We start from the raw sequence: 502,500 nt of genomic DNA, 5'->3' as shown, positions 1-502,500 counted from the left end.
CCCTCCGTGAGCTCACGCCATGGTGCCAGGCGGGGCACACATCTACATGGCTGCGGGCACTCACCGTCATCCAGGTACAACTGGTCCAACTCTTCAGGCTCTCGCTTGACTGTTACAGGAATAGGGGCCAAATTAGGACTACCGTCCTCATGCACCTCTGGCAGCAGCCGTGGCCCGGCAGTCGGAGACTCGTCCCTGCGGACCGTGGACGGCGGGTGCTGCGGGCGGCCCGTGGCGGGCGGGCACGCTGGGCTGCAGGGCTGCAGGCAGGTCGGCTCTTGGGTGGCAGGCGGGAGTGGAGGAGAGGGGCTGCTGGGGCACAGCGAGTGTTCGAGACCAGGGGGGCAGCTACTGCTTGGAGGCGCACTCACCTGCTGTGGCAGCAGGGCCGGGGGTGGCTGCCCGGGCGAGCCGGGGTGCGTGGCCACTGGCCTGGGCACGTCCTGGACGGCAGGGGCCTCTCCGGCCGGCTGCGGGAGTCCGAGGTGACAGTGGCCCGGGCTGGCAACGCCCTTGGTGTAGGCAGCGGGAGAAAGGTCGTGGAGCTTGGGGCTCATGCCGGGGGCCGCTGGCATCAGGGTGCTTCTCTGCGGACAGGGCGGGAAGCCGGCCACGAGGCAGGAGCTGGGGTCGGGTGGCATTGCGAGCTGCTGGCTGTAGTATGGTCTTGGGAGAGGACTTAACCCCTGGCTCACCAGTCCACAGGTTGGAGCAGGCTCATAATCATCAGTGGGTTCTGTTTTTATAATTGGAACTGTGAGAAGGAAAAAAAAATTAAATAAACACAAGTTGCGGATGAGTGTGATCAGACAGGCTTGTGGCTGGGGCACCCTCCACAAAACCAACAGGGCCCTGACTGGGTCCCTCTGTCTCCTGCCTGGTTCTCCCACCCCATTAAAAAAAAAGGCGTGAGTCATCGGCCGAGAGAGTCGCAGCTGGTTCTAATACTGGCGAGGACTGTTTTCCTTGGAACCTCCTGCAGCACTAACGTGCTATAAAAGTCCACTTGCAAACTGCAGTGGGAGTCCTGGACCCAGGGGCCTGTGGGTTTGCAGGAATCAAAGCGAAAGTTTCAACGTGGATGCACGACTGCATTTCTGCTCCCGACACTCGGTTTGATAAATGTCTGCACATTTGGTAAACTCGAACACAGAACAAGACGGCTTTCAGGAGTCAGTAAAAATCCAACTGCAAAGGTGAACGACTGCTCCAGGAGAGAAGCCGTCCGTCACTGCGAAAGAAAAACACTGTCGTGGAGGCTGGACTGCCTCCACGGTGCTCCTGAGTCCCCTTCTAAAGGGACGGGCTGTGTGGAGGCTGTGACCGGGCAGCCTTGGATGGAACAGGGGGCTCCCGAGTTTCTAGAGCTTTCTCCCACCCAGCCCTCCCTAAAAGTCCGGGGCTTTGGGGAAGAGCCCACAGGGCGGGTGCTGGGTCCCCAAGGCTGCTCTGCCAGGCCCGGGCCAGAGTGGACACCGGCTCCCAGCCCGCGCCCACCCCAGCCTTTGTGCCCGCTTCTGTGGGGGTGTTGGGAAGCAAACAGGCAGGGTGTGCAGTCAGCAGGAGCGGCGAGGCGGATCCCAGCCGGCATTCCTGCGGTTGCTGTTTTCCTGTTGGTCTCAGGCCTCTCGTGCTACTTAGAGGAGACATCAGACGGCTCAGTGGCTCTAAAGCTCTCACAATGGCGCACGTACATTCCTAACAGACGTGTGGTGCCACTCTGAGCGAATGCTACGCAGACGGCAAGCTGTGAGTGAGTCTCCTCAGCCTGTTTCCTCCTCCCCGTGGGCTGCACACTGGTGGGTTTTTGGCAGCAGGGTCGGCCACAGGGAGGGAAACTCCCCTCCTGTCACCACCTGGGGGCCTATGCGTGGCCCCCAAAGCCAGTACACAGGCTCCCGGTGCAAACACTCGCCACCACAGAGAGCCTGGCAGCCTCCTGCAGTAAACAAAAGCATTTCCACAATTCGAGAGAAAATATTTAGCCCCGGGCTTGAGCCCGTGAGTCCATGCAGCCGTTCCCCGCCACCGCTGGGTGCCGAAGAGTCCACCAGCAGCCGCGAATGATGGAGACGGCGTTTTCCTGCAGCCCGAGACGCCGGAGCACCTGTGCCACGTGCGGCCTCCCCTGCAGCCGCCCTCTTCCCCCCCGCACAGGTCCCGGCGGTCGTGAGGGCAGGCGCAAGTCATCCGTGGTGGCCAAGCCACCTTCCCGCCACACTGGAGGCATCACAGGGACTGACCCATATGGGCCGTTCCCAGCTGTAGGATCTCACCAGCCTGAGTTTGCAGGACGTCAACCAGAGCTTTCCACCCAGGGATTCCCAGTGGAGTTGCTGCATTTTGTTGCTTTTGTGCTGACTTTTCAAGTCTCTACTTTCATTCACTCATTCAAATCTTTCTATCATCCACCCTCTGAGTAGAAAGATCGAGGTTTAAAGCGTCCGCCCTGTACACTGAGTAGAAACATCGAGGTTTAAAGCATCTGCCCTACACAGAGTAGGGAGACTGAGGTTTAAAGCGTCCACCCTGCACACTGAGTAGGGAGGCTAAGGTTTTAGAGGGGGTGGGTGACCAGGAGGTGGGGACGTCCAGGAGGCAGGAAGAAAATCACGGGGCCATCATGATTCCAAGGCCTTCCCAGGACGCAGCCTGCAGCTCACTGACCAGGGCCCATAAAGCCACACTCTGCTGAGGGTCGTGCCAGGCCTTCCTGGGGCTCTGCAGCCCAGGCATTCCCAGCCTTTGGCCTGGGGCAAGTCCAGCCACAGTGAACTGGGGGAGTGCAGCCCAAGCTGTGAAGCTTGGAGGATGAAGCCAGGGGCTGCCTCTGCAGTGGTGCCCAGGGCAGGGGAGGGAGAACGGGTGTGCTCCCCCCGCCTCGTCAGCCACCCCACCCTGCAAGCGCCGCCGAGGTCACGCTGGAATGACACCCCAGGACCAGGTCACGCTGGAATTACACCCCAGGAACCAGGTCACGCTGGAGTGACACCCCAGGAACGAGGTCACGCTGGTGTGACACCCCAGGACCAGGTCACGCTGGAGTGACACCCCAGGAACCAGGTCACGCTGGAGTGATACCCCAGGACCACGTCACGCTGGAATGACACCCCAGGACCAGGTCACGCTGGGGTGACACGCCAGGAACGAGGTCACACTGGAGTGACACCCCAGGAACGAGGTCACACTGGAGTGACACCCCAGGACCAGGTCATGCTGGAATTACACCCCAGGAACAAGGTCACGCTGGAGTGACACCCCAGGACCAGGTCACGCTGGAGTGACACCCCAGGACCAGGTCACGCTGGAATTACACCCCAGGACCAGGCCACGCTAGAGTGACACCCCAGGACCAGGTCACACTGGAGTGACACCCCAGGAACGAGGTCACGCTGGAGTGACACCCCAGGACCAGGTCACGCTGGAGTGACACCCCAGGAACCAGGTCACGCTGGAGTGACACCCCAGGACCAGGTCACGCTGGAGTGACACCCCAGGAACCAGGTCACGCTGGAATTACACCCCAGGAACCAGGTCACGCTGGAATTACACCCCAGGAACCAGGTCACGCCGGAGTGACACCCCAGGACCAGGTCACGCCGGAGTGACACCCCAGGACCCGGTCACGCCGGAATTATACCCCAGGACCAGGTCACGCTGGAATTATACCCCAGGACCAGGTCACGCTGGAATTATACCCCAGGACCAGGTCACACTGGAGTGACACCCCAGGACCAGGTCACCCTGGAATTACACCCCAGGAACCAGGTCACGCTGGAATTACACCCCAGGACCAGGTCACGCTGGAATTACACCCCAGGAACCAGGTCACGCTGGAATTACACCCCAGGACCAGGTCACGCTGGAATTATACCCCAGGACCAGGTCACGCTGGAATGACACCCCAGGAACCAGGTCACGCTGGAATGACACCCCAGGACCAGGTCACGCTGGAGTGACACCCCAGGAAAGAGGTCACGCTGGAGTGACACCCCAGGACCAGGTTATGCTGGAATTACACCCCAGGAACGAGGTCATGCTGGAGTGACACCCCAGGACCAGGTCACGCTGGAATGACACCCCAGGACCAGGTCATGCTGGAATTATACCCCAGGAACAAGGTCACGCTGGAGTGACACCCCAGGACTAGGTCACGCTGGAGTGATGCCCCAGGACCAGGTCACGCTGGAATTACACCCCAGGAACCAGGTCACGCTGGAATTACACCCCAGGACCAGGTCATGCTGGAATTACACCCCAGGAACGAGGTCACGCTGGAGTGACACCCCAGGACCAGGTCACGCTGGAGTGACACCCCAGGAACCAGGTCACGCTGGAGTGATACCCCAGGACCACGTCACGCTGGAATGACACCCCAGGACCAGGTCACGCTGGAGTGACACCCCAGGACCAGGTCACGCTGGAATTACAACCCAGGAACCAGGTCACACTAGAGTGACACCCCAGGACCAGGTCACGCTAGAATTACACCCCAGGAACCAGGTCATGCTGGAATTACACCCCAGGAACCAGGTCACGCTGGAGTGACACCCCAGGACCAGGTCACGCTGGAATGAGACCCCAGGAACCAGGTCACGCTGGAATTATGCCCCAGGACCAGGTCACACTGGAATTACGCCCCCGGACCAGGTCACACTGGAATTACACCCCTGGACCAGGTCACGCTGGAATTACACCCCTGGACCAGGTCACGCTGGAATTACACCCCAGGACCCGGTCACGCTGGAATTACACCCCAGGAACGAGGTCACGCTGGAGTGACACCCCAGGAACCAGGTCACGCTGGAGTGACACCCCAGGACCAGGTCACGCTGGAATTACAACCCAGGACCAGGTCACGCTGGAGTGACACCCCAGGGACCAGGTCACACTGGAATTACACCCCAGGAACCAGGTCATGCTGGAATTACACCCCAGGAACCAGGTCACGCTGGAATTACACCCCAGGACCAGGTCACGCTGGAATTACAACCCAGGACCAGGTCACGCTGGAGTGACACCCCAGGACCAGGTCACGCTGGAATTACACCTCAGGAACCAGGTCATGCTGGAGTGACACCCCAGGACCAGGTCACGCTGGAATTACACCCCAGGACCAGGTCACGCTGGAATTACACCCCAGGACCAGGTCACGCTGGAGTGACACCCCAGGACCAGGTCACGCTGGAATTACACCCCAGGAACCAGGTCACGCTGGAATTACACCCCAGGAACCAGGTCACGCTGGAATTATACCCCAGGACCAGGTCACGCTGGAATTACAACCCAGGAACCAGGTCACACTGGAGTGACACCCCAGGACCAGGTCACGCTAGAATTATACCCCAGGAACCAGGTCACGCTGGAATTACAACCCAGGAACCAGGTCACGCTGGAGTGACACCCCAGGAACGAGATCACGCTGGAGTGACACCCCAGGACCAGGTCACGCTGGAATGAGACCCCAGGAACCAGGTCACGCTGGAATTACACCCCAGGACCAGGTCACGCTGGAATTACACCCCCGGACCAGGTCACGCTGGAATTACACCCCAGGAACGAGGTCACGCTGGAGTGACACCTCAGGAGCAGGTCACGCTGGAATTACACCCCAGGAACCAGGTCACGCTGGAATTACACCCCAGGACCAGGTCACGCTGGAATTACACCCCAGGAACGAGGTCATGCTGGAGTGACACCCCAGGACCAGGTCACGCTGGAATTACACCTCAGGAACCAGGTCATGCTGGAGTGACACCCCAGGACCAGGTCACGCTGGAATGACACCCCAGGAAACAGCTCACGCTGGAATGACACCCCAGGAACCAGGTCATGCTGGAATGACACCCCAGGACCAGGTCACGCTGGAATGACACCCCAGGAACCAGTTCATGCTGGAGTGACACCCCAGGACCACGTCACACTGGAATGACACCCCAGGACCAGGTCACGCTGGAATGACACCCCAGGACCAGGTCATGCTGGAATTATACCCCAGGAACAAGGTCACGCTGGAGTGACACCCCAGGACTAGGTCACGCTGGAGTGATGCCCCAGGACCAGGTCACGCTGGAATTACACCCCAGGAACCAGGTCACGCTGGAATTACACCCCAGGACCAGGTCATGCTGGAATTACACCCCAGGAACGAGGTCACGCTGGAGTGACACCCCAGGACCAGGTCACGCTGGAGTGACACCCCAGGAACCAGGTCACGCTGGAGTGATACCCCAGGACCACGTCACGCTGGAATGACACCCCAGGACCAGGTCACGCTGGAGTGACACCCCAGGACCAGGTCACGCTGGAATTACAACCCAGGAACCAGGTCACACTAGAGTGACACCCCAGGACCAGGTCACGCTAGAATTACACCCCAGGAACCAGGTCATGCTGGAATTACACCCCAGGAACCAGGTCACGCTGGAGTGACACCCCAGGACCAGGTCACGCTGGAATGAGACCCCAGGAACCAGGTCACACTGGAATTATGCCCCAGGACCAGGTCACACTGGAATTACACCCCCGGACCAGGTCACACTGGAATTACACCCCCGGACCAGGTCACACTGGAATTACACCCCTGGACCAGGTCACGCTGGAATTACACCCCTGGACCAGGTCACGCTGGAATTACACCCCAGGACCCGGTCACGCTGGAATTACACCCCAGGAACGAGGTCACGCTGGAGTGACACCCCAGGAACCAGGTCACGCTGGAGTGACACCCCAGGACCAGGTCACGCTGGAATTACAACCCAGGACCAGGTCACGCTGGAGTGACACCCCAGGGACCAGGTCACACTGGAATTACACCCCAGGAACCAGGTCACGCTGGAATTACACCCCAGGAACCAGGTCACGCTGGAATTACACCCCAGGACCAGGTCACGCTGGAATTACAACCCAGGACCAGGTCACGCTGGAGTGACACCCCAGGACCAGGTCACGCTGGAATTACACCCCAGGAACCAGGTCACGCTGGAGTGACACCCCAGGACCAGGTCACGCTGGAATTACACCCCAGGACCAGGTCACGCTGGAATTACACCCCAGGACCAGGTCACGCTGGAGTGACACCCCAGGACCAGGTCACGCTGGAATTACACCCCAGGAACCAGGTCACGCTGGAATTACACCCCAGGAACCAGGTCACGCTGGAATTATACCCCAGGACCAGGTCATGCTGGAATTACAACCCAGGAACCAGGTCACACTGGAGTGACACCCCAGGACCAGGTCACGCTAGAATTATACCCCAGGAACCAGGTCATGCTGGAATTACAACCCAGGAACCAGGTCACACTGGAGTGACACCCCAGGAACGAGATCACGCTGGAGTGACACCCCAGGACCAGGTCACGCTGGAAAGAGACCCCAGGAACCAGGTCACGCTGGAATTACACCCCAGGACCAGGTCACGCTGGAATTACACCCCCGGACCAGGTCACGCTGGAATTACACCCCAGGAACGAGGTCACGCTGGAGTGACACCTCAGGAGCAGGTCACGCTGGAATTACACCCCAGGAACCAGGTCACGCTGGAATTACACCCCAGGACCAGGTCACGCTGGAATTACACCCCAGGAACGAGGTCATGCTGGAGTGACACCCCAGGACCAGGTCACGCTGGAATTACACCTCAGGAACCAGGTCATGCTGGAGTGACACCCCAGGACCAGGTCACGCTGGAATGACACCCCAGGAAACAGCTCACGCTGGAATGACACCCCAGGAACCAGGTCATGCTGGAATGACACCCCAGGACCAGGTCACGCTGGAATGACACCCCAGGAACCAGTTCATGCTGGAGTGACACCCCAGGACCACGTCACACTGGAATGACACCCCAGGACCAGGTCACGCTGGAATGACACCCCAGGAACAAGGTCGTGCTGGAATTATACCCCAGGACCAGGTCACGCTGGAATTATACCTCAGGAACCAGGTCACGCTGGAGTGACACCCCAGGACCAGGTCACGCTGGAATTACACCCCAGACGTCACATTCAGTCGTCACAACAGTGAGGCCCACTGGGCCCCATCTGAAGACAACGCTCACGCCTGGCTCACGAGGGTCTATGGCTCTCAGCCCCGCACATTCTCCTTAGTTCGGGCTGAAGAAGGTGCACGGGCCTTGGCAGCGCCGGGGCGGTTCCTGCGAGGAGGACTCTGCCTTCAGCCACCTGAATGTGGCTGCCTCTGGGGCTGCCCTCTTCAGCTGAGGGTTCGCAGATGGGGCAGAGCCCCAGGACTGCCTGTGCAAGTCAGGGGGCTGCGGAGGACACGGCGCCCTCATGTTGATTGGGAAACCCTACCCGCCTCGTTTTACTTAGAAAATCGAATATCTGGGCCCTGGGCTGCAACACTTTTTTGAAGGGGCGGCAGGAGGCGGTGCCTGTGGACGGTGGGGCTCTAACTGCTGTCTGGAGACCACAGAGCTGGAGTCATTTTCATCCAGGGCACGCGTCTTGGCTTAGGCCATGGCGCCCCCAGCTCTGCGGACGCAGCTGGGCCTCAGGAACTGCCCCTTCCTGCTGTTCCAGCTTCAAGCATGTGGTAAATCCAGAAATGATGAGTCCACGACAAAGCCAGACGATGGGGAGCCCCAGAGGCAGGGCTTGGCCAAGGGCTCTCTGTGAACTCAGGCCTGCGCCTTTGAGAGGTGCAGGGGTCACTGGAAACAGGCCCAGATGTGGGAGTGAGACGCCGGTGGGCACCCACATCTCTCCTGCTCAGAAGATGCAGGTGTCCCGAATGGCCAAGCCTCCATTCTAAATTAGGCTGGTAATTTTCAGAGTTTAGATCTTAAGCAAAAGCACATGGCTGGAAGGTTAAATTAATACCCTGTTGGGATCCTCTCTCCGCTGCACGGGATTTTCAGCCAGGGCCCAGAAACATGGCCAGGCATGGGGGCCAGTGCGCCTCTTCTGTGAAGTGTCCCGAGCGCTTTAAAAACTCTCACCCACCAGCTCTGGCGGACACTAGAGGCCCCGTGCACAGCTGTCCTGTAAATCAGCCGCCCCACGGGCCAAGGCCGGCTATGCCAGAGAGCCGCTGGGGCTGGGGCAACCGGGTGGCGTCTGCTGCTGCTGGCTGGAGAACGTCAAGAACACGGCTCAGACACGGCCCGTCTAAAACCGCGGTGGTGCCGGCATTAACCCCCGCATCTCTCCAGCCACTTGGATTCTTCCTGGGGAAGTCCTGACCTAGGATGGTGGTGGCGAGGGGCACAGGGCTCTGGGACACGCGACCCACCTCCCCAGGATGCTGGCGGCCGGCAGTGGCATCGGGACGCACGGGCTGCTTGCCCTGCGGGTTTGGAGCAGGCCCAGCACTGATGCATCCACCACCCCCAGGGGCAAGCAGAAGGCCCAGTGGACGCTTCGCTGGGACCCCACCAGGTTGGCAGCTCCTGTCCCCCCACCCACAGGCAGGCGCTCCCTCTCTTTCTGAAGCCCGGGGCTCCAGTCCACAGAGGCTGTGGCAACACGCTCCTCTCAGGAATAAACTCGTGTGCCTACCTACTGCTCCTCTTCCGCCCAGAGCTATTTGCAGGGAGCTGGGGGCAGCTACTTGAAACCTGGGATCACCGCACGTGCCCCGCCCACGACGGCATCTTGTGAGTCTGGAGAGCCAGTCCAGGTCCCTTGGCCCGGAGCTGGCAGCATGAGCTGCGGACGTGGTCACCGTGCTTGGAAGGTGGCCCAGGCTGACCCTGCAGGTGCGGGCCTGTTCCTGCCGCAGTGCCCCTCCCTGGGCTGGGGTCTCCACGCGGCTTCTCCCAGCCTTGCCCATGAGGTCTGGCTCAAGTCTGGGGTTGGCCGGATGGTTTCTCAGCCCTGGCAGCGGCGTCTTGTGCCATCCCAGCTGCTCTGAGGCTGCCTCCCACCGGGACCGGGCCTTCCCCAGGCGACTGCCCCATCTCCCTGTCCTTGCCCCAAGGGGCACTGCCGTGAAGCACAGCCAGGGACAAAGGGCCGTGGACGGCAGGGATGCGCGAGGCACCCGGCACCCACAGGGGACGTTTCAGGATGGCCCCGCCTGACCCGCTGGCCTATGAGGATGCAGTGGGATGTTGTCTGCTAAGTCACGTCCTGGAGAGCTGCAGCCTTCCCAATACAGAGAGAAGCTGGAAAGTGCAAACTCACCTTCACAAGCAAAGGAAAGCCACACGGCTGCTTCCACACCCCAGCATCTAAGAAGCTTAAACACACGAACATACTGCACCTGGGCTTGGCCTAAACTGTGCTTTTTGTGTGGGTTTCAGAGAAGATGGATGCCTGCTCTGTAAATCAGAGCCTCGTAAGACGCATCCTATCAGTGAGGAAGTGAGCGAGCGTCTGCACGAGCGCCTGGGAGTCTCGCCCGTGGAGGGGGGCCGCACAGGCCCAGTTCACGCTGTCGCCCGTGGAGGGGGCCGCACAGGCCCAGTTCACGCTGTCGCCCGTGGAGGGGGCCGCACAGGCCCAGTTCACGCTGTCGCCCGTGGAGGGGGCCGCACAGGCCCAGTTCACGCTGTCGCCCGTGGAGGGGGCCGCACAGGCCCAGTTCACGCTGTCGCCCGTGGAGGGGGCCGCACAGGCCCAGTTCACGCTGTCGCCCATGTTCCGGACTCACCCTGCACCAGGCGGCCTCTGGCTACCTCCTGATGATATCAGCCATGAGGGGCTGGGATAGAGGTGGCGAAAGGATGGGCTCAGAAAAAGGGCAGCTCATTTTCAGGCTAAGCAACGGTGCAACAGAAACACCAATCACCTGAGGGTGAGTTTATGAAACTCGTTACAAAGAGCAGAGTGTGGAAGGCGAGTGCTGGCCTCAGGGCCGGCTGGCTTTACAAAGCATATTCCCGCAGAGCAGGCTGGCTGCCCCATCGTCCACGGCAGCCCCAGCGTCCACGGGGACTGTCTGTGGAGGCGGCGCGCAGTGGTCAGCGGCGTGCAGAGCTGACAGGTAAACCATCCCCGCAGACCCAGGCCTCACGCTTGCATCCTCCGTGGAAGGCACGGAGGGCCCGTCCCATGCCTGGTGCTGTTCTGGGGCCCAGCTTCTCTCTGATGCCGCTGCAGAGTCTCTGCCTCGGTAGCAGTGACGTTGGGAGCTGAGTCCTGGAGGGGGGCTTCCGCCCCAGGTGAGCACGACGTTTCCAGGCCCCATGCAGGTGCCAATTCTGGCCACAGACGCAGGCAGTGAGCTGGGCAAGCCTCTCCTCCAGGACCTCCCCTCCCAAAGCCCCCGCCACGGCCATCGTCAGCCAAAGAGCATTCGGCACAATCCTGGCTTCTCTTAAAGAACCCCCAAGCCTGGAAAATGGGCTGCCATCCCTACCTGGTAACAGGAGCCAGGACATGAGTGGGCTTCACCCGCCGCAGCCCCTCGAACGGTTCCTGTTCTAAAGCCCCAGCCGGGTCCATGCAGCCCCAGGGCAGGCAGAGCCCCTCACCCAGGGCAGACCTGGGGGCTCCTCACAGCCTTGGTGTGGCCTGGCTCCCGGGGGACAGCTGGGGTCTTCACGGCTCCCAGATCAGGGCCCCCTTCTGCTATAAGACAGAGGTGACAAGATCTGAGAATGAAAATCGGCATGAGCGACACGGCGGCAGGCATGAGCCTGCCCCACCTGTTGGCTTCCTGTGTGGTTGGTGCCCGGCAGCTCCTGGCTCCTCGGGGGCTCTGTCTGCAGCACAGGGAGCACCTGGGGGTGGGCGGGGGGGGGGGCCTGGGGGCAAGAACGGGGGCCTGGGGATGGGCAGGCAGGGGGGCAGGGGGCAGGCTCAGCCCTGTGGCTTTAGACAAGTGGGGTCACTGCTATGGATGGACTCGTGTCCCCTCAACCTCATGTTGAAGCCCTAACCCCCGTCCGCGTGACTCTACTTGAGAATGGTGTTTGCAGGAGGTAACTGGGGGTTAAACAATATCAGGGTGGGGCCCTGATCCAACGGGACTGCCGTCCCACAGGGAGGGAGAGACAAATCGCCTGTCCTGCCATGTGAGGATATGGCAGGATTTTGGCTGTCTGCAACTTGGAACGGTCCTCACCAGAACCCGACCGTACCAGTCCCAACCTCGGACTTCCAGCCCCCAGAGCTGTGAGAAATCAATGTCTGTTGTTTACAAGGTGCCCAGCCGGGGGTGCTCCACTATGGAAGCCCCGAAGACTGAGACAGTGCCCTGGACCCCCTTCTTCCGCCAACAGTAACATCTGGTCCCCAGGTGGCATTGGGGGTGGGGAGATCTAACGCTGAGCTGCCTGCAGGCTGCAGCTGCTGTGCACAGCAAAGAATGATCCCAAGACAGTTCCCTGCTCCCCCATGCCCACATTTTTATGCAACCTTGTGTTCAGCTTGAATTACTCTACCAGGGATGCACTTCAGTACTGGACAAAAGAGGTTTTGTTCAAAGTCTAAACCCCTGGAAAACAAAGATCAGATTGTCTTCTGTTTGCTGTATGACAAGAAAGTCCAAGTTTTGCCATCAACATAAACAACCAGGAATGACACCTCCGGGGCATGACTTTTCTCAAACAATGAAAGAAAACAGCGGATGAAGCTGCCTTCTCACCCATCCCTCGAGGCTGAGAGGCATCATTTCTCCTTGTTCAGAGCCAAGATCAGTTTCCAGAACAGGTGAGGGATCCACAGCCCACCATGGGGTAAATCTGCACCAACCAGGCACCGCCTGATGTGGGAGACAGAGAAGGGTCCTTCCGAACTCCATCCGCCTTTGGGAATTCGTGCTCTCTCCCCGACTCTTCACTGGAGTTTCTATTGAAGCGCGTTCCAAGGTTTCCAGGAAGGCACGATCTTCTGGAGTCACAACCACATGAGTCTGGTGAGTATTCCAACCATGCACGCCACAGACCTCCAGGCTGAAACTGCAGCTCCGTGGCAGCTGACAACCGTGGCTAACCCTGGCCATGTGTCCAGGACGGGCCCAGGTGCTTTTGTTCATGATCTCACTTTGCCCCCACACCCATCCTGTGTGTCGGTCGGGGTGAGAGAATTCCCTTTCCCTCAGGTTTATCACGTCGACCCCGAGCAACATCGGTGGGAGGCTTCCTACACATACAGAAGCGTGAAAACAGGCGCAGAGCTCAGGTACTTGATGGGGGTCTCGGGTGGCAGCGACGGGGCCAGGACAGCACGGCAGCGAGGGGAAGCGTGAGGGGGGCCTCAGGCTGTGTGGTGGCCCCGTGCTGCTCCAGGGCACAGTGAGGTGGGATCTGTTGCCCAATTAGGCTGATGACAGAGGACGCTCCCACAGACCACACAAGCCAAAACACATCGGTCGGCTTTCGCCAATCCTCGCCCGGGCTGCCCGCCGTGTTCTGTGGGGCGCGTGACTCACGCTCCCAGGCAGCTGTGGAGCCAGGCTTTGCCATTCCGGCTGGAGCCACGGAGCCACGGTGGGGCAGCAGCATGGCTGACGCCGCCCGGAGGCGGCTGCACGTGGACAGGCGGATCCCTCCCAGGCGCGTGGCTGGCGTCGCCAAGCTCAGGGCGCCCCTCTTGCCCCACGCATGTCCCAGAGCGCAGGCTTCCTGGCACCCAGCATCCCCACTGACTCACACCTCCTGGTTTCTTTTTGGTGGCCTGTGGCCCTTAGATTTCTCAACAAGCCCCTTCCTGCCCTCTCATCCCATCTCAGGCTCCCGGCCCCACCCCCCTTCTGGAGCCGGACTCGCCCAGCCCCAGGTGCGCCCGTCGGATGCTGAGCCCCGTGGCTCTTTCACAGAAGTCTGGATCCTGACGCTGGTTCCCTAATTTACTCCCCTCATCTCTGATTTCTGCAGGAGCAATCTTCCACCCCAAATCCCTCCTGCTTTAAAACAGGCTCTGAGGACACGCACGGCCTGAGCGTCGGGTGGCTAGGATGCCTGGCGTCTTGCTGGGGGTGGTTTTGGCCAGCACATCTCGGACCTCCCTTTCAGTTGGAGCCCTTCTTCTGACGTTTGGGGAGGTCTCCTGGGAGGCCTGGTGGGGCCAGCACCCCACAGCATGTGAGAGAGAATTCCTTTCCCTCAGGTTTACAACGTTGACAGTGAGCGTGAGAACACGCTTCCCTTGCAACGTCGACAGTGAGCGTGAGAACACACTTCACTCAGGTTTACAGCGTCGACGGTGAGCGTGAGAACACGCTTCCCTCAGGTTTACAACGTCGACAGTGAGCGTGAGAACACGCTTCCCTCAGGTTTACGTCGACGGTGAGCGTGAGAACACGCTTCCCTCAGGTTTACAATGTCGATGGTGAGTGTGAGAACACACTTCCCTCAGGTTTACAATGTCGACAGTGAGCGTGAGAACACGCTTCCCTTGCAACGTCGACAGTGAGTGTGAGAACACGCTTCCCTCAGGTTTACAACGTCGACAGTGAGTGCGAGAACACGCTTCCCTCAGGTTTACAACGTCGACAGTGAGTGCGAGAACACGCTTCCCTCAGGTTTACAACGTCGACAGTGGGCGCGAGAACACGCTTCCCTCAGGTTTACAACGTCGACAGTGAGTGCGAGAACACGCTTCCCTCAGGTTTACAACGTCGACAGTGGGCGCGAGAACACGCTTCCCTCAGGTTTACAACGTCGACAGTGAGCGCGAGAACACGCTTCCCTCACAACGTTGACAGTGAGCATGAGAACACACTTCCCTCAGGTTTACAACGTCGATAGTGAGCGCGAGAACACGCTTCCCTTGCAACATCGACAGTGAGCGCGAGAACACGCTTCCCTCACGTCGACAGTGAGCGCGAGAACACGCTTCCCTCAGGTTTACAACGTCGACAGTGAGTGCAAGAACACGCTTCCCTCGCAACATTGACAGTGAGCGTGAGAACACGCTTCCCTCACAACATCGACAGTGAGCGCAAGAACACGCTTCCCTCAGGTTTACAACGTCAACAGTGAGCGCAAGAACACGCTTCCCTCAGGTTTACGTCGACAATGAGCTGAGAACACGCTTCCCTCAGGTTTACGTCGACAGTGAGCGGGAGAACACGCTTCCCTCGCAACATCGACAGTGAGCATGAGAACACGCTTCCCTCAGGTTTACAACGTCAATAGTGAGCGCGAGAACACGCTTCCCTCAGGTTTACATCGACAATGAGCTGAGAACACGCTTCCCTCAGGTTTACGTCGACAATGAGCTGAGAACACGCTTCCCTCAGGTTTACGTCGACAGTGAGTGCGAGAACACGCTTCCCTCACGTCGACAGTGAGCATGAGAACATGCTTCCCTCAGGTTTACAACGTCGACAGTGAGCGTGAGAACACGCTTCCCTCAGGTTTACAATGTCGACAGCGTGAGAACACGCTTCCCTCAGGTTTACGTTGACGGTGAGCGTGAGAACACGCTTCCCTCAGGTTTACGTCGACAGTGAGCGTGAGAACACGCTTCCCTCACAACGTCGACAGCGTGAGAACACGCTTCCCTCAGGTTTACAACGTCGACAGTGAGCGTGAGAACACGCTTCCCTCGCAACATCGACAGTGAGCGTGAGAACACGCTTCCCTCAGGTTTACAACGTCGACAGTGAGCATGAGAACACGCTTCCCTCAGGTTTACAACGTCGACAGTGAGCGTGAGAACACGCTTCCCTCGCAACATCGACAGTGAGCGTGAGAACACGCTTCCCTCACGTCGACAGTGAGCGTGAGAACACGCTTCCCTCAGGTTTACAACGTCGACAGTGAGCATGAGAACACGCTTCCCTCAGGTTTACAACGTCGACAGTGAGTGTGAGAACACGCTTCCCTCGCAACATCGACAGTGAGCGTGAGAACACGCTTCCCTCACAACGTCGACAGTGAGCGAGAACACGCTTCCCTCAGGTTTACAATGTCAACAGTGAGTGTGAGAACACACTTCCCTCGCAACATCGACAGTGAGCGTGAGAACACGCTTCCCTCACAACGTCGACAGTGAGCGTGAGAACATGCTTCCCTCAGGTTTATAATGTCGACAGTGAGTGTGAGAACACGCTTCCTTCAGGTTTACGTCGACAGTGAGCGTGAGAACACGCTTCCTTCAGGTTTACAACGTCGACAGCGTGAGAACACGCTTCCCTCAGGTTTACGTCGACAGTGAGCGGGAGAACACGCTTCCCTCGCAACATCGACAGTGAGCATGAGAACACGCTTCCCTCAGGTTTACAACGTCAATAGTGAGCGCGAGAACACGCTTCCCTCAGGTTTACATCGACAATGAGCTGAGAACACGCTTCCCTCAGGTTTACGTCGACAATGAGCTGAGAACACGCTTCCCTCAGGTTTACGTCGACAGTGAGTGCGAGAACACGCTTCCCTCACGTCGACAGTGAGCATGAGAACATGCTTCCCTCAGGTTTACAACGTCGACAGTGAGCGTGAGAACACGCTTCCCTCAGGTTTACAATGTCGACAGCGTGAGAACACGCTTCCCTCAGGTTTACGTTGACGGTGAGCGTGAGAACACGCTTCCCTCAGGTTTACGTCGACAGTGAGCGTGAGAACACGCTTCCCTCACAACGTCGACAGCGTGAGAACACGCTTCCCTCAGGTTTACAACGTCGACAGTGAGCGTGAGAACACGCTTCCCTCGCAACATCGACAGTGAGCGTGAGAACACGCTTCCCTCAGGTTTACAACGTCGACAGTGAGCATGAGAACACGCTTCCCTCAGGTTTACAACGTCGACAGTGAGCGTGAGAACACGCTTCCCTCGCAACATCGACAGTGAGCGTGAGAACACGCTTCCCTCACGTCGACAGTGAGCGTGAGAACACGCTTCCCTCAGGTTTACAACGTCGACAGTGAGCATGAGAACACGCTTCCCTCAGGTTTACAACGTCGACAGTGAGTGTGAGAACACGCTTCCCTCGCAACATCGACAGTGAGCGTGAGAACACGCTTCCCTCACAACGTCGACAGTGAGCGAGAACACGCTTCCCTCAGGTTTACAATGTCAACAGTGAGTGTGAGAACACACTTCCCTCGCAACATCGACAGTGAGCGTGAGAACACGCTTCCCTCACAACGTCGACAGTGAGCGTGAGAACATGCTTCCCTCAGGTTTATAATGTCGACAGTGAGTGTGAGAACACGCTTCCTTCAGGTTTACGTCGACAGTGAGCGTGAGAACACGCTTCCTTCAGGTTTACAACGTCGACAGCGTGAGAACACGCTTCCCTCAGGTTTACAACGTTGACAGTGAGCATGAGAACACGCTTCCCTCGCAACGTTGACAGTGAGCGTGAGAACACGCTTCTCTCACTTGCTGTCTGAAGAGCGAGGCAACCGACAAAAACTGAAATTTAATAAAAGCTGTCTCCCTCGGGTGGTTGTGGGGCCTTCAGTAGAACAGGGATGAGGGGCCCACAGGCCGCTGTTCACAGGTGGGGCCAGCTCAGCTCCAACCCCAGAAGCACTCGGCAGCTGGGCTCCCAGAATTCTCGCCCCTGTGGCGACCTGGAGTGTGGCGCAGGCCACGCTGTGGGCTGGAAATGTCAGCATCATCTGCTCTGTCTGAAATCAGGTAGGACTTCTAAGCTGGGGCAGAGCTGGGCTGAAACATCAGTGTAGGGGTCCCGGCTTGACCCCCACAAGCTGCAGAAAGGGGAGGCCGCCCTGGTTCCTGTGCAGGACACGGCATGGAGTGTGGGTCGTCTGCGTTTTAGGCCCTTGGAGGGCGCACGAGGGGTGCCAGGAGAATCTCTGCTTTGAGAACCTGTGACCAGGCCCTGGTGCGTCAAGGCGCCCACAGCCGACACATGGAAAGTCTCTTAAGGCTGAAACCCAGAGCGCCGCGAGGCCAGGGCTGACCTGACGTTGTCAGGAGCTTGGAGGCAGCTGCCACGGTGGCAGGATCAGATGAGGGAAGGCGGGAGCCATGCCTGGGTGTCTGAGGTGGGCAGGTTCACTCTGCAGTGAAAGCCGAGCTCAGGCCCAGCCCCAGGGTGCCTCCAAGTGTGTGGGGTGAGGGGAGGGGAGGGGAAGAGGCCACAGGTGTTCAGGCCCACCCAGGCTGTGCTTTTGGCCAATGGCAGCGAAAGGGTGATTTGGGGCCGCTGAGCATCTGCAGAGACCTCACGAACTTCACTGTTTCAGGATCAAGCTTTACATGCAGTGGACTTGGACAAAGTGAGTTGGAAAGTCCAGGGAAAAGGCAGAATGGGAAACCCCTGGGAAGGAGAGGCTGCCGGGCTGAGCAGAAGGGCATGGAGGTCGGGCGGTGGCCCAGAACTGCTTGTCTGCAATCAGGCGGATCCCTTGCGGGGTGCTCTGAGCCCCTCAGCTCACACAGCCCCAGCTGAGCTTACTGAGGGCCTGGGCCACGCCACCTGGAGGGGGCTTCCTAGAGGGGCCGGTTCTGCTGCCTGGGAAGTGCCAGCGGAGAAAGCCCCCAGCTGTCGACCCTGGGCGGTGGGATCTGTGCACGGGGACCTCAGTTTCACAGCCGCCCCCCCCCAACGGCTCACACCCTAAGCAGCTCTCTCCCGTGATGATCGCTGGGGTGGACCCAAGGCCACAGGACCCCGGCTCCCTCTGTACCAACACCTCTCCGATGCCACGGTTATTGCTGGATTTAATAATCCATTGCAAACAGGGAAGTAATGGAATCTATTCCCCTTTCTACCCCTTGAGGCAGAAACAGATTCTCAAGCCTAGGTCATCGTTGCAGGGCCAGCAGAAGGGCTGGTTAGTACCGGGGGAGGGAAGCGCGTCTTCCCTTCTTCGTGACGTTTGAGTCTCCAGCTGGCTCCTGTCTGGGCTCGGGGCCCACGCCCACCCCCGGTGAGGGACCCCCAGATCCCGAGGCAGATCTGTTCCGACGCCTTCACACCCTGGATGTCACGTTCTGTGGTCAAAGCTGTTTCTGTGCCTGGGTCATCACAGCAGCCACTCCCTGTCACGGGATGACCCTCAGCTGGACCGCGTGTCCCCTGAGGAAGGGGGCTCTGACCACGAAAGGGACCCCCACAGAGGCAGGGCTGGCTGTGTGTTCCCACAGGGACCTAGGGCCGGGAGCAGCTTCTCCTGGGCACCGATGGGGGAAGAGCTCCGTGTCCCCAGCTCAGGGGCCCTGGGAGCGTTTCCAGGTAACCGACTAAAACGACTTCAGACAAAAAGACCTGGCATTTGTCATGTTTTATTTTCTCGTTTAAAAAAATACTGACTTTGGTAGGTAATTTTGAGTTTGTAACTTGGTTTTCTTTCTCCAAAGTGCCCGCAGCCCCCCACGAGACAGATTCCCGGCCCTGCCTGCTTGTATCTGGGGGCACAAGTGCACCCCTCACGCAAGCCCCAGGCCACGCGGAGGCCGCCTTTCTAACCAGACCTGGGCAGGGTTCCCACGTTCCAGGTTCGCCTCTCTCCTCTAATGCTGACGTGCTGGAATAACCTCTCGGAACTGCCAAACTTCCTGGCACCAGATCATCCCTCAGCCCTCCTAACGCGCCTTCCGGGAGATTAAATTCAGGCGCAGTTACACAAAAACAGTGACAGACAAGCCGCTCAGGAAGCCTCTCTGTGGGCACGTGTGTTCCAGCCTCTAACTGCAGACGACATTTTCACTTTCCTCACCGGGCAGCACCCCGGGATGTCAGGAGGGGCGGCCGGCAGGACTCCCCAAGGGCTATGCCCACTCCGTTCATGGGGCTCATACATTCTGCTGGGAACTTCTCCCCATTTAACGCCTGCCCCCCTCCAGGGAGGGTGAAGGGAACTCTCCCTCTGGGCCCCATCACAGACCATCAGCCAGAGGTGTCAGCCCCACCTGAGCCCGGGGGCCCCCTGCACTCAGATGCCTGATTCCCGGAGGCCGACCACTGCGACCTTCTGACTCAAAAGGAGAGACGCGAGGCCCCCTGAAGACGGGAGGCGGGGCCGGGACGGGGGCTGCGGACTGAGCTCATCTTCGGCCAAGTCATCGGAGGATGCCTTCGGCGCTGAGACGAGGAGTGCGGGCGGCTGGTGGCCAAGGCGTGTCCCCAGCCCGCCCCCCACAAGCACCGGACACCTCGGGCACCTGGATTCCAAATGCTTGGAGCTCTCGGAGGGGCCTCCCTGTGCTGCCTGTGGGGACGGCAATTTTGAAGGAAAACCTACAATGAGACTTGACTTTACAAACATGTACGTGAAATGAATTCCACAGCTGGAGTGTAAGTGGGTTCACTGTTGTCACCTTGTGCATTTCAACAGCACATTTCACGACCCTAGGAGTCCGCCCCTCACTGCCGTGACCCCTGGGCATGCAGACCCGAAGCTCATTGGCACAGCGGAAACCTAGACTGCTAACGACCCCATGATGACGGTGTAGAAAAGGGAAAAAGCCAAGAGCAGCTTTGAGTCAGGGCGGTGCTTGCTAACCAGCTGTCTTCCACCCACACCCACCCGTCCTGCCTCCACCTCCAGGGTCTGCAGAAGCAGAGCTGGCAACTATCTCTCGGACCACATGGCAGAAGCCATCTGAGCTGGACCCCAAGACACAGATGCACAGCACGGAGGACGCAGGTCCTGGAGTGGCCTCGGCGTCCTCAGACCCAGCCGGGGTTGCAGAGGCAGGAAGTGCAGCGGGCACGCGGGACGGAACACGGATACCTGGGTGCTGGTTTCTATTCATTCATTTATTTATTTAACAACCACACTGACAGTGGCCTCGAGGTAGGCCCAGCGTCAACACTGGGGATCTCGCCCTGCGGCAGCCTGGGGGCTCTGCCTGAGGGGCTCACAGTCTGGTGCAGGTTGTGGTCGCAGCCCCCAGGACCAGGTGGGGTGACAGGGAGCCGGGGAGCCCCTGGGGGCTGGTGGGGCTTGTCAGTGTGCTTGTGGGGACCTGGGATGGTCACCCAGGGACTATGGTGCTTCGTCCAGGAGAGAAGAGACGACGGAGGCAAAGAGAAGGAGAACGGGCGAAGGCTGGTGCCCAGGGCGAGCCTGGGGAACCTGGCCTGCGTTGAGCCATGCTGGAGCAGATGGGGGATGGAGGGTGCAGCCGAGACACTGGGCAGGGGGTCCAGGAGAGATGTCCACGCTGGGCACAATGCTGAGAGGGGAGCCGGGGCCAATCGAGGCAGGAGTGTGGCTGGTAGGACAGGACGGCCGGCTGCCAGGTGGGGTGTGGACTGGAGGGAGCAGGAGCAGCTCAGCCCCACCGGCTTCATGCTGTGGCCACGGTCCTGGGGGCCTCCACCTCCCACCTGTGAAGGGCAGGCACGCTCCCCGCACGCCCCTTCTGCCTCTGAGATACGTGATCTGTGCTAAAGTCAGTGCTGCTCAAACCCACGGTGGGGACTGCCACATGCTGAGCAAATAAGAAAAAAATTAATGCACTGCTCTGGAAAGCAATCCTTCTCTATAAAGCCTAGGTTTTCTTTAAAACATTCAATTTCTGGTCAACCATGCTTAACGTTTAATTAGGACACAATCATTATATTTTCGGAAAAAGATAAAATATTTTCTTCTGTAAGATATATTGTACTTTGTTCCAAGAATGGGTTGGACTCACTAAGTGTGGGCGGCACAGACCACGTAAACCCCAGCGGGGTCCAGAGCGTGAGGCCCTTCCCCACAATCCCGGGGGTCCCAGAGCGTGAGGCCCTTCCCCACAATCCCGGGGGTCCCAGAGCGTGAGGCTCTTCCCCACAATCCCGGGGGTCCCAGAGCGTGAGGCCCTCCCCACAATCCTGGGGGTCACAGAGCGTGAGGCTCTTCCCCACGAGGGCTGGGCTAGGGGCTGCACGTCACCCCTGCAGCTCTGTCTCACAGACACTCTTAGGGTACAGCGACTTTACAGCAAAACCCCATTTTCCACATCTTGAGAGGCATTTCCAGAGCTTGCCTGATAAAACAGGGAGTCCCAACAGTTTGGTGTGAACATGGGGATTCAAGGGCTTCCTTAGGATCTGGTCTATTACAAACGCTGTTTACATTCAGAGAAAATGGAAACCTTCAAAAACACCCTGATTTTACTAAGAGAACGCAGCTGCTTTTGCAATTAGCTCCCAGTGTGTAATTTCCCTCTCAGATGATAGGAATCTCTGCAGTTTTTAGAAAAAAAAGCAATATAAAAAGATTGTTGATATTAGCTAAGCTTACCCAAAATACAGTAAAATTCAGGATGACAGCTAACTCTGTCCCCTCCGAGCTGTGGGGAGTGGCCTGTACCCACAAAATACAGTAAAATTCAGGATGACCGCTAATTCTGTCCTCTCCGAGCTGGGGGGAGTGGCCTGTACCCACAAAAGAAGCCGGGGATGGCGTGGGGGACGCCTTTCTCTTCTACTGGTTCAGGGACTGAAAAAACAAACTGGATGCTATTTTCTTTAAGAAAACACCCTAAAGGTTAAAAAGGTTAAGATGATTTTTTTTTTTTTTTTTTTGTATGAGTGAAAAGGAGCCATTCCCACGGCGGGTGAGGGGCAGGCAGGTTGAGGAGAAGGTGCCCCAGCCTGGATGCCCGTGGTCCCAGGAGATGAAGTTACCCCTGGAGAAGTGTCTTGGGGACGTCCGCCCAGCACAAAGCTCATTCACCATCCTTAAAGACCACATCAGGACTACAGGCTTAAAAGCAAAGTTTATTCCTAAAGGTGCCTGCAAAATAGCTATACCTATTTGCCTTTTCACCTTAAGCAGCTTTAGGGTGCAAATGCACACCAGGACCCCCTCAGTTTTTTGGAGCAGAAGAGCCATGTTTTCCCCTTGGCTGTTATACATTCGCAAGAAGCAAAATAACCGTGACTATCTGAGTATGCAACCCCCGCCCCCCACCCCCAACAGGGATCAAGGAAAATGCATCCGAAGCTTCCCTTTTCCTTTCCTTTTCAGGGCATCGATGGCTCGGTCTCACTAACGGGACATCACACAGTTAAATGTGCAACACGCCACGCTGCTTTACGGCGACGTCGTTTCTGCGTCTTTAGAAAAAGCACCCCACGCGCTCATGTTCACGGCTTACGGTTAGAAAGATGGCGTTACCGTTGGCGGGAAGGTAGGTGAAACGCTGGTACTGGCTTCGCTTTCTCTTCCCGTTGCAGACGTAGAAACTGACGTGAACGGGGCTGGTTATCCTCTGATTCCGAAACGGCGGGATCTCAACCACCAGAGAATTCTACAGGAGAAGGGCACACAGGAGGCACAATCAGCACCGGGCAGGCGATGGCTGCCGCGCCACAGCAGCCACACGGCAACCCCGCGTTTCCACGGCGGCCACACGGCAACCCCGCGTTTCCACGGCGGCCACACGGCAACCCCGCGTTTCCACGGCGGCCACACGGCAACCCCGCGTTTCCACGGCGGCCACACGGCAACCCCGCGTTTCCACGGCGGCACAGGGCTGCCGTGACGGTAAACTCCCAACCGGCCACCTGGGCGGTCCAGAAGCAGCTGATGACAGCCCTGGACGCTCTCTGCCACCTGCACACGCGTGTGGACACGCACGCTCACAGGGAAGGGGCTGCCCTTGGCTTCTTGCACACCCAGGAGCCGAGAGGCTTCCTCAGAGCAGCAGAGCAGACAAGACCAACCTAAGACTGAAATCTTGTCAACATGGGGAAAGAAGCCAGGAAAAGAGAAGCTGTAAACAGAACTGGGACCGGGTGCCTGAGGGTGGAGGTTGCCCGGTGCCACCTGGGCAAGGGGCCTGGCGGGGATGCAAAAGGCTTTGCCTGCTCCGATGCCAAAGGGTTGGTGACCTTCAGAAAACGACCCAAGGCTCCGCCGCCAGCCACTGTGTGATGGAAGTGCTCGGTGGCCCAGCACCTGCTCAGGTGACTGCAGCGAAACCCGGAGGAGCAGGTGCTTCCTGGAGACGCGGTCTCTGGGGAGGGCCTGTGTTTGTCACATTTGACGATGGCCGAGGCCCTCAGTCAGACCCCAAATTCACTCCAACTGAGGAAGAGGAGGCAGGCCCTGACCCCCGCAGACCCCGGGGTGGGAACAGCCAAGGGCACGGAGGCACAGACAGCAGAGGGCGGCGTGTGGAGGCTGCCGTTACCTTCTCATGTTTTTAATGTAACAGCCAGCAGCATGTTTACGAAACTCATGCTCTTTCAAGTATACACATGAAACACAAGCCATGGGACGTGTGGCGCTGTTCGCAGAGGTCGGGGCTGGGTGGGGGGCTGGGACACGGAGACCCCGACCGCGTGCTCAGGCCCTAGCGTTACTCGGGCCCCTAATGACCCTAAATGACTGGGGTGATGCAGGCATCCCTGCCGAGGGCGGCACTTGGTATCTGGGGAGAGGGCTGGCGGGAGTCGCATCTATAAAGTTTCATTTTTATAATCGTATGACTTAGTTTAACAAGCAGGAGAAAAATCCATTGTATTACTTCTTTTGTTAAAATAATTAATTATAGCTCAGCACCTAACTTAGCCAAATTGATTGAATCACATTAACAACGAAATCTTAAGAGTGTTAAAGACAGAAAACTGAAGACAACTTGAGGTCCAGGCTCTTTCATTTACAAATAATGAAACAGCTGAGGCCCAGACACCCATGCAGAGGAGCCATGCCCTCCCCGCACCCCCGCTCCCCACCCCACCGGGCCCTGTGCCCGGGAGCCACACTTTCTCCTGGCAGCAGGTCTGTGTTGTTTAATTAACTGCAGTTCATTGGGAAGAAGCAGAAGCCATGGCACATGGGCATCTTCCTGCCTTTGCCCCGCATCAGAGCTGCCCCAGGGGAGCTGAAGCTGCCGCCGGAGGGGCCATGAGTGCTGTCAGTGGGCGGGGCCTGGGCTGCCCCCAGAGCACTGTGGGTCTGGGCCATCTCCTGGGCTGACCCGGGAAGCTCTGGCCACCCGGAGCCTGTCTCGGCATTTGTACGGGGGATAAAGAGACGCTTCCTCCAAGGCTGTTTTCTGAATTCAGCAGTGCTCAGGGCAACTGCGATGGAGTCAGCAGCTACACCAGGTGGGTCTTTAGAGCAGAAGCAGCTGAGGGAAGAGACAAGAAGGAAACGTCTCATGGAAGCCGAGACTGAAATAGTAACGGGCCGGGAGGCACTCACAGGCAGCAGCGAGGAGTGGGGAGGCGGGGACCCCACGGGACAGGCTGGGGTGGAGGCGGGGACCCTGTGGGACAGGCTGGATGGGTGGAGGCGGGGACCACATGGGCCAGGCTGGCTGGGCAGAGGCGGAGACCCCGTGGGCCAGGCTGGCTGGGCGGAGGCGGGACCTTGTGGGCCAGACTGGGTGGAGGCGGGGACCCCGTGAGGCAGGCTGGATGGGTGGAGGCGGGACCCTGTGAGGCAGGCTGGATGGGCGGAGGTGGGACCCTGTGGGGCATGCTGGCCGGTGCATGCCAGTTTTCCTAAGTCCTACCTGACTGGAAGGGCCTATGTTGATGTGGGCACAGGCCAACCCACTTCAACTCTCTAAATAGACAAATTATATGACAAAAATACTATCTCCGTGGGAGCACTGCCACTTAAATACACAGAGAAGGAAGCGATAAAGAAGAAACACGGAAGAACAGGAAGGGAGAGGGAAACTCGTCCGTACCGGAAAAAATACGGGTTCCAAATGGCACCAGCACCTACGCAACCTGCTTTAAACTCCACTGTTGAGATGAAGCTCATACACTTACTTATAGAAAGTACAAAAACCGTAGACACAGCACATCCCATTTTGTTCACAAAATATGCACAGGCGGGCACGGTGGCTCACACCTGTCATCCCAGCACTTTGGGAGGCCCAGGTGGGAGGACTGTTTGAGCCCAGGAGTTCAGGACCAGCCTGGGCAACATCGCGAGGCCCCATCTCTACAAAAATTTAAAAATTAGCTGGGCAGAATAGGGCACACTTGTGTCCCCAGCTACTGGCGAGGCTGAGGCATGAGAATTGCTTCAGCCTGGGAGGTCAAGGCTGCAGTGAGCCATGATCAAGCCACTGGACTCCAGCCTGGATGACACAGCAAGACCCTGTCTCAAAAAAAAAAAAAAAAATATATATATATATATATATATATACACACACACACACATACACACACAGAGAAACACATATATCCACAATATAATGTACTCTGTGTGTGTGTGTGTGTGTGTGTCTGCGTGAACATCCACACACAGCAGCAAATGGAGCAGGACGCATGCCCAATGCCAGCAGTGGTTATGTCTCAGTTGGTGAGACTACACTAGGTTTTATTTCCTTTTTTATATTGTCCAAATGTCCACGATGAGTATGAAGTTCCTTTATGATGAGAAAATATATATATTAAAGCAAACTCCATTTAAGAGATTAAAAATGAAACAGCAGGCCGGGCGCGGTGGCTCACGCCTGTAATCCCAGCACTTTGGGAGGCCGAGGTGGGCGGATCACCTGAGGTCAGGAGTTCAAGACCAGCCTGGACAACATGGTGAAATCCCGTCTCTACTAAAAAAAATACAAAAACATTAGCCAGGCATAGTGGCCGGCGCCTGTAGTCCTAGATACTCGGGAGACTGAGGCATGAGAATCACTTGAACCTGGGAGGCGAAGGCTGCAATGAGCTGAGATCGAGCCACTGCACTCCAATCTGGGTGACAGAGCGAGACTGTCTCAAAAAAACAAAAAACAAACAAAAAACAACCAGTAAACTTGAAGTACACAATTTTTCACATGTGCTCTTAAGTTTCTTTTAAAACATACAGCTGTTAAGCTTCCCTCGAAATATGCTAGTGTCAAAAGTAAAACAGAAAATCACAGAGAATGTGGATGTCAGCTTGGCTGGGATTGTTTTCAATGCGGAAAGGCTCACGGCTCCTCCTGGCTGCTCTCCCTGCCTAGGGGGACAGGGCAGGCCAGCGGCTGGGCAGCCCAGCTCCGGCATCGTGCATCCACATCCTGCGTCCGACATCCTGCATCCCGCATCCCGCGTGCATGTGCGGGGCTGGCGAAGCCTGTGGAGACCCCGACGGAGCCAGGGCTAGGGAGGGTAGGCAGCACGAGGCCAGGCACCAGGGTACACTGCCTGCAGGCAGAGGGACGGAGAGCCAGATGTCAGTGTACCCAGCACAGACGCACAGCAGAGCAAGGGCAGTCCAGTGGGGAGGAACGAATCAGACACCCAGTAGGTGGGGAGGCCTGGAAATGACCCCATGGACGAAGGCTGCCAGCCCCCTGGGCAGTTGCAAACGCCCGGCCAGCGGGGAGCCACAGACCTTATGGGCACAGGAAATGGCCGTGGGGAAGAGAGGCCGGTATGGACACGGGAACGGGCTGCGGGGAGGAGAGGCCGGTGTGGACACGGGAACGGGCTGCGGGGAGGAGAGGCCGGTGTGCACACGGGAACGGGCTGCGGGGAGGAGAGGCTGGTGTGGACACGGGAACGGGCTGCGGGGAGGAGAGGCCGGTGTGGACACGGGAACGGGCTGCGGGGAGGAGAGGCCGGTGTGGACACGGGAACGGGCTGCGGGGAGGAGAGGCCGGTGTGGACACGGAAACGGGCTGTGGGGAGGAGAGGCCGGTGTGGACACGGGAACGGGCTGTGGGGAGGAGAGGGCGGTATGGACACAGGAATGGGAACGGGCTGCGGGGAGGAGAGGCCGGTATGGACACAAGAATGGGAACGGGCTGTGGGGAGGAGAGGCCGGTATGGACACGGGAATGGGCTGTGGGGAGGAGAGGCCGGTATGGACACGGGAACAGGCTGCGGGGAGGAGAGGCCGGTACAGCAGCTCCAGCTGCCTTTGCCTGTGGCTGGCCGTTCCCAGGACCCTTCTGAGCACCCTGACTCACTGGCTCTGCGGACAACGGGCCGTGTAGGCCGGGACTCCTTCCTCTGAACGCTGGCCTGCCCTGGGGCCTCCAGCTTTCCTCGAGGGGCTTCTCAGGTGAAGGCAAGAAAAGCGACAGCATTGAACTGGAAGCCTGTGAGTGCCAGGAGCTTCAGGGGAGGCCTGAGCACCACTGAAGGTGCAGGTGAGCTCACTTCACCCAGGGCCAGGGAGGAACCTTTTCCATCTGATAACCACTTGGAAAAGGTTCTGGGAAGGGGATGGGCCCTTGGGGGAAGGGCGCTGAAGTCGCAGGGTAGAAGACGCTGCTTTCTGACAGAGCCACCTCTCGGGACAGGGAGTGAAGGTGCCAGCACCGCTCTCCATGGAGGCCACCGATCGTCCCACCAACAGGAGACGACCTCAAGACTCCTCCCCGGTGTCCTGTCCACCTGCCTCCAGCCGCCCGAGATGGGCTCTTCCCTGAGGTTTCTGAAGGGACCAGCTTCCACCTGCACACACTGAGTGGGTGCACAAGACTCCCCCGACCCGCAGGGACACACACTGAGTGGGTGCACAAGACTTCCCTGACCCGCAGGGACACACACTGCTGAGCTCAGAAGCACGTTCATGTCTTCAAAACTCCCTTGTGAGCCATGTGGCATCTTATGTTGGCCTAGAGATTTCTACTGCTTTTATAGGACTAAACAGAACACTCAAAAAATCCAACGTAGGGATCAATCCAACTGTATCAATAATAAGTGAACATCAGGCCGGGCACGGTGGCTCATGCCTGTAATCCCAGCACTTTGGGAGGCCGAGGCGGGAGGATCACCTGAGGTTGGGAGTTCCAGACCTGCTTGGCCAACATGGCAAAACCCCATCTCTACTAAAATTACAAAATTAGCCGGGCGTGGTGGTGCATGCCTGTAATCCCAGCTACTCAGGAGGTGGAGGTTGCAGTGAGCCGAGATCACGCCACTGCACTCCAGCCTGGGCAACAAGAGCGAAAATCTGTTTCAAAAAAACAAAAACAAACAAAACTGAAGACCTAAACATCAATGGTCTCCATGTGCCAATTACAAGACAGCATCAGAGAGGATCCAAGACACCACCCAAGGAGACGTTGCCTCCAAGAAACCACTTTAAACATGAGCACATGGATCACAAGCGCAGGGATGGGAGAGACGCACGCAGCAACCGGTGCCATGCAGGAGATGTGGGAGCAGCTACAGCCATCCAGACAAAAGGTCATCTCCAATCCGAGGACGGTCATTATCCTCAGGCACTGGCTGCATGCACGCGGTGCCAGGGAAGCTGTGGCAGGTGACTGGGGCAGTTGGAAACGGCCCGGTGACAGCAGAACTGTGACCCAGCCACGCGTCTGCCACGACCCCGCACACGTGCACCGCCCGCTAACAGGCTGTGGCCAATCGCGAGTCCAGGAGCCACGCCCAGGCTCTTGTGCTTGGGACACCATCACAGGGGAGGTCGGCGCAATCAGTGGCCTCGGAGGACGGGGTGAGGAGTCCCCACTGGGGATGCCGCAGAGCCCTGCCCTCGGTGCTGCGAGCGGGTCTGGGCAGGTGCTGACCACCCCCCGGGAACTCAGCACAGCACTGACTCCCAGGAGCCTGCTCTGTGCCAGGTGATGGTGACAGCAAGGGGACAGCAAAGGGCGGGAGGGTCCATGTGAGACGACCTTCCCTGGGCTGTCTCAGCACCAGGGTGTGTGAGGTGGCCCTCAGCCTGTCCAGCACCGTCCCCGGCCACCAGGGCTCTGATATGACCTGACACGTTGGGTGACAGCACACGGTGCTTTGGCGAGTACTTGGCGATCCTGTTTGTTACTGGTTCTGTTACTCTATGCACTATTTTTATTTGTTTCATTCTAACAAACAGGAACCCCAGCCTCCCAGGCCCTGGGGACCCGCAGTGGCTCCAGCAGACCTCACCCTCCCAGGCTCTGGGGACCCGCAGTGGCTCCAGCTGCGCCAAAGGCACTCACCGGCTTGCACAGGTCCCGGTCAGTTTTCGCTTCCATCTCCCAGACGTGGTGGCCATCTGGAAGAAAGGAGCAGGAAACGTCTGTGACTTTGTGTGGTGGGGGAGCCCCCTCCCCAGACACCCCCACGTGATCCAGACCCTGGGCCCTGAGCCAGGAGGGCGCCTTGTCCCAGGAGACCCATGTAGGCCCACCCCAGGGCTTTGTCGAGGGCAGCACCTCAGGAGCTACGTGCCCTGGCAGGGCCCCGAGCTCGACACCAAAGTTGCCCTGGGAGCCTGGAGAAGCTGAGGACACGCGGCTCAGGGCTTGTTCTGACCCCAGCCCGGCGTGGGAGGGACTACAGGGCAGGGACATCCTCAGGAATCCGTCCTGGCCCTGCATCTGCTGGCCTCTCACAGCCTCAGGACAGGTCACGGGAGGGTCTCTATGCCCTCGTCCTCTCCAGGGAGAGCAGGTGTGAGGGGGAGCAGGTACCCCATCAGCAGAGCGTGTGCAGGGCGTCTGTGCGTGGACCTGGGACCCGGCTCTGCAGTTCCCAGCCCAGCCTCCCAGGGATGCAGGAGGTGTGAGAGTGGTGACGGGGGGCCGGGGGCTCCACGCCAGGGTGCGACGCCTGCTCGTGCTGGGGTCTACTCTGGTGGATGAGGGCCTGGCCGCTGGCCCTGCCTGTGTGCAAAGGAACCACTGGGTAAATGAGAAGAGCCTTCCTCTGACAACTTCTTGCCCATCAGGAGACAGAAATGCAAAACACGAGGTATTTTTGGCATTTCCCCAGTGGCCATTTGCATGTTTTTAAAAAATAAAAAGGCTCCCAGAGGTGTAGTGAAAGGACGCGTTGTGCTCTCTGCTCCAGGCCTGGCAGAGTGGGGGCTCCAGGCGCACACGGACAAGGCGGCCCCACCACAGCCTGGGTGTGTGCACGGCCTGGCCCCTCAGATGGGCTGAGTTTGGGGCAATTATCTCAAATTAACAGATGTCAATCTCCTACAGAGTCTCTTCCTGCCTTTTATCTTCTCCAAAATAAAGTCTGTTCCCAAAATGAACAGTTACAGGTATACACACTTAAATTTATCCTTATGCTCTGTCTCCAAAGAAGAAAATGTGTGTCTGTTACAAACCCTCAATTACTGATAAATCACACAAAATCTCCTTTTTCTCTGTTACAGTGCCGGGCTGCTGCCTGGGTGGAGGGTGGAGAGGAAATGTGAGTCACACAGGACCCCAGAGCCGCCCAGCCAAGCCCTGGCCACGCCAGCCCGGGAGGCCCGAGGTCCCCACGCAAATTACCCACCAGATGAACCCACTCGATAGAGCCTGGCATCCCTCTCTCCTCTAGGAAAAAAATTACAGGAAACTAAAAAGTACACTCAGTTGCGCTTGAAGCCATCTGAGTTTCATGAAGCAGCAAGTCCTCCAGGCCCTGGAAAGCTCAGGAGCTGGGAAGAAAGAGGTGTTTTCACTCCAGCACAGGTGCTGATGCCACGGGATTCCCAGAAGCCCCCAGCCCAGATGCACCACTCAGAAGCCCCTCCACCCCCACTTCATAAAAATCCAAATCACTCTGTGTGTAACTAAGTCTTCTGGTTGTTTGGCACCTTTTGAAAATGACTTTTGAACTTTTCTTATGACAAAGTCCATCTTTGGGGTGAGGCCCCGTCCACACCCCACAAAAGGCTGTGGTCCTCTGAAGCTCCCGGGTGCAACAGGCTATAGTTTGCTCTCCGCCCAGCCCGGGAAGCTCAGAGTCACAACTTCAGCTTCCCTAGGAACTTCCCTGATGCTGTGGAGGCCTTTGGCACTGGCAAGGGGAGGGAGATTCAGTGACTGTGCTGAGCAGGAGGGACACTGAGGCGCACACGGGGCCAGGATGTCGCGTTTAATGACACCCCGAGGGGACGCCATTTTTGCAGCCGAGGCCAACACAGCCTGCTCCTCTCTTTATGTCCCAAGAAGCGAGAGGGACTCCAGCCGTCTCCCCCGCGGCCTCCTCCAGGTGGCTGCCCCGCAGCGGTGAGTCCATGAAAAGCAAATGGAACGACGGCATGGAGGCGTCTTTTCCCACCCGTGCCTCGTGAGCCTGTGGGGAACCATCCTTGCCGGAGCGGCCCCAAGGGGAGCCACGTCTGCGTGGCCAGCCAGGCCCAGCTCAGCAGCTGCCATGGAGCAGCCTCCACCGCACACCTGGGAGCACCCGCACCCTGCAATTCCTGCGCAGGTGGGAGCAGATACGCTTAGACTTCCCCTAAAAGTGCGGGGAACCGACAAACATCCCTGCCTTCCTCAAAGACCCCGGCTGAGCCAGCGCCTGTGGCCTTCCCTCTTGGAGGTGGGGCCTCTCCCCGTGGTCTCCGACGTCTGTGGCCGTTTCAGGTCGACCAGGGTGAGGGTGAGGGCAGGCTTTCTGTTTCTGCTTAAGGATCATAAAGTAATTGTCTTTCAAAGGCAATAGTATTCACGGCCAGAAATGTCTATCTAGCAATTGCTTCCAGAACAAGACAAAGCGCCGAGGCTGTTGAAAGATGGAAATAACCTCGCATCTCAGTAAAGGAGACGCAGGGCCGTGTCCCGCCGGCAAGAGCATCGCCATGGCGGCTCCCAGCTCCGTGGAGGCCCAGGCGGGCAGGGCCGGCCCCCGTGCTGTTCAAAACTCAGCCCCTGGCAGGAAGGAAAGCAGCCGGTCCTGAAAGGGCCTTTGTGTTCAGCCTTATCAGAGCTCCGAGTCCTTAGTAGGAAACTGCCCGAGTGCAAGAGTAAAAATATTCCAGATCATTAGGGAATTCCCTGCAGTCTGAGTCATCGGGAGGCTTCCCTGCCACACCCGCGAGGTTTCCACACAGGCAGGCCTGCGGGCCCAGGAGCCTCCCAGACTGGCCAGGACCCGCCGCCCGGAGCCGGGCCACCCCCACGCCGGCGCTGATGCTGAGCCACTGTTTCCACAAAGAAAGCCACGAGGGCCGCTGGTGGAAGCAGCAGCGTCCCTGGGTCCCACGGTGCCCTCGAGCCCTGCTCCCCACGGCGTCTCCTGCCCTGCTCCCCACAGCATCCTCGTGCCGTGCACCCCACAGAATCCTCATGCCCAGAAGCGAGCATCCCTGGGGCGTCCGTCATCCATCCCCGGCTCTCCCCCAGGAGTCTGTCCCAGCCTGGCTCCCAGAGGAGATTCTGGAGGGGAAACAGCCACCCAGCCGCGCTGCACATCTGCCTGCAGGGCCTCACACGGAGCCACCCTGTGACCCACAGCCCTTTCACACCGAGGCATGCGCTCAGGAGACAGGCAGGCGTCCACACAGGACTCACGCACTGAGGTTCATGGCGGCTTTTCCACGATCATCTCCACGGGGTGGACGTGGCCCAGTGCCATCGACAGACAAGTGTGGGCAGCCACACGGTGGGCTTCCCTCAGCCACAGAAAGACCCCACGTCCCGACCTGTGCCAAGGAGGGGACCTGAGGACCCTACGCCCTGACCCACACCAACGAGGGAACATGGAGGATGCCACGCTCCACAGAAGCTGCCAGGCACCGCAGCCGGCAGGATGGGGTTCCCCAGCAGGCCAGCAGGGAGCAGCCAGACCAGGCGAGGCCACGGCGAGGGGGCATCGGGGTTGTCGGAGCCGGGGTGGGGGAAGGGAGAGCAGGGGTGGCTGCTCATGGGCAAGGGTTTCTTTCTGGGGACAAGAAAATGTTCTGAAATTGGTGGTGGCCGCATAATTCTGTGAAGCCACCAAAACCCACCGAATTATACACTTTGAGTGAATTAAATGGTGTATAGATCATATCTCGATAAAGCTGATATAAAAAAGAAACTAGCCAACATGACCATGGGTGACTTTGTCGTGTGTGATCCCAAAAGGCCTGAGGAGAGGAGGGAGGGGAGCCAGAAGCCCAGCCCCTCCTCCTGCAGTGGGGCCTGACGTGACGTGTGGCCTCCCCACACCAGCGGGGCCCAGTCAGGGGGAGTCTGAGAGTCCCCCCTAGCACTATCCAGAATGCGGCTTGATGAGAACTGTGGGGTCATCACGCAATTCTAGGGGTCCTGGACCATCTGGGCCACTGAGCCATCCTCAGGGCATGAGGAAGACACGGGCAGGTGTCTCTTCCCCGGGCGCTGCCCTCCTTGCCTTCCCTGTGTGGTCTCTGGGAGCAAATAGAGAAGCCTGGGGGTTCAGCCCAGCCACCTGTCCTGCTCCCAAAGACGCCATGTGGTGACAAAGCAGCCCCAACTCTCCTCTCTCGGAGCACACGGCGACAGTGATGTCTGTCCACACTCACAGGCGCCCAGCAATGTCACCTCCTCCCTGAAAACACAAATCTGAAAGATCTGCATTTGGCCTTTAAACTGTTGGGACGGACACCTCTGAAGGTGTTGTCATTGCGATGCTGCCTTCGGGGCCAGCATCCAACATCTTCAGGAGGTGACAGCTGAGCTGCTCCACACAGGGAGGCTGCCCGTGCCGCGGACGCTGGAGCTGGGAATTCCCAGCTGTGTCCTCCTTGCTCACCCAGCCCCGTCAGAGGGCACACCACGGAGATGCCACAGAGGCAGCCATCCCCCGGGTCCATCTCCCTCGGCCTACATCCCACACGACTAAAACAGAACACAGACCCCACCACTCACCTGGACTCCACCTTCCTCCTCGGCCCGCTCCTCTGCCCCAGGCCGAGACCTTCCACAAGGGACAGAGAAGGGACAGCAAGGGCCGAAAGGGGCAGTGCCACTAGGTCTGCCTTACAGGGGAGCTGACCCTCACCTCCTCCCCGCCCACGAGAAAGAACCAGACCCTAGGAAAACAAGGAGCAGGGGCAGCTGGAGGAGGAGAGGGGCAGGGTGGCCAGCGGGCACTGATGCCTCTCTGGGGAAATCGGGGCCTGCAGGGGCCTCGGGGCTTCCGCGACACCCTGGGGTGGGTGAACCTCCCCCTGGCCTTGAAGGAACCTGAAGGTGAGCCCAGAGGGAGTGGCTTCAGGCCTGGGGACTCCTCTGACCCGGCTCTCTGGGCGGACAGGAGGGTCCTTGCCTGGCGCTTCCTGCACCTGGATGACATGGCCTCTGCCTGGGGACATGCACCCCGCACTCGCCGCGGTGAATGTGTGTGTCCTGGCGTAGGACCAGCAGCTGCCAAGGCCACGGTGGTTCCGTGACAGCCCAAAGCCACAGTGGTTCCGTGGCAGTTCCGTGTCCTTGCAAGTGTCCTGCCAGCTGCCAGCTAAGCTCTGTGGCTGCTGGGTGGAGCCTCCCAAAACAACGGCCAGGTGCCTGTCAGAGCTTGTGGAAGTCCCGGGAACCACACCGGTCACGGTCCCATGGCAGGGCAGCCTTGGAAAGGCCCGGGCCTTTGGTCCCTTTATTTGAAAAATAACAACATACATTTGGCCCAGATTTGGAGTCCTGGCCCTCCCAGTGAGGTGGGAGGCAGGCCCTCCGCCTGCTGCTGTGTGGAGAAATCTGGAAACCTAGCCTGCGTCTCCTGCAGTGTGGCTAGTGCCTGCCCACAGGCCTGTCTTCTCCACGTGGTAACATCCAGGGCCAGAGGATGGGGCGGCCGTGAGATGGGGGGCGAGCTGGGGTCCCACCATGTTGGGTTTGGGGCGAACCTGGCTGTCTGGGGTTTCTCAGGGGAGGGCTCTGGATGTGCTGGGCTGGGGGCCTCCGGGAGGGGCTCTGTCTACTCGCTCCCACCGCGCAGGCCCCCCGGCCTCCCACATTTCTGTGTGTCTCCCTGTGAACCAGGGCAGGGCCCCTGGGGTGGTGGCTGGCACGGCACTGGGTCCAGGCCTGGGCCTAGGAGCCCTGGCACAGCCCATCTCTGCTTCCCGGGAGCCCCGGCCGCCTGTGAGATGCCAGGCTGCCTCCCCAGAGGGGCCCCGGGAGGCCACGCAGAGGGGCCCTGATTACCTGGAGAAGGAGACGCCGGCCGTCCAGGCCCCAGCTGGCCTGCCAGTCACGGCGGCCACAGAAACGACCACTGACGAGACCCGCGCAGCCCCACCCACTGAGCCCTGCCCGCTGCGCGATCACTGGCAAATGGAGTGGGAGTCTTCACCCCCGGCGTCATAGTGTGGCTTCCGCGCGGCGACGACACCAAAACAGGCTTCACTGATGTTTTTAAAAAAACGGCACCAGAACAGACGCGTGACTTAAGAAAAGGAGGTTGTTCAGCTCCAGCATTGAGAACTGGCTCATGTTTGATGCATCCACATCTCAGAACCTTGCGCCTTCTGTCCCATCTCAGCCAGGCTCTAGACACAGCCCGAGCTCACGTTTCACGCGGGCATTCTTTGGGCATTTCGTTTATGTTGAACGTTAGTGTGTCCCTCAGCAGCTTCAACGTTCACGCGTGTACAGAGAGGTGCCTCACATCGGAAGACAGGCACAGTGATCTTTAACAGGCGGGAGGGGTGCAGGTGTGAAGGTGGGGAGGGGTGTGGGTGGGAGAGGGGTGTGGTTCCCATTTCCTGCAGCTGAACCCCTGCAGCCTTGGAAACTGGGGGTTCTTGTGATGCTACCAGGGGCTTCTAAACCGACACCTGGCCCTCGGCTCCCCACAGCCAACCTGCCTCCTGGAAGAACATTCCTCACAGATTTTCATCATCGGAAAATGTCGTTTTCCGAGGAAGCTGTAAACTAAGTCCTCAGAGAAAGGCTGACTCTGCTCCCGGCCTTTTGCGCCGCCCTGAGAGACCTGGGAGGAAGCTCCGTGGAGCGCAGGCTGAGACTCAAACACCCACCCTCCTCCTGCCCTGCTGGAGCATCCCAGAGGGACCCGGCACCCAGGCTACGGCGAGCCATGCCCTTGCCCGGCCGGCTCCCCGCGGTGCAGCCCTGCTGCGGGGACTCCCTTCCTCGTGAGGCCAACACCAGCTTCTCCCAGCCTTCCAGGGCAGCGGAGCCGCTCCATCCAAAACTTCCCAAAGCTCAGAGATGCTGTGAACCCATAGCAGCTGAAGGTGGCCTGGCTGATACGCAGAGGCTGAGCTGGCCTGGACAATGAGCTTCCTACGTACTCCAGAGAAGGACAGGGTGGAGCTGACCCTGGCCTGTGTCCAGAGCCAACATTCCCAACAGCTACAACCATCTGCACCCTCGGAATGAGCAGGACAGTTGAGAGACGCAGGGGCCCTTCCTGGAGAAGCCACTTCAACTGCCCTACTGACGGATTTCCTCAGCAGGAATCTCCCCTCCTGAGCTCACACCCGGCCTTGGTTCCATCTGCAAGAGCAGTCTAAAACAGAACTTTAAACAGACCAGACGAGCCCATCAGAAAACGAGAGGGCAACTGTGTTTTTAATTTAAATTCAGTTTAGTGGTTTCTCTCGTTGCCAGGATGAGGATGTGGGGCTTTCTGCTGCACCAACCTGTCACTGCACATCAGCACGTGTTGTAAGCGACGGCTCCCGCCTGAGAAGCCGGAAGTGGAGGAAGAAAATTATGTGGACATTTGTTCTCCACTTTTGAAAACATGGAATGTGCTTGTCTGTGTATGAATATGCAAATTATCTTATTCAACTATAAAGAATAAAATTATCAACGTGGTCTGGCTTCATCCCTGCAGTATTCACAGCTTCACGTGCTCTCGAGCACAGCACCTATTCATTTATGGCTCACCTGCTGTATACCAGACGCCGGCTGGTGCTGGCAGAGGGTCAGAGACCCACCCTGACCTCATGGGACAAGAGGAGGACATGGGCAGACAAACTGGCATTGCCCAGAAGTGTGGCTGTGGCAGCCGAGCTTGAGGGCAGAACAGGTACCCCTCCGGCCTGCTGACCCCACAGCTCACAGTGATGATGAAGGCAGGAGGGGCTGCCTGTGGGGGCGGCCGCATGAGGCCAGGGCTGGTCCTGCATCCCCTTGGCTCCTGGCTCTCACAGGCTGGTGGCTGCCCTTACCCATGGCGCCGTGGCACCAACTCAGCACAGTAACTCGGCTAGGGCAGGAGCTGGGGCACCTCTGCGGACTGCATTCGGGGGGGGGGGCTCTGCCAAGGTGCCCAGGCCTCTCTGGGCAGAAGAAAAAGCAAGGAGGCTGCTCAGGTCTGGGCTTTGAAAAGCAGAAGCTGGGAGCCACGGTTCTGGCCAGTCTTGGCCCAAGCGAGGCCCTACACTGTGGGCGGAGTGTTTCTCCGCCAACGCGTGGACACACACTGAAAGCGCTGAAGGGAAAATTATTTCAAAATTAGCCTCCTCCCGAGAAGGCACGGGCAATGCAAATGCCTTCTTGGTCACTGCCCTTAGTTGGTTTTCTCTGTAATTTAAAACATGTTTTTCAATTAAGCCCTGATTCTATAGGAAGCCAAGTTAGAGTCAAAGACCTCTAAAGCTGATTTTGATTGAAGCACTTAAGTTTCCGGCAAACTGTACAAATCAAGACCCCATTATCAAGGCTGAATGCCTCCGCGGTTTCCAGGGATTGGAGTAAGTGCAAAAGAATTCCAATTGGTAAGTGTACAAAAGGAAAAAAATATCACAAAACAGACCTTGTGGGGGCGTGCCCCTCGCCTGGCCCACCCTGGGCAGAGGCCCAGCAAGGCACCAGGAACCCCCAAAACCAGAGAGCTCACGGCAGGCTTTGCGGAGAGCCAGGCCCACTCTGCCTGAACCCCCTTCAGGGCTGGGCTAGGGTCCCTGTGCCCAGCTACACTGGTGCCCACTCTCCCTGCAATGCCAGTTTCTCATCAGTGCAGCCCACTGTCTTCAGACACTCTGCTCGGAGCCGGCGAGGCCACCCCTCTGGGATGAGAGCGCTGGGGCCCGGCGTCTGCATGGAACTGACCTGGGCTGGGAGCCACTCTGTGAGCCCAATCCCCGCAGGACAGTCTCCCGTGGGCAGCACAGAACCACAGGCGTGACGGCCCCAGGAGGAACATCACTCCGAGGATGCCCCTGCTGCCCTTCCGAGTTCAGCCCCGGAGGCTCCAGGCTGGGCCAGTGCAACACCTGGAGGCAGGGGTGACCTGGGCCCTTGGGGCACAAGGGCCTCACACACACCATGGCTGTGGCATTAAAGACCACCCCAGCTCCCGCCATCTGCGGCACCCACCCCATCCCTGCCTCCGACCCCAGGAATGCTGGCGGGAGGGGTAGGCCCCGGAGGGGAGCTCCCTCCTGCCCTGCTGCTAACTGACCCCCGAAGCGTCCACTCTCTGCAGATGGAGGACCCCAGCAAAGCCAGCAAATGCGTCTTGCCCTCCTCTGTGTCCCCAGCCCGTGGGCTCCCTGAATATCAGCAACGATGTGAATGCAGTGGCCCCGGCAGCCCCAGAAATAAACATCCACCTCTTTCCTTCAGCAGCACAGCTGTCAGCTCACACAAAAACCCACAGCCGAATGCAGACACGGGCCATGCAGAGCCTCTGCTCCGTGCCACACCCCATAAGCCCCGTCCCGGTGACCGTGCACAGGTGGGTCCTGCTCCACCGACAGGGAACCGGTTCCCACCAGCGCCGAAGCCCAGGCCGCAGATGGCCCCTGGTGAAGAGCATACCTGGGGCTTTCTCCACGAAAATGACCTTGGAGTCCTGCAGGAAGTTGTGGCCGGACAGGACCATCTTCTTCCCGCCCACGACCGGATAGCTGTCCGTGCTCTGCTTCTCCACCAGAGGCAGCTCCTGAGCTGAGCGCTGGGCTGCATCAGAAGGAGAGGGGCAGTGAGGGCCTGTCCTGAGTGGGCGGCCTGGGGCACACGTGTGGCACCCAGCAGGTCACGCGTGAGCCGACCCACCCAGAGCAAGCACCGCCACGGCCTGCGGGCCGACCCCTGCGGATGCCGCTACTTCTAGGGGAGAAGCCGTGCACACTTCATCCTGATGGTCTCCACCTCGTTCTGAAGAAGTCATCAAAATATCTTCCTAAGACTCAGCCAATTTCACTCAAATCACAGTCATCGCACAAATACGCAAAGGTCAGCGCAGCGTGGGGGGAAGCCCCGGCCCACACCGCTTTCCCTGGCCACGCTCAGCCATCAGAGGAGCCAGCGCCAGGGGCCCCCGGGAGGCCACAGGCAATAACTCAGCCATGATCAACTCAGACCCCTCGTGGCCACACACTGTGGTGGGTTTGGTGGGAACCGTTCAGTCCCAAGTCTACACGAACAAAAAGCTGAGAGAGGGTGAGACAGTGAAGCGCGTGTGACGGGACGGTTTCCTCCCCTGTGGGCGCGCGGACATCCACTTACAGCATTCGATGGGGTTGGAGGCCACCTGCAGGGACAGCGTGCGGCCGCTGGGCTGCGGGACGTGAACGCGGAACACCAGCCGTACCCGTGTGTTCTTCCTCCCGATGTCCGTCTCTCCTTTCCGAAGTTCAATGTCGGAGTTTCTGAGTTTCAGGATTCCGGCACAGTCAATGCTGCCCAAAACAAAAGCCCACAGCTTTTCTTTCAATGGCTGACGCGGGAGCATAAAGGCCTGGCCCCCCAGACCCTCTGGCCCTCATCCCAGCCCCACGAGCTCGTGCCAGGCAGCTGGCCACTCTCCCCTTCCCCAAGGAAAACAAGACCTTGAAGCCAGCGACGTGAGGCCCTTGCCTAGTGCAGGAGAGAATCTGACATCGGCGCAGGCGAGGGGGCAAGCAGAGGCAGCCCCGAGAAAAGCCACTTCCACCCTCCCCTTCCCACCTTCCTCCAGCCTCCAGCCTCCACCCTCCACCCCTGACCAAGCGGGTCCAGTCGGAGCTGTCCCAAGTCCTGGCTGCCTCCAGGGCCCACGCTGGCCACGTACACGGGGATGTCACCAGAGCGGCAGAGAGCGGCCCAGGGGAGGGGCCAGAGGCACCTGCTGTTCTCACTTATCTTGAAGTAGTTCCCAAAAAGCTCAATTTATTATTATCATTTACAATAATTATATATTATATATTATTAGGTTAAATATTATATATTTATAATTATATAAAATATATAATAAATCATAATTAGAATAAATTATTCTATTATTTCCACTATATTTAAAAGCCCTCAGTTTTTGTGTGTAAAACCCATTTTTTCTATGGTTTCATATAACCTCTTAACAATTTCATTCAAAACTAGACTCCAGTAAAACATTCCATGTATACATTCTCAATGCACTAAAAAGCAGTATTTTTCAGTAAGTTAAGAGAATGAGAATAAACACAGACTCCCCGACCACCCACGAGTCGGCAGCCAGCACAGGGCTGGAGCTTGGTCCTGGCTGTGGGCGTCTCCCGGCCATCCTTTCTGCCCCACATCATGGTGGGGTGAACACAGCCGCCAGCGAAGCCAGGACGTTTACTACGGCTGTGGAACGCACCTGACTGTGCCCTGTCTGCGGGAAACTTGGATTACAGCTCTCGAGGCAAACCCAGGGATTCGGAATGAATTCCCAGGTGCGTACACTCCCCCCAATGCTTGAAAAGTCAACGTGGAGAGAAAGCTTTCCCTTTTTGACTTACAGGCTTTGAATCACTTATTAAAATCCCCAACGTGGCCCCCCGCCGCCATCTCCTACACGCTCTCCCTCACCGTGCGGGACTCCTCCCCACTCCTGCAGCCCTAGGACCTCTGCACCCACCCCCGGGGCTCCACCTGGATGGGGCACCCCACACACAGCTTCCCCATCACACGGGCTCCCAGCCTGCGGGTCACCCTCGCAGGACGCCGTCCCTGCCCTCCGGCCTGGCTCCATCCTGCTGGTCTGCACGTTCCAGCCATCCCAGCTCGACCTGCACTCATTCACCCACAGATGTGTCTGTTTTCGGTTCCCCCCACAGTACCACATGAATCTCTCGGGAACCAGCAGTCCTCCTCCTCGGCTGCCTTCACAGGTTAGGGCCAGCGTGCCCAGCACAAGCTAGGATTGAGTGAGTAAGGCCTTATTTGGAAGCTACATGTTTCGTACTCACCTTACTAAAAAATTCACTTTTAAACAAATTACAGTGTCAAATTAGACTCAGAACATCAGCACAGGCCTATCCGTGTTGTCGGAACCTCCTAAAGTTCAACGTGATCCAGATGTGCTGACTGCTTTAATTTTTGGATGCTCACGTTTTAACCATCCTCTCATTACACTGCTGTATTCAGAAAGAAATAGGGGTCCTGTTTAGAAGCTAAATGCAGAGGGAGGTATTTATAGCTGCATATCTGACATTTTAAGTGGCAATATACACAGGGCTGAAACCCTAGAGAGAAGCAAATCCGTTGTCAAAAGCAAGAGTGAAGTTTACTTATTGGCTGTTAAACCAAAAGTGTCCTGGCCACGCAGCCTGGAAGTGCGGGGGGCCGGCCAGACCCCCCAGGACTGGGAGGAAGGCACGCCCCCTCCTACCGCCCCCCGCCAGAGGCCGGAGGTCCCCCGCGGCTTACACGGCTCGCATGCTGTTCTCCGGCAGGAGTGGGATCTCCAGGACTTTGGTGTTGGAGAGGATGGCCTCGTGGCTGGTGGTGGACACGGTCTTCCCTGTGATGCGGTGCACCTGGTAGAAGGCGTGCGGGCGCAGCAGGCGGTCGTCCGCCGTCCCAATGAAAAGCTGCAACATCAGCGGCTCATTCTCCAAGTAGCCGTGCAGCTGGCGAGAGAACAGAAAACACCTGCTCAGCACCCAGAGCACAGACCGCCGGGAGTCACCGGAACGCAGAGAAAACCTGCGGCGGGTTCGAGGCCTGTGTCCCCCTGCCCTGCCCCCTTTTTATTTCTCTGCCATGTCATACTGGTGTCTTTGTAAATCAGATTAGAAAATGCCTTGTTATCCCAATGGACCTGGGCACTGAGTTTTAGGCTTTGAAACGGGCCTTGCACGTATGCATCCACACTTGCTGTGTGTGCCCATGCTGAGGCCACGGTGAAGCTGGCAGGGGGCGTGTGCAGGAAAGCGGAGCCCTCGCCGAGCCATGTGCAAGGCTCGCTTCACCAATAAATCCAGATGAGGCCCCGCAGGACATGACCCACCTTCCTGCGTTCCATTAACCTGGAACCGGGCAGCGCGCAGCTCCCACTCCTGATCAGGGGACGCCACATTGAGTTTGCACACACACAGCACGACGGGCCCCGGGCCCCAGCACCCTTCCTGATGGCTCCCTGCCCCTCTCCTCCTGCAGAGGCAGGGGAGCGCTCAACGCCGTCCTGGTGGCTGAGCAGCTGGTGTCCAGAGGCAGACGCTGGCGGCAGACACTGCCTAGGGCAACCATGCATGGAGGTGTCTATAGTCCGCACCACCCTGCAGAGCCGCTCATGGCTTCTCGGCCGGCGCCGTGTGGGTGAGACTCAAAACCCACACCACTGGGATAGGACTCCAGACAAACGGAGCAGCCCTGGTGCTTCCGCCAGGACACTAGTGGCCGGGCCCCACTCACGCCTCTGGGAAGGTGTGCGCCTCACGGCAGGGCACACACATGTTCAGGACCAGCTGTTCTGTGGGATGAGTTGCTCATCAGCGTCTTGAGAGGTAAACACAGAGTGTGGTGCCGTTCCCTCTCACCCTCCTTCTCTGCACCATGCGTGGTTCTGCCTTCGGCAGTGAGTCATTTTTAGAACTGTTTGTTTTTATCTTTAACGCTACCATTTACAATCACTATAGTCTGATTCTATATGCAAGAGGCAAGTTTGGTTTGGAACAGGAACGTTTGATTCTCAAAGCAAGCACAAAGGCCTCGAGGGAGGCCGCAGGAGTCAAACCCTTTGCGCAGTGAGGCCTCCCACAAGGCCCCTCGTTCAGAGCGCCTTCCCTTCTGCATCCCCCAAGTGGGGCCCGATGAGCGCCAGCCTCAGAGCCCTGAGATTAATCAGCAAAATCCATGCAAGGCCCGTGGCAACGCCCAGCCCCGGGAACTACTCATCCTGGGACGCGTCGACCCCTCTGATCACGTTTGGAGTCGATTTTCTCACTAAACTAACTTTAAAATCTTTGACCACAGACGGCAACTGCAGCACGATGACCATGTGCAGAGTCCAGGCCTGGGCTCCTGCAGGCACGTTCCAGCCACAGGAAAATGCGACGCCTGCCCCTGACCACACAGATGCCTGCTGCCCACTCAGGGCCAGCGAGGCGAGGGAGAAGGCGGGGGAGCCCGGGCCAGGGGCTGCCCCTCAGACTGCACGGGACGGCGGATTCTCAGATGTCAGTGGGCAGAGGGAAGATGGGCCTAGAGGGGCCCAGGCAGGCGAAGAGGCGGCCCTTGCTCCGTGGCTCCAGCTTAGCCTCAGCCGCCGTGTGGTCACCACAGTAAAGAACAAACCAATCTCACCGGTGGCTGAACTCAGAGCCCCACCAGGGAGGAGGCCACAGTGAAGCGATGGCTGAACTCAGAGCCCTCCAGGGACGAGGCCACAGTGAAGCAATGGCTGCTGTCACTGAGGGCCTGACCGTGAGGCTCAGACTGATGGGCAGGGCCTGGGACGCCACGTGAGGCTGAGCTGGTATCCAGGTCCCAGCTGAGACATCGAAGGGGCGTTTGGGGTCTGAAACACAAAGCCAGAGGCTGAACGAAGGCATCACGTGGGAACACGGTGGGGAAGCCACAGACAGGGATGAGGACACAGCCCCCATGTGCGCAGATGCCCACAGGAGTCTCTGCACCCAAGGCCACCAGCACCCCACTCCAAAGTGATTACTGCTAAGACCACATAACTCTGCAGAACAAAAAGCCCTTCCCTTTCCAATAGAGTCCCCCTTCCCATATGAATACATAAGTGTCTCCACACAAACAGTCAGGACGGGGGACGCTGGGACCTGCCTGTCCAGCCCTCTGCTCCTCGGAAGAGAGACTCCAGCCGTTTGCCAAGTTAATGAACTTCCTGAGATACCTTAACTCTCTGTGGGACTCAAACATCTTTATGATGGGAAATGTAAAAAGAAAAGCAGAGATTAAGAGGCCGATTCTGCCACGCAGTATTCCATTTTCCGAGATTTAATACCTAAAAATTTAATTTACATAGAAAAAAATGTAAATGAGTCGCTAACCAAAACCACCTCTGGGGGTGGGGGAGGGGCACCGGGGCAGCTCCAGGGTCACGTGGTCTTAAAACTACAATTTAAAATTCCCCCAGGATCCCTGTGGCAGTTCTCTGATGGTGTGTGGAATGCTGTGAATTTGGGGTATGACTGTATCCTTTAAAAAACATGCCATTTCAGTGAAAATGGGAATATTTAAGGTCTCACCTGGGAGGTAAACATCTATTATTTAAAACATGAAGTTCATTTTAAGAAAAGTCATTTAAATACGTCACGGGCCCCACTGCATGGGCTTTCTGCCTCTGGCACAGTACAGAACCTGTCAGAATCCTATTTATAAAATTCCCTGTCACAACAATGACCTCCCTCTGCCTCAACCTTAACTAAACAAAATGTATTATTCTTATTCTGCTGCCGAGGTATAAGAGCTACTGAGTCTCCTACACGTTACAGTGTTTGTTTTTAGCTCCTGTGCTGACCTCAGCACTTACACGGTGACATGGTGGGTAGTGGATGATTGAGGCCAAATTTATTCAACGTGGAACTCAGCTGCGTGCACCCAGGGGAGGGAGGTGTGGGGTGGACAGAGGCAGCTCACGGGTGGGAATGTCTCACCCTCCACCCCATAGTCTGAGCTGCTGCACAGAAACGGAGCCAAGGCGACCTGGAGTCAGGCTCCTCTCCAGGCAGGGCACAGGAGCAGCCATCAGCCTAAAGGGAAATTATCCATTTAGGGCCTACGAGTAAAATCTGCATTTTTCAAATTGCCCCAAGGAAGTACACAGGGACAGAAAGGCCGGCTCACAAACCGGTTTCAACCCCAATTCCCCCCATGCTGGATTAATTTAAGAGATTGCCATGCTGTGTGAACAGCGTCTAGGGTCCTGTTTTCAGCCCTGGAATCCTCATCACCCACAACAGCAGCCGGACGTGACACTTCCAGGTGAAGGCCATGGTGCGTCTTGCAGGGCTGGGCCCGGGGCCAGGGAACCAGGCAGGAGAGTGCATCTGTCATGGGAGGACGTCCAGCCACATTCTCCACCAAAGCACGAGAAGGAAGGCATCAGAGACCCCGTGGCTCCACCCTCGGTACAGGGGCCTGGCCAGGATGATACGGCAGCCACTGCTGCAGAGCCAGGTGTTCCTGCAGGAACGAGGCCCACCTTACCCACAGCCCAGGCCCACGTGACCCACAGCACAGGCCCACATGACCCACGGCACACCAAAGCAGATGAATCAACAGCACAGGGTACTTGTAAAAAAAATCCAATTTGATGCTCCAGGGAGACTTTACTCAAGATACCAGGAAAAATCGAAACAGAAAGTAAAAGACATCAAAAATGGAGCCAGTAGTCGAAGGGAGCACCCCAAACCCGAGATGGGTGGAGGACCAGGACGCACCCCCGCATCCTCCCTCTCCTTCCCCCTTTTCTCAGCCAGGCCTCACCTGCCCGAAGTGGGACAGGCTGCCGGTGTGATTTCTGTGCTTGCCGGGGCTTCGGACTCTGGGGTCCACGGTGACATTCCAGGTGAAGCCACCAAGAGACAGCCAAGCAGCGTCCACTTCCTCACCTGCTGGCTGTGTGGTGTGCAGAAGCCTCCGTGAGTGTGAGTGTGTGCACCAGAAGTGTGCGTGTGCAGGCATGTGCGTGGCCATGGGGGTGCCTGTGTGTGCAGCGCCGGTGTGGTCTGTGGGGTTGGGCACGTGTGTGCCCATGGGGGTGCCTGTGTGTGCAGCGCCGGTGTGGTCTGTGGGGTCGGGCACGTGTGTGCCCACGGGGGTGCCTGTGTGTGCAGTGCCGGTGTGGTCTGCGGGGTCGGGCACGTGGGTGCCCACAGGGGTGCCTGTGTGTGCGGCGCTGATGTGGTCTGCCAGGTTGTACGTGAGCAGTGCTTCCCTGTAAACCGGCTCAGACCTGGCTTTAAGGGGCAGCTTCATCTGCCGGACGCCCTGCCCTGGCCCCTTCAGATGCGGGAAAGGGCCTGAGGGGCCTGGGGTCTCCCTCCAGAGCAGCGTGGGCTCGGGGTGGGCGGGGGAAGCTGGGGTCTCCCTCCAGAGCAGCGTGGGCTCGGGGTGGGCGGGGGAAGCTGGGGTCTCCCTCCAGAGCAGCGAGGGCTCGGGGTGGGCGGGGGAAGCTGGGGTCTCCCTCCAGAGCAGCGAGGGCTCGGGGTGGGCGGGGGAAGCTGGGGTCTCCCTCCAGAGCAGCGAGGGCTCGGGGTGGGCGGGGGAAGCTGGGGTCTCCCTCCAGAGCAGCGAGGGCTCGGGGTGGGCGGGGGAAGCTGGGGTCTCCCTCCAGAGCAGCGAGGGCTCGGGGTGGGCGGGGGAAGCTGGGGTCTCCCTCCAGAGCAGCGTGGGCTCGGGGTGGGTCGGGGAAGCTGGGGTCTCCCTCCAGAGCAGCGAGGGCTCGGGGTGGGTGGGGGAAGCTGGGGTCTCCCTCCAGAGCAGCGAGGGCTCGGGGTGGGTGGGGGAAGCTGGGGTCTCCCTCCAGAGCAGCGTGGGCTCGGGGTGGGTGGGGGAAGGACACAGCCCGACGCCGCACGCCTCTTGTCCTGGTTCCCAGTGTGCAGTGCAGAGAAGGAACAGGGGAGGAACGGGGACGCCACGGCTGGAGACTCAGGCCTGAGCCAGGAGTCGGGGCAAAGCCTGGTGTTCTGTGAACACACGTGTGCACACACACACGCACAGCCACACTGGGAAATGTGCACACACCCCCAGAGCGTGCACACACACGCGCACACACACACACCACATGTGACAAGCCTCTGACCCACTGGCACCAGCTCACTGCTCTCTGGGAAGTTCTAGAAAAAAGTTTTTTTCTCATTTCAGGTTTTATTTCTACCTGTTTGGCCACAGTTGCCAGCCTCCTGACAGACCCAGAGTGCATGAGAGAGGCCTCCAGGAACCCTACAGCCAACACTCCCTCAACCCTCCGGGGAACGGATCTCGGCCTTGCAGGAGCAGGGCCAGGCCCTCCTGACCCCCAAATCCCACAAACCTGGCACCGTTGGCATCAAGAGCCCTGGCAGGCAGGGACACCAGGTACCAGGACCCACAGCAGCTTTCGCCATGTGGCACAGCCCTTCCCAGAGAGGGTGGGCGGACCAGCACCTCGGGGCTGGGGTCTCTGGGCAGCCTGGGGAAGGGGCCTTGTGCCTGGAGGTGCTGGGACACCCGCCCAGGGCTGGGGGGACAGGACCAGGATCGATCGTACCTGCCCTCCCACAGATGCCGTCGGCAGAAGGATTCAAGGGAAGCGTCCATGTGCCCGGCAGGAACCGAGGCAGAGGCTGGGCAGACGTGACCCCACGGGCTTGCTGCACGCTGAGGCCTGAACGGCGGAGGCTACATAGCAAGCCTGCTGAGTGGATTCTCAGACCGGTGAATGCACGGGCGCCGACTGGGAAACTAGCTCCTCCCCACCCCCTGAGGGACGGCTCCAGGCCCCTTCCCATGACAGGAACAGGACGACGTGTCCATGCAGTTTCCTGCACGAGAGGCCCTGGGTGAGTAGTGGGTGCTGCCCTCACTACCATGCCTGGTGAAGGAAGCTGTCTGCAGAATCCGTGTGACTGACCGATTCGTCTTCCTAGCTCTCAGGGCGGTGTGTGTGGGGGCCCAAAGCAAGTGTGTGTGACCGTGCGTGCAGGTGTGTGTCCATACGCGCGGGTGCACAAGCTGACAATACTGAGTTCACACCACGGAGTGTCAGCTCAATTCTGAGAATCCTTCCCGTGAACACAGTTGCTTTCCTAGTGATTTATAGATCGTGTTCAGATCCATAGATAAAACTGAATTTGTGGCTGTAAAGCAAATCTAGAGGGACTCGCGGCCCCGCACAGGGACCTTCCAGCCGCGACTGAAAAACTGCACTCAGCCACAGGCTCAGTCCTGACCGGGAAGGGCTGTTTCAACATAAGTCTCTTGGGATTTTTGGTTTTCAAAAGGGGGCAGGCGGAGCTGCAGGACTGCCAGGCTCCAGCTGAGCGCGCCTCACTTGCTACAAGGGAAGCTCTGGTGTGTCCCCTTCCAAACACAGCTGCCGCTGTCCGGGTGGGAGTGGGGAGCTGTCCGGGTGGGAGTGGGGAGCTGTCTGGGTGGGAGTGGGGAGAAACTCGGGTTTCTTGATGCTCAGAGCTGAGCTCCGGGCTGGGGCCCCAGACTTCCCCCAGACACCGACCAGAGGACCTGCAGGCTACAGCAAGGCGTGGCCCGCCGGAGCAGAAGCTCCCCAGGAGGGGCCCAGCGTGAGCACGTGGCGCCAACAACCGCACACTGCTGCCACCACCCGCCGCCGCCACCGCACGTCTGTGAACCAACATTGTATCCCCACTCCAGAGAAGCAGCGCTGAGCTGCCAGGGCCTGTCTCCCGGACCCCGGCTCCAAGGTGTCTGGGCTTTCTTCCCAGGTCCCTACTTTTCTAGCCCCTTCTGCCGACTTTGGAGAAAGATCATTCAAACCGGAAGCCCAGAGAAGGTGCTGGAAGGATGTTGAGTGGCAACCCCAGAACAGGCACGCGGCAGGAGCCCCTCTTCTTGGAGACGTGGCGCCCGTGAATAGCACGTGCGCTGTCACCTGCACAAAGGCAGCAGAGGCTGCTCAGCAGGACCGACGCCGCGGCGAGGGTGGACAGAGGTGGGGAGGAGAAAGGCCGCCCGGCCACACCTGTGGGCCCCTCACACGTGCCAGTATCCACACGTGCACGCGGGTCTCCACGTCTCTCCGGAAGAGCGGCCCCAGAGGCCGTGCTTGCTGTGGAGAGCTGGTGCCCTCCCCCACCACCTCGGCCCGCTGCCCTCCCGGCTGCTCTCCCAACCTGTGCCATGCAGGGACCACCTTGCCCCACCAGCGCGCTTCCCACCTCGACCTGGAGGCAATGGCGCTCGGCACGAACCCCAGACTCACCAGAGCACTGACAGGGCCACGGAGCCAGGGCACTGACGTGGAGGGTGCAGGGGCCCCAACGCACCTGGAAGCGCCCAGAGAAGAGATGGCCACGCTCACTTTGGCTGAAGAAGATTCTGCCCGGAAACACCACGTTTAGATTTAATTAAATCTAATCAATTAATCCACGCTGAGAAACCTCGACCTTCTATGGAGGGAGAATCATCTAGAATGCAACTCCTGAAACAGGCAAGTGGGAAACGCCGCAACCCCGTGACCCCAGGGCCAGAAGCACACAGAATCCACAGCCCACGGCCACGCAGGGAGAAATGGCAACCTTCTAGAGACATCCGTGCCACTGAGAGTCGCGTCGCCTGACACCAAGCGGCAGGAGCGCTTGTCATTTGTCAGAAGTGAGGTGGTTTCCGCTCAGCACTTCTCCCGAGTCTACCCCGGCAGGGCCTGATGGGCTCAGGGCACAGCCCACCCACAGCCGGGATGCCCTGGCTGATCTCAGGGAGACACATCAAGGAGCTGGCAGGGTGGCCTGAGGACCGGCAAGCAGCCCCTGTTCATCCTGCCTCCCCCACAAGCCCTCCCAGCTCCAGAATGGCCCCTAAGCCTGCTGGTCAGTGGCTCAAACACATCAAAACCGAAATCACGGGGGAGAGAGGCCCAGGAGCGCTGCCCGCCCAGCAGCCATGTGCACCTCCAGAGCCCGACGGCTACAGCGATACCCAGTCCAGACACACAGGGGTGAAGGGCCCGAGGAATCCTGGGGTGGAAGAGCCACCATCCAGCAGCACCCCTGCCCCTCCTTCAGGGCCCGCACCCTGCAGCGCCACAGCCCTGCACTCCCCAATCTCCGGGTGAAACCTTCTATTTCCCTAGGACATGGCCTCAGGGAGCCTCGCAGGATGAGACCTGGTCAATCTATGTGCTCCAAGTGTGTATGATGGTGCGTCTCGGCTCCGCAGGGCCCAGGGGCCATCTGTGCTGTTCCCAGCAAAGCGCCTCTGTCCACAGACAAGGCCCGGTGTCCTGCCTGGAGGAGGGAGGTGTGGCTTGAGGCAGGTCCACGGACACGAGCCCGGCCCAGACGGGCACACGCCCATGGGTGCTCCCAGCCGCCACTCCCACATCTGGCCTGGGCAGGGCCTGGGCAAGGAACAGCCACCAACGTCACAGACAAAGAAAGCAAGCAGCCATCCCGCCCAGCAGCTCCTCAGAGAAGAGGAGTGTCTCTGAAACCACGTCTCGTTCCTCTTAGAACCGGCACTGACACAGAGACCCTGCACTCCAGAGGTGGTCAGACACAGCAGGACACAAACCTGGGAGGCTTCAGAAATGGCTGCCACCCTCAGCACTGGACAGTGCAGCCAGTGGCCGCTCCTTCCCGGGAGAACCCAGCTGGGTCACAGCCCCAGGTCCTCGGAGAAATGGGCAGGGACCTGCCATGGCCAACACCACCCGCGGTCACTGGACACCTGCTGGGTGTGGCCCAGGGGCACCACGGTATCTGCGGGGAAGCAGGGCCCATTTGTCAGGCAGCGAGGAAGGACCAGGCCCCACATGAGAGCTGCCAGGGCGCCGCCTCCCCACGGGGTGATTGCTGCTGCAGGTGGCTGCTTCTCACGTGGTCTCCAGGTGACGTGTCCACTCCTCCTGTCCCACCTGCACCAAATGTGGGTTTTCTGAGGCTGGGATACAGTGTGTTCCAGTGGGCGTGCAGACCCCTCTCTACCTAGGAAAGCCTCCTGGGAGGCCCTTCTGCGCTATTAGGAGAGGTCACTAGCAACGGCCGTGCCAGAGCCCACGTGTCATCTTAAATTTTCCCAAAGCACCAAGAAGCCAAAGCTCTGAAATTACTAATAGAAGATTTTGGAGGCTGAGGATCTGGGCTTGGGGACACTCACGCGCCTCGTATTTCCTGTCTCAGCTGCACACCCCCTACTCCAGCGGCCAGGCCTGTCAGGAGATGGAGGCTGAGGATCTGGGCTTGGGGACACTCACGCGCCTCGTATTTCCTGTCTCAGCTGCACACCCCCACTCCAATGGCCAGGCCTGTCAGGAGACCCAGGCCACATTTTTGCCAGTTTTTCCAGGCAGTGGAGCTGTGGAACGGGTAGTTAGAAATCAGTGTCGCAGACCTGCCAGAGGCCACACGCCTTCCCCGTGCCAGTAAATCTCCACAAAATTCCACCCATTTTCTCAAATATTGTCATTACTGTTTTAAGCAGTGACTGGCTGGGCCGACCTCATTCCACGTTGGTCTCCTGACACAGCGAATCTGCCCCGTGAACACCTTCCCAGCAGCACCGAGCATCTGTCCCCATCGCTCAAAACAGAGCCCATGGGCTTTGCTTTAGGGGAGAAATAAATGGTGAATCCTCGTTCATCATAAAAGCTGACACGGGGAAGGCTCGGGCTTCAACACTGCGCTTCTGAGAGTTCTTGCTCCTGGGAAAACAGACACAGCCCGATGGCAACCATGTGTGCTCTCCCAGCTGCGTGGGCTGCGGGAACAACGGCATATGTGGAACTAGGAAATTCCCTGTGCGTTTATGCGCTTAGCAGTCCAGGGAAGTGACGGTCATTCGCCCTGAAATTGTGCTGAAAGAGGAGAGGGCTGTTGTCTAGGTTCCAAGGCAGACTCATAAAAAATTAATCTGTGCCTCCTGCAGGCCTCCGGCGTTTGGCAGCAGCGGTGCCGTGGCGTGTGGTTTTGTGGTCAGACCTGCACTTTAGTTTCCACCCCATGGCGTCCTCCCCGTGCGTGGGCCTCTGCGTGGCTCCTGGGGCGGGGCCGGAGCGGCTGCTGTTTGAGGTTCTGCAATAGCACAGCTCCTGGTGGGGCCTTGGAGCTCTGATCAGATAACAATGTGTCCCAGCGACGTCCCTCCCCGGCTTTCCAGTTTAACAGCCCTGCCTGGCAGGGGACATGGAGAACCAGGAGCTCCTGTGTGTGGCAAACCACTTAAGAAAGCGTGGATGAGGCCCTGCGTGGAACAGTGCGTGCTGTGGTAATCTGTCCACGGTATTCACAGGCTCTCAGGAACCTGCTCCTCACGGTACTGAACACTCCCCGAGGCCCTGCGTGGAACAGTGCGTGCTGTGGTAATCTGTCCACGGTATTCACAGGCTCTCAGGAACCTGCTCCTCACGGTACTGAACACTCCCCGAGCCCCTGCTTGGAACAGTGCGTGCTGTGGTAATCTGTCCACGGTATTCACAGGCTCTCAGGAACCTGCTCCTCACGGTACTGAACACTCCCCGAGCCCCTGCTTGGAACAGTGCGTGCTGTGGTAATCTGTCCACGGTATTCACAGGCTCTCAGGAACCTGCTCCTCACGGTACTGAACACTCCCCGAGGCCCTGCGTGGAACAGTGCGTGCTGTGGTAATCTGTCCACGGTATTCACAGGCTCTCAGGAACCTGCTCCTCACGGTACTGAACACTCCCCGAGCCCCTGCTTGGAACAGTGCGTGCTGTGGTAATCTGTCCACGGTATTCACAGGCTCTCAGGAACCTGCTCCTCACGGTACTGAACACTCCCCGAGCCCCTGCTTGGAACAGTGCGTGCTGTGGTAATCTGTCCACGGTATTCACAGGCTCTCAGGAACCTGCTCCTCACGGTACTGAACACTCCCCGAGGCCCTGCTTGGAACAGTGCGTGCTGTGGTAATCCGTCCACGGTATTCACAGGCTCTCAGGAACCTGCTCCACACGGTACTGAACACTCCCCGAGGCCCTGCCAGCTGAAGGTACCACACAAAGTGAGAATTAGTCAGAACCACTGGCCCGACGCGCATTTTAACAACCGGAAAAGAAGAGCTGCCTCACGGGAGGCTCCACTCCTTGGTCTTCAGCTGTCAAGTTTCTTACATGACAGAAAAAACGTCTGTTACGGATCTGTGGAGGCAAAGTTGACCTACAAGCTGGGCGATGGAAGGAGAGGCCCCCCAAGGCCACTGTGGGCACCAGCGGGCCCGCCCCACCCTGCGTCCTGAGCTTGGGGTATGGCCAGGAGCCCTCCCTGGGGCCAGTCTGGCCTCCCGACTCTGGGTCTTCGCCTGACCCGCCCGCCCCTCTCACCCGCGCGGCTGAGGCAGGATCCCAGACCACCCGCCCTCACCTCTTTGCGGACTCAGTTGGCCCCTCTCCTAACTGACAATATTATAAGCTGCAAACCTAAAATGCTGTTTCAGAACGGGCCGAGGCTTCTCGTTTCACATTCCAGTGACCTATTAATTATTCACACGAGCCCGGCCTCCCGTGTGATGGGTGAGATGCTATCGGGCAGGTTATTTTGGTGACTTGGTAAACAGACCTGAGTTATTTGACCCCTGGGTCAGAGGTCAGGCTATATCCCACAGAGGTCCACGTGCCCCCGTGGGATGGTGCGTGCCATGGAGGTGGAGGCCAAGGGCCGGGGACGTGCTGCAAAGACATCTTCTCAAGGCCCTGGGCCTTTCCCGGCCACCTCCGGGAGAGTGTAGCTGCCACGAGCAGTGGAGGACGCAGGCCAAGGATGGGGTGACTCATGTGAGGAACACATCTGGCGAGGGGGCTGCAGTCCACGGCAAAGAGGGCAGGAGGGAAGGAAGGAGGCACAACCAGAAACAGAGAGGAGGAAAGCAAGGCAGAGTGACCAGGGCGGGCACTGCTCACGCCGCTCAGCTCCTCCTCGGACGGAGCGGGGAGCCTGACTCCAGGTCTCCTCCGGGACCACAGTCCTCCCGATGGAGAACACGCAGGTGGAGGACCAGCCTCCACCTTCACGCCCAGAAAGGCGATGAGTTGCACGAAAACGCCTCAATGGCTGTGCCCGGGTGCTTCTCCGCCCTCCCTGGCCAGAGAAGGGGAAGAACACTGCCTGTCTCACCCCAGACCATCCTGATGCCAGCTGCCTACATACTGAGGTGAGCAGTGCTGAGGGCAGAGGCTGTGTGCGGATGAGGAGGTGAGAAAAGGAGAAAAGCCAGCAGCCACCCAGAGTACTCGCGAACTCCCGGTTCCAGCTTCGTTGAGAGCAGAACAGGCCCTCCAGGGTGAGGAGACTGTGTGTACAGAGAGACCCTCACCCTCAGGCAGAGCCTGCCGTCAGGGCAGAGGGTGGAGGGCAGAAGGTGGCGGCTGCCCGAGGTGCCACCATCAGGACACTCAGTGTGAGCTGGGATTTGGGGGAAAGCTGAGGCCAGAGGGAAACATCCGCCGCGCATCACTTTCATGCCTCGCTGGAAATGCTGGTGAGAAGCAGACAGCAGGCGGACGCCCCCTCAGCCTCCCCTGCAACCAGCGGCCTGGCGAGGTCCCAGCATCGGCAGATCCAGACCGGCCCACCGAGAACTGGTGGCCAAGGTGCTGGAGCAGGGGCAGGAGGGGCCGGTGACAAGGGGGCTGTGTGGGCAGGAGCTGAGGCTGGCTGGGCTGCTGGTCACTCCCTGCCTGGCCAGAAGCCTCTGGGAGGCTCTGTCTGAGTCACTTGTTCTACCAGGGCAAGGTGAGTCCTAAGCAGGCGTCTTCATCTTTGGTTTCCCAGGAGCAGTGAGGCCCACGCCAGACCCCTCTCTCCACTATCCCCCTCACACGCACAGGGGGCGGGACTGTCCTTACCCGCAGGCCCCACCCTGCAGAGGGGGTGCACCCATCACCATGGCCGAGATCCCACCAGACCCCACAGGGACCACGTCCACCAGGGGCTGCCGGCCATCCTGAACCACCCAGACCCCCTCGCGGACGGCTCCAGGGCCCCGCTCTTCCAGGCTAAACCACGGCCCTGTTGCTTTGATGCTGGTGTTTTTAGCGCCATGGCAGCCGTAATGGGGGTGGCCTCAGGGTGCGGACAGTGTGATCATGGCAATGTGGCCAGAAGAATAGGGGCTGGCCTGGGGTGGTCTCTCCCCGGCGTGGGAACAATGACATCCCCACAGAGACGGCAGGGGGCACGCTCAGTGCTCACTGGAGGGAGCTGGCCTCCTTCCCTCTGAAGGAAAGGCCCTAAATGGGAGGAGCCCCGGATGCCGGCCGCCCCTCACCCGCCCACAGGTACCCGGATGCCGGCCACCCCTCACGCCCCTCAGTGCCCACAGGTACCCGGATGCCGGGGTCCTTCACGCCCCTCAGCACCCACAGGTACCTGGATGCCGGACCCCCTCACGCCCCTCAGCACCCACAAGTAAGCGTGAGCACCTATCCAGAGGAGCAAACACCCTTTCCTAACCCAGAGTCCACGCTCCGCATGCTTCCTGGAGAGAAGGTGCTGTGTTCTGCTCACGTGCTTCACTTCCCAACTGCGAAACACATGGGGATGGGGAGGACGGAGACAGACAGCGGGCGCGGGAGGACGCGGACGCCGGGTGTGGGAGGACGGGGATACCGGGCGCGGGGGCACAGTGTGCCCCTGACCGCGAGAGCTGACACCCACATCCCCCGGCCCCCCGGCACCGTCCAGGGCTCAGCTGCACTGCAGGAGACAGCGGGCTTTAATTTTATGGACAAGCTTTTTGAGATGCAGCGGACAGACGATTCACAACGAAGAGAACAGCATTTCTCAAATGCAGGAAACTCCCGCGCCAGTTGTTCCCAGCGGCTCCCAGTGGCTCTGACCAGCCGCCCGCAGCGCCCACTACCCACGGCCTCGTCCTCGCGCCCCCAGGCCAGTGCGATGAGCCTCGTTTCTGAAAAGCGGGAAAGGGGCTGCGTCAAAGGATGTACTAAAATAACCCAACGGCACCGAGGGCACGTCTGCGGTTACGAGGAGCTTCCACGGCAACTGAGAGCTTTCTATTCTCGTTTGTTTTTTAATTATGCACAAATTCTATTTTTATCCAATTTGTGGTCCACCAACTGAAAGAGAAAACTAACCCCCAAAACCCCCTCTTTTTAGCTGCTTTTACCTCACACTTGCAGAGACAGAAATCCACTCTGCCACAGATACATCAGAAAACTCTTTAAATTACTAATTTCTACAAATGAGATATGCTGACAGCTCCTGACGTTTTCCGTGCAGGGGACCGTTTTCTCCCGCGTTTCAATGGAAAGGGCTCCTTCTGTGGAAACACAGAGCCAGCCTCTCCCGTGTCGCTGCTGCGCACACACGGGCCACTTGATTTGGAATAATTGTTGAGGGTACATTTTAAAGATATTTTTAACTACTGTTTCAAGTTTCCTGAGTCCTCCAGAACACCTGGATCCTCTCAGTGGCATCTGTATTGATAGATTTCTGCACCCTCAGCCCAAGACACCCAGACGGCAGAACCAGAGACGGGATTCCAGAAGATTCCAGAAGACGCAGGGAGAGTACCCAAGCACTGAGCCGTGTCCGCAGAGACGGGCGGCACCAGGCACCGGCGCTACTCACAGGCGGGTGAAAATACATCCATTAAAACCCAGGGCTGCCTGTAGTCCCAGCTACTCGGGAGGCTGAGGCAGGAGAATCACTTGAACCCAGGAGACAGAGGTTGCAGTGAGCTGAGATCACACCACTGCACTCCAGCCCGGGTGAGAGTGAGACTCCGTCTCAAAAAAAAAACCAACCAACCAAAAACCAAAAAACAAAACAAACAGAAACCTCAGAGCTCTCTCCACACTCATGGTCCTGCTTTACCCTCCAAATAACAGCCTCGATTCCTACACCCGCCCCTCATCCGGATACAGTGAAAAGGGCGACGTCAGTGCCCCTCACCGACATAATTTACAGCAAATAGGGTGGACTGGGCCATTATTTCTCTATTGCTTTATTTCCACTCCTCCTTTCACAGCCTCGTTTCTTGTCCTATCTAATATCCTTCCCACTGAGTAATAACAAGCTTTCGGTCAGTAAAAACCGAGGCAGGAATGGGGAGGTGCAGGCCTGCAGTGACGGAGCGTGGCGCAGCGCTGTCTGACCTTTCCCACCTGGGAGGGTGGAGACTTTAAATGTCAAACGGGCCACTGTGCGCTCAGGTGTCTCCCGCATTTCCTTGCTTCAAGCACCGACGAGGTAGGTACTAATTGGCATCAAGCACACAGGCCACAAACATCACGTTAACATCATCTGCAAGTGCTGGCGAAAACGCCTCAGCCCAGCGCCCTGTCCGCTAATTCCCTGCTGCCGGCTGCTGCGTTGGCAAACAGCCATTTGTCCCTGCGGCTACCTTCTCTCCACTATTTATCTAAATGGAAGAAAATAAAAATACGAGGCACTCTGCTGAACACCCCTTCCGGCTTGCATCATTCCCTAAATAACGGGGCTGGGGCACCCGGTTTTTTGCTGTTGGGGTGTGCTCGGAAAACATCCTCTGTGCTGCCGCGTAGCCTGGAGCCCTGGGGCTGGACACACTTGCTGCTCTGTGGCTGCCAAAGCAGCAGATCTAGGGCCTGGGGCCTATAGCTGACGAGGTAACAGGTGGAACGAAGAAAATGCCAACACCCACGGCCACCCGGGATCCACATCAACACGTGGGGTGCAGAGGGAGCATGGCTCTGTGCAGACGCTGCCCGTCCTTGGCGCGGTCATTACACCCCTCCCTCGACAGCCTGACTCCACGTGGCTTTCCCGCAAGGTGTGAGGAAGGTGAGGAAGCCACACCACAGCCCGGGGGAGTCAGGCCCACCCCAGCAGGGACGTGGCTGCAGGGTTGCCAGGCCCAGGCCTACCCTGGCAGGGATGTGGCTGCCAGCCCAGGCCCACTCTGGAAGCCACTCCTCCTCTCCTCGGGGAGCACCTTGAGCCCTGGTGCCCCCCAGCACCCAAGCCCAGAGTATGGGATCCTGCAAGCCTGGGTGGGCCACAGAACCTGCATTTCTGAGGGCCCCCCACCAGGCGAGGCTGGTGCTGCTGGTGAGAACTCCTGCCTCCAAGTTCAGAGGCTTTAGAGAGGGGAGAATCAACCCCCAAAACATCCACACCACAGGCAGCATCCACGGACACGAGAGCTGCTTCGGGCAAATCTGAAAACAACGAGAGAGGGCCTGCACGTGTGGAAGCAGGAGGAGCTGTGGCATGCTCCCATTCCAGCTCAGAGGCCGTGAGCAGCCGCCCGGGACTAACCACGACAGAGCATTCAGCTGGCCTGGCTGGGAGAGTCTAAGCACAGTTAGCTGTGGCTCCAAAGTTACTTTTTGACCAAAAAAGCACCAAGTGACGTGCGAGTCTGGCCGCAGTGCCTACCTGCACGATGGGGTGTCCTCCGGCCGACGCCTTCACGGCCCCCCGGCTGCCCTCCGTCTCGTAGTGGGCTCGGTGGTGGGACTTGGGCTGCACCTCAATCCGAAGCTCATACGGGCCTGAGTGGGACGGCAGCTGCCAGTCCAGGGCGGGCAGGGTCGGGCTGGAAGGGAACAGAGCAGAGGAGGCGTTCAGCACCACACAGACCTCGCCCGGGCCACACGTGCCCGTGCTCACCCGTCGCCATCTTGGGTGGACACTTCATCGGCGAGTGCACGTCCTGACATGGAGATGGAGAAGCCTGTGTCAACGCAATGCTTACTCATCGTGACCTGTGGCCACGGCCCGGCCAGTTCTCTAAGATGAAAACATTTTCCAAGCACAACCTTAACACGCTTCTCTTCCTTCATGACAGGCTTCTATCAGTTACTTAACCCTCCAGTAACACAGGTTTTAGAACTCATTGAAAATCTGTTTTAAAATCTAAGAGGTACGAGCTGTGGCCTAAGAACGAGGAAGCTCAAACCTCTCCTCGCTATGAACCAGCTGTGTGGATGCCATGAGACAGGTGACTGACTGGGCCCTTTATAAAATAGTGGGTTTGGAAGTTGTGGTGTGCGCAGCGCCGCCAGCCCCCAAATTCCATGATTGCTGCAAGACAAACAGAAGGCCCTGACTGAGGGCCAGGAGGAGGGACACGGCGTCCATGGAGGGCGGTGGGAGCAAACGCAGCAGGGCGGGGTACGACATTGAGGGCTTTGGGAGGCTGTTCGGTTACTTTGCACAGAGGGACACGAGCTGCATGGCCTGGCGGGTGACAGGTGCTGGGGCTGTCCTCAGAGCCTACAGCCCAGCTGGGGGCCCCACGGCCCCTGTCTTTTCAGGAGATGAATGTTTGGTGTGAAAGGCTAAGGTGAGGTCCTGCCCGTGCCCTCAGCGTGAGTGTCTTCCCAACTGTGTTCTGCAGGAGGCCCAGGCAGACTGTCTCAACACTCCTGGGGGCCACACGGTGCACCCAAGGGGTTCTCGCATCTAGGGGGTGGCCTGCCCCGGTGCACCACCATCCACGCAGGCACCACCTTCCACCCTGTGCAAGAGGCCGGCGCCTCTGCCCTCTGAGTCCGTTTCTGGGAGGGCCAAGGCTCTGTGGCCGCTGCAGCCCCGGCCCAGCCTCCTCCCCCGCTCAGTCTGTCTCCCCAGTACTGCCTACTGCAGGGGCCAAGGCAGGCGGAGGATGCGGTGGGACCCTCCCTGGACCAGCACTGCTCATCAGATCAGGTGCAAGATCCTGCGTGGGCAGAGGCAGTCCAGGGCCCAACGGCTGTCCTCACCGCTATGTGGGCAGAGACCCAGGGCCCGCCGACCGTCCTCACCTCCGTGTGGGCAGAGACCCAGGGCCTGCCAACCGTCCTCACCACCATGTGGGCAGAGACCCAGGGCCCGCCGACCATCCTCACCGCTATGTGGGCAGAGACCCAGGGCCCACCGACCGTCCTCACCTCCGTGTGGGCAGAGACCCAGGGCCCGCTGACTGTCCTCACCACACAGGCTCACCCCGAGCACCGTGGGCCGGGGCTCCTGAGGTCACCCTCCACACAGGGCCTGTGACTCCCCCATCTTCAGAACCAGCCCCTCTGGCCAGGACTCAATTATTGCCTAGAGCTGCTGACCATCATTCTACGTCATTTTTAAGTACAAGCCCCAGAGACATGGGTCATGCGGGGCAGCGTCTCGAGAAGGGCAGGTTCCGTGCGACGCAGTCGCAGAGCAGGGGCATCTGCAAGTTAAAGGAAACTGCCTCCCGAGCCCCCCGAAGGCCCCCACACCTCAGGACACACTGTGAACCCAATGTGACTTAAAAACAAAACAAGGGCCAGGCATGGTGGCTCACGCCTGTAACCCCAGCACTCGGGGAGGCCGAGGCGGGTGGATCACAAGGTCAGGAGATTGAGACCATCCTGGCCAACATGGTGAAACCCTGTCTCTACTAAAAATACAAAAATTAGCCGGGCGTGGTGGCGGGGGCCTGTAGTCCCAGCTACTCGAGAGGCTGAGGGAGGAGAATTGCTTATACCGAAGAGGAGGAGGTTGCAGTGAGCCGAGATCGCGCCACTGCACTCCAGCCTTGGCAACAGAGCGAGACTCCATCTAAAAAAAACAACAAACAACAACAACAACAACAAAAACAAGGCCAGTCGCAGTGGCTCATGCCTGTAATCCCAAAACTTTGGGAGGCCAAGGGGAACAGATCACTTGAGCTCAGGAGTTCGAGACCAGCCTGGGCAACATGGAGAGACCCCATCTCTACAAAACAAAAAATAAAAACATGAGCAGGACGTGGTGGTGCACATCTGTGATCCCAGCCACACAGGAGGCTGAGTGGGGAGGATCCCAGCCACACAGGAGGCTGAGCGGGGAGGATCGCCTGAGCCGGGGGAGGTTGAGATGGCAGTGAGCCAAGATCGCATGTGCTTCAGCCTGGGCGACAGGGCAAGACTCTGTCTCAAAACAAACAAACTAAAAACAATGGGTAGAATAAAAGACTCGTTTAAAGAGGAAAAAGCCCAGGAGGCAGCTTGAATGGAATCAACTACGTAATTTTTAAAAATACAAACACCTAAAATGTTCCTTAACAAGAACAAGACTACATATTTTGTGACATTGGAAGCTTAGTAATTTGAAAACTCAGAAATGGATTTATCCAAAGATGCACCTGGCAGGCTCACCATCCACCTCCGCTCTGTGGGGTTTTGGGCCCTGCGGGTGCCCACTGGACCCCAACTCAGCCACGACAGCTTCCCTGACAGAGGAATCTCCAAGACGCAGCTTCATGGGCTGTACTGTCAGAGCTGTTTCCCACGTGAGGTGATCAGCATGGACACCCAGTATCAGCTAACGCTGCCAGGCAGAAGGAAAGGCGGCTGGACCCAGGCCTCCACACAGGAAGGACAAGAGCCTCCAGAGAAAGACTTCTCTGCACAGAGCTCGGGGCCAGCTGTGAGTTTCTGGGGAAGGGAGAGGGGGCAGCTGCAGGGCTGGGCAATGAAGGGCCCCTCTGCAGTGGCCACACCTGCTCCTGGACAGGCAGGCACCAAACAAAGTCGCAGATGATGCGAGGCGGTGCCCGTCTCAGGCACCCTGCACCTATCTTTTGCTATGAATTGAAAAAGAAATAAATGAAAAACAAAATTCACGGCCGGGCATGGTGGCTCATGCCTGTAATCCCAGCACTTTGGGAGGCCGAGGCAGACAGATCACCTGAGGTCAGGAGATCAAGACCATCCTGGCCAACATGGTGAAACCCCGTCTCCACTAAAAATACAAAAATTAGCTGGGCATGGTGGCGAGTGCCTGTAATCCTAGCCACTTGGGAGGGTGAAGCAGGAGAATTGCTTGAACCTGGGAGGCGGAGGCTGCAGTGAGCCGAAATTGCACCACTGCAATCCAGCCTGGGCAACAGAGTGAGACTCCATCTCAAAACAAACAAACCAAAAACAAAATTCACAGTGAAAAAACTGGGCTCACTGGATTCCCAGGAAAGTTAAGAGACAGAGAAGAGACAGCGAGAGAGAGGAGAGAGGAGGAAAGAAGAAAAGAAAAGCCGCCTCCCCCCACCGCTGGTCTGGTTAAAGGCAGACACATTTCCTAAAGATAAGGCAGTCTAAACCACTCTGCAGCTGACTATACATAAGAATAAGTTTGTGTAAACGCAGCCACGTGTCACTTTATGACGGGGACACATTCTGAAAAACGCGTCCTTAGGCCATTTTGTCGTCGTGGGAACTCGTGTGAACCGACTTGGTGTGTCCAGTGCACACCCTAGCCACATGGCGTGGCCCACGGCTCCCCAGTACACGTCTGCACGGCATGTGGCTGCACTGAACACCGTGGGTGACTGCCCCACAGCGGTCACGGTTTGTGAATCTAAACACATTTAAACATGGAAAAGATGCAGTAAAACTATGCTCTCACGATCTCACGAGAACCCTCATAGGTGAAGTCCGCCGTTGACCCGACGCCGCGGTGCAGGACTGCATTTGGCTCTGGAATCATTTGCAGATTTAGTGACACAGTGTGTGCATGGCTTACAGCAAGAATGGTTTACAAAATAAATATCATAATCCAGACAATTAAGATGATTGGTTTTGGTTAGAAATTTTCAGCATGAATTTGGCAGCTCTACAAATCTGTGTCTCTGGTTCAGACAAAAGAGCCCAAATGAGCGGGAAAGGAGCCTGCACTGCTGCGGAGACGGGACCGCTGCTGCCTGCTCTCCACCCCACTCCACTCCGCGTGCTTCCTTCTGGGGGACGACGCCTGGGGCAGCCTCGGGCAGGCGTGCTTCAGTCGGGGGTCTCTGACCAGCCCATCCCCCGGAACGGCAACCCGCTTGCTGAAGCCCTAAGCTCAGGACTGAGAATAATTCCAACAATTCAAACTCATCTTCAACATAAGTCAATTTTTTAAAAAAGTGACACTCAACACAACCGAAAAAATAAAAAAAAAAGCTCGGGTGAAATTTGCATCCAACATCCACCTGGTCTGGATGGTGACCGACGAACATCCACCCGGTCTGGACGGTGACCGACGCCCACAGAGCCAAAGGGTGTTTTTCTCTGTTTCTCTCTCTCTCCTTTTTTTTTTTTTTTTTGAGACGGAGTCCCGCTCTGTGGCCCAGGCTGGAGTGCAGTGGAGCCATCTCGGCTCACTGCAGCCTCCGCCTCCCAGGTTCAAGCAATGCTCCTGCCTCAGCCTCCAGAGTAGCTGGGAGTACAGGTGCCCACCACCACACCGGCTAATTTTTTGTATTTTTAGTAGAGACACAGTTTCACCATGTTGGCCAGGCTGGTCTCGAACTCCTGACCTCAGGTGATCCGCCCGCTTCAGCCTCCCAAAGTGCTGGGATTACAGGCCTGAGCCACTGTGCCCAGCCCACTGGGTGTATTTCTGTAAACATTTTTACAAAATGATACATCTTAAGAAAATGAGATACATAATTTGGTACTTTGTCTTTTCTTTTTCTCTTTTTATTTCTTAGAACAAGGTCTCGCTCTGCTGCCTAGGCTAGAGGGTGTGATAACAGCTCACTGCATTCTCCAACTCCTGGGCTCAACGGATCCTCCCACCTCAGCCTCCCAAAGTGCTGGGGTTACAGGCACGTATCACCATACCTGGCCTTTTTATAAAAGAAAGATCACATTTTGAGCATTTTAGCTTATTCAGAAACAATCTAATCACAGCATCCCATTTATCACAAGGACCATCCTCACTATACTGCTGGGCTGTGGGCTATTCCCCTCTGTTGTTGTAAACGCTGGCAACGCAAACATCCACACAACCAACTCCCAGACCACATCTCCGGTCATGCCCTGAGCGCAGAACCACGGGTCAGAGGCGTGAGCATCGTGAGGCTCCCTGGAGGCACCACAAAGGCCGCTGCCAATGGGTCCGGCTCACCCACTAGGGTCCGGCTCACCCACTAGGGTCCGGGGTGCGCTTGGTCTTTGCCAATGTGATATATCAAGGCAGTTTTCTGGCCTGCTGTTTGCATCTTTACACGATAGTTAAAAACACCAGTGCAAGACTGAAAACAACACATTATATACAAATAATAAAAACAAACACTTCTAAACCAGCAGCGGTAAAACTTCTACAACATCCCCTTGATTTATTTCCTGTTTCTCACTAAAGACACCACAGGGCCTGGCTGACCTTCCAGCCTGCCCACCGGCCCGAGGCCAGCCCCCGCACCGCACAGAAGCCAGCTGTCCAGGCCCCCTGAACCCACCGCACAGAGGCCAGCTGTCCAGGCCCCCCGACCCACTGCACAGAGGCCAGTCATCCAGCGCCCGCCCCCACTGCACAGAGGCCAGTCATCCAGCCTCCCCCACTACATAGAGGCCAGCCGTCCAGCACCCCCCCCCGCCACCCACTGCACAGAGGCCAGCTGTCCAGCCCTGCCACCACACAGAGGCCAGCTGTCTAGCCGCCCCCCTCCCCGACTCACTGCACAGAGGCCAGCCATCTAGCTTCCCCCACCCCACAGAGGCCAGCCGTCCAGCTCCCCCTACACCCACCCCACAGAGGCCAGCCATCCAGCTCCCCCCGACCCCTGCACAGAGGGCAGCTGTCCAGCCCCCTCACTGCACAAAGACCAGCCGTCCAGCACCCCCCCCACCCACTGCACAGAGGCCAGTCGTCCAGCACCCCCCCAACCCCACCCCCTGCACAGAGGCCAGCCATCCAGCCCCCACACCACACAGGCCAGCCGTCCAGCCTCCACCGCACAGAGGCCAGCTGTCCAGCTCTCCCCTACCCGCTGCACAGAGGCCAGCCATCCAGCTCCCCCCGACCCACCGCACAGAGGCCAGCGGTACAGCCCCCACCCACCGCACAGAGGCCAGCCGTCCAGCTCCCCCCGACCCACTGCACAGAGGCCAGCCGTACAGCACCCACTGCCACACAGAGGCCAGCCGTCCAGCCCCAACCCTACCCGCCACACCAAGGCCAGCTGTCCAGGGAGGTTCACTGTTGCACATGCTGGCAAATTGGGCATATACTGGTCCCCCTTCCCTGGGTCTATTCCACACAGTCCACAAAGTAAAACCTTGTGATTTCACAGACAATGGGACGTGGGTCTTGAAAACTTTACGTGAAGGACAACGTCACGGCATGGCACAGAGACACCGGACACGTGGGTACACGAAGGGCTGCAGCCCCGGGCCCCCCTGCCAAGACGCATTTAACCTAACAACCCGGGACATGCTCCCTCCTCAATGGCCACAGCCGCACCCAGAGCCCAGCTCATGTGCCCACAGCTTCTGCCGTGGCTGCTGCAGACATGGAGCCCCCACCATTCCCAACCCATGCCGGCAGGCTTCAAGCCGAGGACCTGTTTATCCTGAGCTCCTGCAGAGCTTCCCTGATGAGTCTGGAGAGTTAAGAAGGTCCTAGGCAAAATGCAAGGCGCTCCCGGCAGGATCCTCCTCCTGGGGCCTGGGGCCAGGGCATGGTGGCTGCTATGGGGCAGCCCTGGGGGCCGGGTGGGGCATTGCCTCCCCCCAGCTTCCCACGAGTCTGCAATGGCTGCAGAATCAAGTTTAAAAATGCTTCTCACTGAGCCAGATGCAACCTCCACACCCGCAGCAACACCCAGAGAGGCTGCAGCTGAGTCACAGGGGGGTCCGGGCTTCCCGCCCCGGCAACACTCCCCAGGACTCCTGTGTTTGCCGCCCCTCTGGGGGTCCGGGGACGGTGCTCCCATGGAGGGTTCAGGTGGACACCAGGGGGCCCAGAACTGCCGAGTGTGAGCCCACAGGTCAAATGGAAACACCTGCCAGGCCCTGCGAGTCCCGACACGGGTCCCACCGCAGTATGGCTCGTGGCTCAGGTCCTGCTGTCCTCACGCTGCGGTGGAAGCGGCATGGGACGTGGCATGGAGGACAGTGGCCCCCGTGGCCTGGGGAGCCGGCCACACAGTCCTTTCCACGGGAGGAGCCGTTCATGCCCCTGAACCTGTGTCTCCCTCGCCTGGGAAGGGTGTGAGGGATTTTTTTCAGCCGAAAGCTCGCAACAGAGATGCCGTCTGCGCTGGGACAGAGGGGGAGGAAAAAAAAAAAAAGATATATCCTGAAATGATCACTGTCTGATTCTAAATCGCAGGATTAGCGAATTCTTTTTTCTGAGACAGGGTCTCGCTCTGTCGCCCAGGCTAGAGTGCAGTGGCCTCACGGGATCCTCCCACCTCAGCCTCCCGAGCAGCTGGGACCACAGGCGCACCACCACACCTGGCTAATTTTTATATTTTGTGTAGAGATGGGGTCTCTCCATGTTGCCCAGGGCGGTCTCAAACTCCTGGGCTCCAGCGATCCTGGCGCCTCGGCCTCCCAAAGCGCTGGGATTCCAGGCGTGAGCTGCCACGCTGGCGCAGGACTCATTTATCGTGGTTTATCTGTGTTTAAAAGTCTTCTACAGTGAACGGTGTTTGTTATTTGTACAACCAAAAAAATGAGAAACTTTGCTCTGCTCTCAGGTCTTGTGTCTCAGCCTCTGCCCAGCTCCTCCCCCGCCCACCTGGTGAATGGGCTTCAGTTTCCAAAGAGCTGAGCCTGAGGCCCTGCCATGTCCCTCTCCCTTAGAAAGGCCATGTCCCCAGCATCTGAAAACACTCTCCTCATGAGTCGCCCCGACTCCGCCGGTGAACGATGAGAATCCCAGAATCGCGCCCTCGGCAGCAGAAGCCCAGAGCAGAGGCAGTTCCTTTGTTTAAGTGGTTTGGGTAAAATCCTTTAATTCTGATTTTCCGAGGGTTAAAGCCTGTACGTGCTCATTGCTTAGGTGAAAACCGTGAAGGCTGCTCATGACTCCTGCAGTTTCAAGACAGACGAAGCGACAGACTCTGAACTCGGCAGGGCCACACCCGCCCACAGGAGTCCACAGGAGCAGCTTAAGGAGGGCGAGGGTTTCAGGGTCCTCTCCCAGCCTCTCCTCAGCCGGCAGCCACGGGCCTCATAGCCATTTGGTTGTGTGACGGTTTTTCCCTTAATTAAAAGAGAAAGAGAGTGAGAAAGAAAGACAGACAGAGAGAGAGACAGAGACAGGGAGAGAAACAGAGAGACAGAGACAGACACAGAGACAGACAGACAGAGACGGAGAGACAGAGATGGAGAGACAGAGACGGAGAGAGACACAGAGAGGCAGAGACAGAGCAACAGAGAGAGATGGAGAGACAGAGAGACAAACAGAGACAGAGAGAGAGATGGAGAGAGATGGAGACAGAGAGAGAGACAGACACAGAGACAGACACAGAGAGACAGAGACAGAGAGACAGAGACAGAGAGACAGACACAGAGAGGCAGAGACAGAGAGAGACAGAGAGAGACAGAGCGACAGAGAAATGGAGAAACAGAGATGGAGAAAGAGACAGAGATGGAGAGACAGAGAGAGACAGAGAAACAGAGACAGACAGAGATGGAGAGAGACAGAGAGACAGAGACAGACAGACACAGAGTCAGAGACGGAGAGACAGAGAGATAGAGAAACAGAGACAGAGACAGACACAGACAGAGACGGAGAGAGACAGAGACAGACACAGAGACAGACACAGAGAAACACAGACAGAGAGACAGAGACAGACAGGGACAGAGACAGAGATGGAGAGACAGAGACGGAGAGAGAGACAGAGAGACAGACGGAGAGACAGAGAGACAGATGGAGAGACAGAGAGAGACAGACAGAGAGAGAAAGAGATGGACAGACAGAGACGGAGAGAGAGAGAGACAGGGAGACAGAGACAGAGAGAGAGACGGAGAGAGACAGAGATGGAGAGACAAAGAGAGAGAGAGAGAGACGATCAGCGCATTTCTCCGACGTGAGGCAGCCTCTGGGTCTTCTGGGCTTGTGTGTCTGGAGCTGCCCCAAGACCACACAGTGGCCAGCGGTCAGAGGCCCCTCGGAGGCCAGCTTTGCCCCCTGACCTGTGCCGGCAGAACTCGGCCCTAAGAAAGTTTTGCCCGCCCAGGAGAGGTCGGCCTTCCTGGAGGGCAGCCCAGAGCCTGGCCTAAAGAGGCCAGGTGGGCCCGCACACGCCGCGTTTCTCGGTGATAGTGCGGCGGCATCTGTGCATCACCCCCGACATGATTCCCGACCTCTGGCTGGGCCTGGCCGCTGGACGCAGCCTTCACCCTCCCACAGCCTGCCCCAGGGATGACCCCACAGACCACGTGGTTTTCTTCCACAACCCAAGACAAGGCCTTTCACAAAATCCTGCCCAGCAGGCCGGGGAGTGGAGGGAGGGCTCGGTGGCCCGGGCAACCTTAGGATTTCAGGAGTCGGAGGGGGGCCTGGGACCACTGCTGTCCCACCCTGGAGGGTCACCCAGAGGCCCCGGGCTCCTGTCCAATGGGCTGGCTCCCGTGCACCCCTCCCTGAAGCCAAGGCCGCCTGACTCTGAGGCTGCGGGCAGAGCCTCCTCTCCACGTGGGACCCAAGCTCTGTGCCCATGGGAGGGAAGGCGGCCCAGAGGAGGGCATGGGCCTCACAAGCCGGCAGGAAAGATGGAATCGGTGGATGAGAAGCAGGTGACTGGGGCCAGGGTGGGACCAGAAAGATGAGGACACCCAGCCCGGCCCTCCTGCCCGCCAGGTGAGGCTCAGGATGCAGGGGCAGCCCCTGCAGCCATCTGTGCCTTGGCCTCTTGTCCCAGGTAGTCCCAGGTCCAGCCCCTTCCACCAGGACAGCGGTGCAGGCACCAGCGGCCCATGGCCTACCCACAGTTCCCAGGACCGACGTGGCCACGGGCAATGACCCTGGGGCAGGATCTGCTGTCCCCATCTGTCCTCCCCAAGGCTGGGCAAGTGGATCCCGGGTCCGCATGGGAGGGAGCCCAGGACGCCGCCTTTGGGAAGAAGGTGGACAGCCGGGTGCATGGGCAGCCTCCGTCCCCAGACAGGGAGTGCCACGGCTGCGGCCCTGCCAGCCAGGTAAGCCCAGCCCAGGAACTCAAACCAAAGTCAAAGCCACAGACCGGGAGCGCACGGGATCTGGGCTGTGAGGCCGGAGTGCAAAGGTTTTGTTTTAAAGGACACATTTGGGGATTTCATAAAAACTGATGGCGTCCCGCGGCTCCACCACACGGGATTGGAGTACGACCAGGACACAGACCCTTCCCTGTTCTTTGGAAAAATCGAAGTCATCCCCTCTGTACGCGCCCCAACCCTCCCAGGTCCACCCCTGTATCTCGTGAGCCTCACAACAGCTTTGGACACAGGCCCTGCCATCCCAGGCCCAGCAGCCCCCAACACTGTCCCCACCCCTCTATCTGCCCTGCCCTGCCCCGGATGGGTGAGAAGCTGAGCTCAAGACCCTGAACCCCCGCCCCCGAGGCAGCCCCCAGCCCTCGCCCAGAGCCGACAGCTCCCTGTGGGCCTCCTCCCAAATGTTAACGTGTGGGCCAGAGCACGCTTTCTACAAAGCCCCTGATGTCAGCCTTTCTCCCTCCCAGAAAAACTACACAGATGGGAGAAAGCACCTTCCATGGCTCTGAAACATTCCTTGCAGCTCAAGGGTGGGAGAAGGTGCTTGGGAAGCAAAAGGAGCCCGTTGGGAACCCAAGCTCAGTGGGAACCGGGCCTCCCTGTGGGATCTCAGCGCCCCTGGGCAGTGGGAACAGGGCCTCGCTGTGGGATCCCAGCGCCCCAGGCAGCAGGCCCCATGCCGTACACCCTCCCTCTCCCTCACTCCCCTGCCCTCCGGGACAGTAGCTGCTGGAGCCGGGGGCCGCTGCATCTTCTCGTGGCTGGAGAGCAACAGTGTGGTCCGGAGGGCAGGGAAGTGCCCCAGGGCCCCGCCACCCCCGTCACCCACTCATCCCCAAGTTCACACCAGGGACAGGTTCCAGTCACTGCACACGCGGACTCTTCTCGGATCCCAAACACCTCAGACGTCTCCAGGGTCAGGGCCCATCTGTCATTATTACTCAGAGGAAGTTTTGGCAGTGGGAGGCCTCAGACTGCACTTGCCATGGATGGCTTATAAAACAAAAACCAAAACCAGAAATGTCATATTGCACAAGTTAATGTGGGGTGGGGCACAGATCAGTCATGGAACTGATTCCGTTTCTAGTGGTGCCAAGATGGCCCGGCTCAGCTCTCAGAGTTCACTCAATCTTCTCAGCTTGGACCTACGGGAAACATGGGGGTTTCACAAGAACTGACGGCATTCTGGATGTTCACTGAAGAGCAGCCTAGGTGATTCACGGGTAATACTTGGAGCTACAACAAGTACAGCGGTTTCTCAAATCACCTAAAGGGATCTTTCAAAATAAGGATGTGTTACTCTCCAAAGACTCCTGTCCTGGATGTTGCCAAAACAAAGGATGCTCAGACTCTGACGCCTGGAGCTACAGAGCACCCTTGGCCCTCGGGGTCGGAGGAGACCCAGCACCAAGGCGTGCCCAAGCTTCCAGCTTCGCGCTCAGCTGTGATGTCACCACGGGGACAGGACACAGCCCGTGGTGGCGGCACTGCCAAGAGCTGCTGCTTCAGCCCAGTAAACACAGAGTCGCTTCACAGCCCTCTCCTGGTCTCTGTGCCTGCAACGCAGCTTGTGGACAGGGACTCCGCCTCGCAGCTGACTCCTGGAGGCCGCTGGGCCACGTGGACCTCAGAGCCCAAAGTGCTCCAATACCTGCCCCGCACCTGTCCAGAACCAAAACCTGGAGGCTTGACAGCTTCTTACCAGAAGTTTCCACGTGTCTCCATTTCCTCATCCACAAAAAGAGGCTGATCCCTGCTCTCCACCTCCACAGGCCTGACACTGCGCTCCCAGACCCCTGGGGTGGCCCTTGCCCGGCACCGCCCCTCGCCGCCAGGGCTCCAGGCGAAAGCAGACGTCATCCAGGCGCTACTGCCCCACGGACGGCCCGGTCTCTGGAAACACACTCGACCTGTCTGCCCGTGGGAGGAGGACGGGCATTTCCTCGCGATTCCGTCTGTGCCACATGTCATCTTGGTGTCAGGGAACCCTCGAGTTCTGGGAACAGCGGCCTGTGCAGAGGGAGAGGAGCTGGGGTGCCCCACAAGCCTCAGAACTGCCGTGATGGGGGTCAGAGGGGACAAAGGCACAATACTGATTTTGCACACCAACATCAGAACACGTTCCTGACACACATCACGGCTTCCATCGTAGAAGTGTGTGTGGGCTCCATGTTTCCAGTGAGAAAACACTCCTCACATAAACTAGAACCTCTGGCCCTGAGGAGCAGAATCAAGCTGCAGGTGGGTTCGGGGGTTCCTGGTATATGACTCCACGCGGGGCAAAGCAAACGTCTAGGTGGCCCTGCTGGAGGGGCCTCCCTCTTCCCCTCTTCAGCGACGTCTCCTGGAAATGCGTCTCACCCTCTTCCTCTCTGCAGCAACGTCGCCTGGAAAAGCGTCTTCCTCTTCCTCTCTGCAGCAATGTCACCTGGAAACGCATCCGCCTCTTCCCCTCTGCAGCGACGTCACCTGGAAACGCGTTCCCCTCTTGCCCTCTGCAACGACATCGCCTGGAAACGCGTCCTCCTCTTCCTCTCTGCAGCAACGTCGCCTGGAAACACGTCCTCCTCTTCCTCTCTGCAGCCATGCTGCCTGGAAATGCGACCCCCTCTTCCTCTCTGCAGCGACCTTCCCTGGAAACGCATCCACCTCTTCCCCTCTGCAGCGACGTCTCCCGGAAATGCATCCCCCTCTTCCTGTCTGTAGCGATGTCACCTGGAAACGCATCCCCCTCTTCCTCTTTGCAGTGACCTCGCCTGGAAATGCGTCTGCCTCTTCCCCTCAGCAGCCACGTCACCTGGAAATGCGTCCCCCTCTTCCTCTCTGCAGCGAAGTCACCTGGAAAGGCGTCCCCCTCTTCCCTCTGCAGTGACCTTGCCTGGAAATGCGTCTGCCTCTTCCCCTCTGCAGCCACGTCACCTGGAAATGCGTCCCCCTCTTCCTCTCTGCAGCGAAGTCACCTGGAAAGGCGTCCCCCTCTTCCCTTCTGCAGTGACCTCGCCTGGAAACGCGTCCCCCTCTTCCTCTCTGCAGCGACGTCGCCTGGAAACGTGTCCCCCTCTTCCTCTCTGCAGCGACGTCGCCTGGAAACACGTCCCCCTCTTCCCCTCTGCAGCAACCTCGCCTGGAAACACATCTGTCGCACAGCCCAGTGCTGATGGAACGCAGCATGCAGGCCACATGGTCTCACATGGGAAACCTTGGGAGGTGCACATGGCGTCCGGTGTGGCCTTTACAACTACTGTCTCTCCCAAAAGCCGACTAAGTCCTGTGCGTCTAACCCAGCTTCCAGAGATGTTCTAGAAGCACTTATAAAAAAGAAAATCCTATCATAATGTAGAAAACATTTTGCTCAAGAATCCAAAAAACATTAATTTGCACTTAAGATCTGGTTTCGAATGTGAATAACTGTTGTCCTCCAACTCCCGACTCAGGTTTAATCCCGAGGCAGGAAGTCCCTGCGGCTGCCCGGCTGCCGAAGCACCCACCACCAGGCCCACCTATCCTGCTGCTCAAAAGCCAACGTTGGCGCAGGAGCAAATCCTGTTTTGTCTGTGGTCACCGACGCACATCAGGACCAGACCCTTCCTCCCAGCTGGACCACAGGCAGCTTAGGAAATCTCAAAATTGGGAACCTGGGAAGGTTTCCAGCTCCCTGCCGCCCCCACGCTGTCTCCACGGGGGCATCTGAGCTAACCAGGCAGGTTCTGACCCTCCTACGGTGGCTCCCGGGCAGGCAGGTGCCGGCCCTCCTAGGGGGGCTCCCGGGCAGGCAGGTTCTGACCCTCCTAGGGGGGCTCCCGGGCACTCGGTCTTCGGTGAGATGGGGCAACATTTCAGATCTCCATGATCTGACTGTAAAACTCTGGCTCACACCTGCAATGCCAGCACTTTGAGAGGACGGGTCGGGAGGATTGCTTCAGGCCAGGAGTTCCAGACCAGCCCTGGACAACACGGCAAGACTCTGTCTCCACAAAACTTAAACAATTAGCCAGGTGTGGTGCCGCACGTCTGTGGTCCCAGCTACTCGGCAGGCTGAGGTGGGAGGGTCACCTGAGCCCAGGAGGTCGAGGCTGCAGTGAGCTGTGATGACACCCTGCACTCCAGCCTGGACAACAGAGCAAGACCCTGGCTCAAAAAAAAAAAATCTGAGCAAAAAGCCACGTTGTTTTCTCCTTTCCAGGAACAGAGCGCCTTCTCCTCCTCATGGCTAACAACAGACATGGACAGAGTAACACTGAGAAGGACCAGGGAGAAGATGCCCCAGCCCTTCCACACACGCCTGGAGAACGCACAGGCCCTCGGCCTCCGCAGCCTCCTCGCACCCTCACACCAGTCCTTCCCATCAGAAACTGGTGTTGCAAACCCCGCCCTCCAAGTGTCAGCTGTGAACTCCATAACAGCAGAAACAAACTAAACAACGCAGGCAGAAAACCGTGGGCTGCCAAATGCTACCGAAGCAGCTCAAGAAGGAGCAAATGAGCCAAGAGCAGGGTGCTCGTGCCGTCAGGAGGCATGATCTTCTCAACTCTGAGCCCCTCACCAGCGGAGGCTGGCAGACGCAGTGCCTTCTCCAGGGAGCTGTGGCTCCAAGGACACCACAGGCTGCGTAAAGCCCCTCGACTGGGCTCTGACCCCAGAAGGCTCCACATCTTGGTGACGAGAGCAGAAGGCCAGTCCGGGCCGAGGGTCCCCGTGACACCTGCCCCCACCCCGTACAGGCCTCGTGACAAGAGGGCTGAGCTCGCCAGGTCTCCTGGGAGTCGGGGTCCCAGCACGGGTGGAGTCTGGAGTGTAGGTTGTGGGGTCTGCTCATCATGGCAGAGTCCAGTTCTGTTGGTTGTGACTGGGTCTCCCTGGGCAAGTGGCCTCAGCCGCGTCCACAGTCAGGTGGCCGTTAAGCGCCTGACTGTGACCCGACAGCTCCCCACCACAGAGCGTCGCAAGGCATGGTGGGGCAGCACGCGGATTCTTCCCGCCATCACACAACGAAACTGCTGGCTCCCCCGACCCCCACAGTCTCCATCAACACCCCGAGCCCTGCAGACCCACAGGAAGGGGAGGAAGAAGGCAGGGTGCCAGGGGCTCCACCCACCCCATGGTGGCAGGGACCAAGGACAGATTCCAACATCGCAATGAAACTGGGTAGGCAGCTCCTGAATAGGACGCATCCACAGCACCACAGAGGACAGGCCCAGCCACAGCCCATCTCCCGCCACAGCCCATCTCCCATCTCCCACCACAGCCCATCTCCCGCCACAGCCCATCTCCCATCTCCCGCCACAGCCCATCTCCCATCTCCCACCACAGCTGAGGGCTTCCTGGGGACCGTCTGGCTTGCGCGAGTCACCTGCTGGCCTGCTCAGCCAAACGCAAGCTCCAGAGCCACCACCGCGAATGCCAGGGAGGCACACGGCCACGTTCTTCAAGACCCTTCAGAGCCAGCCCAGCCCAGTACCCACAGGAGGGACTGGAGACTCCCCAGGGCCTGACACGCATGCCGGGAGCCAGGAGGCCAGCTGAGGCTTGTCTAGCTCCAGAAACAGCAGGAAACAGCAGGACAGGTTGTGGGGGGGATTCCCCAGCAAGGGTTAGCGGGAACCAGAGCCAGGGCGACGTGGCTTCGAGGCTGGCTGTGGGCTGTGGGCTGTGGGGGGCTTCCCTCCCCAGAAAGGGAGGGGCTTACAGGGAGACGCACTGGCAGTCAGTCCTGAGCCGTTCCAGCCCATGCCAGTGTTTTACAAACCATGGGGCAACTCGACACCCTCGGCTTCTTTGCTATCTGTCTTCCCAGGAGGTGATGGCAGCGGAAAGCTCGGGGAAGACCCCACGGCTACCACCTTACACGTCCTGCTATGCTGGGGTTCGGTACAACGCCTTAGAGACTATGTTCACCATCACCACAAAGGGCCCACCAGTGCCCGCGGACACGGAGGTCTGGACAGTCTGGCTCCAGAGCCCAGAGATGGCCCCACTACAGGACCTGGGAGCCCTCAAAAGCCTGCACTGTTCCCCCAACACTGCCAGGGCCCGAACCCCTCCAGTACCAGAGCCACAAGAGCAAAGGGCATTCATTCAAACGCAGGAGGAATCGCTACTGAGCCTGGCAGAGGACTCGTGTCTGCGAAAGAGAAGAGAGTCCACCTGTTACTGTGCTGGGGGTTAGCTGATCTTATTCCAAATTGTGATAAACTGTGAAACTTTCAGATAACTTATGAAACACAAGAGAGTGAACGTTTTCTCAGACCTTTCGAAACTAATACTATGCATAGCAGAAAAGTGACCGATATGCTAAAATCTTCAATATTGCAGCCCAAAACTTAATGTCTGAAATAAACAGGGTTTTTTTTGTTTGGAGACAGAGTCTCGCTCCTCTCGCCCAGGCTGGAGTGCAGTGGCACGACCTCAGCTCACTGCAACCTCCACCTCCTGGGTTCAAATGATTCGCCTGCCTCAGCCTTCTGAGTAGCTGGGATTACAGGCGCCCACCACCACGCCCAGCTAATTTGTGTACTTTTAGTAGAGATGGGGTTTCGCCAATTGGGCCAGGCTGGTCTTGAACTCCTGACCTCAGTTGATCCACCTGCCCCGGCCTCCCAAAGTGCTGGGATTACAGGCGTGAGCCACTGCGCCTGGCCAAGAGATTTGAATATACGTTATTGCACCAACCTAGCAGCTATTTCTGAACATTGAAACCAAGCAGACTCTAAGTAAACATTGTTCATTAGCCTATCTCGCCCCTTAGAAATTCTTTTTCTTTACCTCACTCCTTAGAAATTCTTTTTAAACATTCAGTTCTAAGAGGCAATGTTTCATGTGTAGAAATTGAATTCAAGGGCTGGGCGCGGTGGCTCATGCCTGTAATCCCAGCACTTTGGGAGGCCGAGGCGGGTGGATTACGAGGTCAGGAGATCGAGACCATCCTGGCTAACAAGGTGAAACCCCATCTCTACTAAAAATACAAAAAAATAGCCAGGCGCGGTGGTGGGTGCCTATAGGCCCAGCTACTCGGGAGGCTGAGTCAGGAGAATGGCGTGAACCCAGGAGGCAAAGCTTGCAGTGAGCCGAGATTGTGCCACTGCACTCCAGTCTGGGTGACAGAGCGAGACTCCATCTCAAAAAAAAAAAAAAAAAATAAAAAGAAATTGAATTCAAGAATTGTGCTGTTAAAGTTACCAATAAATTCAGTCAAAATACCTCTGCCTTTCCAATTCCCCTACAACCTTGCCTCTACAAAGGCAACTCCAGAGACTGTCTGGGTGCGGAGAGTGAGACACGTGGAGATGCTGACAGGGACACTTTCCAGAGGCTGATGCCCGAAGAGCAGATGTCGGCACAGACAGACCTGGACATGGATGCACATGGCCTGTGGCAGGTGCCCAGGTGGAGGAGGCCGAATGATGAAGGAATGAGGAAGCAATCACGGAGACTTTAGTTCCTGTCGGTCAATATGAAATCTTTAAAAGCTACCATTTGAGAACCACTATTTATAAATAACCCGCACAGCCTTCAACGTGCACTCTCGCCCTGGCCTCCTCCAGACGCAGCCCGGCAACGCCTCCTGTTGCACCCTCAACAGCACACGGAAAGGTGCCCTGGGAGGCCACTTGCTATGATCACCGTCATTACCCCTGGAAAGAAGCAAGGCGGGAAGAAAACCACTCCTTTCTGATGCCAGAATTCACAGCTTAAGATTCTAATTTTTAGGGGGTATGGCAGGTGGCCTGTGATTCCTGTGCCAGTCTCCCCAAGCTTTGACAATAGACACATCATTCCGCTGAGCTCTAAAATGGCTCCAAACTCTAAAACTACCAAGGTTCTACCACCTACTCTTACTAACTTCACAAACATTATCATGGCTTCAATTGCAGCAAGAATTCAGTACCATTCTTTGGCCATTGTGAGCCTCTCAGAGGCTCTGCATAGCACTGGGGGCCACAGGTGCTGAACAAGCAACAAAAGGCCTCAAAGGACAACAATCCTAGACGGCCCCTGGGAAGGATGCACACAGCACACTTTCCACCAGAAAGCTCCTTCTGGCATAAGGACAGGATTAACGGAGCAGCAGTTCTGTACCACGGTGGGGAGAAGATGGGCATGTCGTGCATTCTCCATCCCAAACTTTGGAGATCATTAAAAATACAGCTTTCTAGTTGTGCAGCCTGAGATCCTGGTGACATTTTCCACGCCTGCCGGAGCTGCTGCATGTGACCGACGGAGAGGCATTCCTGGGGAAGGAAGTCTGGCCTCTCCACCTCGCTGGTAAAAAACTAACATTTCATCTCTGCCGTGGCTTCCAGCTGCCCCAGGGCACCCGCTGACGAGGTCACTTGGAAACAGGGCACAAGGAACCAGGAAACATATTTTGATGTGGAACCAGAACAGTGGGAAAAGGTTAACTGCAAACCCCAGGAGCGAGTTTGGGACATATTTACCGAGCTTTGTTTGTGTGAACACTCAGAAATGTTACGGGCATCACACCTAACTGGGCGCTCTGCAGCCAGGAGATAAAGCTAACAGGGTCACGTGGGCACGGAATTCTTGCTGAAACTCCCAAGCAGAGGAAAAAAAAAAACAGCCACCCATGCTTTCCAACCTCCACACCAAACACAGGTCCAAGGTGGACAGGAGGGGCCGTGCCCGCCAGAACACGACATCCCTGCGGACACCTCGCCGCCCAGGAGACGAAGAAGGAACCAGGACGAGCTTGCGCTTTCAAAGGCTGCCTGCCATTTTTACTGCGACAGTAAGAGCGGGGCTGAGGCGGCCGAACGGTGCTCCCCGCAAACTCACATAATGGAGTCCTACCCAGCGTGGGACTGTGTCTGGAGAGAGGGTCTTTACAGAGCAATCAAGTTCAAATGAGGCCACCAGGGTGGCCCCAACCCAGCAGGACCAGTGTCCTCACGAAAGGGGACATCTGGACACAGACATGCACGGTGGACGGAGAGATGAGGAGTCATGGGGAGAAGATGGCGCCTCCAAGCCAGGGAGACAGGCCGGGCAGATGCTCCCTCACAGCCTCCAAAAGAACAGCCCCTGATCTCGGCTTCCAGTCTCAGGACCCCGCGAGAAAACCTTCCTGCTATGAAGGCCACCCGTCTGCGGGACCTTGTCAGGGCAGCCCCAGGAAACAAATACGTGGGGTTCACCCAAAGGTTCGCAACTGCATTATGACACTCCTCATGCCAAGTCCCAGTCTTGGGACCTTGATGACATCACTCTTCCCTTATCTCGCCAGTTCAGTGAAGTTCCGCGGTGATGGACGACTTTGTCACAGTCTGTAAGCCTGGAGACCATGAAGCGCGTTGTACATGACTGTGGGCTGGAGAGTCAGTGCCACTACGCTTGTACTTTTACTTAAACAATAACAGTGATAGTACAGCAAGCAAAAACAGTTCTTAAATTTTCCCAATGCCTCCAACTGAATGGGATTTTTATTGTAAATACAATCTGGGTCCTGACACAGGCTCGTTGTGATCACCTAGAATACGCCAGCCTTTTAAACCTTAATGTATTAAAAACAGAAGTTGGGATAGAAAGGTAAATGCGCCCACTGCAAGTCAAGAAAAATCAGGGGTAATCCTTGCTTTCTCTCGAAACCTCAGCTGACGACGATTCTAAGTATCACGCCAGTAGAAAGGCAGAATCAGCCATGGGGCTGCTCAAAGAACTGTCAGCTCTAACACTGTTTCTTTGCCACAAGCCTTCAGAGAGGTTTGGGTGGGTTCGTTCCCAGCCTGGAGGCTTGTTACTGCTTGTAGCTCTAATTCTGTCCATGCATGCTCCAGCCACGGCTGAAGCAGGGCCTGAGGCTGCAGGGCCTGAGGCTGCACAGCAGAGACGGGTCCTCCCAGAGCACCCTCACTGCCTGCCTTCCTCACCCTGCAGGCATGGGGGCTGCACCTGCCCTCCGCTCTGCCCTCTGCCGGGTCTCGCCCCGAGTGCTCGCTAATAAAAAAGGAGTGGGGGGTGGGGAGGGACGAAAAAAAAAAAAAAACAAAAAAACAAAAACAGGAAAACACCCAGCCTGGAATACCCCGGGCTGCGCGTGGCAAACGCCTCTTCCTGAGGACACAGCGGCAGCCCTGACGTCACGGGCCATGGGGCACTGCCCTCGACCTCCTGCACGGACGTTTTCATGCCTCAGATAAAAATCCCAGAGCAGAAAGCACTCTCAGGGGCCACTCGCAGCCCACCTGCTGGGAAAGCTGTTTCGTTAGAGATAAAAACACCAGGCTGGTTAAGTGGACCCAGCGGAATTCCAGCAGCCCCTCACACGGTTAAAAAGAAAAACCAACAACCTGGGACCCAAAGAAGGAAGGCGCGTGAGCTCCCCCAGCCTGATGCCACAGCCGGCGTCTCCGGGGAGCAGGAGGCCGTGCTGTTCCAAAGCGTGGCGGACTGGGTGCTCTGGGGCACTGTTGAGCTGCGGTCCCATCTGCACCCGAGGCAGGGAAGGCAATTACTGCAGGGGAGGAAGCGGGAGCAGCAGGCAACCACCGCGGGGGGCCAGGCACGTGCAATTCCCCGAGGAAGAAACTGCGCGTGTGTGAGCCCTCCTTGGGGGCGGATGGCGTCTCCCGGAATTCCCACGTGGAAGCCCTGACCGCCAGCAGGGCCACCCTCTTTGAAATGGGTGTTTGCAGAGACTGAGCGAACACGAGGCCATCAGCAGGCCCCGAGAGGATCTGGAGACTTCAGATGGGAAACGCGCAGACGGAGGCAGAGGCGAGGCGCACAAGGAAAAGTCTGCATGAGGAGGCAGACATGGGGACAGACTCTGCCTCCCAGCTCCACGAGGAGCCCACCTGCCCACCCAGGTCCTGACTCTCGTCCCCAGACACGGCCGCCCCGCGCCGCCCCCCGTCCCGCTCCCCGCGTTCCGCCCCGCCCCGCGCCTCCCCGTCCCCCCTCGCCTCCCCGTCCCGCCCCGCGAGGCCGGCTCACCTCATGTAGGACGTAGGGGACAGGGGCTTGGGCTTCGCCCACTGGTAGGGGTGCTGCGGCACCGCCAGGTACTGGTCGCAGAAGCCGCCCTTCCTGATGTGCTGGAAAGAGGAGAAGTCTTCGGGCGCGAAGTCGGCCGGGGGCGGGGGGCTGCCCAGGTCCTCCCCGACGGGCTCCACCTTGAGCGCCACTGAGGGCGGCTGCTCCAGGGTGGTCTTGCGGGACTTGACAGGGACGCCATCGCCCAGGTCCAGGCTGCTGTCAGTGGTCAGCGCGTTGATGGCGGCCACGATGGCCGAGCTGGTGTACTGGGTGGTGTTGCCCAACCACGAGTCGTCGGTCACGCTGACCCGCGGGGAGCCGTGCGGGGACGGCGTGGGCGAGTGGTGGGGTGAGTAGGGCGGCTGCCGGCCGTTGAGGCTGTACTTCCTCTTGTTGCACGGGGACGCGGGCCTGGAGGAGCGGGCACCCAGCCAGCTCTCCTCAGTGACGCTGGCGCGGGGCGAGGTGGAGGGGGAGTGCCGCGGGGAACCCAGCAGTGTGCAGGCCCCCAGCCCGCGGGGAAAGCCCTCCTCGGGGTCCGTGGTCTTGGGAGACACGCAGGGAGACTGCCATGGCGACGTCTGGGGGGACGCGTACGGGTACGAGTAGTTGGACTCGTAGGAGGAGGCCTCCGAGTTGCAGCTGCGGGAGGACAGGCTGCTGGCCGGGCTCAGGCACGAGGGGTCTCTGTAGGCCTCCAGGCTGGGCAGACTCAGCGTGGCCGTGGAGGGGGACCGTTTGGAGCTAGGGAGGACATCTTCCACCTCCACATCGTGGAAAAACTGGTTATTGTTGTGGTACAGGCCCAAGCACGAGGTTATCTCGATGCGAGGACTCTCCAGGGCAGGGGCCCCATCAGGCCTGGTGTGGCCGGAGGAGAGGAAGTAGCCCGCGGGCCCACCGTCCAAAGCTGCTCCGTACCCCGAGGGGTGATCCGCCGGCGGGATGATGCCCGGTGTGGAGGTCTGAAGGTTGTGGCACGGGGCCGGCAGGGTGGAGTGCGCTGTGGGGAGTGGCAGGGCGGGGCTGACGTTGGAGGATGCATAGCCATAGTGTTCTAGAGAGAAAAAGAAGCAGATGGGGGCATGAGGGGCTGGGCATCACAAAGCAGAAACCCATGAACTCAGGGCCGGCCAGCAACCCCCGGCCTCGACCAACGGACCCCAAGGAGCGGGCCTCAGCAAACATCCCTGAGACCACGCTGCCGGACAGCTCCGGGCGACTTGGAGTGACAGCCCCAGTCCCACCTGGCCAACAAGGCTCCCGTGAGCCCCTCACTGCCCACCTCCCCTCCTCCCCCAACAGCAGCACAAGCCCCCGAACGTCCTTCCCAGGGAGAGGTGGCCGGGTCCTCACGGGTTCCGCTCGTCATTCAAAAACCACCTTCCCCAACCACCCCATCTTCATCCGAACGTCCTTCCCAGAGATAGGCGGCGGGGTCCTCACGGGTTCCGCTCGTCATTCAAAAACCACCTTCCCCAACCACCCCATCTTCATCCAAACATCCTTCCCAGAGAGAGGCGGCTGGGTCCTCACGGGTTCCGCTCTTCATTCAAAAACCACCTTCCCCAACCACCCCATCTTCATTTAAACCCCAAACTCAACACGTGGGCCATCCTTCTCTAGTTTATTTTTTCTCCTAAATATGTATCACAATCTAACAGCCTGTTTTTACTCATTCATCCCACACTGTCATCTCTTTGACAAACAGAAACCTAAGTTCCATGAAGACAGAACATCTGGACGCCTTAGTCTATTCTGCTCACCGCTGTTTTCAGAGCCAAAGACTGCCTGGCACATAAAATGTGTTCAATTTGTTTAATGGATGGATGGTTGGTGGGTGGGTGGACAATGGATGATGGATAGACAGGTAAAGAAACTGATGGATGGATCATGATGGACGGGGGTGAAGGGATGATGGGTAGATGGAGGGTAGGTAGATGGATGGTGATGGACAAACAAGGGAGGAATGAGGGATAAAGAGATGGATTATGGGTGGGTGGATGAATGCATGGATGATGGATGGATGGACAGCTAAACGGATGGATGGATGAATGATGGATTGGGGACGGAGGCATGATAGGTAAGTGGTGGATGAATGGATGGATAGATAAATGGATGGTGATGGATGGATGGATGGACGAGGAATGGAGGAATAATGGATGGATGATGGATGGATGGATGAATGATGATGGATGGATGGATGAATGATGATGGATGGATGGATGAATGAATGGATAGGGAATGGAGGAATAATGGATGGATGATGGATAGATAATGATGGATGGATGATGGATGGATAGGGAATGGAGGAATAATGGATGGATGATGGATGAATGGATGGATAGGGAATGGAGGAACAATGGTTCGATGATGGATGGATGATGATGGATAGATGGATGACGGATGGATAGGGAATGGAGGAATAATGGTTTGATGGATGGATGGATGATGATGGATGGATGGATAATGAATGAATGGATAGGGAATGCAGGAATAATGGATGGATGATGATGGATGGATGATGGATGGATGGATAGGGAATGGAGGAATAATGGTTTGATGATGGATGGATGATGGATGGATGGATGATGGATGGATGGATAGGGAATGGAGGAATAATGGACAGATGATGATGGATGGATGATGGATGGATGGATAGGGAATGGAGGAATAATGGACGGATGATGATGGATGGATGCATAGGGAATGGAGGAATAATGGTTTGATGATGGATGGATGATGGATGGATGGATGATGAATGGATAGGGAATGGAGGAATAATGGACGGATGATGATGGATGGATGCATAGGGAATGGAGGAACAATGGTTTGATGATGGATGGATGATGATGGATGGTGGATGTGTTTTAGATCTAAGGACCTACATATGTAAACAGATTTTAACAGGCTTATCACTGTCAAGGTGCCCTAATCACCAGCTACAAAGAAAACTCCTCAAGGACTGGATGAAAACACAGACTCTGAAATCCCCCTCATGGAGATTATGATACTGGCTCATATCCTACGAATCCATCTTTTAGAACAAAACAGAAGATTCTGGTACACAGCTAGTCCTAAGAATCATTATGTGTTAATTACACTCAATAAAATATTTTTTAAAATCATTATTAGGGAAATCAGTAATTTTAACAGGAAAGACGTGCCTCTGGATTTCTGATTTGAAAAGACTTTTTATGACATCTTGGAACCTCATGATTACATGCCTAGAGGTGGGTATTCCCAGGCCTCTAAATAATACAAACAAGCACATGGAAATTCTATATTCCTCTCCTGGTGCAACTGCACTGGCTGGAAGATACTTTATTCAAGGACAGTGCTGTCTTTCCACTAAGTCGTGGTTCAGAAACCAACACGGATAAATGCCAAGAAAATCTAGGGTCTCAAAATACCAATACAAACCCACTGTATTTACTAACAGAAATGGCTCTAGCACCCCAGGTAGGTGGGAAACACGGCACGGCAGCCTGGTAAGAGGACACACCGTGGCCTCAATCCCAGGAGTCACAGCTGCTTTCTGGAAATTCCAGACACTCGGGGGGCAGAGCCATAACAAAGAGAAAGAAACAGAGCTGCGATGGAGCCACACCTCACAGGTGCGACCAGAAGCTCTCAGGGGTGGGAGGTGAGACCTGCTCAGGATGTCTTCGTATGGGAAGGGCCCCTTCGCTGAGGCTGAGCGCCTTGGGGATGGTGCTAGCCAGGCCCCAGTCCCGCCTTCCCCATCGTAAAGAAATGCCCTCAAGAGGACGGGAGCCACGCAGTCTCCTGCACCGGAGAGAGAACAGGAATGTCAATAAATCAAGGAGGTGGCCAGGCGCGGTGGCTCACGCCTATAATCCCAGCACTTTGGGAGGCCGAGGTGGGCGGATCATCTGAGGTCAGAAGTTCAAGACCAATCTGGGCAACATGATGAAACCCTATCTCTACAAAAAATACAAGTAGCCAGGCATGGTGGCGCACGCCTGTAGTCCCAGCTACTTGGGAGGCTGAGGCAGCAGGATTGCTGGAGCCCAGGAGGCAGAGGTTGCAGTGAGCTGAGATCACTCCAGCCTGCACTCCAGCCTGGGCGACACAGCAAGACCCTGTCAAATCAATAAATCAATAAATCAATAAGGAGGTCTTTCTTTCCCCAGAGCCACAGGCAGGGACTGGGGTGGAGCTGGAGCTGGGCATCCTGATGCCAATTCCAGCCTCCAGCCTGGCCTCTGGTCAGGACACACACACCATCCCCAGGATCTGCCCCAGCTGCAAGACGCCAGCTCTGGGACTGACCACCCATGTTCACTGGCATCCACTGTGCCCCCCGCCCCCAGGCTCCATGCTCACTGGACGCTTCAGGCAAACACCAGGCCCCAACGCTAAAACTTCTGTGACCAACTTTCTAAAAATGAGCCTGGAAAGCAGCTTCCTGGAGAAGGTGAGGTTTCCGAGGAGAATCTGAAGTCCTCGGATCTGCTGGTGATACCTGGGGGGCTCTGGGCCAGGCAAGCTGTAGCCCTCTGAGAGCTCCGCCTGGGCGTCACGGTGGCCCCTCCGTGGCCCGTGCAAAGCCCCTGAGCCGGCTGCATCAGACCCGCTGGACAACAGGCCACACAGGCAGGTCGCCCTGTGCCCCACGCCCCACACGCCTGGGTGACCGTGCCAGGCCAGCCCTGACGTCTGCCCCGCGTGGAGCGCTGCGGAAGACCCGCGGAGCCGTGGCTGGCTCTGCGGCTGGGGGTCTCGGGGGAAGCACAGGGACACAGTCCAACGGTGGACAGAAGGAAGGCGCGGTGGGGGACCCATGAGGGGGTTTTGCCGAGCGCAGGCCTGCGGCTCCTGGGGGGTTCCCGTTGAGGTGCCACGCCGAGCCACCTGTTCACTACTCTGCATTCTCACCAAAAGTTGTCCGAAAGATATTCCTTAGCCAAAAACGCCACATTACATACACCGGCCCAGGAACTCACACCCACACTTACTGCTGGGCCCGCTTATTTGTCTAGAAGCCCTCTCGCCTGTTGGAGCAGAAACAACATTATGTTAGGAACCAGCTTCCATCTCACACCAGTCATCAACTCCAGGAGACCCGAAAGCACAGGAGCGGAACTGAGGGAACACGACGGCGGCGTGGATCCGATCACGGGGGCCCAGCCTCCCTCCCACACCCCGACTTCCTCTCGGAGGCATCCGTGGCCTTCAACCGGCTCTTCAGGCCCCACCTGCTCCACACACTTCCCCTCACTGTCCAGACCTCAAAGGGGGCTTAACTGCAATTGATTCATGTACAGATTCCTACACTTCCTGTTTCCCAATCAAAAGAGTATTTATTTCCAAGACAGCTGATCCCACAGTTGAACTACCATTTGCTGGTAGAAAGGTAATTCTGAAGAATTTTTTAAAACCCTAGCAATTAACAGAGCAAGTCTTGGGGCCTCCCCACCATCCTCCCACAGGACTCAGCCCTGAACTGGCTGCTCAGCCAGTGACGGAGCCCAGAGCTGGGCCACACGGGGTACTAGAGCCAGATCACCAGAAGGTTCTAGATGAAACGGGGCAGGAAAGGGGAGGCGGACCTCACAGGTCTCTGTGTGCAAGTCCTCTAGGGCCGTAGCCCTTGACGTTTCTGTGACGGGGGCCCAGGCGTGAGGGGAAGTGAGGAAGAGGAGGAGACTCCGCCCACAGCGAGAGCAGGAAGTGCATGCAGAGGCCCACGGACGCCTGGGGCACCCGAGGGCCTTTATTTAAACTGAAGTATTGCAATAAAACCTGATTCGATGAGGCAAAGAAACACCATAAAGCTTTTATTAAAAAACAAAAAGGGCTCACCTAAGCATGCGTTTTCCCTGATCAAACAAATGACAAAACGAAAGCTCAAATGCTTGAATTTCATTAGGATCCCTCGCCCAGGTCCTTGGAGGGCGGGTAGTGGATAAAGTTCCCTTGTTCCTCCTAGAAGAAGAGCAAGGTGTGGGGTCAAGCTGCCCCCAGAGGCCAAGCCCCACACGCCGGGGGCCACTGTCCTGGCTGTGAGCCCCTCCCTCCCAGCTCCCAATGAATTTGGTTTCATGACCCACCTAAACCGTATTCAAATCTGAGTTATTTAACTATTCAAAGGGATCATATTTACATGAAGGGAAAATATTCCCAGTAACTTTCTTGACGATTCTGAGGTGCTTGGGCTGATTCATGTCACGTCAGACACCACCACAGAGCTCGGTGACCCCACTCCCTGGCTGCTGTGTCGGAGGGCCTGGCTCTTTGCCAAGGAGGATTCACTAAATGACAGTGCAGGTGAGCAGGGAGACAGCTGGATTCTAAGCAATGATCGCGGAGAGCACATTCAAAATCCCTTAACGGAAGGTCATGGCACGGCCCCTCTGCTGAAAGCGCCACCTCCTCACTTTTGAGTCCCCTGATCCTCACCGGCTCGCTCAGCCATCAGGTGCCCCACGACACACAGGTGGTTTGGGGGTGCTAGGACAGACGGCCACGCGGGGAGCACCCGGCTCTCAGGCCAGCCCAGTCCCACTGGCCTCAGCAAGTTCCACATGTCAGAGCTGTTAAAAGCGATCTCTCTCACTCTGAGAAATAATTCACTTCAGAACCACACACCTTTCTCGTTTCTGAACAACCACAAAAAACTGTATCAGTGCCTGACATTAAATTAATACATGAAATACTTCTGGTCAGGGTTCCCTACAGGTGGGCAGCATTCTAACCTTGCAGACCCCGCCCTGCTGAGCCCCAGGGCACCTGCCCCTCACGACACGCAGTTCCCAGACAGCCACTCCCTCACTCGCTGTGCGCAGGGCAGGACAGCCACGCCTTTGCCTTGCGCATCAGGCCAGCACTGCTGACAAGAATCACCAACTCCAGCCACAGCCAGATCTCTCATCTTCCACAAACTCTGAGAGGCGGCCGTCACAGACGACATTATTTTTCATTTTAAGGAACATTCCCTTCAGCACTTGCTGGGGCTGAACCGCAGGTCGACCCCCAGGCACTGCTGTCACCTCTCCAGACAGCCACGGAGTCTGCTGTGGGTGAGGCCAGATGACAACTGTGAATGTATTGGAAATAAAACAAAACGAAGCAGGGCGATCCACGCCAAGACCTTGCTGTTGGAAGCAACGTGCTTAGCAGGCCTGGGAAACGCTGCCTCACAGTGGCACCGGGACGCAGTCAGGCCCGCGGCATGACAGACAGCAACAGCTTCCCAGACGCCGTTCCCCCAACAATCTGCCAGCGAGAAAGATTTACAAAGGCAAATAGGATGGCCTCGTCACAGCGCAAACAAACGGTATTTAATGTTCCATAAATAAGCACGCCAACGCCTTAATAAGGGTCCTTCGTCCAGCCCGGGGCCCAACCTGGGACATCGTTCCTCAGAGGTACTGGAATATTCCCCCTGGTCCGACGCACACATCATTTTAAAGCATCCTTTTTGAATTCTGTTTTCAAGGAATTAAAAAGTATCCAAGTTGTTCATGGCTAGCTGAGATCTTCCTTTGAAAAACAGACACAGAACTGAAATATTCCAATCTGCCAGGTAACTCCACCCTCCACGGAAACACCTCTAGAACCTCAGGGGATGAGCTGTGCATGGTAATAGCAGGCACACTTTCCTAAAACACTGAACTTGAACAACAGAGCATTCCTAATTCAGCTCTCCCCTGGGACCTCTCTGCTCACCAGGCGTCTCTGCCACGGGTTTCCTGCTGCAGCCCCTGACCAGCCACGGGCACCCCGGGCCCTCTTGGGGAAGAGAAATCCATTTTTGGTGAAAATGGACTTGAGAATAAACGTCTTCCAAAGCTTCAATTCTGCATAAGATGTTGCTTTTCCACAAGTGAACCATTAAATGCCCCAGCAGTGGGCACAGGCCAGCGGCAGACCCAGGCACACAGAGGTTCGGAGGGTGGCCCCGACTGCCAGAGAGGCTCCAGCCCAAACACAGAGGCCTTGGCCAATTTCCTCTGAGTTGCCACGGCGACAGTGCTGGCAGCAGCCAAGCTGGCCAAAATAACTTAGAAAACAGGAGCCCTGGGGCGGGAAGCAGGGCACGCCCGCCTCCCAGCTGACAGCGGGACCCCCTCTCTGCAGAGGGAAGCCCGGGGCCTGCTCCTGGGTGGACACAGCCAGAAGCCAGACCCTGGAAGCCCAAACGCCACTCCCATCCCGCCTGGGAAATTATTTACAATATTCTCTTTTCATTGTCCCAACAAATGGTTACTGAATATCTATTCTTTGCACCTGCTGAGCACTTTCGAAATAAAGAACAAGACACAGCCCCTCCCTCAAAGCACCCCGTGAAGACGCGGGACCTGTGCCCGCAGCCTGGACCTAAGTCCAGCGAGATGGAAGGGGTGGGGGCCACAGCGGCGTGGGCCAGGCTCCCGGCCACACACAGCCACCCTGCGGCTGCAGCCCCCAACCCCGATACACTGACCTCAGCTCTGCCAGGACGTACAGCCCCTTCTCAGGGGATCCGGCTGACAGACTGCCTCCTGGGCTCAGGGCTGACCACGTCCTTTACAACAAAGCTTGACTTTGTGTGCTTAGTCTAATCTATAAAACCCAGTTTGCCTTGCTTTGCAATTGATCTCAGACTTATTCATTTATTCATTTATATCCAGGTTCATCCCAGAAACAACGTGAAGTAGTTTCTATCACCCCTCAAAAGCTGGAGAGTCAATGTAATCATTTAACAATGTGATATAAATAATTAACACCATTGAATCATCATCAAAATGCAGTAATAATGGTAATAAAAAGAAAGGAGAAAACAGCACGGTGTCTCATGGGAAAACACAATATGGACACGTAACGTATGAGATACATAAAGAACCCTTCCTAGCAACTTCTTGACACCGTAAAAGCAGGAAGGGGCTCTTCTCAGCTCTCGCCTCTCCTGCTCGGAGCCCCAACTCCTAAAGCCCAAAACCACGGTGGCCTCTGGAGGGGCAAGGACACAGCAGAGAGGTTTCACAAGCAGCCTGGAGAGCCAGCAGCCCAGTTCTGCGGGGCTCCCAGGGAAGGGCGCAGCTCCGGAGGGCCCAGGGTGCCTGCGAGGGTGAGGTTCACGGCTTCACTCATTCTGCTCAAGGAGTGTTTTGGGGGAATGAGCCCGGTGGGTGCCGGGGAGGACTGTGTCCTGAACCCACCTGGAAGGCGGCCACCTGCTTCTGGGTCAGGAGAGACCCCATGTTCACCAGGGTCCCCATATCCGATGCCAGCAGGAAGCCCGCCCACCTCAAAATGGTGTATAAACTGTGGCGTCCTTGTGAGACTAGGCTTCGAGGGGCAGAGACTGGCCTCCTGTGCGTCTTCCCGGATAAGCCTGGAGCTACCTGTGCAGTCACAGGAGGATGCCGCCGCCGGCGGTGTCCTTCCCCTGAGGCTGCTGTCGCGCACAGTCACGTGTGCACGGAGGTACGGAAGTGGCCCTTGTCACTGGGGGTGCGCTGAGCACCTGCCAAGCCAGACACAGTGCCCAGTGTGGCACAGCCCACCCTGGAGGCCTGGGAGGCCGGGCAGACCCAGCTCCATGGGGATAACTACCCCCTGTGCTTCTTCAAGGAGGCAAAGCAGTGAAATCTTCAGCCAGGGCCGAGGGCCCAGGGCCGCACACTGTCCTGCAGGCCCCCTGGGCCTCTGACTGGGGTGTAGGGCCTGGGTTCTGGCGGCACTGGGCCCGTCGCAGGCCCACAGTCAGTGATTCACGCTGTGAACGACCGGGGGTGTACTGGGAGGTCCCACCCGGCCCCCGATGACTGCACGGGTGTGGGAGCCTCCACCCCAACAGATCCCAGAGGGGCCACCCTGGTGGCCACACTCTCGTGGGACCCCATAAAGAGAGGTCGGGAGTGGGGCGACACTCTCGCATGGCACAACCAGGTAGAAAACTCTTCTGCTGAAATGCCCTGGCTCAAGCCGGGGAGGACTGGAACCAGCTCTGGAAGGCGGCGCCAGGGCCACAGGCAGCCCGGGTGGGAAGGGCCTCCGGCATGTCTCTCTCCCACCCTCATCTGCCTTGGCTCCCACTGACCCCAAAGACCTAGAACCCAGGCCCAGGCAGGGAAGACATTTGGGGAGTGGTGAGTCGAGAACCGCAGGCAGCACGGGTTTGGTTGGAGCGCTTATTTTCAAAAAATGATCAAGACGTTGGAGTTTTTAAAAGAGAGTAGTGAATGATACGGAAAATATGACCCTCATTACAGACTCGGCGGAGGTCCCTGCTTGCCAAGCTCCTCCGGCTTCACCTCCGCGCGGGGCGGGCAGACACGAGGCCTTGAGAATGGGCACAGACAGGGGCGGACGGTGACCAGCCTGGGGTGACCTGTACAGAAGAGATCCCGGGCAGCGGGAGAGGGGCCCAGGCCCAGGGGTGCCCACCCCACTCACTCGCTGCTCTTCGGGAGTGGGGAGTTATTTGTGGTTTGTTTACCTGAAACCCTTATTTCTGACACAGAGAAGAGAAAATGAAAGAAAAGGCTGGGGTCATGGTAGCTCCGGGTAAACTTGAAAGCTGGAGGCTTGGGGGGGTCTGCGGGGCGTGGGGAGACGGCGGGGGGGGGGAAGGGAGGGTGACTGTGGGGAGGAAGGGCCAGAAGGCGGCAGGGGCGGGGAGGTCAGGGGGAGGGTGGCTGGGGGGAGGGAGGAGGATGGCTGAGGTGGAGGTCGGGAGTCGGGTGGGGGGGGCCAGGGGAAGGGGGGCGGGGAGAGGTCGGGGGCGGGGTGTAGGTCGGGGGAAGGGATGGGGAGGAGTTCGGGGGGGCAGGTCAGGGGGAGGGGGGAGGTCGGGGGCGGGGTGTAGGTCGGGGGGGGAAGGGGGAGGTCGGGGGGGAGGGAACGGGGAGGAGGTCGGGGGGCGGGGGGTAGGTCGGGGGAGGGGTCGGGGAGGTCGGGGGGGCGGGACGCGGGGCGGGGAGAGGGTGTCTGGGGGAGCTGGGGGGCTTCTCCGCCTCTGGCAGCGCCACCAGCCCTCTGTCCGGGACCACTTCGTCCACGCCCGTGTCCGGGCTGCGCTCTCCCCCAGGACCCCGCCGCGAGCGCTCGGAGGAACCGCATCCGAGCCCAGGACGCCCCGCACTGCAGCGTCCCCCGCCGTAGGCCCCTCTGTCCCGGGCGCGCCGGGGACTCCTGGGGTCCCCGGGGAGCGACGAGGACGCGGAGGGGGCCTGGGCGCCCCCAAACCCCGACCCGGCCCCGCGCCCCCCGCGCCCTCCGGGACTGACCCACCTGGGGCGGCCGCGGCGGCGCCCTCGTCGCGCTGATTAAACTCGAAGAGGAACTCGAAGTCGAACTCCTGGTCCTCCAGCCCCGTCATGGCGGGTCGGGCCGGGGCCGGGGCCGGAGCCGGGGTCGCGGCCGCCAGGGGTTCGGTTCTCCCGGCGCTGCCCGCGCGTCCTCCGCGTAACGTGACCCCCGCCCCTCCCCCCGTCCCCGCCCCCCGGGGCGTTTCCGGGTTTACATAAACAACCGGCTCGCGGCCGCCGGCTTCCGAGTTTTAAATAAACTCCCCGGGCCGAGCGCCGGCCGAGGGCTCGTGTCCCCCCGGCCCCCGCCCCCTCGCGCGCGCGCGACCGCAGGGGTCCCCCGGCCTCTTGTGCCCTGGGGGTCCCGGCCCGGCGCAGGCTCCTCCGGACCCGGGGGTAGGGGCGTCGGGACCCCACGAGCGGCACCAGGTACCTAAGGCTGCGCCCAGGGCGACGGAATTTTTTTTTTTAAGTTTTTTTTAAAGAAGTTTTCAATCCGGGCCTCCTCGGGAAAGCGGCTGCAACGGTGACCCCCGAGCGCCACGTACGCGCCCTGCGGAGCCCCGGGAGTGGGGAGGTCCCAGCCCGAGGCCGCCAACGCTAGGAACCCCGATTTCAGCCCGACGGTGCCGGGAAGCGCAGGGATTCCCGCTGGGTTCGTGGCGCGCCCCTCGGCCTGCAACCCCCTGCGGGGGGCCCGGCACCCACCGGCCTCTCCTGCGAGTCCCCAGCCTCCAAACACCCGCCCTGCGCGCCCCCGCCCCGCGGGAAACCCGCCGGTCCTTCTAGGGGCACCTCCAAAGATGACCTCCTTGAGCGGGGCGGGAAGGCGGGTTCGGGTCCCACCCTAGGCGGCCCGAAGCCTGTGCGCGGCGGGGATCCGGAAAGCCGGGCTGCTTAGCTGAGGCCGCCCTGGGCCTGCCTCTCCCGCCGCGTGTTCTAACTTCCCCCGGGGTCTCCGCACCATATACACCCGACATGTGGAATAGTAGGAGGATGGTGGGAGTCTGAGGGCGGAGGGGAGTCGGCCCGGGCGGAGGGGTGCGCGTGTCAAGGCTGGCAACCCCAAAGCTCCTCGGAGCGCTCCCTCTGGCCTGCCCCGCAGGCACTGCCTTTTCCAGAGGCGAGAAACCCTCCAGTCCCAGGGTCGTCCCCGGGCTTCTCCCGCGACCCTTTCACTGGCTGGTTTTCTCCAGTGATAAGCCATCGTTCCGTGTGGCCTGATTTAGTTTCTAATAATACTTCTGACTTTGGGATGGATGTTGGAGCGTTGTTTTGTTTTAGTTTTGCTGCTTTTGCCGACCTTGGGCAAGTGGAAGTTATGTTTTCTGTTGAGAAGCCACAACGTTTCATTCTCTTTTCATTGTACAGGTTTTTGTTTGTTTGAGACGGAGTCTCGCTCTGTCACCCAGGCTGGAGTGCAGTGGTGCAATCTCTGCTCACTGCAACCTCCGCCTTCCGAGTTCAAGCGATTCTCCTGCCTCAGCCTCCAGAGTAGCTGGGACTACAGGCACCCGCCACCACTCTCAGCTTAATTTTTGTAGTTTTAGTAGAGACGGGGTTTCACCATGTTGACCAGGATGGTCTCGATCTCTTGACCTCATGATCCGCTTGCCTCGGCCTCCCAAAGTGCTGGGATTAGAGGCGTGAGCCGCGGCGCCCGGCCTGTACATTGTTTTTAAAACTCCAGCCACCTTTTTACCCCCACCATAAAATTATACACAAATGACAGCCCTTATCATCTGTTTAGACTAAAACTTTTTGCTAAACTGTCCCGCCTGCTGGTGGCCCCAGGCCGCGGGCCCTGCAGGGATGGAGGCTCACTGCTGCTGTCCTAGGACTGCACTGGTCTCCATCCCAGAGAAGGGGTCGGTGGGGCGGCTCCCCTGCTGCTCCTAGGAGCCCCCCCTTCCCCCGCCCCAGTGCTGGGCTTCCTTCCTGCAAATGGTTCAGAGCTATTGGTCCAGATTCAAAGCTGCCCGTTCCACAGACACTGGGTGTCTCCATGGAAGTGTTTAGCTTGGACGCATCCTCCCAGAGGCTGGGGATGTCTGCGGAGACAGAAGCCCCGCTGGGTGTGATGAAGCGGGGTGCCAGCGCCCTGCCATTTTCTAATCTGAGCTGGGAAACAACGCTGTGAAGTTAAGTGGCAGAGAACAGGGTGAGCTTTGTTTGGCCCCAGCCCGTGGGGCATTGTGTCTGGAGCGACTTCTGACTGGGTGGCTACCTACAGGCCTGTACTTCTCTGCGTTCTCCATGAGGAAGCAAGCCCGGGGCCTTCAGGAACCACGACGCCTAATGAGCTTCCACCCAGATGGTCCCGAAACCCGAGGGACGCAGGGGAGGCGCCCAGGTCCTCAGATGGGCCAGGAATGGCCTCGTGGGGCCTACTCAGAAGGACTCAGAGTTTTTCCCGGTGGTCTCAGCGATGGCCGGTGTGGAAACCACGCGTGTCCCCATGCTGCCGGCCTGTGTGTATCAAGGACTAGATTACACTTTCCGGCTGGCCCAGTTCTGCAGCCCTCATAAAATACACCCATGTCGGCCGGGCGTCGCTGCCCGGCGCACTGCCTCGCAGCAGGGACCTTTTCGAGCTTATTTTCTTCAGTAGGAAACACGAAAACTAGCCACTGCCCCGTCGTGTTTTTTCCTGGCGTAAAAGAAAGGGGCTCCTTACTACAGGTCGGCCACCGGCTCTTCAGGTACAGAGATCTGAACTTGGAAAGACCTGCCTTTCTAAAGGGAGTGATAATGAACACTGCGGCGTAAGTGTCGCAGGATTTAAAACTGAAACTCCAACAAAAAAATTTTTTTTAAAACTCTGCTACTAGCAAGAGCACATTGTGTAAAACACTGACACGGGACATGGTTTAAACATGTCAACATTTTCTAACATTGGGATGAAGTGGTGTCTACCTCCCGTCCCGTGAAGCGTCAGGGCACCGACCACACGGACCCCCCTCCGTGGAGCTCACGGCCCTGTGCTCAGCTCTGCTAAGACCAGCGAGTTCTCCAGAGCTGGGGGAGCCCGGTTCTCAAGCAAGCCCCGCAGTTATCAGGGTCGCGCAGGAAGCGGCAGCGCTCGGAAGGACGTCTGCCCTTATGAAGTACATATGTTGGCAGGTGTGCTGGCGCTCTTTAAATAAATTATATAAAGTATTTCAGAGCTGGTAAGGAATTTGGAAAAGCGTCTTCCAATTTCCATTAGCATTTGCAACCCCTAATCCCTAAGTCGTATGCTCACACCTCTCCAAGGGTATTTTCAAAGCCACTTGCAGGAGCCCACCCGGCATCGCCAGGGGTGTGTGCCGGGGACGGGCTAAGGTGGGGGGCTGGAATGTGAGATGCGCCGCAGGGGGGTCTCAGCGCCCCCCACACCGGGTTTCAGGGACCCACACTGTGCCATCTTTTTTTCACTATAAAGAAGCAGCTCGAAACTTGGCGGTTCCTTTTCAAACTTGCCTGAAACATCTTCTCTGGCTGGAACTCCTGCCTATAGGATTTCAAAATGGCTTAAATTCGGGGCTGTGCTGCGGCCGCGCTTTGGATCTTTTGGTCCTGCAGGTCCAGGAGCCGGCGTGACGGGCTCGGCCCTGGGGAATTCAGGGGCGCGGCGCGAGGGAGACGCCGCCACGAGCTCGGGGTGGGGGTGGGGGGCGCAGAACCCCCAAACCGCGCTCTTGGCGCCAGAGGGTGGCTCTGCCTCGCTCAGGAAGACACGGGGCATCCTTCACTCCCAAAGAAGCCTCCCTTCCTCCCTCCCACGTGCCCTCTGCGGTCCTGACGGCCCAGCCTCGCCCGTCCCCAAATCGCCGGCCTGCGAGCCGCTTCCTCGGCGGGACCCGCGGCGGCCTCGCCTCGCGCCCTCAGCGCTGGGGCAGAGGAGACACCTATTGGCAGAAGGCGCGCTCGGAACCGGGCTGCCGGGAGCTGGGGGACGCCGTTCCCGGTCCGCGCCGCGCCCCTCCCTGGGCGCACAGACCCGGCCGACCTCGTCCTCTGGCCGGGACCCCTCCGTGCGGGCGACGGGGGCGGGGTCGGGGGGCGCGGCCCGGGCCGTGGGGGGCGCAGGGGTCCGGGGGCGGAGGCCGCGCGGGGCTTACCTTCCTCCGCTGACTTCATGGTGCCGCCGGCGCGCGGCGCGGGCCCCAAAGTTTCTCCTCTCCCGAAGACCGCAGCCGCAGGGCCAAGTGGAAACTTGGAAGGGACTGGAAAGCTGGTGCTTGGCATCCGCGCGGCGGCGGCGGCGGGGAGTGGAGCGGCGGGCGGAGGCACAGGAGAAGCGGGCGCCCCGCGCTGCCGGGGTCGGGTCTCCGGGAAGACAGCCCTCGCCCCGGGCTCAGCGCCGCGCGCCCCGGAGGAAAGTCATCGAGGGGCGTGTGCGCGCGTGGCGGGGCCCGGCCGCGGCCCTAGGACCTGCGCGGTGGCTCCGAGCCCTGCCCGCGCCCCGGTGCCCGCGCCCTGCTGCTGGGATCTGGCGCGGCGACTCCGCCGGCGAGTTCGGAGCCTCTGAGTCTCGCTCTGACGCAGGGCCGCGCTCTGCCTCCTGCCTTTTTAAAGCTGGAAAACACCTCCCCCGCCTCCCCGCCGGCCCGTCGGCTCCCGCGCCCCCTCCCTGCCGTGACATCACGCCCCTGCTGCCCGGGCCCGCGCGGGGCCCCGGGGACGAGTCGCCGAGCGCCCGCCCCTCCCCGCGCCGCGGCAGCCGCTCGCCTGGGGGCAGGGGCGCAAGAGGCGGGGCGCGCACGGGGAGGGGGGGCGCACGGGGAGGGGGGGCGCACGGAGAGGGGGGCGCACGGGGAAGGGGGCGCACAGGGAGGGGCGCACGGGGAGGCGCACACAGGGAAGGGGGCACACGGCAGGGGGGCGCACGGGGAGGGGATGGGGGCGTAGGGGCGGGAACGGGGAATCCGGGGGCCGGGCAGGGGGGCGCTGGGGCTGGCGGGGGAAACGGGGGCGAACGGGCCAGACGGGACGCCTGAGTCCACGCGGGTGTCCGGAGGGAGCCCGGCCCTGCTGGAAAAGGGGCGGGGGGCGGGGGCCGGGGGCCGGGGAGGGGTGTCGAGAAAGCCCGGCATGCTGAAGTCATTATGTAAAATCGCAGGCTTCCCCCGCTGTGGAAATTTGGAAAAGCGCTTCACTGGCAGGCCCTAGAAAGGAAATTCCCATCCCGCTAAATTACTAACAGATTGCGTGGCCGTCCCGGGACGTCGAGTTACTGTCATTTTTATTCTGTAAATATCTGCTCGACCTAGACGGCCTGTGGCAGGGGCCGGCGTGGGGAGGCCCGGGGACGCGCTCACCTGCCCTAGCCGCCCGGAGGGGGGCGTTTTATGGGCGCGACTGCGCGACTTCTGACGGGGGGAGGGCCCCCCGGCCACTCACACTTTCCTCTCTCACGTCTCCCTGCGTCTCTTCGGGCGCAGCTCAGCTGCCAACACGGCACCGCATTTTCTTGTTGGCTTTGGATGGAGGGGGTTGGAGGTTAAAGTGTCTGGTGTGTAGAAATCATAAATCGATTGCAGGACACCCTTATGTGATTTAAACTAAACCCAAAGGCTAAACTCGTGTCTGCTGCGGGGCCCAGGAGGTCCGCAGACCCCCAGGGATCACTGTGCCCCGTGGGTGCCCCCCACAAGCGCCTCCTCCCTGCCGGGGGAGGCGGTCGGGCGCTGCAGAACCCGCGAAGGTGCGCGGCCAAAGCCCGTCCATCCCGCGTCCCGAGGCCTGGCTCCATTCGGCCGCCCCGACTCAGCACAAATGGAACCCCGGCTTTTCCACCGTAGGCCTCGGCCTGGAGAGACGTGCCCGGATTAGCGGGGTGGTGGCCGCCTCGCTCCTGCGACGTCGAGGCCATTTCCAGGGGTCTCTACCTGCGGGGGCCCCTACGGCGCCGAGCCAGGCGTGGCACGCGCCCCAGAGCACCCGGCGCCGGGAGGGGAGGAGGGGGCCGCGGGAGGACGCCCAGGCCGGTGGGCGGGGGTCGGGGGGTCAGGGGGACTCCAGCGAGGCCGCGCCCCCACGCCCCTCCCTCTCCTCTCCCCTCCCCTCCAAATCTTCCCGCCGCGAGTGTCCCCAGGCCTGGGGCCAGAATTTGGCGGGGAGAGTTTCCGTCCCCCCCTCCCCGCCCTTCTCCCCACCTCCAGGACGGGGCGGGCGGAGACTCGCCGGGAGGAGGGAATCCCGAGGCCGGGTCTGGCGGGGCGCGCCCAGCCGGTCACGTGGGAGACTGAGCCCCTCGACCCCAGCCGCGGTCCTCGAACCCGGGACCGACCTGGCGAGGCTGCCCTTGGCTCCTGAGGAGCCGGGGCCGGGGCGGGGGCGGCCGGCTCTTCCTCCTCCTCCCGCCCCTCCCCTTCCTCCGCTGCCTCCTCCTCCTTCTTCAATAAGTAATTTTTTCACCCCATGCAGAAAAGCTCCCTTTTCCTGTCTGCTCTCAAAGCCCTCCTTATCCCCCCGCCCGGGTGACGGAATCCCGGGTCTGTTTCCCTCTGTTTAATGCCGTTGCCGGGCCCACGGTGGCCGCGCGCCAGGCGCAGGGAGTTCCGGAGGCGGCGGCCCAGAGCGCGGCCAGCTCGCCCGGCCTCTGCGCCCCGGCCCGGCCTCTGCGGCCACCGCGGGCCCCCGGCTCTGCTCCCCGAGCGCCCTGCGCCCCTTTCCTCTTCCTCCTGCCTCCTCGTAGGTTTGTTTATAGCCGCTACTAGGGGAGACGTTACACGGGTTTTATTTTAGGATTGGTGATGACTAACAAAGTTAAAAGGAGCTTAGGACAGAAAACAAGACTATTTTTAGATGACTGTTGTTTCTATGGATTATTGGGGGCAAATACACCCCTAGAAGCTTACCGTTTTAAAAGCCCCTTGGGGTGCCAAATCCCTTCTCCTAGAGCGCACTTGGGTGTTCATCCACCCCGTCCAATATTTTCTAGAGCCTGGGCGGTCACTGTTGCTGGGGCTTCCTGGCGTCATGTGTGAGCACCAGGGCTATGGAGACGCCATCCTGGCAGATGCGGGCGTCTCCAGCGCGGGCCGGGCCGGAGCTGCCCCGAAGCTCAACGCTCCATCCCGTCCCGTCTTCGGAGGGTGGGTGCCACCTGCCCCGCGTGGGGCTTTCCATCCTCAGGGGCGCTCGGCACACGCGGTGCCGCGTGGGGCTCCCTGGCAGGTGCGCCAGCCAGGGGCAGGTGCGCCCACCCTTTCCTCCCCCTACTGAACCGCAGGCCAGATGCCACTTCCTGCTCGGGAAAATCACTTAATACAACTGTGTTCTGTTCCTGCGAATGTTCTGTTCCTGCAGTTTTGCATTCTGGCCCACAGCGGTGGTCACTTGAGAGCTTTTCCCATCAGGGGTCTTTGAGGTTTTGACTCAACTCAGAATCCACCCCCTTCTTCCTGAGGCACCTTCCAACCAACAGGGAAGGGCCCCCACGATGTCCAGAGACTCTTGAGACCATCTGGAGAAATGGGCATTTCTTTAGCCAGGGTCTGGAGACTAGGATTAAATTAGCAAACCAGAATTATAGAAAAAGCTATTTACTTTTAAGTAAACTGAGATTTTTTTTTTAAAGTCAGTGGGAATGAACCTCACAGCCATGGTTGGAGCTGAGAAAGAAGGATTTCCCTTTAGTTATACACCCGTGTCAGCACCTTCTGACTTTCCTTCTAAAGTCTGGGGTGTTCCTGAGGACCCATACATTTGGGGTTCAGAGTTTCTATACCATGCTGTTACTTATGAAACATCTCTTTAACCACGCCCCTTCCCTGGAGCGTTGCTAAGGGCTTCATAGGTTTCCCTGTCTAAACTCTTAGCATGAACACCCACCTCATGGACTACCACCATGTCTAAAAACTCAGATCACCAATGGATCAGTCAACTTTCCTACCCTAGACGTGTGTTCAGGGCATTAGGATCAAGGCCAAACTGCTCAGCACGGCACCTGATACCCTTCAGCCCCACGTCCCCTCCCGGAGTGGCCAGGCAGGAACCTCCCCACCTAAAAGCCACTCGCAGTCATTCTCACCCACTCCAGGACTTTGGAGTCATCTCTCCCCAAGGCCATTCAGTCAATCCCCAAGTGCTTGCTGGACCCCGGTCCCCTCTCCTCCCTCTGCCCAGGATCCTGATTCTTTTTTTCTGCTCTGTCTTGCAGGCTGGAGTGCAGCGGCATGAACAGGGCTCCCTGCAGCCCCAACTTCCTGGGCCCAAGTGATCCTCATGCCTCAGCCTTCTGAGTAGCTGGGACTACAGGCACATGTCACCACACCTGGCTAATTTATTTCTAATTTTTGTTGTTGTTGAGATGAGGCCTTGCTATGTTGCTCAGGCTGGTCTTAAACTCCTGGGCAACTCTGGGACATGGTTAAAGAGATGTTTCACAAGTAACAGCATGCTGTAGAAACCCTGAACCCCAAACTTACGGATCCTCAGGAACACCCCAGACTTTAGAAGGAAAGTCAGAAGGTGCTGACACAGGTGCATAACTAAAGGGAAATCCTTCTTTCTCAGCTCCAACCATGGCTGTGAGCTTCGTTCACACTGACTTAAAAAAAAAACCCAGCTGTTTACTTAAAAGTAAATAGCTTTTTCTATAATTCTGGTTTGCTAATTTAATTCTAATCTCCAGACTCTGGCAAAATACATGCTCACTTTTTTTTTCTTTTTCTTTCTTTTCTTTCTTTTTTTTTTTTGAGACGGAGTCTCGCTCTGTTGCCCAGGCTGGGGTGCAATGGTGTGATCTCCACTCACTGCAACCTCCACCTCCCGGGTTCAAGTGATTCTCCTGCCTCAGCCTCCCAAGTAGCTGGGATTACAGGTGTGCGCCACCACACCTGGCTAATTTTTGTACTTTTAGTAGAGACGGGGTTTCACCATGTTGGTCAGGCTGGTCTTGAGCTTCTGACCTCTTGATCCGCCCACCTAAGCCTCCCAAAGTGCTGGGATTACTGGCGTGAGCCACCGCGCCCAGCGGATAAGTGCTCATTTCTTGAACTCCTGAGCTCAAAAGATCCTTGTGCCTCAGCCTTCTAAAGTGCTGGGATTACAGTCATGAGCCACTGCACCCAGTCCTGAGGGCCTCTTTGACAACTCTCTGCTTGCCTCCTCCGAAGGCCCTAGTGTGGTGGTTAAAAGAGAGGCCTCTGGCCTCAAACCGCCTGAGTTTGTTTGATGGCCTAGAACATGGCCCATCCTGGAGGACATTACTTGTGCGCTTGAGAAGAACGTGTATTCTGCTGTCGTTGGGTGGAGTGTGCCAGCTGTAGATATCTGGTAGGTCTAATTGGTTTATACTGTTGTTCAGGCCTTCTGTTGCCTTGTTATCTGCCTGGTTGTTGTATCCATTATTGAAAGTGGAGTATCGAAGTCCCCATTCTCTGTTGTAGAACTGCTTCTCCCCTCATTCTGCGAGTTTTTGCTTCATAGATTTTGGAGCTCTCTTATTAGCTGCACATATGTTTATCATTGTTGTATCTTTCTCACAGATTAGTGCTTTTATCATTACGAAACATTCCTCTTTAATAAAACCTTTTTTAAAAAGCCTATTTTGTCTAACATTAGCAGCCACTCCAGCTTTCCTGAAGTCGCTGTTGGTGTGTCGTCTTTTCCCATCGTTGTAGTCTATGTGTGTGGCTTTGAGTAGAAAGCATGTCTCCTCTAGACGGCATAAAGTTGGGTCATGTTTTCTTAATTCAGTCTGACAGCCTTTGCTTTCTGATTGGTTGTTAAATCCACTCACATTTAATGTTATTATTGAACTTTACTTTTCATTTCTATTCCACTTTACTTTTCATTTTCTATTTTTCTTATGTCTTCCCCTCATTTATTTCTTTATTGACTTCTTTGCATTAAGTGAATTATTTTCTACTGTAGCTTTTAAACTTTTTTTGTTACTGTTTTAGTGATTGCTCTAGTATGTACCATATACATTTCGACTCCAGTGACACACAAAAACACTATCCCTATGTAGCTAGCTCCATTCCCTTCCCGCTTTTATACATTCTACATTGTAAACAGTAATGTTACAAACCTAAGAATACGTTGTGATAACCATTATTTTACCATCTGTAGTTACTTCTTTAGTCCAACGTAGCTTTGTTCTCATTCACTTTGTATTGTTATTAGCAATACACTACACATATATTACATTTCTATAAGTTATAGGCCCAACATTATGTTTTATATACATTATTTTATACAATCACTTTTCACACCAGTTATAAAAAGAGAAAAATATGTATTCGTACTGTCTTATGAAATTACATAATTACCTTAAGAGGCACTCTGTTTTTTTCATGTGATTTCAAATTACTGTCTAAAGTTTCTTGCTCACTGCCTGAAGAACTTCCTTTAGTATTTTTTGTAAGGTGGGTCAGCTGGCAACAAACTCTCAGTTTGTCGGAAAAAGTCTTTATTTCACCTTCATTCTTGAAAGAAAGCTCTGCTGAGCATAGGATTTGGGATTGACGGGTTTCCTTCCTCCCTCCCTGCCTCCCTCTGCCTGCCCCTCCTTTCCCCTCCCCTCTCCTCCTCTCTCCTTTCCTTTGGCTGTTATCCCACTGCCTCAGGCTCACATCGTTGCTGCTTAGAAGTCACTTGTTAGCCTTATTGGGGTTCCCTTGTAAGTGATACATTATTTTATTATTTTGGCTTTTGAGATTTTCTCCTTATTATTGACTTTCAGCATTTTTACTCATAATGTGTTGGTCTGTGGGCCTCTCTAGGCTTGCCCCAGTTGGAGTTCATTGAGATTCCTGGTTTTGTAGGTTATTTTTTTAAACTAATCTGCGATATTTTCAACCATTATTTCTTTTAATATTTTTTTCATCCCTTTTTTCCTCTTTCCTTTCCTTCTAGTGAACCCCTTGTGTGGGCTGGTGCCCTGGAGGGCGTCCCTGGTGCCCCTCAGCTCTCCGAGGCTCCCCTTGGTCTCCTTCATTCTATCTGCTCTCTGTTCGGGGCTTGCATACTCTCTACTGATGTATCTTCAAGTTCACTTTCTTTCTTCTGCCAGTTCAAATCGATTGTTGAGCCCCAATAGTGAATGGTTCACTTCAGTGACTGCGCCTTCCAACTCCTGAATTTCCACTGGTTATTTTTTATACATTCTATCAACAGCCTCTACGTGATGTGACATTGTCGTCCTGCTTTCTTTAATCAAGATTTACTTTAGTTCTCTGAGCATATAAGGGATATTTTGGCCTTTTCCCATTAAATCCAATATCTGGTCATTCCCCAGGCAGTTTCTGTTGTCTGCTTTTTAAAAAATTTAAATGTGGGGGTCATAGTCTTGTGTTTCTTTGCATGCCTCCTATTTTGTTGGAAACTGGGCATTTTAGACAATGTATTATAGCAGCTCTGGATACTGGTCCCCCTGTGTGGGGCTTGTTATTTGCTTATTTACTTGTCTAGTGACTTCTGAGATGACTGCAGTGAAGCTATTCCACACACTGCCCCCTCCGCCAGCAGAGTTATGCCTCTGGCTTGCTCCTTAGGGAGAGGAGTCTTACCTGTGCCCAGAGTCACCCTGGAATGCAGGATTTTGAGAGATAGAGATCTCTTCCTCTCTTTCCCTGACCATACCCAGCTGTTAAATTCCACGGCTGCCATTGGATTGCTCTATTGTTTTTAACAATATCTGGGGGCATAAATTACTCTACAAACTACTCCAATTAAATAGTGCCTTCTTTGAAGCAAGAGTTTCTGATGTCCATGTGTGATATTTGTTTTGACCCCTGGAGGCCCCTCACAGCTATCACATTCCTAAATCTAGGCTAAATCTTCATTAAATCCATGAATGTCCCAAATGCCATTGATGACAACCTCCATGTTCTCGAGGGGACCCTAAGCTTTCACCTTCTCCCATGTTCTGCTGAAAATGAAGTCGGTTCTTTTGGGAGGAGATTAGAAGCTATCTCTTTTACTTACTGCTTCTCACTCCAGGCAAAATCTCTGAGCCAATGCTTTGGAGCTGGGGATGGGGACAGTGCCGAGCCTCAGTGTGAGTGACGCCTCCACCTCCAGGAGTTGAGTGCCGACAGGGGCAGCATCCTGAGACCCCACTGGCCTCCCCTGGCCTGGAATCACTGCCCTGTCAGCGGGGGCAAGGGTAGTCGCACCCTATCTTCTCAGTGAGCCACACCCAAGGCCCAGCCTCCCACCCATGAGTGTGGGGACCGGGAAGAAGGGAGCCCCCACCCCTCCACCAGACTCCCCAGGACCTAGCAGCCCCAGCAACAGGCAGATGGGGCAGGATGAGAAACACCGACATCCTGCCCTCCCAGAGTCACTCTCCCCCACCCACCTGTGTCCTCAGCTGCAGCAGACCTGCTGCTGGAGTGGCAGGGGGAGGGGAGGAGGGGGTGGCTTTGGTTCAAATACCAAATACATTCACCTTTCCTAGTAAAGATGGTTTTTTAAAAAATCAGGTCTTTTTCAATAGATGTGTCTTCACTTGCTGCGTGTCCTTAGGACCATTTCCAGAGACTGTCAATGGCTGGGGGTTTTTAACTTGACCAGTTTCCCGGGGACGGGTTCACAGAGCACGTCAGCTCTCGTGTGAGAAGGCGCTTGCCCACAGCCCAAGTTTGGATTCCAGTCCCCGGTACACCTACGGGAACCAATAGTAACGGCCTTCACCTCTCAGGGTAGATCAATGAGAGGCACCTGCTAATGGCTCAAGATAGCTTAATAATTATTTCAGAACAATGCTGTTGTGAATTGAACTGCGTCCTCCAAAACGATTCATTGAAGTCCCCTGGTCTCTGGGAATGAGACCTAATTTGGTAAGTGACATCTCTACAGTTGTATCTAGTTAAGATGGTGTCAATTAAGGGGACCCCAATGATGACTGGTGCCCTCACAGGAGGAGAAGACAGACAAAGGGAATGTGGTGAGCCGACAGAGGCAGAGACTGGAATGATGGCCCACGAGCCAAGGAGCACCTGGGGCTACCACGAGCTGGAAGAGGAAGGGAAGGGACCTCCGTGGCCGGTTCCAGAGGGCACTTGGCCATGCTGACCCTCAACTGTGCCTTCTGGCCTCCAGAACTGAGGACATGTTTCTGCCATTCAAGCCACCCACTTTGTGGTCATTTGTGATGGCAGCCCCAGGAAACCAACCCAAAGGGCAGTGGTTTTCTTTTTTCTTTTCTTTTTTTTTTTTTTGAGACGGAGTCTCGCTCTGTTGCCCAGGTTGGAGTGCAATGGCACAGTCTCGGCTACTGCAACCTCTGTCTCCCTGGTTCAAGCAGTTCTCCTGCCTTAGCCTCCTGAGTAGCTGAGATTACAGGTGCCCACCATCGCACCTGGCTAATTGTTGTATTTTCAGTAGAGACGGGGTTTCACCATGTTGGTCAGACTGGTCTCGATCTCCTGACCTCGTGATCCACCTGCCTCGGCCTCCCAAAGTGCTGGGATTACAGGCATGAGCCACCGCGCCTGGACGCGCAGTGTTTTTCATTCCTTCCAGGATACCACACCTGTCACAGTGCGCTGTGGCCTTTCCTACAATGCATGTCCCCTCTCAGGTGGCCTGGCAGCACCCACAGCCTCCACTAAGACGCTCCCTTCCAGGCCAGTGCCCTGACATGGCCCCATGCTCCTACTGGACAGAGCACTCCCTGTGGGGTGACCTTTGCTCGAGGACCTCCACTGCCTGAACTCCAGGGGGGTCACGGGAGTGTCCCCACTCCCACCATAGCCCACGCAGGGGCAGAGCCCACCCGAGGCCAGGGAGGTGCGCCTGCTGCTGCCCCACAGCCGCAGGGAATGGCGTTCTCTTCCTCTGAAGCCGGGGCCTGAAGAGCGCCCTCCTGGGGAAGATGTGGACCCCGGGGCTGCCATGGAGACAGGGACTCCAGAGGCCGATTCCATGCCCTGCTTTTGAGCCCCTGAGTCTAGTGGGACCTGAGAGCCTCCCCTGGGGTCTTCACCTTGGTGACGAAGCAACTTCCCTTTTCTGCTCAATCGAGTTTAATGTGGATTCTGTCACTTGCACCTGAAGGAGGCCTAGTTCACAGGAAGGCCACGGCTGAACAGGGTCCTCGCTTCCTCCACGGGGGTGGGGCCGCAGGGACACAGGCAGATGAAACAGCAACTCTAGCCAGAGGGAAGCTCCCGGTGAGGAGGCCGGGCAAGCCCGGCACAGCTGCTGCAGCCATCTGGGCCTCACACACCACACTAGGCAAAAAAAATGTCCCCTTTAAACCTCGATTTCTCTTAGAAAGCACAAACAGGGCTGAGCTGACACTCCACTGGTGTGCACGGGGGCGGGGAAAGGATGCCACATGTGTGTCTCAGGGAGACATGACCCCTTCCCTGGCCCTCGAGTGCCAGGGGCCCGGGTCAGCCTGAGGCCAATAAGGACAGCTTCACGGAGATGCAATGGTCCTGCACAGCTGCATCTTAAGAAGTCAGGAATGTGTGCAAAGCCCAGGGCAGAGGTGCTCTGTGCTTCGGAGCCTCTTCTCTGTTCTGCACTTCGCAGGACAAGCACACCAACCCCGGGTGTGTGCCCCTCTCACAGTGCCGGAGGGCTGAGGCAGGAGGGCCCAGAGCCGCGTCCTGATCCCACACGCCTGCTCTTTTTGCTAACGCTGGTCGAGAGGTAAATAAATCACATTTTTAGTTTCCGGCAAGAGTTTGGGTTTGTCCCTGTGAACTCACAATTGTTTTCCTCTTGCAAAATAATAATAGTTTTCAAATGGCAATATTCCAACATTTTTCTTTAAACTACTTGGTTTACCCAAATCTGTTTACCCAAATCTGTTTAATTAGGCAGTAACACAAGGCAAGTCATCTCTGCCCCGGCCTTGGGCAGTGAGGCTGTGCTTTCTATTTTCCTTTGTGATGCTCAGCGACTCTCCTTCTGATGCGTGTGCAGAGCATTCCTGACTGTGCGGCGATGAGGCAGGCCCTGGCGGTGCGGCCGGGCCCCGGCGGTGTGGCCGGTCCTGGCAGTGTGGCTGGTCCTGGCAGTGTGGCCTCAGGCTCCAGTCCGGGATTCCCATCACCTGCTTGAGGGAACGGAACCTGCCCTAGACAAAGCGTGGGGCTGGGCCACGGCCTGGGCGAAGCGTGGGGCTGGGCCACAGCCTGGGTTCACTGAGCTTCCCAAACTGTTTTTAAAGTGTTTTGGTTCAATAAAGCTCTAAACAAGTTTTGCCAGGCATTTTTTCCATTAAGTTTTGAACCGGAGTGAGTTTCAAGTGAAGCTTAATCCTGCAATTCTGGCTCATTACACTTCACTCATCGAGATGCCGGGCTGGGGCCCTCTGGTGCCGGAGAAGATGGGCGCTCTTTATAAACCGGCCGGGGCCTTGCTTTTTCTGCGAGACAGGAAGTGGCATCTGCCAAAGTGCGAGGGCACATGAACCCTCAACACCGAGGTGGCCACTGCAGGCCGGGAGCAAGGGTGGGGGTGGGGCCGCGGGTCAATGCCCGGCAGAGCTGCCCAGCACCTGCACCTGAGGCTCGGCTGGCTCTGTCCCGCTCGGACAGTCCCTTTGGGGTTTAATTGTGGTAAAATAGCCATAACATAAAATTTACCATCTTAGCCATTTTGTAAAGTGCATTCACGTTGTGCAAACATCTCCACCATCCATCTCCAGAGCTTTCTCATCTTCCCAAACTGAAGCTCTGCCCGTGAAACACGGACTTTCCTCCCTCCCAGCCCTGGCTGCCACCTGCTGTCTGTCTCCACGGATCTGACAACTCTGGGGCCCCCAGTGAGTGGACTGGCATGGGGCTTGTCCTCCTGCGCCTGCTGTCTTCAGCTCGGCATGACATCCTCCAGGTACATCTGCAGTGTGGCCCGTGTCTGAATTCCTTCCTTGTTAAGGCTGAGTCACATCCCTGTGGATGGGTTGGGCCCCACTGTGGGTCCCTCCTCTGTCCACGGATACTCGAGTGGTCTTCCCCTTTGGCTGCTGTGAGCACCGGTGGTGGGCAGGCAGCTCTTCCAGCTCTCTGCTTTCTGTTCTCTCCAATGGCATGGTGACTGTGTGTGTAGCTTCCTGGGGGCTGTGGTCTTTCTGGTGCTCTCCCACACGCCCCTTCTTGGTGGATGGAGCCTGGGGTCCCTGCAGGTGGCCCCGCTGGGTCCCCAGGGTGCCTCAGGGACAAGGAGTATGTCTCTCCCTCTCTCCCCCTCTCCCTCCTCCTCTCTCCTTGTGTCTCTCCTGTCTCTCTCTCTCTCTCCTCATCTCTCTCCTGTCTCTGTCCCTCTCTCTCTCCCCCCAGCAGGTGTGGTGTCTGGTCACCGCTGAGGGACCTCCCTCACCACTCCTGTGTTCTCAGGTTTTCAGTCCTCATAGGAGGCTGGGGCAGAGGGGAGCAGGGTGCCCCCATCTTTGCCATGGGTCTGGCCTAGGCCTGGAGAGTGGGCCTGCCAGGGGGCTGCAGGTCAGGGTGTTCCCTCCTAGGCGGTGTGACTGTCACAGGGCTGCAGAGGTGTGCAGCTGAGTGACCAGCCAGCCTGGACACCTGGGAGCAACACACCTGCAGGTCCCCCGGTGCATGATCTGGGTGGCCGTGAGCTCTGGGCAACCTGCAGTGGGGCGGGCACCTCCTTGTCACTGCTGCCACGCAGTGCTCCTGAGAACTTGTGTGGGGCTGGAGCTGCAGGCTCTGGGAAGGGCTGCAGGGGATGGCCTGTCTTCGTGAGTCCACACTGAGGGGCGCGTTTCAGAACCCACGGGTGGCCTGTGGACTGGGGCAGGGTCCGGGGAGGGCCTGGAAGAGCCAAGGCAACCGAGCCGGGCCCCAGAGGAGAGGCTGCAGCCCCACGGGTGCAGGTGGGCATGACCCAGGATCAGGATGCCCAGACCAGCCCAGGATGGGCTTTTCCAACACGGACCGTGCTTAGGGTTCCGCATTTCAGGTTCCCTGTGCCCCAGCCCTGCAAGGTCTCCCAGCCCGCACAGCCAGGGAGGCTGGCTTTGGTCCCCAGGCCCCACAGCTCACCTGCTGCCGGCACCTCCCTGCTCAACTGGCCCCATGAGTCAGTGTCAGGGCTGCTGCGGTTCCCTAAGTGCACAACCCCACGGTTCTTAGCCAGGCTGTACTGTTAGCCACGTCTCTGCTGGTTCCCTGGCATAGTTGCCCCCTGCACACCCCCTGCCCTGGCTGGGCCCCCTGCACAGTCCCCACAATGGGTCTAGGCTCCCGGTCCTCAGGTCACTGAGAGCTGAGAGCCGAGCGATGACGGCGCAGCCCAGGGCCTGATTCTCTCCCGGCCCACACCGCTCTCCTCTTACTGCAAGAATTTTCGCAGGGGCCGTGGCTGGCATCAGTCCACGTGGTTCCTAGAAACAGGCAGAGCCAGAGACAGCCAGTGCCCCTGGTGAGGGGACCGTAGCTGTGACGTCCCCGTACTGGCACCCTGCTCCTGTCCTATGGACCCAGTTCTCTCTCGTTCTCTCGTCATAGACAGTCACTCCCACCTGGATGGCCCCAGCTGCAAAAGCCGAGGCTCAGGTCAAGAGGACACAGGGCAGTGGGACAGGAGAAGGGTGGACAGGAGCAGGGTGGGGTGGCCGGGGAGCCTGGTGCATCCTGGCGGGTCAGCAGGAGAGGAGCAGGGTGAGGTGGCCCGGAAGCCTGGCGCATCCTGGACTGGGCACTCACGGCCCCTGACCACCGGCCCTGCAGGGTCCGCACGAGCATCTGTGCCTGGGAGTCAGCATCAACATGTGGCCCAGGACCCTGGTTAACACACACTGTCTGCATGGGGCTCCCCATTGCCTATGGAAGTGAAGGGGGCAGTCCCAGAGCCCAGAGGTTGTGCATGGACGCCCGAGCTATTTTGGGGAGAACTTGGGAGCTCTCGTAGACTCTCCTCCTCTGGCGGAGTGCTTCCTGTGATCGTGCTGGACGCACAGTGTGGGCACGGGAACAAACCTTCATTTAGAATGGGCAGCATTTTCTCCCCAGCACCTACAGACAGTGAATTTTAGGTTTACAACTTCTGAGGGACCACAACTGGACCCATTACAGACAAACCGAAATGCAGACAATTAAAAGTGTCCCTGAGGGCAGAGGGCGCCTGCAATGGAAGCTGGTGGTGCAGCTCCTTCTCCTCGCCCGAGCTCTCCTGCACAGCCTGGCCCGGGTCAGCTGCAGGTGGGACAGGAGGGGCACACTCGGGACTGCCCTCGTTTTGCTCGTCTCTTCCTGGGCCCATGGGTGAGGTCAGGAGTCATCCTGCCAGGCCTCACTGCAGCAGGATGCCCCAAGGAAGGAACAGGGTCTACAGGGCCGCGGGTTGCTCTGCACGGGGCTGGCAATGCAGCCTCTGAGGAAAGGTCTCCTCAAGGAAATCAGTGAGAATCATGACATCCCATTACTCCAGGGCAAGAGCCCTGCTGGCTTCCCGCCTTCAAACACAGCCGTGTTTGATCCCAGGGAGAAACTGAGGCAAGCTGTGAGAGGGCCTCTCAGGACAGGAAGAAGGTCTGAGGCTGACTGCTGCTGGGCTTTGCGGTGACGGGGGAACTGGCCACGGCAGACGGTGCCCCTCAGCTGTCCCACACAGTATCCCAGGCAACCCAATGACACCAACAAGTGCTGGGAGCCCAATTTTAAAACGGAGACTTCACCTAAGAATCCAGATTTCTGACTTGCAGCGACGCCTGATCTCAGGGCCTCCCTCTCTTCCTTAACGAGGGGCGAATATTCCAAAGGCCACGTTGTGTCTTTTCCAGGACATGGTCTGTTAGAATCCAAACGATGTCTGTGCTAACCCATCTTTCTAGATCCGGACCCCAACACTTCTGTTCGCATCTTGGGTCACAGCCAGGGCGACGTCCACCCCCAGCGCCGACGAGCTCAGCGCCTGGAGACTTCTGGTCCCAGAACTCTCAGGACCCAGGTGGAGGTGGGGCTGGAGGATTTTTGGATTCCCTTCTAGGCCCACAGGTGCAGGACAATCCATTTTGGAAAATCCTGTCATTAGCAGTAAGCATTTAGGACTCGGCAGAACTGGCAGGAGGACCCCCTTCCTCCTGGGCTTCTGCTTGGCCGTGGTCCCAAGGCCCACCATAGGGGCCTACTGGCACCTGGGACGGGCGCTGGGAGTTCTGGCTGCCCTGCAGCCCTCCGCGGGGGACACAATTCCCATCCAGACACAAGTAATGCCTCCTCTGTACAAGTGCCCGTGGGACGGTTGGAAACTCTTCAGCTAGAGCAAACTGGCCTTCCTGGGGACACCGTTTCAGGGATTGCTTGTTGGCGCTCAACAGGACACCATATTCAGAGGAATCCCCAAGCCATCCGCTTCTCTAACCCCCAAAATCCGAGCCAGAGCTGGGATGTCCGCCCTGGTGGCCTCGCAGGTGCCATTTCGTGGCTTCTGGCTCCCCCTTCCGGAACCGCCTGAAATGACACCCATCTGCAGTGGCAGGACCTGCAGCCCAGCAAGGCGGGCCTGGCGTCCCCTCTATGGCCCAGGACATATGTGCTGGGGAAGCGGGGTGGGTGGGGGACAGTTTGCTGTGCGAGCTCCGTGGTTTCTGCATGATTTCTGCAACTAACCTGGAAGTCTCCAGGATAAGGCATCTTTGTAAAGAGACACACAGGCCTGAGGGTGGTGCCCACAGGCCGAGTCTGGCCCTGTGCAGTGGACTGGGGGGCTGGGGGTGCTGCTGCTGAGTGGGACCAAGGGGTTTGCTCAGCTGTGCCGGGGGGGCCCTTGGAGGTGCTGACCCCAGCGGAGTCCCCGACCCTAGGGAGGGTGCATCTGGGCCTGCCCACGACCATCACAGAAGGGAGGTAAGGCCAGCTTGTTTGGTCCACTGTCGGGGTCTTGCTACCAGTTTGTCTGCTGGGCCCTCACAGGAGAAGAAGGCACTGGTGGTGGCCATCGGGGGTACAGACTTATGGGCTCCAGGAACGCAGTGCGGCCCTCAAGGCCTGGCCATCACTGAACTGGAATCGGATGAGACTATGGAAAGCAGTAGCGAATCCTCGCCTGCCTGCCGCCCCTGCTGAGCGGCTGGCACTCTGATCTCATCACCCCAGAGCACCAGGCCCCAGTCTCGGGTCTGAGCACGAGCTGCTCTGATGACAGGCTTTGCTTGTATCTTCCCGGTCTCGGCTTCAACCTCCCCTTTCCAAGGAGTCTCCCGAGGCTGCGGGCCCTGCTGGTTCTTCCGCAGCACGCACCTTCCTGTGACCAGCTATTCCGGGCCGCGGACAGGACCGTGAGGGTCACGCCTCTACATGTAAACCTAGAAACACGGGGCCAGCGCGGCACTGGACGCTGCCCATGACACGCAGAAGCGAGGAATGGGCTCCTGCTCATGCAGCACCGCCGACTCCACACATGCAGAATGCTCTCCCCAGGCTGGGCGCCCTCCTGAAGGCCTCTGGGGCTGTACGGCCGGCTCAGAATTTCTAGGGCTGACACAGGTCCAGAACCTAAAAAGCGATGAGGTTACGCCGCAAGCAGGTGGAAACACAGCCTCTCCACTCCTCGCCTGACCTGAGCTGGCTCCTGAACTAGAGTTGGAACTAGATCTAATGCCGATCTAATGACCCTTTAGTGGGCTATTATTTTCCTTAGCAGAAAATCCGTGTCACAGACCCCGTTCTGATTGCCTTGCTGCATGCCCGTCGTCTGCTGGCAACGCCCTGTGCATCTCATTTAACCCTCACAGCAGCAGCCCCCGCAGGGGGTGATTTTCGTTTACGGAGGAAAAGACCCCTTCCTCCTCCAGTCTCTACCTGCCCTTAATACATCTCGATTTCTTGAGACAAATCTTCAACTGTCTCCCAATCAGGATCCAACTGATCGAAAGCTGGTCGTTTCTGTATCTGAAAGCTGTACTGCAGTGTTATTCCCAAAGGCTCAGGGGTTCAGCTTTTCTGAGGTTATCTACAATGTTATTATTCTATTAATCAGTTTCACAGGTGGGTGGTTTACTTTTAAAGGTGCACGGGGCAGCAGCCTCTGATTTGCCCTTGGCCTCCACCCCCGAGGCCTGAGTGTGTGACCCCATCTCCTGAGCTGCTGGCTGTGGACTTAAGATACCGTCCCAATGCCCCTAACGCAAACTGCTGCGGCAGAAGCGATAAAGACAGGTGAAATCCAAGTCAGCCCCAGCCAGGACGTGACTTCCAGGCGACACCAACTCGGTGCACAGAAGGGAAACTCCCAGGCAGCCTCCGGCAGCGACCAGACGCGACCAGATCACCGAGCGGACGCCAGCGACACCTTGTGGGAACGCAGGAAATCGCGCCCTCGCAGGGCCGGGCCCGTCTGGAAAGTCAGGATGCTCCAGCGCCGACAGATGACAGCCGAGGAATTCCATTCAAAAGGCGCTGATGCGGTATCGGGAAGAAAGGCAGCTTTATTGCTCTCTGTGCCTATTTTCTCCTCTGAAAAGCTGCGGGGGACGGCGGGGGGGTGCTGGGCAGTCCCTCCGCTGGTTGGTGAAACGCCTTTGGAACCCCACGCACACAGCTCGGCCAGCATTTCAGGTGACGGGGCCCACCTTGTTGGGAAACGACGCGGAAGAAAATGAACAGGTGAAACTCCTGGCGGAGGCTGCCGCCTGCGTGGAAAATACGGAGAAACTCTCCTTTGAGACAAGAGGCCTGGCGTTTGACCAACTTCTGCTAAGGCCTCCAAGAACAGGCATGGCTGCAGACGACGGCACAACACACCGGTTTCGAGGAACACCCCAGGCACAGGACACAACTGAGAAAACCAACTCCTGGCCCCAAAGACCTTCCCAGCTTCCCAGAAGCGAGGGGTCTGGTTGGGCGACACCATGAATGCAGCGGGGCAGCCGCACAGGCTTTCATCCACCTCAATCGGTGCGTGTTTCCAGCCAAATAAAATAGGAAACCCATGACCAGGCAAGTGGGCCATCTTAGGGGATGTGAGTTTTACAGGACAGCTGATCTCTCTATATAGAAATGGTGTTCGAGTGTGATTTTGCAAATAGAAAAAGGATGGGAAGGACACGCGTGCTAGCAGCAAAGTCTCTGGGCAATGATTTACATTGGTGGCCGCGATGGAATTGCGTTCGGAAACGCCAATGTTTACGCAACTTGCCTTTAGAGTGTGTGAGAAGAGCTCTTTATGTGAGAACTCAGTAACTTGACTGTTTTTACTGAAAAGCGAAATGCAAGTATAAAGCGAGGGTGTCTTCAGCAAAGGGCAGGCTGTGGGGCAGGCCGTCTGTCTGAGCGGGAGCTGCAGCTGATGTGGACACGGGCCTCCGTGGAGCCTCAATTTTATTACATTTGAGTAGGAATGACTTTGTGTTATAACATCAAAGAAAGAATTTGAATGTTAGGGAACTGCAGAAATTAAACTTTCAGTCTAATTCTCAGAATGCCAGAGTAAGATGAACCCTTTACAGTAATAGTGAAATAATTCGGGCTCATTTCCAGTAGAAACTCAAGCTGCTTCAATATGGAAATACAATTTTGACAATACAAAAAAAGAAAGAAAAGCAGGGGTGAGGCCCCACACTTAAGAGGAAGAGGCTGTCGCAGCATCTGTGCCCTGGGCTTGCCTAGCAGGGGTGACATCCCTGCACTGAGAGGGAGAGGCCGTCCCAGCATCTGTGCCCCGGGCTTGCCTGGCAGGGGTGACGTTCCCGCACTGAGAGGGAGGGGCCATCCCGGCATCTGTGCCCTGGGCTTGCCTAGCATGGGTGAAGCCTCACACTGAGAGGGAGAGGCCGTCCCGGCATCTGTGCCCTGGGCTTGCCTGGCAGGGGTGACGTCCCTGCACTGAGAGGGAGAGGCTGTCTCAGCATCTGTGCCCTGGGCTTGCTTGGCAGGGGTGAAGCCTCGCACTGAGAGGGAGAAGCCATCCTGGCATCTGTGCCCTGGGCTTGTCTGGCAGGGGTGACGTCCCTGCACTGAGAGGGAGAGGCTGTCTCAGCATCTGTGCCCTGGGCTCGCCTGGCGTACCCTCCCTTTCTCGTGGTGCTTGCTTGGTAGCAATGGCAAACCCTGCGTTCACTGGCAAGGGCACAAGGTACTGGGAAGGGCAGAAGGTGCTGGGGCCAGCCCGCTGGGGGTGCACAGCCCCTTAGGAGGCCAGCTTGCAGTAGCTGGGAGGAGAGAGCTTGCGCCTCAGGTACTTGAGGACATACAGCGGGAGGCAGCTGACCACGGTGATCGCCGACACTTTCCACAGGAAGGTCACGGTGGTGATAAAGGCAACATCTGTTGGCAGGAAACAGAGAAAAAGGTAAGAGCTGACCAAGAAGCCCTGGGCCCTCATGGCCACAGCCACAGACCTGGCCAGGCCACCAGACGGTCTAAGCTTGCCACGGAAACATCACTGTGCATTTACAGGGGCCCAGCTCCAAATCTCAGGTTTTCTTTTTTTTTTTTTTTTGAGACGGAGTCTCGCTTTGTCACCCAGGCTGGAGTGCAGTGGCTCGACCTCAGCTCACTGCAAGCTCCGCCTCCCGGGTTCATGCCATTCTCCTGCCTCAGCCTCTCCGAGTAGCTGGGACTACAGGCGCCCGCCACCACGCCCGGCTAATTTTTTGTATTTTTTAGTAGAGACGGGGTTTCACCGTGGTGTCGAACTCCTGACCTCGTGATCCGCCCGCCTCGGCCTCCCAAAGTGCTGGGATTACAAGCGTGAGCCACCGCGCCCGGCCTCAGGTTTTCTTGACTGCAGAATTGTTTGACCTGCATACCGGGCATAATTCATTCTTCTTTTAATGGAAAAAACAAAACCAAAGCATTATAGATTGCAGGCCGGGCGCAGTGGCTCATGCCTATAATCCCCGCACTTTTGGGAGGCCAAGGCAGACGGATCACTTGAAGTCAGGAGTTCGAGACCATCCTGGCCAACATAGGAAAACCTCACATCTACAAAAAAGACAACAAAACATTAGCCGGGCGTGGTGGTGGACACCTGTAATCCCAGCTACCGGGGAGGTGGAGACAGGAGAATTGCTTGAACCCGGGAGGTGGAGGGTGCAGTGAGCTCAGATCATGCCACTGCACTCCAGCCTGGGGACAGAGTGAGACTCCATCTCAAAAAAAAAAAAAAAAAAAGGTAGGCCTGCCATGGTGGCTCACGCCTGTAATCCCAGCACTTTGCGAGGCTGAGGTGGGTGGATCACCTGAGGTCAGGAGTTTGAGACCAGCCTGGCCAACATGGGGAAAGCTTGTCTCTACTAAAAATACAAAAATTATCCTGGTGTGGTGGCAGGCACCTGTAATCCCAGATACTCAGGAGGCTGAGGCAGGAGAATCACTTGAACTCAGGAGGCAGAGGTTGCAGTGAGCCAAGATTGTGCCACTGCACTTCAGCCTGGGTAACAAGAGTGAGACTTCGTCTCAAAAAAAAAAAAAAAAAAAAATGGTTGCAGATGACTAATGTCACCAAACACCACTGAATGGGTGGACAACGCTCTGTGGCAGAATTTGTGAAGGCACTGAAGTACTAGTTGTGGTGCTTAGGGAAGAAACACCAGCTCACCTAACCTGTGGGATGTGTTTGGACGATCTAGGCTAGCCATTTTTTTGTTTTGTTTTGTGTGTGTGTGTGTGTGTGTGTGTGTGTTTCTAAGGTAGAGCTGACTTTATGAGGGGCTGGGGGCAACAGAGGGCAGCTGGCAGTTCCATCTGCAACACAAATACTCAGACCGGTCTGCTCTTAGACGCTCTGAGCCCGGCCCACCCAGAGAATGTTCTCGCCTGTCACCCTCCCAGCATCTCCACAGAAGAACCATCTACTCACCAGGACCAAGCTGTACTGCTAATGACTAGCTACTTGAATTCTGCATGAAAAGAGGCAGATGAGAAACTGGAGATTTACATACTTCGAATCTACATATAGTGGAAATCCCTTTAGACTGTTGCCGGATGGGATAAAAAGATCTATGGAGCAGAGTTAGAGGCCTTTGTAAAATAAATGACACAGGGAAGCGCTGGATCTCTGTATGAAGGGGAATTCCTAAGTTTGTGTGTACTCATTTTCTGAAGACCCTGGAAGTGTTTTCCAGCAGCTCAGCCCCTACAACTGAAAAGGCAAATATGTTTTAGGGGCTCATGCAATCCTCAGCAGATGGCAGGATGCCCGGCCCCTTCCCCTCATTCAGGGCCACCAAGCCCCTGAACAGGCAAGCCAACAGCACTCAGCCCACGACTAGCCGAGCAAGCACATGGCCACCAGTTTACGTGACATCAGAGAGTTCGTGAGGAACACTGAATTAGAGGAAGGTTTGTTTTTCTTATTAGTTAAGTATCTTTATCAATATTGTTTGGCTAAATTTCTACACTTTTGAAAGAAATGATAACTTTACCTACCTAAGAAAGCTCCAAAAGACACTCTGCCTATACCTGTTCCAAAACAGTAATAAAGAAAATAAAGGACAGATTAAAGGAGATACCAGGATATTTCAAGGGGTTAGCAAAAGAATAAGAAATACATTAAAAAGCAATAAAATGGCAGTGCAAGCTGCGTTTTCAATGTGGTTTTAACATCTCATTTCCCTGCCTGATACCATACAACTGTTTAAACATCACTGAAACCCAATAGCTAAGGGCTCCTGTGTCTGAGAAGCACACACCTTGGCATTCCCCTAGGAGACAGAGACCTATCCAGGTCTGAGAGGAGCTCACCACAGAAGGCGCACACGCTGGAGGGCTGGCCATGTTCTGCAGGTGTGAAAGGAGCTCTGCACATTCATTCACATGTATGTAAGCGTGTTACTACTGATCTTCAGACCCGCCCCTAATGGGAAGTGATACCGTCTCCAGTTTGCAGACGCAAAAGCTGAGGCTCAAAGTCGTGGTGAGTCCTGCCCACGCCCGCGATGCATGTCTTTGTCATTTTGTGAGCTCACTGTGGCACTGAGTGTGTTCACGTGTCCTTGAGTGTGTTAATTCATGATCTTACAGGAAAATATTCTAAGAGCCAATTTTCAAAAGAAAAATAACTAGCACATTATAACTTGAAAATAACCATTTCTTATGAGCCACGGGTATTTTCTGAGAGTTCTTTTATGTAAGAACAGGAACATTTCACATTTTCCTACGTACAGCTTCACCACTGCATGGACACTCAGGCACTGAGACAAGGACAAGTGCACACGCGGCTGTGTTCACCTCCCGCAGGTCTGAGTCCCAACTGCTCCCGAGTGGCTGTGCTGCTCATGTCAGGGGACCAGCCAGCCAGTGACCGACGGGGCTCAGCCCCTCCTGTCAGGGGACCGGCCAGCCAGTGACCGACGGGGCTCAGCGCCTCCTGTCAGGGGACCGGCCAGCCAGTGACCGACGGGGCTCAGCGCCTCCTGTCAGGGGACCGGCCAGCCAGTGACCGACGGGGCTCAGTGCCTCCTGTCAGGGGACCGGCCAGCCAGTGACCGACGGGGCTCAGCGCCTCCTGTCAGGGGACCGGCCAGCCAGTGACCGACGGGGCTTAGCGCCTTCATCCATGGTGCAGGGACAGTAAGAGCAGGCACTTTCTGATATGGGTTTTACCATGATCCACAACTTAACACAACGTATTCAGAAGCAACAATAAGAAAATACTTCAAAATCATGAATAGAGAACGATTCAAAAAACAATTCCAAGGCAACTTACCAAAATATTCATTGAGAAAAGCGAGTGAGGACACGTAGCAGCCTAAGCTGAGGAACTCGGCCACCACCATCAGCCAGTGCCACGTGCGGACGGTCAGCGCCACCATCAGCAGCTCGGTCAGGATCAGTGCGGTGAAGGAGATGGCCACCACGTGGACGAACTCAGACTCGAAGAGCACCAGGGCCCCATACATGAGGATGCCGCCTGAAAAACAGCAGGAGCTTTTTCCATGCACACGAGCAGGGTGTAAGCCAGCTAGAGGAAACAGCCTTGAACCAGCAACGTCACTCAAGACCCTTAAAAATAGGGGATAGGCCAGGCGCAGCAGCTCATGTCTGTCTTCCCAGCACTTTGGGAGGCTGAGGCGGGTGGATCACCAGGTCGGGAGATCCAGACCAGCCTGGCCAACATGCTGAAACCCCATCTCTACTAAAGATACAAAAAATTAGCCAGGCGTGGTGGCGCGCGCCTGTAATCCCAGCAACTCAGGAGGCTGAGGCAGAAGAATCATTTGAACCCAGGAGACGGAGGTTGCAGTGAACTGAGACCACACCACTGCACTCCAGCCTGGGTGACAGAGCGAGACTCCGTCTAAAAAAAAAGGCGGATAATGGCCATGCCCATGCTTCATGCTGATGAACAAGTCACTTAAGCTCTGGATTATGGACAAAGTAAGATGGGATCCTAGCTAGATCAGTTAGAAATGGCAAATCGAGGCAGACAAACTTTTTAATCTCTGGATGCGAAGCCACACCTCTACTTCAATTAGTGTAAATAATTATGTGTTGCATGTAATTAATATATCTGATCTGTTAGTTATACTTGCAACAATCTCCCATTTATCTGAACACTAAACAAAGGGCAGCTAATGGCTTCTCCTTACATAACTCAGATTTCTCAAAGTCTTTTTATCACTCTATGAAAGAAAGCCATTGTGCAGGGTATACAATGTGGTAAGTGCTTGTTAAAATCTTTCTGGATTAACATTTAATTAAAAACTAAGTCAGTTTTTAGGTGGCATGCATCAGTTAAAAAAAAAAAAGGAGCCATGTTGCTGGAATATTGATTTACAAGATAAACAGAAGGGAGTATTTAACTGCTGATGTCATTTTAAGCTGTTGGAATTTAATCTGCAAGTAAAAACAATATTGCTAACAAAAAGACCAAAATAAAAAAATCTTTAGTCCAGTAAACTAAGGATCTCGTCTTACCTTGGTAAATACTGATTAAAACCCAGATGAGGAAGGTTTTGAAGGACAAGGATCTTCCCTAGGGAAACAGTGGAAGAGCGTCGTTAGTGCGCAGAACCACCTGCTTGACTCACGCCTTCCAGGAGTGAGCTACGGGTCACTTCTGAAAGACCCAGGTCCACAAGCCCCATCCATGCCACCCCAGCCACCTGGTCTACCAGCATTTCGGGCGCCTTTTCCTGACACCCGAATCCTGAAGAAGCTGCCTGGGTCCCACACGTGTCCACTGGTGCCTGAGGTTAGACGTTCATGTTGTCTTCTGTTTGACCTGCCGTCTTGTTGGCTCTAGTAAGCCAGGAGTGATGTATACAAGCAAACATTTCAGTGAACCAGGGGGAAAGGCTCTTGGCAATAAAAACATTTTCCCTTATTTCTTGTCAACAAATACTTCTATATTTACTGTTTGGTTTTTTCAGATCAAAAGATACAGAACGTAACAGTTCTTCAGTAAGGATGGCACATCTCAACTGAAGTAAAAAGTTATCCCTTAAACCCTCGCTGGAGAACATGTCACATACATAACCCCATGGAATGGGTCCTTGCGCCAGGCTCTTCACTCTGCGAAGTTGAAGGCAGGTGACGAGGTGGCAGGAGGCAGGTGACGAGGGGGCAGGAGGCAGGGGACGAGGGGGCAGGAGGCAGGGGAGCTCTGGCCCACGGGGTTACTTGTCCCACCGCATCCCTGAAGATTAATTTAGAGTCCAAGAAGAGAGGCTGAGTCATTAACAATCGCCCTGACTTGGTGCTAAAGAGCTGTCGAAAGTGACGCGTGTTGAGAGGCCCTGTCTTTATGTGAGGCCTTCGTTTGACACCTTCGCATCTATTTTCTCAGTTACACAGAGCAGACGTCGTTTCCATTTACAGACGAGGAAACTCGAGAAGTTCCGTGATTTCCTCAGGTTCTTGCTGGAGGCTGGTGGCGCTAAGAAGTGTAGTCTGCTGATCAGAGCCCAAAGTCCTGCCCTGATTTAGGGCTTCCCCACCCACGGGGGAGATTCTCCTAAGGACAGGAAGTGGTTTAAAGAGCCACAGAGGAAAGACAAACCCTCACGGAAGCTCAGGGGACACAGAAGACAGCAGGGAAGATGGAGGATGGTGACAGGCTGTGCTCAGGGCCTGTCTGAACCTGCACCTGCCTGAGTCTGCTGAAGACCTTTAGACACAGGCATGAGCCATCACAGAACAGAGGCGCGGATGCTGGAAATGCGGCTATATTCCTGCAGGAGGCCACCAGTGGCAGATTTATGAATTATAATTCTAGTTGTAGTTTAATTATAAAAGACAAGTGTGGTGACATATGTTAAGTGTTTTCCTAGGTTGCAAGAGTCAGTGTGTGAAGATGCTGACGGAGCTTGAGCCCTCACACGTGAATATGAAAAGGAAGATTCAAATTCACTGTGACGAAGAAGCACTACTGTTTTTTTTTTTTTTTTTTTAAGACGGAGTCTTGCTCTTTCGCCAGGCTGGAGTGCAATGGCGCGATCTTGGCTCACTGCAACTTCTGCCTCCCAGGTTCAAGCAATTCTCCTGCCTCAGCCTCCCAAGTAGCTGGGACTATAGGCGCCTGCCACCATGCCCAGATAATTTTTGCATTTTTAGTAGAGAGGGGGTTTCACCATGTTGGCCAGGATGGTCTTGATCTCTTGACCTCATGATCCGCCCACCTCGGCCTCCCAAAGTGCTGGGATTACAGGCCTGAGCCACCGCACCCAGCCAAGCACCACTGATTTTTAAAAAGCAGAAAACTTTGAAGTTAAACCATTTATATACTCCAAATAAGTTCTCTTGGTACGTATTTCCCGAGGACATTTCTCTCCCTGGATAATGGTAGGTGTTTGGTCTTTGGTCATGAAATTCATCTGTAATTAAGTATGTGGCTCATTTTATTCAAAAACTGTAAAAGGAAATTTAATTATTTTGACATAAGAAAGAAAAGGCTTATTCTGTGGCCTGATTTGCTGAAATGTATTCAGTTTTATTCATGTGGGTCAATGATTGGTGTCTATGTGGAAGACGAAGTGGTGTCTGTGCTGCCTCTTTTTAGGAGCTGCCAACAGGGAGCACCTCAGACCTGCACCTGTGGGGTGTTCCATATCGAAGCAGATGATATTATAGATTAATAAAAGCAAACACAACAGAATGGGTACAAAAAACATCAACAAAATAGATAATTTGAGAAAAATATCCGTACACCTCCTATTAATGGCTCCCAGACTGTAGCTCTGAGAACAAAATCCTGTTATATTTGATGGTACAGACACGTTACTCATAGAAGCAATTCATTCACTATGGGTTTCATGTTATGGAAGAAGCCACTCTTCTGGGCCAGGTACCTCTTCATTTGGTTTAGGAAGAGATGAAGATGTCTGTCACTCTGACTGATGTCCCCGTATGTGTGGAATGCCTGGAGTGGAGTCCTGCCTAGCACACACCTTTCTTCTGCGTTCTTGGGCTCAGGACTTAATCTCTGTGCCTCAGTTCCCTCCTCTGTGAAATAGAAGTAATAGTGGCATGTGGCTCACGTGCATGAAATAAAATGAGCCATGAAATAAAATATGCACAATGCCAGCAGCATAGTAAATATTCACTGAATGCTACTATTATATTTACCATTAAATATTACGGATTCAGAAAGTATATTTCTATCATACCAAAAATTGTAAAAAATAAAATCAAGCAAATTTTTAAAATTTATTTTCATTTTTTTGAGATGGAGTCTTGCTCTGTTGCCCAGGCTGGAGTGCAGTGGCACGATCTCAGCTCACTGCAACCTCCGCCTCCCAGGTTCAAGCGATTCTCCTGCCTCAGCCTCCCGAGTAGCTGGGATTACAGGTGTGCACCACCATACCCGGCTAATTTTTGTACTTTTAGTAGAGACGGGCTTTTGCCATGTTGGCCAGGATGGTCTCGAACTCCTGACCTCAGGTGATCTGTCTGCCTCGGCCTCCCAAAGTGCTGGGATTACAAGCGTGAGCCACTGCGCCCGGCCAAATCAAGCAAATTTTAAGGAAAGATTAACCAACCTCAAAGTCATATGCGTACAGTTATTCGTACGGAAGCACTCAGTGCTGTGGGGCACAGAGCACGCTGATGCGCGTGTGGCGTGAAAGTTGCTCCCTCTGCAAGGATCGGCACCGTGGCATGGGACCAGCCACTCCAAAATGCCAGGACTCCTGTCCTGAGTCTGTAACCACTTTTATCTCTATTATAATTTATTCTCCCAGCCTACCTCCTCAGTATACTTTCTCTGATTTTTTTTTTTTTTTTTTTTTTTTTGAGACGGAGTCTTGCTCTGTCGCCCAGGCTGGAGTGCAGTGGTGCTACCTTGGCTCACTGCAGGCTCCGCCTCCCGGGTTCACGCCATTCTCCTGCCTCAGCCTCCCGAGTAGCTGGGACTACAGGCGCCCGCCACCACACCCGGCTAATTTTTTTGTATTTTAGTAGAGACGGGGTTTCACCGTGTGAGCCAGGCTGGTCTCGATCTCCTGACTCGTGACCCGCCCGCCTCGGCCTCCCAAAGTGCTGGGATTACAGGCGTGAGCCACCACACCCGGCTCATTTTTTTTGTATTTTTAGTAGAGACGGGGTTTTACCGTGTTGGCCAGGATGGTCTCGATCTCCTGACCTCGTGACCCGCCCGCCTCGGCCTCCCAATCTGATTCTTACTAGAACAACAACAACAACAACAAATTTCGCCTGTTCCCATAATTGTAATTCTTTGAGAGAAGTTTGGGAGTGTGGAGTAGAAAGATCCTATAGGCAGATGCAAGAGGAGAAAAAGTGCAGTCAAAGCATATCAAGAACAAACCCTCCAAACAGAGAGGGAAGGACGGTGCTCACGGTGGCGCCGGGGAGAGAAGCCCCAATTAACTGGGGCTCTGCACGCGTCTCTGGCCTTGGCAGGAAGGGAAGCTGGGGAGGAAGTGCGGGCTTCCTGCCATTCAGTGCCTGGCCTGCTCTGCTGAGGGTAGAGACGTGCCAACGACGAGGGTGCCAACGACAGAGTATGCTGGTGGTGGGGTCCTACAGCAAAGGGGTGGGCAGGTGACGTTCCCGACAGCTCTTCTGCTTGCCACACTCACTCCACTGTCACTTTTATTTCTTCTATTAATGGTCTGAAATTATGGTGACTGATTTCTTCAGGGTCTCATTCCTTCATTCTTACATGGATAAGCTCAATTTCATTAAATACATCTCTTAGAATATAAAATGAACTTCAAATATTACTGGACAGAAAGTTCAAATATTACTGGACAGGTTAAATGAGAGCCACCAAGCAGAGAGTGTGCACCTAAAGGTGGGCTTGCTGCCACAGAGTGCTCGCAACTGGGCCAGGGCCAGGTGCAGACATGGGCTGGTTTTGAACTCCACACTTTGAAGGATAAGACTGCAGCTTTGCAAACAGAATCCTGTTTTTGTAGAGACAGGGTCCTGATCTGTTGCCGAGGGATGGGGTGCAGTGGTGCGATCACAGCTCACCGCAGCCTTGACCTTCCAGGCTCAAGTGATTCTTCAGCCCGGGCAGCTGGGACCACAGGCACCTGGCGCCATGCCCAATTCTGTTCATCTATCCTAGGAAAATTGAAGACTTTCTTGGCTCTGACTCCGTTTTCTCATCATTTTGCCTTGAAATCACTTTAGACTTGCAGGGAAGCTGCAGAAGCAGCGCAGACAGCCCCACGGCGCCGTCCAGCTTACCCGGGGCCACGGCGCCGTCCAGCTCTCCCGGGGCCACGGCGCCGTCCAGCTCACCCGGGGCCACGGCGCCCTCCAGCTCACCCGGGGCCATGGTGCCGTCCAGCTCACCCGGGGCCACGGCGCCGTCCAGCTCACCCAGGGCGACACTCCATGGAGACACAGACACGCACCGTGGCAGAGAAATGGTGTGGAGGTCCTGGTTTTTCTCAAATGTGCTTTTCCTGCCCAGGGCCCCACACAGGACCCCACACTGCTCTGGCCGTGATGTCTCCTGGGCTCTGTGATCTGGCCAGCGCCTCTGTCTCCCCGTCCTTAATGACCTGGCTGCTCCTCAAAGCTCCGGACATGTCTTTTTGGAATGCCCTTGATTTCGAATTGTCTGATGTCTTCTACTGATGACACTACTGGGGAGGATTTGTTGAGGAGACACGTGTCCCCTGCAGGGCTCGACAGCAGGAGGTGTGGTGGCCTCTCTCATCCCTGGTGACAGGAACTGTGACCCTGGAGTTCCACTTCCCTTGGAAGACCTCGTGACAGTGGCTGCTGCCTTGGTGCCCCAGCGGGGCCTCCAACTGCCCTGGTTCCTTCACCATTTATAACTGGAATCCTCTGGTTGAGGAGGCGCTTTCTCTGCATACACACAGTGCAGGTGAAGATATGTGTGCTCTCTGGTTGAGGAGGCGCTTTCTCTGCGTACACATGGTGGAGGTGAAGGTATCTGTGTGCTCTCTGGTTGAGGAGGCACTTTCTCTGCATACACACAGTGCAGGTGAAGATATGTGTGCTCTCTGGTTGAGGAGGCGCTTTCTCTGCGTACACATGGTGGAGGTGAAGGTATCTGTGTGCTCTCTGGTTGAGGAGGCACTTTCTCTGCGTACACACAGTGCAGGTGAAGATATGTGTGCTCTCTGGTTGAGGAGGCACTTTCTCTGCGTACACACGGTGGAGGTGAAGATATCTGTGTGCTCTCTGGTTGAGGAGGCACTTTCTCTGCGTACACACAGTGCAGGTGAAGATATGTGTGCTCTCTGGTTGAGGAGGCGCTTTCTCTGCGTACACACAGTGCAGGTGAAGATATCTGTGTGCTCTCTGGTTGAGGAGGCGCTTTCTCTGCATACACACAGTGCAGGTGAAGATATGTGTGCTCTCTGGTTGAGGAGGCACTTTCTCTGCGTACACACGGTGGAGGTGAAGATATGTGTGCTCTCTGGTTGAGGAGGTACTTTCTCTGCATACACACGGTGGAGGTGAAGGTATCTGTGTGCTCTCTGGTTGAGGAGGCGCTTTCTCTGCGTACACACAGTGCAGGTGAAGATATCTGTGTGCTCTCTGGTTGAGGAGGCACTTTCTCTGCGTACACACAGTGCAGGTGAAGATATGTGTGCTCTCTGGTTGAGGAGGCACTTTCTCTGCGTACACACGGTGGAGGTGAAGATATCTGTGTGCTCTCTGGTTGAGGAGGCGCTTTCTCTGCGTACACACGGTGCAGGTGAAGATATGTGTGCTCTCTGGTTGAGGAGGCGCTTTCTCTGCATACACACGGTGCAGGTGAAGATATGTGTGCTCTCTGGTTGAGGAGGCACTTTCTCTGCATACACACGGTGGAGGTGAAGATATGTGTGCTCTCTGGTTGAGGAGGCACTTTCTCTGCGTACACACAGTGCAGGTGAAGATATGTGTGCTCTCTGGTTGAGGAGGCGCTTTCTCTGCGTACACACAGTGCAGGTGAAGATATGTGTGCTCTCTGGTTGAGGAGGCACTTTGTCTGCATACACACAGTGCAGGTGAAGATATGTGTGCTCTCTGGTTGAGGAGGCACTTTCTCTGCGTACACACAGTGCAGGTGAAGATATCTGTGTGCTCTCTGGTTGAGGAGGCGCTTTCTCTGCGTACACACAGTGCAGGTGAAGATATGTGTGCTCTCTGGTTGAGGAGGCGCTTTCTCTGCATACACACAGTGCAGGTGAAGATATGTGTGCTCTCTGGTTGAGGAGGCACTTTCTCTGCATACACACAGTGCAGGTGAAGATATCTGTGTGCTCTCTGGTTGAGGAGGCACTTTCTCTGCGTACACACGGTGGAGGTGAAGGTATCTGTGTGCTCTCTGGTTGAGGAGGCACTTTCTCTGCGTACACACGGTGGAGGTGAAGGTATCTGTGTGCTCTCTGGTTGAGGAGGCACTTTCTCTGCATACACACGGTGGAGGTGAAGGTATCTGTGTGCTCTCTGGTTGAGGAGGCACTTTCTCTGCGTACACACAGTGCAGGTGAAGATATGTGTGCTCTCTGGTTGAGGAGGCACTTTGTCTGCATACACACAGTGCAGGTGAAGGTATCTGTGTGCTCTCTGGTTGAGGAGGCACTTTCTCTGCGTACACATGGTGGAGGTGAAGGTATCTGTGTGCTCTCTGGTTGAGGAGGCACTTTCTCTGCGTACACACAGTGGAGGTGAAGATATCTGTGTGCTCTCTGGTTGAGGAGGCACTTTCTCTGCGTACACACGGTGGAGGTGAAGATATCTGTGTGCTCTCTGGTTGAGGAGGCGCTTTCTCTGCGTACACATGGTGGAGGTGAAGATATCTGTGTGCTCTCTGGTTGAGGAGGCACTTTCTCTGCATACACACAGTGCAGGTGAAGATATGTGTGCTCTCTGGTTGAGGAGGCGCTTTCTCTGCATACACACGGTGGAGGTGAAGGTATCTGTGTGCTCTCTGGTTATCATCTAGTCATGCTGCTGTCTAGGTTGCTGTGCAGGGTGTTCAGTGCTAGCCCGTGGGAGGCTCAGCCTCTGACGCCGTCAGACCTGCCTCCCGCACCAGCCTCACTGATTCTTGTTCAGCAGTTCCTTACTTTTTTGCTCCACAAGAAGTTTCAGGCTCATCTTGTATTTCCCTTGCCTCAGCCCTGGAATTAACCCCTTCTCTAGGGCTCTGCGTGGTGGGGGACGGCACAGGGTCTCGTCCGCATAATCTGCAACACTGAGCATGCTCACTACCGCCTGGTTCCTGATTCTAGCCACTTGGTGTATGGCCTAGGACTGTGTGTGTTTACTAAGTCATGCTCACACATGTCCGCGTTTATTTCTTCATCTATTTATTTATCTCACAGAAACCACAAGCCCAAACTGATCTGGGCTTCAATCCAGCCCTTCATTTCTAACTTCGTCGCTAACAGGGAGAAATCTGCTTCTCATTAGCTACCATGCATGGGCTTATTGATTCCTGTAAGAAGCAAATGCCAAACGCAGCCCACGGTTTGCAGTTCTTTTTGTCTTCAGCCTTACAGTGAACCACAGTCAAACGCCTTTCCCAAGGCCACTGAAAAGAGCTCCTTTCTTCCCATCCCACAGTGTGGTTCTGCGGTTCATGGGCCGCTGTCTGCACTCCTCCTCCCTTCGCTCCATGCTGGTGCCGTCCAGTGGGCTCTGAGAGAGGCACGGTCAGGTGTCCGCCACCACCGCGCCAGACAGAGCAGCTTCCACACCCACACCCCCTCGGGATGCCTCTCCGGTCACCCTCTACACTCAAACCTTTAGCGACCACTGACGGGTCTCTTCCCTACAGTTCTGCACCTCCCAGGTGTCCGGTAAAAAGAATCAATACCAGCTTTCAAGTCTGGCTTCTGCTGCACAGCAAAATGCACAATGTATGATCCATCATGTCATGTGAGTCAGCAGTAACCCCTCATTGCTAAGCACAATCCCACTGCCCGGTGGCATGACACACAGGCTGGCCGTGTCCACTAGGATGTCCTTCATCACACACAGGCTGTCCCCGTCCACGGAGATGTCCTTCCATCACACACGGGCTGTCCCCGTCCACGGAGATGTCCTTCCATCCACGCATGGGCTGTCCCCGTCCACGGAGATGTCCTTCCATCACACACAGGCTGTCCCCGTCCACGGAGATGTCCTTCCATCCACGCACGGGCTGTCCCCGTCCACGGAGATGTCCTTCCATCACACACAGGCTGTCCCCGTCCACGGAGATGTCCTTCCATCCACGCACAGGCTGTCCCCGTCCACGGAGATGTCCTTCCATCCACGCACGGGCTGTCCCCGTCCACGGAGATGTCCTTCCATCACGCACAGGCTGTCCCCGTCCACGGAGATGTCCTTCCATCACGCACAGGCTGTCCCCGTCCACGGAGATGTCCTTCCATCACACACAGGCTGTCCCCGTCCACGGAGATGTCCTTCCATCATGTGTGAGCTGTCCCCGTCCACGGAGATGTCCTTCCATCACACACGGGCTGTCCCCGTCCACGGAGTTGTCCTCCATCCACGCACAGGCTGTCCCCGTCCACGGAGATGTCCTTCCATCACACACGGGCTGTCCCCGTCCACGGAGATGTCCTTCCATCCACGCACAGGCTGTCCCCGTCCACGGAGATGTCCTTCCATCCACGCATGGGCTGTCCCCGTCCACGGAGATGTCCTTCCATCACGCACGGGCTGTCCCCGTCCACGGAGATGTCCTTCCATCACGCACAGGCTGTCCCCGTCCACGGAGATGTCCTTCCATCACGCACAGGCTGTCCCCGTCCACGGAGATGTCCTTCCATCATGTGTGAGCTGTCCCCGTCCACGGAGATGTCCTTCCATCACACACGGGCTGTCCCCGTCCACGGAGTTGTCCTCCATCCACGCACGGGCTGTCCCCGTCCACGGAGATGTCCTTCCATCATGCGTGAGCTGTCCCCGTCCACAGAGATGTCCTTCCATCCACGCACGGGCTGTCCCCGTCCACGGAGATGTCCTTCCATCACACACAGGCTGTCCCCGTCCACGGAGATGTCCTTCCATCACACACAGGCTGTCCCCGTCCACGGAGATGTCCTTCCATCCACGCACAGGCTGTCCCCGTCCACGGAGATGTCCTTCCATCACACACAGGCTGTCCCCGTCCACGGAGATGTCCTTCCATCCACGCACGGGCTGTCCCCGTCCACGGAGATGTCCTTCCATCCACGCATGGGCTGTCCCCGTCCACGGAGATGTCCTTCCATCCACGCACGGGCTGTCCCCGTCCACGGAGATGTCCTTCCATCACGCACGGGCTGTCCCCGTCCACGGAGATGTCCTTCCATCACACACGGGCTGTCCCCGTCCACGGAGATGTCCTTCCATCACACACAGGCTGTCCCCGTCCACGGAGATGTCCTTCCATCATGTGTGAGCTGTCCCCGTCCACGGAGATGTCCTTCCATCACACACGGGCTGTCCCCGTCCACGGAGTTGTCCTCCATCCACGCACGGGCTGTCCCCGTCCACGGAGATGTCCTTCCATCATGCGTGAGCTGTCCCCGTCCACAGAGATGTCCTTCCATCCACGCACGGGCTGTCCCCGTCCACGGAGATGTCCTTCCATCACACACAGGCTGTCCCCGTCCACGGAGATGTCCTTCCATCCACGCACGGGCTGTCCCCGTCCACAGAGATGTCCTTCCATCCACGCACGGGCTGTCCCCGTCCACGGAGATGTCCTTCCATCACACACGGGCTGTCCCCGTCCACGGAGATGTCCTTCCATCACACACGGGCTGTCCCCGTCCACGGAGATGTCCTTCCATCACACACGGGCTGTCCCCGTCCACGGAGATGTCCTTCCATCACACACGGGCTGTCCCCGTCCACGGAGATGTCCTTCCATCCACGCATGGGCTGTCCCCGTCCACGGAGATGTCCTTCCATCCACGCATGGGCTGTCCCCGTCCACGGAGATGTCCTTCCATCCACGCATGGGCTGTCCCCGTCCACGGAGATGTCCTTCCATCCACGCATGGGCTGTCCCCGTCCACGGAGATGTCCTTCCATCCACGCGTGGGCTGTCCCCGTCCACGGAGATGTCCTTCCATCCACGCGTGGGCTGTCCCCGTCCACGGAGATGTCCTTCCATCCACGCACGGGCTGTCCCCGTCCACGGAGATGTCCTTCCATCCACGCACGGGCTGTCCCCGTCCACGGAGATGTCCTTCCATCCACGCACGGGCTGTCCCCGTCCACGGAGATGTCCTTCCATCACGCACGGGCTGTCCCCGTCCACGGAGATGTCCTTCCATCACGCACGGGCTGTCCCCGTCCACGGAGATGTCCTTCCATCACGCACAGGCTGTCCCCGTCCACGGAGATGTCCTTCCATCATGTGTGAGCTGTCCCCGTCCACGGAGATGTCCTTCCATCACACACGGGCTGTCCCCGTCCACGGAGTTGTCCTCCATCCACGCACGGGCTGTCCCCGTCCACGGAGATGTCCTTCCATCATGCGTGAGCTGTCCCCGTCCACGGAGATGTCCTTCCATCCACGCACGGGCTGTCCCCGTCCACGGAGATGTCCTTCCATCACACACAGGCTGTCCCCGTCCACGGAGATGTCCTTCCATCCACGCACGGGCTGTCCCCGTCCACAGAGATGTCCTTCCATCCACGCACGGGCTGTCCCCGTCCACGGAGATGTCCTTCCATCACACACGGGCTGTCCCCGTCCACGGAGATGTCCTTCCATCACACACGGGCTGTCCCCGTCCACGGAGATGTCCTTCCATCACACACGGGCTGTCCCCGTCCACGGAGATGTCCTTCCATCCACGCATGGGCTGTCCCCGTCCACGGAGATGTCCTTCCATCCACGCATGGGCTGTCCCCGTCCACGGAGATGTCCTTCCATCCACGTATGGGCTGTCCCCGTCCACGGAGATGTCCTTCCATCCACGCATGGGCTGTCCCCGTCCACGGAGATGTCCTTCCATCCACGCATGGGCTGTCCCCGTCCACGGAGATGTCCTTCCATCCATGCATGGGCTGTCCCCGTCCACGGAGATGTCCTTCCATCCATGCGTGGGCTGTCCCCGTCCACGGAGATGTCCTTCCATCCATGCGTGGGCTGTCCCCGTCCACGGAGATGTCCTTCCATCACGCACGGGCTGTCCCCGTCCACGGAGATGTCCTTCCATCACGCATGGGCTGTCCCTGTCCACGGAGTTGTCCTCCATCCACGCATGGACTGTCCCTGTCCACGGAGATGTCCCTCCATCCACGCATGGACTGTCCCTGTCCACGGAGATGTCCTTCCATCACGCATGGGCTGTCCCCGTCCACAGAGATGTCCTTCCATCACGCGGGAGCTGTCCCTGTCCACGGAGATGTCCTTCCATCCACGCATGGGCTGTCCCTGTCCACGGAGACATCCTTCTGCCCACTGGCTGAAGGGCACAAGGTTGTTTCCAGCTTCTGGCAGTTATGACAGTGCTGCTGTGAACATTCATATATAGGATTTAGTATGAATCTAAGTTTTCATTTCTCTTGGAGAAATACCTAGGAACAGGACTACTGGGTAAATATATGTTTACCTTTGTAAGAAATGCCCAAACTGTCTTCCGAAGAGGCTGTATCATTCTCCCTTCACCCTAGCAGTGAAGGGGAGTCTCTGCTGCTCTGGACCCTCCCCAGCCTTTCACATTGCTGGTATTTCGGCTGTTCTAGCACGGGTGGGTACACGGCATCTCACGGTGGCTTCAACTTGCAGTTCCCTGATGAAAATGGCACTGAGCATCTTCACAGGCTTCCTTGCCATCTGTGGATTATCTCTGGGGTGGTGTCCGTTAATATCTTCTGTCTACTTTAAAAACTGGGTTGTTCTCTTGTTGAATTTTGGGGGTTTCTTATATACTATAGAAACAACTCCTTTATCAAAAGTGTGACATGCAAATATTTCCTTCTAGGCTGTGGCTTGTTTTTTCATTAACAGTGTCATTCACAGAGAAAAACTTTTTTTTTTTTTTTTTTTTTGGAGACAAGGTCTCGCTCTGTCACCCAGGCTGGAGTGCAGTGGCTCAATCACAGCTCACTGCAGCCTCCAACTCCTCAGCTCAAGCAATCCTTCCACCTTAGCCCTCTGAGCAGCTGGGACTATAGGCACACAGCAACCACCATGCTCAGCTCATTTTTTTCTATTTTTTGTAGAGACACGGTCTCACTATATTGCCCAGACTGGTATTGAACTTCTGGGCTCAAGTTATCCTCCTGCTTCAGCCTCCCAAAGTGATGGTATTACAGGCATGATAAGCCACTGCACCTGGCCAAAACTTTTAAATTATGGTAAAGTCTAATTTATTATTTTTTTCCTTTAAGGATCATGATTTTTATCTCATGATTAAAAACTCTTTGCTTAACCCAAGGTCATGCATATTTTGTGTGTATTTTCTTCTGAAAGGTTTATAGCTTTACATATAGGTCAAGGGTCCACTTTGGGTGGATTTTCACATGAAGTGTGAGGTGGAGGTTGTGGGTCTGTTGCTCATGGGCGGCGAATTGTCCCAACAGCTGCAGACACAACTCTTCTCCTTCTGATTTCCTCTCATGTTTGCCAAAGATCATCTGACAGATGTGATGTATTTCTGGGCTCTCTTTTCTGTTCCACTGATCTTTTTGTCTATCCTTTTGACAATAATACATTGTCTAACTGATTACTATTTTACAGTAAGTCTTGGAATCAGGTAGTGTGTTTTCCAACTCTGTTCTTTTTCTAAATTATTTTGGCAATTCGAGTTCCCTTGCCTTTCCATATAAATTCTAGAGTGAGCTTGTCAATGTGAAGCAACACTGAGGCTCTCAATCCATGAACATCTAATTGAGGCTCAATCCAGGAACATCTGTTTACGCCTCCCAACCCAGGAACATCTGTTTACGCCTCTCATTCCAGGATCATCTGTTTACGCCTCCCAATCCAGGAACATCTGTTTACGTCTCTCAAACCATGAACATCTGTTTACACCTCTCAATCCAGGAATATGGGTTTACGCCTCTCAATCCATGAACATCAGTTTATGCCTCCGAATCCAGGAACATCTGTTTATGTCTCTCAATCCAGGAACATCTGTTTACGTCTCTCAAACCATGAACATCTGTTTACACCTCTCAATCCATGAACATCTGTTTATGCCTCCGAATCCAGGAACATCTGTTTATGTCTCTCAATCCAGGAACATCTGTTTACGTCTCTCAATCCATGAACATGTTTACGTCTCTCAATCCATGAACATCTGTTTATGCCTCCGAATCCAGGAACATCTGTTTATGTCTCTCAATCCAGGAACATCGGTTTACGCCTCTCAATCCATGAACATCTGTTTACGTCTCTCAATCCATGAACATCTGTTTATGCCTCCGAATCCAGGAACATCTGTTTATGTCTCTCAATCCAGGAACATCTGTTTACGTCTCTCAATCCAGGAACATCTGTTTACGTCTCTCAATCCAGGAACATCGGTTTACGCCTCTCAATCCATGAACATCTGTTTACGTCTCTCAATCCATGAACATCTGTTTACGTCTCTCAATCCATGAACATCTGTTTATGCCTCCGAATCCAGGAACATCTGTTTACGCCTCTCAATCCATGAACATCTGTTTACGTCTCTCAATCCATGAACATCTGTTTATGCCTCCGAATCCAGGAACATCTGTTTACGTCTCTCAATCCAGGAACATCGGTTTACGCCTCTCAATCCATGAACATCTGTTTATGTCTCTCAATCCATGAACATCTGTTTACGTCTCTCAATCCATGAACATCTGTTTATGCCTCCGAATCCAGGAACATCTGTTTATGTCTCTCAATCCAGGAACATCTGTTTATGCCTCTCAATCCAGGAACATCTGTTTACGTCTCTCAATCCATGAACATCTGTTTATGCCTCCGAATCCAGGAACATCTATTTACGTCTCTCAATCCAGGAACATCGGTTTACGCCTCTCAATCCATGAACATCTGTTTACGTCTCTCAATCCATGAACATCTGTTTACGTCTCTCAATCCATGAACATCTGTTTACGTCTCTCAATCCATGAACATCTGTTTACGTCTCTCAATCCATGAACATCTGTTTATGCCTCCGAATCCAGGAACATCTGTTTATGTCTCTCAATCCAGGAACATCGGTTTACGCCTCTCAATCCATGAACATCTGTTTACGTCTCTCAATCCATGAACATCTGTTTACGTCTCTCAATCCATAAACATCTGTTTATGCCTCCGAATCCAGGAACATCTGTTTATGTCTCTCAATCCAGGAACATCTGTTTATGCCTCTCAATCCAGGAACATCTGTTTACGTCTCTCAATCCAGGAACATCTGTTTACGTCTCTCAATCCATGAACATCTGTTTATGCCTCCGAATCCAGGAACATCTGTTTACGCCTCTCAATCCATGAACATCTGTTTACGTCTCTCAATCCATGAACATCTGTTTATGCCTCCGAATCCAGGAACATCTATTTACGTCTCTCAATCCAGGAACATCGGTTTACGCCTCTCAATCCATGAACATCTGTTTACGTCTCTCAATCCATGAACATCTGTTTACGTCTCTCAATCCATGAACATCTGTTTATGCCTCCGAATCCAGGAACATCTGTTTATGTCTCTCAATCCAGGAACATCGGTTTACGCCTCTCAATCCATGAACATCTGTTTACGCCTCTCAATCCATGAACATCTGTTTACGTCTCTCAATCCATGAACATCTGTTTATGCCTCCGAATGCAGGAACATCTATTTACGTCTCTCAATCCAGGAACATCGGTTTACGCCTCTCAATCCATGAACATCTGTTTACGTCTCTCAATCCATGAACATCTGTTTACGTCTCTGAATCCATGAACATCTGTTTACGTCTCTCAATCCATGAACATCTGTTTATGCCTCCGAATCCAGGAACATCTGTTTATGCCTCTCTATCCAGGAACATATGTTTACGCCTCTCGATACAGGAACATCTGTTTACGCCTCCCATTCCAGGAACATCTGTTTACGCCTCCCATTCCAGGAACATCTGTTTACGCCTCCCATTCCATGAACATCTGTTTACGTCTCTCAATCCAGGAACATCTGTTTATGCCTCTCAATCCATGAACATCTGTTTACGCCTCCCAATCCAGGAATATGGGTTTACGCCTCTCAATCCAGGAACATCTGTTTACGCCTCTCAAACCATAAACATCTGCTTACGCCTCTCAATCCAGGAATATGGGTTTACGCCTCTCAATCCATGAACATCTGTTTATGCCTCCGAATCCAGGAATATCTGTTTATGTCTCTCAATCCAGGAACATCTATTTACGCCTCTCTACACTTGATCTTAGCCAAAAGGCCGAGAAGCGATGTATTTACATCTCTCAATCCAGGAACATCTGTTTACGCCTCTCAATCCATGAACATCTGTTTATGCCTCCCATTCCAGGAACATCTGTTTACGTCTCTCAATCCAGGAACATCTGTTTACGCCTTTTACAGTTTCTTTCCTCAGTGTTGTTGGTTTCCAGCACACAGATCTTGCGTGTATTTTGTTAGAGGTACACTTCATGTCTCACTTTCTTGTATTATTATAAATGCTTAAATGTATTATTATAAATGTTTACAAATTTTTTCAAACCCCAATTATTCATTGCTAGTGTACAGAATCAAAATGATTTTGAAAAATTATTCCTTGTATCCTGAAACTTTATGAAGTTTACAAGTATAGGAGGTTGTATGTGTGTGGATTCCTTGGAATTTTCTACATAGAAAATTATAGCATCCACAAACAGAGATATTTTTATTTCCTCCTTCCTAATCTCAATGTTTTAAATTTCCTTTTATTGTCTTATTCACTATTATTTTGAAAAGAATATAAGTATACAAATATACATTTCAAAAGATAAAACCATTTGAGAGTATTCTACAGAAAATAAAAAATAGTGAAGGGGTCCGAATGGTTCAATACCTAATGGCACCAAAGATTTCATGAAGAACTGTATATTACCTACTTGATATCTTTACAATTAGCACAACTACAAATCAAATGTCTCTGGAGTTAGCTGGTAATGTAAGATTATGAATTGGTAACAAAATTCACAGCCACAGTCTGAGATATTTTGGGACCACGTGAGCTGGCTCAGTTAACCAGGGTCACCTTACTAGTCCTGATGCCTGGATCTTGGAGTAACTAGCTTCTCTAAGCGGTTACACACCATTCAGAATGAATGAAGACATGTGCAGAGTTAGGAGAGAGATGAGTAGGTCAGTTTCCCGTCTTACTGGCATCCAGAAAATTAAGTGCCTGAACTCATCGTGAGTAAAGTTTAATAATTCAAAGCAGAATTTGAGCTTCAAAAGAACAACAAAATAGTGTTGCAAATATACCATTTTCTGTAAAGAATAAAAGCTACATAGTTTTAGGAAAGCGAAGGAAATCCTGACTCTTGGTTTAACTGATTCATTCACTGCCTCATTTGTTTATCAAATACTTACTTAACAGATACTGTGTCGACGCGTGGCTCAGGCCATCGAGACACAGCAGGGGACAAATGTTTATACTTGAGGTTGGCTAACTCATTAGGACAATAAGTGAGATTTATAATGCGTGCCTTATTTGTACTTTTAGATTATAAAGACTGGTTATCAAATACACATAAAAAAGAGATTTTCTTTCCAATTGAGTCTTCTCCTGTGTGCAGGGAATGCATGCCTTGCCTCCCTGGCTCGCCTCTGAAGGTATTTTATAAATTTACGGTGACCTGAGATATGTGACTCAGAACTGACTGGACCGGCACTCACCAGTCAGCCACTCACATTTCAGTCCGCGGCCCTTTATGCTGTTGTTACTCACACTGCAGGCTGTGGCCCTTTATGCTGTTGTTACTCACACTGCAGGCCGCGGCCCTTTATGCTGTTGCTCTATGCCACTGATTCACTGCTTTCTCATCCTGACTAGAATACAGACTTGTTGAGAGCAGGGCTATGTTGTCCTACATCGCAGGAGCTTGAGCCGACGGACTGGGGACTTGGTGTCCACTGACACTGACCGGTGTGGATAAACTGCGTTGGCACATCCAGTCTCCAGCTGCCCCGATCATCAGACAACAACGCAGAGTGCTGCAGTCTGCGCTACCTTGGCGAACTGTTCAGAAGGAACAGAAAGCTTCAAAATAGTTCTTTAGCTTCAATAAGAAAAAATAACTAAATTAACTTTAGTGGCTCAGTACTTTAGTGCTATTTTCTTTTCAAAGAATTTGAAGTGTAGTAGATTTTTAAAAAAGTTACAATGCAGATAAGATGTTGAAGAAAAGAAGCTTAGAGAAAATGAGTGACTGCATTCTTGACCAAAAAAAAAAAAAAAAAAATGTAGGGATGGTGACCTGACTTTAGGATACTAAAACATTCTAAATTGTTGCTCACCTTAACAAAAACGGAAATTTAATACCCTTAATGAGATCCAACACAATCAGAAGTGAACAGGGTTCAACGGCACCAGTAACACAGAACTTACGGATTCCATGGCCACAGTTACGGATAATTAGCTGCTCCGTCAGACACCTGTGGCCCTATGAACCTCTTGTTACTAGAGCCATCTAGATATCCACAAAGAAAGAGACTGGTGGGTACAATCTAAATCCTTGAAAACAGTAAAAACGTGTTACTGCCCCACTCCAATAGCCGGTCAAGATGGCTGTGGCATGACAGTCCTATGACAAGTTTCTCCCAGCACAGTGATCCGGGAGCACCGGCTGGGGCTACAAGACCCCTGGTGACCTCTGCCCTGCTTGCGTGCCGGTTTCCTAGGGTTGAGGGTAGCGCATCGAGGTTTACGTTCGTACATGAAAAGCTTGTTCCCGTATGTTTGTAAGGCAGCATTTAGGTAAACATTTTTAGAGTCTCTGGGAATGAGGAAATGCATATGCTACTAAAATGATCATTATTCACACTAGCTTCCCGAAGTTTTTGGATCTTTGCTCCTTACTCTGCTGTACTTTATCACAATGGTTTCATCAGTTTAAGATACTTAAGCGGTCTTGCTTCTAGTTATAGTAGGTGTGACCTGGGACGATGTTTCCCAGTAGTCACGATGATGCCACCATGATAATAATGCTTGGTATTTATATTTCATGTGATACTGGTGAACTAGCTTTATTTGTCTTGATTATAACAGTAATGAGAATTCTTTATTTTTTTCAAGAAACTTTAAAGTCTTTATTTCATTAGACCATTTCAATAACATCAAGAAATCAAAAAGTTAACATGACTTACCCAGCACCTCTCTGGCTAATGAGTGGTTATAGCTGGACTAGAGTCTAGTTTGTCAGTGGTTAGCTGGATAAGAGTCTAGCTTGTTAGTGGTTAGCTGTATTAGACAGAGTATCGTTTGTTAGTTACTAGTTAGACAGGAGTCTAGTTTCTCAGTTTGTGGTTAGCTAGGTAAGAATCTAGTTGGTTAATTAGTGGTTAGCTGGACTAGAATCTGTTTGCTAGGTAGTCATTAGCTTTCTTTTTTAATGCCTAATCTAATTCTTTCTTTACCATACAGCTACTGCTTTAAAAATCTGAGTTGATAATTTCAGACACCTGTCATTTATCGATTGTAAATCTAAATTTAATTGCGGTTAGTGGATTTTGTTTTCAACGTTGGTTCAAAACAGCTAGCTTTGTGGAAAATACCAGAGTTACCATGATTTGTGTCTGCAGAGCTGAGCCTCTCTTCTACCCCGTATCCTTACATGTTCTATGCTATAAAATATGCTGTCGTAAAGAATATGATAAATTCAAAGCCTCCTTTAATCCTAACAGAGCACCGTTTTAAGCCAAATAAATCCATCTTTCTCAGAGTTTCAGGTGACTGAAGTTTTCTGGGGTGGATTTTTTTCTTGGTGACATCACTGCAAAAATAGTCTATGGACCCTAGGGACAGACACATGTTATCACTTTTCAGGGATAATTCTGAAATCCACAACTACTGACAAACTTGGAAATACACAGGAAACATGCAGCCCATGGGTTCCCCAGCTTTGGAATGCTATTTCTGCAGCAGGTGCAGTGACGCTGTCCGGGGGAGCCTTTCTACAGAAATTACACAGTGAGATCTTCTCTGACATTTGGTGAGCTCACTTCACAAAAGTTCCACAAATGGTTAGAACATCTTTTACAATTCTAATTGTATGTATGATATTAGAGCTTTATTGCAAACATTTGAGAAATTTTTTTCCCTGAGATATTTTTCCCCTTTTGAAGTTTAACTCAAAGAGAAAATGCCAACAACAATTAGGAGACATAAAAAACATCTTCAAGGACAGAGAATCGTTTTTCACAAAATGCCTGGAAATGCCTCCTGACTGGCCTGTTTCTCACTCGTGTAAAATGCTAGATGTGGGTGCTAGTCGTGAGGCAGACAGCCTGCCTGAGGCCCGTACCTTGGTGAGGTCCTTGTACAGCTCCGGGTAGAGCATCGCCATCTCTGGCTTCACGTCCTGGTCCAGCACTAAGGAGAACACTGGGAACATGGTGTATATGGTGGCATACCTGCAAGACCAAGAACGGAGTGTAATGGGCCTGAGAAACTTCTACCACACAGCTAGAAACAGACCTCTGGATTAGAGGTCACAGCTTCAAACACACCAAAAAATACTCCACAAAAACCAACAAAGTAAGTTGGCAACCAAGTAAGATGATTGCGGAGACTGAGTATTTATCTCAGAGCACAGTAGCATGTTCTATAAGTCACAAATGCTTATGGGTAGAAGAATGATTTTTAAAAATGTTTACCTTTCTATGTTGAGATCATTGTAGACTCACATGCAGTTGTCAGGAATAGCACCGAGATCTTATGTGATCTTTACCCAGTTCTCCCAATGGTAACATCTTAGATAACTGTAGTGTGAACCTCACCACCAGGATCCACACGGACACCTCCAGACCCAGAGCACCCCTCACACAGGGTCCCTCACACAGACACCTCCAGACCCAGGGCACCCCTCACACAGACACCTCCAGACCCAGAGCACCCCTCACACAGGGTCCCTCACACGGACACCTCCAGACCCAGGGCACCCCTCACACAGACACCTCCAGACCCAGAGCACCCCTCACACAGGGTCCCTCACACGGACACCTCCAGACCCAGGGCACCCCTCACACAGACACCTCCAGACCCACAGCACCCCTCACACAGGGTCCCTCACACGGACACCTCCAGACCCAGGGCACCCCTCATACAGGCTCCCTCACACAGACACCTCCAGACCCAGGGCACCCCTCACACAGACACCTCCAGACCCAGAGCATCCCTCACACAGGGTCCCTCCTGCGGCTGCTCTGTAGCTGCAACCACTTCCCTCTGCTGCCTCTTCCCTAATCCCTGGCCACCATGAATCCGTTCCCCATCTCTAATCTGGTCATTTCAAGAATGCTATGCAAATGGAATGCTATGCAAATGGAACTGTACAGCAGGTTAACTTCGGGGACTGGCGTCTTTTACACAGCGCAGTTCTCTGGAGATTCATCTAGGTTGCTGCTGTGTCAGTAGCTTATTTCTTTCTATTGCTGACTACTATTTTGTGGCAGGCAAATGAACCACAGTGTGCTTAACCACTAAGTTACATCTGGGTTAGTCCTAGTTTTTGATCACAAATAAAACTGCTGTAAATATTCACTGCACAGGTTTTTTGGTGAAGTTTCCATTTATTTTGGACAGGAGTGCCGAGTGAGATGGTATAAACGCCCAGGAGCGTGAGTGCTAGGACATCTTCCAGATGGTAGGATTTACACTCCTACAGCAATGTAAGAGCTATCCAGTTTCTGTGACTCTTCCTCACAATTCTGGCAGGCGTGAGACGGAGCATCCTGTGGTCTAACCTGGTCTCTGTGGCTGACGATGCGCGCATCATTTCACCGGCTTGCTTGTGGTCTGTGCGTCCCCTCACACACAGGGTGGCCGTCTCTGCGCCTTCTGTCCTTTTCCTAACTGGACTGCTCCTTCATGGCTGAGCTTGGAGAATCTTTAAGCACTGCTGGACACGAGTCTTGCCAACACCCCCTTTCCTTTCCGGAAGCGGCCGTCACTGGCTGCAGCGTGCCGTGCCCATGAGGCCTTTCTCCGGCACTTGAGTCCCTCTGCCTGCAGGGTTTCCAGTCATCCCCAACGGACCCCGTCTCCTCACTGGCTGCTTTCAATGGGTTTGTCTCTGGTTTTCATCAGTTTGATTATGATTATCTTGGTGTGAATTTGACTGTCCTGTTCAGGGTTTGCTTACCTTCTTGAATCTATACATTTATGTCTTTTGCCAAATCTGGGAGGTTTTCACCTTTATTCCTTCAAGTAAGTTCCTAGCCCTGCCCTGTCTCTTCTCCCCTGGAGCTCCCACGGCACAAACGGTAGAATTACCATCTTGCTGTCCCTGAGGCTCGGATCCATTGTTTCCAGTCAGTTTTCTCTCTTGTTCAGATTGAGGACTTTCTGTTTTTCTGTCTTCCAGTTCACTGCATCCTCCCTCTGTCCCTTCTATTTTGCTGCTGAGCCCAGTCACGGCATTTTTTTTTGTCTGGATTATTTCTCATCTCTAAGATTTTCATTTGGTTCTGCTCTGTATCTTGTCTGCTGGGCTGTTCTATTTTGCCATTTGCTCCCAGTATGTTGGTAATGACTGTTTCCCAGTCTTTGTCAGAGAATTCTAGCATCTCTGCCATCTCAGGGCTGGCTTCTATTGACTGTCTTTTTTCCATTCACCTTGAAATCTTCCTGGTTCTTGGTATGGCAAGGGACTCTGATGGAAACCCCTGACATTCCGGGTAAAGACTGAATTTTCTGAAGGGTGCTGACCCTGCTCTGGTGGGGAGAGGAGGGCGCTGTTTTTGCTGCTGTGCAGGGACAGGGGTTAAGGCTCCCCATGCGGCCTCCGCCGACACTGAGGGGCTCATTACCCCTTCACTGGGGATGCAGTCCTGCCTCCTCCCATTCCATCACCCTGTAGATGCCGGGTGCATCGCTGCATCTCATGAAGTGGCACTTTCAGCTCTCCACTTGCCTTTTTGGGGAGGGGGAGGTGGGCACAGCCCTTCCCTGGTGTCTGGCTGGAGTAGAGTGACGATCATCTGAAAGCCATCTGTCTTCCTGGTGCCCCTTTCGTGGACCCACGGTTGGAGAGGCTGGGACCTCGCTGGGACTTTCAAATTTTAAATTTCTGCACCCATGGGCGTTTCCAGGCTGCCGGCTCCTTCAGCTCCAGCTGCTGGAAAACCCGGGGAGCTCCTGCCGCCTCGCCCCTTGCCCCCTCTGTTCACCTCGCTCTCCACTCAGAGCCTTCTGTTTCCAGCTGAACTTAGCAGAAGGAGCAGGGAGGAACCCATCTACCTCACCTCCCACCGTCCTGGAAGTGGAGCTGGGCCGGAAGTGGGGCTGGGTTTTTTTTTTTTTTTTTTTTTTGAGACACGGTCTCACTCTGTGGCCCAGGCTGGAGTACAATGGTGCAATCATGACTCACTGCAGCCTTGACCTCCTGGGCTCAGCTGATCCTCTCACCTCAGCCTCCTGAGTAGCTAGGACCACGGGTGTGTACCACCATGCCCGGCTAATGTTCTCCTGTAGAGACAGGGTCTCACCATGTTTCCCAGGCTGGTCTCACACTCCTAGTCTCAAGAAATCTTCCCAACTCGGCCTCCCAAAGTGCTGGGATTACAGGCATGAGCCACTGCACTTGGCTGGGGTTTTTTTTGTTGTTGTTAAATGACATTGTCACCTATGAGAACGCATTCTCATAGTTATCTCAAGTTGGGAAAGTTACCCCGTGGCAGAGAACCAGAAACACCCATGACACCACGTTATATTTTAGCCTTGAAACATGCGGATACCTAAAGGCTATATTCTGTTTTAATATGACTGAGATTCCACGGTCACTAAATGCAGACCGTTCTATTTTTAGAACTATTGTAGGTTCTATATGAAACATTTTCTTCTAAGGTACTTTTAGTCTATTTCACATCATTCTGTTTTCTTGATGAGTTACTGCTGGGCACTAAATATCTACATGCTTAGAGAACTCTATCCAGAAATTCAATCTTTCTTTATTACGTTAAACTTGTACAACACTGTTGTACTTCCCTCGAAATCTTTAATTACTTTTGTTAACTTTCTTTGAACAACCCCTCCCTATCTCTTCAACCTTTAACAACAAAAACCCCATTGCTGCCTCCTTTTCATAAACCTACTTTCTTGAGGTATAACTTTCAGCATGTGATGAATTTTGACAAGTGTCATGGAACCGCCGTGTGACCATGACACGGAGCATCTCCGTCACCCCCAAGGAGGAGGCCTGTGATGCGCCAGGTGGGAGACCCCTGCCTCCCTCGCTGCTGTTGAGTCTCACATAAATGGCTGCTCCCCGCAGGCTAACACCTGGCTATTCTCTCTGGGTGCTCTCCGCTCTCTGCGAGTGGGTCTCTCCGGGCCAGCGGTGTCAGGGCTCGCCCACCTTGCCGAGCGTGTCCTCTGCTTTCTCTGTGCTGCAGGCCAGCGTCTCACACTATGGACACAGTGCAGCTCTTCCACCCCCTGGTGGATGGCCGTTGGTGTTTTCCCAATCTGTGGTGATCACAGCTGAAGCGGTGAGAGTCCTGCTGCTGGTCTGCGTGGAAGCTCCCAGTCTGTGGAGATCACAGCTGAAGCGGCGAGAGTCCTGCTGCTGGTCTGCGTGGAAGCTCCCAGTCTGTGGAGATCACAGCTGAAGCGGTGAGAGTCCCTGTGTCGGTTTGCGTGGAAGCTCCCAGTCTGTGGAGATCACAGCTGAAGCGGTGAGAGTCCCTGTGTCGGTTTGCGTGGAAGCTCCCAGTCTGTGGAGATCACAGCTGAAGCGGTGAGAGTCCCTGTGTCGGTTTGCGTGGAAGCTCCCAGTCTGTGGAGATCACAGCTGAAGCGGTGAGAGTCCCTGTGTCGGTTTGCGTGGAAGCTCCCAGTCTGTGGAGATCACAGCTGAAGCGGTGAGAGTCCCTGTGTCGGTTTGCGTGGAAGCTCCCAGTCTGTGGAGATCACAGCTGAAGCGGTGAGAGTCCCTGTGTCGGTTTGCGTGGAAGCTCCCAGTCTGTGGAGATCACAGCTGAAGCGGTGAGAGTCCCTGTGTCGGTTTGCGTGGAAGCTCCCAGTCTGTGGAGATCACAGCTGAAGCGGTGAGAGTCCCTGTGTCGGTTTGCATGGAAGCATGAGTGTTTTCCTTTTTCCTGGGTGAACACTGAGGAGGGAGGTTGCTGGGGCATGGGGCAGCAAATTTTTAATTTCATAAAAACTGCCAGCCTGCTTTCTGGAGTGGCTGGACCAACTGCACTCTCGCCAGCAGTGCCACCCTGCTGCCCGCCTGCCAAAACGCCACTCGGCCTTTCGGCCTGGCCTCCGTGGTAGCAGAGCCTTAACTCTCTCTGTGGCTTAAATTTATCTTTCCTGGTAACTAATGATGTTAAATACATTTTCTTGTGCTTACTGACCATTCTTATGTCTTCTTTTGTGATGAATGTTCAAATCTTTCATCTTAAAAACAAAACTGAGTTGTTTGTCTGATCGTTGAGTTGAAGATATGTACTGAAAGTATTTTATTCTTGTCTGCCTTTTTACTTGATTAGTACTATGTTTAGAAGAGCAAAAACTTAATTTTTATGAAGTCCATCATGTCAGTTTATTCTCCATGCATCACGATGTTCATGCTTAGGAAGTCTGTGCCAATCTGGGCACAGGTTGGGGGGCCCTAGAACCCACCAGAGCCTGGCCCTCCTCTGAGATTTGCACACACTGAAGTTTACTCTGACAAACTTCACAGCAGGTACAAGGACTCTTGAAACACAGAGGTTTCGAGGCCCTCTGGCTGTTGAAACACAGAGGTTTCGAGGCCATCTGGCTGTTGAAACAGAGGTTTTGAGGCCGTCTGGCTGTTCGTTCTAGACGTGGGAGAGTTGTTTCTCTTCTCTGAGGCATCCCTGTCCCCAGCTTCTTATCCAATGTCTGAAAACATTTGTTTCATGTGTTTTCTTGTGTTTTGCATTTGATTAGGCTTGGAAGATAAATCTGTTTATCACGGCTGGAAGCAGAAGTTCTCAAGACCCTCTCTGATAAACCCACAGAGCCTCCCGTTCCTGCAGGTCTGGACACGGCTCCCCAATGGACCTGCCTGTGCTCCTTCTGCCCAGAGCTCTCTCTCGGAATGTCATGCACCTTCCTGGTGCTCAATTAAGGTTCAATCTGACTTTAACGAGAGCACTCACAGGCTATCCATCTGAGTCACTAGCAAGGGTAAAAGAAGACCCACACCCAGGAATGGCTGCTATGACGTGGCGCTGTGTGTGAGGTCCTCACCGGCAGCTGCCAGAATCTCTGGGGAGACAGACACCTCTGGCCAGTTCAGACTAGCTTTTCCCAAAGCATTTTCGTGGAACATGAGTTGTGGGCTCATGAGATCAGAAGTCTCTCTCAGAGCCTCCAACTTGCCAAAGTGCACAATGCTGCACCCTACAGAGGTTCCCCATGAGGACTTGGCCTAGGAGCTCTCTTTCTGGGGGAGGGCATGGCATTCCCCAGGCCTGCTTGGGGGGCAAGGGCAGGGTAGGCTTGGGGGTCACAGGAGCCTCCCCAGGCTGTCCTGTCTCTTCCAGCCCCTCCTGCTGCCCCATCCCCCATCCCCCTAGGCTTCCCCATCACCACCTTTGCGGCCCCCATGGTCCCTGGTCCCTCCCTGGGTTTCCCTGCTGTGCAGTGAGTATGCCTAGTCCTTCCTGCTCCTGGGGCCTCTTGCTTCAGGAAAGTCACCTGGGCCAACAGTTCCCTCCAGAGCTGATGAAATGAATGCAGATGAAAACCATATTTGTGGAATTAAATTCTATCAACTGTCCTCTAGGTTCTAGAGCCAGTTTATCATAGACATGATTTTGTCCTAGTTAGATGTTATTTTGTAAAAACATCATGTTGGTTTTTGTTCAATTCTTGGTATTTATTTCCTAGGTGAAGGCAAACTCATTATTTATTTTCAAAGAAGCTTAACTAAAGGCATCGCCCCTCCAAAGCTCCCACCTAACCCAATTCAGAGTATGAGTGCTTAAGAAAGTCACAGATGTTTCTTTTGTGACGGACACTCAGAGTTACTTTACATGAAGCCCATTATAAAGAAGAGCTGTAGGAAGAGGAGCTGGGGACGCTGCAGAGCACTCGGGCTGTGAGGCAGGCACAGGCCTCACTAACCCAAGCAGTAGTTCTTTAAAGAATAATCTCCATGGTCCCCCACATTTTCCTTTTCATGTTTCAAATCCATGATTTTTAAAATATGAAAGAAGGTGAGAAGGGTTATGCTTTTCTATGACTTCCAAGGAAGAAACACACTGTTCAAACTCAAGATGCAATCAGTATTACTGTGCCAATTCTGTACTATTTAAAAGTAACTAGGCTGGACGAAGGGGCTCATGCCTGTAATCCCAACACTTTGGGAGGCTGAGGCAGGTGGATCATTTGAGGTCAGGAGTTCGAGACCACCCTGGTCAACATGGCAAAACCCCGTCTCTACTAAAAATATACAAAAATTAGCTGGGCGTGGTAGCACATGCCTGCAATCCCAGCTACTTGGGAGGCTGAGGGAGGAGAATCACTTGAACCCAGGAGGCAGAGGTTGCAGCGAGCTGAGATGACACCACTGCACTCCAGCCTGGGTGACACAGCAAGACTCTGTCTCAAAAAAAAAAAAAAAAAAGCAACTAATGTAATAATTACTGTAAATATGTAGGCAATGGGAAAACTTTTTTAAAAAGAGTTAGCACTTATTGTACCTTTAGGATTTTTCACCTTTGTTTGAAGTACTATAGGAAACAGTACTGGAATTCACGGAAAGCTGAGAATATTAGCACAAATCCTACCACCATTTCCATCAACTGTATGGGCTATGATGGTTGGTAGGTTGCTGGGACATTCTTTGGTCATGTAGAGACATGAAATAAGGTTCAAGTTGACACCATGGACGCACAGTGCTGTCCTGTGCTACCTCATACTGGGGCTGAGGGAGCCTCAGTGGCCAGGAGAGCCCAGGGCCGATGACGGCGCTTTCCTTGTGGGCCACAAAAAGAGAGTCTGCAATGCTTACGATCATGGGGGTTATTCCCTGAGTGATTATGGCAGGCAGGGGCCTAAAACAGAGGCACTTGTGCCAAGATGAAGGGCTAGGGGTGAGAGAAGCCTGAAGACACCTGCGAAGGTTTCCCTAGGCTCTTACCTACTTTATTCAAAGTGATTTTTAAGACCACAGGACAGGCTGCTGCTATCTTGGGAGGAACAGTGCTAACATGTGCAGGCGAAGGACGTGGAGTCCGAGGCAGGTGCCCCAGGAGTCTTGGTAGCTGTGAGCCCCACAGCTCAGCTGTCCTGAGGCTTGGGGTGGGGGGCCTAGAATCCGCCAGAGTCTGGCCCTCCTCTGAAATTCGCATGCACTGAAGTTCACGCTGACAAACTCACGGCAGGTACGAGGACCCGATATACCTTGTGCCTCGTCCTTGTAGAGCACGCAGGAGAATAGGACGCTAACTGGTAATACAACTGCGCAGCCTGGGGGTGTGAAGGTGCATGGTGGCGGGGGGGGTGCGGGGCCTCCCAGGGAAGCAAGGACAATGGGGACATCTGGCAGTGGTCTAGACCAAGGGGACATCATGTGTGGAGGCCAGAGGACAGAGAGGACCTGAAGACTGGAGACGGAGGGAAGGCAGAGACCCAAGTGCCGCTCTGTGCATGCTCCTTGGACGGCTCAGGATGACGGGGGCGCCTCTCAGTGATTCTAACTCAGGAAAAAGGTGACTTAAGAGGACCTCACATGTTTAACAAAAACCTAACACACGCACAGACTGATATTTCCCTGTATTTTGCTAAAATTGTGAGGAACTCCTGGGATTCAGGGAGCTGTCGAGTGAAACGGTGTTTAGACTGCGGACTAGAAACAGCTATGCAGGGAGAAAGGACTCTGTTTCTCTGTGGACCTGGGGTAAGCTCAGTGGCTGCGTGACGGTGAGGAGCAGCACCCGGCGCCAGCCCCTGACAACTCAGGTCTGAGCTGGGCCTCCCACGGGTGAGTTCCTGAGCTCTCTGGGTCTCTCACTTTTCTCACACATGAAGTGGGGACAAGGTGAGGATGAAAGCACGTTCAACGCCGAGAGCATCGAGGCCAGTGGCTGTTACTATTCAAGTATTTTCTGAGACTCTTTGTGGAGTGGAACCTGGTTAAGGTGGGCATGAGCTTTGCAGAGGTCAGGGAGGTCAGCAGCAGATGAGAGGCTGCTTTTAGTTTGCTGCCAACACCAACAGTCACACTGATTTCATTTCTAGTCATAACCACAGAGGAGGAGGAAAAGAGAAATTCCCACCTATTCCCTCTTCACAGGAAGCTCCTGTTTTGCAGATACAGCAGCAAAATCAGCTCAGCTTTCAATGCACGTCGCACGCCTGCTGCGCTTTTGGTGTCCTTTTCTAAGACACTGCTGCTGTTATCTTTGTTTTTTGAGATGGACTCTGACTTTGTTGCCCAAGCTGGAGTGCAATGGCACGATCTTAGCTCACTGAAACCTCCCCGTCCCGGGTTCAAGTGATTCTCGTGCCTCAGTCTCCTGAGTAGCTGGGATTACAGGCACACACCACCACGCCTGGCTAATTTTTTTGTATTTTTAGTAGAGACAGGGTTTCACCATGTTAGCCAGGCTGGTCTTGAACTCCTGACCTCAGGTGATCCACCCACGCCCACTTCAGCCTCCCAAAGTGCTGGGATTACAGGCGTGAGCCACCGCACCCAGCCCTGGTGCTGCTATCTTTGAAAATGAGATTCCATTCCTGCCCGGGAGAGACCAACAGTGTTTGCTTCGAAGCATGCCACACCATGTCCCTGCACTTCCTGTTCTCTCTTTGCTGCTGGCCACGCCGCACAGCAGGATGAAGCCCCAGCCAGGGGAGGGCAGCCTGCAGAGAGCCGGGAGGGCCTGTCAGTGGCCACTCTGCCCCTCCGCCTTCTGCCACAGGACCCTTTAAAAATCTCAGATCCAACACAGTTCCTGACACAAAGTATGGCTTCCACTTGAAAACAAAATCTAATAAGAAAATCCCAGGAGGAACAAGTGTGCAGGCGCTGTCTTGAAGTTCACCCAAGTAAAATGTCGTTTTTACATCAGTATTATTCATTCTAAATGATGACTGTATCAAGAATCTTCTATATACGTTTTTTGTTTTTTTTTTTCCAAAATAGAAGTCCTCCCCTGGATGAGCTGGCAGGTTCTGAGTGTAACTTACCCCACCATGAGGAAGCCCTGATACAAAGGGACGGATGCGAAGTAGAAGACTGAGGAAAACACAGCCTGGAGAGAGAGCCCACAGACGAAGACAACTGTCAGTTCCACGAGCACCTGTGGCCCCAAGCCTCTCAGGGGCCTCGCTAACTCCTAAGCACAGCCCAGGTACTTCCGGCAGCACTCAGCACCCCCACTCCCGGACCCTGCCCTTCCCGGACCCTGCCCTTCCCGGACCCTGCCCTTCCTGGACCCTGCCCTCCATGGGTGCCAGCACAGAAGGCTTAGTACCTGCATGGTGGAGATGATAAGGCCCCTGTGCATGACAAACTGGCCGAGTGCCGCCGACCTCTTGTAGCTGTTCCGCCCGTGCACCATGAGCAGCCTGCCTATGTGCCGGAACTGCGTGATGGAGAAGTCGGCCGCCAGCGAGGCCTGTTTACCCTCCTGAAAGAAAAGCACATGGGGCCTTTTCGAACACGGCGGACGCTGGAAATCAGACTCCAAAAGTGAGTTTTAGAACTCAGCCTAAATGTTACAAAGACCGAAATTCTTTCTGCAGAACTTGTAAAGCTTCAGCTCCGTCGATGGGGACAGGTCCTATGGTCTCAGGCACGGGGGCAGGAAGAGCCCCCAGCACCAGCCCAGGCTCTCACAAGTGCTTCAGGAGAGCTCGGCTCCGACAGACCATAGGTGTCACAGGAGTCAGCAGAGCTGCAGAGTCCGGGCCAGCCCTGTTGAAGGACTCCCTTGTGATCTAAGTGTGGGCCCGCCCTGTCGGAAGACACCCCTATGATCTGACATGGGCCAGCCCTGTGGGAGGACACCCCTATAATCTTGGGCTGCTTCAAGACAATTCTCTGTTTTTTCATATTTGAAGAAACAATCTATCCCCTCTTTCACAACGCTGTTGTAAGGCATTACAAAATGAAGTAGCCAAGGAAAAAGCCACGCTTGCTTGAGCTAGGTGAATTTTCCAGGTCTTTCTGGGTGTGTCTGTATTAATATTTAAGTGACTGTGGAGAAGGAGAGAGTAACACAGATAAAGCTGGCACGGAAGATGAACCTCAAACCACAGCTCAGTCAGCCAGGAGACACAGGCAACCACACAGAGAATGGTGCGTGGAAAACAGGAGGGAGGCCACGGAAAGGCTCGCCGAGGGATCTGCTAACATCTGAGCTGAGCCCTAGGGCAGGTGACTAAGAGTGACACCTCCCTGTACGCCACTCCGCCAACAGCAAGTCGCCGAGGGCTGGGCTGTAATGCACGTGGCAGGATTGACATTATGAAATGTGAGGTCAAAGCGGGGGACTCCGACCAATTCCTCCTTTATTCAAATGTACAGTTCAGTGCCCGGGACACACCAGGCTCTTCAGGCTGTGCTGACTGTGTGCTGACCACACGTGTTGACCAAGTGCGCATTCACCAAGCATGTGCTGACTGTGCCGACCAAGCATGCCGTGAGTATGTGCTGAGTGTAAAATGACCAGGCATGCACTGAGCACGTGCTGACGTGCGCTGACCGAGTGTGTGCCGAGTGTGTGCTGACTGTGCACTGAACACATGCTGAGGTGCACTGACCGAGTGTGTGCCGAGTGTGTGCTGACTGTGCACTGAGCACGTGCTGAGGTGCGCTGACCGAGTGTGGCCGAGTGTGTGCTGACTGTGCACTGAACACGTGCTGAGGTGCGCTGACCGAGCGTGTGCCGAGTGTGTGCTGACTGTGCACCGAGCACGTGCTGACGTGCGCTGACCGAGTGTGTGCCGAGTGTGTGCTGACTGTGCACCGAACACGTGCTGAGGTGCACTGACCGAGTGTGTGCCGAGTGTGTGCTGACTGTGCACTGAACACGTGCTGAGGTGCACTGACCGAGTGTGTGCCGAGTGTGTGCTGACTGTGCACTGAACACGTGCTGAGGTGCACTGACCGAGTGTGTGCCGAGTGTGTGCTGACTGTGCACTGAGCACGTGCTGACGTGCGTTGACCGAGTGTGTGCCGAGTGTGTGCTGACTGTGCACTGAACACGTGCTGAGGTGCACTGACCGAGTGTGTGCCGAGTGTGTGCTGACTGTGCACTGAGCACGTGCTGACGTGCGTTGACCGAGTGTGTGCCGAGTGTGTGCTGACTGTGCACTGAACACGTGCTGAGGTGCGCTGACCGAGTGTGTGCCGAGTGTGTGCTGACTGTGCACTGAACACATGGTGAGGTGCACTGACCGAGTGTGTGCCAAGCATGTAGTGTGCTAAATGTGTGCCGAGTGTGTGCTGACTGTGAACTGAACACATGCTGACGTGCGCTGACCGAGTGTGTGCCAAGCATGTAGTGTGCTAAATGTGTGCCGAATGTGTGCTGACTGTGCACTGAACACATGCTGACGTGCGCTGACCAAGTGTGTGCCGAGTGTGTGCTGACTGTGCACTGAACACATGCTGAGGTGCACTGACCGAGTGTGTGCCGAGTGTGTGCTGACTGTGCACTGAACACATGCTGAGGTGCACTGACCGAGTGTGTGCCAAGCATGTAGTGTGCTAAATGTGTGCCGAATGTGTGCTGACTGTGAACTGAACACATGCTGACGTGCGCTGACCGAGTGTGTGCCAAGCATGTAGTGTGCTAAATGTGTGCCGAATGTGTGCTGACTGTGCACTGAACACATGCTGACGTGCGCTGACCAAGTGTGTGCCGAGTGTGTGCTGACTGTGCACTGAACACATGCTGAGGTGCACTGACCGAGTGTGTGCCGAGTGTGTGCTGACTGTGCACTGAACACATGCTGAGGTGCACTGACCGAGTGTGTGCCAAGCATGTAGTGTGCTAAATGTGTGCCGAATGTGTGCTGACTGTGCGCTGAGCACGTGCTGACGTGCGCTGACCGAGTGTGTGCCGAGTGTGTGCTGACTGTGCACTGAGCACGTGCTGACGTGCGCTGACCAAGTGTGTGCTGAGTGTGTGCTGACTGTGCACTGAACACATGCTGAGGTGCGCTGACCGAGTGTGTGCCAAGCATGTAGTGTGCTAAATGTGTGCCGAATGTATGCTGACTGTGCGCTGAGCACGTGCTGACGTGCGCTGACCAAGTGTGTGCCAAGCATAGTAGTGCTAAACAAGTGTACCAAGTGTGCTGAGCATGTGCTGACGTGCGCTGACCGAGTGTGTGCTGAGCATGTGTAGTGTGCTAAACGAGTGTGCCAAGTGTGTGCTGACCACGTGCTGATGTGCACTGAGCAAGTATGTGCCGTGTGTGCTGACTGTGCACTGAACACATGCTGAGGTGCGCTGACCGAGTGTGTGCCAAGCATAGTAGTGCTAAACAAGTGTACCAAGTGTGCTGAGCATGTGCTGACGTGCGCTGACCGAGTGTGTGCCGAGTGTGTGCTGACTGTGCACTGAACACATGCTGAGGTGCGCTGACCGAGTGTGTGCCAAGCATAGTAGTGCTAAACAAGTGTACCAAGTGTGCTGAGCATGTGCTGACGTGCGCTGACCGAGTGTGTGCCGAGTGTGTGCTGACTGTGCACTGAACACATGCTGAGGTGCGCTGACTGTGTGCCAAGCATGTAGTGTGCTAAATGTGTGCTGACTGTGCGCTGTGCGCTGAGCATGTGCTGATGTGCGCTGACCAAGTGTGTGCCAAGCATAGTAGTGCTAAACAAGTGTACCAAGTGTGCTGAGCATGTGCTGACGTGCGCTGACCGAGTGTGTGCTGAGCATGTGTAGTGTGCTAAACGAGTGTGCCAAGTGTGTGCTGAGCACGTGCTGATGTGCACTGAGCAAGTATGTGCCGAGTGTGTGCTGACTGTGCGCTAAGCACATGCTGACGTGCGCTGACCGAGTGTGTGCTGTGTGCTTACCGTGCGCTGAGCACGTGCTGATGTGCACTGACCGTGTGCTGAGTGTGTGCTGACTGTGCGCTGGGCACAAGCTGACGTGTGATGACCGTGTGCCGAGTGTGTGCTGTGCGCTGAGCATGTGCTGACGTGCGCCAACTGAGCGTGTACCAAGTGTGTGCTGACTGCACTGAGCACGTGCTGACGTGCGCTGACTGTGTGCTGACTGTGCGCTAGGCACAAGCTGACGTGTGATGACCGTGTGCCGGGTGTGTGCTGTGCGCTGAGCATGTGCTGACGTGCGCCGACCGAGCGTGTACCGAGTGTGTGCTGACTGTGCGCTGAGCACGTGCTGATGTGTGTTGACCAAGCATGTGCTGAGTGTTTGCTGACCGAGCGTACGCTAAGCACATGCTGACGTGCACTGACCAAGTAGGTGCTGAGTGTACAATGGCCCAGCATGTGCTGAGTCGTGTTGATGTGTGCTGACTGTGTGCTAATGTGTTGATAAAAGGGCGAACCTACCTTTCCCTCAATCCCAATCCCACAGTCTGCTGCCTGAATCATGCTGACATCATTTCCTCCATCACCTGCGAAGCAAGAAAAGTGAGATGAAATAAAACCTTATCCATCATCACGTTTTTCATTTTTACCATCAGAAGCTATTCCAGAAACTTCCATGAATGGAGATGAAATCAATCTAGTTTTAGAGATGGAACAAACTTTGCCCATCAATGTCAGCCTACGGGTTTCTCTGGAGACCTCCCTGTGAGCAGGGTGGGCGGCTCTCACCGATGGCGCAGGTGCGTCTCCCTGTGTGCTGCTGCAGCAGTGTCACAATGCGGGCCTTCTGGGTGGGCGAGCAGCGGCAGCAAACCACGGCAGGGCACTGGCAGGCCAGCTCCACAAATTCATGCTCGTAGTACTTTAGACAAACCTGGAAAACAAAGCCTGTGTTATTTTGCCTTATGGTCGACAACAGTGTCCCAGATTTGTGTAATGTAGAAAGTGCAAAACCATGGGAGCAAAGCCAACAGATGCCACAGTTCTCAATCTTTTCAGTATTCTGTGAATCATTTCACAGGACTCACGGACAGGGGAAAATAAAAAATCATGGGAAGAAATTCTATGTAACATGGAACCATCCTTCTCCTGCCTAGGGAAGTTCTTCCACTTGAAGTACCAGAGAGAAACCTCCATGATTTGAGCTACGACATGACCTTCTGGTCTGATCCCCCTCCCCTGGAATCCAGGCTGCCTTAGTGACTTTCTTGAAAAACATCATGTGACCCGGTGACGTTCTGGGGCAGCTTCTGCCAGATTTCTTGGAGTGCTTGCTCTGGGGACACTAGCAACAACAGAGGTCCAGGACGATTAAGCCCAGGAGCCTGTGCAAAAGCTGTGCAGGGGGAGGCTCCCACCAGCCCCGGTGCCACAGTTCCCTCAGCCGGGGGCCACCGTGCGAAGAAAACGAGGCATGAAGCTACTTTGGACATTCCTGCTCCAGCGGATGCAACATGGAGAGGACAGACAGCCAGAACCAAGGCGCTGGACAGGCTCTTGTCGCTCCTCCTCCAGGTCTCCTGCAGCACTTGCAGGCTCTCATTGTCTAACAGAGGAGTAACAATCACCGCGACCCAGCCCAGCTTTCAGGCTCTCAATGTGTCAAGGAGTAACAATCGCTGTGATCCAGCTCTGACATCTCCTCAGGCTGGGGCTGCTTTCCAGAGCGGCAGATACCGCTGCTACGAAATGGAAAACTGCCTAAAAACAGCATGAATGGGCAAAAGCACTTGACTCAAGAAGCCCTTGATGCACTGGAATGGACAGACAGACACACACTGGGCCAGGGTCCAGCCTTGCCTCAGAGACACAGACAGACAGACAGACAGACAGACATGTACTCACTCAGGGTCCAGCCTTGCCTGAGAGACAAACAGACACTCAGCCAGGGACCAGCCTTGCCTCAGAGACACAGACAGATAGACAGACAGACATGTACTCACTCAGGGTCCAGCCTTACCTCCAGAGAGTCCCCAGATATGACTAGTGCACAATCATGCTTCCTTCGAAATGCATTCAGCTCCAAATGTGCCTCTCCCCGACTGGTTACCTCCATTAAGGGAGAAAAAGAATCCCAAATTAAAATTTTGTCTAAGTTAGAGGCACAGAGAAACAGGGCATTATTTGCAGAGTCACAGTGGAATGTTCTGGGGTTATTATCTAAAACCAAAGGAGCTTTAGTATTTGGACCCGGAAGAAGGTCCTTTCCAATTCCTCCGGCAGTGCTGGGTGTGTCTATCCACTCAGTTAACGCAAATCATTTTCAAATTTGTGGCAAATGCAAGCAGGAAACGTATAGTGAGGAATGCAGTGGAATCACCACTCTGATGAAATTTGTGTAAAGGGTGCCTATGAGTTAATAATTACCTTCTGGATAGTTTGGGAGGGTAATTGCCTTTTATACATACACTCCCTTAACATACAACGATAATGATTAAGAATTTTCTTGTAATTTCCACGAGGTGATTATTTAACAGAGCAACAGGCCAGGGTAGGCTGGTGTGGGGAGCAGCGCTGCTGAGAGTCACTGACTCGCAGCGTTACGGACACGGCTCTGCAGAACGAGGCTTGCACCCAACAGAGCACCAGAGCCCAGGGAGGCCGGGCTCTTCATCGCCACACATCATCGCCACACATCATCGCCACACATCATCGCCACACATCAGGTAAGAGACAGGACGCTCTCAAATCAAGGTGTTATGTAAATACATCTCTTCATAATAGGTCAAATAATGCAAAATACTTAATTGCTTGTGTTGTCTCTGCCATGGGTTTCAACTTACTCCATTAGTTTAGTTTTTACCCAGTGTCTGAGGGATTTTTAAAAAAACCTAAAAGAGTAAAAGTAAGTCATAATCTTGAAATATCATTTGTTTTAGAACAAAAATATTTCAGAAACCAATGTAAGTGGTTTTTCATATTCCTTCTGTGGAGGTTTTATGGAGCATAAAAGAAATGATATATTAATAGTCCTATTAATAGGACTGAAATAAATTAAAAGCTTCATGTGGTTCAAATTAACAATCTCAGACTCATCTTTAAATAGGTAGGTTTTATTGTGAAAAATTTAATTTGTGGTGCTATAACACTGAAAAGTCAACAAAAATTGATCTGAAGTTTTATCAGAAGCATTAATAATTTAATTGCAAATAGTAGTCTTCAGGGCCTAATTTGTGATTCTGATGCTTCAAAACAAACTACATTTACATATAAATTATATTCAAATAACTCCTTCTGTAGGTGCAAGCGATTCATTTAGAACAGACGCAGACACAGAATGTCTGTTCACTCACCATAAATCAAGACCAAGAAATTCTTATTTTTTGTTTGAATTAAATTTAGTCATAACTAATACATACAGTAAACACATAAACTTAGATCATTTTTATTAATTTTCTTTGAACTAGTTAAGGCAGCACTTGCTCTGAAAATGGCAGTGATTAAAAACACATTCCTATTTTGTATTTATAGCTTGTTTCACAACAGCAGCTTCTGGACAACATGTAACACGTATAACTTGTAGAAAAATGTAATTTTTAAAATCAATATATATTTTTACAAATTGAAAATAATTGCAGTATGCCTCTTTTAAAATAGCAAATAATACTAATAGTATAAGCAAAAAATACTTCTGAACTTAGAGCTTGTTCATTCCGTCAAAAAGCAGCTTTGATCATGATTAATGTATGTGGCTAAAAATATCTATTTTAGCATGCTTTTTATTTATTTATTTATTTATTTTTTATTATTATACTTGAAGTTTTAGGGTACATGTGCACAATGTGCAGGTTAGTTACATACGTATACATGTGCCATGCTGGTGTGCTGTTATAAATTTAAAAAATTACAGTAGTTCTTTTTAAAAAGATATTTAGTGATTAATAAATATATATTCTGACAAAAACAATAGGCTTCGTTTGTGTGAGACAAATGTTTAAAAATTCAAAGTGATTAAGATACATACTTACCTGTCTGAAAATATGAATATCTTGTGTTCTAGACACCAGATGTGAACTTTTGGCAATGCAGGTAGCTGTCTCGAGTTTATCGCCTGTTAGCATCCATATCTAGGGAACAATTTAAACTGGTGAATTTCAACAAGACAAGGACACGTTCATCTCTGATGTCTCACATAATTCACAACAGCCAAAAGGTGGAAGCAACCCAGGTGCCCGTCAATAGATAAATGAATGAGCAAAATGTGTTCCATACATACAATGGAGTATTATTCAGCCTTAAAAAGGATGGAAATTCTGATACAGGCTGCATTGTGGTTCAACCTTGAGGACATTACGCTGAGTGAAAGAAGCCAGTCACAAAAGGACAAATACTGTATGATCCCATTTCCATGAGGTCCCTAGAGCCATCCAATCCACAGAGAAAGAACTAGATGGTGGGTGCCAGGGTTTAGGGGAAGGGGAATGGGGAGATGGACAGTTTCCGTTTAGGAAGATGGAACAGTTCTGGAGGGGGTGGTGGTGATGGCTGCACAAGAATCGGCAACGCAAACTTCAACAAGGTCACGCTACACACATCCAACCACAACTAAATGGTGTGTCGGCAACGCAGGCTTCAACAGGTCACGCTACACACATCCAACCACAACTAAATGGTGTGTCGGCAACGCAGGCTTCAACAGGTCACGCTACACACATCCAACCACAACTAAATGGTGTGTCGGCAACACAGGCTTCAACGAGGTCACGCTACACACATCCAACCACAACTAAATGGTGTGTCGACAACACAGACTTCGATGAGGTCACGCTACACACATCCAACCACAACTAAATGGTGTGTTGGCAACGCAGGCTTCGACGAGGTCAGGCTACACACATCCAACCACAACTAAATGGTGTGTCGGCAACACAGACTTCGACGAGGTCACGCTACACACATCCAACCACAACTAAATGGTGTGTCGGCAACACAGACTTCGACGAGGTCACGCTACACACATCCAACCACAACTAAATGGTGTGTCGGCAACGCAGACTTCAACGAGGTCACGCTACACACATCCAACCACAATTAAATGGTGTGTCGGCAACACAGACTTCAACGAGGTCACGCTACACACATCCAACCACAATTAAACAGTATGTGAACTTGCTAAGGTGGAACAAGCGAGAGCACAGTGATGTGTAGATACAGCAGCTGAGATATGGAGGCACGTAACACCTGGGCCCGGCACTCAGAGGCTAAGTCTAATAAGGATAGCTGTGAGTGTCAAAGGTGCCTACCACAAAGGATTCCACACAAAGCAAGCACACAGGACTGCCAAGGCGGCACACAGTCAGGGTTTGCCAGGCTGGGAGGCTCATGAAGACCTTCACTGCGGTTTGCTAGTTTTTTAGTTGGAAACGGAGGTTCAATGGGTAAATGGCCCATAGTCAAACCAAAAGTTGTTTATGTCAAATAAAACATGTCAAATAGTAGCACTTTTACATTTAAAAATTGCATACCCGTGCACATCTTATGTGTATATATATTCCTAGACGATAGAGTAAAATATCAGGATATTTAATACATAACAGGATATTTGATATATATAACAGCAAAGAACTTCCAGTAATATTCTCATTAGCTGAATTTCTCAGATTTCTTATGTATCATATTGAAATATGCATTTTTGGAAACAGGAAGCAGAAAAAAAACTTCTACAGTGTACTGATTATCTGCTTAAGCACGCTCCGCCTGTGGCTCTTCTCAGTGTCTAAGATTTGTGCTTTTTATTTATTTTACAGACTTATATTCATTTACGGGACCTAAGAGTATGACACATCATCATGACAAAGTTGAAGAAGAACTAGCACTGCGGCAACCGGAGTGGGATTCAGGAAACGCAGTGAGGTCCCGCTGAAAATCACCTTCGAGTTTCAGAGGAACATCTGAAGTCAGACTTTACATAATGTAAAGAATAAAGAGCAAAACTCGAGAAAGTCATATAACTTAGCAAATAATTGATGTAAAGATCCAAATTTTAATGCAAGGGATATTCACTACTTTAATATACTAATAATCTAGCACATATAAAGTAGGAAGTAGACTGAGGTGAAGTTCACTAAAAAGTTACAGTGAAATGCAGGGGTCATATGCTCGCTCACTCATGTGTCGATTTACAGACGGGTCTTGCCATGAACTCTGGGGCTCGATTGAGCCTCCCGCCTCAGCCTCCTGAGTAGCTGGGATCCCAGGCACAAAGCACCACACCCAGCTCATCTGCTTCTCATTAATCACACTTCTTTATTCAACTTTTTGGCTGTACAATACAATTAAGTTTAGTAATCTAAACTTTCTGAGTCAGAATTGTTCTCTTGTAATTTTGAATTTCTACATGAACAATTACTCTGAAACCAGATACAGCCTCACGACGCACTTCCTACTGCGATCATGACATACTTTCTACTGCAATCATGCACACTTCCTACTGCGATCTCAGATGGATATGATACAGCCTCATGACACACTTCCTACTGCGATCATGACACACTTCCTACTGCAATCATGATACACTTCCTACTGCGATCATGATACACTTCCTACTGCGATCATGACACACTTCCTACTGCGATCATGACACACTTCCTACTGCGATCTCAGATGGATATGATACAGCCTCCTGACACACTTCCTACTACGATCATGACACTTCCTACTGCGATCATGACACACTTCCTACTGCAATCATGATACACTTCCTACTGCGATCATGACACACTTCCTACTGCGATCATGACACACTTCCTACTGCGATCTCAGTCAGATATGATACAGCCTCCTGACACACTTCCTACTGCGATCATGACACACCTCCTACTGCAATCATGATATACTTCCTACTGCGATCATGACACTTCCTACTGCGATCTCAGATATGATACAGCCTCCTGACACACTTCCTACTACGATCATGACACTTCCTACTGTGATCATGACACACTTCCTACTGTGATCATGACATACTTCCTACTGCAATGACATACTTCCTACTGCAATCATGCACACTTCCTACTGCGATCTCAGACGGATATGATAGTCTCATGACACACTTCCTACTGCGATCATGACACACTTCCCACTGTGATCATGACATACTTCCTACTACAATCATGACACACTTCCTACTGTGATCATGACACACTTCCTACTGCAATCATGATATACTTCCTACTGCAATCATGATATACTTCCTACTGCAATCATGATATACTTCCTACTGCGATCATGACACACTTCCTACTGCGATCTCAGATGGATATGATACAGCCTCATGACACACTTCCTACTGTGATCATGACACACTTCCTACTGCAATCATGATACACTTCCTACTGCGATCATGACACACTTCCTACTGCGATCTCAGTCAGATATGATACAGCCTCCTGACACACTTCCTACTGCGATCATGACACACCTCCTACTGCAATCATGATATACTTCCTACTGCGATCATGACACACTTCCTACTGTGATCATGACACACCTCCTACTGCAATCATGATATACTTCCTACTGCGATCATGACACACTTCCTACTGCGATCATGACACTTCCTACTGCGATCATGATACACTTCCTACTGCAATCTCAGTCAGATATGATACAGCCTCCTGACACACTTCCTACTGTGATCATGACACACTTCCTACTGCAATCATGATACACTTCCTACTGCGATCATGACACACTTCCTACTGCGATCTCAGTCAGATATGATACAGCCTCCTGACACACTTCCTACTGCGATCATGACACACCTCCTACTGCAATCATGATATACTTCCTACTGCGATCATGACACACTTCCTACTGTGATCATGACACACCTCCTACTGCAATCATGATATACTTCCTACTGCGATCATGACACACTTCCTACTGCGATCATGACACTTCCTACTGCGATCATGATACATTTCCTACTGCAATCTCAGTCAGATATGATACAGCCTCCTGACACACTTCCTACTGCGATCATGACACACTTCCTACTGCGATCTCAGATATGATACAGCCTCCTGACACACTTCCTACTACGATCATGACACTTCCTACTGTGATCATGACACACTTCCTACTGTGATCATGACATACTTCCTACTGCGATGACACACTTCCTACTGCAATCATGCACACTTCCTACTGCGATCTCAGACGGATACGATAGTCTCATGACACACTTCCTACTGCGATCATGACACACTTCCTACTGTGATCATGACACACTTCCTACTGTGATCATGACATACTTCCTACTATGATCATGACACACTTCCTACTGTGACCATGACACACTTCCTACTATGATCATGACACACTTCCTACTGTGATCTCAGACGGATATGATACAGCCTCATGACATATTTCCTACTGTGACCATGACACACTTCCTACTATGATCATGACACACTTCCTACTGTGATCTCAGACGGATATGATACAGCCTCATGACATATTTCCTACTGCGACCATGACACACTTCCTACTTCAATCATGACACATTTCCTAATTCAATCATGGCACACTTCCTACTGCGATCATGACACACTTCCTACTGCGAACATGACATACTTCCTACTGCGATCTCAGAAGGACATTAAATCTTACAAGTCTCTTCACCATGCAGACCTCTAGACAGCAAGGAAAACAGATGCCTATTTTCTGTCCATGGCACAGCATCTTCATCAAGGCTTGTGGGATGTATTTTTTAACTGAAGTTGGCACAGCTTTGACTTCTGACACTGTCCTTCAGTTATGTCCCTCTAGTCTAGCTATGCAGCTTTTCTCTGAAAACCAAGTTACACTTTTTCCCATTCTGAGTCCCAGGTCCTTGAGGTAGTGCTAAAATAAATTATCTTAACCAATTTGCAGTTGACCTTTCGGCTTCAATGAGAACATGTGAGGAAAGCTCCTGAAAAATAAAACTTACACCACAAGTGCTAATTTCCCCTGTGCAGGAAGAGGACACATCAGTAAGTGAAAAAGCCAGAGAGCAGGTCGGCGGGCAGGGAGCGTGTGCCCCGCCACACAGCATCTGGGGGAAGCCACCAAGAAGGATGGTCAGGATGCCTAACCTCTCCCATCCAAGATAAACACTCAAATTTCGCAGACACCATATTTAAACTGCCAAGGACCACACAGCTGGATGAGACGGGGCACTGCCTTGGGGAGTACAGGGAAGGTGGGCACTGCCTGCTGGGAGATGGGACACTGTTGCTGGGAGCACGGTGGGGATGGGGGCATAAGCCACACAGCCAAGGTAGAGGGGGTGTCCTCCAGCTATGGAGAAGGTGCTGGGAGAGAACAAAGAGCCAGAGGGAGGACAAGCAGCTTTGCACCTGCCCTGTACGTCCAGGCGTCTCTGGGGCAGGCTCTTGCTGCTGAGCCCAGGGGCCGGGCACAAGTGAGAAGCAGCTTCCACTGGGGGTCCTTTTGTGCTGAGTTTGTGACAATGTGGATGCATTATTTCTTCAAAAACATCAATAAAATGAACAGATGTAGTGCACGTCTGAGTATTCTATATTCTCAACTCTAATATGCCCTGAAGCACGAGATGATTCCAAATGTGGCACAATTTAACCGAGAATGAAGCCGAAGCCCACGAGGTCTGGGTTCTCATGCACTCCCGTCCTCACGGAACACGTGCCGTCACAATGGACGTACCCGGAGCTGTGAGTGCTCACAGGGGAGGCACACAGACCCCTGCAGGAGGAGGCCAGGTTACAGAGAGAACACAGTGGCCCAGCCTTGCCAGGTGCAGGGTTGTGACAGGCTGGGGGCAAGGGCACGAGTGCCGGCCAACCCAGGAATGGCTGCAGACATCTGGCCGGCGGTGGCCAGGGTGACGGGCACTGGCTCCATGCGTCCTGTGGGGGGTGCATAACCATCCCTGGGAAATGGCATGTGGCAGTTTGACATCGCCAGGGCTGGGACCAGGGCTCCTCTTTAGAAAGGCTGGGGTATCCAGAGAGGGAAGAGGTGTAGAGAGGAGGGTCTGGAGTAGGGGTGGCGTGGGGATTTGTGTGCGCACCAGCTGCAGATGTCCCTAAGGAAGGAGGGGAGCTGGTGGGCAGCTCTGCTTACAGAGCTCTCTCACATCCATGACCCCACAGGAGTTTCACAAATCACCATGCCCAAGGAAAAGCACTGTTTGCTTCGGCAAAAGCAGCGCGCGCCAGCAGAGGTGAGCCTGCAGTACCTTGATCCCGGCGTTGCGCAGCATCTCCAGCGTGGGCCGCACGTCTGCCTGCAGCTGGTCCTCCACGCCGGTGAGGCACAGCAGTTCCATCTCCCTCTCCAGGCTCTCGACTACCGCGGCCACCTTGAGGGACCTGTCGTGCATGCTCAGCTTGGCTTGAGTGTATCGGCTCTGGGGACAGAGGGGGAGGCGCCTGTGTGCACACGTGTACGTGCTGTGTGTGTACTCTACAGAGCTGGACTGCATGGGCTGTGGGGACAGAGAGGGAGGCGTCTATGTGCACACATGTACGTGCTGTGTGTGTACTCCACAGAGCTGGACTGCATGGGCTGTGGGGACAGAGTGGGAGGCGCCTGTGTGCACACATGTACGTGCTCCGTGTGTGTACTCCACAGAGCTGGACAGCATGGGCTCTGGGGACAGAGGGGGAGGCGCCTGTGTGCACATACTCTATGTGTACTCAGCTCGGTTGGACTGTGATCATTGAGGAGTTATCAAGCACAATTCTAAGGAAACTGGCACTTCTTTGCTTCTGTGACCCTCCTTCCCCAGCAAGCTAGAGAAATGGTGGAAACAGAAATGCAGACAGGATCACCCCATGCTCCTGCTGAGCGAAGCTGCCTTCACTCCTAGACTATAGCGATCCCAGCTCTAATTTCATACAAAGACAGGAAGAACTAATTTCAGGAAGGAAACGTCGTAGGAGGATGGGATGGCTGGGAGTCGGCTCACCTCAAAGTCCTGGTACTGCTCCTCTGTCAACGCCTTCTTTGCAACCACGAGGGTCCGCAGTCCTTCGCGAGCCATGTTTCCGCACTGGAAAAGGAGAGGCCGAGTCACAGGTGGGCCCTGCAGAGCCCCTGTGGCCGTGTGTGGGGCCAGGGCAGTGCCACACTCTGATTGCTGGTGCCCTGCCCTCATGTCCTGCGCCCACCTTCATCACCAAGGCCAGAGAACTCAGCAGAGGGACACCTTTATATACAATGCATCCTTTTAACCTCCCGACCTGTCTGGTATCTCAAATCCTACTGACCCCTTCATTCAAGAGGCAAAGACACTGGATGGAGTTGGGGCACACTCCGCCTGGACTCTCCTGGTGCCTAGCAGAGCTTCTTTTTACCACAGCATGGGCTTTTCAAAAAATCATACCCTGAATCCTTAAACACCACCACTCCAGAGTGTGGACAGCAGCCTGCATGTAGCAAGAACACACGGAGGGTGCACATGGCGGTGCTGGGGATGGGCGAGGGGAGCGCCTGGTGCCAGGGAGGGCACGGAGGGTGCACACGGCGGTGCTGGGGACGGGCGAGGGGAGCGCCTGGCGCCAGGGAGGGCTCCTGGTGTGCACTGGGGATAGGGGGACCCCCCTGGCGTGTTGTAATACCATGGATTTAGAAACAGGTGGCTGGGCCGGAAACCTGTTTCTGCCACAGACTGTGTTTTTGGGCAAACGACCTCATTTTTCTGTGCTTGTTTCCTCCTTTATAGAAATGGGCTCATAAGAGTGTTGCTCTGGGACTAACTCCGTGAATCTGTGTAAGTTCTTGTTGCTCTATTTTTAATGTGCATGTAACTGGCCTTGCAGGGCAGCCGATCATGAGCAGTAAGCACAGTTAGTGATGGAGGGGAGGGCAGGAGTGCAGGGCCGCGGTGAGAGCTGGGGTTGGTGGGGACACGGCCAGATCCCAAAGCTCACGAGCCTCACCCTGCATTCGCCTTCCAGAGTTGGGGGAGCCCTGCAGGAGTCACGGGGCCTGATGTGCGTGTTAAAGCAAGACATGGAAATGCCTGCAATGAGCTCATGAAACGGTGCTAACCGTGTTCAGTCAGGGAAGGCGTCAAAATAAAAAACACTACTTTCCTATTAGAGGTAAAAGTGCAACAGTTTTAGCTGGTGATGGGGTGAAGAAACAGGCTCTCTGGGACAAGGCTGAGGGGTGGTGCAGGAGCAAACCTGTGTGGAGGTAACACTCTCAAAGTTAAACTGCTCATACCAGTGACACACATCCCAGTCCTGGAAGTTCCAACTGCACTTACAAAAGTAGACCCTGATGTCCACACGAGGTTGACGCTGCCATATTGCTTACATGAACGAGGGTCAGGTTTTAAAAGGCTTGAACGAGCCTGCTCATAGTTAATAGCTACATCCTGCACTTCCACATAGCCAGCGGAGAGAATGTGGCAGAGCGGCAGCCGCCACTTCTGGAACTCTGCGCTTTCTGTGCCATTTCCTTGTGTGCAAAGGGAAAACAGTTCCTCCCTCACGTGGTTGTGGTGACGTGAAGGACACCCAGAGGGACAGGCCTCATGCGGCCACAGGAACAGACGCGTGAGGGCACGTGTTCCTGCAAGGCAGGTGAAGAAACAAACCCACCCCGCTCTCCTACCCGGAACAAGGCAGTGTGGGCGACTGGGCAGATGTGGGAGGGAGGGCACCGGTGGGTCTCCTACCTGGAACAAGGCGGTGTGGGCAACTGGGCAGATGTGGGAGGGAGGGCGCCGGTGGGTCTCCTGGGGGCCAGGCGTGTGTACGACTTAGCTGTGAGCACACACGGTCCTGCCCAAGGGGCCAACGTCTGGGGGATGCAGACAAGAGGCAGGGGTGGAGGGTGCCGGGCTCCCGGACAGCCCAGGGGGTGTCGGGGCTGTCAGGAGACAACCCCACCCCCCTCTGCTGTGTGGACCAGGACGGGGCTCAGGACAGCCGGGCTCTCTTCCAGGGATACACAGAGGCCCTACAATTGATTACTAAGTGCTGGGTGAGGTGTGCCTAAGCTTTAAAGCTGTGGTGTGTTCTATAAAAAGTACATTAAAAAAACCAAAGTAATGAACACTAAGCTGTATAACTGTCCAAACTATCAATTTTTGAATCTAGCAGTTTCTACTTTTTTTTTTTTTTTGAGACGGAGTCTTGCTCTGTCACCCAGGCTGGAGTGCAGTGGCACGATCTCGGCTCACTGCAAGCTCTGCCTCCCGGGTTCATGCCATTCTCCTGCCTCAGCCTCCCCAGCAGCTAGGACTACAGGCGCCTGCCACCACCCTATCTATTTTTTTTGTATTTTTAGTAGAGATGGGGTTTCACCATGTTGGCCAGGATGGTCTTGTTCTCCTGACCTCATCATCTGCCCACCTCAGCCTCTCAAAGTGCTGGGATTACAGGCGTGAGCCACCGCGCCCAGCCTAGCAGTTTCAACTTATTAGGGCTAACATACTTTAAGATGCTTTAACAGTGACCCTCCCTGTAGAGAGGGCTTCTCTGTGCTCTGGAAGGTCCTGAAAGATTCGCTGCTTAAGACTCTCCATCCAGATGTTGGTGACTCCCTCTCAAATGTCAAATTTGAGCAACTCTTTCAAATTTTAACCATGTTTATAAAGCTCCTGTCTCTGACACTGGGGTTGACAATACAGAGAAATCAGTGGTAATCACATCTTCCTGAAGCCCCAGGAACTTTCTGTAGCTCAGGTGGACACTCCCAACTTAGCTACGGCCACAATGAGCCTGCAGAGGTGGTGCAGCTGCAAACCTGCCCTGCCACCATGACACACGGCGAGAGGAGAGGTCTTTTAGAGGCTATTTTGGTAACCTCCAAGGAGAATAAAGCTCTACGTTACAGCTAGAGAACAACTAATCAAAAACATTATTTTCAATGTATATTTAAAACTTTAAAAATGTGAACATTGATAATGCAGACACTTAAGCAAGGATATCCTAAACAAGTTAATTAGCTACACTTGTTTACGGAAAAGAAGATCAAATACTAGTAAACCTGGTTTGTGCAATGTTGTGCTGAACACTGAGAGTCCGCATGGCAGGGAGAAGAACATGACAGTGTCCCTAAGGAAGGCTCCGCCAGCCCTTGGGGTGGACATGCAGTGGAGAGGCCAGCTCCTCAGACAGCAACAGAAAGCCAGAGATGGCAGTTGCAGCCCAGAGAGCTGGGACTTTGGGCATCTGACCTTTCTCAGCACTGCCCAGGAAAAGTGCTGAGAAACCACCCGGGCACAGCCGCACGTTTGGAAACACATCACGGTGCACGCATGCACATCATGGCCCCCCAGGCACGCGCAGAGACCCTGTCACCACCCATCACCTCTCCTGGGCATCAGGCAGCCCTCCACGTGGGAGGCCCCACTCTAATGAAGCCAGTGTACTGTATCTGCTGATCAAGGTTGATCTGTAGGCAAATAAACATTATTGAACTCTTCATATTTTTTGCAATTTCTTTTTAATTCATCCAGTTGATTGTATTTGACGTTGGATTGGAGGCTGCAGGGATGGCAGGAAGGGCTGGAGGAGAAGCGTGGGTCTAGCACCCCTCTTTATGCATCCAACAGCTGTGTCTCTTCCCGTCTCCTGTTTAGGAATTGGAATAGTGACCTCTATAGGGTCATGTGTTACAGGAGACAAAAGAAGTGACAATTACTGTGAATTACAAAGGCAAGGCTGTCATTCATTATACCTCCTGTCGTTCCCAATTTTAACTACAGATGGCCCTTAAACAACATGGGTTTGAACAGCGTGGGTCCACTTTTACATAGATTATTTTCAGTAAAGTTTATGCGGAGTGAGCCTGCCCCTCCTGCCTCCGCTTCCACCTCCTCCACCTGTTCTGCCTCTGCCCTCCTGAGAGAGCAAGACCAACCCCTCCTCCTCCTCAGCCTCCTCAACATGAAGACCATGAGGAAGAAAGTCAGAAGGTCTTCACGATGGCCCACTCCCACTTACTGACGAGTAGATAACATTTTCTCTTCCTTATAATTTTTTTATTTTTATTTTTTGAGACGGAGTCTCGCTCTGTCGCCCAGGCTGGAGTGCAGTGTCGCGATCTCGGCTCACTGCAAGCTCCGCCTCCCGGGTTCACGCCATTCTCCTGCCTCAGCCTCCCAAGTAGCTGGGACTACAGGCACCCGCCACCACACCCGGCTAATTTTTTGTATTTTTAGTAGAGATGGGGTTTCACCGTGTTAGCCAGGAGGGTCTCGATCTCCTGACCTCGTGATCCGCCCGCCTTGGCCTCCCAAAGTGCTGGCATTACAGGCGTAAGCCACCGTACCCAGCCCATGATTTTCTTAATAACACTTTCTTTGCTCTAAGTTACTTTCTTGTAACAATGCAGAATATAATTCACGTAACATACACAATGTGTTAATCGATCTATCCGTGTTATTGGTATGGCTTCGTTCAACAGGAGGCTATCAGCAGTTACGTGTTGGGGAGTCAGAAGTGACAGGCTGATTTTCAACTGTGCGGGGTTTGGAGCCCCTGGCCCTCGTGTTGTTCAAGGGTCACCTGTACTTGTTTCCTTTACAATACAATGTCCAGGGCCTAACTCAGGTTTGTGTTTAGAGGGAAGGAAGCCAATCACCTCAACACCTCCAGCTATCCGGAACATCACTATTTTAAGTCTGTTCACAGACTTACATATTCTTACATCTCAGGTTTGCACAAACTGGTTCTTTCTGTTATGTGATCATTGAAAAGTTTTTTTTTTAAAAACATTTGACAAGCCAAGAATTCAGTTCTGGAGGAGCCGGATGGAAGCAGAATAATACACTTTTAACTCCAGCTCGAAGAATCTGCTGCCTCATTTCGTTTTTAATAAAATGAAAGGCTTTCATAATATAGTAGTACCACAACAAAGACATTGGTGAAGGGACAACAATTTATCCAAGGAAAGAAAATATAATGTTGAGAAAATAAATGTACATAGAATTTTTAATAAAGTTATCTTTGTGAAAAACATTCTGACATTATCTGTCTGTTGCAAGACATTTATTGATTTGGCCTCATAAAGCTAAATAAATTAAAGAAGTATTTTACAATTAATTGCACATCATTATGACCAAAAGTAATTTTTATGGCATTTTACTAGGTCTTCAGGGAGTTTAATTTATTCATGTCCCTGATTAAATCAAACCACCCTGAAGGAGATATTGATTCATATCGCCACTACCGTTGCGAACACTGGGGTGTGGAGGCTGCACGGACAGACCATCTCTGAGGTCCCAGGGTGGGAGGAGAGACTCTGAATTCCAACAGCAACACGCACACAGGAAAAAGGGCCATGTTTACTATAATTACAACAGTCTCCATTTTACTTGGAAATCCAACTACTGATTTATACATAAGCTTAACGATAAAATCATCTCATGAGGCTACCTACAAATCCTATTTACTTCAGGAGAATTTAATGAAATATGGGATTGCTTATTATTTGTATCTTATGTTCTAATTTTAGGTGAACCTTATGCACAAATTAGCATTAGGTTAAAATTCTAAAGAAAATCTTGCAAATATTTATGTTACAAAAGAGATACATTAAAATATAACTATGATTACATATAAAGTATTATTTCAGAATAGTGAATGATTGATAATGCCTTCTATTTCTATTATAAACAAAATATTCTTTGTAAGGACCTACTTGTATAGATTGACATGCACTCACACACAAAACAAAAATGATTGTTATTTACACAGAAAGTAAATTATTGGCTGGGCATGGTGGCTCATGCATGTAACGCCAGCACTTTGGGAGGCCGACGCGGGCGGATCACGAGGTCAGGAGATAGAGACCATCCTGGCTAACATGGTGAAACCCTGTCTCTACTAAAAATACAAAAAAAATTAGTCAGGCATGGTGGCGGGTGCCTGTAGTCCCAGCTACTTGGGAGGCTGAGGCAGGAGAATCGCTTGAACCTGGGAGGTGCAGGTTGCAGAGAGCCAAGATTGCACCACTGCACTCCAGCCTGGGTGACAGTGTGTCTGTCTCAAAAAAAAAAAAAAAAAAGGGGTAAACTATTTATAAATAGATAGGACTCCTACCCTTTCTCCTTTATGAAATTGAGAACTGCAAGCACTTAAAATAATTTAGTATAAAATGATACTGTGTTTGACAACCTATGTGGTTCCCATCAGCGTCTGGTTTGACATTTTGACAGCTTAATTCATCCAATGATACCAGTGTCTGCAAGCTGGGGAAAGGATATCCTTTTCCTGTCATCTATCAATAAAGTTCATAGAAACACTGTGACCCAGGCTGAGAGTCACTCACATACCTCCTCTTCCATAGAAACACTGTGAACCACGCTAGAGTCACTCACATACCTCCTCTTCCAGCCAGTCATTATACTGCACGATAGGAGACATGGCCACGTCAGCGCCCTTCATGTAGAATGTGATTTCTGCCGTGGATTCATCCTATCAAAGAACAAAAATAAACAGAGGCACATTTAGGCTGCATTGCTCGGGGCAAATAACTGCTAGTCTAATAAAACACACAATGGAAAAAGCAATTCCTATGAATGTGTTCCTGTGTGTTAAGCTCCTCACACGTGTTTCTACACGGAGGGCTAGGCCCACTCTTCAGCAATAGTGCAATCAGGACTGAGAACATAATTGTGCATCCTGAGATGCTAGGCTGAAGGTCTGAGTGTGTTAATGAATATGATTTGAGTTGCATTCATTCTCTTAAACTTTTACAGTTGGATTTAATGCTTCATTGTTTAGTCAACTTCCAAGATATGATTTTGGTGTCTGCTAAAAAAATTAAGGTACGTTTTGGCAACTTTATGGTCATAAATCAATGTACAAAAGTCAAACTCTTTGGCATGTTATTTTTGTTGAAATCAAAACAGCTTTAGTTGTTGATTTCAAAAATTAATAAATCCCACATTATTGATTCTGGCTAGGTTGACTTAGGAGAATTATTTTATCTCACTAGAGACACAGTAGGTTCCCAGATATAGACTGTTAGCTTAGATTTCATTAAAACAAACAAACAAAACTGTAACAGCATAAAGCACCTGAGTAAATGTTTAACTTTCTTTTGAGAAAATCTGTGTTTAAAAGGTGTGAAAACAAAATGTCTGAAGCCATCGCGTGGCACCCTCCCCGCAGCCTCACCCTGACGATGACGCCCATCCGCTTGCTCTCGGAGGTGAAGGGAAACAGCTGCAGAATGCAGAAGCTGAGGACCTGGCCACTGGGGGTCTTCAGCTGCATGGAGGTGAGGTCCCTGCTGACCAGCGTGAGGCCCACACTCTCTGTCCACTGCACCAGAGCGACCTACGGGAGACCAGCAACAACTGAGGCCACCGCTGCCTCAGGAAAGCCACATGCAGGCGAGCCAGCACGGCAGTGCTCAGAAAGTTTGCCAACATGAGACAGCTGCAGAAAAACTTAGGTGTTCAGAACTTTTTGTTTTCACGGCTAAGTATATACGTTTGAATAACATTGTTCTGGAGGAATCCTAAGCAATATCACAAAACTCACTTGGTATTATTCTTTAAAATAAAGACCATTATGGATCATAAAGACTTTCTTTACAATTTGTGTTAATTGCTCCCTAGAGCCAGATGGTTTTAAAATTGAGAACGCAGCTCACTCCATCAGTCTGGGGACAGGGAGCAAGTTATACGACTTTTCAAGGTTTCTCCCTCCCCAGTTCCATGGACACCATGAAAGGGGAAATAGTTTGAATCTCATGTTTATGGTAATTATTTTTCTAAAATAAGAGACAAATTGGTGACTAATTAACTCTATTAATGTGTCTACATGTAATATTTGCAAACTTAAAGGAGACAAGATAGACAAGGAGAAAGCAGGCCTGGGTTCTAAGCCCAAGTGTGAAAGTCAGAACTCCTGTGGCCAGGTCTTCACTCTGCTGGGGCCACGCTCCTCTTCTGTCACGTGGAAAAATGGCCTTCCAAATTGCTTTGAGGCCAAAATAACATGAGTGATTCTCTGGCATATGGCAGGTACTCAGAAATAGAATGTATTCTTATTGATAATTATTTATTGACTTATTAAAATTTAACAATCACAAGTGGAAGAGCAATTTTTACAGTTAATAATTTGTGAATAGTATTTTATGACAAAAAGTATTTTTTCTGAGAAAAGTCTGTCTTTAAAAGCAACCTCCCTACCAGACATTAATCAGATAAATAGGGTATTGCCAATCCTATTATGCAGCTAAAGGCACACTAACCATGGGGAACATGCTAACCACGGAGAACACACTAACCACAGAGAGCATGCTAACCACGGAGAGCATGCTAACCACAGAGAGCACGCTAACCACGGACAGCACGCTAACCACGGAGAAAACGCTAACCACGGAGAGCACGCTAACCAGGGAGAGCACGCTAACCATGGAGAGAGCACACTAACCACGGAGAGCACGCTAACCACGGAGAACACACTAACCATGGAGAGCACGCTAACCATGGAGAGAGCACACTAACCACGGAGAGCATGCTAACCACGGAGAGCACACTAACCATGGAGAGCACACTAACCATGGAGAGAGCACACTAACCACGGAGAGCACGCTAACCACGGAGAACACACTAACCATGGAGAGCACACTAACCATGGAGAGAGCACACTAACCACGGAGAGCACGCTAACCACGGAGAGCACACTAACCATGGAGAGCACGCTAACCATGGAGAGAGCACACTAACCACGGAGAGCACGCTAACCACGGAGAGCACACTAACCATGGAGAGCACACTAACCATGGAGAGAGCACACTAACCACGGAGAGCACGCTAACCACGGAGAGCACACTAACCATGGAGAACACGCTAACCATGGAGAGCACACTAACCATGGAGAGCACGCTCTCTGCAACGTCCCACACCACTGCAGCACAGCCCAGTAACACACCTGCTTCCCTCAGGGTCTCCTCTCTGTTCTGCAGGCCTGCCGCCACCCACAGTGCTGAAGCCCCTCACAGCCTGGGCAAGTCCTCTTCTTAAACCACAACCTCATTCTCACCCCCCTCTTCCGATGAGCACGTCCTTGCCTTCAGTTTTAACCTCCACCTCACTCTCAGCCAAACAGTTTTAAAATCTTAGGTTCTAAGAACTCAAGTCACTTCAGGAACATTTTAAATTTTGTCTAGTGCACAGGATATTAAATCAATCTTAGGGCCTTCTGAACATTCCTGTGAGGATGAGTTCACACTCTTAGAGAGATTGTAGCAAAGTTCTCAAGAGCTCTGGCTCTGTGGCCAGCTGCTCAGGTTAGGACCGAACCCTGGGCAAATGGCTGCACCTCTGCAACCCCAGGGTCCTTGTCTACAGAATGGCCGTGCCGAGGCACCGCTCAGAGCTGCAGCAAGGATTCGAGAAATGAGGTGTGAGGGCACACAGTGGACAGTCAGCACAGGGAGGCCACCAGGAGGATGCCAGGGCTCCACCCTCAGCTTTCTCACAGGAGCCCTCCAGACATGCACTCGTGGGCAGACCAGGAACTACCTTTAAAATCAGATTTTCTAAGCAATTCCCCACACGTCTGACCACAGAATACCTCTAGCATGATTTTCCAGTGTCTGGGTGTGAAGAGCTGCTTCCTTTCTTTTTCATGCTTTGAACTTGACACAGCAGGGCACTGTGTGGGGACGGAGTGTGCAGAGATGAAACCGAACACCATGTGAGCTCAGGGAGGGAGGGTACAGAGATGACACCCTAACAACATGTGAGGGGAGGGAGTGTGCAGAGATGACACCCTAACACCATGTGAGGGGAGGGAGTGTACAGAGATGACACCCTAACACCATGTGAGGGGAGGGAGGGTACAGAGATGACACCCTAACACCATGTAAGGGGAGGGAGGGTACAGAGATGACACCCTAACACCATGTGAGGGGAGGGAGGGTACAGAGATGACACCCTAACACCATGTGAGGGGAGGGAGGGTACAGAGATGGCACCCTAACACCATGTGAGGGGAGGGAGGGTACAGAGATGGCACCCTAACACCATGTGAGGGGAGGGAGTGTGCAGAGATGACACCCTAACACCATGTGAGGGGAGGGAGGGTACAGAGATGACACCCTAACACCATGTGAGGGGAGGGAGGGTACAGAGATGACACCCTAACACCATGTGAGGGGAGGGAGGGTACAGAGATGACACCCTAACACCATGTGAGGGGAGGGAGGGTACAGAGATGACACCCTAACACCATGTGAGGGGAGGGAGGGTACAGAGATGACACCCTAACACCATGTGAGGGGAGGGAGTGTGCAGAGATGACACCCTAACACCATGTGAGGGGAGGGAGGGTACAGAGATGACACCCTAACACCATGTGAGGGGAGGGAGGGTACAGAGATGACACCCTAACACCATGTGAGGGGAGGGAGGGTACAGAGATGACACCCTAACACCATGTGAGGGGAGGGAGGGTACAGAGATGACACCCTAACACCATGTGAGGGGAGGGAGGGTACAGAGATGACACCCTAACACCATGTGAGGGGAGGGAGGGTACAGACATGACACCCTAACACCATGTGAGGGGAGGGAGTGTGCAGAGATGACACCCTAACACCATGTGAGGGGAGGGAGGGTATAGAGATGACACCCTAACACCATGTGAGGGGAGGGAGGGTACAGAGATGACACCCTAACACCATGTGAGGGGAGGGAGGGTACAGAGATGACACCCTAACACCATGTGAGGGAATGGAGTGTGCAGAGATAACGGAAAACAGCCTAACGCCATGTCTCTTCTGGCTCTGGAGATGCTGCGTGCAAGTGGGGAGTGCCGGGAGCAAAGCCAGGGATCGCGATGGTGTCACCGGTGCTGCGTGGAGGTGACAGGCACCTGTCCCTCCTTTTCAGGGCTGCCCAGGTGCCACTGCCACTGACCCCGCCCCACAGGCATGCTTTTGAGAGGCCTGCAGTGCAAAAGCCCCCGCTCCTTCCCTGTCATGTGACCTCAGGTGACTTCCCAAACATTTTTTAGGCTCTAGTTAAGGAATTAAATAGACAAACAGGCCAACTGTTTTAGGATAATAAACACACACACATATTTATACAGTTTCAAATGGTGCGTACTCAATCTATCAGCATTTACCTTTTACAAATTTCTCATATTTTAAGAAGTTTACAAAGTAAAGTGAGCTTATGATATATGGAATAGAATGATTCTGGAAAAGCAGTATTGAGAGAGAAACTGTAACTACTATCCTATATTTGCAGTCATTTCAGTTACAAAATCCGACGTGCACTTCTACAGAAAAGGCATAAGAGATGGGAGAGTCAGACACCTTTTCTCAACTCAAGTTCTTCATCTGCATCCCAGAGGGCAGAAGTGATCTGAGGCGCCATTTTCTATTTCCAGGGAGAGTACCAGCTAGTCCTGCTCTAGACTGGGGAGGAAAGAATGCGTCACACAAACGACCTGTGTCCTCCGGCATCTGGGGTCCCTCCTCCCCGGAACCTGGGAGAGGGGCTCAGGGGTTGTGGGCTCCCTTTTCCAGCAGGGACCGGGTCTGTCTTCGGCCACGGCCTTCATCTTCCCCACATGGCTCTCCAGCCCCACTGGTTTCCTCCACAGCCCCAGCTGCTGAACACACTTCAAAACCTGCTTTCTGAAGGAGGAATGACTATGTACAGTGTTGGAATTTCTCCTCAGCCCAAATTTATCATCTAGAAATACAAATTTCATTTACACAAATAAGACCATATAGTTAACTATTTATAAATGCAGGGACAGCAAAATGTTATATATTAGACCAGCAATTAAGAAGACTTAATGGTATAGAATTACTATTTTTCTATAAGCAACATTCTAAAGTGAGACAACTCGTTTCCATATTTAAGGGAAAAGGAGCCTTCACTCTTATTAATCAACCCTGCATGTAAGGGCCAGTGCAATTTGTTGGGTACCTGGTCAGCACCTGCTGGTCCTCCAGGTAGTGGGATGTGGGGCAGGGTCTGGTCTCAGCCCCCAGCGCTGGCTGAAAAACTACACCCCAAGAGTGAGTCAGACCTCAACCCTTTTCTGCTTGACATCTGTATCTGTGGGTGGACTGAAAAATTAAAAGACGCCCTTATATGGGTAATATCTGCTTGGTATCTAAAACCACTAATCAAATTTGAAAATGTGCCTAATAGGCTGGCACACTCCAGGGCACTTTGGTCTGGGCAAAGACTTCTTGAATAAGACCTCAAAAGCACAGGCAACCAAAGCAAAAATGGACAAACAGGATCACATTGGGCTAAAAAGCCACTGCACAGCAAAGAAAACAATCAACAAAGTGAAGAGACAACCCACAGAATGAGAGAAAATATTTGCAAACTACCCACTGAGAAGAAATTAATAAGCAGAATCTACAAGATCATTGCATATTCTCAAACGACTTAATCGGAAAAAAATGAGTAATTCGATTAAAATATGGGCAAAAGATCTGAACAGACATTTCTCAAAAGAAGACACACAAACGGCCAACAGGTATAGGAAAGCATGCTCAATATCCTTTAATCATCAGACATGCAAATAAAAATTACAATGAGGTATCACCTCACCCCAGTTAAAACGGCTTCTATCCAAAAGACAGCAATTCAAATGCTGGCGAGGGAGGAGGTGGGAGAAGGGAGCACTGTTGTCGGGAATGTAAATTCGTGCAGCCCTCTGGAGAGCAGCATGGAGGTTACCCCCAATCTAAACACAGAGCCACCATATAATCCACAATCCCACGCCTGGGAATATCCCCCAAAGAAAGGAAATCAGTACACTGAAGAGATCTCGGCACCCCTACGTGTACTGCGGCACCGTTCACAGTGGCCACGTTATGGAATCAGCCTCAGTGTCCCCACTGGATGCACGGATGAAGAAAACGTGGTGTACACACAATGGAGTATTATTCAGCCATCACTAAAGAATGAGACCCTTTCATCTACAACAATGTGAATGGAACAGGGGCACATTATGCTAAGTGAAATCAGCCGGGCACAGAAAGACAAACACTGGGTCTTCTCATTCTTATGTGGGAGCTAAGAAAAAAAGGTTGAACTCCTGGAGACAGAGAGTAGAATGATGGTTACCAGAGTCCGGGAAGGATATCAGGGACATTGGGGATATTGGGGATAGGGGTGATAAAGGGGGCTGATGAATGGGTACAAAAATACAGTCGGATAGAAGGAATAAGATCCAGCGCTCAGTAGCATGATAGGGTGACCTTCATTGACAATAATTTATGTATATTTTACAATAACTAAGAATGGAACTGCAATATTACTAACGCGAAGCAACGATAAACGGAGTATTACTAACGCGAAGCAAGGATAAATGCTTGAGGTGACGGGTATCCCAATTACCGATTTGATCACTGCATATTGTATGCTTGTATCAAATATCACATGTACCCCATAAGTATGTACTATTACCTACCCAGAATAATTTAAAATTTAAAAACTTAAAAAAGACATAAAACATAAAGCAAGACTAAATCAAAGGCCCCAAGTCTCTATCATATTTCAGGACGGTCTGACTCTGTCTGAAGTACCATATTTAACTTTGCTGCATGTTGAGAACATTCTGCTCTGGGAGGCACCTAGAATTTGACCTTTATAAACCTGAAGCTTCCCACTCTCAAACATGATTGATGTGTCTTCCTTTTGCTGAAAATAAATGAAATTAGCAAATTTTGACTTTGGTCTGTTTTGCTTAAGAATCTTAGTAAGAACATAAATTACACAAATAGGAGCAAATCCAATGCTTAATGTGTGCCAAATACTGTGAGAAACTGCTGTCTGGAAATTCTTTGCTTGTAATTTTCATGCTTTGTTAGAAATCAGTAAAGGACATACTCACTGAGGAAGTGCTGATGTGGCCAGGGCTGAAGCCACTTGGCCCCACTGCCCCTGCCTGGGGTGGAATCCGGGTCAGAACCCTCTCCTACTGATGGAAGCTGCCTGACCGTGCCCCGAGGGTGCGGCCAGGAGAATGTCGGAATGGTTCTGTGCCCCACATTTGGGATGGTGTGCCGTGCAGCAATGGTGGCAGATGTCAACACTCGCTGTCTCAATTCTGACGTTGGGTTAGAGGTTGGACGGCACTGCAGTTCTATGGACGCTACAACTCTGGAATTCCATGCCTGTGTTAAACGTTCAGTAGGGTGTCACCCACGGGGCTTGAATTAGAACTCTCCCTCTCCGACTTTCCTGCATGTTACTAAGTACACCGAGAGTCTAAAATTGTGCTAGGGATGACGCAGTCCTGTAATTCAGGGCATCAGCGATACACTCCACATTACCAAAAAAGGCACGCGGGGGTCAGCCAGGACTACCACCCATCGAAGGGGAGGGAGGTGGCACCTGTGCATCACCATCTCCAGTGGGAAGTGAGGGTGTAGCTCTACCATTGCTTCCTCCAATAAAACTTCTTCTCCACAAGCTGTAAATGATGCCAACGCTCCCGAGGCTAATTTCCAATTTACACAGTGAAAGGTTACGATTACATTTTGACCTGTAAATTGCATCTTTCCGTGAACACCCTGTCATCTCACTGGTGCCCCACTGCAGTCAGGACGGAGCTTTCTACATTTGGTGACTCACATCTGTTTATTATTTAGTTTATGCTTGGTTTCACAATCCATTTGAGCAAAGAGCAGCTTATAACAAAAATCAGTTTAGCTTCTTATACCTAGCCCAGCATTCCATCCAATTGTTTTTAATTTGTAATCATCTTGAGGATTAACTCTATATAATGCCAACCAGAAAAAAAGAATATCCAAATTTTTCATGATAGATGCTTTAATTACTGTTCTCATGTAACTTGCCTATTGTTGGACAGAATTTTGATAATATAAAATTAAACATAGCCAGGAGTGGTGGGCACATGCCTGTAATCCCAGCTATTTGGGGGGCTGAGGCAGGAGAATCGCTTGAACCCGGGAGGCAGAGGTTGCAGTGAGCTGAGATCGTGCCACCACACTCCAGCCTGGGCAATAGAGCGAGACTCTGCCTCAAAAAAAAAAAAAAAAAAATTGCTGGATGAAATAACTACAAGAAAAATAATTTCAGTGAGGACATGCAGTACTTTTAGCATCTTTGCTCCTGAATTCATACCTAAGTACTCAGTACTTCACGCAGACCTGGTCCTCCTTATTGAAGATACATCAAAGGAACGGCTGTTTCCCACGGACACGGCAGATTCTCCGGTTTTGGTTTTGAGCTTTCATATCTTAATTCATGCTCTGCAGCTCTGCAGCACGTAAGTGTGGGGATTTGACTAGGTGAAAGCAGCCTAGTGAATTCTCTTGGTATATCTGAAATATAGTCATGGTGTTCTTTTTAGAAGGCTCTTAGAAATAACTTACATCTAGGGACAGTAGATGTAGAAATTAAAAGAAAATCGTAAAGGATTGATAAGTTTGAGTCTATTATCTTCCTAAAGATGTTTGAGAGATTAAAATATACACACTTTCCTAAAGTATGTAAGCTCCCTCCCCACATAAAACCCACAGCATCCCAAGGTTTCCTAGTGTGTAAGCTCCCTCCCAGTATAAAACCCACAGCATCCCAAGGTTTCCTAGTATGTAAGCTCCCTCCCAACGTAAAACCCACAGCATCCCGGAGTTTCCTAGTATGTAAGCTCCCTCCCAGTGTAAAACCCACAGCATCCCGAGGAAGTGGGATAGGGTTCTACAAGCAATGAGGGCTGGAGGGGGGTGGGAGTTCTGCATGGCCAGCCAACCAGATGGTCCATATGCAGATCCAGTAAAGACAACCTGTCATTACAACTCCCAACTTCAGAATCAAGCTGTCCAAGCAAGACTGGGGTTTATCTTCCAACAACAGACACAGTTATGAGACTGACAGCAGCTAGCTCAGTGACAAATACATTTGTTAGAGACCCATTCTCTGACTGTCCCCCTGGCCTGGCCCTGGGGCTCTCATGCCTCTGGTGTGTGTGGAGTGCCGGCCGCGCGGCCAGGCCCTCCCCATCACTCTCCACCAGGCAGTCTTACTTTCGGCTCAACCCCAGGTCTCCAGAAGGCCCCGCTGACCACCTGATCAGAGTGCTGTGTGCCCCTCCCCTTCTCCTGGCAGAGGACCTACTCGCACTGCGCCTCCGCTGCGTTCTAGGGACCAACACTCCCAGGTCCGGGCTCCTTCCCTCCCAGAACCTCAGTTCCCCACACAGGTCCAGGTGCACTGTGCTCACCGATGTAGACTCAGGAACAAGCACAACGACTTATTTCTTGAATAAATGAAAGCTAAAAGATCTCCTATTTAAAATGATTTAAAAGTGGAAAGCTGAGTGGAATTCTGAAGACACGGGCAAAACCATAAATAGGCACGTTCTCGGCACTCCGTGTCAGGACTCTCCAGGGCCTGGACAGCCTGATGAGCACAGGGCTGCTGCAGAGCAATCTGGGCTCTGAGTTTAAAGAGAGTCGCTCTCTCCCTGAAGTTACTAGTGTGCCTCTCAACCATTTATTTGCGTATAAAATGCAAATCACCTGAAAGAAGTAAATAGGTTAATAATAAATTAATTAAATCAAAGAGTACTCCTGTGAGCCAAGCTCTGTGGATGCAGAAGTCATGGCAATATTTGCTTCAGGACTTTATTTTAGATTTATTTACATGGAGAATCACATACATGCATCACCTCTACAATCAGTTTAATCCCGAGGAACTAGAAACTAAATTCTGGCAATAAATGAAATGGAAATACGGTACAGATATTCTTTAGGCCGGTTTCCTTAAATCTTTTTGTGCTATCAACGTGGGAGAGACACTGAGGACAGTGATTCCAGCCACAGGACTTGTCATGTTAAGTGGAGACGTAGGGAAGGAAACAATGAGGAGGACAGCGCAAGCCAGAGAAGCAGGGACCCCTACGGAAGGAACTGTTCAGTGTTCCCTCCCTATTCACTCACGTTAGCCAGGAGAGGCGGGGGCCCCTATGGAAGTGTTCAGTGTTCCCTCTATTCACTCACGTTAGCCAGGAGAGGCGGGGGCCCCTATGGAAGTGTTCAGTGTTCCCTCCCTATTCACTCATGTTAGCCAGGAGAGGCGGGGGCCCCTATGGAAGTGTTCAGTGTTCCCTCTATTCACTCACGTTAGCCAGGAGAGGCGGGGGCCCCTATGGAAGTGTTCAGTGTTCCCTCTATTCACTCACGTTAGCCAGGAGAGGCGGGGGACCCTATGGAAGTGTTCAGTGTTCCCTCCCTATTCACTCACGTTAGCCAGGAGAGGCGGGGGCCCCTATGGAAGTGTTCAGTGTTCTCTCCCTATTCACTCACGTTAGCCAGGAGAGGCGGGGGCCCCTATGGAAGTGTTCAGTGTTCCCTCCCTATTCACTCACGTTAGCCAGGAGAGGCGGGGGCCCCTATGGAAGTGTTCAGTGTTCCCTCTATTCACTCACGTTAGCCAGGAGAGGCGGGGGCCCCTATGGAAGTGTTCAGTGTTCCCTCCCTATTCACTCACGTTAGCCAGGAGAGGCGGGGGCCCCTATGGAAGTGTTCAGTGTTCCCTCTATTCACTCACGTTAGCCAGGAGAGGCGGGGGCCCCTATGGAAGTGTTCAGTGTTCCCTCCCTATTCACTCACGTTAGCCAGGAGAGGCGGGGGCCCCTATGGAAGTGTTCAGTGTTCCCTCTATTCACTCACGTTAGCCAGGAGAGGCGGGGGCCCCTATGGAAGTGTTCAGTGTTCCCTCCCTATTCACTCATGTTAGCCAGGAGAGGCGGGGGCCCCTATGGAAGTGTTCAGTGTTCCCTCTATTCACTCACGTTAGCCAGGAGAGGCGGGGGCCCCTATGGAAGTGTTCAGTGTTCCCTCCCTATTCACTCATGTTAGCCAGGAGAGGCGGGGGCCCCTATGGAAGTGTTCACTGTTCCCTCCCTATTCACTCACGTTAGCCAGGAGAGGCGGGGGCCCCTATGGAAGTGTTCAGTGTTCCCTCCCTATTCACTCACGTTAGCCAGGAGAGGCGGGGGCCCCTATGGAAGTGTTCAGTGTTCCCTCCCTATTCACTCACGTTAGCCAGGAGAGGCGGGGGCCCCTATGGAAGTGTTCAGTGTTCCCTCCCTATTCACTCACGTTAGCCAGGAGAGGCGGGGGCCCCTATGGAAGTGTTCAGTGTTCCCTCCCTATTCACTCACGTTAGCCAGGAGAGGCGGGGGCCCCTATGGAAGTGTTCAGTGTTCCCTCCCTATTCACTCACGTTAGCCAGGAGAGGCAGGGGCCCCTCCTCTATTCACTCACATTAGCCAGGAGAGGCAGGGACCCCTAGGGAACTGTTAACTGTTCCCTCTCTATTCACTCACATTTCAAACACTCTACATATACAAGGGCATTTTATTTTCTTATTGAAGCACTTCTGGAAGGCAGCTTACGTGTCTTTAACAAGAGACAATATTTAACAGTGCTAAAATGTTTGTTCCTCAACTTTTACTTTTAGTGTCTGACATGGGTCTCCAACTTGCCTGAAAGTGAAGCCGAGAAGCCCTTCCTTGCTTCCTTCCACTGCAGGTCCCAGAACATCCAAGACCCTCCAGTGAAGGCACAACCCGGTGTGAGTGAAATGGGTGGCCGAGATGCCGGCACTCACCAGAATACCACACAGCTGGTCAGGATGACCCTGTGCCCAGAAACACACTTTTCTTCCCTAACATTTTTAACATTTTTCCAGTTTCACAAGGACACGAGTTAAAGGAAGACCACACCACCCGGAGTGGTCACCTCGTTCTGCAGAGGAAATATTACTGGGTGATCTACAGTGGGATCTGAAGTCGTGCTATCCTGCAGTGACCCTGTGTCTTCCACACAATTACAAGATAAATACTAAAGGCCACATACCACAAAGAAACTGGCTAAACCACTGTTGTAAAATAACCACAAAAAAAGACAAAGCACTTAAAACATATCTGAACTTTTATTTGGTAATTTTCTGAAAGGTGCATATACACAGTGTTTCTTCAAGTTGTCAATAAAATCTGAGCAAGCAGCAGGTTCCATTTTTAAAAGCTTAAATCCATACTTGATTCAGACGTCCTTCATTCCTACCTCAAGTCCTTGTCTTGTCCCAGGTCCAATCCGGGATGTCACATTTAGTTTTCATGTCTTCTCTTGGCTGCTACAGTTTCTTGGACCTGCCTAGTTTTTGATGACCTCCACAGTTTTGAGAAGTACTGGTCGGGTATTTTGTACGTATCGCTCAGTTTTATTTGTCTGATGATTTTCTCACGAGTAGACTGGGGCTGTGGGGCTGGGGAGGAAGACCATGAAGGTGAGGTGCTGTTGACCACATCCTGTGGGGGCTGCATCTAGCAACGCGGCTTTTCACTGCTCATGCTGACCCTACTCACCTGACTGAGGTCGTCAAAAGCTACTCTTCCTTTCCCCTTTTCACACCATGCTCTTTGGGAGGAAGTCATCGTGTGTAGCCCACACCTAAAGGAGGAGGAATTATGCTCCCCAACCTGTGGGTTCAGTAGCTACATACATGATCCTTTTGCACAGGAATTCTTCTGCATGGGCGATCTGTCTTTCTCTCCCATTCATTTATTTATTCATATCAGTTTGGACTCATGCATTATTTGTTTCATACTATGGGCTATAATCCAGTACAACTGACTTTGCTGCTCATGCTGTTCCAGCATTCACCACAGGGAGCTTTTCCAGTTGGCTTCTGTGTCCCTCTGACACATCCCCTGCCATGCAGGCAGCTTTTTCTGTTTGTTTGCTGGCTTTGAGCAATTCCTTACTTTCTGGCAGTACCAGATGCTCCAGGCTCAGTCTGGGTATTTCCTGCCTTGGTTCTAGAATCAGCCATTTCTGCAAGGAGCCCTGTGTGCATTCTACCACGCAATGGCCACGTTTCCACCACCCTGGAGAGGTACATGCTCTTTTACTGCTCTTTGGCAGTCATCCCACTGTTGCCAGCATAATCCTGGACTTATCAAAGTCTAAGTAAATCAGCATCTTTACCTGTACTCTAAGGACCTTAGAGTAATTTACTCCCATTGACATCAATCGCCTCTTGACTTTTGGCTATTATCATCATGTATCTTAATATTTTTTCTATATTAGACCCCACAAATCACTACTTCTATGGTATTTTACAGTCAATATTCATATCTCTTTTGGTGATGTAGCTGTTCAAATCTTTTGCCAATGTTTAAATTCAGGTGATGTTTTCTCATTACTGAGTTTTGAGAATTCTTTATATATTCAGCATACTAGTCACTTATCAGGTAAGTATTCTGCAAACATTTCCTACAAGTCTGTGGCTTATCTTTATTTTCTTTTTTCAAATTCATGTTGAAATCCTAATTTGTCTTTATTTTCTTAATAAATGTCTTTTGAAAAAATTAAGTTTTACTCTGATATTCAATTTATCATTTTTTTCAGAACTTCTGCTTTTTTTGTGTCCGTAGACATCATTGCCAAACTTTTTCTTGCTCAAGAAAAGTTCTTACAGTATATGATTTATTTGTGCCTCAAAACAACTGACCTATAAAACTGGTCAAAAGCCATTTTGGGTGATTTTTCTAAATTTATTTTCTCGTCTACTCAGATTTATACGGAGTCAATTTTGAAATTTATATTTCTCCAGAAAACAGTTATTTTACTGTCTTTGAAAACATAAGCATTTGAGCTGTGTTTCATATTCTCTTATAAACATTTAAGCCTACTTGTTTATTATACACTCTTACATATGGGTAGTTTCATATGTGTGAACTTAGTTTACATTCGCTGTTTTGTATTTACTATGTTTTGCCAATAATCTTCCGATTTCATTTAACCTTTCAAAGAATCAGCTTTTGAATTACTGCTTACTCAATCATTACTTGTATGTTTTCCTTTACTTTTTCTTCCTCCCACTTTCCTTTGGTTTTGTTCTTCTTCTTATTGAGTTTTTAGTTTGATGCCAAGTTAACATATGTTCATTTCTTTCTCTTGATGCACGTGGCATCTGGTGAGGGTACCAGGTGCTCTCTGACATGTTGGCTGTGCTGCAGTGGGGCTGCTGTCCTGAGGTCACTGCTACTGCTGACCACATTTGGGAGGTGGATCCCTGCAAAAGCTACTTTCCCACAGAGACCACTTTGATCTCTGCCCTCTTTGGCACAGCTTCTTTGAGGTTATTATTTGTAGTCTTTGGTTGGACTGTATACTAAATGTGTTAGCTGCCAACAGGACAGACATGGGAAGAAGGCTGCTGAGGGGTGGATGGAAATTCTCAGGTGTGCGGCTCAGAATCTGTCTCCACAGCAGCAGGTGACACGTGGCTGCAGCCCTCACATTCAGGCGGCGGGTGGAAGGTGGCAGTGGACATTTTTCCCTGTTTTCTCTGGATGCTATCAGGGATGGTGCAGGCAACCACAGAACGCAATCTCCACCTGCACGACTGGCCATTCGTCATTTAGATTTTTCTTTACTCAGTCAGGAGCTCTCTAATAATCATGTTTCTGATGTCATCACTTGATTTTCTCTTTCAAAGTGATTGTGTCCGTATTCAATAAAAAACTGGCAGGGTAGTTTATCAAGTACCCCTCGTGTACTTCTATATTAATATGGAATTAACTGCTGCCTGGCATTATGATAGGAAGTAATCCCTAAGATATTTTTCTCTGAAATGCAGAAACACCAGAATTTAAAGGCTTAGTACATTTCAAATGACTAGTTCTCTGATACTGAGCTGTCAGAAATCTCTAATAATGTGATTCTTGACAATTCAAAGGCAAAAAATAACTAAGATGTGAATGCAAAAAAATATATGTAAGTGGGAATCTGAGCTGAATCTCATGCACAGGCTGCTTAGCAACACAGTTAAGTAATCTCTGCCACAGGCGATTTGTTTACACACTGGCACTTCTCCATGCTAAATAACCACTCTGAGAAACAGACCCAAAGTAGCACAGCCAGAAGTAATATCATATGAGAGAATACAAAATATGGGGCAATTCTTACCATTAATAATTCTCTATAATTCCATTATTCAGAAATTTCTGTGCTACTGTTCTTAAAAGCTAGGAAGAAATTTCCTTTATCATATTAGCAATTCACACAGGCAGCTACCCGCTACACTGTAAATATACATTTTCTTACCATGCACTTTATACATCATAATTTAATCACTGAGATTTCATCATTTTTGATTGTGGTTATTATAATCATCTTTATACTTTAATGGAATTATTAACATAAGATGCAATTTGATCATCTGAAAAAGCTGCTAATCAATATTCACAGATAGGCTACGTAGTATTTATTCTCTATTGGTCCTGAAGGTCACAGAGTGAAGGCTTTATGTCACTGACAATGATTTGCTCCTCACAAATATATTTGACAAAACCCCACAATTAGTCTTGCTTCAATAGGCACACACGATAAAATGAATTAAAAAATACAGCACGCCTCATGCATTAGTGCCTACTTCTGTAAACCCAAAAGCAATACTATTAATAACCCACTTGTGCTCTGTCATTAATTCTAGCTGATTCTTGCAAATAAATACTGGAGTCAGGCGATGACAGCTACGTTCTGAAATACTATTTAAATACGGAACTTACCAACATGAGAAAACGCAGCCACAGAGGGAAAAGAATGAGACTACTAAACAGCTAGTCTAGAGGAATAAGCAGTCATTAAGAATCACAGTCACTCTTTCTGGACCAAAAGAAGCCGGCGGTCTTCAAAGTTCCTTCCACCCCATGCCTTCAGCGCTTGAGCTGACACCCTCTGCACTCAGAGGCTCTGCCCACCGAGCTTCTGTCCTTCTCCGAGGGCTCATGCCACTAGTTTGGTGCTGGTGTCCTGCGACTGCACTGGACATATGCCCTAACAGTTAAACAGGGCTGAATTTTAATTCTGTGAGGGAACTTCCAGAGAGCATTTAACGTTTGCTCAGCTAGAGCCTGCTATGCTGAGCCTGCGGAGAGCAAGTGATAGGCAAGCAGAACTTTCTACTCTCTTAGAGAAAATGAAATATTGATCACTCATCATAAGAAACAATGACCGGGGCATAAGTAGGTTCCACATTGTGAATACAAAATCAGTTATTTACACTTTGACAATCGCCATCACATCTACCTTCAAGTATCGTATCACCAAACATACCACACAAGACACATCACACTTCAAGTGTTTAATTGCTTATGCCTCACAGGACCTTTAAGGATTTAAAATTAATTCCTCAGAATTCAATTATTTGTATAATACAGATTCATCTATGCACATGAGTAGGTAAGGAGAAAGATTGTTTCTCCTTCAGGAAAAATGAAAATCAAAGACTGCTTATTTCCTGAAGAACAGCAACTGTGTATCAGCGACTAAAACTAGGGCACTCTACTTACTAAACTGCATCCTTCCTAAAGACCGAGATGACACAGCGCCACAAACAGGGTTTTAAGAGGATGGTGTGGGTGCACAGTGGACGAAACTAGTTAAGTCTCTCAAATGATAATGTTGCTTATTAACCATAGATGTTGTGATAGGTCAGAGCTGAGGTTAAATAGAAAACATCAATTGAACCATTTCCCTAAATAAAGCTCCAGGGTGCAATATTCTAAGCACTTTATTCGATAAAAAATGCTTTTAAAACGGTACTTTGGTGATCGGGAAACACTGCTATCATCCGTCAACCTAACTGCAGCAAAGTTCAATAAGCTAAATAATGAACCATTTAGATGATTTTCCTGAGGCTTTAGGGACTTGCAAACATTGCATCAATAGAGCTCTTTAAAAATTATGATGAAGTCTATTGTTTTCATTTTCAGATTTAAAATACGTTTTAGGGATTTTTAAAAGGTTATTTAATGTTCTGCTATTTTTTATCATTGTCCAATTTCCCAAGTAGAAAGACATTTTAGACAAGTAAAAAAATTTAACTGTAAGGTTAGCAATGTCTATAGTTTCTCTAAATTTTTAATAATCTTGGAGTCAATGAAATCTCTATTGTGAATTCCCAATTTAAGATTCAAAAAGTGTTATGACTTATATTAAAACTTAAAAATAAAAAATCCCAGATACTTTGAATAAAAAATGTGGAATAAGGTAATATGGTAAATATGTAATACAGTATTTTTAAAACTTCAAATACAGTTTTCTTTGGGAAAAATCTCTAGTCTAGGTTTCTCATACTTATGGCAGGAAAATCCTTCTTTTTCAATACATAATCACATGACATTTTTGAGAATTTCCAGAATGCCATAACAGAAAAAACAATGTGTTCGACCCCTTCTTGATAGGAATATGGGGGCTTGCTTCCTCTTACAGAGCGGTTGCCCATGACCTGTGTTTGTCTCACAGCCCACACTAGAATGCTAAGAAGACAGCAACTGATAAATCTTACAAGTCTCAACTCATCGTCTTGTCAGTCTAAATGCCCATATTTGCTTATGATTGTGGAACTACGCCTCTTCGCTCAGATTCTCTTTTACTAAATAAATAGATCTGAGACACATACACACACCCCAATTCCAAACGTGGTTCTGAGTTTAGCTACAGAGATTTTTACGTATCTATCAGTCAACACAATCTATGAACTATAACAGGGCTGATGACTAAAGGAAGCTTAACAATCGTGCCCACTGACAGAAAGGTGTAGGCAACAGCGCGCTGACAGGGAATGGGAAGAGTGGAGCTTGGGTTTCCACATTTCCTCAAAGTTGAAAAACTCTATACGATGATGACATTGTATTCTGGAGCTTTTCTGAAATCTAATACTTCAACTGACCCCAATTTTCACAGACTTTGCCAATTACTTTCTGAAAAGAGGGAAGTGACAATGTGATTCACAAGAAGGAACTTAAGCTCTTTATCGTAATTTTACATTGTACCAAAAAGGCAAATACCATCTAAACTTTGGGACATGGCCTTGCTAAACTATAGGAAACTAGCTCCTACTTAAACTTCCACTAATATAGTTTTAAGGACCAATATTCCTACAGATGTGTTTTACTCCCCTCCTCCCACTTGACCAGTAGCTCCCCGCACCATCTTCCCACACAGCCAAGGTTCGCTCAGCAGGCGACGCTCGTGAGCCCCTGAAAAGAAGGCAGATGTGGCGTAAGGAAGATAAAGCCTGCTACTCAGAACCTGCGATAACACGGAGAGGGATGCCCACCCAGAAGACACGTGGGAGTCCCGCGAGCCAATGGGCAGCTGGGGACCCCTGGCCTGGGGTGAGGGCAGCCAAGGGATGTCAGGCTAGGGAAGAGCACAGAAGGAGCAAACGAGCGAGTGCCAGGATGCAGCTCCATACAAGCTTGGCGCAGCCTTGCTGAACAAAATGCTCTGAATAACTATAAAAGTAACGGAGTGACTACAGAAATTTCACAGAGTAATATAACTGCATTTAGGAAAAAGTAAATGATCCCTTTATGCCAGTCCATAGAAGGCACCACCCAATCCACATGTACCCACCATCATGAATTACTGATGTGGCCGGAAGAGCATTTGGATGGGGCACTGGTCGAACCCAAGCAGGGAAGCCAAGACCAGCACCTCCGCGAAGGCACCTCTGTGAAGGCACCTCCGCGAAGGCGCGTGAGCAGACCGGTCTCAACGCTGTGCATGGGAATGACTGGAGGGAAGGCGGCAGGCACACGGAGTTACTCAGAGAGGTCTCGGGAACAGAAGGCATTACGGGTTTGACAGCAAAAGCCTGCCACGAGGCAAGGCTGCATGGCTGCGTGCTAGTGCGCCCGGCCACACCAGGGACAGAGATTCTCACGAAAGGCTCAATGAAACACAGAAGCTCCGGTGATGGTGACAGAGAGGAACGTGTACTGGCTGCGATGCAGGGCTGTGCCATCACGGTGGCATCACTGATACTTATCTGGAGATAGGAAGGCGACGGACTGTAGAGAAAGACGGAAAGCCAACCTGTGATCCGCAGAGTCTGAGGGGAGATGAGTGATCCATGTTCTCAACTTCCCATGTTTAAAAAAACCACTTTCATCGTTTTGGCTACTTTTTCACCATCCTTTAGGTTCTTACATGGCTAATGACGTGTCATAATTGCTAAATTAGTATATTTTGGTTAGAGTAAGTTAGTATCTTGACTAAACAACAAAAAGAAAAATGCCTATGTAACTAAAGTTTTAAATAAGCAAGCTTGTTTTCCTTGAAGTCTAGCCGTGGCTTATACTTTGTCAAATACCATAAATCTGCTGGCGCATTTAGGCTTTCTTCTTCCTGAGGTCACTGTATCAGGGGATGTTTATATCTGTCCCCTGGACAACCTCAGCTGAGCCCACTGAGAGTCACCACCACGAAAAGTGTACAGAAAACTTAAAATATTGGTGGAGGAGGGCCTCACATCCTCACATTCACCCGTTTATCAAACTTCAGCATTCGCCTCAAGTCCTAAAAGTCAGTCAAAAGGAAAGATATATAAAATGCAGTGGTTCTCAATTGTGGGGTGTAACCTTTTAGATTTGCAAAATGGAGAAATGTCCAGCCCCAGCCCAGCATTTCTTTTCTTTTTTTTGAGACTGAGTCCTGCTCTGTCGCCCAGGCTGGAGTGCAGTGGCGTGATCCTGGCTCACTGCAACCTCCGCCTCCTGGGTTCAAGCAATTCTCCTGTCTCAGTCTTCCAAGTAGCTGGGATTACAGAAGCCTGCCACCACACCTGGCTAATTTTTTATATTTTTGGTAGAGACGGGGTTTCGCCATGTTGGCCAGGCTGGCCTCAAACTCCTGACCTCAGGTGATCCGCTCAGCTTAGCCTCCCAAAGTGCTGGGATGACAGGCATGACCCACCACGCCTGGCCCCAGCCCAGCATTTCTGTAATGGGGGTGCTAGCGTGCATATATAAAAAGATAAGTATTTTTAAAAAGGAAACAAAAAAAACCCTGGAAGTCTGCCTGATGTACAGACAAGTTTAAAAACCACTTGCTTCTGTGTATATCTTTCCTTCCCCAGGAAAGTGGTTCCCACATCTGCACACAGACATGAGAAGTGCCTTCAGGACACGAGACCTAGTCCCATGATCCTGGAAGTTTGTGCCTTGTCAGGACACGGTCACAGCCAACCCTCAAGGAAAAAAAGATGAATGACATTACTGGTTGTTCCTGAGCCATAAAGTGGTAGAATTCTTCTGCTTCTAGAAGCCTAGACAAGAGACTCCTGCTTTCAGGCAATTTTAAAGTAAAACTTGCTTGCCACCCTTGGTCAGCTCTGCAGCCAGCACAGCTCCTCCTCAATTATCAACACACATTTATTTATTCTGTTCTGTCTTCTTTGGGCTACAAATCTGTTCTAGTTATTACTCATAAGGCAATTTTCCAAACATTCTGAATGCATAGTTGTATATTCTGACTTCTTAATTTTAATCAGCAAGACGGTGATGCCCTTCCCAGTGCCGCAAGCCCCGTACTGTGCACGATGAGGCGCACACACGCCAGCTCCGCCTCCTCATGGCGGCTACGGTCTGTCCCTATTCCCACCCTTCCACAGCAAGGACTTGAGTCTCTGCTGCAAGATGTATTATCACCAGGGAAAGAGGCTCTCTCACGCCTCTCCACCCTTCTTCCTGCCTCTTCTCCACATGCCTCCCTGTCTGTCTGGCCCACATGCTGATCAGCAACAGTGGGGTTTTAGGCTCATATTTCCACTGTCTGTGGAATTAGAATTGAGCAGCTTTCATACCCATACTTTCAGAAATTGAATCAGTATTCCTAACACTTTCTAAGATTTTAGTTTTTTAACCTATGAATTTGCTTTGTCTTTGTGAAGAATCTTAATTTTCTACTCATTCAATAGTCATGGAACCTACACTCACTTTGCATCTTCTTTTGTTTAAATAGCTTTATGGAGACACTATTCACCCATTTACAATGTACAATTGAATTGATTTCAGCATATTCACAGACTTGCGTAACCAACACGATAATCTATTTCAAAACATTTTCATCCCCTAAGAGAAACCTTCTACCTGCTGGAGATCACTCCTCTGCCCCTGACCTTCTACCTGCTGGGGATCACTCCACCACCCCTGACCTTCTACCTGCTGGGGATCACTCTTCAGCCCCTGACCTTCTACCTGCTGGGGATCAGTCCTCAGCCCCTGACCTTCTACCTGCTGGGGATCAGTCCTCAGCCCCTGACCTTCTACCTGCTGGGGATCAGTCCTCAGCCCCTGACCTTCTACCTGCTGGGGATCAGTCCTCAGCCCCTGACCTTCTACCTGCTGGGGATCAGTCCTCAGCCCCTGACCTTCTACCTGCTGGGGATCAGTCCTCAGCCCCTGACCTTCTACCTGCTGGGGATCAGTCCTCAGCCCCTGACCTTCTACCTGCTGGGGATCACTCCTCAGCCCCTGACCTTCTACCTGCTGGGGACCACTCCTCCGCCCCGACCTTCTACCTGCTGGGGATCACTCCTCAGCCCCTGACCTTCTACCTGCTGGGGATCACTCCTCCGCCCCTGACCTTCTACCTGCTGGGGATCACTCCTCCGCCCCTGACCTTCTACCTGCTGGGGATCACTCCTCCGCCCCTGACCTTCTACCTGCTGGGGATCACTCCTCAGCCCCTGACCTTCTACCTGCTGGGGATCACTCCTCAGCCCCTGACCTTCTACCTGCTGGGGATCACTCCTCCGCCCCTGACCTTCTACCTGCTGGGGATCACTCCTCCGCCCCTGACCTTCTACCTGCTGGGGATCACTCCTCCGCCCCTGACCTTCTACCTGCTGGGGATCACTCCTCCGCCCCGACCTTCTACCTGCTGGGGATCACTCCTCCGCCCCTGACCTTCTACCTGCTGGGGATCACTCCTCCGCCCCTGACCTTCTACCTGCTGGGGATCACTCCTCCGCCCCTGACCTTCTACCTGCTGGGGATCACTCCTCCGCCCCTGACCTTCTACCTGCTGGGGATCACTCCTCCGCCCCTGACCTTCTACCTGCTGGGGATCACTCCTCCGCCCCTGACCTTCTACCTGCTGGGGATCACTCCTCCGCCCCTGACCTTCTACCTGCTGGGGATCACTCCTCCGCCCCTGACCTTCTACCTGCTGGGGATCACTCCTCCGCCCCTGACCTTCTACCTGCTGGGGATCACTCCTCAGCCCCTGACCTTCTACCTGCTGGGGATCACTCCTCAGCCCCTGACCTTCTACCTGCTGGGGATCACTCCTCAGCCCCTGACCTTCTACCTGCTGGGGATCACTCCTCAGCCCCTGACCTTCTACCTGCTGGGGATCACTCCTCAGCCCCTGACCTTCTACCTGCTGGGGATCACTCCTCAGCCCCTGACCTTCTACCTGCTGGGGATCATTCCTCAGCCCCTGACCTTCTACCTGCTGGGGATCACTCCTCAGCCCCTGACCTTCTAGCTGCTGGGGATCACTCCACCACCCCTGACCTTCTACCTCCTGGGGATCACTCCTCAGACCCTGGTACCTGCTGCTCTGCTCTCTGTCTCCATGGGTCTGTCTGCTCTGGAAATGTCATGGCAATGGAATCACACAGGCATGCAGGTTGCCTTCTGCACCTGCCTTCTTTCACTGAGCAAAAGGTTTCAAAGGTGCCTCGATGCCATCATAGACGTGGCTCCTTCCTGCCATTTGTGACTGTATGATGCTCCATGTGTGCGAACAGACTACATTTTATTTCTTGTTTGATAGCTGATAGACATTTGGGCTGCCTCCACTTCCCGGCTCTAACACTGCTGTGAACATTAACATACGGGTCTTTGTTCTCATGTCTCTCGGGCGGGGCATATGGTAATTCCATGTTCAATTTTTTCAGGAACGCTTAGACTGTTCTCTAGAGTGGCTGCACCCTGTTCCAATCCCACCCACAGTGCACGCAGGTTCCAGTTCCTCTGCAACCTCTCAGTCCTTGCTATGGTCTGTCTTTTTGATTCCTGTTATCCTGGTGGGTGTGAAGTTGCGTCTTGTCTCTTGGCTGAGATTCTACTCCATTATGGAGGGGGATGATGGCGCTCTTTTGTAATAAACTCGTCAACCAGAACCACCAGACTCCTCTCTTTAAAACATTAGATCTGATTTTTTTCCTTTTATTTTGACTGAAGGTACGCCCTGCCCCCACCAATTATTTATGTATATGACACAGTTTTACAAAGTATCGGAAGACACTAGTTGGTTTATAGTGCTTCTGTGGTTGGCTTGATTACTTTACAGAACTACCTCAAGGACCTTGAAGGGACAAAGTGTACATAAAACTGTATATAAAATATACTAAGACATTAATTAAACAAATTTAATAATGAATTTTCCTGATCTAAAAATCAAAGAGTGATGTAAAGTCAGAAATAACTAATTTACCATGTTTAAGATCTTACCATTTCTGTAGGTTTTGGAAATTATTTACATTCCGATTTTCTTTTGAAATAAATGCCCTGTATTGAAAATCTGGCAAAACATGTGGAAATTTAATATGGAAACCTGATGATTCAATTTGGACATGGAATCCGTAGCCATAAGAACAGTCCCAAACTTCAACAGTTTTATAAAATGCAGCTTTGACACAAATTACTTTACGGAATCAGTAAACCTCGCTGGTATTTCTCATGCTGTTCCCTGTGACCAGCCCTGGGTGTTCTGGGATGTGCCGAGATGTGGCGGCCACACATTTGCATGTGCAAGGCCCAGGCTACATGAGAGGCTACATGCTGGAATAGGTTGGGCAGTTTTCCACATACAGCTAAAACATACATTAAAGCTACGGTAAACTGCTCCTCTATTCCCCATCCCAGAAAGAATGAATCCTCATGACTCTGGAGTCCAAATGGAACGGACAAGCTCCCACGGTTTTGTGCTTTGACTGACCTCATCCGGGCTGGAAGCCTGGTAGGTGCGATTCTCATCACTGAAGTCTTGATCAGCCTCTGCAAACTCAGTCTCCTCAGTAACGCCGGCCCGAGACTCATACACGGGGGTCACGTTGTGACACAGCACGATGGCTTTCACGGCTTCATGGATTCGACTACTGACACTTTTCCTAACTTTGGGAGCTGAAGATTGGGCTTTTCTTAGTGGAGTTGAACCAGTATTGTTTCCACCAGCTTGAGACTGCATCTTTAGAATATGAAACGTCACATAATTAAAGATAGAGCAAAGAGAACTATCTAGTTAACATGGAATCATTAACATACATGATTTTTACAAGCAAAGTAGCTAGAAATAAGTAGCCTGATTTGATTCTGATTATCTCCCATAAAGCACTGATTAATGAGTTATTTTTTTAAGCCTAGTACTATGAAGCACTTCGATATATCCAGGTTGTCAAATACACAAAAATATTCACTATACTACTTAAAAATCTGACAATTTATTTTTACTGTATTCACTTCAACAATGGCACTAATTTGCTATGTCCTTAACTCCTATTTATTCATGACTTCTAAAAGCAGAGTCAATTAAAGAACAAAATGAAATGGTATACTCACAACTGCTTTCAGCTTTCTTTAAATAATGTTGTACAAAGCTAAAAGCAGGACAAAATCTTTAAGAATCTTCCCTCAATACCATAAATTAATCCTGCTGTCAGTAGTCTCTGAGTTTAGACAGTCTAGTTTTGTGGATAATAACAACCAAATACAATCCTAAGTTGCATTCAGAGGAAAAATGGCCCCGTGTCATATCTCAGAATCCTGCTCTCTTAAAGCAAGTCCCCATTTAGGGCTTATGTGTGTGCCTGGCTCTCCTCGGGCTCAGCCGTGTTTAAGAGATTTCATCGGCACCACCGAAGCAATAACTTTTTATTATTCACCTCCTACGTGGCGGAGGGTGTCAGAGGACACTCCCCCCGACCCCAACAGGACGTCAAACGTTTCTTCTGTTAACTTCGGAGTAACTCATGACAATCCTCCTTAGAAACCAAGGCTCTCACGCTTGGACTGGGTGAACAGATCCAATGAACTGTGAATCTCCTGCCCATCAAATTACAGTGCTGTCTAATGAAGGGTTTAACTTTCTGCTCAGCTGGTGCTGCCTTTCAGTGAGGACCCAGCCCATCTGCGCCTGCTCACGCTGCTGCGAGACAGCAAACTCAGCTGGCTCCCTCCTTCCAAACTACGTGATGTTTATTGATGCTTATACAATTTAATTTCACACAAATTCCATGAAAGATTATGCCCTCTATCACCAAATGCCTCCAGTGAGGAAATATAATCAGGTTATAAAAGATCTGTGTTGCACGGCAGTGGACCTACTAGACTCCTGTCATCTTAGTAATAAAACAGAATACCGATAGAGAATCAGATCAATTTCACATAAGAAGTACTGTCTGTTCAACTAACAGAAGCTTTCAGCAAAAATGATTTTAAAAGTCCTCTTAGGTGGAAGCACAATAAACATTTACTGTGTTTATATAATGATGCTTCATCTTTTCTGCTTTTAATTTTTTCCTAATAACTTATTTGAAGCTATTAAAATTACATTCATAGATAATTTTTTTTTTTTAAAAAGCAGAGCTCATCTGGTACTATTTCAACGCAGAAATAGATTCCTGGGAGAAACTGTATTCCTTCTCCTTTTAAGATTTTTCTTCTATTAATAAATATCCTAGGTTACAAATATTCCGTATCTAAATGAATTACATCCAAAATAATAAAGTGTTTGGCTGTCTACGTATGTTTGTTTGCTTATGTGTGTGGATAAACATTCCATATGCTAAATATATACACATATGAGACTTCTTCCATTTGACAGCATGCCGACAGTAAAGCTTATGCCAGACTGGTAGCAAGTATACAAGAAAGAGAAGGTTTTCAAAAAACTGAATACAATGCTGACCACTGAATGCTACTCTGGAGTTGTCAAGAGTAGAAACGCAGCAATGGGAAAGTGTCATTTAGTCTAGTCGCTGTGAAAATCAAGTTTGAAACAAATTACTGTAAATACAAAAAGTCTCCTAGACTCCACAGCTGACGTCGCCAGGTGGCCTCTGCAAGTCTGGGCAGCAGTGCCATGCAGCGCTGGGAACTGTCACCCCCCAGGGTGGGCTGTGTACACTTTTGAAGGGTGGCCTCTGCAAGTCCGGGGAGCAGTGCCGTGCAGCGCTGGGAACTGTCAACCCCCAGGGTGGGCTGTGTATACTTTTGAAGGTGGCCTCTGCAAGTTCGGGGAGCAGTGCCGTGCAGCGCTGGGAACTGTCACCCCCCCAGGGTGAGCTATGTACAATTTTGAACCTGATAGGCCTTAGCTCTTTATTATGTGGATCACTATATTCAGAATAAATCAACAAACAGGCAGAAAAAGGGCCTCAGAAGGTGTAAATTTGTGACGCACACTGCAGCCTTGTCTGCTAGTCTCTTAAATTGATTCTCTCAGATCTCCAGGTTTGATCAAACTGAATCAATGACTTCAAATTATGACAGGCACAAAAAAATGCAAATGAATGACAAGGAAACACTCCTCAGGGCCAGGGCTGTGCTCAGTGTGGTGGCTCTGGGTGCCTACAGCAGGAATGAGGCTGTTAGGATGACTTGGGTCCATGGACAGACTCTATACACAACCCACTGCCTGCAAAATCTCTGGCAAGTGGTACAGCCTCTAGGCTAAATCCTGTTTTAAAAGCAAATACAGGTTGAGTATCCCTGATCCAAAAATCTAAAATTGGAAATGTTCTAAAACTCGAAGCTTTTTGAACGCCATTGATGCTCAAAGGGATGTTCAGATAAGGGATTAGAGGTGTTCAACCAGTAAGGATAATGCAAATATTCCAAATCTAAAAAAATCCAGAATCCAACATATTTCTGGTCCTAAGCATTTTGAATAAGGGATACTCAACCTCTAATTCCTGTTCTCAGAACTTTAGGGAGCTTTGGCCCCAACGAAAGGCAGAGTCCTTATCAATTAGGGGCACATAATACATATTTACAGATGAAAGAATGTGATATTTGAGCTTCATGTCATAATGTAATAATAATGAACACCTACAGATGAAACATCACCACCTGGGCACTGATGACAGGTAGGTGAATGACAGATACGAGACTCCCAACACTATGGTGTCTACTTTTATCTACTGAAAAGGCAAAAAAAGAATTTACCTTTAAAAATATGAGAACATTTTATTATAGAGAAAAACAGAACTGTTAGAAAACATATTGATGTACTATCCTACTGAACATTCTTCAACTACAATGTTTACTGAATAATTTTTTACAAATAACTCACTAGTAAAATGTGATATGAATAAATGACTTCAGCACACTATGCCTTCTACGATTTCACTCATGTACAAATGCTCATCAAAGACGATTTCCTGATTCGTATATTCGAACAGACGACTGAAGTAGCAGGATGTTAAGACCACCAAGAAGCGTGCTAATTTACAGATGGGAACACACGAGGCTCGGCTGGACTCATGGCGCGGGATGTGTGTGGAAGCAGACCCCGTGCAGGAGGAACCCACTTACCTGTGAGTAGGAGTCCCTGACATGGCTCTGGATCTCATCCATCGTGTCGGCGCCATAGGACACGGTGCCCAGGTGCAGCCGCTTAAATATCATTTCATTCTGGGTGAGGGTTCCTAGGATAAAGGGGACAACAGCAAACACATTAATGCAGGAGACCTGCGGGAACGCCCAGCTTTCCTACCATGCAGGCACGCTGCACATCCATGGGCTGAAGCAGCTGGGATGCCCAACTGTATAATACAAAGTAGCGTTAAGATTGTTACTTGCTACTATTTTCATTTTAATAGGAAGAACAAGATATTTTCTCCCTAGCATGTCAAGGTACCTTTATAACATTTTTGTGTGTTTTTTTTTGGAGACTGGGTCTCACTCTGTTGCCCAGGCTGGAATGCAGTGGCATTATCACAGCTCACTGCAGCCTCCACCTCCTGGGCTCAAGTGATCCACCTGCCTCAGCTTCCCGAATAGCTGGGACTACAGGTGCACGACAACACACCCAGCTAATTTTTTTGTTTTTTGTAGAGGCAGTGACTCCCTACATTGCCCAGCCTGGTCTCAAGCGATCCTTCTGTCTTGGCCTCCTAAAGTGTTGTGATTATAGACGTGAGCCACTGCACACGCAGCCTCTAACAACGTTTAATAATGAGAAGGGCTCTAGTTATATGAAGAAAGTCCGTCATTGCCTTTCAGCTCAGATCTGTTATTTGGAACGAATGCAACTTTTGCCTGCTCTGAAAGAGGCGGACATAAAACTAGAAAACTGAGTCACCACCTTTATAATTACAATATAGAACACTGCCTGAGAAAGACATCAACGAGCCCCAAATTAGAGTGTCCATTAATTTTTTAAAAAAACCTATTTCAAAAAATTAAGTCTTTTTAGCTGAACAGAAATGGATATTCCAGATGTGTTTAATCCTTAGCATGTATGTGTGTCCCTTGGAATGACAGACAGGAGGTCTGTGAAAGATAGGATGGCTTTTCTTTAGTGTTTTCCAAATACTGGGCTATCTGAATGTGCTTCCCTAATGCCTGCTCAAGTACCACAGTCCTCATTTAGGAGGACTGCCAGAAAAGTTGGGCCATGTATTAGGTGACAAAGAGATCTCACTTAACCTAAAAATACACATATTACATGTGCATATGTTTTATTTATTTGGCTTTATAGAAGCAAAGTAGCACAGGGAAGCTCAAATACCCTCTGGATATGTATGTAGCGTGCTGTGATGTGTGGTGCTTTCACCTTGTCCCCGGGGGTGTGTGCACTTATTTCACAACGTGCTGCCACGCGTGGTGCTCTCACCTTGTCCCCGGGGGTGTGTGCACTTATTTCACAACGTGCTGCCACGCGTGGTGCTCTCACCTTGTCCCCGGGGGTGTGTGCACTTATTTCACAACGTGCTGCCATGCGTGGTGCTCTCACCTTGTCCCCGGGGGTGTGTGCACTTATTTCACAACGTGCTGCCACGCGTGGTGCTTTCACCTTGTCCCCGGGGGGTGTGTGCACTTATTTCACAACGTGGTGCCATGCATGGTGCTCTCACCTTGTCCCCGGGGGTGTGTGCACTGATTTCACAACATGCTGCCACGCGTGGTGCTTTCACCTTGTACCCGGGGGGTGTGTGCACTTATTTCACAACGTGGTGCCATGCGTGGTGCTCTCACCTTGTCCCCGGGGGTGTGTGCACTTATTTGACAATGTGGTGCCACGCGTGGTGCTTTCACCTTGTACCCGGGGGGGTGTGTGCACTTATTTCACAACGTGGTGCCATGCGTGGTGCTCTCACCTTGTCTCCGGGGGTGTGTGCACTTATTTCACAATGTGCTGCCAGGCGTGGTGCTTTCACCTTGTCCCCGGGGGTGTGTGCACTTATTTCACAACGTGCTGCCACGCGTGGTGCTCTCACCTTGTCCCCGGGGGTGTGTGCACTTATTTCACAACGTGCTGCCACGCGTGGTGCTCTCACCTTGTCCCCGGGGGTGTGTGCACTTATTTCACAACGTGCTGCCACGCGTGGTGCTCTCACCTTGTCCCTGGGGGTGTGTGCACTTATTTCACAATGTGCTGCCACGCGTGGTGCTCTCACCTTGTCCCCGGGGGTGTGTGCACTTATTTCACAACATGCTGCCACGCGTGGTGCTTTCACCTTGTCCCCGGGGGTGTGTGCACTTATTTGACAATGTGGTGCCACGCGTGGTGCTCTCACCTTGTCTCCGGGGGTGTGTGCACTTATTTCACAATGTGCTGCCACGCGTGGTGCTTTCACCTTGTCCCCGGGGGGTGTGTGCACTTATTTCACAACGTGCTGCCACGCGTGGTGCTTTCACCTTGTCCCTGGGGGTGTGTGCACTTATTTCACAACGTGCTGCTTTCACCTTGTCCCCAGGGAGGGTGGGGGTGGGGAGGTTTCTGCACTTATTTCACAGCACATCCAAGAAGGGTTATCCACGGATACTGCTGATGTTATAAATCTGAGTATGAACAATGACACAGCCATTCATTGCACAAAATTGCAATTGACTGCAATAAAACCATAAAACCCAATTTTATGGTTGCAAAATATCCATAAAAATATTCACTCATTTTTATGTTCTTTGGCACACATGGTACTGGAATATAACCCAAACTGGAATATAACCCAAACTATTTTCATGTCTATGGTACCCTCTAAGTGCGTGAGGATTAGAGCACAAAATGAATCAGTTAGGATCAGAACTCGAGAGGTCAGCTGGCTCAGAGCCTTCCATCAGGACACAGTGCTTACTTTCAAAGACAAGGAAAATAGAGCTTACAATTACTATTTTAGAGATTGTTTTGATAAATGCTCTTAGAAGAGTGAATATAATAAAGTTTTAAAAATTTCAAACAGCAGCTAACTATCTACCTGAGACGCTTCTCAGTTCTATAGATTTTGGCTTCCACAAAGTTTTATGACGCACCTTTAAACTGGCTGTGCTCTGTATACCTTGAAAAGATGTCTCCAAGTTTCATAAATCTAAGTGGAAACAAAATCATCAAAATTACATGAGAGGCAGTTTAAACCTTTTTGTTTTGTCATACTACCCTTGTTAAATAAGTAGAATTAACATAAAACACTAGGCTATATTAAATAATGCAGTTAGCAACAATTCAGTCTCCGACTACCATCATGAAGTTCTACAAGTGCTTTATACATTTGTGCTTCATACATTTGTTTGTTTGTTTTTTGAGACAGAGTCGTGCAGTGGCACTATCTTGGCTCACTGCAACCTCTGCCTCCTGGGTTCAAGCAATTCTCCTGCCTCAGCCACCCCAGTAGCTGGGATTACAGATGTGCGCCACCACACCCAACTAATTTTTGTATTTTTAGTAGAGCCAGGGTTTCACCATGTTGGCCAGGCTGGTCTGGAACTCCTGACCTCAGGTGATCTGCCCGCCCTGGCCTCCCAAAGTGCTGGGATAACAGGTGTGAGCCACCACACCTGGCCTATGAGTGCTTTAAATAGCAAAAATGTGAGATGAAAAATGGTAGTTCTATCACTGCCAACAGTTAAAAGATAATGAAACCTTACATTAATTCATATTAGGGTAAGTACCAAGTTTGCCTCTATTATGTGTGCCCAAGTAAGCAGCTCTCTGAAAAATTATTTAACAAATGTGCTAAGTTAAAAACATTCTACTTAGCAGATTGAGATAACAAAGTATTTCCTTTAGACTTTTCTCTTAGTGTGAAGCATGATGATTTAGGGTGGGGAATCGTAATGAGGCATAAATCCTATGCAGTTTGTAAACAGGACTATGATTAATGCCACTTTTTTAACCCAACTTTTTTATTACGAACAATTTCATATGTAAAGTTAAAAGAATATTATAATGAACACCTGTACAGCTCCTACCAAGAGTGAACAATTACTTCTTTAGGATTTTAAATGACTGTGCAAGTATGCAAAGAACCCTAAAGAAAGAAATAGCATCTCATTTTCCATCCAGTCCTTGCTCAGTATGTTTGTTGGGCGGCTGTGACAGGCCCTGGGTGTGGAGTCAGCTGCAAGTGCAGAGCTCCCACTGGGATGTGAGGTGCTGTTGTCCACGGCCCCGCAGCCCCGGGCCCAAGTCTCAGTGTCCTCACAAAGGGGTTTGTGTCCTCACCGCAACCCACATGCGACCCACAGCCCAGCCTCGCCTCTCCCTCAACAGCCTGCACCTCCCTGTCCCTCAGCACCTGCTGAGACATCCGCAAGGGGCCTGTCTGGCCCCGCTGGCCTCTCCCTATGGGTACCTTAACCGAGAAGGGAAAGACCTCCCACTCAGCCTCCTCACTTTGCAAGCACTGCAGGGTGGTCCAAGGATGACACGAGGGCACCCAGGTGACATGCCTGACCCAGTCAGTCCTAAATAAACGAGAGCTACTCTTCCACAGCCATCATCACCACCACCAACCTTTCCTCACTTTCTGGATTCAACTACCTCCCAAACGCTCTCAAACCTCTCAACCCCACTTCAGACATAGAGTGCGCCCCTCCTGAAGCTCCTTCGCTCTGCCCTCTTACCACGCGTCCTGACTGCAGCCTCTTCCGTGGCTTCCTGAGCTCAGCTCCAACATTCTTTAACCTACCTTCCCCAGCAGTGCTATTTCCGAAGACAAACACCTCCTCATTCTAGTACGTTGTTTTTAGTGACCATCCGTGCCTCGCCACTGCTTACCAATCAAAGCATCCACTCCTTAGATGGAGACAAGGCTCTGCACAGCCCGGCCTACGGCTGCTCCTCGTGGCACAGCACAGGGCTCCGGAGAGCTGCCCATCTGCAGCAGGAGCTACAGTTCTCTAAACAGACAGTGACTCCCACATTCCCATGAGTATCAAGTTAACTGAGAATTTGTGTATTCATTTGGCAAAAACTCATGAAAATGCATCACTACTCATTGAGCTTGGGAGTCCAAATCCTGCTGTAACCTGCAGGCTGCAAAACTTCATAGAGTGGATTTAAGCTCTCCAAGCCTCAGTTTATTCACCTGTAAAATACGGAATACATCTCATATGTTGCATGGATAAAAATGAATAAGACAATGCACAAAGTACCCCAAACACAAGGAGGGTGAGGACTCCTTTCCTAAAGAACCCCACAGCATAACAGGGAGAGAGGCTGCAAGAGATCATGCTACTGAGAGGCACTAATGCAGGGTCCACGTGGTGCAGTCACAGGAGACTGCAGAGAGGGGGCAGGGACTGCTCCCAGGAGTGGTGGCATCTGACCTGTGACTTGAAGAATATGAATTTACTAGTGGTTTCCACAAGAGAAGCGCTCCAGGAAGAGGGAACTGTTTGTGGCTCGCACATGGGTCTGGGAGCAAAGACAAATGCCTGTGAATGGAAGAGACACACACAAGAGAAGGGCTGGAGAGGGAGGAGGGGGTGAGGAGCTCTCTAGGTCCCATCAAGAGAGCACAGTGAAGCAGAGAGCCTCCTGTCCACCAAGAGGGCATGCAGAGCCAGGCTCAGGAGTCCCGGCTTCACTCTGGATGGGCCCTGTCCAGGTAACAGAGTTAACTGAGGCATTATTCTAAGGACGGAGTGGTGGGGGTCAAATGTGGGGGAAAGAACTGGGATCGAGGTCTAGGTGAAGGACGATGTGGCAGCAGAGGCATCAAGACAGAAAGGAAGAGGCAAATGCATGAAATCTTCAGAAGTCTAGAAAAGAGCATCAACTGGACTTGGGAACTGAATGTGGAGGCTCCGGATCCAAGACCTCGAAGAGCAGCTCAGGCTGACTGCCTTGCTCAGGGAGGCTGGCCCTCAACAAGAAACAGGAATTAAGAAAGTAGACAGCTTTGGGAGAAGGGGAGAACACACAGATGGTGAGTCTGAAGTGGCTACGGGACAGCCACTCTGCCTCCTGAGAAGGAGGAACATCTTTCCTCATACTGATGTTCTGTTCCCATATCCTCTCTGGTGCAAGGCCAACTTCTAGGTTCTGTATCCATTGAAAAATCCCCCAATACCACACAGTCTTGATGACTGCAGCTTATTTAAGTCTTGAAATCTGGTAGTGAGTCCTTCAACTTTCTTCTTTGTCAAAATCACTTCAGCTATCCTGCTCCTTTGCCTTAAAAATAAATTTAGAAATAATCTTACCTACAAAACAAATCTTGACAGAAACTGAATTAAACTGAATATCGAAAAGAGAAGTGACATTTTTAGTGTGTGGAGACTTGAGGTCCATGAGCAAAATCACTGTGTTTATTTCGGTCTATTTTGGTTTCTTTCATGAGTGTTACGTAGTTTGCAGCCCACAAGGCCCACACATTTTATATTAGATTCACGGCTAAGTACCGCGCTTTTTTCAAGGAATTATAAACCGCACCGTACTTTTCATCTCAGCTGGCACATATTCACTGCAAGTGTAGATACACCATTGGTTTCTGCATGTGGACAGTCTACCCTGTGACCCTGCTGAACTCACTGGCTCACAGAATTTTTTGTACATTCCTTGGATTTTCTAGGTAGATAATTATGCCATCTGCAGAGAGGGACAATTTTCTTTCTTTAATTTTAACTCGATTTCTTCCTTTCTGATATCCATACCTTGCATTCCCCTTTCTTACCGTACTGCACTGTCTGGAGTGCTAGCACTGTTGGACAAGCACCCTTGCTTCCTTCCTGACCTAGGGAAAGCGTGCATCTCCATCACACAGAGTGAGGCCTCAGCCTCAGCTCTTTAAGATTCTCTTCAGCAACCTGAGGATGTTCCCCTCTAATCCTTGTTTTCCGAGTTTTCTTCTTAAAGCATGAATGAGGGCTACATTTGTCATATGCTTTTCTGCATCCCTTCCTGCTCTTTATATCCAGGGCTGTTCTGTTAAGGTCATTGCAGTGTTTCCTTCCTAATTACAGATCAGGCCAGCATTAGATACAATTATTACATGACAGTGTAGAGTCTTATCAAGGTGAAACATGAAATCCTAAGTCCCTGAGTAGCTGTTTTATCTCCTTAAACTAAACATAATATAATGTATTTGAAAGTGCAACAAACTTCTCTATTAAGAAGAGAATTTTTGATCTGTAAAGTACAAACCCCTACATCTAAATATAGTAAAATTAAGCTACAGGACAAGCTACAGTCCTAATGGACACCCACATAGACAGTCATGGAATTCCACATCCCATTTGTCTCACTAAAAAGTAGATATATTACCAAAAATACCCACAATATATAAAATGTGTATTTAATATTTACTGAGTGCCTCATAACGCGATGAGAACGGCGGGCCGCGTCTTGCTAGCCCCTGTGGTGTCTGGGTCGTCTGTGTCTCCTCTCTGGGTCGTCCCTCTGTCTTCTCTCTGGGTCGTCTGTGTCTCCTCTCTGGCTGGGTCATCTCTGTCTCCTCTCTGGGTCATCTCTCTTTCTCCTCTCTGGGTCGTCTGTGTGTCCTCTCTGGGTCATCTCTCTTTCTCCTCTCTGGGTCGTCTGTCTTCTCTCTGGGTCGTCTGTCTCCTCTCTGGGTCGTCTGTGTCTTCTCTCTGGGTCATCTCTCTGTCTCCTCTCTGGGTCATCTCTCTTTCTCCTCTCTGGGTCATCTCTGTCTTCTCCGTGGGTCATCCCTGTCTTCTCTCTGGGTCTTTAGCTGCTGAGCGTGCATCTCCTCTACTGCAGTGGAATCTCCAGGAAGGCAGTGTCTGTATTATCCCAACTCTAACCCCAGAACCTGACTCCTAAATAGCAGCCAAAAAAGTTGCTGATTTAAATTTTTAAAAAAGAATAATGATAACGAGCCTAATTTATGAAACAAGGGTGGTGGAAGGTATATAGAAGACTGCTGTAAACAGAAATCGAACACTTGCACTACTGTTTCTGCCCTGGATGAAAATATTTTCTGTGTGGAATCCAAAGTTGGAAATACTATATAAAAATCCGGAAGATACCTTCTGTATCTAGTTCTTTCCTGTCCTTAAAAATAATTGAGATGTATTTGAAAAATCTGTTTTTTACCTTGTTATTGACGTTGCAAAGTGCAGCTAGTGTAGGATTCTCACCACAGGTTTGGCAACATGCAGATAAATTTAAAGCCAACAAGATCTTTAGGAAAAAACCACACAATTTACAGTAATTGATTTTTGAAACTATGTGTTATTAAGTTATTAATTCCTGTCTCACTCCTTCTGGGCTGCTATAACATGGTGGCTCACACCTGTCATTCTAGCACTTTGGAAGACCAAGATAGGAAGATGGCTTGGGCCTAGGAGTTCAAGACCAGCCTGAGCAACACAGTGAGACTCGATCTCTATCACAAATACAAAAATTAGCTGGGCTTGGCAGCACACACCTGTAGTCCCAGCTACTAGGGAGGCTGAGGCAGGAAGATGGACTGCGCTCAGGAGTTTGAGGCTGCACTGAGCTGTGATCACGACACTGCACTCCAGCCTGAGTCACAGAGCAAGACCTTGTCTCAAACCAGCCCAGGTGACAGAGCAAGACCCTGTCTCAAAAAATAAAAATACAAATTAAAAAATACCATAAACCAAGTGGTTTATAAACAACAAACATTTACTTATCATAGCTCTGGCGGCTGGGAAATGCAAGATGAGGCACCAGGAGATTTGGTGTCTGATGAGGGCCCTCATCATAGTGGAGCCTTCTCGCAGTGTCCTCAGGGCTGGGAGAGGGAATCTGCCTCCCTAGGACCTTGCTTTTAAGGGAACCAATCCCATTCATGGGGGCTCTGCCCCATGACCCAGTCACCTCTCCTAATTAGTACTATGCCATCGTCTGGGACTCAGTTTCAACACAGGGATTTTAGAGAGAGATGAACATTCAGGCCACATGATACCTGAGTGTAACGTATCTGCTGTCAGAAACAACAGGGAATATCACTGCATTGTGAATAAAGCTATTCTAATGACACATATAAAAATTTAAAAAGAAAATGGGAGGAGAGGCTTGGCAAACGTGGAATTTGCCATGTGCGAAAATTATTCTTTAAACACCATGTACATTCTGCCCTCAGACATGACATAATACCCCCTTTCACTTATACAGTTGGCCAAAAAGCAATGAGAAAAATTGTAGACAGTAAAAGATTCAAGTTTGCTCGATATGAAACTTTATAATAGGTTTTAAATAACACAGTTTTCTTAGAGGAAATCAATGAGTAAGATGGTTATAAACATAATTATGTGCCAATTTCACTTTGCTAGACCAATGTATTTCTGATGCTTTAGTAGGGCAGTTGATTTCAACAGTGAAATGTTGATTTTGGGTGTCTAATGGTCAAAATTTCCACTTTCCTGGTAATAATACCATTTCAACATGTGGAATACACACTAGAAATCCCTCATGGTATATGGGGCATCAACCTTGCTGTGTGTGTGTGTCTGTGTCTGTGTATGTGTGTGCTTGCACGCATGGACGCACGCACACGTGCCTATAGCTGGAATAAAACCAAAACACACAGAAAATGTCATTTTTGTATGTAAATTTGAAAGATATTAAATGCAAGGAACTGAAATCCAGGAACGTATGTTCTTTTCACCCCTTCTACATTTTTAAAAGGAAATGTTAAATTACCTCAAGAAGACAGATAGTCTCCTGAAAGCCCTGTGGCCATCGCTCCTTTTTGGCAACATGGACCTAGGGCAGCTCTTTCATCTGAGCCCCGACTTCACTCCTCTTGGTGCTGCTGAAACTAATCTGAGCCATATCATTTCAACCATGGGCACGTCAGTATCATTTGTGAAAGAAAGACACTTTAAACAGAACCGAAATATTAGCACACCAGAAAGCCACAATAACTCCTCCATGTTAAACAGAAGTCAGGGTTCTAATTTCCAGGTGTCTCGTGTGTCATAGTTTTTTACACTGCTTGTCTGAAGTATGGATCCAGGAAAGGTCTCTTGAGCCTCTTTTACTCTACAGCTTTCTCCTCCATCTCTTTCTTCCCTGAAATTGATTTGTGAAAGAACCTGGACTGACGGTTTCAGTTCCCACAATCTGCACTTGGCCACTGGCCGTTTCTCCTGTGCCTGTGGGCCCTGTGTTTCCTGTGAGCCACGGCTGGGCAAGGCTGGCGAGGCGAGGTTCCGTGGAGACTGCTGCAGCGCAGGGAGCGTCCTTCCATCAGGAAGCAGGGTGTCTGGCCGCCTCCTCTGATGTAAACAGCCACCCACAATCGATTCCTAGGCCCACGAATTCATCATGGGTTGAAAGTGGCATATAGTTGAGGTACTTATCATTGACTTTGGGACATCTTTTTCTGGAGAAGAGAACTCTGGCATTTCTAAATGCAAAAAATCCACATGGACAACAGATGTTTTCCAAAAACAAAGTTACATCATTTATAATCACTCCATTCACAGACTCTTTCTAGACAGTAAATCAGGGATTTTAAAGCACTATTTTAATCCAGTGCTTTAGTTAGATGTCCTTTCTCAGCTTGGTGGTAGTATTTCAAGTTCTGAGATTCCCAACTTCAGCTATGCTATTATACTTTGCTTCTTACTGCTGCTTGGAGAAAACTGAGAGGAATTCTACATGTACACAAAGACCCCTTGAAAATACTGGAGACCAGATAGCTGTCACAGAAACATGCAAGGCGATGCTAAAATACTGAATATAATATCTGCGCATTTATGCATTTAGTTGAAAATAATTTAAAAGATAACTGAAACTTAGGTTTGAACTATTTTTCCTTTTGAGTTATGTTTATAAAGCTTTATATCTCAGTAGATACCAAAAGTCTTATTCAGTTACTTAATTGGAGCCAGGCATAATGAAATGGAGAACTGTCTTAGTCCATCTTCTGTTGCTATAACCAAACACCTGAGACTGGGTAATTAATTTTAAAAAGGAATTTATTTCTTACAGTTCTGGAGGCTGGAAAGTCCGAGGCTGAGGTGCTGCATCTGGTCAGGGCCTTTCTGCTGGTGGGGACTCTCTGCAGAGTCCTGAGGCACTGCAGGCCGCCCCATGATGGGAGGAGGCTCAAGAGGGCCAAAGTGGCTTTTCTAACAGACCCACTCTTGTGACAACTAACACTCCATGAAAACCCACTGATCCATTCACCCATTAATCCATGAGTAGATTCATTCATTCATGAGAGCAGATCCCTCATGACCCACTTGCCTCTTAAAGGCCCCACCTCTTAATAGTGTCACACTGGGGATGACATTTCAATAAGAGTTTTGGAGGGGGCAAACATTCAAACTGTACAACAAATTTAGAATACTTTCTCAAAGCTGAGTAATTTAAAAATACTATAATTTTAGTGTTTGTATTTAGGTCTATGATCCATTTTGAGTTAGCTTTTAGGTACAAGTGGGATAAGTATCCAACTTCATTTTTTGCATGGGATATCTAGTTGCCCAGCACCATTTGTTGAAAACACTGTTCTTTCTCCATAGCGTTATCTTGGCATCCTTGTTGAAAACCCAATGACCATAAGTGTTTGGATTTATTTATGGCCTCTCACTTCTAGTCCATCAATCTATGTGTCTGTCCTTATGCCCGCACCACATACCACATTGTCTTGATTACTGTAGCTTTGTATTAGGTTTTGAAACCAGGAGCTGCTGCCACGTGTAATAGCTCATGCCTGTAATCCCGGCATTTTGGGTGCTGAGGCACGAGAATCACTTAAGCCTAGGAGATCAAGGTTTCAGTGACCCACAATTGTGCCACTGCACTCCAGCCTGGGTGACAGAGCAAGACCCTGTTTCAAAAACAAAACAAAACAAAACAAAACAAACCCCTAATCTCACATCTTTCACCCACCCCCCACTCTGCAGCCCACATTCCTCGGATGCATGTCTTTTTTTTTTTTTAAAGAAGAAATCACGAGTTGCAAGTTCTCTAACTTTGTTTGTTTTTCAAGATTGTTGTAGCCATGCTGAATCCCTAGTATCTCCATGTGAATTTCAGAATCAGCTTGCCAATTTATGCAAAGGTAGCTGGGATTTTAGTAGGTATTACACAGAACCTGTAGATCAAAGAAGCTAGAATTGTTGCCATCTTAACACAATGAAATATTTTTTGATGCACTGTAAATACAATTGTTTTCTTAATTCTATCTCTGGATGGTCCGTTGTTAGCATACAGAAATACAATTTCATTCTTGTGTGTTGATCTTGCGTCCTACAATCTTACCAAACCCCTTTAATTAATAGAGGGCTGGGTGACTCCTGAGGATTTCCTATGGACATGACCATGTCACACATACAGAGAGAGTTTTGCTCTCCTTTACAATGTGGATGCCACCTTCTTGCTCTTGCCTAACTGCTTTTGCTAGAACCCTGAATGCTCACAGCAGCATTAGTTGTAGTAGGCAAAAAGTAGAAACAACCCATGTCTATCACCTTATGAATGGATAAATAAAGTGTGGTGTATCCACACGATGGAATATTATTTGGCAATAAACAGAAATGAGGTACTGATATACGCTACAATACGAATGAACCAGTAAAAGAGTATATGCCGGTGAAGGAGGCCAGCAGGGACTGCATAGGTCTGACTCATTTACGTGGAACGCCCAGGACAGGCAAGTCCTCAGAGACAGAAAGTAACCAGGGGCTGCCTGGGGCACGGGTGATGGAAGGGGAGGATGGGGAGTGCCAAGGTTGCTTTTTAGGGTGATGAGAATGTTTTAAAGTTAGATTGTGGTGAGAGTGGAATAAGAGAGCGATGTATCCTGACAGTTGACCACTTGAATTAAACAAATGCGTGGTATCTTCTAAAATGTTTCCGTTGCTAATCAATCATGTTATCAGTAGCTTAAAACTGACATATTCAAATAAATGACTAACACTTCTCATCAATGAACGATAAAGTTTTTGGGTTTGTTATTCTGTCCATGTGAATAAATGCAATCACACCTTGTTGGGTTAAAGAAACTGCAATACTTATGCAGACATTCCTTCAGGGGAGTGGCACACGTACTTTCTTCACATATGAAGATGAAGCCCAAAAATATTTTTTCAATCTCGATGATTTTTTAATTTCATAACTTGCTAATTTCAGACTTTCCTTCACCTCTTATGCAGTAGTAGATAACGTAGAGTCTGTAATACAAAATTATTTTTCAAATCTTACCTCGAATGCTCTCCATGATTTCAAACACTGATGATTTCTACAATTTTTGTCATTTTAATACAACAGAAATTAATATGCCTCCAAATTGGAAGCTTTGAAAAAGGGAGGAATGAATGCAGCCAGAGAGTAAGAGTGCCGTCACGTCAAAGAGATTCACAGCAGACTCGGCTATGGTATGTAGCTATATAGACAGAAAATGTCTTTTGACAAAAGGTTTCTGATTTCTTAAAAAAAAAAAAAAAAGCTGCAGCTCTTTAATGAAAAAGAGTTTTTTGGGACTATAATGAACAAAGCAGGCAAAGAGGAAATTAATTTCTAGGGAAAAAGTCCTGCAGGCATCATTCTCAGAGTGGCAACAGATGTGATCCATGACTGAGCCGAGGAGACAGTTTCTGAGACACAGCTGCAGAGGTTTCGGACCACATATTCCTGAATTGTGAATTGGCCTCACCCCTAAACTCTACCACACCATCATACAAAAGGGAGCCAGTGATTTTAATATATAAACAAAGGTAACACTGAGATATGCCACGCACCTAGAGCAATAAACTTTCTTGTGAAGATTCTAGTTAAACAAAGTAAGACACATACATAACCAATGGATGTATCAAAACACAAACTTACTTAGACCTTACAAGAAATGGAAGGGGGGCAGCCAAGACAGCCGAATAGGAACAGCTCCAGCGTGAGCAATGCAGAAGATGGGTGATTTCTGCATTTCCATCTGAGTTACTGGGTTCATCTCACTAGGGAGTGCCAGACAGTGGGCCCAGGACAGTGGGTGCAGCGCACCTTGCGCGAGCCGAAGCAGGGCGAGGCATTGCCTCACTCGGGAAGCGCAAGGGGTCAGGGAGTTCCCTTTCCTAGTCAAAGAAAAGGGTGACAGACAGCACCTGGAAAATCGGGTCACTCCCACCCGAATACTGCGCTTTTCTGATGGGCTTAAAAAACGGCGCACCAGGAGATTATATCCCGCACATGGCTTGGAGGGTCCTACGCCCACAGAGTCTCGCTGATTGCTAGCACAGCAGTCTGAGATCAAACTGCAAGGCGGCAGCAAGGCTGGGGGAGGGGCGCCCACCATTGCCCAGGCTTGCTTAGGTAAACAAAGCAACCGGGAAGCTCATACTGGGTGGAGCCCACCACAGCTCAAGGAGGCCTGCCTGCCTCTGTAGGCTCCACCTCTGGGGGCAGGACACAGACAAACGAAAAGACAGCAGTAACCTCTGCAGACTTAAATGTCCCTGTCTGACAGCTTTGAAGAGAGCAGTGGTTCTCCCAGCACACAGCTGGAGATCTGAAAATGGGCAGACTGCCTTCTCAAGTGGGTCCCTGACCCCTGACCCCCCAGCAGCCTAACTGGGAGGCACCCCCCAAGCAGGGGCAGACTGACACCTCACACAGCCGGGTACTCCTCTGAGACAAAACTTCCAGAAGAACGATCAGACAGCAGCATTCGCGATTCACGAAAATCCGCTGTTCTGCACCCACTGCTGCTAATACCCAGACAAACAGGGTCTGGAGTGGACTTCCAGCAAACTCCAACAGACCTGCAGCTGAGGGTCCTGTCTGTTAGAAGGAAAACTAACAAACAGAAAGGACATCCACACCCAAAACCAATCTGTATATCACCATCATCAAAGACCAAAAGTAGATAAAACCACAAAGATGGGGAAAAAACAGAGCAGAAAAACTGCAAACTCTGAAAAGCAGAGTGCCTCTCCTCCTCCAACGGAACACAGTTCCGCACCAGCAACAGAACAAAGTTGGACGGAGAATGACTTTGACAAGTTGAGAGAAGGCTTCAGACGATCGAACTACTCCGAGCTACAGGAGGAAATTCAAACCAAAGGCAAAGAAGTTAAAAATTTTGAAAAAGATTTAGACGAATGTATAACTAGAATAACCAATACAGAGAAGTGCTTAAAGGAGCTGATGGAGCTGAAAGCCAAGGCTCGACAACTACGTGAAGAATGCAGAAGCTTCAGGAGCCGGTGTGATCAACTGGAAGAAAGGGTATCAGTGATGGAAGATGAAATGAATGAAATGAAGTGAGAAGGGAAGTTTAGAGAAAAAGAATAAAAAGAAATGAACAAAGCCTCCAAGAAATATGAGACTATGTGAAAAGACCAAATCTACGTCTGATTGGTGTACCTGAAAGTGACGGGGAGAATGGAACCAAGTTGGAAAACACTCTGCAGGATATTATCCAGGAGAACTTCCCCAATCTAGCAAGGCAGGCCAACATTCAGATTCAGGAAATACAGAGAATGCCACAAAGATACTCCTCGAGAAGAGCAACTCCAAGACACATAATTGTCAGATTCACCAAAATTGAAATGAAGGAAAAAATGTTAAGGGCAGCTAGAGAGAAAGGTCGGGTTACCCACAAAGGGAAGCCCATCAGACTAACAGCGGATCTCTCGGCAGAAACTCTACAAGCCAGAAGAGAGTAGGGGCCAATATTCGACATTAAAGAAAAGAATTTTCAACCGAGAATTTCATATCCAGCCAAACTAAGCTTCATAAGTGAAGGAGAAATAAAATACTTTACAGACAAGCAAATGCTGAGAGATTTTGTCACCACCAGGCCTGCCCTAAAAGAGCTCCTGAAGGAAGCACTAAACATGGAAAGGAACAACTGGTACCAGCCGCTGCAAAATCATGCCAAATTGTAAAGACCATCGAGGCTACGAAGAAACTGCATCAACTAACGAGCAAAATAACCAGCTAACATCATAATAACAGGATCAAATTCACACATAACAATACTAACTTTAAATGTAAATGGACTAAATGCTCCAATTAAAAGACACAGACTGGCAAGTTGGATAAAGAAGTCAAGACCCATCAGTGTGCTGTATTCAGGAAACCCATCTCACGTGCAGAGACACACACAGGCTCAAAATAAAAGGATGGAGGAAGATCTACCAAGCAAATGGAAAACAAAAAAAGGCAGGGGTTGCAATCCCAGTCTCTGATAAAACAGACTTTAAACCAACGAAGATCACAAGAGACAAGGCCATTACATAATGGTAAAGGGATCAAATCAACAAGAAGAGCTAACTATCCTAAATATATATGCGCCCAATACAAGAGCACCCAGATTCATAAAGCAAGTCCTGAGTGACCTACAAAGAGACTTAGACTCCCACACAATAATAATGGGAGACTTTAACACCCCGCTGTCAACATTAGACAGATCAACGAGACAGAAAGTTAACAAGGATACCCAGGAATTGAACTCAGCTCTGCACCAAGCAGACCTAATAGACATCTACAGACCTCTCCACCCCAAATCAACAGAATATACATATTTTTCAGCACCACACCACACCTATTCCAAAATTGACCACATAGTTGGAAGTAAAGCTCTCTTCAGCAAATGTAAAAGAACAGAAATTATAACAAGCTGTCTCTCAGACCACAGTGCAATCAAACTAGAACTCAGGATTAAGAAACTCACTCAAAACCGCTCAACTACATGGAAACTGAACAACCTGCTCCTGAATGACTACTGGGTACATAACGAAATGAAGGCAGAAATAAAGATGTTCTTTGAAACCAACGAGAACAAAGACACAACATACCAGAATCTCTGGGACACATTCAAAGCAGTGTGTAGAGGGAAATTTATAGCACTAAATGCCCACAAGAGAAAGCAGGAAAGATCCAAAAGTGACACCCTAACATCACAATTAAAAGAACTAGAGAAGCAAGAGCAAACACATTCAAAAGCTAGCAGAAGGCAAGAAATAACTAAAATCAGAGCAGAACTGAAGGAAATAGAGACACAAAAAACCCTTCAAAAAATTAATGAATCCAGGAGCTGGTTTTTTGAAAGGATCAACAAAATTGATAGACCGCTAGCAAGACTAATAAAGAAGAAAAGAGAGAAGAATCAAATAGACACAATAAAAAATGATAGAGGATATCACCACCGATCTCACAGAAATACAAACTACCATCAGAGAATACTACAAACACCTCTACGCAAATAAACTAGAAAATCTAGAAGAAATTGATAAATTCCTCGACACATACACCCTCCTAAGAGTAAACCAGGAAGAAGTTGAATCTCTGAATAGACCAATAACAGGCTCTGAAATTGTGGCAATAATCAATAGCTTACCAACCAAAAAGAGTCCAAGACCAGATGGATTCACAGCCGAATTCTACCGGAGGTACAAGGAAGAACTGGTACCATTCCTTCTGAAACTATTCCAATCAATAGAAAATGAGGGAATCCTCCCTAACTCATTTTATCAGGCCAGCATCATCCTGATACCAAAGCTGGGCAGAGATAGAACCAAAAAAGAGAATTTTAGACCAATATCCTTGATGAACACTGATGCAAACATCCTCAATAAAATACTGGCAAACCGAATCCAGCAGCACATCAAAAAGCTTATCCACCATGATCAAGTGGGCTTTACCCCTGGGATGCAAGGCTGGTTCAATATACGCAAATCAATAAATGTAATCCAGCATATAAACAGAACCAAAGACAAAAACCACATGATTATCTCAATAGATGCAGAAATGAATTTGATAAAATTCAACAACCCTTCATGCTAAAAACTCTCAATAAATTAGGTATTGATGGGACGTATCTCAAAATAATAAGAGCTATCTATGACAAACCCACAGCCAATATCATACTGAATGGGCAAAAACTGGAAGCATTCCCTTTGAAAACTGGCACAAGACAGGGATGCCCTCTCTTACAACTCCTATTCAACATAGTGTTGGAAGTTCTGGCCAGGGCAATTAGGCAGGAGAAGGAAATAAAGGGTATTCAATTAGGAAAAGAGGAAGTCAAATTGTCCCTGTTTGCAGATGACATGATTGTATATCTAGAAAATCCCATTGTCTCAGCCCAAAATCTCCTTAAGCTGATAAGCAACTTCAGCAAAGTCTCAGGATACAAAATCAATGTACAAAAATCACAAGCATTCTTATACACCAATAACAGACAAACACAGAGCCAAATCATGAGTGAACTCCCATTCACAATTGCTTCAAAGAGAATAAAATACCTAGGAATCCAACTTACAAGGGACGTGAAGGACTTCTTCAAGGAGAACTACAAACCACTGCTCAATGAAATAAAAGAGGATACAAACAAATGGAAGAACATTCCATACTCATGGGTAGGAAGAATCAATATCATGAAAATGGCCATACTGCCCAAGGTAATTTATAGATTCAATGCCATCCCCGTCAAGCTACCAATGACTTTCTTCACAGAATTGGAAAAAACTACTTTAAAGTTCATATGGAATCAAAAAAGAGCCCGCATCGCCAAGTCAATCCTAAGCCAAAAGAACAAAGCTGGAGGCATCACGCTACCTGACTTCAAACTACACTACAAGGCTACAGTAACCAAAACAGCATGGTACTGGTACCAAAACAGAGATATAGATCAATGGAACAGAACATAGCCCTCAGAAATAATGCCGCATATCTACAACTATCTGATCTTTGACAAACCTGAGAAAAACAAGCAATGGGGAAACGATTCCCTATTTAATAAATGGTGCTGGGAAAACTGGCTAGCCACATGTAGAAAGCTGAAACTGGATCCCTTTCTTACACCTTATACAAAAATTAATTCAAGATGGATTAAAGACTTAAACGTTAGACCTAAAACCATAAAAACTCTAGAAGAGAACCTAGGCATTACCATTCGGGACATAGGCGTGGGCAAGGACTTCATGTCTAAAACACCAAAAGCAACGGCAACAAAAGCCAGAATTGACAAATGGGATCTAATTAAACTAAAGAGCTTCTGCACAGCAAAAGAAACTACCATCAGAGTGAACAGGCAACCTACAAAATGGGAGAAAATTTTCGCAACCTACTCATCTGACAAAGGGCTAATATCCAGAATCTACAATGAACTCAAACAAATTTACAAGAAAAAAACAACCCCATCAACAAGTGGGTGAAGGACATGAACAGGCACTTCTCAAAAGAAGACATTTATGCAGCCAACAGACACATAAAAAAATGCTCATCATCATTGGTCATCAGAGAAATGCAAATCAAAACCACAATGAGATACCATCTCACACCAGTTAGAATGGCAATCATTAGAAAGTCAGGAAACAACAGGTGCTGGAGAGGATGTGGAGAAATAGGAACACTTTTACACTGTTGGTGGGACTGTAAACTAGTTCAACCATTGTGGAAGTCAGTGTGGTGATTCCTCAGGGATCTAGAACTAGAAATACCATTTGACCCAGCCATCCCATTACTGGGTATATACCCAAAGGACTATAAATCATGCTGCTATAAAGACACATGCACACATATGTTTATTGCGGCACTATTCACAATAGCAAAGACTTGGAACCAACCCAAATGTCCAACAATGATAGACTGGATTAAGAAAATGTGGCACATATACAGCATGGAATACTATGCAGCCAGAAAAAATGATGAGTTCATGTCCTTTGTAGGGACATGGATGAAATTGGAAATCATCATTCTCAGTAAACTATCGCAAGAACAAAAAACCAAACACTGCATATTCTCACTCATAGGTGGGAACTGAACAATGAGAACACATGGACACGGGAAGGGGAACATCACACTCTGGGGACTGTTGTGGGTGGGGTGGGGGGGAGGGATAGCATTAGGAGATATACCTAATGTAAATGACGAGTTAATGGGTGCAGCACACCAGCATGGCACATGTATACATATGTAACTAACCTGCACATTGTGCACATGTACCCTAGAACTTAAAGTATAATAATAATAATTTAAAAAAAATGAAATGGAAACAAAACTTAAGTGATAAGACTAATTTGCCAATCTTTAAAGTATGCTTTGAATTTTGAAAATATTTGACACTTTTTAAAAGTGAAGCCAAATATATTAAAAGTCAATGACACTGTTTAAAGTGAAGTCAAATATTATATTCAAAGTTAAATACAGTCTCTGCAAATCAGGCTTTCTCTAAACTACGATTCTCAGGACGGTATGCATCAGTTAAGTATCTGCATGTGTTAATATCTCAACTGGCCCAAACACCCCCAAAATGTTAATTACAGCACTCATATCCAAGGACACACATCAGTAAAAACAGTACCAGTGAGGCTACTCATATTTGCTGTAACTGAATACCTGGTTATTAGCATCATGCATAAGAGACTTGGTTTAAAAAACATTTCCAAGTCTTACCTGTGAGATTTGCTTGCCTCGTATGCACTCACTAGCACACACGTCATGCTTGCCTGCCCTTACAAACTGGGAAAACAGCTTTCCCCTTCATGATGATGCCATCTTGTGAAACTTATATGTGATTCAATTCTGAACAACATGGCATTTTGGGTAATGGATGCTATAATTAAAATGTGAGTCCTAAAAAACCTGTTGTTTTAGTGGGTGTTTTTAGTAACGGCTTTGTTCTACATGAAGATAAAACCTCCCTAACAAAGGAATTAATGTATTGCTTTAATAGGCTGCACCCTGAGTTAAGTTTTAAAATTTATGAGTTCTCTGCAGCATTGTTCTTTAAACAATGGCACTGTCAAATGCAACCAGTGAGAAGATTAAAGTTCTCCCAGCAGATTAAGTACAAATTGTCTGTCCTCCTGTTTCAGCATCATTTGTTCATTTATCAGCCGGCATCGAGTATTTCTGGTCAGTGTCAATATGCTCTGCATCCTTGCAGTTCACAGATGTCTACGCTTGTCGAATGAATTGCTTTATGTTTCATGCACTGGTGGCCGCAGATGTGTCACTATAGCAACATCATTAATTTCAGATCTTACCGGAAATGTGCACTCCAATCAAACCTAATTATACCACATTGCTTTCTTGTCCACAAGAAGGAAACTATAATGCAATTATTGGGATACTTCATTTTCTATTCTGCCGTGGCAAATGAGAGAACCACTGTGATGGACACTTCTTATCCAAAAGCTTACTGATGAAGCACAGACCCCATTTACACTCATGCGAAGGACCACCTTCCAATTATGTTAGTAACATTAAGGCTCCTGAGACAGCAGTTCACTCTCCATCACTTCAGCTGAAACTCAAGGCACTTGGAAGATATCTGCAAACTGCCTTATGCCTCAACATGCCTCCTCTGATACTGAGAACCAGGACGCTTTATAATAAACAACCATCCACAGTTACAGAACCTCTGCTGTGACTGAGGCCCCCAAGGTGACTGCAAAAGCCTGTCTGACTTCTGATTTACACACTGAAGGGCAGAGCAAAAGAGCAGAATTATTTATATGACTAAAATATGGAATACAAAATAGAAAGATCTTAATTATTTAAGTTCCTGGAATAAAACAACCGATTAGCAGTAAATACATGCACTGGTTTCACCAGGGTACTAGAGGCCTCACAAAGGCAAGGGGGCAAAACCAGCTGCTTTCAGAGTTGAGAGTGATTTGTATTTCTCTGTTGGCCTGGGTGCCCCTGTTATCTAGAGCTGTGTAACAAACTATCACAACATTTTAGTGACTGACAACACATTTCTTTTGCTCAGAAGGGTTAAAGGATTTGCCTAACATCACACATAGTTGGGGGGCACCAAGACTCAATCCCAGATTTGATTCCAAAGCCCTTTCCAATTGAGGATATGAAGTACATAGGAAACTAGATAGGAAACTACAGGCACAACTCAGAGACAGGGGAAGCGCTTGGTTCCAGACCTGGGCAATAAAGTGACTATCACAACAAAGTGAGCCACATGACTTTTTGCATTTCCCAGTTCATAGAAAAGTGATGTTTACACTATAGTAAGTCTATTACATGTGCAATTAGTAATATGTCTAAAAAACAATATACCTACCATAATTTAAAAATATTTTTGAAACGTGCTAACAATCATCTGAGCCTTCAGCAACTTTTCATCTTTTTGCTGGTAGAGGGTCTTGTCTTAATGTTGACGGCTGCTGACTGATCAGGGTGGTGGTTGCTGAAGTTTGGACTGGCTGTGGCAATTCCTTAAATAAGACAACAATGAAGTCTGCCACATGAACTGACTCTTCCTTTCACAAAAGATTTCTCCGTAGCATGCCATGTTGTTGGACAGCATTTTACTCACAGAACTTCATTTGAAACTGAAGTCGATGCTCTCAGACCCTGCTTTATCAACTTAGCTTATGGAATCTTCTAAATCCTTGGTTGTCACTTTAACAACGTTCACAGCGTCTTCTCCAGGAGCGGATTCCATTTCAAGAAACTACTTTCTTTGCTCATCCGTAAGAAGCAACTCCTCATCTGTTTGAGTTTCATCCTGAGGTTGCCACAATTCAGTCATCTTCAGGCACCACTCCTAATTCTCTCACTATTTTCACCACACCTGCAGCTCTTCCCTCCGCTGAGGTCTTGAAACCTTCAAACAGTCATCCCTGAGGGTCGGAATCAACTTCTTCCAAACCTGTATGAATGCTGACCTCCTCCCAGGTACCACGTATGTTCTTAATGGCAACTGGAATCGTGAATCCTTTCCAGAAGGTGTTCAATTTGATTTGGCCAGATCTATCAGTAGATCCATTAGTAGAGACAGGGTTTCACCATGTTGGTCAGGCTGGTCTTGAACTCCCGACCTCTGGTGATCCGCCTGCCTTGGCCTCCCAAAGTGCTGGGATTACTGGCATGAGCCACTGCACCTGGCCCCAGAAGATTTTTTTAAAAACTACTCTAATGGTTTTAGGATTGCTAAAACTGTTTCTTCTGAGTCATTTTTAACAGCTTACACTTTTTTTCTGAGAATTTTTCTATTACTCAGCTTTTTAGATTTACTGGTTATAAAACATTGTCATTCTCTTAAAATTTCTTTTAAGTATCAGATACATCTGTATCTATGTTTCTCTTCTCTTTTGTAGTATGTGTTCATGCTTTGTCTTACTTTTTTTTTTTGAAATGGAGTTTTACTCCTGTTGCCCAGGCTGGCATGCAATGGCGTGATCTCGCCTCACCAGGATCTCCGCCTCCTAGGTTCAAGTGATTCTCCTGCCTCAGCCTCCGGAGTAGCTAAGACTACAGGCATGCACCACCATGCCCGGCTAATTTTTGTATTTTTAGTAGAGACAGAGATTTCTCCATGTTGGTCAGGCTGGTCTCGAACTCCTGACCTCAGGTGATCCACCCACCTCAGCCTCCCAAAGTGCTGGGATTACGGGTGTGAGTCACTGCACCTGGCCCACCTTTTCTTACTTTTTAAAGATCAGAATTCTGAAAGTGTGTTTATTTTGTTGTCTTTTTCAAAAGTCTGACAGGACGTATTAATCATTGATGGTTTTATCAAGTCACTGCTTTCTGTTGGTATCTTCTTTCCTTGTATTTTCCTTGAATTTATTTTACTATTCTTAAGTTGGCCATTTAGATAATTTTTAGGCTTTCTTGTTTTTCTATTTAAAAAAATGAAGGAAAGTTCCTATAAAACCTTGATTTTGTACATTCATGGGCTTTGATATAAAGTGATTATATTATTATTTAGTTCTAGGCATTTTTAATCTGTATTATTTTTGGATGTATGCTATTTAAAAGTATATACTTCAATTTCTAAAAATGCAGAGATTTAAGAACTTATTTCTTTGTTATTAACTTCTAACTCATCTCTTTTTTATTGTGATCAGAAATATCCACTCTTTAAAATTTATTGAAATTTGACTCACGGCCTAGTATGTATCAAATTTGTGTAACTTTCTCATACATGTCCGATAAGCACATGTGTTTCTAGTTGTTAGATAAGTAACTCTATATATGTCCATAAGATCTAAACTGACAATTATGCTATTCAAATCTTCTGAACTGCCTGCTTGGCTAATCAATAAACAAAAGAGATCTAAACATTTCTTCCTGTGGTTGACAGCAAATAATCACTATCTCCCTGTATCAATTCTTGCTTTATGTATTGAAACTATTTTATTAAGTACACATTTTGAATTGAACCTTTTATGTAGTGACCCTCTTTCTTAAATAACTTTTTTCATTTTAAGGTTTATTTTGCTTAATATTAATCAAGGTAGATATACCAGTTTCCTTCTGATTCATATTGGTCTACATGCTTTTTTTAATGTTTCTTTTATTTACAGCTTGATCCTTTATTTTCCTCTAAATATTCAATGGTTTAATCTTTTATGGCTTTTATCTTTATATAAATAAACCTTATTAAATTTTTTATGTTCCTCTTAGTTCTTGAACATTCTATTTTGAAATCCATCCATGTTTCTGTCAATATCCGTACTCCATCGTCACTGCTATTTAGTATTCAACTGTAAGAACATTCCACAATTTCTTGGTCCATTCTATTTTTGATAAACTTTTTTATGTTACATCTAGACAGCTGCTTGCTTTTGTTAACCATTAGAATGCTGTGAATACTCTTATGCATGTCTTCTGGTGTAGATGTGCAAACATTTCTGTAGGGAACAGAAGCAGGAGCAAAACGGCTGGAGAGTAGAACACATGCATATTCAACTTGACTGATGATGCCAAAATGTGTTTTACCAAGTGATGCGCTAACGCTAACTTAAGTTCCCACCAAGAGTGAACAGGAGTTTCTGATTCCTCCTAGGCTTGCAAACACATCAGATCTTTCAATGTGAGAAGAAATGATATCTTTATTATGCTAAGATATTCTGTTCATGAAGACAGTACGCCTATGTATTTCGGTCTTAAGGGCTTTCAAATTTTAAAAACTTACATCCATTTAGGTCTTACGTATTTTTGTTTACATTTATTTTTAATGATTTTATACTTTTTGTTGTTACTCTAACTGGTGTTTTGGTATTAAATGTCCTAATGGTTGCTGGTGTACAGAATTGCCACTGAATTTAGATACTAAACTCATACATATGAATAAATTCTCTTAAAATTCTGAACATTTTCCTGAAGTTTCTTTTGCTTTTTCTATGAATTTGTTTTCTTTGGGAACAGCACGGTTGTTCATATTTTGCTACTTTGATTTCATGCTGGTGATTCTTCATTTCTGATTATATTTATCAATGAAGACTAAGTTGTTTGTAAAGTAAGCTGGGGTGGGTTTCTTCTGAAGTTCCATAAACCTGTTCCTCCAAAGGGCTGGTTTCCAAATCAAGGGGCTGTCTGTGAACTCTGCGTAAGGGGCAGGGCACATGAACCAGTGAGTGCTTCTCCCCAAAAGCCTCTCCACGTTGGGAAAGCAGCCCTCACAGGGGGCGCATGAGTGCTTCTCCCCAAAAGCCTCTCACGTTGGGAAAGCAGCCCTTACAGGGGGCGCATGAGTGCTTCTCCCCAAAAGCCTCTCCATGTTGGGAAAGCAGCCCTCACAGGGGGCGCAAGAGTGCTTCTCCCCAAAAGCCTCTCACGTTGGGAAAGCAGCCCTCGCAGGGGGCACATGAGCAAATCCTGGTGGTCACCTGCTCTCACAGGCGCCGCTCACGGTGGCCTGATGGCTTCCCGTGCCGCCCCACACACCTGTCGGCTCCAGGTCTGGGGCTCGTCCACCCCTAGGTTCTGCAGGACGTTTCTCCCACCCATGTGGGGTCTCCTCAGCAGCCACTGGCAACTTCGGTCTGCTTTGCTCTGCTCTCACCTGCAAACTGATTCCAACTGTTTTCCAGAAATAACTCAATTTCTGGATCCTCTAATATTTTTACTCCTGCTTGTTTTCTGTGTATTACCATGGATTTATTTATTCTTTAAACATTTCTCTGTAGGCTTCATGAGGTTGGGAAGGGAAAATCCTAACACTCTTTCTCAGTCTACCTTTTTGAACCAGAAGCCCCTCAAATTGCTCTCTGAGTCACTGGGATTCATAAACATTGCTCTCTTGGCGAAGTTCCTCAACCTCTCACAAGACAAAGTCTAATGGAAATCAAACACAAATCCAACAACTGAACTTTCAATTACACTAAAGTTACAAATTCATCATGAGAGATGACACAAAGAATACTGAATTTCTACTTTTGAGATAATAGTATGACTTCCAAAACAGAGACTCCTCAACTTATGATGGGGTTGTGTCCCAAGAGACCCACCCTCAGTAGAAAATGCATTTAATGCATCTCACCTTCCGAATACCATGGCCTAGCCCTGTCTACCTTAACTGTGTCAGAACCCTTACGTTACCTGACAGTTGGGCAAAATCAGCTAACACAAAGAATATCCCATGTGATTTCCTGAACACCATATTGAAAGTGAAAGAAAGAACTGCTGCACGGATAGTGGAAGTACAGTCCCGAGTGAAGCTACTGCACCACCATCGAGTTCAAGTGAAGCTACCGCACCACTCGATCAAAGTCGCATCAAGTCGAGCGACTATGAAGCTGGGGACCGTCTGTGTGCCCTTTCCATTCATTCCTCAGGTTCCTGCCTCTGTGTCTTCTATGCACGCAGCCGCTGTGAATGGAGCTTTACTCTTCGGTCTGTTCTCCACTATGTATTAGAGACCTGTTTTGTTATTTTAATCCGTAATCTGCCACTTTTGCTATACCTGCAAATATTTGTTTCTTCCTTTAGTCTTATATCTTATTTCTATTTGTCTTGCTACGATGGCTAGAGCTTCCATTATGAATTTTAAATAACAGTCTTGTTTGCAGATTTCTCTGTCCTCTTGCTGACTATAGTGAGGATTTTTCTACTATTTAATAGTTCAAAACTATGTTGAATTTTGTTTGCAACATATTTTGTTTATCACGCTATATAAGTATTCTTTTATTTTTAGTTCACTAAGAATTACTTGCAATTTAAATTATAAATCAATAAATCAAGGAGGAATTTTAGCCCTCAGATGTGGCTTTCCTTATAGTACCAGATTCCAATTGTTTGTCTTTAATCTGTTACGGATTGGTAAGGTTCTTTGATGAAAAAAAGAGGAAAACTAAATAAGGACAAACAGAATTTTGGTCCTAGAGCTTTAGAGTGGGATAAATAGTCTGTAGTAAAGCTTTTTAGGAGAATTTGAGTATTAAATACCAAATTAACATATCTGTTATTTTCTTCTAATAGCTCACAAGTATCATTCTATAATAAACAAACATGGAATTCTTGCTCTTAATAAGCCACTAGGGAGGTGTTACAAAGGTAGTTTAAAAAAAAAAACTGTAAGACTGTAGAAAATTAAAAACACAGAAATATGTTACTTAAAGCTCTAAGAACTTAACATTTTGATAATTCTTATGATACTGTGTATACTAGAAGATGATTAAGCTGTGTGACAGTTTCAAGAGTAGAGGCTGAAAAATTCTAAATATGGACTCAATGATCTGTTCCAATACATACACATATATACATACACATAAACATATATCTATACGCTATGCTATTTTTTATTAAATGTCATTTTGTCCATTCAAAGGTGAACACAGACCACGAACAGTACCTGTTTTGTCTGTCAATAAATACACCAGGCGCCCAAGTTCTTCTGGGATAGTGCTGGTCCGAACGACCGTGCCAGGGATGTTCTCATCTTTCATCATCATCCATCCATACACCGCTTTGCCCATGTCCAAGTTCACACGCAAACTGCCAAATAAAACCCATTGCAGTGGTTAGTGTGATCCAGAGCCATGTCCAAGTTCACACCCAAACTGCCAGATAAAACCCACTGCAGTGGTTAATGTGATCCAGACCCAGGCCACACATTCAGGCTCATGGTTCCATATACACGTATTTTTTAATATGCATTATCTTTCATTTTATATGGAAATACATAATATTGGATTTTAGACTTTAAAATAAATGTATTTACTGACATTTAAGTCAACAAACATGTTTATACCCAAGATAATATTTATAGGTGACAGAAAAATAGGTAACTCCTATTCTGTCCTTCAAGACAGTCTGTAACACCAGATGGGACAGAAAAACAGACTGTTGTGAGTGTGCCCGCATATGCCCGCAAGGGACAACTACCAAAGGCTTACAGGACAGGGCACATACATGGAGCAGGCGGGGTCCTCCTGCAAATCAACATGGGAAATGGGCCTCAAGGTTTATCCACTTGTTTTACCATGACCAATGGGATATTTCCCGTGTTTCAGGAGCTAAACTGGAAAACAGAACAAATGGGATATGATATGACAAATAAAATGGTATCTGCTAACTATGCCCTGGACTTTTTAGTTATTTTTAAAATTTCATAATTTAAGTCCATGTAGTAAGACTGCAATTAAAGCACATATGATGAGTCATCTGATTGGGGACAATTCTGCAGAACCTTGCCTGGAGGCAGTGGAGTGGAGCAGAAGGCTGGAACCCTGTAGGCCTGGAAACCTACAGAGCGGCCATGTCAGAACATGAGCTCACATCACATCACTTTAGGAGGCAGGCTCTGCTCATGCGGCTGCTGGCAGCGCAGTTCTTCCTATACAGCAACTCAAAAATGTTCACATGTGTCTAATTTAATCCTGTCAAGAAAGCAGACAGGATGTACTTATACCACAGAGTGAAACTGCTGATATTCAAACATTTTTGACCCAGCAAAATGGAAATTCACATAGCTCAACTATTAATAAGTACACACTCGAAAAATAGTCTTTAGGAATCACAGTCAATGAAGGAAGTCTGTATGTAAGTTAAAGAACATTAAATAATCATACTTTGACTTATCTGTCCATAGAGTTCATATCTTAAAAATTCTAGGTACTAGTTAGAAAGTAAGCCTTTGACAATTACACAGCTTTTAAAACCAGCACCTCACCATCTTTCGCTATTTAAAATACAAACTAATCAAAGACACAAGCACTAAGCGAAGATGACTCAAAGCTCCCCTGCAAGATGACACTCAAGGCCGGACACAGCAGCCACTTGGCCTCTTGGTGCAGGACGGCTGCAGCTCCCTGGCGAGGAGTGCTGGCTGGCCATGCTGACGCCTACAAGTTACCCACCTGTATGCCTCCAGTGCCTCCTAACAAATGGGCTAGAAACGAAACCTTTATCAGCTGTGCTGAAGACTATGTGAACTGCTGCCTGCCAAATGTTCAGAGGAGTGTTTGACAGGCAGGAAAGGCTCAGGAAAAGCTAAGGACATTCCCGCAAATGGTTACTAAATAGCAGGGCTGTTCCACATGAGTTTAGGGTGAGTGGGAGGTTTGAAGAAGGAAAAGAAAACACATTTACATTAACTCTTCTTTGATTTGGGCTTTGGACAAAGATTCTCTGTGAATCAGAAAGAGAAAGTGGAAGTCATGGGCCACTTAGCTAAAATGTTAGCAATACTCAAGAAAGAAGGAGGCAGGCAAGGGGCAAGGTGGCCAAGAAATGACTGCCTTCCTGTACAGAAGAGGGGAAAAGGGCTTGAAAGGGGGATTTGACTTCCTATTACGCTATTCATGGCTCTGATTCTTTGGCTCGGATATCTGCACTTTGGAAAACATGGCTTTCTATCTATGTGCTTTCTTTCAGATTTGTGTCACACTGTTTTGAAGAGTGTCAGCCTGCCTCAGCTACTATAATGCAAATGGGTTTCTGCTGTTAGCTGGGAATTTCTGAAGAGCTTGCAGTTGGCCACTGGGCTCAGGGTGGTGGAAGCCAAAGGACCAGGACGGCTCTTCTGGGCGCTGCTCCTCAATCACGAGGGGCCTATGGCTCATGAAACCATTTCCGTGGTTAGACTTACGCGGAGCTGTTGTATCATGGAATATTAAGTTATTTCATGGAATATAATAATTACCACTGAAATATGGTAAGTTGAATACAAGTGCTCTCGGAAGATGGTATAAAGCAGTAGCTACTCATGAAAAGGTGAGAGATCATCTTCAGGATGAAAAAAATAATACCACATAGGGAGTATGTAATACTACATAGGATGCATATACTACCACATAGGGCACATATACTACCACATGGGGTATTTAATACCACATAAGGAGTATATAACAACACATCGGGAGCATTTAATACTACATACAGAGTAGACAGCTTATATGCATGTGATTCACATGTACTTTGATTGTTAATACAGCAATTTCCTCTTTAACGTTAAAAATCTCCATGATGCTCAGATTTCAAACACTAAGTTGGCAGAGTATAGCTATCACTGCTGCATTATGTGTAATTTTTAGTAATGTTCTAATTTTATAGAATTTTAAAACCTGGATCTCTACTCAGCTGTAAAGTACTATACTGTAACATAATATGTCACCCCCCTCAATATATATTAAACCTAGTATTTTGAGAATTATAGAAATAGATTATAAAGTAATCAATACCAGCCATATTTTAAGCTCATTTTATTGCTAATTTAGCAACTGTGAAATTGTTACCAAGAGACCTGTTCCAGATAAGTGGAAAAAGGTACCTGTCATTTCAGACAGTTACCTGAAACAAAAGGCAGTCATGACTTTTATGCAATATGAAAAATGAAATAAATTATCTTAAACAAATACTGTGTTCAGCAATGTTAGGAGTAGGACGATACATGAACCTGTTTTATGCTACAGGAAGAAAGCATTCGTAAATCTCGGAATGTCAGATCTCTTAATTATACCTCCCTATTGTCCAAATAGTTCCTTCTGCTCCACAGCTACAAAAGTGTCTGAGGAGGTAACTTGGACTCTGAACAAATTTGAAGTGCGTTTTCCTAAAATATACCATGCAATCTTATTTAGGCACCACGATGCTTGCTACATTTAAGCTCTAATTTGTTATAATTAAACCTGCAGCATTTATCACTACCAGGTGAACCCAGTCCCACAACTTGTCTGAGAATCGCGCGAGATTCTCCTCAGGGAATGAAACTACCTGAAATAATTCACATGCGTTCCTCTGTCAGACTTATTTTTTGGATTCTAATCTGAGCAAAATGAAACAGAAGTCATTTAATCAGAAGTTTTATTGAAGAAATTAACATCTTTTCCTACAGATCGTAAAGCTGAAAGGACACAGAGGCCATGTGATCTGAATTTTTCCCAGCATTTGTCACTCTGTGAAATCTTTCCATTTTTCATGGGATATCAGGGAGGCAGGGCCGGCGCCCAAACACTCTCCCTGGGTGAGTCCCACCAGTGTGATCCACGGTGGAGACAAGACTCAAAATGTCTAGGCCTAGTATAGACCTCTCTCTGGGCTTCAGATGCACACGTGTTCTATTTCCTATGAGATATCTTAGATTCATCACAAACACCCTGAAATGAACAGACACACAATGGGTGTTAACATTCCTACTTCCTCTCCTTATGGGCCAAACAAAATAAAACACGCACATGTACTCTTCCTCAGCGTGGAAAGTTTCTTCATCGTAACGACTGGCACGGCCACCTGCCACTGCAGCCAGACACCAAGAGTAATCCATTTCCCTTTTCCTTCCAGTGCCTGCATCCAGATAATCAAGAACTCCTGCCAGTTCAACCTCCTAAGTTCCACAGCCACTGGCCTTCCATGCTTCGTAGGGAGGAGGCATAGGTAACTGTGTTTTACCTGTATTGATTCCTAATTTTCAAACCTTCTTAGACCAATGACAGACTTGATCTTTCTGAGCCTCAGGAACAGCATCTGTAGAGTGCCATGGTCATTGTGTGGATTAGGAATGATGCATAACAGAAGGTGACTGAGAGTTACAGTGGAGCAAGTAATCAATGACAGGAAATGATCACTGATCTGAAGAGTTAGAGGGTTTATGGCAAATGAAGAGCCTGAGCTATAGTGGAGAGGGCTCAGGGAGAGGAGCGTATCCGTGCAGGATTCAGTGGAGAGAGCTCAGGGAGAGGAGCGTATCCGTGAAGGATTCAGTGGAGAGAGCCCAGGGAGAGGAGCGTATCCGTGCAGGATTCAGTGGAGAGAGCTCAGGGAGAGGAGCGTATCCGTGAAGGATTCAGTGGAGAGAGCTCAGGGAGAGGAGCGTATCCGTGAAGGATTCAGTGGAGAGAGCCCAGGGAGAGGAGCGTATCCGTGCAGGATTCAGTGGAGAGAGAGCTCAGGGACAGGAGCGTATCCATGCAGGATTCAGGGAAGGCTCCGGAGTGCAGATGTGCACCAGGCACATCATACATACAACGCATACGGTGCATCAGGCATGCACAGACACACAGCTTACACATGCTGTGCCGCTGGAACAAAGGCAGAGATACACCCTAAACATGGAAGCATGCTATTTGATCTGCATCCATTGCATAAGATGTAAGGACAAACAAATGTAGTCTTGGGTCCTAAGACACAGAAAATACAGCAGAGTGAACAGGAAACCTACAGAATGGGAGAACATTTTTGCAATCTACTCATCTGACAAAGGGCTAACATCCAGAATCTACAATGAACTCAAACAAACTTACAATAAAAAAACAACCCCATCAACAAGTGGGTGAAGGATATGAACAAGCACTTCTCAAAAGAAGACATTTATGCAGCCAAAAGACACATGAAAAAATGCTCATCATCACTGGTCATCAGAGAAATGCAAATCAAAACCACAATGAGATACCATCTCTCACCAGTTAGAATGGCAATCATTAGAGAGTCAGGAAACAACAGGTGCTGGAGAGGATGTGGAGAAATAGGAACACTTTTACACTGTTGGTGGGACTGTAAACTAGTTCAACCATTGTGGAAGTCAGTGTGGCGATTCCTCAGGGATCTAGAACTAGAAATACCATTTGACCCAGCCATCCCATTACTGGGTATATACCCAAAGGATTATAAATCATGCTGGTATAAAGACACATGCACACGTATGTTTATTGCGGCACTATTCACAATAGCAAAGACTTGGAACCAACCCAAATGTCCATCAGTGATAGACTGGATTAAGAAAATGTGGCACATATACACCATGGAATACTATGCAGCCATAAAAAATGATGAGTTCATGTCCTTTGTAGGGACATGGATGAAGCTGGAAACCATCATTCTCAGCAAACTATCACAAGGACAAAAAACCAAACACCGCATGTTCTCACTCATAGGTGGGAATTGAACAATGAGAACACATGGACACAGGAAGGGGAACATCACACACTGGGGCCTGTTGTGGGGTGGGGGGCTGGGGGAGGGATAGCATTAGGAGATATACCTAATGTAAATGACGAGTTAATGGGTGCAGCACACCAACATGACACATGTATACATATGTAACAAACCTGCACGTTGTGCACATGTATCCTAAAACTTAAAGTATAATAATAATAATAAAGAAAATACAGCAAAGTATTACAGAAAGTCATTTAAACTGGTGTAAGCAAAATTCTAAATCCCATTATAATGTTTCTGAGTGGGTGTGGGATGATTGGAGATTTGCAATAAAGTGGTGTTTTCGGAAGAGTAAGCTGAGTACCAGCTTTGAAGATGAGCTGAATCAAGGAAAGACCACAGGCAAGTGGCAAGCAAAAGACATTCCCTGCTGCACATGTAGCTCACAGGGGCTGGTCTTCAGTGCAGCCAACTCCCGGCCTTCTGTTTAGACTGACAGTGGCCCCCAGGACCAGGTGCTGTGGCAACTGGGAAACAGAGTGCTTCAGGGCTTCCCTCACACTCAGGACTCTTCCGACTTTCATGTGGGAAGTCACTGTGAAATACACAGAGGGGCCTGTGCCTGAACTCTGGGGACAAATGGGGCTTCATTCCCCAAGCAAGCTCAAGAACACTGTTTGAAAAGTACTCTGGTTGGTTGAGAATGAATCAAAATTGGAAACTCAGAAATGGGGAAAGGTGAGCACCGAGATTAATGACTCCATGTTGTTAAGCAAACATGGGCGCCAACCTCAAAGGAGAGCCATCATTGCTGGTTGAAAGTTAAGATTTCCATATTAAAAGGAAATAACTATAAAATTAGGGTTTGCAGATACAGATTAAATGATCAAATACTAGGAAGTACAAAGGAGAAAAAAAGAATAAATGAAGATTAAAATCCTCATTATATTTAAGAGGAGTCACACGTTATTGTTTGGTTCTTGACTTTGATATTTGAAAGCAAGGTTTAAATATGTATTGGATAAAGTCAAGCAGTGGCAAATTTTAAGAGAGTTTTGCAATTTTCAAATAATTTAAAAATTTTAAAGTAAAATACATTCTGTATAGCAGTACAAATATATACACAGTGTACACACACACACAGACACACACACACAGCTGCCACATAGAATAGATGAATGTGTGCATATAAATATAAATGAACGCGCAAGAATGCAGGAGCAAGGCTGAACACCTACGCCAGGATTGTGAAAGGAAGAAACATTCCTATTGAAGGCTAGCACTTTGAGTTTAAAAATAAATAAATACTGATTTATGCAATTTAAGAGCTACACCTTAAAACAAAATGTCTCCAAAAGGCTAAGAATAAAGGAATGGCAAAGATAAACGGCAAATCCCCCAAAACCAAGCAGGCTGTGATTGTGTTAAGTACTAATAACAAAGCTAACCCGGCAAAAGGGAGCCGGTTAAAGGCCGCAAGGAGGATAAGCAGGAGCTTTTCAAGGTTAGAAAAGCTTAGTTTTCTAACCAACGGTAACACTAACCTCAGTAAAACTATGGAGGCAAGGATGCGCCTCAGGGAAGGCAGGGCCAGCAGGCGCAGGCCAGTGAGCCTGCTTGTGGAGCTGAAGTCAGGTTCACGTTTCCTGAACACATTTCCAGTGACTTGGAATCTTGAATGAAGATGCTCCAAGACAGAGGGTATCTCCAAGTACACAGCAGAAGCAAGTGTGTATGTCTTAGGAAATGAACCTCCATCTTTGTTCCCAAATGATTCCTATAATTAGTTTTTCAAATACAATTACCAAAAACACCGTAACAACAAACACTACCACATAACACAGAGCAAAACAAGACACCAGAAGCAAGAGCCAGAAGACCAAAATACAACATAAAAAGATTGACAAAGGTATCTGATATTGATACAGATTATAAAACAAATGGATACATAAAAAAATTTTTTTAAATGTTTGTGTGGAATAGGCAACTTTAAAAATGAAATAATCAATGTGATAAAGAAACCAACCAGAATTTTTAGAACTAAGAAATATCAATAATTAAAATTAAGAAATTCCTTAGTTTAACAGCTGATTACACACAGTCAAAGAATGAGTACTTGTTGGACAGGTCAGTGAGGATGATACAAAATGAAGCATGCAAGCAAAAAAAGCAGAAAGTGCAGCAGCGAGAGCAGCGGAAACAAAGGTGTGGCGAGGACAGCGACCAAGCCCTGACCTCATGTCCCGCGTGGGGACACAGTGAGGACATCGACCAAGCCCTGACCCCATGTCCCACAGCAGGACGCGACAGGTGGGGACGGGGCAGCATCTGAAGAGATGATGGCGGACTTTCTAGAATGAATAAAAGAATCTAGAGTCAAGAAGCCCAACAAATCCTAAGTACTGTTTAAAAAGAAACATCGTACCTCAACACATTATGTAGGGTAGAGCGTACAATGCCACCAATGAGGAGAGGATAGAAAAGCGGCTGGAAGAGATGGAAGGACCCAAAGAAGTGAAGTCTTAAAAGCAGTAACAGAAGACAAAAAAGAAAGGTGACAGCCTAGAATTCTATACCCAATGAAACTATTTTCCAAGAAGGATGGCCAAGCAAGAATTGAGAGTTCAGAACAGACCAGCACCAAAAGCACAAAAAGCGAACACATTTCTAACAGAAGGCAAATTATTCTACCCTAAGATGCAAGAAGACATTACGAACCGAAACGTGGATAAACCAAAATGATGGAGAATGTATAAACAAAATCAGTGATATTGTTAGGTTTAAGAATAACCAGAGTTTTCTTTGGGGTTTAAGAACAACTAGAATTAAAATAAATGACAAAAATGGTGTAAGTCCAGAAGGGAGCAAATTAAGTTAAATGCTTAAGGGAACTGACTTTTAACTCTGATAAGTTAAGAAGGTTTTTAACTTCTAGGGTAACTACTAAAAGAACAGAAACCACTTACATAACTTCTAAACTGCTGGAGAAAAAAGTTGCATTACAAAAAAATAATAAAATGGCAAGAAAGGAGAAAAATATTGAACAGGTAAGTCATATTAAAAGCACAAAATAAAACAGCAGATTTAAACTAAAAATATAAACAGTATTATAATAATTGAATATGCAATACTCTAGTCAAAAATTATCAAATTTAGATAAAAATTAAACCAATTACAAGATGGCATGCTAATACAAGATGTACGCTAATTACAAGAGACACATAAAAATAAATATACAGAGAACTTGGAAGTAAAAAGATGGAAAAAGATATGCCAAAGAAATTAAAGACAGCTGGCATTGCTACATTAACACAAAACAAAGTAGAATTTAATGCAAAAAGCTTTAGTAGAGATAAAGAAAGTCACTTTATAATGAGAAACTGCTTAATCCAGTAGGAATATAGACAACAATTTAAATTTGTATGCATCCAATATCAAAGCCACAAAACATAAAATACTAAAAATAAACAGAATTCCAAGGAAAAATAGACAAAGTCACAATAATGATGAGAGATTTTGACAAATTTCAGCAACTTTTATGAAAGAGAAAAACCCTTGTGGTAGACAGAAACTGAAAAACAAGATTAAGAATCTAGATCTGATCACACAGATGAGATCCTATGACCAACAATTGGGAATGCAAGTTGTTTTGAAGCACACACAGAATGTTTATAAAAATGGACTAAATATTGGACCCTAGAACAAGTCTCAACACATTTCATAGATCTGAAGTTAAAAAGGTATGTTCTCTGAGAAAAATACAATCAAACTAAAAATGAACAAAGATGTATTAGAAATTTCTCAACTATGCTTATAAATTAAGATAAGAAATAAGTTTGTAATAAGCATGGGTCAAAGATGAAATCACGTCGAAATTAAAATATTCTGTACTTAACAATAACAAAAATACTACATATGAAAACTTTTGAAATGCAACCAAAGTAGTACTTATAGAAAAATTTATAGCCTCCAATACATATATTCACAAAGGGGGCAGAAGGTGAAAACTAATCAAGGAGGAAATAGATAAGTAAGAAAACATTAATGAAACAGGAGAATAATACACAGCTCAAAGAATACATAAAGACAAGAGTAGGTATTTCCATAAGAAATGAAAGCTGGCAAACCTATTGGAAGAGTGGTCAGGAAAAAAAAAGAAAGCAGAAAGGGCAGAAATAACAAGTATGAAGAATTAAAAAGGTTCATATCACAGATCCTATGTATGTCAGGGATAACAGGAAAATATGAACAAACTGTTGTAAATAAAACTGAAAATTTAAATAACTTGATTACGAGTTGAAAACTATAACTTTGCAAAACTGACTCAAGAAATTAAAAACTTGAATAGTCCCATAACTAAATCAAATGTGTCAAAAACGTTCCACAGTAAAAAGCTGAGGCTCACATGGCCTTCTTCTTATGTAAATGTTCAGGAAATAAACAATTCCAATTTTAGATAAATTATTTTAGAGAAAGAAAATGAGAAAAAAAAATATTTTTATGAGACTAGCATAATCCAGATACCAAACTCCACAAAAATGGTATGAAAATTAAAAATTACATGTCAATTTCACTCCTGTAAATCAATGTAAAAATCTCACAGAAAATACAAGTAAATGGAATCTAATAATAAACAAAATACTAACATACCATCATTATGTTGGGGTTTTGCCCCCAGAAATACAAGGTTGGTATGACACTAGAAAGTCAATATCATTTACCGTGTTAATACATTAAAGAAGAAAAATTTAAAGATGAAAAATCCTCAATAGATTTAGAAAAATATTTCCTAAAATACATTCATGATTTAAAACAACTTTTAGCAAAATAGGAACAGAAAAATGTCCTTAAGGCATTAAAAGGCTTCTATAAACAAACTTATAGCATACTTAAATGACAAAGTGTTGAAAGTTTTGCCTTTGAGGATGGGAACAAAAGAAGAATGTTTATTATAATCACTTTTCTTTAACAACATACTGAAGATCTTTGCTGCAGAAACAAGGAAAAGAAATAAATGGTGCAAAGAACTGAACAAAAAAAGCTGTTATTATTTACTGATGATATGATTATATATAGAAAAAATTTAATACACCTAGATTAATAAATAAAATCAATAGGATTTTTACCAAGATTGATAGTCAATAATTTTATAAAAATTAATTTTATTTCTTTACATCAGCAAAAAGAGAGGAAATGGTTCCTTTAAGAACGATATTTACGACATCATTTTAAAAATCCCAAGTATCTAAGAACTGCTCTAACAAAATTTGAGAAGACTTATTTTAGAGAAGACCTAAATAAAATTGAGAGATACACCATATTCATGGCCAAGAAGAGCTAAAACACTCTTTAAAGAACCCAAGGATGAATGAAACAGAATAGAGAACCCAGAACTAAGACTGCACACTTACAACCATCTGATCTTCCACAAACCTGACAAAAACAAGCAATGAGAAAAGGACTCCCTGTTCAATAAATGGTGCTGAGATAACTGGCTGGCCATTTGCAGAAGAGAGAAATCAGACCCCTTCTTTACACCATATACAAATACAAACTCAAGATGAATTAAAGACTTAAATGCAAAAACTCAAACTATAAAAATCCTGGAAGACAACCTAGGCAATGACATTAAGCACACAGGCATGGGTGAAGATTTTATGATGGAGACATCAAGAACACAGGCATGGGTGAAGATTTTATGATGAAGATACCAAAAGCAACTGCAACAAAAGCAAAAATTGACAAATGAGATCTCAATAAACTGAAGAATCTCTGCACATCAAAAAAAAACTTAACAGCAGAGTGAACAGACAACCTACAGAGTGGGAGAAAATTTTTTTGCAAACTACAGATCTGACAAAGGTTTAATATCCAGCACCTAAACGGGACTTAAACAAATTTACAAGAAAAAAACTAACAACCCCACTAAAAAGTAGGCAAAGGACAAAAAGACACTTTTCAAAAGAAGACAAACATGCAGCCAACAATCATATGAAAAAAAGCTCAACATCGGGCCAGGCGTGGTGGCTCACGCTTGTAATCCCAGAACTTTGGGAGGCCGAGGCGGGCAGATCAGGAGGTCAGGAGTTTGAGACCAGCCCAACCAACATGGAATAAACCTAAATGCCCATCAATGACAGACTGGATAAAGAAAATGTGGTACATCTACATCATGGAATACTATATAGCCATAAAAAAGAATGAGATCATGTCCTTCGCAGGAACATGGATGGAACTGGAGGCCATTATCCTTAGCAAATTATCGCAGAAACAGAAAACCAAATACCACATGTCCTCACTTAAAACTGGGAGCTAAATGGTGAGAACACACTAAATGTGAGAACACACAGAAGAGAACAACGCACACTGGGGCCTGTCGGAGGCTGGAGGGTGGGAGGAGGGAGAGTATCAGCAAAAATAATTAATGAGTACTAGGCTTAATACCTGGGTGATGAAATAATCTGTACAACAAACCCCCATGACACAAGTCTGCCTATATCACAAACCTGCACATGAGGATAGACTTGTTCTATCAAACATCGAACTATTATAAAAGTCTGTTAACAAACACAGCTTGTTATTTGGCGAGAATACAAAAACAGTCCAAGGGAACAGAACAGGTAACCAAAACAGGCCCATGTGTATACAAATGCTTGGTACATGGCAGACGGGGCACTAGATCACTGGGAAAAGTCTTTTCTATAACTGGTGCTGAGACAATTGGTTTGCAGAAATATAGTATTTAAAAACTGTACTTCACACCATATATTAAAAAAACACACTTATAGTGGTCAAAGGAAAAACAGTTAAGCTTCTAGAAGATAACGTAAGAGGAGAGTTTCATCTCCTTGGAGTAGGGAAGGATTTTTTAAACAACATAAAAAGTGATAACCAACAACAAAAAAAAACTCATGTATTTGGCGTGTAAAATCAATAACTGTTTTTTCATAATTTCACCAATGGGTGAGTAAAAAGTCAAACTACAGATTGAGAAAGATATCAGCAAAACATAAGCCGAGAAAGCCTTGGCATCTAAAATATATAAATAACTGCAAGCTGCTCAGAACACCAGACAAAAGACTTAGAAAGTTCACAAAAGAGAAAATCTAAATAGCTAATATATATGTGCATAATTGTTTAGTCTCACTATCAATCTGGAAAATGATCATTAAAACTGCAATGAGAAGCCCACTTATATTAAGTGTTGCTGAGGATGTGAACTATTCTCCACACTGATGTTGGAATGGTAAATTGGTACAACCACGTTGAAAAACAGTTAAACATTATCTGGTAAATTTGGCAAATAACACAGCCAAGTAGTGCTGCTCTTAGATATGTTTTTTTTTCCTTTTCTTTTTTTTGAGACAGAGTCTTACACTGTCGCCTGGGCTGGAGTGCAGTGGTGCGATCTCGGCTCACTGCAACCTCCGCCTTCCGGGTTGACGCCATTCTCCTGCCTCAGCCTCCCGAGCAGCTGGGACTACAGGCGCCCGCTACCACACCCGGCTAATTTTCTGTATTTTTTAGTAGAGACGGGGTTTCACCGTGTTAGCCAGGATGGTCCCGATCTCCTGACCTCGTGATCCACCCGCCTCGGCCTCCCAAAGTGCTGGGATTACAGGCATGAGCCAACGCGCCCGGCCTGCTCTTAGATATCTTATACCAGGGTGCTAACGTGTGGAGTACACATCATGAAATGTTAATAGCAGCACTGCTGCTCACTGTAAAAAAACTGGAAGCAACCCAAACCCCAAAACAGCAGAAAGGATCACTGAATACACTGGAGTGTGCTCATGCAAGACAATGACAAGCTGCAAGAAACGAGAAGAAGACAACACAACGTCCTGTACACAGCCATGTAAAACAAAAGGAATAAGACAAAAAGAAAACATCCAGTATGATTTCAATTATAGAAACTAGCAAAACAGGAAAAACTAATTCACAGCTGACCCTCAAACAACACAGGTTTGAACTGTGCAAGTCCTCTCAGATATGGACTCTTTTTAGTAAGTCAAGTCAACCCTCCGTATCTGAGGGCTCTGCACCTGCAACCAAACATGCATCAAAACACAGTATTCCTGGGAGGCGAACCCCGCAGACATGGAGGGTCCACTTGTCCCACGGGTAGGTTTTGTAGGGCCCACTGTGGGACTTGGGTACGCATGCGTTCCGGTATCCATGGAGGGTGCTGGAACCAATCCCCCATGGGAACCAAGAGATGACTGCATATATTTATATATGCAATTTTTAGGTGGCAAACCTTTAGGAAAAGCAAGAAGTTAACCATAAAAGCAGCATTCCATAATGTATACATATACCAAAACATTACATTGTATCTCATAAATATATGTCTATTAAAAATGAAATAAAAATTGTAAAGCCCACACATTACAAAATAAAACAATGCTCAAAGGCTGCTGAAGTAGCTTGTGCAACAAGAAGTAATAACTTTTTTGATAGATTAAAATAAATTTGTTAACTATAATTTTTTTAAAGCCAAGACAGTGATTATTTCAAAAGAAATGAAATGCATTGTGCAAAAATATATTTTCTAAGCCAATATAAAAACTGGCACATAATTCATGCTATAACTAATAAGAGATTTATACAGAAAAAGTATAAAAGGAAACATCTTAAGCGTGTATGGCACCTTAACTCTGAAACTGGGTGAAGATACGGGTGCTAAGTGCTAGATGGTTTTTGCAGCCACGCTGGACCCTCAGGGTTCATGTATAGAATCCCTGGCATATGTACCACGTAAAGGGGATGGACTGTGGTATTACAAAAGCAGTATTAACCAGGTTTCCTGTCACAGCATCTCCACTGACCTTAAAATCTGGAAAACATGCTTCATCATAGAAATGTTTCAAATTGTTTCCCCAAATTCAGAACCCTGAATTTTCTGAGTTCAAATAAGTGAACCAGAAAAAGGGGTTCTTTAGCCAAAATTACTTCTAAACTATGGCCTTTTTCTATCAAATGACTTCTCTGTTCCCCAGCACTATTTCCACAATTAGAGGCAATAAGGTTTGTATATATAAAATAAAACTTTGTTTTATTTCAACTTTATATAAAACTTTATATAAACTTTAGATAAAACTAGTGATGAGAGTTCATGAATTAGCCATGCTCAGTAACTAAAAACTTAACATAAATTATAGAAAAGTATTTTTTTTCTAAAGAAAAATATATTTTAAAAAATTCTAAACAAACTTGAATGTTTAGGGAATGGTTTTTGGCTTTTGTTGAGGGCTAGGTTGTGGGGAGAGGAGGAGGAATTAAAGTTTCAGATAATTTTTACTTCTATGGAGAGAAAAAGCAAGGAAAGGGGAGGGAGGGAGGGAGGGGAGCAGGGTGTCCAGATGAAGACGCTGAGGACTGAGCTGCAGGGCCCAGAGGGTGCACGCCATTCATCCCTGCACCCTCACACACAGCAGCATGGGGCGTGTACTGAGCTGAATGGCCCATCACAACACCTCCCAAAAGCACATACTCGGATGGTGAGTAAATGAAGAACTGTTACACATTCCACCAAGTGTTCAGCTGGCAGAAGGCTGAGCTGCCTATTACAAAGTGGGAGCTTAGCAGGACAAGGAGACATCCTCCCACAACACTCGAGCAACAACAGGCAGAGAGGAAGCACTCCTGAGTATCGGGAAACTGAACTGTTTCTTACAAGCAAAACAGTAGCCATGGAGCACTGCAGCATCTCACCCTTCCTGACGCTACCTTGCCAAGAGCAGGGGATGATGCATTTTGTAAAAAATGACTCTATGTGGTGTACTGGTTTCTTAAAGATGCCATCACTAGATGTCTTAAAGCAACAGAATTTTATTTTCTCACCATCTGGAAGGTGCGGGCAGAGCTGTTTCCTCCTGGACTGGTCGGGAGTGGTGGGGTGGGGAGGGTGGAGGTGGGCTGCTCCGCCTGTCTCCAGCTCTGGGTCTGCTCACAGTCCTTGGCGTGCCCTGGCTCGTAGAGGAATCATTCCAGTTTCTGCCACTGTCTTCACCTCACCTTCTCCCTGGCGTATTCCCACTCCTTTGATTACAAGGACATTCACTGCAATGAGGGCCTACTCTAATTCACGATGGTCTCGTTTAGAGATCATTATCTTAATTATAACTGCAAAGACTCTTTTCTCAAGCAAGGTCCCACTCACAGATTTCATATGGGCACATGTTCTGGGGGCCATCACTGCATGCATGGGAGTCCACCCTCTAGCACTCGCAAATTTACATCGGTCCCAAATGCAGAATACATTTACCCCATCCCAATATCCCTAATGTCTCAGCCTATTATAGCATCAACATTAAGTCCAAAATTTCATCCAAACAGCATCTGCTCAAAGGCCCCAGATCTCATCATCTAAACCATCTAAATTTGGCATGGGTGAGACACTGGCCATGGTCCATGCTGGGACCTAAGTTCCTCTCCACCTGTGGACCTGTGAAACTAGAAAAGAAGCTATCTGCTCCCAAAATACAGTGGTGGGACAAGGATAAATAGGTATTTCCATTCCAAATGGGAGAAACTGGAAGGAATACAAGATCGCTGATCCCAAGCAAGTTTGAAATTCAGCAAGGCAAACTGTTAAGTTTCGAGAGCTGAGAATAATAGAAGAACTGTGTCTCAGTGCTCTGCCCTTAGGCCGGCAGCTCCATGGCCTCTGCACTGCTCATGCCAATTTTGACCTTGGGGTCATTCTTCCTCTTTCTGAAAGGGAGCACATGCTTGCAGCCAGTAGCTCTATCAAGCTGTTTCCTGCCTGTAAGATTCTGGGAGTCCAACATGCTTCTCTCATCTCATCCTGTCTCTGTTCCTTTAGGTCAAGCTGGTAGTTTCTGCTGATAAAACATGATGGGTCTCCTGTGCATATCCTGAGAGTCCACACTATCAGAAAACAGACTCCAACACAGATCCTTCTTGGATAACCCATCTCTATTCCTGGTTCCTGCAGTTGCTGAGTAGATCCTTTAGTCAGCCCCCGAAATGGTCTGGCTCTGTGTCCCCACCCGAATCTCATCTCGAATTGTACTCCCCGTGTGTAGAGGGAGACGGGTGACTGGCTCATGGGGGCGGTTTCCTCCATGCTGTTCTCGTGATAATGAGTGAGTTCTCATGCGTTCTGATGGTTTGATGAGTGTGGGATGGTTCCTCCTTCACATGCTCACACTTTCTCCTGCTGCCTTGTGAAGGTGACTTGTGAAGGTGACTACTTCCCCTTCCGCCATGATTGCAAGTTTCCTGAGGCCTCCTTAGCCATGCAGAACTGTGAGTCAATTCAACCTCCTTTGTTTATCAATTACCCAGTCTAGTATAGTATCTTCACAGCAGGGTGAGAACGGACTAACACCTGCCCCTAATCTATCTCTTCAAAGAGCAAAATGCCACCTGGACACACCCTTGGTGAATGCTTTCCAAACAGTGCATCTCCCAATATTAGCATTTTATGTGATCTGGATAGGCTCCAAATTTTCCAAATCATCAATACCTGAATATCAGATCTAGGTCTAAAGAAGTTGAAAACACTCTTTTCACCAAGCATTCTACCTGGAAAATGAGGTCTTACTAAAGATGTTTGGTAAATTAGCAAAAACCTGTAAAATGTCACAGAAAGCGTACCTAACCGAAAAGTAACCTGATAAAGCTCTTAAAAGTTTTCCTTCAGAAAAGTTCTCTCCTAAATCCAGGAGCAATGACTGCTGTGCCTGTGCTGCCTGACACTTTTGGTCTTCCATCTGGGGGTGTGCTGACTGCACAGAGCACTTGGGGTCCCTGGTCCATCTGCTCTGGAAGCTCACAGGCAAGCATCCCCACGCTCACTGGGTTGGAGGCCAGACCCTTGGTAAATGAGAGGAAACCCTGTCTCCTAAGCCACACAAACACCCTTCACCTTCAGTGCTTTCAGCAAAGCCACTGTATTTACAAGAGGTTCTTCAGTGTTCTCAGAAGGAACACCTTTATCACTCTGTCAAACAACATTCTGCCTCTAGCACCCACATATGCCTCATGTGGGAGTAAAAACACTCTGACCCAGCACTGATAAGACAGTTTTTGCATTATCAACTACAATGGTATATAGCATTTCAAAGCATACGGACGAAAGAGTTAATAAAGAGGGAAGTAACTGCAAGTCCCTGACCTCAGAGAACTTTAAATGAATACAGAGTTCTGATCATCAGTTTTCCTTTTCTTATGAGAGATGCACAGGATTTAGGGAACATATATGAATTTTAGAATTACAAAAGTCAACGTTAAATACTATAATATTTTCCTCTGAAATTTACAATGTAAATTGTATCAAGTAGCTCAAAATATTTTACTTCATACAGAGGAATTTTTATAAAACAGCTTAACTTTCTTAAATTTGAAAAGCCTTTTAAGAGTGTTAGGACAACAGATTTGTATACTGTGCAAAACCAAAACATATTTTAGAAGTCTTACCCTTTATTCAATCCAAAAGCATATTTGGCAAATACTAGAATGTATCATTATTCATATTTTACGGGAAAATTTGCAAAAGGAAAACAAACTTTGCTTTAATCAAATGTGAACTTTAATTTCCCAAATCAGTGTCCTGTGCTTTTGACATCAACGGTTCTCACCCCTGCGTGCACCCTGTGTAACTGCATCCTGAGTGAGAGAAACATGGTAGAGCCTTGTGTTGAAGTGGGTGTGAGATGTTCTGGAGCTAAACAGAGGGGAAGTGACAGTTCTGCTTTGTAAGTCTCTCCAAGCATGACTGAACATGCTAAACATAAAACAGCTGACTGAAAAACTAGAGCAAGAGAGACCTGCAGAAAGCCGGCTATCATCCTCATTTTCTAAGCAGACACTAGAAAAGGATACACAGACTTCACCTGGGGTGTGGGTGTTGTATGTAGATATAAATATGCATAGTCATATTTGTAAGTCTGTATAAACACATTGGAAAGGTTTGACAGAATTTAAGTGGAGACAGCAGGATTACAGATAATACTTATCTTCTTCTCTTATTATTATTATTTTTTCTTTCGAGACAGACTCTTGCTCTGCTGCTCAGGCTGGAGTGCAGTGGCGTGATCTTGGCTCACTGCAGCCTCAACCTCCTGGGCTAAAGCAATCCTCCTGCCTCAGCCTCCCAACTAGCTAGGACTACAGGCGCATGCCACCATGCTTGGTTAATTTTTGTTTTTGTTTTTTGGAGAGACCAGGTTTCACCATGTTGCCCATGCTGGTCTCTAACTCCTGGACTCAAGCTATCAGCCTGCCCTATTTTCTATTTTGTTTTACTATAAATACATACAATTACTGAGGTATGAAAACAAAAATTAGTTTTAGTTAAAAAATGCTTATTACGTAAACTAATTTTCATAACTATAATTAATTTTTCTTGGCAACTGGATAAAGGTAAAAGGTCAAATCTTTCTATATTATTTTACTAAAGAAAGAAGTGGTTGGAGATAGTCCATATAAATAAAATATTTCACTAAAATGTAATAAAAGTCTCAATACTCTTCAATGCTGTCAGTTAAAGACAGAGGTGCCCTAGATACAAAAGGAAGCAAAGCTCTCATTAGGCCTTTTACGTGGTGAAAGAGAAGCAGTCTCGAAAGGAACATCATGTGACATTCTAGAACTGAAAGAAATCAACTGACATTAAGAAGAATCCAACTAATGAAAGCAAAGAAGAAAAAGGAATTCCTAGAAAAAGATGTGTTTGCTGGACAGAGACGGGAGCAGGCGCCCTGTGCTGGAGGCTGGGGAGGCTGAGCTGGAGTGCACTTGTGCCAGCCACAGGCCGTCTCTGCTGTGCTGGGACAATGTGCTTTCTCTGCCAAGACATTTTCCCCAGGTCTTCCACGGTGGCCTCACCATGCAGGCTGCCGCTTAATAAACACCAGGCCAGGGAAGCCCCACATTGCTCTGAAGCCCTGCAAGGTTCTCTCTGTTCCAGTGCCCGGTTTGACTTTACTAACAGTGTTTACCACTATGTAACTGTTTCGTTTAAATGCTTATGCCTATCCCCTCCAATTAAGAAGAGGCCAAGGGCACTGGATGGCCTGCCCATTTGCTCTGTGTCAGCAGGGGCCGGTGCATCAGCTTTGACTATTTACTGACCACAACACTTACCTTGCTGCCTTGTATTGTTTCTTTGTTTTTTTGAGACAGAGTTTTGTTCTTTTGCCTGCCCAGGCTGGAGTGCAGTGGCACGGTCTCAGCTCACTGCAACCTCTGCCTCCTGGGTTCAAGTGATTCTCCTGCCTCAGCCTCTCAAGTAGGTGGGATTACAGGTGTGTGCCACCATGCCCCGCTAATTTTTGTAGAGACGGGGTTCCATCATGATGGCCAGGCTAGTCCCAAACTCCTGACCTCAGGTGATCCACCTGCCTCAGCCTCCGAAAGTACTGGGATTACAGGCGTGAGCCACTGCGCCCGGCCAAAATAAAAAGCAATAGGATTGAATGTGAATAATACGCACTGTATTTTCCAAGTCTTACTTCAAACATAATCATTAAGGTTATTCTTCTGTAAATGAAATTTACCCTGCTAAAAGCCCTTATCCTTTTTGAAAAAAGACTGATCAAGAATATGTAGGATGATTCGCTAGAAGCACCCTTTGACTACTGCAGTAATGCCAAGAAGGCTGCGGCCCGGAGGTCTAGCGCAAACACTGAGTATAAACCAAACAGGACAGCAAAATGAAAGCAAATGTCGACTAAATAAAGCATGTAAGTGGATGGGAGAGGGAAGATGAGCTGACTTAAAATATTTTAAGGTCTTAGCATTGATTGAGAGGAGAGTAAAGATAAAGCTTAATTTTAAACTTTACTAAATATTATATATTAAATATGTAAAATTTCTAAGGAAACCACAATAATAGAAATATAGGGTATCACTTCAAGTTAAAAGAAAAAATGGACTTTAAAAAACTCCAAAGATTGCAAGAAAGAAAAGAAAAATAAATATAGAAGTAAAACACACAGCAAAAACAAGGTGACATAAATTAATGCAAATAAAGTATTAATCACAGTAAGTGTAAAGATGGTAGCATGGGATTTAAGAAACCACCACTACCACCTAGCTAATGCTGTTTATAAGAGATTTTCATTCACCAGAATAATAAGAGCTATTCTAAACCTATAGGCAACTAATAACATAGCCTCACTATATATATATATAAAGCTAGAATTCACAAAATGGCATGGGAAAATAGACAAATTCATTATTATGGTGACAGATTTGCACACTCTCAGTAACTAAAAAGTTAAGGAGTTTTTTAAAAAAAAAGACAGTAAAGCACATACATGATATTAAAAATTAAAGATCAATCTAATGGATATTTATAGAATAACTTCATGTAAAAAAAATATATTTTTAAAGCACACATGGAATATTTATAAAATGACCATGTACCAATCCACAAAGCAAGTGGTAACGAAAACAACATGCTATGAGGCTCTGGAAGCAACTTGCAGGAGAAGAATCCCAAACACGTTCTGTGTCATGAAGCTCTGATAAAAATGAATGCATAACCTAATATAACCCAAAAAGCAGTATCTCAGAAGTGTCTATCAACGTATTTTGGGAGTTGGAATACATTTGCTCCATAGGAGAAAAATATACCACCCTTGAGACAGGTTCTCAAGCTGGCACAAACATGCATATGTGCCCCTCTATGTGCCTTACGTGGAGCTACTAAGAACCAGAGACTTGACTCCCATTCGTCAGAAGGTCTTTGAGTGAGCAAGGCTGCAGTGTCAGGAGGGGCTCACTGCAGCTCTAGGAGCAGAAGCAGCTCCTCCATCTGAGTCAGTCACTGCAGCCTGCTTTGCCTGAGACAGGCATTCCAGCTGGCAGAAACTAAGAAAAGCAGGAGAAATGTCTTATCTCCTCCTTCACTTGATGGCTAACCTATCTTCTCACACGACACTGGACAATACAACAATGGAGATTAGGGCTCATTCATGTGTATGGAGACAAATGAGACTCTTGGGGAGTGGGTGGCATCAAATGGAGGAAGCTGGTGGAGAGAAGATGCAATGTGTGAAGGGCCTGGGATCAAAGTGAGTACTCAGGCTGAACAACAAATGAGAACTACCTGAAGGACCATCACATCTGAAGAAGTAAATTCTGGCATGACAGTCAGATAAAAAAGGCAGGTTACTTTCTGGTTATACTTTGTTTATTGCCACTTAGCCAGTGGGTGGGGGGTATTTTGAGGACAGATTGTGTCTCCAGAGTCCACCTGTGGCACTCAATACATGCCGGCACAAGAACTGTGACAATCTGCGCTTGGGTCCTCTGAGCAGGATGGGGCCTTTGTAATGGGTCCATTCAACAAATACTTACAGAGGCCCTACCACATCCCAAGCGTGCTACGTTCTAGGTCCTAACTAGGACACAACAACAAACGGGACATACAAGGCCTCTATTCTCACAGGGCTTAGTGAGAAGAGAGAAACAGGCAACAAACAAGATGAATGTCATAGAGATCTACACAGAATTCAATAGGCTGCTATGATAGCAAGTGGCTGGCTGCTTCTTGGTCTGTACTGAGCAGACAAATGCAGCCTCTCTGAGGAAAGGTATTTAGGGTAAGAGCCGAGTGACAAGACAAGCCCAGCCATGGAATGATGAGGTAGAGGAGCACTGAAGCAGAGGACACAGCTAGGGTGGGAAGCAGCTGGCACACGGGGATAGCTGCAGTGTGGTGGGAGAGGAGAGGGGGGAAGCTGGGCCTTATTAGGTTTAATCCACAAGCCAGGCTGGAACAGCCATCTCTGCAGTCAGCTTTACGGAGTGCAGAAAGTCTATGTCAGCAGCAAGTTACACAGCCGCAATGAGAAGTTGCTATTTGCTGCGTGCTCTCTGCACAGGCCTGGCCACCCGTGAACCAGCAACACCATGGAAGGCAGCATCAACAGGAATCTGTACTGTGACGGGCAGAAAGGAGGCTGATTTCCTACCTCTCGAACAGACTGCGTGAGAGCAACTGGATTCATTCCTGGTGACTGCCTGTGAGGGCAGTGCAGTGTGTACACATCCCAAGAACAGATTATAGCTCTGACTTTATGACGTAAGTAAATGGAAGAGACATCACCTTTTAGAGCAAATTTTGGAGAAAGCTGGTTTAGAAATAGAGATATCTTTCTTTTCAAAGTGGCTACATCCTTGAGCCTAAGCATTCTATACCGTTTTAGTCCATTCTCTGTTACAAAAGGTAGATATTCTAGATTCATACTTTATCCATCATTAGGTTTCAGTTGCTCATTCCTATGAAAATTTTAAATCATATATATTAAGAATATCTTTCTTAAAATATTTTAGAAAATAGTTAAAAATGGATTTATGTTTATATGGTAAAATATTAGTCTTTACATTAAACAGGCATCTAATATGAACTATTTATATTCCAATCTGTAGTTATAATATAGGTTAACATTCTGAAATGATAGTCCCTACTAAAACACAGCCTTAATATTTTATCTAACTTGACAGATATTAGATATATTAAATAGAACTTTAAAATGCCAGTGATTCCACACAGATCAAAGGGCACTGGACATTTAAAAGTCTATCAGCAAAAAACAAAACTAATTTTGTGAAATTCTGGTTTATGTTTCATCAGGAAATATCTTCTGATTGTTGAAGAAGACACCATCAACACATTCACTATCGGGAAAGTACGGCACCTCTAGATCATTCTACTGGCACTGATGACGTCTCCCCCAACAACATTTCCACACAAGAATTCCTCAAGATTCCTCAGAACTTCTGGCTCCTACTTCTCTAGCTTTGTTTGGGTAATTTCTTTCATACTGAGAAAGATAAATTCAATAAAATCATACTCAATGAAACCAGACATTTGTTTTATTTTCATTTTTAAACTTACCTTATGGGAATGATGTAAGAAAAGAGGAGAAGGAACCGAAAAAGATTGCGGTACCATGGACCCACAAATCCTTGTAAGGTTACCATAACAATGGAAAGAGCAACTAAAGCCAAAAATAGCGCTTTCGTCAGCCGATTGAGTTCAAGGTCCAACAAACCAACCTGAAAGAAAAACACATAATACATGAACAAGCTAACCACAATGTCCCTAATATTATAAATCAGAATGCATAGTAGTGATGACATAAAAAAAAACTTTAAAATTTATTGGTATTAGCCTTTATTATAATGAAATATGAAAATTCAGGCAGAATTTCTAGAAATGAATCATGATCCCCAGAGCATTTCCAGAAAGGGTCTACTGACAAAACACGGGCCAGAGCACACAGCCGCAGTGAACTCAGACACGGCCTCTGGAGGGTGGCATGCTGGTCACCGGCTCAGGCAAAGTGAAACACAAGCCTAGAGAAGGGCACTGGAAGCTTGCTCGGCGCGCAGCAGGGGAACACAGAGTTCTGAGGGCCCAGCCCGGGAACAGAGACTTCTGAGGGCACGGGCGGGTCTTCCTTGCATGTGCTACGCCATGACCATGCCTCTGTTATCCGTGTGGGTGCCTCTGCACCTCCCCCATGAGGATTCTACTCAAGATGGAGAGTTCCCAAGAACAGGACAGTATGTATGTCTTTCCGATCTACCAGCAGTCTCTCTGAAAGAACTTGTCTTACAGCAAAAAAAAAAAAAAAAAAAAAAAAAGCAATAGTTAGCTAGCTTAAAATAAAATCTTTTTAATTTGCACAGATCCTACATTGTGTGTTCTCCCAGTAAGGCACGCTACACGCAAGTCCATTCTATGGATCGTTTACCAGCTGAGCAAACTGTGAGGGCAAATTATGTCAATAAGCATCAGTTCAGTTTTTTGGCTGCATTCTGTATAGGATCTTGGAAACAGAGAGAACTAGCAACCCAAGCAGCTCTCACTGCACAAGTTAAGAGAATACAGCTCTTCTGAAGCATGTAGCTTCAATTTCGAGCTCTAGCAATCGCTATGGACTGTTTCTCCTTGCTTGCTTTCAGCCCTGAAAGACCACAAGGCAGTCCAGTCAGTAGGGCTGGGGGATGAGAGGGAACTTGGCGCTGCAGGAAGGGTGGGAGAAGTGACACAGCACAGCAACTAAGATTCCTCGGGACTCTGGATTTAGGCTAATTTAGATGCTGGCCCTGCCACTTAGCGGCATAACCTTGGGCAAGCTGGGCTTTGGTTTTCTTATCTGTAAAATAGGGATTCTGGGATGTTTTCCTTACAGCCCCCAGGGGATGCGAAGAGGGAGCGCATGGCACAGTGGCCACGGTTCCTACTGGGCAGTACGCCTCCCATGTGTGCTGCTACTGCTCTTACTACACACTTGGATTGGAATCCACTTCCTCTGTTTACTAAATGTGTGACTTGAGGAACACCCTTAAACTCTGTTAGACCTCGTTTTCCTCATCTGTAAGTGGTGGTACCCACAGGGCAGAGGTGCCAGGGTGAGAGGCCACTGCCTTTGGCATCACTAGGTCAGGGAACAGCATGTACTTAACTTACCTACTTATTTCTGATCTATGTGACATTAACGGAAGACTAAATTCTATCAGGTTAGTTATCTATCTGCCATCTCAATTTCTCCTGAATCTGGAACAACTTTTGAAAAGGAGTACACAAAGAAAACATGACTGCAAAAAACCTGATTAAAAAAAATAAAGTTTGAGAATTACTGAGCTAATAAATAACTTGGTTTATTTTGTAGTGCCTTTTGAAAAATCTGCAACTTTGCCCAATAGAAAGCTAGCCTTTTCCCACAACTCATATATTTAGTTTATATCTGGTTTTGATTAATATTTTCCACAAACTCTCATGAGATCATCAGAACCTGCAGTTATCAAGCAAAAATAAAACTTTGTCAGAAAGTCCATTAAGTGCAGCTGCGAAGAAAACTCAACTAATTAAACAAATTTAAATGTCTACTACATTTTGTGCTAAACTCTAAGGTTATGAAAATGAGCTAACTATAAGATTTTACCTACAAGAAACAGCTAATCTAGTAGGAGAAATAAGATGAACACCAGTGATCTATGTTATAAAACAGAATCATAAAATAGTAAGTTTTCTTTTCTAACCAGGCTTGTTTTAAATCACTTCCTGTGGCCGAGAGTCAGCACTACCATCGGTTAATAAATACTTCATGGCCTTTCACAACAGTAGCGATGACAAGGACCCCAAAGCCATGGGACTGGTGTGCCGAGTGTGGGTTCCATGACCAACACAGACGGGATGCCGCATTCAGCGGGGTGGGGTGGCCCCTCCTGTGATCTGTCCTGCGCACACTGCCACAGGGCTCACTTGGCCACTTCACTGTGTAAGACTCCTGAGGACACTTCAAACACAAAGTGTCAGTTTTATATGAAATAGTGACTCGATTCTAATGTAACAATTAATGAGACACTTGGCCTGCCACAAAAACTCTTCTCCATGTTGCAATACAGCAACACAGACAGCAGCTCATTTTCAACAGAAACTCTTCAAAGACTGCACATTCCCAGCTCTATATTCTCCCAAGAAAGCACACTGCCCTCTAATTCACAGCAGCAGATCCCCTTCTAGCCAAGTAAAACGTCCACAGCAACATCTCGGAGCTCCAGCATGGGGCTTTCTCTTCTCTGGGTCAGCCACAGGACCAGTAACAGCGCCGCTCCCCCAGATCACAAATGGTCGGAAAGGGAGCGGTACTCAACCAGTTCTGAAGTTCCCAACGCTGCTGTGGGTATGGGCTGTGCCTTCCCTTGAGAATGGGGCAGCTGAAGACCACAGCGGCTGATTTATCAGCTCTATTTAAAAAGCAGCACAACCAGGACAAATATCGTGCAATTTCCGCTACTTCGACTACTACATAGTTTATGCTTGAATTATTGAGAAAAATAGGTTTTTGGATTAAAATGAAGAAAAATTAAGCCAGGGAAGTAGAGCATGTTTCAAAGCCCAGATCCTTTTGCTGTGACAAAGGCGGTCTAAGTTTCAGGCCTCACTGAGGATCAGATGAAGTCATTATTCATTCACTCAGGGAAAAAAGACTCAATTACCTCAACCTAAAGATGCTATCAATGAATGCAAAGTGCATATTTTACTCTATTCATCCAAATCCCATTAAAAAGTGAAAGGAATGATTTAATCTGGCCTTCCAGAGTTGGTCTTTTTTTGTAATAAAATAAAGAATCACTGTCTTGCAAAATGCATAACCACCACCTCACACTTTCCCCTGCAACATAGCAGTGAGGAACTGTAAAAGCCAGGACAAAAACACTCAGAAATGAATACAAAGTTTCCTTTCAAAAAATGCCACGTATTGGATGGAAACATTCAAAGCCGCCCACTGCACACCGATATGCAGATCATCAAAGCATTATCACCTTTCTCATTGATGAAGACAGATGTGGTCAGATGCTTGACTAGTGAATGTAAAATCACTCTGAAGCCAAGTATATGTTGTCTTCTCCCACCCCCTTTAAACTTAAGAGCAATAAAACATTTAGTGGAATAAAATATAACTTTTCAAGGATGGGCTGTGCCTTGCAGGTGGCATTTTCTGAACTATGACTGTTGTTCCTGGAATATAACTTGTAACCAAACTACAGCATATAGTGTAAAGCTTGTAGGTTGCTTTTATTTTATTTTATTTTTTCAATTCTAACAAAACAGAAGAAAAGACACATTTCAACACTTGCATTTTTTAAACCCACTTCAATGAATAATCTTTTAATATTAAATTTCTCTGAAACATGCTTTTCTTCAACTGATCTAAAATACAATCTGAACTCTTATAAACTATTTAAAATAAAAACCAGTTAACGTATAAAGTTACAGATTCTATAAAGAAGGTGGTCACTTCAGTTTTGATGTGGATCTCTTCCTTCTTTAAAAAATGTCTTCAATCCCTGGACAGACCAGATAACTTCTGCCATGACTGTAAACTTTTCACCCATAAAATATATTAATCACTTGAAGTAATTACGACTATTTAAGAAAAGGTAATGTAAATACACTTACAAGTTATTTTCAACATTCACTGTCATCTCCTATATTAGTAAAGCAAATTTTCTTCTACTTGTCATAATATTTGTTTTATTTGAAACAACTGCAATAACAAAATTAAATACGCTACTGCAAATTTTAATCTCCAAGGGAAAATTTGTGCATAATGTCTAAGACAACCACAATGATTCTGCAAAGGGGCTGTTCTAGGATAATGAACACAATAATTGCCTGTATAATCTAAAATGCTACTAATGGCAACGATCACAAATCCATTTAGCTCCTCTTTAATTTATGTACCAAGTTTTAAATAGCTAATGGCTCTCAGTAAAATAATGGTTTATACCAACAATAAAGGGTAAATACGGTATTCTCCTGCTTAATCAAGAAAAGATCAGGCTTTTTTTTTTTTTTAAATGAATGCTCGGACGAGTGAGAATCAGACCTTATCTCCATGACACAGCAACACTTCAAACCATCTCAAAATTAAAACTCACATCATACTACTAAGTTCCTAAGCAATCAATGTACACGGCAAATTGGAGCAGACGTCGAATGCTGTAAAGTCTCAGGCCCTATCCATGATTCAACAAAGTGCCCGTGCAACACTTATTGCTGATGATGTCACCCTGGGTGAACAGGATGTCGGCATCCAAACACTCTCACCCATCTTTTAAAACTCACGCGTACTTACCCCTTACAAAGAAGTAGTTTAGAATAGTAAAATGCAAAACTTCAAAGAGCCAATTTAAACTCTTGCAGAAAACTAAATTATTTTACTTTGTCCTGTAGTTTCCCTGTGAATATAGGACAATTTGAAAAGCCTCGACTCTGACACCCAATTCATTCATGCTACTCTGCACCAGCAGAGAAGAACAGCTTTGTACATGGCTGACTACGTACGGAAAAACACAACTGTTAACACTGCTTGTCTTTCATCAGCTGAACTATTTGTGGATCAGTTCTTCATTTCGAATTTGGACCCTGACTACAAAATTGATATAGGGCTATGCATTAACCTAACTGAAATTCCTATAAAAAGCATATTCTTTTAAGTATCTTTGAAACAAATAAGCCCTGTATTTTCCACTGCTAGTAGAATCTTAAGAGACAAGAAAAAAATAAGTAATTTTCAGACCTTCATTTGTGTTTCTGCATTTCAAATAAATGAAACTCATGCACTAAATCTAAGTACTAAATTTTAGAGCAACAACTTTTTCCATTACGAAGTTTAAATTAAAAGTATTAGTTTTTAAAAAGTGATGCTACATAGTCTTTTTCCTTCTGAAGTTTATTATTCTTTTTTGGATATGAACTACTAAGCCTTAAGTGTGTGTAGTACATGCAGGCTGACCGCACACTATAGATGTGGCTGAGCCATTATCGTTTATCGCCTCAGTGATCTGCGAAATAAGAAGGGTTTCTTTTGGCCATTATAGTCTGTTGGCTCAATAATCTGTGCTTTAAGAATTCCCTAAATAAGTATCAGCACAACAATTCTTAATGTTACAATTTATCACCTTAGTTCTTAAAAATCAAAACCTGTATTTATACAATAGACAATTTAAAGTCTATTCTGAAAGAATTATTTCATAACCTACATGTTTGCCTACCAAGAAATTTAACATTTTGCCTATTCTATACTCAGAATTTAAGCTTTTTCCCTTGCTTGCTATATAGTTATTATATAAAATGTTTTCCCTTGAACATTAACATAAAAAAGTACTATATTTTTTGTATAAATAAGAAAAGTATTAATGCAAGAATCAGCTACTAAACAGGGAAGCAAAACCACTTTTGAAACCAACATATGACACGTAATTAAGAGACAAGGGAGTTCAAAGTAAACCCTCACACCTAGTTTACACAAACTGGAGCTACCCAACTTTTGATGTTACAGACTATGCATATTGATTGTCACTCTGTCCGCCGACCTATATAAACATGTTTTTAAGGATAAAATTATTACTAAAATTTGCAAGCATATTACCTGCTAAGTTTGAAGGGGGCTTCATGAGTGCAGAATGAGGTTATTTTCTCAAACTGCTGGACTCCTAGATCGCTTGAGAAATGTCGATACTGGCTCTAGCATTTCCTAGGACACGTATCCACTCACCAGAATTTTTTATAATTGTCCATAATGTCAGAAAGTAGCATCATCTCTGAACACATGTATACACATACACACATCTCATGCTCGCCCTTACAAAACTCATGCTGACTGTCTACGTTCATACAGGACAACTGGATTCCATCTGTTAGTGTGTGGCAGCCTTTACTGATATATTAGAACCTTCGCAAAGTAAATCAATATATGAAAGGTCAGCACATGCAAAGCAACACAGTGGCTGGAAGGTAAGTAGTAAGTTAAAACTTTTATTTTTAGTATTATAAATTCTTTCAAATGTTCTCAACTTGTGATACATCAAAGCCATATTTAAAACAAAAATAAGCATGTGATAACATGCAAAATGATCCAGAAACTATCTGGAAATTTAATTTTTGCTCTACGTATAGAAATTACGTTAAAAATCCAGCACTGAATATTAAGATAAGCCTATCCATTTTCTAATGTACATCATTCCTAATCTTATTTTACAATCACCACATTGTTTAACTGAAAATCAGGAGGAGGAGGAGGCTGAAGTGTAGGAGTCACTCCACTGCCGATCACCGCTGCGGTGCTCACGTCTGTCTCAGAGTCATCTGTCTCCGAGTCGTACTCACACCTCCCATAGGCGGCTGGGAGGGGAAGCCAGGGAGCGCGGGGAGTGCGGGGCGCGGCCAGCAGGGGGAGCGCGAGGCCGGCGCGCGTCCTGATCCCTGCAGTCCCGCTCTCTGGAAAGCGCCAGCCATTTCTAACCCAACCAGTCCAGCACATCACATACACTCACTCATTTATTTATTTCTGACAAAAAGCGTTACCCTAAATTTATGTTTTGTCACGCAGAATGCTGGCCAGAATCTACATACTTGAACATCCTGGATTATGGGGGGTAGGAAGGGGGCCCTGAATAAAAATCTGGCATCTCATAAGATGCCCTAATTTCAAGACAGGACCTCGGAAATGCTGTGCACAGTCAGTAGGGCGGTGCCCTCCTCAGTCAGTAGGGCGGTGCCCTCCTCAGTCAGTAGGGCGGTGCCCTCCTCAGAGTCAGTAGGGCGGTGCCCTCCTCACAGTCAGTAGGGCGGTGCCCTCCTCACAGTCAGTAGGGCGGTGCCCTCCGCACAGTCAGTAGGGCGGTGCCCTCCTCAGTCAGTAGGGCGGTGCCCTCCGCACAGTCAGTAGGGCGGTGCCCTCCTCACAGTCAGTAGGGCGGTGCCCTCCTCAGTCAGTAGGGCGGTGCCCTCCGCACAGTCAGTAGGGCGGTGCCCTCCTCAGTCAGTAGGGCGGTGCCCTCCTCACAGTCAGTAGGGCGGTGCCCTCCTCAGTCAGTAGGGCGGTGCCCTCCGCACAGTCAGTAGGGCGGTGCCCTCCTCAGTCAGTAGGGCGGTGCCCTCCTCAGTCAGTAAGGCGGTGCCCTCCTCACAGTCAGTAGGGCGGTGCCCTCCTCAGTCAGTAGGGCGGTGCCCTCCGCACAGTCAGTAGGGCGGTGCCCTCCTCAGTCAGTAGGGCGGTGCCCTCCTCACAGTCAGTAGGGCGGTGCCCTCCTCAGTCAGTAGGGCGGTGCCCTCCGCACAGTCAGTAGGGTGGTGCCCTCCTCAGTCAGTAGGTTGGTGCCCTCCTAAGGTTTCAGAGCTAAAAACTAAGTTGATAACATTGTAACAACAGCTTCCTTAATGATTTCAAGATCCTGAACATATTTACTGTTTTTTTTGTCTTAATGTAGGAAGGCATCAATTTTAAATGGTTTTGCCAAGACCAGCCACCAATTTAAAATAATTCCTTCAATAACGTAAGCTACCCACTAACACCAGAAACCTCAACATGCAACATCATTCATAGAAGTGGCATTTGGTTTTCAGTCTAATACACAGTTTATTTGGGTAATTTTATATTTATTTTAACAAATATTTTACAAAGAGCATGAACCTATTCTCTAACCCTTACTATCTAAACACACAATACCCAGGACTTTAGGGGGGTTATAAAGCTCTCATTGTATTTTACAGACAAGCCAGCAAGCTCTGCAGGAACTCCAAGAAGAGCAGATCCTGACAGTGGGGGGTGGGAGGTCACTGGACCTCAGGGTCCCTAGGAGCCCAGGAGTTCTGACTGCTTGATGCTTCTTTACAAGGCACACACTCAAATACTTCTTGCCCCAAAGCATATAAAAAATAGATTCCATTCTAATAATAACTCTAAGTGGTACTGATATTGTAAAAGAAGGTCTCTTACTAGGAGTCATAAAACTTTAAGAGACATGGTAAGAAAGGGAAGACCATGGCTTTCTTTAAAATGATTTAAAATACAGAGCACGCATCTCCTTTCATTTTCTCAGTCTGTTTCTAATAGTACACACTGAAGAGACTATGCTCCTTACAAATCTTTCTTCTGGGAGGTATCTGCCTTTTTATTTTACCCTGAATGTAGCAAGTCTTTATTTTAAATATCTCAGGGTAGGGTAGAAACACTCTTAAAATATACTTTTAAATATTCATTACAGTATAATTTACAAAATATGTTGCTGAACAAAAAATCTTGTGTAGTACTAAAATGTCATCAGATTCTATTAAAAACTCATGAAGAAAATTACTAAATATGTGGTCAGGGCTTCTAATGTCACAGTATTCCAAAATTCCCAAGCACAAGGTCTGTCTTTCCTTCAAAGAGCTTTGAACTCTTTTCAAGGAGCTTAAAAAAAAATTAGTTGATGCGTTTCTAGTGTTCAGAATGTGAGATATTGAAGAAATTATTCCAGTAAGTACCTTGGAAATGTTGGGCCATAGATGGTGGGAAAAGGCTGGGATTCAGAAGAGAAAAATAGATGGGACCATTCCTTTCCACAAGCAAAGTGAGTCCTTGCAAATATAGGTGCACAGGAGGGCAGGGGGGTGGCCCAGCAGACAGGCACCAGCCTAGCCCTCCTTCCATGGAGCCTGCCTGGAACATGGCCATGAAAACTGTGTTTTTAAAGAAACTGCGGAGAACAGAGGGGGCGGGGGGGGGGGGGGGGAGGGTTGTGGGGAGACTACTTTCCACCTGCTTATTTCTCTTATAAAATTTTAGAAAAGAGAATGGTTAAATGATTATTAGTAAACAAGATCACTAATTTTATAATTAAAACTTTAATTTCCAACCTAGATTATCTTTATTAAGAGGTAATGATACAGATTAGTTTCTACAGTAAAGTGAGAAATTTCTTCAGTAATTAATTTCAAAATGTTGGCATCCGAATTCTTGCTTTGGCATGCCAACAAGTATAACATATTTAATGGTTTGTGCAAGGGAATTTACTAAACAGTATCAGTGAAAAATATTTTTATGTAAGATTCCAGAAAGTCTGGTTTCATTAAGGCCACTTGAAATACTAAACATAGCATTTGAAGTTGCTAATTGTTCTTCTAACAGTATCTTAGAAACCACCACAAAATGACAATGATCAGGAAAATTCCTTAATGCTTAAGTGCTCAACTGTGGTCCAGCTGACTTCAGCATGTTTCCACCACCTTGATAACCTACATACAGGTGTATCAGAATCAGCACAGAAGACATGTTACAGGACCTAGTCAAGGACACAAGGCTGTCACTGTCAAGTAACATGTCACACTCTCCTTCTGTGTTTCTTGGCTTATTGTGTAAATATGTGGGGATTTATAAGCCACTGGAAGATCTCCATCCCATTCTCCAGATATCTGGCACCTACCACTATGTAAAACTACTCAACACTATTTTTAAATCAAGAGCCATTAGCTGTCTTGACAAGACGTATGACTAAAATATTTGCTGATCAGAACTACAATCAGTATTCTATTTCATTCCCCTTGCAATTAAATGCATATTCACCTATTTATAATTATATTAAAAACATGAGGATATATAAAATGCTGACCAATGTCTGAAACACCTCAGAATTACTATCATCGTGAACAAAGTCACTAGGTTCTGTACATTTTCTGTTCCGCCCACACATCTGCTTAACTAGCTATTAACCAGAAGCTAATAATAGGTAAATGTTTTAATTTTTAAGGCAGAATAGCAGAATTGCAGACATAGAATAGCAAAGAAAGAGAAAGAAGAATGAAGGATAGTTATAGCAGTCTAATAGCTAACTTTGAATTACATCGTTTTCAGAAATCCATGGTTGTTAGGATTTGTATTCTTTTGTAAGGAAAATGAACTTTGGCAGATTTGCTGAGAATTTTAAATGATAAAGGTAATATGGTTAAATAAACTTTTCATCTTGCATAATCACCCTTTATTATTAAAACTGTCTAAGAGGTTTATTACTGGTATCTTGGCAAAATGCAACATTATTTTAAACCATCTAAAATTTTTGTGTTACTTTATGTCTTCAGAGACACTTTATGAGCCATTTCATACTTAATGGCTTGTAAGCAATCCCAAGAGTTGAGAATTGTGTGAAAAGTTGCTCAGATTGACAGATAAAGTAAAAAGGTCTGTATTAATTTCCAAATAAAGAAATGCATGGCGTGGTATCACACGATGATTATACTCCAAAGTACCAATTAGAACGCATCAGAAACTAGAGCAAGTTGACACTCTACAATAAAGCAAATAATTTCCAGTTGGAGGGGCAGAAAATGTTAATATGCAATGTTCAAGACTACAAGAATCTTTGTAAAAGGAAGTAGCTAATAAGGTTTAATGATGCATGTCAGGAAGCCACAGTATGTAGGGAAACACAGCTGGCTTCATTTTGTAAACTATTTGATATACACATCTTTCTCGTTTGCGGTTATCAGCTGTGCAGTGCCACGGGGGACAGTTTAGACTTCAAATCAGGATATTCTTCTTGTTCTCTAAATTACAAGTAAAATACATTAATATAATATGGTGCTATAGGCTAGTGCCCTGACTATGGCTTATCAGTTTACGAAAGAGGATTAAAGAAGTCTTCTGTAAAATGTTGTGGAAACAATCTTGCCAGCCTAAACAGGCTACTAAGAATGAGAACCATTAAAACAAATCATAAAACAGACAAAACGCTTGGATTTAGCTAATTAATAACCCTCGCAAAATGGTCACCATTTTTCATACCTCAGGCATTAAAATAAAAACTGGCTGAAAATGCTCCTGCATGAGACCACAGGCCTACGGCGGTGCTCCCTCTCCTGCACACACAGGTGGGCCCAAGGAGGGGCCCGCTCTAAAGGCAGCAGCATCCCAGTGCTGAGGGACTCCAAAGTGCAGGTGACAGCAATTAGCAGCAGATGACAGCAGCCCTTGAATCTGTGCCAGATGGCAGCGAAGGGTCACTGGGAGCCATCAACCTTCCACAAGGAAGCCCTTGTGTTTGGCGACTATCAAACGCTAAAGCTCTTAGAAACAAACTAATTATTCAGCCAGCAGAAGACAACTGCTAGGTCACAACACTAATATCAGAATACCGTTAAAGCACTTAGAGTGCACTTATTCTAAATGTAATTACACATATTAGCTGTTAAAAACAGGCATGCTGCATAATGACGAAAAGGTTGCCCTAAACTCAAGGAGCTAAAATTCTAGTAATTAGTGAATTGTCTTGTGGCAAAATACAGTCAACAGGTTCTAACTTTGGATGAATGCTGCTTGTAGTCAGAGCTAGAAACAGCCACTTTCTAAGTGAGACTCTGTATGGAACCTGATCAGCACCCTGGCTGACGACGGAGGCCAGAGGAACCACAGAGAAAGAACGACATCTCTCAAGACAGACGACAGAGAAGCTGTGGGTCCTCGCACTACGGGGGATCTAAGAAAAGCCTGGAAATCTCAGCGTCGTTTGTCAAGACTTCCTGCTCAAATGTTAAGTATCACCCTAGGTAGCGAGGCCGTAACAGAGGAGGGGCAGCAAGAGAACGGCAAGGCTGTGGAATTCTCACACGGGACAAACCCATCTGTCCATGTTCTACACAGAGAAAAAAAACGCAGTCAAAATGCTTGAGACAACCAAAAAAATCAATGCATAACTGATTTACCTTGATGAGACTAATTCCACACTAATAACTAATACATAAAACAGCTTAAGTTTTGGTTTAAATTTATTAACAAATTATAAGTGATTCATTTTTTCCACCCTCATGACCACAAGCAGCTTACAACCCAATAGCCCTTTACAATTAACAAGTGCTGCTGTGTAATGTCTGTTATTCAGCCTTCCTAACTCTGCCAGGTCTTACTGTGTCTATTCCACTTCTAAGGAGGTTAGGAGTTTGGTCAAGAGCACACAGCTCATGGCAGCTTGGAGACCGAGCAGCTCCCCGTCCCCAACTTCAGTTCTGCATCCTTGGCCCGACACTGCCAAATGCCAAGGTTCCCAGGGCCCACTAGTATGCTTTAGAAGTGACATTATTTTCATTCTCATAACTGGATGTCTCTGGTTGAACCTTGTTTTTCTGTTGTTTTTTGAGGCGGAGTTTCGCTCTTGTTGCCCAGGTTGCAGTAAAATGGCACGATCTCGGCTTCACCGCAACCTCCACCTCCCAGGTTCAAGTGATTCTCCTGCCTCAGCCTCCGGAGTAGCTGGGATTACAGGCATGCACCACCACGCCCAGCTAATTTTGTATTTTTAGTAGAGACGGGGTTTGTCCATGTTGGTCAGACTGGTCTCGAACTCCTGCCCTTAGGTGATCCGCCTGCCTCAGCCTCCCAAAGTGCTGGCATTACAGGCGTGAGCCTCTGTGTCCGGCCAGAACTTTCCATTAACTACTCAAACTTCCATTAGGCTCATGAAATAAAAACAGGTTGAATTTTCTTTATCAAAATGTTTCTCTTTTACTATTTTTATTTGGATGTGGTAAAGCTCATGAAATAAAACAGGCTGAATTTTCTCTTTAAAATATTTTTCTTCTACCATTTTCATTTGGATGTGATAAAACTTCCTGCTCAACTGGTATCAATTACTGCCCTTCGAGAAAAGGAGGCGAGACTACATGAAATAATTTAATGTTGTAATCCAAATGACCTACCAAGGCAGTAGGCCCTTAACAGAGGGGAATATTGAGTCCAGCAAAGTCACTGAGGACAGTGCCCTCACCTCACTTCGCCGGCTTCTACTGGAGCTTTCTAGCTGGAGGGCTCTCCTCCTGTGCTACCAAAGTGGGCTGCGCTGAGAACACTCTGGAGGGTTCCAGAGAGCGCAGGCAGGCTTGGGACTGGAGCTCTAGGAAGAGACCACGGGTGTGGGGCCCCTGAGGCGTGGTGATCTGCTGCTGGTCACCGCTGATGGGGACGCAGGCAGAGCAAGCCTCTCCGCTCATCCTTTGGGAACGCTTAGCCCTCAGGAACCACGCTCTCCCAGCCACATTCAGATGCCTCTTCAGTAACGCCTCCGTGTAATAATTAACTGATGATCAACCGCCCTCACAAAACAATGCTCTTGAGAAAACGGCAAGGTGAGAAAACACATTACTCCTAAAGGACTATCATGTAACTTACATGAAAGAAATTTACATGATAAAAGAAACTGCAGTCAAGTGCCTGAAATAAGCCCTGGTCCTCAGCTACCTCTTGCACAATGATGCATGCAGGGAAGCTGATTTTTCTTCCATTTCTTTTTACAAGCAGCATGGCACAATGCTAGACAATGGCGGCACAATGACTCCAGGTTGAAGGAAAGCATCCTCTGAAGACAATTTTAAGTGCCGTGACACCATCGTCCTACGTCCCTGTCCCTGCCACAGCAGACTTGGCTGGCGGTGCTCATACCACAACCCACTCTGGGGCTTGGTTTTATGAGGATGGTTTGTGTACCTCCATGGGTGGGCTCACAGTGTCTGCAAGAAACACCATCATTTAATTTGGTTTGTTGTAAATTCCCAACCTCTCTGTTTTGGTTTCAAGATGCAGCACTTGTCATGAATTGTGGAGCGGTGGAAATAAGAGGGCTGAAGGGGCACACGCGGTGGTCCACAGTCCACAGTCCACCAGGGCCAGGCCCTGTCTCGCCCCAGACACCTTGTGCATGCTTTCTGCAGCTCTTTCACACCATCCCACCTTGGATCTGGGCACATCTGTTCTCTGCCTGAGACGCCGTCCTTCCTTCCCAGTTGACCCCATTGTTTTGATGACTGGGGGTTGGGGCTCAGTGGCTGGAGGCTCTCCTTGAGCCTGCCTACCTGAGGCATGAAGCAGAGAAACAGTAACTGCTAATTTCAGTGCCAGTTGTGACCGTCTTCTCGTTCTTACTGACGTGATAAAAATATACCTATTTCTCCTTTGACCGGACTTGGTTCTTTCTGATTCTCCCACTTACTCTGAAATCTGAGCAGTGCATCTGCGTCACTGCGTCTGCTTCATTGCGTCCGCGTCACTGCCCATGTGGCCACTGCAGATATTTCCCTCTTTGGAAATCTATTAACGGTTCCTCCATGATCACCACAGATCACCACCCCAACAGCAGGAGGAGGAGGAAAATCATACTCGCTGCCTGTCCATAGCTCAAGTTAGGGTAGAGACAGGAAGCGTGAAATCCAGGGCCCAGGACAGGCCGGGGCGCCACAGGCTGTGTCCACAGCTGCCGAGACAGCAGGGCCCACCATGGCGAATTGAGGAGAGAGCAGAACGGGGCTGGAGTAGGGTCTGAATCGCGATGACCACCTTAAGAGCCATCACCCTCCCAAGACCAGGGAGTACACGGAGGGGGCACAGAAAGAGAGAAGCAACCTGGTCCTCAGAGTCCAGCTACAGCCCGGCCGGAACAGCAGCAGCCCACGCTGCTCCCAGGCAGGGGCCCTGCACATGCTCCTGATGTGTTCCTGGCCTGCACCGGAGACGTGATGCCCACAATCACCACCTCATGTAAGCCCCGGAACTGACCTCCCCACAGCCTTGAGATGACAGCAGCATTCGGACAACAGCAGTCACGAGATTATTGTGGAATTAGTTGCCAATGTTCTCATTCAAAAAAAAAAAAAGGATCAGTTATCCAGTCATGGTAAATTTCAACATGACAGTACTCAACATCTGATTAGGATCTGTACTTAAAATGCAGAGTATATGAACTCAACATTTTTATTGTAGGCAATCAATTTGGAAATAAAATGCTTTCCTACTTTTAAAAATAAAAATACATCACCAAAAAAAAAATTTTTTTTTAAATAGCAGCAAACAGAATATAAAATTTTCTAAAAGATAATAATTGAAATAGCATCAAAAAATGTCAAAGCCAGGCACAGTGGCTCACATCTGTAATTCCAATACTTTGAGAAGCCATGGCTGGAGGATCACTTGAGGCCAGGACTCTGAGACCAGCCTAGGGAATACAGGAGGCCCAGTCTCTACAAAAAAATAAAAAATTAGCCAGGCATGATGGCATGTGCCTGTAGTCCCTCCCAGTTACTCAGGAAGCGGAGGTGTGAGGATGGCTTTGGCCCAGGAGGTTGAGGCTGCAGTGAGCAGTGATCATGCCACTGAAATCCAGCCCAGGTGACACAGTAAGACCTTGTCTTCCCCCCCGCCGCCTCCAAAAAAAAAAAGTAAAATACTTAGAAATAAATCCAACAAAAGGTATACCAACCTCTACAGAGAACAATCATAAGACATTATTGAAAAATAAAGGAATACACAATATTCGTTGACTAAAAGACTTAATATTATAAAAATTAATTATCTCTGAAGATCTATAGACATTTAAATGCAATCCCTAACTCCCTACAGCAATTAAAAATTATTAGCAAAGAAAGGGATCAGCAGACCAATCACAGGAAAGGGCCCAGATGTGCACCCACTGTGCGTGGACACTGACTCATGCACAGACTGTGCACACAGTGGGGAAGGGGCAGGTGTGGACACTGACTCGTGCACAGACCGTGTACACAGTGGGGAAGGGGGAAGGGGCGGGAGTGGACACTGACTCGTGCACAGACCGTGTACACAGTGGGGAAGGGGGAAGGGGCAGGAGTGGACACTGACTCGTGCACAGACTGTGCACACAGTGGGGAAGGAGCAGGCATGGACACTGACTCGTGCACGGACTGTGTACACAGTGGGGAAGGGGGAAGGGGCAGGAGTGGACACTGACTCGTGCACAGACCGTGCACACAGTGGGGAAGGGGCAGCCTTTCGACAATCACTTCTGGGTCAACTGGAAATCCACATAGGGGAAAAACAGAAAACTGGGTCCCTACTTCTTCTTATATACAAAAACCAATTCTAGATGTTTAGAAATGTAACAGAAAGGAAACAATAAAACTTCAGAAGACAATATGAGAGAGTATCTTCATGACCTACAGTGCAGAAATAGTTCCTAAACCATAAAAAAAAAAAAAGGTTGATAAACAATGTTACAACTGAGAGTTGCTACTCATCAAAACACTATGAACAAAGTGAGAAGGCAACCAGCAGAGTGGGAGAAAATAACCCGGATATACAAAGAGCTCCTATAAAACAGCAAGAAAGACTAACAATCCAATGGGAAAATAAGCTATGACTTTTATAGGAAATTCCCAAACCAAGACGTCCAGACACCCATGCCGATAAACACATGAACAAACCTCATAATTCATCCAGAAAATGAAAACTAAAAACCCAATGAGATATCACTACATACTCACTAGAATGCTAAAATTAAAATAATGTAAGATAGACACTACAAGTGTGGACAAGATTATAGAGAAACTTGAGTTCTCTTGCTTGGCTGGGAAGAGTAAAAACCAGTACAACAATTTTAGAAGACTGGAATTATGTGAAATGAATACAGACACGCTATACGACCCAGGAATACCACTCCCTCAGTACACACCTTACAGGAGGCATGCAGACTGCACCAAGAGATCTGTATACACCATTCAGAGCAGAGGAATTCCTAAGAGCAAAAAGCCCAAAGAACCCAGAGATCAAAGATGTAGAAATCCGTGGCTGCATACAATTATGGCTTCCTCATATAACAGAAGACGATATAAAAATGTGCTGTGACACACAACGGTGGGAAACTTCACATATGCCTATGACTACACACTAGATAAGAAGACAGTGGTCACCTTGGTGAGGAAGGGACACTCCCGGGGTGCTGGGAGAATTCTACTTCTTGACAAGTGTGACGCACCATGAGTGGGTGCTCGTTTTATGATGTTTAACTGAGCAGTACAAGTTTTAAAACGTGTGCACTTTTGTTCATCACTGTTGTCAATAATATAAAAAACAAAAACCAAAGTGTCACAGAAAACAAGTATTATAATTGTTATTACACAAAATTCAAATACTGACCGTCAATAATATAAAAAACAAAAACCAAAAAGTGTCACAGAAAACAAGTATTATAATTGTTATTACGCAAAATTCAAATACTGACCAAAAGCTTCACAGCTGAATGGGAGTCTAGTTTATATTGCTCTATGGCTTAAGATAGAAAGTGTTAGTAATATGATATGTGGAGGAAGGTTATTTTACAAGAGAATTAAATTGGAGTAAAACTGGACTTAATGTCTTATAAGCTACAAAATAAAGAACATTTCTGAAACTTCAGAAAATGAGAGACTGATGAAGTTATATACAATAAGGCCAGGCACAGTGGCTCACACCTGTAATCCAACCCAGCACTTTGGGAAGCTGAGGTGGGCAGATCATCTGAGGTTAGGAGTTCGAGACCAGCCCGACCAATATGGTGAAACCCCATCTCTATTAAAAATATAAAAATTAGCCAGGCATGGTCATGGGCACCTGTAGTCCCAGCTACTTGGGAGGCTGAGACAGGAGAATTGCTTGAACCCAGGAGGTGGAGGTTGCAGTGAGCCTAGACTGCACCACTGAACTCCAGCCTGGGTGACAGAGTGAGACTCCATCTCAAAAAATAAATAAATAATATGCAATAAGCTTATAATACAAACATTTTTATAAAAGCTGAACCAAAGAAATCTTATACATAGAGCTGAACGTGACAATAAACCAAATACCGTCCGTTGATTATCTTCCTAAGCCACACAAACCCATGGTCAAAACTGCAGCCACAGCAGCAAGCCCACAGCAAGCAGGCCCACAGCAAGCACACCCACAGCAAGCACACCCACAGCAAGCACACCCACAGCAAGCAGGCCCACAGCAGCACACCCACAGCAAGCAAGCCCACAGCAAGCAGGCCCACAGCAAGCACACCCACAGCAAGCAAGCCCACAGCAGCACGCCCACAGCAAGCACACCCACAGCAGCACACCCACAGCAAGCACACCCACAGCAAGCAGACCCACAGCAAGCAGGCCCACAGCAAGCAGGCCCACAGCAAGCACGCCCACAGCAAGCACGCCCACAGCAAGCACACCCACAGCAAGCACACCCACAGCAAGCACGCCCACAGCAAGCAGGCCCACAGCAGCACACCCACAGCAAGCACACCCACAGCAAGCACACCCACAGCAAGCAGGCCCACAGCAAGCAGGCCCACAGCAGCACACCCACAGCAAGCACACCCACAGCAAGCACACCCACAGCAAGCACACCCACAGCAGCACACCCACAGCAAGCACACCCACAGCAGCACACCCACAGCAGCACGCCCACAGCAAGGAGGCCCACAGCAGCACACCCACAGCAGCACACCCACAGCAAGCAGACCCACAGCAAGCACACCCACAGCAAGCACACCCACAGCAAGCAAGCCCACAGCAGCACGCCCACAGCAGCACACCCACAGCAAGCACGCCCACAGCAAGCAGACCCACAGCAAGCAGGCCCACAGCAGCACACCCACAGCAAACAAGCCCACAGCAGCACGCCCACAGCAAGCACACCCACAGCAGCACGCCCACAGCAAGCACACCCACAGCAGCACACCCACAGCAAGCAGGCCCACAGCAGCACGCCCACAGCAAGCAGACCCACAGCAAGCACGCCCACAGCAGCACGCCCACAGCAGCACACCCACAGCAAGCACACCCACAGCAAGCAGGCCCACAGCAAGCACACCCACAGCAAGCAAGCCCACAGCAGCACGCCCACAGCAAGCACACCCACAGCAAGCAGACCCACAGCAAGCAGACCCACAGCAAGCAGGCCCACAGCAAGCACACCCACAGCAAGCAAGCCCACAGCAGCACGCCCACAGCAAGCACGCCCTGTAGTGGCGGAGCTGGCCGTGGATGTCCCTGCAGAACACACAGGAAGAAGTCTCGTGGAGCAAAGGCAGCGATCCTTCAACATGACAGATGAATACAAAGAAAAGGTGTGGCTGCACCTGCACGGGTGTAAATGTGTGTGCAGGAGCACAGGCTGACACACACCTCACTGCACAGGAGCACAGGCGGACACACACCTCACTGCACAGGAGCACACACTGACACACACCTCACTGCTCATGGAACTCGGAATGGGAAAAAGGTCAACGGTGAGAGGAATTTCACATTCTAAATTTCTAAATTATTTGAATGTGTTAAATCCAGAAGTTTTTCCTTTCATAAAGTTAAAAAAACCCATGTTTACCTTTTATTTCTGGATTCTGAAGGCCTCTAGCCTCGTCTAAATAAACTGCCCTCTATATTCCCCCAGTCTAATCAGAACCTTCCCTACTCGCTCCCTCCCACTCTTCCTGTAACTCTGTTCCAAGACTGATGTATCCACTCTTGTTTTCACCAGCACTTACCTGTAGCTGACCCTTGAACAACAAGGGTTTGAACTGCAAGAGTCCACGGAGGGAGCAAGACCAATCCTTCCTCCTCCTCCTCAGCCTACTCAATTGGAAGACGATGAGGATGAAGACCTTTATGATGATCACGGCCACTGGTGAAGCGTGAATATAACTTTTCCCTCTTATGATTTTCTTAATAGCATTCTTTTCTGTAGTTTACTTTATTGTAAGAATACAGTATATAATATATTTTACATACAAAATGTGGGTGAATTGACGGTCTGTGTTACTGGTAAGGCTTCCAGTCAACAGTAGGTGATTAGTAGTTAAATTTGGGGAGAGTCAAAACTTATGTGTGGATTGTTGACTGCACAGGGCTCAGCACTTCTAACCCCTCTGCTGCTCATGGGTCAACTATATTTCCTTGTACCCTATTCCTCCTGTTCATCAACATCTGTAACGACACACCTAAGCCCCACCTCTCGTGAGGGTGGCCTCATGTGTGGGGTCTGGGTAATCCACTGTGACAGGAAGTGTCATACATGTGCCTTTCCCAGGCCAATGCTTTTATTTTCTCTGGCTCTTTTCAAGATTCTCTCTTTGCCTTCAGTGTTTTTGTAGTTTGAATATTATACACCAGGGTGTACATTTTATGGCATTTAACCAGCTTGGTGTCCTCTGAGCTTCATGGATTTGTGGTCTAGTGTCTTGGAAAGATCTCAGACTTATTACTTCAAATTACTCTGCTCTATTCTTTCTTCTCCTCCAGGTATCCCCATTACACATAGTTGTATCTTTTTTTTTTTCTTGAGACAACACCTCTGTGGCCCAGGTGGAGTGCAGTGGCATGATCTCGGCTCACTGAAAGCTCTGCCTTCCGGGTTCAAGTGATTCTCCTGCTTCAGCCTCCAGAGTAGCTGGGATTACAGGTGTGCGCCACTTCACCTGGCTAATTTTTGTATTTTTAGTAGAGATGGGGTTTCACCACGCTGCCCAGGCTGGTCTTGATCTCGTGGGCTCAAGCAATCTGCCCACCTTGAACTCCCAAAGTGCTGAGATTATAGGCGTGAGCCACCATGCCCGGCCACATATTTTTATCTTCTGAAATTGTCCCACAGTTCTGGATGTTTTGTTCTTTTTATTTTTCCATTTTGACTCTTCTTGCTTCTTAGTTTGGGAACTTTTCACTAGCCTGTCTTTGGGCTCACTGATTCGCTCCTTGGCCACATCTGTCTACAAATAAGCCCTTCAAGGACATTCTTCATTTGTTACCATCATTTTGGTTTCTCGCATTGCCTTTTGATTCTTTGGGTTTCCATCTCTGATTACAGTTATCTCTCCGTTTTCGCGAGTTGTCTACTTCTTCTATTCCAGCCCTTAACATGTGCATCACAGTTCTTTTAGATTTCCTATCTGGTCATTCCAAAAATCTGCGTCATACCTGAGTCTGGCTATGATGCTTGCTTTGTTTCTTCAGACTGCTTATTTCCCACCTTTTAGCATATCTTGGAATGTCTGTTGAAAGCTGGATATGATGTATGAGATAATAGGAGCTGAAGTAAACAAGCCTTTAGTGTGGGGCTTTATGTTCATCTTGCCAGGAGCTGGTCTGTGTTCAATGTCTGCTGCAGCTGTAGGTGTTAGGGGCTGCCAATTCCTCTCATGTCCTTGGTTTTGCCTATGCCCCTGACTTTGGGCTTTCCTCAGAGATTCTACACCTTGCTGCTCTTTCACAGAGAACTCATGTTTATCACACTGAGCCCTGATGGTGTGCAGACAAGGTGTGGGGAAGGAGGAGCATGCTACAATCTTATGATTAAATCTCAGTTTTTTAATGGGTCTGTGCCCCTGCACTCTACCCTTCACAAGTGTTTCTCAGCTCCCCCCATGATATCCCATGCCATTAGCTGAGACAGGAAGACTAGAGGGGGTTGGAGTGAAAGAATTCCTTCCCCCAGGTGGGACAGACCTGGTAAGGTCTTTTCCCCTGAGCAATGACCCTCTTTACAGAGGGTCATCACCAGAGTAGTGTACACTGTATCCAGTGTGTAGTCTTTTATCCCTCGCCCACCTCCTACCCTTTCCCCCAAGTCCCCAAAGTCCATTGTGTTATTCTTATGCCTTTGCATATTCATAGCTTAGCTCCCACTTATGAGAACATATGATGTTTGATTTTCTATTCTTGAGTTACTTCACTTAGAATAATGGTCTCCAATTCCATCCAAGTTGTTTTAAATGCCATTATTTTGCTCCTTCTTATGGCTGAGCAGTATTCCATGGTGTGTGTGTCTGTGTGTGTGTATATATATATATATATATATATATATATATACACACACACACACACACCACATTTTCTTTATCTACTCGTTGATTGATGGGCATTTGAGCTGGTTTTATATTTTTGCAATTGTGAATTGTGCTGCTATAAATGTGTGTGCAAGTGTCTTTTTTGCACAATGACTTCTTTTCCTCTGGGTAGATACCCAGTAGTGGGACTGCTGGATCAAATGGTAGTTCTACTTTTAGTTCTTTAAGGAATCTCCACACTGTTTTCCATAGTGGTTGTACTAGTTTACATTCCCACCAGCAGTGTAGAAGTGTTCCCTGATCACCACATCCACACCAGCATCTACTATTTTTTGATTATGGCCATTCTTGCAGGAGTAAGATGGTATTGCACTGTGGTTTTGATTTGCATTTCCCTGATAATTCATGATGTTGCACATTTTTTCATATATTTGTTGGCCATTTGTATACCTTCTTTTCAGAATTGTCCATTCATGTCCTTAGCCCACTTTTTCATGGGACTGTTTGATTTTTTTTCTTGATGACTTGTGTTCCTTGTAGATTCTGAATATTAGTCCTTTGTCAGATGTATAGGTTGTGAAGATTTTCTTCCACTCTGTGGGTTGTCTGTTTACTCTGCTGATTATTTCTTTTGCTGTGCAGAAGCTTTTTAGTTTATGTCACGTCTATCTATCTGTCTTTGTTGCATTTGCTTTTGGGTTCTTGGTCACGAAGTCTTTGCCTAAGCCAATGTCTAGAAGAGATTTTCCAATGTTATCTTCTAGAATTTGTATGGTTTCAGGTCTTAGACTTAAGTCTTCGATCCATCTTGAGTTGATTTTTGTATAAAGTGAGAGATGAGGCTTCTACATGTGGCTTGCCAATTAACCCACCACCATTTGTTGAATAGGGTGTCCTTTACTCACTTTATGTTTTTGTTTGCGTTGTTGTATATCAGTTGACTATAAGTATTTGGCTTTATTTCTGGGTTCTCTATTCTGTTCCATTGGTCTATATGCCTGTTTTTATACCAGTACCATGCAATTTGTCCTTTTTGCTTAGTCTTGCTTTGGCTATGCGAGCTCTTTTTTGGTTCCATATGAATTTTAGGATTTCTTTTTCTAGTTCTGTGAAGAATAATGGTGGTATTCTGAGGAGAATTGTATTGAATTTGTAGATTGCTTTTGGCAGCATGGTCATTTTAATAATATTGATTCTACCATCCGTGAGCATGGGACGTGTTTCCATTTGTCTGCGTCATCTATGATTCCTTTCAGCAGCGTTTTGTAGTTTTCCTTGCAGAGGACTTTCACCTCCTTGGCTAAGTACATTCCTAAGTATTATTTATTTATTTATTTGCAGCTTTTATAAAAGGGGTTGAGTTTGTGATTTGATTCTCAGCTTGGTCACTGTTTGGTATATAGCAGGGCTACTGATTTGTGTACATTAATTTTGTATCCTGAAACTTTGCTGAATTCATTCACTAGTTCTAGGAGCTTTCTGGATGAGTCTTTAGTGTTTTCTAGGCATACGATCATGTCATCAGCAAACAGTGACAGTGTGACTTCCTCTTTACCAATCCGGATGTGCTTTATTTCTTTCTCTTGTCTGACTGCTGTGGCTAGGACTTCCAGCCAAGGAAACTTCCATTTTATTATTGAAAACTAATATTATGGTGTTAATACTAAATTTATATATTTTTATATTCTCTGAACTACTTGTATCATTTTAAGGGGGAAAATAATTAAACTACACTTTATTCAGTCTTAGCACTTACACAAAGATCTTCCCTGACATATCTATAAATTTCATTTTATAAAAAGTAGATTCAGATATTGAGTTCCTTTTTTTTTTAATGCACTAAACTCAGTTTTAAGACAAAAACAGGACATGTAGTTACAACCTAGCATGTCAAACATCCTTAAAATGATTCAAAGTGTATATTAAATGAAATTATGCAAATACAAGTAACACAGATACTTTAAAATGTTCAAGAATCCATTTAATTTTGTTTCAGCTTATTAGCATCCATAAATTATCTTTAAAATTGTTATGATTTTTTATCCAGAAAGCTAAGGTTTAAGAATGTAACTTGAAAGAGAAATGATGACTGATTAAAGAATGCAAGGAAACTTGGCAATCTGGTTTTCTTCTTGCATCTGGAAACACGCAGCAGTAACCTGATGTGTCTGTGAAGACAGCAGAGCGCCTGCGCCTCTGGAAACACACCATCGTCTGCCTCTCTCCAAAGGACGGGGGAGACGCCTCTTGTGAGATGGAAATTAAGCCTCAGAAGCAGTCATTTTTCTTTATATTGTTTGGAATTAAAAACATATTAAATTGATCCATTATGAAAATTCTGCTCTCTATACTGTGTGTTTCAGACCATGTCTCTGTCTTAAGGCTATGAAACAATTTTTGTAATTGTAATAACAAAACAAATTATTGACTTTAACTTAAGAAAACTGTTGCCTGAATGACTGAATATTCAACCAAAACAGATCCCTCCCTAAATTGTATCATACACAAGCTGCTCATTTCCACAGGTTAATGAACCTTATGTGGTACTGTTTTATTTGATTTGCTTTTTGTTGGGGTGGGAGAGTGCCCATGGTGCAGTTTTAGTAATTACATAATTCTACATAACATGCTAGTGTGAGTTATCAACAGTATTGTACTAAAAAAAGCATTATATTTCACATCAGCACCAACAGTAACATTAACAGAAATCTGGTTATATAACTTAGAAGTCATAAGTGTGAACTGTAGCCTGAGCTGCTACCTTTTTTTGTTTGCTTGTATTGAGACAGGGTCTTATACTGTCGCCCAGGCTGGAGTGTAGTGGCACAATCTCAGCTCACTGCAGCCTCAACCTCCTGGTTGAAGATCAAATGATCCTCCCACCTGAGCCTCCCAGGTAGTTTGTACCACAGGTGTGCCCTACCACACCCACCTAATTTTTTTTATTTTTAGTAGAGACAGGGTTTCGCCATGTTGCCCACGCTGGTCTCAAACTCCTTGCCTCAAGTGATCTGCCTGCCACGACTTCCCAAAGTGGTGGGATTACAGGCGAACCATGCCCGGCCAGCTTCTTAAATCTGTTCATTAACTTTGAGGTTACTTAATTTAGAAAAATTAATTTTTAAAAACCAAAAATAGTATCTCTGATACCAGAACAGCAAGTCACATCTTAAGTAAATCATTATTTATTATTTACTACGTGCAAAATATAGGGAGAGACAGAAGACAAATCTGTGTATCTATGACTTCCCACTTCTGATTATAATCTCTTTAAAGACTGTGTTTATTTCTAATCCCCAACCAATGACAGATGCAACAGGCGATCACCTTAAACAGGGATTATTTTGTTTACTGAACAACAGATTTAGAAAGGAAGGCAATGCACCCTTCAGTGGTTACTTCCCTTGGCTTCACAGTAAGAGGAGTTTGGTACTAGCGGAGTTTGAGGAGATGGAAGTCCATGTAAAGAATGTTGTGTCAGCCCCTGTATTTATCCAGTATTTTCTATGGAAAGATAAAGGCTCTCTCACAGTGAATTCAGTTTGTTCTACGGGCAGAGGAGTCTGGTACAACAGATGTGCAAAAATTCTGCTCATCAAGCAAAATTTATCACTAGTGGAGAATTTGAGATATTCTGATGATAATTTCTCTTAAATCAATTAAAGCCAAATACTATTCCATACTCATCTAAAAGGCTATTTTTTGGGCTAAAGATTTAAGTAGCTCTAATATGTCCTGCATTGATTCACTCAATGATGAATTCATGTGTTCAGTTAATCAGCATTTATCAAATGCCTAATGTTTTTGTCTTATCACACTATGAGCTTTGGCTAATGTATACAAAGTGAACAAATATGAGATTTTTAACCCTCATGAAAGGAAACCATTTTTAAAAACTAGAGAATGGGCAGTTCAATGTGTTGCTGTCCTGCTTTCTCAACACAGTGCACACACATGCCTGGGCAGAGCAGATAAAACTTCCTGAAAAGGCACAGACCCAAGTGCTGGGCTGGAGCCCACGTGCACTGAGGAAGAACAGTTAGAACCTCCCGGGAAGGCACAGAAACAAGTGCTGGGCTGGAGCCCACATGCAGTGAGGAAGGAGAACAGTCGGGGGGAGGTGAGATGCTGAGGGATGTAAAGAGGGCCACAGGCTGGTAAGGCAAGGGGTTGCTCAAATCAGTAAACATATTCAGTGTAATGATAAATCAGTTTCTCACTGTCAGGGAAGGAGTTACAATGTGGAAACAAAAAACTAGAAGAAACCCCTGGACTCATCATCCATCCACCCATCCACCACCCATCCATCTACCCATCCACCTATATACTTACCTACTCATCTACCCACTCACTCACCCACCCACCCATCCATCCGATTCACCCACTCATCCACCCACCCGCCCACCCATCCATTCAGTCATCAATCCATCCACCCATCCATGCAATTCACACACACACACGGCCTGACTCTGTTCACTGCAGGGATTTGGAAACAGCGTATGGCAATACACATGAGCAAGCCCAGCTCCCAGAACCTGACTTCTAAACAGCATTTTTTGCTAAAAGGAACCCAGAGCCAAGCCCAGGGCTGGAGCAAAGAAAGCACAAGATGAGTCTGGAACATCTGTCTGTGGAACATCTGTCTGTGGAAGTAAAAACAAAAAATACTAAAAAAATGATGGGTTCATGATAGTATGACAGAGAGGCCAGCTTAAAGCTTAAAAACAGAGAGGAGACAATATAAAGGTCAATCAAGGAAAGTAACAGGTTATAGCCCACCGAAAAAAGAGAAAACCACAAGTCACAATACGACAATGCAAGAAGTGCCTAGTATATGGTGCCCGACACACAGCAGGTGTTCAGTCAGTGCCTAGTATATGGTGCCGAACACACAGCGGGTGTTCAGTCAGTGCCTAGCACACAGGGCCCGACACGCAGCGGGTGTTCGGTCAGTGCCTAGCACACAGGGCCCGGCACGCAGAGGGTGTTCGGTCAGTGCCTAGCACACAGGGCCCGGCACGCAGCGGGTGTTCGGTCAGTGCCTAGCACACAGGGCCCGGCACGCAGCGGGTGTTCGGTCAGTGCCTAGCACACAGGGCCCGGCACGCAGCGGGTGTTCGGTCAGTGCCTAGCACACAGGGCCCGGCACGCAGCGGGTGTTCGGTCAGTGCCTAGCACACAGGGCCCGGCACGCAGCGGGTGTTCGGTCAGTGCCTAGCACACAGGGCCCGGCACGCAGCGGGTGTTCGGTCAGTGCCTAGCACACAGGGCCCGGCACGCAGCGGGTGTTCGGTCAGTGCCTAGCACACAGGGCCCGGCACGCAGCGGGTGTTCGGTCAGTGCCTAGCACACAGGGCCCGGCACGCAGCGGGTGTTCGGTCAGTGCCTAGCACACAGGGCCCGGCACGCAGCGGGTGTTCGGTCAGTGCCTAGCACACAGGGCCCGACACGCAGCGGGTGTTCGGTCAGTGCCTAGTACATAGGGCCCAACACGCAGCGGGTGTTCGGTCAGTGCCTAGCACACAGGGCCCGGCACACAGCGGATGTTCGGTCAGTGCCTAGTACATAGGGCCCAACACACAGCGGGTGTCAGTCAATGTGCACTCCTTTCATAGCCTGCTACAGTCTCTACGCTACCAGAGCACTTATCCCGTAGAGCACTGCAAACTTTCCATTTTTATTAAAGATAAGTCCACCTCCCCTACACAAACTGTGCGTTATTTTCATTTGAGTCCTCTTTAGATCCTCTTCTGGCTTCTTGTGTAGGCTGTCCCCCATCTACTGCAGGTGAGCAGCATAGGACAGAGGAAGGGGTAAGGCACAGCTCCTGCCTCCAGGGCGTGTGAAGTCTCGTGGAAGATGAGGCACGTAAGCAAACGGTTATCATGGCTTGACTCATGTGCTCACCAGTGTTCACTGAGCATGGACCCTGTGCAGGGCACCAGAATACCAAGGTAAACAGAGTCCTCAAAGCCAAGAAGCTAACATTTCAGTGGAAGAGGCGACATCTACCTGCACATTTTGTTACATCTCTCCTAAGAGCTAAGACAGAAAGGCAGGATGCGCTGTGGTGGCCACAGATGGCTGACAAGTCTTTATGGCCAAGCACCAAGAGTGCAGAAGACAGCAGTCTGAGAAAAATGCATGAGGAGCAAAGCACCCGTGGAACACAAGGAAGATGCTGGGGCTCGCCACAGAGCAATGGGAATCTTTTGAAGTTTTAGCCAAAGAACGAACCATATCAAACCTACATTTCATAAACATGACTCAGGCTGTGACACCCAAAACATGATGGAGGGAGAAGGAAGAGAGGGCGGCAGAGCGGCCACTGTCGTGAACTGGGTGAGAAATGACAGGAGCTTGAACTCTGCACTATGGACTCTGAATGAGGCTGCCAGAAAGGAGGGAAGCTGAAGGGCCTGAGAGCCCTTGTAGAATTCATGCTGCCATAGGAGGAGGCAGTGATGACAATGGGGGAGCCAAGAATAGAAAGATGCCCTAGGAACAAAGAGTCACTCAGACGCTGAAGACAGTGGCCGCCGTACAACTGCGGGACCCAACAGTCACCCAGACGCTGAAGACGGTGGCCGCCCCGCGACTGCGGGACCCAACAGTCACCCAGACGCTGAAGACGGTGGCCGCCCCGCGACTGCGGGACCCAACAGTCACCCAGACGCTGAAGACGGTGGCCGCCCCGCGACTGCGGGACCCAACAGTCACCCAGACGCTGAAGACGGTGGCCGCCCCGCGACTGCGGGACCCAACAGTCACCCAGACGCTGAAGACGGTGGCCGCCCCGCGACTGCGGGACCCAACAGTCACCCAGACGCTGAAGACGGTGGCCGCCCCGCGACTGCGGGACCCAACAGTCACCCAGACGCTGAAGACGGTGGCCGCCCCGCGACTGCGGGACCCAACAGTCACCCAGACGCTGAAGTCGGTGGCCGCCCCGCGACTGCGGGACCCAACAGTCACTCAGACACTGAAGACGGTGGCCGCCGTACAACTGCGGGACCCAACAGTCACTCAGACGCTGAAGATGGTGGCCGCCCTGCGACTGCGGGACCCAACAGTCACTCAGACGCTGAAGACGGTGGCCGCCGTACAACTGCGGGACCCAACAGTCACTCAGACGCTGAAGACAGTGGCCGCCCTGTGACTGCGGGACCCAACAGTCACTCAGACGCTGAAGACAGTGGCTGCCCTGCGACTGCGGGACCCAACAGTCACTCAGACGCTGAAGACAGTGGCCGCCGTACAACTGCGGGACCCAACAGTCACTCAGACGCTGAAGACAGTGGCTGCCCTGCGACTGCGGGACCCAACAGTCACTCAGACGCTGAAGACGGTGGCCGCCGTACAACTGCGGGACCCAACAGTCACTCAGACGCTGAAGACGGTGGCCGCCCTGTGACTGCGGGAACCAACAGTCACTCAGACGCTGAAGACGGTGGCCGCCGTACAACTGCGGGACCCAACAGTCACTCAGACGCTGAAGACAGTGGCCGTCCTACAACTGCGGGGCCAAAACATGGTTTCGAAAGGACGTCCCCATGATGATGACATGGTAGAGGAAGCCTAGAGGGATAGGGAATGCTGCATGAATGTTGATTACTGCAGTTTACTTAATCTTTTGGAGTTAATATCTCATTATAGTGTAAAAACTCTTACATGATATATTTTAAAGTTTTGCAACAGGTAATTATCAGCTGACAATACTAACTGCATAAAGGAAATGAAAAACTATCTAATTTCATGTTTAGCTTATTATATACATGTTTTAGTTAATGCAATTGTAAAAGAGAGCGTTTGGTACAGTTTCTACTCTAACGTCAATAAAATAAAATTAAACAAAATATTAGCATCCAGAATATCCCATCAGCTGTATGAAAAGATGAATAAGTCAAAATCAGATTTGTCAAGGTTTTAAATTATCACTAGATAAAGATAACTGTAGAGAGAAATAAAACACAAACTATGCCTTAAGGAAAATCATTCAGACACTGTGTCAGAGGCTTAAGATACAATGTAGACCAGGATAACACAGTCCCTCCTGGCAGACTTTCCTGTCTGACAAGAAGCAGTGCTTGTGTTACTGTGGTCGTGGTTCCTGGGAGCTGCTGGAGACAGGTCGCCCTTTTCTCCCAGTGGGAAGGCTGCACTTGGCCTGGGCTTCCTTCTCCACTGGTGTTTCCTAGCTGCAGCCATAACCCCCAAGGACAAGCACCCTACACGGCCTGCCCAGGGTGGAGCAGCTGGTGCTTTCCTGAGTAGACACTGAGGGTTTCTCTCTGCCTAAGGAGGGAGGATAACAGGAGGGTGCAGAGGAGATGGCACACATGCTCAGCAGAGAGCCTTGTTCCAACAGACATTGGCAGCGACAATTAGAAAACCAAGGGACCTGCCCTGCTAGCTGGCTGCTGGCTTGAAGGTGTCCCTGGTGAAGTTGGCTTCTGAACACACAGCACACACGTGACCTGTTTTTGATGTATGGTAGCCACAAAGGGAATCCATTTGCATGAGACAGGGCATGTCCATGACCCCCAGACCCTCCCTAGTCTGGCAGCCCACAGAAATCCTCCTGGGGAAGGTGATACCGACTCTCCCTTCTCCATCTTCAGCAACTACATAACCACCATCCACATGCCCACTTGCTTTCCACCCCACAGAGGTTCCAGCACTTTCCCATTCTCAGTCTCACGAGACATTCCAGATCGCCTCGTCAGAAATCACGGGGCGTGATCTGGTAGGGAGACATGCTTAGTTTTGCAGGAAATGTCATAAGTCAATCATTACCACAAGGTCCATACATTTCTAACAGCTTTTATGGCACGGGGGTAAGGAATCAAGGAGTTCAAAAAATAAAGACAATTATGAAAATACTTGCTTCTTGAATAAATTACACTTCTCTGTTAGGAATTTTGATTACAGAGAATTTAGCTATACCGCTTAGAAATGATGAGATACTGTCAAATATAGTTCTTATTTAATATGCAACAAATAATTAGTAAGCCCTTCTTATTCAGAACTTTATGTAAAGCTAAGTCTTTTCTGTGATAGAAATCAATTACAATAATAAAAATGCTTGCATTTTTTATTTGGAGCACCTGTTTTCTAATTAAATTCATATTTAAAAGGAATTTAGGGATAAAATCTAAGTTTTCTAGTTTAGATATTTGCTATACACTCTGATAGAGCATTATGCCCCAGATGCTATCAGTAGGATTGTTTTTTCAACACTTAGCATTTTGTTTCTTTACTACTTTCCTGAAATTATAAGTTTATTTATGTTCACACTGCAGATGAAGAACTACAACTTCTAATTGTGAGCAGCTGTCATATCAAAGTGTGCTGGCTATGCAAGTGAAGGCTGTGCTAATGTACCCCAAAGAGCCACCCTGGGTCTAGTCTAGAAGCTACAGAATTATGTCATGGTGGGTTTGTTTTCCAGTTAATCTTTTCCTGATGAGGAACTGAAACACTATGATTTGTGAATATTAACAACAGTTATCCCAAAAAAAGCATCCCAAGAGTCTTTCTATCTCTGTTGATTTACTGCAATACTACTAATATGTTCTACAATATGTAGCTCTTTGGTGAAGCACATGGGCACATTTTAAAATAAGTATTTAAACTCTACAGTATTTTATTACAAGAAAGCAACTGTTAGAAAAATTAAGGCATTCTGTGATTGTATGCAACTACAAGAAAAGATAAAAATAAGTTATTTTACTGTAATATTTTAATATAAATCAATATAACTTTTAAAATATTAATAAATTATCTTTTTTAAAAGAAAGCTAGTCTCCAAAACTGCTTTGATATTTCAAGTTGCAAAGTACACCACAGCTGGACTCTATTTTGTTCCATGATCTCAAAATGTCTCAACAACTATTCAGATAACAAGCACCAGCTCTAATTCTCATAATGGCTCATGTCACCTATCTCTCTGCCAATGAGACATCTGAAAGCATCTTTTTATTAGATACACAAATCAATATACCCAAGGGATTACAATAACTGCTTGAAGCAATTTGTATTATCATTTCATCCTTGATGTTCTTGCTCTGAGTAACTGATTATTATGAATGGCATGAAAATGGCAACCTGTCACAATTGATTTTTCCTTAACCTCCACAAGAATTGTTCTCCTTTAAATGTAATCAAGTCCCATATCATTAAATATGTCTGAGGCTAGCTTTTATAAACGAGTCCATTACTCAAACTGTAGTCCTTGTAATTTGAACTTTCACCAAATACTAATATAATAGTAATTCCTTAGTAATAAAAACTTTTGTTTAGTCTTAAAATTTTCAAACTTTGAGTAGACTCCATCTTCTTTTAAATCTCTCTGTCATAAGCACTAGGAGGCAGGAAAATATTCTAATCCTCACCTTCAAGAATTCTTTTTAATCTCAGAATTTTCCTCTATCTAACAAAATGGAAGGATTTATTCTTATCTTCATGTCTGGATAAAACATGCTGCATTTTTTGAAAGTCCAGGGAGGAGAACCAGGAAGTTGCGTCCTCAGGTCCCATTCCAGGGGGTGGGATCAATACAGGTAGCTGTGCTGCTGATGTTGCCTACGTGGGGCCACCCTCTACACACCACTTCACCTAGAGTGTGGGGACAACCAGGCGTCACAGAAACAAGAAAGAGAGTTAAGGCAGCAGCCAAAGTGTCTTTTTTTTTTTTTTTTTTTTTTTTTTTTGACATGGAGTCTCACTCTGTTGCCCAGGCTGGAGTGCAGTGGTGCGGTCTCGGCTCACTGCAACCTCCACTTCCTGGGTTCGAGCAACTCTCCTGCCTCAGCCTCCTGAGTAACTGGGTTTACAGGCGCCTGCCACCACGCCCGGCTAATTCTTTGCATTTTTAGTAGAGACGGGGTTTCACCATATTGGGCAGGCTGGTGGTCTCTGCCTGTCTAAAAAAATAAAAGATAAAGACTAAGAGATAAATATAAATTATTTTTTGGAAAAAGTACATATTTAGGATAATGCAGCATGGTACCTGTAACTACAGGATAGGCAAGTGGGAAATGCCTGTTGAACTCAGGGTCTAGGGATATGAGTTATGCTTTTCTCCTTAGTTTTCTGTATGTTTAAAATTTTTCATAAGTTTTTCTTTTTTTTTTTTAAAGCAGCTAAAAAAGAACAAAATTGGCCAAAATAAAGGCAAAAAAAAAAAAAGAAAAAAAAAATTGGCCAAAGAAGTTTGGGGATGTTAGCTGAGGAGAACTAGAAGTTTAAAAAAAAAAAAGCCTTTATAATGCAATTAATAAAACTGGTTAAATACCTAACATACATCAACTTAACTCTGGGAGGATAGGTGGAGTTTTGTTTGTTTGTTCTGAGACAGGGTCTGGCTCTGTAACCCAGGCTGCAGTGCGGTGGCATAATCTCAGCTCACTGCAACCTCTGCCTCCTGGACTCAGGTGATCCTCTCAAGTCAGCCTCTTGCGTGGCTGGGAATACAGGCACACGCCACCACGCCCGGCTAATTTTTGTATTTTTTGTAAAGAGGGCATTTTGCCATGTTGCCCAGGCTGGCCTCGAACTCCTGGGCTCAAGTGATCTGCCTGCCTTGAGCTCCAAAGTGCTGGGATTACAGGCACGAGCCATTGTGCCCAGCCTGATAGTTTTGAAAGTACTAACACACACTGTTCCTCAATGAACCTGCAGCTGAGATGGGGCAAGTCCTCCTTATCAGCTGAATCTGTGGAAGCAGATGGCTGCAGGAGGCTGGGGCTCTTCCAGAAGGAGCTGAGGATGCTCCTTCATGTCCTGCAGGAGGACATGAAGCCTCTGGTGGGGCTGGGATGACTCGGGGGGAGTCGGTGGTGGAGGTGGTGAGGGCCCATCAGGGGCTGAAGACCAACAGGGAGCACTGGGACTTGCACATGGTTAACAACAGGTACCAAGGACTCAAGGCCTGGTCTCAGCCACACAGTCTTATGGGCTTTACACCCTCTGCTAGAGTCAGGGAACAGCAACACATTGGAAAATGTCAATTGCTTAACCATTCTATGTAGCAGGGATTATGTGGATGATTTTTAAGGCAATTATATCCCAGGAACTTCCTAGTCTAGGCCACACCTACAGTACAAGGCAATGGGAGAGGACGCTGCAGGTACTGAGGCAAAAGCACAAGAGGCCCAAAGGCTGAAGAGAGCAAGTCAGAGGCAGCAGGGCCCAGCAAGAGGGCGTGACATCCTACAGCTCCAGCTGAAAAGAAATTGGCACTCTCTTCTTTCTTACTGCTGCATCATGGAATAAAGAAGATAACTCTATAAATGTGGTATTTATTAAATTGAATTTACATAAGAGATCTACAAGCAACCGAATATAAGACTTGTCTCCCTAGAAGATCAATTACTGGATAAACCTAGAATATGTGAAATGATGCTCAATTTGCCTTGACATACAATCTACAATAGTGGCTGTATTTTTTTTAATTAATCTATTTTTTCTTAATGAGACAGGGTCTCACTCTGCTGCCCAGGCTGGAGTGCAGTGGTGCAATCATGGCTCAGTGTAGCCTCAAACTCCTAGGCTCAGGCGATCCACCCACCTCAGCCTCCTGAGTAGCTGGTACTACAGGCACATGCCACCACGCCCAGGTAATCTTGGTATTTTTTGGTAGGGACAGGTTTTGCCATGTTGCCCAGGCTGGTCTCGAACTCCTGGGCTCAAGAAATCCGGCCGCCTCAGCCTCCCTAAATGTTAGGATTACAGGAGTGAGCCACTGCACCTGGCAGAAAATATTTGTAAGAAGGAAAGGATGCTCTCCAAAATATTATATAAAAGCTTATAATTTTAGATAATCCAGTGTCTGTAACAGCCTCCAAACTTCAACAACTCATTTTCATCACTGTACTCGAAGTCTTACCACCAATAACTACTTTGCTTCCAAAACTCCTTGTCCATAAGGAGCCCTCTCACTGCCATCCACCATCACGACCGGCTGTCCCTGCCTTCTCTGCTTACATGTCCACATGCAAACCTCTGCACCAGCCCAGCAGCCTATCTCTGCTTCTGCGTTGGGGCTCCTGAACATCAGCCTCAGAACAGCCATATCCTGGTTACTGGCACCATTTTAAATTTAAGATTCCCAACAACAGCTGGATCCTTCACATTGCCAACAATGTATGAGCCTAAATTGTTAGGCTCTCATCTTCTTGAGCCCTTCAAGAACTGTCTCAAAGTCTTACCATGTTGCATCAATTTCACTACCGAAAGTGTTGTTGTGATTAACTTCTTTCTTATATCAGATTTTACTGAAGCATTTTTTAACCTTAGGAACGTAAAGCAATTTTGTGAATTGTCAGGGTCCTGCTATACACACTGTAATGAAGAAAGGAAATAAATATAAAGAGAGAAAAAAGGACGGAAGGAGAGGGAGGAGAAAGAAAGAGAAGAGGGGAGGGAGACAGAAAGAGTGACATACTGATAGACTTGAAATATTTTCTACAAATGAAAGAAGTAATGCCATAGTTCCTGTGGTGGCCATATAATTCTATATGATTTTCTTTTCAGTAATCTTATCCTCATGTTTAAGTTACTACTGGATGCCCACTAAACTTATTCTTCCATATAATTAATATTTTTATTTGTAAGACCCCCTATTCTTTTACTAAAAACATTAATAGGTTTGTGATATGGATTTTTCTCACCATAAAAAAAAAACCAAAATCAATAAAATCTTTTCCCTTACAGTATAATCAGTCCACTTCTCATCACCACTGCCACCGCCATGGTTTGGGCTGCCTGCTAAATATGCTCAGAATTCCCTCTCCCTCACCCTGGACCCGGCTCCCTCAACACAGCACTCTCTCCTTCCCCCAAACTCTTGGAAGAGTCCTCCAGCTGTGATTGCACCTGAGTCCCACCCTAATAAACGTACTGTGAGTTTTAATTTTACCAAGATTTCCTCGTTGCTAAAATTACCAACCTCTTTTCTACTTTTCACTCCAAATGACCTTCTCTGTCCCCAGCACACTGTTGACTACTGGCCACTCCCTAAAATGCTTTCCTCATTCATTATTCTTATCCTGGTTTCTCTTCCTCTCCTTATCCCTTAAATATTGGTATTCTTCCGGGTTCTGCAAGGTTTCTCTTTTTCGTACACTGTGTAAAAGCCCTGGGAAATCTTGTTCGTGGCTGTTGCTGCTCATGAAGTATTTCCAATTCTCCCTCCTTCTGCACACGAGCTAGGAGTGCAACTCCCTGACTCCTTGAACTTGGCCAAGGCCATTTAATTGTTCTGGCCAATGAAATGTGACCCATATTGCTCGCTGGCAAAGCCTTAAGAATCAGTCAGTATGTAATTGGCCACATCAGTATTTTCTTATCCCAGTGGGTCATGGAAATGTGTTTCCAAGACAGGCCCTGAGTGACCATGACCAACAGGAGCTGTCAGCCTGCGCTGGACCCGGAACACGAGGAAAATATGACAAGAAGCAGGAGCTGCCAGCCAGTGCCGGACCCGGAACACGAGGAAAACATGACCAACAGGAGCTGCCAGCCTGCATCAGACAAGGAACACAAGGAAAATACGACAAGAAACAGGAGCTGCCAGCCTGTGCCGGACACGGAACACGAGGAAAATATGACCAGCAGGAGCTGCCAGCCTGCGTGAGACAAGGAACACAAGGAAAACATGACAAGAAGCAGGAGCTGCCAGCCTGTGCCAGGCATGGAACACCAGGAAAACATGACAAGAAGCAGGAGCTGCCAGCCTGTGCCAGGCATGGAACACCAGGAAAACATGACAAGAAGCAGGAGCTGCCAGCCTGGCCAGACCTGGAACACAAGGAAAACATGACCAGCAGGAGCTGCCAGCCTGCGTCAGACACGGAACATGAGGAAAATATGACAAGAAGCAGGAGCTGCCAGCTGGTGCCGGACACGGAACATGAGGAAAATATGACAAGAAGCAGGAGCTGCCAGCCTGTGCCGGACACGGAACACGAGGAAAACATGACAAGAAGCAGGAGCTGCCAGCCTGTGCCAGATACAGAACATGAGGAAAACATGACCAGCAGGAGCTGCCAGCCTGGCCGGACCTGGAACATGAGAAACACAACGCTGGGGAAGCCACTGCGGAGTATGAGGCACTTTATTATCAGAGCATGACTCAGCCTATCCTGACCGATAACCACTACTCATTCAAAAATATGTATTTGCAGCTCAATTTCTCTGCTGACGACGAACTCCAATGTATCAATGTCCCAATATGGCTTCTACTCAGAGAGCTGTCAGAATTGAGTGTTAGAAACATTTTTGCTACCTGAAGAAATCCAACAAAGCTCAGGTAAAGGATGAGATGAGATTTCCCCTGTACATGTTTACCGTTTTGTTTGCACCAGCCTTCTTTGAAGCCCAAAAGTTTGTTGGTTTACTAAGCAACAGAAGAACACTGTGATGTCACCGTCAGAAAACAGTCTTACCAGCAATAAACAATAATTTCCACCTTTCCATCTCTGTTCAGAGACCAATGTCACAATTCTTTTCCATTCAACATGTATCAATACCGAGGCTTCCCCTGGATAAATTACATGTTACCTTTCGCCCAGTGTAGCTTGCTCAAAACCTTCTCCTGAATTTTATTCTTGTAAAACTAGCATTTAACACTCAGAAATATTTAAGTATATATTTCATTTCCCTGTTATGTTATGTCTTAATTGGATGTTTAAATACCAAATCTGGCTGGGCGCAGTGGCTCACGCCTGTAATCCCAGCACTTTGGGAGGCAGAGGCGGGCGGATCACGAGGTCAGGAGAATGAGACAATCCTGGCTAACAAGGTGAAACCCTGTCTCTAATAAAAATACAAAAAATTAGCCAGGCGTGGCAGCGGACGCCTGTAGTCCCAGCTACTTGGGAGGCTGAGGCAGGAGAATGGCGTGAACTCGGGAGGCAGAGTTTGCAGTGAGCCGAGATTGCGCCACCGCACTCCAGCCTGGGCAACACAGCGAGACTGTGTCTCAAAAAATAAATAAATAAATAAACAAACAAAGAAATAAATACCAAATATAAGGAAAACCTCCTCAGGAGCTTCACTATCAGCAGCGCTTTGTCTTGAGACGTGTCACCGCTCCATGCCTTGTGATCTCCCCGGCTCTACAGTCGGGAACGCACTCTTCTCCCCGGGAGCCATCGTGTGGATTCAAGACATAATACACGTAAAGTTTTAGACAAGTGCCTACCATGTGGTCAATGCTCTCCAAGCTGGAGCTAGAACCGCTATCGTGAATCCCTATTGGGAGGGGAGGACTCAGCATGTATTAATCACCAGGAAAATACCAGCCACTGAAAGAACACTTTTACATCAGGTTGAAAAGCTAACATGGTAAGCAGCAAGAAGTAAATCCAATTCTGTAAAACTCCAAAGACACACTTTCAATTATGAGATATATTCTGCCAACACTAAGCAAATTTAGAAGACTATTTTTTAAGAAAGGAGAAGAGGAAGAGAGGAACGGGGAAAAGAAAAGAAGAGGGAGAGAAGGAATGCCCACACAGCGGAAACTGGAAGAATTTCTAGGCCACGTGGTAGCTGACAGTACAGAACCTCCTGCCTTGCACAAACTAGTTACAAAATGACCATTTCTTGACTAGCAATCAGGGTAGGGCTGAAAAATTACCACACTGAAAACCTTTCTTTTTATAGAAAAATAAAAATTACAGCTAACATTTACTGAGCATCTGTCATGTAGCAAGTACTTTCCTAAGAGCAACGTGTGCATGAGCATGACCTTGTTCCTGGCAAGCCCACTTCAGAGAGGGGAGGGTGGAGAGGGTGAAGAGGCTGAGGGACACACGAGTGTGCACCAAGGCCTGGACACAGACCCAGCAGCGAGGCTTCAGGGCTACATTCCAAACCATGCTTGCAAAACTAGGAGGCCGCTCCAACTCAGAACCAAGACCCTGAGTAAAGAGCTTGACGAGCCAAAAGTAACAGGTGTATAGATGGGAAGAAATAATAAAGTGGAGACTGAAATGAAAAAATGACAGAAAATAAGTTGAACTGAAGAAAAAGGTGGGCTAAAAAAGGAATCACAGTAAAAGGCAGTGTAGCTTTAAAGATTTTAAATTCATATTTAAAATTAAATTTAATTTACCCTCAAATATCATCATAAATGCAAAAGTAACATTTAGGAAAAAAATCCTAGAACTGTACATACATTAGAATGTTCTAGTTTTGTGGTCGGGTGCGGTGGCTCACGCCTGTAATCCTAGCACTTTGGGAGGCTGAGGCGAGCAGATCACTTGAGGTCAGGAGTTTGAAACCAGCCTGGCCAACATGGTGAAACCCCATCTCTACTAAAAATATGAAAACTAGCCAGGTGGGGTGGTGCTCATCTGTAATCCCAGCTACTCGCAAGGCTGAGGCAGGAGAATCGCTTGAACCCAGGAGCTGGAGGCTGCAGTGAGCCAAGATGGCACCACTGTACTCCAGCCTGGGCGACACAGTGAGACTCCGTCTCAAAAAAAAAAGATGTTCTAGTTTTGCTCACATGAAAAAAATAACATAACACTTATCAGAAAACACATATAAATACGTATGTGATTCTAACTCTATATATGATTACTTTAATAATTTATTTTTAAATAATTTTAACACTATTGTAGAACTACTGACTTGCATATATTTGAAATGCAAATTAGAGTCAAACTGCAATGTAAGTCTAAAGAGATAACTTTCCCCATTATCACAATTAGGATTTATACTCAATAGTAACGCAGCATTCTTCTTTGACTTTAGCAAACATGTAACACACAGATATCTGGGGTTCTATCAGGTACAGGAGATGCACACTGGATTCTCCGTGTGCACAGCTAAGGGCATTCTCAAGGCATGCCCCAGTGAACAAGCAAACAATCGACACACTTACTGCTGCAAACGGCCTAGGACTTCATAGGGTTGGTGATACGTTACTAATTTTTGAAGAGTTAACCATTTTTAAAATAACATTTACCTGAAAAAATGGAATACATCTTGCTCAAATACATCTTTTTTTTTTTTTTTTTTTTTTTTGAGACAGAATCTCACCCTGTTGCCCAGGCTGGAGTGCAATGGTGCGATCTTGGCTCACTGCAACCGCCACCTCCCGGGTTTGAGCTATCCTCCTGCCTCAGCCTCCTGAGTAGTGGGGACTACAGGCGCCTGTCACCATGCCCAGCTAATTTTTGTATTTCTGGTAGAGACAGGGTTTCACCATGTTGGCCAGGCTGGTCTCAAACTTCTGGCCCCAAGTGACCCACCTGCCTCAGCCTCCCAAAGTGCTGTAATTAGAGGCGTGAGCCACCACGCTTGGCCTATCTTTTCAAAGAATTATTTGATTTCCACTGCGTTAATAAGACTTCCAGCAAAAGACAGCAAAAGATAACCTTCACTATTAATTACCCACAGAGTGAGGCATAAATCCATGTGAGGATTTTTTGTTTCATCTAAATGCACACAAATTACATTTTAAATAAAAATGAGTAAAATCAATACTTAGGAAGAGCTTCTCATTAACTGTACATTAGCACATACTGTGAATTCATCTCACATATGGTATCATGATGATAGCAACTACTGAGGATTCAGACTTTTTGTTATGATTTTACACACATGTTGGATGCATAAATAACAATTTTAGAAATATAATCAATTCAGGATATAATCAAGCGGTCTTTAAAACTAATCTTTGGCTTCAATATGCTTCTTCTGACATGGAAATAAATAAAACTGGCTTAATACTGTAACATCAAATTAAATAGTATAAAAACATTAATACAGATTGCTTTATTTTAAAATGAACCATCAACATAAAAGAGTGCAAATTGTAAAATAAGTAGACTGAAGATAAGAAATTAGCCACAATTAACTGTCAAATTACGGGCAAATTATATATCTGACAATGAAAATTTAAGACACATATAAAACTGATTAGCCAAGCAATGATACTTTTGGAAATTCGCCAGTATGAGAATGTTGTTATATAAATACGGAGAATTCATATTGTAAGTCACCAACATTTTTGAAAGTCTACTTTAAGATATATGTTAAGCCAAAAGAATGAGCTATTCAGAACTATGCAGACTTTCTTACTGAAAGGAAAAATAAGTTCATTAAAGCGGTTGCTCCTCAATCTAGCCTACCTTATTTTTTGGATTGGATGTGTTCATTACACTTCGAGTCTCTTTTCCGGTATAAATGACAACACCTATTACAGTACCTGCAAAAACATGAAAGTGGTCCTTGTAGAAATACTTTAAAGATGAGTAAAAGATAACACTTTCTAATTAATTGTTTTGATGGAAAGTATTATCACACTATTTGATTTTATATAAATTTATCCAACAGTGTATTTAATTTGGCTAATTCAAGAAAATCTAATCTCAACTTTAAAAATGGACTTTGAAAAAGTCCAATGATTTGTTAAGCAATACAAATGTACCCACATATAACATTAGGAAACGTACTAATATTCTTTTCACTGACAATAGAGATAATGACAATGGCCTTTCACTACTGTCTACTAAAATGGTGGTTCTATCACTGAAGGTCAATTAAGAGGCTATATTCTTAACTGATCAAACTTGTCCTTTGACCTTCAATAAAGATGGTACCAGATGAACCACTTTCTTTTAGTGTATTTCCACTGTAAAGATCAAAGTATTACTAAATATCAGTGACAGCCTTTGCTAATATTTCAAAATGTGTACAATTAAAATAATAGAAATATTATAAAAAACGATATTTGACTTTGCATTTAGAAGCTATTACTCTCTTTTACACATGTCAAAAAGATATAATAATTTTTAAATTTAAGAGAAAAGAATAATAAAATATCCTCGGTATGACTGATAGATTTCAAAGGCTAAAGGGCACTTATCTCTAGAATGTCAGTATTAAAAACCATGGAAATCTCTTTCTGAAACTACAGCCATATATAATTTATATTCCTAATTTTCATCCTTAATTTTTTGTAAATTTTGAAGGTGAGAAACACAATTAAGGTGAGAAAGTATATACACATAATGTGCAATTACCAACCATTACAGAATTAACTATAATAATTATATGAAAACTCTGATGTCACATTAACTTAACATGTAAAATGCAGAGCATCATAAGACAGGCTCTTTGAAGTAAAGATGATTGATATGAACTCCCGGCTTTTCGTGAACCTCGATATGTTACATATTATACATATCCCATGGCTTACACCTTCCTCTCTAGAAAATCTAGGAAGGTGGAAGATGTGAAGTATTCCCCAGCAGGGATATGTGTGGAGATTATATATATTTCTCTTTTAATTGAGTGTCACTGAGAAGTGTGAGGCTTCAGTTTGTAAAAGTTCATGAAAGGCAAGGCCAGCTCACACTTAGAATATAAGCTCCCCGATGCACAAATGCCGTCTTTATTACTATTATCCACATAAACTTCTGAGATTAGATGACTATACTTACTACGCAGAGAAATATTAAATATATAATACAATACTATAAAAAGCTTTCAAAAGGAGATCATAGAATTACTTCACATCAGTGAAGCTAAATATTAAATATCATCTGATCAGTATTTTCTGTTTTGCCAATCTAGTTTAAATCAAAATATAAACATCCCACTAATGTTAAATTATCACAATGATGTAAGAAGGCAAACTGCAAAATTAACTTATTTTTTAACATTAGCAGAATGAGCAAATCTCAGAAAAGGCTTTGCAAGAATTAATCAAGCTAGAAACCGTTGAGCTGAAAGCAGGTTGACTGATGAGCAAAGTGGACTCTAGAGTGGCCTTACAATGCACAGTACCTCAATTCAATGTGATACATGACAAGGCATATGTTATACATTTTTAACAGCGGTCCTGGTACAATATTTGTATAATCTGTTAAAGTTTGCTAAAGGCTCTCGTAAGTATTCTCTCACTTGATTCTCATGAAAAATCAACACTTACTAGAATTAGATTAAATGAATTTTTCTGAGTGTCATGCTTTTTAATATCTAACGTAACTAGAATCAGTGCAGAAATATTTGGGACATTTTCCATTCTCTTTCACAAAGGGTATGTACTTATGAAGTACAATAGGCTAAAAGACTGAGTAAAACCTGAGTATACAAGGCAAAACAGAGGAAAGGGGTTAACTGTGGATTGCGAAATGAGACATGAGAGGGCAACAAAGTATGATAAACTCATTTTGTGTCGTATAAGATAATAGGAGACTGAGTGTGACAAATATAAATGTCACAAAGATTTCTCACTCAATGAAATACTTAAACAGAAGAATTCCAAAACTTTAACCCATATTTTCAGTGTAAAATCAAGATCCACCTCCCTCACAACGCGCTCCAACTGGAGAAACCTCTACATCAGAAAGACCTGAGTTCAGGACCATGTTGGTAGATTAAAACCACAACCACAACAACAAACCACTTCTTAACAGGACCCTAAAAATGATGGTGGTCCAGTATTCATCATTAAATCAAAAATTTAACTTCATTTATCCCAAGACAACATTTTAAAAGATTTAGGAGCACTTAATCTTCAAAGCCAGTGATTACATTTGCCTGATCCATAACTGCACACTTCAAATTGACTACAGGTAAAAATTAATATTAAATATTCAGATGCTTTGGGTCCAAAAAGGGAGGCATAAAATATGACCACATTTACTCCTACACTCCACAGACCCCATGACTAGGGCCCTCGAGACTTAGCCTACTTCAAAGAGGCTGCTATGTGGATGGTCTGCAAGTCATTCTATAGTCCAACCCTATCATGTCCAACTTCTCTTCAATCACAATTTCATGTGAGTGGGATAATAATTACTCTGTTAGTTACTATGTGCCTTCCTTGCTACAGGCTATATAGAAAATTTCATGCAAAATTATACCACCTTCTAATTGACTACAGTTGTATTTTAAGCAAACAACTTCCATGTTGCAAAGCAAGACAAAGAATGCTAACAAGGTCAAATTTTGTAGAAAAATATACTCTCCTTTATTTAAACATTTCTAGTTTATACCAGAAATCATAATCCAGCACTTCCAAACAAGTAGTCCACTCAATATTTCAAATGATAGGCCTATTGCAATACTTTTAGTTGCTATTTCTAACCACTGATATGTTTAATTTGCAGATAACCAATCCTCACAAATTCAAATTAATTAAGATGATTCACAGAAAATTATTTAAAAACACAAAATATAAAACCTAGACCACTTTAACAAAACAATTAACGGCCTTAAGCTATAAAATCAAAATGATGTGAAATGCTTACTAAAAGTAAATATGTATTTCATGTGTGTCTAATGAGAGACAGAGGTATTAACAAATCAACGTATTTGTTGACTCTCAATTATACACCCAAAACCTGCTAGATACCGTTAGCAAAAGGAGGCAGGGCCACATACACCAGCCTCTGGAACACACTCCAACTCGCAGATGCCCTCCAGGAGCCAATTTCCACAGAACCCCAGTGTGCACTGCTCCCTGGGGCAGGCGCTCCCGGGCTGGACCCGATGATAGCAAGGCAGACACTGAGCACTGCACGTACAACTCCAACCACGCACCAAGTGCAGGAAAACTGATGAAGACCGTGAACTGAGCCCCAGGATGTAAACAACCTAGACCAAAACTGGCGCACAGACTACAAAGGAGACCCCCAACCAAGGTCTAGAGTCCACACAGCCAGGACACAGAGACACAGGTGACCCACACCCAGGTCTAGAGTCCACACAGCCAGGACACAGAGACACAGGTGACCCACACCCAGGTCTAGAGTCCACATGGCTGAGACACAGAGACACAGAAGACCCTCACCCAGGTCTAGACACCACACGGCTGGCCCACTGAGTGACAAGGAGACCCGCACCCAGGCGTGGGTCCACATGGCCAGGGATTGCCCTCTGACAGCCCCGTCACACTTTTGTCAACCTTGCCTTAGAGAGCCCAGCTTTCCTTCCAGTTTTGTGACAGCTGAGTATCAGGAACACTCCTTTGTATGCTCATCAGTATAATAAACACGATGGTTCTCCAGGACCCAGTTCTGCATTTTAGAGAGCAAGTTTTCTGGATCCACATGGGAAGTGAAACCTCCGGCAGCACAGCAGGCTCTCTGTGTCCTGCCTTGGCTCACCTCTCGTCTGCTGCATCTGCCTGTCTGTGTCTAACCTGAGTCCCGGTTCGATGCATTCAGAACTCTAGGGATGGGGAGGAAGCACTGAGTTCACTTCCCCTCCAGAGTCAACTTGAATTCAACTGAGATACGACTTTTAAAGTATAAGAGTAAAAGGAATTCTCAACTTGTAATCAATTACAAAGAATACAAGAGTGCCTACGTTACTCTGGAAATCTTAAAATCTTTCAAACATTCCTTAGGATATAGCAGTGTGGTATATAGAATGTGTAACTGTTCACATTAACAAGGCTTTTAAATAAAGATATGTATGTACTAAAAGAGCTGAAATTAAAGCTTACATTTAAAGATGTTCGAATACAAACTAACATTAAAGGTACCTTAATTAAGCTTCTCGAGTGGATGGTTTTAAAGCCGTCTTCATGCCCACTAGGAAGACACAACACTGAATGCTAGATGGCAAAGAGAACAGAATGGACAGGATGGGGCCGGCATGTTACGATGCCTCATTAGTGTCCAACTAGTCGGGCCCACTTGCCAAGGTCATCAAGAGAACTGAGGTCAGGAGAGAAAACTTTGTTCAGGGAACCGTATGGGATGTCTCAAAAGCCTTTAGCTCAAGCAGCTTTAGTCTCCCTCAGGAGAAGGGCCACAAATCAACAGTACTAGGGATCAGTAACAACACTTAATATATGTTTATGCAGCACCAGGAAAAAAAGATGAAATTTATTTTAAAAAGGGAAGCATTACTATCTTCACGAATGATTCTTAATTAACAAATATCAGTGAGATGGAAGAAACAGGCTGCAATAACTACGTATGGAAAATGTAAGCCTTCTCCCCATGTGTCAGCTTCTGAGTCTTGTATCATAAATGCTTTCATGTAACTACTGAAGGCCGAGCACTCAAGGACACTGGCTTTCAGGGAATGCACAGCTGGACTCCATTCTGGTCCCTGTGCAGCCTGGCTCTATGGTAACTGGCAGGGGGAATACACCTCCCGAGTGCAGCCATTCAGCGTGAGGCCAGGCCAGCACTGACCACACTCACCACCTGGCGGAGAGGCTGGCAACACTCATGCCTCTCAGCAATGCCAAGGCAGCAGCATGAAGAAGGCTGGAGGGCAGGTTTCCCTGGCTAAATGTGCCTGCCCAAGGTGTGAAGACCCTTACAGAGCTCAGGGCCCACGTGTCCACCCCAGAAGAGTCCTCCTGGCATGAGGTCCCTCTCGAGGCCTACAGAGCCCAGAAACTGTCCTGCTCACCTCTGAAGTCTCTTCATGGAAAACTGTCCTTGTTCTCTTTCTTTGTATGTTAAGAAATTTATATACGTATGTTTATATATATATATATACACACACACACACATAACATTTATATGTATGTAACATTTATATATAGATGTAATTTATATATAAATAACATCATGAAACACCCACAAAAATTGTCACCTATTAAAACTGTCATATACCCATCAAGCATTTTTTAAACACACAAAACACTAGGATAAGATGAATCCTCTTTCAAATTCTATCATCCAAAAAGCTAACATGTGTCCTCCTCCTGGAGTTCGTTGTATAGTTAGTTTTGCATACTGCAGGCCAACAGTTAAACACAAGCACACAAAGCTGCCCTGTTGTGTGACACCTGCCTTCTCCATGGGCCTAGCACACTGGCCCTTGGATCCTTTTCTTCAAGGTACTGTCTCTCAGTACTAGGCTGCTAGCAGGAATGCTCCTCACACTGTTTCTGCCACCTGCCTCATCCTGCCACATCTGCATATTCTTTAAATCCAAGTTAAATGTTTCTTCTTCAGAAAAGCTGCTCCTAGACCTGGTCTATATAAACTTCATTTTTCTTTTTTTGAGATGGCGTCTCGTTCTGTCGCCCAGGCTGGAGTGCAGTGTCGCGATCTCGGTTCACTGCAAGCTCTGGCTCCCGGGTTCCCGCCATTCTCCTGCCTCAGCCCCCCGAGTAGCTGGGACTACAGGCGCCCGCCACCATGCCTGGCTAATTTTTTGTATTTTTAGTAGAGACGGGGTTTCACGGTGTTAGCCAGGATGGTCTCCATCTCCTGACCTTGTGATCCGCCCGCCTCGGCCTCCCACAGTGCTGGGATTCCAGGCGTGAGCCCCCGCACCCGGCCTATAAGCTTCTTTAATTACAAACCGTCCACAGCACTCTCTGTACGTGTTGGTGATACTTAGCACAGCAACATTACCTAGAACACTTGCTTAACCTCTGTCCACAAAGCCATAAGCTCCCTGAGGACAGGATATGGAACCGCCTTGCCCCAGACCGAATCACCGTGCCTGGTGGAGAACAGGTGCTCCATGCACATGCATGGGGGAGTGAGTGGCATCCAGGAGAGAAGGGCACCCAGCACTGGGCAGCACCGAGAAGACACAGCTCCAACAATCTAGCCTCTCATTCCAGGCTGCCATCACCTTTCGGGCACTCTCTTCCAGAGCTCCCTGCTGCTAAGCCCCATTACTGGCACCAGCATCGATACCAACCCATTCCTGCTAAACTTCCTCCCTGGCATCAACCTCAGCATCACCTAATTTCTCATCAGCTTCCTTCCAAACATCATCATCAATGTCAACTAATATCTGATAACATGGTAATCATCTGACATCGTCTACCTCTCACAGCACGCCTGGCCTCTTCTAATACTTTTCCGTTCCACAGTCACTTCAGCCACTCTCCTCCTGCCAACCCTTGTCGGATGACTGAGAAGCGCTAAAATCACCACTGGCTTCCCAAGCTCTTCTGTGGCGCCTCTCATTAAGGAACACTGACAAGTTTGTCAAGAAACAGGTCAAAGACGAACAGAATATCCCTGTACTCCGGCACGAAGGCTGCAGCACCTCTCCCTGTCTCAGGCCTTGCGAACCACGTGCAGTGTCTGAGGAGCAGCACAAGCCTCACCACAAGCTCCCAGGACTGTCTCAGACCCACTGAGCTGGAGTCTGCGTTTAGCAAGGTCCCTAAATATTTCAGGGCACTGTGAGAAACCCTTGTCTGGGGTCCCTGGACAAAACAAAGCATCATCTATCCGGGAGCAATCACACTCAGAGGAGAATGTTTTCCTTACCTGATGCAACAATGGTGCTTGCCCACAATGTATTTTCTATGCTGAGACTTTCATGAATGGGCGGGTCACTGTCTTCCTGTGCAGGGAGACAAAAAGAAAACAAAACTGTCAAATGATTGTTCATTATTCACACCTTATATAACCTCAGTATTAGAAACAGGTCCACAAGCTCAATCCAAGTGAACAGCAGTGCAAAGGCACTGCAAAACAGACGTTAGAAAAAAGGGACTATAAAAAATTGAAAGTACAAGTTCAAAGAACTCCTGTAATCAATTAATTGCTTGCAATGCTTAACATTAATACACAAACGAAATAATTCTGAATTTTCATGAAAGTACTATACCTTCTAATATTTATTTATTTATTTATTATTTACTTATGAGGTGTTATTATGCCGCCCAGGCTGGTCTCAAATTCCTGGGCTCAAGCAATCGTCCCATCTCAGACTCCCAAGTAGCTAGGTTTACAGGTGCATCCAGCATGCCTAGCGTATTCAACTACATCTTTAACACATCATTTAACAACACTCCTGGAAAAGTAGAAAATATTAGCACAGAAATAATCACAAGTCAACTCTTCAACATTTCTTTTGCGTGCATAGCATAATTTCCTCTCTCTATCTCTTGTGAAGGACAAGGGCAATGCTTTTTAAGTGTGCATGTATTCACGACAGAGAAAATGCTTCTGTGAATATTGTTAAAAAATAAACATATATTTTAAAAATGTATTTCTCTTAAATTCCTCTTTAGAAGTATGCTATTATTGGCCGGGCGCGGTGGCTCACGCCTGTAATCCCAGCACTTTGGGAGGCCGAGGTGGGTGGATCATGAGGTCAGGAGATTGAGACCATCCTGGCTAACACGGTGAAACCTCATCTTTACTAAAAATACAAAAAATTAGCTGGGCATGGTGGCGGGCACCTGTAGTCCCAGCTGCTTGGGAGGCTGAGGCAGGAGAATGGCGTGAACCCGGGAGGCAGAGCTTGCAGTGAGCCAAGATCACGCCACTTCACTCCAGCCTGGGCGACAGAGCGAGACTCTGTCTCAAAGAAAAAAAAAAAAAGTATGCTGTTATTACACGAAATATTCGTAAACAAAATTCAAGTACGTTATATGATGCTAACTACCTTAACAGATAGCAAACCAATATGGCCACACATCAGTATCACGACAGCAATACGTACAGTCTAGTTTTACATTTACACTTTCAATGTTCATATTCAGAGAAGAAAATTACAATTTAAAATCTGTGAATTTTTCATCTTAATGTAAAGTCATGGCCTACATTTCGGTAATGGAAGCCTTACTAGAATAAAGGAATGCATCCACAGCCCTGCATCTAGAAGTAACACAGGGAAGACGTCCCGTGTGGGAGGCAGTGACCTCAACATCTGGATAGGGTAAAAGCCACACACTGTCCTGACTGTTGGGCGTCTCCCGTAAAATAATGCCCCCTACACAAACTGTATTTTGTTATGAAATGATAATTTGCTATCAGGATATACCTTAAGAAAAAAAAAAAGAAATCAAATTTGAAAAGGAAAGAAATTGAAAACATATTTTCCAAAATAATCTGCATGTACAAAATACGTTTATGTAACTGGTGTTTTCCTTCTAATTACTTATCAAACCACTTTCAGATGATGTCATTTTGGCCATTTTGCTCGTTACTTGGGAGATATTTGCTAGATATTTGTTGGCTGTTTTGCTCATTACTTGGAAGATATTTGCTAGATATCTGATTCTCTCATATACTTGATTTGTTTATTTGTGAAGCACAGAATCTAAACCAATCCTAACAGTTTCCAAAATATTTCCCCTAATATGGCAATTATTTCGTAACTAAAGTATTTTCAATTACATTCAATTTGAGGAAGGCGTTTGGCCTCCAGTTGCCTTGTATGCCCAAAATAGCAAGCCCAGTAGTTAGGAAGCGTCCTGCAATGCAGGTGCAGCTCAGGGTCAGACTCTCAGGGCCCTGGGGATCATGAACCTTCCACCACGTCCCTTCACAAGAAGGCGACCACCTGACCTGAAGACTGACCTTAGCGTCTGAGCCTTTGGGAGAATGAAGGCTATGATGCTGGGAATTGTTTACAACACAGCTGGAGTGCTGTTTCTTTGAAAAAAACAAAATCATTTCAAAAATATACACTGGCATTTAAATAAACAGTACCTTGGTTACGTCATCTACAATATGATCTCAGTAGGCACAAGTGCAATGCCAGCCACAGCAAAGGACACAAAGAGGTCTTCTCAGTGATGTCAATGGTCTTAAGGAGCAGGCGCCCTGCAGACACAGCCTGGATGGAAACAATCTGTCTACAGTATGTGCTGACTCCAGCATGGACCAATTACTATTTCTGCAGATACACAAATACCTTTAACTCTACAGTCCCTTAGGAATTACTTCCTTCAATTAATTCCACTTTATCAAGTACAACATGTTGCACGCTTTCCTGAACTTAGCAGTTACAACTTATAAAAATCTGATAATTAACCTGTATTCATATGCAAAATACTAAGGATATATATTTTTAAGTGGAAAACCTGAGAATTATATTATCCCAATATAAATTTGCATGTTTACAGGGGAAAAGAACTTAAAAGGAAGAGTCAAAAGAGTAATACTAGTATTTGTATCAGGAAGGGAGGAGGGCTGTAAAAGTGGTTTATATCTTTAACTGCTTTATTTTTTATATAGTTTCATACTAATGGTAATATGTTTACCAATGTCAAAACACACTGGAATGAAATTAAGCTCCTGCACAGTAGCTAACACACCACTATTACGGGCTTTAAAACACAGAAGAACATTCAAGTACTTAATTTTCCAACACTGCTCTTGTTTTTTCCACAGAAAATACCAGATGGAAACTGCCTTTTGTTTACTTTGTTTATAACTAAAGTAGCTGCTCAGAGTAAAGGCATACAATTTATCCAATGCTAAGATAAACAATCCAGAAAAACTGAGTTATCCCTATGACTTTTATGATTTGATAGAACAACCAAAATATCAACTTTAAAGAAAAAGCAAGTAGCCTCTATGGATTAGACTACTTTGTAATTGAATTTAGGATTGCACTGAAATGGGCAATTTCTGATTCATTCAAACAAATGGTGTTACAGTCTAACTCAGCTTAACACTGTTGAAGAAATAAAAAAAGATATATACCCTCTAACACTGTTGAAGAAACAAAAAAGATAGACTTCCTCATTCCTACTTCCCAGATACAGTTGACATGGTATATCCTTTACCTGCTGGGGGTCTAGAGGTTCCAGCGTTGGCACAGCCAATTGAGCATACAGTTGGCATTAAGAAGCCAAATACTGAATTCCCTATTTATCATTTTAAAACATGAAGCAATAAAATTTTTATCTACCATAAATTCAGAATTTTATTGTATCAGAGCAATTGACATGTTTCTAATCCCATATTTTATGGGTATTACCTTCCTAGCACCTAGCACAGAATAGGCAATGAACATTGTCCAATAAACAAAAGAACACTCATGAAATTCTTTTTCTAATATCCACAGGAATCAAGATGTCTTTCACCTGCAGTGCCCCCAAGCATGATGCTATAATGAGTCACCTGCCTGTGGTTACTCTGAGTCTCCTTTTATGAAGCATCAGGTACTTGCTCCTCCAGGGCCTCCTGCCTGCTGTTACTCTAAGCCTCCTGCCTCTACAAAGTATCGGGTGCCTGCTCCTCTACGCCCTCCTGCCTCTAAGAAGCATCGGGTACCTGCTCCTCCAGGGCCTCCTGCCTGCTGTTACTCTAAGCTTCCTGCCTCTATCGCTCATCAGGTACCTGCTCCTCCACGTCCTACTGCCTCCATGATGCATCAGGTACCTGCTCCTCCAGGGCCTCCTGCCTGCTGTTACTCTAAGCCTTCCACCTGTATGAGGCATCAGGCACCTGCTCCTCCCAGTTCTCCTGCCTGAAGATGCCCATCGTGACTTCACCACCCCAGTAGAAATTCACACAATTGTATTCCCTTTAAACTCTTCCTAATAATTCACTTGATATGAAAGTTTAATTATTGATGCATGTCAATCTTTTAGTACTATATTTTCTCCTAATGTCAAAGTCCAAGAGAATAAGGGCATTAAAAAACATAAAAATTTTAGAAGGGTTTCTCAAATGTAAACAAAAGGTTCTATATAATTTCGTTTTAGAAATTTTAGCTGGTTTCCTGTTACTTTTCTATGACCATTTTTTCATATGAATGTTTCTGTCTCTAACACAATTTTATGTTGAAGAAAACACAATATCTATGCATCTTTCTTTCAGTTCTGGAATGGCGATGATTGACTATAAACATTTTTCTAACATGGAGAAAATTATTCCAAAAGATAGTTTTTTACCAGTCTCATGAAGCACAGAATAAAGACTGGGAAGACTGAAAATAAATTATCTCTAAAATGTTCTATTTCACTTTCCTTCTCTTTAATGGTCTATAGTGTGAACAGATAAAATCTGCTTGGGGGAGGATGCAAAATGTTACCATTTCATGCTGTTCTCTCAACAGCATACCCTACTTAACAAACAGCAGAGGTTTGCTTTTTTGAAGGAGAGTATTTTGGCTGAAGAAGACATGAACAATGTAAGTGTGCTATGGTTTGCAAAAGAAATTACAGCAGAAAATACATTCTCAAAATGACTAACTGGGAATGTGATGTTAAAGGACTATAAATACTGCTAATACTTCAAAACTGGCTACAATTTACAACTCCAAACTTCCAAGACAATATATACAGATTTTGAACAATAAGTGAAATTAGCGATATCAATCATTCACATAATGAAAAAGGTTATACAATCAGTAATTTAGGTTGTTCTCACATTATCTGAGGAAAGTGGAAGCAGACACCATCACAGCGCCACATCTCCATTAGATTCTGCACAGGCATCAGCATGCATACTGGGTATACTGCCACAGGGACCTTGAATTAATTTTCTCTAATTCCGTATATATATATATATTTTAGGACAGGGTCTCACTCTGTCACCCAGGCTGCAGTGCAGTGGTACAATCACAGCTCAGGGCAGGCTCCACCTCAACCTGGCAGGCTCCAGCAATCCTCCCACATCTGCCTCCCAGGTAGCTGAGGCTACAGGCGTGCTCCAGCTGTAGCCACCCCACTAGGCTAATTAAAAAAAAATTTTTTTTAAATCAGAAATCAGGGGCTGGGCACAGTGACTCACGCCTGTAATCCCAGCACTTTGGGAGGCCGAGGTGGGTGGATCACTAGGTCAGGAGTTTGAGACCAATATGGTGAAACCCCGTCTCTACTAAAAATACAAAAATTAGCTGGGCTTGGTGGCGCACACCTGTAGTCCCAACTGCTCGGGAGGCTGAGGCAGGAGAATTGCTTGAACCAGGAGGCACAGGCTACAATGAGCCGAGATCACGCCACTGCACTCCAGCCTGGGCAACGCAGCAAGACTCCATCTCAAAAAATAAAGAAGTAAATTAGGTCTCCCAATGTTGCCCAGGCTGGTCTCGAACTCCTGGGCTCAACTCCCACCTCAGCCTCCCAAAGTGCTAGGGTTACAAGCATGAGCCACCATGCCCAGCCAATTTGTTCTAATTCTTATTTAAGTATTTAAGCTGACACAAAAGATATTTTGTCTTATGTATATTACACTATAAAAAAAGGAAGATAAGTGGATACCACTCCTTAACAATGCCCAGTTGATAAATTTGAATTTAACTGAATTCCATTTTCTCATTATAAACAAGTTATTTATCATGTCTTTATTCTCTTCCTTTTTGAAAAATACACAGAAAAATCAAGAACTATCATCAAAATAATTCAGATTTCAGAATGGATATATCTAAAATGAGAAAAAAACTGTTAGAAAACATCAAAGGCAATGAAAGGCTATCTGTGTGAATGAACTTGAAGTAATTTACACAAAGTAAATGTATCTTCAATTAGCTTGAAAACCACAAGTAAGTTTCTCTCTTTGAGTGGCACAGCCTCCCACAAGTGGTCACCATCACCAGGCCATCAGCACACGTCTTGTGCCTCATGGGGTGAAGCCATTCCCGTTCCTAAATTCAGTTTGTGCTCAACAATTGGCACTTGCACCTGAGAGGCCAACCGACCGTCCTAAAGCAGCCAGGGCAACAGCCAGCACCAGCTCCTAAAAGGGTGTGGGAGCCTCAGGCTCTAGAACCTCGATGGCAACTGAGCACTGTGGCCTGGAAATTCAAGGCCCCACCCAAGTCTATTCTGATGAAAACAATTCCACCACTACTTCTGCTCTGACCCCAACGTTCCCACCTCCACCTCTGCTCTGACCCCGACAGTCCCCACCTCCACCTCTGCTCTGACCCCGACAGTCCCCACCTCCACCTCTGCTCTGACCCCGACAGTCCCCACCTCCACCTCTGCTCTGACCCCGACAGTCCCCACCTCCACCTCTGCTCTGACCCCGACAGTCCCCACCTCCACCTCTGCTCTGACCCCGACAGTCCCCACCTCCACCTCTGCTCTGACCCCGACAGTCCCCACCTCCACCTCTGCTCTGACCCCGACAGTCCCCACCTCCACCTCTGCTCTGACCCCGACAGTCCCCACCTCCACCTCTGCTCTGACCCCGACAGTCCCCACCTCCACCTCTGCTCTGACCCCGACAGTCCCCACCTCCACCTCTGCTCTGACCCCGACAGTCCCCACCTCCACCTCTGCTCTGACCCCAACGTTCCCACCTCCACCTCTGCTCTGACCCCGACAGTCCCCACCTCCACCTCTGCTCTGACCCCGACAGTCCCCACCTCCACCTCTGCTCTGACCCCGACAGTCCCCACCTCCACCTCTGCTCTGACCCCGACAGTTCCCACCTCCACCTCTGCTCTGACCCCGACAGTCCCCACCTCCACCTCTGCTCTGACATAAACACATTTACTCACAAGATATTCAGAAATGTATCCTTTATTATCTGATATTTGGCAATTTCCAAGAAACCTTTATTATAATTTCTTAATGAAGCCCACTTGGTCAGAGAGCAGATTTTATGAGTTGTCTTTTTTTTCCTAAGCTTTTTTCTGGCATACCTTAATAAATGTTCTGTGTGCACTGGGTAAGCTACCCATCCTGCTGCCTTAAGTCCCTGTATCTATCAATGGGGTCAACTTCATGAATAGTGTTCTTCAACACCATAGTGTTCTACTATATCCTTACTGATTTTCTCCCTACTCATTTGTTCAATTATTGAGAAGTGGGTATTAAAATCTCCAACTATCATAATGGATTTGTCAGTTTCTCCTTGAAGTTCTAACAGTTTCTGCTTCAGGTACAATCATGTACAACATAACAACATTTCAGTAGACAGTGGATGGCACAAACCACAGTAGCCCCATCAAAGTATAACAGAGATGAAGCATTCCTACCACATGGTCATGCTGCAGCCATCAGAATGTCATAGCATTAGACATTACTCACGTGTTTGTGGTGACGGTGGTGAAAACAAAACTACTGGGCCGCCAGTCATGAAAGTCTAGTGCATACAATTATGTACAGTACATAATATTAAATAACAAACAACTATGTTACTAGTTTATGTGTTACTATACTTTTTATCACTGTTTGAGAGTGTACTCCTTCTACTTATAAAAAGACAAACTTAATTGTAAAACAGCCTCCAGCAGGTCCTTCCAGGGTTCTGCCAGAAAAACACATTGTTATCCTGGGACAAATCCCTGCCTGTTATTACACGTGGAGATCTTCCAGCAGGACAAAATGTGTAGGAGGAGACAGTGATACTGATGATCCGAGTAGGCCTAGGCTAATGTGTGTGTGTGTGTCTGCATTTTTCTTTTTTTTTTTTTTTTGAGATGTAGTCTTGTTCTGTCACCAGGCTGGAGTGCAGTGGCACAATCTCAGCTCACTGCAACCTCTACCCTCCTGGGTTCAAGTGATTCTCCTGCCTCAGCCTCCTGAATAGCTGGGACTACAGGCATATGCCACCACGCCCAGCTAATTTTTGTATTTTTAGTAGAGATGGGGTTTCACCATATGGGCCAGGATGGTCTCCTCAATCTCTTGACCTCGTGATCCACCAGCCTCGGCCTCCCAAAGTGCTGGGATTACAGGCGTGAGCCACCACGCCCAGCTGTGTCTTTGTTTTTAACAAAAAAAAAGTTTAAAAAGTAAAATTTTTAAAAACTAAAAAAGACTACAGACTAGGTATATAAAGAAAATATTTTTGTACAGGTGTACAATGTGTTTGTGTTTTAAGCTAAGTGTTATTAATAGAGTAAAAAGATTTTTTAAAAATTAAAGTCATAGGGCCGGGCACAAATTACTCTGTGTAATTTACTTTGTGTAAAGTTATAGGTATGTAAAAATGAGTTTACAGGCTCATGCCTGTAATCCCAGCACTTTGGGAGGCCAAGGCAGATGAATCACGAGGTCAGGAGTTCGAGACCAGCCTGACCAACACGGTGAAACCCCATCTCTACTAAAAATACAAAAAATTAGCCCGGCGTGGCAGTGCGTGACTCTAATCCCAGCTACTCAGGAGGCTGAGGCAGAAGAGTCACTTGAACCTGGGAGGCAGAGGTTGCAGTGAGCTGAGATTGCGCCACTGCACTCCATCCTGGGCAACAGAGTGAGACTCTGTCTCAAAAAAAAAAATTAAAGTTATAGGAAGCTGAGATTAATTTACTATTTAAGAAAAACATTTTTAAATAGGTTGAGTGTAGCTTACATGTACAGTGTTTAAAAAGTTTACAGTAGTGTGCAGTCATGTCCAGGCCTTCACATTCACTCACCACTCACTCACTGACTCACCCAGACCAACTTCCAGTTCTGGAAACTCCATTTGTCGTTAGTACTCTATACAGGTGTATCATTTCTTAATCTTTTATACAGCATTTTTTACTGTACCTTTTCTATGGTTAGATACACAGATACTTATCACTGTGTTACAACTGCCCACATTATTAAACATGTTGTACAAGTTTGAAGTACAGGAGCAACAGGCTACACCATATAGCCTAGGTGTGTAGTAGGCTACACGATCTAGGTTTGTGTAAGTGCACTCCATCATGTTTGCACAATGACGAAATGGTCTAACTTACTTCTCAGAATGTAACTCTACTATTAAGCAACTCATGACCGTATTTTGCAGCTCTGTTATTAGTGCATAAATGTTTAGGGCTTACTTGTCTCCATAATAAACCCTTTTCTCATTATGTTCTGAAATGTACTTTGTGTGATATTACTATAAGTAACTCCAGCTTTGATTAGTGTTGGTACGGTATCTATTTTTTACTTTTTACCTGTGTTTTTAATGTGTTTTCTTATAGGCACCATATATTTGAATCTTGCTTTTTTATACAACTTGACACTCCTGTCCATTTAATTGGGGATTTAAATCATCTAATTTTAAACTTAGGTTTTTGAGTTTAATTTCCAAATACCTGAGGATTTTAAAGATTTTTTATTTATTTCTAATTCCATATTGTAATTAGTGAATATATAATTGCAATTTAAAGAAAACATACTAAGACTTGTTTTATATTCAACTATAGTTGGGATTGTTCCATGAGATTTTGAAAAATGTGTATTATGTAGCTGTTGCATTTAATAATATCTGTCAATATGCTGAAGTGCCTTCCTAATGTTATTTTAATATTCTATAGTCTTAATAAATTACATGTCCTTATTCTATAGATTAGAAGGAAAAAATCCATTCTCGTAGATTTTATGTTGCCTATTAGTTCTATGAATTCGGGGGTACTATGTTTTTCTCCAGTCTGACAGTCTCTGCCTTTTAACTGCAGAGACGTTTAATTACTGAGTCAACCATCTTGCTCTTTGCTGCTCTTTGTTTTCTACTTGTCACACCTGGTATTGGGTTTCCTGCACCTGTCTTTTTTCAGGGGAAAGAAACCAGTTGATCCCACTTTAGCATCTAACTTCATCACCTCTATTGACCTCTTTCTTTTTTTAGTGGTTGCTCTGAGAATTATTATATGCAACCTTTACTTATCACAGTTTACTCTGAATCAATATTGTATCACTTAACACACAGTATTTTTTTAAAAACTTACCTCCTTTTATTACCTGGCCTCTGAAATCCCCACCCTAACAGAATGGTTTTAAGGTTCTATTTTTTAGTTATATGACCTTAACCTTTATATGTTCTTCCTTCCCTCTGCACTCTTTTTGTTCACTTTGTCATATACTTATTTAATTCATTAATTTTCATTTTTATTTATTGCTATATATATATAAAGATTATAAATTTTCCTATTTCCAAACATATCAAACAGATTCAGATTCTGATATGCAGTGTCTCCATTACCAATATTTATAGAAATTCTCCAATTTCAATTTCTCCTATGATACAAAAATTGATTAATATATAGTATTTATACTTACAGGCAGAAAGTCGTTTCATTCACTGATTTTGTTACTGCTTACCAATTTTATTGCATTGTGATCAGAGAATATTGTCTGTATGAGTTCTATGTTATAGAAATAAAAATTTCTTTACAAGCAAATGTATGTTCAACTTTTGGTGACACCCTATATATGCTCAAATAAAAATTACTGGGGAACAAAGTTCAATAAAAATTTAAAATGATATATTTTACTGCTCATGTTCTGAGCTCTCTCTTCTATGCCTCTCCTACCTTTCTGTCCACCTGACCCACTGGGAACTGCAGGTAGATGTTAAAGTTTCCTATGACGGACTTTATTATCTTATAGCATCTTTCTTCACCTCATTCTAAATGCTTTCTCGATTCTATACTGGTATTCTTGTTAAGTACCAAGACTGCAACTCCTGTTTCCTTTTTATTTGTATTTGCTTGATATATCTTTCCTTAACCCTTTAGGCTTTCTGATCCAATTAATTTTCTGTGTGAAAGAGCCTGCATACTATGCATCTTTAGCCATATGAATTGATCAACTGTTGTCTAATTTTTAAAACCAAATTTATTTTTTGGTGAGGTGTGTATTTTCTGGTCACTACCATTTTGCCACTGTCCCAGTAGCCTGCCTTCATCCTACTCTCCTTGCTTTGACAGCTACTATTGAGCTCGTCAGCTTTCAATAAAGTCTCTGACTGCCTTAACACCCACGTAGCAACCAATGAGCTCCTTCTATTTTCTCCTCCTCTTCCTGCTTTTCAGCTGATTATTAGAGGAAGCGTATAAAATTCATATACACTGTACCATCTTCCACCCATCCTCCCTCCACTGTTTTATTCTTACGTCTGTTAGATCTTCAGTGCTCACCATAAAACTTCCACCCAGGTCATCTATCAGCTGGGCAGAGCTAATCCTCTGTAAGATTATTCACAAAAGGCTCATGTGTACAACACACCTGAATTCTGTATGCTTGAGACTGCTCTCCACAGAATTGGCACTTGCAGGACAGTTTTGAAGGAGCAAAACACTCCACTCACACATTCTTCCCCTGAGCCTCCTGGAAAGGCTGTGCTGCTCTTGTATGGCTCCGTATGCTGAGAACACTGACATCAACCTGGCCCCTTCCAACTGTAGGGAGCTGGTCATTTTCCCAGGGAGATCAAAGGATTTTTCCCTGTATATGTAAAATATGACAGCAGTTACATGTCTTGGAGTTTTCTCACGTGCATGCTGGGCCCTTTAAGTGTGTACCTTCAGACATCCTTGTATTTAATAACACATACTTGAGCTGTCAATGTTTCAAACCGTTTCATGATTTTGTTTCAAGACTCTCATGTTGAGTATTTCTTGCCAATCTTCCCCATCCATCAACTTCTAGTCCTTTTCACCTCTTTGATCATCTCGTTTCCTTGACTCTCTTCTTTACAACCTCCCTATCTCTTACTGTGCATCCCCCACAGGCACGCTGTGATTCGGTCCTCCCTTCTCAGATGCTCACGTTCAGTGTTCTCCTGAGTTCAGTTAGCCTTCTCATTCATGTTGTCCTGTTTTATTCTTGAGCTTTTATTCTTACATTCTTGAGAAATTTATTCCATTTTGATTCTTGCGTTTTTAAATGTCTGATTTATGGTGTTCTTTCCTAAGTACCATTGTTTGGTTAGTTACATTTAAATCAGGCTTGTTGCACTGTTATAGAATTACTTTGCATTGAGGTTTTTTCTTTCCTTGCTTTTAGAAATTTTTTATTAATTGAAAATTTGCTTCCCACTTATGTTTTCTTCTGTTAATAACTACATTGGCCCAGGCACGATGGCTCTCATGTCTATGATCCCGACCCTTTAGAAGGCTGAGGCAGGATGACTGTGTGAGCCTAGGAGTTTGAGGTTGCAATGAGCTATGATCACACCACTGCACTCTAGCCTGGGCGAGACAGCAAGATGAGTTTCTTCTTCTATTCCTAATAATAAGAGCTGTTTTTCTAGAATCTGTACAAATAGGAAATCCTGTTCCAAGGATGGGAGGTGGAGTTTGTTTCTTAGTCCAAGAGTCCCTTCTTCTACAGGCACAATGAAGTTCACGTCTTCAATGAAAAGCATCCTTTTGGGATGGTGTGGGCTGACTCTTCTGATGGTTATTATAATGTTTCAGGAAGGTCAACTTTGTCTTTTTCTTCCTAACCAAGCCTCCTAGAGCCACCAACTCTTTAACAGTGCCCCTTGCCCCTATACATCCCCCCAACGTCACTTCCAACCTGTACTTTCTCCACAAGTCCCTTCAATGTCCCAAAGCTTTACTTACCCAAGTCATTCACAGGATGCATTATTTTCTTCTGTGTGCAAAACCTGGATGATATCAGCATCCCAAGACAATCTCCTTCTGCTGCACCATCCTGGCTCTGGAGCTAACTGTGTTATTTTGGATATTTTCCCCACTTACAGTAAATTGAAGTTCACAGTATTTTCTGTCTCACATTTCTGCTAAACATGAGCTACAGATTAAACTCTCTACTCTCATAGTTAGCCTGTATGATTTTGGAAGGCTGTGTGGTATGTAACAAAGTTAAGTGGCCACCATTATCTTAAGGGAATCAGAACTTATGAATGAATCTTTTTAAAACATCTGTATTTATCATTTCTCTTCTAAGCTAAAGATCCTTCAATGGCTTCTTCTGGTCAAGCCATTGATACCTTTCTAGTCCAATACGCCCCAGCCCTTGTCACACCTGCAGACTGAGCCATACGCTCCCGTTTGAACCAGGTTTTTCAGCCAACCTGCACTTGCTCTCCGGCTTCCTTGTACTTCCACACATTGTCTAGCGAACATTTCCGACTTTTCAAAGTCATGAGCAATATAAATTAGAGGAAACAGCAAGAAAAGGAAAGGAAGAAAGCAAATAATATTTCAAATTCTTAATAGTGGTTACATAAATACCTTTTCATTTATCTTACCAAGGGTACCTTTTTGTAACATTTATTCTCATATGTTGTCTTTAATAAGAACATGTTGTTTTCATAGTAACTACTTTTGTTTAAAAAAAAAAGATGTGAGTTTATTTCAGAATTCACTCCATGATATTTATCACCAGGTCATGCTTCCTCCTCTGTCCCTCCATGAACATCTTATGCATGCTTGTGTGCAGCACCTATGGAAATAGGCAGCTACAAAAGGCCCAGTGCCCCAAGGGACTTTAACGACCTCACAGGTGCCCGAGCTTCACATTCCCATAGTCTGCACACTAACTGTCACATTATATAAGCTCTGTAAATGCTTTTTCAAGTGATGACAACTGCTTGCCAATCCCTGCAAGTGACCAAGAGCGAAATAAAGGTGAATTCACCAACAAAAGTATTTTTAAAATAACTGCAGCAATTACAAATAACCTATAGTCATGTACTAAAATCCCTTACTATAAAGTTTTTATAATATCAGTTATAAGCTGTTAAAATAAAGAGTTATTGAGTCTCTCAAGCCCTGTTAGTCAGGGGCAAGGTGCTTCGAGCTTTAACAAAACTCTGTAATAATATAAAGTGTGTGGCATGAAATATACATATGTGTATAAAGAAACATAACATGCATGTACAGACTCACATACATATAAATACCCACCCAACTCAGACAGTAAAAAGCTAGACATGATGTGGATAAGATAGTATACCAACTATTCAGTCAAAATGAAAATAAATTACTTCATTTAACTGATTCACAATATTTTAGGAGATAAAGATCTTATTAGTAAATACACTAAAAAAATTCCAAAAACTGTACTAAATGTATCCCAAAGACATATTTAATATGGGTACACTTAAGAACTTCAAACATTATATAGGTTTTCCCTTCCTAGTTTGAAACTTCTGTTTGAATTTATTCTTGATTGAATTACTGTCTCAAAGGTTTGCTACTTTTAACTTACACAATAACTCTATTTGTATTGAACAACAGGTTTAACTTACCCTGGTAAATGTGCCTTCGAAACTGTGAATGTCCATTTGTGGTTTCTGAGCATAAACATAAGCACTGATAGAAAAAAGGTCCTGGAATACAGAACATTTGAATCGATTAGAATGTTATAGTTTAGTAAAATTACTTGGAAATTTCTCATTTGCTGATTAATATTGTTCATATATTATTTACCAAAAGCGATCATTGATTTTCTTAGATTTTTGTGTGCCAACACTATAAATTAGAATGTCAGATAAAGAAAGAAACCATTTTTAAGCTTGACAGGGTGTGCTCTTGAACAGCAGGTGTGAGTCAAAATCAGGCAGGAGACACTCAAAACAGGCAGCCCCGGGGCCTGTCCAGGGGGCTCCAATGGTAGAGGTGGAGCCTGTTTAGGAGTATCTTGAAGTCACCTGGGTATCAAAGTATTCAGGGGGAAATAAGGAACCATCGCAATTCCTCACAAGTTTTATAAAACAGTTTAATAAATTCCTAGATCTGTTTACATGCTTTCATTCAAGCAGGCACTGATCACTATAAGCTAAGGGTGGCCTTCCTTACAGCCATGAAGACATGCTTGTCCTGTGTGTCTGAATCACATGCTCATGACACATACTTATACAATCACATGGGAAAGCTTTCACGAAACACACATCATGGCTACTTTCATACCATTAATTTTAGAGCAGAAAAGACATAGGGTTTAGGTTGCTTCATTCATTGGCTACACATAAAGGTTAAATCAGAAAGTCTCCAGAGGCAAGGCTGAGCCTGGTCTCCAATGGACGCCACCCCAGTGCCTCTTCTCGCTGCTGACTCTGCTGTATGCTTTTGCTGTCATAAATCACAGCCAGGGGGAGGATCATATGCTGAGTCCTGGGAGTCCTCCTAATAAACCATCTAATTTCGGGTGGTCTTGTGACCCGCCCCCCAACCCATGACCCTTTAACACACAGAGTTTGCCATTTCTATAATTTTGATTTCCATTCTGTACGTGTGAGTGTATAAAGTTCTGTCATGGCTGCTAAAACTCAAACAGAAACCTCCCAGACTCCCAGACATGAAGAAGCAGAGGTAAGAGATTAGGGTGACCACAGCAGCTGCAAAGTGAGAAAGAAATGGAAGCTCAGAAAGGAGAGTGCCTCAGAAGGGGCCGAATCTGTGTATGATCTCATTCTGACACCTAACCTATCATGCCCTAAACTATATCCACTAAACGAATGGAACCGAGAACACCACAGCAGCTCCCTAATGCCAGAAAGGTAGAGTCTACCGTTTGACTTCAGTCAAGTTAGCTACCAGTTAAAACAGAACCAAACAAAAAACCAGTACTCTTCAGGAGAACCTAACAGAATCCTGAATCCTGCCTCTCTACAATGAATCATTTAAAAAAATGAAGAGATGATCCAAATTTCTAAACATATGAAGAAACAAAAACACAAGGTCCATAATCAAGAAAGAACATGATCAGTGAAGACTGGCCCTGAGATGGTCAAACTTCAGCATTAAGAAATGAGAATTTCAAAGCAGCTTTAGCACATCTTAAAGAAAAACATGCTCCTAACGAGTAAGCAAGTAGGAAATCACAACAAAGAAAGAGAAAGTGTATTTAGGAACAGAGAAGCACATGGAAATTCCAAAATTGAAAAAATGCAATGTCTGCAATAAATTCTTTAGATGGGATTAACAGATTACAGACGATGGTGAATCTAAACGCGGGTCAAGAGATAATGATTCAAAAAGACACAGGAAAAAATTATTTTGAACATGAATACAGTCATAGAACCATGAAGGGAATATCGCGGAGTCTAACATGCATGTAACTGGGGTTCAGAATGAGTGGACAGAGAGAGGATGAAAAAACAAAAACTACTTGAAGAAATAATGACTAAAAATATGCCAAATTTACTGTCAGCCAGAAATGTACAGATTCAGGATGTCCAGAAAACCCCTAAACACATAAATAAAATTTAAAAATATCAAAATCAAATTGCTAAAAACCAAAAATAAAAAAAATCTCAAAAATACCTAAAGAAAAATAACACATTATACACAAGAGAAGAACTATCAAAATACCACTGATTTCTCATTATAAATAATGGAGTCAGAAGACAATGGAACAAAATATTTAAAGTGAGGGGTGGAGGGTGTGGAGGGCAGACTTGTCAAGCCAGAATTCAATATCCAGCAAAAATATTCTTTAAGAATACAGGTGAAATAAAGACACTGTCAGATAAATGAGAACTCCATTCCAGCAGATATCCACCAGAGGAATATCAGCAGAGGTCCTTTAGGCTTTAAGGGAAACAATATCAGGCAGAAACTCATACCTTCAAGAAGGAATGGTAAGGAACAAAAGTAGTAAATATCTAAGTAAATATTAAAAAAAAAAACCCAAATCCTGTTTTTAATCTTAATTCCTTTAAAATATAAATAAAATGGGCCAGGCACGGTGGCTCATGCCTGTAATCCCAGCACTTTGGGAGGCCGTGGCAGGTGGATCACATGAGGCCAGGAGTTTGAGAGCAGCCTGGCCCTCATGGAGAAACTCCGTCTCTACTAAAAATACAAAAATTAACCACACAAGCTGCTGCACGTCTGTAGTCCCAGCTACTCACGAGCCTAAAGCAGGAGAAAACTGGTTGAACCCGGGAGGCAGAGGTTGCAGTGAGCCGAGATCGCACCACTGCACTCCAGCCTGGGTGACAGAGCAAAACTCTGTGCCAAAAATATATGTATGTGTGTGTGTGTGTGTATATATAAATAAAAAGGGCTGGAACAGTTTATGATATGTGTAGATATACTACATATTAAAAAGTACATTGAGCTCCTGAACAACATGGGATGGAACCGTGCAGGTCCACTTATACATGAATTTTCTTCAATAAATCTGTTAGAAAACTTTTGGAGATTTGTTGATAATTTGAAAAACCTTGAAGATACACCACATACCCTAGAATTTTTTTTTAAATGTTTAAAGTTAGGTATAACATGAGAACATAAAATGTATGTAGACATAGTCTATTATATCACTTACTACTATAAAATATACACAAATCTATTACAAAAAGTTAAAATAAAACCTAAACACACAGATCATGACACCATCTGCAGCCGAGTGACTTGCAAATGATCCTGAAGATGCAGTATCAAACCCTAACTGCATAGAACTAAGTGCAGTACACACTGTGCTCCCGGAATCGTGTCGCAGCCCCTCCTGCTGCTGCTGCGGGGAGTGCGTGCAAGGGTCTGCTGGAAATGCGGTGCGGCACCACTGACCTCTGTGTGAGCCGTCTCCGCTCCAGGACCCTGTGCCTCTGCATGAGCCGTCTCCGCTCCAGGACCCTGGGCCTCTGCGTGAGCCGTCTCCGCTCCAGGACCCTGTGCCTCTGTGTGAGCCGTCTCCGCTCCAGGACCCTGTGCATCACAGTACCGAGTGCTCGCTCATGGTGCTCACATGTTTTCCATCGTGTTTGGCGTAATACCACGGCGTGAACCTTGAATAATACCACGGGACCAATAAGAAGTGCTTCTAGTGATGCTGGAACATGTTCTCAAAAAGTAGACAAAAGTCATCACACTACAAGAAAAAACTGAGCTGCTCAGTATGTGTGGTGGATTAAAGTCTGCAGCTGTGGCTGCCCACCATTTCAGACAGACAGTTCACCTTGTAAACAGGTGATGTCAACTTGTGCTATCAAAAAATACAGTACTGTACTATATAAGTGTATTTTCTCTTCTGTATGATTTTCTTAATAATTTTTCTCTAGCTTACCTTATTGTAAGGACACACTATATAATACATATGACATCCAAAATATGTGTTAATCAACTGTTTAGGTTATCGGCAAGGTTTCCAGTGAACAGTAGGCTATTAACAGTTAAATTTGGGGGGAGTTAAAAGTTTACACATAAATGTTTGACTGCGTGGGGGATTGATACAATTGACCCCTGTGTTCTTCAAGGGGAATGTATAGTACAAAGGGTGGGTGGGGGAAACAGGTCTATTCAAGGACAAAATTATCTTTTTTTTTTTTTTTTTTGATGGAGTCTCGCTCTGTCGCCCAGGCTGGAGCGCAGCGGCAAGATCTCGGCTCACTGCAACCTCCGCCTCCCAGGTTCAAGCGATTCTCTGGCCTCAGTCTCCTGAATAGCTGGGATTACAGGTGCACACCACCACGCCCGGATGATTTTTATATTTTTATTAGAGATGGGGTTTCACCATGTTGGTCAGACTGGTCTCGAACTCCTGACCTTGTGATCCACCTGCCTCAGCCTCCCAAAGTGCTGGGATTACAGGCGTGATCCACCGTGCCTGGCCTCAAGGACAAAATTCTTGTATTTTATGTGAAATGGTACAATTTTTACTTTTCACAATACACTTTTAGTTAAAGGCATATTGCAAACTCTAGTTAAAGGCATACTGTAACTAGTTAAAAAACTCTAGTTAAAGGCATATTTTAGTTAACAGAATACTGCAAACTAAAAAAAAAAAAAGCTAAAAAGCCAAGAGATAAAATAGTATTCTAAAAATATTCGATTACAGTAAAATTGAAGAAAGATCTAAAGGAAGACTTGAGAAGCCAAGGTACACTTGAAGGCCTTAAGAGATAACAGAAAGAAACCAAGAGAAAGATTAGAAAAAGAGAGAAGAAACTACTCATCTACCAAGGTCTCTAAAAAGCACAATTTGATAAGCTCAGTTGAAAACTATAAAATAATTATTCTTAGAAGGATTCTTTGTTGTAATTATAGCAAAATGGGAGAACAGAGGTAATGTTCTTTATTTATTAATGGGATATTGAAGGAATTTCCATTTGATAGAATGCTTTTTCCATGTAAGGTAAGACAAACTGGTTTTACCGGTGAAGGAAAAGACAGGTGGATCAGAAATCAAAGGAGAGTGGAAAAGTCTGAAAGCACTGTCATCAGTAAGAGGAACCACAGTTGATTATAACTTCTAACAAGGATTACAGGGAGCACCGAGGGCCGAGCTAAAACTGGTAACCATCAATTTGTATTTCCCAACCTTGGCCTGTATTCTGAGGGACGCAGAACAATTCATTTTCCACTCTTATTTACTTTTTTAAAATTTCAGCAACCATATATATTTCTAAGAGCTCTTATTTTCCACATGATCCTTTTTCATAGCTTGTTTTATTTAGGTTGTTAGTAACATCCTCTCATATTTCTTCAAGTACATTAGACGTCTGAATTTATTCTCTTCTGTTCCTGGAACACCTACTTCCTCTGGGCTGGGCTTTTACATTTGCACCGGGCTTTCTCTTTCCTGTTGATTCTACACATGCATTCCAATAATCCTTTCAGAAAAGGGGTAGCACAGCTAAAGGGCGTCCTCATGTTTTCTACACAGGACTCTTGCCTGCCAGATCTCTTCTTAAAGGGACTGGAGAGTTGTAAGTCATGCTCAATCACTTAAAAAAAAAATCTTTAACAGAGAAGATTCGATCACCTAAAATTGATATGGCATATTTCATTTCTAGAAGACATATTTACTATTTTTCTGTTGATATTTCATTCATTTTTCTATTTTAATCTATGTGAGTCATTACCATACAAATTTGTAAATTGCTCTGAGTTCCTTGAAGAATGCATGGGAAACAACTGATGCTAACGAAACAGGGAATTATAACAGCAATGCTAAAGGGAGCATCCTGTTCTCAGGGCAGCACAGTCCTCTGAGAACGGCTGGAATGGTTTTGTGCACTCCATTCAGCAGCAGCACAGGGGGAATCAGACACTCAACGGGAAACAAAATGAAGAAATGGCTCGGCAGAGACCACCTTCCATCTTTCTTCCCATTTCCTTTGAAAAATAGAACTTCGGAGCTGTAGATGTGTAGGTGGTTCTCACTTAAAGAATGCATTTCTCAGCATTCTTTGCAGCTGGTTAGGACACACCTTAAATCAAAGGTGTAACTGATTCTGGCCAGCAGAGCATGCGAAAGGACATGTGCCCCTTTGAGTCCAAGTACTCACCAGGCCTTTCCTTCCGAACCTCCCCTGTGGGACAGTGTGGAGGTGGGGCAGTCACTGGAACCCACCCTGCAAAACCACGTATCAGAGATGACAAAGTTGCCCTATCACCCTTTGACCACCCACCTGGGCTACTGTGAGGGTGAAAATCTGTTTTGATTTAAGGTGTGTCAGTCACATTTCAGTACAGGAAACAGAAGCCACCCTAGACAGTGTAGCAGAAAGTGATTTCATACACAGAACAAGATGCTTCCCAAATCAGTGAAAGGATGAAGTTCAGGACTGAAGCTCCAAAGCTACTCTCAGAATGTTACCAAAATATCCATCCAAGGAAAGCACTATGGCAAGGATCACATCTGAGACACGTGGTTTGGAGACCACCACGCACATAGTGCACTCCCACCCAAGCCCTAAAGCTGGAGAGCGGGAGCAGGAACTCAGACCCATGAGGACACCTGTCAGCAGAGAACACACAGGCAAAAAGATACCTCCTCCTCACTCCTGCCTTACAAGCTCTGTGAAAGTACTTTCAATGTGAAAGCAAATTCACACACCTTTCAAGAAACTGTGAAAAATACGTGCAGGCTCGTTTCCAAATTTCTAAAGAACAGAGGCTGCAGGAAGGGTGGACTAAAGGTTGAACATACCAGTTTACCACAGTGCAACTGTTACAGTAGCTTAGACTATGTACCATTAATAGCAAAAATTTATTTAAATTAAGCTAGTTTACACGAAAAGAAATATTCTCTAGTAACTTGAGAATTATGAAACTTCTACTAGAATGTTTAATAAGCAGTCAAGTGATTCCAGGGATAAGGCAAGTCTGAGAATCACTCATCATTTAAATATGACACTGTCACAGTAATTTTCAAAACATGAAACTTTCATACCTCAAACTACCTTTTGATACATGAAAATAAAAAACAGGCTGGCAAGCTCATTTCTACACACACATCAGCATTTAGAGTAATGCATTTCATCTAGTATAGTAGACATCAAATGACTGAATAAATGGCACAATAATGAGAACATCATTCGAAGCTTTTCACGATAATTTAAAAATCATTCTGAAGTTTTCTATAATGGAGGAAAGCCTCTGCTGTGAGGTCAAGGCCAACACTTGTTCGCATTACTTAAAGGTCATTAAAATACATCCTTAATCATAACATGTGGTTCATTACAAATAAAATTGCCTTTCGTTCAATAAAACTAATTAAATGTAAATGGTATTGTTTACTGCTATACGGATCTTTTGAAATAAATCAGCATGTCATGATTTATTGAAAATTACTGTGGCCTTGTGGTTGTTAATAAATTTGTTTGATCACAAAAGCCAGAAACATATTTCCCAAATGTCTACAATGCCTGAAAACTGTGCCTCCAGACAGCTATGAAGCCACAAGAAACTGCACCTGCCATTACAGGCTCTGCAGCACAGTTATTATTACATGACTCTGAAATTTTAATTCTCTGAGAATATAACAGAATGGACAAAGGTTATTCTTGGCTGTGTCCTCAGCTCTTCCAGATGAGTTCTTAGGTCTCTAAGTTTACTCAGCCTGGCTGTCACCATGGACACAGTCTGATGTGACACAACTGTGATACAACAAACAGCTCACAACACAGAAGACCCTCAGATCTACACCACGAGAGACACGAATGTCAGAATAAGGGATGATTACGGGCATAAGCTATTACATGAAAAACTCAATTGCCTTGCCCATATCCATAATGAAATCAGAGCTTTCTTCTCTATAGAAAAAAGATCTATACCTAATATGCCAAGTTATGTGAAGCTAAAATATAACATTGATTAATGAATCAGATATTCAGTTGAACTTCCTTTTTTCCTAGGATATACTGCTTTTTGGTGGTGTGGTAACAGCAAAAATTAAAATGTTTTCATTTACCATATAGTTATGTCACTAAAATCCTTAATCAGACTCTGTATCAAAGTGTACTGGCCACGAAAATTTTAAAGTTGCATTGTACGAATTATTTATTTTAATTCTGTAAATATTTTTGAATTTATATGTGTATATATCTGTCACTAATAAAAATAAAGAAAGTATCCTTATAATATTGAAGATAATAAAATGTCACTTCCTATAATCATGGCAAAGAGCATTACTCAAAGTTATAGATAACAGTATGAAAAACTGTAACTACTTCATAAGGTGTGATTTCCATGCAATAACTGCACGTTTAAAGTGTACCATTTTGTTTTGATATATGTGTATGCCTGTGACCACCACCACCTCAAGATACTGAACATTTTCATTACTCACAAAAGTATCCCCGTGCCCCCATGCAGCCCGCCTATCCCTGCACTGCTAACCTCTATCACCTGCTGATCGCTTGTACAGAATTGTATGTTAATGGAAACATGTACCGACATCCTTGCTTGGCTGGATTTTTTGGGTTTTTTTTTCAGACAAATTTTTTCTAATATAGTGTTTTGATTCTGTACTTTCTTTTCTACTACACTTAGCAAAATTAAATCTGTTAGAAAATTATCATTTAGTGTGACTTGCTCCCAAGCTGCTTACTGCCAGGGACCCTAGAATTCTTGGAAGGTTCTTCAGGAGGAGGATGCAGAGGGTGGGGCTTTTGTCCAAGTGTTACAGCCAACCAAAATCCCCTCCAGTCATTTAAGGACTCATATTATCCCTTTAGTTCTGCAGAGATTACTTGAGTATGTACACAAGAAAAAGAAGGACACAAGGAGGAAATATGTAACCATGAAACAGGAGCACTAACCCAGCAATCAGTTCCAATTACATTAGAAAGTCAATAGGCTGCAAGAATGTCTCTATGATAAAACTTACCTTAATAAATAGTATGAGAACAATAAGCTAGATGTCAAGTAATAAGATAATAGAACAGACTTATTTCACAACATAAAAAAAAACCAAAAGCAAGTCGAAAACCCTGGGAAGCAGAGCGAGGATGAGAAAGGGCTGAGGAGGGAAATGATGACACAGAAGATGCAGGCTGGAGTGACGCACGATTCTGCTCAGCTCATAACATGAAATTAAAAAAACAAACAAACAAACAAAAAAACCTACTTAACCTTAACTCTCAAACAATTCTTTAGCCACACATACTAAGTGAAAGATTCAACTTCCCTCTGCTAGGTCTTTGTGCATCAGCTGGAACTGTAGGAACTATTTTAATAATTATAATAGTGTAAATGCAAATTACTTGGCTATCACTTTTCGATTCCACCTACTGACAAACATTTAAAAGTGGTTAAAATGATAAATGAATATTGGTGGGCAAACAGCCTCCTGGTACAAGACAAAGCCTATAAATGCATAAAGAAAAACATATAAACAATAAAAGAAAACATATAAATATTTACCTAAATAAAATTTGAAATATTTACATAGCGTAGATATTATAAGGCCAGAAGTTAAGAAACAGATTGGAGAATATATTTGCAATGTGTACTGGGTAAAGTTATGGAGAAACAGATACGCTGATACCCTGATGTTGAGAAATTAGAATTGTATAAACATATGGGGACAATATTAAATTTGTGCAAAAATAAAAATCTAACAAAAAAGTTCTTCAGTGAATGGTACTGGTGCAACTTACTGTTTTTCTTTTTTTTTTTTTTAACTTTAAACTAAAAAAAAAATACTCCCCCCAAAAATGGTAGATAATCAGATTTTGTATGGAAAGCAGGAATTATTTTAAAACTAATTATTTAAAATATAATCATGAGTAGAAATAGTCAAAGCATAAAACCAAAAAGCAGAAATCATTGAAAAAAATATTGGTAGGTCACATTATCTAAATACACTGAACTTTAATATGGGCAACAGAAACTATAAACGAAGTATTTAGAAAAATTGGAAAATAAAAAATTATTAACAAACTTTAGCAGATAACATGAACAGACTTAGAAAATAAAAATATGAGAAATACATTTTCTTAGGTAAGAATTATCTTCAATCTCACACATTAAAAAACTAAACAAATGTAAATTTAAATGGGATACCATTGTTACAGTTATCAGATCGGAAAACAGTGAAAGATTAATTGATTAATTAATACACAGTAGATAAGTTGCATAGTCTTCTGAAAAGCATTTTGGCCAAATAATCAAAATTCTTGAAATATGCTTATTTTTTTAATCTAGAATTTCAAAATGATAACTTTTAAATTTACCAATATCAGGTCAGCTATGGAAGCTATAATTTGTCAGAAACTATGCAGCTAATAAAACACTTGCAAGGATACACAATTCCTAACATGAAAGGATGACCCATAGCATATTGTTGAATAAATATTCTACTAGAAAAAACAGTAATATACAGCATTATCCAACCATGCAAGAATGTGGCTAGGGGAAGGTACTGTCAGAAAGGATTTATACCAAAATGCTCTGATAGCCAATGCATACTGGCAGGTTTTTTTCTATTTTGTGATTTGTGTATTATTTTCAATGCACACATTACTATTAGAATCAGGACTCAAAATTGACGTCCACTTCTTTTTTAAAGGAATGCCCCTGAAGAGAGGGCAGGAACATCTAAAGGTGGCAGAAGGGCCGGCATCCAGGCTCTGCAGGGCAGTCACAGGCCTCCCAGCAGGTAGATCCCTACCAACAAGCAAATTCTCAATAAACAAATAACTGTTTGTTTTAGTTTAATTATAATTTGAAATGTCATGCAGTTTGTTTCATCCACAAGGAACTTAATATTTTTCATTAAAAATTAATCAAGGGCTTCTACAAGTCATGTTGTGGTAACTAATATGAGACTTGTCCTCCCATGAAAACAACTGGAAAATGGACAATATTTATAAAGTATCTATTTTCAGACACTAGATACAGTGCCCCAGGGAGAGGAGAAACAAAGCCATGTGCCCCACATAAGCCCAGGTAAAGAGATTTACCACTTTAGACAGCAGAAGCCAGGCAGAGGGAGGCAGCTGTTCTGAATTTAGGAGACTGAGACCGGAATTCAAGGAAACTGACAGCTAGCATTTGCAAAATACTGAAAAGGGGCAAGGAAGAAAAAGAATTGCAGAAATATGCGAAGTGTTCCACCTAAGTGTTACTGAAAGTGAGTACACACAGCATACAGGGTAAGAGTATGTCCGGCCGGAGGAGAACCACAGAGCTCCAGCCCCAACCACCTGCAGAGACCACAGAGTTGGAGAGTTGAGTTTTGACTAGCCAGAGTTCAGAGGCACCTGTGAACCAGCAAGGATTTCAGTAGATATCAATCAGCAGGATCCCGGCAGGATCATGCTCTAGCAACAGGATTAATTAGCATTCCAATAAAGGAGCCTCTAGGCCTGTAACAAAGTTTAAGGACAAGCCTTGAAGACATCGAGTTGACCCACAAGTTGTTTAACTAATTTAATAAAGATTGAGATGCTTTAAAGATAGAAATGAAAATCTCAGACATTAAATGTAACACTTATATACTCAGCATACAATAAAAAATTACCAGATATGGAAAGAAGCAGGAAAGTATGGGCCTATAACAAGGGCCAAAAAATTTAAATAGAAACATACCCAAAAGTGACAGAGATAAAGGAGTTTTAACATACATGGAATTAAGCATTACAAACCGTTGAAATAGTCCAATGAAGCCATATACATATTAGGAAAGAATAGAAAAGGTATTTAAACAACAAAAATGAGAGAAACGTATGAAACATCCAGAGATTACAACACTCAGAATAACAAAATTCATTGGGTGGGCTTAACAGAAGACTAGATACTGAAAAAGATAAATGTTAGTGAATTTAATGACAGAGCAACAGATACTATCAAAATTGAGTTACAGAAGGAAAAAAAAGGCTGAGAAAAAGAAGAGTAAGAGAGCATCAATGGCATGTGGGAATCTAACCACTTGATATTCCCATGTCATTGAAGTTCTTACTCTTTTTTAATATGAGTAGTTAGACTAATTTACTTGATATTAGTAGTTAGACTAATTCTGTTGGTCATGTCTCAGAGGGGTTTGGACAGAAGGAAAGATAAGAAAAATAAAGGCTGAAAATCTTGAAACTGGATAAAAACCATGAAACTCCAGATACAAGAAGCCCAACAAACCCAAGCAAGACAAATGAAAATGCATCATCACACTTAAATTCCTGAAAGCCAGTCAAAACAGGAAAGACTTTCCAAACGCCCACAGAAAAAGGCACAGAGGATAAAGTGGAGTCAGGGTAAGAATGCCTGTAAGCGTCTTTTCAGGACTATGGATGCCATAAGATGAAATCAAAGCTCTGAAAGGCAAAGATAAATGAAAACTTCAAGACATCCTTCAAAAGTGAAGGCAAAATAGGCCCAGCGTGATGGCTCACACCCTTAATCCCCCACTTTGGGAGGCCGAGGTGGGCGGATCATCTGAGGTCAGGAGTTCAAGACCAGCCTGGCCAACATGGTGAAACCCCGTCTCCACTTAAAAAAAAAAAAAAAAAAAATTAGCCGGGCGTGGTGGTGGCACATGCCTGTAATCCCAGCTACTTAGGAGCTGAGACAGGAGAATTGCTTAAACCCAGGAGGTGGAGACTGCAGTGAGTCGAGATTGCACTACTGCACTTAAGCCTCTGTGACAGAGCGAGACTCTGTCTCAAAAAAAAAAATGAGAAAAGAAAAAGGCAAAATAAAGACAATTTTCAAACAAACAAAAACTGACAATCTCTAGCAGATTTCACTACAAGACACATTGAAAGAAGTTCTTAGGGCTAAAGGAAATTGGCAGTAAATGGAAACCTGGATCAACACACAGGAAAGAGAAGTCTCAGAACAGGTAAACACATGGGTAAACAGAAAACACTGTTTTCATTTTTTACTATCTTTAAAATATGCTTGACAACTTTGAACAAAAAAAAAACAGTAATGCACGGTGCAGCTGATAATATGTAGAAGTACGACAGCTGACATGAATACAAAGGATGGGAAGGAAGCCATGGACATCTACTGTGCACAACTCTTACACTGTAAGTGACATGGAGAAATATTGTGATAAGTTAAAAACACCCATTGGAAACATGATAATGACACAAAACAGAACTAACGTACATAGCTAATTAGCCAAATGGAAATATAACACAACACCAAAAGATGAAGAAAAGAAACAAATGGGATAAGTAGAACCTACAGAGTCAAATGACTGACTTCCGCTCAACCACATTAACGATTACCGTAAATGTACACAATAAAAATGCAGCAATTCTCAGAATAAAAAAAGCAGTACCTACTTTTATTACATTAAAAAACACTTTAAATTCAAAGAAAAAGATATATAAAACACACACTAATGGAAGATAAACCACGTAAATACTAATTTTAAAAAAGCTGAAATTACTATAATAGTAAAGAACAAAATAGATGTCTCAACAAAGAATATTACCAGGAATAATGAAAGGGCAAATTCAACAAAATATAGTAATTCTGAAAGTGTATGAACCCAGTAACAGTGCTTCAATGTAGATCAGGAAACAGGTAACAGAGCCAAAAGGAGAAATAGTTCCATCTACAAAAGGTATGGGATCTTAAAAGTCTTCTTCAGTAATTCAGAGAACGAATGGTAGAAAACAACTATAAAACTTTTTTAAACAACACTTTCCATTAGCTTGACCTAATGAACATTTACAGAACATCCAGGCAATAGCAGAACAAACATTATTTTAAAGCTCACATGGAATACTGACCCAGAGAGTTCATATGCTGGGCCATATCACAAGTTTCAATACATATGAAAGGACTGAAATAGAACAGAATATGTTCCATGACCATAAGAGAATTAAATAACAATAAATTACCAGACATTGGGAAAATCCCCAACTGTTTAGCAAATAACAGTGTATTTCCAAATAATCAAGGATGAAAAGAAGAATCATGAAGGAATTAGAAAATATTTTTAACTAAATGAAAATGATTTTTTAACTAAATTATTAATTATTTTTAACTAAATAAATCAAAATTTGTGTGACACAGGTAAACAATGCTTGGAAACAGGTTTACAGCTCTGAAAGTTTATAAATAGAAAATAATAAGTTATAAAATCAAAGGTCTAACTTCCACCTTAAGGAGGAAGAAACAAAAAAAATTATAAACTATGTAGAATGAAGGAAATAAAGAGCAGAAATTAATAACACAGAAAATGAACAAACAATGAAGATAATCAATGAAACCAAAAACAAGTTCTTTGAAATGATCGATAAAAGAGACAGGATATAAACTACCAATATTGGGAGTGAAAGAAGGAATCCTAAAATGGCTAAAAAATAATGGAATATTATGAACTTTATGCCATTAATGTTGTCAACTTACGTGAAATGAACCAATTCTCTGAAAAACACAAATTTCCAATGAAGAGAAAATCTGATTAACTCTATACCAAAGAAATTCAATTCACAATCAAGTGTTTTCCCAAAAAGTAATCTCTTGGATCAGATAGTTCCAAAAGTGAATTTGTTCAACATTTAAAAAATAAATAACGCCAATTTTATGCCAACTATTTTAAAAATTACAGGAGGCAAAAAGACTCCCCAACTCATTATAAGGCCAGCCTACCCCCAGATATCAAACTAAAGACATTAAACAAAAGCAATACAGATCCGTATGTTTCATGAACATCAGCACAAAACATCCTTAACAAAATATCAGCATATCAAATACCGTGACATAATAAAAAGACATGCAGTATGACTACTAGGTGAGGTTTATGCCAGTAATAAAAGGCTGGTGTAACACATATGAAATCAGTCCACATACCATCATATTAATAGATAAAGGAGAAAATCCATATGATCATCCCTACAGATACAGAAAAGCTTTGGAAAAATCTAACACCCATTCATGATAAAACCTCTCAGCAAACTAAGACTAGAAAGAACTTCCTCACCCTGACAGAGACTCCCTGAACAAGCTGCAGCTAGCATTATACATCAAGGCGGAATGCTTTTGCTCCGAGACTGTCAACAGGACACATCACCAAAGAGGACAAGCAGATGGCAAACAAGCACACAAAACAACGTTCAACACAACCGGCCATCACAGAAACGCAAACTGAAGCCACGATAAGATATCACTGCACATCCGTCAGAATGACTACAATAAAAACTGGTGACAACATTGAAGGCGGCAAGGACACAGAGAAACCGGGTCACTCATCCGGTGCTGGTGAGGACAGGGAATGGCACAGCCACTCTGGAAAACAGTTTGGCAGCTCCTTTGAAAGCCACACTGTGTGATCCAGGAACTGCCGCATGCACACACACCCCAGCCCCATCCTCAGGTGAGGAGGTGCTGCTCCCTGACATATAACTTCACTATTTAATAGCTGCCTGGTTGACTCTACCCACCACCAAGCAGGTAAAAGGCAGCTGTCAACTGCCCAACCTCTCCAATCTGCTTATCTGTTGGTCCAGTAGAACCTACCTTCCTTCATTCACTGACCATGGAAAAATGTAAGTTGTAATAACTCTAAACATATAAATTATGCATAGTATCCTAGATAATTTAAGTAAACAATCATAGAACACTGAAAATTAAAAACCCATGAAAACAAATCATCTGAGCAGCACTTCACTGCCTGGCTTTGACTGAGAAGCCTGATCCAGAGAAGCAGCTTGGACAATTTTCAAATAGAGCTTCTGACCTGAAGGCTAATGAAGTCCATGTGAGGTACAGAGAGAAAATAGAAGAAAGAAAAACACTTTTATGTGCCTAAGTAGGTGAAAATTAAAAACAGATACTCATTTGTGAATATCTGGTTTTACTGATTTGAAAGATTCTACACACACGAGCATGTATGTACTTTTTAATTGGCAAATATCAATACAAAATCGCAAAGGAGAGGAGCAAACAGCCAAATAAGAAATAAAAATTTATCGCTGGGCATGGTGGCTCAAACCTGTAATCCCAGCACTTTGAAAGACCAAGGTGAGAGGATTGCTTGAGACCAGGAGTTCAAGACCAGCCTGGGCAACATAGCAAGACCCCCATCTCTACAAAAAAAAAAATTAAGAACTGGCTGGGCGTGGTGGTGTGCACCTGTACTCCCATCTACTCAGGAGGCTGTGAAGAGAGCATCACTTGAGCCCAGGCGTTTGAGGCTGCAGTGAGCTATGATCATGTTACTGTATTTCAGTCTGGGCAACAGAGTGACAACCTATCACTTAAAAAATACAATAAATTGAAAAAGGAAAAGGACATTAAGAGGAGGAGGAGGCGGAAGAGGGAGAAGGGGGCAAGGAGAGGGAGGAAGGGCAGGAAGGTGAGCAGAAGGAGAAAGAAAACCTAAGTGTCAAAGAAAATTCACAATTACCTAAAACTGATTATGTGCTAAGACATCACAGAAATTATTTTGGCACAATTCTTCAATGAACCTTCGTGAGGAATAAAGAAATTATAAAACAAATTCTCAATGCATTAAATAAATTAGCTGGTATAAACAGAAATATACGTGAAGCCTAGAAACTACCACTGAAGATAAAAGGATGGAGTAGTCTTGGTGCTGCTCACCCCCAGAGCCGGCAGCCGTTGCGTGCAGCTCACTGCCACCTTCAGCTTCCAGTCAGTTTCACCATCTAGTTGATCAGTTCGAATAAAACACGAACCTTGGAAGTAGAGAATAAAAATTTACCACTCTTGAATTGTTACAGAAGGTTTTTCCTGAGCTACAGGTGCCATCAAAGAATAATTCCAGGGCACAGTAGGACAAAGAAATAACAATCTAGATATTCCCAGGAACAAAACTCCTTAAAAACTTTTATTTTACACAATGTTCCTTGATTCACAAAACAGGTTTCATGAAAAGATGTAGGCCATTATATTTTTTAAAATCACTTATTTCCTATTTGCTGTTCTTGCCTATTAAGGTTTAACATTAATCAGCCTTCTATTTTAGAAAAACTGCATTGATCATTTCTACTTTCAATGTATGTTTTGATAATAACAAAATAACAAATACACAAAAATATCCAACAGTGTATAGTATTATTTTGCTAATAAAATACCAGATTTACCATCATAAAAAATGTTCAATCATAAAAGCACAGCTACAATGCTAAGACCCAGGTAAATGTTACCATATGCTCTCAGGCCTATCCAGTTTCAAACATGCTAAGATATTCTATTATGAAAATCCACTACTCTTTGGCCGTGCTATCATCCCACTTCTCAGAATCTATTCTAATGATGGAATAGCAAAAGCACAAAATGACATACACACAAGGCTGCTCCTTGCAGCATTATTTATAATAACAGAAGACTGTTGTGAAACAAAGGGGAACAAACAGAGGACGAGCTGAATAAAACAGAGCACATACGGCAATACAGAGAGAAGAAAGTAAAGCAAACAAGATGACCTCAATACACTGTCATGGAAAGATCTCTAGGATATAGATTGTGAAATAAAGAAAGCAAGGTGCAGGACATTATATATAGAAAAACACATTATAGTTAAGAACAAGGGAGGGAGGAGAGAGAATTTGTGTATGTCCATACAGATCTCTATGCATATATAACTGTATACATGCATGTTCATCTGTGTGTGGATATGGATCTATGTGTGTATCTGTGTGTGTGCATGTATATGTGTGTGTGCGTGCATGGCTAACTTGTGTGTGCTGTGTGTGCACAAGCATATCTGTGTGCGCACATGCATGTGTACATATGTATTTGTGTGTGCTTGTGTGTATGTTTGTGTACATGGGTATCTGTGTATAATATGCATGTATAACTGTGAACAAGTACCTGAGGATCTGTGTGTTTGTGTGTGTGCATATTGGTGTGTGAACATATCTGTGTGCACACGTGTACCTATGTACGCATGCATGCATATCTGTGTGACAGATGTGAGGGCATGCAAATCTGTGTTTCTATGTGTGTGCCTCTGTGTGTGAGTGTATCTGTATGCATGCAAATGCTTCTGTGTGTGTGCACATATATCTGTGTACGCATGTATGTGTGTATAATACCTATAGAGGCAGGAAGGGAACAGGAATGGATGCTAGGCCTTTTGAATATATCTTATACTGTTCACTTTAAAACCAGATACATTTTATATAATTAAAAAGCCAAATTACACCAAACTTTTAAAAAACTCCTAAAAAATAAAAAGCAGCATATAAAACATAATTCACAGTTTAATCACAGAGAGAATTCATCCAGGTGACTTTTGAGGTTTCAAAAGTTTTGATGTTTTTTTTTCTTTTTTTTTTTTTTTTGAGACAGAGTCTCGCTCTGTCGCCAGGCTGGAGTGCAGTGGCGCAATCTCGGCTCACTGCAACCTCCACCTCCCAGGTTCAAGCAATTCTCCTGCCTCAGCCTTCTGAGTAGCTGGGACTACAGATGCGTGCCACCATGCCCAGCTAATTTTTTTGTATTTTTAGTAGAGACAGGGTTTCACCATGTTGGCCAGGATGGTCTCGATCTCTTGACCTCATGATCCACCCACCTCGGCCTCCCAAAGTGCTGGGATTACAGGTGTGAGCCACCACGCCTGGCCTGATGAAGAACTTTACACTGGGAAGATCAGTTGATAGCACCTGTATTTATTCATCACTAAAAGAGAGACATGTAGACATCTGCCTGGAGTTAGAAACAGGACTATACAGGAGCATTGCTATAGTATTCTTTAACCAAAAAAATGAAAAGCTAAAAGAAAACCAAAAATGAGTATGATCAACCCTTTAGATCCACCTACCAGTTAACAAAAATACAGGATATAAAGGAATGTATTAATTAATAACATGGTTGTTTTGTGTATGCACTCACACAATCTAGAATATCAGATATTCTCTATGTCCAATAACCCTGTTTTTTCAACAAATAAAAAACAAAGAAAGAGAAGGAATTGTTTTAGAAGAAAACAGATTTGAGAGACACCTGTACCAAGCGCAAGAGAAGGGCCCTCGCATCCTGACTGGAACAGATCAACTGTAAGAAGTGTGTGAGACAATCAGAAACCAGGAGACTTACCAAGCGTTAATCTAAGAAATCCTTGTTCAATAGTTTATGGTATGATAATGGAATTGTGGTTGTAATTTGTAAATGCTGAATTTGTTAATGCAATCAAATTATACACAGGATTTCATCCAAATGAGACATACGGATGAAACAAGACTGGCCATTTAATGAGCAGTCTTCCAGGGGACAATGGTGATGCAGCAGTCCATTACACTATAGCTTCATGCAGTGAAAATTCCTAGAATAAAGTTTAAGATCCAATTTAAAAAACAGAAAATGAATAAAACCTTTAAGGGAAGTTTACTTCCAGAAAGATAGAGCAGATGTACTCTTTCCTATTCTTCCTAAATAAAGCAAAAAATGCTGAACATTAAATTTTTAAAAATGATGATGATTCTACAAGAGGAGGAAAAGTGCAGTCCAGCTCAATTCCTCGGGTATCAAGAAAGGACAGTGGTGATTTCCTGTTTTCATCTTGCCCTTTTTATCTCAGACTAGCAAATGAAGAACCCGGCCACCCATAAATGCCAACAGGTGCAGACTTCATGACTATCATTGTCCCATGAAGACTTTCTTTAAAGATATAGGCAAGATTATTCTAAAATGTGTATAGAAAGGCAAAGTTGTTTAAAACAGCTAAAAGTTGTTTAGAATAGCTAAAACAATGTGGGGGAAAAAGGAAGAAAAAATGGGAGAAATCAGCCCACCAGATTTTAAGACTTACCAGATGGCTGCAGTAATCAAGATTGTTTGATACTGAAGAAGGAACAGAAACACAGATCAATGGAACAAAATAAAGAACCCAGAGAGAGTCCCCCCAACATACAAGTATGGCAACTACTTTTGATGCATTTACAAAAGCAATTTATGGAGAATGGAGTCTTCACTATAAATGACGCTAGAGCATTTGGACATACATAGCCCAACAACCCAAAGCCTTGACCTGAACCTTACATCTTATACAGTAATTAACTCACAACAGACCACAGATCTCAATGTAAAACTTTTAGGACAAAAAAAAAAAAAAACCACCACAAGAAGAAATCCTCAGGGCATAGGGCTGGAAGATGACTTCCTAAACAGGACATCAAAGGAACAACCCATTAAAAAAAAAATCAATTGGACTTCGATAAAATTAAATACTTTGAATATGTAAAGATCCTTGCAGAAGATGAAAAGACAAACTACAAACTAGTACAAAATATTTGTAAGCCACATATCTGACAAAGGACTCCTATGTAGAATATATAAAGAACTCTCAATGTCAATAGTTTAAAATAAATCCAATTAGAAAATGGGTAAAAGACATGAAAAGACACTTTACTAGAGTCCTGAGGATGGCAAACATGCAGCAAGAACGTGCTCAGCGTCGCCAGCCATAACGGAACGGCACACGCAAACCACGAGGAAGCACCGCTTCCATCAAACATCGGCCAAATGTGGCAAAACTAGATGTCCCAGGCATTGCTGGTGGGAATGTAAAACAAAACTGTAACTCTGGAAAAGAGTTTGTCAGTCTTAAAATAAGCATATAATGACCATAAAAATCAGCAACCTCACTCCTGGACATCGATCTGGAGAAATAAAAACTTATGTCCACAAAAAAGCTGTACATAATTGTTCAAAGCAGTTTTATTTATAACAAAAACCTGTAAACAACAAAAAACTTCAACCAACAATGATGAATGGTTTAAAATATGCTGTGGTACATCCATCCATGAAATCCTAGTTAGCAGTAAAAAAGGAACAAACTATTGACATATACAACAACTTGGATGGATCTCCAGGGTGTTGTGCTAAGCAGAAAGAGTCTCTAGGTGGGGCACGGTGGCTACGCCTGTAATCACTGCACCTTGGGAGGCCAAGGCGGATCGCAAGGGCGGGGCACGGTGGCTACGCCTGTAATCACTGCACCTTGGGAGGCCAAGGCGGATCGCAAGGTAGGGAGTTTGAGGTGGGCGGATCATGAGGTCAGGAGCTCGAGACCAGCCTGAACAGCATGGTGAAACCCTGTCTCTACCAAAAATACAAAAATTAGCCGGGTATGGTGGCGTGTGCCTGTAATCCCAGTTACTCAGGAGGCTGAGGCAGGAGAATTGCTTGAACCCAGCAGGTGGAAATTGCAGTGAGCTGAGATCGCGCCATAGCACTCCAGCCTGGGTGACAGAGCAAGACTCCATCTAAAAAAACAAACAAACAAACAAACAAAACGAGTCTCCCAAGGTCATAAATGGTTTGTTTCATTTATATAACACTCCAGAAATGACAAATTTATAGAAATGAAGACAAATTCATGGTTACCCAAGGTGAGGGCTGCTGGAAGCAGAGGGATGGCTGAGCCCACTGGGCTAGTGTGAGGGAGATCCTCACGGTGGTGCAACAGTTCTGCACCTTGACTGCGTTGGTGGTGACAGGAACCCACACTCAAGATGAAATAACACAGCCTTACGCGCACACACTGTACCAGTGTCAACATCCTGGTCTGATATTCTACTACAGGTAAGTTGTCAACCACTGAAGGAATCTCGATGAAGGGACACACGGGGTCTCCCTGTACTACCTTTGCAACTTCCCAGGAGTCATTAATTATGTCAATATAAAATGTATTTTTAAAAAAGGTGTTGTTCACTCTAGGAATAAGTTTTAAATAGCAAATTAAAGCTCTCAATTTAGGTTGCTAATAAAACTGCAATCTATCTTTCCTATTAATATGTATCTATATAACTCAACTATACTAGTATAAAAATATTCATATTTCACGAGTGAATTGCTTCATAACACCCTTTCTCAAACATGAACAGTCTTAAATTTTGGAAATGAACAAAATTTCAACAGTGCTAATATACTACAATGGTACTGAAGCAACAATCAGATTTAAATAATATCTAGATTTTTAAAAATAGATTTTTAATAAAAAAGCTCTATCAAGTTCCAAATATTTCAAATATACTTTCAAATCTTGAATTTTAATTCTGTTTTTAAGTAAAAAAGTTACTTAACACTATAGGGGGAAGGTGGCATCAATTAGACTAAACAAAATATGCTCATTAGCAAAGAATCTTTCATGTACAACTTAAGAAAATCTACAAAGATTCTGAAGCATACCATGTAAAGCTGCACAGCACAGCCAAGGCAAAAACAAGAAACCAGGGAAGAAAATGGTTTTTCCTCCAAGTTTTGAAAGCAAGATTCAGGCAATAAGTACTATGTGTTTTAGTGCCTACAACTTAATAAACTGAATAAATTTGGCGTCACAATCAGGTAGGGTCTAGTTTTCAGAACTCAGTATTATACTGGCGAATGCTTATAATCAAGTAGCTCAGCAGACGAACTAATCTGACATGCAGGAGAGAGACCTCTGACACTGCACTGGACCAGAAGGGGGCTTTCACACACCAGCCTTTCCAGCAACTGATGGAAATGTTTAAACTCAGAAACAACAATTCCAACACAATATACAATTTGATTCCAGAAACCTAAAAAATATATTAAGATGCTTTCCCAAACAAAGTCTACAGAATGGCATAAAAATCATATTATAAACCCAGAGATTAAAAATCTGTTTTTAAAACACATTTAGATTAAATAATGAAAAGGCCAACCTCAAAGTGTGACTCAAACATTTGGTGTTTGCAGTAAAGAGATAAATAATGCAAGTAACTGGACTTAACCTCTAAATATTGCACTACAGGAAGCACATTGTAACTATTTCAACACCTACAGAGGAGGAGACTCATCTCAATTGTTCTTGGCTCCCACTGCCATTCTAGGAGAGTTCCCCATCCTGTTTATCACTGTGTGCTCCCATTCATCAATTTCATTCAGAATCACACTAGGAATCGATGCCACCCAGCCCAGTGTGGCTCTGGGGAGTGCCTGACATGAGCTTGTGCTCATCCGACAGAGCCGGTGAATGAAAGTTACCGGCTGGCTGCAGCTCCTCCCTACCTTGGCAGCCAAGGTCAGCCAGAACAGAGCTCCTGGCCTTTCCCTCTCCAGAGCAAGAGACAGTCTGAGCTCAGTCAGCTTGCAAGTGATCACCGCAGCAAAACGGAAGCATTAAAGACAAGGGTCTTACACAGTAACAGTAATGACAGTATGGCTTTAAGTATTGGGGAGTCGTAAGGTAATTTTGTAACTTTGCTGGAAGTCCTAAGATAACTTTGTAATTTACTGTTAAAATGAAAAAATAGGTAAACAGCCTTTCAAAGCTCCTCACTGCTTAGAGGTCACAGCCATGTAGTAAACAGCCTGAAACTTCTGATTGTGGTCATTTCTAAGCCATTCAGCATTCAGGAACCATTCTTCCCACAGAAATGACTAAACTTTTATATATCTAATAAAGTCTGATAAAGATCACCTAATGCATAAAGCAGCTGAAATACTATGATATAATGGTCAAAATAATTCAAAATGGTTAAACTAATACTATTAAGTATTCATAATTAACAAATGTATAACTAAATAATAGTTAAGAAAAGGTATGTTAAGAAAAGGTTTACTTTTATCTTGAAGAAAGCAAATGGAGACTTGATGAAGATTTTACAGGAAATGTCCAAAAACACTCCGTGGGAACGCTGAGTCCAGAAACTCTGTGTGAAGACTCACAGCTTTCACACAGTCCAGCCAGGTTCTTCCTCAACACAGGTGACACACAGCATGCTCCCACATATTTCACCAATATTTACTGAACACCTACTATACTGAAAGCATTACTCTAGCTACCAAGTTTCCTACTGACCTTAACGGTGTTAGGTGACAGTATAACAAGTAAAAACAGACAACCAAATGTGAAAGAGAAAATAAGAGGTTCTAGAAGGACCTATTAATGGTATGGGGTTGACCATACAAATAGCCCAGCCTCAGAAATCACCAAGAAAACTCACTGTTCACCACTTGGAAGATACGGAAAGTCCCATTCCAGAGGCAGGGTGGAAGCCCTTGAGGGACCCGTCATAGAAAAATGCCTCCACTGTACAGGAAGTAGATGACCAACAACAGCCTGTATCAGGTCTTCTCAAAGTCTCCTCAACGAGGCAGGACGCTGCCTCCACAAACATGCTGCCTCTGCAAGCATGATGCTCTTTTCTGTCACGAACCTCAAAGGCCAAAGGACCAAGATCAGAGAGAACAACGGGGGCTGGAGAGGAGAAGAGAGAAGGACAGGGATAATGTGGCAAGGAGAAGAATGAGGCATGGAAGAGATTTAATACCAGCACACACTGGGGGCTTGGCTCATTGAGAAAATACCTCCCAAAGACTGTCAGGGGAGAAACAGACATAGCACTCCTAATTAAGGAAGGAGTCATGGAATTTATTCCATACTGTACTCCAGACTTGCCCACAGCTACCCCTTCTTCAAAAAATGTATGGAGTTATACATGTCTACTGGGAAGTCACTTCTTTCTCCCCCAAAAAGGGGAAGGTTACTAACATTTACTAAGCATCTACTTATGAGGTGCCAGTCATGGCCTATCCGCAATATCTGATGTCCTGTGAGACAGCAGGAAAAACTGTCCCTATTTTAGGCTCAGAGGTAAAGTACCCCAAGGTCTCCCAAGTGAGTGAAGAGTGCCATGATTAGGTCCATCTAACTCCAAACCCATTATACAAGAACACATAGCTCAGCCCTCCACCTCAGCACTTCAACCAAGAGCTGACTTCCTGAACAGTTGCAATTGCAATACACAAATGTAAAAAAAAACAAAAACAAAATCAAAAACAAACAAAACTTATTTGGGTTGTTTGTTGTTATAGTCATTTGTTTATTTTTATAGTCACTGGCTGAACTACTCTAGGAAATCCATCCCCCCGCAGGATGCAGCCACGGACCCCCTGCTCAGACTCTGCAGTCGCCAGGCTGAAATGCCACCACCAAGTCTCCTTCTATTTTTCTTGGCTTTCCGGAGGTTGCTCCTGGCTCCACGTAAACCACTTTGTGGTCAATGTGATGGCAGCAGTGGCGCCTCTGGAGTGGCGGCTGCGAAGACTGCAATGAGGGAGGTGTGCCTAGGGCTGCATGCTCCATGGAGCTGGCAGGATCCCCATCCCCTTCCGAGTTGGCAGGTATACATGTGCTCAGGGCAGTGCTGACATGCCTGGCACTCTGCCGGCTTGGCCCTCTGCAGACTTTGGGTGCCAACAAGCACGGGAGGGTGGCTCGGGGCAGGCCTGCAGGCAACCCTTGGGACAAACAGCCTGGGAACCATACATGGCATGTTGATGGTGGGAGTCCCACAAGTTCCTGGGCAAAAATGGGCAGGTCCCCTGTGAAACCCTACCTTCAAGCCAGAAACAACCTGAAGCCTCGGGGCTGGGCTGCCAGTTCCCAGTGAGGTCCACTGCCGGAAGTGAGGACTTCATTGATGACCATACAGCCAATCGGATAGTGCTTTTTCTAGGCCCGCCCATGGCTGCCCATGGACCAATCAGCATGCGCTTCCTCCCTTCTAAGTTCATTAAAAAAGCGCGTTTCGGCCAGACTCACACAGAAATTGGGACTACCAGCTGCGGGAAGGAGCTACCCACTCCGGGTCCCCTCTACTCTGAGGGCTGCACACTCCACAAGCCAACCTGCCTGCGGATAAAAGCTACCCACTCCAGGTCCCCTGTCCGCTGAGGGCTGCACACTCAACAGAACGACCTGCCTGCTGATAGGAGCTACCTACTCCGGGTCTCCTCTCCACTGAGAGCTGCAATCATCGGGACCACCTGCCTGTGGAGAGGAGCTACCCACTTAGCGTCTCCTGAGAGCTGTACTGTCGCTCAATAAACCACCTCTTTGCCTTGCTTACCCTCTAGTTGTCCATATACCTTGTTCTTCCTGGATGCCAGACAAGAACTTGAGACCAGCTCAATGGTGGGAATGAAAGAGCTGTAGCACAAACAGGGCAGAAACACGCCCTGCCATTCGCCTTATTCCAAGCAATGAGAAGGAGAGAAGATCTGTGGCTCTTCAGAGAGCCCAGACTTAATGGCTCACCGAGCCAGGGCTGTGACATCCTCTTTGGGGATCTGCGGTTCCTAGCGTCTCCAAGCCTCCTGGGGCCACGTTTCCTGGTGCCCGCAGTGGAAGTCGCTTACGGAACGCCTGATTTGGCCACAGCCTCACACAGAGCCGGCACCTGGAGCTGCCTGCCCTGCCACAGCCAGCATGCCTGGCTGTGTGCAGTGGCCAGATCCCACGCTCGCTCATACACCCCTTGCCACTCTGTTCCGGGCTCGCCCTCGGCAGGCGTGGGATCCGGGCCGGCAGCACAAGCTAAGCAAAGCCTGCTCGGCCAAGTAGGCAGAATGAGCCCAGCAGGCCTAAGCAAAACTTGGACAAAGGCTCCACGGGCCTTGGAGGTTTGTGGCTGGAAAAGCAACACCCCAAAGATCCTGTGACAAAAGGTAGTGCTCAGGCTGGCTTAGCTAGTTGGACTTCCAAGCTTCATCACTGGCTGTGTGTGGCTTAGAGACCTCTCACAATTCAGGGATTTCACGACTTTGCCCGTGTTCAGTCAGGGATGGGTGGCTTGGAGGTCTTCTCCATTGACTCCTGAGACCATCACCTTGGGCAAAAACCATCTTCCAGGCTGACAGGGAGGCCTGTGATGTCATGTGTAAGCTCAGCATTGTAGGACTCACCTTGGGGACAGAGGACCATGCATCATTTGGCCAGCTCAGAGGTTGTAGGTAAGCCCCTTGGGTCAGTGGGCTCTGGCATCATGGAGGACTGTTATCTCCCAGGGAGTCCTTTCACATTTGCCCCGAGTCCCATTGCAGCTGCTTCTGAGAGCGCCTAGCACATGCTCACAGTCTCCTGGCTCCAGGATAGGCTGGATCTAGGACTCTCCATGAAGCTTCTGGCTGGGTTGCTGTTTCTGCCCTCTGAAATGGTGGCCACCAAGCTCTCCAGTGTTCTCAACGACATCCTCAGAAATGAACTCTGCCAGGCTATTTTTCAAACAAAGTCTGTAGGGAAAGCTGCAGACATCTCAGCGCTTAGGACCTATCTCTCACCCTGGGCAGAACCTCTGGAGTATGGCATTGGAGCTGGGGACAGGACAGCAGCCAGCTCTACCAGGAGGGATACTCAGGTCATCCAGTGGGCACTGGGGATGGGGTTGTGGTGTAGCCCCTTCAGCACTGTCACCTCTGCCTTACAAGCTGCTGGGGCTGGAACTCACTGGGATACAATGCTCAGGAGCCCAGGTAGAGTCTAGAATATAGTCCACTTTAAGTTACTTTATGTTAGTGCCCTAGGCCAAGCCTGTCAGGAATTGGGCTTCTGCAACATGAGTCTGGGGAAAATAAGAACCATGGCCAGCCCCTCCTGGGTGGGGCTGCAGCCATAGCCTAGGAAGTGCAGGAAGACAGAGCCCCTGACTTTTTGGCTGCATGGGCTTAGAGTAGAGCTTCCTGCACATGGAGCTGGGGTAGAGAGGAAGATAATAGGCCATGGCTCAATTTCTGCAGACTCAATCTGTTCTCACTGAGAAAGAAGGTCTCGAAAAATATTAAAAGAAGTATTCCTAAAGGTAAATAACTGAACAAGTAAGGTTAATTTTAGAGATTCTCTTCAATGGATGAAAAGCCCTCCATAGGTTTTCAACTAGGGACAATTTACATTTGGCAACTTCTAGAGACACTGTTGGTTTTCACAACTGGAAAGGAAGTTAGGAGAATGCTACTGGCTTCTGGTGGAATGAGGACAAGAATATTCTCAACACCCAACAGTGCAGAAGACAGACCTGCCCACCACAGCAGAGACATATTGGGCCCAAAGCACCAACAGTGCTAGGCAGAGGTGAGAATGCCTACTCTGGAGGCTTCCATCCCAAACTGGCATAACAGAGTAGGCAGAGCCAGACAGTCAGAAGCTGAACACCAGCCCTGTAACTGACTACTCAATGCTCCCTTTCAAGTAACTTGACCTTGTTAGACCTCAGTTTTTTAATCTGTATAAGACTTACCCTGGAGTTATGTTGTAAAATTCAGGGAAAATACGTGAAAGCCTGTCATGAGTGTCATATACTGGGAACTCGTATCATGGTAGCTAGTTGTTTCTCAAATTTGGAGAAATCATTAAAGTAGATTATGTAAGAACAGATCTTCACATGGCTTAGTCCAGCCCACCCTTTCCATAGAACATTCTACAACTAAAATGTCCATACAAATCCACATCCATAATACCCTCATTTCCCCCTCTGAACCTCCTAAAAGTATTTCCACATGCTACTGAGCATTCTTGTGGTCTCTTACTCTACACAAATATTAAATGCTTTTCTCTCCTAGCTGATGCATTTTCAACTAATTATAGCTTCTAGCAACTCAGTGCCTAAATCTGCCCTATCTATGTAACTACCTCACCAATTTTATTTTATTTATTTTATTTTTTGAGATGGAGTCTCGCTCTGTCACCCAGCCTGGAGTGCACTGGCGCGATCTCAGCTCACTGCAAACTCCACCTCCTGGGTTCACACCATTCTCCTGCCTCAGCCTCCTGAGTAGCTGGGACTACAGGCGCCCGCCACCATGTCGGGCTAATTTTTTTTTTTGTATTTTTAGTAGAGATGGGGTTTCACCATGTTAGCCAGGATGGTCTCGATCTCCTGACCTCGTGATCCGCCTGCCTCGGCCTCCCAAAGTGCTGGGATTACAGGCATGAGCCACCATGCCCAGTCACCAATTTTATTTTTAATCCTTTTAAGTACCCTGTAATACGGGAATTATCATTGTTAAAATGGAATCTGGGAAATACAGAGACATGAACCCACCTGTCTAAGGCACAGAAAGATCAAGAGCCATGAAAAGATTCTCCAGTTATTGGCGTTATCAATTAAAGTATATCTGAGACAATGTCATCTGATTACATATACTTTAAAAAATATAGGGCTGGGCACAGTGACTCACGTCTGTAACCTCAACACTTTAGGAGACCAAGACGTCAGAATGGCTTGGACCCAGAAGTGCAAGACCAGCTTGGGCAACACGAGAAAACCCCATCTCTACAAAAACTAAAAAATAAAAAATTAGTGGGGCATGGTAGCAAGCACCTGTAGTCCCAGCTACTCGGGAAACTGAGGTGGAAGGATCACTTGAGCCCAGGAGTTCGAGACTGCAGTGAGCTATGATTAAGCCACAGCACTCTAGCCTGGGACAGTGCGAGACCTTTTCTGTCTCTGTCTGTCTGTCTGTCTCTGTCTCCCCCCATGTGTGTGTGTGTGTGTATAAAATAAAATATGAAAATAAAATATAAAAATATTAAAACAAGTATTCCTAAAGGTAAATAACTAAACAATTGAGGTTAATTTTAGAGATTTTAGAGACATATATTATATTACACACGCATATATATATACACACACACATACATATATTTAAATAAACCGTTAGGGGTTATTTGTCAAAAGAATTATAAAAAAATAAATTGCACGAGCTCACTGGTTTCAACTAAGAAGCAGTACAAGAAAGGTTGCAGTGCATATTATTTTAAAGTTACAGTTTTTTTCTAGATTGAATTTTCCCCTTTATGTATGGGTGAATGTTCTGATATAAAATATTAAAGTAACGTAAAATGGACTAAATTCTAGACTCTATCTGACACATCTGTGAGATGTCAATGCCATTCACTCTACTCTAGATTTTCTATTACATAAAGAAAAAAACAAGTGAGAATCTCTGGAGTCTCATAAATTTCCTGTATTCTGTGTTTCTAAAAGTGAAATAAATATCTAAATTTCTGTAAACTTATTAAACATTGAAAAAATAGCTGACTTTGTTTAAAGAAAAAAGCCATGCCTCATGTTAAATCATATGCTATTTTTTAAACTTAGAGAAAAACGTTATTACTTTTACTCAAGTTAAGTACAGTTAAAAATACTAACCTTGCAATAACTGAGGTGATTTAAAGAGAGAAAGAATGAACTCTAGCAAATCAGAAAGATGGCCAGCTTGACTTATTTCACAAGAACTGCATCTAATAATTTTTTAACAGAAAGCACTCGCTAAAACTGACGCCAGTTAAGGCTCAGCAAAAAATGTATTATTAAGTTGGCCTGCTTATATCCTATTACAGACTGCTTATGAATACTTGATTTTATTTTATACAACTGACAAGAGTCAACAGAAAAGGACAGGCTTAATGACAATTAAGATCAACTCGTGTATGTGTCACATAGGAGGGTGCATCAAGTGTGCTGAAGAAACTGACGGGACACTGTCGGAGCACGAGTCTGTCATATCGCATAATAAGTTACCCTGTAATATTAGTAGACTTCCTACAACAGCTCACAAATCCAACAGCTCTGAAAGAGATGGGCTAGGGTATACGGCCAACAAAAGAAAGATAGGCATTGACTTTGCATTTATAATACCAGATTGTCTGCCATTAAACTTAATTTTTAAATCATTTATATGATTTAATGACTCTGCATGAAATTTTCAAGCTGGTAGCAAGACGAATAGCACTACAGAGACCGTGTGGATGAGTACAGTGTCATTTAACCACCACCCCGTCCCACTAACAAGTGACAGACAGCTGAGGTACTATAATATGTCCCAAACACTTAAAGTATAATGTCATCACTTAGGAGACAAGTGAAAAAGATATTGACATTTATAAGAGATTGATGAAAATTAGTTCTAAAGCATTAATTTCTCTTAATACCACTAAAAGAATTGTGTGCACTCTGGAGATATTTGATCTGAATTAAGAAAGTGATGAAGTAATTGATTAATTGGAATTTAAGCCATCAGTCACCAGATCCATCAGCAGCTTCATTTACATTCTAAACAATCAGCTCACAGCCCAACAGAATATTCTGTGTTAATACACAGTCAATACGATGCCATGAGCAACCCACCATGCTGTACTGACAAGCACCCAGCTGCCAGTGTTCAAGCTGGGATATGCTGCATATATTAACACTTAGGACTTCCATCATATCTAAGATTTAAAATATTGTAATTATAATAAACAGTGTATTATCAGATTTTTTCAAACTGAAACTAAAAAGCAATAAAATAGTATTAAAACTGTTAGTAGATACAAAAATTCAGTACATTTGTAGTCTACTGAAAACAACTAGGCAATAAGATAACTTTAATTACTTAAAAATCACATAAACAGAATTTCTAAAGCTAAGAATTCTTGATTGAAAGCAATATTATAACACAAATTTTATATAGCTTGAAAGCTATTTGGTCTATTTTATAAGGAGAAGAAAAATAGCATGAAAAAACAATCTGACTTCTTTTTTTTTGAGATGGAGTCTCGCTCTGTCACCCAGGCTGGAGTGCAGTGGTGCGAACTCGGCTCACTGCAAGCTCCACCTCCCGGGTTCACGCCATTCTCCTGCCTCAGCCTCCCAAGTACCTGGGACTATAGGCGCCTGCCACCACGCCTGGCAAATTTTTTGTATTTTTCTAGAGATGGCGTTTCACCGTGTTAGCCAGGATGGTCTCAATCTCCTGACCTCGTGATCCACCCATCTCGGCCTCCCAAAGTGCTGGGATTACAGGCGTGAGCCACCGCGCCCAGCCCTGACTTCTTAATATCTGCATTTGAGTAACTATTATTTTAACAATTTAAATTTGACAGAAAAAATAAAACTGAGGATGAAAACAGAAGCATAGATTAAAACAAACTACAGCAGGGTCCTAACTTGAACCCATCAATAATCCTCCAGGGATATGTAAACAATAAAAAATCCAGCATACATGTGCAGTGTATACATTTTTCTGAGGAAAGAGGTGATAATTCTTAAGATTCTCAAAGGGATCCACGACCTTCAAAATATTATTACTCCACTATGAAGAGTGATTCTCCCTACAACATGGAATGTAAGACAAAATTAGAGAGAAATGTTTTAAAACATCATCAATTTGAAAGTGTTATTTATCCAAGGTTAACACAATAGATTATCTCATTTGAGTAATGTTCTAATATTCCATTTACGTTTTTCTGTCTTACTATGGCTTAAAAATGATGCAGTGAAACATTAAGAGGCTGAGGAAGAATTTCCAAAATTGCTATTAGTGGCCGGGCTCAGTGGTTTACACCTATAACCCCAGCACTTTGGGAGGCCAAGGCAGGTGGATCGCTTGAGGTCAGAAGTACAAGACCAGCCTGGCCAACGTGGTAAAACCCCATCTCTACTAAAAATACAAAAATCAGCCAGGAGTGGTGGCGTGCCTGGAGTCCCAGCTACTCAGGAGGCTGAGGCAGGAGAATCGCTGGAACCCAGGAGGCGGAGGTTGCAGTGAGCCGAGATCGCGCCACTGCACTCCAGCCTGGGTGACAAAGCGAGACCTCCTCCAAAAAGAGAAAAAACAAACAAACAAACAAACACAAACAAAAAAACCCATAAAATTGCTAATAGTCATATAATGTTAAGCAAGGTATTTACATTCTCCAGCCCTCAGATTCCTCTTCTGAAAAGTGGACATTTCTAAACAACTTTCAGCTTTAAAGTGCTTGACTTTGTTCATAATTTATCTTCTAACACAATCTACATAATCTTTTCCACTTAATTAATTACCCAAAACTGTTTTCATATTTGGAATAGTATCTTCCACATATTTCTATCACAACTGTTAAAAGGGCAATTAATACAATAGCATCTCCCAAATTAAAGCATTTTGTTATTCATTACACTGGATACACATTTGTAAAACAGGACAAATAAATCATAAATAAGTAGGTGAAGTAAGCAGGGATGGCAGTATAAAAACCTCTGAAAATATACTTCTGTGTAACTGCAATGAGAAGACTAGTGAAAATTGCCAAAAGCAACTGTTTCAGAACTCTGGAAAATAACCGGACTTGAAAGAATTCCAGGAGCATTTATTCAACAAAAACACTAAACCTAGCTAAGAGTGAGCTGTGTTAGTTAAAATCCCTGCGGCAATCACTAACAAAATAGTTTTTTAAGTACATTATAATAGAAATGATGGGGAATTAAAACACCACATTAGAAAATATTTAAAACAAAAGAAGGCAGTGATGGAGCAACAAAGACACAAAAATATCACAAGACACACAGAACACAAACAGCAAAACTGCAGATGTAAATTCTGCCTTATCAGTAATTACATTAAATAGAAATGGATTAAAGGCTCCAATCAACAGGCAGAGATCGATGGAACCTTTTGAGTGTGCCACCTACCTCCCATCAGGCTCTGGTGTATAATCAGATGATATAAAGCCATGAATGAAGTTACAGTTTCCCAGGAAGAACATGTACATCACAAATGTAGGTGTGCTTAGGACAGAATCCTGAGAAACACCATTTAAATTTCACAGAGAAAGGGGATGTAGGGTGAGGTCATGACGAAAAACATCTCATTCAAAAGGTTTGGCTGCAAAGCAAAGGACAGAGACGGGATGGTAGCTAGATAGGTGTGCTGGGTCACTGGGGGTTGGGGGTGGTCTTTGGTGACTGGGTAGAGACACGTTTCAACGCCTATAGGAAGAAGGCAATGGAGCTGTAGCTGAAAGTGGCGGGGTTGAGGGGAGGGTTGATGGCTAAGAGTTAATGAACAGGTGGTAAAGGCAGACAGGAGAAACACTGAGAAAGCTGGAATAAGCTGCCTTCAGGAACGGGCCTAGTCAACGGGAACACTGTGGGTTACACAGTGAACTCTACTGATTCACAGAGCTGCAGTCAGATGCTTGTGTGGCCTTCTCAGCTGGAACTCTACAGCCAGGTATGAGAGAAGAGACACTGGAGAGACTGATGTAGGGCTGTAAAGCTGATCAGGCAGGGTAACAGGGCAAAGGGAGCTCATCTGGATGGGGAGAATAATAATAATTAGCAAGTGTACATACCTGCTAAGATTTTAAATGGATACATTTTGCTGGATGTGAATTTTCCTAACTAAAGCTGATTTTTTAAACAAGCAGATTGACAGAATGAATGAAAAATCATGATGCAATTACATGCTGTCTACAAGACACACACTTCGTGTTCAAAGACACAAATAGGTAGAAAGTATGACAACAGAAAAAAGGTGCAAACAGTAACCAAAAGAGAGGTGCATGGCTGAAGACAGTTTATAATGATAAAAGGGCCAATCTGCCAAGCAAACATAAATATATTACATCTAACAGCAGAACTTCAAATACATGAATCAAAATCTGACAGAATAGAAGGAAAAACAGAGAAATAGTGACAAACTTCAGTACTCCACATTCAATAATGGATAGGACAACTAGATAGAAGATGAACAAAAAAAGAAGATTTGAACAATGCTGCAGACCTAGAACAAAATCTATGGAACATTCCACTCAACAGGAGCAGAATGTAGATTTTCCTCAAGTGCATACAGAATATTCTCAAGGATACCCAGTATGTTAGGACATTTTTCACAAATGTGAATAAACTTCAAAGGATAGAAATCATATAAAGTATGTTCTCCAACTACAATGGAATGAAATTAGAAATCAATAACAGAAGGAAATTTAGAAAATGTATAAATATGAGGAAATTCATATTCATTAATAAACAATGAATCAGGCCAGATAAGGTGGCTCACACCTGTAATCCCAGTGCTTTGGGAGGCTAAGGTGGGAGGATCACGTGAGGCCAGGTGGTCAAGACCAGCCTGGGCAACACAGCAACAGACACAACCTGTCTCTACAACAAAATTTAAAAATTACCCAGGTGTGGTGGTGTATGCCTGTATTGCTAGCTACCTGGGAGGCTGAGGCAAGAGAACTGCTTGAGCCCAGGGGTTCAAAGTTACAGTGATCATCATAGTGAACTATAATCATGTCACTGCACTCCAGCCTGGGTAACAAAGCAAGACCCTGTCTCTACAAAAATAAAATAAAAATAAAAATAAAAACTAAAAATAAATAAGCAATGAATCAAAGAAGATATCACAAGGGAAATTAGAAAATAATTTTGAGATGTATGGCCAAACCTCATGAAATACAGCAAAAGCAGTACTTAGATGGAAATTTGTAGTTATGAACACCTGTACTAAAAAAGACCCTCAAGTAAATAATCTAACTTTCCACCTTAAACTACAAAAAGAAGACTAAACTGAACAGAAAATAAGTGGAAGGAAGAAAACAATAAAAACAGAAACCAATAAATGAAATAAAGAACAGAAAAACAAGTGAGAAAAATCATTAAAACCAAAAGCTGGTTATTTTAAAAGATCAACAAGATTGACAAACCTTTAAGCTAGAGTGACCAAGAAAAAAAGAGAGAAGAGTTCAATTACTAAAATCAGGAACAAAGGAGGCTACATTGCTACCAACCTGACAGAAATAAAAAGGACTGTAAGGAAATCCTAAAAACAACTGCACGGCCGCAGATTAGATAACCTAGATAAAGTGGACAAATTATGAAAAAGACACAAACTACCAAAACTGGCTTGGAAAGAAATAGATAATCTGAATAATCCTGTAACAAGTAAAGAAACTGAATTAGTAATTTTTTAAAAATCAGAGTAAAGTCCAGTCCCAGAGGGTTTCATGGGCGAATTCTATCAAACGCTTAACAAAGAATTAATAATAATTCTTCACAAACTCTTCCAAAACACAGAAGAAAGAACACTTCTTAACTCATTCCACTAAGGCCAGTATTACCCTGACACAAAAACAAAAATAACACAAGAAAAAGCAAAACCAAAACTATAAGTCAATACATGTTTTTTTTTTTTTTTTTTTGAGACGGAGTTTCACTCTCGTCACCCAGCCTGGAGTGCATTAGCACAATCTCGGCTCACTGCAACCTATGCCTCCCAGGTTCAAGTGATTCTCCTGCCTCAGTGTCCTGAGTAGCTAGAATTATAGGCCTGTGCCACCATGACTGGCTAGTGTGTGTGTGTGTGTGTGTGTGTGTGTGTGTGTATATTTTTTTTAGTAGAGACGGGGTTTTGCCATGTTGGCAAGGCTAGTCTCAAACTCCTGACCTCAAGTGATCCACCCACCTCAGCCTCCCAAAGTGCTGGGACTACAGGTGTGAGCCACCACGCCCAGTCCAATACATCCTTTAAAAACAGATGCAAAAAAAGCCTTAACAAAACAGTCGCAAATCAAACCCAGCAACACACAGAAGGACTACACGCCCATGATCAAAGGTTATGTATTCTGGCCTCTGTCTGTGGTTGAGGAGATGAGCCTTTCCGGGGACTGGAGGGCCTGCAGACTTCTCCCACGCAGCAGTCTGTGCTGTGAAGCAATGCACTATGAGATGAGTCATTCACATGTGACAAACTATGAAGGCAGCCTACCCACTGGACTGCAAAAGCACCTAAACGGTCTCATTATTGTTAAGAAGAGCAGAATTACTTGAAAAAAGATCACATTATACTCCAATATTGGCAAATGATGGCTTCAAAATATAAGCAGTAACACTTCAAAAGCAAATAATGCCACTTGCAAAGGGAATTAGTAAGAAGGCTTCCAGAATGAAGAGCAATTAGGATGAGAAATCAGTTAAGGAAACACCAGCTATCATAAAAGATTAACCTTGCAAATGGAACTGCTTAACAATAGTTTATATAGAGTCCATTTGATAATGGAAGAGGAGGGGCTCTGTTCCATACATTCATTCAGGACACCAGGCTGACGGAAGCTTTGGCATCTTTAACAAGCAGTTTCCAAGACTGCCCTAGTCATGGCCATCTAACCAGCAAGGCGGAAGAGATGAGCAGGTGCCTGCAGGAGAGGTTAGGCGCAGGGCTAGATGTGGCATACAGACTTTTGGCTCTCCCTCTTTGGCCAGAGTTCAGTGACATGGGACCAGCTAACTAGGCAGGAAAGGGAGTCTAGCTGTGTTTCCAAGAGGAAAGAGAAATGGGCTGGAAGTAGCCAGCCAGTCCCTGCCACAGTTGGGAAAATAAAAGCTCACATGAAACAACACATAATAAACGTATCAAGTGTACAGAAGTCACTTGATTATTGGGTAGAGCTGATCTCCCGTTAATGGCAGAATTCATCTCACAATGTAAGTAACCATGTAACTACAACTGGTAGAAAGAGAAAACATTTGGCCAGGTGCAGTGACTCACGTCTGTAATCCCAGCACTTTGGGAGGCCGAGGTGGGTGGATCACAAGGTCAGGAGATCGAGACCATCCTGGCTAACATGGTGAAACCCCGTCTCTACTAAAAATACAAAAAATTAGCCGGGCATGGTGGTGGGCGCCTGTAGTCCCAGCTACCTGGGAGGCTGAGGCAGGGGAGTGGCATGAACCCAGGAGGCGGAGCTTGCAGTGAATGGAGCTCGCACCATTGCACTCCAGCCTGGGGGACAGAGCGAGACTCCATCTCAAAAAAAAAAAAAAAAAAAAAAAGAAAACATGTTTCTTCTTTGACAAAAATGTCCCTTCTAAAAGTATGTTGTTTATAAATACAGAAAAATTAAATCAACAACTCTGAAATCTAACAGTCCTTTCTACAGTTTTCACATTAGAAATAAGATATATGATGAGTTTTTAATAAAAATAATAACATGCTTAGCTTCCTATAAAAACTACTGTTCATTTATAAATAACATCAGGAATGTAGGGCAGAAAGAAACTCTGGATATTACTTGATATACCTCTCTCGTTTCAGAGATGATGAAAACGTGTGCCCACTTGGCAAGGTCACATAACTAGAAATGGGCCAAAGTGATTTAAACTCAGGTTTCCCAATTTCCAACAGTTTTTCTATTTGGCGACACTAGGCTTCTATCCAATTACCTCTTTTCCATCTTAGTATTTTTGAAAGCTCAGGTCATATAAACAGCATTTTTTCTGCAAAGTCTGCATCAACTCAATAGGCAAAATTATCTGCTCCCACATAGCCCCAAACATTTCTGAGTACAGTACCTATACAGTTAGGATTATTGCTGTCAATGTATGCACTTCCACCAAGACTATAAACTTTTTGAAAGTTGCTCCCTTTTGTATCTTAAGCAACAATTAGTGCCTGGTACATATTAATAATAAGTGGTAAATAAGTATTTGCTGAATTGCTGAATAAAACTGCAAATGCAAAATAGCCATCAAATTTTAAGTAACATCATCATTTAATTAGATGTATGAATCTGAATGAAAACACTCATTGGATACCTAGGTCCTGAAAGGATTATTTTTAAACAAATATATTTCACAGCAAACACCCTTTTAAATATTGACAATTAAATATAATTTAGATGTTAATGAATTCAATATACTGTCATTCAAAGAAAATTTTTATAGGATGCTTTTTACTTTTACCTTTTAAAGTGAAAATTAAACTATGAAAATACTAAATCATCAGCAATGTAACTGGAGCATGTGTTTTTACTTTGTAAAGTAGCTTCATATGAAAATGTGGACTCTCTTTTCAGAGGTTTCATGTGTTTACATTCAAAGTAAACTAGCATTTCTACAGAATATTCCTCATTGCTGCAGCATACTAAAAATGTAAAGAAAACAGTTTTTCCTTGTATAGATATTTGTAAATTTGTTTTTGCAATAATAATATACAGTTAGGTAAGTTTTTTTAAATGTAAAAATACCTGCTTTTTCTGAAGTCCTAAGAAACACCATGTCCGATGGAATTCTTTGATTCTGCAAAGAGCATTATAAAAGATTAATTATCTATATGCAGGTTTACAAATTAACACAATTCCATTCCAAATAAGAAATACCTATGAAAACAACTAAGATAATATAATTAAAATTGTGCTGAAATAACTAACACAATTTGTATATAAAAAATTGATATTTTAATTCACATTTTAATTGAAATGCTAAGATTTTTTTCCCCATAAGTGAGCCATATAATGGTATGTAGTAGTGACTTCAAAAATGCTTCATGTCCGGCGGCTCACGCCTGTAATTCCAGCACCTTGGGAGGCCGAGGCAGGCGGATCATGAGGTCATGAGATCGAGACCATTCTGGCTGACATGGTGAAACCTTGTCTCTACTAAAAAAAAAAAAATGCAAAAAATTAGCTGGGCATGGTGGCAGGCACCTGTAGTCCCAGCTACAGGCTGAGGCAGGAGAATGGCATGAACCCGGGAGGCAGAGCTTGTAGTGAGTGGAGATTGTGCCACTGCACTCCATCCTGGGTGACAGAGCGAGACTCCATCTCAAAAAAAAAAAAAAAGCTGCATGTCAGCCAGCCATGGTGGCTCACGCCTGTAATCCCAGTACTTTGGAAGGCCAACATGGGAGGATCACTTGAGGACAGGAGTTTGAGACCAGACGAGGCAACATGGCAAAGCTCCACCTCTACAAAAAGTTTAAAAAGTAGCCAGTGTGGTGGCATGCCTGTGGTCTCAGCTACTAGGGAGGCTGAGGGCTGAGGATGGCTTGAGCCAGGAGGGTCAAGGCAGCAGTGAGCCATGTTCATGCCACTGCACTTCAGCCTGGCAAGCAGAGGGAGACCCTGTTTCAAAAAAAAAAAAAAGCTTTATGTCTGAAAAAAACGTTAAATATTGCCATTTCTGTGGCCTCTGTTAGTCTGTACATGTAACACAGCAGGTATTGCCTTATAAAAAATTATGTCCTCCCTATTAGACTAAATGGCCCTGGCAAGCGAGGAGGACTGTGGTCCTCCAATGCCCACAAAACAGAGCACATCATACACAAAACACTTAATAGACGTGAAAGAAGAAATCGATGACTGAACAAGCCAACACGCAAAACCCCACAGATTTGAGGAGATATTCTTTCATGACACAGAAAAACTCAAAGACATTTTATGGCATATAAAAACTCTAACAAGTCACTATTCATATATTTAATTATTATCACTAATAGTTCTATCAACTGGGAAAGCTATATCAGTCTAAAGAAAAAATACATAATTGTACTAAGAATACGTCACATAATGTCATGAATTATGTATGATTTTTGAGACCTAAGTAAAGACTTATCTACCCATGGTAAATAAATGGATAATAAATGGTAAATGGATTGTCAGTCAACAGGTAACATGTTAAAGCTGAAGAAAGCTATGTTATTGGATAGAGCTATTTCTTTCTAACACTAGGGGAAAAAAAACTAATATTAGCATGAAACCAATAAAAGATGTGCAAGACCTCTACACAAAAAACTATAAAATATCGTTGAGAGAAATTAAATGTGAGGATTAACTGTACAACCTAATAAAACTAGATTAAACTAGAGTAGTTAAGAAAAGATGAGATTACACCAAGATAGATGATTATACCAATACAAAACTAGATGTCCAAAAATAGGTCCACATATATAGGGACACTATGAGAAAGATGAAACTGCCAATCAGTGAGGAAATAATTGTGTTTTCAATCAATAGCACTGAGAAAACCCAGTACCGTCAGGGGATGATGGGAGACGACACCTGACCTCGACTTCAATGTAAACACAAAAATCTATCTAGAATTACAGCTCTAAATGTGAAAGCCAAAACAATAAAATGCCTAAAAGAGAAAAAAAAAGTTTTTTCCCCACTGAATTGTCGTCATTCATCAAACATGACAAGAATATTTTCATGACTTTTTGAGAGGTAAGGATGCTTAATAAAGACCATCAACAAAAATTGTCCTAAAAAACTAACCTTAAATGAAAAGATTAATAGCAGATTTCATTAAACTTAAGAATTTCTGTTCAACACAGCCTGCCAGGAAAGAAGAAGATATCTGCAATGCATATATAACTAACAAAAGACTCCAAACCAGAGTACATAAAAGCCCACAAACTGATAAGAAAAGAAAGAATAACTCAGAAGAGAAATGCCAAGAGATTTTAGCAGGCTTGTCATATAAAAAACAGACACACACAAAATCATATGAAAAAGTATTGAATCTTATTAGACTTCATAGAAATATGCATTAAAACCACTTCTACTAATTTACACTCCCACCAACAGTGTAAAAGCGTTCCTATTTCTCCACATCCTCTCCAGCATCTGTTGTTTCCTGACTTTTTAATGATTGCCATTCTAACTGGCGTGAGATGGTATCTCATTGTGGTTTTAATTTGCTTTTCTCTAATGACCAATGATGATGAGCTTTTTCTCATGTTTGTTGGCTGCATAAATGTCTTCTTTTGAGAAGCGTCTGTTCATATCCTTTGCCCACTTTTTGATGGGGTTGTTCTATTTCTTGTAAATTTGTTTAAGTTCTTTGTAGATTCTGGATATTGGCCCTCTGTCAGATGGACAGATTGCAAAAATTTTCTCCCATTCTGTAGATTGCCTGCTCACTCTGGGTTTAGGGGAGGGATAGCAACAGAAGAAATACCTAATGTAGATGACGGGTTGATGGGTGCAGCAAACCACCATGGCACGTGATACCTATGTAACAAACTTGCACGTTCTGCACATGTATCCCAGAACTTCATAAAAAAAAAAAAACCACTTCTACATACATATCAGAAATGCTAATTTTAAAAGGCTGAAAATGCACATGCTGGCAAACATGCCAAGGCACTGCTGATTGGAGTAGAATTTGGTACACCACTTTGCAAAACCACATGCAGGGTCTACCATAGCGGAACTGCATAACCCAAAACACAGCAGCTCCACTCCTAGGCACACCTGCAACAGCAATGTGTGGATGTATGCACCAAGAAATATAGTCAAATATGACACAAAAGTATCCTTCATGATGGGCAAAACATAGATGTAACCTAAAAACCCATCGACAGGAAAACAGATAAAAACCACACTATATAACACCCAAATGGGTGGGTAACAACCACACAACAACATGGATGTATCTCATAAAGAACATGGGGCCAAAAAAGCACCTGCCCAAACACACTCCCACCTCGGTAAATTTTCTAGGCACTCTTGCCAAAAATCAATTAACCATAAATTTCTGAGTTTATTTCTGGATTCTCAATGTAATGCTAGTTCCTGTAAATGCTGATTACTGTAAATCTGCATTAAGTTTTGAAATAGTGAAATGCGAGTATTCAAAGTTTGTACATCTTTTTCAAAATTGTTTTGGCCATTCTGGGTCCCTTCAATGTCCCTATGAATTTCAGAATCAGCCTGTCAATTTCTGCAAAGACATCAACTGGGATTTTGAGAGGCGTAACACTGAATCTACAGATCAATTTAGGGAACACTGCCTTTTGAATAACATACTTCTAACCATGGGCATGAGCTGTCTTACATTTACTTTGGTCTCTTTAATACGTTTCAACAATGATCATGGCTCACTGCAGCCTTGAATTCCCGGGCCCAAGCAATCCTCCTCCCTAAGCCTCCCAAGTAGCTAGGACAGCAGATGTATGCCACTGTGCCTGGCTAATTCTTTAAATTTTGGTCTATGTTGTCCAGGCTCGTCTCAAATTCCTAGTTTTATGTGATCCTCTCGCCTTGGCCTCCCAAAGTGCTGGGATTACAGGTATGAGTCATCATGCCCGGCCTTTAAAAGTATTTTTTAAAATGTCATATTCAGACTCTTTATGTCCTTATTCTGTCTTATTTTCTATGGAGTACTCATAAACAAACTAGATAATTTCAAATAATTATGGACACTTTTTGTTTCTTTTTGCTTCCCCTCAAAACTAGGGGCACCACAAGAGCAAGGAGCCCTGTGTTCTCCTAACACCGCATGCCACGGTGTGAACGCACAGCTGCTTCTCTGACCAGTCACCCACCTGGGATATATGGACTTTCTGGAATTGAGCTACTGTGAATAATGTACATACAGACATTCCTGCACAGGTTTTTTTGAATCAACATAATTTAACATTTCTCTGTGATAAACGTCCAGGAGTGCAACTGTTGGGTAGTATGATAGTTACAGGTTTTTTTTTTAAACAAACTATCCAGCGATTTTCCAGGATAACTGTATTATTTGTATTTCCACAAGCAATATACAAGTGATCCGCTTCTTCACGTTGTTTCCAATATTTGGTATTGTCACCATTTTTTCATTTTAGCTGTTCTGATAGATGCATACTGATATTTCATTGTGTTTTAATTTGCATTTCCTGATGACTAATGATGTTGAATTCCTGCTCATGTGTTTATTTTTATTTTTTTATTTTTTGAGATACAGTCTTGCTCTGTCACCAGGCTGGAGTGCAGTGGCGCAATCTTGGCTCACTGCAACCTCTGCCTCCCAGGTTCTAGCGATTCTCCTGCCTCAGCCTCCCAAGTAGCTAGGACTATAGGTGCACACGACCACACCCAACTAATTTTTATATTTTCAGTAGAGATAGGGATTCACCATGTTGGCGAAGATGGTCTCGATCTCTTGACCTTGTGATCCGTCCCCTTCGACCTCCCAAAGTGCTGGGATTACAGGTGTGAGCCACTGTGCCTGGCCCATGTGTTTATTTTCTATCTGTAAATCTTTGTCAAAATGTCTCTTGAAATCTTTTGCTCATTTTCTAATTTCAAAATTTTTTTTTTTTTTACTGTTAAGTTTTAGGAGTTTTTATATATTCTAGACAGAAATCTTTGTTGAATATATGGTTTACAAATATTTTCTCCATCTGTAGCTTTTCATTGTATTCACATGGTTTTCACAAGGCACACATTTTTAATTTTAATGATATGCAATTTATCAATTTTTCCTTTTACACATTGTCCTTTTGGTATCAAGTCTAAGAAATATTTTCCTATTCCTAGATTCTAAATTTTTTTTTTTTTCTAAAAGTTTTGCAGTTTCACATTTTACATTAAGTCCATGATTTTTTTTTTTAAACCTCAGGATGCCCAGCGCCATTTGAGAAGGCTACCTTTTCTCCACTTAATTGTTTTCACACCTTTGTCTAATTCTGGTTTCTCTATAATGTTTTGTTAACCTTTGTTTCTATCCTTCTTCCACACTATGTTGACTAATGTAACTACGCAATATGCCTTCACATCAAGGGTGATTCCTCCCACTTTATTTTCCTTGTCAAAGTTGGTTTAGCTGTTCTACAACCTGTGCCTTTCCGAATTATTTTTAGAGTAAGATGATCTATGTCTTTAAAAATAAGAAGAAAAAAACCCTGCTGAGACTTTGATAGGAATGGTATTAAGTGTACAAAACCATTTTGGGAAAACTGGAATGTAGAATGCTCCAATCGAAAAGAGATGGGTCTATTTACTTATGTTTTCTTAGATTACTTTTATCAACACATTATAAGTTTCAGCATAGATTTCATTTTCATAGCAATGACTGTAAGAGTACTGCATTTTTAATTTCTGTGCCCACATTTTCATTATAATATAAAAATGAAGTTCATATTTGTGCATCAATCTTATAACTTGACACCATGTTGAACTCACTAGTTCCAGGAGATTTTCTATAGATCCGTTAGGGTTTTCAACATATATGTATATGTATTTATGTGCATGTATACGTAGTTATGTCATCTGCAAATTGAGACATTTTTATTTCTTTTCTAATCCATCTTTTATTTTCTTGCCTTACAGACTAGAAGTGCCATTGAATAACAGTAACAGCAAACATCCTTGTCGCCAGTCTCAGAGAGGAGGCATTCAGTCTTACACCATTAAGTATTTTATAGATTCTTTTTAAACAAGATATTGTTACTGTCCCTCTAATCCAACCTGCTCAGAGTTTTTATCATGAATGAGTGTTGGGTTAAGTCAAATGGTCTTCCTGCAACAACTGATTGTGTGATTTTTCTTTATTCTGTTGATAGCGTAGATTACACTGCTTGATTTTAGAATGCTGAACCACATTTACACACCTGGAATAACCTGTACTGGGTTGTGATGTATTACTCTTCTTTATATACTGCTGATACCAACTGGGCTGCAGTTTTCTTTTATTGTACTTTTTTCTGGTACTGAGATAAAGATATTCTTGACCTCATAAAATGAGTTGGGTAGTGTACCATTCTCAATTATTTTCTGAAAATAACTGTGCAAAGTTGATGCTAAGTCTTCTGTAATGGTTTTAAGGAATTCTCCTGGACCTAGATATTTCCTTCCTAGAGCTTTAAATTACTAATTCAGCTTCTTTATTGGCTACAGGACTATTGATATTGTCTATTTCATTTTGACTGAGTTCTTATACTTTATGGTTTCAGAAGAATTTGTCCATTTCTTCTATTTATGAGCATCAAGGTGTTTGTAGTATTTCATAACTGTCTTTTTAATGGCTGCAGGATCTATAGTGAAAGCCCCTATTTCATTACTAATACTGGTGATTTGTGACATCACTTTTTATTTTGATAAGTCTTGCTTGCTAAAGGTCTATCAATTTTATTAACTTATTTAGAAGAACCAGCTTTTGTATTGATTGATTTTCTATCTTGTCTTCCTATTTTCCATTTTACTGACTTCTACTTGTATCTTTATTATTCCCTTCCTTCTGCTTGCCTTGGTTTAACTTTGCTGTCTTCTCCTAATTTCTTGCAGTAGGGGTTTAGATTACTGACCCAAGACCTCTGCTTGTTTCCCCATAGGAGTTTCATGCTACAGAATTCCTCCCAGCAGTGCCCTTACACGCATCCCACTTATTCCAGAATGCAGAATTTTCACTTTTATTCAGCTGTATGTATTGTTTCCTTGAGACTACCTATCCTATAAATTAATTCAAAGGGTGATGTTCACTTTCCACGTTTTAGAGTTTTCCTGCTGCCTTTGTTACTGATTTTTAACAATTCTATTACAGTGAGAGAACACACTCTGTGTGATTTCAATTCTTTTCAATTTGTTGAGGTTTATGGTACAGAAAATGGCTTATCTTGGTGAATGTTCTATAGACACTTGAAATAAATGTGTTCTCTCCTACTGACAGGTACGGTGGTCTATGCATGCTAGGCAACTCCTGCTGGTTGGTCCTATGCAAATCTTCCACATCACTGCGGAGCGTCTATCCCCTACTTTTATCCAACGCCTGAAGGGTGGTGCTGAAGTAACCACTTGTAACTGGACTTGTCTACTTTTTTCAGCTCTGACACTTGTTGATTCACGAATTTTATGGAACTTTTGTTTGGTGAGTAACAATTTACGATCATTGTATCTTCCTGATGGATTAATCCTATTATTGTTGTATAACATCTCTTTTTGTCTGTGGTAATTTTCTTCACTCTGAAGTACACTTTCTTGGACATTAACATAGCTCCTACTACTTTTGTTTAATTTTACATTGTATATATTTTTCTATCCTTTTACTTTCATCCTATCTATGTCACTGTATTTGAAGAGACTTTCGTGCACACAACATAGAAATGCATCTTGGTTTTTTTGTTTGTTTTTTATCCATTCTGTCTCGTATTTAGACCATTAGAACGTACGTCTGCATTTTATTATTTGTTTTCAGTTGGTTTCCTCTGATATGTGTTCCTGGGTTTCCAATTTCTTCCTTCTTGTGTGTGACCTGAGCCCTTTTTACTCACACAGTCATGGAAGTAGGCAGATGAGAGCACTTAGGAACGAACTCCCTTAACACAGACACAGGTGTCCTGCGTACTCACGTGGTCAGGGATGAGACAGATGAGAACACTCCGAATGCACTCCCCCGATATGCAGCACGGACCTTCAGTCACTCTGCACACCGCCAGCTCCCCCGATATGCAGCATGGACCTTCAGTCACTCTGCACACCGCCAGCTCCCCCGACATGCAGCTTGCACCTTCAGTCACTGTGCACACCGCCAGCTCCCCCGACATGCAGCCTGCACCTTCAGTCACTCTCCACACCACCAGCTCCACCGACATGCAGCCTGCACCTTCAGTCACTCTCCACACCGCCAGCTCCCCCGACATGCAGCGTGCACCTTCAGTCACTCTCCACACCGCCAGCTCCCCCGACATGCAGCGTGCACCTTCAGTCACTCTGCACACCGCCAGCTCCCCCGACATGCAGCCTGCACCTTCAGTCACTCTCCACACCGCCAGCTCCGACATGCAGCCTGCACCTTCAGTCACTCTGCACACCGCCAGCTCCCCCGACATGCAGCCTGCACCTTCGGTCACTCTGCACACCGCCAGCTCTCCCGACATGCAGCCTGCACCTTCGGTCACTCTGCACACCGCCGGCTCCCCCGACATGCAGCTTGCACCTTCAGTCACTCTCCACACCGCCGGCTCCCCCGACATGCAGCTTGCACCTTCAGTCACTCTGCACACCGCCAGCTCCCCCAACATGCAGCTTGCACCTTCAGTCACTCTGCACACCGCCAGCTCCCCCGACATGCAGCCGCACCTTCAGTCACTCTGCACACCGCCAGCTCCCCCGACATGCAGCTTGCACCTTCAGTCACTCTCCACACCGCCAGCAGCCCTGACAATCTCCACGTTGGACCTTTGATGTTTTTCTTATAGCTTCTTCGTACACTGATCTAAACTTCTTCTTTTGTAATGCTTTTACTTCTATTCACTTTTCCCTCTTAAATTTTTTAACTGTACGAATTATATCCAATAATTATGTGTAATATAACTACAGCTGGCCCTCTGTATCCACGGGTTCCATAGATGGGGATTCAACCAAGCATTGAGAGAAAATATTCAGAAAAAAATAAAAATAAAAAATAAGAATAAAACAAAAATTAAAAAATACAGTATAACTATTTAGATAGCATTTGCATTGTATTAAGTACTATAAATCAACTAGAGATGATTTAAAGCAGAGGTCCCTAACCCCGGGCCTTTCAAGAATGGCGCTGCACAGCAGGAGGGGAGGGGAGGGCAAGCGAGCATGACCTCCTGAGCTCCGCCTCCTGTCAGATCAGCAGCAGCATTAGATTCTCACAGGAGCAAGAGCCCTATTGTGAACTGCACACGCAAGGGACCTAGGTTGCACACTCCTCATGAGAATCTAATGCCTGATGATCTGAGGTGGAACAGTTTCATCCCAAAACCAAGCCCACTGAACCTTGGTCCATGGAAAAATTGTCTTCCATAAAACTGGTTCCTGGTGCTGAAAAGGTTGGGGACCACTAATTTAAAGCATACAGAGGATTTATTGATGCATAGACTATTCAATTTTATATAAGAAATTTCAGCATCTGTGGATTTTGGTATCCTTGGTGGGGTCCTGGAACTACCCTCTCATGGATATTGAGGGATGATTATCCCTGTAGGAGGAAGTTCTGAAAACTGAAGCACAGTATTATGAACAGGTTTGAATACAATTCTGTGATGATATAAAATAATCTTGATAATGCAACATTAAGCAGTTAACCATCTTATTTCAGAAAAAATATGACTTTGCCTGCACACACTGAAATATACTTTAGCAAAACAATATACAAAAATCTAGATTTTTCTTCACATACAACAAATCTTACACAAGGATATTATGATTCAAAATACATGTCTCAATTTCTTTCAAATTCAGAAGTTACTTATAATCAGGCTAAACATTAATAACTAGCATACATAGGTCTAAAATATATTAAAAAATCATCAACCTTTTCCACTATGATGAGGTCTCCAACTTGTATGTCTGAACTCTTAACTTGCACTTTACCTTAAAAAAAGAAGAAGTACAGTCAACTCAAGGAAACAACAGCATACCCAAGTTCAACTTTCAATTAAAAAATAATTACTTTAGAAATAAGCTACAGAAAAAAAAAACTTTAGAAATTTCCCTATACTTGTACTTTCAGACAGTCACTAATAATTAACTTCTCTTAGTAAACTGCCAAACACAAATAATTTTTTATCTCCCAATAAAAACAGAGGGAGAATTTCTTCATAGTAATTTAAAAGGGGACTACACTCAGAAGATTATTCCCATGTTTTGTAATTGTTTCAGTTCCAAGTCAACAATGATCAGAAATATTACTAAATGATTTCAGCATTAAAACTTAACACAGAGATGTAAAAATCCTTAAGTTAATATCATAAATGGCATTAATTAGCACATAACTGACCAAAAAAGAAATAAAGCAAATTATATGTAAAATCACCCTCTATCAACAGCTTTACCAACACAGGAGAAGAGTGAAAAAGTTATATCTAAAACTTTATTACTAAAAGTGATTTCTCTATGTGAATAAATTCTTATCTACAAAACATCTAATGTAGAATAGTCGTTGACAAAGTTTCATATATACTTAAATATCATGTATAATATGATGTAGAGTAGATGAATGTTGCATACATAATTTGAGACACACTTAGGTAACAAAACAGGCAAATTCATTCCCTCCCTTCCTCCCTTTCTGTCTGTCTCTGCCCCTCTTTCTCTTCCTGGGCCTCTCCCAACCTCTTTCCCTCACTTCCTCAATCTCTCCCTGTCTCACTCTCTTTTAAGACTAGCAATGGCCTTGTGTGTTAATTTTTACATTTTTGTAATTACTGTCCTAACAAGGGAAAATGTTCCTTCCTTTTACATTCAGTTTATGTTGACAGCTATCAAAAACTAACATCACACTCGTTACACTTTTAGACCCATATCCAACTTATTAAAAGATCGTATTTCCCAAATACCTCTTAAAGCAGCTGTATTTCAGTAGTATCACACTGTTCCTAAAGATTTGGATATATCAAAACTTTTATATGCATTATGTTGTATTTTTTTCTACATGCCTCAATTATACAAGCCAATAAGGGCTGACGCTATTTTTATTTATATTATAAAATAGCAATGGTCTTTAGAATTACGTGTGAAACAAATCTTAACGGAGCTTTAAAATCATTAATTGTAATAAAATGTCCACTTTAATTCCTATGAGCATTAGGAGCTTCAGGCCTCCTCCCCCACTGCTATGCTTTTCACAGCAAAGCATCCGGCAGTAGAGATGCCCCACTGACCTAAAGTTCCTACTTCATCATCTAATTTCAGTCTCTCTCCTAGCTATCCAATTCACCCTTCTTTCCTTCTATTTTTTTCACATTTTTTTCTCTGTAATCAACACATCTTAAAAGGAGAGAAAAAGAAACACTATAGTCATAACACATAATACAGTAAATAACTTTAAAACATTTTGAATAGAAAACATATCCTTTCTGACTCTGTAATTAAGATCTAACATTTCTGAGAGATTTATTATTCTGTAACACGGTAAGAGAGTTAACATATTTAATAGCCTTTAATTCTCAGGCATTATATAGTGATCACGATTAATTTCTATGGAAATTACCTTCAATTACATGTTTAACGAAAAAAGTTTATGATCAAATACAGCATAAAAAGTTCTCAAAATGCTATTACACAATGAACAAAGTATTAGAAAGCTAAACAGAGTACAGTAACTTAATAGTATGACCACCTGCCTTATATATCTGCTCAAAGTACACATATCTAAATTTTGAAGAAATGATCATATTGTTATCAAGTCCTAGCTTCTTGAATAACTTATTTGCTGTCCTCTTTGCCAAAGAACGTTTAAGGCACTGGACAGAGAAGACAGGGGAGGAAAGTTACCCGCTTTCACACACCTGTCCACCCGTGAAGGTCCAGCATGAATTACCTTTTCTGCCACATTCTAACAGCCCACACTTACATTAAGCATTTGATTTCTGGCCAACACTTTGTTGACGGAGCTGACAACTGATCCTAGTAATATACTAATATCAGATTTGAGAGAGGCTGGTAAAAACAGAAAAATCTCTCAATTTTAAGAGTCACTGGGCACATATAAAACACACAACTGTCACCTGGCCTCAATAATCTTACAGAGCAATCGACGACAGAAAGTGTTTAGGAAATGGACACTCAGAATTTAATAATCTCAGAGTTGCACTTGATAGAGAAGGAAGCTCTAATACAGTAGCAAAGACATTTCAATGTAAATGCTAGTATTTAAATCTAATGACATATTTTTTTCTTAAAACTATCCTATTCAATATATATCAAGTGCACACTCAGTAAGTCGTGTATTATCAGCTTTTTGTTTTTTAATGAACTAGTTAATAGTGACCAAGTATATTAGTCTGTTCTCACCCTACTAATACAGACAGACCCAAAACTGGGTAATTTATAAAGGAAAGAGGTTTCATTGCCTCACAGGTCAGCATAACTGGGGAGGCCTTGGAAAACTTAGAATCAATAATGGTGAAGGGAAAGCAAACACATCCTTCTTCACATGCTGGCAGCAATGAGAAGTGCCGAGGCAAAGGGAGAAAAGCCCCTTATAAAACCATCAGATCTCGTGAGAACTCACCCACTATCACAACAGCATGGGGGTAACCACTCCCATGATTCAATTACTTCCCACTGGGTCCCTCCCATGACACATGGGGATTATGGGAACTACAATTCAAGATGAGATTTGGGTGGGGACACAGCCAAACGGTATCGCCAAGTAAGGTAACAACAGTACTTTCCACTCTCTAAACTATTTCAATTAAATATTTCCACTAAATCTTTCTAGCAATAAATGTTCCCTTCCATTATTTTTCAGAAACATAATAGCATAAGTGGGTTTTTCCTCATAGAGGAAAAGCATTCATCTCACTTGTTCCCATGAACAACAAATTATATGGGCTCCTCTGAGAAAGATCCAAATGTATACCAAATAACTACCTACTCTTTTTTTTTGCTGCTGTTTGAGATGGAGTTTCACTCTTGTTGCCCAGGCTGGAGTGCAGTGGTGCAATTTCGACTCACTGCAACCTCCGCCTCCTGGGTTCAAGTGATTCTCCTGCCTCAGCCTCCCAAGTAGCTGGATTACAAGCACCGGCCACCATGCCCGGCTAATTTTTTTTTGTATTTTTAGTAGAGACAGGGTTTTGCCATGTGGGCCAGGCTTGTCTTGAACTCCTGACCTCAGATGATCCACCTGCCTTGGCCTCCCAAAGTGCTGGGATTACAGGCATGAGCCACTGTGCCTGGCCATAACCACCTGTTCTTATACCAATGCTTCTTAAACATATAACCTGCCCACCAACCCCACTACCAGTCATTAATTTCTGCCTGTGTAAAGAAAATATAATACTATAATTTCCCTAATTCCAAATGAATGAGTTGAAAAAACTAAAGAAATTCCCCCCCAAAAAATTCCATTCGATGATAATTATTTAGAAGATAATCATATTTATATCAAAAAATATAAGTTCCTCAAAATGGACCCTAAGTTAGCTGCCAGGCTTTACCAGCTGGCTCCTCCACCTCTGTCGGCCCCTGCTCTACCTCACCGGGAACCTCGTCCCTCCACTTACTCGCAGAAGCTCCCAGCACTTGCTCCCTTGGATTGAAATCCCTCCCTTCCCAGACTTAATGACACAGCAAGTCTAACCTCTGTGAAGCTTTTAATAACCCACATTAACACCAGTAATATTTTATATATACCTGTAAATAATGTGCTTAAAATGCTATCAATATTTAAATATCTGAGTATCCACTAAATTTCAGATCCTACGATAGGTTTAAAGGGTAACTGAAATATACTTTTATGACATGTAGTTTCTTCTTTCCAAATGCATATCCAAAATTTACCCATATTAAATTAAACTCATGGAGACAGAGAGTAGAAGGATGATTACCAGAGGCTGGGAAGGTTAATGGGAGTTGTGGGGGGAAGCGAGGATGGTTAATAGGTATGAAAAATAGAAAGAATGAATAAGACAATATTTGCTAGAGCAACAAAGTGACTACAGTCAAAAATACTTGTACATTTTAAAACAACTAAAAGAGTGTAAGTGGACTGTTTGTAACACAAAGGATACATGCTTGAGGGGATGGATACCCCATTTACCCTGATGTGATTTTACCCATTGAATGCCTGCATCAAAATATCTCATGTAGCCCACAAATACATATACCTACTATGTACTCACAAAAATTTAAAAGATAAAAATAAAAACAAAATAAAATACAGCTACTTTGGGGAAAACAAGATGATAATGGAGCTGAAAAATTCTTACTGTCCCAGTGATGTAGTAGCTGACGTGCCACCGCAGCACAAGGAGGGAGTCACGTGTTTGTGGTATAAAACATCCTGCTGCAAAACATCCACAGCACTGCAGCTGTGTCAAAGTCTAGCACACTCGATTATGTACTGAACAGACTTGATAATGATAATAAATGACCACATTACTGGTTTGTGGATTTACTATAAAAAATTAACCCATTTTAAAATCAAAGGAACTTACAACCTAAGTAAAATGTCCTAAGTAGTTAAAATGAGTCAATGTCATAACGGATTAAGGCACATAGCAAAGTAAGACCTACTAAACACAAATACTAGCAACTAAGGATAAAAATGTATTTATATCCAAACACACACACACAAGGTATGAGTGATAGATAATTAAGTAACTTTTTAAATTATTTTCTGTCACCCAGTCTGGAGTATAGTGGCACAATCATGGCTCACTGTGGCCTCGATCTCCCTGGCTCGGGTGATCCCCCCACCTCAGCCTCTGGAGTAGATGGGACTACAAGTACGCACCACCACACTCGGCTAATTTTTGTATTTTTTGTAGAGATGAGATTTCACCGTGTTCCCAGACTGGTCTCAAACTCCTGAGCTCAAGCAATCCACCCACATCAGTCTATGAATACGGCAGGAGCCACCACACCCGGCCAATACTGGTTTTTTTTTTAATGTAAGAACAACAATAATGAACAGAAGGTTCTAACACTTCTAGTAATTAATCATTACATCTTAATATCCATCCATTAAAGTGAAATAAAGTATAACTTACTTTTCTATAAACAAATTTAGTTGAGATGATAGTTTACCACCTCACAAGTAAACTAAATGAATATGCTGATCAAAGTAAACAAAACTTAGATCTCTAAGATCTTCAACTGCAAAAGCAGGTAGACTCATTGTCAAATTACTCACATCCATGTATCTCTGTAGAGTTTGAGGCATATCGTTTAAGTAAGTAAATGGGATGTGCCAAAGCCCTAAGCAGGTACACAATAAACATTTCGTGATGAAGTGGCTGAGTGAACAAACTAGGATTCCTCTCCATTCTGCTTGCAAAGGTGTGTGAAATGTAAGTCAAAAACACTGAGGTCCAGGCTGGAGCTTTCTCATGTAAAACTGTGTCACTTGAGCATATTAGTTTCTTTGCAGGCCACAACATCCACATATTTCATATAAACGTTCCTAAAAATAATTCCAATAAACTGAGTTGAACAAAATTACTGTTATCTTCTAGCTAATTCTAAAATTTCTTACCTAATAAACATAAATACTGGTAAAAATTCTAGTTGAACAAAAAGTTACAATTTATCTTATGATGTAGATGGCATTACTACTCTAGGCTGTAAAACACTCCACAGAAGCGAATTCAAATGGATGAATTCCTAAAATGTATTAAAGCACTGAGAACATACTTCAAGAAAGAAGTACAGCAAACCTCCACAAAATCTGAAGATAGTACTTAACCCATTTCCTCAACACCTACTACATTCCAGTTCCTACTGCAGGCACCTGTGCTACATTAGTGACAACGGCACACCTTTAAAGGGTGTATGGCATGCTGGAATGTAGTAGGTGCTATGGAAAAATGAGGGCAGAGCACACGGCCCAGGATGCTGGTGGAGAGCAAAGGTGGGCATCTGTGACTGTTGCAGGGTTAGGAGAGGACGCCTAGAAAAGGAGGCATTGGAGCCAGGAGTCAGGAAACAGTGCGGAGGCCACGAACAGGCATCTAAGAGCATGCAGAGGCTGAAGGAAGGGCCAGGGCAGAGTTCCTGAAGGAGAACATGCCTGCATGCTGAGAAAAACTGAGTGTCCAGAAAGGAAGGCAGTGACGGGGGATATCCAAAAGGAACAGAGAATGCCCATGTTTACAAAGTGCCCTTCGAGCCAGACTGGAGAAGCCCATGACCCACAGAGCACATCTGGCCTCACGCTGGGGAATAACCAACCCCATGGAGCATGCCCCAGATCTGTCCAATGATGCAACAAAGCAAGGCCTATCCAAGTAGCTGAACAGCATCCCAAACAATACTCAACAATATTTGCAGGAATATAAAAATATCCACCACCCAAAAAGATAAAATTCACAATGTCTGACATCCAATAAAAAATTAATAGGCATGCAAAGAAGCAAGAAGATATGACCCATACGAGGAGAAAAACCATTCAATCAAAACTGACCCACAACTGACACAAATGTTATAATTAGCAGACACGGACATGAAAACAGCTATGAAAACTGTATTCCCAGACCAGAAAGTGAGAGACATGAAGGATACAAAAAAGACCCAAATCAAACTTCCAGACACAAAAACAATGCTTGAGATAAAAAATACAACAAATGAAATTAAAGTATGATATGGTTTGGCTGTGTCTCCACCCAACTCTCATCTTGAATTGTAGTTCCTATACTCCCCACATGTTGTGGGAGGGACCCGGTGGGAGGTAAACGAATCATGGGGCGGTTACCCTCATGCTGTTACCCTCGTGATAGTGAGTGCGTTCTAATGGTTTTGTAAGTGGCTTTTCCCCTTTTTGCACTTCTCCTTGCTGCCACCATGTGAAGAAGGACGTGTTTGCTTCTCCTTCCTCCATGGTTGTAAGTTTCCTGAGGCCTTCCCCAGCCATGCTGAACTGTGAGTCAATTAAACCTCTTTCCTTATAAATTACTCGGTCTTGGGTATGTCTTTATTAGCAGCGTGAGAACAGACTAACACACAATAGAATAGACCTTGTGGAAGGAAAGAACAGTAAATCTGAAGACACAGCAATAGAACTTGCAAAATAAAACAGAAAAAAGAATTTAAAAGAAAAATTTAAAAACATCAATGAATGTGTCACTACCTCAAACAGTCTAATACAGGTATAACTGGAAACCTTGACACTGGAGAGGGAAGAAAAAATATTTGAAGAAATAAAGGCTAAACACTTTCCATATTTAATGCAACTTATATCCCACAGATTCAAAAAGTTAAATGAATCCTAAGCATAAAAAAATAAAATTACACCTAGGCACATCATAATCAAATCGCTCAAAACCAGTAACAAAATATTGAAAGCCGAGATAAAAGACAACTAACCCCCAAAAAACAACAAAACACTGCTGAGAAAAAAATTTTAAAGGGGAAGATGTATCTCACACATGGGTCAAAAGATTAAATATTATTAAAATGTCAGTTCTCTGCCAAATGGATTTACAGATTCAATGAAATCCCATTCAAAACTGCAGAAGGCTTTTTTGTAGAAATTGGTAAGCCAAATAATACACTAGTATTAGTTGTATTAATTAGTTGTATTAATAATTAGTTGTATTAATACACTAGTATTAGTTGTTAGATGTAGGCCCTTTATATTTCCTTAACAAAAACAGCTCTGAAAATGAAGAACAAAGGTGGAAGGCTTGATTTCAAAAATTATAAAGCAACAGTAACCAAAAGAGCATGATGTTTACAGACAGACAAACAGATCAATAGAGCAGAAAGAAGGTCCAGAGATAAACTTACATGAAGAGTTTAAAGGCAATGCAGTAGAGAAAGGATCACTTTTTCAAAAAACAGTACTGACAACAACTGAATGGCCATATGCAAAAAAACACCCATACTCTGCACAGTGGACAAAAATAGACTCAAAATGGATATTCATAAGTATAATTCCTAAAACTAAAAAAACTTCTAGAAGAAAACAGGAGAAACAGAGCAGAAAGAAACATTTGTAAACCTGGGTTAGGAAAAGAGTTCTTAGAACAACAAAAGCACAATCATAAATAAAACTGACCAACTAGACTTCTTCAAATAGAAGATCGAAGGGGCTAGGAACGGTAGAAAGGATGCAAAGTCAATAAACTGGAGGTTGAAAACGAACTGAAGTCCAGGCACTAAAGAGAATGAGCCGGAAAGAGGGGCCTAACTGCAGGTGGAGTGGCACTAAGGCTACAGGAGCCAAAACTAGAGCTACCAAAGAGTCTGTTTAGGATGTGGGCCCTCAGAAAAGAGCCACAGTTTAATGAGAGCAAGAAGGCACATTCAGAGAAGAATCCATAGATAGAAAAGCTTCAGGTTATGAAGGGAAAAACAGAACATGAATTCTGGAAGCACAGTGAAACAAGACCAAGGGTAAGAATAAAGATACACAGTATCCCATGGTAATTAAAATGCAGAATCTGAAGGATGACTTGGAGTCTGGGGCTTTTCATGTTAAGTAACATAAAACATAAAATTCATCTTGAGATTAGCTCTGGTGCACATAAGGCCCATACTGTGCTCAGGCTGAGAGGCACAGGTTCAGGGGAGCCAGCTCATGTTCTGAGTCCTTGGACGACAAACCTGGTTAAGTCTCAAAGGTCTGGGGAAGAACTCTGCTAACTTTAAACATGGTTTCAAAACAACTGCTGAGCATTTGTGGGGGAAAAAAGAAAAGAAAGATCCCTTCTCCACATAGTATACATCTTAAGTGTAAAATTACAAATGCAGTAAACCTTAACTACAAAAAATGAAAATCCAGAAACACTGTATGAAAACACAATGCTCACTTATATTGGGAATGAGTAGACTTTCCAAGATTAAAGTAAAAATCACAAAAGATCAGGAGATTTAAATTATATAAAAATTATACATTACATCCAAGAAAAATGATTTTTTTAAAATAAGTCAAGGTAAAAACATTTGCTACATGTGACAAAGGCAAATTCCTTTTAGTAGAAAAATTGTAATAAGGTAAAAATAGATAAAGAAACAAAAGGTATTAAATAAGTAATTTATAAAAGATCACAAATGAACAATGAAACTTTTTTAACTGGAATGAGTGGGCAAGGAAGGACATTTGTTGGCACAATGGAAACGCAAACTGGTGCCATCTCACAGGGCAGCCCCCTGGCCTTAGACCAGGCTCAGCACTTTCATCTGGATCTGGAACTTCTTTCTTTCTTGACTCCCGCAGTTCACTGAGTGCTCACCACGTGCCATGCCAATGACTCTACTTACTCTGGGGGAAACCAGGACCCCAAGCTCACGAAACTGAGAGTCCAGGAATTAAAGTAGTCCTCAGAGTAATGCCACTCCCCACAGGGAGGTACAGGTGCCATGGGATGTATGTGTGGGCTGGGGTGGGGAATAACACTGGAAGAAATCGAGGCAGAACTCTCTAAGATAATCTTTTATCAAAACCTGAAGTTTTGAGTAGGAAGTGGCCAAACAGTACAGGACAGAACAAGAACCACCAGACAGAGTGGCTATTACTTTAAAAGCCAGTCTCTAAGAGGGAAAAGGAGAGGCCTATCCAAGGAACTAAAGGAAAAACCAGTGCAACCACACTTCGGAAATCACAGAAGGAGCTGGAGCAGGTGGCCAGAGCCGGGCCACAGGGAGCTGGAGAGTCACATGCGACTCAAGGGTTCTAAGCCATAAAATGGCATCAGATGCACTTTTGGAAAATACTTTTTACTTTGAAAGGAGAGTGCTACCGCAAAGGAAAGATGGAGCAGTATCAGCAGTGAGGAGTCCATTTCCCACTTTGGGCAGAAGAGACAGCTGGAGTCAGAGCTGGAGCCAGGCCAGGAGCTGCAGGGCCACCAGTAAAGTCCCATCAGCCAGGCCCAGCTAAGGGCTGTTCAAAGGCTGCGGGGGGCAGACCTCAGTCGGCTTTAGTGACTAAGAAGTATCTCCCTGGTTAGAAGCACTGGTGAGACCTAGAGGTAGCACACACATCTCAAGTGAAAAGGAAGGATGGAAAGACTTGTAGTTGATATATCATGAAGAAATAAATTCACACAGATCCTCTAAGGGTGACCTGAGAAGAAACAGTGGTAATGAGTTTATGTATCTACTTGAGTGTGTGTGTATGTATGTTTATAACCACTCCTGGATCTATATGGCCACACCTGAGTATATCTACCCACTTGAGAGTGAGTGTGTGTGTGTTTATAACCACTCCTGAGTCTATATGGCCACATCTGAGTATATCTACCTTGGTCCAGCCACAGAGAACTAAAAATACAAGATAATACATGGAAGGTGTTCATGAAATATCATTACATAGCAGAAATACAGGTTGGTGCAAAAGTAACTGTGGTTTTTGCCATTACTTCCAATGACAAAATTACTTGGTGCAACTATTTTTGCACCAATCTAATACCAGGATGTATACTGAATGTTCCTGAATGAAATACTGGGATGGATCCTTTTCAAATGCTGCTCAGGTGTCAGACCACGGAAACAAAAATGATTTAAGTACACTTCAAGAAAGGCTGGGCATGGTGGCTCACACCTGTAATCCCAGCACTCTGAGAGGCTGAGGCGGGTGGATTATTTGAGGCCAGGAGTTTGAGATCAACCTGGCCAACATGGTGAAACCCTGCCTCTACTAAAAACAAAACAAAACAAAAACAAGCAGTCATAAACAAGAAGAAAGTAAAGTAACAGCAACATACATAGAAAATTCCTACACCCAAAAAAGTTATCAGAAAATAAAACACAAGATAACTCAAAATAATTTCAGTGTGATTGTGATAATATACTGGTTAAAATATTTTCTGCTTCCAAACAAAGCGTATTTATAAGTGGCTTTCCTTTTCAAAAGAAAAAAGTAACAGAGAACATTCTTCCAGTTTACTTCTATAAGAATGTGCTTGAGAACTCCAAAATGACACAGTCCAAATGTTGTAAATATGGTCCAGCAAACTACAGAAAGGCACACAAGGAGGCTGCCATCAATGCCATTCAAAGAGGTAACTGTGAAATACTGGAAACTGAGGAGGAGGTCAACAGCAAATATTCTTAATAAAAAAGTAAATTTTAAACTGTGCTCAATAATAAGCCTAAACTGATGCATTTTTTAATACTACGGATTTTACTCATCAAACATCTGTATCAGAACCACCAGCCATGAAGCAGTGTGCCACAGCTGAAAGAACACTGGATTAGAGTCAGAATGATCTAGGTTCAAGCACCAGCTCTACCTAAAACTACTGTGGCTCAGGGCAAACTATTCACGAACCGCAGCTTTCTCATCTAGAACTCGGAGAGCACATCAACTCCCGCTTGGACGATGCTGGATATGAGAACTCGTACTCTGAATGTTATCTGACACACACAAGGAAGTAAAAAAGTAGCTATCATTATCATTATTGACATGTGAAACTTCTACTTCTTAGATGACCAGCAATGATGGCTAATTTTTCTTAAATGGTAAATTTTCATGTACATTTGAAATAAACATACTGAAAATTATTTTTAAAGTACCTGAAGTTCAAGTATCACAGAAGTACAAAAGACGTAACAGCAGAACGTCTTCCTCAACATCTTATGCCATTTTTGGGTGAAACGTACGTAACATAAAAAGCCATTTTAAAGTGAACCATTCAGTGGCATTGACTGTATTCACAATGCAGTGCGACCAACTCTATCAAGTCCCAAAACACTTTCATCACCAAAAAAGGAAACCCAATGCCTGTTAGGCAGATGCTTCGTGCTCCCTTCTTCCGCTCGTCCATGGCCACCTCCAGTCTGCAGTTTATCTCTACTAATTTACCAATTGTGGATATTTCCTATAGATGAAGTCACACAATATGGGACCTTTTTCATCTGGCTTCTTCCACATAGCATAATGTTTTGAGGTTCATCCAGGTTGTAGCATGTAGCAACCCTTCATGATTTCTATGCCTGAATAAAATTCCATCGTAGAAATTTGCTATCCATTCGTTTATCCACTCATCTTTTAGTGAACATCCGGGCTATTATCACCCTTTGGCTATTGTGAATAGTGAATAAACACTAAATAAACACTGGGTCCCTGCTTTAAATTCTTTTTAACTATTTGAGAAACTGGCAGTGTGTTTTCCACAGCTGCTGAACCACTTTGTTCCCACAAGCAATGTGCAAAGATTCTAATTTCTCCAGATCCTCTCCAGCACTCGATATTCTATATTTTAAAATTACAGCCAACCTAGTGGTGTATGGTGATGTCTCATAGAGATTTGCACTTCCCTCTGGTCTAAGGCTGTTGACTGACTGTCGTTTCACATGTATGTTGGCCATTTGTATATTTTCTTCGGAGAATTAGAATTGCCTGTCCAGGTCCTTTGCCTATTTTCTAATTGGGTTATCTTTCTAATGTTGAAATTGTAAGAGTTCTTTATGTATCCTGGATACTGGATCCTTATCAGATATACAATTCTCTCTCATTCTTTCTTTTTACATTTTTGATAATGCCCTTAGATGCACAAAAGTGTATTAGCTTTTGTTTATCTGTGAATGTCTTAACAACTTTTTTTTTTTGAGACGGAGTCTTGCTCTTTCGCCCAGGCTGGAGTGCAGTGGCACGATCTCAGCTCATTGCAACCTCTGCCTCCCAGGTTCAAGCGATTCTCCTGCCTCAGCCTCCTGACTAACTGGGATTACAGGTGCATGCCACCATGCCCAGCTCATTTTTGTATTTTTAGTAGAGACAGGGCATTGGCCAGGCTCATCTTGAATGCCTAACCTCAGGTTATCCACCTGCCTCGGCCTCCCAAAGTGCTGAGATTACAGGCATGGGCCACCAGGCCCAGAAAACTTCTTCATTTCTGAATGACAGTTTTACCAGATATAGAATTCTTAATTGACAGGTTTTTTTTCTCTCTCTCTCACCATTTTAAAAATGTCACCCCACTGCCTTCAGACCTCCATGGCTTCTGATAAATCCTACGGAGGGTTCCTTGTGTGTGACCAGTTACTTCTCTCTCTCTGCTTTCAGGGTGTCCTCTTGGTCTGTGGGTGTCAGCTGCTTGGTTATGTATCTCATTATGGATTTTTCTCGTATTATCCTTCATGGGCTTTGCTGTACTTCCTGAATGTACAGATTAATGTCTTTTATCAAATTTAGAAAGTTTTTGGCCATTATTCCTTCATATATTTTCTCTGTCCTCTCTCTCTCTCCTCGCCTTCTTGCATCTCCATCATGTGTATCTGGTACGCTTGATGCTGTCCCACAGGTCTCTTAAGAGCGGTTTTTTTTTTTCCCCCATTCTTTCTGCTCCTCAAACTGGATAAATACAACTGACCTAGGCTTAAGTTCACTGTTTCTTTGGTGTGCTCAATTCTGCTACTGAATCCCTCCAGTGAGTGTTCTTTTCACTTACTATACTTTTCAGTGCCAGAATTTGTTTGCTTCCTTTAGATAATTCTCTACTTGTTTCTACATCATTCTGATATCTTTTAAGCAACATCCCCATGGTTTCCTTGAGCGCCCTGGCACATTTAAGACAGCTGATTTAAACTTTTTGTCTCCTAAGTCTGATGTCTGGCTTTCCTCAGGGGCAGTTACTATTACCTTCTTCTGGGAGTGGGCCACATTTTGTTTTGTTGCATGCTTTCTAATGTTTTTTGTAGAAAACTGGACATACACCAGGTGCAGTGGCTCACACTTGTAATCCCAGCACTTTGGGAGGCCAAGGCAAGTGGATCACCTGAGGTCAGGAGTTCGAGACCAGCCTGGCCAACATGGCGAAACCCCATCTCTACAAAATACAAAAAATAGCCGGGCATGGTGGTGCATGCCTGTAATTCCAGCTACTCAGGAGGCTGAGGCAGAAGAATCACTTGAAGCCGGGGGACGGAGGTTGCAGTGAGCTGAGATCGCACCATTGCACTCCAGCCTGGGCAACAGAGCAAAACTCTGTCTCAAAAAAAAAAAGAAAAAAAGAAAACTGGACATACATTATAATCTGGTAATTCTGGAAATTAGCTATTTCTCCCTCTTCTTGGTTGATTTTATTGTTACATGCTGTAGCTGTGTTTGTCTACTGATTTTTCTACACTATTTTTGTAAAGTGTGTATTCTTTATCATGGATGGTCTCTAAAGTCTCTCTTCCATTCTTATATTCAGCCAGTGTTCTGACAAAGATTTCCTTCAAAATGAAGAGAGAAAAAGGAGGGGCAGGGGGGAGGAGGAAACAAACCCAAACAAAACCTGTCCTGGGCTTTGGAGCCTGGCTCTGTGCGGCAGCCTCACTGAAGATTTAGCCAGGCCATTAACAACTGTGCTGCATCCTTCCCTTCCTTCTTGCACTGAGCCTAGAGACTGACCAGAGGGAAAGACTTTAGATCTGAGCATTCCTCCAGTTCTTGGCTTGCATGTCGCTTCCAAAATTCCCCAGCATACACAGGGGAATTTTTGAATGCTCAAATTTCCCAAAGAAACTCCCTCCCTAGCTTCTTCTGCCTGGCATTTGACACTCTACTATCTGGCTTGACTGTCATCTTTTGCCCTCTGCTACTATAGGCTATTCATTAGCCTTGCATATGTTTGAGAAATGCCGCTACATTTCTACTTTTCTGCCCTGAGTTCAAGTTAGGTGAAAAAAGACAAGCACCTAGGGTCAACCCTCCAAGCAGTCCCCCGACTGGTTAGAGGCAGAAACAATTATTTGGAATAAGCTGCAAATTGGGAACACGGGCCATCATCTTCAAGATTAGTGCCCTGTTACAGTGTTGGGAGAAGGTGCTGAGATCAGGGCAATTGTGGGGAAAAAGCTTTCCAACTGTTTCTAGGTTGACTTTCTCTGGATGCAGCAATTTCCTGGGTGCTGTAAACCTTTGACTTTTCTAGAGCTCTGAAGTAGTTAGTTCTAACAGTTTCTGCTTGATTTTCAATGTTTCTGTGGAAGGGCAGGCATATGGAGCCGCCAACTCTGCCATTTCACTGCCATCACCACTCTAGTTATTTCTGAATAATACAATTAATACACCAGAAAAACATCTCTGCCTAGCCCCTCCATTACAACAATTTTAAAAATAAGATAGATCTATATTATATTCTTACAAAGACAATGCAAAGTTATACACAATTTACCGGGCCATTTGGGGTTTTTTTCTCCAATACTAAGGCCTACCTTCTTCATCCTTCCTCCACCACACCACCATTCAAGCATCAAAGATTTTTAATAATTTTTCAACTCCATGGAGAAAAAACATTGTTTTCAACAAGTCATACTAGGACAACCTGATATTCATACAAAAGAATATGGACCCACACCTTACCCCATACACAAAATGAATCAAACAACCCAGTTAAAAAGTTGGCAAAAGGGATGGGCGTGGCTCACGCCTGTAATCCCAGCACTTTCGGAAGCCAAGGCGGGTGGATCACGAGGTCAGGAGTTCAAGACCAGCCTGGCCAACATAGTGAAACCCCGTATCGACTAAAAATACAAAAAATCACCCAGGCGCAGTGCAGGCACCTGTAATCCCAGTTTCTCGGGAGGCTGAGGCAGGAGAATCGCCCGAACCCGGGAGGAGGAGGTAGCAGTGAGCAGAGATTGCGCCACTGCACTCCAGCCTGGGTGACAGAACAAGACTCCGTCTCAAAAAAAGAAAAAAAAAAAAAAGTCGGCAAAGGATCTGAGCAGACATTTATCCAGAAAAGATATACAAACAGCTAATAAGCAAATGAAAAGATGCTCAACATCATTAATCATTAGGAAAATACAAACCAAAACCACAATGAGATACTACTTCACACCCACTATAATCAAAAAGCAGTGGCTACAATCAAACAAGCAGAGAGTAATGTACAGGTGAGGATGTGGGAAAACTGGAACCCTCATCCATTGCTGGTGGGGATGTAAAATGGTGTGGCCAATTAGGAAAGCAGGTTGGCAATTCTTTAAAATGCTAACCATAGAGTTACCAAATAATCCAGCAATCTCACTCCTAGGTATGTATCCAAGATAAATGAAAACAATATTCACACAAAAGCTTGTACACAAATGTCCATAGCTGCATTATTCACAACGGTCACAAAGTAGAAACAATCCCAAATGTCCACCCACTAATGAATGGATACACAAAATGTGCTCTATCATACATTGGAACATTACTGAGCAGCAAAAGGAAATGAAGTACTGATGAATGCTACTACCAGATGAACCTTGAAAACATGTCCAGTGAAAGCAGCTGGTGACCAAGGACCACATATTGCATAATTCCATTGATATGAAATGTGCAGAGTGGGCAAAACCACAGAGACAGAAAGGAGAACGGCGACTGCCTGGAGCTGGGGTAGGGTGGGGAGGGAAACAGCAAGAACGACCACTGCCTTCTAATGTATTCAGGGCTCCTTCTGAGAATGTCAAAAGTATGCTAAACTTAAATGACAGTGTTGGTGATGGCTGCACAACTTTATGAATACACCAAAAAGCACTGAATTGTATACTTTACATGGATAAATTTTATGTTATGTGAAATAGAGCCCAATAAGGTGTTAAAAATAAGTCATTTTTGAAGGTACTATTTCAAGTTAAATAATTCATTGTAAATGTCCTCTTATATACAAAAGATAAAAATCCACTGCAAACTTTTTAAACAGACTTTGGGGTTACTATGAATACCCATTCAGTTTTTCAGTGTCTCCCTCATTCCCAAGGTTTTCAGTCACTTTTTTACTATCTTATGCCTACTTGTCATCGTTTCCCCCACTCTCTTCTTAATACATTGCTTCCTTTTGTATATGGACTGAAAAATCAAATAAACAAGTGCTTGAAGGATGTAAGTTAAGCAAGAGTTAAGGCCCTGAATGAAGGTTAAGGAGAAGTGTGCATGCATCAGTTATCATCTTGGATCACGATATTTATTTCTGTTGTTCAAAGGCCTCTGTACTTAAGAATAGGTTAATGCCATGGTATAGACATTTGACCTTTATGAGTGTGTTTAAAATACCAAGATAGATTTTAGATAAAGTGACATTATGCCTCTCAGAAAATACGTATATACCAATAGAACACATTACATGATTATTAGTAATACATGTACATGTTTGTGTGGTTGTGTGTGCATTTGTATATATGTGTACACAACATACATCCAAACAGCTAGAGAATGAACAAATATCTACCCTAAAATTGCATTATACATTATAAGGAAATTAATTAGATATCATATACAATCACATAATACTATTTTCAATAATAGAATTAAAATGTTTTCATACATTTGTTATGTTAACTCCAAAATGATAATTACAGTAAGCAAACGCTAAGCAGGATTAAAGCATCTTGCTGACCTCTTACTGTAAGCTTGCTATATAGTTGTGAATTCACTTCCTTGTCACGCTGAAAACGCCGAAATTCATCAATTGCTTCCCGTGTCATAGTAACAGCCAAGACAAATCCCTATAAAACAAAATAAGGTTATTTTTAGAAAACTAAACTTTAACAAAAAAGACAAAATTATTTGTTACTTGGTTTAACTTTTTTCCTTCAATTTATATTACTCTCTAAAACATAAAATAAATGAAAACCAAAAAAGTCAAAAAGTAACAATGAAATATTACAAAAGGATTCATTGTAAAAGGTATGCAACTCTTAGTATACTCCCCAAATTTTTAATTCACCTCCTAATATATACTTCAAGCTAAGTGTCAGAAAATACCTAGTAACCCAAAGAAAAAGAAATTAACAATCTTCAATAAACCCACAAATTATATTTAGAATACTTGGGCATTCAAATACAAAATTTACAATGACTGACATAAAAATCTTACACTTAATTTCTGCACTTAAATTTTTCTTACAGAATAAAAGTATTTAGGAACACAAAACAATTCCCAGATAATCACACATCGATTTTCTTACATAGTGCATTATTATATAACTGCAGTAGAATGAACAATTATAGTGCTTTCATCTCACTTTTTAAGTAAAAATCTGACGGTATTAATATGATGCTATCTAGAAAAAAATTTTTATATTCTCATAATTTATTGTGAAGCCCATTATACCACTAATATGAAGCTAATGCCCATCATTTTTAAAGGCTGCATATATATTTTCTGACATGTTACAGGAATATTCTTCAAGTCAATCTCTATTATTAATGATGACCTTGCTTCAGTCAAAACTGTAAATAACAGAACACTGGATGTATGTCCACTGAAAGCACAATAATCTTTTTTATTTCAGTTTTTTGTTTTCTGTATAACCAATAGGCCAAATTAAGTGTGCTGCTGAAGAATGTTTCTTGTATTTACTGAAATGGTATTTTTCTCAAGTGTCCTATTTGAAAACCCCTTCAACAGTCATGACTTAAACATGGATTCTTCTAGTCTCTTTCCCATTCAAAATCAACCTGACAGCCTGTGTCTCTCACTCCTCTGCCATCTCTCTTCAGCCATACTGTGTGCTCTCCCCCTAATCATGAGCCTCCCTCGGCCCTACAACCATCTCTCCCTGAGCACATCAAGTCTTCTCCTCCCTTAGTCTGCACTCTGCACCATCGGAAACCTTTTCATATCCAGTATACTTCTCCACTTGCCACAATTTCCTTCCACCACCACTTGACTAAAAGTATTCTCAAGTAAGGCAGACCATCTCATGAAACTTCCCATTCCTCTGTGCATTACAATTGTTCACCAGGCCCTCTTTCCAATTCCCCATCCCTTGGCTTCCTGGACACCACATTCTCCTGGCTGTCTTCCTGAAGCCATGCACCCCTCTTTATCCAGTCACCCCAAAGCTGGCCTCAGCCCACTGATGGCCTAATTCTCTACCCATCCCACTGCCATCGTCTATAAGCAATACTATGGCTCCTTCCTCCAACTGCTAACTGTGCTTCCTTCCACACATCTCTCCAGCCTGAGTGTACTCGGTGTGGCACCCCAGCTGGACGTAGGCTCTCCCTAGCTCTCCCAATGAAATACAGTGCTCTCCCCAAACCCCTAACCTTACGAATAGACAGATCTCTAGCCTTGTCCCCCACTCAATATTGCTGTATCCTTCAACACCAGGGAACTATGAGTAGTCTCCTGAAACACCATGATGTCTTTCTGATCTTTGCCAGTGTATTCCCAGGGGTTATTGGAAGCACTGTTTTGAGAAGTATCCTAAAGCCACTCTTGGACTCAAGGAAAAAGAAGCCATGAACAATTTGTGATGTGCCCCATTTGCAAAGAAGGCAGGCATGGCACGGCATGTGCCATGTATTTGCCATGGTCTCCACTGAAGACACCAGCTGATGAGCAGAGTAAGACCTCACTTAGGTCCTTTAGCACACACTGTATTCTTTTTTTAGATAATAGCTTTGTGGATATATAATTCACATGCCATAAAATTAACACTATAAAAGTATACAATTCGTTTTTTAGTACCTTCACAGAGTTGTACAACCATCACCATCATCTAATTTTAGAAGATTTCCATCATCCCAAAATGAAGCACCATACCCATTGCAAGTCACCTCCCATTCCCTCCCACTCCTAGGCCCTGGCAATGACTCATCCACTTTCTGTCTCTATGAGTTTGCCTATTCTGGGTGACATGGTAATCGTGTGTGTAGTATTTTGAGGAACTGCCAAACTGCTCCTCAAAGTGGCTGCACCACTTTACATTCCTGCCAGCAACTAATGAGGGTTCCAATGTCTCCACATCCTCACCAACACTTGTTACTGTCTGCCCTTTGTATTGCAGCCATCCTACTGGGTGTGAAGTAGTATCTCTGGTTTTAACTGGCATTCCTCTACTGACTAATGACGTTGAGCAACTTTTCACATGCTTATTGGCCATTTGTATATCTTCTTTGGGTAAATGTCTACTCAGATCCTTTACCTACCTTTTTCCTAGGTTTAGTTGTTGAGTTATAAAAGTTACTATTTTGGTGCCCGAGTTGAAAATCAATGTGTTATAAATTTAAAGGTTTATTTCTGGACTCTCAATTACACTGATCTATGCACCTATCTTTATGTCAGTATCATACTGTCTTGATCATGCAGTTTGTAATAAGTTTGGGAATGAGAAAGTGTGAGTTCTCCAACTTCGATCTACTTTTTTCTATGACGTATTAGCCACTCTGAGCCCTTTGCATTTTCATATGGATTTTAGGATCAATCTGTCAATTTCTGCAAAAACATTTAAAAACATAAAGAAAAAAAAAAAGCCAGCTAGGATACTGTTAGGAGTTGGATTAAATTTGTGTGTCAGTTTGGAGAGTGCTGCCATCTTAACAATATTAAGTCTTTCAACTCATGAACATGACTTTCCACTTATTTAGACCTTTCATTTTTTCTCAAAATTCTTTTATAGCTTTCATTATGTAATTTCATGCTTTAAGCTTATTCCTATTATTTTCTTTTTGATGAGATTATAAATGGAATTGTTATCCTAATTCCATTTTGGGATGGTCATTGCTGGAAATACAAGTGACTTTTGTATGTTCATCTTGTATCCTGCAACCCTGCTAATTCATTTTGTTTAGTTACAATGTTTTTGTGTGTAGATTCCCTAGGTTTTCCTATAAACAAGATCATGCCATCTGTGACTAGAGATAGACAGTCTTCTTTCTTTCCATCTAGATGCCTTTTACTTCATTTTCTTAACTAACTGCCCTATACAATGTTGAACAGAACTGGTGGGAGCAAACACCCTTGTTCCTAAGTTTAAGGGGAACACATTCAGTCTTTTATGATTAAGAGTGATGTCAGCTGTGTGAAGTACAAAATTTTAAGAACAGAAGAAATTTTTATATTATGATAAACGTCTCCATAATAGAGTGAAGAATATACAATAGGGAATGATGGCCAGTTTCTTCAAAGCAGGTAACAAGTTATGACAAAGCAGCAATGAAATAAAAGTGGTTATCAAAAAGCCTGTTAGAGACAAAGAAGAACTTGAATATAAATTCATCATTTTATTGAACTAGAGTTAGCAACAGAAAAACAAAGAAAATGAATATGAAAAGCCAAAGCAGCAGATATCCCCAAAAAAGTTCTAAGAAAGTTGGTGCTGTCAAAAGCCTTAAAATTTGCACATATTTAAACAAGCAGTTTCACTTCTAGAAACTTATCTTAAAGGAAAAATTCTAGGATCACAGCATGAATATGAAAAATTAGAAATAATCTGAATGTCCACAAGTAAGAAATTCATAGCACAGTCATATGATGAAATGCTATATTTCCTTGATTCAAAGATGTCACTGGTTTTAAGATACGTCAGTATTATTTTAGTAGTAGTCTTGGGTGGGAAGACAATAGCATTGTAAATATACACATTTTATAAGCCACAGCTTAATTTTAGTAACATGAAAAATATGCGTCTTTGAATCCAAGAAATATACTTGTCTGCAGCTATTCCCACGTAAGAGAAGACTTACTGCTACAGACTCATGTTCATGATGCAGAGGTAACTTCTTAAAAAAAGTTCTGTTTGTGACTCACTGAGATAAGAGAATGAAAGTGATTACCAAGCACATTTTATTTATATAGTATAGACAATATTTTAAAGGAGTGTTTTTTAATCAGGTAAGCATATCATAATCACCTGAAAAGATTTTTTGTAACATAAATTTGCTCAGACCCTACCTGAAATGTGTACTTTTACCTCTAATTTCCAGGGAAGAGACCTCAGACACATATGTTAAACTCTCCAGGTGACTCTAATTTTCACCCCTTTAAACTTATGGCTTAAAGACAGCAAAAGTTAACCAAATTCATTAAGTAATCATAAACCACAAAAATGTGCTAGTTCCTAAGAACTCAAGGAAGCCAGTGAAATTAAGCTCCCACTTCAAATGAAGTAGTATTAGAGAAGACAGAATAAAGAGGGTTAGGTCCTAAGTCCTGAAAACAGGAGTTAAACACTCTTAAGAGGAAACAAGATCCTGGTCACAGGCAAGGACTATTAGACTGTCCAAGCTGTTTTACAACACACTTCCAAATCTGTTTCTCTGAATAAGTAACACATGTGTACGATTCTCAACACCCAAAAGATGTCACCACCATCACGTCCATCCCCTGCGTATCTATCCAAGGAAATGCCCAATGGCCAGCCTAGGAACATAAAAGACACTAAAGGAAAGGGAAGTTGAGGCCACTATTTCCTTCTACCACTGGAGTCTACAATAAATGAGCCTCTACCCGTAATAGTTTAGATCTGAGTTCTTAAATGGATCATTACAGATTGGTGGTTTATGGAGGACTGGAGTAAGCAAGTCTTACTGTAGGAGCACTTGGGTCTTCCCATTACCTCGGTACCAACCAGGTCAGAGATTTATGCTATAACACTGCTCCCTAGAAAAATCAAAACTGGAAGCAAGAAGGGCCATTTAAACTACTGTCATCCTGGAAACGGCAGTATTTGTGCACGAGTGTGTTACACAGACTGGACAACATGCACTTCTTCTCACGTGGCTTGTCCACAGCCTTTCTCCTATTTGTCCAGATAACCCAAGAACAATGCGGAGCGAGTCCAAAACAATATATATTTTTGTAAAAGGAGAAAAAGTTAGATGGGTACATTATTGATGTGCCTTTGAGGGCTTATCATGTGCCACACACTTTTCCAAGTATCCTAAATGAGTTAACCCTTTTAAATATCACAAAAATCCTACAAAGTATGTATCTTTACCTCTAATTTACAGATAAGGGAATTGAGACACAAAGTGAGTAAGTAACCTTACCAAGGCCACACAGATCACTAACAATGGTTGTCTCTGGATGATTCCAAGCAATTTCATTCGTTTTTCCTTTTCTTACTTTGCCCACACCTCTAATGCAGAGACACGCACACGAGAAAAGAGTGGATGAAGGGAAGATTTTTAAATAAGACTGAAAAATCAAAGTCCTCATAGATTGATTTCTCACCTACATAGCCTATCCGGTTACCAATTATTTGTTAACAAAGTAGCAGAAGACATTTTATATAGAAGATACAGTGTTAAAAACTGTTAGAGCCAGAGCTTTCTTTATCTAAAGATCTTCTGCATAGACAGATCTATTCCATCTCGTTCATTTTGATAGAAGCATGACATTCTGTTTTGTTACTCTGATTACACAAGCTTTGCTTTAAAGAATTGTTCTGAAAGCTGAATATGAAAGGTAATCTTCATCCAGACACAAAAATGTAATGAAATCAACTTATTTTCAATTTACACTTCTATTATATGGGAAGTATAACAGAAATTAGCTCAGACCTAAAGCTAATAAATAATATTACCAAAAGCAACTGAAAAAGAAATATTATTAATTAAGCTATCATTGTTTTCAAAAACATCTCAATTTTAATTAGAGAACAGAGGAAGTAAGTTTGAAGGAACTTGTTTTATTTAAAATTAGCGAACAACAGAAATAGGATTTTACAACCGACAACTGTAAAATGGTTTTATGCCTCAGAGGCAGGATTTTGGCTAGAAGAAATCTGGAAATGTTAACTGATATCTTTTTCTTGAGAACATTATAGAACTTTAGAGAACAAAAGATGGAAAAAGAAGTCAATGTATGTATAAAGATCATGGTGTTACTGGCACTGGATATAAGGGGGTTAATATAAACTGGTATAGAAAATGCAAGAACTCAAGGGCTTATGAGGAATTCTTGTTGAAGAACATTTTCTTCAGTTAAAAAAGAGACACCTATACATATTTCCAAATTTGCATTATTTTAAATAGTTTCCTTTAAAGAGATTTTTTTAGATTTAGTGTATGTTTAATTATTCCTTAACTTTGTCTAATTATTCAAATTGTCTTGATTTTCAGCGTTTTTAAAAGCTTTTTAAAAGAATCAATATGCTCTCCTAAGCTTGCTTCTCAGATTTGAAGGTAAGCCTAAGGTGTACATCAACTTTTTAAGAGGTTTGCTCAATCAAAGGTTAAGATGCATATAAACAGAGAAAGCATACTATTCATCATTTGTTATCTGAAAGGTAGCATCAACTGTGGGTGCTGCCAAACCAAGGAACGAAAGAAAATCATTTAAAAAGTAGATCAATTCTCAGATCGAACAATATGATACTCAGGACACAAGAGAACTCATCTAGGTGCATCAGAAGGCAACGTCAAGCATTATTCAAATGGAAAAAGTGGCTTTTCACTTCTCTAAAATCTTAAAACGCAAATGTAGTGGAATAACAGTATCTTTTATATGAATATTGAAGTAGTTGCTTATTGAGGTAATTATCTAAAAATAATTAAAGCTAATACATGTCAAAAAATGATAAAGTAGTTCAAAATAACAGAGGATGAAAATTCAAGCTAAAGGACTAAAAATTGCAGCTGGAACTGGAAATGAACAATCATATGAAAAGAAAAAAACAGAGAAACGTTTTCTCGTCTTGGTAAACAGACGTGTGTGTGCTTGCGTGCACACTTCACTCAAGTATGGCCAAGATCATCAATTTTGTGAACAAATCAAATAAAGTTCTTCAGAAAGAACCATCAAAAGGACATTTTCTTTGGTTGAAACCTAGTTAAATCAGAGTAAGTACAAAAGGCTGAAGCAAAATATACATAAATACATTTTGCTTTACTTTTTTAAGAAGAATTTGTGTTCTCAGACCATCATTGTTTAAGTTAAAACAGTTTTAAACCACAAGGCAATTTTTTGGTTTTTTTTTTAAGACACGGTCTCGCTCTGTTACCCAGGCTTCAGTGCAGTGGCGCAATCATGGCTCACAACAATTTCTGCGTCCCAGGCTCAAGCAATCCTCCAACCTCAGCTTCCTGAGTAGCTGGGACTAAAGATATGTACCACCACACACAACTAATCTTTCTATTTTTTGGTAGAGATGGAATTTCACCATCTTACCCAGGTTGGTCTTGAACTCCTGAACTCAAGATATCCTGCCGCCTTGGCCTCCCAAAGTGCTGAGATTACTGGTACGAGCACCCAGCCGGGAAACGATACTTAAGCAGTAAATACAACTGTGAAAGCTATGAATAGAAAAAAAGGGGCTAGAAATAAATACATTAAAATCATAAATATAATTGGCCGGGCGCGGTGGCTCACACCTGTAATCCCAGCACTTTGGGAGGCTGAGGCGGACGGATCACGAGGTCAGGAGATCGAGACCATCCTGGCCAACATGGTGAAACCCCATCTCTACTAAAAATACAAAAAATTAGCAGGGCGTGGTGGCGGGTATCTGTAGTCCCAGCTACTTGGGAGGCTGAGGCAGGAGAATGGCATGAACCCGGGAGGCGGAGCTTGCAGTGAGCCGAGATCGCACCACTGCACTCCAGCCTGGGTGACAGACCAAGACTCTGTCTCAAAAAAAAAAAAAAAAAAAAAAAAAAATTCAATATGATTGTGTTTTAAAATGAGCAAGTATTTTTCTCTGTGTTCTAAAGTTTCTATAATGCTATACTGCTTTTATTAGAAAATGAAAAAAATCAACAGCAGTTTTTAAATGAGACTTCTAGGAAGTACACAGCCTGTAGAATGTTTTGCACAAATGCATAAGCAATCGTTAACAATCACATTGTTCATTATAACAATGCTTATGAACAATCATATTGTTTAACAATATTTATAATGGTAAAAAATGAGAAACCACCCCAAAGTCTCCTTTCCCAAAGGAAGGGATCAATCAGTTGTGGTATATTTATACAATGAAACACTTTAGTGAAGTGAAAAATGAAGTAGATATATGTGTTGATATGGATCAATTTTATAAACAAATGTTAAGCCAAAAAAGTATGTTGCAATAGGCCACACAGATTAAGATAACCTTTATAAAAAATGTTAAAGCATACAAAATAATATTGCGTATTGTTTTAATGATAAATATAAACACAGTAAAACTATTAAGAGATACATAGGAATTATAATCTCACATTCAGAATAGGTTACTGCTAATGTGGTGGAAGGTGGAGAAAAGAAAGGAGAAACAGTTATCTATACTCTCTTCCACGGTTACCTAGCTTCAACAACAACTTTCAAAATTCTGTTGTATACACTTCAGTGTTTCTTCTGTGTGTGAATACATGGAATACATACACAAACATACGGCTTCCTTTTTCACCCAGGATGAAATCTGAGAGCCCTGGAAGAGTTGACGCCAGGTCCTCTGACCTCCTTTCCAACTACTTCTTCCCACCCACACCCTCCTGGATGACCTCCTCACACCCTGGAGCATGCTAAAACAGTCCAAGACCTTCTGCAACTGCTCCTCTGCCTGCAACACTCTTCCCTGTTTCATATCTGACTGTTTTACCAGTAAGATGTCATTCCAATGTCACCTCACAGGAGAGGCCTTCCTTGACCATCCCATATAGAACATCCCTTTCATCCTCTACTCATTTTTCCTGCTTTATATTTTCTTCTTCATAGCCTGATGGTTGGCTATGTGGCATTAGGAGTTTATATACTGCCTTTTCTCCCAGAATTTTAGTTCTATTAGAACAGGATTTGGTTTGTCTTGTTCACTGTTGTATCAACATTACCTAGACTATGGCTGGACATGAAGGAGCTCAATATTGATTGATCAAAAGAACTGTGGATTTCATTCTATACATATTTTGAGCCACCTTTTAAAATTTATTCTAATACATACATAACTTTTATGTTATTAAACACTTTTCCTAAACACCATTTTTAAAGCTACACAGTATTCCAACAAGTACACAGGATATGGCAGAATTTGAATAATCTATTGTTAGACATTCGACTTTTTAAAATATTTATAATGGACATTCTTTAGACTTTGTGATCAATCATTATTTCTTTAGGATAAATTCCTCAAGTAAAAATGCTGAATCTGGTTTTCAGGTCTTTGATATATATTACCAATGACCCTCCAAAAAGGCAACACAGGCATGCATGCACACTATGCACACTAATGGGGGAGCTCACGGCATCTATATTAATGGGATGAGCGCCACAGTGTTACAGCTTTACCCATGCTCAGCTCCAATGTCTCTTTCAATCTTACTAATTTAATAAGTTAAAAATGTATTCATTTATCTAGTAATTTCGTGTTTATATTACATATAAAGTTACTCATTCCTCAAATCCACCCTACTATGAAGTCTATGTGAAAGAGAAATCAAAAAATTTCCCTCAGCATGGCTTTACTAACAGGTAAACAGGAAAGCCTGACTGTGCCTCTCCAGGAAACAAGAATTTAGTCCACCTTCCAGTTCTCCTGCTTCATCTGGAGTTCTCTGGTTAGGGAGACGGAGCCTACCCAGGCCAGGACAGACCCCTCGGGAGCAGACTGCTCAGCTCGCCATGTGGAAGGCCACAACTCATGTGGACCCCCGAGGACTGCACTCTTCTTTCACTGAAGGAACCCTTTCACTCTCTGTGTTTCCTACCTAGATTCCTCGGGTCATCTGCCCAAAAGGGAGCAAATCAAAAAAAAGGAAGTAGTGGCCAGGCGCAGTGGCTCACGCCTGTAATCCCAGCACTTTGGGAGGCTGAGGGAGGTGGATCATTTGAGGTGAGGAGTTCGAGACCAGCCTAGCCAACATGGTGAAACGCCGTCTCTACTAAAACCACAAAAATTAGCCAGGTGTGGTGGTACGTGCCTGTAATCCTAGCTACTCAGGAGGCTGAGGTAGGAGAACTGCTTGAACCCGGGAGGCGGAGGTTGCAGTGGGCCGAGATTGTGCCACTACACTCCAGTGACAGGGTGAGATTCTATCTCCAAAAATAAAAAATAAAAATAAAGGAAGTAGTACATTTTTCTATGAAAGGAGGAAAGACGATGTACATCTTGTCTCTACAAGCTAAAAATTAATGAAAACTCTCAGCCAACAGCTTAAGACTATCAAGACAGCATATATTTGAAATGGAAACATTCATTGATAAGCATCATTGCATCACTGGCCTTTTGAAAAACTTTATACACTGAGATATCAACCAGAAATCATACGTACTGCACTTGGATACTTCAGAATGCTCACCATGGTCAGGGTGTGAAGAGAGTAACAGAACAGACCCACAGCCCCAGCCCCCATTCCCAACAGCTGCATCAAACAGGAGGGAGCTGCTGATGACCTGCAACCTTAACACAGGTGCAGAATGACCAAGGAAAACCCCTCTGCTGCCAGCTCAGGCACTTTGTAACTTTGGCAGCTCTACAGGCAGGTGCTGCCACCATACTTCCCATGGTTCTCAGAGGGACTGAAATCACTCAGCAAAATCTTTTAACAGAAGTTCAGTGATACACTACAACACCATGTTTTAAAAATCTGGTCAATTTAACTTTTAACCATCTCAACTCTTAAAACTATATTCTAAATATTTCATAATTTAACTTAATTTTTAAAGTCTTTTCTTACCAGAGGAGCCCAGTAGGTGTAGAGATAGCCTATTTTCAATGCTGGTACAAACTGTGAGCAGGATATTACTAGAAAATAGAGATTCAAGAAAAACTTGAATTGTTCATACAAAACCTAAAAAGGAAAAGAGAAAATTAACAAAATTCCTTCAAGGAAAAAATTTTAATACCTAAATTAAACAATTAAAATCTGCACAACATATAACCACATTTCCATCAAACAGTGAGAATATGTTGTGATTCAAAGTAAATGTATTAATTTTCACATTGGCTTTCTAATAGCTGTATCACAAAGAAAGGTAAGGTTACTCCCAAAATATATTTTAAATAAACTGAAAATAAGACAATTAGGACGTTCAATTGTTAAAAATGTCATCTAAAAGTTTTTTTATTTTTCTTATATGAAATTTTCCAGTTTTCCATACTCATTTAGTAAGTCTTTACATGAACATGAAAAAAAGTTAGATAGCAAAACCTTCCCAATGTTAGCAAGCCAGTAAATATACAGGTGTATCTTGATAATGACTCAGAAAATTTTACAATGGAAAAGTCATATTAACCTTATATTTATGAAATGGTAAAAAACAAATAAATAGCCACTTTTTTTTTTTAACACGGACATCCAGGTAGCTTTACAAAGACTGAATGAACAAGCCAAACGTGAACAGGTGTAACTTCACGAGATAGACTGCCTTAATCTCTTGTGGGTATTTACTTCCCTCAAAACATTAAAAATGATAAAATATAAGAAGTTGTAATTGCAGACCAATTTTCAAGAAGACAGCTACCCAGCTACTCTTATGGTCTTTGGGTAGTTAATTCTTAATAATATTTTCAAATATAAAAGAAATTTCATCATTCAATAAAATTTTAGGAATGTCAATACTGAAAGGTTTTGGTTTTGGTTTTCACTTTAAATAGTTATCTTTAGGGAAGAAAACCCAAGATCTAACATATTAATAGATCTCAATTTACAAACGCCTCTAATTATTAGATTTACATTGAAAATCAAAATGGAACAAAACTTACGTTTACAGATGAGAATAATTCAAACAGCACACTACAATTAAATCAAACTTGCAAACCTGCAACTTACAAATCACAATCTCTTTGGATGCCATTTCCATGCCACTTAGAAGGTATGAAAATTTCACCAAGCAGGGCAATGGGTTAAGTGCTTATTGCTCAACTAGAGAGTCTGCAACTTGTTTTCAGAAAATGAGGTTATCTGCATCATCATACGGCAATGTGTGGGACTCAAAATCAGTTACACTGACAATATATTTATGTTCATAATCACGTTCAACCTGCTGTCTAAGAATGTTTTGAATTATTTCATAAATTAATCTCAGCAGGAAATAAAGTGCTTTTTCCTTAGTGATTTCTTTAAAATCTCAGCATAAATTATATCTATTAGCAACTTAGAAATTGCCATTCGTGGTAAAAATGACATAGAACTCCTACTGGGTAATTACCAAATGTTTCTAAAATACTACATTTTAGATGAAAAGACTAATTTCAGAGACGATCTAAGATAAAAAACTCATACACATGGTAATCATCATACAGTCACATCCACAGGTATTTTCAGCATGCGGCCAATCTGGGCAGGCTGTGTGGACTTACACTGATCAAAGTTAAGCTGCACTGCTGGCTTTAAACGACTGCAATCAATACTCTACAGTCTACTGACTGAACCTGCTGACCTTTAGGAAAACGTACACTGCTTAGCCAATCTCTGAGATCTGTGAGTATTTAATAATTTAAACCTAAGCAGAAAACAGTGGCTTCATTCAATAAAGATGCGAATATTTATCTGCCTGTAAGACAGTTTACATTTTATTATCCTGACAAAAGGTCTGTCTTTTAATTATGAAGCCATTAGTTTTGTGGGTTTTAATAAAGAAGTACATTAGATATCAAGTATTTGCCAATCACTAGGTGGATGGGGATGAGGTGGGGGTGGGAGTAAAATCAATGCCAAATACAATGTCAGCATGATTATTTAAATTAAATATACAAGATAAAGCAACCCACATTCCATGTAATCGAGAGCTTTTCTTGCAAATAAAAGACATAAAACATGCCAAAAACTTTGATATAGAAATATAATCAATACCAGCTTCCTTTTCCTTTAGAAAGACAAATAAATCTATTAAAATAAGGAATGACATATAAAACACAAAAATTATTCAACTATTCTAATTGTATATGAACTGTTTTATAATTTAAGCCAGTAATATCACTAGCAACAAAAGTAATAAAATATTTAAACTACAGTATTTAAATTTAGCAATAATACCCAATTAAAGATAACTAATGATATAACAATATAAGAAGGTCTGAGATTTATAATGTGAAGTAGCAAAGACATCTATATATAAATATGCATATTACAGATACTTTGTTACTGTATCATTTCAGTATAAAAAATTGTTTCATTTTCTTTGCGAAATCTCTTGGCAGGGTTTAAACATTACATTTACTGTTTTCTCCAAACTAGTTCCCAGCCAAACAAAATGTATAACTTGTTTTCTGTTAATTTTATTTACTTTTACTTCATTATGTCTATATTTCTAAAATAATATAAATATGATGTTTATCAAGAACTGAAGGCAATAATCAAATTGTACATTTTCTTGAGCTGAACTCTATGATGTAGCCATTAAAAATACATATGAATTATTTAGCGATTATTGGGAACACAGAAGGTTCAAAAGCAAAAGGACACTGATTTGGATGTGACACAACTCAATACCTAAGTCAGAGTCTCAACAGGCTCCATCCTATAGCAAAGGAAGCCAGCAATCTCTGACACACAACCCATCTCCAAGAACGCAATAGTCTTACCCCAGGTATAAAGGTAAACACATTGTATTTTTGATTTTTTATAGAATTCCTGGGATGTTTTTCTTCACACTTTTCAGGACATCCAAGCCATACTGTACGAGCTTTCAGTTCTTTCTTTCTTCGACAAATATTTATCAGCCAACCACAGCAACTGTATGAAACAAAAGATACGTATTGTGTATTTTTTTTTGCTTTTTAAAAAAGTTCAAACTAATTGTACATATTTAGAGTCAATATTGATTGTTTCTGTATTCACCACACACTAATAGCACACCTAATGCTAATTTGTGGGGTTTTTCTTATAATAGGTTGGTTACACAAATTTAAATTTGACACAAAATACAAAGTCTTACATAAATGTACCCCAGGGGAATTATCTTTCTGTTTAGACACTCTTATTGGCAAAATAAAACCATTAATATTCTGAAGCAGTCAATGCTCTATATGTCGAGAAAAGGTATAGCTATAGCTATAGGTTACCTACTGGTAATTCCCAATACACTTTTCAATGATAAAGGTCCTTGGATTTCAATTAATCCAGGATGTGGCTCATTCTCTGAAGTAATAATCACTTTTTCCACTCTTAAAAAATGACTTTTCCAGTAGTATTAACTAATGTAATATTAAGACTTACAGCTCAGGCCAGGCGTGGTGGCTCACATCGGTAATCCCAGCACTTTGGGAGGCTGAGGCAGGCAGATCACCTGAGGTTAGGAGTTCAAGACCAGCCTGGCCAATGTGGTAAAACCCCATCTCTACTAAAAATACAAAAATTAGCCAGCCATGGTGGCAGGCACCTGTAATCCCAGCTACTCGGGAGGCTGAGGCAGGAGAATAGCTTGAACCCGGGAGGCAGAGGTTGCAGTGAGCCAAGACAATGCCACTGCACTTCAGCCTGGGCGAAAGAGTGAGTCTCCATCTTAAAAAAAAAAGATAGCTCAATCCAATATTTAAAGAGGATACAAATGTTTCCTGTGATATTCTAATGATAATAAAAGCTTGATTGTATTTCCACATAGCTCTCTTCATCTATGCAGTAAATATTTTAATTTTACATTTACCCTGTTCCAATAGTGTCTGGGTTTCAGGAGCACAACTCTTCCCCTTCTTGGTCATCCCAACCATCATTTTGGGGTAGACAGTATAGAGTTTCTAAAAATACCTCAGAAAATGATGAAAAGGTATCAAATTCATCTCTTTTAAGCACAAAATAATCATGAATTTAAACTTCAGTATTAAAATTTTGGTTTAATTTAAATTTTCAAAATGTAGAGAAAGACTCAGAATGGCTTATTAAAGGAAGTTGTTAAATCTCACCTTCTAATTGTATTCAAGGCTAGAATAGAAAGCCTGCCGTATAAGTCAAATATTCTTCATGTTTGTGACAAAGGAAGCTTAAAAGTTAACAAAAAGTTTTGCATGAAAATGACAGCATAAGGCTGATTACAAAATGAGGCTGACACATCAGAGCTCCATCTCAGAATTGCTGTCTCCCATGCTGGAGTGCCACACCTTTACTATATAATCATAATGCTCTCCTGCTTTAGAAATCACTTTACAAATACTGAAAACTTGCAGGTTTCAGTATTTGAATTTATGAATTTGAATATATGAAGTAAACTTCATAAATCTCCCATAGTAGCATTCCTTATGAGGGCATGTGTGTGTGTCTCAACTGAAGTTGGTACTATCCCTATGAATATCCACTTAATTCTCAGCTGTGCTGGGAAGATCCTCACATTGAAAGGTCAGAGGTTGGTTCTGTGGAGGCTGCCCATCCTTAACAGGGACTGTTCCAGCACGTGAAGGACTGCCAAGCACTGCTCCCTTAAGCGGTGCTCTCTCACGGGGCTGATGCTCTGCCACGGGGATAGCCAAGCAAGCCAGCTCCCCCCACACTTATTCTAGAACTTCTACCGCAGCACACAAAGACTGAGCTTTGCAAGAGTGGAACATCTTAGCACTGCCATCAGCACTTTTGAAACAATAAACCCAAACACCTCCAAACTGAAAGCATACTTTCAAGTCCACAACACTTATAAATCAGAGTGGTATTAAAGTGATTTAAGATTGTCAAAACAAGTATGTTCACCATTAATATTTTTGGTAGGGTAGGAAAGGAAATGGTCAAGTAGATTTCAATAAAATGCTGATAATATTTTATCTGTTTATGCTTGAATGAAAGAAAAATTAAATAAGGCTTCAAATAAAATAGAGTAAGCTTTCAATGACTATTTCTCTCACCTTACCTCTTGCTTGTACTGTCCATCTCGAACACTCTCACATGCCTCCTTCCCTCCAGCACCCCTGCTGTGGTGCCATGCAGACTGCGACTGCTCTGTGCTCTCTTCCACTCTGAGTCGCCTTCCCCCATGGCAGGGGCTCATGGGCACTCCTTCCCCAACTCCTCCCACCAACAGCAGCTATAAATCATCACTCTTTTATCTGGTGACAGCACACACTCCTAGGGCCAGGAAAATCCTAGTTATGTTACCTAAGAATTACCATCTCAGACAACTGCAACTACACTATACTGATGCCGAACTCCCACATCACATAGACAAGAAAACTGGAGGTCCCACAGGCAAGTGACTTCTCTAAGACTAAACCACTAGGCAATGGCAGAGTTGAAACGAGAGCCTGGATCTCAACCTCCCGCCACATCAGTATCATGTCCATTCACTGAGCTGACAACAGGCAGAGGCCAGCTCTTGCTCAAGTTCATGCACCGCCTTTCCTCAGCCCAGGCATGGCACCACAGCCATTCAAGAGATGATGGGAAAAAAATGAATCACTTGTGAGCAGGCAACAAAACACAATGGAAAAACATGGATTTTAAAGTCATGTTTTGGAGACAATCACCAGCAAGTGACCCTATGGAAGCTCCTTGGTCTGAGTCTCTGTTCACTCATCTGCAAAGCACTGACAAGAGTGGAGTCTACACACTACAAAGGCTCAGCACAATGCCGCCCACGGAGGAAGCCCCCGAGGCCTCGGTCTTCACTCTCCTGCCTCCCAACATCCCACTCAAAAGGTCACCCTCCTCCCAACAGTAGCTTGGGCACAAAGAGTACCCAGGCCTGGACCGTCCAAATGAGCATCCATCGGCCCCATGTGGCAACTTTCATTTCAATTAATTAAAATTAAATAAAGCTTACCATCCAGTTCCTCAGTCACATCAGCCACATCTCAAGAGCTCAGTGGGCACCCTGGCTAGTGGCTACCATAATGGACATCCCAGATGGAGAATATTCCATTACTACAGTGAGTTCTACTGGACAGCAGTGGCATCAACAGAGCACATTGCAAGCTGGGCCACAGGTGCAAGACAGGCTTCATATAAGCACATTTCTCTTCAGCATTTCAAATAGAGCAAAATTCTTCAGGAACGGACTCAGATATGAATTTTTGCTCTAAGACACATAATTATCTACTCTGATGTTCTAGTATACAAAAGTCAGACAAATTCAAAATGAAAAAATCAAATATTAAGATCTAAGTATTTGAAAAGATACATATAAAATTTAGAAAATATAAGCTTTATAGCATTATCTGATATTAACATGTTCTTCCAGACAAACGACACTATAAACGCAAGACCACTGTCTGCATAACATGAGCACTGTAAACAGCAGCCACAACAGAAACCTTAACGTCACCATCACTGTCAGCAACTACATGAACTAATGCCTCACTGACATCACTCTCACTCGAGAAACTCTAAATTCAATGCCCACTGCTAAAAACATAAATATTCAACATTTTACTCAGTTTTTTCCTCTATAACCCTGTACCAGTAAATCTAAGATGCCTAGACTTTGATGATATAAATTATGTTATTCATATCACTGTGCTACTAATAATTTTATTGTGTACAGACAGAATAAAGTAGTGGTTAAGACGCCACTATCATATCATGTGCTACTACACAAAACTGAACGAATACACTCGCAACAGGCATGAGGTGTGAAAGGCCTGCAGGTGCACCAGAACTGCTCCTGGATCATGCAGCCAGAAACCACTATGCAGGGGAGTCAGGCGACTTCCATGCTAGCAGTAAAGGGCATGAGCCCCAAGGATACAGAAACACTGTAACGAAAACAGTATGTTTAAGCCTCACTGAGTAGTAGAGCTAAAAAGGAAAATGAAATATGGGGAATTTTTGAGGACAAAAATGTGAGGAAGGCATACTGGCAAATACTGCAAAACGAGGGAGAAGCAAACAGAAGTCCTTGGGAGACAGTAACTAGGAGCTTTACTCAATAGCATTTCTATGTACGCGAAATAGTTTCTAAATTATCGATTATTCAGGAACACTTTCCCCCTTATATTTAAATTGCCTTACATCATCAAGTCCAGCTGAAACTATATCCAGCAGTGTACAAGTTATACTTTTTCTTAAAATGTTTTAGGATTAGTAGCTTTTCACAAAATGCCTCTATAATCAAATCATAACATTAAACAAAGCATATTAACACATCAAGAGCCTATCTTCTAAAATGTTAACTAGTCATAGTTAAATAATTCCCACAGTTTTAGCCTCCTTTCTCTCCACCCCCCAAAAATTAGACAATTATTATATCCAATAGATACCTATGGTCACCAATTTAAAAGCAACACAATGCTGATGTCTTCTTAAAAGATGAGCACATTCGCCCATGCTTCTGTGCCCTCAACGTCTGCCGATTAGTTGAGGACATTAGAACTAGGAATAATCCCAGCATTTGATACCTCCCCTCCCGTCTTATGGAAATGCCATTCACTGGCTCCACTTTCCTAAGGACAAAGTGATTTTTGATAACAAGTGAAATGTAAATCTCGTGAGAAAGACATTAACCCAGATCAGAGAACTATCAATATGACTCACAACCGCTTACAGAAAGGTGTATTCACTCACATGAAAAAGATTCAAAGTTTTAAAAGACAGATACCAGAACAATTTTTTCAAAGTGTCCAAGTTGGGATTTTTGTCAAATAAAAATGAGAAAGCAGGTCTCAAGCCATGAAGAAATTAAAGCCTACTCGCTCAGTCTTTTAATAATAATTTTAAAATGATCCTTACTACTTACAGGATCTACAAATAGAAATACACTTAAATATTTACAACTCATTAATAATAGTTACAATCTACCTGTATTGCAAGATTCCAAACATTTTCCTCCTGCAGTTAAACTAACTGTATAAATCTATTCTTTGAGCCACCAAATAATGTTAGTAACAGTGAATTTTATAATGCCTGGTATTTGGGAAAGTAAAAAGTAGCAAACATTCACAACTGAAAATTTATAAGAAACAAAGAAGACCAATCTACTTGCTAAATGTATAGTTTGGTTCTCTAACGTGCAGGGTTTAACTTCCATAACGATTTCTCAGTGTAGCAGGTATCTCCTGAATAAGAACAGCATGACAATACCTCAGGTCGCTTCTCATCCCATATGGCAGTAGGACATTCCTTAGTGCCATATAGACTGATTACAGCCTGCCAAGATGGCTCAGCTAGCTTTTTCCACATGATCACAATTTATTAAAATAAAGACTTTCAGCCTAGACAACATAGAAAGACCCTGCCTCTATAAAAATAAAAAAATTAGCCGGGTGTGGTGGCACATGACTGTAGTCCCAGCTACTTGGGAGGCTGTGGTGAAAGAATTGCTTGAGCCCTGGAGGTCAAGGCTGCTGTGGGCCATAATGGCACCACTGCACTCCAGCCTGGGCAAGAGAGTGCCTGTCTCAAAAAGAAAAAAAAAAAGATAAAGACTTCCTAGACAAATCTAGGATATTTTACTAAGCTGTTTTAACTCCTGCAAACACGGGTGTTTTTGCTGCTACCATCTATATTTTCAAGTATATTCTTAATATTTTCCTTAAGAAAAGGAGTATATTATAAGTAAAACCTAAAATTTGGCTGTTATGTTTCACTTGGTAAAAACAAAATCATGTGAAAAACCAGAAAAATTAATTCAATAATCTATTTAACACTATGATGAGACTGAGAACATTCTAAAGTCTGCAATTCTTGTTAACTACCTGACTAGTACAGTGCTGGTATGCTACTGTTACTACTATGGCCAAATAAGTACCACTTCCACAACACACAGGGTCTGTGAAGAGTCCCCACCATGAACACTGCATTGCCCATGTCCCCAGCACTGCACCCATCAGTGCCCAGTTCCCACTTCCTCTATGAACATCCTGCAGTCTCCCCCAATACCCAGTGATTTTCCACACACACTAAAAATCACCTAACGGCCTGGACACAGATCCTCAACCTTCTCAACCCAATGATCTCCACGGTGATGTACCTCTAGGATGGGGAGACCAGGCATTTGCCACAGAGCTATTCCACTTCAAAGACAGCAAATCAGGGTCTTCTTCGGGCCACGCGTCCTTATCCTAGCAAAGTTCCCAGTTCAGGGTGCAAAAAGGAAGGGCTTTAGGTCACCAGGTCGGGACCTGGTTCAATTTCTGGGCTGGCTCTTAGCTGTCACAAAAGGGACTCTTCCAGTTCTTGGCTGTAAATAGTGGTGAGAACACCCATCTTCTTTAAGAAGGGACCATATGGACCACAGAAGAAAAGCACTTAGCCTAAGCAAATTGGTAGCAGTCAACTCTCTGCCCCTACAAACTCATCAATTCACAACGTCGTGGGGGCCTACCTCACCACAACTCCCCACACCACACTTCCTCAGCCAGCTCTGTCATCACCCAGGCTCTTCCCTGATGGACTCATCACCATAAATTTATGCCAAGTTCAATACAAATTATTATTGATTTTCCTTTGCTGATTATTGATGATCTCTACCAAAGCGTGACCAAATTTTCCCATTTTTTTCAGCCCTCGTCTGAATCCTAATCATATCCTTACTCAATTGACCTGATGTTCCCAATTGAGAATAGAAGTCACAGTCACCACCACTATTTCATTCTTCCTCCCCTAGTTTTCCTCATGCCAAAGAGGATGGATACTATTCTTCCTTTCCAATACATCCTCTTTCCAAAGGTGTCACCTCCTTATTCTTCACAGAGGTATACCACATGTCTCCCAAACTTTTCAAGAACATCATCCTTCTGTGTGGCTTCCACGATCACCACAATGATAAGGACTCTGCAACTTACATCTCCAGAGCCTGTTTCTGGGTCTGACAAAACTATGTATTAGACCACTTCTCCTGCAAATGCTCTGTTTTGTTTCTTAATACAAGATAGATTTCTTTAAAAAAAAAAAAAAACACTACAAATAGTTATTTGGTTTAGTTAAGTAATATCTTTAAAAAACCCACAGTCCATATCTGCTTAATGCTGCAATACTGTCAGCTCCCACCTGGGAAAGAACAAGGTGACGGTGACCCTTCTCGCTACTGCACAATGCTGTACGTTCCAGCCAGCTCCACAAGGCAAGGCACACAGACCATAACGGAAGAAGTAATACCACTGCTATCTGCAGATGGCATGACTGTCTTTATAGATTACAAGGAATCTACAAAACCACTCTTAGCACCAGTGAGTTCAGCAAGGTTATAGGATAAAGGATCTAACGTACACAATCAACTGTATTTCTACACACTAGCAAAGAAAATGTGGAATCCAAAATTTAAAATACCAAACCATTTACGATCACTCCAAAAAGTTAAACACTTAGGAGTAAATCTAATGTTTGCATGCTGAAAACTACAAAACGCTAGTGAAAGAGATCAAATTATCTTCAAATAAAACGGAGCAAAAGGTACCATGTTCATGATCTAGAAGACTCAACATAGGAAACATGTCAATCCCCCCCCAAACTAATAAAATATATAGGTTCAACACAAGTCCTATCAAAATCCTAGTAAGGATTTTGTAGATATGAACAAGATTATTCTAAAATTTCTAAGGGAAGGCAAAGGAACTAGAATAACTTAAAGATTTCTGAAAAAAGTAAGAAGAATTAGCCTACCCATGTTAAGATTTTCTATAAAGCCACAGTACAGCACACTGTGTGGTACTGGCAGGAACTGACACACTGATGAGATGGAGAAGAGAACAGAACCAAGGCCACAGACAGCCCCGCTCACGTACAATCAAGTGGTATTAGAATATTTGGATACACACTGGCTAAAAAATGAACTTCAACCTAAACCTCTCACCTCACCAAAAAAATTTTTTTAAATATTCAAATGTAAAGCTATAAAATGCATGCAAGAACATCTTCAACAAAGAGTTCTGTGAAATTCTTAGATGCGACACCAAAAGCACAATTCACAAAAGTAACAAAAGCAATAATTCAGACCTCACCAAAATTAAAAACACTGGATCCAGTGAAGTCTCTCTGAATCTCAACGGATGGAAAGACAAGATACAGACTGGCAACATGGTGAAACCTTGTCTCTACCAAAATACACACAAAAAAACTTAGCCGGGCATGATGGTGGGCACCTGTAGTCCCAGCTACTTGAAAGGCTGAAGCAGGAGAATGGCTTGGACCCAGGAGGCGGAAGTTGCAGTGAGCCAAGATCGAGCCACTGCACTCCAGCCTGGGTGACAGAGCGAGACTCCGTCTCAAAAAAAAGAAAACAATAAAATAAATAAAAAGGAAAGAAAGAAAATATGTCCAACTACATGTCTGACAGAGGACCCATAGTTAGAATATGTAAAGAACTCTCCAAATTCAACAAGAAAAAAATAATAAACAACACAAGTAGAAATTAAAGATGGAAAAACATTTACTTACGAGAGTACACAAATGGCAAAAAGATGTCCAACCTCCCTAGCATTAAGAAAATGGGAATGAAAAACACAATGAACCATCACTCCATATCTACTAGAACAGCTACAATCAACAACAGTGACAATAAACTGGATCTCTCAAACACTGGCTAGTGCAAATGAAAAATGGTACAGCCACTCTGGGAAATATTTTGGCAGTTTCTTAAAAAGCTAAATATACACTTACCATACAACCCAGCAATGAAGTTTCTGGACATTTATTCCAGAGAAATGAAAACTTCTGTCCACACACATCCACACACACAAATGTACACAATTGTTCATGGCAGCCTTATTTCTAATATCCAAAAACTTGACACAACCTACACAACAGCTTGGATGGCTCTCACAGCATTATGTTGAATGAAATAGGCCAACCTCAAAAAACAAATCACATAATACAGATATCACTACAATATGGAAAAAAAATAGAAAAATTTTTAAGTATCACATATTGAGTAATTTCAGTTATGTAACATTCTTGATATTAAAACGAGATGCAGAACTGATGAGTGGTTTCCAAGGCCAGGGCTCAGAGGGACAGGAGTGGCTGTGGCACAGGAAGCTCCCTGTGGGGTTGGAATGGTTCTGCATCTTGGCTGCAGTGGTGATTACAAGATCAACACCTGATGAAATCACCAAGAACTGCACACACACACTGTGCCAAGGTAAGTGTCCTGGTTTCATATTATAGTTACATAAGATGTAACAACTGGGGTAAACTGGGTCAAAAATACAAGAAACCTGATATGGTTTGGCTGTGTCCCCACCCAAATCTCATCTTGCATTTAACTCCCACAATTCCCACCTGTTGTGGGAGGTGATTGAGTTATGGGGGTGGGTCTTTCCTGGGCTGTTCTCCTGATAGTGAATGAGTCTCACGAGATCTGATGATTTTAAAAACAGGAGTTTTTCTGCACAAGCTCTCTTTGCCTGCTGCCACCCACATAAGATGTGACTTGTTCCTCCTTGCCTTCTGCCATAATTGTGAGGCCTCCCCAGCCATGTGGAACTACTGTGAGTCTAACTGAACCTCTTTCTTTTGTAAATTGCCCAGTCTCGGGTATGTCTTTATTAGCAGTGTGAAAATGAACTAATACAGGACCCGTCTATACTATTTTTGCAATTCCTGTAACTAATTATTTCCAAATTCAAAATTTTTAAAAATTTTTTTTAAAAATAAAAGAATGACAATATATACCATGCAAACATTAATCAAAAAAGCTGGTATAGTTTTATTGAAATTAGACAAGTCTTCACAAAGTATATTTAAAGATAAAAGAGGAACAATTAAAGACAATAAAAGGTCAACTGAAAAGGTTAATAATCCTAAATGTCCATCATCTAATAACACACTCCAAAATTAACCAAAAGAAAGACACATCCACAATGATGTTTAGAAACTCATGAAGTCTCTCAGTAACTGACAAACAAGCAAACCATGAACAGCAACACAGATTTGAACTAGACAACCAATAACTATGACTTCATTGACATACAGAGCAGTGCACTTAACAATTGAAAAATACAAATTATTTTCAAATACACAAAGAAAATTTGCTACAAGTTGTCTATATGATGAACCATAAAGCGAGTCTCAACACATTACAAACACTGAAATTTTTATTTTATTTTTTGAGACAGAGTCTCACTCTGTTGCCAGGCTGGAGTGCAGTGGCATGATCTCGGCTCACTGCAACCGCTGCCTCCTGGGTTCAAGTGATTCTCCTGTGCCTCAGCCTCCCGCATAGCTGGGGCTACAGGTGCACACCACCATGCCCAGCTAATTTTTGTACTTTTAGTAGAGACAGGGTTTCACTGTGTTGGCCAGGATGGTCTCAATCTCTTGACCTCGTGATCCACCTGCCTCAGCCTCCCAAAGTGCTGGGATTACAGGCGTGAGCCACTGCACCTGGCCCATTTTTTAAAATTATAAGTATATTCAATGGCCTCATGAAATTCAGATACAAATCAATTACAAAAAAATAACTGCAAAAAACAGGTTGGGCATGGTGACTCATGCCTGTAATCCCAGCACTTTGGGACGCTGAGGTGGATCACTTAAGCTCAGGAGTTCAACACCAGCCTGGGCAACATAGCAAGACCTGGTCTCTATTTAAAATGATAATAATTATAAAAAGTTAACTAGGAAAAATCTCTTGGAAATCAAGCAACATAGTTATAAATCAAACATGGATTTAGATTAGAAATGACAATGGAAATTAGAAAATATTTGGGCCCAGGGACGGTGGCTCACGCCTATAATTCCAACACTAAGGGAAGCCAAGGCAGGCAGATCGCTTGAGGTCAGGAGTTTGAGACCAGCCTGCCAACTTGGCAAAACCCCATCTCTACTAAAAATACAAAAATTAGCCGGGGATGCTGGTGCACATCTGTAGTCCCAGCTACTCAGGAGGCTGAGGAAGGAGAATCGCTTGAACCCAGAAGGCGGAGGTTGAGGTGAGCCGACATCACACCACTGCACTCCAGCCTGGCAACAAAGCAAGACTCCGTCTCAAGAAAAGAAAAGAAAGAAAAAAGAAAAGAAAAGAAAAAAGAAATAAATTTTGAACTTAATGATAATACCTGTCAAAACTTAAATGCACCTATTTTTAGAAAGGAAAAAGGAAGAATATTGGAGACCTGAGCATTCATCTTATGAAGCTAGAAAAAGAAAAGCGAGTTAAAGTCAAACAAAATAAGAGAGAAAATAAAGGGAAGACCAGAAATCAATCAAACGGAATCAAACACCCTGAGAAGGCCATAGCATCACTTACACAGTATTCCAGAGGGTGCTTAAGCTGAGTTTAACTGCGAGGAAACACAAACAAAACAGAATGTGAAACATTCTGTATAATAACTGATGTTCATTCTTCAAAAATGTCAATGGAATGAAAGATAAACACTGAACTACTACTCCAGATTAAAAGACACTAAAAAAGCATGCCACCTAAATGTGACATGTGACCATATCCAGTACTAGAGAAAATAAGGCTACAAAGGACATTACTGGGATGATAGACAACATTGAAATATAAACTTAAAGTAGATACAAAGCATTGTATCAATGTTAAATTTCCTGAATTTGATAACTGTACTAAGGTTATATAAGAAAATACCTATTTCTTAGAAAATACACACTGAAGAATTAAGAAGAGGAATGAAGTAATCAACCTAGTCTGAAATGACTCAGAAAAATAATGATATAAAAATAATAATAAAATAAATGTAGCAAAATGTGGGGGAAAATATAGGTGAATCTGAGTAAAAGATATACCGGAGGAATACAGGCCCATATCTATCTTTTGGGAAGAAAAAGAAAAACCATTTATAAATGTTGATAGAGCAACCATTATTAATTCTATCATGCATTAGCTATAAAGTCACTAATTTTCTCTAGCTTTTTTTTTTTTTTTTTTTTTTGAGACAGAGTCTTACTCCATTGCCCAGGATGGAGTGCAGTGGCTCAATCTCGGCTCACTGTAACCTCCACCTCCCAGGTTCAAGTGATTCTCCTGCCTCAGCCTCCCTAGTAGCTAGGATTACAGGAGCTCACAATCTCGCCCGGCTAATTTTTGTATTTTTAGTAGAAATGGGGTTTCACCATGTTGTCCAGGCTGGTCTCGAACTCCTGAGCTCAAAGTGATCTGCCCGCCTTAGCCTCCCGAAGTGCTAGGATTACAGGCATGAGCCACCACACCCGGCCTCCAGCTTTTAACCATTAAAACTTCTCGTAAGATAATAATTTGGCTTTCCTTTCCTTTCATATTAGCATTGTTTGGCTTTGATTAATGTACTGATAATCTCCATGATATCATTTAAGGAATATCTCCTTGAGTTTTTATATTAATATAGCTAATAAGTATATTAGAAGCTAACCTTATAAGTAACCTTAGCATATAAGGAAATTAGGTAGCAATGGATAACAAACCTGGTACAGAGGAACTTCCAGCCATCACAGACAAACCACTCCAGTCCTCTTTTCCTTTGCATTATCCTGGCTCGTGGTAAGGTGTGGTAATCACTTTCCTCATTCTCAAAGCCTTCTTCAGACATCATTAGTGGCATTTCATCCAAATGCGCAGACTCATCCTCCAGCTGGTACCTAGTTAGGGTAAAAATGGAGTGCTGAGATAGGCCAAGCAGTCTTCTTTACAGTGTGTTTCATTTAGGGACAATATTTCCTCAAATTAGGCTGTCTTCAGCTGAGGGAAAGCATTATAAATAAGACTGCAGAGGCTGCTTTCTTTTGCAAAGGAATAAGTTAGCTAAGGTAAAAAAGCTGCCCAACGAGGCCTGTGCTAGCTGAAGAAGTCTCTGTTAACCGTGCTGTGAGCATAATCCTGGAGGCATCTGTGGTGCGGATGGGCAGCCTGACAGCACAACCAATGCTGCTCAACAGCTCCTCACTGCACTTAATCCAGTCAGAAAAAACCAATCTTCTGAAACATGACTATAGCAAAGAATGTTCACTCCAAGCAACATCTAAACACTCTATGTTACACAACTTTAAGTCATCAACCAACATTCTAGAAGTGACGTTCGACAGTATGTAGCTGTCTGTATCTGAAAGGTATCAACATCATCCCTTGGTTTGCTGACAGTTTATATCTTTGGGGAATGATGCTATGTCCCATTTATTCTGTTATTCTCTTCACTAAAATGCGCTATTCAATGAAAAAATCTCAACAACCAGCAGACCTTTTAAAGCTCAACAATCCTCTTGATTTCAAGAAACAGGCAGCCTATCATCAAAACTGTTCCTTTTATCCTTCCTCAATCACAAATGTAATTTATCTTTAAAAAATAAAAACTTACCTTTTTGAGAACAATTTGTCAGAAACTATAATGGTGATTCAACAAGTGCTGTCTTACTGAATTTTGCATTAAGTATTTGTGGAGGCATTGTCTCAATGTAAAAACTGAGAAAGCAGACTCGTGGGTTCCTCTGGGATAAAGTCATTTATATTGAAATGTTTTTTAACATTCTCTAAATTCCATATAGAAGACAGCTAAAACTAACCAAAACCCACTATTAAAACATAAATAAGGGACAGAGATAGTACCATCCTTAATTGACACATAAGGAGAAAAGTAAGTATTCCAAACCAACAAAGTGAGGTCCAGAGTCCAGTCTGGATCACAGCCAGGCAGCTTAGGGGGAAAACAGGACTGGGGGCCCTAGCAACGGCAGACCATGGATAAAAATTATACCCGGAAAGAGTCTAAGGGCAATAGGTCTGTGATCACAGCACTGGTTACTGGGGGACCTACAGGAGGGTGCATAGAGCCAAGGCAGCAAGCTTGGTTAGTAAGGCCATCAATGTTGGGGGCAGAAGTCCACATGGGAAGAAGGATGCACCTCTTGAAAGGCTTGTTGGTGAGGGGAAGGAAAGGAGCAATAAGTGGAAATTAAGAGCTCTTCAGAAACAAAAAATAGGAATCAAACACATAAGCAGGCAATTATAGCACATTCTGCTAAAGTGCAATTTAGAGATAGGTCAGTATTGTGGAAGACTTTTCTTTTTTCAAGAGAATACAGGGAGTCTCAGGAACCCAGTCATGCAGTCCTCACTGCCTAGAAAACTCAAAAGAGAAACAGCACGTTTTAAGTACCCAGAGGCCAAAAGGCATGGGTGATATGAAGGTACGCGTATGCAGTGGCCGAGTGTACATGTCGTGTACGATGGAATCATATTTCTGATCACAACCTGGCATATTTTCATTCCTAGTAATTCTTCCTCCTTTCAGACCTCCAGTTGATGGGGCTGACACACACAGTTTCAAGACAAGGGCAGCTTAGCTCCAGGTATCTAAAACAGGCTCTTGAAGTCCAATGCAGAGTTCTTGTCAAAGTGAAGACTCTATCTGCATTGCCCACAATATGCAGAGTGCAAACTCCAGAAGAAACCCACCCTTTCTAGCCACAGCCCCAGCAAAGGGGGCTCTTGCAAAGCAGAACGTTTTTTTCTTTTTTCCTTTTTGTTTCTCCTAGCCCTATTAGGGCTACACTGTAGTCACCTCCTATGAGAGCAAGGGAAACAGGAAGATGGGCTCCTGGAGTCCAAACAGGATGTGGACGTCCCTGGTAGTTCTCTCTTTTCACACAACTTTTCCCTGAGAACTGTCCCAGTCAGGTGGACCTTCACAACAACACGAACAGCTAAAACTCTGAGAGGAAACCCTGACTTTCAGAAAGCATAAAGCTGAGAAAAAACAACCCTGGAAATTGGAGACATGGGATAAACCAGACAGTGGAGAAAGCTGGACGAGGGATGCCCTAATTCTGTATATGAATCAACAGAAGTCCCAGGCTCACCCCCGAGCTGCAAAAATGTGCCCAAACCCAAATAAGCACAGGACAGGCTCTGGGAACTACTCAGGTCCTACACAACAGGCCCTGACAAGCACTGGCGGGGAGCAGATGGCACAGCCAAGGCTTTGCAACTGAACTGACATTGCAACCACCACCCACTGGTGGTGAAACAGAACTGGGGGTCTAAACCTACCCAGGTCAATGCACTGTTAAAACAAAACATTCTTCAAAGGATTATGAGACCCAGAATCCCACAACACAATATTCAAAATGTTCAGGATACAAGCCAAACTTAACTCGACATACAAAGTAACAGGGAAATATGGCCAATAGTCAAGAGAAAGAACAACCAACAAATGCTAATTGCAGTATGAAAAACATATTGGAATTTTAAAACAGCCATCATATCCACGCTCCATGAGATAAAGTTGAACAGTCTTGAAGTGAATAGAAAAACAGAAGTTCTTTTTTTCTTTTTTTAAAAATACTCTACAAGCATCCTAGGGTAGACAGAAATTCTAAGCAGATGGGGGAGGGGGTGTGTGCACACGCACCCATGCATACACACTATTTCTCTATATTTATATATGAAAAGGTCTAACATGCATGTCATTATTAGAATACCAGAAAAGATTGAGGCAGAAAAATATGTGAAGAAAAAAATGGACAAAAGCTTCCCAAATTTGCTGAAAGTAATTTACTAATTAAAAAAGCAAACTTAAAACAGGATGAAGTCAAAGATACCTACATAAAGATACATCATAATCAAACTACTAGAAGCAAAGATGAAGGAAAAAATCTTGAAAGCAGCCAGAGAAACACAACTCATTACATATAGAGGAACATCGATTCAAATGCCTGTAGATTTCTCATGTAGAAAAACGGAGGCCAAAGCACAGTGGAACTTGATGTTTGAAGTGCTAAAAGAAAAGAACTGTGAAACCAGAAGTCTACATCCAGCAACAATGTCCTTCAGGAATGAAGGCAAAACAAAGATGTTCTCAGATGAAAGAAAACTAAGAGACTCTGTCAAGAGATCTGCCCTGAAAGAATGCTGAAGAAAGACTCATGATGGAGAAAATGACGCCAGAAGGAAACACGGAACTTCTAGCATGAAGGAAGAGCAACAGAAAGTTCTTTAAAATATGTATGACTATTAAAAATAAAACGTCTTAAACTGTCAGGTTAAATTTTCAACATAAACAGATGTGAATACATATAAGAAGCCTAACAGGGAAGAGTAGGTGACTCTATAGTTTACAGGAGGTGGTAAAATACTAACCTTAAGTGGACAGTGAAAAGTTAGCCATATATATCATAAGCCCTAGAGTGGGATTTCCCAGCAGAGACATATTAACATTTTGGGCCACAGAATTCTGTTGGGGTGAAGCTGTCCTATGCACATATTTATTTCACAGCGTCCCCAGCCTCTATGCACTAGATGCTAGTAGCAGGACCACACTCGCCCCTTGTTGTGGCAATCAAAAATGTTTCCAGACATTGCCAAACATCCCCTGAAGTGCAAAAATCACTATCTAAAGAAGTACTTTAAATACAATGGTATTTAATATGAAAAGATTAAAAGTAAAAAAAATGGAAAAATAAACAGTTAATCGCTGCATAATGACATACCAGTCAACAATGGATTGCATATAAAAAAGTGGTCCCATAATAAGGAAGCTGAAAAATTCCTAACACCTAGTGACATCACAGCCATAATAACGTTCATAGTATAATGCATTACTCACATCTTTGTGGTGATGCTGGTGTAAACCAAATCTATTGTGCTACCAGTCATTCATATAAAAGTCGAGCATATACACTTATGTACAGTACCTAATACCTGACAATCATAACTAATGACTATGCTATTGGTTTATGTATTTACTATACTGTACCATTATTATTTTAGATCAGACCTTTTCTATTTATTTTTTAAAAAGCTAACTGTAAAACAGCCTCAGACAGGTCCTTCAGGAGGTATCCCAGCAGAAGACACTGTTAACACAGGAGATGACAGCTCCGTGTGTTACTGCCTTCCCAGTGACATAATGCGGAGGTGGAAGATAGTGATATTGATGATCCTGACCCTGTATAGGCCTAGACTAATATGTGTGTTTTTGTTTCAGTTTTTAACCAAAAAAAAAAAAAAAAAGTTTAAGTAAAAATAAATTTTTTAAAAAAAGAAAAAAGCATATAGAATTAGAATATAAAAAAAGAAAATATTTTTGTGCAACAATATAGTATCTTCATGTTTTAAACTAAGTGTTATTACAAAAAAGTCCATAAGTTTTTAAAAATTAAAAAAATTACAAAGTAAAAAAGTTCCAGTAAGCTAAAGATTAATTTACACACTGTAAATTTGTGTCCTGTATGATTTTTTGTTTTATACTGTATTTTACTATGTTCAGTATGCTTAGATACACAGATACACAATTGTGTCACATCTGCCTGCTGTATTCAGTACAGTAACATGCTGCACAAGTTTGTAGCCTAGGAGCAATAGGCTATACCATATAGGCTAGATGTGCAGTAGTCACTATCATCTTGGTCTGTGTGAGTACACTCTAGGATGGCTGCACAACAATGAAATTGCCAAACACATTTCTGGAGTGCAAAACTCAGTATCTAGAGGAAGTATTTTAAGTATTAATGGTATTTAACATTTCTCAGAACATCACACCCCATCCTTCAACAACACATGACTGTATATAATGCAAACACTAGTCAAAAGAAAGCCAAGTAGCTATATTAATATAAAACAAAGACATCAAAAAAAGAACTGCCTAGCATAGAGGGACGTAACGCAATAATAAAAGGATCAAATCACCACTAAGATCTAAAAGTCCTAAATATGTATGCACCTACCACCAGAGCTTCAAAACACATACAGCAAAACCGATACAAGTGGAAAGAAAAATAGACAAATCCACAATACCAACTGAAGACTTCAAAACTCTCAGCCCACTGTCACCACTGTTACTCGACATAGTACTGGAAGTCCTAGCTAGAGCTATCGGACAAGAGAAACATATAGGGGGAATCCAAATTGGAAAGGAAATAATCAAATTATCTCTGTTTGCTGATGATACGAACTTATATTTGCAAAAACCTAAAGATTTCACAAGAAAACTATTAGAACTGATCAATTCAGTAGTTGCAGGATACAAAATCAACATACAAAAATAAGTAGCATTTCTATATGCCAACAGTAAACACTGTGAAAAAGAAATTTTAAAAGTAATCCCATTTACAATAGCCACACATAAAATTAAATACCTAGGAATTAACTTCACTGAAGAAGTGAAAGATCTCTATGATGAAAACTATAAAACACTGATGAAGGCAATTGAAGAGGACACCAAAAAATGAAAAAATATTCCATGTACATGGATTGGAAAAATCAATATTGTTAAAATGTCCATACTACCCAAAGCAATCTACAGATTCAATGCAATCCCTATCGAAATACCAATGACATTCTTCACAGAAATAGAAAAAACAATCTGAAAATTTATATGAAACTACAAAAGACCCAGAATAGTTACAGCTATCCTAAGCAAAAAGAACAAAACTGGAGGAATCACATTACCTAACTTCAAATTATACTGCAGAGCTATAGTAACCAAAACAGCAAGTTACTGGCATAAAAACAGACACATAGACCAATGGACCAGAATAGAGAACCCAGAAACAAATCCACACATCTATGGTGAACTTGTTTTTGACAAAGGTGCCAAGAACATATGCTGGGGAAAAGACAGTCTTTTCAATAAATGGTGCTGGGAAAACTGGATATCCATATGCAGAAGAATGAAAATAGACTCCTATCTCTCACTGTCTACAAAAATCAAATTAAAACACATTAAAGGCTTAAATCTAAGACCTCAAACTATGAAACCATTACAAGAAAATATTGGGGGAAATCTCCAGGACAATGGTCTGGACAAAGACTTCTTTGGCAATACCCCTCAAGCACAGGCAACTAAAGCAAACATGGACAAACGAGATAGCATCAAGTTAAAAAGTTTCTGCAGAACAAATGATACAATCAACAAAGTGAAGAGACAACCCACAGAATGGGGGAAAATATTTGCCTATTTGCCAACTACCCCTTTGACAAGGGATTAATAATCAGAATTTATAAGGAGCTCAAACAACTCTATATGGAAAATTCTAACAATCTAATCAAAAATGGGCAAAAGATCCGAATAGACATTTCTCAAAAGAAGACATACAAATCACAAACACGCATATGAAAAGGTGTTCGACATCGCTGATCATCAGAGAAATGCAAATCACAACTACAAACAGAGATCATCTCACCCAAGTTAAAATGGCTTATACCCAAAGGACAACCAGTAACAAATGCTGGCAAGGATGTAGACAAAAGGGAACCCTTGTACACTGTTGGTGGGAATGTAACTTAGTACAATCACTGTGGAGAACAGTTTGAAAGTTCCTAAAAAACTAAAAATTGAGCTACTATATGATCCAACAATCCCACTGCTTGGTATATACCAAAAATAAAGAAAATCGGTGTTATCAAAGAGATACCTGCATTCCTATGTTTGTTGCAGCACTGTTTACAACAGTTAAAATTTGGAAGCAATCTAAGTGTCCATCAACAGATGAATGGATAAAGGAAATGTGGTACATATACACAATGGAGTACCATTCAACAGTAAAAAAGAGTAAGATCCAGTCATTTACATCAACATCAATGGAACGAAAGGACATTATTTTAAGTAAAATAAGCCAAGTACAGAAAGATAAATATCACATGTTCTCACTCACATGTGGGAGCTTAAAAAAGAGTTGGACTCATGGAGACAGAGAGTAGAATGATGCTTATCAGAGGCTGGGAAGGGTAGTGGAGAGTGGGGGACAAAGAATGGATGGGTAATGGGTATAAAAATACAGTTAGATACAAAGAATAAGATCCAGTGTTCAGTAGCACAAAAAGGCAACTATAATTAAGAGTAACTTGTGTATTTCAAATAACTAAAAGAATAAAATTGCAAAGTTCCTAACACAAAGAAATGATAAATGCTGGAGGTGACGGATATCCCAATTACCCGATTCCATCATTACACATTGTATGCATGTATCAAAACATCATATGTATCGCATAAATGTGTATAAACATTATGTATCCATAATAACGAATAATTAACAATAATTTTTTTTCATAAGACTGGAAGTGAGGGAGAGGTCTTCCTTAGATCACCCAAGATGCTAGGCCCCAAGTAGTGACATCTGGAGGAAAAGCAACCAATCTCTGAAGGCCTAAAAAGACTGGCCAACTAGCACAGAGACCTTGAAGAGAGCCACAACACAAAGCCAGCTGGGCACGTGCACAGTGGGCCAAGGGGAGCAGGACACCAGAAGCAGCTGAAGAGATGGGCAGGAACAAGGGACACAGTGCAGGCCAAGCAACAGGAAGGGGTTTAATTTTAAGTGTAATGGAAGGCTATTGGAAGGTTTTAAACCTGGAATAATTTTTGTTTTCACAAAGGACTTTTTTTAATAATTTTTTATTTCCATAGGTTTTTGGGGAACAGGTGGTATTTAGTTACATAAGTTCTTTAGTGGTGATTTGTGAGACTGTGCTGCACCCATCTCCCGAGCAGTATACAATGAACCCAATTTGTAGTCTTTTATCCCTCACCCCCTTCCCAACCTTTCCCCCTGCATCCCCAAAGTCCACTGCATCATTCTTATGCCATCACAAAGGACTTTTAAAACATGCAAATTCAAACAAGAAGAGACCATGTCTTGCTTATCAAATGTAAAACAGAATTCTTAACATTCAATATGGCCAACGGTCTTGGATAAACAGGCACTCTTAATCGCTGGTAAGAGTGGAGAACAATTTGTGACGATGCACTGAAAGCTTTTTATTTCTGTAACGTAAATAAACTTTAACCATGGTTTCTCATTATCCCACGGAAATTTAAAATGTGTTCAAGATTTCTCTACAAAGATAACCATCACTGTGCTGTGATGTTGAAAAAGACCAAAGGAAACATGGCAAAAAGCATAGTATCCATGAATAAATAATTGGTGAAATATACCATGGAATAGAATATTGTCACTAAAAATAATCACAAAGAAGACCTTTGTTGAAAGTAAATGTGTTAGGAGAAATGGCAGTCACTTCTTTTCACCCCTCTTTTAAACACCCTACTCTACCAATCAAAATGTTACTTGCTTTAGTGTCTCCAGATAATCTTTTACACACAACTCCAACCACTATCGACAGCATCACAGAACAACCTCACAACATACAAGTTTCATTATAATTTAAGCAAAAAATTACATGATCTATGAAGTAACAGACTAAAACATTAATAATATTTTCCCTTAAAATGTCATTTTTTTCTTCTCTGTATGAGATCACTTCTTTTAAAATAGTCAACTAGAAAATGAGTATTTATACAAAATGTGAATAAATTCAAACCACCACATAAATATATTGTAATATAATACACTAAATGAGACTTTTGATCTTTTTCATTAAGTTATTCAACAGTTATGTCTTATTTTAGTAAAAGTCACAATCCTATCAAGTTTAATGCGGGAAACGCAGCACAACGAGTTCTGAAAGATAAGGAATATAAGCAACATCATGTTTTGTAACCTCAATTCCAGAAATGGAGCCTTTGAACTGGCAAGCAATTTATTCCATTTCCAAGGCAATTTTCCTATTGTATTGAAAATTTTACCTCAGTATTTAAAAACAATAAGATGATGAATAATGGATTTTTTTCAGAGACAGGAAAAGCGCAGAATCTTAAGTGTCTTTGTTGCCTAGTGTCATACACACTTAATTGGTTTGTCACTCAAGAAAAATCAACGTTTCCAGCAATTAACTATAATTCTGGAAACATATTTTTAAAATGAGTAAAAACAATTATGAACAAAGATGACAGAATGGATGATACCAAACCCAAGAGCACTGCCATGCTAAGAAACAAGGACAGCTATCTGAACTGCAGGCAAAGGTTTCAAAAAAAATTAGGAACTCTCAAGTACTGGAAGGCACATAAGTTACACGTAAGTTACTAAGTAAAAGTTACTAAGTAAATCATTACAATAACTAGCTTAAAACTTACATTTTATCTTAAATATCTAAGCCTTATTGTTTCCATTTTGATGAGAAACACTTCTTAGAAGCCAATTGATATTAAACGAAGAAATAGATTTAAAACATGTCTAATGCTCAAAGCTTCTTTAAAAATAAACACTCCCGCTTTGCCTGCATGTTAATAAAGTACAAAAACAAAGCAAAAAACTAAGTGCTATAAAGAAATGTGCATATTTCCTTCATCAAATACAACTACAAGTTTCAACTGTCATTGATAAGTCATTACTAAGCAGCAAGCTGCATAAACTAATGAGAAATTGGGACTCTCCCTCCAATAGCAGCAAAGGAGACAAATGGTGCTACGGTTGAAATGTTTTTGTCCCCTCCAAATTCATGTGTTGGAAGCTTAATCCTCAATGCAACAGTCTTAGAAGATAGTGCCTAATGGGAAGCATTTAGCTCACAATAGTTCCGCCCTCATGATGCATTAATGCCATCATAAAGAGGGCATACTGCAATGGGTTTGCTCTCTCCTGCTCTTCTGCCATGTGAGGAAACCACATTCATCCTCTCTTGCCCTCCCATCTTCTCCCATGTGAGGACACACCAAGAAGGCTTCACCAGATGTCAATACCTTGATCTTGGACTTCCCAGCCTCAAGAAGTGTGAGAAATAAATTTCTGTTCTTTATAAATTATCTAGTCTCAGATATCCTGTTACAGCAGCACAAAATGAACTAAGACAAAGGGCAAGATGTTAAAATAAATAAATAAGCCAGCAGATAAATGAATAAATAAAATTAAAGGGATGGCTGCCTGAAAAATATGCCTTAACTTTAGTAGCAAAACCCAGGAAAAGGAACATGGAAATAGTCCCTTGAGCTGAGATGTCATTACCCCATGGGAATCATATATACAATAACCTTGGAGCTAATGATTTCTAAAATGTTCTACAAGAAAACTGAACACCAATTTCTTGAAATAAGAAATAACACTGCTATACATAAATTGAGAAAAACTTCTGAATTGGAGTTAATGGTACAATATCCAATGTTATATAAATGCAAACCCAAAAATTTGAAGCTATATAGCCAATTAGCTCAGGATACATACTTCAGTTACCTAAAATTGTGATGTTCCCTACTATCAACTCTGTCTTCATGCTAATACTATTAGGTGTAAAAAAAAAAAAAAAAAAAAAAGTAAAACATTTCTATTCTGGCAAGTGTAAATAATTTTTTAAACTTGAGATTTTATCTTTTTTTTTTTTTTTTGAGATAGAGCCTTGCTCTGTCTCCCAGGCTGGAGTGCAGTGGTGCAATCTCAGCTCACTGCAACCTCTGCCTCCCAAGTTCAAGCGATTCTTCTGACTCAGCTTCCTGAGTAGCTGGGATTACAGGCACCCGCCACCACGTCCAGCTAATTTTTACATTTTTAGTACAGGGTTTCACCACCTTGGCCAGGCTGGTCTCAAACTCCTGACCTCAGGTGATCCGCCCACCTTGGACTCCCAAAGTGCTGGGATTACAGGCGTGAGCCACCGCACTCAGCCTACGGATGCCTTTTAAAGGAAATTCTTATAGACCCCCTAAGAAAATGTCTCTGATTCCAGCGAATCCTGGGACTGGACAATTAGATAAACACTGTCTTAAGAATTAGTACTATGCCTTAAAAAAAAAAAAGGCTTTTCAATTGTGAAACATCACAGCAAAATAAGTTTCATTTTTACAACTAGTAAAATATTAGACTATCATAATTATCAAAGTTTTATGATTCATAGAAAATTGTGTATAGACTCAGAATGAGAAATCTAGTATTAAAAAAAACTGTGTTGCTTCTACTAAGAAACACTAATATTTTCCCAATAATCAGACAGTAGACATCTGTTCTTAACATTAGTATCTTTCAATGCTAACACTTAACTATTATAAGATTGCAAATGCCTCTGGGCAGGGCCAATAGTCACACTGCTGGCAAAAGCAAAGAAAAACTAATAATGGACATGGATAAACAAAACAATAATGCTCAATGTCATTCATTCTTCATTCAACTGCAAAGATAAGTTGAATGACACCACTATCACTTAAAACACAAAAAAGGGAAATACCAATTTAACAAATATCTTATTTTCACCCAGATATTAACAATGCGAAGGAAAAATCAGTATCTCACATGACTTTGTAGAAAACAGACTGAACAAGTAACTGCGTTCCCAGTGAACTATGAGCTACTATGTGTGGCACACGTCATTTTGTTTACTTAACGACATATGAAAACAGTAACATCTTCATCCTCGATGATAATAAAGGCAATGTGCTATTGAATTTCTTAATCTTCCTTAACCATATGCTATGGTTTGGATGTGTGTCCCCTGCAAATTTCATGTTGAAATGTGATCCCCAATGTCAGAGGTGGGGCCTAGTGGGAGATACTGAATCATGGGGTAGGGGGTGGTCCTCTCATGAGTCCCCATGGTGATTGATAAGTGTGTTCTCACTCAGTTCACGTGAGATCTGGTTGTTTATAAAAGTCTGGGACCTCCCATTCTCTCTCTTGCTCCCTTTCGTCATGTGACATGCTGGCTCTCCAATACCTTCCACCATGATTGTGTACTTCCTGAGGCCTCACCAGAAGCAGATGCCAGCACCATGCTTCCTTAAAAGCTTACAGAAGCACGAGCCAATTAAACCTTTTTTTTTTTTTGTAAATTACCCAGCCTCAAGTATTATATTTCTTTATAGTAATGCAAGAATGGACTAACATCATACTCAAATCACATCTAATTCTTCCCTTGGAAATTTTTATAAAATATAAGCCCAGTCATGAAAATTTTTATACAAGTTTTAACAACTAACCAACGTTATCTTTTAAATACACTGTGTCCTAAAGTAGTATGATTATAATGAAATAAAAATAATTCCACTTCAAGGAAAACCTGAGAACTTTTAAAATACAATAACTACAATTCTTTATACATAAGAGCAAAATGTCATTTTCAAATGGTCAAGGAAGGAAGCTTTCAATGCTCACAAAGCGATGTAAAGCTCATATGAAAGCTGTTTTTCTAATAACTATTTAGTTTTCAACCGCCAATGTGGATATCTAGGCTGCATAATGTAAAATTCTGTTTCTGGTAAATTAAGACAATACGCTTACTTTTTTTTTTTTTTTTTTACTTTTACTCTATTATATAGCACACACTTCCCAAAGTTTAAATTGGGAAGTGAATTAAGTTTATAGCAAAATTGTCATGTTCTAATATTTCTATTTTGGGAAATGTGTGCCATTCTGAAATTAGTGACTTGTTATAAATAGTTAAAATGGTAAATTTTAAGTTACCTATATTTTACCACAGTGAAAAAACTCTATAGATATGGAGGTTGGGGGATAGGTGGAATGGAAAATGACGGGATAGGGTTGGTAGGAAAATGATAGGGGTACTCATACCCGGGGTACCCAACGGGGTACGAACTTTCTTTTGGACATGATGAACATGTTCAAACACTGACTTTGGTGAGTTACATTTATCTATGAATATTCCAAAAAAAAAAAAACTGAGCCAGGCGCAGTGGCTCACGCCTGTAATCCCAGCAATTTGGGAGGCCGAGGCGGGTGGATCATGAAGTCCGGAGATCAAGACCATCCTGGCCAACATGGTGAAACCCTGTCTCTACTAAAACAAAAAAAATTAGCCGGGCATGGTGGCACGTGCCTGTAGTCCCAGCTACTTGGGAGGCTAAGGTAGGGGAGTCGCTTGAAGCCGGGAGAGGCTGCAGTGAGCCGAGATGGCGCCACTGCACTCCAGCCTAGCAACAGAGAAAGACTCCCTCTCCAAAAAAAAAAAAAAGAAGAAGATGGTCAATAGGAACAGCTCTGGTCTGCAGCTCCCAATGAGATCAAGGCAAAAGGCGAGTTATTTCTGCATTTCTAACTGAGGTACCCAGCTCATCTCACTGGGACTGGTTAGACAGTGGGTGCAGCCCAAGGAGGGCAAGCTGAAGCAAAGTGGGGTGTCGCCTCACCCGGGAAGCACAAGGGGTCAGGCAAACTTCCCCACCCCTAGCCAAGGGAAGCACTGAGGGACTGTGCTGTGAGGAACAGAGCATTTTGGCCCAGATACTACGCACTTCCCATGGTCTTCGCAATCCGCAGACCAGGAGATTCCTTTCGATGCCTACACCACCAGGGCCCTGCATTTCAAGCACAAAGCTAGGTGGCCGTTTGGGCAGACACCGAGCTAGCTGCAGGAGTCTTTTTTCATACCCCAGTGGCGCCTGGAATGCCAACAAGACAGAACCGTTCACTCTTCTGGAAAGGGGGCTGAAGCCAGGGAGCCAAGTGATCTACCTCAGCGGATCCCACCCCCACGGAGCCCAGCAAGCTAAGATTCACTGGCTTGAAATGCTCGCTGCCAGCACAGCAGTCTGAAGTCAACCTGGGATGCCCAAGCTTGGTGGGGCAAGGGGCGTCTGCCATTACTGTGGCTTGAGTAGGTGGTTTTCCCCTCACAGTGTAAACAAAGCTGCTGGGAAGTTTGAACTAGGCAGAGCCCACCACACCTTGGCAAAGCCACTGTAGCCAGACTGCCTCTCTAGATTCCTCCTCTCTGGGAAGGGCATCTCTGAAAGAAAGGCAGCTGCCCCAGTCAGGGGCTTATAGATAAAACTCCCATCTTCCTGTGACAGAGCACCTGGGGGAAGGGTAGGTTGTGGGCACAGCCTCAGCAGACTTAAATGTTCCTGCCTGCCACCTCTGAAGAGAGCTGTGTATCTCCCAGCACAGCGCTTGAGCTCTGCTAAGGGACAGACTGCCTCCTCAAGTGGATCCCTGACTGCCATGTATCCTGACTGGAGACACTTCCTAGCAGGGGTCAACAGACACCTCATACAGGAGAGCTCCGGCTGGCATCTGGCAGGTGCCCCTCTGGGACGAAGCTTCCAGAGGAAGAAACAGGCAGCAATCTTTGCTGTTCTGCAACCTCTGCTGGTGAAACCCAGGTAAACAGGATCTGGAGTGGATCTCCAGCAAACTCCAGCAGAACTGCAACAGACGTGCCTGACTGTTAGAAGTAAAACTAACAAACAAAGGAACTGCATCAACATCAACAAAAAGGACATCCACATAAAAACTCCATCTGAAGGTCACCAGCATCAAAGACCAAAGGTAGATAAATCCACGAAGATAAGGAAAAACCAGCACAAAAAGGCTGATAATTCCTAAAACCAGAATGCCTCTTCTCCTCCAAAGGATCACAACTCCTCACCTGCAAGAGAACAAAACTGGACGGAGAAGGAGTTCGACGAATTGACAAAAGTAGACTTCAGAAGGTGGGTAATAACAAACTCCTCTGAGCTAAAGAAGCATGTTCTAACCCAATGCAAGGAAGCTAAGAACCTTGAAAAAAGGTTAGAGGAATTGTTAACTAGAATAACCAGTTTAGAGAAGAACATAAATTACCTGATGGAGCTGAAAAACACAGCACAAGAACTTCATGAAGCATACACAAGTATCAATAGCCAAATCAAGTGGAAGAAATTATATCAGAGATTGAAGATCAATTTAATGAAATAAAGCGTGAAGACAAGATTAGAGAAAAATGAATGAAAAGGAATGAACAAAGCCTCCAAGAAACATGGGACTATGTGAAAAGACCAAACCTATGTTTCATTGGTATACCTGAATGTGACGGAGAGAATGGAACCAAGTTGGAAAACACTCTGCAGGATATTATCCGGGAGAACTTCCCCAACCTAGCAAGACAGGCCAACATTCAAATTCAGGAAATACAGAGAACACTACAAAGATACTCCTTGAGAACAGCAACCCCAAGACACATAATCGTCAGATTCACTAAGGTTGAAATGAAGGAAAAAATGTTTAGGGCAGCCAGAGAGAAAGGTCGGGTTACCCACAAAGAGAAGCCCATCAGACTAACAGCAGATCTCTCTGCAGAAACCCTACAAGCCAGAAGAGAGTGAGGTCCAATATTCAACATTCTTAAAGAATTTTCAACCCAGAATTGTATACCCAGCCAAACTAAACTGAAGGAGATAGAGACACGAAAAACCCTTCGAAGAGAAGGGTTTGAAGGGTTTTTCGTGTCTCTATCTCCTTCAGTTTAGTTTGGCTGGATATAATGAATACCCAGGAGCTGGTTTTTTGAAAAGATTAGCTGAATAGATAGACCACTAGCCAGACTAATAAAGAAGTAAAGAGAGAAGAATGAAATAGACACAATAAAAAATGATAAAGGTGATATCACCACTGATCCCGCAGAAATACAAACTACCATCAGAGAATACTATAAACACCTCTATGCAAATAAACTAGAAAACCTAGAAGAAATTCCTGGACACATATACCCTCCCAAGACTAAACCAGGAAGAAGTTGAATCCCTGAATAGACCAATAACAAATTCTGAAACTGAGACGGTAATTAATAGCCTACCAACCAAAAAAAGCCCACGACCAGATGGATTCACAGCCAAATTCTACCAGAAGTACAAACAGGAGCTGGTATCATTCCTTCTGAAACTATTCCAAACAACAGAAAAAGAGGGACTCCTCCCTAACCCATTTTATGAGGCCAGCATCATCCTGATAACAAAACCTGGCAGAGACACAACAAAAAAAGAAAATTTCAGGCCAATATCCCTGATGAACATCAATGTGAAAATCCTCAATAAAATACTGGCAAACCGAATCCAGCAGCACATCAAAAAGCTTATCCACCATGATCAAGTCAGCTTCATCCCTGGGATGCAAGGCTAGTTCACCATATGCAAATCAATAAACGTAATCCATCACATAAACAGAACCAATGACAAAAACCACGATTATCTCAATAGATGCAGAAAAGGCCTTTGATAAAATTCAAAACCCCTTCATGCTGAAAACTCTCAATAAAGTAGGTATTGATGGAATGTATCTCAAAATAATAAGAGCTATTTATGACAAACCCACAGCCAATATCATACTGAGTGGGCAAAAGCTGGAAGCATTCCCTTTGAAAACCGGCACAAGACAAGGATGCCCTCTCTCACCACTCCTATTCAACATAGTATTGGAAGTCCTGGACAGGGCAATCAGGCAAAAGAAAGAAATAAAGGGTATTCAAATAGGGAAAGAGGAAGTCAAATTGTCTCTGTTTGTGGATGACATGATTGTATACTTACAAAACCCAAAATCTCCTTAAGCTGATAAGCAACTTAGCAAAGTCTCAGGATACAAAATCAATGTGCAAAAATCACAGGCATTCCTATACACCAACAGACAAAGAGCCAAATCATGAGTGAATTTCCATTCACAACTGCTACAAAGAGAATAAAATAACTAGGAATACAACTTATAAGGGATGTGAAGGACTTCTTCAAGGAGAACTACAAACCACTGCTCAAGGAAATAAGAGAGGACACAAACAAATGGAAAAACATTCCATGCTCATGGATAGGAAGAATCAATATTGTGAAAATGGCCATACTGCCCAAAGTAATTTACAGATTCAATGCTATGCCCATCAAGCTACCACTGACTTTCTTCAAAGAATTAGAAAAAAACTACTTTAAATTTCATATGGAACCAGAAAAGAGCCCACATAGCCAAGACAATCCTAAGCAAAAAGAACAAACCTGGAGGCATCATGCTATCTGACTTCAAACTATACTACAAGGCTACAGTAACAGTATAGTACTGGTACCAAAACAGAGTTATAGACCAATGTAACAGAAAAGAGGCCTCAGAAATAACGCCACACATCGAAAACCATCTGATCTTTAACAAACCTGACAAAAACAAGCAATGGGGAAAGGATTCCCTATTTAATAAATGGTGTTGGGAAAACTGGCTAGCCATATGCAGAAAACTGAAACTGGGCCCCTTCCTTACAACTTATACGAAAATTAACTCAAGGTGGCTTAAAGACGTAAACGTAAGACCTAAAACTATAAAAACCCTAGAAGAAAATCTAGGCAATACCATTCAGGACATAGGCATGGGCAAAGACTTCATGATTAAAACACCAAAAGCAATGGCAACAAAAGCCAAAATTGACAAATGGGATCTAATTAAACTAAAGAGCTTCTGCTCAGCAAAAGAAACTACCATCAGAGTGAACAGGCAACCTATAGAATGGGAGAAAATTTTTGCAATCTATCCATCTGACAAAGGGCTAATATGCAGAATCTATGAGGAACTTAAATTTACAAGAAAAAAACAAACCAATCCCATCAAAAAGCAGGCAAAGGATATGAACAGACACTTTTCAAATGAAGACATTTATGCGGCCGACAAACATATGAAGAAAAGCTCATCAGAGAAATGCAAATCAAAACCACAATGAGATACCATCTCACACCAGTTAGAATGGTAATCACTAAAAAGTCAGGAAACAACAGATGCTGGAGAGGACGTGGAGAAATAGGAACACTTTTATACTGTTGGTGGGAGTGTAAGTTAGTTCAACCATTGTGGAAGACAGTGTAGCAATTCCTCAAGGATCTAGAACCAGAAATACCCTCTGACCCAGCAATCCCATTACTGGGTATATACCCAAAGGATTATAAATCATTCTACTATAAAGACACATGCACATGTATGTTTACTGCAGCACTACTCACAATAGCAAAGACTTGGAACCAACCCAAATGCCCATCAATGACAGACTGGATAAAGAAAATGTGGCACAAATACACCATGGAATACTATGCAGCCATAAAAAAGGATGAGTTCATGTCCTTTGCGTGGACATGGACGAAGCTGGAAACCATCATTCTCAGCAAACTAACACAAGAACAGAAAACCAAACACTGCATGTTCTCACTCATAAATGGGAGTTGAACAATAAGAACACATGGACACAGGGAGGGGAACAACACACACCGGGGCCTGTCGGGGTGTGGGGGGCTAGGTGAAGGATAACATTAGGAGAAATACCTAATGTAGATGATGGGTTGATAGGTGCAGCAAACCACCACAGCATGTGTATACCTATGCAACAAACCTGCACATTCTGCACAAGTATCCCAGAACTTAAAGCATAAAAAAAAAAAACTGAACTATACACTTTAAGTGGGGTAACTTGTATGTATGTAAACTATATCAAAAAAGCTGTTAAAAATGAGTAAATGAAGCAATTTTAAAATAAAAAAGAGTAAATAAAAAGAAGAAAAAAGAAAAAATGTAAACTGCTCCTTCCTTCCAGTTCTAGACCAAGATGGAGTAGATATGCTACTCCCTGTTCTTCCCACTAAACAGATAAAAACCCTAGACATTATACATCAAAATGTGGAGAGAAGAGGGCAGACCAGTAAGGTCCTTGGACCCAGAGAAAAAGACAACAGTGAGTTTCCAGTATTTCCTTTTGGTCTCATGCCCATGTTGTGTACTAGAGAGTTAGCAACCAGAAAAGTAATAGACACAGACCAAAAAAGTCCCCAAGAAAAGTCTGGTCTCTCCAGCCAAAGGACTAGGAAAAGGGCAGCCTAGTGGAACGAAAAAATTTTGATAGTAATTGCTATATCCCATCCAAAGATGACAGAAAAAGCAAATAGCCTCACCTACATTGAACAGCAAAGAGTGCGTGAAGCCTGGACTCCCACACTCCCCAGCCGTAGGAAGACACTCTCCCCATTGCCCAGGTGGTGTCAGGGCAGACCAAGTCAGGAGTGGGGACATCCATCCAAGCCTGGCAGTCATTGTAGGGTACATGCACAAGGGTGCCGGATGCTCGTTCCTGTTAAAGTTTCAAAAAATTTAGTTTAAAGATTGAACCGGCTTTTATTAGCAAATCAGGCAGTATTTCATCTATGAAATAGAAAGACACTCAGATATGCTGAGCAGCAGAGGTAAACTTTACAGCCAGAGAGGGCTGCAGAAAGCAGATACGAGGAACAAAATACAGATTGGGCATTTCAAAGTTACTTTCCTTACAGGGTAAAGTAGAGAGGACTCTCTTATGCTGGCTCAGTTTGGCCCCCTTATGATTGGTTGCTGTGAACCTCTTGTTTTTGAGGAAACTGGCCTGTTTTTAATTTAGTTTGATGTGGCACCTAGCACAAGTGACTCCATTCTGGTTTGTTCTGGTCTGCTTTGCCTGGTGCAGGAGCTTAGTCTGAAATAATGGCCTCTGGTACATTGTATTTAACATCACCAAATAGCAGTAATAAAGCATTCCTGCCCATCTCTATAACGTCAGAGGAGGCCTAGTGAAAAGTGGAAAATCTAACCACCTTCTAAAAGGTAACACCACCCATGCAATGTCAGTGGAGGCCACAGGCATGCAGTAACCAGGCACTCCTCCCCTTCCGAGCCAAGGTGTTGTTAGCAGAGACCACTGGGGAGCCAGCAGTCACATGGTACCTTCCCTTCCCAGATGTCAAAGGGGGCTGTGAAGGGAATCTGGCTCTTCAGCCCCTTCTGGCAGTAACCCCCACATTCCACTCCCACCACCACCAGGCCCGATAAGCAGAAGATTTAAATAAGGTCCCAAATCTCATAACATAATACCCAAAATGTCTAGGCTATACTGGAAAATCACTCATTATCCCCAAAACCAGAAAAATTTCAACTCAAATGAGAAAAGAGAATCAATAGATGTCAACATCAAAACAACACAGATACTGAAATTATCTAATGAGGATTTTTAAACACACATCATAAAAATGTCTCAATGGACAATTATGAACAGACTTGAAACAAATGAAAAAAATATAAAGTCTCAGAAGAGACACTGCTAGTATGAGGAAGAATCAACTGGAAATTTTGAAACTAAAAATCTTAATGGATGGGCTCAACAGTAAAACTAAAAAAAGAGGAAAAAAAAATCAGTGAACTTTAAGACAAAACAACAGAAACTGCCCAATATGAACAGGAAATGGACTTAGAAAAAATGAGCAGAAACTCAGGACCCTATGGTACAAGAAAAGATTTCACAAGGTGTCACCAGGGTAAAAGAAGAGACGGAGAGTAGAGCTCAAAAAGCACTCAAAGAATGGCTGCAAACTTCTCAGATTTGACAAAAGATACAAACTTATAGAATTAGGATACTAAGCAAACCCTAAACAGGGTAATCCTGAAGAAATCCATACCAAGACCCAGAACAGTCAAACGACTAAAAACTAAAGACTTAAAAAAATGCTTGAAAGTAGTAAAAGTGACACCTATCTCAAAAGGAAAAACAACTCAAATGATATCAGACTTCTCATCAGAAAGCACGGAGACCAGAAAGAAGTGGCATAACATTTTTCAAGTTCTGAAAGAAAAGAACTGTCAACTCCGAATTCCGTATCTGGTGAAATTATCCTTCAGGAATGAAGGAGAAATACAGGCATCTTCAGATGAAGGAAAACAAAGAGAATTTGTTTCCAGTAGACTTACCCTAAAAGAATAGAGAATTACTGAAACAGAACAAAAATAAGAAATTGTGGACTATCAGGAAATAAGAAAACAGAAAGGGCAGAAAGGGTAGGTGAATATAATAGGCTTTCCTTTGCCTCTTGAATATTCTAGATTGAGAGAAAGCAAAAATTGTAACACTGATATAGGGTTCTAATTGTATATAAGGGAAATATTTATATACTTTTACATATGTAAAATCTACATACACTTTTACATGAGTATTATATTACCAATGGGAGAATAAAGGGATTTAAAGAGGTAAAGATCTTACACTTTACCCAACAACCGTTAAAATACCAACAACAGTACACTGCAATGAGTTATGTATATGTAATGTAATTCCTAGAGATAGCACTAAGTAATATCTACACAAAGAAATACACTGAAGAACGCTATAGATAAATCAAACTGGAATTCTAAAAAATGTTGAAGCATAATCCGTAAGGCAGGAAAAAGAAAACCGAGAAACAAAAACAGAAAGCAAAAAATAAAATGGCATATCAAACATTACGCTGAACATAAACCTTCTAAATATATCAATCAAAAGACAGACAATGGCGGTGGGTAAAAAAAAAGAACCAACCGTATGACAACTACCAGAAAATCACTTCAAATATAAGTGACTTGAGAGAGAAAGGATGGAAAATTATATACCATGCAAACATTAATTGAAGGAAAGCAGAGGTAGCTATATTAGTGTCAGATGAAGATTTCAGAGCAGAAAAATTACCAGAGACACATGGGTGAACTACATAATGATAAAAGTGTCAATGCATCAAGAACACACAGGAATCTCAAATGTGTATGCACCAAACAACAGACCTGCAAAATATGTGAAACAACAATTGATAAAACTCTAAAAAGAGGCAGGGTGCACTGGCTCATGCTTGTAATCCCAGCACTTTGGAAGGCCGACAGAAGGCGATCACTGAGCCCAGGAGTTCAAGTCCAGTGCAACCCCATCTCTACAAAAAAAAAATTAAAAAATTAGTTGGGCATGTTGGCGTGTGCCTACTATCCCAGCTACTCTGGAGGCTAAAGCAGGAGGATGGCTTGAGCCCAGAAGGTCGAGGCTGTAGTGAGCGCCTGTAGTCCCAGCTACTTGAGAGGCTGAGGCAGGAGAATGGCGTGAACCTGGGAGGCAGAGCTTGCAGTGAGCCAAGACTGCACCAATGCACTCCAGCCTGGGGGACAGAGCGAGACTCCGCCTCAAAAAAAAAAAAAAAAAAAAACTCTAAAAAGAATAAACAAAGTCACAAGGGAAGATGAACTCAACAGCACCATTAACTAAAAGGTAATAATCAACATTTAATAGCAAAATAAATGTTATTTTCAAAAGCCAGAGAATAGTTACCAACATACAGGCTGTGTCACAATATCTTACTGCAAGCCTTGTAAAAGCACCACTTAACTTTATAAACTACATGTATGTTACCACGATAAAATAAAACCCAACTTCAGAAAATAATGTAGAAGCACAACTTCTGGTCCAGACAAAATGCCACAGACCCATTTCTCTGCTCCTCCCCAGTTAAGTCCAACTATAAACCCTAGTAATTAAGCAAGAGCCAATCAAAGGAGAGTTCTGGAAGAAGGTAAGAAGGCAGCAGTGACTTCCTGAGACTCCCCTCTCCCACCAAGGGATACTGGGGCCTGAGACTCCCCTCTCCCATCAGGGGATACCGGGGCATCTGGACAGTAGCAGTAAGGGGAACTTGCCACTACAAGCTGCTGGCCCAGTAAGGCTCTGTGCCCCTCATGCCCGAGACTGGTCTCTCTCATTAGGGAGAGCCAGGCAGCACCGACAGGTGCAACCCCACCACATAAGGGGCCCAGTCCAGAAAACCTTTTTATCCATAACCTAAGACCTTGCTCCAAGACATCAGAGCATCGAGGTGGCACCAGCAAGAGGGATTCTGCCACAGGAACCCTTTTACCATGGTGGTGCTAAGACTCCTCTTCTCCAACCCAGACACACCAGGGCAGCCACTGGGTCCATATGGATGGGATACAGCCACAGCCAGGGCCCAGCCAAAGAAGCCTCTTCATCCCTATGGGTCTGACACTTCCATCTTTTAGTAAGAGACGCCAGGCCTAGGAAAATCCACCTTTCCCTCTCACGCAGCACCAAGAGAGACCAGGAAGAGCCCCAGTGATACCACATAAACCAAGCAGACCAAAGATCACAGCACAAAGGCTCTGAGAATTAAAATGTCATTTAGAACCACAGCCCACAAATGTAGCCCAGGACCTATGTGCTGAATCTAAACAGGGTGGCTGCACGCTAAAATAAAAGATATAAATAGAACCCAAATTCTCCTAATATACAAAATACCCAAGAGACAATCGAAAACCATCTGTCAAACCAAGAGCCAGAACATTCGCAATCTGAATTAGAAAAGGCAATCACATGACACCGACACTGAGCTAACTCAGATACTGGCATTAATTTTATGACAAGCATTTTAAAGCAGCAGACATAAAAATGCTTCCACAATCAAATATTATCTTGAAACAAACAGAAATTATAAAACTGAGAAATACAATAACAGAAATAAAACCTCACTGGATGAGATTGAGAATAGAGTGGAGATAACAGAGTAAAGAATTAGGGAATTGCCCTCTCCCTTCTCCCCTCTCCCTCTCCGTCGTCTCCGTCTCCCGCTTTCCACGGTCTCCCCCCTCCCTCGTCTCCATCTCCCGCTTTCCACGGTCTCCCTCTGTTGCCGAGGCCGGACTGTATAGCCGCAATCTTGGCTCACTGCAACCTTCCTGCCTTATTCTCCTGCCTCAGCCTGCCGAGTGCCTGGGATTGCAGGCGCGCGCCACCACGCCTGACTGGTTTTTGTATTTTTTGGTGGAGACAGGGTTTCTCCGTGTTGGCTGGGCTGGTCTCCAGCTCCTGACTTCGAGTGGTCTGCCCGCCTCGGCCTCCCGGGGTGCCGGGATTGCAGACGGAGTCTCGCTCGCTCAGTGCTCAATGTTGCCCAGGCTGGAGTGCAGTGGGGTGATCTCGGCTCGCTACAACCTCCACTTCCCAGCCGCCTGCCTTGGCCTCCCAAAGTGCTGAGATTGCAGCCTCTGCCCAGCTGCCACCCCGTCTAGGAAGTGAGGAGTGTCTCTGCCTGGCCACCCATCGTCTGGGATGTGAGGAGCCCATCTGCCCGGCTGCCCAGTCTGGGAAGTGAGAAGCGCTTCTTCCTGGCCGCCACCCCGTCTAGGAAGTGAGGAGCGTCTCTGCCTGGCGGCCCATCATCTGGGATGCGAGGAGCTCCTCTGCCCGGCCGCCCAGTCTGGGAAGTGAGGAGTGCCTCTTCCTGGCCGTCATCCCGTCTAGGAAGTGAGGAGCATCTCTGCCCGGCCGCCCATCGTCTGGGATGTGGGGAGTGCCTCTGCCCGGCTGCCCCGTCTGGGAGGTGATGAGCGCCTCTGCCCGGCCACCCCGTCTGGGAGGTAAGGAGCGTCTCTACCCGGCCGCCACCCTGTCTGGGAACTGAGGAGCGCCTCTGCCCGGCCGCCCCATCTGAGAGGTGAGGAGCCCCTCCGCCCAGCAGCCGCCCCGTCTGGGAGGTGAGAAGCGTCTCCGCCCAGCCGCCCCACCTGGGAGGTGGGGGGCGCCCCCACCCGGCAGCCGCCCCGTCTGGGAGGTGAGGGGCGCCCCCGCCCGGCAGCCACCCGGTCTTGGAGGTGGGGGGGCGCCCCCGCCCGGCAGCCGCCCGGTCTGGGAGGTGGGGGGCGCCCCCGCCCGGCAGCCGCCCGGTCTGGGAGGGGTACCCAACAGCTCATTGAGAACGGGCCATGATGACGATGGCGGTTTTGTCAAATAGAAAAGGGGGAAATGTGGGGAAAAAGGAAGAGAGATCAGATTGTTACTACGTCTGTGTAGAAAGAAGTAGACATAGGACACTCCATTTTGTTCTGTACTAAGAAAAATTCTTCTGCCTTGGGATGCCCTTAATCTATAACCTTACCCCCAACCCCGTGCTCTCTGAAACATGTGCTGTGTCAACTCAAGGTTAAATGGATTAAGGGCAGTGCAAGATGTGCTTTGTTAAACAGATGCTTGAAGGCAGCATGCTCATTAAGAGTCATCACTACTCCCTAATCTCAAGTACCCAGGGACACAAACACTGCGGAAGGCCGCAGGGTCCTCTGCCTAGGAAAACCAGAGACCTTTGTTCACATGTTTATCTGCTGACCTTTTCTCCACTATTGTCCTATGACCCTGCCAAATCCCCCTCTCCGAGAAACACCCAAGAATGATCAATAAATACTAAAAAAATTAAAAAAAAAAAAGAATTAGGGAACTTGAGAAGAGATTAATAGAATTTACACAATCTGAACAACACAGAGAAAAGAAACAGGGAAAAAGCCTAAGGGAATTATGAAACACCAACATAAGATCCAACTTTCTTAACACTGGAAATCCAAATGGAGAGAATAGAGTGGGAGCAACTCTCCATTATTTCAACAACAACAAAGAGTAGTTGAAGAAATAATGGCTAAAAACTCCCTAAATTTAGTCGAAGACCAAAAAAAAAAAAAAAAAAAAAAACACCAAACATGAAATCCAAAGAAATCCAGGATAAGACACATCATAATTAAACTTCTGAAAACTAAAGACAAAGTAAAAACTTGAAAGCAGCCAGAGAGAAATGACACATTATCTACAGGGGAACATCAATCTGAGTGACAGCAGCATCCTAATCAGAAACCATGGACACAAAAAGGAAGCAGCACAAGATTTTTCAAGTGCTAAGAAAAGAATGGCAGGCTAGCAGCCATGGCTCACGCCTTAATCCTAACACTCTGGGAGGATGACACAGGAGGATCACTTGAGACCAGTTGGGCAATATAGCAAGATGCTGTCTCTTCAAAAAAAAAATTTTTTAATTAGCCAGGCATGGTGATATGTGCCTATAGTCCCGCTACATGGGTGGATTGCCTGGGCCCAACAGATCAAGGCTGTAATGAGCTACGATCGCATCACTAACTCCAGCCTGGAGAACAGAGTGAGACCCTGTCTCAAAAAAAAAAAAAAAAAAAAAAGGAAGAACAATAGAATAAGGGGAAATATGGGTACGTGGTATATGCAATACACTATCCTTATCATCATGAGTCTTATAAACCATATTTGATGACTGACACAAAAACTGTAACGCCATCTGATACCCAGGACATGATACTTAAAGTGAGGACCTAAGTGAAAGAAGGGTTTCCACACTTGACTGGAAGTGGTGAAATACAGCAATACACCATGGTGATAAGTCACATTTGTATATTGTAATACCCAGAGCAAGCACTGTGAAAACTATACCAACACCTAATCTCAAACACACTATACAGATACCAAAAAAGTGTCCAAGTAACCCAAAAAGTGGCAAAAAAAAAAAAAAAGAAGAAACAGGAATCAGAATGAGAATCAGAAGAAACAGAACACAGATAATAAATGGCACACTTATATTCTAACATATCAGTAATTATCGTAAATGTAAATGGTGTAAATATGCCAATCAAAAGAGAACGGCATAGTTAATAAAAAATATAAGATCCAACAAGAAACTCACTTCAAATTCAACATAGGTAAGTTGAAAGCTAATACCATGCAAACATTAATCCAAAAAAAAGCATAAATGGCGACATCAATATCTAATAAAGATTTTAGAGCAAAGAAAATTACCAGAGACAGAGGAACATTAACAATGAAAGGAACAATCCACCGAGAAGACAAAAAATCTTGAATGTGCGTGCACCCCATGACAGTGCTTCAAAGTACATGAGGCAAAAATGGATTCAATCTGTGATGGAAACCTATTTTGAAACAGGTGGCACATTTCCAAATAACGAACTCCTAAAATTAAACAGATTTACTAACACAATTACTGTTATAGATAACACCAGAACCCACTTCCAACCAAGCACTGAAAAAAGGGCACCTTACACATGTTCTACTGTAATCTCCAATAATCCCGTTAAGAAAAAATATTATCCAGCATTCTACAGATGAGGAAACCATGGCTTGAGTTCAAGTAAGTTACCCGAGAGTAAACCGCTAGTGGGTAAATAAACACTCAAATCAGCGTTATAACATTCCAGTATGTACTTTGAGCTATATGTTAGTCTCTCAAATGGCCGAAAACAAAAATTATTCAAAAACTCAAATTCTGAAGCAACTACATATTGAGTGAAATTATGTTTTCGACAATTCCTCTGGAATAAAACTTCAAAAACTATAAGAAGCAACACTTACTTTTTAAAATTTTCTTTTCTTTGAATGAGAAATAAGTTAAATATGAGCTAAATCCAATCTCGAGTATGAAAGGTCTGTACACTAATTCTACTGCTAACCTGTGACCCCACTAAACAAGTTAACCGTTCTCAATACCCCATTTCCCTTTCGTAAAAGCAAAATTACTTGTCGACAAAAAGCACTTTGTATATATATGTTTAAATAAAAAGTGTGCCTAGCAAAGATATCGAAATGTCGAAGAGAAGTCATTTCAATAAGGAGTGTGTTTTTAACAAAGCAATTAAAAGTTGCATCCGTCACCTTCACAATTCACAGGGCTACAAGAACAAGTTTCGGAGACTTTGAAGTATCCGAGAAGTTAGCACTTTTGATCCCCGTTTACTTTAGGAGAGCAGCCACCCCTCAACACTGGAGCGCGGTTCTCTGCTCCCGTTCTGGCTCCTACGCTCGGCCCAGGCGTCCCGGGGATGCAGCCGCTCGCCCCGGCAGCTGCCCGCGGCCCTCACCACCGGCGGACGCCACAGCTGCGGCGCGCCCAGAACGCCAAGGACTCCCGGCTCCCAGCGCACAGATGGGGCGCGCCGGTAGCGACCCCAGACCCGCCCGGCTCCGGGTTCCTGAGGTGGGCTGGGGGCCCCGGGGAGCGTCGGCGGGGAACGGGCGCCAGTGCCGCCTCGGTTACCTGCTGTGCCGGTCGGCTCCCGGCCTGGGCCCCGCGGCGCTGTAGTAGGCCGCGCGTTTGCGGTTGGCTGCGGCCGCCGCTGCGCTACGCACCGGGTAAAGCGGGATCTGGTCCGCCATGTTCCGACCGCCCCTTTCCCGCCCCTCCCACTTTCCCCTCAATTCGCCACCTTTTCCCCGCCCTCTCCCCTCAGCGCCAACCCCGGCTGAGGCGCCGCCTGCGGGCCTTCCCCGCCTCCGCCAAGCGGCGAGGTCCGATGACGTAACGAGCGGCGGCGCGGAAGGCGTGGCGTCCCTAGGCCCCGCCCTCCTTTGGGCGTCGGCGCACGATGACGTGCCCAGAGTGGCAAAAGCGCGGCGCGGGAGGCAGTGGAGTCCGGGCAATGACGTCACGAGTGGCTAAAGCTGGGACGGGGGTCGTCGCGTTCCGAGGCCCCGCCCCCGACTCGTGACGGGACCGATGACGTCACCGATCGGCGGGGCGGGGCGCGCGTGCGCCACGGGCTGGCCTTCCGGTAGCGCGCGAGGCCCTGCACGTGGGTCGTGGTTCGACCCGGCGCGCTCTGGTCCGCGGGTGGAAGGGCCTCGCAGCCGTCTCCTGGAAGCTCTGCCGGGGAAACGCGTGGGCGCGCGCGGCCTCCTTAGCGGTCCAGAGCCTGCGCTGCCAGTAGTACGCGCGCCCCATGGCTGTGTGAGGCCCCACGCGCCCTCCTCGCCGCGCGGCTTCTTGCTTCCGCCCCGCGCTTCTCCAGCCTGCCTTCGGTGCCCGCTTACTGCCCGCGCCCTTGGAACCGCTGGTGTCTGTGCGTTCACAGGCAGGGTCGTGCTACGTGGCCCGGGCCCCCAAAGCGCCGCGACCGCAGGCGCGCCCACCGCGCCGGGCTGAATTTCCGAGATGTTCTTGTCCTGCTTCCTCACTGCTGCTTCCTTGTTTCTCTGGTTCTTGGTCTTTAGCTTGATTCCACATCCCCCACCTCTAGGCCCACAGCCTGCTGAAAAGTCCTATAGGCGACTGTCAGAAACGAGGTTTACACCCTCAGTCTACACAAGAAAGCAAAACGATATTGAATAAACGAATACACGGCTTTGGTTGGGTTTGTTTCATTTCCTGTCCCGAGGACAGCTCCCTTCCACCTCCATCACCCGCTGCAGCTGGAAGCCGGCAAGCTGATGCACCGCTCACCTCACGTATTAATGGTTTACTCACTTTGTGTTTTTTTAACCAATGTTTTTCTGATATTCCATTTTCATGACATATAGATTTTGTCTATGTGTTTGAAACACTGTTCAACATGAACTTATAAATGCTTTTCTTTTCTGTTTTTTGGAGATGGGGTCTCTGTCACCCAGGCTGGAGTGTAATGTTTTGATCACGGCTCACTACATCTTCCACCTCTCAAGGTTCAGGTGATCTTGCCCCATCTGCATGTATTACTTTTTCATTATAAAAAATGGTCTTTATGAATATGAATATTCTTAATTTGTTGCTGCCACTCTGATTGCCAGTTTGCTTCTCAGCTGCTTTTCATGTAGCTTGAATACATGCCAGTCCACAGACACTAACTACTTTCAAAAGACGCCAGTGGTCTCCTAATTGACAATGGCCTCACCCATTATTTCTCTACCTCACTCTCAGCCACTGACACTGTTCACACCATCTCTCACCCACATTCAACAACTGATATTGATAACACCATCTCATTCTCACAGCACTGGCACTGTAACACCATCTCCTCACCCTCACTCAATACCTGACAGTGATAACGCCGTCTCCTCACCCTCACTCAACTACTGACAGTGACAACAGCATCTTCTCACCCTCACTCAACTACTGACAGTGACAACACCATCTGACCCTCAGTCAACACCTGACAGTGACAACATCTTCTGACCCTCACTCAGCAACTGAAAGTGACAACAACATTTCTTCACGCTCACTCAACAACTGACAATGACAACACCTTCTCCTGACCCTCAACTACTGACAGGGACAACACCGTCTTCTCACCCTCACTCAATAACTGACAGCGACAACACCATCTCCTGACCCTCACTCAACTACTGACAGTAACACCATCATCTCCTGACCCTCACTCAACATCTGACAGTGACAGACCATCTCCTCTCTCTCACTCAACACCTGACAGTGATAACACCTTCTCCTCACCCTCACTCAACTTCCAACAGTGACAACAGCATCTCCTCACCGTCAGTCAACTACTGATAGTGACAACACCATCTCCTCACCCTCACTCAACACCTAACAGTGACAACAGCATCTCCTCAGCCTCAGTCAACAACTGACAGTGACAACACCATCTCCTGACCCTCACTCAACTACTGACAGTGACAACACTGTCTCCTGTCTCCTTACCCTCACTCAACAACTGACAGTGACACCATCTCCTCACCCTCACTCAACACCTGACAGTGACAACAGCATCTCCTCACCGTCAGTCAACTACTGATAGTGACAACACCATCTCCTCACCCTCACTCAACACCTGACAGTGACAACAGCATCTCCTCAGCCTCAGTCAACAACTGACAGTGTACCCTCACTCAACAACTGACAGTGACAACACCATCTCCTGATCCTCACTCAACTACTGACAGTGACAACACCGTCTCCTGTCTCCTTACCCTCACTCAAGAACTGACAGTGACAACACCATCTCCTCAGCCTCACTCAACTGACAGTGACAACATCATCTACACCCTCACTCAACACCTGACAGTGATACCATCTCCTCACCCTCACTCAACACCTGACTATGACAACAGCATCTCCTCACCCTCAGTCAGCTACTGACAGTGACAACACCATCTCCTCACCCTCACTCAACTACTGACAGTGACAACACCATCTCCTCACCCTCACTCAACAACTGACAGTGACACCATCTCCTCACCCTCAGTCAACACCTGACAGTGACAACAGCATCTCCTCACCCTCACTCAACACTTGACAGTGACAACAGCATCCCCTCACCCTCACTTAAGAACTGACAGTGACAACACTATCTCCTCAGCCTCACTCAACAACTGACAGTGACATCATCATCTACACCCTCACTCAACACCTGACAGTGAGACCATCTCCTCACTCTCACTCAACACCTGACTATGACAACAGCATCTCCTCACCCTCAGTCAGCTACTGACAGTGACAACACCATCTCCTCACCCTCACTCAACTACTGACAGTGACAACACCATCTCCTAACACTCAGTAATTGACAGTGACAACACCGTCTCCTCACCGTCACTCAACAACTAACAGTGATAACGGCATCTCCTCACCCTCATTAATCACTGACACTGTTCATATCCTCTCCTCACCCTCACAGTTAATAACTCACACTGATAACACCATCTCCTCACCCTCACTCAATTTAATGGACTCACGGTTCCACATGGCTGGGGAGACCTCACAATCATGGCAGAAGGCAAGAGAGAGAATGAGAACCAAGCAAAAGGGGTTTCTCCTTATAAAACCATGAGATCTCATGAGACTTATTCGCTACCATAAGGACAGTATGGGGGAAACAGCCCCCATGATTCAGTTATCTCCACTGGGTCCCTCCCACAACACATGGGAATTATGGGAGCTACAATTCAAGATGAGATTTGGGTGGGAACACAGCCAAACCATAACATTCAACAACAGGCAGTTTTCACACCATCTCCTTGTAAATTTTTTCCTCCCTTAAGGTTCAGACTAAATCAACTAGCTCTCTTCCTTTACCTACTCCATCTCTCTTGAAAACTCCTCTTTCATCACCTACCCACCTAGGTAAATAATATTTATTTCTTTTTTCCTAATTCTAACCTCTCCTGGCTCCATTTCTGAATTGCTTATTCAGTTTCAATTACATGCAAAAGTTAACAATAGGGTTTATGGAGAATATCAGTATAACTAAGGCATAGTGTCTGCCCTCTAGGAAGTTTAGTAGGAGAGGGAGACATATAGGGAAACAGCTTGTTTTTACTTAGGACACAATGCACAATGAAATACTTGCCATAAGTCCGTAAGTATGAAGTTATACCAGTGGGTGTCTTTTTTTTTTTTTTTTTTTTTGAGACAGAGTCTCACTCTGTCACCCAGGCTGGAGTGCGGTGGCGCAATCTTGGCTCACTGCAACCTCTGCCTCCTGGGTTCAAGCGATTCTCCTGCCTCAGCCTCCCAAGTAGCTGGGATTACAGGTGCCCGCCACCATGCCCGGCTAATTTTTGTATTTTTAGTAGAGACAGGATTTCACCATGACGGCCAGGCTGGTCTCGAACTCCTGACCTCAAGTGATCCACCTGCCTCGGCCTCCCATAGTCTTGGGATTACAGGCGTGAGCCACCACACCCCTCCCCCAGTGGGTATCTTGATAGGAAAAAGATGACATACTTAAAGCGTTCAACTGAAGAGAGTTTAAGGAGCTGTTTGCAGAGGTAGGGATGGAAATAAGAAAGCCAAATATTTTTGATGAATTAACTGGGAGAAGCAATAGTGGAAAACTGGTTTCACCCCTAGACCAAAGAGATTAGATGAGGAAAATTGTTGACCCTGAATAGAATCCATCCTGAGTTGGAGCCCTGGGAGCAAGGCTACCTCAAAGAGCATGAGGCTATGGAGTAGATGCGGGCCAGCTGGCAGGCAAAAGCCACCTGCCACCCGCTTTGTAAATTAAGTGCTTTTGAAACACAACCACGCTAATCTGTTGACTTATTACCTATGCTGCTCTCAAGCTATGATGGTAGAGTTAAGAAGATGCTACCAAGACCATATAACCTGTAAAGCCTAAAATATTTACCATCTGGTCCTTTACAGAGAACGTTTGCACATCCCTATTCTACAGGAAAGAGTGGGTGGCGTAAGAGGGAAAGACAGGCACAGAATGGCTGTCTCACGGCAGAAGGCTCCATTGGTCAATGCCACCCTAGCGCAATCATGAAAAGAATAACAACAGAATGTTTAACTAACAAGTTAATGGAGGGAGGAAGAGGAATAATAAAAATACTTTATTACTTCAAGGAAGCCATGAAAGAAGTTTAAAGAAAAAAGAACAGATGGAATAAGCAGGAAACAAAGAAGATGGTAGAGACAAACCCGAAGGTCAGTTTATGTATATTAAATGTAAACAGACTAAATACCTCAATAAAAAGTCAGATTGTCAGATTGCATTAAAAATAAAACCCAACCGGGTGCGGTGGCTTACACCTGTAATCCCAACACTTTGGGAGGCTGAGGCGGGCAGATGGCTAGAGGCTGGGAGTTTGAGACCAGCCTGGGCAACATGGCAAAACTCCGTCTCTAATTGAAACAAAAACAAAAAGAGAAAAGAAAAAAAAGAAACAACTATATGCTTGACGTCTCAGAGATCTCACATTAAATAGAAAGACCCAGAAAAGTTGAAAGTAAAAGCATAGAAAAATATACGCCATGCAACCATTGATTATAGTAGCCTCCCTGTGAGGTAAGCTCTGTGAGTATCCTTCACCTTTCCCCAGATGAGGAGCCTGGAGCACAGAGGGGTTAGGCAATCTGCCCGAGGTCACAGTGCTCACAGCTGCAGAGCCAGGCTTCAACCCAGGTGCCAAAGGCCATACCCTTAACCTCTAACCTCAAGTTGCCACCTGAGTTTTGGGAAGATGATACTGATGGCTAGAATGCGAAAGTAAGGCAAAAAGGAGAAACGAATGTCATTTAATGTCATACAAAGGGACAGTCCCACCCAAAGATGAGGGGAACGTACTTTGTTCAACTCACTGCTTACTAGTTGATGAAAGTCTTTGAGTTGGCAAAATTGCATGTTAACTTGAAGATGTTTGCCAATAGAGGTACAAATAGTTTCTGCTTTGATGCGTATTAACTACATTTTATTTTCTATATTCTTGATGCTCTGGCTAAAAGGGGAGAGCCCGTCCTGCCTACGGCTCATCCATTCTTAGAGATAGCAGATGACTCACCTGCAAGCACACCTTTCACATGCAAGCCGCCAATCCCGCCAGCCACCTCGATTGGTTGGATAAGCTCTTGCATTCCAGGCCACTGTGCCCTTGCCCTGCTTACCATAGAGTGAGGCCAGAGACAGGGAGGACAGTCCTTCATGCCAGGGCCTGCTGATCACATCAGCCAAGGCCAAACCTGCCCAGCCTGTTCTCCCCGCCTCGCCCGGCCTTCCCTTGGAAGCCACAACAAAGGCTCTTGTCTTGCCTCTTTCCCTCTGTGCCCCAACCCTGTGTGGCGTGGCATGGTGTGGCCCCTTCCTGTGGGAGCTCTAACAAACTGTGTTTTCTGTGGCCGTCATCTCCTGATCTGTTGGCCTCACTATATCTAAACAATAATAAAACCTACATTTTAAAACAAATAGGAAAATATACTTCAAAGGATATAGCTTATTGTCCTTTAGGAGATCAACCAGTTTTGTTTCTAACCAAACAATCTTATCTTAATATTCCTTTAGAAAATTGCCTCAATATCTCTAGGTCCTAAAATACTCTTTGAACCAGTTCTACATCTTACTCATTATATCTTCCTTCATTGATTAATAAGTTGAATAAAATCTTGCATGAGCATTGTAATTTTACCTCTTTGAAAATTATACTTTAGGCCAGGCACAGTGGTTCATGCCTGTAATCCCAGCACTTTGGGAGACCGAGACAGGCAGGTTGCTTGGGCTCAGGAATCTGAGACCAGCCTGGGCAGCATAGTGAAACCCTGTCTCTACAAACATACAAAAAATCAGCTGGGCGTGGTGGCACGGGCCTGTGGTCCCAGCTACTCAGGAGGCTGAGGTGGCAGGATCACCTGGGCCCAGGAGGTTGAGGTTACACTGAGGCAAGATCACACCTCTGCACCCCAGCCTGGGTGACAGAGGGAGATCCTGTCTCAAAAAATAAAAAAAGAAAAGAAAATTATATTTTGGCAAAAAGACATAAGTTTTCACATGTTAAAGAGGAGCTTTTTAAGTATTCTTTATGGATAAGAGCAAGTATCACATTATTGTGGAATTTCAATGTCATTTAACACGTTTGAAAAGACGATGTTTTATTTTTAAATGTCAATACTTTATGATATGCCAAAAATACATGATTGATAACTATACCTATAACGAAAATGTTTAGTTGTCCACATATAATGTGTGAAGGGATACATACTTTCCCAAAATTATTTTAGGGGTCAATGTGCAAAAAAGTTGAGAGACTGCTCTTGTAATGCACACTTAAAAATCAAACACTACCATGAAAGAGGAACCTCGTAAGAGCTGTCTTTAAATACATTTGTAAAAGGCTGATTTCAGCGTTCGTTATTTCCTACCGATGCTTTCCTCACTTTGCTCTCATGGGATTCTCCCTGGAGAGAAATGCATTCTCTCTCGCAGTAGTCAGGGGATGGAAGATGTGGAGTTAGTGAACAAAAATCAACTTTACTCCTACTCCTGTCTACCATATATCTGAATTCAGAACATTCCAGCATAGACCAAAACACAGGATGTCCAACATCATATTTCACCCACTGCATAGATGTGTCTTCAGAAGAGGACGATTAAGTGCCCCTTCAAGGTTGATGATGCCTTGATCAGTAATAAAAGGAGGAAAATGCAGCCACAATACTGAGATTTTTATTCAATTTACCACAAAATGCTTTCATATTAATTATAGCAAGTTAATAATTAAAAACCAAAATATTTTTGTCTCATAATATATCCTAGCTTCTGATTTCCAGAAAGAAAAACTTAAGTCAGCTGCAAATACGTGTGTGTGCATGCACACATGGCACGTGGACTGCACGAGGAGCTTTGGTCATACCCCACAAAGCCTGGGAACTTGAGAGGGGCTTACTGTTGTTTGGCATCAGGTGAAATGCATTTAGATCAATGTATTTAGTGGCTCATAGTTTCCTTTAAACATTCCCTCAATTACTGCTTTGTAATGAACCACAGATGTTTAAATTACTGTCACAAGAGAAAAAAACGTAATTAATAGCTTGTCATGGAAGTTTCAAAGGTTGGTAAAGAATAAATAAACTGGACTAAAATCTCACTCTTTGGGGTCTGGCTATGGTTGGTTGGGGTTGGGATGGATGAGGCTCTTCTGTATTGCCCACTGTGTGGCTGACAAGGTCTCACCTCCTTAAACTTAATGCTTAAGAATTTCTTTCTTGGCACAACCACAGTCTCAACAACGACAGAAACGGAAAATCTCTTCATACAGCTCCTAAAGGAAGTATGTTCTGTTGTTAAAGTTTCATTTATGTCTCTACCACTTCAGGTAGATGAAGATAATTACTTCCAAATTCTTAGTGGAAGCCCAGAAGATATCATGCAGGATGTTTTTAATAGTAATGCGAAAATTATCTTGAAAATTCCGAAGAGAAGGTGTAATACCAAGTACCATATGATAATTTTATGTTGAGATATGTAAAATAGTTTATTTTGGAAAAATGGAAATAAGAATTTATTTTGTAAAAATTGCATTTCCATTAAGAGAGTTATATAAAATGAGATTTTACTATATTTTATATATACATTACATAAATATATAAAGAGAGAGTCAATATTAAAGCGTATGTGGCAATAGCAAACACATGAAAGGAACCTAAATGCCCATCAGTGGTAAATTGGATAAGGAAAATGTGGTCCATATACACCATGGAATACTACACAGCCATAATAAAGAATGAAGCCATGTCTTTTGTAGACACGTGGGTGAAGCTGGAGGTCATTATTCTAAGTGAACTAATGCGAGAAGAGAAAACGAAACACCGCGTGTTCTCACTTATAACTGGAAGGCAAACACTGAGTACACATGGACACACGGAGGGGACAGTAGACCCTGGGGCCTACCTGAGGGTGGGGGTGGGATGAAGATCATGATCCCACACTGTGCTGCTTACCTGGGTGATGAAATAGTCCGTACACCAAGCCCCTGCAACACACAATTTACCCATATAACAAACCTGCCCATGTACCCCCGAACCTAAAATAAAAATTGGAAAGGAAAAAAAAAAAATATGTGCCTTCCAGATCTTCCAGATGAAAGCAAAAGGAAAACGTTGATAGTGAACGGGCCCAGCTCCAGCCTACAGCAGAGGAGCCATCTTTGGTGTTGCTGGGTTCTTCCATTGCTGTGATTTGGAGGAGGAGATGGCTGCCTCTCACTATTGAAGTAAAAGAGGCCAAATAGTCTGCCTACCCGGCAATTTACCCCTGGCTCTCTCTCATCTGGACGCAGGGACGGCTGCAGCTGCTCCCCTCGGCACCTGAGGTCTGTTGGGCTAACTCTTGATCAGCCGCTCTTTTTGACTTCTCCCTTCAAAGGATGATGCAGAAAAGAGTTAACAAGCAGGCCTGACTGCCATCCTATATAGGGTCTGCTTACCAGGCTGACCGTGGGCTGGCCTCTGGGGACTCGGATTTCAGGAGGGCTCCCAGCAACCTGACAGTGCCTCTCCATGCGCGAGGCGTTTTTCCTGAACACCTGCATTCCTTCTCGAATTCTGGAATCTTGGTGCACGCCAAGAAGAGGGTGCCTGCGTGAGACCCCCAGCAGAAGCCCTGGGGGGTCTAAGGAGCTGCCCTGGTGGACAACACTTCACACGTGTTGCCGCTCTTTGCTGAGAGAATTCGCAGGTCCAGTGAGTCCAGTGGGTCCAGTGGGAGAGGGTGCTGGAGACGGTGCCTGCCTTCTTCTGACCTCACCTCACACACCTTTTCCCTTGACCGGCTGTGCCGGACACTCGGTCGCTCTAGTGGGTGGGCGGGAGTTAGATCATGTGCTGAGTCCTGGGAGTCCTTCTCGTGAACCATCAAGCCTGAGGTGGTCCTGGGGACCCCGGCCCAACCGCCATATGGCGATGCAGTGGCTGCTCTCCTGCTGACCTTCTTCCTGGTCCTGAAACCTTTTCCCTCTTGGCAGTCTACTCCCTTGTTTTCTCCCCTAGCGCTTTCCTGAGAAGGGCTCATGACAGGAAAAGGTTTCTAGACCTCACACCTCTGAAAGCGTCTCTACACCTTCACCTTAACTGGTATGAAATTCCAGGTTGGAAATACTTGTCTTCAGGATTTTGAAGACCCTGCTCCATGTTTTTCTAGAGCCTAGCTTTGCAGTTGAGCCTTTATATGGAATGAAGTCCCTTACATGAAATCCTTAGCCTTGTATGAAAATTGCTCTTTCTCTGGAAGCTTTTATGGACTTGCCTTTGTCCTGAAATTTCATCATTATTTTTCTGTTTGTAATTTTCATTATTTATTTATTTTGAGACAGGGTCTCACTCTCTCACCCAAGCCAGGGTGCAGTGGCATGATTAGCAATCTTCCCACCCCAAATAGTTGGGATGACAAGTGTGTGCCACTGGGCTTTTTTTTTTTTTTTTTTTTTTTGGAGACGGAGTCCGATCTTGGCTCACTGCAACCTCTGCCTCCCGGTTTCAAACAATTCTCCTGCCTCAGCCTCCCAAGTAGCTGGGATTACAGGTATGTGCCACCACGCCTCGCCTGGCTAATTTTCTGTATTTTTAGTAGAGACGGAGTTTGACCATGTTGGTCAGGCTGGTCTCCGACTCCTGAGCTAAAAGAATCTCCTGCCTCAGACTCCCAAAGTGCTGGGATTACAATTTTTCTTGAGGGTATAATTTTATCCATTTTACTTGGCATTTGGTGGGCCCCTTCTGATAAGACACTAGTGTCCTTCAGTCCTGGGACATTTTTTAAAGTTATTGCTCTAATAGTTTCCTTCCTTTGGTGATGGATTTGTATGTATTAATATAGCTAAGCTTCAGCTGTTTGGCAAATCCTTCCCCTTATGGCTCTGGGTCAGCACAGGCCACAAAGACATTTTGCATGAACTCTCAAAAGCAGAAGTGAAACTGGGGCCATAGTCTTTACACCCTGAAATCAATACATTTTGGAAACATTATGCTGTGCAATAAGCTAGACACAGAAGGGCAAATATTGCAGTATTCTATTGTAGGTGGTCTGTAGAGGAGTCCAATTCCTAGAGACGGAAAGTGAAATGGTTGGGGCCAGGGGGTGGGGGTGGGGGTTGGGGAATCAGTGCTGAATGAGGACAGAGCTTCAGTTTGGGCAGATGGAAGGGTTCTGGAGATGATGGTGGTGATGGCTGCACAACATTGTATGCTTAATGCCATGGAACTGTCCACTTACAAATGGCTAAACCAGTGAATTTCATGTTATGTCTATTTTACCACAATTTTTAGAAAAAGAAAAAGCAAGAAAACAACTAGCACAAAAGCAAAGATAGTAGTCATCTCTGCGGGTTGGGGGGACACACCAGAGAGCACTGGTAATTGTCTAGGTTTTTTTTTTTTTAAATGGAGACAGGGTCTTTCTACACCACCCAGGCTGGTCTTGAACTCCCAGGCTCAAAGGAGTAGCCAGGATGATAGGCATGAACCATTGCACCCAGCTAATTTTCTAGTTTGTAAATAGGATGGTGGGTTCCTTTATTTCCTTGCTTACATACAGGCTGCACTGATTCCTTTGAAAGGTCATGTATTATCTAATTAAATATATACCACCCACACCACCAGCACCAAAAAAAAAAAAAAAAAAAAAAGGACCAATATGGGGGCACTGAGCACTTTGGAGCTAAGAAGGCTCCACAGTGTGGGTGTGGGGTGGGCATGACCTGGACCACAGCTTCCCCAGCCCCTGCCAGACCTTCCCATGCCCATGTCCTGGACCAGAGTGTGCAGCTCCGAAGGGCCCAGCCCTTCCTGCCAGCCATACACAGGCTTGAGGTTGGAGGTGGCCTGACAAGGCACAGGCTCCCCTTTGCCCTGTGGGCACCAGATCTCAATTTGTCCTGCTGAGTCCACAGCCAGCCGTCTCCTGACCAGCTTGTCCTGCCGAGTCCACAGCCAGCCATCTCCTGACCACCGCATTCAGGACCACAGTGCCCCCAGCCCCCACAGTTGTGCAAGGTCTACTCCCATAACCCACCCCTGCTCTGCACCCATAGAGCAGCTCCGCCTCTCCAGCCTCACCTGAGACTGGTCCTGAAAGGGGCATGGAGGAGCAGAGCCTTGGGACAGGCTCCTGGATGAGTGCCATGTTCTTGAGAACTGGTCTTCTCTGGTTCGATTTTCAAGTACTAACGACTTTGTTGACAACGGTGAATGGAACACTGGTTGCGCATGGCATGTGACAGCCAAACTGTTTCTTCAAAGCAAATTTGTAAATGCCTCTAGTCAAGTGCCTGTAGGAGGCAAGGGTGTGGGTGAACAAGCAGTTATGGCCACAGATTTTGTTTGCAAAAATAATTGATACACTAGGGTTGCTTGCTTGCTTCTGTGAGCACTGGAAAAATTGGGAAGAGAAAATGGTGGTCTCAGAATTCCAAATTTCCAGCTTAAGGTCCTTGTAAGTGACCAGAAAGTGTCTGTGAGTCCTTAAAAGAAACCCACATAGCCAGGAGTGACGGCTCACGCCTGTGACCCCAGCACTTTGGGTGGCCACAGCAGAAGGGTTGCTCAAGGCCAGGAGTTTCAGACCAGAGTGAGCAACAGAGTGAGACCTCATTTCTACAAAAAATAATTAGCCAGGTGTGGTGGCACTCGCCTGTAGTCCCAGCTACAGGTCCTCCTGAGGCAGAGGGATCCTTTGAGCCCAGGAGTTGGAGGCTGCAGTGAGCTGTGATTATGCCACTGCACTCCAGCGTGGGTGGCAGAGTGAGGTCCTGTCTCTAAAGATAAAGATTAATAATAAAGAAAACCTCACCCCTGTAGCCACAAGGCTGAGAGTTCTGGAAACCAAACCCAGAATCTAATCCAGTGGGTGTCTTCGTTTGTTTGTGCTGCTATAACAAAATGCCACACACTGGGTAACTAATGAGGAACAGAAATGTATTTCCAACTCTGATGGCTGGGAAGTCCAAGACCAAGCCACTGGCATCTGGTGCCTGGTGAGGGCCTTTTTGCAGCCTTGTCTGTCAGGAGGGGCCAAAAAGGCAAAGAGGATGAGTGCTGTGCCTTCACGTGGTGGGAGAGTCAGCAGAGCAAACTCATCCCTCAGCCCTTCTATAAGGCCCTCATCCCACCCACGAGGGCTCCATCGCCATGACTTATTCACCTCCTAAAAGCTCACCTCTTCCTATGATCACAATGATGATTATGTCTCAACACGTGAATTTCAGGGACATTCAGACCACAGCACTCTGGACATGATTTGCCTTCCCCAGCTTTGATATTTCAGTCCAAGTCACCACCCCTGGACACAGAGAATGGTGTTCTCTACAGCATTGCTTCTATCCAAGAGTCTGATTTTATACAGTCTCCATGGATTATACCCATGGAATTTGCTGAGTGAAGTGAGTTGAATGATGGCATCTGAAACACATGTTCATGTCCTAACCCCTGGAACCTTGAATGTGACCTTATTTGGAAAACAGAACTGTACACATGCAGTTAAGGATCTCAGAATGTGACGATCCTGCATTACCATGTGGGCCCTAAATGCAATGACAAGTGTCCTTATAAGAGCAACACAGAGGAGACAGCCACGTGGCAACAGAGGCAGAGATTGTCATGGCCAGGCACAAGCCAAGGAGCACCTGGAGCCACACGGCACTGGAGGAGGCAGGAAGGGTCCTCCCTAGAGCCTGGGAAAGGAGCATGGCCCTGCTAACAACTTGACTGAAGACTCCTGGCCCCCAGAACAGTGGGGGAATAAATTCATGTTGTTTAGGCCACCTAGTCTGTGGTGACTTTCTATAGAAGCCTGGGGACCTGAATATGCTGGGATTGCCAGGTCCCCCCGCACTGTGAAGGAGCTGGCTTGATGAAAGGGTGAAATGGCCTTTTGAAGACACAAGCGCCTTGCTGGGTGGGAATCTTACTCCCCAGGAGGCTGGGTGCAAATGCTCCGCTCGGTGGCCAGTGTGTGGTTCTATTTTTCCACAACCAGGGTTCATGGGCTGGAATTAGAATGACTTCTCCCATGATTTCTCCCTGAGCTCTGCTACTGACACATGTTCTTCCTGTCCCTGCAACTTTAGGATCTGCTGATCTGAGGTCTTAGCTCCCTGGCGGGATGTTCCCGCCTCAGGACATACCCCCACAGGACTGGTCCACTGGGCTGGCAGTGGAGTCAACCCCATTAGCACTCTGAGCACTTCCTGTCGGGGGAACTTGAACCAGCAAAGAAGGGGGTCACTGTACTGGCTGAAATGCTTAGCCCCAACTATCCAGGGGAAATTAGGTTGCTTCTAAACAATGAGGGCAGGGAAGAATATTCTAGAATACAGGCAGGAATGCGAATGGCTCAGACCCTTCCGGAATAAAGGTTTGGGTCACCCCACCAGGCAAGGAACATAAACTGCAGGGTACTTGCTGAGAGCAGAGGGTTAGCGATGGATGGCAAGAGAATGCGGTCACGAATGCCAGCTCCAACGGTCACTGAAACAAAGGCAGGAATAGTTACGGACATAACGTTTTCTTCCTCTCCTCTTCCATGATATAAGATGTGTCAGTGGTAGTTATCCTGCTGTCTTAGTGTTTAAGTTTTAGGGGATCAGAGGGCTGACTCAGCCAGAAAGAGAACAAACATCTCGAAAGATGTAAAGGGGACGTTACAACCCCTTTGGGGAACAAGTTGGTCCATCATTGGTTGTACAGGTGATTACTACAAGCCATACTGGATGAAAGTGTGATTTTGTTACTACCTTTCCCTGAAAGTTAAGTGTGGTTCAAGGGGTGTGGAGTGCATGGCCAACAGGAGCGGCTGTGCTGACCTTGTACCTAACCAGCTTGGTTCAGTAGGGGAGAAACTTCCCTGAGTTCCCTTCCCTATGTGGTCTGGGTTGGAATTGGCCACAGACATTTTGAGAAGGATTGAGAAGGCAGAAGGGAAACAAGAACCTTATTTTTGTGTCCAGAAGGTCAGTGCTGGGTGCCCTGGCAGCTTGCAATCGTTGACCTTGGCTGGGCAGCTCACAGCCTCACAGCCCCCTGGCTGCCACCAGGTCCTCTCCTGCACCATCTTGGAATCCTGATCCAAGTGCATTGTGGGTCTGTGGAGAAGGAGTTCCCACAGCATTGACTTGGAGGCGGTGAGAGATAGACTTGGGTTCCGGTTTGTGCCGAGAGTCGGGCTGTCTTCATAGGGTCCCCTCGTGGGTTTCAGCCATGTTTGCTCTTGTCTGTACCTGTTCACCTAACCCTCCCTGGGTGGCTGAGCCATGGTAACTTCTGGCCTGACTGCCATTCAGGGCTTCACACAGCTCCCCCAGCTCTCACAGTCATGTGAGGTCCAAAACCTAAAATAAACTCCTTATTCTATTTCACTAGTAGCAGTTCTGTTTCTCCAATCACATTCTGATTGATATATCTGCCTTTGTATTCCATTTTTCTGGAATTCTTATTACCTCTTGGATTATCTATTTTTCTTACTTACTTTTATAGTTCGGCACTTTTATTGAGGTTTTCAGTTTTGCTATCATATTTTTTAGAACTTTTAAATTATGGGAAATAAATGATTTATTTAAACATGTGCAAAAGTCAAGAGAATGCTGTAATGCGCCTTCCACCAAGCTTGGTATTTGTAAGCTCTTGGTCGCCAGCATTTCCTCTGTCCTCCCATTCACTTCCTCCTGCACTGCAGAGTCTTTCGAGGTTTTCCTAACATGGTCTTATTTCCGAAAGCATTTTGGTTCTCTGATGGTTCTCAGAGCAATCTGCTTTCAGCTCATTGATGCACTTTTCTCTCTCATGTCTCCAGATACTAGTGATGGTTTTCAGTTGTTACCTTCCAAGGAGCCTCCATGTCCTCAGAGCTGTTTGAGCAGTTTGTTCACCGTGGCCTCTCTCTGCATGGCAGAGGGCTCCTCCCTGCATCTGCCTGTCTTTGCTGTCTGCTCACATTTTAGAGTAGGTCTCCCAAAAGCTGGTTGAAGGCCGAGGGGGTGACGGGGGCCTGTGGACTCTGATCTTCGATGTGGGATGAATGATTGAGCTGAGTTGTTTTCTTAGGAAAACTCCAACATCTGCATCCCCCGATGAAAGCAGGATAGGGACGGGTTCTCCAACTCTGCCCTTTAGGTTCCCTTTGGGAGAAGAACCCAGCATGTGAACGTGCACGCAGTGCAGGCCATGCACCTGCCTACACGCAAGGGGCGTCCCTAGAGTCTAATGTCCGGTTGCTGGAGAGGGGTCTGCTGCTCTGATTTTCTTAAAAAAAAAAAGATTTTCAAGGGATTCTTCTGTTTTTGGGTGTCACCTTCATCCTCACTTTTAATGGTGCCAGTGCCTCCGATTCTAAGCCTTTGGGGGGGTCCTGTGGTGTCACTGGGGTTGTCCCTTGGCTTTTGCAGGGCTGACTTAGAATCCAGCCTCCTCCGTCCTGTGGGTCATCTCTGCTTATCTACCTGCACTTCATCTTCCAAACTTCTGTTGCTGTTTGTCTTCTCCCATTCTCTTCTCCTTGGTAGGTTTATGCCCCTCAAACAATCCCTTTATTCTCATTGAAGTTGGGCTATGGGTGGATGGAGCCTAATGCACTCATCCGACACCCCGTCTTCAACTAGACACCCTGCCCTTCTGCAAGACAACCTGTGCGTGTGCCTTGGCAGCCTCAGCCAAAAGCAGCAGGGGAGTCGTTTCCTGGATGTTTGGAACAAGTCCATCGAAGAATATTTTTGAATTTCTATTATGTGCAGAGTGCGACACTGTAAGAAACACTGAGGTGCATCCACAGTCCTTGCTGCACCCCCAGGATCCTGCCTGAGTGCTGTGGTGCTCTTCGCAGCACGCACCCACCTGCTGTCACTGCCAGCGCTGCATGCCCCGTGTGGCCCCTGGCCCTCCGCAGCTCCAAAGCACAAAGCTCCATCCTCAATATGCCACCCAACCACTGCCACCCCTGCCATTATTTTATTATTATTTTTCAGTCTCTTTGAATGCAGATTTCATTTTAGATTCATCCATGAATGCACTTTCATTTTATGTCCTTTTTTTAAGTTTGTTGTTGCTGTTGTTGTTGTTGTTTGAGACAAGGTCCGGCTCTATCACCCAGGCTGGAGCGCAGTGGTGTGATCTTGGCTCACTGCAACCTCTGCCTCCTGAGCTCAAATCATTCTCCCACCTCAACCTCCTAAGTGGCTGGTACTACAGGCAAGCACCACCACACCTGGCTCATTTTTGTATTTTTTGTAGAGATGGGGGATTCACCATGTTGCCCAGGCTGGTCTCAGACTCGTGAGCTCAGGCGATCCATCCTCCTCGGCCTCCCAAAGTGCTGGGATTACAGGTGTGGGCCACCAAGCCCAGCCACAATTTTTTTTTTAATTTAAAACTTTTTATACTTAAAAAAATTGAGGTAAAATATACATGTAAAATTTACCATCTTTACTATTTTTAAGTGTGCAGTTCAGTGGTAATAAATACATTCATATGCTTCTTTTTAATCTCCCTTTCCCCTACTCTGTCATTACTTTATGCTATTTATTTATTTATTTATTTTTGAGATGGAGTCTTGCTCTGTGGGTCAGGCTAGAGTGCAGTGGTGTGATCTTGGCTCACTGCAACCTCCCCTTCCCAGTTCAAGCAATTCTCCTACCTCAGCCTTCTGACTAACTGGGATTACAGGTGCATGCCAACACACCTGGCAAATTTTTTATTTTTATGTTTTGTATTTGTGGTAGATATGGGGTTTTGCCATATTGGCCAGGCTGGTCTCGAACTCCAGACCTCAAGTGATCTGCCCACCTTGGCCTCCCAAAGCTCTGGGATTACAGGTGTGAGCCACCACACCCAGCCTCTGTTATTACTTTAAATTGCACACTGAAATTTGGGTTGGAAACCTGGTGCACCTCTTCGGTTTAGATATTTGTTATGTGACTTGGTCAAAACTCTAAAACCTTGTGTTTCATTATTTCATATACAGATAACGGTATCCAAGCACACAGATATTTTGTGAAGAAAATAAATGACTAGACAGAAAGGAATTATAGAAAAAACATTATAAAAATACCATGTAAGTGTTAGTATAAATTTTTTTTTTTTTTGAGATAAGAGTCTCACTCTGTCGCCCAGGCTGGAGTGCAGTGGCACAATCTCGGCTCACTGCAACCTCCACCTCCTGGGTTCAAGTGATTCTTCTGCCTCAGCCTCCTGAGTAGCTGGGATTACAGGCATGCACCACCACGCCTGGCTAATTTTTGTATTTTTAGTAGAGACGGGGTTTCACTAGGTTGGCCAGACTGGTCTTGAACTCCTGACCTCGTGATCCGCCCGCCTCGGCCTCCCAAAGTGCTGGGCTTACAGGCGTGAGCCACCACGCCTGGACCCTAGTATAAATTTGTTTTGTTTTGTTTTGTTTGGTTTGGTTTGGTTTGGTTTCTGAGACGGAGTCTCGTTCTGTCACCCAGCTGGAGTGCAGTGGCACGATCTTGGCTCACTGCAACCTCCGCCTCCCAGGTTCATGCGAGTCTCCCTCCTCAGCCTCCTGAGTAGCTGGGATTATAGGCACACACCACCACACTCGGCTAATTTTTGTATTTTTAGTAGAGACAGGGTTTAACTATGTTGGGCATACTGGTCTCGAACTCCTGACCTCGTGATCCGCCCACCTCGGCCTCCCAAAGTGCTGGGATTACAGGTGTGAGCCACCGCGCCCAGTCGGCTAGTATAAATTTTTTTAAAGGCAGACTCTGATTCTCTTGCTTAGGTGTTCTGCTTTATTTATGTATTTATTTATTTATTTATTATTTTTTGAGACAGGGTCTTGCTCTGTTGCCCAGGCTGGAGTGCAGTGGTACAATCATGGCTCACTGCGGCCTCTACCTCTAGGGCTCAAGCAATCCTTCTGCCTGAGCCTCCTGAGTAGCTGGCATAGTGCCAGCCACTGTGCCTAGCTTGTGTGAGTATAATTAAAGCAACATCTCCAGTTTCAGCTTTAGTGGGACTTCAATACGCCTGGACATTTCTACAATGCTGGTAAAAGAGACCACAAGAAGCTGCTTTACAAGAGAACGGAGGGAAATGGTGCAGCCGCTGTGGAAAACCAGGCAGCAATTCCTCAAGAGATGAAGCAGGAAGCAGCCATCTCACCCAGCAGCTCCATGCATTCCATGTAACTTCCAAGAAATGAAAATTTGCCAAAAGCTTGTGTACGAATGTTCATAGCCACACTATTCATGATAGCTAAAAGGTGGAAATAACCCAGATGCCTACTTACTCATGAAAGAATAAACTAATTGTGATAAAATGAAATACTGCATGGTAACATGATGTGCTGACACAGGCTGCATTGTGGATGAGCCTTGAGAACACGCTCAGTGAAGAAAGACAGTCACAGAAGGCCAGGTCTTATGTGAGCCAGAATAGGAAAGTCCACAGACAGAGAAGGAGGCAGATCAATGGCTGTGTGGGGCCAGGGACACACACAAGTGTGTGTGAGGTGTGAGGGTGACAGCTAAAGGGCATGAGTTTCCTTTTGGAGTGGTGCAATGTTCTAAAGTTGGGTGCAGTGATGAAAATACTAAAATGTGCTATACTGTGGAATTGTGGCCGAGCGTGGTAGCTCATGCCTGGAATCCCAGCACTTTTGGAGGCTGAGGCTGGAGGCTAACTTGAAGCCAGGAGTTTGAGGCCAGCCTGGACAACATAGCAAGACCCTGTCTGTACAAAAAAAAAGAAAGTAAATTAGCTGGGTGTGTTGATGCATGCCTGTAGTCCTGGCTACTTGGGAGGCTGAGGCAGGAGGATCACTTGAGCCTGGAAGGTTGGGGCTGCAGTGAGCTCTGATCATGCCACTACACTCCAGCCTTGGCAACAGAGAGACTCTGTCTCAAAAAATTAATAATCATAAAAACCCTGCTGAATTGTACACATTAAATGAGTGAATGGTATGGCATTTGAGTTGCATTTCAAAAAAGCTGTTACAAAAACATAGAGCTGAGGGGCTCCTAGGACAAGAAGCTAAGGAAATCATCACCATGGGCTTAGCCCAGAAAGGGGGGCTTGGTTCCCGGAGGGCGGCTGCTCAGAGCCTGGCCCAGTGGATCTGTGACATGCCCACAGCCCACCCTCATCCAACCCACGCCTAAGCTCTGAAGAGGGCAGAGGGACCATCGGCCAAAATCTCAAGTGAGGGCTTTTGCTCCGGCAATTAAACTACCTGGAGCTGGACAGACAGAGCCAGGTCCTCGTGGCTGACGTGTCCTCGTTTCCAGGGCCAGCGTCAGAGACTCGGGAGCTGTGCTGAGCAGAGCTGCGTCTGGAGTGGCCTCGCCCTGGGCTCTGAGGAAATGCAGCAAGGCAACACAACTGAGGACTGCGCCCTGGGGGCCCTTTCTCCCAGAGGCTCTGCCCAAGGCCAGCGTGATGTCCCAAGGGGCACAACTGCAGCTGTGACTACTGCCTGCCCTCCGGAGGACCCGCAGACCACGGCTGACCAATGGATGTGGAAGGGCTGGGGGCTGCCCTGGGAGGTCTGATGAAAGTCTGTGGGGATGCCTGAGTGTCTTCCAGCACCGGCTGGGATTTAATGCGGCTCAGTTCAAAAGCCCACGGCCGAGACTGTCAAGGCTGGCCATTGCATCTTGGCCAACCTGGGAGGTACACCCCACTCTGAGGTGTACCTTGAAACAGTCGAGAAAACCCGGGGAGGCATAAAGGACTTCTCTTGACTGTTTCAAGGAACACCTTGAAGTGTATGCTTGATTGTACACACCTGGGCACAGATGCACCCCTGGCCTTCTCTGCAGCCTGTGGTGGGGGGACTGGCAGCAGAGAAGGGCCACGGGTGGTGATTTGCTTTCTATGTCAACTGGAAGGGCAAACAGTGATTTCAAACATTACTTTCAGCAATGTTATGAACTTAATCTCAAAAAGCTTCAGAAAATTTCTTACCTGACAAATTCATCTCTGAAAACCAACCATCCACTGTCAATGAGAAAGAAGGCATAAAATTTGAGAAAAGACAAAAAACCTGTGTCATGTGACACAGAAGATCACGGTCACATGGCAGGGTGCCACAAACAGCAGCGGTGGCAGTGACTCATGCAGTTAGCCCTGCCCGGGGCCGCTGGGTGCCCACCATGGTGACAGCAGCCGGGACTTCCTGCTGGAATCACACAGCATCACTCACCAACTTCTAGGCCGAAAAGCAAAACCAAACCACAAACAAAAACTAAGACAGCAGGTCCTACCAGAGGGAGATGCGACGTACACTGTAGGAACGGAGTTCTGACCCACTTTGGTCCTGATCTCTTACAAAGATGGCGCCCCTCAGCGTGGCACGATTCCCGCCTCTTCCAGCGTTCTCTTCACCAGCGCAGCAACTCACTTGCCCGATGACCTCCCGCTGGGAGCCTCACCGCACAGAGACGGCCCCAGCGCGGTGCGCGCACGTCGCCTCAAGGGCCTCCTCAAGTCCTCATCTCCTTGGGAGTTCGGGTGCCCTGTGACACGAGCACCTCCCATTCTCCTGGAAAACCTTCCGAAGGATTTGGGCTACTTCTGGATGTTTTTGCTCCAAGAGTGCCACAGAGCACCTCTCCCGTAGCTGGAGTTAACAGATGGGGCCAGCGCCAGGAACACATGAATTTGGGGTCAACCCTGGGAAGCCGGGAAGGCAAAGCCTGGGGACTCTCTCAGGAGGTCGGGAAACAGAACAGGCTTAGCAGCTACGGGACCCGCGCTTGGCCATTTTTATCTTGCTGAAAATGGTGAGTGTACCTGAGCGTCTACTTAGTTAACAGTCTCTACGTGATTTTCATAAGCGTTTATATAAAAAGTGGCAAACATGTCTAAAACATTATATTAAACAGTGTCAAAGAGTAACAGGTCAGATTAGGGCTTCTGAGGTTCTGAGAAATCTTATCACTTGATTGACCGCAGAGGCCCGTGAGGCCCAGCAGGCAGGAGCTGGGTCTCAGTCACGGTGCTAGGGGCTGCTGCGAAAGAGCAAGGACTTGGAGGTCGACTTGGGCCTGAATCTCGCTTAGTGTGTGTGTGGTCAGAAACACACAGCATGCAATGTACCTTCTCAGCTCTTGCTCAGTGTGCACTGCAGTGGTGTCGACTCTGCTCACATTGTTGTTCGGCAGATCTCTCTCTGTGATCTTGCAAATCTGAAATCCTCTACCCGTCGGGCAACACTCCCAGTCCCCGTCCCCCAGCTGGTGATCACCACTCTACTTTCAGCCTCCAACAGTTTGACTACTGTAGACACCTGGATGTGAGTCCCGTCCGTGGCTTGCTGGCTGTGGGCCTAATTGTGAGTCCCGTCTGGCCCCTCCCTGGGTCTGTGCCCTCACCGTGCCTGACTCAGCGGAGGCCATGCTGCCCTACTCCCTCCAGCTCACAGGGCAAGGCACGTGCTGGACCCGGCCCCTTTTGCCCCTTCTCATGCTGTCGCTCCAGCGGGCTGAACCCTGCTGCCCCCGCAGTTTCTGCTCCTTCGCGGGTCCTCCCCTCGAGGCTGCCCTCCCTGCAGCTGAGACTGACTCTGGTTGCGCTCTGGAAACCTGCTTGTCACCTGCCCCGGTTCCGTGCAGCCTCCACTCAGACTCTGTCTGCCCTGGGTCTCCTGCTGACCCTGGCTGTTGGTTTCAAGTCGCAGGCTGGACAGTATTCCTGGAAGAGAGCTGCCTGGTACTCATGTCTCTGACGCCGGGTGGACCCCTCCTTCCCCCCACAGCACCGGGCGAGCCTCTGTCGCTTGCTTCCTGTTGGCATTGTGCCTTGATTATCAGCAGAAGCTGCTGGAATCGAATTCCTGCCTTCCCCACCTGGCTCAGGACCTGACACAGGTTAGGGTCTCCACAGACATTGTCAGGACCTCGGATCCTCCCACCTCATTGTGAGATATTTGTGCCCATAATACTACAGGGTGACTAATTTTCCCCTTCGTAGTACTCATGTCTGCTATTTGTTCCAGCCCTTATTATGTGAAAAATTAACACCTGCTCCTTTTCCTCTCCTTGTCATTCCCGAAGATATCTGCGGGTGCTGTGTGAGCATCTTAGAGACATTCTCAACCTTGTACTTCTCACCCTGGCTGGCTAAATCTCTCAGTCAATTTGACCTCAGATGTCATATCTGATATTGCTAATCTATGAAAATACATCTCTGAATTTAGGGACAATGACAAGTGCCACATCAGATGTCTCCTAATTCATAATTTATAGGTGTCTCATTCATAACTGCCTCTCCTCCCATTCCAAACTCACTGAATATGCAGGAGAGGAGAAGCAGCAATTATTTATAATAACTTTATTAGCTATAATTTGCATCTATCCTCTGAAAGGATAGAGTGATGTTTCTGGGAGCTGCATATTAAACACAAGTGCTTCTACTTGACCTTGCCCCAATTCATTCCACACACAGCAGTGTGTCTTTCTTCCTGGGAAGGATGGGTACAATTTGTCACCACACAAATTATACTGTACTTGCTGTTGACATTCTTTTATCAGATAAATTACTTGTACTTATTATGCTGAAGGCAGTTTCCATGAAAATTTGATATTGTGAAAATCTTAGTTTAAGTTGAGACTAAGAGGATTGGATCTCTTTCTACAATGGACAGAGAAATACCAGTCTTGATTACAGGTGTCCGTGACAGTTTTCTGGAATAAAAACCCAGATATTTTGTGTCTTCTAGTTTGCAGCACAGTTCAGGCATGTCCTGTGCCTCCAGCTGGCTGTCCTTCCATGTGGTGAGGCATCGCACACGCCTGGGCACAGATGCACCCCATCCTTCTCTGCAACCTGCGATCGGGGAGCCGGAGGCAGAGAAGGGCCATGGGTGGCGATTTGCTTTCTACAACAACTGGAAGGGCAGAAAGTGATTCCAAACATGACTTACAGCAATGTTGTGAACTTAACCTCAAAAGGCTCCAGAAAACTTGTTACTAGCATGACAAATTCATCTCTGAAAACCAACCATCCATTGTCAGTGAGAAAGACGCACAAAATTTGAGGAAAGACAAAAAAAGCACTTGTTAGTGTTTTTGTGGAAAAAAAATCCCTTCTTGCACAAGAGTAATATATATTCATTATAGAGCTTTTTAAACTTTGAGGAAGTAAAAAAATTGAAATGAAAACTGTCCACATTTCTTTTGCCCAGAGATGGCCACTGTCAGCACTGTTGCAAGTCCTGCCCTCTCTCCTCTCCTTTTCTATACGTACGTGTACTTTTAAAAATAAACATAGGCGTTTTTATTCCTCTTAAAGGATATGAAATTTCCTAATAGAAAATAAACTTAGTCTTCTCTTTAAAATGTTTATTCAAAAATTTTATCTTACACGTTTGTATCGGATATGCATGTGTATAAATATTACTGATGAATTGTCAATAACCAAAAATGAATTTTCAGTAAAGAAAACATTTTAACCTTCCTTTTTTTGTTTGTTGCTCTTTTGGCTCTTTATAATTAATTGAAATAATTTTTTTTTGTCTTTGGCACCTTTCTATTTTTTTTTTTTTCAGACGGAGTCTTGCTTTGTCGCCCCAGGCTGGAGTGCAGCGGTGCGATCTTGGCTCACTGCAAGCTCCGCCTCCCGGGTTCATGCCATTCTTCTGCCTCAGCCTCCCAAGTAGCTGGGACTACAGGCACCCACCACCACGCTTGGCTAATTTTTTGTATTTTTAGTAGAGACGGGGTTTCACTGTGTTAGCCAGGATGGTCTTGATCTCCTGACCTTGTGATCTGCCTGCCTCAGCCTCCCAAAGGGTATACCAGTTGTCTGAAGACAACATATTCAATCAATTTGAGTCATTTTCTTAGCTCTCTCTTTTGTATTTTAACTTCCTATACTAATTAAAATTAATAGCAAATAAAAATTTTAAGCTAGTCAGAACAGAAGCTATTTTCCTGAATTTTTTTTCTAAGATTGGTAACATTTATCAGAATTTAAAATCTATGTAATATAAGCGACAGAATGACTTTGAAAAGAGACCAATGCTGTGAGTCCGTGTCGGGCAGCCCTTTAATAGACACAGGTCACTGCAGGTGGAAACTGTAACATTACGATTATGTGTGTGTTAGTGTGTGTACCACACTTTACATGATGTTGACTGCAAACCACTAGAAAGTACATACTTAGGACATGTCCAGTGACACCAGACTGTTGAGTCATCAGAGGCTGAAGGAGACCCTAACACGCTGAGGGCACCTGGGAGGTGACCGGGACCCACACCGTTCCTGGTTTGTTTAGACAAAGTAGATGAGGTCTCCTTTAAGCAGCCTGCAGGAACTCCCATGCTAGACTCAGCAGAGCTAGAAGCTTCTCAGAGACCCTTGTTTAGACATTGTGACAACGCCTAACGGGACTTCTTCCCCATGTTTCTCATTAGGAATAGCAATTTAAGCTGTAGTGTAAGACATTTCTTATTATGGGTTTGTAGTTATTAATATGACAATGAAAGATAATCTTTCTTAGGCCACATCTTGTATGATTCCATTTAGGTGAAATGTCCAGAATCAGTGAATTGGATAGAGACAGAAAGGAGATGAGTGGTTGCTAGGAGTGGGGGATGGGGTGGGGGTTGGGGTGGAGGATGGGGGATTGGGTGGGGGATGGGGTGAGGGTTGGGGTGGGGGTTGGGGTGGGGGATGGGGGATGGGGTGGGGGATGGGGTGAGGGTTGGGGTGGGGGATGGGGGATGGGGTGGGGGATGGGGTGAGGGTTGGGGTGGGAGTTGGGGTGGGGGTTGGGGTGGGGGATGTGGGTGGGGGTTGGGGTGGGGGATGCGGTGAGGGTTGGGGTGGGGGTTGGGGTGGGGGATGGGATGGGGGATGGAGTGGGGTTGGGGTGTGACTGCTAATGGGTATGGTGTTTCTTTTTCTTTTTTTTTTTTTTGAGACGGAGTCTTGCACTGTTGCCCAGGCTGGAGTGCAGTGGCGCGATCTTGGCTCACTGCAAGCTCCGCCTCCCAGGTTCACACCATTCTCCTGCCTCAGCCTCCCGATAGCTGGGACTACATGTGCCCGCAGCCACGCCTGGCTAATTTTTTGTATTTTTAGTAGAGACGGGGTTTCACCATGTTAGCCAGGATGGTCTCTATCTCCTGACCTCGTGATCTGCCTGCCTCGGCCTCCCACAGTGCTGGGATTACAGGCGTCAGCCACCGCACCCGGCCGGTGTGGTGTTTCTTTCTGGGGTGAAGGAAATGGTCTAAAATGAAGTCATGGTGATGGCTACATAACTCTGTGAAGATATTAACCTATTAAGTTGTGGACTTTAGATGGGTGACTCCTACAGTATGTAATTTACATCAATAAAGACGTAAAAATCCTTCCTTTTGTCTAACATCTGTAGGGCTATGACTTACTCTGATGTCCTTGTTTACTCTAGCGTGGAGTCAACGAGCTTATTATTTGATCTAGTCTCCATGATGGCTTGTTTGTTTACAGCTGAGCAAGTTTACATAGGGCAAAATTAAATTTTCATATTAATTGTGTAAAACAATGTCCAGATGCATTCAAAGTTTCCTTTATGTCAGAATGCAAAGATGTTTCTACTGCCTTTCATTTTTTTAAAAAACTAAAAGTTTTAGTATGTGGCTTTTAGATATTTCATGACAGAAAATGTAATGTTTACTTATTCCAGATGTTGTCAGCTTCTGCAATATAAATGTAAATCAGAAAAAAAGCAAGGTTACAGCCTAGCATTCTGTTATTATGTGTCAAACCACACATCATTACATCGTCTCATTTTCCATCTTTAGCTGGCTAGTTGTAAATAGTCTGGACTGTATCTTAAGAACCCGTTCTTCTATTATATTTAAGCTCTGAGTGGAAGTGGAGCTGAAGCAACTGGAAAGAGGAAAAGGGTTGGGCCAAGCTGTGCAGTGGGCAGGATGAGCCGGCAGCCTCGGTGCTGAGATTTGCTTATGTCTGGGAGTCACGGGCAACAAAAGGAGCCTCAGGGCCTGTTCCCTTCCTTGTCCACCTTTGTGGCCCTTCGATATTGTCTACAGATTGGGGTGGCCGTCTAAACAGAAGGTGCAAGGAGATCACTCGCTGTTTCAGATCCTCCTGATGCCCCGCTGTGCTCTGGGTGCGTGGCTGACACCTTCCTTCAGCCACCAGCCCACGGGGCCTCCTGCGACACCTCCCACTGTCCCAGGGAGCGTGGCCACCATAGGCCAGGCCCCTGCACGACAGCTGCTGCCCCTCTGTCCAACTGACCCCGCCCCTTGGGTCTCACTGCCTTCAGGAGCCTTCTGGGAACTCCCACGTTTCTGGGTAAAGTCCCTCTTCATCCTTCTATAGACTGCATATTGTGTGATTCCATTTATATGAAATGTCCAGAATAAAAAGAAAGAGAGAGAGAGAGAGCGTAGATTGCTGACGGCTGGGCTAGGCTGTGGGGGCTGCTCATCAGCATGGGGAGGACGCACCTCAGCTTTGGAGGCCTCTGCCCTTGGTGTGCTTCTACATCCCTGACCTTCCAGCCAAGCCAGGCCTGGCTGCTCTGGGATTTGTCACCTCCAGGCCTTTGTTTCTGGGGCCCCCCCTTTCCCAGTCACCACTGAAATCCTGGCTCGAGTCCCCTTGGATGTCACTGCCTCATGGTCACATTCGGGGACCCTCTGCATTAGACATCTCTTCCTCCTCTGAACTCCCGGCACATGGCAGAACTTCTCACGCAAGGCAGTCACATTTGTATTTTGTTATTTGTGCAGTTGTTGTATTCATTCTTTGCAGAAAGGAATTGTGTCTAATTTTCCTTAGTGTTCTCCAGTGACCACCGCACCTGCTGTAAGAGGTGCTTAGTAAGTACTTGCAGGGTTGAATGGTTAAGCTTTTCTCTCTCTTCCTCCTCATTGCAGTGTGGCTTGGGTGTGCTGTGAGCAGCACAGGTTGCTCCCACTCTGCATCGCAGACTCCCTTGTTCACTTGAATTCCCCCTATGGATTATACGTCATTTTTTTTGTTTGTTTGCCTTTTTGTTTTTTTTGTTTTGTTTTGTTTTGAGATGCAGTCTTGCTCTATCGCCAGGCTGGAGTGCAGTGGTGCGATCTCGGCTCACTGCAACCTCTGCCTCCCAGGTTCAAGTGATTCTCATGCCTCAGCCTCCTAAGTAGCTGGGATTACAGGTGTGCGCTGCCACGCCCAGCTAATTTTTGTGTTTTTAGTACAGACAGGGTTCCACCATGTTGACCAGGCTGGTCTCAAACTCCTGACCTCAAATGATTCGCCTGCCTTGGCCTCCCAAAGTGCTAGTATTACAGGCGTGAGCCACCGCACCCAGCCTAGTATTATTTTTACCACATTTATTTTTTATTATAACTCTCACTCTACTGCAAATTTTTGAGTGTAGAAACTTAATACCCATCAAAGATCATGACAAATTTATGTTCAGATGTATTTTAAGGAGTACTGATACCATTATGAAATTTGGGAAGCTAACACAGCTCAGTGTTTAAGAGTTATGCCCTGCAGTGAGACCTCTGGGTTTTACTCCCTTTCATTCCACTTAGCAGCCATGTGATCTTGAGCAGGTTTTAAATTTGGAGTATCGGTTTCCTTATCCAAAGAGTGGGGATGATAATAGTACTAACTTCAAAAGATTTATGTGAGAATTAAATAACAGAATTCAAATAAAGCATTTAGCAGAGTGCCGACTCATTAGTAAATGATAATAGCTGCTGGAGATGATCACAACCCATTGCCTCAACTTATGGCCATGTCTCCTCTAAGGCATCTCCTCTCCATTGTCTCTTCAGTTCAGACATTTATGTTGCTGAGCATCGTGTCATGTATCAGGTCTGCCTCACAGGAGACAACAGAGTGCAAGATAGGGCATTAGAATGATGTCACAGTCCCCAGACTATACTGATGTTCCACGAGAACCTTAGCATGCAGTGCCAGCCGTGAGAAACTTAGCAGTATAGTACTATCCATGAGAAAGTACCATCCACAAGAACCTTAGCAGTATAGTACTATCCACGAGAAAGTACCATCCACGAGAACCTTAGCAGTATAGTACTATCCACAAGAAAGTACCATCCACGAGAACCTTAGCATAGGGTACCATCCACGAGAACCTTAGCAGTATAGTACTATCCACGAGAAAGTACCATCCACGAGAACCTTAGCATAGAGTACCATCCACGAGAACCTTAGCAGTATAGTACTATCCATGAGAAAGTACCATCCACAAGAACCTTAGCAGTATAGTACTATCCACGAGAAAGTACCATCCACGAGAACCTTAGCAGTATAGTACTATCCACAAGAAAGTACCATCCACAAGAACCTTAGCATAGGGTACCATCCACAAGAACCTTAGCAGTATAGTACTATCCACGAGAAAGTACCATCTACGAGAACCTTAGCATGCAGTACCAGCCACGAGAACCTTAGCAGTATAGTACTATCCATGAGAAAGTACCATCCACGAGAACCTTAGCATAGAGTACCATCCATGACAACCTTAGTAGTACAGTACTATTCACAAGAAAGTACCATCCACGAGAACCTTAGCATAGAGTACCATCCACAAGAACCTTAGCATACAGTACCATCCGCGAGACCCTTAGCATACAGTACCATCCGCGAGAACCTTAGCACAGAGTACCATCTTCAAGAACCTTAGCACAGATTACCATCCGTGAGAACCTTAGCACAGAGTACCATCCACGAGAACCTTAGCACAGAGTACCATCCGTGAGAACCTTAGCACAGAGTACCATCTGCGAGAACCTTAGCATAGAGTACCAACCGCGAGAACCTTAGCAGCATAGTACTATCCAGGAGAAAGTACCATCCATGAGAACCTTAGCATAGAGTACCATCCACGAGAACCTTAGCATAGAGTACCATCCATGAGAACCTTAGCATAGAGTACCATCCATGAGAACCTTAGCATACCGTACCATCCATGAGAACCTTAGCATAAAGTACCATCCATGAGAACCTTAGCATAAAGTAACATCTGAGAACCTTAGCATAAAGTACCATCTGAGAACCTTAGCATAGAGTACCATCCATGAGAACCTTACCATAGAGCACCATCCATGAGAACCTTAGCATACCGTACCATCCATGAGAACCTTAGCATAGAGTACCATCCATGAGAACCTTAGCATAGAGTACCATCCATGAGAACCTTAGCATAGAGTACCATCCACGAGAACCTTAGCATACTGTACCATCCATGAGAACCTTAGCATAAAGTACCATCCATGAGAACCTTAGCATAAAGTAACATCTGAGAACCTTAGCATAAAGTACCATCTGAGAACCTTAGCATAGAGTACCATCCATGAGAACCTTACCATAGAGTACCATCCATGAGAACCTTAGCATACCGTACCATCCATGAGAACCTTAGCATAGAGTACCATCCATGAGAACCTTAGCATTGAGTACCATCCATGAGAACCTTAGCATACCGTACCATCCATGAGAACCTTAGCATAGAGTACCATCCATGAGAACCTTAGCATAGAGTACCATCCATGAGAACCTTAGCATAGAGTACCATCCATGAGAACCTTAGCATAGAGTACCATCCATGAGAACCTTAGCATACCGTACCATCCATGAGAACCTTAGCATAAAGTACCATCCATGAGAACCTTAGCATAAAGTAGAATCTGAGAACCTTAGCATAAAGTACCATCTGAGAACCTTAGCATAGAGTACCATCCACGAGAACCGTAGCATAGAGTACCATCCGCGAGAACCTTAGCATGTGGTACCATCAGAACCTTAGCATAGAGTAGCATCCACGAGAACCTTAGCATAGAGTACCATCCATGAGAACCTTAGCATTGAGTACCATCCATGAGAACCTTAGCATACCGTACCATCCATGAGAACCTTAGCATAGAGTACCATCCATGAGAACCTTAGCATAGAGTACCATCCATGAGAACCTTAGCATAGAGTACCATCCATGAGAACCTTAGCATAAAGTAGAATCTGAGAACCTTAGCATAGAATACCATCCACGAGAACCTTAGCATAGAGTACCATCAGAACCTTAGCATAGAGTACCATCCACGAGAACCTTAGCATACCATACCATACCATCCTTGAGAACCTTAGCATAAAGTACCATCTGAGAACCTCAGCATAGAGTACCATCCACGAGAACCTTAGCATAGAGTACCATCCATGAGAACCTTAGCATAGAGTACCATCCATGAGAACCTTAGCATAGAGTACCATCCATGAGAACCTTAGCATACCGTACCATCCATGAGAACCTTAGCATAAAGTAGAATCTGAGAACCTTAGCATAGAATACCATCCACGAGAACCTTAGCATAGAGTACCATCAGAACCTTAGCATAGAGTACCATCCACGAGAACCTTAGCATACCATACCATACCATCCTTGAGAACCTTAGCATAAAGTACCATCTGAGAACCTTAGCATAGAGTACCATCCATGAGAACCTTAGCATAGAGTACCATCCATGAGAACCTTAGCATAGAGTACCATCCATGAGAACCTCAGCATAGAGTACCATCCATGAGAACCTCAGCATAGAGTACCATCCATGAGAACCTCAGCATAGAGTACCATCCATGAGAACCTTAGCATAGAGTACCATCCACAAGAACCTTAGCATACCATACCATCCATGAGAACCTTAGCATAAGGTACCATCTGAGAACCTTAGCATAGAGTACCATCCACGAGAACCTTAGCATGTGGTGCCATCAGAACCTTAGCATAGAGTACCATCCACGAGAACCTTAGCATAGAGTACCATCCACGAGAACCTTAGCATAGAGTACCATCCACGAGAACCTTAGCATAGAGTACCATCCACGAGAACCTTAGCATAGAGTACCATCCACGAGAACCTTCGCATATAGTACTATCCACTATTATCAGAGTGTGCACCAGCCTCTTCCTTCTCCTTTCTTTGTGAAAAGCTGCAGATGCACTTTGTGGATGTTTCATTCCATAGAGGGAGCTGTTCACAAATGCTCAGCACTCCCAGGAAGGAGGGAAGGAGAGCGTCCTCCTAACACCAAAAATATCTCAAAATAAAAAAATCCTCATTAAAGAATATTCACACTCATGAATTAAGAAAAAGAAAAAGAGAAATTGCCTGGAATAAATTCAGATCACCCTTTGATTCTGTCCACTGAGACGTATAAGTAACTGCTCCATTAAACAGAGGCAGCATAGACCAGAATGGAGGCTGGGGCTCACAGCCTGGGCTCCCTGCCCAGTGAGCTGCGCCCAGCCAGCCTCAAGTATGGTGCTCACCTGTTCTCAGCAAACAGCTGGATAATAGGCACCAAAGTTATTTTTCAATGTAATACAAAAACATAAAATCATATGTTGACAACTCTTTCCCTCCCTAGAAAAAAGAAAGGATGATGTCAAAAGATCAGACAAACAAAATAAAACTCCAGACATGGGGGCAGCCAGATTCATGACAAGAAGCCACAGTATTTCAAAATGATTTTCCATAAAATTAAAACATAATGCATGAACATTTAAACTTATGTTTGCTAGCACTTACACAAACACCTATGGATATAGGTGCCATTTACTTGAATCCATATTAAATATCCATATTAAATAAATAACTTCAGTATTTTCTCCTCACGGTGGGAACATGACAAGGCCACTCAAAGAAACCCATCGCAGGGAGCAAGCCCTCTCACTCACCATGGGAAAGAACATAGAGAGTGACATCCCCTGGAAGGCTCTGAGACATGGCGGAGTGGAAGACTGCTTCTGGAGCCAGGATGCCTGGGTGGAAACTGACAGTTTCCTGGAAGGCTCTGAGATATGGTGGCTATGAGGAATGCTTCTGGAGCCACGATGCCTGGGTGAAGGGTGACATCCCCTGGAAGGCCTGAGACATGGTGGAGGGGAGGACTGCCTCTGGAACCAGGATGCCTGGGTGGAAACTGACAGTCCCCTGGAAGGCTCTGAGATATGGTGGCCATGAGGAATGCTTCTGGAACCACGATGCCTGGGTGGAGGGTGGCAGTCCCTTGGAAGGCTCTGAGATATGGTGGAGGGGAGGACTGCTTCTGGAGCCAGGATGCCTGGGTGGAAACTGACAGTCCCCTGGAAGGCTCTGAGATATGGTGGCCATAGGGAATGCTTCTGGAACCACGATGCCTGGGTGGAGGGTGACAGTCCCTTGGAAGGCTCTGAGATATGGTGTCCATGAGGAATGCTTCTGGAGCCATGATGCCTGGGTGGAGGGTGACAGTCCCCTGGAAGGCTCTGAGACATTGCAGAGGGGAGGACTGCTTCTAGAACCAGGATGCCTGGGTGGAGGGTGGCAGTCCCCTGGAAGGCTCTGAGACATTGCAGAGGGGAAGACTGCTTCTAGAACCAGGATGCCTGGGTGGAGAGTGAGAGCTGTGGAAGGCTCTGAGATATGGCAGCCATGAGGACTGAATCTAGAACCAGGATGCCTGGGTGGAGGGTGAGAGTTGTGGAAGGCTCTGAGGTATGGCAGCCATGAGGACTGAATCTAGAACCAGGATGCCTGGGTGGAGGGTGAGAGTCGTGGAAGGCTCTGAGATATGGCAGCCTTGAGGACTGAATCTAGAACCAGGATGCCTGGGTGGAGGGTGAGAGTCGTGGAAGGCTATGAGACATGGCAGCCATGAGGACTGAATCTAGAACCAGGATGCCTGAGTTTGAATTTCATCTCCACCACTTTCTCCTTTGGTGACCCTAGCCAAAGTATTTCACTTCTTTATCACTTGCTTTCTTCATCTGTAAGATGGGGATAATAATAGTCCCAATTTTACAGCTTGTTAGAAAGAATAAATGACTCATGATTTCTGAAGTTCTTAGAACAGTGCGAGTATTGTATGAAGTATTATATAAGGTAAGCCCTGTAAGTGCTTGTGGAATGGAAAGCCTTCAGAAATTAAAAAACGAAAACAGAGAAACCCGTGCAATCACTGCACTTTTTTATTGTTACCTTTTGGCCAGCCCAGTGGGAGTTGGATAAGCACATTTTAGCTTCTCGTAGTAGGATCACATCATTACAGAGCCCCATATAAACACAACAACCTTCCTGGTGTGATCATGGCAACCATGGGGAGCACCTCGATCTATACCCACACCACAGAACGCACCGCAGAAGCAATCAGCACAGGCCCGACAGCAGTGCGTGTTTTTAGAACTAGACCCCTAAAGCAAGAAACAAAACTCTAGGCCCAGCATGATATTGCCCTAATTATGTCACGTGGGGATCTGTTTATATATAGGTAATGTATATATCAAGAAAGACTGGAAAGAAATGCACACAAATGTTAGCCAAAATATTTAACAGTAGTGGGACTTGGGATGATTTTACTCCTTTTTATTTTTATTTATATTTGCCATGTGTTCTACAATGAACATGAATAGTATCAAAATTTGAAAGGAAAAAACTTTTGAAAGTGAGAGTTCTTCAAGGGGAAATTTTTCTTTTTAATATCCTAGTAAAAAATAAAAATGTGAAGTTCAGAAACTCTTGTGGCGAAACACATATAATTTGTAAAAACCCCCTAAAATGAAGACGATGATGGGTTCTTTTCTGAGAACATGGAGGGAGGAAGGCATGGCCCTCTGCCAGGGGTAGGGGTCTCACCAGGAAGGAGGCGGGGCTCAGCATTGTTGATATGGTTTGGATCTGTGTCCCCGCCCAAATCTCATGTTGAATTGTCATCCCCAATGTTGGAGGAGGGGCCTGGGAGGAGGTGATTGGATCATGGAGGTGGATTTCCCCCTTGCTGTTCCTGTGATGGTGAGTGAGTTCTCGTGAGATCTGGTTGTTGAAAAGTGTGTGGCACCTCCCGCTTCACTCTCTTCCTCCTTCTCCGGCCACGTGAAGACATGCCGGCTTCTTCTTTGCCTTCCGCCATGACTGTAAGTTTCCTGAGGCCTCCCCAGCCATGATTCCTGTACAGTCTGAGGAACCATGAGGCAGTTAAACCTCTTTTCTTCATAAATTACCCAGTTTCAGGTGGTTCTTCATAGCAGTGCGAGCACGGACTAATACAGTTGTCTACCCAACCCTCTGGCCCAGGGCTGGAGCTGGGGCATGAGACAACAGTCTTTGCCTTGAAACAGAAATGTTGACCTTTGTCAGCCCTGTGGCCAAAGTGGAAATTTCAGACCATGTGGGAATCGCAGGATTTGTCCTCCGTCCGTGCATCATATTTTATTATGTTGGCAAAAATTACTTGTGCACTAACCAAATACTTGGTTACCTGTGCCTGGTTAATAAAGACTCATTACATTATAAATGGTGGATGTTAAAGAGATGTACTGGCAGGGCACAGTGGCTCACTTGTGTAATCCCAGCACTTTGGGAGGCCGAGGCAGGCGGATCACGAGGTCAGGAGTTAGAGACCAGCCTGACCAACAGAGTGAAACCCCATCTCTACTAAAAATACAAAAATTAGCTGGGCCTGGTGGTGCATGCCTGTTATCCCAGCTACTCAGGAGGCTGAAGGCAGGAGAATCGTTTGAATCCGGGAGGCAGAGGTTGCAGTGAGCCAAGATCGTGCCACTGCACTCCAGCCTGGGCAACAGAGTAAGACTCCATTTCAAAAAAAAAAAAAAGTAATCGTGAAACCTGCTTTTGGCAACCTTGATTATGTTGATTAAAGTATGAAAATTGGGCTCTTCCTATGATGTCAATAAATAATTGTTCAGGAATGTGAAATGTGGGCAACTAGGCACACATTCTTTTCACACTGGCTCTCAGCCACCTAGGAATATGAGGATGTGGCTGTTGGGACAACTAAACAGAAGATGACTTGCGTTTCCTTCAGAAGGTCCCAGACACAGCCATGGGATTTAAAAGTTGAAGAGCTCATCACATTCTCACCCATCTCATTTCATAATTTTATGTAGGCTGAGGCGTGAAGTGAGGGGGCACCATCGCTTGAGTGAGAAGCATTTGCTGAAGATCCGTCAGACCCAGCAAGTGGCAGACCACAGCCTACGTGCCTGCACGTGCTCACCATGCGCATTCCAGGACAGTACTGTCAGCAGGGAGCACCTGCGGACTCAGCTGCGGCTCTCCTGCCTCTCTCTACGCACTCGTCAACGCCACTGCCTCAGCCCCCAGAGACAAGTGTCAGTGGCCCAGAGATCATTCCAACCAGCCCTGCCAGGCATTATTTTCACATCATAGCTCACTTTTCTGAATTCCAAGTCCCAGTTTGGTTTCTCTCAGGTCTGTTATCCTGTGGGCCTTTACTAATTTATGTGGTTGAATTATAGGATTGGAAGGAATGAACATGAAAGAAATTCAAGCTCTACGATTTCCATTGAAAAATCAAATTATGGCAAAATTTACAACTTTCGTGTTTTAAAGGTCGCTACTGAGAAAGCAAAAACACAACCCACAGAATGGAAAAAGAAATATTTGAAAACCATATGTCTAACAAGGGATTTGCATCTAGAAAATATAAAGAACCCTACAACTCACTAATAAGAAGATAAATGACCCAAATAACAAATGGGCAAAAGACTTGACTAGACATTTGTCCAAAGAAGATGTGGAAATGGTCAACATGCACATGAGAGGATGCTCAACATTGGCCATTAGGAAAATGCCAATCAAAGTCATAATGAGGCAACAGTTTACACTCATCAGGATGACTACAGTGAGAAAGACAGACAATAACAAGTGTTGGCAAAGATGGAGAGAAATTGGAACTCACATATACTGCTGGTGGGAATGCAAAATGGTGCCTTTGCTTTGGAAAGCAGTCTGGCAGTTCTTTAAAGGGTGAAATGTAGACATCATTTAACATACCTATTCCACCCCTTGGGATATACCCATGAGAAAAGAAATATGTCCACACGAAAACTTGTACATGAATATGTATAGAAGCATTAGTAATAATAATCAAAAGGTGAAAATGACCCAAATGTTCATCCTGATGAATGGGTTACAAAATGTGGTATATCCACATAGTGGAATGTTATTCACCATGAAAAGGAATGAGACACTGGTACCTGCTACAACGCAGACAAAACTTATGCTGAGTAAAAGAAGCCAGTCGTGAAAGGCCTTGTATTGTATGGATTTATTTGTATAATATTTCCAGAATAGGCAAATCCAAAGAAACAAAGAGCAGGTTGGTGGGTGCTTAGGCATGGGGATTTTGTAGAATTCCATTTGGATTTATCTGTAATGTTTTGAGTGTATCTCTTTGTATAGCTTGTTTGGTGACAGCTCTAGGTATTACATTATATATGTCTAGTGATCACAGTCTATTGTTGTTATCATTTTACCAGTTCAGTTGGAGTATAGCAATCTTATCTCCCAGTAGTACATTCCTTTATTTTCTTATTTTTATTTTTTATATTTCTGAGATGGAGTCCTGCTCTGTTGCCCAGGCTGGAGTGCAGTGGCATGATCTCAGCTCACTGCAACCTCCATCTCCTGGGTTCAAGCAATTCTATGCTTCAGCATCCCAAGTAGCTGGGATTACAGGCGCCCACTACCACACCCAGCTAATTTTTGTATTTAGTAGAGATGGGGTTTCACCATCTTGGCCAGCCTGGTCTTGAACTGACCTCATGATCTGCTCACCTTGGCCTCCCAAAGTGCTGGGATTACAAGCATGAGCCACTGTGCCCAGCCATCCTTTATTTTATTTTTATTTATTTATTTATTTATTTATTTATTTATTTATTTATTTTTGAGATGGAGTCTCACTCTGTCACCCAGGCTGGAGTGCAGTGGCACAATCTTGGCTCACTGCAATCTCTGCCTCCCAAGTTCAGGGGATTCTCCTGCCTCAGCCTCCCAAGTAGCTGGGATTACAGGCACCCACCCACACCCAGCTAATTTTTGTATTTTTAGTAGAGATGGGGTTTCACCATGTTAGCCAGGCTGGTCTTGAACTCCTGACCTCAAGTGATCCACCCACCTGGGCCTCCCAAAGTGCTGGGACTACACAAGTGAGCTGCCATGCCCGGCCAGTACTTCTCTTTAACATCCACCATTTATAATGTAATTTTCTTAAATATTTCTTCTCTACCTATTTACAGCCACATCAGACAATGTTATACTTACTTCAACAGTCTAATATAATTTGCTTAAGAGGAGAATGAAAGCCTATTATATTTACTTATATTTTGGCTTACCATGTTCTTTCTTCCCGATGATTCAAGGTTATTTCTTATATCATTCCATTTCTATTTATAAAAATTCATTTAGCCATTCTTTTAGAGTAAGCCTACTTGCAACAAACTTTCTTAGTTCATCTTCATCTGACAAAGTTGATTTCCCCTTGGTTCCTGAAGAACATTTTTTTTCTGGGCACAGGATTCCTTAAAAAAATACTGTATTTCCTTTATATAAAATTGAAGTAAATGCAAATGAATATTTAGCAACAGAGAGAAGATAAGCAATTGAGAACTGGGTGAGGAGGGAGGAGGATGGCATGATTACAAAGGTTGTTAAACAACTTTTGTGGCTACGAATCTATTCATTGTCCTGATTTTGGTCATGGTTTCATGCTGGGAATAGGATTCTGAGTTGATGGTTCTTTTCTTTCAGCACCTGAAAAATATTTTGCTGCTTTCTTCAGGCCTCCGTGTTTTTTGATGAGAAATCTGCTATCATTTAAATTGTTTTCTCCTATAAGTGAAGTTCTGTTTTTCTCTGGCTGCTTTCAAAACTTTTTGTCTTTAGTTTTCAAAAGTTTAATTATGACATAGCTTAGTGTGGATTTGGGCTTACCCTGTTTGAGGTTTTTCCAGCTTCTTGAATCTGTAGGTTGTCTCATCAAATTGGAAAATTTTCAGCCATTATTTCTTTCAGTATTTTTTTAGTCCCACTCTTGCTTTTCCTTCTGGTACTCTCTTGATGGGAATGTTAGATCTTTTCTTATCATCTCACAGGTGTCTCAGGTTCTTTTTTTTCAGTCTATTTTGTCTTTATTTTTCAGGTTGGGTAATTTCTCTTATTCTATCTTCCATTTTACTAATTCTTTTTTCTTCACCCTCCATTTTGCTGTTGAGACCATTGACTGAGCTTTTTATTTGGCTTTTATATTTTTCAGTTCTAAAATTTGTTTGGTTCTTCTTTATATCTTCTATTTCTTTGTCAAGATTTTTTGTTTTTTGCCAGGCACAGTGGCTCACGCCTGTAATCCTAGCACTTTGGGAGGCTGAGGTGGGTGGATCACCTGAGGTCAGGAGTTTGAGACCAGCCTGACCAAGATGGTGAAACTCCATCTTTAAAAAATACAAAAATTAGCCGGGCATGGTGGTGGGCACCTGTAATCCAAGCTACTCAGGAGGCTGAGGCAGGAGAATTGCTTGAACCCGGGAAGTGGAGGTTGCAGTGAGCTGAGATCGTGTCATTGCACTCCAGCTTTGGCGACAGAGCAAGACTCCATCTCAAAAAAAAAAAAAAAGATTTTCTGTTTTTTGTTTTTTGTTTTTTCCATTTGTTTCAAGCATATTTGCAATTGCCTGTTGAAGCATTTTATCATGGATGCTATAAAATCATTGTCAGGATTTTAACATCTCTGCCCTCTCAGCTTGGCCTCTGTTGATTGTCCTTTTCTCATAGTTTGAGATTTTCCTGGTTCTTGCTGTGACAAGTGACTTTATTTTTATTTTTTTATTTTTTGAGATGGAGTCTTACTCTGTTGGCCAGGCTGGAGTACAGTGGCCCAATCTCAGCTCACTGTAGCCTCCACCTCCCAGATTCAAGTGATTCTCCTGCCTCGGCTTCCCAAGTAGCTGGAACTACAGGCACATGCCACCACGCCTAGCCATTTTTTGTACTTTTTCTTCTTTTTTTTTAGTAGAGACAGGGTTTCATCATGTTGGCCAGGCTGGTCTTAAAGTCCTGACCTCAGGTGACCCACCCTCTTTGGCCTCTCAAAGTGCTGGGATTACAGGCATGAGCCACCGCAGCTGGCCACAAGTGACTTTAGATTGAAACCTGGACCCTTTCACATCATGTTAGGAGACTCTGGATCTTATTTAAACCTTCTCTTGTAACTGATTTTTTCTGACAGCACTCCAGCAACAGGAGTGGAGGTGCCCCCTTGTTCCTGCCGGGTGGGGGCAGGAGTCCAGTTACCCACACAGCCTCTGTTGATGCCTGAGATTGGGGCATGGGGGGTGTCATTGTTATGCTGGACGGCTGTGGCAGTCCTGGCTCCCAGCATGATCACTGCTGGCACCATGGTGGCGGCGGGAGAGTGAAATGGGTGGGGGGTGATGGTGGTATTTGTCCATATCACCACTAGGGGCTGGAGAAAGTCCAGACTCTCCTAGTATGGAGTAGGAGGGGGCCTCTGTTGCTGCCAGTGGAGTTGGACGTCAGGCTCCCCACATGCTCTCTGCTGCCACGGCAGGTGGAGTCCTCATCTTTAGCTGGCAGGAAGGAAGGTCCTTGTTTGAAACCACACTTGTGGGATACTGGGATCCTTGTTGCAGTCTTGTGAGGGAGGCTGCAGGTGTGGTTAGGGGTAGGGACAGAATTTCGTTGAAGTAGCTGGTAGATGGTCTGAAAATTTTCTCTCATGCTGGGTAGCCCCTTTCCTGGCCCTTAGGCTGGAGAATACAGGCTTTTGTTAATCGTTTTTTTGTCTGTGCCTGGGCTTTTCTGCTACCAGCTTCTCATCCCCACGTCTGAGAGAACCTAGGGGAGGCTCTGCCCCATTCCTCAGGTCCTGAGCTCCCAACCTGTCTGCTTTTGTCTCCCCACCTTCCAGAGTCTTCTTGGGTTTGTTTTACATGTGATATCCAGGGATTTCAGCTGTATTTCGTGAGAGGGAGAAGAAAATGTGTGTTCACTCACCTTCCTGAAAGCAGAAGTCAGTGGTGTGTGCTTGTCGTGTCATTGCTCATCCTGCTGCTTGTCTTTTCACTCTACTATGTCTTTTAATTAAAAGAAGATCTTAATTTTGATCAATTTTTTGTTTTTAATATTTTTTATAATCTGTTTTGAAGAATCTTCACTGAGCCCATAAAGATACTTTGTCCTATGTGATTTTCTAGAAGCTTTATTATTTACTTTTCACATTTAGGCCTACAATTCACCTGGGGTTTAATTTTTTTTTGGTATGGGGTGGCACAAGGGCCAAGTTTCCAGTTTTGTCCTGTGGTTATCCCAATGACCAGCACCATGGATCAAAACCACCACCCTTCCCTTGCTGCTCTGCAAGGTTAATTGGTCATAAATCAAGTATTCATATGTGGGTATGTGTGTTTCCCGACTCTTCATTCTGCCCCACGTGTCCTTTGTCTCGCTGAAATCACACTGTCCTGCGCAATGGCACTAGGGTCACGTCTTGGCGTTGAGTGATGTGAGCATCAAACTTGGTCTTCAGGATTGCCTTGGCTGTTCTTGAATCTTTGCATTTCCATATAAATTTTAGAACCTGCTTGTCAACTTACAAAATAGCAATCTGGATTTCCATTGTATTGCACTGAATCCATCTATAGACCAAATCCTTACAATTTGTGAACACGGAATAATCCACCATTTATTGAAATCTTTCACCTTTTTGGTTTTTTCGTTTTTGTTTTTCTTTTGAGGCAGAGTCTCACTCTGTCGCCTAGGCTGGAGTGCAGTGGCACAGTCACAGTTCAATGCAGCCTCAACCTCCTGGGCTCGGGCAATCCTCTCACCACAGCCTCCTGAGTAACTGGGACCACAGGCGTGCACCACCATGCCCGCCTAATTTTTATTTCATTTTATTTGCAGAGGCGAGATTTCGCCATGCTGCCCAGGCTGATCTTGAACTCTTAGACTCCTCCCACCTTGGCTTCCCAAAGTACTGGGATTACAGGCATGAGCCACCATGCCCAATCTGAATTCTTTCACTTTGAAATCCAGTATACCTTTTTTTTTTTTGGAGACGGAGTCTTGCTCTGTCGCCCAGGCTGGAGTGCAGTGGTGCAATCTCAGCTCACTGCAAGCTCCACCTCCCGGGTTCACGCCATTCTCCTGCCTCAGCCTCCTGAGTAGCTGGCACTACAGGTGCCTGCCACCACGCCTGGCTAATTTTTTGTGTTTTTGGTAGAGACGGGGTTTCACCGTGTTAGCCAGGATGGTCTCGATCTCCTGACCTCGTGATCCACCCGCCTCGGCCTCCCAAAGTGCTGAGATTACAGGCGTGAGCCACCGCACCTCACCAAAATCCAGCGTACTTTGAATATGAGAAAGGCAATGCAGTGTGCATTCCATGTACCACGTAACACGTTCAGAGGCTCTTGGGAGTGTCCCACAGTCACAGTCAGTCATATACTTCTGAAGGGAAACACGAATATTCACCATTAGCAAATACTCACCTTCATTAGGTTGATGTAAGTAGGTATATACACACGTGTGTATATGCATATATGCATATGTTTATATACATGTATGTGTATATGTATGTGTGTATATGTACACACGTGCGTACAGATGGCCCCCAACTTACAATGGGTCGACTTACAGTTTTGTTTTTGAGACAGGGTCTTGCCCTGTCACCCAAGCTGGAGTGCAGTGGCACAATCAGGGTTCACTGCAGTCACGACCTCCCTGTTCAATCTATTGTTCCACTTTAGCCTCCATGCAGCTGGGGCTACAGGTGTGAGCCGCCACACCCAGCTAATTTCTGTATTTTTTTATAGAGACAGGGTCTTGCTATATTGCCCAGGCTGGTCTCGAACTCCTGGGCTCAAGTGATCCTCCTTTCTTGGCCAAAGTTCTGGGATTACAGGCATCAGCCATGGTGCCTGGCCTTAACTTACAATTTTTCTCCTTTACCATGGTGTGAAAGTGATACGTATTCAGTAGAAGCAATACCTTGACTTTTGGATTTTGGTCTTTTCCCAGGCTCCTCTCTGCAGCAGAAAGCTGAAGTCCCCAGTCAGCCACGTGCCACCAGGATCCACTGCTCTCTGCGAGCACTGACCATGCTGCCAGGTGATTTTGCTGCCAAGTGATTTTGCCCAGCTGTGGCCTAGGTCAGAGTTCTGAGCAAGTCGAAGATAGGCGAGGCTAAGGCAGAATGTTCGGTAGGTGAGGTGTATTAAAATCATTCCCAGCTTACGATATTTTCAACTTTTGATGGGTTTATCAATTATATCCCAATGTTCGAGTGTATGTATACATGTATATATGTGTATGTTTATGTGCATGTATAGGTGTGTCTATGCATGTATACACATTGTGTGTATGTACCTATGTGTGTGTATGTGTATTTATACATATGTATGTGTATATATAGGATGTTAGATGTATGTGTGTGTATACATATGTGTGTCTGTGTGTGTACATATACAGGATATATATAGGACACACACACATATACTATAAATACCCCCACTAGTTCTGGTCGGGCTTATCATCCAATAAATTATAGAACCACTTCCGGTCTTCAAAGCATTTCAAGTTTCTCGAAGATAATAGATTGTCACCTGCATCAGCAAAGGCTCTGTGCTTCTACCTCTGACCGAGGGTGACAGAGTTACAGCATCCAGTCTCCAGTCCAGCCACCCAAGGCCAGCAGCCCCGCCCTCCACTCGGCTGTGTTCATACTGCGTGGAATCACGGTGACAGGGATTCCAGCGTCCACATCCTGCCAGGCTGCTGGCTTCTCTGCAGGGCTGGGTTTCACAACGCTGCCCGTGGAACAATGCTCATTTCACATAAAAAAGAAAGCAGCATAATTTGCAGATAACCCTCAATGGGAAACTTGGCAATTTAATTAAAAACAGCTCTTGAGGCCTCAAGTATTTTATTTTTCATAGTGAAAATTCGGAAAACCAGCAACCTACTACCAAGGGAGAGATAGGCGGCTGAGTTATTTTTAGCAAAACTTTTCTGGGAACATACCAGAATTGTTCGGTATAATTTGATTTGTATCAATAACCCTGGTAGCTTTTAGTGAGACGTTAGTATACTCGGTGAGTGCCCAGATCTGAGCTTCGCATGGGAGGCTCCAGCCACACCAATGTGGAGGACTGTGAAGAATACAACCGCGCTGCTTGGTGATTACAAGAAGTCCCTGCAGACGGAGGCGCCACGGCCCAGGACCCGCTGCCCTGACTCCCCGCGCGGGTCCCGGAGCTGGAGCTGGGTGGAGCCACGGGCAGGACTCGGCCCCTGCGCACCTGCCTGGCCACGGGCCGGGGGGAGCGGGACCTGCTGCCCAGCCACACTGGCTTTCTCGTGGGTCCGTGGGCTCATAGCCGTGGCCACGGCTCACAGGGCACCCGTCCTCCAGCAGAAATTTTTCTTCACAATAGAAAGGAGAGCAACACTTTCCGGAGGGAGATACTGTTGAAGACGCGCCCCTGATCCAGCCGGCTGTTGGATTCCATGTCTTTTTCTTGCAAACCAAATTAATTCAACATAAAAAGTCATCCATTTGAAAGGAATTTCCCATCAATGTCACTCAGAGAAGGCGACTTAGGCAATGACACTTGCGAGAGATACTTTAATGCCGTTATTATATCAGTTTTAGCCAATCTAGCCACAACATCGAGGTGACTGCACCGTTTTTCCTTTCTTTGATTTTCCATGTTACGTTTCATGACAGAAAATGGAAAGGAGAAAATGGACATGACGATCACACTTGGGTTATGCGCTGGAGAAGAGTCATAAATCTGTGTATTGATTCAGATTTTTAGATATAAGGCCCTATATCTTTCTAGCTAATGAAAGTCAGAGTTTGCTTTTTAACTAAATATCTAGCTGTATTAGAGATGCTTGTACCCATTTTGTTAAACGAGTGGAGTCTGTCTATGAGATGAAGGCATTTTTGGAGTCAGGTTGAGTTCCCTCTGGGAGACAATTCTGAAAGGATTTCTCACATTGAGCCGGCACTGAGTTCCCTTTGTTCTGGATGATCTTTTCAAGGGTGTTTATGTAGCAAGCAGCCTCGGAAGGTGAAGACAGTGTCTCCCCAGGAGCCATGGGCAGGCTTGCTCACAGCCGTGGAAGACAGGAATGATGTTTTCCTTTGGGGCACAGGGCAGGCAAGCTCAGTGCCTGTTATAAAAGGCTCGGGGCCCCTAAGCCCAGGCTCCTCCCATGCCCTGCAGCAGTTTGCAGGCCCTGCCTGGTCCTCATCGCACACCCCGTGGGAACTGCTGCAAGGTGCTGGGGTGCTGGCTCCTGCTGGTGGTGTGAGTAATAAACTGTCCTTTCTCTCTGACCCAGGAGTCTCGTATCTTCTGCCAGCATCCCTGAACGTGTGCAGGCCAACTCTTAGCTTGTAATGGGTAAAATCCCAGCTCCTTCCCAGTTCTTGGCAGTGCCTAACATGTTCTGGGTATAAATAATAACAATCTAATCTTCAGATATTCTGAAGTTGTTTATAATAGCATGCACTAGTAGAGTAACAGTTATTATTCCTCCTTGGCCAGATAAGAAAACAGATTCAGAAAGACCAGGTAACTTTCTGAAGGCCACAGAGGGATTTTTGTAGCCACTTATGTACAACAGAGAGCTGAATCCCCAACCTCTTCATGTTGTAATATTACAAGCAGGCAGGGTCTGTTTCTTAAAGGATTTGGAGGAAATATAAGTGCAAATAAAAGAAGAAGAAACATGCAGGATTCAGTTGGAGTAGACAGGTATTGAGAGACATTATGGGCTGTGGAGGGGACAATTGCTGTGTGACTCCAGAACAGAAGGGTCTTGCCTCAGGCGACAACACCAAGAAGCCTGGGCAGCAGCCCGGACTGGCCTGGCGTGTTCCACCTGGGGCAGCTGTGTTGAGCCTGGTTGTGCCTGTGAATGCGTATAACAGCAGTCCCTCTAATCGGGGTCAGCTGTCTCTGCTGTTTCTAAGCCGGGAAGGCCTGGCCCCTCAGTGGAGTGTGCACAGTCACCAGATTGCCGCCCGCTTGTGGATTAGGCTCTCATTCCCACTTTCCAATTGCAGCAGCATGTGCTCAGGTGGAAGCTCCGATGTGGAGGTGAGCTCATGGCTTCCAGCTTGGAAGCTCAGCTCTTCACAACCCATTTTGGTTTGACAAATGTCTATACTTTGGTGACTACAAATAAGCATGAAAATTAAACAATGAAACTCAAGCCTGATATGAATATTTTGTTTGGCCCAGCTCCGGGGCCAGGCACAGTGGCTCATGCCTGTAATCCCAGCACTTTGGGAGGCCGAGTCGGGTGGATCACCTGAGGTCAGGAGTTCGAGACCAGCCTGGCCAACATGGTGAAACCCTGTCTCTACTAAAAATACACAGATTAGCCAGGTTTGGTGGCGGGCGCCTGTAATCCCAGCCACTTGGAGGCTGAGGCAGGAGAATCACTTGAACCCGGGAGGTGGAGGTTGCAGTGAGCCGAGATCACGCCACTGCACTCCAGCCTGGGTGACAGAGCGAGACTCCGTCTCAATAAAAATAAATAAATAAATAAAATAAAGCCCAGCTCCTGCTAGGAGAGAGGTTGGTGCTGAGAGATTGGGAGTAATTATAGACTGGAATGGCACCTGCAGTGGAGGGGACTCTTAGAGGTGGCTGCAGACTGGAGGTCACCCTGACAACACCCAGGTGTCTACAGACTCCCCTTAGCTAGAGGTGCAGAGCCCACATAGCAGGCATTGCTGTAAAACATGAGATTCCTACTTGCTTTTATTTGTGCAGGAAACAAGAACAGAAATAGCCAAAGCTACTGACGTACTAAAAACATCAACACTGTGCCCAAAAGCAGGACTCACAGACAGACATCCGCAGAGCAGTGCATTGTAAGCAGCCAGGCTTGAGGATACCTGACTTAAAGGACAGTGTATCATAAGCAGCCAGGCATGAGGATACTTGACTTAAAGGAAAAGCAACAGGCCAAGCGAAATGATGAGACAGTCGGCACACACCGCCTTCATCTGTGCAGGGTGCTGTAAAAAAAACACCTGAGACTGTGATTTATAAGCAGCAGAACCTATTGCTCACAGTTCTGGAGGCTGGAAGTCCAAGATCAAAGTGTGGCAAGATCTGGTGTCCAGTGAGGGCCCATCCCTCATGGCCAGCACCTTCTGGCAGTGGTCTCACGAGGTGAAAGGGATGAATGAGCTCCCTCGGGCCCTTTTATAAGGCCCCTAATCACATTTTTATGAGGGTTCCGCCTTGTGATCTAGTCCCTTCCAGGAGCCCCACATCCTAGCACCATCACCTTAGGGACTGGCTTCCAGCGTATGCATTTTGGAGGGACATGGACATTCAGACCACAGCACATGGCCTCAGGGTGCACCTGAAGTGGTGAGAACTGGCAAATGGGACCCCTGCACTTGTGCAGAGGACAGCTGAGACTCAGCTCCAAGCAAGGGTGACGGTGCAGGAATGCAGGCCCAACAGGTCCAGATCTAGTCTGCTTTGCAGAAGTGGGAAATCTGGGTTTGGGGGTAAATGGGGCACAATTTCATAACCCAGCCAATTAAAAAGAACAGCAGAGCATAGTGGGCAGGACTCATCCGGGCTAGCGTGCTGAGGTCGGCCCGTCCCACCATTCTACAAGCTCTGCTTTAGAGCCTGAATTTGAGCACTCCCAGGGAGAGAGCCTGGGCTTGAGGAGCACGAGACGTGCTGGTTGTTCTCCTTGTCCCTGCAGGTGCATTGTCTGCCTCTGTGTGTGCTATGCCCGGGAAGCTGACTGCTGAGGCGCACTGGCCTCTGAGGGCCAAGTGGACCCAGAGACAGGGGGCAGGAGGTCCGTGGGGGAGGAGGAGGGGCTGCAGTGGCATCCCCTCGATCTCTTCTTGCGGTGTGGTCTGGTGGCAACTGTGTGTGTCAGCCTCTGTCCTCTGCTCCACCCACTGCTCCATCCAGACGGCAGGACCCTCAAGCCCCGCTCTTGCTGGGTCCCTGGGAGGCTCGGCCGCCACTGGCTCCCATAGCCCTGCTGTCCCTCTGTGAGCAGTCCGCCACTGAACGCTCCTGTGAAAGGCTTCTGTGCTCCCACTGCTTCCTGCCAGGGCCCTGACCAATGGGAGCCCTAATATAAGAAGGGGCCTGTTGTGGGCTCAGCTGTGTCCCACCAAAAGATGAGTTCCAGGATGAGCCATCTGAGTCTGTGAATGTGGCCCTATGTGGAAAGAGGGTCTTTGCAGATGTGATTCATTAAGATGAAATCATAGTGGGGGAGGGTGGACCCTAAACCCAGTGACTGGTGTCCTCATAAGACAAGAAGGGATACACAGAGACACATCGGGGGAGACGGCCACGTGAAGATGGAGGCGGGGATTGGACGGAGGCGACTACCAATGCCAGGGAGTGCTTGGAGCCACCAGCCGCTTGTTGACGGAAGGAAGGACCCCCTCACGGCTCCAGAGGGAGCGTGGCTGCAAACACCTTGATCTTGGACTTCTCGTCCCAGAACTGTGAGAGGATGAATTTCTGTGTTGAAAGCCCCCAACTTGTGGTCATTTGTCATGGCGGCCCCAGGACACTTACACATGCCACTCTGGGGGGACACGGGGGTGCCCACAGACGAGAGACCGGGAAGGCAGCACCTTAGCTGATGAAGTGGTGGGAGGTTCACCTGCTCCAAGTGTCTGAGTGTCACCTGGGGAATCGTGGGGAATGGTTGGGTGTTGGCACCCAACCACACCAAAGTGTTGTAGTCATCACAAAGTTCAGGGTTTCCTAAGACGAGCTCTGGGGTCGACTATTTTTGGGAACTGTGCACTCTGCATTCCACTCTTGGAGAGCTAAAACTTCTTGGCTATAAGTCCATGAGTGTATTTAAGGCTCTAAGATCTCCCTCAGCAAAGAAAAGCAGCTTAACCTTACCTTTCATTCAGTGTTTTCCAAAATAAGTTGATTCCCAGGCCAGTGTCTTGCCCCTCACTGCAGTTTCTGCTTTGGCACCACATTGGAAAATAGGCATCACTGTGACTTACGTGGGGAGCAAGTAGGGTAATGCATTTGACCCCAGGGCTTTGTGCCTGGGGATGGTAACCATCGATCAAAACACACTCAACATTCATTAGGCCAATATTAAAACTCAAAGTTAGTCAAAGATTGCTTTGGGAAATGCCATTCTGTTGATTTTTCCCTAGAATTAAAGGAATGTCAAATACTAAATTGTCTAAGTTACTGTTTATACTCAAATCCAGACCTAAGCTGGGAGATTTGGTATTAAAACCTCTTAAAAGATTCCCTTCATAGCAATGCTGGCATTGAGAGTGGCATCAGCAACCACTTTGAAAGCATTCATTTTTTTTTTTTTTTTGAGATGGCATCTCGCTCTGTCACCCAGGCTGGAGTGCAGTGGTGCAATCTCGGCTCACTGCAATCTCTGCCTCCTGGGTTCAAGCAATTCTCCTGTCTTAGCCTCCCAACTAGCTGGGACTACAGGCGCACACCACCAAGCCTGGCTAATTTTTGTATTTTTAGTAGAGACAGGGTTTCACCATGCTGGCCAGGCTGGTCTTGAACTCCCGCCTTCAGGTGATCCACCTACCTCCGCCTCCCAAACTGCTGGAATTAAAGGTGTGAGCCACTGCACTTAGCTGAAAGCACACATTTTTAATAACCAAGAGATTATGAGGCTTCTTTTATTTCTTGAGTGATCAAAGAACTGATAACTCCAAATAATCTGAAAAGTAGTAAGGCGGAGCAGAGAGGGGAGGTACTGATCCCACACCCAGTCATGCGGTGTGTTTGATTTAAGTAGTAAGGAGGGGACTGATCCCACACCCGGTCATGAGGTGTGTTTGATTTAAGTAGTAAGGGGGGGGACTGATCACACACCTGGTCATGAGGTGTGTTTTATTTAAGTAGTAAGGGGGAGACTGATCACACACCCGGTCATGAGGTGTCTTTGATTTAAGTAGTAAGGAAGGGGCTGATCACACACCCGGTCATGAGGTGTCTTTGATTTAAGTAGTAAGGGGGGGACTGATCACACACCCGGTCATGCAGTGTGTTTGATTTAAGCAGTAAGGAGGGGGCTGAACACACACCCGGTCATGCGGTGTGTTTGATTTAAGTAGTAAGGGGGGGACTGATCACACACCCGGTCATGAGGTGTGTTTGATTTAAGTAGTAAGGAGGGGGACTGATCAAACACCCGGTCATGCGGTGTGTTTGATTTAAGTAGTAAGGAGGGGGCTGATCACACACCCGGTCATGCAGTGTGTTTGATTTAAGTAGTAAGGAGGGGGGGACTGATCACACACTCGGTCATGCAGTGTGTCTGATTTAAGTAGTAAGGAGGGGGCTGATCACACACCCGGTCATGAGGTGTCTTTGATTTAAGTAGTAAGAGGGGGACTGATCCCACACCCGGTCATGCAGTGTGTTTGATTTAAGTAGTAAGGAGGGGGCTGATCACACACCCGGTCATGCAGTGTGTTTGATTTAAGTAGTAAGGAGGGGGGAACTGATCACACACCCGGTCATGCAGTGTGTTTGATTTAAGTAGTAAGGGGGGAACTGATCACACACCCGGTCATGCAGTGTGTTTGATTTAAGTAGTAAGGGGGGGACTGATCACACACCCGGTCATGCAGTGTGTTTGATTTAAGTAGTAAGGGGGGGACTGATCACACACCCGGTCATGCAGTGTGTTTGATTTAAGTAGTAAGGGGGGGAACTGATCCCACACCCGGTCATGAGGTGTGTTTGATTTAAGTAGTAAGCGGGGGGACTGATCACACACCTGGTCATGCAGTGTGTTTGATTTAAGTAGTAAGGGGGGGGACTGATCACACACCCGGTCATGCAGTGTGTTTGATTTAAGTAGTAAGGGGGGGGCTGATCACACACCCGGTCATGCAGTGTGTTTGATTTAAGTAGTAAGGAGGGGGGGACTGATCACACACCCGGTCATGCAGTGTGTTTGATTTAAGTTGTAAGGAGGGGACCGATCACACACCCGGTCTTGAGGTGTGTTCGATTTAAGTAGTAAGGGGGGAACTGAACACACACCTGGTCATGCAGTGTGTTTGATTTCTCAGGTTTTTCCAAATCCAATTAATTAGGTGTGCATTTCTAATGTGGCCTTTGAACCAAATACCCGTCGGGCAGGTGGCAGGCATACCCTGGTCCATTCCACGGGAGATGCTCTGGCATAACTCAGGGCCTGGCAGATGTCTGTCCCGCTGCTTCTGGAGCAAATGGAGTTACCATTTCCAGTGTTAAAAGTCTCTGTTCAGCTGCCTCAGCAGCGTGTTTCTTTCTGTTGAAAGTCCTTCGCCCTGGCACAGTTTCACATTCCTGCCGTGGGTCCCGGAGCCCGGGAAGGTTCTCACTGTCGCTGGGCTGATGGGACTTCAAGAGTTTGCTTTCAGCATTTAAGAAAAATGTTACCTTTATAAAAAGAGTTTTGGTTCTGCTATTATTTCTATTACCCAAAACACACCTAAGTGCTTCAATTATGCAGACATTTAAGAACTTATTGTATATTTTCCTCAACAATTGTTTATGCCCTTTTTGCTGAAGATAAATATTTTATCTCGGCTGTGGAAGTGACTTCTTCAGCACTGAGCTGGATTTACAGCACAAAGGGAAAGAAAGCCTTGGGTGGGAAATGCTGTGTGTATAGGCAAACAGCACACACATTCTTTCACAATTTACAGAAAGTGCTTCTCCTGGGTTTTCAGAAGTATCAAAAGTACATATTTGCCCAGACAATTGTTTAGTTGGGAGCTGTGCTGTGTATAGTGATGGTGATTCCTCAATTTTATATCTCCTCCTGCATTATTCTGTTTTTAATTCTTTGGCCTCCAGATTGTGATACCTTCCCTTCTCCATGGCTAAAAAGACCCCGTATCAGAAGCCAGAGTCATTTATGAGGATAGGACACTCACCTGCGAGTGTTCAATGCAATCCTCCAGCTTTCTGCTTGGTTAAGGGTGCAAAATTATGGTTTTGATTGTGTTTGTCTTCTTAAAGCTTAAACATTTTTGCAGGACAGAACTACCGAGAGTAATAATCCTCCCCTTTATTTTCGCTTTTCTTAAAATCAGTGATTTATTTTTGGAATTTTGTACCATCTCTGGTTGGATGGTTACACCTTGTTTTTCTATTTCTTTGGAATAGCTATAACTGCCTTTCTTCATTTCCTGTATGAATTATAAATAACCCTCCAGAAACCTCAAGAAAAGATCCCAATGTTCATTCTTACATGTGTCTCACCTTAAAAATTGTTGCATTTCATCATTTTGTTACCAAGTCATTTATGACCCTTCCCCAAGTACATTCATGATTCAAAACCAGTGTGATTAAAACCTTTCACCACTGTATTCAAAACCAGTGTGAGTAAAACCCTTCACTGTTGTATTCAAAACCAGTGTGATTAAAACCCTTCACCATATTGTACTAGTGATACATGCATTCAGGGAATTCTTCATAATTGAAAACCTCCTTAAGTTATTCCAATAGATTTAAATTCAATTGAGAGTTACTTACTATATAATACCTTATAAACCTTTATATCTGGAGCTGCAAATATTTTTATTTCCATATAAACAATTTTAATATGAAGGGATATAAATGTTTGTCTAGAAACCAAACCCAAAACATACAATGTTGAAAGAAGGACACATAATTAAGGGATGGAGCAAATGGTAAAAAAAATTGAGAAACAATGAAAAAAGAAACTTAGCAAATATTGGAGCAATAGATGATTCAAGAGTTGCATAAAGTTATCGCTAACATTTATGTAATACTATATAACAACCACTGCTCTGAGCACTTCATAAAGAGTCAGGCATCACTTAATAATGAGAGTGTGTTCTGACAAATGGGTCATTAGGTGATTTGTCCTTGTAGGGTCAACACAGAGTGTCCTTACCCAAACCTGGGCAGTGCAGCCTACACACACCAAGGCTGCAGGCGTGGCCCATGGCCCAGGGCTGCAGACATGCACTGCCTGAACTGAGTACTACAGGCAATTGTAACACAGTGGTAAGTATTATGCACCTAAACATACCTAAATGTGGAAAAGGTGCAGTAAAAACCGTAGATAGGATAAAAAATGATACACTGCATAGGGCACGGACCATGAACACGGCCTGCAGGACTGGGGGCTGCCCTGGGTGAGTTGTGAGTGAGGGTGTGGACATGGCTGTAGACTTTATAAACACTGCACACTTAGGCTACGCTCAGCTCATTAGATAAACTTTAGCTTACTGTAACATTTTTACTTTGTAAACTTTTTAATTTAAAAACACTTTTTGGAGCTTGTAATAACAGCTTAAAAGATAAACACATTGTACAGCTGTACACAAATATTTCCTTTCTTTATATCCTTATTCTTTGGCTTTTTTCTAGTTAATTTTTTTTAAAGTTTTCAAATTTTTTGTTAAAAACTAAGACACAAACACACACATTAGCCTTGGCCTATACAGGGTCAGGATCATCAGTATCATGGCCTCTGCCTCCACATCTCATCCCACTGGGAGGTCTCCTGGGGCCATAACACGCACGGAGCTGTCCTCTCCTGTGATAACAATGCCTTATGCTGGACACTTCCTGGTGGACCTGCCTGAAGCCGTTTTCTGGTTACCTTTTTATATAGACATACGTAAGTAGAAGGAACACTCTAAAATAACAATAAAAAGTATAGTAAGTACATAAAGCAGAACAATGCTTTTTATTATGACTATGGAGCATCATGTACTGGACACAGCTGTGTGTGCTGGACTTTCACAGACCGGCAGTGCAGTCTGCTTGTGTACATCAGCGTCTCCACACACATGTGAGTCACCCTTTGTGCTACATGCGGCGGTCCCAGCATCACCAGGCAATGGGGAGTTTCCAGCTCCACTGTGATCTGATGGGCCCAGCGGGGAACGTGTGATCTGCTGTTGACTATGCCGCTGTCACCCGGCATGCGGCTCCCTTCCACGCGTGTCACCCGCACAAGGAGTCTGTGAAGCTGGCACTGTCCTTATGCCCATTTCCCAGATGAGGGAAATGACAGAGCTCAAATCTGAATCCTGGCAATCTGACGTCAGCTTCATACCCCGAGCCGTGAATCCTTCCTAAGCAAGGTGATGGCTCAAAGCAGAAGAGAGAAAAGAAAAGAAAGACGCAAAGGAAAAGATACATCCATACAGCGATGTTTTTCAAACGGTTTGGTCATGACCCACTTCACATGGACAGCCCAGCCACACCCACGCAGGAACATCAACCGGGACTCACGCTTTCAATTTGCTGCAAAGCCTGACACTTCCTACTCGATTTTCTTTCATTAAAAAACAAACAAACAAACAAAAACCACAAGACTGGTTTCGAGCCGCTAAGCTGATCTCATGACCCACAAATGAGCTGTGACCCACATTTTGAAAACTGCCACTTAGCTAGAAACCCTTAACTCTCTTTCATCACAAATGTAACAGAACGAGGGTGCAGTTTCAGATGAAAAGAGAGACAGCGACATCTATACAAACCGCTTATTCTGAAGATGATAGATAAAAATTTCAGGATAAATTACTCTAGCTTTAAAGTCAATAGGAAACGATGATATGGATTAAAGTTTTATTGGTAGTCTGAAAGATTTCTAACATGTTAACAAAATATCGCTGTAAATTTTGATATGGGAAACAAATAAATAAACCACAACAGCAAAAACCCCACAACTTAGAATTTATAATTATTTCTCACATTATTGCCAATAAAACTGTGAGCAACTTAATTTTTTTTGATTTATCTGTATCATATTTAAGAATATTTCTAGGCAATGAGATAAAATATTTAACAGAGGAGTTTTTGCAAGAGGCAGAATAATCTCATATGATCTGCTTAGGAGGAAAATTATATTTAAGGATAGTTAGCATATTCCTCACATTCAGCTACATAATGTTACATAATAGAAGGATATAAATGCTAAGTAAAATACAATCTCAGCTGATGAATGGGGATAACAATTCCCTAGGGCTTACATACACTGAGGCAAATAATATTTAAGCCAGTTGACAGTGGCATCCGATGAAATGGTTGATGATAGTAATAAAAATAAAGGTCACTTTCACAGCTCAAAGTGTATAAAGGTTCAGCGCTACAAGCAAGCCTTTTGGATTCAAAGATTTTTAAATGTGGCTGTAGGTCCGTGACAATTCAATGATGAATGCAAATTCAAATTTGACACTAAGGCTTAAGCCCAAGAATCAGACTCAAGATTCTAATAACCACTGGGTTATAAACTCCTAGAACCAAGAATGATTTCAGAAATATAGTGCATTTGCTTCAAATTTTAATTTTAGGTTCATATGGAAATGTTCCAGGATACCATAGTGCATATGAAAATTAAATGTAAATGCCTAGAATTCAGTCCCTGTTGACAGCTGAATTCCAGCGATGGTTGCAAAGTATCTAGATCTTGGCTCCACAAAGCAAGTGCTCTGAACAGACTATTAATTGCAGTAAGAATAATGCTCTATGATTACAATGGAAGCAAGATACAGTGTACGTTTAACAAATGGAAACACACCATCTACTTGGGCTGTTTATTCATTCCAGGACCAAAACAGCTACTGAAATTTCGGAGTTTCTAATTTAGAAAATCTTAAATAGGGAGAGAAAGGTTTGGACAAGGCTGGCTAACAGTTTTCAAAAACTCATTAGTCCTGTAAAATTTCAATTTATCCTCTCAAATTTGCAAGGCTTCCAGCGCATTTACCAATAATACCCTTTCTTTTCAAGTTATCCTCACCTCCATCTGCAGTTCCCCATATCATTAAACTGAACACGGGAATGTGACTGCAGAAAACCATTCAGCATTCCCTGTCAATAATTACTATTAAAAGAAGAGAAAGAGGAGAGGTGGAAGAGATTAAAGTTCCCTGGTGGACTGGCTTCCCTCTTCAGCCAGATTTCTGTGAAATTCAGAGAATATTTCTGCATTTATAACAGAAATATCAGCTTATCGACAATATTTACTGGACCCTTGTTACGGGCAAGGCTTTGTGGCTGCCTCCACTAAGGTGAGAATGTACATATATTTCCCTTGTGATACACAATTCACATAATCAGGCATAGGATAATTCAACTAACACGCAGGCCTGCGTCCGAAGCATCTCTCGGGTGTTAACACGACCCTGGCCCACAGCGGTTGGCAAGGTGAGTATCCCGCAGTGGGCCACGTGGGCTCCTCTGATGAGGAAGATGGAATACATGGACGGCGTGCAGACACAGGCCAGGGAGTGGCAGGAGCATCATCCAGAAGTGGGACCGTTTGCAACCACCTCGCATACAGCTTTCTGGAGCGAAAGGTGGCCCAGTGGCCCCTTCACCTTGCAGACAAGCCACTGGAGTGGCTTTGTCCTGCTGGTCATGGCTCCAGTCCTGGGCCTGCCTGTGGCTATCTGCATCAGAGCTCAGAGTGTGATGGCTTCACTCTACCCCCATTATCAAATTTAACTCCCCCAAAGGCTGCAGCATCCCCTGGCCCCCTGGCGAGGCTGAGCCTCAGCCCTAACTTTGGGGTCGGGGTCCTGGAGTCTGTGGGGTGCTGTGTCCTGGCCCCATGCCTCAGGCTGCCCCACTCAGCTGGCTCCGCTGGAAGTCGCCCGGAGCCAGCCGTGGACGGTGCAGAGCCCACCGCCCGCTTCCCTCCCACACGTTGACCGGGTTGCTGGAGCAGTATCTCTGGACTGCGGATCTGGTCTCCTCGTTGCTCCGCTTACACATGGCCGATGGTTCCCTTTAGGAGGGATGGGTGCCTGAAAGAGGCAGGGGAGGCATTCTGGGCAGAGGGAGCCCTCAGGAATGGATGGCGTCAGGCTGGTGACCGTTTCAGAAGCCCAGCAAGGCGGACCCCTGGGTTCCACTTCACAAACCCCGCTTTTGAGATTCAGAGAGCACAGGCAACGGCCTGTGGGTAAAAGCTGTGCGAGTAAAAGCTAGAAACCAAACAGAGGACTCTCTGATCACAGAGCCCAGGCCGTCTAGGATTAGCATGATGCCCACTAACCCACTTAGTTCACGGGGTTGGCAGGAAGCAGCCTCGGGCAGCATGGAGATGGCTGAACAGGTCCTGTTGGCCAGGCATGCGTGAGGCTGGCGGCACAGAGGCTCAGGGCAGGAAGCCAGAGGGCCCCAGGATGAGCCACTGCATGGCCGATGACTCTTCTCCTCCATTGAATAGAATCGGGCGTTCAATTCAACGCCTTGTGTGTAATCTGTGGGAACATATATAGGTTCTCACCTTAGTGGAGCCAGCCGCAAAGCCTTGCACGTAACAAGTGTCCAGTAAATATTTGTTGATGAACTGATATGAGTGTTATAAATGCAGAAATATTCTTCAAACTTTACAGAAGTTCGGCTTCTGGGAAGCCAATCTGCCAGAAGTTTTAATCTCTTCTACCTCTCCTCTTTTTCTTTTGCTTTTTTTCTTTCGATAGTGAGCCTTTCTGACTCACTTCTCAGCTGGGAGTCGCCCCAGGACACAGTGTGGGTCCAAGAAACCTAAGCAGAAGTCAGCTGAATGGGGTTTTTCCAGAAAAGCTTTCACTCTTCTGATCAAGAGATAGGATTGGCTTCCAGGACTGGTGCCCTTGTTCTTCTTTTCTCTTTCTGAGGGAGCGTGAATGCAATGGCTGGGTCTGCAGCAGCCATCCTGTGGTCACGTGGAGAGCAGCGTGAGAACAACCCACACACTAATGCCTGTGGGGGTGTCCGTGAGGTGCTGAGTCATCCCCAGCAACCCCCTCGCTCTGGACTTCAAGTTATGTGAGAAAAACAAACTCCGACTGAAGCTGTGATATGGGGTTTCCATTCTTTGTAGTCAAATGCAAACTTTACTGATAGAACAAGGGCCTTGGAAAAAAGGACATAAGGACACTGGGTGCCTTGGGCAGCATTGGAGACAAAGTTCTACTTCATCACAGCACAGGGCCAGCTCCCTCTTTAAGCACTGTTCAAAGCTTCCTTAAAGTGGTCCCAAGACCAGAAGCAGCTGTACCAGCCGCCTGGGATCTTGTCAGACTTACAGAGTCCCAGCCCCACCCAGACCTGGAGAACTGGAATCTGCATCTGACGCATGGCCAGGGCTCTGTGCCGATGTCACAGCACTAAGTCCAGTGCAGACCAGCGGTTTTAAATCCTGGCCTCACACTGATCAACACGTGGGCTCTGCCCTTGGACATTCTGATCCGATGGGCCTGCAGAGAGGCGGGCCAAGTTTCCTGCGGGAACCCTTCCCTCTAAGCTGTGAGGTGTACCTTTAACTGTTAGGTTAATTCTGGACCCAACTCCGCAGTCCCATTCGGTCATCACAGCTGACTAGCCTAGGGCTTAGGAGGCTGACCCTTCAGACTCGACCCCCACGTGGAGCTGTTGGGGTGACCGCGCCACGGGAGAGTTTTGCTGTGATTCTGTGTCCCCCCAAAAGGAAGGGCTCAGCAGTGGCCTGGGTGCCCAGACCTGCCTGCGGGGACAGCCTCCTGAGCCTGTGGAACTGGAACAGGAGAGAGACGTTATTTAAAATACAACCGTGAGTCGCAACCTGGTGCGGTGTGGGACCAAACGTAAAAGAGGTTGAGCCTCACGTGCTAAAATGACATCCCAGGGAGGCCGGAGGCTCCGGGTCAGCACAGAAGGGCGGGCCCGGGTCAGCGTGCGGCCGAGGCAGGGACAGGGCGGCCGGCTCCCGCAGAGATCGCACCCCGCGTGGGGCGTCACAGCCACTGCTCCGGCCTCACATGGACGCCCACATTTTATTCCAAGATCCGAGTGCGACTGGGCAATGGGCCCACCCGGGACCCGCAGCCCCGCAGCCGGGTGAGAAGCCACGGCCGCACGCTGCCCCGCGGGGCTCATCGGGTGCTGACTGTGGCCGAAATTCTGGCGGCCTGGAGACAGCGTTGCCTTTACAGTTGGCGAGGAGCCATCGTGCCGGCCAGGGGACATGCCTGGGGGTGGCAGAGGCCTTCCCTGCGCAGTGCTCGCCCTGGGCCCCGAGGATGGGCCCCGCTCCCAGGGCCGGGTCTTCCCTCCCAGGGCAGCGCCTCGGTCCCCCGCGGTTCATTCCATGTCGCGGCGCAGGGCCTGGATCGAACGGGCTCTGCAGCCAGAGTGAGGGCTCACCCCGGACACGCCTGCAGGAACCATCCCGGCACGGACAGCCGAGGTCACAGGCTTCCCTGCGGCGCGACGGCTGCGCACCTGGGAGGGGAGGAGCTGCCCTCCGCCCTGTCCGGTGCTCGACGCCTCCGGAGCCCACGCGCCCTCCACCCCCACAAGAGCCTTGGGGTCGGGGTCACTGAGGGCTGCATGTGGGCTGCAGGGGCATCTGCTTTCGGGGCTGGCCCAGGGCTCGGAGCTCTGCCCCAGAGTCCCGGTCCCCAGAAAGCCTGGGGAGGGGACTCAGGAACGTCTGCTGACTTCCCTCTGCTCCGCCGGCCTCCGTGGCTTCGTGCAGAGACACATGCATGAGCGCTCGTAAAGAAGCAAGGCCGCTGCGAGACTCAGGGACTTATCTAAGAAGTGACTGTCGAAAGCGGACCGACACCTGCTAGCTCGCCACTGGATCGGAACTCGGCCTCGAAGCCAGGCCCGGCGCAGGCCACAGCACAGCCCGAGAAACGGCTGCCCACCCGGCAGGCTCCTTCCCCTCACCTGTGGCTTCAGGAAGCCTGGCGTTCATGTTGCCAGAGGACTTATTCTGCCACATCTTAAACCCTGTCTCTACTTAAAACAAACAAACAAAAAAACAAAACAAAAAAATTAGCAGGGTGTGGTGGCTCATGCCTGTAATCCCAGCTACTTGGGAGGCTGAGGCAGGAGAATCGCTTGAACTCGGGGGGCGGAGGTTGCAGTGAGCTGAGATTGTGCCTTTGCACTCCAGCCAGGGCAACAAGAGCGAAACTCCGTCTAAAAAAAAAAAAAAAAAAGAAAGAAAAAGCCATGGAGGAAGTTGCCCCACTGGGTAAGGAATCCTGTGGCTGGTGCCTCATCCTGAAGGACCAAGTAACGGGTTATATTCGCATCAGTGAATTGAGTATTCCAGAAGTGTCTCTGCAACACGTAGCCTTCTGCGGATGGAATTCCAACACATCAAGAGAAAAGCTCCATCTCTCTAATTACAAAAGCATGGGAAACACGAGTAATATCAAACACACAATTATTTAAATGCTTGTGAAATAGAAAATTTTTTTTCTTTCTTTTTTTTTTTTCTGAGATGGAGTCTCACCCTGTGACCCAGGCTGGAGTGCAGTGGTGTGATCGCAGCTCACTGCAACCTCTGCTCCCGAGTTCAAGCAATTCTCCTGCCTCAGCCTCCTGAGTAGCTGGGATTACAGGCCCGGCTAATTTTTGTATTGAATATTTTCTAATATAATAATAATTAAGCCAGCCTTGCAAACATATGTCAAATGTTTCATCTGTGTCTATGAAGTTTAGAAAAGCTAGGATTTTCTGATGTCAGGGAGTATGCATTCATAAAATAATTAAGCTCAGCATTATTTTCTACTTAAAAAGTTTAACTTGTTATTCTGGACAATTGGACATTTGCTGAGCTAAGTGCACCTCCTCTTAGACAGTTGATTGTTACTTCAAATAGTCACTCTTTCTTGTCCACACAGCTTATAATAAAGTAGAAATTTCGACTACATATTATAATGAAGGTTAAAATAATTAAAAGTAGTTCTGAACAATTTTGCAAGATAAAGATTGGGAGTTAAGAAGCTTTTTTGAAGTGAACTTTTATCAAAAGGCAGGAAATGCCCCCTTTCTGTAAGACTTTCTGATGCCCATGTTCTCCTTCTGGTTCCTTCAAAGATGAGCTATCTGGGTGTGGTGATGCTTTTTGCCCCTGTGGTTACAAATATTATTTCCATGCATTTATTACTTTTACGTGGCTTATAATTATTCATTTAACACTCCCAGAGCCAATCGAGTTAGATTCCATCAGCCACACACTGTGGGCAAATTGAGCTTTGACTTGGCCAATCCTTTACTATTTGTGGTTGCGATCAGATCGATCCTGGAGCAATAGGCATCGATCCCTAAGGCAGGCAGCAAACACGTGTGGTCTGTCTCACACACACACACTTTTCAGCTGGTGTACCGATGCCTACGTGTGGAGGGCACCACGTGCACTCGTGAATTTGCTGTGCACCCACCAGGACAAGGTCTGAGCCCACTGACAATGGTTGGTTTGTGCCAAGTTGACACCCGAGCCCAGGGAGGACGTGAGGACACGAACTCCTCTGTCAGGTCCCCTTTTCAGGGCTTTTGAGAAAATCTTCAATTTGCCTTCAGCTAAATACTAAGTCTAGCCATGATTTTCAGTTTTTCAGAGACAACTGAGTGTTTCTACAACTAAGACTCTAATTCAGGCCAGTGGAAGGAAAAGGTTATTGGGTTCAGAGCTTGGTCTCAGGGACCATCCTTGAAAATAACCACATTATTGTTGTAATTTAAAACTTGATCTACAGCTACTCTTCAGCAGACGGTGATGGAGGTGGTAGTGTCAAGGTTAAAACATAAATTGAAAGAACAGAGTAACCAAGCCACGAGATAACTTCTCAGTGAGAGACGGCAATGCACACGTGAATACATACACAGGGTCTTTAGGCAAGGAATTCGCGCCGAATGAATGAGGTGGGGGATTCATTAACTTCAACAACAGGTTAGATTTTATTTTCAGATCCTATAACATGTTCTGAGATGAGAATATGTTTAGAGTTTTGCTTGGGAAAAACTACTTACAAATATTTATTAATAAAAGTTCATTTGCCCTAATTACCTACAGTCCCTAATTAACATCTGAGGTTTATGCACTCTATTTCTCAATAATAAATAAAGATCTAGTAGTTTCTTGGGTGAAATTATAGGCTGATTATTCAACTTACTACTCAGCATGTCTCTATAATGTCCAGTAATAACTGCATTGTTTATCTTTAGAAGAATATGCTTTAACAGTACCCAGCTCTTGAATTACCAGTAGGATTTTTAAGAATCCCAAATATAAAGGGTCTGGGTTGCAAAATTTTTGATGGTTCCAAACCTAACATTTTAAGTAGGCTGAAGCTGTGCAGTTCCGCAGACCTGTCAGCTGTATTTCATGGTGGAGTGTGATGCTCTGTTACTAAAAATCACAAAGAAAAACAAACAAGGGTGAGAGGCTTATGTGCAAAATCTTCCTTAAATGATCTCAATGTGTGGGGAAGTCTTTCTACACTTTCTAATTGTGTATTCATAAGACTGTCACCATTTGACATGGAAAATGTTTTTCTAGGCCTGCTTGTTCTGCTGCAGCAGCAGCGTGACGGGGGGCAGGCATGTTTCTTCTGGGTAAATTGAGGTCACAACGGGAGCTGTTCTTAAACCGTCCTTGATACGGCAAAGAGAAAAAAAAATCAAATAACAGAAACATTAAAAGACCTTGTCAGTTATAAAAATGATTTTGTCATTTAGGTATTTTATCCCTATTTGTAAAAAGGTATTGGCATTAAAATTCAGATGTTCTTTAATTAAGCTAGAAAGAACACAAAATGGAATTAGTCATACCTAAAATAACCATGAGGAATGAAGGAAATAATTTACACTTTTCTGTAAAAATTCTAGTTTATAGATCATTCTGTAATTTAAAATACGTGCATCATACCAACTTAGAAAGTATGGGGGAAGGGTTACCCATTTCCCATGTTCACAAATAATCACATTTGGAACGACTGTAATCAAACATTTATTTCCACGTTCGAATCATATACAGTGAACGATTCATACCAATATGAACAAGTTCTTGCATCTTTCACTGCAGGGGGTGGCCTATGCATCATTTGTTGTTTTTCATTTACTGATGTAAAGAACTTTGGACAGAACAGAATACAAACATAATCTGACACCGTGACATCTCTTCTTCCTCTTGTCTTGCCAGCTTTCTGATTTTCCCACAGGGTTTTCCAAGCTCCGCGAAAGGCCAGTATTCGCTAGGAATGGTCTGTCCAAATGACAATCTATGATACTTCCAATGAAAACAGGCCAAAGATGCAGACCGTGGTAGAAATCAGGACAGTAACACCAATGTTCATAGTTTAGGCTCTCTGATATTCTACTAAGGAACAACAAGAAAAAAAACCACATTGTTTTCAATTGCATACTCTTTTGAATATATAGTGCTGTAATAAGGGGCTGTGCGTGTACTTGTGTGCAGGACTCATGGAAAAATCAAATATGTTTCTAACATCTCTTATCTAACAGAATATGCAGTAAGCATCAGTTCACAGCTTGATTTTATTTTACCAAGTATAGTTGCATTTTTAACATCAGTAAGTTCAATGGCTTTTTCTTATAAAAAAAGATAAAAACACATTTTTCATGATCCAAAAATGATTCCATGTAGTTTCTTTAGCAAATTTATTTGTAATTGATTTTTCATATCCACGGGAGAATATTTTTAGGTAATAACTCATATTTTCTCTCTCTATATAAATACCATCAATTTTTTTCATGATTATTTTTGGGTAAAGAGAAAGATGTACATTAGTGGTAGTTCTTTAAAAAAACATGGAATTTTACAACTGAAAAGGATTTGAATGTCATCAAATTCTACCCTCTTCCTACAGATGGGAAAGCAGATTTTACATGGCACAGGAGGAATGAGAACCCTCTCCACGCGGGGCCCTCTCCCCGGGTCCCAGCGTGGATTGTACCAGCCAGGACGATGCAGGGAGGACAAGGTCACGCCCCAAGCCTTGCTTGGTACAGAAATGCTGAAAGGAGAAAGACAAAAAAAAAAAAGCCTCTATTGTGATTTCATTTTAAAGTTTTCACTTCATAAAGAATACTGAGAATTAATGCCCAATATTTCCTTCTTAAATGAAAAAGGGGAATGTCATTTCCTTCCTCATGTTATATAGAATATTTTGTAGACCAAGTTTTAACACAGCTAAAAAGCAGCAAACAGGTCTGCCGGTATAAATGCTTCATGCCCTCTTTTTTTCAATGAAGCACCTGCCAGTATAAACGCTTCATGCCCTCTTTTTTTCAATGAAGCACTGTGTCCTAAGAAACTTTTCAAAGGAATAAACAAGTACTGGCTCCCTGTCTCAGTAATTAGCAAATGAGCACAAGGTTGTAACACAAAGGCCTGAACACGGGGCCCTCAGGTTGGCGGTGAGCTGGCGGGTGACAGGCTGGGCGAGAATGACACATGTGCAGCACGGTCTCCAGCTTCACGCGTGCACCGGAAAGATGAGAGGTCTGGACGTCTGCAGCGTTAGACAAACAGCCACAGTGAATACAGGGATTTGAAGCTGGTTGGGCTGGAAACATACATGCAGCCTAGCAATAAAGAAATGGCCCTGATGTTCACTGTGGCTTCATAAAACACAAGATGGGGACTGGGCAACGCCTGCCAAACGCAGAAAAGCAGGTAGGGGCTCCATGCCTCCGAGCTTCCATGGGGCCAAAATTAAACAGCGAGAGCTGGAAGACAATTGCTTTTTAGCCCTTTAGTAGTACTTATTAATTAGCTTAAATGTTAATGTTTCCTGTAATGAACCTAGAAATGTATTTAAATAATTTTTAGGGATTGTTGGCATTTATGATTCTTTGATACACAGTCTACATCACCACAGTTGGCATCAGAAAGCAGCAAACACCCAGGCTTGCCAAGCCAAACACCTCTGATCTTACCTCTGGAAGTATTTTTGAAATACAAGTAGTAAATCCCTTTTCTCCTGCATGTTAGTTTATATTAATTACTTTAGATGGCTGTACATTTTTTGCTAATTCCTTACTTTAAAAAAATTGAATTTACTATCTCATTTAGTCAGTTTACATTTTATAATTTCTATTCTAGCATTGAAATCTACATGGTTTGATTTCTAAGGCTTATATATCTGCTGGAAGGTTGGCCTGGATTGGTTAGTTTAGTGGTTAGTGCCTTTATCATTCCTTAAAATCCACCTGGTACGTCCCAGGTAAAAATTACTGTAGCTTCTAGGTTATCAGTAGTTATTCATTTTAAAAATTAAAAAAAAAAAAGAAAAAGAAGAAATTGATTACATATCTTGAAATCCAGGAGCTATAAAATCATTCTTATCAAACGTTATCAGTGAGGTAAAGCTTATTTCAAATTAAGGACATTCTCCATCTGGAATTAAGCTGTGTGGAGCTGCCACCGTGAGCTCACAAAGCTGCTGCTGCTGCCACACTGTGAGCACCGTCCCACCCACTCCTGTCCTGTCATGTGATTTGATGCACATCTATTTGTTCAAGCGACCTGAAAAGCCGGTATTTTCACTTCATGCTGACAACGGGAAGGCAATTCCGAGTGGTCATTTTTGGGCACTGCGGAGTCTCTGATATGTAGGAATTTTCTACCACATCTTCTTCCATCATAGATGTAAAAAGAATCCACAACTAGGAGGCTGAATTTTTATTTTGGAAAAAAGCAAAAAACAAAAATTTCAAGACCAATCAGGACGCACTGAGACACTGCTTAAATCTAAGCTGCTAACCTGTGTTGACGTTCCTGGTGGAAATACCACGGATACACACCCACCACAAATGACCTCCTCAAATTCCACTTTCTCCATTAGAAAAATCAAGGAATGCAACTCAGAAATAACATTACATCCTGCATTTTATTCAATTCCATATGACAAAAATAGTAACCTAGACTAAGACATCCATTTCAGTCAGCAGATGTGTCAAGCCACAAGATTTAATAATAAAAAATATTGGGTCTAGGTAACAATCCCCAGCTGCTCAGAGAGGTCCCAGCCCTGCATGGCATTACAGTATAAAAATAGTGTCTCTCTTCACCATGCAGAGGGATGGCCTAGCCCTGCACACAGGAGGGTCAGTCTCACTGTACCTTCATGAGCCATCTTATTTACAACACTTTACATTTCTCTTTAGTTATATACACATCCTTTTGGGAGAAGAGAGAACACTATATGGTACCAAATACTAACCAAAAACAAACAAACAAAAAAACCACACACACACACACACACCAAAAAGGACACAGATAAATAATGAAAACATTCAACTGCTGAAACACAGTGACCTTAAGCCACCTCAGTTTTCTCTGCCTAACGCTTGAGACACCCCGAGGCCTCATCCCGTGAGAAGAGGTGGCATGGTGGGGCGGAATTACATCTCATCACCGTGGAAAACAGAGCTGTAGAGTTCAGTGTTCATTTCCAATAGAAATAAACAGCTAATGAGTCTTTGATACTTCTTGTTTAGTGACACGCTGGCACAAACAGCCCATCCTCTTACAATGATTGTTGATGCTGCCGTGGTTGTTAGGAGAAGATTGTTCTATTTTTCTGTCTCGACCGAGAAGACTTCACTGTCTGATTCTTTCTTCAGGGGCATGCAACTCCTTGCAGTTACCCAGCTACCAGAGCATCTCTTGAACAATTTTGTTGTTGGAAGTTCATAGTGTCAGACGCCAGCACACTTGCAACGCACGAAAATGAGGTAGTTCACGACGCCGTGTTTGCGCTGCCTTGGCCGCCCCAGCCTCCGGGGCCCTCCTGGCTGGATGCAGCTCAGCCATCAGCGCCAGGCTGTGTTCTGAAAAATCAGAGGACACTGTGCTTTGCTTTCATCTGAGAAGATAATAAATAAATCAGGAACTCGGAAAATTTCAAAGTCATGACTGATTGTACTGCCTGATACTTGCCATTTCTCTTGGGTTTACTGTCCATGTGACCAGTGCCACCAGGCAGCCACAATCTTGTCTGTGGGTGAGAGAGAGAGACAGACCCGCTTACATGAAAATCAGACTTGCAGAAGGTTCTCCTAGTTCCTTCCTGGCTTGTACTGACATCATAGTCCTAGGATGAATTCACCAAGGTTTCGTTAGGGGGCGGTCACAGTTCTAAAGTGGGCTTTGTGGAAAAGTTAAATAAATCATTTTAATTTAAGAAACGGCAGGCCCTACTTTACTGAAAAGCTCACAAGTCTTGGTGGCTTTTCAAGTGGCAGAGATTTCTAATATTGTTTGACCATAAGACAAAACAAGGAACTGTAACAGTTTTCCCATTTTCCTTAAACTGAAGTACTATTTATAAAATACTTTACATTTTTTTAAATTTTCAAATTATAGACAAACCTCCCTAATACAAAATACTAAAAGTGCAATAGTATAAATTAAGAGTTTGCAACCACATTATACAAACATTACCTTTTTATTGTACAGCTTTGATAATGTGAAATATTTTCTCACAACTGTTTATAATGTTGTGAGTCATTTACGGTGATGTTTGTCTGTAACTCGTTCCCCAGTTATTGGGCTACAGACCACACTAGAAAACAACTGTCCACGTAGCAGCTACAAACATTTAAATTAAAAAAAAAAAAAAAAAAAAAAAAAAAAGGCTTATTACTGACAGGTACTTGCACACGAAAAGCATGCTATCTTTCCCAACAGAACTTCACAATTTTGCCTGCATTGAAATAATCCACTTATTTATAGTAAAACAAATCTTGCTTAAAAAAAAAATCACACAGCCAGATGTATTCTGCAGTACAAAAGCTTCGTTTAAGGTCGGGGCTATTATATTGTCTGTTACCCGCATTATCTTAACATCATAAATACTACAGACGAAGATAGTGTCATGATACACAGCATCGGGAGTACTAAACCACGTCTTTAACATGAAGAGTTCTAAAAAACATCGTTCAAGTGTCTAATTCAAACGAAACCATCAAATGAGTTTCACTGGAATACCGCAGAGAACCCCTTTCTCCCTCAGAGAGATTATTAGGTTTCAGGAGAAAGGAAGTGGACATGGTCTGAGCTCTTTCTGTTCCTAAGGCGGTTTTCCAAGCACTTTTTTTTTTTTTGAAGGAAGCTTATTTAAAAGATTGCAGAGTTCTCCAGAACAGCCAGGCTTGCTGTTGAAGGGAGCGCCATGCAGCGCTTACCACCTCTCGGCAGCCGCACAAAGTGTTTTCTGCTATGGGTGAAAGTGTAATGAGAACCGAGGCAAGAAAGGTCGGAGGCCCGATGCTCCAACTTCAAAACGTGGGCCTGGGCAGGGCAGATGAGCGAGTCACTGGCTAGTTGATACCAATCTCCTTGTTATCCTCGATAAACCGCGTGAATGGGCGGCTGGCTGCTGTTTCTGAGCTTGCTTTGTCCAAGCTGACGATGGGTGGGCTACTGCCAGTGCGTGCTTTGTCCATCCCACTGGCCATGGTGCCCAGAGGGGGGAGGGCGCTGCCCCCAAGACTCACGGGGAGCTGGGGGATGCCGCCGTTCTGGATGACGGAGATCTCGTTGTTCTTCATGGCGAGCCCGTTAGTGATGGCTGCAGCATACTGGTTCCAAAAACTGGGGTCGACGTTCATTGCCCGAGCGGCCAGGTCCTTCTGGAACATTTCAGAGAACTTCAGGGCATCACCCCCTAGGAGAGCCATGGGGTTCTCCACAGACAGGCGGCGGCCGCGTCTCGCGGGGGCGTTATTCCACATGTGTGTCCCCATGTGCACCTGCGCGAGACACGGAGACAGCCCACGAGTAAGCGCCTAGACACGGAGGCAGAGCTGCTCCGCTTCCACCGCAGCAGACAGAGGTCCACCCCGCTCCCAAGCGCGACTTACGGACAACAAAACACAGGTGGACTTTTCTGGGCACTTATATTTCTACATGCAAACATCTTGTTTTATTGAATACAATAAGCAAAACCAACAAATATAAATTAATGAATGCGGTCTTTCAGTTGACAAACTTTCGAGTAATTTCCCCCTAAGGTGTAAAACCCACATGGCCACGCAGAGAATGTTCTGGAGCTCGAAGGGTCCGGGTCTTGCTCCTTCACTTGCCCAAGCCCTGGCTCCCTTCTGACCTCTACTGTCCCCCACTTTGCATCTTCTGCTGCTGGGACTCTCTGACTGTGCCCCTCTCCTCTTGCTTTCTCTCAAACAAAGAAACATTAATTCTAGAACATCCCAGGGCCACCTGCGGCCAGCAGGCTCTGGGGGCAGTTCTTATCCAGCCCACGCACGCCGGGTAGAAACCACAGGCATCGATCTTTGGGCTGTCTGAAGAGGCTGCCGGAACCCAGACAGGCTGGCTTTGCAAACGTGCACTTCAGACGACAGAAAGTAGCCATCAGTCAACACAGCACAAGGCACAGGCCTGAGCCACCCAGTACTCGTCACACACCCTCTCTACCGCTGCTGCTGCGATCTCATACAGGAACACTGCACAGCGCTGGCTCCTCTGCCCCACGCCAGGAGCTTCTCACCCAGCGCCCCTCCCATGGGCCCTTTTGGCAGCCACACGGACAGAACGACAGGGCCTGTTGAGTGGCCTCGCCTTGGTACTGCTTGTATTACATGTGAGGTTTAAAACCAAGTTTATTTTCTATCAGATTCAAGAGGGCTTCGGGCCCTGGACCTGCCCACCAAGTTGCAAAGTGAGCGTTCTCACCCCTAACGAATGCCTAACCTGGTTGAAGGCATCAGAGGCCCAGCTGCACGTGTTCCCCGAGAGAGGCCCAGGCTCCTGTTCCTCCCACAGCCGATTAACAGGATGTAGTCTAAGTGTGTGTGCACAGGGACACACAGGCATGCCAGACACCACACACGACATGCACATTTGCACACGCACGTTATACATATATGGATACATTACATACACCCACACATGGGGCACCTACACATGCACACTCACACAACCCATACACACATGCACACACATAGGTACACGCTACTCACCCACACGCACACCCGACACACACATATCACACCCTACAACACACACACACCACGCACACGCACGCACACACCCACACGCGTGGCATTTCACCCCCTCCCCGGCCAGGATAGGAGCAGGACCTCGGTCGCTGTGTCTGCGGCAGGTGATGGAGAAAGCCACCGTGGCTCGACCGCACCGCAGCCGGGGCTGGAGCCTGCCATGCTCTTACCTTGAGGTTGCCCTTAGTGGTGAAGGCCCGGCCGCAGATGGTGCAGCCGAACGGCTTCTCGCCGGTGTGCGTGCGCTCATGGATCTGCAGGGCGCTGGCCGAGGAGAAGGTCTTCCCGCACGACTGGCAGTTGTGCTGCTTGGGCGTCCGGCGCGGCGGGGGGGCCAGCATGGGCGCCAGGCCCGGGCCCATCACTGTCTGAGGCCCGGCGGGGACCTGGACGCCCGCGGGCAGCGGGGGACCCTCGCCCAGCGCCATGGCTTTGCCGTGACCGTTCACTTCCATTTTGATCATGGTGGGTGCGGCGCTGGAGATCAGGCTAGGAGTGCTTTGGCTGGGACCTAGAGCAAAGTTGGGGTCAAATAACTGAGAAGGCAGCTCTTTCAATCTGTGTGTCAGTAAGTGCTGTTTTAAATTACCCATAGTGGAGCACCCTCGCCTGCAGAGCGCGCAGACGAACGGCCGCTCCTTAGTATGGCTGCGGTAGTGGATTTCCAACGCGCTCTTGCAAGCAAAAGGCTTGCCACAGACACCACACACAGTGCTGGGACACTTACCCCGCTCCCTGCTCAGGAACAGCAGGCTGAAGGGCGCCTCCTCCTTGATGCCCGCGCGGCCAGGGGCGCCTCCGCTGCCCGGGGCGGGGGCCGGGCTGTCCGGCCTCTCGGTCTTGAGTGGGATTTCCTGGGGCTCCTCCGGGGCGCCCAGGCCCGGGGACTTGGAGCGGAAGCTCTCACCATTGCTGGGGGCCGGCGACAGGGCCTGCGAGGACGAGGACTCGGACAGGGCGGGGCTGCCCGCGCTACGGCTCTCCAGGTCGCCCACGGCCGACGAGGAGTCGTTGCTCAGGCGGTCACTCTCCCCGGACCCGTTCTCCACGGACTTGAGGCCGGTCAGCTGCTGGCAGCTCATGACCGAGTCGATCATCTTCATCTGGTTCTCCAGGGCGGCAATGCTGGAGATGACCGAGGGCGGGGACGGCGGGCAGGACCCCGCGTAGGACAGGAGTGGCTTGGCCGGGTCGCTGGCCGCGTCCTTCAGCTCAGCGTCGTCCTCCATGGAGTTCTCGTCCATGTCGTCATCGTAGCTGCTCAGGGTCTCCGCGTTCTTGTCGTCGTAGGCCAGCTCG

The 502,500-nt window shown here is 46.5% G+C and overlaps 5 protein-coding genes and 2 long non-coding RNA genes across 40 annotated transcripts in view; 2 read left to right on the top strand and 5 right to left on the bottom strand.

Annotated features, from left to right (window-relative positions):
• Window positions 1-96,007, bottom strand: part of NFATC1 (nuclear factor of activated T cells 1) — a 141,652-nt gene extending 45,645 nt beyond the window's left edge. The window contains exons 1-9 of one of the 9 annotated variants that reach the window (XM_024350945.3): window positions 95,501-96,007; window positions 80,095-81,193; window positions 58,613-58,772; window positions 41,988-42,190; window positions 39,846-40,018; window positions 39,156-39,296; window positions 29,673-29,728; window positions 22,943-23,075; window positions 372-754 (exon numbers count right to left, since the gene is read on the bottom strand). In XM_024350945.3, the coding sequence (XP_024206713.2) occupies window positions 372-754; window positions 22,943-23,075; window positions 29,673-29,728; window positions 39,156-39,296; window positions 39,846-40,018; window positions 41,988-42,190; window positions 58,613-58,772; window positions 80,095-81,193; window positions 95,501-95,627 (2,475 nt within the window). In that variant the 5' untranslated portion in view covers window positions 95,628-96,007. Of the gene's footprint in view, window positions 1-64; window positions 755-20,571; window positions 21,270-22,942; window positions 23,076-29,672; window positions 29,729-39,155; window positions 39,297-39,845; window positions 40,019-41,987; window positions 42,191-58,612; window positions 58,773-80,094; window positions 81,194-91,380; window positions 91,581-95,500 lie in introns of those variants that run through there. The other 8 variants (XM_024350944.3, XM_024350946.3, XM_016933952.4 and 5 more) reach the window with 8 other exon arrangements.
• Window positions 24,713-33,490, top strand: LOC134808660 (uncharacterized). Its single transcript, XR_010152086.1, has 2 exons — window positions 24,713-24,879; window positions 30,839-33,490. It is a non-coding gene; the product is annotated as an uncharacterized LOC134808660 (long non-coding RNA).
• Window positions 96,008-113,615: 17,608 nt separating the features above from the next.
• ATP9B (ATPase phospholipid transporting 9B (putative)) lies at window positions 113,616-431,913 on the bottom strand. 24 transcript variants are annotated; one of them, XM_063796106.1, is made up of 31 exons: window positions 431,635-431,815; window positions 422,867-423,038; window positions 403,835-404,008; window positions 391,162-391,312; window positions 388,313-388,426; window positions 377,328-377,436; window positions 359,879-359,937; window positions 350,074-350,125; window positions 328,137-328,231; window positions 311,651-311,731; window positions 297,305-297,380; window positions 290,222-290,298; window positions 249,046-249,206; window positions 225,646-225,788; window positions 198,245-198,357; window positions 194,649-194,897; window positions 170,996-171,157; window positions 170,198-170,290; window positions 163,822-163,905; window positions 163,090-163,338; window positions 156,854-156,952; window positions 154,846-154,935; window positions 153,615-153,759; window positions 153,348-153,412; window positions 149,284-149,439; window positions 148,997-149,061; window positions 139,131-139,239; window positions 119,174-119,231; window positions 117,963-118,166; window positions 116,684-116,716; window positions 113,616-114,577 (listed from the first exon to the last, which is right to left on the bottom strand). In XM_063796106.1, coding segments are annotated over exons 2-31 (3,405 nt in total). In that variant the 5' UTR covers window positions 422,869-423,038; window positions 431,635-431,815; the 3' UTR covers window positions 113,616-114,440. The 24 variants fall into 24 exon arrangements, 19 of the variants coding, with proteins under 19 accessions (XP_063652176.1, XP_063652172.1, XP_063652174.1 ...); XM_063796102.1 differs by having other exon boundaries at window positions 422,863-423,038; window positions 431,635-431,789; XM_063796104.1 differs by having other exon boundaries at window positions 163,090-163,260; window positions 422,863-423,038; window positions 431,635-431,789.
• Window positions 151,164-153,323, bottom strand: LOC104003208 (filaggrin-2). Its single transcript, XM_063796110.1, is given in 5 exon segments — window positions 151,164-151,984; window positions 151,986-152,137; window positions 152,679-152,778; window positions 152,781-152,964; window positions 153,114-153,323. Coding segments are annotated over 5 exon segments (1,305 nt in total). The 5' UTR covers window positions 153,236-153,323; the 3' UTR covers window positions 151,164-151,237.
• LOC107969539 (uncharacterized) lies at window positions 224,464-231,404 on the top strand. The gene is made up of 3 exons (XR_010152084.1): window positions 224,464-224,687; window positions 227,670-227,949; window positions 229,575-231,404. It is a non-coding gene; the product is annotated as an uncharacterized LOC107969539 (long non-coding RNA).
• On the bottom strand, window positions 355,902-359,350 carry LOC134808687 (uncharacterized). The gene is given in 3 exon segments (XM_063796138.1): window positions 355,902-358,666; window positions 358,669-358,807; window positions 359,336-359,350. Coding segments are annotated over 3 exon segments (927 nt in total). The 3' UTR covers window positions 355,902-357,893.
• A 62,232-nt stretch (window positions 431,914-494,145) lies between the features above and the next one.
• Window positions 494,146-502,500, bottom strand: part of SALL3 (spalt like transcription factor 3) — a 22,879-nt gene continuing 14,524 nt past the window's right edge. Inside the window, exons 2-4 of one of the 3 annotated variants that reach the window (XM_054672366.2) lie at window positions 501,929-502,500; window positions 501,372-501,712; window positions 494,146-499,932 (exon numbers count right to left, since the gene is read on the bottom strand). The exon at window positions 501,929-502,500 is cut by the window's right edge and continues 2,239 nt beyond it. In XM_054672366.2, coding sequence (XP_054528341.1) covers window positions 499,501-499,932; window positions 501,372-501,712; window positions 501,929-502,500 — 1,345 coding nt within the window. In that variant the 3' untranslated portion in view covers window positions 494,146-499,500. Of the gene's footprint in view, window positions 499,933-501,371 lie in introns of all 3 variants that reach the window. The other 2 variants (XM_054672367.2, XM_512182.9) reach the window with 2 other exon arrangements.

This window comes from Pan troglodytes, chromosome 17, assembly GCF_028858775.2.
Source record: "Pan troglodytes isolate AG18354 chromosome 17, NHGRI_mPanTro3-v2.0_pri, whole genome shotgun sequence".
Taxonomy (NCBI): Eukaryota; Metazoa; Chordata; class Mammalia; order Primates; family Hominidae; genus Pan; species Pan troglodytes.
The sequence above is the reverse complement of the archived record's forward strand: the minus strand, read 5'-3'. Positions and strand labels throughout refer to the sequence as shown.

What these genes read in the sequence shown, in the direction of transcription:
- ATP9B (XM_063796102.1), bottom strand. Translation starts at nt 422,984, where the DNA reads ATGGATGTCCCCACTCCTGACTTGGTCTGCCCTGACACCACCTGGGCA. An exon ending in AGGCTTCCAGCCCGGATGAG is followed by an intron (nt 171,158 to 194,648) that starts GTCAGTCAAAGC and finishes GGTCTCCCGTAG; the next exon opens with GTCGCTCTGGTGCAGTGGAC. An exon ending in TTATCATCTCCACCATGCAG is followed by an intron (nt 149,062 to 149,283) that starts GTACTAAGCCTT and finishes CTCTCTCTCCAG; the next exon opens with GCTGTGTTTTCCTCAGTCTT.